This window comes from Chiloscyllium plagiosum, unplaced genomic scaffold (assembly GCF_037043375.1).
Source record: "Chiloscyllium plagiosum isolate Xiang-an unplaced genomic scaffold, Cpla_swu_hap1 HiC_scaffold_8, whole genome shotgun sequence".
In the NCBI taxonomy this organism is placed as follows: Eukaryota; Metazoa; Chordata; class Chondrichthyes; order Orectolobiformes; family Hemiscylliidae; genus Chiloscyllium; species Chiloscyllium plagiosum.
In genome coordinates, this window is record NW_028270146.1 from 40067783 (window position 1) to 40644498 (window position 576716).

General features: G+C 40.6%; 5 protein-coding genes across 18 annotated transcripts; 2 read left to right on the plus strand and 3 right to left on the minus strand.

The window, feature by feature from the left end:
• The first annotated feature begins 1247 nt into the window (after window positions 1–1247).
• fancm (FA complementation group M) lies at window positions 1248–176391 on the plus strand. 6 transcript variants are annotated; one of them, XM_043697323.2, is made up of 23 exons: window positions 1259–2077; window positions 16689–16861; window positions 16951–17028; window positions 21487–21645; window positions 54567–54698; window positions 59122–59254; window positions 65460–65570; window positions 66755–66853; window positions 69355–69545; window positions 72483–72689; window positions 73805–74051; window positions 79121–79275; window positions 89447–89599; window positions 107353–109627; window positions 128806–128888; window positions 130601–130666; window positions 132701–132805; window positions 136068–136221; window positions 151652–151755; window positions 157963–158559; window positions 163301–163658; window positions 164634–164925; window positions 176138–176391. In XM_043697323.2, exons 1-23 carry the CDS (start codon window positions 1543–1545, stop codon window positions 176280–176282), a joined length of 6552 nt encoding a protein of 2183 aa, XP_043553258.2. In that variant the 5' UTR covers window positions 1259–1542; the 3' UTR covers window positions 176283–176391. The 6 variants fall into 6 exon arrangements, with proteins under 6 accessions (XP_087845859.1, XP_043553258.2, XP_043553257.2 ...); XM_043697322.2 differs by having other exon boundaries at window positions 1261–2077; window positions 157963–158586; XM_087989733.1 differs by lacking the exons at window positions 163301–163658; window positions 164634–164925; window positions 176138–176391 and adding an exon at window positions 158782–161392 and having other exon boundaries at window positions 1248–2077.
• Window positions 23997–80735, minus strand: soul3 (heme-binding protein soul3). 3 transcript variants are annotated; one of them, XM_043697334.2, is made up of 8 exons: window positions 80686–80735; window positions 45302–45437; window positions 39676–39803; window positions 39295–39533; window positions 34375–34466; window positions 33488–33629; window positions 32709–32892; window positions 23997–29358 (listed from the first exon to the last, which is right to left on the minus strand). In XM_043697334.2, exons 4-8 carry the CDS (start codon window positions 39515–39517, stop codon window positions 29187–29189), a joined length of 813 nt encoding a protein of 270 aa, XP_043553269.1. In that variant the 5' UTR covers window positions 39518–39533; window positions 39676–39803; window positions 45302–45437; window positions 80686–80735; the 3' UTR covers window positions 23997–29186. The 3 variants fall into 3 exon arrangements, with proteins under 3 accessions (XP_043553269.1, XP_043553270.1, XP_087845869.1); XM_043697335.2 differs by lacking the exons at window positions 23997–29358; window positions 45302–45437; window positions 80686–80735 and adding an exon at window positions 29970–30842 and having other exon boundaries at window positions 39676–40003; XM_087989743.1 differs by lacking the exons at window positions 23997–29358; window positions 45302–45437; window positions 80686–80735 and adding an exon at window positions 30783–30865 and having other exon boundaries at window positions 39676–40006.
• Window positions 175989–210489, minus strand: tpp1 (tripeptidyl peptidase I). Its single transcript, XM_043697333.2, has 13 exons — window positions 210350–210489; window positions 210061–210147; window positions 206863–207002; window positions 202966–203116; window positions 195631–195752; window positions 194170–194348; window positions 193349–193547; window positions 191733–191921; window positions 190350–190422; window positions 188828–188948; window positions 186825–186983; window positions 183736–183873; window positions 175989–176979 (listed from the first exon to the last, which is right to left on the minus strand). Exons 1-13 carry the CDS (start codon window positions 210358–210360, stop codon window positions 176824–176826), a joined length of 1725 nt encoding a protein of 574 aa, XP_043553268.2. The 5' UTR covers window positions 210361–210489; the 3' UTR covers window positions 175989–176823.
• Window positions 210136–323891, plus strand: LOC122553497 (uncharacterized). Of its 4 annotated transcripts, none has more exons than XM_087989740.1 (6): window positions 210136–210437; window positions 237489–237559; window positions 302872–303613; window positions 306084–306305; window positions 309851–310070; window positions 319738–323891. In XM_087989740.1, the coding sequence occupies exons 3-6, from the start codon at window positions 302935–302937 to the stop codon at window positions 319940–319942; spliced, it is 1326 nt and encodes a 441-aa protein (XP_087845866.1). In that variant the 5' UTR covers window positions 210136–210437; window positions 237489–237559; window positions 302872–302934; the 3' UTR covers window positions 319943–323891. The 4 variants fall into 4 exon arrangements, with proteins under 4 accessions (XP_087845866.1, XP_087845865.1, XP_087845867.1 ...); XM_087989739.1 differs by lacking the exon at window positions 210136–210437 and adding an exon at window positions 233319–233336; XM_087989741.1 differs by lacking the exons at window positions 210136–210437; window positions 237489–237559 and adding an exon at window positions 299655–300033.
• Window positions 214017–299217, minus strand: mis18bp1 (MIS18 binding protein 1). Of its 4 annotated transcripts, XM_087989735.1 has the most exons (18): window positions 299158–299171; window positions 272762–272802; window positions 272101–272669; window positions 265744–265896; window positions 261265–261773; window positions 252011–252087; window positions 249826–249956; window positions 247722–247806; window positions 246097–246266; window positions 243085–243266; window positions 242902–243001; window positions 237041–238670; window positions 233150–233328; window positions 229150–229286; window positions 222350–222501; window positions 220346–220424; window positions 220202–220256; window positions 214017–216819 (listed from the first exon to the last, which is right to left on the minus strand). In XM_087989735.1, the coding sequence occupies exons 3-18, from the start codon at window positions 272666–272668 to the stop codon at window positions 216719–216721; spliced, it is 4308 nt and encodes a 1435-aa protein (XP_087845861.1). In that variant the 5' UTR covers window position 272669; window positions 272762–272802; window positions 299158–299171; the 3' UTR covers window positions 214017–216718. The 4 variants fall into 4 exon arrangements, with proteins under 4 accessions (XP_087845861.1, XP_087845863.1, XP_087845862.1 ...); XM_087989737.1 differs by having other exon boundaries at window positions 220346–220382; window positions 272101–272802; window positions 299158–299217; XM_087989736.1 differs by lacking the exon at window positions 272762–272802 and having other exon boundaries at window positions 299158–299178.
• Window positions 323892–576716: the final 252825 nt, after the last annotated feature.

Sequence of the window (576716 nt, forward strand, 5' to 3'; positions counted from 1 at the left end):
ACAATGTTGTGATTGGTTTTGAGAGCCTGAATGGCGTTGCATTGTGAACAGGTGATGTTTTGCTCTACCTTGTGGGTACGGCTGATGAATCTGGCATTTATATATTTCCTGACGGTTTGAGCATATATCTCAAGCCCAGGCAGCGGCTCTCCGGTGGGGTCTAAGTTGACACCTTCTTTGGTCGCTCCTCTACAGATCCCTGTGATGATTGTTCCAGTCCATCAGTGGGCTCATTGGGATCACTACTGGCACCTTGAAAGAATTCCCAGAGTCTCAGTCGTCTGATGAACTCCTCCGTGTCTGATGCCAGAACCAATGGGTCCATTTTAGTGGTGGGGCCACTGATGAACTGGAACAATCATCACAGGGATCTGTAGAGGAGCGAACAAAGAAGGTGCCAATTTGGACCCCACTGGAGGGCCGCTGCCTGGGCTTGACATGTATGCTCAAACCATCAGGAAATATATAAATGCCAGATTCGTCAGCCGTACCCACAAGGTAGGGCAAAACCTCACTCGTTCACAACGCAATGCCATCCATGCTCTCAAAACCAATCACAACATTGTCATCAAACCAGCAGATAAAGGAGGAGCCATTGTCATTCAGAATAGGACAGATTACTGCAAGGAAGTGTACCAACAATTGAACAACCAGGAACACTCCAGGTAACTACCAGCTGATCTGACCAAAGAACACGCCCATGAATTAAACATATTAATCAGAACTTTGGATCCAGTCCTTTAGAGTTCCCTGCGCGCCCTCATCCTACATACTTCTTGTGTAGGCGACTTTTACTGCCTTCCAAAGGTACACAAAGCCAACACACCAAGACGTCCCGAGGATCTCTCCGGGTATGTTGAAGGCATCTTGAAACCTATTGTATGGGGATCCCCAGCTTCTGTCATAACACTGCGGATTTCTTACAGAAACTGAGCACCTGTCCTGTCATTACTAGCGTACTTGATTTAATTGATTGTGTGCAATTCACACTTTATTGCAGTAATATTTCATTTTCTAAAAAAAAACCATGACCCCAGAATATTAAGGACTCTGCGGTACCAGCCTCCTCCCTTATTTCCCACAACATGTACAAGATGGGTGGGAAAACCTATCATCTGTTTCGTGAGGCAAATTAATCTCCTGTAGTTGAGGTATTTTCCCCAAACCTCTCTAAGTGTTGTGTGTTAGTCAGGAGTAAAAACATAGGAATGGGTTTAGGTGGGTTTCTCTTCGGAGGGACGGTGTGGACTTGTTGGGCCGAAGGGCCTGTTTCCACGCTGTAGAGAATCTAATCTAATCTAATCATCTGGTTCAGGGACATGGATATCACGACAGGACCACTTGAGCCACTGCTCTGAAAGTGTCCATTAGGGGCAGCCTGGAACTCCCTCGGCTTCTGTCTTGTCTCGGGCAACGAAAGGCGGGGCCTGCGTGGTTACGTCACAGGGGTACGCCAGATTTGAATATCGGGCGGCCATTGGCGCCGAATCGCTTGCTGCAGGTCGCGCGCGTCATTTGGGTCGTTCCTGAGAAGTTTCTCGAATGAGCGGCGGGCGGCAGCGGACACTGTTTCAGAGCTGGGGCAACACGGCGCCCCGCTTTCAGTCCCGGTCCCAGGATGGGAGGAGCGCTGAGACCGGGCCTGCGGCAACCCCGACTCCAGGGGATGGTTTCCATGACGGGGAGGAGGATGATGATGATGTGCTGCTGGTGGCGGTGTTTGAGGCTGAGCGGTCCCTTGGCAGCCCCAGGCCGGACTCTGGGAGCCTGCAGCCAGCTTCCCTCCCCGGCTTCGACCTGTCCTCTGGCGATGTGTGGATTTACCCGAGTAATTACCCCCTCCGGCCCTACCAATTCGACATGGCCCGGGCGGCCCTCTTCCAAAACACCCTGGTGTGCCTGCCCACCGGCCTGGGCAAGACCTTCATCGCGGCCGTGGTCATGTACAACTTTTACCGCTGGTATCCCTCTGGGAAGATCGTGTTCATGGCCCCCACCAAACCCCTGGTCGCTCAGCAAATCGAAGCTTGTTACAAGGTGATGGGTATCCCGCAGGAGCACATGACAGAGATGACAGGTAACCAGCTGATGTGGCAGGTAGTGTCTCAACTGCACCAACCTGCATTGGATTATCATAATAGCAAGAATAGTCTGGGTCAACAAATCAGTGTCAAGGTTTGATAGAAGTACTGAATTTAAACCCCAGTGACCATGGGTTAGTAGAGTAGAACTCTGATCCCCTTCTTATGTCAAATTACCAGCCATCTTAAATCACCTTTCCCTCTTTTTTTCACTTCCTTGAAAGTGTTGTTGCCTTCCAAGTGGCTGACCATCTTTCTCTCAACTTCATGTAGGAATGAATGTTTAACAGATTTCTAGCCTTGTAATAGTACTAAAAAAAACTTAACTAAGCTCATAGAAGTATAGAAGAGATTGGATCAGTTAGGATTATTTTCACCGGAGCTTAGAAGGAGATTGTGGAATCTCTTTGAAATTTAAATTCTAACTGAATTAAATTCTAACTAAACGTAGGAAAGATATTCCCACTGACCAGTGACACATGATTTCCTAGGTGGACAACTGTACTATTTAGCAATCAAGTGATTGCTGCTTGTCGACATTCTTGATTACTGGGTCGTCCAGAACTGGGATACAGTCTAAGGATATGAGGTAGGCCATTTAGTACTGAGTTGAAAAATTTCAGAGAATGGTGAGCCTGTGGAATTATTTGCCACAGAAAGTAGTTGAGTACAAAACATTGAATGTTTTTAAGAAGGAGGCGGATATAGTTCTTGGGGCTAAAGGGATCAAAGGGTATAGAGGTAAAAGCAGGAACAGCCATGATCATGTTGAATGGTGGAGCAAGTCAAAGAGCCAAATGGCCTACTCTTTCTCTTTTAATGTTTCTTAACCAAACTCAGATGGACAATGTCATCTGCAACTGACAACATGGTGCAGTTTCATTCTTTTATTTCTTTGTAGTAGGTGTGGTTAAACATACTATCCTGTCCTCTTGTCAACTCAGTTTTGTTGCATTCTTGTTTGATTATTACTAGAGCATTTGTAGTTTGCAAAAAAAAAACCATGAACTGGAGATGAAGATCAGTCCTAACTCTCAGCAATGCCCTCAATCTTACATTCGTAAATGACTTTGGATCAACTTCGTTTTTAGGAATAGATTTGAACAGTTGGCCAAAGAACTCTTGTCGTGCTCAAGTGTGGTAAGAATGACTACTGATGACATCAAGATAATATTTGACCCACAGTAATATTGAGGAGCCCTGGTAAAATAGATGTCGATGGGAATTGGGGAATGCTCTTTAACTGCCTGAATCAAAGAGTCATGCAACCTTTGGGCCAACTTGTCAATGCTGACCAAGTTTATTAAACTGAACCATTCCCATTTGCCTGCACCACTTGGTGGAAAATGTTGCCCTTCAGGTCTCTTTTAAATCTTTCCTCTCTTACCTTAAACCTATGCCCTTTCCCCCCGCCCTGGGGAAAAGACCTTGGCTGTCCACCGTCCCCCACTCCCCTATATTTATAACCCTCTAGAAGGTCACCCTCTGCCTCCTATGCTCCAGGGATCAATGCCCCAGCCTCTCCTTACAACTTGAGCCCTCTAGTCTTGGTAACATCCTTGTAAGTCTTTCTTGCACCCTTTTCTAGTTTAATAACATCATTCCATAAAGCAGGGTATCCAGAATTGTATGTAGTATTCTAAATATGGCCTTACCAATGTCTTGTATAGCTGTAACATGATATCCCAACTCAGTGCCCTGATCAATGAAGCCAAGTATGCAAGACACCTATTTTACTACTGTCTACCTGTAGACTGGAGTCTATACATCGCACAATGGACGGTGACTGGTTGTTGAAGGCCACTCAGCTCACCTCCAGGGCAAGGCTGCAAGCATTTCCTGTGGCCCAACTATTTTCAGCTGCTTCATCAATGACCCCTGCATTATAAGAATGGAAGTGGAGATGCTTGCTGATGATTGCAGTGTTCAATACCGTCCACACAGCTTCATTGCTAATGTACCAGTTGATATAATATGCGGGTTGGGATTGATAAGTGATGAGTAACATTACCTGCCAATTCTATGCTACAATAGCACATTGAACAATGCATCGCAGTACAGGCCCTTCACCTCTTGATGTTACACCAATCTGTGAAGCTGATCTGTAGTCCATCTAACCTACACTTTTCCATTATCAACCATATATTTATCCAATGACTATTTAAATGCCCTTAAAGTTGGCAAGTCGACTGCTGTTGCAAGCAGGGCATTGCATGCCTTTACTATTCGCTGAGTACTTCTGACATTTGTCCTACATCTATTACCCCTGAGTTCAAAGCTATGTCCCCTCGTGCTGGCTATCACCATCCGAGGAAAAAGGGTGGACAGTGAGAGCTGAAAATGTTTTGCTGGAAAAGCATAGCAGGTCAGGCAACATCCAAGGAGCAGGTGAATCGACGTTTCGGGTATGAGCCCTTCTTTGGGCTCATGCCCGAAACGTCGATTCTCCTCCTTGGATGCTGGCTGACCTGCTGCGCTTTTCCAGCAACAAGTTTTCAGCTCTGATCTCCACCATCTGCAGTCCTCACTTTCTCCTGGACAGTGAGAGCCTATCTAGTCCTGTGATCATCTTATATATCTATTAAGTCACCTCTTAACTTTCTCTCTAATGAAAACAGCCTCAAGTCCCTCAGCCTTTCCTCATAAGACCTTCCCTCCATACCAAGCAGCATCCTGGTACATCTCCTCTGCACCCTTTTCAATGCTTCCATGTCCTTCCTATAATGTGGTGACCAGAACTGTATGCAATACTTTTAAGTGCAACTGCACTAGAGTTTTGTACAGCTGCAACATGACTTCATGGCTCAAAACTCAATCCCTCTACCAATAAAAGCTAACACATGTACACCTTCTTAACAGCCCTACCAACCTGGGTGGCAACTTTCAGGGATCTGTGCACATGGACACAGAGATCTCTCTGCTCATCCACACTATCAAGAATCTTATCATTACCTTGGTACTCTGTATTCTTGTTATTCCTTCCAAAGTGAATCACCTCGCACTTTTTACATTAAGCTCCATTTGCCACCTCTCATTCCACTCTCAAGCTTATCAATGTCCTTCTGTAATCTTCCACACTGTCCACAACTCCACCAATTTTAGTGTAATGTGCAAATTTACTAACCCATCCTTCTACGCTCTCATCCAGGTCATTTATAAAAAAGACATCGCAGTGGCCCCAAAACAGATCCTTGCAGTATGCCACAAGTAACTGAACTCCAGGAAGAACATTTCCCATCAACCACCACACTCTGTTTTCTTTCAGCTGGCCAATTTCTGATCCAAACTGCTAAATAAACCCTTAATCCCATGCCTCTTTTCTGTAAAAGCCTACCATGGGGAACCTTATCAAATGCTTTACTGAAATCATATACACCACATTAACCACTTTACCCTCCTCCACATGTTTGGTCACCTTCTCAAAGAACTCAGTAAGGTTTGAGAGGCACAACCTACCCTTCGTAAAACCGTGTTGACTATCCCTAATCAAATGATTCCTTTCTAGATGATTATAAATCCTATCTATTATAATCCTTTCCAACACTTTACCCACAAATGAAGTAAGGCTCACTGATTTATAATTACCAGGTTGTCTCTACTCCCATTCTTGAAGGCAACAACATTTGCTATCTTCCATTCTTCTAGCACAACAGAGGAACCTCGATTATCCGAAGAAGATTTCAAGGTCCCGTAAATACATTACATCAGAGAGTGTCATCTTGTCCCATGTCTCTTCTTCCCCCCCCCCCCCCCCCCCCCCCCCCCCCCCCCCCCCCCCGTCGAAGCAAAACGCTCATAGTTTTACCTCTTTCATCTTTATTCTGGGCCCAGGAGGGAGAGAGAACAATCACTCATGTACACAAGGACATGAGTTCTTGATCTTCTCTTGAACAACAGCTTCTCAATGAACTATATAGTCATTTTACAGGGAGGAGCATCTAAATAAGGCAACATACATATTAATAAGGTGACCATTACAATCCAATGCATATTGAAAGTAGAGGCCAAGCGCTTTACTGTTATACAATAGATATTCTTAACTTTGTTAACTGGACTCATAACTGGATACTTTTCCCCTTGTTAGCAGACCTTGCATGCTGAATTCTTTCAATATTATTAAATGGCTGTACATAATGACAGCTTGTTAATCCATTACCCTTGCCTCCAGCACCCCATTGTTAACTCTGAGTTCTTATCTGATCTGAGTCATACTCAGCTGAATCTCTTGTTTCACAAAACTCAGAACTCTTTCCCTGCCTGCTTATACCCTATACACGTTCTCAAGTGGTGTTACCAAACTGGTGCAATGATTGCATCTTTTGTTTACAATGATTAAAATTGAATTTGGCTTACTGAAATGCAGCTGAGAACAACCCTGGATCCAGACACCGTCTCCAAATGACTGACCTCTTGCTCTCTTCAAACGAAGACAGACAGAATGCACTGAACATTCTCAAATAAAGAACACACCAGCCCATTACAAAGGCTTCTCATCTGAGTCTTTGAAATTAACAGTCCTACGCTCTCAAGAGCACTAAAAGGTAACTGTTATCTTTCTTTCTCAGCGTTTTTCAGGAATAATTAAAAATAAAACACATCTCTGGGTCACACACATACAGAGCAGCTTTGCAGCAGTCCCCTAACTTTGCAGCTGGTAGATGTGAAAACAGGCAGCTTTCTTTGAGGAAATTGGAAGATGGGTTTTGCACAAATCTCCATCTGATTCACACAACTCTGACACATGCCTCTGAGCAGCAAACAAATGGAAAGTAAAACATCAGAGGCTGGAATTCACTCGATCGGTTTGCACTTTTCACGTTCTTGACAGCACCTTTTGCAGTCTCCAGATCTGAAGGGAGGTGAGTTTTCACACGTGCTTTTTCTTTTTACATGACACAGTGGCTCTGTCTAACCAGGAGGTCACAGCAAGCACTGGGGGGCTTTGAAGGTTTCGAGACAACACCCCCCCCCCCCCCCCCCCCCCCCCCCCCCTGCCAATCCAATTTCTGTGGAGTTCTAGGCAGGGGTGTACCCTACCATATCAAACCCCATCCCCACATAATCTCTCCAACATCGTCCTGTATGTGGCAGAGTTGGCACTTGTCAAAACGTTGCAATAAAAAGTTGTGTGTGTGCCATTTCGAGAAACACCCGCCCCGCCCCCCCCCCCCGCCCACACACTGCCAAAAAAAGACAGCAGCACTCTTGCTGTTGGTGTCCAGTCCGGCTGCCGTCTCCATTCTGTTTCTTCATTTTGTTCTGGAGTCCCATTGTGGAGAAGAGATAAGAGGCAGCTGCTGGCTGGAAATGTGGAGAGTTGAAAACACGGCGTTGGTGGGGGTGTGTGGTAGGGGAGTTTACTGACTCTCTGTGCTGCTGCCTAGTCTCCTGAATGGGGAGTGGACTTAACAAGTGTTTGCTCTGTCAATTCCATTGAAGTGAAGCAGCAGTGGGGAGAGGCTTCAGCAATGCTTCAGGTCCCTTACACACAAGTGTGTATCTGCTCAGAAACAAACCCTGAGACAGACAGAGGGAGCAAGGCAAGCAGAAAGAAGAGAAAGGAAACTTCAGAAAACTCCAATCCCAGAGGAGAGGCATTGGATCAGTTATCCGAATGAAGTACTGCCCACCCATTTTGTTCGGATAATCAAGGTTCTTCTGTATTCCTGTAGACAATGACAACATAAAGATCAAAGCCAAAGCCTCTGCAATCTCTTCCCTAGTTTACTATAGAATCCTAGGATAAATCCCATCCGGTCCAGGGGACTCATCTATTTTCACACTTTCCGGAATTGCTAACACCAACTCCTTATGAACCTCAATCCCATCTAGTCTATTCTCCTGAATCTCAGTATTCTTCTCAACAACATTGTCTTTTTCCTGTGAAGAAAAATATGCATTTAACACCTCTCCTATCTCTTTGGACTCCATGCACAACTTCTCGCTACTCTTCTTGACAGGTTCTAATTTTACTGTAGTCATTCTTTTATTCCTAACATAGCTATAGAAAGCTTTAGGGTTTTCCTTGATCCTACCTTCTCACATCTCCTCTTGGCTCTTCTTAGCCCTCTTTCGACCCTTCCTGGCTAATTTGTAACACTCGAGCGTCCTAACTGAGCCTTCATGTCTCCTCTTTACATAAGAATTCTTCTTCCTCTTCACAAGAGATTCAACTTCGTTAGTAAACCACGGTTGCCTCGCTCGACCACTTCCTCATTGCCTGACAGGTATGTACTTATCAAGACATGCAATGACCATGCCAACAATAAAGCAGGTAACCTCATGTCATTGAATCATCATCGGCATTCTGAGGGTGGTTATCATTGACTAGAAACTTAACTTGGCTGGTCATATATATATTTTTTTAGTCACAAGAACCAGTTCTGCAGCATCTGATTCAGTTTTTAATTTCTCAAAATGTTTCCATCATCAACAAAATAAAAGCAAAGTACTCAGATTCTGGAGATCTGAAATAAAAATAGTGCTTAAGAAATGCTAACAGATCTGACAACATCTGTGGAGAGAGGAACAGAATTAATGTTTCAAGACCAGTATGACACTGGAACATGTACACCACTGTATACAAGGTACAACTTGGTAGTGTTATGAAGTTGAAGATGTTTACTGTACCTTTGAGAGAGTGAATTTTGTTCTGAACGAAGAGATTACAAGCACCTGTGTGTATGACTACAGAGGAACCTAGATTATCTGGCATTCGATTATCCGGAATTTGATTAACAGAACAAAATATTCCCGCCTATGTCCTTCGAATAATTGAGGTTCCTCTGTAGGTGGCAGTCAGTGTGTACTGGAAAATTAAAAATGTGTAAAATCTGGCTATGAAATGGATACCTGAGTTTTGGTTCCTGTTTTGACAACCATTCAAATTTAGCCAATCAGTTTAAATTATGCCAGAGTACACTAAAACCCAATAGAGTTTGAATTTATTGTTTTGCCAACTTTGAAGCAATGAGACAATCTGATGGGTGTATAAAAATGCAGACATTTTGAAAATTGGGCGAGAGCAACTGCCATCGAGAGAGACTCAAGAAATTGGTTAACACTCTATCAAAGGTACCTTTACATATGAAACATTGTTCGCAGTAAAAAGAAAGACGACGAGTTGGAGATCTTTACCTGGAAGAAGAAAGACAACGAAGATGACAGCGGCTGTGTGGTTTTGAAATTAAGTTGATGTAATTTTAATAAGTCTCTTATTGGAACAGCATTTTGTTATAGAGTTGGAGGTAGGTAAGAAGCAGTTAAGAGAAAGGGAGCTTCGACTTGTGAATTGTTTAAAAAAAAATTGATATTAGTTTCTTTAAGTAGTGGAATTTGGAGCTTCTCTGTCACTCATATTTTAACAGATTGAGGTGAGCTTCTCTGGGTGTTTGGTTTAATTAACAGAAGGGTTCACCACTGTGTCGTAACAGTAGTGTGATGGAAAACACTCCATTTGCCTGGATGAATGCAACTGTAACGACGTAATTTTGGGACCAACCGGGGCAAAGCTACAAGGTTGATTGGCATCTATCCACCACTACAAACATTTGTGTCCTCTGCCTGTAGTACATTGGCTTCAGTGTATACTCTCTACAAGATGCACTGAAGGAACTTGCCAGGGCTGCTTCAGCAGCATTTTCCAAATCTGCAACCTATGCCAACTGTTGCAGAATAGCAAGTACATTGAAGCATCACTTCCTGCAATTTCCCCTCTGTTCTGCTGTCCAAGAAGCATGTCCTCAAAGTGGGCTATGAAATTAGTTAGCTCATTAAGTCCCTAGTTTATCGGGTGTTCCCAGTTTTTAAAAAAATTCCAGCAGCAAAGCTTTAATGTTTTAAAGATAAAGCAACTGTTGCTGAAGTGAGTCATAGAGATGTACAGCACAGAAACCGACCCCTTGGTCCAACTTGTTCATGCTGACCAGATATCCTAACCTAATCTAGTCCCATTTGCTAGAACTCGGCCCATATCCCTCAAAGCCCTTCCTATTCATATACCCATCCAGGTGCCTTTTAAATGCTGTAATTGTACCAGCCTACACCACTTCCTCTGGCAGCTCATTCCATACACGCATCACCCTCTGTGTGAAAAAGTCTCTGTAATTGCTTTGATATCCCAGTCCCATATTCCTAACCATGTCCTGAGTTCATCTGCCTTCCCTGTTAGGCCTCTTGCATTGAAATAAGTGCGGTTTAATTTCTCAGTTTTACCTTGTTCTCTGATTTGTTCCTGCCCTGACTGTTTGACTTGCTCCCTTTTCTGACTGTACTAGTCTCAGATTGATTTCTTTCCTCACTGTTATCCTTGGTTCTCCCCCCATCCCAACCACCATACTAGTTTAAATGATATTGCTGGACTGCTAATCCAGAGACCCAGGTAATGTTCTGGGGACTGGGTTCTAATCCCGCCATGGCAGATGGTGGAATTTGAATTCAACAAAAATCTGGAATTAAAAGTCTAATGATAAAAGTCATTGTCGACTGTTGGAAAAACCCATCTGGTTCACTAATATCCTTCAGGGAGGAAACTGTCATCCTTACTTGGTCTGGTCTACATGTGACTCCAGACCTATAACAATGTGGTTGACTCTTAATTGCTCTCTAGGCAAATTAGAGATGGGCAATAAATGCTGACTAAGCCAGCGACGCCCTTATTGCTTGAGTTAATAAAGAAGTAAAAATCTCCCTGCCAGTGTATTAGTTCCCTTCCAATTCAGGTGCAATCCATCCCTCTTGTCCAGGTCACTTCTACCCCTGAAGAGATTCCAATGATACAAAAGTGTGAACCCTTCTCCCTTGCACCAGCTCGCCACACATTCATCTGCTCTATCCTCCTATTCCTGCCCTCACTAGCTCATAGCACTGGGAGCAATCCAGATATTACTATTCTCGAGGGCCTCCTTTTTAAATTTCTGCCTAACTTTCCATATTCTCCCTGCAGAATCTTATCCTTTCCCTTTCTATATTGTTAGTTCCAATGTGTACAATGACCTCCTGCTGGTCTCTCTCCCCTTTGAGAACATTCTGCACCCTCTCTGAGATATCCTTGATCCTGGCACCGGGGAAGCAACACACCATTCTGATTTTTCGCTACTGGCTGCAGAAATGTCTGTCTGTGCCTCTGACTAGAGAATCCCCAATCACAATCAATCACTTGGAACCCAACGCACCCCTTATTACTTTAGAGCCAGTCTTGATACCAGAAACTTGGCCTTTTGTGCTACATTCCCTGAGAGTTAATCACTCCTTACATTTTCCAAAACAGCATACTTGTTTGAAATGGGGATAGCCACAAAAGATTCTTGCCTTACCTGCCTACCCCCTAACCTAGAGTTAACCCATCTACCTGACTATATCTGCGGCTTTTCTCCCTTGCTATAACAGTCATCCATCACACTCCCTAGCTCTTGTAAATTCCTTATTGCCTCTAACTGCTGCTCCAACTGATCCATGCAATCTGATGGGATTCGCAACTAAAGACACTTCATAGGTCTGTAACATAGAAACTCTCCCTAAACTCCTACATCCAACAGGAAGAGCATATCACTGTACTAAAGGCCATCTTTGCACCTTCATGATCGACAGACCCAGAAAATGGCGTCGTCTTTTTGCTTTAAAAAAACAGTGCTCCAGGCTAACTTGTACTTTTGATTAAATTTTAAAAACATAAATCATGACACCAATTTCAGTAAAACATCAATTGAAGAAAGAACCCACTCTACTCACTACTTTGACTTTCAGCAGGCTACATGTTTAAAAACTATGCACTTATCTGTTCCTGTGCTGTGAGCTCTCCCACACAGGTTCCTCCAAGGTCTGATGTGAATTTTGCTGTTTGTTAATTTTTTCCCCATATGCACTCCTTTGTCTAGAGACTTGAACTTGAACTCAAACAGCAAAGGCAGTAACTGTGCAGATTCACTGCTGTATCAATTTCTGTTTCTCTCTCTTACTGACATGTGGTTGCTGCTTTTTGTCTGTCTTCCTTTTTTTAAAAAGTGCCATTGTTTTGATCTTCTAAAACAATGCAACTGCATATAAAGTAATTGTTGCTCCTGGAATTCGAGGAAATCAACTCCAACACCTAAAATACCTCAAAGGAGCAGCTCTTACAGTCACAATTTTTTCCTGTCCTTCATCATGGATTACCCAGAATCAAGTTTTAAAAAAAAAGTTATTATCTAAGCTACAGATTCAAATATTTAAAAGTAGATCTGGATTAAAAAGTATTCATAAAGATGAAAGTAAGGTATTTATCATCGTTACTGGCCTGTTGCTTGATGATTTCTCTTTTCAGAGTGAAGAAGTTGAAAACTAGAAGTTAGAATTCAGCAGTCATGATGGTACATGGAGATTTCTCCAACAGACAGACTGAGCAGAAAAGGTTTTGGGAAGGAGTGAAAGGTCTTTTATTTTGCTATCATGTATCTGCATGTCACAGCCTTGATAGCCTTGTTCGGTCTGCAGTTCTTTAGCTGGGTTACCTTTTTTTTGGTTTCACTGTTGAGAAGTCTTCTCCCCGTATGATGATATGGGATAGTATCACTCTGAGCTCTTGGTGTTCTGCTTCAAATGATGTCTCAAAGCCTGCCTTGTACAGATTGAAAATTTAACATGGTTGTTTTATTAACTTTGACAAATTGTTGTTCTATAAAGCAAAGTCAGTTACGCTGAAATTTCCATCCAATCCTTCTAATCTACTTCTCATCTCAGAGCTTTTGAGCTCTGAGCTTTTGAAGAATTCATTACGTTGTCCAAGTGTTAATCAAATTCTCCCTTCCTATAACTGCCATCCATCATATGCCCTAGCTTTTGTAAATTCCTCATTGCCTCTAACTGTCGCTCTAACTGATCCATGCGATCTGATAGGATCTGCAGTCAAAGACGCTTCCTGCAGATGTAATCATCAGAAACATGGAAACTTTCCCTAAAGTCTCGCTCTCCCTTTCAGGTTATGCTGAGATATAATATCGGTCTCTCTGCCTTTTTGTCTGTAGTGAATTAACCAAGACATTCATGAGATTTTCTGGAGCCAGTTTGCAGGATTTACTGTCTGCTTTAACAGGCAGATTAACGATTTCTACAAAATTATACGTAATAATTTGTTATAATCTCATCCAAATTGATGGTATTCCTGGACAAATCGGAACCCAGAATGACATCTGGACTATAGATAATGGCTTATGAAAAAATTTATTTAATATGGTGGTGATTTACAGAAAACATAGCCACATAACAATAAAACTGAAGTTTATCATACAAAAAAGGGAACAAAAAAAACCCAAAGTATCTAAATGTAAAACGCAGTTAGAAACCTCTTTAAAAGAACCAGAAAAGCAAAGATTCAATCTATTCCCCAACGGTATGAATTTACAATGATTCAAATCAAGAGAAATTACATTTCTCTATCAAATATTTTAGTTTGTTTTAACTCCCTCTCCCCATTTTCTCTCCTGTGAACCATGTGGAGTCCCACATTATTAGACTTAAAACTGTAAGTTTAGACTTTCAGCTTCCTATAACCTGCAGATTTCTCGCCACGTATTCCTTGTCTGGAACCTGCACATACTAAGCTTTTCTACTCTGGTAACCTATTTCCTTAACTGCTCAGAAAAAAAATCTTTTTTGAAAAAAAAGGCTATCCCTTTAACCAGTCAGATTGAAAAAAAATTTCAATCTTTGGCTTTCCTAAATCCTTTGATCCTTGCTTATCTTCTGCAATTTTTATACCACCTGTTGTGAAACACCCAGTATAAATAATTATCCGTTACTCGGTTTTGTGGGGTTAGGGTTGCTAATAACACTCAGCTCCACTTCCTGCCTTTTGCCTATAATCCTTGATTCATTCAAAGATTAAAAATGTGTTTATTTTGGCCTTGAACAGTCCTTTCACAGATTAACTACCTCTGAGTGCAGAAATTCTTTCTGTTTTGTATTAAGTAGGTGACTACTTCTTCTGAGATTATGCACACTGGTCCTAGATTTTCCCACAAGGAGAAACAACTTCTACTCATTTACCCTGTTTGAGTGTTTCTTGTATATTTCAGTAATGTCGCCTCCAATACTTTTAAATTCCAATGATAACAGACCCATCCTACCCATGCTATTTCCCATGGGACGGTCATTCTATGACCTAAAATCATGCTAGTGAACCTTCTCTGAACTGTCTCCAAATTCAGTATATCCCTTAGATAAAGTGTCTAAAACTGCCTATTATTCTCTTACTGTAGTGTGACTAGTGCCTTGTGTGGTTTTAGCAAACCTCCCTACTTATATACCTCATTTACCTTCCTATTATTCATTGATCTTGGCTGCTAGCTTTTGAGATTCATGGATGTGGACTCCCAAATCCCTCTGTTATATAGCCTTCTCCATTTAAATAATATTCAGCTCCCTGGTTCTTTATGCCAAAATGCATAACTTCACATTTTTCCCCTCATTATATTCCATCTGCCAAGTTTTCCTCCATTCGTTTATTTTATCCATATCCCACTTCAAACTCTCTCACCCTCAGCACTTGTCTTCTGACTGAATTTTTTGTAATCTGCAAATGTGGCTAAATTACATTCATCCAAGTTATTTGTATATTATAAATCATTGTGGCCCTAGCACTGATACCCATGGCACAATTCTAGTTATAGTTAGCCATCCTGAAGATGGTGTCCTTGCTCTAACCCTGTCTTCTATTAGTGGATAGAGGGTTAATGGATTAGAGATTTTTAGGGCTCTTTTCTTAAGTAGCCTAATGTATGGTACCTCATTAAATGCCTCCTGCAAATTGAAATTTCATCCATTGCTTCCACTTTATCTATCCTGCTTGTTACTTCCTCAATGACTCTGACTCTTAAGTTTATCGGGCAGAACTTCCCATTCATGATGCAATGCCAACTCTGCCTATTATTCATTGATCTTGGCTGCTAGCTTTGAGATTCATTTTATATTTATATTTATAAATCTCTCACTTCTTCCCAATAACTTGTTAAATTAACTAACTTATATATAATCCCTTGTTTTTTTGCCTCCTTTCCCTTTTTTGGCAGTTTTCCAGTCTTCTGGAATATTTACAGAATCTAAAGATTCTTGGCAGATTGCTACCAGTGCATTCATAATCTCTGTAGCTACTTCCTTTGATATCCTAGGATGCATGCCATCAGGTTCAGAGGACTTGTTGGTCTTCAGCCCCATTACTTTCTGCTAGCACATTACTCTAGATAGTTATTGAAATTATTTCCTCCCCTTCTTTTTCCTCTGGCATGTGAATACTTTTGGAATTCTTTTAGTCTCTTCTACTCTGAAGATTGATGCAGAGTATTTATTCAACTTCTGTGCCATTTCCTGGTTCTCCATTACTTTTACCTAATTTTCTCAGGGCCTATGTTCACTTTGGCTTCTCTTCCTTTTTACACATTTTTAAAGAAACTCTTGCTGTCTGTCTGTGTATTTCGTACAAATTTACTCTGTTTATCTTCCATGTTCAGCCAACACCTTACTAGAATTCTCCTTCCTTACTGGAATGAATTTTTGCTGTGAGCCTTGAATTATTGCATCTGCCATTATTCCTCAACTGTCTTTACTGTTAAACTCCTTTGAGTACGTTATGTTAAATTGCTGTTATGTAAGCTTATCTCAGTTGTTTCTAACTCAAATTCATCCTGTCAAGCCAAATGATAAATTCTGTTGTGTTCTGGTGGCTGTTTCCAAGGTGATCTTTTTATTCTGACGTCATATATTAACCCAGAAGAAAGTGAGGACTGCAGATCAGAGTTGGAAAAGCACAGCAGGTCAGGCAGCATCCAAGGAGCAGGAGAGGCAGGCATTCCTGATGAAGGGCTTATGCCAGGAACATCAACTCGCCTCCGATGCTGTGTTTTTCCAGCACTATACGTTTTGATCTGTCATGTATTCACCTGCCTCATTTCACATGACTAGACACTAACTAACCTGGTTCTGGATCAGTGGTGCTGGAAGAGCACAGCAATTCAGGCAGCATCCAACGAGCAGCACCTGGTTTCCTGGTTGGATCCACAACACATTGTTCTAGGAAACTGTCTGCATTAGATTCTATGAATTCTTCCTCATGCCTCCCTCTGCTAATCTGACTATCCCAATCTGCGTGAAGATTAAAGTCACACCATGTACCTTTGTTACATATCCTCATTATCTCCTGATTTATTCTCTGTATCACCATATAGCTACTATCTGGGGGCTTATAGACTCTTTAGGTGTTTGCAATTTATAATAAATATTTTACATAATTATAAGTTCTGTTACCTGGGACTGTTATAATATTATAGAGACTTTAACAATTTTTTTTCGCTCCTATCTAGAGCATTGATTTCTTCATGTACACCTTCAACCATACTAATAGTTCAGAAGTTTCAAAGTTCAAAATGCATAGTCAAAACCAATGGGTTGCAAGTTCTTATATTGGACTAAATGTTATTATTTCTGGCTTTAATTGAATTCAAGACAGAGTGCCAATGCAATGTCCTGCAAATACAACTGTTAATTAGAAGGCATTCTGGTCTCTCCTGCTCAACTTTCATATTAGAAAATACATTAACTGAAATTGACATTGAACTAAGCATTTAGTAACTTTTGCAGGTAAAACACAGGCATTGAATCGTCAGAATATTTGGAATGCCAAACGAGTAGTCTTCCTCACACCTCAAGTTATGATGAATGATCTTTCTCGTGAAGCTTGTCCAGCTGCTGATGTGAAGTGTTTGGTTGTTGATGAAGCTCACAAGGCACTAGGAAATCATGCTTACTGTCAGGTACAATAAATGTTGTGCATGTAGCTTTACTTAGTGTGAGTGATGTCCTGTGAATTTTTTCATTAATTTCCTCTTTCTCTGTCTTGCAGGTTGTTCGGGAGCTGTGTAATTATACACGTCAGTTCCGTATTCTTGCTTTGACTGCAACGCCAGGTAGTGACGTAAAGGTTGGTTACTCTTGCATTCTATCTGATACATGAAAGTTGAATGATTTTGAAGTTAGTTTATTTTACTGAAATTCAAGTAATTGTAGTTCACAAAGGAATTAAATATGGAAGAATTTCAAAGCTAAAAGCTTTTGCTGTATGGAGCATGCCCATATATTTGTTTCAGAGACCTGCAGATCATTTACTGTAAATATTGAAACAAGGGCCTCTATCCATTACATGCTATTCTTTGTGTGTATATGTTTACATACCCACAAGCATGTATACAAAGATCATATTTGTATTCATCTCCTTTATTACACTTCTAAATTACCATTGGCTTTAAGTTTGTTGCATTGTCTGTATAAAGAAACATAGGAGCAGGCATAAGTCATTCAGCCCCTTGAACTTGTTCCAACATTTTAGATCATGGTTTATCACCTACATCACTACTGTTTTCCAGCGCTATCCTCCTATCTCTTAATGCAACTAGTAATTATAAATCTTTCAATCTCTGTCCTGAATTCACTTAATGACTGAACTTCCAAAACCCTATGGCAAAGAGTTCCAAAGATTCCGGTCCTCTGGGATCAAAGTTTCTCCTCTTCTTTGTAAATTCTGTCTTCTCATTCTAGTCTCCTACAAGAAGAAACATTCTTTCAGCATCCAATCTATAAAGTCATCTCAGGGTCTTTCATGTTTCAATAAAATCACCTCTCATTTCTTCTAAATTCTGGGTACAGTCCAACCTGTCCATTTTTTTTTTCTCAAGTATCAATCAAGTGAATCTTGTTTAAATTGCTTCTAATGTTTTATATCCTTTCTTAAGTAAGGAGATTAAAATGGAACATAGCACTGCAGATGTGATCTCACTAGAACCTTGTTATGTAGCAAAACGTCTCGACTTCTATCTTGCCTTCCTCTTGCAATTAACACCAAAATTCCATTTATGTTCCTTAGCGCTTGCTATACCTGCATTGCAGTCTTTTGTGATTCATGTACCTGGATATCCATATTTTTCAGTAGTTCTGTTCTGCAATATGTCACTATTTAAACATGGTATTGCTTTCCTACAATTCCTGTGAAATATGGGGAAATTCACATTTTCGGACTGAATTTAGCCAAATTTGTGCTCGCTCATTTAAGCTATCAAATTTCCTTTGCAGAATCATAATATCCTCTTCAAAACTTGCTCCACGTCCTATTTTTGAATAATAGTCACACGCCATGGAAACATATCCTTTGGTTCAACTGATCTGCGCTGACTAAACATCCAATCTAACCTAGTCCCATTTGTCATTATTTGGCCCATATCCGTCTGTACCATTCTTATTCATATACCCACCCAGATGCCATTTTAAATATAACTGTACCTGCCTCCACCACCACCTCTGGCAACTTGTTCTGTACACCCACTACAGTGTTGGGCCCTTTGGCCCCTTTTAAATCTTTCCCCTCTCACCTTAAACCTATGCCCTATAGTTTTGGACTCCCCCCAGGCTCGGAAAAAGACCTTGGCTATTCACCTTGTCCAAGCCCCTTATTGTACCCCTGAGTCTTTGCTCCAGGGACAAAAGCCTCAGCCTATTTGGCCTCTCCCTATAGCTCAAATCCACTAGTCCTGGCAACATCCTCAAATCATCTTCTCGAGTTTAACAATATTCCTCCTTTCGAAAGGTGAATAATCAGCAATTTTAGCTACCATTTAATCCCTTCATCCAAATCAATGATATAAATTAAAAATAACTGAGGCTCTAAAACTGATCCTTGTAGTACACTACTTGTTATTTCTTCTTGACCTGAAAATTATCTATTTATGCCTAGTCTTTCTTTCCTGTTAGCTAACCAGTTCTCTTTTTATGTTAATATGTTATGCCCTACACCGTAAGATCTTATTTTGTGATAACCTTTGAGGCATTTTGTTGAATGCCTTTGGAGAACAGTCCTTCCACCAATTTTACAGTCTATCTATGTTGCTTGTTACTTCCTCAAACACTAATGTTATGGTAAAGCTCCTTACTTTCATGTTCCAGCATTTTTGCTATGACCAGTTAAGCTAGCTGGCCTTTAGTTTCCTGTTTTCTATCTCATTCATCTCTGAATAGAGGAGTCACATTTGCTATTTTCCAGTCTGTATTCCCTCTCCCCTCAGCCTCCTCTGCTCCAATGTAGTAAAATTCTAGCCTATCCAATCATTACTCATCAAATCTTCCAATCTAGGCAATATGTTTGTGTACTTTGTAAGCCTGTTCAAGATCTTTGGAAGGAAAGATTGGAGTTGGCTAGTAATTTACAAGGATTGGGGGTTGAAGGATAATTTTTTTTGAGGGCTGGTTGTCAATGTGCTTTTGAAATGGATTATCAACCTTTTTTTGGAGAAGATGAGGGAGGAAAGGTGTATGGTCTGTATTTCCTTTGGAATTAGGATGGTGCAGAGGTGGAGGGCATATAGGAAATGAGCTTAGTGAATTGACTGGGTAGATGAGGTTTAGGCAAGCTTGGTCAGAGAATCTGGGTGGACTGGCTATGAGGAACATAGGTGCAGGAGTAGGCTATTCAGCCTCTTGAGCTTGTTCTACCATTCAGTGAGATCATGGCTGATGGCCTAATTTTGCAGACCTATCTTTGGCCCATATCCCCTAATATCTTTGCTTAACAAAAATTTATCCTATTTCAGTTTTAAAGTTAACACTAATGCTGCACCCACTGCTATTTGTGGAAAAGAGTTCCAAACATTTGCAACGCTTTGTGTAGAAGTGTTTCCTTCTGGCCCTAATTTTCAGACTGTCCCCTAGTTCTATAATCTTCAACCAGTGGAAATTGTTTATCTTTATTTATTCTGTCTTTTCCTGTTAATATTTTGAAGACTTCAATCAGATTTTCTCCCCCCCAACTTTCTAAATCGTAGAGAAAATAGCTCTGATTTGTGTAGTCCTCAAACTTAACCCTGCAAGTCCAGATATCATTCTTGTAAACCTACATTGTAGTATATCCTTCCTAACATTTGGTGTCCAGATCTACTCTCAGTACTCCAAGTGGGGTTTAACCAGAATTGTGAGTAACTGAAGCATAACTTCCACATTCTTGTACTCCAACCTTCTAGATACAAAAGCCAGCATTCCATTAGTTTTCTTGATTATTTTCTTCACTTGTTTGTGACATTTTAAAGATTTATGCACCTGAAGTCTCATTGGATATCTATTGTGTTCAACTTCATACTATCGAAAAAGTACCCTGATCTATCCTTTTTCGGTCCAAAATGGATAACCTTACACTTATGCTGAACTATATCTGCCATAGTTTTGCCCATTCAGTTAGTCTATCAATGTCCCTTTGTAGTTTTAAGCTATTTGATGCATTGTCTACAATGCTGTCTAACTTTGTGTCATCAGCAAATTTGAAAATACGACTTTGTGCCATTATCCAGGTCATTAATAACTAACGTGAATATTGTGGTCCTAACACAGATTCTTGTGGGACACCACTGGTCACATTCTTGATTTGCACTGGGGATAAATGGCTAAATGCTAGATGAATGAAGATGCCTAAATTCTTTGGTAAGTGTCACCAATGAGAGGTTGACATTGGAAATATGTTGGGATTAGTTTTGCACCCCCAAGATTTTTTCAGAGTAGTGGATAGACAAAAAAGTCCATTGAAACATGATACATAGCAGCTCAATTCAGTGATTGATGGCTATGCCAGTTTGTGAAGGGCATTCGGTTTGTGCTCCTTTGTAGTTGGAGCCAAGGAGAGTTTCAACTTTGGTAATTGAGACAACTGCTGGTGATGTGTTGAGTTGATCAGGACGTCAAAGTTGGAGTGATGTTAAGTGGCTCAGCACGTTGAAAACTGCAGGCAGTTGGGAGTCTAAGATTGAAGCTGGAAGCATCTCTAAAGAAATTTATTTTTCTCTCCAACTCCACCCCCCACTACCACCACAACCACAAAATACTCACTCTCTCTTTCACACAGTTTCTATCTCTCTCACTCTCTCTCATTCAATAAAAGCAATCTGGAATTCCGAATCTAACAGCGACCATGAAGCCATTATCGATTGTCAGGAAAACTCATCTGGTTCACTAGTGTCCAACAGGAAAGGAAACCTGCCATACTTACCTGGTCTCGCGTACATGTGACTCCACACCCATAGCAATTTGGTTGACTTTTAATACTTGAGGATGTACAATAATGGTGGCCTAGCCAGCAATGGCCACATGCTGTGAAGCAATTTAAAAAAGAAAACTCTCTTGCTTTTTCTATTGTCTTGCTCTCTGTGTCTGTCTCTCTCTCTCGCGCTCGCTCTCTCTCTCTCGCACGCGCTCTCGCTTTCTCTCTCGCGCGCGCTCTCTCTCGCCCTCTCGCGCGCTTTCTCTCGCACGGTTGAGAAGATTTGGACATCACCTGGGAGATGAATAATGCAAGCATTTATAATTTGCTCATACTGTTCATGTAATTATTGTTTTTTTAATATAATAGGCTGTACAACAAGTCCTTTCAAACTTGATGATTTCGCATCTTGAGGTTAGGTCTGAAAATTCCCTGGACCTCCAGCCCTACTCTCACCAGAGACAGGTGGAGAAGTTTGTTGTTCCTCTGGGTACTGAGCTGATTGCTATTCAGTCTTTATACCTACAGGTATGTGTTATTTCTCCCTGGAGAATGGAGTGAAATTATTTGACTTTAGTGTAATTTTAACTGTATAGTAAAATATCTGGCTGTTTTGATTTTACAATCCATCCTTCATCCTCCAGCAACTTTTTAATTTTCTTGCAAAAATATTGCTTTGGCATCAATTACAGCATCGATTTGAAATAAAGCTCTTATATCCAAAAGTATTAAAGCACCAGGCACATTAAAAATGAGATGTCAATTTGGTGAGCTACCAAACAGGGCTACTTGCCAATGTTGTTTGGCACACAGCAAGTGATAGACAGAGTGAAATGATCCTACAACCAGTGGATCAGAGCTAAGTTCTGCAGTTCTACCACATCTGGTTGTGCATGGTGGTGGATAATTAAGCAACGTATTGGAGGAGGAGGCTTCACAAATATTCCCATCTTCAGTGATGGAAGAACCCAACATATTGGTGCAAAAGATACGGCTGAAGCATTCACAGCAATCTTCAGCCAGAAGCATACTTGGACAATCATTCTCAGCCTTCTCCTCTGGTCCCCAGCATTACTTAGTCATCAGCCAATTCAAATCGCTGCATGTGATAACAAGACATGGTTGGAGGCACCGGATAGTGCAAAGATTACGGACCCTGATAACATTCTGGCATTAGTACTTAAAACGTGCTCCAGGACTTGCTGCTCCCCTAGCCAAGCTCTTCCAGTACATTTAGAACACTGGCATCTGCCTGACAATGTGGAAAATTGACCAGGTATGACGTATACATAAAAAGCAGGACAAATCCAATCTGTCCAGTTATTGCCTCATCAGTCTACTCTTGCTTATCAGTAAAGTGATGGAAGGTGTCATCAACAGTGCTATCAAGCAGCACCTGCTCAGCAATAACCTGTTGAGTGACCATGACTGTTTCTATCTAGAGGACAAGGGCAGCAGAACACCACCCCTGCAAGTTCCCCTCCAAGCCACTCACCATCCTGACTTAGAAGTATATTGCTGTTTCTTCACTGTGACTGAGTCAAAATCCTGAAATTTCCTCCCTAAGGGCATTGTGGGTTAACCTACAACATGTGGACTGCAGCTATTCAAGAAGGCAGCTCCCCATCTTCTGAAGGGGAATTAGAAATGGGAAATAAATGCTGGCCAGTCAGTGAAGCCCATGTCCCACAAATGAGTTTTAAAAAAACATCATGCTTAAAATTAAAGTTCTCTCTCCGCTTTGTGTCCTGAGTGTTTCTGTGCAGTCCAAACACAAGTTGACCCCTTTGAGCTGCTGTGCATGTCTGACTATTCAAACAAAAATGCTCTCCAATCAGCTTGGCACTGCAAAAATAGAATGGCAGATTATATTTATAGATCTTTACTGTCTTTTCAATTAACTCTTTTCTCATCCTTATTGTAATAATGCTTTTATAATAAACTAGCTTTATTTAAAAATGGTTAGTACGTACTATGGAGTTAATTTTGCTTCTGATAAAAGTATAACAAAAACTTGTATGAAGAAGGGAAATTGTAATTTTTCAAGCTGTGTTATTAGTTTACATTAATTATGGTTCTGATTATATTAAAAAAATCAAATTGAAGTTCAATCAAATGAGCTAAAAATTAAGTGATTTAGTTCAGATTTGGGCAGCATTGTGAAGCATACAAAGTAGTGTTACACTATAACTTTGTTTATAATGTAATACTGAAGATGCAATTTCAGAAATTGAAAAAGGATAGACTTGCAATTGTGACAGCAAATGTCCATCACACGGGTGGCACGGTGGTTAGCACTGCTGCCTCACAGCGCCAGAGATCCGGGTTCAATTCCCACCTCAGGCGACTCTGTGTGGAGTTTGCATATTCTCCCTGTGTCTGCGTGGGTTTCCTCCGGGTGCTCCGGTTTCCTCCCACAGTCCAAAAATGTGCAGGTTAGGTGAATTGGCCATGCTAAATTGCCCGTAGTGTTAGATGAAGGGGTAAATGTAGGGGAATGGGTTTGGGTGGTTACGCTTCGGTGGGTCGGTGTGGACTTGTTGAGCCGAAGGGCCTGTTTCCACACTGTAATTAATCTAATCTAATCTAATCTCACAATTTGATTCTGTCACAAGTGAGCCTCAGTCCTCACTAGCTATAAAATTTTAACAAGTTTTCTGGATAGCTATTTGGATTGTGAATAATAGGTATTATTTTTGCCAAAAACCTGACCTGAAATGCTACACTTGATGCGATCTGTAAACCTGTCACAGCCCTTCAGCTTCCTGGTGGCATATTTACTAGCTAATCTATCTGAAAGTGACTGAAACACACTTTGAAGCTATTGAGGATATAATCTTAACATGACATTAAACCACTTTTTGATTTCATTTCAGTTTATTTACACATTAGCATGCTTTACAGATTACATCTTTGCAGTTTACATGTTTACAGCTATTTAGTTTTACTACATCTTCTAATGCACAAATAGTTCAAGTGTAAAACAATATGTTTCAATTTTAAATCAAGATGAACCTGTTATTACTGTTAACACATTGTAGTTTTACCAAGTAAAGAAGCAAGATATCAACTAAATACCATGACTTTTGCTTCTGGTGGAATCTTCAAAACTGGTGGATCGTTAGTGTTTCAAACTAGGTTTTATTTGTCTTCATTGATATTTGGAAACATTAATAATTTTAAAAAAGGAAAATCATAAGTTGACTGAAACTGAAGTGGCCCTTGGAATATTAGTCCAATATTCCATGAACTGGAGCAGTTCCTACAGATTGGAAGGTGACAAATGTAACCCTGTTATTTGAAAAGGGAGGAAGAGGGAGAACTGAGAAGTAAAGTCCTAAGATCATGTAATGATACTGTGACGATATGATGGTTGATACTATGGGAGAGAGGTGCTGTGCAATCTATATGGAGCCAATAAAGTAAACAGTTTGGGGCCTTGTAGTGTCTTTTTAAAGTTGGAATAATAGAAACAGCCTGAATGGTAGGAGTCAAGCTCCCACAGACCCAGGATTTTCAGTTTAAGTTTTCCAGTTGTTGCTGGGATCTTGAAGCTGAATATGGAAGCTACTTTACCCCTCTCTGTTACAGCTAAAAGCTTGGCATTCTCTTCCTGCTGCTAGAATTGTATGTGAAACCATCTGTTCTACTGAATTTGCCCTTGCCAAAGGTGTGTTTATGTGATGTTACTATTTTGGAACAGTTACTATTTAGTTAGATAATTTATTATTCTGTTAAGTTTTCCAACAGAGTTGCTGTTTAATTTCTCCTTTTTTTGTCTTTTACATGTGCATGAATAAATTGTGTTCTGTGCTTCAACTGGTAGTTTGACTAATCGAATTGCATTCAGAACTTACACTTGCCTTTAAAGTAAGGAAAAGTTAGGGTCTAGGCTATCTTATTAATATTTTGGGGGTGGGGGGGGCGGTTTGGTTTGGTCTGGTCCATACCATCAGAAATTGGGGAAATGCTAGATGTGAAAATAATGCATTTGAAAAGCATTAATGGGATTAGACAAAGCCAACATAGGTTGATGAAAGACAAATGATATTTCACAAATCAAGTTTTTGGGGATGTAAATAGAATAAATAAAGGCGAGCCAATGGATTTATTTAGATTTTCAGAAGGCATTTCAAAAAGGGGTTCGTGGGCAGCATTAAAGTATAGGTGGTAATATATTTGAGTGGTAGGCAGTGTGACTTGTGGAGAATTACAGGATCAGTGCTTGGTCCTCTGCTATTTGTGGTATAGCTGTTAAGAGTACAGATTTGAGATGGCCCAGGGAATCCCTTATGGACTCAGACCTGTAAGCCTCTCTCTAGGTTCGTCCCGGCGATCTTTGGAAGTCTGGAATAAAAAACCCTCTTACAGACAGATTAGTTTACTTTTAGTCATCCCTTTGTTTACCAATAGCGTCACTGTTACAACATAACACTGATACCTATAAGCTAAACTAACTAGGTTCTAATAACCTAGGAGAATAAGATACCAGCTCTTCAAGTGCCCCAGCAGGCTACTCTGATATACTGATACAAAGTGGCTTCCTTTATGCAAAAGTTTAAAAAACATTGCATGTTCTTAATTAGACAGACAACAATGAATGACAATAATTCATAAGGAAGAAAAGTTAATTGACAGGTCTGTGTATGCTTGACTAATCACTCCTTCAGGCCCTAAGCCATTCATCACGTGGAAAAAGCATATCCAACCGAGTTAGGTGCCTGCCAGTGAGATAAGCTTCTATCATAAAGAGGCACCAGTCTGAGCTAATTGGAGAGGTCATAATGTAAACTTACACAGCTCACATGTCTGATACAATTATTTTACAAAATGGCTTCTTAGCAAGGAGGGTAAACTTTTTACCATAAAATGGGTTCCTGACAGGTTATATGAGAATCTCTTCAATGTTAGGCTTAGAATGACTATTTTTTTAAAGCTAGGAGCAGACAATGAGAGATCACTGAAATCATTCTGTACCTGAGGCTGAGATGTTACAATAAGGTTGTATTTAAACTGATTCATTAGTCTTTGAATTAAATATGTTTCCTTTTCAGGGTTGTGATTCAAATTCAAATAAGACATAAGATCTGAATAGTTAGAATTGACAGTGGGGCGGTCTGTAGAGTGGACTGCAAGAACAGCAAGTAAATTAAAGTTTCATCAATATTACCTTTTACAGATTTGTATTTAATAACCAGTAATGGTTACTCAATATCATCATAAAGTCCCAAAATGCAATTAAATTCACTCCATAGCAGGTGAGCACTAAGAGTTAATTTTCTACTGGCTCCAACAGCCTCAGCACGAAAAAAGTCTCTTTCTCTAGTATCCTTTTGAATCCTCAAGTCAGGGTCTTGTAACAGCAAAGATTTTTTTTCTCTCTGCGTCTGCCCTGTTTGCAAGGGGTAATAAGAATCCATTATAACTGACAGCATCTGACGATTAATTACAAAGGTTTTAATAGTACTGAGTTTTGTTTCAGGGTCAGAATCAAACACGGTCATTAATTTCACAAGGGAATGGCTGTGAGTGTTATCACTTGGTGTTGTGTTCACGCAGATTCACTGATGCTAAGGCAGATGTTCTTAATTGCCTTACAGCATCCTGTTATCACTTGGTGAGCCCAGATGTCCCTATCTTCTGCATTCCTTGAGTTCCCCTCTTTTTCTGAGCCTTCCTGCCTGCCTATTTTCTAATGCAGTAAATTGTATTCTATAATTCAGCATTACGTTTTAGTCTAAATGTTTAAAGGCTATAGACTTTCTCATATATAGATGACTGGGGATGAGGAAAATGGATTTCCTGATTACTCAAGACTGTTTGGGGTTGGGAGGAGGCACCAAAGAAAGATTTAGACAAGTTGAGTGAATGGGCAGACACATGGCAGATGCAGTACAATGTTGCCAAATGCTAAGTTATACACTTTGATGTGAAAAACAGAATATTATTTAAATGATATATTGTAAAGTGTGGATATGCAAAGGGATCTGGGTGTCCTTGAGGAACGAGCAATTAGGAAAACAAATAGTGTTTAGTCTTCGTTGCAAGAGGATTTGAGTTCAGAAGTAGGTATGTTTACTGCAGTCATATAGGGTTATGGTGAGACCACACCTACAGTATTGTATGCTGTTTTACTCTCCCTATTTATAAGAATATACTGGTCATAGATGGAATGCAAAGGAAGTTCACTCAGCTGATACTCTGAATGGCAGGCTGTAAGAGGAGAAACTTTTTCAATCGGACCTGTATTCACTAGATTTTAGAAACTGGGAAGGGGATCTGATTACAATAAATGATTTCAGAAGTACAGGACAGATTAGATGGAGGGAGGATGTTTTCCCTGATTGGAAAGTCTAGAACCGGGGGATATGATCTCAAGATATTTGGGGGGGGGGGGGGGGGCGGTGCAGGGTAGACTGTTTAGAACTGCGATGAGGAAACTTTTTTCAGTCAAAAGCTGATAAATCTGTTGAATTCTCTACCACGGAAATCTGAATATATTCACATAGTGATGGTCAAATCTTTAGATTTAAAAGCATCAAGCAGGAATATAGCATTATGATAGAGGATCAGCCATGATCAGACTGAGTAGCACAACATGTTCAAAGCACTGAATGGTCTACTGTTACTCCTAGTTTCAATGCTTACCCAAGTGAATGATTTTATAAAAATGCATCTAGTGATAATAGATGATGTGCAAAACAGCAAATGCTGCTGACTTTTGTGCAAGAAAGCTAAAGGTTATATTCTTTTAAACACTTCCCTGGTTTGACCTTGAAAGGCAGTTATAAACACATTTATTTTGCTAAAAACTTTAAATAAAACTTAAATGACATCTATTTTATTCTTTTTACAGTCACCTACAGTGAAATGCATAGAATAGTCGTTAAATTGTTGTGACTAATCTATAACTTTGAGATTTAAACAGAGAATCACTTTAGCTTTTTTTGAAACAGTTTTCTTCTGTTCTTAATCCAAATGATAAAGTACATTTTTCAATTTGTTTTATTCAAAAGAACACGTTTTCATAATCAGAAACAATTTAGGATTCATCATGATAGTTTCATCACAATAGCTTGGTATTAATTTGCTCATGGTACATACAGCAGTAGCTTACCTGACCTGACTGATGCCACTTTGGAGTGACGTCTGCCTCTCTGACTTGAGGCTGTTTCCAACTTCCTGGCTTCTGACTGTTTGAGGCTTTCAAAATCCACTAGATTCAATTTGCCTGTTAGGACTGCTATCTGTTCCTGCCACGCCAAATGGCATTCAGCCACATCCCCACAGGAGCCACTGAGACACTTTGAAACATAACAGCATTCCCAGTCACTCCCTTATATTGGCCCAGTCTGACCTTGGCAGGCCTCTATTCTGTGGAGCGCTGGGCACTGTCATGTGACAGTTTCCACACTTTTTCCCTCAAAGCAGTAGGGTCCCTTGGCATACTGTGGCACACAACCAACAGAATGACAGTGGACAGCCACAAACTCCATCTGAACTACCCAGTTATTGCCTGTTACCCCACTGCCCATACAAAAATCCAGCAATCCCTTACACTCTTTCCCCCCCAGCTGCATGCCACAATCTGATGTATGACCTCTTGTGCTGGCCAGCCATGTATAGAGAGAGAGAAGGAAATAGTAGCAAACCCAGATGCAATTGATAACCTGCTACGCAGCAGGAGGACCAGGGAAGCCAGCCAGGAATCACAGCCTATTGAACAACGTGCTGAGAAGATCCTATTGGTGATGCCGGCCAGCAAGAAGGGTGTTGCAGATCCCTTTTTTAAAAAAAAAGCCAACTGACAGCATGATTTTCAGGAATGCAACCATGACTTTGAGAGGACACCCTGTAATTAATTATAAGTCTTCAGCAAAGTTTTGACCGCAACTGACTAGATTTATTTAGTACAGTATCAATCTGATCATTTTAATGGTATGTTTTTCATGTTCAATTTTGAATTTTTATCAATGTGAGTTTACGCTCATGCTAGCACATTAATTTCATATTTTCACAATTAGTCACTGTTCAAGGTCTGTGCTCCATACCAGACCTTTTTTATTTACTCAAGGGCTATGAATAAACCAGATTTCGTTGTGTCGATTTGGAGCAGCAGGATTGTTATAAACAGCAACGATGAAGGTATCATGCAGGAACTGCTCAGAAGTGTCTAGGTGCTGTCCTAATTGGTTAATCTGTTGGAGAATTGACTCTTCAGTGGTGTTGCCGTTAAAGGGTCTGCACAAGCAGAAAATGATGAACAATTAGGATTCTTGTTTACTTTTCTGATGAATTTCTAAGTTTGACACCTTTTTAAAGCACCAGAATGCATTATGATTTTCCCAGATAGTTACTAAGTTTTGTTTGAATGTCTATTGTAACGAATTACAATTCATGTCTTTTTGTACACATATATCTATTTACTATATTAAAAATTTTGATAGCTTTAAAGAAATGAGAAACTCCAATATCATGCTGTTCTAATCAAAAAGCCCACATTAAAATCAGAGTTTCCTGACCTATTGGCCAGGGATTGTGAGAAATGATATTGCAGTTGAGTTCCAAGGCAGCAGTGACTGCCATGGAATTCAAACATATTGTGGGTGTGGCCTTATGGGCTCCTTTTTTTCATTCATTCACAGTATGAGTGGTGTTGTCGGCCAGCATTTATTACCCATCCCTAATTGCCCAGAGGGCAGTTAAGAGTCAACCACTTTGCTGTGGGTCTGGTGTCACATACACGCCAGACCTGGTGTGGAAGGTAGTTTCCTTCCTTAAAGGACATTAGTGAGCTAGATGGGTTTTTCTGACTATCAACAATGGATTCATGGTCATCGTTAGACTTTTAATTCCAGCTTTTTTTAAAAATTGAATTCAACTTCTGCCATCTCCTGTGGCAGGATTCCGACCCATCCCCAGAACATTATATATGCCTCTGGATTAACACTCCAGTCATAGCCTAATGGTGTTATCTCTACCCCAACCAAGCAGTGAAATAAGATCAGGGCTCTCTTGTGGTGCAGTGGTAGTGTTCCCACTCCTGGACCGAGCGACCTGAGTTCAAGTCCCACGTGCTACAGCGGTGTGTAATAACAGGTGGTTTAAGAAAAATAGGGTAATGCTAGGTGATAGTCTGCGAAACCCTATCTTAAGTGTGTTATCTATTTGGCACCAGTTATAACTGTAGGTGCTGTTAATGTAATTTGTCCTTTTCCAACCCCTCAATATCAGGTAAGCCAAACAATCTTTCAATTGTACTTGTTACTCTGACCACCCTAAAATATTAGCTGATAACATGATTGTTGCCCTGGTTGGAGAAATGTCACCTTTCCACTCGCCCATCCTCCTTGCTGAGTTAGAAATTGAACCTGCACTTCCCCAAACACCATTAAAACCAAAATCAAGAGTCAGTTATTGGGGATTAGACTGAGTAGGTGAGGGAAGAGAAGTGTCCTTCTGAGTTACTGCTCCAGCTTAGTTAATTTCTCAGGCTTTTGTGTTCCTCTGTCCCAACCTACTTTCTTCCTCTGGAAGGTGGAAAGATGCGGAGCTTGTTTGATGTTTCCTCATTTGACTTTGATACTTGAAGCTTTGTTTCTGGGCTGTATCCATAAACATCCCATTGTCCAGCTTAAAAATGGCAATGTTGGGGCACAGTAATTTCATAGTTATGCAACTGGAACAGCAAAGCAGACTTGGAGTTCAGATCTCATTATGCCAGACTGTAAAATTGAATTCAGGAAATCTGAGCCCGTTTTTAAAAATTGATTATTAAAATTATCACATTGTTGTAAAAACACACTAGTTCACTAATCCCTACCACATCAAGTCTGTAGTCCCAATTTACTGCCTTCTGAAATGGCCCAGCAACCCACTTGGATACATAAACCATTTTTCATTATCTTCCTGGGATAACTGTTCAGAATCTGAACAAAAACATTGAGAACAAAAAATATTGGAAAGGATGGGGAATTGTGAATGGCTTGTCAGAAAAGCATGTTCTAAATGAGAAAAGAAGAATTTGATATATGCAGTAGTTAATCAAGTTGCAGTGTTACCAGATATAGTGTTAAACACTCTTTTTTATTTCAACATGTATTAAATGGATTTTAAAAGACTTATCTTAGAAGTGGTTTTATTTCATGACAAAACCTAACCTCAGAATATGAGCAATTACTTAGGTAAATGACAAATTATTTGAGTGAGTTCGTCCCTCGTCAACAAATCACTGAGTTGTGACCTTTCTATTTGATACTATCTATAGTGTTAACAGAATGATTGTTTCAAATTAACAATTCAGTTTATTGTTTAAAAATATTCAGTAGTTTAAAAAGCTATTCAGCTAGCTGCAATATTATCAATAAGTTGGGTTGTTCAATGTCTGTGCTTTTTGTTGTGTTTAGATTTTTTGGCTTATTTCTGCTTGGGTCATGTTTAATTTGCCTTCTGCAAGACCTTTCAAAAATGGCAATGCTACCATAGACTTAAAAAAAAACACTTTATCATATTCTGTCATGTAATTCTGAAACTCTGTTCCTTACCAAATTTGAGAGGGGTTTGGCTGTTTGCACAAGTCTGAGCTCGTTGACACCAAGGAGAATGTACATTAGCAGCAATATCTCTCAAGGATAGTTACTAGTTAAAAGAAGTTAATGCAATTTTAATAAAACAGTATATCATGTGACAAAATCTGCTACACAATAGGATCTTTGTTTGACATCAATGCACCAATGATTGCCAACTGTTCATTTGCACCACTAATAATTATTGACGTGTGCATAATATTAAGCTGATTATTTAAAACAAGTTCTATTTTGTTTAGGCTGTGCATGCAGACTTCTAGAAATATGTGCTTTGTCAGTGATACATGTGCAGTCAGCAAACATAATGTAACAACTAGGAGTAGGAGTAGGAATTCAACCCCTTGAGCTCTTCTGCCACTCAATACAATCATGGTTGATCTCATCTCTGCTTCATCTCCACTCTCATACCCACTAACCATAATCCTTCAACACATTAATAATGAAAAATCTGTCTATCTCCTCAAATTTAATCAGTGTCCTCACATCCACTGCATTCTGGAGTAGAGAATTCCATAGATCCATGATCCTTTGAGAGAAGTAATTTCTCCTCCCGTTTTAAATCTGCTACCCCTTATCGTAAAACTTGGCTCTTGTTCTAGATTCCCACACCAAGAAGAAATATCCTTTCTATGTCTCCTCAGTCAATCCCCTTTTGCATATTTTATTTCTCAGTTAGATCTCTCCTCATTCCTTAAATCTCTAGAGGGTATAGGCCTAACGTGCTCAATCTCTCTTCATCAAACAAACATCTTCCCTCTGGAATTAATCTTAGAAACCTCCTCTGAACTGTCTCAATGCAACCTGTAGGCAATAGCCCAGGTGTGGTTTCACCCAATGCTTGTACACTTGCAGCAATATTTCCCTATTTATCTAATCTTAATTTAGCCAATCATCAATAATGCATTGGTGTCATCAAATAGATCCTTTCCACAAGTCTCATCATTTAATATGGGCTAACTGTTTATGTACCCTGAACTTTGTTTAATTTTGTATTATGCAATTTACCTAGTGTATATAGTGTGAGCAGGCCACTCCTCTATTGCAATTTCAGCATCAAAAGGTTGAGGTGTCTGATTTTGAAATTGTGCTGGCAGGTAGTAAGCTATGGTTACTTCAGGCTGGAGCTCTGTTCTGGTCTGGTTGGTGTGCACAATGGTAACGACAGGCAGTGTCATTCCTAGGAAGAGACCTGCAGAAACAAGGTAAACCAGTAGATTATTGGGCCCAAATGCAATGCATAACTAGGCAGAAGATTATAAACTCTGCTCTTGTGTTAGTCATCATTCAAAAAAAAGTAATGAAAAACTGATTATTTTTTGATTTCTTTTTTTACTTAGGAAATTTGAAAAAATTTGTCATGGCTTTTTAGCAGCCACTTAACAGGACAGACAAAAGTAATTGCTAATATCGTCTGCAAACTCATTACAAATACTGTTTATGAAATGTGCATTATTCAACAGTGCATGTTTAAAGTTTTTCTCAGTTATGCAAAGTACAGATAGTAAAGAAATAGAATACTTTTTAAGTCTTCCACAGATCTGTTTACAGTTTCACTGAATAATACATTGAAGATAGTAGTGTAATTGATTTAGTTTGAAATTTATTAATCCAAGTAATCTACGACATTATATCTAGTCGTTCTGGAGGTTACACAGATGGAGGGCAGTTAATCAAAATAACTACAGCAAATAACAATATGACAGCATCATGTTCTTCCATTGAGCATTGTAAATTTACATTAGTATTATTCTTCTGCAGCATGAATTGTTATTTTTGAAAGTCACCTGCTGAGTTTTGTTGGCAGATGTATTTCATTAATTTCATAAATCCGAGGCATGTACTCTGCTCATAGCTTGATTCATTCTGTTTTACACAAGCCCATTTTGCTTTCTCATATTGACGCTTTTCATAAAGTAGTTCTTCAGCCTGTAAATTAAAAAATAGAACACACAAATATAAATTGTTTACTGCCAACCATGATAACTTTGGTTTGAGCAAATAGGGATGTAAAAATGGATTGCGTCTTATGTTGTGGTTCACCAAAATGTTAGAAGCTTTCAAAACAACTTGCACATGTTATTTTAGCACTGCATTACTAATTTAATATACTGAAACAATCACTGTGTTGTCCTGCCATCACTAAATGTAGAGCCTCGCTTTAAACCTTTTTGAGTTATTATTTGTACAGTAAACTATCTTATCTGATACTCTACCAACAAGACTTCCCTTCTAATTGGAATTCCTGATATTCTCCTCATGCAAATTGTCACTTTACCAACAAGGTATCACTCAGAAGTTATTCATAACCCAGGTTACTTTGGAATGGGGAAAGCTTTTGAATAGAAGTGTTGATGGTCCTTATTTGTCTAATTAGTGAATTATGAATTTTGTTTTTACAGAAAAATATCACATATACTTTTGGTTCATCAATCTTGGACACAGTACTATATTTTATAGTCTTTGTACAGTGTAATTTTTTTTCTAGCTCAACCATACAATTCAAGTAACTATTCCATTGCATTACCTGTCTCTTCTAACCATTAATAGAGGTTTATTCTATCTCACCTAGCATGATGATGACACAAGTCAGGATGAAGATTTAAAAAAATAACGTTCTCTACCTTCAAACAAAATGCTAACCCCTTTATAAAAGGACTTCATCATTTATTACCTTCCTTTTATGACCTGTAGTCTTAAATGGAACCAGTTCCCTGTCATGAGATCGGTTATTTCTTGACATCTGTTGAATTGGTTCAGCCATGTCTGAGAGATGAAAGCAAATAATGGTTTAAACATGACTACTTTGGCTATAAAACTTTGAATCTAATTGCAGCCTCAACTCCTCTTTCCTTCAGGGTTGATTCCTTGATTCCCTTTTTAGATTAAAAATCTACCCAGCTCGGTCTTTAATATATTCATGGCCTAGCCTCCGCTGTTCTCTAGGGTTAAGAATTCCAAAGATTAATGACAGTCAGAATTCTTTTTCACTTGCTTTAACGGAAGATCAGTTATTTTGAAACTGAACCCTCTAGTTCTGGATTCTCCATGACAGGAAACATCCTTCAGCATCTATTTTGCCAAAACATTCAAAATTCAGTATGTTTTAATAAGATCACCTCTTCCAAACTTACTGAAGCAAAGAGGAGATAGTGAGGACTGCAGAGTCAGAGTCATTAAATATGGTGCTGGAAAAAGCAGGTCAGGTAGCATCTGAGGAGCGAGAGAGTTAATGTTTTAGGCATACCCTTCAGGACTCTTGACATAAGCAAAAGCTAACCTATCCTTAACTTAGTCCACCCCAGTTCTACACCGGCACCTCTACATAATACCTTCATAAAGATATTATCCCTTGCTCATAAAAAAAACCGTTTTATTACAGGAATCAACCTAGTGAACCTTCGCTGAACTTCCTCTAAAGTAATAAATCTCTTGTTAAATAAAGAGACCAGAATTGTACATTGTGCAGTTATGGTCTTATAAGCACCCTGAACCGGTAACAAGGCTTCCTGATTTTAACACTCCAAATGCCCAACCTCCCCACCTTTGCAATGAATGCCATATTCTGTTTAATTCTATTTACGTGCTCCACTTCTGAATGCTAACTTTTGCTAATTCATGTATCAGGACACCCAATAGTCTTTCTCTTTTTTTAAATAATTTGTTTTTCTCCTCTTCTACCAATCAATCTTTCAAACCTGCTCTATTGTTTGCAAGATTGTCGAGAGAGGGAGCTGTGGTTTACTAAAGAAGTTGAAGCAGTTGTCAAGAGGAAGATGGCGGCTTATGTGAGGATGAGGCGTGAAGGCTAAGTTAGGGAGCTTCAGAGTTATAAGTTAGCCAGAAAAGATCTAAAGAGGGCTAAGAAGAGCCAGGAGGGGACATGAGAAGTTGGCAGATAGGATCAAGGAAAATCCTAAGGCCTTCTATAGGTATGTCAGGAATAAAAGAATGACTAAAGTAAGATTAGGGCCAATCACGAATAGTAGTGGAGAGTTGTGTGGAATCTGAGGACGTAAGGGAACTACTTAATGAATACTTTTCAACAGCATTCACATCAGGAAAGGGCAATGTTAGTGAGAATATGGAGATACAGGCCACAAGATTAGATGTGATTGAGGGTGACAAAGAGGAGATTTTCGCAATTTTGAAAGATCTGAAAATAGATAAGACCCTGAGCTGGATGGGATTTATCCTCTGATTCTCTGGGAAGTCAGAGAGGAAATTGCAGAGCCTTTGGCTTTGATCTTTGTCACCATTGTCGACACGAGTAGTGCCAGAAGACTGGCAAATGTTGTTCCCTTGTTTAAGAAGGGGAGTCGGGACAACCATGGTAATTATAGGTCAGTGAGCCTTACTTTGGTTGTGGGTAAGGTGTTGGAAAAGGTTATGAGAGATAGGATCTATAATCATCTGGAAAGGAAGAATTTGACTAGGGATAGTCAACATGGTTTTGTGAAGGGTAGGTCGTGCTTCACTAACCTTATTGAGTTCTTTGATAAGATGACAAAACAGTTGGATGAAGGTAAAGCAGTTGTGGTGTATGTGGACTTCAATAAGGTTCCACACAGTAGGATATTGCACAAAATACGGAGTTTCGAGCTTGAAGGTGATTTAGCGGTTTGGCTTAGAAATTGGCTCGCTGAAAGAAGACAGAGGGTGGTGATTGATGGGAAATGTTCATCCTGGAGCTCAGTTACCGCAAGGATCTGTTTTGAGGCCACTGCGGTTTGTCACTTTTATAAATTATCTGGATGTAGGCATAAAAGCATGGGTTATAAATTTGCGGATGACACTAAGGTAGGCAGGTTTGTGGATAGTGCTGAAGGATGCTGTGGGTTACACAGTGACATAGATAAGATGCAGAGCTGGACTGAGAAGTGGCACATGAAGTTTAATGTGGAGAAGTATGAGATAGTTCACTTCCAAAGAAGTAACAGGAATGTAGAGTACTGGGCTCATGGTAAAATTCTTGGCAGTGTAGATGAACAGAGAGATCTGTGTCCTAGTGCATAAATTTCTGAAAGTTGCCACCCAGGTTGATAGGGTCATTAAGAAGGCATAAGGTGTGTTGGCGTTTTTTGGTAGGGGGAATTGAGTTTCAGATCCAAGAGGTCATGCTTCAGCTGTACAAGACACTGGTAAGGCTGCACCTGGAGTACTGCATACAGTTCTGGTCACCGCATTATAGGAAGGACGTGGAACCTTTGGAAAGGGTTCAGAGGATATTTACTAGGATATTGTCTGGTATGGAAGGAAGGCCTTACAAAGAAAGAGTAAGGGAACTGAAGCTGTTTTTGTTGGAGAGAAGAAGGTTGAGAGATGACTTATTTGAGACGTATAAGATAATGAGAGGGTTAGATAGGATGGACGATGGAGAGCCTTTTTTTCTTGGATGGTAAAGGCTAACATGAGAGGACGTAACTTTAAATTGAGGGGTGTTAGATTTAGAACAGATATTAGGAGTAGTTTTTTCACTCTGTAGTAGGGGTGTGAAACAGCCTGCCTGCAACAGTAGTAGACTCGCTGATGTTAAGGGCATTTAAATGGGCTTTGGACATTAATATGCATAATGATGGAACGGTGTAGGTTAGATGAGCATCAGATTATTTTCACAGGTTGATACAACATTGAGGGCCGAAGGTCCTGTACTGCGTTGTAACGGTCTATGTTCTAATATGACTTTTCTTCTGACTCAGTTTCATTTTCTGCCTTATTATCATATACCTTCCATGCTGTTTGAAAATCTATCAGTTTCATTACTGATAAATTGAGAGAGAATATAAGGAACCTAGTCAAGGGTGGGATACAAAAAATGAAGACTTAGGAATGGCAAACACCAAAAAAATTCATGCAAGGTATTAATGAAGAATTAGGGGAACTGTTGCAAATTGTCTCTTCAAATTCAGAGGATGGTGGAAGTACCGTAAGTGGATAAGTTTATTATTTAAAACATCTCCACAGCTATCCCCTGGTTCTTTGGCCAGTTATCTTAAATCTCTATTCTCTTGTTACTGATTCCTTTCCTCTCAAAGTTGGAAATATTTTCCTCTCTTTTGTTATCCAAAATTCTCAAATTTTAAAAAACTATTAAATTGTATTCTAAGGAAAATAACTCCCTCTTCTCATAGAATCCCTACAGTGTGGAAACAGGCCATTCGGCCCAACCACACAGCATCCCACCAGACCTGGGTTCAAATCCTGCCATGTTATATTGTGGAATTTTAAATCAATAAAAATCTGGGATTTTAAAAATTCTAGAATAGTCTAATGATGAACATGAATCCTTTGTAAGGGGAAAAAAGTCTAATTCATTCGTCTACTTTATGGATGAAACTATCATCATTACCTGGTTTGGCCGACAGCAGTGTTGTTGACTCTTAACTGCCCTCTGGGCAATAACTGCTGGCCGAGACAGTGATGTCTTCATTCAGAGAATACAAAACGTTAAGTACAGGGCTACTTTGAAACTCCACTAATAAATATGTCTTAATCATCTGCTGAAGTTGATCCTATGCTATTGTACAAAAACAGTTTGTAGAGGACAAGGAAACAGTTGATAGTTATAGCAGTTTGATTTGCTGTTAAATTGGAAGAATTTACGTTCTCCCAAAAAATTATGTATGAATATAAAGTTTGTATAGATGATGGTAATAGGATAATTTCATATGAACCTTTCTTGTCTGGCAGCAAATAATTTATGAAAATTCTTTATGTATATTTTACCCAATCTCTAAAGCCAGTTTGAGATGATTATTTTACCTGATTGTAAAAATAAGCAAATGAAATAGTGCATTTTCATCACTTACAAAACCAGGGGAAAAGAAAGTCCGATTGGTTTATTGAGGTGCATCGTTCCACTTTCCTGTGCTAATAGCTTTAATTTTTATGAACCATGTGGTGACATTTTCTATTTCTTATGTGGATGGGTTGGGCTGGGCAAATACTGTTTCACTGCTGACTGTTAAACAGCCTAGGATTTGTTTTTTGATATTCTGTTGGTTGCTTTTATAAAATCTGATGTCACATACGGTTGTCACAATTTTTTTTAATGTGTTGCAAAATCTGACTGCTTTCCTTCATTTCTTGCTGGTTTTATTTTTTAACAAAACAATTCACAGAACTATCATAGCAACATTTTTCTATTTTTAACCTAAATTGTTGGATCTGGTGTACGTTCTGGGCAGGAAAAAGCGATGGAGAGAATTGAACTCGAGTTTTAATTTTGCACAGGATTAATATACATTTTAAATGAGTCGAGTTCTTTCTTTAATTGGTCAGTAAGTTCTAATTTAAATCGAACACGTTTTTTCATTCTGGGCAAGAAAATAACCGAACAACAATCAAGCAAGGGGATTTTGTTAATTGTGTGAAACAATTAACCATGAAATATTACAGATCTGAAACAATTACATAAGTATGCTTTATGGTTAACTCTCAGCTGGAGTTTGAGGGGAGAGAGGCATTTCAACTTAAAGTAGATTTAAAGGTTTGAAGAACTCCCTTTTTTTTTTCTCAATATCAATTTCCACAGTAATATCTGATTAGTTATTGATATATTCGGAAACTACTCGTGTCAGCTTGCGTATCTTACCTCTTGGCACAACCACCTGATGCCCACGGCCGATGTTTTGCCAGTACCCGAGGAGATTGTCCTCTTCTTGCTCGATCTCATGTTCGTTGTTTTCATCATTGCCGTTGTCACTACTTGCCAAGTCCAAGTTCTCGTCTTCCGTCACTGAGTTTAGATCTTCCAAACTGAGCAGAAACCGTCCCGCCCCATCACTACTTCCAAACCTGCATCCCTGACGCTCCATCTGTGCAATCCTGTACCTTTTTGGATAGAAAAAAGTGATCGAGCAGACTTGATAGCGTTTGGGTGCTAAGTGATTTTTTTAAAAAATGTCTATCAACGTTGAAACGCGTGGATATTTGTACATTACAGATTAAATCTTGGCGTGTTTCGATTGCTTACCCTAATTGACACGTACACGCGCGGGTTGTGATCCAAGTGAGGATTTTTGTTGTGGACTCATTTACCCCCGAAGTGGTGCGCACTCCCAGCTGTTTTTGTCATGAGGCCGAGCTTGCAGAGGCGAATCGCTTCAAAGAACAGGAGGGATTAAAATCAGTGTCGTTAGGGTGGGAGGGAGCCAAATATGCGAGATGAAAGCAGGTTCGCGAGAGCATCCGGACAGACAGCAAAACAGTGTAAAGGACGACAAAGATCAGTGCTTCACAAATTAAATCAATTTGGTCCTCCTTGCCCGTTCATGTGGTGCGGTGGGCGGGGAAATTGTCAACTGTTGACGATGTCGGGCTTTTAGCTTACCCATAAGATTGATGGATTTATATTCATGAGCGAAACTCGTCATTACTATCTTTATCTTGTTTTACTGTCTAACGTTTAGCATGGGATCGTGTATCTAATTTACATTTCCTCTACTACCTACCTCTTAAGAAATCCTTGCTTGAGTTCTTTCAAACCCAATGAGTTTAATTTCTTCTATATTTCGTTATATGTCAATTAGTAATACGAATCTAAGGCAATATTTGTTTTTTGGTTTGTTACAACCCGCCATAGCTTGAACATTCTTACATTATGCCTATAACACCAGCCCTTACGCCTTTTAACATAAGGCAAATCCTATGTCTGTTTGAAAGTATAATCAGCTAAAGATTGCCACCAAATCAAAGAAAGAGAGCCACAGCTGATTTGGTAGTTAGGGTCCAAAAGGTTATTGAGATTTTTAACAATTTGCTTCAACTAACATATTGCCTACGAATGAGATTTTCAGTGACAAGGGAATGGAGATTGTAGTAAGGATTAAATTGATGGTTTTAGCCAAATGAGATTAGTAGGGAGGACTGGGGGTATTTGGCAGATGCAATTGAATGGAACACTTCAATGTTGGTGAACAAGTTCTCCATTTACTATTTGGATATCAGGTTGGTGGGGTATGGGGAGGTTTAAAAAAGGTTAATGGCTGAGTAAAGGAGCTGGTGATCATCCTTACTCCAGAATCATTCCTGAAGAAGGGCTTATGCCTGAAACGTCGATTCTCCTGCTCCTTGGATGCTGCCTGACCTGCTGCGCTTTCCCAGCAACATATTTTTCAGCTCCTTACTCCAGAATCATCCTTTTAATTGCAGTGATCAGTTTTGCAAGCAGATACCAGACCCTACTAAGGAGCTCATGGCATAGGGGATATGCCACTGACCAAAATGCTTTGGGGAACTTGGGTTCAAATGCCACCACAGCAGCTGATGAAATTTAAAATCAATTAGTTTAAAAAAAATATGGACAACAGACCTAGTCACCGTAATGACCACCACGTCACTATAATTGAGTCTTGGAAAATTCATCAGATTCGCTAATGTTCTTTAGGGAAGGAAATCTGCTATCCTGTTTTACATGTGACTCAAGATAATCAGCAATGTGGTTGACTATTAATTGATGTCTGAAATGGCCTAGTAAGCTACTCCATTAAAAGGCAATTATGGATGGGCAATAAATGCTGATCTTGCAAGGGACACCCAAATGCAAGAATAAAGATAATAAACATTCCTAGAATTAAGTTTATTTTTAAAAGGTGCTGCTGGAATAAGAAAATGTGCTGAGATTGGACCTGGCAGGGACTCTCTGCTACAGTAATTTGAGAGGGGAATATGCTTTATGTAATTGGATAAAGTGCCTACTCGTAGTTTTAGTTCAGTCTATGTTGAAAATAAAAATTCTCGGCATGGCATAGATTGCTTGTTAGACTTTGCTTTGAGGTTGTTGGTGATAGAATCAATAGAATTGATTCTTCTACAATAAGTGTATAGTCCATGTCATTTGGGATTGGAGGATTATTTTAAACTACTCCAGATCCACGTTTTCCTTTCATCCTCTATCCAGCTGCTAACTGCTTCATATGTAGGGCAGCACAATGGATTAAACTAACCTGTGATGAAAGATTTGCTTCCAGCTTTGTGGCATATATAGCCTTGGCTATGGAAGTGTGTGACAAATTATCAATGGGAATGTTAAGGGCCTTCATAGCAATTAATACTTTCTTAGTGATTTAAATAGTAGGGAAATCCTTTTCCATCTTTTCTGGTTCAGTTCACCATATTAAAAAAAACTGGTGGTTTATTTATATTGTAGAAAATGAAATATACAGCTATCAATTTGGAGGATTAATTCATAATGCTGTTCCAAAATTTAGTCTTGCTTCCTAGGATTAAATATTTTGAAAATTGGTGATGTTGCTGTATGTATGTCATCGTGAGCTTTGCAATTAAGGACATAACTGTGGAAAAGGCTAGACAAAGAATAGGTAAGTAATTGTTCACAATTTATAATTATAATTAAATTGCTGATAATACGACTGTACTGAGCTTTCACTGACACAAGTGAATTATCTGTTTCTTTTCCAACTACATTCACTATTTTAGGCATTTAATTCCAGGTTTACATGAAGTTAAATAAGTAAAATAAAACACCACTGTTAATTCTGTGTCCCAGCAAATATTAGTATGTACTACAGGTTACTTGGGAGTCAGTGGCTCAAGCATGGATCATTGAGTTTGCAGTAATTTTGACTCCAAACTCCCATCATGGGTGTCATCTTGACCCTTGTTTTACACTTCCCAAGAAATAAAGACAGTTACTGTGTTGTCATTACGCAAATGATAATTTGACATAACAAAGACCCAGTTTTCTGCCTGTTGGTATAGTGAATATTCCAGTACAAAATACAGAACTGCTTTGTTGCTGTATACCACACTCCTGGGGGGTAGCCTGAATAATAAGAATCTCAATTGATTCACTTCATTGTCTGAAAGATGGGACCTCCAAATCACTCAATACTGTAGAGAATACCAACCTAGACCTTGTGCCTAAGACTATAGAATGAGGTCTCTCAAGTATTAGAACTGAAGGTAGTAATTTCATGTTTATTATGTACGTAATTTGTCACTTTACTTTAGTGAAGCCTAGTACCAATGGTTTAAGCATGACTGCATAGTTGTGAAACGAACAAAAACACAAATTGCTGGTGAAACTCATCAGGTTGGGTAGCATCTGTGGAAACAACAGAGTTTTGAGTCCAGTAATCCTTCTTCAGAACCATGTTGTTCTTCCTGTTTTTGCTTGTTTCAGATCTCGAGCATATGCAATTCTTTGCATTGTTATTTGCATAGTCATGGTTGTTGTTAGAGGCCAATTTATCTCAGTCCTGGTACATCACCTGCTGGAGTTCTTAAGGGCAGTGTCCTTGACCCAACTCTCTTCAGTTGCTTCATCAGAAAGTTGGGATGTCTGTTGCTGATTATGAAATGTTCAGAACTAGGTGGTGGTGTAGTAGTAACGTCACTGGACTATTTGACTAGAAGACCGTGAGGTCTGCAGATGCTGGAGATCAGAGTTGTGTGTGTGTTGCTGGAAGGTTTTTGAGGTATGTGGAGATGAGTTCGGTGGAACAGGAGCAGGCTGAGACGATAGTTCGGCCGGGGTAGTCAGGCTTGTGGATCTTGAGTCGGAGGTAGAATTGGATGATGTGGGGTTCCTGAGCTATGAGGTTGGCAGCTGTGGGTGGGGTCTGGCCCGAAACGTAGATTCTCCTCCTCGGATGCTGCATGACCTGCTGTGCTTTTCCAGCTGCACACTCTCAACACATGTTTGACCAGAAACCTAGGCTAATGTTCTGGAGACTTGGGTTTGAAACTCTCCGGCAGATGGTGAAATTATATCCAATGAAATGCTCACATAATGGTAACCATGTAATCGCTGTCTTAATTTATCTAGTTCAATAATGTCCCGTAGAGAATGAAATGATGAAATATATACCTTTATCTGGTCTGGCCTACTTGTGACCACAGCAATGACAACAAGGATGGGCATCGTTGTCCACATACCAGGAATGGGTTGAAAGAAAATATTTGCTCTAATTCAGATACTGAAGCAATCCGAATCCATTTGCAGTAAGACCTGACCAATGTCCATTTGGACTGCATACGTGTCTGGGAGTGACCACTTCCTTAACATCAATTAGCATTACCATGCTGAATCCTGTACAATTATTATCCTGGCAGATACCTTTGACCAGAAACTCAACTGGGCTAACCATATAAATACTGTGGCTATGAGAATATGTTAGAGGTAGAAATTTTGTGGAGAGTAATTCACCTCTTCTGTGTCCAGAATCTAACAAACTCAATATACTTCCAAAGTATGGCACTGTCTTTTTAAACTGTGTTAAATAGCTGTAAAATTCTGATCAGAAATCTTGAAAGCAGTTTCATAAAATGCAGTTCAAACATTTATGCAATTCATGAACATGAAATGTGCATTTGCAAATGAGCGTTTCAGTTAGACTAAGAAAGGATTTCCTACATTTTTTTTCCTTAAAGCTTATAATAGTTTATGACGAAGTAGGAACAAATGTGTTATCTAGAAAATCTGCACACATGGGAGCAAATGAAAGGGATTTACGTCTGGTAGTAGAACATCATAGTAATCGCTTACGGGATTATCTAAATTTAAGTGCTATTGAAAGACCTGTAATTTAGTTCTCAGACTGCATTATCCATTACTGCTGTCCTTTGGAGCTTAGTATTGCAGCTATGTTGAATTAATGTTTTGAAGAAAAGCTGAGAGTAAAAACTGGCAGTCGAAGCTGTTGGATTGTTGCATAGGTTTAACTAATCAATTATATTTTTACGAAATGAATCCTGCTATCTATATTCAGTCTTGAAAATAAACTACAAATGCTGGAACCCAAAGTAGACAAGCAGGAGGCTGGAAGAACACAGCAAGCCAGGCAGCATCAGGAGGTGGAGAAGTTGACGTTTTGGGTGGAACCCTTCTTCAGTCCTGAAGAGTTATACCCAAAACATCGACTTCTCCACTTCCTGATGCTGCTTGGCTTGCCATGTTCTTCCAGCCTCCTGCTTGTCATTATTCAGTCTGGCCTTCATGATTCCAGTCCAACATTGTAGTTGATTTGTAATTGCTGCCTTAAATAGTTTAATAAACCATTCCGTTTAAAGAGGCGTACCATAATTATCTTCTCAAAGCAACTGGAGATGTACGATTAATGTTGGCCTCAGTCATGATGCTCTACCAGGGAATGAATTTTTCAAGTCAAATTTAAGGCAGTTATAGTACAAATAAAATTGGAATTGTGACTTGTGTGTGATGTAGAAGGTGGTTCAGTACAGGTTCCTGCTTGGAATGTAAAAGAATATCATGAAGACTTGTGCCTGCTTCTTGATTGTTTTGATTCAACATTCAGCTGAAAATATGATGTAGTGATTTTTATGTATTTTCCCCCGGTAATTGCTATTTGCTATGTCTTTCAATATTTCACTGCAATGAAGGTGATACTCTGTTAATAAAAGTTTCCAAATGTAAGGTGATCATCTATCACATTCCAGTTCCATGCTCTGGTCATCAAGTGAACTTCAGGTGCACATCAGTACTCTTTCTAATTGCAACTTGTCATGTTCTGACCTGATTATTTCTCTTAAATGTAAAATTTACTCTCTTCCCTGATCAATTGCTTTACACAGTAGCACTCTGCTATTCTGTTCCAGGGTTCAGCTTATTCTTTCACCTTGTGTGATCACCATGCTCTCTGGTAGTACTCCCATCTGCTGTCATCAATGGAACTGCTGCTTGTTTACCATTCCATTTTCAGATAACCTTTGTCCTTTGCAAGTTCTGGTCCTGGACTGCCCTTTTGTCCCCTGCTTGAAACAAAATTTAAAATTGATTTCTAATTGTACATAATATTTTTCTGGAGTTTACATTACATTACATTGCTTACAGTGTGGAAACAGGCGCTTTGGCCCAACAAGTCCACACCGACCCGCCGAAGCGCAACCCACCCAGACCCATTCCCCTACATTTACCCCTTCACCTAACACTACGGACAATTTAGCATGGCCAATTCACCTAACCTGCACATTTTGTTTTTGGATTGTGGGAGGAAACCGGAGCACCCGGAGGAAACCACAAAGACACGGGGAGAACGTGCAAACTCTACACAGAGAGTCACCTGAGGCGGGAATCGAACCCGGGTCTCTGGCGCTGTGAGGCAGCAGTGCTAACCACTGTGCTACCGTGCTGCCCACTTAGTGGGACCAAACTTGAAATTTTAATCTGTATTATAAGCATTAAGGAAAGAATGTGAGAAATTATTTTAGTCTGAATGAAATGCTCGTTATTTGAAAATAATGCACTGTTCACACGTAGAACAATGTACTAAATCTTGGGTAGAAGTAGGAAAGAGGTTCTGCTGAGAGATTGAGCAGCTCGGTGCTATATCAAAAAGCACAAACACAAAGGTAATATTGTCCAGTTTACTGTCTGAGCCATGTGCAGATTGCTGTAAGCTGAATAGGTTAGAGAGGTAAATGTGTGGCTCAAAGATTTGTGTAGAGAACTAGAGAGCCAATCATGGGACACTGGCACTACTGGGCACTATTCAGAGCTCTGTTAGTATGGCTTTCATTTGAAATATATCAAATATCCTGGCAAATTATATAACGAGGGTTGTAGACAGGAGTGCAGGGTAGTGAGGGGATGAGTGATTGCATGTGTTGGGACAGAAAATATAGTGGAGTGTCGCAGAATTTAGAATTGAATAAGTAATTAGAAGTCAAAGTTTAAGGCTCTTTATCTGATTGCATTTGTAACAAGATTGATGAGTCGATGGCAAAAATAGAGATAAATAAATACGGCTATTACAGAGACATGGCTGAAGGGTGACCTGGTTTGGAAATTGAATGTTCAAGAATATTTGACGTTCTGGAACAGTGGGCCAAAAGGAAAGGATAGTGGGGTGTGTTGTTAATAAAGGAACATATCAGTACAGTGGTGAGTATGATATGGGTGCAATAGATAATGATGTGGAAATAAGCTATAGTAAGGGAAGGATGTCATGGGTGGGAACTGAAGACTAGCCATACTGTAGGGCAGTGGAATAATGGAGGCATGTAAGCGCTCTTGAATTTTCATGGGTGACTTTAATCTGGGTATTGACTGGACAAATCAGATTTGCAAGGGTAACATGGCAAAGGAATTTGTAGAATGCATCAGGGATTGTTTCGTTGAACAGTTTATGCACAACATAACCAGGAACAGGCTACTTTAGATCTAACAATATGTAATGAATGGGATTGATAAGAGATCTCATAGTTAAGGATCCTCAAGGGGGTAATAATCACAACACAATAAAATTTTAAATCCCATTTGAGGGACAGTACAAAAATTCAGGAACTATTGCTGGAGAACAATTGCCAGGGCAACTAATGGGACTAAAAGCTGACCTGATGGGTTGCATCTTAAGTTATTAAAGGAAGATGTAACAGAGATAGCAGATGCACTTTTATAATAAAACTTTCAAGTTTTCTTAGATTCTCGAACGGTCCCGGAGGTTTGGAAACTGTAATGTTCTTACTCAAAAAAGGGAAGTGACAAAGAAACTGATAAGTTTGGCTAATTGACTTTAAAAAAGTCATTAGGAAAATGTTAGTGTGTTATGAAGGAGGTATTGGCAGAATATTTAGAAATACGTAATGTGGTGATAGTGTCAGCAAGGCTTTGTGTGTAAATTACTACAAGATACCTTTAATTCGGATACTTATTAGGAAATCTCAGACAATTAAACACCTGAAACAATTATCTAAACTTTATTGCATACAGTGACCAAAATAAGACGACTCAAGTAAGCAAGTTAAGAGTCTCAATCCAAGTTGGCTATTACTGATCAATGGTGGAATTTAGCTACAATTCCAACCAATAGCGTCTGTCTCTGGATGTCCAGGGCTTGGTGCAGTATTGCTTTCTGGAGTTCTGCTCCCAAGGAATCCTGGAGTTGAATTCGAGAGTCATAGAGATGTGCAACACGGAAACAGACCCTAAGGTCCAATTCGTCCATGCCACCCAGATATCCATTTGCTAGCGCCTGGCCCATATCTCTCTCAACACTTCCTATTCATATACCAATCCAGATGTGTTTTAAATGTTCTAATTGTACCAGCCTCCTCCACACTGGCAGCTCATTCCATACATGCACCACCCTCTGCGTGAAAAATTTGCCCCTTCGGTCCCTTTTAAATCTTTCCTTTCTCACCCTAGACCTATGTCCTCTAGTTCTGGACTGCCCCAGCCCAGTGAAAAGACCTTGTCTATTTTTCCTATCCATACCCCTCATGATTTGTAAGCCTCTATAAGGTCACTCATTAGCCTCTGACGCTCCAGGGAAAACAGCCTCAGCCTATTCAGCCTCTCCCTACAGCTCAAACCTCCAACCCTGGCAACATCCTTGTAAATCTTTTCTGAATCCTTTCAAATTCCATAACATCTTTCCGAAAGGAAGGAGACCAGAATTGTATGTAATATTCCAACAGTGGCCTAACCAATGTCCTGTGAAGCTGCAACATGACCTCCCAACTCCCATACTCAATGCTCTGACCAATAAAGGAAAGCATACCAAACGTCGTCTTCACTATCCTAGCTATCTGACACACCACTTTCAAGGAACTATGAACCTGCACACCAAGATCTCTTTGTTCAGCAACACTCCCCAGGACCTTACCATTTAAGCGTACAGATTCTTATACAGTTTTGCATCCTTCAAGTTTGTTTGCGACATTATTGATGATCCTTTAGATTCTTTCATCCAAAATGTTTACCTACTCCTCCGGAACTATAAAGCCTGCAGCTCGCATTCTTAGCAGAAGAAGCTTTATTGTTCCTTGTGACATTTGGCATTGACTGTCTGTTTTGAAGACTCCACTTTCCTGCAGGCAACTTCAGAAATTCTTATGCAGGGCAATCATTTGTCCTTGTGGCCTAAGGCAGCATTTATCAAGCAGTTGTTTTAAACAGTTTTATTTGTGTACCTTTGACGACTCCTCACAGCTAAGGTTAATTTCTTTCAATCCCTGCAAAACCATTTGTACTTGTCCCTTAATAGTTTATTCTGGACAGTTATTGCTGCTTCTTTCAATCTATGAAAAATTATTAAGCATCTGAAGTTTACGCTATCACAGTTTCATGAAGGGAAAAGTGTGCTTGACAAACGCATTAAACTTTGAGGAGGTAACAAACCGAATAGGTAAAGAAGAACCCTTTAGAATTTCAAAAGGTGTTCAATCCGAAATCATGCATTAGACTTAATAGTGGGTTTAGGGCTGATATATTCGAGAGGAGAGAAGATTGACTGACTAACAGAAGGCAGAGAGTTGGGATAGGGGAGTCATTTCAGTTTGCAACCCATAACTCGTGGGCTGCCACAGTGATCAGTGCAGGGCTAGTGTTTCAGGTCATGTTTTTTTTTATTTGCACATCTGAAAACAAACAAGACCTCAAAACCAAAGGTCTTTTCAAAAGCAAACCCAAACGAACCTTTGCACAGTTCAGGCACTTTGATTTTTAAAAAAACTTCGCTCGGCCAGAATAAACCTAAATGTTTTGCTTCCAAAGATCCCAAACTCTGCCTGTCTACAGGTGTGTTCAGGCCCTTTAGGGGGAAAAGTACTTCACTTTTAGGTCCATGTGGGCCATGCAGAATTTTTTCTAAATGGTCCGGATGGATCTATAGGGTAAGTGTATTTGAAGTCCGAAAATTTCCTTTGTCTGAAAGATAATTGATCCTAAGGATAAAATTGGTCCCTTTATCCTGTTCAGACATTCCTTTCCTGTATTTAAAATGTGTATTAAGGACTTGTAAGTGAGCATATATCTTCACGTTTGTGCACAGCGCAAAAATATTGAGAAGGCAAGTGGTGAGGCTGACATTAGTCTTTAGAGGGATTTAGACAGGTTAACTTGGCAGAAGGAATACAATGCACTTTGATAGGAAGGACAGAGAGGCAGAATATTATTTCAATGGTTAAAAACGACTGCAGAGTGTTACATTACAGAGCGACGTGGGGGGTCTTCAAACATGAATCACAAAAAGCTAGCATACAGGTTCAGCAGGTAATACAGGAGGCAAATAGGATGTCGATCTTTATTTTGAAGGAGTTGGGTATAAAAACAGGAAGGTTGTCTAAAGTAGTCAAACCAAGATGGTCTGAATGGCCTACTTTCACTCCTATGTCTTGTCGGACCACGCTTTACATCTTTTATGGGCGACCACGCTTTACATCTTTTGGAAATCATCTATTAGATTTATTCTATTAAGCAAGCGATTAATGCTCTTGTTTTTTGTTTTTTGCTACAGAATTGTCAATGTTTGTTGAAACTCTTAAAATTGGCACCATTTCAGGATGTAATGCAAGTGCAGATTAATATGGAAATTTGTAATGGAGTCTGCCTCTCATTGCTGTCACGGGATCTGCAATGGACTCCTTACCCACTCTCCCTAACTCAGAAATCACAAATTTAATCGATATGAGACCATTTCCCTCCATTCTCTAATGCTGTTAAAGCCTCACTAAATGTTAAACCCAGTTCAGTCAGAAGTAACTGGATTTAAATAGTCATTTAGGTAACAACTATTATTGGATAAGCGATCTGTGGGGGAGAAAATAAAGTATAATTGTAATGCATTGTTAAATATCCTTTTTAACATTTTCATAAGCTTTCATTATCTATCTTAACCCTGTCTGTGCATCTCAATCTGTATTGTACAAAAAATGTTTAAAAGGTAGTTTGATGTGCTTTTTATTTTCTTTTAGTGAAAATTCTTGAAAGTGATTGAGGAGTATGACATTACAGCAGTTGCACATTGCAATCTCCATTGAAAAATTCTGCAGTTCTCCACATGATGAGACACTATATTTCTTGCTATAGAAATTGCTAGATTTGAGGACAGCAATGAACATCTATTCCTGAGTACCCATTTTTCATTACTGACTGCAAAATCTGATGCGTAATACCCTTTTCATTAAGCTGTGTTTCTGCTATTTTCAGTGTTATTGTTCTGTCTTGCAATGAACTTTCAAATTCGTATTATTTTAAATGTACTTCGCATTTGAATGCATAATTTTTTGGTGAAATTGCTGCCTTTCTACTTTTTTTGTGGCTCACAGCTTATGTATGTATGCCTCTATTGAATGTGTCCACATCTATGTGAGAAGTTTTTTCTACCCGTATGATCAATTTCATTTGAAATCTACCTTTCTCCTGGTCTCTTTCCCCCATCGTATAATTTTCTATTGTTTTCAATTGTACTTTATAGTCCTCGCAAATGTTAGTTGCTGCTTAATTTTGCACAACCCAATTCTCCCATCCCAATCCTTTTGTTTTGCAATTACTCCCAACAATTTATGAAGATAGCACTGTTGTTTTTATATCAGGTTGCCAATCAATTTATATCCTTGATTTTTCTGGTGTATGCTCTATACAGAAAAACAAAGCCTAGGAAACAGTTTTTTTAAATTCATATATTTTGAGATGAAATGAGCTTTCTAATTATAACTTTTAAGTGCCTTATATTGTTGCTGTTCTAACTTTGTTTCCCAGACTCCTTTGCTGAATATATTGTTTCAAATGTTCCTAAAAAGTAATAACTAATTTTGTAGTTGCTGTTGTATGTACAAGATATTGGTAAGGCCACATTTAGAGAACTGTATAACTGTATACAATTCTGGTCATAGGAAAGATGTTATTAAACTGGAAAGGGTGTAAAAATATTTATAAGCATGTTACAGAGACTGGAATGTCGAGTGAGTTATATGGAGAGGCTGGATAGGCTGGAACTTTTCTTGGAGGAGGAGCATAGGAGGTTGAGGGGTGACCTTATAAAGGTTTATAGAACAGTACAGCACAATACAGGCCCTTTGGCCCACAATGCCTACCTTTTATCCTACTCTAAGGTCAAGCTAACCTATGTACCTTTCATTTGCTATCATCTATGTGCCTATCCAAGAGTTGCTTAAATGCCCCTAATGTATCTGACTCCACTACCACTCGGCAGTGCATTCCATGTGTCCACCACTCTTTATATGTAAAGAACCTATCTCTGACATCTCCCTTAAACCTTCCTCCAATTGCCTTAAAATTATGCCCCCTCGAGATAGCTATTTCTGTCCTGGGAAAATGTCTCTAGCTATCCACTGTATTTTTGCCTCTCATTATCTTGTACACCTCTATCAAGTCACCTCTCATCCTTCTTCACACCAATGAGAAAAGCCCTAGCTCCCACAACCTTTCTTCATAAGACGTGCCCTCCAGTCTAGACAGCATCATGGTCAATCTCCCCTGTGCCCTCTCTAAAGCTTCCACATCCTTTCTATAATGAGGCAACCAGAATTGATCACAATATTCCAAGTGTGGTCTAACGAATACTTTATAGAGCTGCAGTATAACCTCATGGCTGTTAAACTCAATCCCCCTGCAAATGAAAGCCAACACACCATATGTCGCTTTAACAATCCTATCAACTTGAGTGGCAAATTTGAGGGATCTATGGACTTGGACCTCACGGCTCTACCTTCATCAATATGTTTTATCCCATCCTCTCAGAATTCACGAAGGCTTGTGAGGCATGACCTGCCCCCGACAAAGCCTTGCTGACTACCTTTAATCAAACATAGCTTTTCCAATTAATCATAAATCCTGTCTCTCAGAATCCTCTTCAATAATTCGCTCACCACCGACATAGGACTGACTAGTCTATAATTCCCAGGGTTATCCCTATTCCCTTTCATGAACAATGGAATAGCATTTGCCATCCTCCAATCATCTGGTATTACTCCAGTGGACAGTGAGGATGGGAAAATCATCGCCAAAGGCGCAGCAGTCATTTCCTGTAGTAACCTTGGATATATGCTGTCTGGCCCAGGGGACTTTTCTATCCTCGTGTTTCAAACTGTTCAAGCATATCAGCCTGTTTCATGCTGTCCTCACAAACGACAAAGTCCCTCTCACTAGTGAATACTGAAGCAAAATATTCATTAAGGATCTCCCTTACCCCCTCTGACTCCAGGCTCAAGTTCCCTCCACTATCCCTGATCAGCCCTACCCTCACGCTGGCCATCCTCCTGTTCCTCACGTAAGTATAGAATGCCGTGGGGGTTTTCCTTAATCCTACTTACCAAGGCTTTTTCATGCCCCCTTCTAGCTCCCCTAAGTCCATTCTTCAGTTCCTTCCTGGCTACCTTCTAGCTATCTAGAGCCCTGTCTGATTCTTGCATCCTCAACCTTAAGTAATCTTCCTTTTTCCTCTTGACTAGATGTTCCACATCTCTTGTCATCCAAGGTTCTTTTACCCTATCATCCCTTCCTTGCCTCAGTGGGGCTCAGTCCAGCACTCACAGCAAATGCTCCGTAAACACCCTCCACGTTTCTGTTGTGCATTTCCCTAAGAATCTCTGTTCCCAATTTATGCTCCCCAGTTCCGGCCTAATAGCATGTAATTCCCCCTCCCCCAATTAAATACTTTCCCATACCCTCTGCTCCTTTCCTTTTCCATGACTATAGTCAAGGTCAGGGATTTGTGATCCCTGTCACCGAAATACCCTCCCGCCGAGAGATCTGATACCTGACCTGGTTCATTGCCAAGCACCAAATCCAACATGGCCTCCCCTTTAATTGGCCTATCTACATATTGAGTCAGGAATTCTTCCAGTACACCCCTGACAAAATCTGTTCCATCCAAACTATTTGCACTAAGGAGGTTCCAATCAATATTTAGGAAGTTGAAGTCACCCATAACAACAACCCTGTTACTTCTGCACCTTTCCAAATTCTGCCCCCAATCTGCTCCTCTGTGTTTCTGTTGCTGTTGGAGGGTGTATAGAAGACTCCCAATAAAGTGACTGCATCTTTTCTGATTCTGATTTTCATCCATACTGACTCAGTAGACAAACCATCCTCAACAAACTCTTATTGCAGCTGTGATACTATCCCTGATTAGCAATGCCACTCCCTCACATCTTACCACCTCCTCTATTCCTTTTGAAACATCTAAATCACAGAAAATCCAACAGCCATTTCTGCCCCTGTTTATAAAATCATGAGGGGCATAGATTAAAGGAATAGCCAAGGTCTTTTGCCAAGGGTAGAGGAATTCAAAACTAAAGTGCATGGGCTTGAGGTGCGAGGTGAGAGATTTAAAAGGGTTCTGAGGAGCAACTTGTTCTCAAAGAGGGTGGTGGATATACGGAATGAGCTGCCAGAGGAAGTGATAGCAACGGGTTGAATTACAACATTTTAGAAGACATTTGGCCAGGTTCATGGATAGGAAAAGTTTAGAGGGATATGCACCAAACACAGGCAAATGGGACTAGTTAGTTTAGGAAACTTGTTCTGCATGGATGAGTTTGGCTGAAGGGCTTGTTTCTTGGTATAACTCTGACTGTGTTTTAATTAACTTGAGATAATTAATTTGTTCTAAACAATAACAGGTGGCTATGAACTGAATTTCTTGGATAAATTGAAAATAGTACAGCAGTGCTAGAAGATGGTGGATTCAAATTTGCTAAATCAACTACTTGAACTATATTATAATACGAAAGCTGTGAATGTCGTAGCAAATGAGAAACTGGACACAGTTTCACATTTATTTGCCCATGGCTAACCATTGAGGTGTTTTAATAGCAGCTGTTTTAACAGGCCCATGTGAAGAGCTTGACAGTTGGTAATTACATATTGTAGGATAAGATCAAGTTGGTTGCTGAGTAAATTGAGAAGATAGGTTTCAATCTGTCCAATGGTTGGTTGCAATTCAAGAAACAATTCAGCATTCTGTTTTCTACAGTATGTTGATGGCAGTAGAATGATGCTATCTGATTGGATTGTGAACCAACTGGCTCTGAGCTCTTAATATTATTAGCTGGCGATCTACAATACTTTGTTCATAAAGTTGCAAATTTTAAAATACTTCTTAATTAAAATGAGTGTGTTCTATGTTTTAATTGTAGGTCTTGGAGTCATTTACACAGCGCCTCCTCAAGGCTGGAGCCCTAATTCATAAAGATATAGCAAATTTAACCAAATATCAAATAGTTCTGTCACGGGAACAGTTTAGAAAAAATCCTCCAGCAAACATTATGGTAAATAGCTACTCTTTATCATCATAACATATTTAATAAGTTATATAGCACGTATAACTAATCCTTTAGTGTCATTTTTTAATGATACAACACTACGTTTATTTACATCACTTGGACTGCAGTGTTTCAAAGAGCGGGCTTATGATCACCTTCTCGTGGACAATTATTGATGAGCGATACTAATGGCAATATTCCAAGCATGAATTTCAAAAATAAGTTAATTTTCAATGCCAGCGAGGTTGCTTGGTAGTAAGAATTATCATGCTGTATATAATTTTTAAAAATGTACTCTTGCATGAGCAAGGCCTAATGTTTCTAGTACAAAAATAGAAAAACTAGAAGTCTAGCAGCATCTGTGGAGAGAAAGCAGAGTTAACATTTTGTGTTCAGTGACCCTTCCTCAGAGCTGATTTTCAGAATTGATGTACCTACATTTTCCTGTCTAAAATCAGTTCTGAGAAAGGGTTATTGAACCTGAAACATTCTCTATTTTCTCTCTACAGATGCTTTTGCACCTGCAGACTTTTCAAGCAGTTTCTTTGTTTCTTTCTGATTAATGCATGATGTACCTTTCTTTACAATGAGATGATTTTGACCTTGAAATTCATCCTTTATCAGCATTAATAGCATCGTTGATTGTAAAGGTAAGGTGGGTTGGGCATGTAATTTGAACCAATCTCCAATTAGTGATTGGTAGTGTTTTAAAAGAAGTAGTTATGTTTTGTTTTAAGCTTTATTATCTTCTCACAATTTGTAAAAGTGTTTACGAAGAAGTGTATTCACTCTTAAGTGTATGTGGAAAGAATGGGGTTTAGTTCTCTATTGTGGCACATACTGGTAGGTGTGCAAGTTATTGGGACTCTGGCTTAGGTCCATGACATTGAGCTGAACATGGATATGGTGGCAAACTAATGTAAATTTGGGTGATGTGGGCTCACCACCAGGTCATGTGGCAATGGCAATCAAGAAGCCTGTCTCTCACCTGCAAGCTGTGCAGGAGCTTTTACATATTAAAGGGGCAACCAGTTCAGTACTGCATTTCCTCTTGCAGGATTTTTAAGGAAGCTCTGCAATTTGAATCTCCTGATCCAAATTTCTATTGCTCCGGCATTTCAAAAAGTCTTTCTGAATCCCAGGGAGCAGATTCTTCTCAGTCAAATCAGTCGGTTGCATCAGCAGGTTTAACTGGGGTCTGAGATATCATAGTCCAGTTGGTATATCTCCTCTGTTGCTGAAGGATGAAGTAGGGCTGCTTCCTAAGTGTGCTGTCCTTAGTAACTAATCTGTGATGTCACTTTTTAGTGGACAGTCTATCTGCATATCAGCTTATGCAACCCCTTGAAATTTTACGCCCAGTGCTTCCGTGTTCTTAATTTCCTACCTGTGGCTCTGCCCTGTAGTTTCAGCTCAGCACGTTTTTACACAAAAGAAGTCTCGATGTCAATCCAGTACCCTGTTACTCTGTTTCCTTGAAGTCCAAAGAACTCTGTATTTCAGGGAAGCCACACATCACCTGCTTTGACTCTGCATCTGACAGAAAGCTTTGAGGGCAGATAAGAGGGATCTCCCCGGACAATGACACAAGTGAAACATTTCTTCCTATCTTCCCTTTAGCCTGTGAATTTGCCACTGAACTTCGAGGCGTTTATTTCCAGGGCTGACCTCTATCATCTCCTGAAGACCTTCCTTTCATAATTTTTCACTTCACTGTTCCCCAGCCCCACAAGGCCCTCTTCTACGTTCTTCCCAAAGTCCACAAACAGCACTGCCTAGGCAGATGCATTGTTTCCATCTGTCCCGGTCCCCCTGAAGTTGCTTCTTCCTATCTTGACCCTATTTATTTCTCCTTATCTAGTCACTTCCCATTGCATTTGTCATTCTTCTGATGCTTTGCATCAGTTTCATAGTTTCTAGATTCTGACTCCAGTTGCTGCCTCTGCACCAGAGTTGCATAGTCTTTCTACACCTCTACTCCCAATCTGAAGGGTCTGAATGCTGTCTGCCTTTCCTTTGAAAAGAGGCCTGATAGGGATCTGCATCAACCACTACCCACCTTTGACCTGGTTGATCTTGTACTTTGAACAGTTTCTTCTTTAATTTGCTTCACTTTGTCAAAGAGAAAGGTTTGACTATGGCTACCTGCATGTGACCCAGTTATACTTGTCTCTTTTGATTGGTATTTGGAACAATTCAGTTCTACTTGGTTCTACTCCCACAACTGTTTCACTGTTACATTCAATAACATTATTGGTACATCTTCCTGATTGCTCCTTCACCTGATCCATCTCTGACACTGGCTTGATTTCTCTTTCCATTTTTGGGGATAGGCTGCCCACTAAAATCCATTATAAATCCACTGCCACAGTTGCATTGACTATGCTTCCTTACGTCCTGCTTCCTGTAAAATTCTATCCCATTTTCTTGGTTCTCCATCTCTGTGACATCTGTTACAATGATGCTACCTTCTATAGGAGTGCCTTTGATATGTCGTTTTTTCCCTTAACTGAGGAAACTCCACATCCCCACCCGACCACCACCTTTTTTTTGTGTGGTTGATAGGGCCCTCAACTGACTTTTTTTTTGCACTTCTGCTCTCATCCCTTCCCCTCTCTAAGACTATAAGACATAGGAGCAGAAATTAGGACATTGGGCCCATTGAATCTGCTTTGCCATTTAATCATGGCTGAAAAGTTTCTCAACTTCAATCTCCTGCTTTCTCCCTGTAGCCTTTGATCCCCTTGATAATCAAGAACCTATCTATCTGTGTCTTAGCTATACTCAATGACCTGGCCTCCACAGCCTTCTGTGGCAATGCATTCCACAAATTCACCACTCTCTGCCTGAAGACGTTTCTCCTCATTTCTGTTCTAAAACGTGTTCCCTTTATTCTAAAGCTGTGCCCTCAGGTCCTTCCCAATGTCCACTCTGTCCAGGCTGTTCAGTATTCTGTATGTTTCAATTAGATCCCCCCTCATCCTTCTAAATTCCATCGAGTACAGAACCAAAGTCCTCAAACATTTCTCATGTCTTAAGCCTTTCAATCTTGGAATTATTCTCGTGAACCTCCTCTGGACTTGCTCCAGGGCCAGTGCATCCTTCCTGAAGCATGGGGACCAAACTTGCTCACATTATTTTAAATGTGACCTTATAAAGCTTCAGAAGTACATCCCTGCTATTCTGTCATAGTCCTTTTGAAATGAATGCCAACAATACATTTGTCTTCCTAACTACTGACTCAATTTGCAAGTTTACCTTGAGAGAATCCTGGATTAGGGCTCCCAGGTCCCTTTGCACTTCAGACTTCTGAATTTTCTCCTCATTTAGAAAATAGTCCATGTTTCTATTCTTCCTACCAAAATGCATGAACACACAATTTCCCATGCTGTAATCTATCTGCCACTTTTTTGCCCTAACCTGTCTAAACCCTTCTGCAGCCTCCTCGTTTTCTCAATACAGTTTGTCCCTCTACGTGTCTTTGTATCATCTGCAAACTTAATCAGAATACTCTCAGTTGCTTCGTCCAGATCATTAATATATAAAATGAAAAGAACAGTGATCATATTCCCCTACTCATTTCCTCACCCAGCAGTCTCTGCTGTCAAAGGATTGTCCTCTGCCAATTCCAGCAGGATCACCACTAAACATACACTTTCATTATCCCCCTGTCAGCATTCTGCAGTTACCATAAACTGTACAATATTCGGGTTCCTTCCTTCACTCCTTACACCACTCTTCTCGTGTGTATTCTGACACCCCCAAGCTGTAGTTTGTGCATAGGCAGAGTTAACCTATTTTCTACTCTGAGCACCTACTATTAACACCTTTTCATCTATATCCCTTCCTTCTCTACTACCATTAGCTCTCTCTTTGCCTTTAGCAATAAGGTGCTTTTCACATCTGTTACACTTACCCCCATTTTCCAAGCATAAAAAGCATCTTTTTAAGCTCGCTTCCATTCTAAAGATGAATCAAATTGGACTTGAAGTGTTAATTCTTCATAAATGCTGCTAGATTTGCAGAGTTTTTTTCAGCAGTTCGTTTTTATACCAGCTGTCATTGGGTGAATTACCCAAGATACAATAGGTCTTTGAGTTTCAGTAAATTGGGATGGCAAATAAAATTGCAATTATATAATATATGTGGGCAATTAAGCAAAGCAGCGAGTCTCCTGCTACTAATGTGTAAGATGCTGCCAATTAAATTGCTTGGATGTCAGGAGTCTAATACGTAGCCCTCTACAGAAACTCCTCTTGTGCCTTCATTCTTGCTCATCCCAGCAGGTTCTACACAATTCAGCCTACCAGTTGAAATCATGTACACTGTCTAAGCCTATTACCTATTCCTACAATGGTAGACATCTGTTGGTAATAAGTGCTATCAAGTGCTTCTCATTCTACTGATGTAATTTTCATGAATGTTTCAGGGAACTCAACGAGGTATGGTGGAAGGAGATTATGCTCTTTGTATTAGTCTTTATCATGGTTATGAACTTCTGTTACAAATGGGAATGCGATCATTGTACAGCTACCTGGAAGGCATTCTGGATGGATCCAAAGGTAATGACCCAAAGCAGCACAGTAATTTACAATAGCTTACTTAATTGGTCATGGCATTTACTTTGCAATAGACAGTCAGTATAGACTTGTGGAGAGAAGTTTCTTAGTGGCATCTGTTCTGATGGTGCCACAACAGCAAGGGTGCCTCAGAAATGACCCACTTCTTTCTCAACTAAAGATTCCCTGCCAGTATAGTTGACAGGACCCTTAGCTATGTCTGACCCATTTCCCACATTTCTACCCTCACCTTTCTCCTCCCCCCCCCCAACACAGATAGTGTACCCCGGTCCTCACTTTCCACTCTACTAGCATCAGCATCCAAAGGATCATAAGCCAGCATTTTAGCAACCTCCAGCAGGATGTCACCACCAGAAGCATTCTCCTCCTCTTCCTTGTCAGCATTCTGCAATAGCCATTTCCTCCAGTACACTGTAGTCCATTCCTCCATCCTAGCATTTCCCCACATCTGCATGGCTCTTTTCCATGCAATTGCAGAAATGATAACATATTTCCATTTACTCCCCCACCATCCCCCCCCTCAAAATACAAGATCCATACATGCCATTCAGGGCTGCAGTGATTTACTATACTTCGTTGTATCTAGTCTATTGTATTTGGTGCTTACAACTGGGGAGCCGAAAAATAGACTGGGTGACCCTTTGCGGCATCTATGTTCTGTCCATAAGAATGAACCTGAGCTTCCATTTGCCCTACCACTTCAACACACCACTGTGTTCCCTGCCACTATTTCTGTCTAAGTCCTGTTGCAGTACACCAGTGTAGCTCAGTGCAAGCTGGAAGAACAACATCTCATTTTCTGCTTCAGGATTGTGTAGCCTTCAAGACTAAAATTCAATAATTTTAGAGCATGAGCACCACCTTTCATGTCCTTCACCCATCCACAGATCCCAGGTCCTGTAATGATGTGGGCTGCTTTCAATGTAGCCAATCGATTATCACCTACTCATGGTCCCCTTTATCAACTTTTTCTCCTTCCCTGGCTTACTTTCAATCATGCCTTTGTCTAACTTCCTAAGAAGAGTCAGTGGTATCGAAAGGTAAACTCTGTTTTATTGCCATAAATGATGCCAGACATGCTGGGTTTCTCTAACAATTTCTGTTTTTATTTCAGGATGATGGACATGTGCTGATTAGTGTGGAAAACTTGAAATTTCAGTTTATCCCTGCTGCTTGCACTGTTTTTCTGTCCAAGCCATTGAAATCAAAAAGAACTTCATTTCCATTTCCATGTCACTATTAGAAATACCATTGAAAATTAGCATCTCATACAGTCAGGTGTAATTGATTTTCAATCTGATGAATAACTGTACTGGTTCTAAAAAATAATTTTGCTGTGGAATCCTATTAAATAATTTAGATCTTTTTGGCTAAATTTTTAAAATTAGTTTGATGTTTTTGAGTATTTTAGTTTCTACCTTCCCCTTATATATCCCAATTTTTTATTGTATGTAGAGCAAATTATCGCTTTTAATTGCCTTGTTGTATGTGAAATCTTTCAACTTGATTGTCATCAAGCTGCCCAGGCAGTCTGATGTAATTGCTCCAGCTTCAGTACAGTATGTTATGAACAATTGCCATATCACTGCTCAGCGACAGAGGCAAAATTCTCACTAGAGTTGGTAGCATGCTCAAGGAAAGTTACTTAAAAATCAGTGGTTTGGTGCTGACTGCATTTTTAATTATTTCTTTCACGTGACATTCTTCCAGTTCTGATATATGAATCCAGTTAAACTGATTACAACTCTAAATAGACTTGGAGCAAAATATATTTTTTAAATGAATAGCTGATTTAAGACAATAATGTAAAAGCATACGGAAATAATTAAATATTGAGAAATTGTTTAGGAGCTGCAGGAGGAAGTGATGCCACAGTGTACTATCTCATGGACTAGTAATTTTGATCCCCAGCCTAATGGGGTCTTTAGTTTAAATCCCAACGTGGCAGATAGTGAACTTTTATTTCAAACGATCTTTAACGATCGTTAAAGTTAGCTTTAACGATGATCATGTATCCGTTGTCAATTGTAAAAATCCTTCTGGTCCACAAATATCAGGAAAATAAATCTTCCCCTTTATCTTGTTTGGCCTACATGTGACTCCACAGATGCACAGTTTTGTGGATGTCATTTCACTGTCTCTGAAGTGGTCTAGCAAGTCCCTCTGTAATATTAAATTGCTACAAAATCTAACCAATGGAAAGAAACTGGACAGTCCATCTAGGATGGAGCTAGTTGCTAGAACAAAAATAGCAAACCCTAACCTGTCAACCCTGAATCATCCTCCTTCGTATTATCTATAGGCTGATGCTAAAGTTAGAGAGGTGTCCCTCAAACACATACGGCAGCAGTCTGAAAAGTATGATTCCTTACATATGACCGAGCCAGACATCACCATGTCGTCTTATCCACTCGTTGTCATACTATCTCACACTCTTCACGGTCTCATGAGCTCCCATTGCTCTTACAATCTTTTTCTGTCTATTTCTCCCCACCTCCAACTTGTATGAATGAATCAGCACATGCTTGTGTTGAACATCTTTTTGAGGAAGCACAAATGGTGTCAAGGACAGTACCCTCTGGTGGGAGACCCCTAAAGGGCATAGCTGCACGACTGAGTGTGAGGGGAGTAAGAGCAGGGAAGAGTCGACTTGACTTTGTCCTCATCAGCTATGTGTTCATGGTGAATCCTCTGACAGTATTGGCTAGAGTGACCATTGCACAGGTTTTATGGAGACTAAGTAGCATCGGGCATGCTTACAAAAGAGGTATGAACCTGGTAAAACTATGACCCCGGACTACTTGAATATCAAATAGTGGAAGCAGGTACACGCAGGACTATGATCCCACAATCAGTGCATTATATCCAAAGTCTGTCCAGGCTGCATCCAATTGTGAATGGTGGTGGATCAAATAACTGGAGGTGAGGCTCCACAAATATCCCCATCTTCAATGATGGGAAAGCCTATCACATTTGTACAAAAGTCAAGTCTGCAGAATTTAAATCTATCTTTAGCGAGAAGTGCTGAGTTGATGATCCATTTCCGCCTCCCTCGAGTTCCCAGAATCATAAATGACAATCAAATTCAACCTATTTGATTCGTATCATGTGATATCACAAAATGACTGAAGACGTTGGACTGGGTGCTGATAACAAACTAACAATCTTACAGAACTATCTGCACCCCCTAGCCAAGCTGCTGTAGTACAGCTAAAACACTGACGATATGGAAAATTGTCAAAGTCTGCCTTGTGCTGAAAAAGCAGGACCAATCCAATCCAGCGTCTTGCTACAGATCTTGATTGTCATTGAAATGATGCATAGGGTTGTTAATAGGACTATCAAGCAGCAATTGCAAAGGTATAATCTGCTCTTTGTTTTTGGTCAGGCCTGTTAGTTCTTGGTCCAAACATGGATAAAAGTGTTGAACTCCCGAGGAGAGTTGAGAGTGATTGCTCTTGACAGCAAAGCAACGTTCCACCAAATGTGGTATCAAGGAACCATTACTGAAGAAGGGTCACTCGACCAGAAATATTAGCTGTTCTTTCTCTCAACAGATACTGCCAGACCTGTTGAGTGTTTTTGTTTCTGATTTCTAGCATCAGTTCTTTCTTTTTTTAAAGAGAGAATCTAATCACTGCTCCTTGATATTAGTGGCATCGTTATTACTGGGTATCATCATCCTGGGTAGGTTACTGAACTGGGCTAGCCATATGAATAGTGTGGCTACAAGAGCAGGTCAGAGACTAGGAATACTGTGGTGAGTAGCTCAATTTCTCTTTCCCCAATGTCTGTCCACAATCTACAAGACACAAGTCAGAAGTGCCAGTGGCTTGAGTGAGTGTAGCTTTAGCAACATTCAAGAAGTTTGATCTCAGCCAGGAGAAAACCATCTGCTTGATTGACACCTTATCCATTATCTTTTGACATACATTTGTTTCACCTCAAATGTGCAGTAACTTTGCCAAGGCCTCTTCAAGAAATGTCTGACTGCTAATAGTTAAAAATCGCACAACACCAGGTTATAGTCCAAGAGGTTTATTTGGAAGTACGGGCTTTCGGAGCGCTGTTCCTTTGTCACGTAGCTATCTGATTTTTAACTTTGTCCACCCCAAACCAACAACAGCACCTCCACATCATTGCTATTAGTTAGAAGAACAAGTGCAGCAGCCACTTGGCAAAAGCATGACCTGCAATTTTTCCTTCAAGTCATACATCATCTTGACTTGGCACACAATGTTGCCATTCTTTCACTGTTGCTTAGTTAAAAACTTGGAAAACCCTTCTAAACAGTACAGTAGGTGTAGATATAACATAGAGTATGGTGATTCAAGAAGACAGCTCGAAGACACCTTTAAGGCAAATTGGATGTGCAAGAAATGTTGGCCATTCCAGTGATGTCCACACCTCCTAAATAAACTAAACAAAAAAGTTATCCTTTGAAGGAATGTAGAAAAGAGAGGAAGGCACAATTATTTTGAACTTTCATATGGTACATTGCATTTATTTGACAGGATTCATGATGAGGCTAAATGTGCATGATTCTGAGAAACTAGTGAGTTTGATGAGCTGATCTGATTCTCTATTCTGTTCCTAAAGTTTAATTATAGAGTCATAGAGATGTACAGCATGGAAACAGACCCTTCGGTCCAACCCGTCCATGCCGACCAGATATCCCAACCCAATCCCATCTGCCAGCACCCGGCCCATATCCCTCCATACCCTTCCTATTAATATACCCATCCAAATGCCTCTTAAAAGTTGCAATTGTACCAGCTGCCACCACTTCCTCTGGCAGCTCATTCCATACACGTACCACCCTCTGTGTGAAAAAGTTGCCCCATAGGTCAGTTTTATATCTTTCCCCTCTCACCCTAAACTGATGCCCTCTAGTTCTGGACTACCCCTCCCCCACCCCCAGAGAAAAGACTTTGCATATTTGTCCTATCCATGCCCCTCATAATTTTGTAAGCCTCTATAAGGTCATCCCTCAATCTCCGACGCTCCAGGGAAAACAGCCCCAGCCTGTTCAGCCTCCCCCTATAGCTCAAATCCTCCAACCCTGGCAACATCCTTGTAAATCTTTTCTGAACCCTTTCAAGTTTCACAACATCTTTCCGATAGGAAGGAGATCAGAATTGCACGCAGTATTCCAATAGTGGCCTAACCAGTGTCCTATACAGCTGCAACTCTTGTACTCAATACTCTGACCAATAAAGGAAAACATACCAAACGCCGCCTTCACTATCCTAACTACCTGCAACTCCACTTTTTTAGGAGCTATGAACCTGCACTCCAAGATCTCTTTGTTCAGCAACATTCCCTCGGACTTTACCATTAAGTGTATAGGTCCTGCTAAGATTTGCTTTTCCAAAATGCAGCACCTAGCATTTATCCAAATTAAACTCCCATCTGCCACTTCTCAGCCCATTGATCAATCTGATCAAGATCCTGCTGTAATCTGAAGTAACCTTCTTTGCTGTCCACTACACCTCCAATTTTGGTGTCATCTGCAAACTTACTAACTATACCTGTTATGCTCGTATCCAAATCATTTATATAAATGAGAAAAAGTAGTGGACCCAGCACCGATCCTTGTGGCACTCGACTGGTCACAGGCCTCCAGTCTGAAAAACAACCCTCCACCACCACCTTCGGTCTTCTACCTTTGAGCCAGTTCTGTGTCCAAATGGCTAGTTCTCCCTGCATTCCATGAAATCTAACCTTGCTAACCAGTCTCCCATGGGGAACCTTGTTGAACACCTAACTCAAATCCATATACATCACATCTTCTGCTCTGCCCTCATCAATCCTCTTTGTTACTTCTTCAAAAAACTCAATCAAGTTTGTGAGACATGATTTCCCAAGCACAAAGCCATGTTGACTATCCTGAATCAGTCCTTGCCTTTCCAAATACATGTACATCCTGTCCCTCAGGATTCCCTCCAACAACTTGCCCACCACCGATTCTTAGCTATTCTTTCCTGAAACCAGCAGGACGTTGGAGCATTTTAAAGTATTCATTTTTTTCTTTGGTATTGTGCTTTTGCATTAGCCCTCTTGAATAAAGGTTCTAGATTTAGCAATTTTATAAATTTCTGTAAGAGTTGTCTTTTTTAAACACTTCATTCATCTGAAATAATGAAATTGAGAAAAGGAATCTGATACCTAATACTTTTTTTTACAGGAATGACACGAGCACGGAATGAGCTGTGCAAAAATACTGTCTTCAAGGAGTTGTATGAACAGCTGAAAGCTATGTTTTCAAATGGAAGCAGCCTTTTTCATTCACAAATAGGTACCATGATGCTTTGTATTTTCATTTGAATAGTTTGTTCACTTTGCCCTACCTTTTGTTCCAGTGCCTCTTTACACAGCATTAGCTGCCACTTTCTGGTAAGTCTTTGCTAACTGTTTGTGGCATTTAAATTGATTTTTTTTGCATATTAGTGAATAAGTGTTAGGGTCCCAGGGTGCTGGGGAATTGCCCATTAAAAGTTTAAACTTTCCTGTCAATTTGCAAAGAGTCTGTGCTGTGAAATGCCCAAGCAGTCCCTACACTTAATTTTGAGGGTATGTCTGTATCTGACCATTGAGATCTGGGTCATTCATTCAATTGATGTTGTAATTTACAGTAATTGCTTTTTGAAGATTGTAAAGATCAACCTAGCCATTACATTTTAAATGCTCGACTTATAAAATCTGATGTGAAATGAACTTAAGGCATCCTTTGATATCAATATTCACTGTCATTCACTCATAGCTGGAAGATGAGGAACTTCTATGCAGATAGAGCAAAACCAAAGTGATATAAGCTGACTGTACAGATCTTTTAGAAAGTTGGCAGGGTGCTTAGAATCATATGTTGCTCTATAATGATGGCTACTGTGAGGTATTTTTGCCATGTTTTGCCATAAATTTTAAGTGGTATACTCAGTGAGGTGGCCTACTTGCATAAATATGTTCCAAAGACTAGTGGATCTATATATTTATGAACTGTCTGATTCATTTCTGGAACAATGTAGTGCTGAAATTGGAATGTAAGTCAACATCAAATCTTGCAAAACTATGATTTCATGTTTGTTGAAAGTCTCAGCTAGAAACATCAAAGTTGACTCTCTCAATATTATGGATTGTATAAGGAAATTTAGTCTGGTCCTAATGGACTGTATGCTTCATATATATATAAATTTTTACATATATTTTTATATATCTGTATCTAAATAATCAAGTTTTATAAATCTCTTCACTTCTAATGTGTGTACAGAATATTTAATGAGGAACAGTAAAGTGTCAGCATTTTCTTTCCTTAGAAGTACCTTCATTTATCAATATTCTGAGAGATTGTGAAGTTTTTCTTCATTCGTGATGTCACTTGGGCATTTCATCATTACTCATTGTGAAATATTGGTGTCTTTTTAAATTACAATTCTCTGCACATGTACCTGATCAACATTTATCTCACTAGCAAAATACTTTCAGGGTCTGAAAACAAAAAGCAATTCATCTACAGTCACCCCAAATTACAAAAACTTGAAGAGGTTGTTGTGGGACACTTCAAGACTTGGGCTGAATCTGGAGGTAAGGTGTGTCTAGACTGTGGTATTGATTTGTCAAATAAAGCTAAGAACTTGATTGTTTCTTTTCAAAAATGTTTTACCTGTGCAGTTTTCTGAAGATAATGTTTTAATTTTAAAACTTTTCTTAATCCATTACTGAAATTATCTTTTCTACAACAATCTTATTTTTAATGATTTGCAGCTGCAAATTGTACAGAGCTCTATTCTACTTTGTTTAGATATAGAGTTTACAAATATCAATGCTGGACATCGAGCACATTAGTAATATTAAGGGTCAGGATTTGGCTGCATTTGTAAATTTAGTGCTGCAATTGGTGACCAGCCTGTACCTTGAAATACTATAGTCGTTTTGGTGACGTTGCAGTGATGATGGTATTAGACTGGAAATTCCAGGAATTTTAAATGTTAAACAATGGTGATAAGAATCCAAATTGGGTGGAGCATGGCTTTGATTTGGTATGTGATTTTTTTGATTAATGGAGGGATTGGAGGATGGTGTATGTTGCACTGTTGGGATGAACGGGCAACAATGATCAGAGAACTTCAATCCAAATGTTGATGAGTTTTCAATGAGAAGATGTGGCTGCACCCATCCAGCTGTTTAGGCATTGCCTCATACTTTTCATTTGAGTTTAAATAGATGATAGAGAGGTGTTAAGGGATTGGATAATGCAGTTGTATAATTACAGAAAGTAAATTCAGTTATAACATGTTTTATAGTGTTGTAGAAATATAGCACATGCTTTCATTGTAGGCAATAATTTTGCAGTTAACATTCTTTTTTTTGACAAAACATATTTTAATGAACCTCCATGTTCAACAAGGCTCAAAAGAAATTCATTTTCAAAAAAATTGTGGAGGCTATGGAAGTGGAATGCACGCTCAGCACTGGTGAGGAAATTGGTGCTTGCAATCCCCAGTTTTGATTTGATTTAATTGAACAAATAAATTGAACTTGGCCCTTCAATTTTCCGAACAGCATTCCTTCTGTGTACTCTGACTAGCCAAATTGAATCAATAACACCATAAGACTGTAAGATGTAGGAGCAGATGTAGGTCATTTAGCCCACTGAATCTGCTCTGCCATTCAGAAATCTTGTCTGATTTGATAATCCTCAACTTCATTTTCCTGCCTTTTCTCCATAACCTTCAATTTCTTTATTGATTTAAAAATATGTCCATATAGTTATATGTACTTAAATATATATTTAGTTGTATTTTGAATATACTTAATATCCTTTAATGATCCAGCTTCAGCAGTCACCTGAAGTAAAGAATTTTACATAATCAGTTCCCTTTGAGAAAAGGAATTCCTCACCTCTGTCTTAAATATTCAGCTCCTTATTCTGAGATTATGTCCTCTGGTTCCAGAATCTCTCACAAGTGGAAACCTCCTTTCCACATCTACGCTGTCAAATTCCCTCAGAATCTTGTATGTTTCAGTAAGATCACCTTTTATTCTTCCATATTCCAATGTGTAGAAGTAGAATAGTAGAAGTGGCAGATGGAGTGCAATGTGGGAAAGTGTGATGTCAAGCACTTTGGTAAGAAGGATAGAAGCATGGATTATTTTCCAAATGGGGAGAAAATTCAGAAATCTAAAGTGCAAAGAGACTTGGGAGTTCTAGTCCAGGATTCTCTCAAGGTAAATGTGCAGGTTGAGTCAATAGTTTGGAAGGAAAATGTAATGTTGGGATTTATTTTGAGAGTATGTGGATATAAAAGCAGGGAGGTACTTTTGAAGCCTCTATAAGGCTCTGGTCAGACCATATTTGGAGTATTGTGCGCAGTTTTGGGCCCCATATCTCAGGAAGGATGTACTGGCCCTGGAGCAGGTTCAGCTGAGGTTCAAGAGAATGGTTCCAGGAATGAAAAGCTTAACAAATGAGGAATGTTTGAGGTCTCTGGATCTATACATGATGGAGTTTAGAAGGATTGGGGGGGGGGGGGTGGGGGTCTAATTAAACAAAGAGAATACTGAAAAGCCTGGACAGAGTGGTCGTTGGTAAGACATTTCCATTGGCAGGAGAGACTAGGATACGAGGGTGCAGCTTTAGAGCAAAAGGAAGAACCTTCAGATCGGAGATGAGGGGAAACCCTCTTCAGCCAGAGAGTGGTGAATCTCTGGAATTCACTGCCACAGAAGGCTGTTGAGGCCAAATCATTGAGTATATTTAAGATGGAGGTAGATAGATAGGTTCTTGATTGTCAAGTAGATCAAGGATTACGGGGAGAAAGCGAGAGAATGGGATTGAGAAACTCACTAGCCATGATTGAATGGTAGAGCAGACCTGATGAACTGAATGGCATGATTTCTTCTCCTATGTCTTTAATGCCTTATAGTACAGGGACAATGTATTCGATGTCTCCTCATAATTTAGCCCTTCCTGGAATCAGCCTAGTGAACCTTTGCTGGACTGCCTTCAGTGCTATATATCTGATTTTTTCTGCTGCTTCATTGGCTGTTAAACTAATTATCTACACTTTATGACTGCTTTTCAGGTCCAAAAATATCTGAAGGAAAGAACAGTGGTGTAAATACTCGTGTTATGATTTTCTCCTCATTTCGGGACAGTGTTCAAGAGATTGCTGAGATGCTCAGCAGACATGACCCTCTTGTGAGAGTCATGACTTTTGTTGGGCATTCTTCAGGAAAGAACACAAAAGGATTTACGCAGAAGGAACAACTTGAGGTAACCTGTGGTATGGCAACTTTCAAGCACTAGTCTGGAGTTTGAGGAATTTGTGTTGTCCAAAATTTACTCAAGCATATACAGTGGAAAAATACTTTGAATGAAATCTTTCTCATCAATAGAGAGGGAAGCCATTTTTATACACCCCTGGAGAAATCTACCCAGTACAAATACCCTATCAAAATGAGAGTTTCTGTAACCATCTTATTCCAGCTTGTTAAATTAGATGGTAAAATTCAATCAATTCTGTGTTTAATCAACTTTAAATTTCAATCAGTTACTATTAGTCCTTTTAACAATTGCAAAATCAATGAGAAATTTAATAACTCATAGTTGCTCCATACTACTACTCCTGGTTGCTGCACACCAATAATTTACACCGAAGGGATAACTTGAGATTGTGTAAATGCATGCTTCAAAATATATTCTTAGAAACTTTTATAATGCTGCAAGTAATCAATTAATGTAAACTCTCAGTATCGTAAGAATGAGAGAGTTTATGATATTTACTGACTTTGTTGTGATAAAAGGTAATTTCTGTGATTGCATGGTGAGAATTAAGTTATTCAACAGAAAGTCGAACCAATCTTTAGATCCAAAATGTCAAAACCCTGCTAATGGTAAATCAAGTAGGCTTGTTTCTTAACAGTTGACCAAGATAAGTTCTATGAATGACCTTTGAAGTGAGTAGCTAAAATTATTTCATTTTAAATTATTAAGCGATCCAGACCATTATTTTTTTCAGTGAAGGCACACTTCATAGGATTGAGTAAAGACCCATCCTACTGTTTTCTCTCCAGTCTAGACCTTCTGAGGAACCAGCTAATTTGAAAACTGTCTTTATAATAAAAAAAAAGACTCTTGTCCCTTAAACTGTTTAGCACAAACAAGCTGCAAATTTTCTGCTGTAATGAATGGTTTAGAGGATTTACATGAGTTCAAATCCCTCAAGATCTTCAGAATCAATTCTACAGTTCGATTGCAGTCTAAGGAAAAATAAACTTTCCAAATCTGTAACTGCACGTACTGCTTTGCCAATACATAAGTGGCTGTGGTTAAACCTGGCATATCAAACAATTATTTTACTTATGGATTATTGATACCTTTTCTACTATTAAAAATCTGAATCTGATAATGTCTGAGTTTAGACCTCTCCAGCAAATCCAACTTGAAAGCATAGTCTTTCTGGTAGCTTAATACACTTAAATTATGAGCCCCGCTCTGAGCCGGGGGTTGTTTTGAGGAAGCGTGTTGGTGTTCATGTTGGTGATGAAAGGTAGGGGAGGGCAAGGTTGCATGATGTGATTTTTCCTGAATTGTAGCCATTGTAGTCAAAATGCGTTTTTATACTGGTGGATATTTTTAGTCTGGCAAGTTTATACAATTTTCATTGCAAATTTTAGTGCATACTTCTATAATAGAAACAGAAAATTATTTTAAAATGGTGTATGGAAAATGGAATTTTAGCATTTATTGCTTAAGGAAAAATAGTTAAGTGTTATTGCAACTGTACAAGGCATTAGTAAGACTGTACCTGAAATATTGTGTGCAATTTTGGCCCCCTTACTTGAGAGAGATAATTGTTTTGAAGATAGTTCAAAGGAGGTTCACTTAATTGATGGCAGAGGTGATGGCATTTACTTTAAGGCAGATTGAGCAGTTTAGGCCTTTCTGGAGTATGGAAGAATGAGAGGAGATCTAATTGAGGTATATTAGAAGCTAAAGGGGGTTGACAAGGTTGACAGAGAAAGCAAGTTTTCTCACATGGGGCAACCTAAGATGAGAGGTTGCAGTTTTAGGATCAAAGTTAGCAGATTTAAAACAGATGAGGAAAAATGACCTCTCTCAAAGGGCCACGAATCTACTAAATTCTCTACCTCAGGTTGCGGTGGATGCTGGGACATTTTGTAAATTTGAGGAGATAAATGAATTTTTATTGTCCAAATGTGTGTGTGTGTTTTTTTAGTAATGGGTTGAAGGGTTACGAGGAGTGGACAGGAAAGTATACTTCTGCCTTGGGACCTTCCAACCACATGGGATCAATGTCGATTTCACCAGTTTCTGCATTTCCCCTCCCCCAGCACTGCCACCTTGACCTGTCCTACCTGTCCATCTTCTTTCCCACCTATCTGCTTCACCTCCTGTCTGACCTATGACCATCACTGCCTATCTTTATCTACCTATCGCATTCCCAGCTACTTTCCTTCAGCTACCCCCACCTCCATTTATCTCTCAGTCCCCTTGGGCCATCCCCTCATTCCTGATGAAGGGCTTATGCCCAAAATGTCGACTCTCCTGCCCCTCGGATGCTGCCTGATCGGCTGTGTTTTTCCAGGACCACACTTTTTGACTGATTTCCAGCATCTGCAGTCCTCACTTCCTCCTTACTGAGCTAAGATCAGCCATGATTTGATCAGATTGCAGAGTAGGTTGAATTGCCTACTCCTGCATGGGGCTTCTTATTTAATGATGTCTGTACACATTTGACAAATAAACCTGGTACCACCTGAAAGCTATACATGTGCATTGCCATAGGCAATTGACTGGTATGATGTAATTACATATTCACTCGAGGCAGTTCATGATTAATGTTGTTGTTCCTGAAAATGGTAATTCTAGCTTCATTTTACTTCATTCATACTTTGTGTAATTTTTGAATAATTGTTCTTGAGGGTTTGGAGGTGCAGTTGCATCATAAATGTCTTGATGTAAATTGGAAAATTATTATGTAATCAATAGCTGAATTCGGAATATTGATAAATGAAAGTTTTCTGCGTATTTATTTATAATTGGTGTTTTTCTGGTCAGAATGCAAATGAGATTTTAGGATAAGCTAGTTTGTTGGGATCACATTTTGTAAAGACAAAGATAATCTTAATACTTTATAGCACTTACATTGCTTGAAAAAAATCTTCATTTCCATATTTTCTATGTAAGGTTATGAAACGCTTTCGGGAAGGTGGTTATAACACATTGGTTTCTACATGTGTTGGTGAAGAAGGATTAGACATTGGTGAAGTAGATCTCATTGTTTGCTTTGATGCCCAAAAGAGCCCCATTCGCTTGGTACAGAGAATGGGTCGGACTGGCCGGAAGCGCCAGGGCAGAATTGTGGTTCTCCTTGCAGAGGGACGAGAAGAACGGGTAAGTTTTGTTTTTAAAAAAAGAATTTGGGAAAAATAATAGCCAATGTTGTAACTCTTGCAAAAATTTTGACTTTATGTGCATTGAATTAGAATCAATCTATAAACCTATACTATGTTTACTTCGCATTAATGACCCCTCCACACTAACTGTCCTTAATTTAGCTCAGCATTTAAAAGCCTAAGGGCAAATATAACCGCTGTCTTCAAAATCTCTAGGTCAAGGGCAGCACAAAAGAATGAAATTCTCAAGTAGCTTAAATGTGCATTAAAATTTTGCAAGTCAATTCATCTTAAAATGTAAGGAAATGTTTATGTAGGTCTGTTATTTTGTGTTCATTTGTAAGGGGATGAGTAACAAATAGGATAATTGAATTAGTGTGTAAGAAATTCTATAGTTTGGGCTTATAAGAATAAGGGTCAAGATTGTGGTGCTGGAAAAGCACAGCAGGTCAGGCAGCATCCGAGGAACAGGAGAATTGACGTTTTGTGCATAGGCCTCTCATCAGAAATTTCTAATGAAGGGCTTTTGCCCAAAATATCGATTCTCCTGCTCCTTGGCTGCTGCCTGACCTGCTGTGCTTTTCCAGCATCACACTCTCAACTCTGATCTCTAGGATCTGCAGTCCTCATTTTCTCATAGTCTATAAGAATAAGCCTAATGAATATTTAACTTGTTTAATTTTTATTTCCCTGTTAGAGTGACTGAACTGAAGTAGTATAATTTCCAACGTAGTATAATTAATTGTTGCAGTGGATTTGTTTTTATTGATTTCCTGATTGGCCTAAGTGGTTTAAAGATTTGCCATGACTACAGGGATGGAAGTCTGTTTGGTATGGAAGTCTCTGTGTACATTAGAGTATGCAGAGTTGCATCTTTGGGGGGGAGGGGGAGGGGGAAGAAAGGATCTAAATTTTTTTTAATGTATATTTGCATGTTGGCTTATGGTACACTGTCCAGAAAGGAAAGAAACAACCAAGTAGGGAGATGAAAAGTGCAATTGTGAAAACCAAGTAAAGTTACAGGAAGTTGTTTTGAATAATAGCATGGGAGAACAGTGATGCTTTAGTATTTATGAAGCTACTTTCTATTAATGGATATGTTTGTGTTTCTAGAACTACAACCAGAGTCAATGTTCGAAACGGAACATTTACAAAACTATTGTAGGAAATGGCAATAAGTCCTTTCACCTTTACTGTAATAGTCCACGCATGATTCCTGATGGTATAAATCCTGTTGCACACAAGATGCACATTACCACTGGCGAGTATGAATCAAGCAGTGTATCAAAGTATTCATCAAAACCAGGAAGAAAGTCAAATATTTTACTTCCAGAATCATTCACGTTACACAGAAACCCAGGTATGAAGGAAAGCTAAGTGATACTTTCTGCATTTGTGAATAGATTAACTAAGCCAGAATTTTAATAAAAGTTTAATTTATAATTTTATAACCTCGTAAGTTTACATTCGCTTATGTGTCTATTGTATAATGTTGTACGGTTGCATGGCTTTTGTGAGAAGTGCATTCAAAGTAATGGCTTTTCAGATTTAATGTTGATACTTTTGAGGTTTGGAATCAACTCTTAATATTTAATTGAATTTGACTTTGTCAAATTTAATTAACTTAAGGGTATAGAATGCAGCATATTATGTGCAACAATATAGTATGAAATAAAATCTCGAAATATCTACTTCTCATTTCTGCCTGTGTTAACGTTGCAGTTGGACATCCTGGCAACTTTTTTAACACATTTTTTCAGCTTTTAATGTCAATGTTGTTAATTTTCAAACTCTTTAAATTTGAGTATAGGTTAGAAAGTCAGCTTTGAAGCATCTCAAAATGTCCGCTCAATCTGGTCTATAGTGAATCAATATGATTTACTCCATAAAATCTACAGAAGTCCAATAAGGCAGCTCACTATCCCTTCTCAAGAGCAACTAGAGATGGGCAATAAATGCCAGCTTTATTTCTTATGTCCATGCACTGTGAATTATTAAATTTAAAATATGCTTTGACACCAGAGGGAAATTTCTCATACAGAGCACCTCTGGAAAAAATGGCATTTGTTCAAGCTGCATTAAAAGAAAATGTATATTATTGAAAGTCTTTCTCAGGAACACTTTGATAAACATTGATTTGCTAAGCAATTTGGGAGTGGCTCAGAGCCAATTGTGTTGGTTAGGGATATGGGAGTCACATTGACCAGACCAGGTAAGCATGGCTGGTTTCTTCAGCAAAAGGCCATGAATGAACTAATATAGGTTTTTATAATAGCAGAAAGTGTTTAAAGAAAAATGTCTCTGCCAGTTTGTTTTGATTTCTAGTTTTTAAAAAAAATCTTAGAGACATGGTTTGATTTGAGCTGGCTTTTTCAGTCCAGGCTTCTAAATAGCTTTTGATCTAATAATCAATACAAATTATTAGACTTTGGCAGTGTTTAGTCTAATAAGCAAAGAACCTATTTCTGAGTTGGACTATTTGTCTCAATTTGGCGGTAACCTTAATAACCCTGATTGTTCTTGAACTTCAATGGAATTTACAGCACCAAGTCAGGCCAGTCAGCCTAAAGAAGTAGGCTTGATGTCCATTCTCCATTAGACCCTTAACCACACTACTTACCAACTTCTTTGAAACCCATCAGCAGAACCTTCGATCCTTTCTCTCTTCCCTCTCATGTATTGATTATAATCTTGTCTATAAAATGCCAATGCTATTTGCCTTAAACTGCTCAGTGTAGTAATGAGATTCTCATTATAACCAGTCTCTGGGTAAAGACGTTTTTGCTGACTTCCTCTGTTATTAGTGACTATTTGATATTAACTATAGATATACCCATAAATGGAAGCACCCTTCCCTATCAGATGTCAAAAAAATTCTATTCAATCATCTCTTAGTTCTTTGTCCATATAAGAGAGCTTCATATTCCTTCGTCTTCCTGATGGATATAACCTCTTGGTTCATTTAATAGCCTTTTATCTAGGTAGTTGAACAAATATGAATTGCTGGTGACAGTTCAGTGTGATAGTTAATACTGGTGTTTCTTACAGATTTTTTTTGTTGATGTGCTGTCATAATGAAACTTTATTTGATATAAAGTATTGCTTGAATTGTGTTTTACTGTTTGACTTGATCTTGTTCATTGTCTGTCAGACCTGCATGTTTTCCATGTTGCAGAAAACTAATTGGGTAGGCAGAATGCCTTCGTCATCGTGCACTTCAATCATATCTACACAGTCTAGGACTGTACAAAATGTTAGCCATCAGCTTATCATTGCATAAAATTAGTAGTCCATCAAATCTGTAGTCAGGTAGTTTTTACTTTGCTGTTTTTTGTCATTCTTTTCTAACTTGCTCTCTTTTTCACGCTTATAAAACTATCACCCAACTCAGAAGTGAAACTGAATTGCTGCATGGAAGAGAGAACCTGCATGAAAAGAAATAATTACTCTGAAATACATAGATTCGTGATCGTGTTTTCTCTGCTGCACTAATTTTACACAGACGGTCTTCCAATTCACTCACAAAACTTTGATTATCTCCCTTGAAATGCTTAGTTATTCTTTATAACCTGAATCTGGTTTTAGAACTTAACTTGCTTCAACAAACATTGAACTATCCTTGGTCTGTTCTTGTGCAATAGATTGAGGTTTTCAGCTCTATAGTTGTGTACAAAGGTCTTTATAGTAGTTTATGAATTTTCTTTCATTGAAGGTCAGTCTGCATATTGACACTGTTTGTAAAGAATGACAACTTACGTTTTTAATCAATGCGACAGCATTTATGATGTTTACATATGAAGATTGGAGTGAAAAAATGTATTGAATAGATAGCTTAACAAGATAATTGGAGAAACTAGCTGCTGAAGGATTAAAATTCAAAGACAGCAGTACAATCTTGTCAGAAATCTCTGTTCTGTTGTGGACCAAAGATTGATGTATCTTTGTCAGAATATCTTAAAGATATTAAGATTGTCTCCTCCAAAGCTCTGTAGTTGGCAGGACATCCTGTGTTAGTCACAGCAAATAAGGATTGTTAATCATTAGGCACAAGTTGTGAAAAAATAGTTCTATTTTTATTGTGTCCCACCATGACTCTGACAGAATTATTTGAGTACTTTATAGCCATTTGTTAAAAATGTAATTATTTGTGTTGTTAAATGGCATCTGTTTTACAATCCATAACAGATTACAACCACTGAGCAATTTTTTTTTGGTGATAGCTGTTAAGAGGAAAAGATTGCCTGAATGATTGGGAGAACTTCCTTCTCTTTGAATAGAACAACTAATTACATCACCTCCAAAGGACTGAACCTTTAAGACTTAAGAACTTTTGCAGCACGAACATCTGATTAAAATTAAGTCCTGGTGTAAGACTTGAGTTCATCACTTGGAGTCAGGAGGAAATGCTACCATTTGAACAAAGCTGATCTATAAAACTACCACCTCTACGTTTTAAATGTTTGTGATTTGTTTAAAAGCAAGATGGAACCGGAAATAATGATCCCAGGTTATGACACAAAAAGACATTGTTGTTGAAATTTGGCATCCTTGTCAATATCTAAATTCTATCTACTCAGTGCAGTGTACATTCTAAGTTCTTTTGAGTTTTGTGTCTCTCTTGTTACAACTATATTTCAAAGGATTATTAAGTAATGAAATAATACACTAATTGTTTAATTCATTACATTCAAATGTTAGGAAATGAGGGAGAAGAGAACAAAGTGACCTGCTTTATACCTTTTTTAATTTCTTCTCTCCTTAAATGTAGAAATTACTTGAGGTAGTTTGCTGAGGGAATGTGGTATTCAGTCATACCTAGGCATAGGTCAATGAAATGTTTCGAAAAGTACTTTTCTATCCCTTCAGCTCATGGGCTTTGGGAGATATATATGTTCCTCATGTTTTGTCCTTTTGAACATCCCTGATTTTAATTGCTCCACCATCATTGACCACGATACAGTTTGACTCGAACCTAACAATTTGACCTAATTACAATTTTAGAATGGCTGTCTTTCAAACTTCAAGTTTACTAGTCCTGATTAGATACAAGACCCATTCCATATGTATTCCAAATAAACAGAATTTTTTTGGTTTATTATAATGTTCTAAAAAAGTCATACTCGGTCAAAGCATTAGGCTTACAATCAGAATCACAGAATCCCTACAGTGCAGATAGAGGCCATTTGGCCTATGAGTCTGCGCCAGACTTCTGAAGAGCATTCCCACAACCCTATCCCTGTAACCCCACATTTACTCCAGCTAACACACCTAGCCTGCATAGCCCTGAACACTATGGGACAATTTAGCATGGCCACTCCACTTAACCGGCACATCTTTGGACTATGGGAGGAAATGGAGCATCCAGAGGAAACCCACACAAACGTGCGGAGTGCATGCGCCCTCCACTGTCACAGTCACCCATGGGTGAAATCGAATCCCTGGATCCTTGGTGCTGTGAGTCAGCAGTGCTCACTTCTCTCGCCATGCCACCTCAGCCAGTTCGTTGCAGGATGCCTGTTTGGGTTGCTGGTTGACTGAGCAGCAGACTCCTGTTGATTGATGTCCTCCTTCTGTTGTAACTCTTTGTTCTTGTGCATCAAACCTCTGAGCTCTTGCTGACTAATAGCCTCTATGTATTATCAGGCACGCAACTCTAAATGGCTGGATGGTCAGTTTTGAATTGGCCTGATAGTCTGCCCATTTCATGATTGATTTCTTTAAAAGTAATGGTCATCTTACTGACATCACTTCCTACTGTCGTCTCATTCATTCTTTAACATGCTGATCACTTTACAAGATTGTCCCTTTTGTAGCTGCTTGTTTCCCACTTTTGTACAAAAGTGACCATTGTAAAACAAAGCTGCCTCTTTAGGTAGAACTGCGTCCACTTCAAACATATTCACATTTGTCAGCCTAAGTCGACATTTGTATGAGCTAACTGAATAACACAATTGTACGTTTAACCAGGCACTTTTTCCCTACAGAAACTGTTTAATTACTGATCACAGTGAAATAGTGAATAATTTAATTCCTCTCTTAATTAAGTCAGTTATTGATTGTTGAAAAGCAACTCAATTATACAATGTATTCAGTAACTCCAAAGCTTGAAATACAGCCATCTCTATACTTTACTTTCCTCCTTTTAGATATTCCTTAAAGCCTACTTTTTTGACCTAGCTTCTGGTCATTTGTCTTCATATTTCCTTGTGTGGCTCGGTCATATTTTGTTTTCTAATACTCCCTGTGAAATACTGGCAGACTTTATTAATAAAAGGTGAAGTATAAATTGAAGTTATTGCTTTTCTCTGGGGAAAAATGCACTATTTGAAAATACAAATTTGAAATTATCTGAAAAGTTATTTGTTTTTAAAATGACATGAAGGAAATCATTTTCTGCTGTGAGGTATGTTTCTAAATTTGTTTTTGCAGTAATAAAACAAACCAACCCTAAAGAAGATGGTTTGTTAAGTCCAGAAGAATTTGAATTTTGGGACAGAAAATTCCGATTGAAAAGTGAAGATTTAGGAACACCAAAATTTGTGCCAATTCCATTTGAGTTTGTAAAGGATGAGCCAATAACCATGGTAAGTTATGAAATATTTCATTCAGCATAATTTACAAATAGAGAATGCTGTTGCCTATGATATGGGAGGGAGTAAATTAATATTGCATCTTTACGTTTGCTACATAATACTGTTCTTTTTCATCAGATGGCCTCAATCTCTTCTGTGTAAAGTTTTGTTTTTAAATTTACACAAGTCTTTTACTTTCTTTATGGACAAATGGTTTCAATGTCATATTCATCAATCAAAGATCAAGGCTGACGTGTCAGTGCCATACTAAGGGAGTGACATTGATGAGTGAAGGCCATATTTGCCTTCACAGGTAGTTGTGAAAGGTCCCGTGGCAGTATTTTGAAAATGATCAGGAGAGTTATCTCATGTATCTTGATCAATATTTATCCCAAATCAACACACGAAAGCTGCTTAGCTGTACGTTATCAAATTGCTGTTTGTGAGAGTTTGTCATGTTCAATAGGCATCTATGCTTTCCACTTTACAACTAGGTACCACACTTCAAACAACACTTATTCAGTGCTTTGAGATGCTTGGTGGTGATGAAAAACATTATATAAATGCAAGTTAGAAGCCTAGGCGATGGCCTACTGTTCTTATTGCTAGACTATTAATCCAGAGAGGCGAAAGTGAAGACTGCAGATTTTGGAGATTAGAGTTGAGAGTGTGGTGCTGGAAAAGCACAGCAGGTCAGGCAGCATCCAAGGAGCAGGAGAATCGACATTTTGGACATAAGCCCTACGGAACCGACTTATCCCAAATGGACTCCAGACTACATTCAGACCCCGTAATTTGGACCTGAACAGGATACCCAGTGCACACTATCAATCCGAAACCTTCAGCAACGATTCTCTTTCTGGATCCTCCCCTCCAAGCTAGCAGCCGTACACTGCCATCTACTCTACCTGCAGGCAACCCTGCTTCAGCTCAGGGCCACACTCTCCCAGACCTGCAACAGACCACTGCTGTTCTACATCCTCAGAAAATATCCTCAACAAACTGTTTTTCTCTACCATGTCGGGCATAAAAGAATGTAAGTTAAACAAACTTTCATGTACTTATCTCAATACACTGGTTTCCTCGACCATTTCATAGCCTTCCCCTGACCTCTGGAACTGCTCAGACACCATTAGTCCTGTGGCTGCTTCTTCCACGACTACTGGGGTGAACGCTGACGTTACTTCCGCCCCCGCCGCTGCACGGACCGCAACCCCTGCCGACCACACCACTTCCGTGATCGCCGTCCACCCAACCACCTCAGTGATTGCCGGGAAGACAACTGCTGCCCCTACCGCCGCAGGATCCACTGCTAGATTCACTGTGTCAAGCACAGACGCGATGCTTACTCTGCATGTTACTTCCCCCCCCCCCCGCAGTTGCTGCTGCCGCAGCCACTTCCACCCCAAACACATCACTCACTTGGCCACAGAAGACTCTTATCGTTGATGTCGCTTCTGCCACCATTCAAGTCATCCACTGAGAACCAGACTGCAACGTCACCGCCGTCACACATGACATCACTTCCAACCCAAGGTCCTAGCTCCCAGCCCTGCTGTGTGTTTACCATTCCCCCAGATCTACCCCTGTCTGAGGGCGAATGTTTAGTCCTCAGCAAAGGCCTCACCTTCATCCCTCTACGATCCCAGATTAATGAGTTCAACACACGTTGCGATCCTGAGCGTTTCTTCCTTCACCTCTGGGCCCACGTTTTCAACCAAGACTCCCGTCCAACCACTGAGGACCCTTTCTCCCGCTTCCAACACACCCTATCCACCTGAACACCACGTGCTGGCCTGTTACCTGCCTTTGATCTCTTCATGTCAAACTGCCGCCGTGACATTCACTACCTCAATCTGTCCATCCCACTCACCCAATCCAACCTTCTGCCCTCATAATGCTCAGTCCTCCACTCCCTCCACTCTAACCCCAACCTCCCCAGCAAACCCGCAGACAAGGGGGGAGCAGTAGTAGTTTGGTGCACCAACCTCTACACCACTGAAGCCAGGCGCCAACTCGCAGACACCTCCTCCTGCCCCGTCGACCACAACCTCACCTCCCATCACCAAACCATAATTTCCACAACCTCATCACCTCTGGGGATCTCCCATCCACAGCCTCCAACCTCATTGTCCGTGAACCCGCACTGCCCGATTCTACCTCCTCTCAAAGATTCACAAACCTGAATTCCACGGTCGACCCATTGTCTCAGGCTGCGCCTGTCCCACTGAACTCACCTCTGTCTACCTTGATACTGTCCTGTCACCCTTAGTACAGGAACTCCCAACTTATATTCGGGACACCACCCATGCCCTTCACCTCCTCGTTTCCCCGGCCCCCAACACCTCATCATCGCCATGGGCGTCCAGTCCCTGTACACATCGATCCACCATGATGAAGGCCTCCATGCACTTCGTTTCTTTCTGTCACACTGTTCCAACCAGTACCCTTCCACCGACACCCTCATCTGCCTGGCTGAACTGGTCCTCACCCTCAACAACTTCTTCCAATCTTCCCATTTCCTCCAAACTAAAGGGGTAGCCATGGGCACCTGCATGGGACCCAGCTACGCCTGCCTCTTTGTCAGGTATGTGGAATAGTCCATCTTCCGTTGTTATACTGGCACCACGCCCCACCTGTTCCTCCGCTATATCGATGCGACCAAACCCCCCACTCCCCCGGTCCTCACCTTCCACCTCACCAACCTCCGCATACCTCAAATCTTAGCTGTATCCATAAATAAACGTGGCCACAGCACTGAACCCTGTAGGATGGCACTTACCTCCACTTAAATTAATATGCCTTTTTCTTCTCTCAAAACCTATCTCAGCTTTTCTGCATCGGTTGTATCAGCATTACAGATTGAAATCTATGTATCTGCCAACATTTTTTCTCAATGCAATGCAAGTAACAATATGGCGATGATCAGATAATCTGTGTTTGTGTTGTTCAGAGGATAGATGTTCGTTAGAACACTAGCAATAGAATCCCTACAGTGTGGAAGCAGGCCATTCAGCCCACACTGACATTCCAAAGATCATTCCACTCAGACTCACTCCATCCTTATAACCCTGCCTTTCCCATGGCTAATCCACCTATACTGCACACTATGGGCAATTTAGTATAGTCAGTCCTCCTAACTTGAACATCTTTGGATTGTGGGAGGAACCCAGAGAAAACCAATGTAGACACGGGTAGAATGTGCAAATTCCACACACAGTCGCTTGAGGGTGGAATTGAACTTGGATCCCTGACGCTGTGAGGCAGCAGTGCTAACCACTGAGCTACCATGATGCTCTTGCTCTTTAAAAAATAGTGCCATTCATCCACTTGAACAGACAGATAAGGCCTTTCTTTAACATCTTATCCGAAAGAGGATACCTCTGACAGTGCTACACTCCCTCAGTACTACACCGGAGTGGGGGTCAGCCTTGATGTTTGTGTGTTCCATGCCTGGAGGGAGACTTGAACCAGGACTTTATGGTACAGATGTCAGAGTTCCAGCTATACTTGGACAGTTTGGCTGGAGGCATAGCTAGTCCTGGAGCTTAAATCTTCAGTACTACTGCTCGAGTATTGTCAGAGCCTTTGCAGCATCCAGTGTTTTCAGCCATTTCCCCCAATGTTATATGGAGTGAATCAAGTTAGCTGAAGACTGGCATCTATGATGCTGAAACCGCAGAATAAGGCCCAGAGGGATCATTCAGGATTTCAGTGAACGTGATTGCTCCTTTTCAATATTGTTTTTTGTACTAACTTAGTATGCCTCCCAACCATTGAGAATAGGAATGTTATGAATACTTCTTCTCTGGTTAGTCATTTCTATTTGCTCCATTACATGTGTAATTTTAAAAATTTATTCACGGAATGAGGGTGCCACTAGCCAAGCCATCTCTAATTGCCCAGAGGGCAGCTAAGAGTCAATTACTTGGTATAAGTCTGGAGTCACATGTAGGACAGACTGGGTAAGGGTGGTAGATTCCTTGCTGAAAGGACGTTAGTGAACCAGATGGACTTTTCCAAGAATTACAATTACAATGGAGTTAAACTCTTTCTTCCAGAGTTTACTGAGTTCCAATTATGGCATCTATCGTGGAGGGATTTGAACCTGGGTCCCTGGAACGCTACCTGGGTCTCTGGATTAACACTCCAGCAATAATCCCATTAGGCCATTGCCCCACCCTATGTAAGATGTGTATAATCCTGTGTTGTAGTTTCATCAGGTTGGCACCTTATTTTTAGTTTGTCTGTGTTGATCCTGGCATGATGTCCAGCATTGTTGTTTGAACCAGGATAAGTCCACTATAGAATCCTAGAGTCCTGCAACACAGAGACATGCCCTTTGCCCAAACTGGTACATGCCGACCAAAATGATTTTCTTGGATTTGCAGTAAAGCCCAATCCAAGCTGGAAATTCAACACTAAATCTTCTGTGCAAGTAATTTATATCCTTCAGGACTCAACATTGAGTTCAACAACTTCAGCCATGAACACTGCCCTCCATTTTGATTACCTTGTCCTTTCCGCACACCACCTATGTTTTGTTTACTTGGTTTGTTCTTAGCAAAGCTGACTTTTTTTTTAAACTATCCTTTAACACCTTTTCATTATGATCATTCCCTTACTACTATTAGCATTCACTTTGACTTTTGTTCATGGCACGCTCACCATCTATTCTATTTGTTCCTCCTTCTCCTTTGTCAACAACATAAACACCAACAGTTTTTAGCCCTGGTCAGTTCTGAAAAAGTATCATGGGACTCAAAACACTAGTTTCCCTCTTTATAGTTTCTGCCAGACCTGCTGAATTACTCCATATTTTCTATTTTTTATTACTGTACCTTACTGCCTGAGGTCTCTGGCAGAGCAGTTTGAGAAATCAAGACGATTACTTCTCCTGTTGTGAAAGGCTTCAAACATAATTCCAAGGAATTTTCACATGACCATGATCAGTCTCTTGATGATATGATCAAATAAGGGATATATTGGGCCAAGAGATTACAGATTGAGCCATTACAGGCAGAACTGTGTTTGACCACAATGTGTCTTGTGGTTCCCCAGTTTCGGGCTGTAAGATCTGTTCAGGATCTGCCCCATTTAGCATGATGATAATGTTTCATAGCTCAGGGATGTTCTCAGTGTGGAGACCATTTGTTTTCACACCGCCTCAGCAGTGGTCATTCCTACCAAAGCTGTCACTTATGGGTGAGTCTGCAACTTGTTAGATTGGTGAGGATGAACGTTCCCCTTTTGTTGGTTTTCTCATCGCTTTGTGACCATCCAGTCTGGCACATCCTAGTTGGGTTTTTGAGAATTGGTCAACACAGTAGTAATGCCGCCAGAGCACAGAGGCAGAATATGTGCCATCCATATATTGCACTGCTGCAGTTTACCCAATGCTTGTTCAAGGATGTCTCAGAGGGTGCAGAATGCTCTCAAGAGGGAGAGGTCCCAGTAAGATGTCATTGTACACATTGGAACCAACAACATAGGAAGGGAAAAGGATGAGATTCTGAAGGGAGAATAAAGAAAGTTAGGCAGGAATTTAAAAAGGAGGTCCTCGAGAGTAGTAATATCTGGATTACTCCCAGTGCCACGAGCTAGTGAGGGCAGGAATAGGATGATAGAGCAGATGAATGCATGGCTGAGGAGCTGATGTATTGGAGAAGGATTCATATTTTTGGATCATTGGAATCTCTTCTGGGGTAGAAGTGACCAGTACAAGAAGGATGGATTGCACCTGAATTGGAAGGGGACTAATATACTGGCAGGGAAATTTGCTAGAGTTGCTTGGGAGGATTTAAACTAGTAAGATGGGGAGGGGGGGAACCCAAGGAGATCAATCTGAGACTGGTACAGTTGAGAAAAGAAGCAACTCAAACAGTCAGGGCATGCAGGGACAAAGCAGAGATCAAGGTAGGACTGATAAATTAAACTGCATTTATTTAAATGCAAGAGGCCTAAAAGGGAAGGCAGATGAACATGGTTAGGAACATGGGACTGGGATATCATAGCAATCACAGAAGCATGGCTCAGGGATGGACAGGACTGGCAGCTTAATGTTCCAGGATACTAATGCTACAGGAAGGACAGAAAGGAGGCAACAGAGGAAGAGGAATGGCATTTTTGATAAAGGATAGCATTAAAGCTATAACTGAGGGAAGATATTCCTGGAAATACATGCAGGGAAGCTATTTGGGTTGAACTGAGAAATAAGAAAGGGATGATCACCTTATTGGGATTGTATTATATGACCCCTAATAGTCAGTGGGCAGTTGAGAAACAAATTTGTAACGAGATCTCAGTTATCTGTAAGAATAATAGGATGGTTATGGTACGGGATTTTAACTTTCCAACCGTAGATGGGACTGCCACAGTGTTAAGGGTTTAGATGGAAAGGAATTTGTTAAGTGTGTACAAGAAAATTTTCTGATTCAGTATGTGGATGTACCTATTAGAGAAGGTGCAAAACTTTTTTTTTAGATTAGATTACTTACAGTGTGGAAACAGGCCCATCAGCCCAACAAGTCCACACTGACCTTCCGAAGAGCAACCCACCCAGACCCATTCCCCTACATTTACCCCTTCACCTAAAACTATGGGCAATTTAGCATCGCCAATTCAGGTAAAGGGATGGCTGGAAAATGGGAAGCCTTCAGAAATGAGATAATGAGTCCAGAGACAGTATATTCCTGTTAGGGTGAAAGGATGCAGGTATTTCTGCATGTGGTCTCGTAATTTCCTCCCTTACTTCCCACAATATTCTGGAATACATTAGATCAGGTCTAGGAGATTTATCTACCTTTATATTTTCTCAGACCTCCCAAACGTCCTCTTCAGTAATGTGAACTGTTTTTAAAACATCAAAATTTATTTCTCTTGACTCCATTTCTTCCTCCACAGTAAAAACCGACACAAAATATTCATTTAGTATTGATTTGAGGCTGAAACATAAAGTTTAGTACTTTCTCTTCACGAAGTCTAGGTTACAATGTTATGTTTCTTAACCAACTAATATGAATAATTATGAGTAATCAATTTTGTTTGGAAGAATAGAAAAGCAACTTTTATTATCTAAATGGGAGAAACTTCAGACTGCTTCAGTATAGAGATCTGGGTGGTTTTGTACATGATCACAGGTAGTATAGAGGTACAGGAGGTAATAATAAAGGAAAAGAGCATATAAAAGTAGGGAAGTGGTGCTGCAATTGTACAAGGAATTAGTGAAACTGCACCCTGGAATATTGTGTACAATTTAGTCCCCTTACTTGAAGATTGATGTACTTGCATTCTAGGCAGTTCTCAGAAAATTCACTAGATTATGAGGATAGTGTATGAAATTTGGCATCAAGAACTGTGAAATCAAAACTTTTAAAATAATCAAAGACTGTTCCTGTACTGTTCTACTGAATTAATAATAAATAGTATGGAGCAAATTCTTTAAAATTCATTCATGGGATGTGGATGTCACTGGTTCGGCTAGTGTTTGTTGTCCATTCCAAATTGTCCAGTTGAGAGTCAACCCTAGAGGTCTAACTGGGTATGTAAGATGCCAGCCGAAATTGACAAAGTGGACTTAGGGTGGATATTTCCTTTTCTAGAGTAATCTAGAATGATAAGTCATAGTTTTAAGATAAAAATTAGCAGATTTAAAATAAATGAAGAGTATTTACTTCTCTCAAAGTGCCTTGAATCTCTGTAATTCCTGCTCCAGAGTGAATCATTTACACTGAGATAATTTAAGGAGGAGAGATTTTTAATTAGTAATGGAATAAAGGATTATAAGAGAGTGGGCAGGAAGGTTGAGACCAAGATGGCTTCAGCCATGATTTTACCATGATCTGGAGATGCCAGTGTTAGACTGGGACGGATGAAGTCAAAAATCATACAATGCCAGTTTATAATCCAACAGATTTATTTAAAATCATAAACTGTTGGAGCATCGCTCCTTCAGGTAGCGTGGAGAGAGGTGCACAGATACTGAATAGTTCTGTATTATGATTATACAAAATGATGGAGCAGGCTCAAAGGACTAAGTTGCTTACCCCACTCCATATTTCTATAATTACCATCTGCTGTGGTGGGATTCAAATTGGAGTCCCCAGAACGGTACTTGGGTCTCTGGATTAATAGTTTAATGATATTACCACAAGGCAATCACCTCCTCTCTGAAGCCATTGCCTTTGTCTCCCTTTTATACCTTTTAATTCAATTACATTCAATTGCATCTGCCTTTCCAACCCTGTTTCATTAAGGCAGACTGTTTGTTCACCATTATTGAATCCTGTTCTTTCTTCTTTGTAAAGAACATTTACTTGCACCTCTTTTTTTTTAAAAAAAATTGCACACTTCCACCTTTAATCTAGCTCTTCTGTCAGAACTCTCATCTGTACCTTTGTCATTTTTCAGGATCTGTACTCTCCTTAAGGGTCAGCACATCCAATATGCACTGATGCTTGCATCTGTCATCAAGTCCTCATTAGCCTGTCACTGCAAACCCATACTTGGATTTTACTTGCATTAGAAATGTAAACTTCTCATCTTCAGGCTTTAATGCATTTGTTGGCTTAAATACATTCACAGCCTTGCTCAACACCATATCCGTAGGCTGTCCTAATTCTGAAGCATCATTAACTCTCCACCTTATAACTAATGCTGTATTCTCGCTCCCCATTCTAAATTATTGGTGCCCCGTAAGTCACCTAGATCACATGCTTTTATATTCTTTTATTCATTTGCAGGATATGGGCACCTCTGGCTAGGCGAATATTTATTACTAGCTCAAATTACATTTTAAGTGATGGCCAGTTACCTTCTTGACCTGCTGCTGTCCATGTAGTTGAAGTACACCCATGGGTTAGGGAGGAGGATCCTGGATTATCATCCAGGGACGTTGAAGGAATAGTGATTAGGAAGAGCTGGTTTCAAGTCAGAATGACATTGTTGAAGATGCTGGAGGAACTGTTGCCCCGCATCCTGCAGATAGTACACAGTATTGTTATTCAGCTTTTATGTGTAGTGAGTGAATGTTGAAGGTGCTGCTTTGGGGGCCAATCACATGGGCTGGTTTTTTTTCTCTAGATGGTGTCAAGCTTATTGGAACTGCATTCATCCAGTCAAGTGGTGTGTTCTGTCACACTCCTGACCTGTGCCTTGTAGATGCTGGAGAAGGTTTGAGGAATTGGGAGGTGAATTACCCACTGTAGAATTCCCAGCCCTTGACCTGTCCTTGTAGTCACAGTGTTTATGATCAGTCAAGTTCAGTTTCTAGTTATTGTTAACCCCCAGGATGTTAGTAGAGGAGATTCAATATAAGTAATTACTTTGAAAGTTAAGGGTTGAGGGTGGGGTTCTCTTTTGTTGGACATAGTCATTGCCTAACACTTGTGTGGCCCGAAAGTTGTTTACTAGTTATTGACCTAAGCCTGATACTCTCCAGGTCTTGTTGCATTTGGACCATGTACTATTACAATATTGAAGGAGTTGCGAGTGGTTCTGAATATTGTGCAATGATCAGCCTGATCTCTAACTTTATGACGGAGCGAAGGTCATTGATGAAATGGCTGAAGGTGGCTGTGATCTTTGCTTCATCAACTACCTTAAAAAATGTGTTGCTGGAAAAGCACAGCAGGTCAGGCAGCATCAAAGGGGAAGGTGAATCGACGTTTCGGGCATAAGCCCTTCTGAAGGGCTTATGCCCGAAATGTCGATTCTCCTTCTCCTTCTCCTTTGATGCTGCCTGACCTGCTGCGCTTTTTCAGCAATACATTTTTAAGCTCTGATCTCCAGCATCTGCAGTCCTCACTTTCTCCTTCATCAACTACCTTCACATCTTGAAGACACTTGTCCTTGATGCAATGTTTGTTTACTGTTTCATGCATTTCTTTTGACTTGCTGTTCAGTTTGTGTTTTTTTTTAATGCTCCTGTGCATTAATGGGAGACGTTTTCTTCATTATTACTGCTACATCTACTGTGTCTTTAGAATATTATTCCTTGAAAATGTAAACCTCTTGCAAATTTTGAAGTCATTTTCTACCTCTACTAAAATTTGTTGTGGTAGTAATCCTTGTAATGTCCATTATCCTTTATTCTTGAAAGAAAATTAGGCTATAATCATGTGGTAAAAAATGAAGTAAAAATTAACTACATAATTGCCAAGTTACTGATGTTCATATGTTACAGGAACATGAGTGTGGTGCAATCCATGAACTCTCTCTGTCAGAGTGGAGCCTTTGGCAAAATCGTCCATTTGCTACCTATTTGATTGATCACTCTGATCGCTGCCTGCACTTCATAAGCATTATGGACATGATTGATTTGATGAGACAAGAGGAGGTCAGTGAGATAAGACTGGCATAACTTTTCAATATTGAAAAGCATTACTTCCAGTTAAGTTCTAAATTGTATACTTTGTTCCAATATGTTGTCTTAACTACCATGTTCTTTCCTTTTTGGGTTCCTTCTCACCACACCTCATGACTGGCCTGCTGCCATGTCCTTAGCAATGACTAGTACAGCTAGTGTGATTAATAAAATATATGCCTTATAGATCAGTCAAGAAATAAATATTAGCTTGACAAGATTTCAAATATAAAACCCCATTATACCATTATCTTAAAGCAGATTTGATGTGAGTTTGATACTTAAATTCATACACCAATTCAAGGTTTTGAATATGTAAATTAATGTTAGCTATGGGTTGGGGTGATGTATTAGCATGTGTTGTGGATTAATTGATAAACAGGAAACAGTATGAATAAAAAGAGGCATTTTCAAGTTGACAGGCTGTAGCTTGCTGCTGAAAGTATGAGAACTGGGATCTTGGCTATTTCCTTTTATAAATTAGTGACTCTGACAAAGAGACAGAATACTGTATCTAAATTTGCTGATGATACAAGTCATGTGAAATCGTGAGGAAGGCACAGGTTGATCGGATAAATAGACAAGTAAAATGATAACAGAGCATAACATGGGGAAGTATAATATTTTTTGCTTTGTAAGAACAGAAGAGTAGAATATTGTTCTTAAAGGCATGAAACTTGTTAAATGTTGATTTTCAGAGTCTTGTGTGTGATCAGACAAGGGACATAGCAAGTTGGTATAGAGGTACAACATACAATTAGGATGGCAAATAGCATGTTGGTATTTATTGCAAGGCATTGGGATATAGGAATAAAAACATCCTCCTAAAATAGTATAGGGCTTTGGTGAGACCGCATCTGCAATATTGTCTACAGTTTTGACCTTTTGTATTCAAGGAAGCATATGCATTGGAGTTAAAACAGCGAAGGTGTGCTAGGTTGATCCTGTGATGTGTGGATTTTTGAGATGTTGAGTAAATTGGATCTATACTCTGGTGTTTAGCAGAATAAGAGAGAATCTCATTGAAACACACAAGTTGTGAAGGGCTTGACAGGGTAGACAGAGGTTGAGAGCTCTAAAACAGGACAATGGAGCCATAATTTAGTACTAAGATGAGGATAAATTATGTAAATTACTTTAAATCTTTGTAGTACTCCATTGGAAGGGTTGTGGATGCTCCTCATTGAAGATTATGATGAAAGATGTGATATAATATCTTTTAAAAGAATTTAGATTTCAAGCTAGTGGTGTATGGGATTTTTAATATTGTTTTATGAAGGGGTTTAAAAATGAAGGTGGTCTCTTGTTGGAGCCATGGTTTTAAACGAGTATTTGTTAGGCAGTTGTGACTGTTAATGATCGTTTGTTTTTACTGTGAGGGTTTATGGCAGAAGAGAGAAAGCATTTAAGCCCATTAACTGTAGTAGAATCCAGGATAAACAAGTTTTTAAAAAATTTAGTTCAAAAGCTTTTAGTTCATTTTACAGGACACGTCACTGAAGTCAGGTGTTAGAATCATTTGCTTAGAAAAGGAGATTGTTTAAAGCAATTAAGGAAAATATTTCCTTAGTGTAAGGCTTATAGCTTATGAAAGCTTCCAGACCATGGAGTGTTTGGTTGGAACTCTGAAGATTATTCAAAGCTGAGAAAATTTAAGCTCCCAGTTGTAAGTGCATTCAATGGAAGGAATTAAGCAGTTATGTCAAACTTACAGTTTGGGCAAGGAAGGAAAATTTCTTAGATTCTATTGATTTGTTATGTTATGATGTGTCTTGATACTTTTCAAACTGTGCTACATTGCCCGTTTGCTCCATTTCTGTTTCATTTATTTTCTTGTTAAAACCAAATCTACAACGTGCTTATGTTTTAGTGAAAGATCATCACAATAAATTGAGAACAAAATATGACCTATCAAGCTAGATTTCTTTCTGGTATCTGACTTGTCTAGCTAGGATCATAACAATATATTTACAGTTGAAACAGGCAGATTTTGGGTGTTTTTCGGAATTGAGGGAAGAGGAGAGCAACTGGAAAAGTGGAGTTTCAGCGTGAGATCAACTGTGATTGGGTTGAATGGCAGAGCAGGATAAACAGGCCATTTGTTCTACTTGTCTTTTCTGTGATTTGTAATACCTAGTAAGGCATTCAGTGTTCTATTCAGTTAAGCCTATAGATATCAATTTAGGATTTAAGCTAGGGAAGGAAAGACAGTAGGTTAGGTGGTGGACCTGAGATTGAATCTAACCCGGATTATCTTGATTGCATCTCGTCTGACATTTGGCTGTCAGGATAATGAGCAAGACTCATTCAGATTGTTTGTTCATGTTGTAGTTATCAGCACTTTTTGAGTGAACTAAGATGCATTTTTTTCATAGTGCCTTCTGCTTTATCACTGAGGGCCCATTTTACCATCTTACGCTGTAGATCCATTTCTAAATGGGTAGGAGATGCTGTTATTCTGAGTTTGAGCCTTAAGCATGTGGTAACAGTTAATCTGGATGCACACTAGTTGAAGCAGATTCAGGGAGTTGAAAAAGAAAATCTTCTTTTCTCTAATATCTTTTGATTTCATGTTGCATCAAAAGGGAAATTTTCAAATAGCTCTGAACTTAAATTGAATTGCTCTTCTGTTTACTTTATTGAATGCAGAAATATCATGTGAGGAAAAAACAGTTGAGTTGGCAAGCTATACAAATTGGTTTTATTTGTACAATCAGAATCCAGCATGTGAATTTAAGCAGTCTTTTATTTGAAAAACAGTAGCTTGAAATGATTATTATTTAATTGTCAAATAGATGCCACTATTTTAAAGAAGAGATGGAAAATACGCTTTTATACTTATATTTAGTAAATTAACATGTGACATGATAGGTTTCAGGATTTTTATTTTAGTTTTGTGACACCTGTATTATGAAAATGAAAAAAAAACCTGCTGACAGGAGTTGGATGTTTTTCTAGTGTGCACTTGAGCAGCTAATTTTTATGGATTTAATGCAGTGTTAAAAATACCACAAAGGTTTTGGTGTACCTCTTGGTTACCATAGAGACTGGAATGACATAGTGATGCAAAATGATACTTTGATTCCTTTTCAGCTTTTTGACTATCTATGTCAAGGTTGGTGTATTTTTGCATTTCTGTTAATAAGGGAACAAGTTAGTGTGACATTGCACTTGAAACTTGCGCACGGCAGTGAAAGAGTTTGCAAATGAATATAATTTGAGTCAAGTAACTGAACATGTTTATTTCCACAGTACCCCAGTAACTGAGGTGGCCAATGTGGGGTCTTGGTTAGCTTGCATTCCATGCTGGAATGTTATCTTAGTAAAGGAGTTGAAGCTCGAAATGACTGACCCAAACTGATCAAGGCTTTGATGACTAATTAAAGTGGCTCCTGGTGCTCATTAATGAACCTTCCTATTTTGTTGCCGATTGTTGCAAGTAATTGGAGGCAGACCTTTATCTCCAACCGTAGACACAACCTGTCAACAGTTCTGTTTTAGGTTGAGGCATTTGGTATGCCAGACTTGTCGATTGCCACCTTAAGTTTGACCTTGTCTCCATCTGGCCTCACTTAGGGGATGTGACCTTGATGGTGGTACTGTCCTACCTCTAAGCCAGAGGCCCGGTTTCAAGTCCCATTGCTCCAGAGGTTGTACTAACGTCTCTGAACAGGTTGATTAGAAAACATGAACGTGACTTTGCTTCTGTTCTTAACCCTTGGGGTAGCATTGCGTTGAATGCAGTTGACTGAGCAAAGTTTTGTTCTATTCTGGCCTCTAAGTTGTGTGTGTTGCTGGTCCCCAAGCTTGTGTTAGCATTATAGCAAATCAAGTTTTGTCTGCTTCCTGCTCCTTGTTGCTATCTTGGGGTTGGGATTTAATGAGGTGACTTGTCGATTACTCCCAAGGCTAAAGTAAATCTTGCCTCTGAGTGCCTCATGATAAAATGATAAGTACTAGGTTATCATCATCAAAGGAGGATATGAATAATGAGACCTATTGAACTTGACAGTGAGGATAATTTGGAGAAGAGGGTGCAGGGATAGTTGTGAATGTGTAAGGAATCTGGAATTGACACACACAAAGGAAAAATGTTTTATGGTTGAGCTGCCAGAGGAAGTGGTGGAGGCTGGTACAATTGCAACATTTAAGAGGCATTTGCATGGGTATATGAATAGGAAGGGTTTGGAGGGATATGAGCTGGGTGCTGGCAGGTGGGACTAGATTGTGTTGGGATATCTGGTCGGCATGGACAGGTTGGACCGAAGGATCTGTTTCCATGCTGTACATCTCTATGACTCTGTGTTCACTCCGGTATTACTTCCTGCCCAAACACAAATGGCCTTCCCTTGTTCAGTTGTTTCCCCATTCTATTGCTTGGCTGTTTACCTGGAAAGGAAATGTTTGGTGTGAAATGAGGTTGGGTATATGGAGAATGTAGTAGTATTGCAGTCGCAATTCAAATGTTATTGAAGTTTGTTTGTGAGATGGGACCATCCATGTGAAATTATTAATTTTTTTGTGACCTGTTGCTGTTTCCTAAGATCAGATGTCCTGGCAATATCTTAGCAACAATATCTTTCCATATGCTCTGCAACATTTTCTTTTGTGGCCCAGTACTTACCCCTCCAATGGGTAAAACGTAACCCCACTCTTATTCTCCTTCAGTTCCATAGTCAAGAATTGATTCTTGACTTATTCTGATAAAAGCCATTGTTGATCTGTCCTTGCACTCCACATACCTTCAGGAGAAGGGTCTGCCTCAAGATTGTGTTTACAATGCTGTGAAAATTATTACTTTGTGCTTGAGTGCTAAATATGTATGTATCAAGGTCAGTATGTCCAGGCATCTGTACCTCATGATAGTCAATAATTAGGCTTAAGATCACAGGTTGCAACTGTACTTGGAAACCAATAGATCTTAGTAATATTATACTATACTTATTACCTTATTCGCATTCAGCACCAGTTTTGACCCTGTCCCCTAAATCCACCTAACACAAATCTACAGAGAAAGTAAACCTTGAAACATCAGTTTTGTGATTCCTGTTAAAAAATAAAATACAACTGAAATTTGATTTGTGCATTTTTTTTATGGCATTTTGTGTTTTTAGTGGCTGCAAGCTTTTGTGAGTTCATAGCTTAAAAATGTGTTGCTGGAAAAGCGCAGCAGGTCAGGCAGCATCAAAGGAGAAGGAGAATTGACGTTTTGGGCATAAGCCCTTCTTCAGGAATCATTCCAGCAATGCATTGCTTTTCCAGCAATGCATTTTTAAGCTCTGATCCCCAGCATCTGCAGTCCTCACTTTCTCCTTTGTGAGGTGATAGTCTGTTCAAATGTATGCGATTAGACTGTTATTTCCACTTGGGCGACTTCAAAGTTATTTACCACAGTATTTTTTTCAGACAGATGAAGAATAGCTTATACGGAATCGACTTCTTTTTTTAAACTAATAATGATGGAAACAAGTGTCTTTTTGATGACTTGACCCTTTCCCATCATTTAATCTAATAGTGGATAGTATTTTGGCTTCATTTGTCAGTTTTGGTCTATTGTCATCAATGAACGTTTTGGGAAAAAAGGCTACAATCTTGACTGTAAAATTTCAGTTGGACCCATACCCACAGCCTATTAAGTAAGATAGTTCTAGATTTCTAATTTTGAATCTGTTGCCTTGTTCTGAATTCTACACCAGAATAAATATTTTTACTGTGTACAGAGGAACCTTGATTATCTGAATGACATGGGCGGGGAGTATTTTGTTGGATGATCAAATGCTCGGATAATCGATTGCTGGATAACACATTTTAGCTGAGCATTGGGACCTTGTGCCCTTGCTGGAGAATCCAAAATTTGGATAATCGAATGCCGGATAACTGGGATTCCTCTGTATACCCGACCAATTCCATTTGTCATTTTCAAATAGCTCAGTTTGATTATCCTGGGAAGTGACTTTGGTTCAAAGAAAACTATTTCCTCAGCCATGACTCATTTTGATCCATTTGAGGTTGTGAGAGTTCCAATATAATTTCAAGCCTTCCTTTATTTTCTAAGTCAAGGAAATTCAAACCTGGTTTCTTCAATTTTTCATCCTAGTTTAATCCTTCAAATCAAGCTATCGTTCTCTCAAATCTGTGGTGGGTAGCAGTGTGCAAAACTGAATGCAGTACACTAAATAGGACTTAACCAAGGCTTTGTATGGCTTAAGTGTAGCTTCAACTCTTTTGTATTCCAGTCGTCTTGACTTCAGTAAGGAGTTCAACAAGGTTCTCCATGGGAGACTGGTTAACAAGGTTAAATCTCATGGAATACAAGGAGAACTAGCCATTTAGATACAGAAAACAGAGGGTGGTGGTGGAGGATGTTTTTCAGACTGGAGGCCTGTGACCAGTGGAGGGCCACAAGGATTGGTGCTGGGTCCTCTACTTTTCATCATTTATATAAATGATTTGGATATGAACGTAGGAGGTACAGTTAGTAAGTTTGCAGATGACACCAGAATTGGAGGTGTAGTGGACAGCGAAGAAGGTTACCTCAGATTACAAAGGGGTCTTGATCAGATGGGCCAGTGGGCTGAGGAGTGGCAGATGTAGTTTAATTTAGATAAATGCGAGGTGCTACATTTTGGGAAAGCAAATCTTAGCAGGATTTATACACTTAATGGTAAGGTCCAAGGGAGTATTGCTGAACAAAGGAACCTTGGAGTGCAGGTTCATAGCTCCCTAAAAGTAGAGTTGCAGGTGAGTAGGGTAGTGAAGAAGGCGTTGTTATGCTTTCCTTTATTGGTCAGAGCATTGAGTATAGGAGATGGGAGGTCATGTTGGTGCTGTACAGGACACTGGATAGGCCACTTTTGGAATATTATGTGCTATTCTGGTCTCCTTCCTATCGGAAGGATGTTGGAAAACTTGACAGGGTTCAGAAAAGATTTACAAGAATGTTGCCAGGGTTGGAAGATTTGAGCTATAGGGGGAGGTTGAATAGGCTGGGGCTGTTTTCCCTGGAGCATGGAAGGCTGAGGAGTGACCTCATAGAGGTTTATAAAACCATGAGGGGCATGGATAGGATAAATAGAGTCATAGAGATGTACTGCATGGAAACAGACCCTTCAGTCCAACTCGTCCATGCTGACCAGATATGCCAACCCAATCTAGTCCTACCTGCCAGCACCCGGCCCATATCCCTCCAAATCCTTCCTATTCATATACCCATCCTTTTAAATGTTGCAATCGTAGTAGCCTCCACCACTTTCTCTGGCTGCTCATTCCATACACGTACCACCTTCTGCATGAAAAGGTTGCCCCTCAGGTCTCTCGTATACCTTTCCCCTCTCACCCCCTACAGGGAAAAGATTTTGTGTATTTATCCTATTCATGCAATATTCCAACAGTGCCCTAACCAATGTCCTGTACAGTCACAACATGACCTCCCAACTCCTGTACTCAATACTCTGACCAATAAAGGAAAGCATACCAAACGCTGACTTCACTATCCTATCTACTTGCGACTCCACTTTCAAAGAGCTATGAACCTGCACTCCAAGGTCTCTTTGTTCATCAACACTCATATGACCTTACCCGTTAAGTGTATAAGTCCTGCTAAGATTTGCTTTCCCAAAATGCAGCACCTCACAGTTATTTAAATTAAACTCCAGCTGCCACTTCTCAGCCCATTGGCCCATCTGATCAAGACCCTGTTGTAATCTGACGTAACCTTCTTCGCTGTCCACTACACCTCCAATTCTGGCGTCATCTGCAAACTTACTAACTATACCTCTAATGCTCAATTCCAAATCATTTATATAAATGAGGAAAAGTAGAGGACCCAGCACTGATCCTTTTGGCACTCCACTGGTCACAGGCCTCCAGTCTGAAAAACAACCCTCCTCCATCATCCTCTGTCTTCTTCCTTTGAGCCAGTTCTGTATCCAAATGGCTAGTTCTCCATGTATTCCATGAAATCTAACCTTGCTAATCAGTCTCCCATGGGGAATCTTGTTGAATGCCTTACTGAAGTCTATATAGATCACGTCTAATGCTCAGCCCTCATCAATCCTCTTTGTTACTACTTCAAAAAACTCAATCAAGTTTGTGAGACCTGATTTCCCATGCACAAAGCCATGTTGACTATCCCAAATCAGTCCTTGCCTTTCCAAATACATGTACAACAACTGGCCCACCACTGACGTCAGGCTCACCGGTCTATAGTTCCCTGACTTGTCCTTATCACCCTTCCATGTTAGCCAATGTCCGGTCTTCTGACACCTCACCTGTGGTATCGATGATACAAATATCTCAGCAAGAGCCCCAGCAATCACTTCCCTTGCTTCCACAGAGTTCTAGGTACACCTGATCAGGTCCTGGGGATTTATTCACTTTTATATGTTTCAAGACATCCTGCACTTCCTTCTCTGTAATATGGACATTTTTCAAGATGTCACCATCTATTTCCCTACATTCTATATCTTCCATGTCCTTTTCCACAGAAAATACTGATGCAAAATACTCATTTAGTATCTCCCCTATTTTCTGCGGCTGCACACAAAGGCCACCTTGCTGATTTTTGAGAGGCCCTATTATCTCCCTAGTTACCTTTTTGTCCTTAATGTATTTGTAAAAAAAACCTTTTAATTCTCCTTTACTCTATTTGCCAAAGCTATCTCACAGACAAAGTCTCTTCCCTGGGGTGAGGCAGTCCTGTACTAGAGGGCATAGGTTTAGGGTGAGAGGAGAAAGATATAAAAGGGACCTAAGGAGCATCTTTTTCATGCAGAGGGTGGTGCATATATGGAATAAGCTGCCAAAGAAAGTGATGGAGGCTAATACAATTGCAACATTTAAAAGACATCTAGAGGGGTATTTGAATAGGAAGGGTTTAGAGGGACATGGGCCAAGTGTTGGCAAATGGGACTAGATTAGGTTGGGATATCTGGTCAGCATGGACGACTTGGACCGAAGGGTCTGTTTCTGTGTTGTACATCTCTAAGACTCTATATGGGTCAAAATTATATTAGTCTTTCTGGTTATATTTTTGTTTATGCCCTCTAGCTTTTAGCAGTTTATATGACTGGACACTGGAGTTTTCTTAATCTGTCACAGTTCTTCGTGTCTTATATTTAAAACATATTCAGCGTTGTCTATATTCTACAAACAAAATGGATGACCACGGACATATGCTTTCCTTTTTCATCATCCATTGTAATGTCAGGAGCAACCAACTTTCAAGAGGCCACATTCCCCTTAATATTATTTAGTTGAACTTTTGTAATACTTTGACAAGATTCTACATTGTTGACTAATTAGTAAAGTTAAATCACATGGGATTCAGGATGAGCTTGCCAATTGGATACAAAATTGGCTTAACAGCAGGAGACAGAGTGTGATGGTGAAGGGTTGTTCTTTGGACTGGAGGCCTGCGACCAGCTGTTTTCCAACGGGATCAGTGCTGGGTCCTTTTTTGTCATTAATATAAATGATTTAAATGAGAATATAGAAGGCATATCTAGTAAGTTTGTGGATGATGCCAAAATTGATAGTATAGTGGACAGAGAAGAAGGTCATATAAGATTACATAGAGATCTTGATCAATTGGGTCAATGGGCTGGAGGAGTTAAATTTGGGTAAATGCGAGGTATAGCATTTTGATAGAACAAACAAGGCAGGACATATACAATTAATGGAAGACCCTTGGGTAGTGTAGTAGAACAAAGAGACCCAGGGTTCAGGTATATAAGTTTTTGAAATTTGCATCACAGGTAGACAGGGTGGTTACGATTTTTCTGCTCCTCGGATGCTGTCTGACCTGCTGTGCTTTTCCAGCACCACTCTAATCTAGACTCTGATCTCCAGCTTCTGCAGTCCTCACTTTCACCTAGTTAAGAAGCCATTTAGCACGTTTGCCTTCGTTACTCAGACCTTTGAGTACAGGAGTTGGGACGTTATTTTGAGGTTGTACAGGATGTTGGTGAGGCCTTTTCTGGAGTACTATGTCCAGCCTGGTTGCCCTGCTATAGGAAGGACGTTATTAAGGATATTATTAAGCTGAAGTGGGTTCAGAAAAAGAATTACCAGGATGTTGCTGGGAATGATGGGTTTGAGTTATAAGGAGAGTTTGAATAGGCTGGAGCTTAGGAGGTCAAGAGGTGACCTTATACAGGTAGATGAAATCATGAGGGGTATGCATGTCTTTAGGGTGGGGGATTTCAAGACTGAGGGCATATTTTTAAGATGAGTGGAGGAAAATTTAAAGATACGTGAGGGGCAATTTTTTTTATCATAGCATGGTTCATGTATGGAATGAACTTGTAGAGGAGCTGATGGATGCAGGTATAATTACAATGTTTCAAAGACATTTAGCTAAGTACATGAATAAGAAATATTTGGAGGGTATAGACCAAGCGCAGGCAGGTGAGACTGTTAGTTTGGGATTATGCTGGTATGGACTGATTGGACTGAAGGTTTTGTAACTGTGTTGAATGACTGTATAACTAGGCTCTCGATTTATTGTTTTTTTTATTGATGGTTTAATATCCTTTATCAAGTTTTTTTTAAATTCCCTTTTGCACCTTATTCATTTCTTTGTATCCTTTAATTTTTTTTGTATAGTTTTTTTTTTACAGTAAGTTGGATTTGCACTATTCCTTCTGTCATGAATGCTGCTTTTCATGAGCATTTTTTTGTGCTGCTGAACCCAGCATTCTGTGAGAAGATAACATTGAGGGCTCACTCAGCTCCAAAGTAGTTAAATTTAGACTACAATATTCCAAAATTAATTGCATGAAATGCCTCAAAATGGGTGGGGCTAATTGCAAGATTTTCAATTAGTTACTCAGAACAGTTTAAGGGCACTGAAGAGGAATCTCAGGTGACAGGCAGGAAAACTGGAAGTTGGGGATATGTGAGGACAGAAGGATGTTAGTACTTTGGAAGCAATTCAAATAGCGTTTATAGACTAATACTTGGAATGAGCTGATTATTTTAGTCAGGCTGGGCCCGAATCCTCAAGTTTAGAAGAGACAGTGGAGACTTAATTGGCGCACACAAGATCCTGAGGGGACCTGGCTAGTTGAATGTTGAAAGGTTACTTTCTCTTGTTAAAGTCTAGAAGTAAGGGTCACAGTTTAAAAATAAGAGGATACCCATTTAAAACTGACTTGAAGTTGTTTTTCTGAAAGTTGATAGTCTTTGGAATTCCCTTCTTTAAAAGTCAATGGCTACAGAATATTTATATTTTAGAAGATTGAGTTATATAGATTCTTGATTATCAAGGGGATGAAAGATTATTGGGGATAAGCAACAATGTAGAGCTGAGGTTAAAATCACTTCAGCTATAATCTTATTGAATAACGGAGCATGCTCAAAGGGCTGGGTAGCCTACTCTTGTTACTTGCTCGTATGTTTGTAGACCCCATGTTAGGCAATGCTGCTTTTAGCTGTCCTGCTAGGAGGGCACCTAAACTGCACAGGTTGTGTGTTAGGGATTCAATAAGATATTCCAAGAGCGGTTGGATAGCTTTGTGAAATTGGGACATAAGCAAGTCCTAGAAGCTGTTGAGGCTCAGTAAAGCCTACAGGTAATAATTTAGTAAGGTTGAGAGTGGAGAGTTGAAAAACCCATAAGGAGTATTTGCTTGATGCAGCTGAACCAGATTTGAGCTCAGGAAAAAATCCTAGTGACAGCCAATCTCTGTGGCACAACTGGTCAGTGCACATGGTTGTTAACTGAAAGACTGGTGGTTCAAGACCATGCAGAGATGGAGCTATCACTGTTCCATTTCTTTGGTGGCCCTCTTGTGGTGCAGTGGTAGTATCCCTTCCCCTGAACACAGGAGGCCAAGGTTCAAGTCCCACCTGCTTGATTAGACAAATAGGTTAACTTAAAAAAAAGTGATAGGACTGGCTTGCTGAGATATCTCTGAATAGCTGGAGTTGAGTCTACATGCGAATACTAAAACACAGTTTCTGGAGTTTTTCCTTGGAAAGGAGGATGATCGACCATTCATGACAGAATAGTGGGCGGCACGGTGGCACAGTGGTTAGCACTGCTGCCTCACAGCGCCAGAGACCCGGGTTCAATATCCGCCTCAGGCGACTGACTGTGTGGAGTTTAAGTTCTCCCCGTGTCTGCGTGGGTTTCCTCCGGGTGCTCCGGATTCCTCCCACAGTCCAAAGATGTGCAGGTCAGGTGAATTGGCCATGCTAAATTGCCTGTAGTGTTAGGTAAGGGGTAAATGTAGGGGTATGGGTGGGTTGTGCTTCGGCGGGGCGGTGTGGACTTGTTGGGCCGAAGGGCCTGTTTCCACACTGTAAGTAATCTAATCTAATAGTTCATGAGACAGAGTTTTAAGGCCAGATTGGAAAGATGAGAAATTCTAATCCCTTGTCAAGTTTATGAAAGTTTGATGACCCATTATGTGAATTATTTTGAGAGAATTTCTGAGGAATCTGAGAGATTAGTCTTGCTCTCATTTGCTCTTTTGTGTGCTGTGGCATGCTTAATTGCAGTTCATTACCCAAACTTACCACATGTTAATTATGGGTGTTAAAACAGAAGTTCAATAAATTTATAGAGTAAAATTTATTGATACTTGTTTAAAAACTTCAGCTTTATTTTCTTCTTTCCATGGATTTCACACTTGGCCATTTTAGAAGAAAAATAATAATCCCTAGCCAAATCATAACATAAATGTGGGATATTGGTCCAGAATCAGACTCATAAAGGTTCCAGTTATGAAAACATTTTTCTTTATAGCTTAGCTTAAGCTGTGACTTATTTGCTGATCTTGCATAACAGTACAAGCCAGGTTTATGTTTAATCTTTTCATTGGTCGTCTTATCTATAATTTAAGGACATGAGGCAGATTATTGACTGCGAGGGAAGCCCATTTTTTGTAGGGTATTTCAAAGATTTTTTAACATAATTAATTGCAACCAGGTGTTTGCAATTATTGCTTAACTTGTTCAAAGTATAGTAGCCTGCTTTAGTATAAGTCTTGGCCCCAACAAGATGTGTAATTATTATTGTTTATAATACTTAAAGCAATACATGAGAAAAGAGACATTCTTGGAAAGCATAAATAAATTGAACTAATCATAAAATGCTTATCACACAGTTTATGTTTAACACAGAATATTTTATTAATTTTAACAACCGGAATAAAGAAAAATGTAATGGAATAAAACTAGCACATTTTTAGACTGTTAGTTACAGATCACATGAGCATTGCAAACATCAAAGATTTGGGAAGCGCTGTAAATTTGTTAAATGTTTGAAAAATATTGATACAATTTAATTTATATTTTAAATATGTTTAGTTAAGGAATGTCTGCTGAAATTGCACTTTTGCAATGCTGGCTGTTAGAAGTTGAATTGAGAACTCTAAATCATGCACAAAAGCTAACATTTTCTTCTGATGTACTTCAATGTCAGTGCACATTTATGAATCTCTGAGTTTAACAGATCTGATATGTGTACAACTTTTAGGAGGGTTTGCTAATTTATATAGTTCTCTGATCAGAGGGTCTTGATTGTGGAGATTTATGATTTTGCAATGGTTTTTTGAACAGATTTCACCTGACACTTGAGTATAAATAATGAAAAGATCTTGTGATAACTTGGTACATCGTACGATTAATTAACCATAAGAAATCAGCTAACAATACTGTGCCATAATAATAAAGAATCAGGTACAGAATACAGATGCAGGGAGAAGTTGAAAAGCAATATAAGAGAGCAACAGCAGGTAAGATAAAAAGGAGTGCAAAATTCAATACTCTGAATAATAAGAGTATGATAGAATCGCTTTAGTACAGAAGGAGGTAATTTGGTCCATCAAGTCTACATTGACCCTTGGAAGAGCATTCCATCAAAAGCCATTCCTGTAATGCTGCAGAGGGTTTTTACTTTGGCTAACCCACCTAATCCCAATTTCTTTGAACTGTGGGAGCAAACCAGAGTGCCTGGAGGGAGAATGTGCAAACTCGACACAATTGCCCAAGGCTGAAATCGAAACCAGGTCCCCTGGTGCTGTGAGGCATCAGAACCAACCGCTCTGCCACCATGTCACCCAATAACAGATGAAGGATTGATGGGTCAATTTACAAAAAGAGGAAGTAATTTTGTGGAAACATGGATGATTGAAATAGTATTTGAGTGTTTCAGATCTTGAGGCAATATAGGTTTATAAAGGATAGCTAGCTTTAATTTGCTAAAGGCATGTTATGTCTGACTAACCTGATTGGAGTACTTTGAAGTAACCAAGGAAGTAGATAAGTCATGCAGTAGATGTTACATATGAGCTTTGTAATACATTTGGTAAAACAGCATTTAAAACAAACCATTTCAAAAATAGAAAAATTGTGCGAAATAAATGGTGGTAATTTGTGTACACAATTGACTAAGAGGTAAGTGATGGAGACTCATTTTGCACTGATGAACAATATGCAGTGGGGTTCTCCAAGAGTCCACATTAGGACCATTTTCCTTTTTATCTATATTACTTACATGAGTATGCCTATAATAGGTACAATTTCCAGGCATGTTCACAATACAAAAGCTTTCAAATTTGTGAATAATTAAACAGGATAATAGCAGGCCTCAGGAGGTCATAGACTAATGAAATGGGTATTGCATGGCTAATATACTATAATGTGGACTAGTTGAATGATGCATTTCAGAAGGAACATGGAAAGGGAATATCTAATTTGTACTATTTTGAGTGGGGATGCAACAACAAATGGACCTAAAGATGCACATTGTTATCCAGTTGGTTGCACTACTGGACAAGTCAGCTCCCCGATTTGAAATATGTTTTCTTTAAATTAAAATGCACTTGTTTATGACAGAAAAGAAAAATAACAAACATCAAAAAGAAAAGTTCAGCACTTTTCCCAATAATATCCTTTACTGTCACTCAAAGCTAATAAGGTATCATTCTTCTCTTAACTGTAAGATTTCTTATTGAACTGACTCTTTTCAGATGTGGTGGACTGAATGTGTTTCCACTTCTGAGGCTTGGAAGCTTGTACAAACCAAACAAAATTGGCCATTTGCCAAGATCACTTATCTTCTGAATTTAAACTAATGGAGACTGTCACCACCTTTTTTCATGTCACATGTAAACTCTGGGATTCATGTGTATATATATCATGTTGATGAGACTTTGGATTTAATAATTTGAAAGTATTTCTGTAACCACAGTCATTTTTAAACAATAGTTTTTGAAGCCTTCTTGTAGAATGAATTGGTTTTGTGCTTTTGTTTGGACTTTTTTTTGGTTTATTATTCCTTTTTGTAATAAACTTCAATTTTATTGTTAAAGCAAAAATGCAGTATTGCATTCTTATCTTTAAGTGAAAGGTTATGTTCTTAACACCAAAATACCAAAATATGTGATTGATCAAGTCAGGTTCCTTGTCTGGTAATAACATCTGCTAAGATCATATGTCATAAAAGTTCAATCTTGTAAATACTACATCTGTTAAATTTCTTGGTAGCTGATAGAGTCATTTAATTTCCCAAAGAAGCATTTGACTTGTGTTTGAATTAATTGTTTGAACAAAAAATGATTTTCTGACTTAAGACAAAAAGAAATCAACTTCACAGAGCTAAAACCAAAATATATTTTCCTGTACTTTTAAAAATCTAAATGCCTAAATGATATAATGTAAACCTTTATCACAATATTTACAAATCCTTGAAGATGTTGTTTTAAGTTGGTGATGCAGATTAGGTATGTGGTTATTAGTCTTTGAAGACAGAAACAAGCAAGTCATGCTAAACATTTGCAAACATTAGTTTGATTTCAGCTGGAGTTGTTTACACAATTCTAGGTATCACACATGTTAAGGTCCTGGAGAGGCAGTTTTTCAAGATCATACCAGGGTGAAAGATGCCATTTTGTGAAAAACAGAGTCATTACAATTATCTTCCGAGCAGAGAGACCCCATTGAGGTATTCCAAATTGAGAAGTTGTGATCAAGTAGGTAGGGGAAAATAACATTTTTCTTCAGGCTAATGGTCATTAATCAAAACTCAAAGATTTTCAAAATATAACAAAAAAAAACTAAGGGAGAAATTCAATTTTTGGTTTTTCCACACATTATTGTGTTCTGGAATGGACTGCCTGAATTGAAGAAGTCTGATTCTGTAAGAATTTTCAAAATACAATTGGACATGGCCTTGTATAAAACGTATTTGCAGAGTTGTTGGGGAAAGGAAGGGTTGGACCAAACTGAGCAGTTTGAAGAGATGGGCCAGGTTGATGGGCCATACTATTTCCTTCTGTGTTATAAGAATCTATGATTCTAAGCAGCTAGAATTAGAATTGATCTTCACTGAAAGCTACTGACACTGAAATTAAATTAATTATTGTAGTTGGTTTTCTAGTAGTTGCGCTACAGTTAGGATTGGTTACGTTAATCTCATTCAAAAATCAAAGCTATCTGTGACAAGATTTGTTATTTTCCTATAAGCAGCAGTTATTTGTTATATTTTCCTCGATCTTCTTATCTTCTGACAAAAATAAATACCTTTTTCTGATATTCCAAGTCACGTGTGTTTCCCAGAAATGTTATTGCTGAACTAAAGGAAAATGAATACACAAAAGAGATTGAAAACTGCAAGAATTAAATCTAACAACTTCATTGAGTAGAGGGTATAAAAGTAAACTATTTAGCAAAATTGGTCTAGACTTTATAGATGAGCCACCTTTTAACTTCATTTAGCCCTACTTGCATATCCTTCTTTCCTTTATTTCCTAATGCTTCTCCAGTTTTCTGATGCATGTTTCTTCTCTCATCTGCTCTTTATATATTCTGCATTCTTTGAGTAAAGGTATTTGTTCTGAATTCCCTATTAGATTTACTAGTGTTGACTGTGTGTGCATGTATGTTAATATGCATATATACTTTGGCTTTGTATTCTGCATAGGTGGAAATATTTTCTCTATTTCCAATCTGTTAAATTCTTTCAAAATCTTGAAAATCTCTGTCAGATTATTCTCAACTCTGTACAGAAAAGAGGCTCAGCTTGTTACTTATGATGAAGTTACCTTCTCAGTTTTTGATGTTTAATCCTGGAAAACTTTCTTTGCACCAACTCAGCAGCTTTGTATCTTTTTCATTATGTTCTTATATTGTTTACAGTATTCCAAATGTAACTTAACCAGGGTTCAACCTATGCTTAACATAAGTCCTGCCTGAAGCAGAGATTGACCAACTCCATGCTCAGTTAAATGACTCAGTGATGTAGATCTGTTTAAGCTCCTCACTTTAAGAATGGCATTTGTACGCACAAAGTTTAGATCATGACTGCTAAATACTGCAAACTGATGACAAAAGATAGATGGTTAAGGAATTAGGGTAAATTGCTGTTCAAGAATTCTAAATGGAATGCCACTTCCCCTTGAAGGCATCTTTATCAGACCCACTTTTATTGTGGTGAGAGTATTAATGTGTAACTTAAAATTGACTGTTTTTCACAGAATAGCAAAATTGTTACAGTGCAGAAGGAGGCCATTTGGCCCATTGAGATTGCACTGGCTGTCTGAATGAGCGTCTAACCTAATGCTGTTCTCTTGCTTTCCTTTGCAAATAACCTTTGCATTATTTGAACCTTGCTGCATCACACTCATGCAGTACCTGAATGTTAATATTGTAAATATTTTAAAATAAAGTTAATTTTAAAAATGTAATTTTACCTTTACTGATTTGTCTTTCTATTACAGAACGGTGACAATTATTCATTAGACATCATGCCGTATTTAAACATGGATGATATTGTTGAAGCACCTTGCATGCAACAATGTCAAATTGGAGACACTTACATGGCAAAAAATCGAGATAAACATATAGTGCATCAACTAATGAAGCCTAGATGTGACAGAAAGAAATGTGTTGAAAAGAATAATAATTTTTGCAAATTAACAAATGAAGCTAAGGTATGTGCCCTTTCTAATATAAATAAAAGGACAAAAGTTCTACATTCACCATCTTGTCTTGGAACTGCAAACACTAAGGAAACCAGAGAAACTGCATTTACAGTAACGGGAAATACTTCAAAACCAAGTGAACAGATCTATCAGTCAGAGGACGAAATTAAAGAGGACTTGCATGGTGAAATACAGAAAGCAGCTAAGTTTAGTGGGGCAGACAGGAGAGAAATCTTGAAGAGTCCCATGAAAATCTGTACAAGTTCTACTGGAAGCAAATCAATAAGTTCTGAATACAAAATTGTTGATGCAACCGAGAAAGAACAAACTGAGTGTCACCATTATGAACCAGTAAATGATTACGTATTAAAAGATATTGTGACTGAAACACATGATCTGGTTTCCAAATGCAACAAATCAAACTGTGTTAGTTTAGACTCGAGTGGCTCAATTAATGAAATATCAACAAATTGTATCAATGTGTCTAAACTGTTTTATCTACCAGATGTGCTCATAACTCGGGGCCACAGTTCAGGACACAGATCCTCAAATACAGATTCTCAAAGGTATTGCTTACCAGAGGTTGAACATCCTAATTATGATTATGGTGGGCAAGTTCCCACTAGTGCAGAAGTGGTTTTGGAAAGAGTAAAATCCTTTCTTGCTACTTCTCCCCCAGGACTAGACATATTTTCCTTTTGCGAAAAAGTGAATTATGAAGAAAATAGAGGACAATCAAATATTTTAAAAATCCCACCAGAAACTGCTTTAAAATCTGACCAAGGAGGCAATCACGTTTTCAGTTGTTCATCATCAAATAGTATTAAACCAACAGATTTAGTGACTTGGAGAGAGCCTGAGGATTTAAATTGTGTTGACACACATTGCAGTCCTTCCTGGGATGACTTATTTGACAGTAATGTTGAAGAACACTTGGATCAAAATTATCGAGCTCAGTCTGGTGTAAACCAAGAAAAATTACATGATCCTTTGCACAAGTATCATAACTCCCCTGATAAAAACAAAAATAGAACCAATAAAATCTTCAAGAACTCCATAAATGACATGCTGTTTGTATCTGAGGAAAGCTTGCCTTTGTTTGAAACTGAACCATCATTTGGCAGCCTTCCATCCCATCGTGCTTCCAACTCCAAAAGATGTATGATTGGAAAGGATGTCTCTGGACTGACGAGGCAACCTACTGAGTTGAACACACCACTGCAACGTGCCCAAGCAGTTCCTAATAATTTAAGAAACCATGAAACTGAACACGACATAAGTCACTGGCCAGTTTTGCATCAATCATTTCACAAACAAATGCTTTGTGAAAACTTATGCATTGAGCAGCATAGGTCAGTGGTTGATAACAGCAGTGTGTACAATTGCTCAGGTGAAACCTTTTCTATTAACTTTGATCTGGGCTTTTCATTTGAAGACTTAAATGAAAATAATTCGTCAATCACCAATACTGTTTATAAAATTACTAAATTGTCAGAACATCTTGCAGGCAAATCATCTTCTGATAACACAGATATAATAAAGACAGAACCAGTTGAATGCATCCCCGAGTTTCAGAAAAACTGCAACAAAATTACTTCAGAACTATTCGAAGCAGAGTCAGAAGTATTCAGAGATTGCTCAACACCAGAGTCTGGAAAGCACACATCCTTAGTACCAAGCAAAATAGAAACTTTGCATCTTACCAATATTTGTCTGGCATCACAAGATTCAGCTCTAGTTTCTCCAAAGTATCAGTCTGACCTTCAGGTGTCCTCAGCCTGTTCTCCTGTTGCATCTTTTACAACACCAGAAAAAAGGAGTTTGCCTCTCAAGCTGTGTGATATGACCTGTGTTGGCCCACTGTTTAAAAATGATCTAATAATTAGCCAGCATCCTGCACTAAGTGTCTCAGAGGGTTTGGTTGATAAAAGATCTTTGAAAGAATCAGCAGCCTCATCTAACACTTGTGCTGCTACACACAGTGCATGCAGAAGCGAAAAGCATGAAAAGAAGTCTCTTACAAATAAAAGAGAGAATACTTTTAGCAAAATTCTTGAAGCATCTATTAATGGTGAGCTACTTAATTTTATTTTAAGATCATAAATATGTTGGAATTTTATTTTTCTTTAATTTCATATCACTACTGAAAATCGTAATTTCTTTTCTAATGCTAGGTTAGTCTCTGATTCTCAGTTCAGGTTGCAATTTTGTTATAACAATAGCAATGATACCAGTGCAAAACCATGCTGATATTTTTGGCTATAAATGAATTCTTAATGTGCAATACCTCTGTGTTGGATTATTAAGGTTAAAATTAGTTAAAAGGGGTACTGCTCCAGTTCCACTGTTTCATGGATACCTTTGTGCATGTATTACATGCTACATTCAGACTAGGCTTTTATCCCTAATTCTGTTGGCAGACTTGGGTTGTTCAAAATTAAAGTAAATAGTACCACAAAGAAAAAGTACTAGAAAGGGATTTGTGACATGCAAAACCATGCCCCACAAGTAGTCAGTGCCCTTAGAAAGGCTGTGACATAATCGGTGAGGAAAATGTTAGAAAGGGAGGAAATAATTCAAGGTGTTCTACAGCTTGATATCCATTAGTAGAGGCAAGCCTGATTTGATTTTCTTTTTCATTCATTTGTATCTAATATAGATTACAGTTTCATAGCTTTTGATATATTGTAGTAAGAAGTGACTAAATTTCTTCTGAGAATAAAGTGATAATGTTCACCTTAATACAAATTTTTGTTTGTTCATCCCCCTTAGTGTTTTGAATAATAAAGTTTTAATATTTGATGGCTGTAAAGAGTTGAATTCACACTCGCTTTAAGTGAAAGGTTTAAAAATTGTTATACTCTTAACAACATTCCAATGTTATCAGGAATAGTGTGTATTGAATGCTGTGTAGGGATATTGTACTTCACTTGGAGTTATGTGTTTTCACATGCATATTGTAGTCCTGATGTATAAGTAGTGACGGTTGAGATTCCAATGTTCTTTCTATCATTTGGAGAATCAGGAATATCTCCTGCCATAACTGCCTGCAGTTCGTGTATCTTTAAAGGATTTGATGGTTGATCATCAACCTATACAGTAAAGAGTGCATCTTCCTTAACCATCAGGTCCTGATGGGACTTGAATCCAGAGATTTTGATCAGAGGCAGGGATACTGAACCAAAAGATTGCATTTGTGTTTGGAAATATTAAATACAATGCTAGGGCTCTGTACTGGAATCCAAATGTGTACCTTTAGTTGACGGTTTGGCTTTTGATCAAATGAGAACTGTGCAATATAGTTGAAATCTTTAGAAACTTGATTTTTATATCAGACGAAACCCAGAATTTTAATAAATACTATTTGGCTAATTCAGAAATTAATTATTGACAACTTAGCCATGTGAGGCCTGGTGAGGAAGAATGATCGTGATAGGATAGAATTCTTCATTGGAAGGTGACATGATTGATTTGAGACTCTGGTTCTTAATCTAAATAGAGGAAACTATGATATGATGAGGTGCAAATTGGCTATGGTGAGATGAGGAACATTATTTCAGAGGATGTTGGTAGAGAGGTAATGGCAAGCATATAAAGTGCATGGATAAACTGCAACAATTGTTCATTCTTGTCTTGGTGTCAAAGCAAAACAGAGAAGGTGACCCAAGCAGTGCTACCAAGGGGAATTTGATTGTATTAAATCCAAGGAAGGGGCTTATAAAATGGCCATAAAAAGACCCGAGGAATGGGAGCCATTTCGAATTTCAGTTCAAAAAAAATAATAGGAATTGATATAATGGATGAAATAGGTTGTTCTGGTATAATGTGCAGTTCGTCAACATGGCTATAATGTGATTGATGAATTGTGGACGTTGTTTGATAAGCAAACTTTCTGCTGAACGGGTATAGCTATTTTCTGTAGTGATCTTCTACAGTGTGATTTCCTATAGCAGTTTTCCATAGTACAATTTTCTATAGTGTGAAGTTGCACAGGAATGCAACTGTCATGTTATAGCAGAATGACCCAATGAGAGGAAGCTTGCAAACAAGGAAGGAGCATGCAAACTGATTGCAAAAGCTTCTATTATAATGAGAACAAAGAGACGGCTGACCAATTAAATACATATGTTGGTTTTGAACTCAGAAAAGAGGACACCGATAATAACCCAAAAATGTTAGGGAACCCCAGTGAGAGGGAGGAATTGCAAATTAGTAGGGAAATGGTATTGGAATTAATTGATGGCTCAAAGGCTAATAAATCCCTCTGGCCCAATTATCTATATCCCAGAGTATTTAAGGAAGTGGCACTAGAAATAGTTGATACATTGGTCATCTTAAAAGATTCTATAGACTCTGGAACAATTCCTATAGATTGGAGTATAGCTAATATAACCTTGCTACTTCAAAAAAAGAGGTAGAGAAAATGTCAGCTGTGGGGAAAACGTTAGAGGTCCATTATAATTGATTTAATAGCAAAGCACTTGGGAAAACAGTGACAGGATCAGACATAATCAGCATTGATTCACAAAAGGAAAATCGCATTTCAAAGGCATAGAGGGAGTTAGTGGATGTGTTTCACTTGGACTGGTTGAAGGCTTTTGATAAGGTCTCACATAAGGGATTAGCATGTACAATTAAAGTGCATGGGATTGTGGGGAGTATATTGACATGAATAGAGGACTGTTTGGCAGACAGGGAACAAAGAATAGGAATAAACAAAGTAGCAGGCAGTGACTAATGGGGTCAGTGCATGGAACCCAACTATTCACAGTGTATATTGAAGCTTTAGATGAAACAACTAAATGTAATTTCTCCAAGTTTACAGGTGTCACAAAACTAAGTGGATGAGTGAGCAGTGAGGAGACTGCAAAGAAACTCCGTTGTGATTTTGACATGCTGAGTGAGTGGGTAAATACATGGCAGGTGAAGTATATTGTGGATAAATGTTAGATTATCCAAATCTGTAGCAAAAACAAGGAGGCAGATTAATAACTGGTGATAGATTGGGAAAGGGGCAGTGCAGTGAGACCTGGGTGTCTTTTTGCACCAGTTGCTGAAAGTAAGCATGCAGGTACAGCAGATGGTGAAGAAGGTGAATGTTATATTTACCTTCATAAAGCGAGGATTTGAGTACAGGAGCAGGGATGTCTTGCTGCAACTATACAAGATACTGCTGAGACCACACCTGGAATATTGTGTGCAGTTTTGGTCTCTTTATCTGTGGTAGGATGTTCTATGAAGGTAGTCCGGGTAGGCAGTGGCCTAGTGGTATTGTTACTATTAATCCAGAAGACACCCAGATAATGTTCTGGGTGCCTGAGTTTGAAATCGTCCATAGCAGAATGGAACTTCAATTCAATAATGATCTGGAAATAGGAGTTTAGTGATGCATATTTAGGGAAAGAAATATGCCGTCTTTGCCTGGTCTGGCCTATGTGACTCCAGACCCCCACAGCATGTGATTCACTCTTGGGCAGCTAGTGCTGGGCAGGAAATTCCAGTCAGTGGCGCCCGTATCCTGTGAATGAATTGGAAAAAAAGATGCAGTGAAGGCTTACCTTTAAAACAATGTGATTCATAATGTTTCTTTTTTTTATCCTTGAAATGATTTTGTTGAAATGTTTTAGCGATAGTGTGACATTCTTCTTTTGTGCCTTTTATATTATGTAATGTCCAAAGTGATCACTTTTCCTGTATTTTGCAATAAGACATTTTGAGGTATAGCACCCTTATCCTGGAATTTTACTTAATGATGCAGTTATTATTAATGCTTACTCTAAAATGAAATACCCCTCAGTTTTTTTTTGGGGGGTGTAGTTTAAAATATTTGCTGTTTGAAAATATGTATTTGTTTTAATATTTTTCAATCACTGCCAATTCATGGGTTTAAAGTAGCTGGTGATCCACTCTTAAATAATTTGTCACTGAATCCAAGGAACGTTTTCAACGTGATTGATAAGTTTTGTTCTTTTCCTGTTGAGCCATGTGACATAGAATCTGAATGCTATTGGCACAAAAATACAAAGTTTGTATTCAATTAGCCTAAGTTTGATCCTGTTTTGAAGTTGACTATTTTACTTTTATTTTAGTCAGGTAATAGTGTATAGAAACATAGAATTTTAACAGCACAGAAGACCATTTGGCCCTCAATGTTCCATGCTAGTTCTCTGCAAAAACATCTCAGTTGACCCCACTCCCCTCCTCTTTTCCATTAGCAAGTTTTTTTTTCTCTTCAGTTAATCAACCAGTTCCCTCTTAAAAGTTACCATTGATTCTGTCTCCACAACACGCTCAGGCAGTGCAATCTGCATACTACATGAAGAACATGATACCTCATTTTGTCTCTTGCACTTTTGTCATTCTCCTTAAATCAAAGTGCTTTGGTTCTCAACCTTTCTGGTAATGTCTATTCTGTCCATACTTTTTGTGGTTTTGAACACATCTCCAAATTGCTCAGCTTTCACTTCAAATGAAGTATGTCCAGTTTTGCCAGTGAATCCATGCCACTGAAATGCTTCAGCCTTAGAGCTGGTCTGATAAATCTTTTCTGCACTGGCTAATGACTTCACATCCTTCCTAAACTGCAGTGCTTAGAATTGGTCATATTACTCTAGCTGAGGCCAAACCAGTGTATTATAAATGTTCACTGCAATTTCTTTGCTTTTATGCTTTAGGTCTTTAAAAACAGCGTTGGAGCTCAATTGTTATTGAACATTTGGTCAGTCAGCCTTGATAGAATATAGAACAATACAGTTCAAAACAGGCCCTTCAGCCCTCAATGTTGTGTCGACCTGTGAACTAATCTAAGCCCATCCCCCTACACTATCCCATCATCATCCATGTGCTTATCCAAGGATCATTTAAATCTCCCTAATGTGGCTGAGTTAACTACATTGGTAGGCAGGGCATTCTGCACCCCAACCACTCTGAGTAAAGAACCTGCCTCTGACATCTGTCTTAAATCTATCACCCTTCAATTTGTAGCTATGCACCCTCGTACATTATCCTAGGAAAAGGTTTTTCACTGTCCACCCTATCTAATCTTCTGATCATCTTGTATGTCTCTATCAAATTCCCTCTTAGCTACCTTCTTTCCAATAAGAACAGACCCAAGTGTCTGAGCCTTTCCTCATAAGACCTTCCCTCCAGAGCAGGCAACATCCTCGTAAATCTCCTCTGCACCTTTTCCAATGCTTCCACATCCTTCCTGTAATTGGGCGACCAGAACTGTACACGAGTGCGGCCACACTAGGGTTTTGTATAATTGTAGCATGACATTACGGCTCCGGAACTCAAATCCTCTACCAATAAAACCTAACACACAGTGCTTTTAAGGAGACATACAACCAACCTGGGTGGCAACTTTCAGGGATATATGTACATAGACTCCAAGATCCCTCTGCACACACACAAGACCTAGAATCTTTCCATTGACCCAGTATTCTGCCTTCCTGTCATTCTTCCCAAAGTGAATCACCTCACATTTCTCTGCATTGAACTCTATTTGCCACCTCTCAGCCCAATTCTGCAGTTTATCCAAGTCCCCCTGCAGCCTGCAACATTCTTCCACACTGTCCACTACTCCACCGACTTTAGTGTCATCTGCAAACTTACTAGTCCATCCACCTATGCCTGCATCTAAGTCATTTATAAAAATGACAAACAGCAGTGGCCCCAAAAAAGATCCTTGTGGCACACCACTAGTAACTGGACTCCAGGCTGAATATTTTCCATCACTCTTACAGAAAGCCAGTTTCTAATCCAAACTGCTAAATCACCCTAAATCCCATCCCTCTGCATTTTCTCCAAGAGCCTACCATATGGAACTTTATCAAAGGCCTTACTAAAGTCCATGTATACCACATCAACTGCCCTACCCTCACCCACATGCTTGATCACTTTCTCAAAAAACCTCAATGAGGTTTGTGAGACGTGACCTGCCCTTGACGAAGCCATGTTGACTATCTGCAATCAAATTGTTACTTGTTAGATGATTATAAATCCTATTTCTCATAATCCTTTCCAAACCTTTTCCTATAACAGACGTAAGGCTCATTTGTCTATACTTACCTGGGTCATCTCGACTGCCCTTCTTGAACAAGAGCACAACATTTGCAATCCTCCAGTCCTCTGGTACTAAACCTGTAGACAATGATGACTCAAAGATCAAAGCCAAAGGCTCCAACACCACCTCCCTAGCTTCCCAGAGAATCCTCGAATAAGTCCCATCTGCCCAAGGGACTTGTCTACTTTCACTCCTAGAATTGATAATGCCTCTTCCTTACTAACCTCTATCCTTTTTAGTCTAATATTGCGTATCTCATTCTTCTCCACTACAATATTCTTCTTTTCCTGAGTGAAAACTGATGAGAAATATTCGTTTAGCACCTCTGATCTTCACAGGATCCACACACAACTTTCTACTTATGTCTTTGACTGATCCTATTTCTACCCTTGTCATCCTTTTATTTGTCACATACCTATAGAAAGATTTAGGGTTCTCCTTTATTTTACCTGCTCAATACTGTTCATGTCCTCTCTTTGCTCTTCTTAACTCTCTCTTTAAATCCTTCCTAGCTAATCTGTAACTCTCCATCGCCTCATCTGAACCATCTTGTCTCATTGGCACATAACCCTCCTTCCGCTTAATAAGAGCTGCAATTTTAGTAAACCACAATACCCTTTCATTATCACTTCCTCCCTGCTGACACGGTCATACCTGTCAAGTACATGCAATATCTGTTCCTTTAAACCAGCTCCACATTTCGATTGTCCCCATCCCCTGCATTTTGCTACCCCATTCTATCCTAAGTCTTGCTTAATCGCGTTATAATTGCCTTTTCTCCCATCGATAACTCTTGCCCTATGACATGTACGTATCCCTTTCCATCGCTAAACGTAACTGAATTCTGGTAACTCTTTCAAGTGCTCACCTACCACAAAATCAAACACCTGGCCTGGTTCATTACCAAGCACCAGATCCAGTGTGGCCTCCCCTCTTGTCGGCCCTTCGACATACTGTGTCAGGGAATCATCCTGCACGCATTGAACAAATACTGATCCATCTGACATGAGAATTACAGCATTTCCAGTCAATGTTGGAGGAAGTTAAAGTCCCCCAACTTTAACTCCCATCTGAGATGGGTCTTCTAATTTGAACAAATTGGGGAGAAACTAACGATTTCAAGGCGAGAAACACAGTCCATTGCTGCCTTTGGGAAGATGGGCAAGGCTGGAACCAAGAGGATGGAGGTTCAGTGACCTGGCTGGTTGAACTATGGTGCTTGATTGACTGACTAATTTTTGAAGGATGAGAAGGGGGTGTGCATCTTGGTCATCATTACTGAGGCCACATTTGTGACATTGATTAGTGCCAATTCAGAACTGTTCCAAAGGCAAGAAACTTAATTGATGAGATTTAAACACAGAATTGAGAGAAATTTCGTTAAAGGTCTGAGAGGTGACTCTGTTCTCATTGAGAAAGGTGTTTGTAAATGGGATGGCTGGTGGTGGTTTAACCTGAGGGTTGTCATGACATGGGTAAGGGGAAAAATTGATGAGAGTCCTTCGTTGTAACCTCAGTTGAACGCATATTGTTGACATTACTGCATTGTAAACGAGTTGTCAAGCGAACCTGGCTAACCAACCTCCTCTATTTCTAAAGAATGTGTACTTCACACAACATGTTTGTAAATAATACAATATTTACTACAGTCATTGATTTTATTTGAGTTACTCAACTGCTGCCTTCAAACCAGGGCTTTTGTTAGCTTGCTGATTTATTGTTTATTTAATGTGAAATAAAATGTTATTTCTTTGTTAAAGTCCCATAGCCTTTGGAGTTGATCACAATAGTTTAATGAACTAGCCACTGAGACGCAGGTGTAATAGTTTTCATTCCATGGAAATATCTGCTGGTTCATAAACTTTAAGTACCTTTATTGTTCTGTTTCATCCTTTCTGCTTAATTTTACAAACTTTGCCAAGACTTGTTTGTCTTAATGAAAGTAAACTGCATATCCTTATTGAAAGTAAAGCAGGTTATCTAAAGTCATAGAGTCATAGAAATGTACGGCAAGGAAAAAGACCCTTCTGTTCAACTCGTCCATGCCGACCAGTTATCCCAACTCAATCTAGCCCCGCCTGCCAGCACCCAGCTCGTATCACTCCAAACCCTTCCTATTCATATATACCCATTCAGATGCCTTTTAAATGTTGCAACTGTACTTGCCTCCACCACTTCCTCTGGCAGCCCATTCCATGCATACACCACCCTCTGAGTGAAAAAGTTGCCCCTTGAGTCTCTTTGATACCTTTCCCCTCTCACCCTAAACTTATGCCTTCTAGTTTTGGACTCCCCCAACCCAGGGAAAGGACCTTGTCCATTTATCCTATCCATGCCCCTCATGATCTTATAAACCTCTATAAGGTCACCCCTCAGCCTCTGACACTGTAGGGAAAACAGCCCAAGCCTATTCAACCTCTCCCTATAGCTCAAATCCTCCAACCCTGGCAACATCCTTGTAAATCTTTTCTGAACCCTTTCACGTTTCACAACATCCTTCCAATAGGAAGGATACCAGAATTGCATGCAATATTCCAAAAGTGGCCTTACCAATGTCCTGTACAGATGCAACATGACCTCTCAACTCCTGTACTTAATACTCTGACCAATAAAGGAAAGCATACCAAACGCCTCCTTCACTATCCGATCTACCTGCAACTCTACTTTTAGGAAGCTATGAACCTGCACTCCAAGGTCTCTTTGTTCAGCAACACTCCCTAGGGCCGTACTATTAAGTGTATAAGTCCTGCTAAGATTTGCTTCCCCAAAATGTAGCACCTCGTATTTATCTAAATTAAACTCCATTTGCCAGTCCACAGCCCACTGGCCCATCTGATCAAGACCCCTTTGTAATCTGAGGTAACCTTCTTTGCTGTCCACTACACCTCCAATTCTGGTGTTATCTGTAAACTTACTAACTGTACCTCCTATGTTCATATCCAAATCATTTATATAAATGATGAAAAGTAGAGGACCCAGCACCAATCCTTGTGGCACTCCACTGGTCACAGGCCTCCAGTCTGAAAAACATCCCTCCACCACCCCCTCTGTCATCTACCTTGAAGCCAGTTCTGTATCCAAATGGCTAGTTCTCCCTGTATTGAATGAGATCTAACCTTGCTAACCAGTCTCCCATGGGGAATCTTGTTGAACGACATACTGAAGTCCATACAGATCACATCTAACGCCCTGCCCTCATCAATCCTCTTTGATACTTCTTTAAGAAACTCAATCATGAGACATGATTTCCCACACACAAAGCCATGTTGACTATCCCTAATCAGTCCTTGCCTTTCCAAATACATGTGCATCCTGTCCCTCAGGCTTCCCTCCCACAACTTGCCCACCACTGACATCAGCCTCACTGGTCTATAATTCCCAGGCTTGTCCTTGCCATCTTTCTTAAATAGTGGCACCACTTGTGACTATCGATTATACAAATATTTCAGTAAGAGCCCCAGCAATCACTTCCCGAGCATCCCACAGAGTTCTAGGGTGCACCTGATCAGGTCTTGGGGATTTATCCACTTTTATACATTTCAGGACATCTAGCACTTCCTCTTCTGTAATATGGACATTTTTTAAGATGTCACTATCTAATTCCCTATGTTCTATATCTTCCATGTCCTTTTCCACAGTAAATACTGACGCAAAATACTCGTTTAGTATTTCCCCCATTGCCAGCGGCTCCAGACAAAGGTGGACTTGCTGATCTTTGAGGGCCCCTATTCTCTCCCTAGTTACCTTTTTGTCCTTAATGTATTTGTAAAAACCCTTTGGATTCTCCTTAACCCTATTTGCCAAAGCTATCTCATGACCCTTTTTTGCCGTCCTAATTTCCCTCTTGAGTATACTCCTACTGACTTTATACTCTTCTAAGGATTCTCTCATTCTCTCTTGTCTACACCTGACATATGCTTCCTTCTTTTTCTTAACCGGACCCTCAAATTTCTCTAGTTATCCAGCATGCTCTACACCTACCAGCCTTTCCTTTCACCCTAACTGGAATATACTGTCTCTGGACTCTAGTTACCTAATTTCTGAAGGCTTCCCATTTTCCAGCCATCCCTTTACCTGCGAACATTTGCCCCCAATCAGCTTTTGAGAGTTCTTGCCTAATTCCGTCAAAATTAGCCTTCCGCCAATTTAGAGCTTCAACTTTTATATCCACTCTCTTATTTTCCATCACTATTTTAAAACTAATAGATTTATTGTCCCAAAGTGCTCCCCCACTGACACCTCAGTCACTGTCCTGCCTTATTTCCCAAGAGTAGGTCAGGTGTTGCACCTTCTGTAGTTGTTACATCCACATACTGAATCAAAAAAATTTCTTGTACGCACATAGCAAATTCCTCACCATTTCAACCCTTAACATTATCGCAGTCCCATAGTTTGGAAAGTTCAAAATCCCTTACCATAACACCCTATTATTCTCACAGATAACTGAAATCTCCTTACAAATTTGTTTCTCAATTTCCCACCGACTATTGGGGGTTTATAATACAACCTCAGGAAGTTGATCAACCCTTTCTTGTTTCTCAGTTCCACCCAACTAACTTTCCTGGATGTATTTTTGGGAGCATCCTCCCTCAGTACGGCTGTAATGCTATCCCTTCTCAAAAATGCCACTCCCTCTCCTATCTTGCTTCCCTTTCTGTCCTTCCTATAGCATTTGTTTCCTGGAATATTAAGCTGCCCCCCTGAGCCACGTTTCAGTAATTGCTATGATATCCCAGTCCCATGTTCCTAACCATGCCCTGAGTTTTTCTGCCTTCCTTGTTGGGCTTCTTGCATTGAAATAAATGCAGTTTAATTTATCAGTCCTACCTTGTTCTCTGCTTTGTCCCTACCTGCCTTGACTATTTGACTCGTCTTTGTTCTCAACTGTACCCGTCTCATATTGATTTCTTCCTCACTATCTCCCTGGGTCCCACTCCTGCACCTTACTAGTTTAAATCCTCCTGAGTAGCTCTAGCAAATCTCCCTGCCAGTATATTATTCCCTTCCAATTCAGGTGCAATCCATCCTTCTTGAACAGGTCACTTTTACCCCAGAAGAGATTCCAATGATTCAAAAATGTGAATCCTTCTCCCATACATCAGCTCCTCAGTCATGCATTCATCTGCTCTATCCACCTATTCCTACCCTCACTAGCTCGTAGCACCGGGAGTAATCCAGATATTACTATTCTCGAGGACCTCTTTGAATTCCTGCCTAACTCTGTATTCTCTTTTCAGAATCTCATCCTTTTTCCTTTCCTGTCTGGTTGGCTCCAATGTGTACAATGACCTCCTGCTGGTCCCTCTCTCCCTTGAGACCATTCTGCACCGTATCTGACACATTCTTGATCCTTACAAAGAGATTTTGATCAATTGAGTCAAAGGTCGGCACTTTTTTCTTTGGAGCGTAGGAGGTTGAGGGGTGACATTATTGAGGTTTATAAAATCATGAGCGGCAAAGATAAAGTGAATATCTAGGGTCTTTCCCCTAGGATGGGGGAGTTTTAAAGTTGTGGGCATATTTATAAGGTGAGAGGAGAAAGATTTTAAAAGAACATGGGGGTGGGGAGCGCAACGTCTTTGTGCGTGGAATGAATTGACAGAGAAAATGGTTCGTGCAGAACCATTACAACATTTAAAAGACTTTTGGACAAGTTCATGAATAGGAAATGTTTAGAGGGATACGGACCAAGTGCAGGCTGGTGGTACTAGTTTAATTGGTGTACTTGGTCAGATTGGACTGGTTGGACCAAAGATTTCCTTGCTGTGTAATTATGATGCTATGAAACCTTTAAATAGCTGGAGAATAGCTTCATGTTGATGTCCAGTGAGAATAGTCATAAATTAATAGTAACTCACTTGTGAAGTCAAATAAAAGCTGGAGTTATTTGTGAAGTCAAATAAATGCAGCATTTTAAATATTCAAACTTGCTTTGCATTCCAGTGAGGTATAATTATACTGTAAAAAGAAACATGCATTACAAATAATATGTGCATTTTGTTCATATTTAGAAGGAAACATTCATTTCTGTCTTCTCCTTATGATTGATCCATGTTAATTAATATGTTTCTGTCAACATTAGAAATCAAAAGAAGATTAAGCCCAGGGTGCTTTTGCTCTCCATATGAAAATACTAAAACTTAAAAGTATGATTTGAAGGTTTTTTTTGATTTATTCATTTTGTGGGATGTAGGCAATGCTGGCTGGTCAACATTTATGGCCCATCCCTAGTTGCCCTTGAGAAGGTGGTAGTGAGCTGCCTTCTTGAACTGCTGCAGTCCACTTGCTGTGGGTTGACCTACCATGTCATCAGGGAGGGAATTTCAGGATTTTTGACTCAGCGACAGTGAGGGAATAGTGATATATTTCCAAGTCAGGATGATGATTGGCTTGGAGGCGAACTTGAAGGTGGTGGTGTTCTTGAATATCTGTTGCCCTTGTCCTTCTAGATGGAAGTTGTTATGGACTAGGCCAGACCACCCCCCTCCCCACAAAGCCTTACAAGAAGGTAGCCCAGACCCTAACTTTACTAGTTGTTTAAGCAAGTGTAAGGTGGGTATTCCAAGACAGAATCAGTTGGTCAAACCACTTAGTTTTAAACAAAACAGAATGTATTTATAAAATTACCAAATGAAACACAAAGAACAAAAACAGAATATCAAATAACTTATCCGAAAACCCAACAAATCATCACTCTTAATGATGCTGTTCGAAAATACTTGCAACAGTCTCCATAAACATCCCTTGGCACAAAAGGTAAAATCAAACACAAGTTCTTACAAGATGGGAGTCAGTGAAAGAGAACCAGCCTGAGCTTGCTTTCGAATTCCAGCAGAGTTTCTACACAACTATTTCTAAAAGAAACCAAACCAGAGAAAAACTGAGCTGGGAAAACTTGAAAGCTTTCTGCCTGCGGCAGTATCTGTTAGCTGTAAACAAGTTGGCCTTAAAACCCATCCAAACTCAGACTTTTCAGAACTTGTGTTTTTACGACCTCTTGAAGAAAAAACCAAGGACAACCTAACCTTGTTAAAGGAGCAGCTTCATCACGAAGTGGTCATGAGTTTGGGCGGTGCTGTGTGAGGATCTTTGGTGAATTTCTGCAGTGCATCTTGTAGATCCTGCTGCTACTGAGCATTGGTAGTGGAGGGAGTGGATGCTTATAAGGCTACATATGAGTCAAGTGGCTGCTTTGTCCTGAATGGAGTCAAACTTCTTGAGTGTTGTGGGGACAGCACTCATCCAGGCAAGTGAGGAGTATTCCATCACACTCCTGAATTGAGGCTTGTAGGTGATGAGGAGTTAGGTGAGTTACTCGCCACAGTATTCCTGGCCTCTGACCAGCTCTTGTAGCTGTTGTATTTATGTGGTGAGTTCAGTTGAGTTTCTGATTAATGATAACGTGCATGATGTTGATAGTGCGGGATTCGGTGTTGGTAATACCATTGAACATCAAGGGGCGGTTGTTAGGTTGTCTTTTGTTAGTGATGGTCATAGCCTAGCACTTGTGTGGCACAAATGATACTTGCCACTGGTTAGTCTCAGCCTAGATATTGTCCAGAGCTTGTATTTGGACATGGATCGCTTCAGTGTCTGAGGAGTCGCGAATGGTGCTGAACATTGTGCAGTCATCAACGAACATCCCTACTTCTGACGTTATGATGGTGGGAAAGTCATTGAGGCAGCTGAGGATGTTTGGGCCTAGAACACTATCCTGAGGAACTCCTGCAGAAATGTCCTGGAGCTGAGATGACTAATCTCCAGTAATCGCAACCATCTTCCTATGTGTCAGGTATGACTCTAACCTCCAGAGAGTTTTCCCTGTGATACTCAGTGATTCTAGTTTTGCTAGACCTCCATAATGCCACACCTGGTCAAACGTAGCCTTGATGCCAAGGGCTGTTTGTTCGTTTTTGAACCAAAGTTGTCAGGAGCTGAATGGCCGTGGCAGAACCCAAACTGGGCATCACTGGTTTGTTCAATTCAGTTGCATGACACTAATCATTTGCAATAAATTCTGTGTCTTATAATCCTGCTCCACAGCTACCTGATGAAGGAGCAGCACCTCGAAAGTTAGTACTTCCAAATAAACCTGTTGGAATATAACCTGGTGTTATGTGATTTTTTTTACTGTGTTCCCCCAGTCCAACACCGGCACATCCACACCATCACTATGCAAGTTATTGCTGAGCAGGTATTGTTTGATAGCACTGTTGATGAAACTTTCCATCCCTTTTACTGATGATTGACAGTAGACTGATCGGGCAGTAATTGGCTGGGTTGAATTTGTCCTTCTTTTTATGTACTTGGGTAGTTATCCACATTGTCGAGTAGATGCCAGTGTTGTAACTGTATTCGAAGAGTTTGACTAGGGGAACGGCAAGTTCTGGAGAATAAGTCTTTAGGATTATTGCCGGAATGTTGTAGCCTTTGCAGTATCCAGTGCCTCCAAGTGTTTTTTGATGTCACATGGAGTAAATTGAATTGGCTGAAGAACCTGGTATCTATAATGCAGGGACTACTGGATGGGGACCGAGATGGATCATTCACTCGGCACTTCTGGCTGTAGATTATTGCAAAATCTTCAGCCTTATCTTTTGCACTGGTGTACTGGGCTCTTCTGTCACTGAGTTTAGGGATATTTATAAAGATGCCTCTTCCAGTGAGTTGTTTAATCATTCATCACCATTCATGACTGGATGTGGCAGGACTGCAGAGCTTAGATCTGGTCCGTTGGTTGTGGGATCGCGTGGCTCTCTCTATTACTTACTGCTTATATTTTTTGGTATGCAAGTAGTCCTGTTTGGTGGCTTCACCAGGTTGACTCCTCATCTTCAGGTATGCTGGTGCTGGTTCTGGCATGCCCTCATGTACTCTTTGTTGAACCAGTGTTCATTCCCTGGCTTGACATTCATGCTTGAATGGGGAATATGCTGGGTCATGAATTAGAATTTGCGATGGAGTACAATGCTGCTGCTGTTAATGACCCACAGCACCTCCATGGATGCTCAGTCTTGAGTTGCTGGATATCTTTGAAGCGTGTCCCATTTGTCTCAACAAGAACTGTTGCTCTTACCGATACTATCATGGACAGATGCATCTGCAGCTGGCAGATTGGTAAGGATGAAGTCAAGTATGTTTTTCCCTCACCACCTGTCCCAGCCCTAGTCTAGCAACTATGTCTTTCAGGACCCGATCAGCTCAATCAGTAGTACTTCTGCCGAGCTACTCTTAATGGTGGACATTGAAATCCCCTACCCAGAATACATTGTGTGTATTCCTCAGTGCTAACCTCAGTGCTTCCCCCAAATGTTGTTCAACATGGAGGAGTATCGATTCATCGTCTGAGGAAGGATGGTACGTGCTAATCAGTAGGAGGGTTCCTTGCCCACGTTTAACTTGAAGCCATAAGACCTCATGATGTTCCAGAGTCAATGTTGAAGACTCACCGAGCAACTGCCTCCTGACTGTGTCGCACTGTGTGGCCACCTCTGCTGGATCTGCCTTGCAGGTGAGACAGGATATATCCAGGGATGGTGATGGTGGTATCTGTGACATTTTCTCTCAGGCATGATTCTGTGAGTATGACTATGTCAGGCTATTGTTTACCAGTCAATGAGAAAGCTATCCCAATTTTGGCACTAGACTCCAGATGTTAGGAGAACTTTGCAGGGTCAACAAGGCCATTTCTGCCACTGTCTTTTTCGGTGCCTAGGTGGATGTCAGGTGATTCTATGGTTTCATTTCTTTGAGACCTTGTAATTCGTACAACCGAATGGCTTGCTGGGCCATTTCAGAAGGCGGTTGAGAGTCAATCACATTGTTGTGGGTTTGGAGTTCCATGTAGGCCAGAGCAGACGAGGATGGCAAATTTCCTTCCCTTAAGGACATTTGTGAACCAGATGGGATTTTCTGACAGTTGGCATTGATTTCACGGTCATCAGTGAATTTTTTTTTTTATATAGATATTTTTATTAGAAATTTAACATTTTTACAAGTTTACAAAAATAAACAAAACTTCAGATATAAACATTGATATACAATTAGCTCAAATATACAATATCCAAAATTTAACAAAAAAAACAAAAAAAAAACAAAAAATAAGAAAAAATAACAAACAAAACTCAACTATCTACTAATCTAACCTACAACTAACCAGAGTGTATATTTAAGTCTCTTACGTGCTCGGAATGTGTTAACATCAGATGTAATAAAACCCGTATTCGTGTGGAATTCCTCCCCCGAGGGGCCCCGGATCAGCCAGGTTTGTAATCTCAATTAAATAAAAGCCCTTGTTAGGATAGCCGAAATATCTGTATTTATGTAATTCAAGAAGGGCTGCCATATTTTATAAAATAATTCGGTCTTTCGGTGCACCATATTTGTAAGGAAGTCAAGGGGAATACATTCCATAATTAATCTGTGCCAATTTGAAAGTCCAGGGGGGCCTTCAGCCGCCCAGTTCACCAAAATATTTTTCCTTGCACAGAAAGAAAGAATAGAAAATAGTCTCTTCCCGTACGTGTCCAGGGAGGGAAAGTTCGAAAAGCCCAAGAGGAGAGATACAGGGTCCACTTTAATTTCCGTTCCTAAAATTTCTGTCAGGGTACTTGCTACTTTAGTCCAATATCTACGGATCTTATGACAGGTCCATAGGCAATGTACAAGAGTGCCCACCTCTATTTTGCATTTAGGACACATTGGAGATGTTCCTGCCTTAAATTTTGCCAGTCGAACCGGTGCTATATGGGCCCTATGAAGTATCTTCAGCTGGATAGCCTGGGTTTTGTTACAGATAGTAATTCTTCTAGCATTTTCCCAAATATCATTCCATTATAAATTTAAAGGGGTGTGCCGGGGGGCAGTACAAATTTAAAATCCCATATTCCTCTCCATTTATGAGGGCTTTAATCAAGATATATCGTCCAGATTCGTCTTTTATCTGCTTTAGGATTTTGAAAGGGAAATTCTTCCGAACAAGAATAACAACTCCCCTGCTTTTTGAGCTAAAAGAAGAAAAAAAGGCCTGATCAAATCCGCCCTGTTGTAATTTCAAGTGTTCTTTATCCGACAGGTGTGTCTCCTGTAGGAGAGCTATATCAACTCTTTCCTTCTTAAGATTTGATAATATTTTCTTCCTTTTGATTGGCGAATTACTCCCCTTGACATTCCAGGTGCACCACTTAACCGACTGATCAACCATAATCATCTGGGCAAATCTGAGACCCCTCGGGAGGGGGAACCCTATCCAGAACATCCCGAGCGTAGAACATATAAAATTTACAAAAATAAAACCTCTTTAATACACCCACAACAATACAATAAAAAACTATTTCTAAATAAAAAAAATATAAAACGTATCGAAGTGGAGATTTTCCCCCTTGTTCCCAGGGGGTGTCACTTCCTCTCCAAAAGTCCATCATATCCTCTCCCAACCAATGCCCCACCCTTGACCCAAGCACTCCTCAATAAAATGAGGAGAATTCAAATATAATACAAAGCTCGAGTTAACAGTGAGCACCCTACCCCCACCCATACCAACACCTGGATATATTTGGTAATGTTAATACCATATATAAACATATAACTATAAAATTACCACCTCAACAAATAATAATTAAATATAATAATACAAAATAACAAGGGGAAAACAACCCCGCTCCTAGAGACAGAGGTAAAATTGAATAAGGTAACCACCTCCCCCCACCAACATTAACCAAATCCCCCAGCTTTTATATGTATATACACACACATATGCATACATCCCTCATATATACATAAAATAATAACAGAAAACAACCCCACCGGGGGGGGAGAAAATCAAATCCCTCTCCCCACCCCCCATGATTTTATTAAACAGTAAGGTAAGAGAAAAAAAAAGGGGGGATATAAACCAAAGTGGGGGGAAAGGCAAACCAACATCCATTATGTCTTACAGTTTATCTAAGAGAGTCCAAGAATTCCTTAGCCTTTTCTGGTGATCCGAAGTTATATACGGATCCTTCATGGTTAAAGCATAACGTCGCTGGGTAGCGTAAGGAGTACTGAATATTTAAGTCCCTTAAACGCTTCTTCGCCTCGTCGAATGCCTTCCTCTTTTGAACCAGAGCCGGGGAAATGTCCTGAAATAGCATGATCTTGGATCCTTTATAGATCATAGCTTGGGGGTCTTTTCTGAGATTTCTAGAGGCTTCTAGAAGTATTTGCCTCTCCTTGTAGCTCTGCAGCCGGAACAGGACCGGGCGTGGGCGCTGGTTCGAGCCGGGCCCGCATATTGCGACCCGGTAGGCTCATTCCACCCTTATGGCCTGATCCAGCTTGCAGATTTAAAAGCTGTGGCAGCCACTGCTGGAGGAATGCTGTAAGCTGGCCTTCCTCTTCCCGTTCGGGAAGGCCCAGCAAACAAATATTTTTTCGACGACCTCGATTATCGAGGTCGTCAATATGATTTTCCAAGGTCCGAACTCGCTGCTCGAGAGTCCGGACCTGATCCACGGTCGATTGATGGTAGTTTCGGAGGTTGCGGCCTTTAACTCCGCCCCTCCGACTCGGCACTCGATTTCTTGGATTTCTTGGTCGTGCTTCTGCAGCGCGGCCGAGAGCGAGTCCCAATGATTTCTGGATTCTGCAATAAAGGCATCGATCTTCGAATCCAGCTTGGAAATCATTTCTGCAAGGCTTGTCACTGTAGGTAAGTCCCACGGGGCGGATGTGGACGCCTCTGCTGCAGCTGGAGAGGATGGGGGAGGGGTTCCTGCTTGCTGAGAGCTGCGGGCTCCCTTCCCTTTAGTCATTTTTACTTAGGATTAAATTGTTTAAATGTAATATTACACAACTAATTAAATTTCACAACTTTTATAGATGATTTGGTGAGCGTGGTAGGGGGTGGGTGACCCACTGTACCCAAGTCTTGGGAGGAGCACTATAGACTCAGTCTTGCTGGGTCGCCGCCATCTTGGATCCCATCAGTGGATTCTTAATTCCAGATTTATTTTTTTCTTTATTGAATTCAAATTCCACCATTTGCCGTGCTGGGATTCAAACCTGGGACCCCACAACATTGTCTGGGTTTGTGGATTAATAGTGTAGTGATAATACCACGAGGCCTTACCTTTTTGTGATTATTTCCAGGATGTTTATTAATTAACTGTTTCTGATTTATGGGAAAATGTTGCTTTCCTCAGGTGGGTGCAACAGTGAGAGTGAGGATGAAGTTATCAGAAGACCTTATAAAAGAATTAAAGTTGGTGTTCTGGAATCGCCTGAAGTGAGTACATTATTTGATAACTGGCATTGAAATACACTGTTGTACAGGATAATTCAAATGCATTTTTACAATGTCAAAACTTGATTAAGATGAATGTAACTTCTTTTAAACCAAGACTGTGTATGAAAGTGCTTTGGGTGCTACAAATTTATAGTTCTAAGTGTGATGCTGGAACGTCTACACTCACAGATCATCAAACCTATGATAGACAAGAACATCCTTCAGCTGTAGTACCTAGGGAGCGTAGAGTGTAGGTGCACTCAAGCTGCCTTCGGAGAAAATTGATTTGGAGCAATAGGAACAGGTTTCATTTGAAATGGCCTACCTCCTTCAGATTGCTAAGAGGCAGGACTTGGTTTCATCTTCTGGAGAGAGATTTCAAAGGATGTTAAAAACCAGCAACCTACACCTTTCTTTGCAAAAACATAACACCTATTTGTGTATTTGCTCCCACAATAGCTAACTGTGACGATGCACGGGACAGGTTTTTTGATGATCTGCACCATATCCTATAATCAGTTCTTATAGCTGGCAAAATTATCCTTCTACTCAATTTTATTGCTAGTTTTGGATATTGGCTAGTTTTGGGTAGACATCCTTGTTCAATACTAAGTAGAAAAGGAAATCTTGAATGGATCTTTGCTGTTTCAGTTGTGTGCCAAGTATAATCTCTCAATGACCAGGAGTGACCCTCTGAACTTGTCAGACATTCAGCTGAATTATGTGCCTTTTACTCTGTTGATCTGCTTTTTCCCAAATCTCTACCAGTAGGCTGATGACCACGTCTTGCAATTTATTTCTACTAAAGTCTTGCCTAACGAAACAAAATCTAGCATTTTCAATTTGGGCAAGTTGAAATTTCCAAGCATTACAGCCCTTAGCAGATTAATGGTTTCCACAATCCTTTGAATGAATAATGTTTTGAGATTTTATTTTGAGATGTTCTAACTCTAGTGTTAATATTGTTTGTAATGGTTCTGAATTCTTCTATCAGAAAATAATTTCTCTGTCTTATCAGATTATTTTATTTTAAAATCCTTAATTATATCACCTTTCAAACTCAACTTAATGCAGTTGTTAAGTCCCTTTATACTATTATAGTATGAATTGGTGCTCTACCCTTCACCGTCCAACACATTCTTTATAAAATGTGGTATTTAACATTAAGCACATATTCGAGATATTGTTTGATGAAGTTTTTGGCAGCTGAAGCTTTACTGCACCTTGGGTGAGGCAGGGAAAGATTAATTAAATTATATGAAATGGTGATATTAAATCATTTAAATGTAGGTATATTTATGTTCATAATAGCACATTTAAAGGAAAACTGGAAGTTGGAAATATTTACAGCTGTGATGTACAGAACAATGAGGCTGCACTACATTGCCCTATGTTACCAGAACTGTTGGTAGTTTGAGGACTTGATGCTGTTGAACGGCACTTCCTTCACAGAGTTAGAAAGACCCTTATGACATCAATTGAGATAGATGCTTTTTACCTTTCTTTCCATTTGCCATTGGAATGTGACCAATGGAAACTAAAGGAATAGGTCAAAAGACCCCCAATGACCAGACAGTGAAAAAGAATAATTAAATTGAATTTGAAACTGTTTAGTATGTACAATTGAAATTCCTGCCTGTGCTGTTTGTAATGAGCAATGGTGATTAGTAGTCATAAATTTTTAATTTTTACCTAAATGTTCTATGTTACAGGTAACTCTAACCTATGAGCACAACTCTCCTGTTTTACCCAACTGGAAAGCCAGGAAAATGCTTAATGTATGTAAATAATTTAATTCTAGGGGAACATATAGTATATATATCTGTTTAATAGGTTTGAAATGGTACTGGGATTTGAGCTGAAAATGTGTTGCTGGAAAAGCGCAGCAGGTCAGGCAGCATCCAGGGAACAGGAGAATCGACGTTTCGGGCATAAGTCCTTCTTCAGGAATGAGGAAAGTTTGTCCAGCAGGTTAAGATAAAAGGTAGGGAGGATGGACTTGGGGGAGGGGTGTTGGAAATGTGATAGGTGGAAAGAGGTCAAGGTGAGGGTGATAGGTCGGAGTGGGATGGGGGCAGAGAGGTCAGGAAGAAGATTGCAGGTTAGGAAGGTGGTGCTGAATTCGATGGATTTGACTGAGACAAGGTGGGGGGAGGGGAAATCAGGAAACTGGTGAAATCCGAGTTCATCCCTTGTGGTTGGAGGGTTCCTAGGCGGAAGATGAGGCGCTCTTCCTCCAACCGTCATGTTGTTGTGGTCCGGCGATGGAGGATTCCAAAGGCCTGCATATCCTTGGTGGAATGGGAGGGGGAGTTGAAGTGTTGAGCCACAGGGTGGTTGGGTTGGTTGGTCCGGGTGTCCCAGAGGTGTTCTCTGAAACGCTCCGCAAGTAGGCGGCCTGTCTCCCCAATATAGAGGAGGCCACATCGGGTGCAGAGGATGCAATAGGTGATGTGTGTGGAGGTGCAGGTGAATCTGTGGCGGATATGGACACGACGGTTGGAGGAAGAGCGCCTCATCTTCCGCCTAGGAACCCTCCAACCACAAGGGATGAACTCGGATTTCACCAGTTTCCTCATTTCCCCTCCCCCCACCTTGTCTCAGTCAAATCCATCGAATTCAGCACCACCTTCCTAACCGCAATCTTCTTCCTGACCTCTCCGCCCCCACCCCAGTCTGACCTATCACCCTCACCTTGACCTCTTTCCACCTATCACATTTCCAACGCCCCTCCCCCAAGTCCCTCCTCCCTACCTTTTATCTTCGCCTGCTGGACAAACTTTCCTCATTCCTGAAGAAGGGCTAATGCCCGAAACGTCGATTCTCCTGTTCCCTGGATGCTGCCTGACCTGCTGCGCTTTTCCAGCAACACATTTTCAGCTCTGATCTCCAGCATCTGCAGACCTCACTTTCTCCTACTGGGATTTGAACCCATTATTCATTATTATAGGGGTTAAAGTCAACTGTGTCACTGAATGTTTTCTAATTATATTTGGGAGTTTGCCTCGATATTTCTTAGAAGTATAGTAGCACCTCGACATACGAACGACCCCGTTCATGAACAAATCAGTTTATGAACAGGATTATATATAAAATTTTGCTTCAACGTACGTACGAAATTCACGGTACGAACGCAAAAAGCCCGTGTGCGACCACGTGGTTTCATTGTTCTGCTTTGCTACATGCTTGTTGAATGCAAAAGCTCTCAGGCCCCGCGTGATCTCATTCAGTTCGTCTTTGGTGCGTGCGCTGTGAACAGCCGTCCAAGCATTCTTACGCTATCCGAACAATGGGAAAAATTGATTCAGTTCGCGAACGGATTAAGTTCGTAAGTCGAGGCGCTACTGTATATGAAAAACAGAGTTACGTTTTTTTCTAGAAATTCAGTCTGATGCTAGTGCAATGTAATTTTCCTTTTACTTTAAAACTGTTGCCATTATCAATTTGAAAGTCTAGATATGTGATTAAAGTAAGTATATGACAGTAATTTACAACTATTCAAATATAAGAACAACTAATACTCAAAGAGTTGATGGTTTTTATTACCTGTAGCACTGCGATTCTCTACACATAGCTGTTTGATAAAAGGTTCTGCATGAAGCCATTACTCTATGTTTCAGATCTAGAATTATAGCTTTTGAATTGTAGGAAATGCTCCTGGTAGTTTGCAGTGACATTACATTTATTAGTAAAATATTTCCTAATTTCCACTCGTTCGCAGTTGGTCTTTTGTATATATCATTGAAGTGTCAACTAAACATTTGGATGAAAAAATAATTAAATCTTGATCTTTGGATTGCTTAATTTCTCAGTTAGGCTTCACAGACAGTGAAGATGATGATTTTAAAGAAACTTCAAGCAAGAATAATAATGGTGCCAAATTGTTTAGAAATATTCATCAATCCCGGAGGCGAGAGGTAGGTACAGTTTTAGTTGCATATTCAATTACTGCAATATGCAGTATTTGATCTATTTTAGAAGTTGTAGACCACTGATTTGGTATAAGATGTATTATTATCACACAGGACCAGTACAAACACCTGATAGTTTTAGAACAAATTAAAGATTTTACAAAATTAGTTATTGGATAGTTAAAGAATTTATAATTTTTGAATTTGATAACCTTTGAATTTGATTTGTGCAATTTAAAAAAAAAAAAATGGCTGCCATGGAAATGTTGCCTTGGGCAAATCATGTTGCTTTCAAGTTGCTGTATTCATATAAATGAATTATCTAACTTCTCTGGCAGAATAATCACAAGATTTGAGTATAAGAGAATGAACATGTTTATTCCAAGGCATTTTTTCCTTTAGCCACTTTTCCCTTCAGCCACTAATAACTAAACTGTTGATTATAATCTGTTCTGTAGGTTACAAGTAAATAACTTTACCATGTTAAATTTTCTACCCCTAAATGCAATCAAAGTGGTGAGTGTATTAAAAACAAGATTACTATAGAAGCCATGGTAAAATGGTATGCTTTTGGTTTTCGATTCTCATCTGATTACAGCTAGTCAATGTTCCATGCTACATTGATTGGTTTTAAAAATTAATCCCTACACTCATCCCTGGAACACCTAGGCAGCATTAGATGCCTGCTAATCGATTGTAGCTCAGCCTTCAACACCATTGTCCCCTCCAGACTGACCTCAAAACTCTGAGACCTCTGCCTCAGCTCCACCTTCTGCAACTGGATCCTTAGCTTTCTGACCCACTGACTACAAGCAGTGAAGATAGACAATTGCACCTGCTCCACAATAGCACTGAACACGAGTCCCCCCAACCCCCATCCAAGGATATGTTCTCAGCCCCCTGCTGTAATCCCTGTACACCCATGACTCTGTTGCCAAATTATGAATGAATGCCATCTTCAAATTTGCTGATGACACGACTGTGGTAGGACAGAAATCAAACAACGATGAGTCAGAATACAGAAAGGAGATAGAGGGCTTGATGATGGGGTGCATTGAGAATAACCCCTCTCTCAATTTCGGCAAAACTAAAGAACTGAGCATTGACTTCTGAAAGAAGCTCCCAGCTACATTAATGCAGCTGAGGTTGAGAGGGTGGAGACTGTAAAGTGCCTAGGAGTGGCAATAACTGACAATCTATCCTGGACTTTCCACATAGATGCGACGGTCAAGAAGGCAGCTCAGGAAATTTAGCATGTCCTCAAGGTCCCTCACCAACTTTTACAGATGCACCATAGAAAGCAAAGTATCTGGATGCATAACGACCTGATAGGGCAACTACTCTGCCAAAAAACTACAGAAGTTTGTATACACAGCCCAGACCATTACAGAAGCCAACCTTCCACCCATGGACTCCATTTACATGCGGAAAGGCTACCAATATCATCAAAGAGCCATCGTGCCCCAGTATTGCTCTCCTTCAACCTCTTCTGTCAGGCAGAAGATAGAGATGCTTGAATGCATGGGCCAGCTTCTTCCCTGCTGTTGTTAGACTGATGGATGGACTCTCTAACTTGCTAATGTTGATCTTGCCTAGTGCACGCCCTGTGCGATTTAACCTATATGTCTTTGTCCAAGTTTCTTTTTTACCTTATGATCTGTATGTTCTTGCTTAGTATGCCTGGACTGCTCTTAAATAAAGCTTTTCACTGTATTTAGATACATGTGATAATAAATCAGTCAATCAACCTGGGATGATCTATATCCAATCCTTTGTCTGTCCAACTCTTTTTTTTTTTTCTTCTTTTTCTGTGAGTTCTATCTCCATTTATCATTTAGTGTTCACCCTATCTTCTACATAAAAAAAAATCCTTTTCCTAACTACCATCAGTTCTGAAGAAGGGTCACTGGATTCGAAACGTTAACTCTGATTTCTCTTCTCAAATGCTGCCAGATCTGAAAATTTCCAGCAATTTCTTTGGTTGAATCTGAATTGCTTTCTGAAATGGCCTCGCAAGCCACTCACCTTAAATGCAATTAGGGACAGGCAGTAATTGCTGGCCTTAGCAGTGATGCCCACTTCCCATGAACTTTGAATTAAATAACGAACCAGTTGGACAGCCATTGTAACAAAATTGATCAAGGCTTCTTTTTACCAGTGTAAAACCAAGTAGCTTGAATTATGAAGTTGTTATGGGCGAAGTAAGATTGGATCTGGAAAAATTCAAAGTTGAGAGGAATGATTTATTTTAACCTGGCACTCAAATGATCTTCTATGCATATAATTACTGCAACAACACATTACATTTGTATGGAAATTTTAAATAATAAAGTACCTTGAGGCACTAAATTTAACTTTAGCACTTTCTGACATAAGAATTCAATTGTGGAAAACTATTATGAACTTCTGCAGAATGTTTAGTGTGGCATTTTTTCCAATCTAATTCTTTGTGCAGATTTGCAAGAGTAAGAAAATGACATGTGACACATCCCACATTCTTGATGACCTGAAATCTTTTGTCTTAACTGCTTTTAAGTGGAGGCAAATGCAGCAACAAATCTGTGCAATGTTCCCATGATGTCCTGTTGATATGTTACTTGATTGTTGACCAAGACATGGGGACACAAGGCAGCACAGTGATTAGCATTGCTGCCTCACAGCACTAGGATCCCAGGTTTGATTCATCTCCATCTGTATGGAGCTTTCATGTTCTCTCCACTGCTGCGTGTGTTTCATCCAGGTGCTCCGGTTTCCTCCCACAGTTCAAAGATGTGCAGGTTAGGTGGATTGGCCATGTTTAAAAAATAATTGCCCGTAGTATCCAATATGCAGGTTTGATGGTTAGCCATGGTAAAAACCCCAGTTTTGGGGGTAGGGCGTGTCTGGGTGGCATCCTCTTTGTGCACTGTGGGAGTCCTATGATTCTATGAAAATGTTTGAGTAGACTCATAGGATCTTTTGCATCCATGTGGTCAAGCAGATGGGTCGCGCTTTAACACGTCATCCAAAAAAGTAATCCGATGTCCCCACCTAAATTATGTGTTCAAGCCTTTTAAGTAAAGAGATAACATGCGTATGTATATTTGTGTATTAATTTGCATGAGAACAGTTTCATGGTATCAGTAACGTGACCAAACTATAAAAGGTCGTCTTTTTAATACAGGGCAGCTCAACTTTCTTTTTTCCAAGGCATGTATCTGGAAGGTTAGGTTGGTAACGTTTTGCAATTTATACTAGTTAGTTGACTGTTGTCTTGGTTTATTTTTAGCATGTTGCTCGACAGTTTCTTGATGAAGAGGCTGAGCTTTCCTTGGATGGAGCTGAATATGTGTCCTCCGATGAAGATGACTGTGACAATATCAACGATGATTCTTTGAAAGGTTTCATAAATGATGAATCTCAGCTTTCACAAGTTATAAGTGGTAAGATTCTGCAATAATTCATAATATTAACTTAAGGCACATTAGTTAGTACTTATAGTTATGTCCATGTTATTTGGAACATTTTTTTTTCCCCAAGAGTTAGAAAGCTGGCTGCTCACTGATATCCAGTGAATAGCTGAGCTAAATAAACTAGAAAGGTTTGCTATTTGTTTCATGTTAAGTTGAATGATCTCAGCCAGCATTTACATCAGTGATTAACGTATATATACCAATTTAGGACATGGTCAGATTTAACTTCGGTTGCATTATAGTCAAACAGCATATTGAATGTACTGTGTAGGTTTACCAGAATTATAGACAAGTTGTGCAAGTTACTGGAATGTGCCAGGTGCATCTCTTTTGGGGGGAAAATGTCTGTGTATTCTTTTTAATGTATTTTTATGAAAAAAACATTTTTTTTTCTTTTGAGTATTACAACAAATACAAAACCAAACAATTCAAACTAATATTAAAAAACAAACCTGTTAATTACATAAATATCAACTAATAACTAAGCTAAAAAAGAAAAGTCTTAACAATAGTAATAATGATAACCATTACACAGCTCAGCAAAACAAAGCAATAGCCCTCGATCATCGAACGCATGAATTTATACACCTTCATATGTTTGTAGTTCCTCCCCTCTGGATACCAGATTCTTTACATAGAATTGCCATAGCTATATAAAGGCTCTTATTATTATGGTGGACAAATCTGTACCCAGGTAGTTCAGAAAGGGCCACCACGTCTTATAGAAATTCAGTTTTATGGTGCACCATAGTCTGAAGGAGGTCCAAGGGGATGTGCTCTATGACCAGCTTACGCCAGTCTGCCAGCCCCAGGGGATCTTCTGACACCCACCCTAATTGAGTGTTCTTCCTGGCAAAAAAAAGTATACTGAAAAGCCTTATTTTGTGTCTGTCTGATTAAAGTGAATTAACAAAGCCACGAAAAAGAGATACCAGGTCCATCTCCAACTCCGTCCCCAAGACCTCCTCTATTTCGCCTACCATAGCATTCCAGTATGCTCACAGTCTGTGGCAGGACCAAAGACAATGAGTAAGAGTGCCCAAGCTCACTTTACATTTAGGAGACCTTGGAGATGTTCCCGCTTTAAATTTAGCGAGGTGGTCTGGGGCTAGATGGACCTTGTAGAGAATCTTCAATTGCAAGATGTGGGTCCTTTGCAAATCGAGTCCTTGTTGCATTTTCCCAGATATCCTCCCATATTTCAGAAGAGATCTCAACGTCCAATTCCCTCTCCCATATCTTACAGAGTCGTTCAGTCTCGTCCAAGGGACCCTCTCCCAATAGATGATAAGCGTTGCTAACAGATAATGTATCCTCAGCACTCAACCCCCTCTTCTCCATGTCGCACCTATAAGAATCAGTTAGAAGTCTGGTCTCTTTTTGTGTGAAGTTTCTAATTTGAAAGAAACAAAGGAGGTCCATACTGGACAATTCAAATTTCAAGCCAACTGGTCAAAGGATATAAATGTGTCCCCTTCGAATAAATCACCCAGGTAAGACATGCCCCTAGCTGCCCATAGTTTAAACCCAGAGTCCATTATCCGTGGCTGAAAGCCCAGCATGTCAAAAATGATGTTTTGGCAATATTGCCCTCACTCTAATGCATTGCCCTCCACGCCTTGACACTATTGGGCTATGGCAATATTCCTTAATTGTTCTCATTTTGTCTAAGAACAGAAGGCTAATAAGGGGGCATCTTGTCTGAGATGCTTTGATTTCCAACCAAAGTGAGTGAGGGTCCCCCGGCCCATTCGTTCACGTAAGATAGCAAGGAGTTTAACAGATTAGTTTTTGATATCTGGGAGGCCCACTCCTCCCAGTCTGTAAGGTAACTGCAATTTAGTCAGTTTAATTAGGGGCCGCTTACGATCCCAGATAAAAGAACTAAACCAGCCGCTCAGTCTTCTAAATATTTGCTTAGGAAAAAGTAGAGGAAACATTCGCATAGGATACAACAGGCAGGGCTGAATGTTCATTTTAATGAGGGCCATTTGACCTAACCAAGAAATTGGAAGTACCTCCCATTTACGAAGGTCCTGCTTGATTCTGTTGATTAAATGGGCAAAATTGGCTTTAAATAGCTGATCAAAAATGGGAGTAATAAGTATACCTAAGTAGAGAAAGCCTTCTTGCGACCATCTGAAGGGGAACCGTGATCCACCCTCTGGATCAGGCATGGGCATGGCTTCTTGCTTCCCAAACTGTTTTTATAACCTGAGAAGATTGACACATTGTCTCAGGTGTGGCACTGAGACTGTTGGGTTTGTTAAGAAGACGAGAATGTCATCCACATACAGTGCAATCTTGTGTGACTTTGTCCCCACTTCTGGAGTGGTTATTTTGGATTCCCTGCATATTGCCTTCGCCAGCAGTGCAATCACCAGTGGTGACAAGGGACAGCCCTGTCAACAACCCCTACAAATATTAAAATTGCTTGACCGTACACCATTGGTGAGAACCGCGGCAAGAGGTTCACTATACAAAACCTCCACCCACCAGATGAAGGTCTCTCCCAGGCCAAACTGCTTCAAAGTATGAAAAAGATATGGCCACTCAACCCTGTCAAATGCCTTTTTCCTATCGAAGGAAATCATCTATCCCTGTACTGATTGCTGTTGACATACTTGGATCATGTTAATTAATCTCCTGACATTATCTGTTGATCTGCGACCTTTTATGAACTCTATCTGATCCTCCTCAATTGTGGAGGGCAGTACAGCTTCTAGCCTTAATGCCAGAGTCTTGGACAGGATTTTGAAGTCGACATTCAGGAGTGAAATGGGTCAATAGGAAACACAGTCCTCTGGAGCCTTCCCTTTTTTAAGAACGAGAGAGATGTTCGTCTTTCTTAGAGATGGGGTAGGAGGCCACGACAATGTGAGTCATTAAACCTACTAATCATTGGCCCTGACAATATTCTTATAAATCCCTTATAGAACTCAGTGGGGAGCCCGTCAGGACCCATTCTGGAACTGTCTCACAGCTTCCTGCACCTCTTGTTCTGACAATGGGGCCTTGAGAGATTCTTGATGGGAAGGGTGAGAGCAGTAACAAATTAAAAATACTATACATGAATGCACGAAGCATTAGACATAAGATGGATGAGCTTGAGGCTCTTCTGGAAATTGGCAGATATGATATTGTGGTGATAACTGAGACGTGGCTTCAAGTGGACAGGGTCTGGGAAATGAATATTCAAGGCTACACGTGCTATCTTAAGGACAGATTGACGGGCAGAGGGGGTGGGGTGGCCTTGTTGGTTAGGGAGGATATTCAGTCCCTTGCGCGGGGAGACCTAGAGTCAGGGGATGTAGAGTCAGTGTGGATAGAGCTGCGAAATACTAAGGGTAAAAAAACCCTTTGGGAGTCATCTACAGGCCCCCAAACAGTAGTCTGGATGTCGGATGTAAGTTGAGTCAGGAGCTGAAATTGGCCTGTCGCAAAAATTAGATTAGATCACTTAGTGTGGAAACAGGCCCTTCGGCCCAACAAGTCCACACCGCCCCACCGAAGCGCAACCCACCCATACATTTACTCCTTACCTAACACTACGGGCAATTTAGCATGAACAATTCACCTGACCTGCACATCTTTGGACTGTGGGAGGAAACCGGAGCACCCGGAGGAAACCCACGCAGACACTGGGAGAACGTGCAAACTCCACACAGTCTGAGGCGGGAATTGAACCCGGGTCTCTGGCGCTGTGAGGCAGCAGTGCTAACCACTGTGCCACCGTGCTGCCCAAGATGTTACTACAGTTGTTATGGGGGATTTTAACATGCAGGTAGACTGGGAGAATCAGGATGGTATTGGACCTCAAGAAAGAGACTTTGTGGAGTGCCTCAGAGATGGATTCTTAGAGCAGCTGGTGCTGGAGCCAACCAGGGAGAAGGCAATTCTGGATCTGGTATTGTGTAACGAACCAGAATTGGTCAGAGACCTTGAAGTGAAGGAGCCATTGGGAAGTAGTGACCATAATACATTAAGCTTCAATCTGCAATTTGAGAGGGAGGGGGTACAGTCAGAAGTGACAGTACTTCTGTTGAATAAAGGGAACTATGGAGCTATGAGGGAGGAGCTGGCCAAAGTTCAATGGTGCAATACCTTAGCAGGGATGACAGTGGAGGAACAATGGCGGATATTTCTGTGTATAATGCAGAAGTTGCAGGATCAGTTCATTCCAAAAAGGAAGAAAGATCCCAGGAGGAGGCATGGGTGGCCGTGGCTGACGAGGGAAGTTAAGAAAGATATAAAGTTAAAAGAGAAAAAGTAAAACATAGCAAAGATAAGTGGGAAAACTGAGGACTGGGAAGCTTTTAAAGAGCAACAGAGGATTACTAAGAAGGAAGTACGCAAAGGAAAAATGAGGTACGAAGGTAAACTGGCCAATAATATAAAGGAGGATAGTAAAAGCTTTTTTAAGTATGTGCAAGGCAAAAAAATGGTTAGGACTAAAATTGGGCCCTTGAAGACAGAAACAGGGGAATATATTACGGGGAACAAAGAAATGGCAGAAGAATTAAATGGGTACTTCAGATCTGTGTTCACTGGGGAAGACACAAGCAATCTCCATGAGGTAACAGTGGCTGAAGGACCTGAACTTAAGGGAATTTATATTTGCCAGGATTTGGTGTTGGAGAGACTGTTAGGTTTGAAGGTTGATAAGTCTCTGGGGCCTGATGATCTACATCCCAGGGTACTGAAGGAGGTGGCTCGGGAAATCGTGGATGCGTTGGTGATTATTTTCCAGAGTCCGATAGATTCGGGGTAGGTTCCTGAGGATTGGAGGGTGGCTAATGTTATACCACTTTTTAAGAAAGGTGGGAGAGAGAAAGCAGGAAATTATAGACCAGTTAGTCTGACCTCAGTGGTGGGAAAGATGCTGGAGTCTATTATAAAGGATGAAATTACGGCACATCTGGATAGTAGTAACAGGATAGGACAGAGTCAGCATGGATTTATGAAGGGGAAATCATGCTTGACTAATCTACTTGAACTTTTTGAGGATGTAACTCTGAAGATGGACGAGGGAGATCCAGTAGATGTAGTGTACCTGGACTTTCAGAAAGCTTTTGATAAAGTCCCACACAGGAGGTTAGTGAGTAAAATTAGGGCGCATGGTATTGGGGGTAAAGTACTAGATTGGATTGAAAATTGATTGGCTGATAGGAAACAAAGGGTAGTGGTAAACAGCTCCATTTCGGAATGGCAGGCAGTGACCAGTGGGGTACCGCAGGGATCCGTGCTGGGACAGCAGCTTTTTACAATATATGTTAATGATATAGAAGATGGTATCAGCAATAACATTAGCAAATTTGCTGATAATACAAAGCTGGGTGACAGGGTGAAATGTGATGAGGATGTTAGGAGATTACAGGGTGACCTGGACAAGTTAGGTGAGTGGTCAGATGCATGGCAGATGCAGTTTAATGTGGATAAATGTATTGTTAGCAACTTTGGTGGCAAAAACAGGAAGGCAGATTACTACCTAAATGGAATCAATTTAGGTAAAGGGACAGTACAGAGAGATCTGGGTGTTCTTGTACACCAGTCAATGAAGGCAAGCATGCAGGTACAGCAGGTAGTGAAGAAGGCTAATAGCATGCTGGCCTTCATAACAAGAGGAATTGAGTATAGAAGCAAAGAGGTGCTTCTGCAGCTGTACAGGGCCCTCGTGAGACCACACCTGGAGTACTGTGTGCAGTTCTGGTCTCCAAATTTGAGAAAAGACATTCTGGCTATTGAGGGAGTGCAGCGAGGTCAATTCCTGGAATGGCAGGATTACCTTACACTGAAAGACTGAAGCGACTGGGCTTGTATACCCTTGAGTTTAGAAGACTGAGAGGGGATCCGATTGAGACATATAAGATTATGAAAGGATTGGACACTCGGGCAGCAGGAAACATGTTTCCGCTGATGGGTGAGTGCCGAACCTGAGGACACAGCTTAAAAATACGGGGTAGACCATTTAGGACAGAAATGAGGAGAAACTTCTTCACCCAGAGAGTGGTGGCAGTGTGGAATGCTCTGCCCCAGAGGGCAGTGGAGGCCCAGTCTCTGGATTCATTTAAGAAAGAGTTGGATAGAGCTCTCAAAGATAGTGGAATCAAGGGTTATGGAGATAAGGCAGGAAGAGGATACTGATTAGGAATGATCAGCCATGATCATATTGAATGGTAGTGCAGGCTCGAAGGGCAGAATGGCCTACTCCTGCACCTATTGTATATTGTCTATTGTTCAGGGGTCACTCCTGGAAGGTCCAAATTCTTTTAAAAAGACTCCATCCTCACCCGCCCACACTCTCAGCTTTCAGATTGGTATAATTCAGAGTAAAATTTCCGGAATTCTGCATTAATCCTTTTGGAATCGTAGGCTACATTTCCAGTGTCCTATCTGATCGAGGTAATGACCTTGGGGACACTCTTTTTCCTTGCAAGATATGCTAGGTACTTGCCTGGTTTATCCCCATGCTCAAACAGCCTTTGACTTGCAAATGTAAGCTCCTTCTTGGCTGTCTGCTTGAGCATGGAGTTCAGCATAGACTGAAGCACCGTGATCCTCTGCAGTTTAACCGGTGAGGGCCTGTCAAAATATGCCTTTTCAGCTACTTGCAGGCGTGCCTCAAGCAAATGTTGCTGCTCACCCATCTGTCACTTCTTACTGGCTGCATAGGAAATAACCAACCCCCTAGCACAGGCTTTAGCTGTTTCCCAAATGATGGATGGGCTACTGGTCGAGCTTGAATTAATATCTAAAAAAGCCCTGAACTCAAGAAAAGAATTCAATAAACTTTCTATCCTTGAGGACAAAGGGATCCAGTCGCACTGTATCCTTACTCTTAACCATTAAATACACTGGGGCGTGATTGGAAATAATGATATTGCCAATTGTACATGACACCTCTGAGCCAGATGTGCTGTGGGATCAGAAAAAGATTAATCCTGGTATGGCATTTACGTGGGTTCAAACATAACATGAAGTCTTTGCCAGTCGGGTGAAGTTGCCTCCAAGCATCTACCAGACCAAATTCAGCACATAAATCCCTTAATTGTTGAGATCACAAAGAAGATATTGGCGGGCCTTTGGGCAGTCTGTCTACTTAGGAATCTGAGACAATTGAAATCCCCTCCTATGATGATATGTTAAGATGCAAGGTTAACCAGTCTAGAAAGTGTGTCTGTCAGGAAAATAAGGGGGTGGGCCGAGGGACAGTAAACATTTAAGATCCCGTATTCTTTCCCATCTATCAAAGCTTTAAGGATTACAAATCTCCCTTGTGTGTCTTTAATGCACTCTAATAACTTAAATAGGAGATTCTTTTTAACTAAAATGGCCACCCCTTTGCTTCTCGTACTGAAAGATGAAAAATAAACCCGGTCATACCCATTCTATTGCAACTTCAAATGCTGTGCATCATCCAAGTGTGTTTCTTGTAATAAGGCAATATCCTCCCTCTCCCTTTAAAGTACTTTCTTCCTCTTTACAAGTGAATGACTTCCCTTAATATTTCAGGTGCACCACTTAAACATATCCTTAGCCATAACCTTCTATAGCACCATCTAGACTCCAGAGAGGAAGAACCTGAACTACATACCTCTGAACTTTAGTGCAAAAGAATTCACAAAACCCAAAAACTACACAGACTAAAATAACTACAGTCAACAAATCTGCAAACTTACAAAAACTATGTACAGCAAAAACAGAAAAACAAAAAATTCCCAAAGGCACTGATTGGAGGAATTTACCCCCTGTTCAAAGGGGTACCTACATATCCTACGACCTTACTAACGATCCCAACCGCCCTCCACTCCTACCAGGTAGGATTGCGCCACATACACCGACCACCCAGTAGAGCAAAGACAAACATCCAAAAGCAAGGTTAGTACTATAAACAAGTAAACTAAAAATAAATATGGTACCCATCCCTTAACATAGAGATTAAAGATAAATACTCTATCCATCCCATCATTTCATGAAACTTATTACCAGAAAGGGAACTTCACCAAGTCCTTTTTGATGAAGAGCAAACCTGAATAGCTCTGTCCTCTATGTCTATTCGGCCGTTTGATTTAAATCAATGTATCCACAAAGTTCTTTGCTTTCTCTGGCGAGTTGAACAAGTGTATGGATCCATTATGATTGATCCAAAACATCGCTGGATATCTTAAAAAATACTGGATCCCAAGCTTTCTCAATCTCCTCTTGACGCTATCGTAGGACTTATCTTTCCGGACCACTGCCGCCTAGAAGTCTTGAAAAACTGTGAACCTGCAGCAGCCACATAACAACACCCTTGAATCCCTCCACTGGACTCTGGAGGCTTCCATGACCCTCTGCTAGTCTTTATAATGATGAAACCTCACCAGGACAGGGCATGGGTGCTGATCTGTGATCCGGTGGACTCTTTCAATTGTATCCTTCTGTTCTCAACCTCTACACCAAGAAACTCCAGGAACCACTTCTTGAACTCCACCAGCTGCTCACCTTCTGTCCCCTCTGGTATGCCAACAACACACAGCTTCTTTCTTTTGCCCCTGTTTTCAAGATCGTCTACCAGAACCAACAGACCATGGACCTGTGTTTCCAGGGCTTCAATCTGGCTCTTGGAGGAGTCAGACTCTGCCTCTAGCCCTGCAGCCCAGTACTCGAGCTCATTGATCCTTTTTCCCAGGTCTCGCAGCATAGCAGATACAGGAGCCAGCTTCTTCTCACTTTTTTCCTAGATCTGCCTCCCCAGGGCCATGCGAGATTTGGCCAGCTCCTCAACCTTGGTCTGGTGAGTAAGCAAGCCCGCTGCTTCAGAGGGCTGGGCCGTGGCCCCGGCCCCGGGTGTGCTTCCTCCTTTCTTCGGCATTCTGCAGCTGCAAGGACAAAGGCTTTTTTCAGGTTTCTAGCTCCTTTACTCACAGTAAAGTGTTTGGGATGGACCCTGACTCTGTCGGGTCGGTGTTGCAGCACAGAGCCCAGCAAACGTGCTCCTTAACAGGGTGCCAACATCTTGGATCCCCCCAGTATATTAAGTGGAAGAAACAGAGAAAACTGACATAAAGACAAATAAATCAGAAGTAAATGCCATTTCTAATATTTAAACTTTTTATTTATTATGGTTTATTTTAATAAAACATAACTACCCAGTGAATTTACTTAACAGATTTTCCTAGTAAATTTTGGTTTTCAGCAAGAATTGGGGTAAGATTTTTTTCTTCATGGAATATTTGGAGAAGCCACTTGGGAAAAGTGGGAAGACAGTGGTTGTTAGGTTGACATTTGATAGGGTAAATGGGGCAAGACTGTATCTACAAGTGCAAGGGTTAGTAATCAGAAGGCACAGAGTTAAGATAATTGGCAGAATATCCTGGCCTGGATGTTTTACAAGATATTGGTGAGACCACATCTTAAATACTAAATGCTGTTTTGTTCTCCTTGTTTGTTAAGGATATAAATGGGTTAGGGCAATTCAGAGGGAGTTTATTGGAGTGACACCTGGAATGAGTTGTCTTATTGAGTAAGACTGGAAAAAAATGGGCTTATTTTCTTTGGAGATTTGAAGAGTAAGGGGTGACTTGATTGAACTATACAAGATCTTGAACAGACTAGATAAGTTGAATGTGGAAATGATGGTTCATCTTGAAATAGCGATGGTGGTAACAGGCAGATTTCAAATATAGCTGTCCTTCTATGCCAGAAATGAGGAGAAATGTTTTCTCTTGTTTATGAAACTTGGAATGTTGGCTCAGAAGGCTATGGAAGTGTGTTGGTTGAACAGTTTAAGGCACAGGAATGTCCTTATTAAAAAGGGAAGCAAAACCTGTTGGGAGAAGATGGGGAATATGGAAAAAATGCACACTGATCAGCGAAGACCTTATTGAATGATGGAGCATCTCATGTTTACAAAAGTAGATTTTTAAAATAATATTGAGAGCTTCTATAATCTGGAATGTCCTACATAGAAAAATGGTGTAAACAGCTTCAACAATAAATTTTCAAAAGGAATTTGAATATCTGCTAAAAGGAGAAATTTGCAGGGTTTGTTTTAATTCTTTCAGTCCCCAGGATTTGATCCTTACTGTGCTCTGAGAAGTAGTAAGTTATTGGGTGAATATTTGGGAGTTGACTAAGGTTTATTCTATTCCTGAAGTTCAACATAGTGTAATTGCTATTAAGTTTAATAAAATATATAAAAACATAAATATCTATTTAGAACACATTTAGAACACAGATGGCTGATGAGTCACAGCTATAACATGTAGGAGATCCTAGATGTTAGTTTGGTCCCAGGCAAACACGTGCAGTAATGGTTTGAAGTTTGAGTAGCTTCAGCTCCGAGTTTGAGCTGCAGGCTGAACTACAGACTCTGCAAAGGATTAGGGCAGGGGAAGGTTAGGAGGTGTTCACACTATGGGGTCCTCTGATTTGGTTAGTATTTCAGAGACAGAAGAGTGTGACTCTGAGATAGGTAAGTGGACCAAGAATGCAGGCACCTGTAGCTGTGCAGATGTTCAGCAGGCTAGAGGTTCTTTTAAAAATGACTGGATAAAATTGCAGGCTGCAGGTGATGAGCGTAATATAGGAATGTAGTAGTAGAACACAATATGGTCAGAGAAATTGACACTGTTCTCTGATGCACGGCTATGTTTCTTGCCTAATGCTAGTTTTTGGGACATCTGCTCAGGTTTGCAGGTAAATTTGCAGGGGGGTTGCAGGGAAAGGACCAATCGTCTTGGGCAATTCAATACCAATGCCATAGGCAGTGCATGGAGGGTATGCATAGCCAGTATGAAGATCAAGGTGTGAAATAAAGACTTACAACTTCAAAGGTTATGGATTGTTGAACTTGGTGAAAATTGGCACACAAAAAATGAAATTAGAGAGAGAGAAGTATATGGCTCAAAGACTGACTTTTTTAAAAATGGTTTCAGTTGTTAGGCACTGAAAATGTACAACAGGATAGTTGCCACATGAACCATGCAAGTGTTCTTGCAAGCTGCACAGCTAGGAAAGTTGAGAGTATTTAAAACTAAACAGTAGAGATCAAACTTAGGAAGGTGATGGTAAATTAGAGAATAGAGTCAAAACAAAAAAAAAATTAATTTGGGAAATTATTAATAAACCATGACAGGAATGGATAGGACATACTAAGAGTAAACTTAGTAGGACATATTAAGAGTAAACTAACAGAAAGCTGTAAAAAGAATAAAGGAATAAAACTGGGAGTTTGTATCTGAATGCAGGTAACATTCAAAACAAATGATGAAATGAGAGTGCTAGTAGAAATAAATCTGTACATTCTGGTAGCCATTGCAAGGTGACATGAATTAGAAGCTGAATTTTGAATGGTATTTCAGAAGGGCAGGAAGGTAGGAGAAGTAGAGTGGAGTGCCTCTATTAGTGAATCATGATATTAGCATAATAGAAAGGGATGACCTAAGTTCAGGAAACCAAGATATAAAAAACAGTTTGGGTGAGGATGAGAAATGAAGGCAAGAAGTCACTTACGAGACATAAAAACACAGAAAATAGGAGCAGGAGTAGTCCATTTGATCCTTTGAGCTTGCTCCACCATTCAATATGATCATGGCCAATCATCCAACTCAATGTCCTGTTCCCACTTTCTCCCTCCACCCTTCGATCCCTTTAGCCCCAAGAAACTTGTTGAAATCATTCAATGTTTTGGTCTTAATAATTTTCTTTTGCAGAGAATTCCAAAGGCTCGCCACTCTCTTGGACATCTCTCTTCATGTCAGTCGTAACTGGCCTGCCACACTTCCTTAGGCTGTGACCCCTAGTTGTGGATTCCATGGTCATTGGCAGCATGTTTCTTGTGTTTACCCTGTCCAGTCCTGCTAGAATTTTCTAGGTTTCTCCGAGATTCCCTCATTCTTCTTAACTCCAGTGACTATAGTCCTACTGCTCCAGTCTGTCTTCATACGTCAGTGAGGTTAACCTTCGTTGCACTCTCTCAATAACCAGAACATATTTTCTTCAAATACAGAGACCAAAACTGAACTCAGTATTCCGGATATGTTCTCTCCAAGGCTTGGACAGTTGAAGCAAGACATCTGTGTTCATATACTTTAATCCTCTCTTTGAAGGCTAAGTTTCCATTTGCTTTCTCCACTGCCTACAGCACCTGCATGCTTACTTTCATTGACCGGTGTTAAAGAGCACCCAGGCCTCAATGTACCTCTCTCTTTCCCAATCTACTGCAATTCAAATAATAATCTACCTTCCTTTTTTTTTGTTGCCAATATGGATAATGTTGCTGTTTTGTCTTTGTTTCCTTCATGCTCTTGCTTGTATCTTTCACTTTAGGGGAGGTGATGAACTTTTGGTATTGTCACTAGACTATTAATCCAGAAATGCAGGAAATGATTTGGGGACTTGGGTTCAAAACCTTCCATGATTGATAGTGGAATGTGAATTCAATTTAAAAAAAATCTGGAATTAAGAATCTAATGGTGACCATGATGCCATTGTCACTTGTAAGGAAAAAAATTCATCTGGTTCACTAATGTCCTTTTAGGGAAGGAAATCTGCCATCCTTAACTGGTCTAGCTCACATATGACTCCAGGTGCATAACAATATGGCTGACTTTTAACAAAAACGGATGGAAATAAATACTGGCCTAGCCAGCGATGCTCACATCATTTGAATGAATTTTAAGGAGGTTATACTTTACCTGCCACTCCCTCAACTTGTCCAAAACATTCTGAAGCATCTTTCCATTCTCTTCACAGTTCACCCTCCTGCCCAGTTTGTGTTATCTGCAAACTTGGAGATATCACACAAAGTTCCATCATTTAAATAATTAATTTATATTGTGAGCAGTCATGGTCCAAACGTTAATTTTCTTTTTGAAATTCACTCGTAGGATGTGGGCCTCGCTGTCCAGCTATCATTTATTGCTCATCCCTAGTTGCTGTTCAGAAGTTGTTGACGAGCTGCCTTCTTGGACACTGTGGTCCAAGTCCTGCAAGTAGAGCCTAAAGTTGTTAGGGAGAGAATTCTGGAGTTTCCACACAGTGACATGAAAGTAATGCTGTCATATTTCTAAGTCAGAAGAGTCTCAGTTCCTGATGAAGAGCTCATCACGATTCCTGATGAAGGGCTCACGCTCGAAACGTCAACTCTCCTCCTCGGATGCTGCCTGACCAGCTGTGCTTTTCCAGCACCACACTCTCGACTCTGATCTCCAGCATCTGCAACCCTCACTTTCTCCTATATTTCCAAGTCAGGATGGTGAGTGGCTTGGAGGAGAATTTGTAGGTGGTGCTGTTCCCATTTTTCTTCTGCCCTTATCCTTCGACATGGTTGTGGTTTTGAAAGGTACAGTCTAATGATCTTTGGTGAATTTTTGCAGTGCACCTTATAGATAGTTCATGGTTGGAGGGAATGGTTGTTTGTTGATGTGCCAATCAAGTAGGTTGCTTTGTCTTTAATAGTATCAAGCAATGTTGGACCGCAGCTGTTTACAATAATATATATTAAATACGCACTTGTTAATAACTTGGTGAAAAGAAATAAATGTACTGAGGCCAAATTTGCAGATGGTGTAAAAATAAGTGGAAAGGCACGTAACTAGATTATTTGGAGTATAATGTGGGGGGGGGGCGGAGAATGTAAAGTTCATTTTGGAAGGGAGAACAAATTATTGAAATACAGAAAAATTGCAGAAATCTGCATCACAAAAGAGACTGTGTATTTGTACACTAAATACAGAAAGTTAGCACATAGATGCAGCAGGTAATCAGTTAGGCTAATGTTAATATGTGGGTACAGCAAGTTAATAAGAAAGCTAATAGAATGTTATTATTTTTAGTGAGTTTTTGATCGGCATGTAGAATAGAAATGACAGATTGGCAAAAGTAGCATAGATAAGGAACTTTAAAAAGTTTTTGGGATAGTTTCTTTGCACACTAGATTCTGGTGCTGACCCAAGAGTAGACCTTATATAGTGCAAAGAGATAGCATTAATGAATGATTTCATAGGGAAGGCACACTTAAGTAGTAGTGAATGTACTATGATTGGATTTTATAACCTGTTTGAGGGAAGGGAAAGTTGGTCTGAGACTATTTTTTTTTACATTTTAAATAAGGGCCATAAAGAGGGGATGAGTGCTGAACTGGATAATGTGAATAGGTTCATAGTAAGGAAAATTAAGTAAAAAGTTATATTTCAGTTATGAAGGACATGAGTGAGACGTAGAGACCTGTGAACAGTATTGGCCATCCTTATTTAAGGAAGGATGTGAATGAGTTTGAAGCAGTTCAGAGAAAGTTGACTAGATTTATATCTCGACTAGGCAGGCTGTTTAGCAAGGAAACATAGAAACTGTGGTTGGATAAGCTGGGCTTGTATTAGCTGAATTTAGAAGAAAAGGATATTTCATTGAAGCCTTAGATCTTGAGCTGTTTCCTTTCCTTTTAAAATAAGAGGTCACCAATTTAAAACCAAAATGTTGCAAAATACTTTTTTCTGTCAGTCGTGAGTCTTTGGAACGCTTTCTGAAAAGGTGATGGAAACAGAGTCCTTGAATGTTTTTAAGGCCAACCATAGATATATTCTTATGGGTAGACTGAAATATGGGAATTTGAAGTGACAATCAGAGTAATTAATGATCTTATTAAATGGCAGAGCTAACTCAATGGATAATTGATCCTCTCTTGTTCCTTGATAATATGCCCCAATATAAGAGCATACAGTATTTCGTTGGAACTTTGCAAGTGTCAGTGCAGACTTGATGGAACAAATTGCTGACTCCTGCGCTATATTTTCCATGATTCTTTTCTATATTGTTTTAATATTGGGTATTGGAGCCTTTAAATAAGATGTGTATAATATTCATTTACAATGATGGTCTTATTATTTGGGACCACATTGAAGTGAAGTACTATTGACAGCATTAATTAACATGCATTGTAAAGTTTAATGGCAGTCCAAACTGTTGGCAGAGGAGGGGAAGCTGACTTGTTTTGATCTGCTATTAAACCATTGGCAAAATTGAGGAATTCAACACTAATGTTATTTCTGAGAAATGATTTTGTTCATAGGTTATTTATTTTTGGAGCCAAGTATTTGCATTTAAAATCCATTGTGAAGTCTCTCTTTATATTTGTCCGCGATATCATTATTCACAATCTAACTGGATCCAGACTGACTGACAATTCTGATGTGAAATGGGTAAAATCAGCTTCTAATCAAATTAAGATAAGGTTTACTTGGGAGAAACTGATGTTCCACTATGCGTTTTGGTAATTTGTGTCCTTGCTTTGATATTCATAATATTTGAATTTTCCAAATTATACAGCTAGTTAATTTTATAAGTTGGTGCTTGAACGAAAGCCATTAACACCTTTATTATGTTAAAATCTAATGATCTCTTTGTAATTTTTCTCCAGACAGTGACATGCAAGAAATTTATCTGAAGTCTGTCCGTAGTCCAAATATCTACAATAAGAAAAAAATGGTCTTTAGTAAAAATGAAATGACCATATTTTCACAGGTAAGATCTATCTGTTTAGATTTTGTTAAATCATATCTTGTTTTTCTATCTGGTTTGAAATTTTACTTTATGTAAATTTACAGGGACTTCATGGACATTATGCTAATTAAAAGTCCTACAAAATGTCTTTCTGATTTCATTAATCCAAGGCCATTAGGTTATTCACACTAATGGTCATGTGAGTGTGTGTCCCTATGTGTCAGTAAATATGCAATATTTACAAGCTGTGTCAAAGAACAAAAAACTTTACATCCAAGGAACAGGCCCTTTTGCCCTCCAAGCCTGAGCCAATCCAAATCCACTGTCTAAACTTATCATTCAATTCCTAAGCATCTGTATCCCTCTGCATCTGTCCAGATGCACCTTATATGAATCTACCGTGCCTGCCTCTACCCCCCTCTGCTGGCAACGCATTCCAGGTACCTACCACCCTTTGTGTAAAGTACTTGCTGCGTGTATCCCCCTTAAACGTTTTACCTCTCACCTTGGATGCGTGACCTCTCATTATTGAATCCCTCACCCTGGGAAAAAGCTTATCTCTATCCACCTGGTCTATACCCTTCATGAGTGTGTAGACCTCAGTCAGGACCTCCCCTCATTTTCTTGTTTTCTATGAAAACAATCCTAACCTACTCAACCTCTCTTCATAGTTAGCACCTTCCAAACCAGGCAACATCCTCGTAAACCTTCTCTGCGCACTCTCCAAAGTATCCATATTCTTTTGGTAGTGTGGCAACCAGAACTGTACACAGTATTCTAAATGCGGTCAAACCATAGTCTTGTACAATTTTAACTTGACATGCCAGCTCTTATACTCAATACCCCTGTCTGATGAGGCAAGCATACCATATGCCTTCGTGACCACACTGCCCACCTGTACAGCCACCTTCGGGGTACAATGGACCTGAACTCCTAGATCTCTCTGCTCATCAACTTTTTCGCTTCCAGTATAGTTCACTCTAGACTTCCCAAAATGCATCACCTCACATTTGCCTGTATTGAACTCCATCTGCCACTTCTCTGCCCAAACTTTTGCCCAACTCTCCAGTCTATCTATAGCCTCCTGTATTCTTTGACAGTCCCCTATGCTTTCTGCTACTCCACCAATCTTTGTGTCATCTGCAAACGTACTGATCAGACCAACAATGCCCTCTTCCAGATCATTTATGTATATGACAAACAACAGTAGCACCAACACTGACCACTGTGGAACACCACGAGTCACCTTTCTCCATTTCGAGAAACTCCCGTCAACTACTACTCTTGTCTCCTGTTGCTCAACCAGTTCTTTATCCACCTAGCTAGAACACCCTGCACACCATGTGACTTCACTTTATTAGTTTACTATAGGGAACCTTATCAAACGCCTTACTAAAGTACATGTGTATGACATCTACAGCCCTTTCTTCATCTATCAACTTGGTCACTTCCTCAAAGATGTCTATTAAGTTGGTAAAGCACGATCTCCCCCCGCACAAAACCATGTTGCGTTTCACTGATAAGTCCATTCTTTTCCAAATATAAATAGATTTTATTCCTCAGTACCTTCTCCAGCAACTTTCCCACCACTGATGTCAGGCTCACTGGTCTGTAGTTACCTGGAATATCCCTACTACCCTCCTTGTATAGGGGGACAACATGAGCAACCCTCCAGTCCTCCGGCACTTCATCTGTGTTTAAGGATGCTACAAAGATATCTGTCAGGGCTCCAGCTATTTACTCTCTCACCTCCCTCAGCAACCTGGGATAGATCCCGTCCGGTCCTGAGGATTTGTCCACCTTAATATCCTTTAGCTTACCCAACACATCTTCCCTCCTCATGTTAACGTGATCCAGAGTAAACAAATTTCTATCTCTAATCTCAACATTCATCATGTCCCTCTCATCAGTGAACACTGATGCAAAGTAATCATTGAGAATCTCATCCATTTTCTCAGGTTCACACACAACCTTCCTTCCTTATCCTTTAGTGGAGCAACCCTTTCTCTATTTACCCTCTTGCTTCTCATATATGAATAAAAAAACCTTGGAATTCTCTTTAATTCTGCTCGCTAAAGTTATTTCATGACCCCTTTTAACCCACTTGATTCCTCATTTAAAATTGGTCCTACTCTCCCGATATTCCTCCAAAGCCCATTCAGTTCTTAGCTATCTGGTCCTTATATACACTTCTGTTTTCCTCTTGGCTAGTTGCACGATTTCTCCTGTCATCCACTGTTCACGAATCTTGCCTTTCCTATCCCTTGTTTTCAAAGGGACATGCCTATCCTACACTATCGTTAATCTTTCTTGGAAAGCCTCCCACATATCAAATGTGGACTTCTCTTCAAATAGCTGCTCCCAATCCACATTTCCCAACACCTGCCGAATTTTGATATAATTGGCCTTGGCCCAGTTTAGTACTCTTGCCTTAGGATCACTCTAATCTTTATCTACGAGTATTCTAAAACGTGTAGAATTATGGTCCCTATTATCCAAGAAATCTCCCAGTGCAACTTCTACCACCTGGCCTGGCTCATTCCCCAACACCAGGTCCAATATGGCCCCTTCCTTCGTCAGACTATTGACATACTGTTCTAGAAACCTTTCCTAGATGCTCCTTACAAATTCTGCCCCATCCAGACCTCTGACACTAAGTGTATCCCAGTCAATGTTGGTAAAATTAATATCTCCCATCACCACCACCCTGTTGACTCTACATCTTTCCTCAATATGTTTACCTATTTGTTCTTCTACCTCATGCTCACTGTTGGCCGGCCTGTAATACAGCCACAACAATGTAACTGTACCCTTCTTATTTCTCCGTTCTACCCAAAATGCCTCAAGCCCTCAACAGTGGCCCCCTCAGCACAGCCATGATATCATCCCTGACCAGCAATGCAACTCCTCCCCCCACTTTTACTTCCCTCCCTGTCCTGTCTGAAGAATCTATATCCTGGAACATTTAGTTGCCAATCATGCCCTTCCTTCAACCAAGTCTCTGTGATTGCAATAATGCCATGCTCCCAGGCACCAATCCAAGCCCTAAGTTCATCTGCCTTACCCATCTGCACTTCAGGCCGGCAGTTCTTTTGCGTTTATCTGTTCTCTGCCTGCTCTTCCCCTTGGTAATGCTAACTTCATGATCCATACAGTCTCTAGTTCCCACCTCACTGTCTACTAGTCTTCTCTTCCAGTTCCCAGCCCACTGCCACATTATTTCAAAACCTCCCAACGGCAGTAGCAAAAACTCCCCCAAGGACATTAGTTCCAGTCTGGTTCAGGCGTAGACCATCCAATTTGTAATAGTCCCACTTTCTCCAGAAACTGGTCCCAATATCCCACAAATCTGCACCCCTCCCTCCTACACCATCCTTCAAGCCAAATGTTCATCCTGCCTATTCTTTCATTTCTACCCTAATCCTGAGATCACTACCTTTTGAGGTCTTCCTCTTTAACTTCTCTCCTAGCTCCCTGAATTCTGCTTTCAGGACCTCATATCGTTTTTTTCTTATATCACTGGTGCCTATATGCACCATGACAACCGGCTGTTCACCCTCCCCTTTTAGAATGGGGTGGTGGTGGTGGGTGATACTACACGTGTAGTATCTTGGGTTGAGCCGCTGCCCAAATATATGCTAAGTTCTTACCTTCCCGGCAACCTCATGGTTTCCAATGTCACCTCTGTTCTGTCTCCCGCTGCTCCCGAACAGGAAAAAAGCTGAGAGTCAAGCTATGCTTTTCTTAATCCTTTAGTGTAGGAAAATGAATATTCATAACCTTCTTATGATTTTGAGAGCTCAATATTGTACGAAGAAAATTACACCCTATCAAATTGGTGTTACCATACCCTAACTTGGATTGAGATTTTTTAAATAGACAAGCTATATTTGAGAAAATCACTGGGAAGCCGAGGACAAGAGGTGATTCTGATAGCTTTGGTGGAATACTGTTAGAACGAGAGCTGGAAATTGGAGCTGAATAATGGGGCAGATGCAATCCTTCTTTGATGCTCTTTAACACGTTTTCTCCCACAGACAGATAATTGGGAGATTTAAGAGCCACTAAGATGGGCAAATAAGTGTCACACTCTGAGGCAGCATTTGGGACAACTGGGATATTGTCTTGTTCAACTGCTTGACTTACAAGTAGAATTCTGTGCAAACTGGACCCAAGTAGTATATTCCCTTCTGGTAGTATATTCATCCATGCCGTCCAGATCTCCTAACCTGATCTAGTCCTATTTGCCAGCACTTGGCCCATATCCTTTTAAACCCTTCCTAGTCATATACCCTCCAAATGCCTTTTAAATGCTGTAATTGTACCAGCCTCCACCACTTTCTCTGGCAGCTCATTCCATACACGCACACTCTGTGTGAAACAGTTGTCATTTAGGTCCCTTTTATATCTTTCCCTTCTCACCCTAAGCCTACGCCCTCTCATTCTGGACTGCCTCACCCAGGGAAAAGACCTTGTCTATTTCTCCTATCCATGCCCCTCATGATTTTATAAACCTCTATAAGGTCACCGCTCAACCTCTGACGCTCCAGAGAGAACAGCCCCAGCCTATTCAGCCTCTCACTATAGCTCAAATCATCCAACCATGGCACCATCCTTGTAAATCTTTTCTGAACCCTTTCAAGTTTCACAACATCCTTCCGATAGGAGACCAGAATTGTATCCAATATTCCAAAAGTGGCCTAACCATTGTCCTGTATAGCAGTAACATAATCTCCCAACTCCTATGCTCAATGCTCTGACCAATAAAGGAAAACATACCAAACACTGCCTTCACAATCCTATCTACCTGTGACACGACTTTCAAGGAACTATGAACCTGGACTCCAAGATGTGTTTGTTCAGCAACACTCTCCAGGACCTTACCATCAATTTTATAAATCCTGCTCTGATTTGCTTTTCCAAAGTGCAGCACCTCGCATTTATGTAATTTAAACTCCATCTGCCGCTTCTCTGCCCATTGGCCCATCTGTTCAAGATCCCATTGTACTCTGAGGAAACCTTCTTCACTGTTCACTACACCTCCAATTTTGGGGTCATTTGCAAACATATTAATTATACCTCATATGTTCACATCCAAATCATTTATATAAATGACAAAAAGCAGTGGAACCAGCACTGATCCTTGTGGTGCACCACAGTTCACAGGCCTCCAGTCTGAAAAGCAACCCTCCATCACCGCCCTCTGTCTTCTCCCTTCGAACCAGTTCTGTATCCAAATGGTTAATTCTGCCTGTATTCCATGAGATCTAACCTTGCTAACCAGTCTTCCATGGGAAACCTTGTTGAATGTGTCTCTGAAGTCTATAGAGATCACATCTACTGCTCTGCTGTCATTAAACCTCTTTGTTACTTCTTCAGAAAACTCAATCAAGTTCATGAGTCCTGATTTCCCATGCACATAGCCATGCTGACTATCCCGAATCAGTCCTTGCCTTTCCAAACACATGTAAATCTTGTCCCTCAGGATTCCCTCCAACAACTTGCCCACCACTGATGTCAGGCTCACCGGTCTATAGTTCCCTGGCTTTTCCTTACCATCTTTCTTAAATAGTGGCACTATGTTAACCAACCTCCAGTCTTCCTGTGCCTCCCCTGTAACTATTGGTGATCCAAATATCTCAGCAAGGGGCCCAGCAATCACTTCCCTTGTTTCCCACAGAGTTCATGCGTGCACCTAATCGGGTCTTGGGGATTTATCCATTTTTATGTGTTTCAAGACGTCCAGCACCACTGCCTCTGTGACTGAAAGCTTAAAGGAAGCAGAGGAGTAATAACTTTTCATTGTCCTTATGAGGGAAAACAGAATTTTGCCAAGAGAAATAGGAAGTAATCTCGACAGAAAGACCTCCATGGTTTGGTTTTTCTGAACACCACCAATGCCACACACTCCTGAAGAAAGACACTGGGTAATTGGGCAGGTTAGCTCATGCTTAAGACCTTTGTTAGAGAACCAAGAATTTGGTTCATTAAACAGTGGGATGCATCTTTGAATAAAAATGGCTCATACAGATTTCACCAAAAATTAAGCTTGAAAAACTATTGGTTGACAGGATAGATAACAAGGCTATATATACTTAAATTAGCTCCTGCTCAGGAGTGTGAGGGCACCTGTGTTGATTGAAATAAATTATAAGTTTTCTACTGCAAATATGTGAATGTTTGTTTTATTTCTGTGGTGATGTTTGTTAATATTGAATTTTTTGATAGATTCCTGAACAGGATGAGACCTATATGGAAGACAGCTTTTGTGTTCGTGAGGAAGATGAAGCAGATAGTCAAACTGAGTTAAGTGATGATGACATTGTGAATTTTGATCTCTTGAATGATACTCCCGTTGAAAAAAACAAACAGTATGCAACTCGGAACAGAACAAGAGAAAAAATTGCTGAAATAAAAAGTGGTAAACGTGGTTTGACCAAAAAGAAGAAAGGCAGACGGATAATTTTGTTGAATGATTCCAGTGAAGATGAACAAGATGTGAATGTAAACCATGAATTGCCAAGAAAGAATTTAGCACACAACAACAAAAGTAAACAGACTATAGAAGAGCAAAATACGTCATTTTCTCCAAACCTGACGTTAGTAGGTGACTGTTTCAGTGAATGTTCACCAAAAATGGCTGTACAACAACCAGCGTGTGTTGATGGGGATAGAAGTAATGCCCTGCGTTTCAGTCTCCAGGCTTCGGTGTCTGAAGCATTAGACTTTCAAATACAGCACAAACATTTGAGAAGGTATAGTTCAGCTGTTGCCTCCGAAATTGCGCTGAACTCAATGCAAGGCAAAGGACAAGATAAATGCCAAGTGAGCAAACTTCATTCCATTAACTTTGTAAGTATCAATTGTAGTTTAGTGTCTGATATACTGGCAATAATTCTGTGTCAGTGAATAAGATAAATTTCAGTATTACATCTGGTTTAAAACCTGTTATAATGACGCAGGACTAATTATTATGAAACAATGTACAAAAGTGTACAAAAGGAAAAAGCGAAGTTTCTCAAAAAATAATCTGTGCATTTTTTTCAGAAACTACTGCAACGTGTTTTGAGCTTTGATACTTCAGGTGGTAAAGATTCCATCGATTTTAAACCTTTATACTTGCATATTCATGTTTTGTAATCTTAAAAGTTTTGTTATCCTCCATCTCATTCTTTAATTGTATGGGTGGTTTTATTTGTGAAAAGCAACCGTGATTCATTTAAAATGGAACAACATGGAGTCAGACAGCCAAACCATATCAGCCTTTCTACCTCTGTGTTCAATTAAAACTCCAAATGAACTCAAAATTGATCTCGGTTCCTTAGCAGACTTTTGAGTAATTAATCCTAGACACTATGAATAATCAATCTCAGACACAGGTTTGTATCTTAAAGAAAAGACTTGGCAATTTATTAACTTTAGCAAAGTAACATTAAACACAAAAAAACTAATTGGTCTATGCCTTAAACCAAAAATGTTTGTTTTTAAGCCTATTTACACAAAGGACAGACACCCAAGCAAACATAGTTGATGAATAAATAAAACAAAACTGGCAAGGTGATTTAAATTGTTTATATGATGCATTGTTTCGCAAATCATAGAGAATGTCACCTTGGTTGATTTTCTGAAGGAGTTGATTAGAGTCACCTTTGTACTTCACTCCGATAAAAGCAGTAATACTTAAGCATTTGTTTTCTATTTGCTGAGTTTTCAAGGGCTGCTCATGAGAGGTTAGGCAAGGAGATTTCAAATCATCTTCTTGCATCAAGAGCCTGATTTCTTCTCTCAGAAAGCACAGTCAAAAATCCAATTCAAACTCTGACCGCTCCCTGACTGACTGACCGCCTCCTCCATGTGGTCCCAGTTACCATTCAACATCTGCTATCTGCTTAAGCATAAAGCCTTTTCCAGACTTACTGGAATCAATTCCCAGACACTGTCCTCATTAATAGCCACTTCTGCTATCTGTTTAAAACAATGCTCTTCCCTTGTGATGAAACATCTGCAGAACTTTTGATCAGAAATCAATCTGCAATTAACTTCCAGGCCAAACCTCATGAGTAAACAAAAGCTTGTTTGGTTTGTTTTTCTTTTTAACTTATTTTGTGTTAAAATTCATCTTTAGCTCACAGTTCGCAGTTCCAAACTAAAAATTGATGAAAGAATAAAATGAAAATAGTGAAAAATCAACGAGGGCTCTAACAGGATGGGTGATCTAAGATTACTAAAGAACTATCTTAGAACCTATCTCAGTGAAGACTGGAATCATATAAGGCTGTAATACTACACCTCCCCTAAACCAAATTATCCACAGCCATAGAGATAATTTAGACAGAAGATTTAAAAATCTTCTACATATGATTTTTCAATGTAAAACCAAAGTTACTCTAAATTGGATCATTTAGGTTCATGATGGTGATGACACTTGTATGTGCACTCACTCAGAAGCTGTTGACACCCTTTCTGCAGCATATGAAAAATTTCATGAAACTTCCAGAAAACTTTGCCAATCTGCATCCACAGCATAACACCTCTCCCATTGACTGAAAATCAGCAGAGAGATCCTGGAAAATGTAAACCGTTTTCCAACTCTTGAGAGCCATTGTATCAGCTGTGCCTATAGCCAGCTGAGGGATAAAGGTATGGGAGGATTGGGATTTGAAACGTGTCAGTCAAGGTTTGGTTTACTGGGTAGAGTGATTTCCAACTTCCTATATCCTTCAGAGATTTGAACTACTTTAGAAGCCTTTTCCCTGACAGGGTGTGAAGACTCAGGAGGCACGCTGTGTTCAGGGCAAGTAGAAGTTTATTCATGCAGAAACCGGTTAAAGCAGGGAGAAGGCCAAAGGATCCTCCCCGGAGGCCAGCCTCGGAAGGGAGGTTTGTGACACACTCTAACGTGTGCAATAAGTGCAGCATTTTTATACATTTCTGTACTGTAATGATCACATACAATGTAGTTCTAGCCCTTCCCTCCTAATCCATACACCCAATCCTGTAAAACACCTAATCAGTGATTGACATCCCTATAGCCAGCCTCAGGTTCTCATGATCTCATGGTGTTTAACAGGCACTATCATCTCTAGGCTTTAGGATTTTTCTTTGCATCCTATTCATTTGCATTCCAAAGGTAATTGTTACACTCTGGCTTTATCTGTGGAGACTGTTTGAATTCCCTTATTTATTGTATCTCCTACTGTTCTTATCGAATTCAGTTTTTCATCTTATATTTCCTAATGTCCTCGTGTGAAAATACAAAAGTTAGTTTTAACTAGTTGCTGTAAGATTTGTAATATTGATTTCTGTTACAAAGTTAGTTATAAAGTGTTAAAGTCATACAACTATTTCTACGTCAGCGGTTTATGGTTAATGGGTTGCGAGCAATCTATTTTGTTCAGGGTGTAAAAGAAGTCATTTTCCTACAGCGAGTTAACTTCACACCTTGGTCTAAATGCTTTTTCTTTAATATATTTTAAACATTGGTTATATGCATGTATTTTGTGTTGAAACCTACCCCTATTATTGTAAAAAATCTTTAACTGGAACCGATTGTTTTGAGTAACTTTAAAGGAACACGATAACTTGAGCTGTCATTCTGATAGTTGCTTTGGGAGCCGATAAGTTATATCTTTCAGGAGAAAGTGAGGACTGCAGATGCTGGAGATCAGAGCTGAAAATATGTTGCTGGAAAAGTGCAGCAGGTCAGACAGCATCCAAGGAGCAGGAGAATTGACGTTTTGGGCATGAGCCCTTCTTCAGGTCCTTGGATGCTGCCTGACCTGCTGTGCTTTTCCAGCAACACATTTTCAGCAAGTTATATCTTGCACCTGGTGTTTATCCCTTTAGTGACATAATCACCCTTTCATTAATGAAGGTCCGAGTTGGTCGCTTGTATGCCGGTATGCTCTTAGTCAGAAACTGTCTAGAATAGTGAATTTATGGACTTGGAGTGAGTTTGTTTAAAGATGTTGTTTCTTTAATTAAAGGCTGGAACAGACCGTTAGTCTTGCTTATTTTCCTTCATCCATTTTTTGTTCTAATTCTAAGGCAAGCTGCCTCTTTCTGCCTCATTTTGTGAGAGTAAATATGGGTCATTTTGTTATAAGCAGGCACCAGAAAGCACTGGAGAAATAGTCAGTGGTACCTTCACAAGATCCTCCGAATCCATTGGCAAGAAAAGTAGTCCAACATCAAGGTGCTAGAATTCAAAATCCGTTCTGTTAGGTGGGACGTTTTTCTATCCTTGACATGAATCCTCCAAAGTAGCTGTTCTGCCCTGAACTTTGCTTTCCTAGGGAATGCCCAAGTACACATGGGAAATACTTCAGAGTTGTTTCAAAGCATTCCTGTGGCTGTCCTGTCTTGTGACTGATTGAAGGTTAATTCAAGAATGCCACAGAACTCATCGTTGACATTTTGGAGGGAGCACAGAAACCTCCAAACAAAACTGTATTCCTAACGCTTCCAGCATCACCTGCCTCTCCATAAAACAGTCTGTAGATCACTCATTGGACTTAAAGGCCACTTCAGAACCCAGCAAACCAGAGTAAAAGCAAGTAATTCTTGATTCTGAGTGACCACCTAAAGAGTAAATTGAAGAAGTATTACCATGTGACATAGTATTTAATAATTTGGATAGCCATTTGTGTTGTCCCATTGTGTTCAGATTGTTTCTCAGCAGAAGCAAATATTTTAACAGAAGTTTTTTGGTTCAGTTTTAAAAAAAAAAATTGCAGGATAAATATTTTGCATCTTCTGCAGTAAAAGTTCTAGTTTAGCTTGTGAACCATTTTAATCACTTTGTTTAAATATGTGAAATGGATTGTGACATTTAGTAAATGCCATGACCTTGGTTTTTGTTCTAAATTATGTCATTAGGATTTGATTTGATTTATTATATCTATTGTACTTAATATTTAGTGCTTTGTCCTGCCATTCTAGATCAAGTTTGATCATCTATCTCAATACTATTTTCCTGTGTTTTCCATGCATCCCTTGATGTCATCTATGTTTTAGAAATCTATCAATTTGAATGTAGTACAGCATTTACAGTCTTCGGGAATATAGGATTGTAAAGATTTGCCACTCTCCAAGCGAAGACATTCCTTCTGTTTTCAGTCCTAAATGGCTTGCACTTATTCTGAGATTATATCCTCAGTACTAGACACCCCAGCTAGAAGAAATACTCTTTCTGTTATAAAGAGAACAAAGAAAATTTACAGCCCAGGAACAGACCCTTCGGCCCTCCAAGCCTGAGCCAATCCAAATGTACTTTCTAAACCTGTCGGTCAGTTCCTAAGCATCCCTCTGCTCCCCACCTACTCATGCATCTGTCCAGACGCATCTTAAATGAATCTACTGTGCCTGCCTCTACCACCTCTGCTGGCAATGCTTTCCAGACACCCACCACCGATAGCATTAATGCTGAGTGTGTGGTACTGGAAAAGCACAGCAGGTCAGGCAGCATCCAAGGAGCAGGAGAATCGATGTTTCAGGCATAAGCCCTGCAGGAATGTCCTCTTTCACCTAACATTAATGCTGTAAATAGACTCATTTCTGATTACAGATGGAAACTGCCACATTTTCAAGACCAAATGAAAATCTATGTAAAGACATCCCGGTCAGCAATCAACAGTCTGTATCTCATGGAACAGTTCCACTAAAGGTTCTTGTGGACAGTCGTGAAATCTCCTCTGGGCCAAACTTGGTCTCCTGTTTACGCATTAAACATGGCATCAAGGTTGAGATTTGTAATCTCAGTGGATGTGATTATATAGTGAGCAGCCGGATGTCTGTAGAAAGGAAATCCTTTTCAGAGTTTGCTAACAGTACAAATCGAAGTAAGCTTGTAGACCGTATTCAGCATCTTCAGGCCATGTTTGAACGTGTGTGTATCATTGTGGAGAAAGATGGAATGAAGCCAGGTGGGTAGCTCGTATGAATTTTATTTTATGATTCTCAGATGCCTCTTAACTAAATTGTTTTGCTTCCTTTTTCATGAGTATTTTATCATCCTCGTTCAAAGATTGTAAATTACCATTGCCATATCAAAACATTTTCTATTTGGATGAATATATTTAAGACATGAATACAACTTTGTTGCCCTAACACCTTTTTCTAAATAAACACAATGCAACATGCCAACTGTGACTTTGAGAAAGTAGCTCATCTTGGCACTCATTTTAGAAATCTGCTGTTCAGAAGTATAATGGAGATGGGTTGTTAAAGTGTCCTTCAGTAGAGAGAATGTATGAATTGATTGTTAAATGCTGTAAATATTTTTCTGATCTATCTGTTCAGAGATGTTATTACACAACTCTGGAGCAGGTGGGACTTAAATCCACATCTTCTGGCTCAGAGGTTAAAAGCTGTAGCGAGTCAAATCAAATCAAATTGTTTTACCTGCTGAGATTTCTACATCATTCCCTAGGCTTTTGACAGTGTATGGTGCAAAAGTGATTAGTCAGTTTGATTTGTGATGCTATTTTTATCCTTGCCTCCCACACTATGATGTAGAGTCTTTTTTGCCATAACCATATACCAACTCAAGAACATGAGCGTGCACACAATTAATTGTTTTTAATTCACAGATGTAACCTTTTCACTGTTGTCTTCTACTAATACTAAAGATGAAAGTTGTGTTCTTTCTAAAGTGCTTAAATGATATTTTATTACATAGTATGTAACTATACGCCAAATATTTTTGGTTTGGCTATGATGCACAGTATGTTATTTTACCACAAAAGGTTAATTAATATTGTGCACCTTTAGAAGTTGCATTCAAAGATGAATAAATTGATAAACATTCTTTGTCAATCTTAAAAATTATTTTGAAGAATTATTTGTCATTGAAGCAAAAGTGAATTGTGCTAAATTGTCTATATTTCAATAAACTACAGGAGATATAGCTAGGATATTCCAGAGAACCAGATACTATGATGGGTTGTTAACATCTTTGACTGTTGCTGGAATCCGAATCTTGTTCAGCTCTAGTCAGGAGGAAACGGCAGGTCTGATTGCTGAACTTGCCCATGTTGAAGAAAGGAAGAATGCAGCTATTACTGTCCCACTGGAGGTTCATGGTTACTGGCAACAAGTTTTACAGTTCTACCTCAGCATTCCTGACATCAGTTATGTAACAGCTTTAAATCTCTGTCATCGGTTCAACTCTGTGAAAGACGTAGCCAACAGGTAATTTTACCTCTTGATTTTGACAGGTTTTGTTGTGCTTCATTATTTTGCCATGTGCAGCTTGGCATGGAAACTAAACAGGAGAATGAATAATTGAGAAATGGCAGAAATATTAACTAATCACCTGTACTTTGTATCAGCATTTATCAGAGATACAGTGCAAGTAAACATGTGTTGGGTAATGAAAACAGAAATGAGATATCTGCAATTTAAATAGAGGTGAAATATGAAATGATCACAATTGTAGGATAACTTCCCTTTTCAGCTTACATCCTTGCATTAAAAAAGAATCTTGGATATAGTTAACAAAGACAACACATAGTTTTAATAATTTGTTGATGAAATGTATTATGCCAGAGGACTTGTGTGTAGGTAACATAAGACCTGTATCTGAGAAGAAAGACAGAACCTGTCTGCTGAATTATAGTCCAGTCAAGTTAATATTGGTGATAGGAAAGGTAATAGAATTTCCAGCAAGGGAGAAAGTAGAAAACTATCCAGAAAATACAAAACGGCCAGCATTGATTTCAAGAGGCAGTCTTTACTGAAGAAATGTTTTGAAGAGGAAAATGAGAGAATATAGTGATACCGTAGATATAATTTATCTAGATTTTGAAAACATCTAAAATAACAGATTGCATAATAACAAACAAAACCAGAGAATATGGAATTAAAAGACCAGGAGAAGAATGAATTTAAGAAGTGTTTGATTCCAAAATTATGTTTGATAGCATATTTGATGAGTATAATCAAATACTGAGGAGAACTTCAACACAAGATACTCTAATTTGTAGAAATAATTTGTAAATTGGTAGTAATAGATAAATGTGAATTCATACAATAAAGGAGTTGCATATCTAGTTCATTTGATTCGATGGCTTCTTTGCAATGCAGAGCAACATCCAAGCGTAGGTAGCACTCCATACCGGCTGAGTTTACCATGAGGGTCTGGAGATATGGTGACCCTCAGGTTAAACAACCGCCAGTCATTTCTCTCCAATGAGCGAATATCCCTAAGATCTGGTAAGAGCATGGTGACTAACCAGGGCTCTTGTGGTGCAGTGTGATGGGTTTAGGTGTGTCTATTTTAATGCAAGAAGTAACAAGAATAAGGATGATTAATTTAGAACATTGATCAGTACTTGGAACTATGATGTTATGGCCATTACGGATACATGGATATCACAGGGGCAGAAATGGTTGTTGAATGTTCCAGGGTTTAGATGTTTCAAAAGGAATAGGAGGGGAGGTAAAAGAGGTGGCGGAAGTGAGATGGTTTGTCTACAGAGTCAGTATGGGTGGAAGTCAGAAACAGGAAAAGGACAGTCACTTTATTGGGAGTTTTCTACAGACATCCCAATAGCAACAGAGACAAGGAGGAGCAGATTAGGAGGCAGATTTTGGAAAGATGCATAAGTAACAGGGTTTTTGTCATGGGTGACTTCAACTTCCCTAATATAATTGGAACCTCCTCAGTTCAAATAGTTTGGATGGAGCAATTTTTTTGTCAGAAATTCTTCCTGGACACACCTGACTCAATATGTAAATAGACCGACTAGAGGGGAGGCCATATTGGATTTGGTGCTTGGTAACGAACCAGGTCAGGTGTCAGATCTCTGTGATCACAATTCCCTGACCGTTACTATAGTTATGGACAGAGAAAGCAGATGATGGTATGGGAAAGTATTTAACTGGGAGTGGGGTATTTACAATGCTATTAGGCAGGAACTGGGGCACGTAAATTGGGAAATGCTGTCAGGAAAATGCAAGATAGAAATGTGGAGGTTGTTTAGGGGGTGCTTGCCGATAGTGCTGGACAGGTTTGTCTCACTGAAGCAAGGAAGGGATGGTAGGGTGAAGGAACCTTAGGGAACAAGGGATGTAAAACATCTAGTCAAGAGGAGGAAGGAAGCTTACTTAAGGTTGAGGAGGCAAGAATCAGACGGGGCTCAAGAGAGCTACAAGGTAGCCAGGAAGGAACTGACGAATTGACTTAGAGCTGGAAGGGGGCATGAGAAAGCTTAGATAAATCAGATTAAGAAAAATCTCAAGGCATTCTACACTTGTGAGGAACAAGAGGATGGCTAGAGTGAGGATAGGGCCGATCAGGGATAGTGGAGGGAACTTGTGACTAGATTTGGAGGAGGCAGGGAGGACCTTGATGAATAACTTTGCTTCATTATTCACTGCTGAAAGGGACCTTGATGTTTGTGAGGACAATGTGAAACAGGCTGACATGCTCGAAAAGTTAATGTTAAGAAGGAGGATGTGCTCAAAATTTTGAAAAACATAAGAATAGATAAGTCCCCTGGACCAGACAGGATAACCCAAAGGTTAGTATGGGAAGCAAGGGAAAAAGATTGCTGCATCTTTGGTGATGGTCTTTGCATCCTCACTGTCCACTGGAGTAGTGCCAGATGATTGGAGGGTGGCAAATGTAATTTCATTGTTCAAGAAAGGGAATAGGGATACTCCTGGGAATTACAGACCAGTCTGTCTTATAGAGTCATAGAGTCACAGTGATGTACGGCACGGAAATAGACCATTCCATGCCGACCAGATATCCTAACCCAATCTAGTCCCACCTGCCAGCACCCGGCCCATATCCCTCCAAACCCTTCCTAATCATATACCCATCCAGATGCCTTTTAAATGTTGCAATTGTATGAGCCTCCACCACTTCCTCTGGCAGCTCATTCCATACACTTACCACCCTCTGTGTGAAAAAGTTGCCCCTTAGGTCTCTTTTATATCTTTCCCCTCTCACCCTAAACATATGCCCTCTAGTTCTGAACTCCCCGACCTCAGGGAAAAGACTTTGTCTATTTATCCTATCCATGCCCCTCATGATTTTAGTAACCTCTATAAGGTCACCCCTCAGCCTCCGACGCTCCAGGGAAAACAGCCCCAGCCTGTTCAGCCTCTCCCTATAGCTCAAATCCTCCAACCCTGGCAACATTCTTGCTAATCTTTTCTGAACCCTTTCAAGTTTCACAACATCTTTCCAATAGGAAGGAGGCCAGATCTGCACACAATGTCCTGTACAGCTGCAACATGACCTTCCAACACCTGTACTCAATACTCTGACCAATAAGGGAAAGCATACCAAACACCGCCTTCACTATCCTATCTACCTGTGACTCCACTTACAAGGAGCTATGTACCTGAACTCCAAGATCTCTTTGTTCAGCAACACTCCCTAGGACCTTACCATTAAGTGTATAAATAGTGCTAAGATTTCCCAAAATGCAGCACCTCCCATTTATCTAAATTAAACTCCATCTGACATTTCTCAGCCCATTGGCCCCTTTGATCAAGATCCCGTTGTAATCTGAGGTAACCTTATGTCGGTGGTAGGCAAATTATTGGCGAGGATTCTGAGAGATAGGGTTTATGATTACTTGGCAAACCATAGTTTGATTAGAGGTAGTCAACATGGCTTTGTGGGGGGCAGGTCATGCCTCTCAAGCCTAATTTAAATCTTTGAGGATGTGACAAAACACATTGATGAAGGTAGACCAAAGGATGTGGTGTACATCAATTTTAGCAAGGCGTTTGACAAGGTTCCTCATGGTAGGCTCATTTAGAAAGTAAGGAGGCATGGGATACAAGGAAATTTGGCTGCCTGGATGCAGAATTGGCTGGCCAATAGTAAACAGAGGGTGGTAGTAAATGGAGAGTATTCAGTCTAAAGAACAGTGACCAGTGGTGTTTTGCAGGGATCTGTTTTGGGACCTCTACTCTTTGTGATTTTTATAAGTGAGAGATCTTTTACATTACATTACATTACATTACATTACATTACAGTGTGGAAACAGGCCCTTCGGCCCAACAATCCACACCGCCCCGCCGAAGCGTAACCCACCCATAACCCTACATATACCCCTTACCTAACACTACGGGCAATTTAGCATGGCCAATTCACCTGACCTGCACATCTTTGGACTGTGGGAGGAAACCGGAGCACCCGGAGGAAACCCACGCAGACACTGGGAGAATGTGCAAAATCCACACAGTCAGTCGCCTGAGGTGAGAATTGAACCCGGGTCTCTGGCGCTGTGAGGCAGTAGTGCTAACCACTGTGCCACCGTGCCGCCCACGATCTTGGAGTGCAGGTTCATAGCTCCTTGAAAGTGGTGTCGCGGGTAGGTAGGATAGTGAAGGTGGTGTTTGGTATGCTTTCATTTATTGGTTAGAGTATTGAGTACAGGAGTTGGGAGGTCATGTTGCGGCTGTACAGGATATTGGTTAGGCCAATGGAATATTGTGTGTAATTCTGGTCTCCTTTCTATCAGAAAGATGTTGAGTTAGTAGGCACAACATCGAGGGCCAAAGAGCCTGTACTGCTCTACAACTTTCTAAGTTCGATGTTCTTTGAAGGTTGGTGGACTGGTGGATAGTGTGGAGGGCTGTTGCAGAAAACTGGGTTCAAGGCAGGATTCTTGACAGTGTGGACGAACAGAGAGATCTTGGGAGTCCGTGTCCATAGATCCCACAAAGTTGCCACCCAAGATTGATAAGGTTGTTACGGTGTATGGTGTGTTAGCTTTCATTAGCAGGGGGATTGAATCTAAGAGCTGCAGGGTTATGCAGAGCACTGGTTAGACCACACTTGGAATACTGTGTTCAGTTCTAGCCGCCTCATCGTAGCAAGATTATGGAAGTTGTCGAGAGGGTGTAGAGAAGATTTACTGAGATGCTGTCTGGACTGGAGGACATGACTTATCCAGAAAGGTTGGGGGAGCTAAGGCTCTTCTCACTGGAGTGAAGAAGGATGAGAAGTGACTTGATAGAGGCGTGCAAGATGATGAGAGGCAGAGATAAAGTGAATAGTCAGAGATTTTTCCCTAGAGCAGAAATGGCTATCACAAGAGGGCATCATTTTAAGGCAATTGGAGGAACGTTTAGAGGAGATGTCAGAGGTTAATTCTTTACACAGAGTGGTGGGTGCGTGGAATGCACTGCCAGTAGTGGTAATAGAGTCAGATATATTAGGGACATTTTAGTGACTCTTGGATAAGCATAAGGATAATAGTAAATTGAAGAGAATGTAGGTTGCTTTGATCTTAGAGTAGGATAAAAGGTTGGCACAACATCAAGGGCCGAAGAACAGTACAGCACAGTACAGGTTCTATATTCATACCCCTGAGCCAGGTGACTTGGGTTCAAATTACACCTACTCCAGAGGTCACAGAGGAATAGAAATGTATGGCATGGAAATGGCATTCAGTCAGACTCGTTTACGCTGACCTACTCTAAGAAAAGCAATCTCATACCTTGTAATTTACTATCATCCATGTGCTTATCCAAGATAAATACCGTAAATAAATCTAGTCCCATTTGGCCCATATCCCTCTAAATCCTTCCTATTCATACACTCATTCAGATGGTTTTTAAGTGTTTCAATTGTACCCAGCATCCACCACTTCTTCAGGCAACTCATTCCATACATGCACCAACCTCTACGAAAAACATTTGCCCCTTAGGTCCCTTTTAAATGTTTCCCCTCTCACTTTAAACATATCCCCTGTAGTTTTGGACTCCCCCATTCCAGGGAAAAGACCTTGGCTGTTCACCCTGTCCATGCCCTGTGATTTCATAAACTGCTTTAAGGTCACTTCTCAGCCTCTGACACTCCCGGGAAAATAGTCCCAGCCTATTCAGACACTCTCTGTAGATCAAACACTCCAACCCTGGCAACATCCTTGTAAATCTTTTCTGAACCCTTTCAGGTTTCACAACATCCTTCCAATAGCAGGGACACCAAAATTGAACATTGTATTCCAAAAGTGGCCTCACTAATGTCTTGTGCAGTTGCAACATGACCTTCCAACTCCTATACTTAATACACTGACCAATAAAAGCAACCATAACAAATGCCGCCTTCACTATCCTGTCTACCTGTGACTCCACTTTCAACGAACTATGAACCTGCACTCCAAGGTCTCTCTGTTCAGCAACACTACCCAGGACCTTACCATTAAGTGTACATACCCTGCTCTGATTTGCCTTTCTAGAATGTAGCACCTCACATTTATTTAAATTAAAGTCCATCTGCCACTCTACAGTCCATTGGCCCATCTGATCAAGATCCCATTGGTCTCTGAGTTAACTTGTTCGCTAACCACTACACTTCCAGGTTTGGTGTCATCTGCAAACTTACTAACCGTACCTCCGATGATCACACCCAAATAATTCTGGCCCATCTTTAATTGTCCTTGAGAAGGTGAGCTGCAATCCATGTGCTGTAAGTAGATGTACAATGCCCTTAGGGAGTGAATTCCATGATTTTGACATTAATACTTTTGTACGTTTTAGCAGCTCCACTAGTACAGCATATGATATGATACAGATTTTTAATGGTTTAGCTGCTGTAGTAGATCTGGATTTAATCAATTTATCATGGTGGAATTGTAATACAATTTTTGTAATATATTTCATTCAGAGAAACTGTGGGTAATTTTAGATTAGGTTAGTAACGTAAGGCAAATAGTGGTATTGATTCAACTGACCATTATATACAACTCCAAATTTTTGTTTCTACCAACCAACTTCATTAGCGTGACAAGGACAAAATCAGTTCCATAAACACAAAACTAAATTATCCTTAAATACAAACAGTTTATCAGAAATTTTCTAAATGTTGAACAAGTCTGCTAAAAACAGAAAACCTGTTAGTACATTAGTAACTAATTTCCATAACTTGTTTATGCCAATTGTATATAAAAATACACTTTTGTATGAGAAATATAAATTATCTTAGCTAAATTTCAGGTTTCTTGACATGTTAATTAATTTTCCAATCTTACTAGTAGCAATCTTTTTACCATCAGATTACCTAGTCAACTAGTAAACGTTGCTATATAATACATATGAGGTTTGATTGCTTAAACCAGGTTGTCAATATTCACACAAGGAAATTCTACAGACTAAACGGAATTGATACATGGAGTAATGATTCGTAGAATCATAGAACCTTACAGTACAGAAAAGGCACCAGTCACACATTGCTACAGTAAGCCCACAGCCTTGAATGTTACTGTAGGTCATAACATCTCAGAACAAGTTGATTAGAAAATATCTAAATACCACCAAGTAGCCCTATGATCTTTTGGGACTATGGTGACTTTGCTAAAGAAAATTTGAATGGGATCGAGAGGCAAAAGAGTCTGAGAACAAATACACAAGTCACAAAGTCCAACAGAAGAGCAAGCCAAGCACAATTTACTTTTACTTTGTCCTTCTAAAAATAAAGAAATTATGATAAACTAATATTGAACCTGCCATTTTGTAAAAGGTTTATAAAGTCATAGAGATATACAACATGGAAACAGATCCTTCAGTTCAGTTTGTCCATCCAACCAGAAATCTTAAATAAATGTAGTCCTGTTTACCAGCCTCCTCCACTTCTTCTGGCAGCTCATTCCATATAAACATCACTTTCTGTGTGTAAAAGCTTCCCTTTAGGTCCCTTTTAAATGGGGCAGCATTGTGGCACAGCGTTTAGGACCCAGGTTCGATTCTGGACCTGGGTTCGATTCCAGCCTCGGGCGACTGTGCAAACTCCACACAGACATTCTCCCCGTGTCTGCATGGGTTTCCTCTGGGTGCTCCAGTTTCCTCCCACAATCTGAAGCTTTGCAGGTTAGGTGGATTGGCCATGCTAAATTGCTGATAATGTTCAGGGATGTATAGGTTGGGAGCATGTGTCAGGGTTGAATGTAGGGGAATGGGTCTGGGTGGGATACTCTTCAGAGGGTCGGTGTGGACTTGTTTGGCCAAAGGGCATGTTTCCACACAGTAGGAATTCTAATGTTGGAAATTTTTAAAATCTTTCCCCTCACACCTTAAACCTATGCCCTTTGGTTCAGGATTCCCCCCCACTGGAGAAAATACCTTGTCTATTTACCCTATCCATGTCCCTTGTGATTTTATAAACCTCTATAAGATTACCCCTCAGCCTCTAATGCTACAGGAAAAACAGCCTCAATCTATTCCGTCTTTCCCTGGAGCCCCCCAACCCTGTAAATATTTTCTAAACCCTTTCAGGTTTCACAACATCCTTCCCATGGGAGGGACACCAGCATTGCACGCAATATTCCAATAGTGGCCTAACCAATGTCCTGTGCAGAGGCAACATGACCTCCCAACTTTTTTACTTAAGATACTGACCAATAAATGCAAGCACACCAAATACCGCCTTCACTATCAAGGTGACTCGACTTTCAAGGAACTATGAACCTGCACTCCAAGATCTCTTTGTTCAGCGATGCTCCCCTGGACCTTACTATTAAGTGTATAAGACCTGCCCCGATTTACCTTTCCAAAGTGCAGCACCTCACATTTGTCTCAACTTGATTAGATGGGCCAAGGGGCTGAGGAGTGGCAGATGAAGTTCCTGTTGTACTCTGAGATGACCACCTTCGCTATCCACTACACCTCCAATTTTGGTGTTGTCTGCAAACTTACTAACCACACCTCCTATGCTCACATTCCAAATCATTTATATAAATGATGAAAAGCAGTGGACCCAGTACCGATCCTTGTGGCACACCGCTGGTCACAGGCCTACTGTCTTAAAAGCAACCCTCTACCATCACACTCTGTCTTCTACCTTTGAGCCAGTTCTGTATTCAAATTGCTAGTTCTCCTAGTTTTCAGTGTCATCAATCAAGTCACTGAAGACTTTTTTAAAAAAAAAAATTGAGGATAGTATCAAAAATGTAGAAATATACCTCGGGCAAGGATGCATATGTTAGGTCTTTTTGAAAAGTATGGGATGTAACATAATAGAGATTTTATTTAAAATTGTGAAATGTTTTGATAAAGTTGATGCAAATTGTCTCCACTTGCGCAGAGCAAAACTACAGGCCATCAGTATAAGGTAGTTACTAAGACATTAACCACAGAATTCACAAGAAACTTCTCAATAACTTAGAGTGGTGAGAATATAGGACTTTCCATCTCCGGGTCTGATTAAAAGGTATGGCATGGGTACATTTAAAGGAAAGCTGGATAGGCATATGAGCCAGAGGGAAATAGCAGTCCAGGATAGATTCAGAAGAAATATGGGAAGGAGTCTTGAATTGATCAAAATTGCAGGTACAGGGGCTGGCTGAATTGAAAGGCCCGTTCTGTGCTGTCTCCTATCGACTGTTATTAGAAAGCCAACTTTGTGCAACTGATTTGATCTAATTGCAAGCTTATAAATACGTTGTCAAAGGGAGTTAAAGATTCTACATGCCCATGGAAATGTGTATTTGTCTGCTTGTGATGTGTTTTCCAGATATCAAGTATCTGGACACCACATCACTGCTTCTTGCAAAGTTGCCTTTATTCTTTTAATAGCTGTTATCTGGAACCACATCATAGTTCCAAAAATTATCTCAATCCAAATTCCAGCATTTAGTGTGACAGTCTTAGGATGTTTGTTCTCTACTTTAACATTCGAAAAAGAAATTAGGTATCTTTATAATAACTACAACTGGCTTAAGCACCTGTGTGTGAGAGTGAGAGAGACAACAGACCTGGAGGTTCTTCCCACGAAGATGTTGCCTGGCTCAGGTGTTTTTAGATAAGTGCAATGGACAGGGGAAGAAGGTTAGCTCAGAGTAGATCAGATTAGCCAATGGGTCGATGAGAAATGCTGCATTTTGGTAGGGCAAAATGTATGCACTTAAAAGTCCTGAGGAGTGCTGCTGAATAAAGAAACCTTTGTTTGCAGGTAAACAAGGTGGTGATTGGTATGCTTTCCTTTATCAGTCAGTGCGTTGAGTACCCAAGTTAGGAGGTCATTTGGCTATGCAGGATATTGGTAAGGCACTTTTGGAATACTGCTTTCAATTCCGGTTTCCCTGCTATAGGAAAGATAGTGTGGAACTTGAAAAAGTTTGAGCTAAAGGGAAAGGCTGAATCACCTGGGGCTATTTTCTCTGGAATGTTGAGGCTGAGGAATGACCTAATAGAAGTTTTTAAAACTGTGAAGGGCGTGGATAGGGTGAATAGTTAAGGTCTTTTCCCCAGGGTAGGGGTGTCCAAAACTAGAGGGGCACAGTTGAAGGTGAGAGGGGAAAGATTTAAAAAGGAGAATGTTTTCATGCAGAAGGTGGTAAGAATATGGAATGAACTGCCAGAGAAGGTGGTGGTGGAGGCTAGTACAATTACAATATTTAAAAGACACCTGAATGGTTTTATGAATAGGAAGCTTTTACAGGGATGTAGCAAATGGGATTAGATTAATTTAGGATATATGGATGGGTTGGATCAAAGGATGAGCAGACAAATCTCAGTGTCCATGTACATAGATCCTTGAAAGTTGCCACCCAGGTTGACAGGGTTGTTAAGAAGGCATTCAGTGTTTTAGCTTTTATTAATAGAGGGATCAAGTTCCAGAATCATGAGGTTATGCTGCAGCTGTACAAAACTCTGGTGCGGCCATACTTGGAGTATTGTGTACAGTTCTGGTCACCGCATTATAAGAAGGATGTGGATGCTTTGGAAAGGGTGCAGAGATTTACTAGGATATTGCCTGGTATGGAGGGAAGGTCTTGAGGAAAAGCTGAGGGACTTGAGGCTGTTTTCGTTAGAGAGAAGAAGGTTGAGAGGTGACTTTAATAGAGACATAAGATAATCGGAGGGTTAGATAGCGGACAGGGAGAGCTTTTTTCCAAGTATGGTGACAGCAAGCACGAGGAGGCATAGCTTTAAATTGAGGGGTGATAGATATAGGACAGATGTCAGAGGTACTTTCTTTACTCAGACAGTAGTAGGGGTATGGAATGCTTTTCCTGCAATGGTAGTAGATTAGCCAATTTTAAGTACATTTAAGTTGTCATTGGACAAGCATATGGACGTACATGGAATAGTGTAGGTTAGATGGGCTTCAGATTGGTATGACAGGTCGATGCAACATCGAGGGTGGCGCTGTAATGTTCTATCTATCTATTTCCATGTTGTACATCTCTATGATTCTTCATGTTGTCTTCCTCGTTACACATCTCTCCTAGTGGTGACTACTTTTAAAAATAAGGTACAATTGTGCATTGAAAAAAATCCAGGATGTCAAAGTTTTATTAAAGAATTTTAATATTTTTAAACTATTGTATACTACAGTGGTATTACACTTCTTTGAGGTATGCATCTCCGTATTGTTATGAAAGTCCTTTTTATTTGATAAATTTGTAGTTAATGTTATTATTTTCATTCATTCTAGTTCAGTGGATGAAATAGCATCTCGAGGAAAGGTTAGTCACCGCCGAGCTGAAGAAATCTACCGATACCTTCACTATGTATTTGATCGACAAATGGTACCTGATCATCTCAGACTATCTAACCATAAACAAAATGTACAGCCATAAATATAATTGGCCTAATGTGGGCATCTTTAAATGCACTTTATTTCCGTAGTGCTTCATTACTGATGTATAAATTATGTAAATAAAATTCTGTTGAAAGATTTTATCAGCATATTCAAATATTATCATTCAGTCTCTGCCAACTGACCAAAGTTCAATGACCTATAACTTAAACAATTCAAGTAAATTTAGTCAGACGAAGAACTAGTTACAAAATCCATTAGATTATGAGTGCTTAATTTAGATATCTTTAGATTTAAGATGTTTCATATTTGCTCAGTAATTTAACTTAATGAATTCAATATTAACTCTCAGTTTGAGTAACAGTTTAATCAAAATATTGTTGGTGGCATCGATAAATATTAAGCAGCACTGAAAAATACAATACTCATTTGACTCTTCATCCTTATTTGCAGATTCTTTCCAAAAAAACATTGTTTCCATCAATTTCTGTAATAAACACTAATGGTCTCGACACACACACAAAATTGAGGTCCGAAACACCATGTAGTTTACATTCAAATTGTTAAATACTTGATTCAGGTTATGGATCAGCCAATTTGCCTGCAAGGAATGCCTTGAGTAGTTCTGGATAGTTAGGTGTCCCCCAACCTGTCACAGGATCCCAAGACTGAGAAGCACAGAATCCCTGCCCTTCAACTTTTTCATCCAGACAGCCCAACTGGCATCCTGTAGTTACCTTATGATTTAAAGAGAAAATTGAGAATTCACAATTAGCAATGTAACAGGAACACTTCTAAATACAACATTTTCAAAGTGGTATTTTAATACTATTTTCCAGCCTTTAATGTGTTGTACTGTGCTCTTTGAGAGTTAAAGGTATTCCTCCAGATTAACTTTATAAAGTAGAAGCAAATTAATTATTCAATGTTATACTTAGATCTTAATGAGTTATTAGGCAGGTGATAATCCCAGTACTACAGAGCAATGAAGTGTATCTGTCCTAGTTCAACTTTGAGTTCTATTAAACTCAATTATCTGTGTTCTGAATTTAAACACAATACTGCGATTCTGGGGAAGATTAAGCTTTCATTTAAGCAATTTTGCCAACGTGAACATTTTATTCATTATACAGTGAAGTAGATACCCATTAAACTGAATAATTTTGTGTGTAAGTGTTGAGGGGCGTCTAATCAAAACTCTTCCTGTGATGCTTGGTTTCATCCTGCCCTGGAGATGTTTCTAATTTTAAGCCTGCCAGTCCACTCAGAACTTCCTCTCTGTCTATGCTAGCTTCTTTAAGTATATTTTCTATATCCACATTATCCCTCTCACTAGTGAACACCGATACAAGATACTCGTTTAGAATCCTACTTACATCCTCTGGCTCCACACACAAATTATCATTGTGGTCCTTAATGGGCCCTACTCATCCTTTCATCAGTTTCCCCTTGCACACATTCTGTACTTTGAGGGCTTCTGCTGTTTTCTGCCCTCAGTATTTGCATAACCCTTTGTTTTCCTTTGTCCCATCTGCAGGGTACACAGGATTTGTTGGACCCATACTCTCCCTACTACTTTCCTAAATGTGCCCCACTGCTTTGACAAATTTACCTAATGTTATGAAAATATAGTGGTGTACTGTACCTTTAAGAGAGTTGAAAAGCTAACAAGGACTGACAAAGTAGAGAGTTCTGAATAAAGTAAGGATGTAACACTTGGGAAACAAAAACAAATTCAAATTCGGCCAGTTTAAATTATACCCCAAGATACCAAAATCCAATCAAGTTTGAATTTAGTATTTTGATAATAAAACCAGACATTTTGAACAGTTAGAAGGAGAAGCTACCAACAAGTACAAATTGTTAACAGAACAGCTCTTTGAAAGGTACCTGTCTATAAGTTTGTGCAGAACATCGAAACAGACCTACAGAAAATCTATAGAGAAAAATCTACAAAAGGAGAATTGACAAAGCAGACTGGTTTTTGAAACGTGATTTTTAAACAAATCTTAATCGGATTTTTTAAACATCGGACTAGTTAGTAGGCGATAAAAGATAGGTTTAAGAAAAAGTAGTTGTAGGTTTTAATATTGGTGGGTTTTGAGAAGATCTGTAGCTCAGGTTGAGCTTCTCGATGTAGGCTTGTTCGTTGAGCTGGAAGGTTCATTTTCAGATGTTACCTAGTAGGGTGACGAAACATCTTCAGTGAGCCTCCGGACGAAGCACTGCTGATGTTTCCTGCTTTCTACTTAAATGTTTGGGTTTTTTTGCGTTGGTGATGTCATTTCCTGTTCTTTTTCTCAGGGTGGTAAATGGGGTCCAAGTCAATGTGTTTGTTGATAGAGCTCTGGTTGGATGCATTCTGGCATAGTTCTTTGCCTTTTGTAATTTTAACAGATTACAGCGCGAGGTGAACGTTTTGTGTGTGGCTGGTTTAAATTAGCAGAGAGGTTTACCCAGTGTCGTAACTGTTTGCGGGTTCTCATCCACGATTTGAATAGGTTTCGACAAATCCAGACTGAAATTTGGACAGATTTGAATAGATTTGGGGTATGAAAAAGCCCAGCAGATTTAAACACTTGCAGGTTAGCGTTCTAGATCTTTAAATAAAACACAGGTGAGATAATTTAATTTCAGTGACTTGTGGTTGGTTAAATTAAAAGTGAGAAAAATGGCTCTTAAAATTGCTAGAGAGGTTCTGGGGTTTGAAGATGATTCTCAGATTTGCCAAAAAAGTTAAAGAAATAGGCCAAACTTTTAGAATGAGCAAAGAAGTTAGATTTCGATTTAACCAAGAATAAAAGTAAAGCTGAAATTGTAGGGGAGTTACTCAAACACTTAAGTGTGTCAGATAAACAGACAAGTGCAGTAGAGTTAGAAAAACTTAAATTACATTTGAGGAAAATAGAGAAGGTTCTTAGCGGAGGAAAAAGAGAATTTGAACTTGAAGTTGTGACTTAGTCAGTAAAGTCAAGTTAACAGGATGCAGATTAAAATAGAAGGTAGTGATATACACAAATATGTCAAAACACTGCCATATTTTGAGAAAGATGTTGAAGCCTCCTTTATTTCATGTGAAAAATTGACTAGGCAGATAGAGTGGTCAGAGGAATTATAGGTAATGCTATTTCAGACTAAACTGGTAGGCAGATTTAGTGAGGTAGTTGCCACACAGTCATATGAGGGATCAAGAGATTATGAAGAGGTCAAACGGGCTATTTTAAGAGCTTATGATTTGGTACCAGAAGCGTATAGACAGCGGTTTAAAAACGTAAGTTCTGACCTGGTTCCTTCTTTATGTTGAGTATGAAAGAATTAAACAGTCATTTTGATAGCCGGGTGCGGGCTTTAAAGATGGATAGGACCTATGAGGATCAGAGAGTATTCTGTTGGAGCAGTTTAAAAACTCACTTCCAGAGATGATAAGAATTCACGTAGATAAACAAAGTTCAGGAAGTGAGAAGGGCAGCAGATGAATACATGTTAGTGCATAAGACAAGCTTCCAGCCAGAATTTCATCCTGTGAGGGATAGAAGTTTCCACCACCACGAAAGAAAGAGTAGAGAACACTGAAGAGTTCACCACCTGTTAAAAAAGAAGCCCAAGAGGGTGGAAAAGAGGTGAAAGGCCTCAGGGGTGCCAACTGTGGTAAAGTGGGATATGTAAAGTCACAGTGCTGGTTGTTAAAGAAAGGCACTGTGGGAAAAGACGTGGTAAAAGAAGTTAAGCCAGTGGCATTAGTAAAGGAGACCCCAAGAACAGAGTGCACAACCTACTCGGGCTGGGTATGGACTTAGTACCTGATCTCTATAAAGATCTCTATAAAGCCTCTGTGGGTTAAGCTTACTCAAAGAACAGGATGAGAAGGACAAGTAGTTATAATTTTGAGTTAAAGAATTTAGCCAGTCTCTATTAGTAAGAGATGAACAAATTTTCACCTTTTCTGATCCATTACCAGACAGTGTGGTAATTTGTGGGATAGATGGAGAAATTTAGCATTCCCCTATGTAAGACCAGGTTGGAATGCCAACTCAAGACGAGGGAAGTAACAGTGGGAGTGATTGGCAGAGTGTCAGTTCCAGGAATCCAGTTTGTTCTTGGGGATGATTTAGCAGGATCCAAGGTGGGAGTGATATCCTGTGTTGTGGAGAAGCCCAAAGATGACCAAGAAACTGAGGATTTAAAAGAAAAATATTCTGGTATTTTTCCCAGACACTCTAGTAACCAGATCCCACTATCATAAGTCCACAGCATGAAGCAAAAACTAAAGAGTAAGATGAAGGAGTTGAGGTTCAGTTAGCGAACACCCTGTTTGATTTAATGGTGCAGGAAAAACCTGAACAGGCAGAGGGTCAGACAGAAGTGCTGAGTCCTGAAAGGCTAAGGGATTTGCAACAGAAAGACAAAGATCATAAAAGATACAGATGTGGATGCGTACTCCGAAAAGGAGGCAGAGGTTATTTTTGGAAAGATAGCATCCTAAGATGGAAATGGAGACCACGGCAGTTAGTGCAGGAGGTGAAACAGGCTGAAATGCACCAGATTATGTTGCCAGTAGTATAGACAGGAACTACCTGTAGGTGGTCACAGAGGGGTATGAAAGACTCAGGCTCAGGTACAAAAACATTTTTATTGGCTTGGATTGCACAAGGATGTGGTTAACTCTTGCCGTATGTGTCATACATGCTAAATGGGAGGTAAGCCAAGGGCAGTAACAAAACCAGCACCTTTGTTGCCGATTTCTGCATTTGAAGAACCTTTCATACTGGTTATAATTCATAGTATAGGTCCCCTCACAAAACTAGAAGTGGGAACCAGTACTTGTTAACCATAATGGATGTGTCTACCAGATTTCCAGAGGCAATTCCATAACAGTATCAAGGCAAAAAGGGTGGTAGAGGAGTTGTTAGCTTTCTTCTTCTGGTATGGGCTACCCAGAGAGATTCAGCCGGACCAAGGGTCAAACTTTATTGCTAGGTTGTTTAAGGAGGTTATGGATAGCTTAGGTATACAGCACTCTTGGGAGCATAGAATGCAGTTGAAAGGTTTGTTACGGCAGTATGAGGACAAATGTAAGAATTAGATGGGGAGGACTAATGCTGTTGTACATAAATACTGCTCTCTGTGGGCTTAATCCTTTCAAAGCCAGACAAGTCCGGAAGGAGGTGGAGGCAATGCTCAACAACTGAGTTAGAGCGAGTGGAGTTTGCCGATTGTCTTAATTCCCAAACTGGACAAGAGGCAACAATTGTGTGTGGATTATCGGAAGGTCAACGTCATTACAAAATCTGACTTCTATCCAATACCAAGATTGGAGGACTGTGTCAAGAAAGTTGGACAAGCCAGTTACATCGCCAAGTTGGACTTAGTGGTTACTGGCAGATACCTTTACCAGAGACTGCGAAAGAAATTTCTGCATTTGTAACCCCAAATGGGCTATATCAGTCAAAGTGATGCCCTTTGGAATGAAGAACGCATGCACCACCTTCCAAAGACTCATGAACAGAGTTGTGGTTGGGTTAACAAACTATGCAGTCTATTTGGATGATGTAGTGATCTTTAGTAAGTCCTGGAAAGATCACATCTACAGTTGACAGAGCTCTTTGAATGACTATGAAAAGCAAAACTGGTAATAAACTTAAACAAAATTGAATTTGCAAAAGCAGAGGTGACTTTCTTGGGATGTATCATCGGTCATGGAAAGTTGATCCCTCGGAACACAAAGACTAAGGGCATCGAGAAATTTCCATGACCAACCTCTAAGAGGTGCTTCGATTCTTGGGACTAAGTGGATTCTATCGGAAGTTTGTTCCAAACTTCAGCAGTGCAGTGGCACCGTTAATCAATTTGCTGAAGAAGAGCACAAAGTTTTGGTGGACCGAACAATGCTAGGAGCCATTTGACCATTTGAAAGCATTATTAACCACCACACCAGTTTCAGCTACACCAAACCTTTTAAAGTTGCCATTGATGCTAGTGACATTAGAGTTGGAGCTGTACTGCTACAGGAAGATGAGGATGGGATTGAATTGCCAGTTGGTTACTTTTCAAAGAAACTCAATATCCTCCACGATCAAAAAAAAGAACTATCGAGTTTGGTACTGGCCTTGCCTTACAACATTTTAATGTGTAGGTCACGAACAATGTTACATTCTTAGTCTCATATCCTTGTTACATTCTTAGTCTCATATCCTTGTCTTTAGAGTTCCATGTTGTTGCAGTCTTATGCTACAGACTTTTAATTGATATATTGTACATGTTGCAGGTCGTAAGAATGTAATCGCGGATTTAATTGAAATAGTCACCTCTGGCATAGTTCTTTGCCTCTCGAATTTTAACAGATTAAGACGTGAGGTGAACTTTTTCTGTGTAGCTGGTTTAAATTAGCAAAGGGGTTTACCCCCTGTCGTAACACTAAGCATCTGTTCTCAGTGCACTCTGGTTGATTTGGCTAGTTCTCATTAAACTCTTTCTGTCCCCACATTGTAGATTAATGGCAGGTGGAATTTAACCCTGATAAATGTAAGTTAATTCAGTTTGGAATGGGTCAAGGAAGTACTCAATAAATGGCACAACACTAGGAAGCTCAGTGGAATACAGGAATCTTGGGGTGCTTGTTCACGGATCTCTGAAGGTACCAGGATAGGTTAGTAAGGTAGTTGTGACATAGATTAGAAGAGCTGTACAGAACTTTGGTTACACCAGAGCTGGAGAACTGTGTACAGTTCTAGTCACCACACTAAGATGACCAACTTTTGAGTGCTGTTCTTTCATCTACTTCCTAAATTCTCCTTTTTCTACCTGTGTTGTTGGTGCTGGTCTGTACCACAATCTGTTTGCCCTCCCCTTTCAGAATACCCTGGCATGGAGCTCTGCTACTGAGAGTTCCATTAAGTTATTGAACATGTAATATGTTTTGGGTGACAGTGTTCCTTTTGAGTTACACTGTTCACTTCTTGATTTTCACACATCTTTGAGATTTTTCCTAAGTCTTCTACTATGAAAATAACTAATCAAAGTCCCACCATTTTCTTGTATTCAGACTTTCTCTCAAAAGATTAACACCAGCTTTAGTTACTCTCTTCCGCTTTAAATATTTGTAGAAACTTTGTTATCAGAGCCCTCAAATTTAATTGGGACATTTGAAATGATCAGTCAAGAGTGGTGCTGGAAAAGCACAGCAGGTCAGGCAGCATCCGAAGAGCAGGAAAATCGATGTTTCGGGCAAAAGCCCTTAATTTCATAAAGGCGAAAGAAAGTATTCCCGATTATCAGCCTCTTCTAAAGCCTTCTTCCTCACTAACAACCACAGAAATATTTGTTCATTCTCAAATGTTATAATCAGTCTCTAAACCCCTATTTATACCTGAATCACTGACAACTACAAAGAGCCAGGGCATTGCCTTATGGAACACAATACATATTAATAATTAAAATATCAGGCAATAAAGAGGTGGCAGCAATTTAGAATTAATAATCTTGTTTTCACTTACATCAAAAAATGCTCCAGTTATGCCTTTCTCCTGTAAACTGTAAAGCAATGGATTAACAAAACCAAGAGCTGGAAGACCTTTCTGGAACCGGCGATCATTTATGAGGGCCAAGATCCCACTAAAGACTGGGGTTGAGGCCTGCAGAGAAAAACAAAGTTACACAATTCCATTAAATAAAAAGTCATTTGGCAAATTAATTAGCTTTTCAGATCTTCATGAATTCAGTCAATGTAGCAATCCGTAGCAATGATTGAACTCGAAATATGATGAACATGGACCTTGTGGATAAACTTGATCTTTGACTTTCGTGATAATTTTTATATAACAGCTTCCCAAATCTCAATTTACAAGTTTGTCAAAGATAACACCATTGTGGGTCATATCTTAAACAAAGACGAGACAGAGTACAGAAAGGGGTGTAATGGTGTAAACACAACAATCTCTTCCCTCAAAGTCTGCAAAATGAAGAAGGTGGTCATTGACTTTGGGAAGCAGATTGGAGGAACACACTCTGTATGAATGGTGCTGAGGTGGAGATGGTACAGAGTTTCAAGTTCCTAGGAGTAAACATCACTAATCTATCCTGGTCTATCCATATTGTTGCGACAGTCAAGAAAGCACAACAGTGCCTCTATTTTCTCAGAAGGTGAAGGAAATTCAGCATGTCTACAAAGACTCTTACCAGTTTTTATACATGCACCATAGAAAGCATCCTATCTGGATGCTTCACAGTATGGTATGGAAAATGCTCTTCCCACAACCACAAGAAAGTTGTGAATGTAGCCCAATACATCATGCAAACCAGCCTTCCTTCCATTGACTCCATCTCGATGCCTCGGGAAAGTAGCCAACATAATCAAAGACCCCTTCCACTTCAGTTGTACTGTATCCATCCTCTTCTATAAGGCAGAGGATACAAAACTTTGAAAATATTAACAGATTCAGACACACCTTCTTCCTCGCTGTTATCGGACATTTGAATGGATCTCTCATAAATAACTTGATCTTTCTCTGCACCTTCTGTGCAGCTGTAATACAAACTCTGCATTTGGTTTCATGACCATGATGTACTTATGTAAGGTATGATTTGTGTTGCTTGCTATCCAGACAATATTTTTTAAATGTATCTCAGTACATGTGACAATAATAAATCAAATCTTTCCCATCTCACATTTCAAAATGAGCTTGACTTGTGATGCCAGTATAAAGTTTGCATGAAGATAAAATATGAACATGAAGATAATGTTATGAACAATGGCAAATGGAATGAATCCTGAAAAGTGTGAGGTGATATATTTTGGGAGGGCTAGCAAGGCAAGAGAAGACACTATGAATGGGAGCACCTTATGATGTTCAGAGGATCAGAGGGATCTTGGTTGGCATGGGCACAGCTCCTTCAAGGCAACAGGACAAGTAGGCAAAATGATTAAGGAGGCAAATGCCTTTATGAGCAGAGAATTGAGTTTATGATGGAGTAAAGGTATTAGTTAGGCCATAGCTGCAGAACAAAATGCAGTTCTGGTCACCAGACCCTCAGACAGAGTGCAGAGGAGACTCACCAGGACACCTGGGATGGAACAATTAAAATATGAAGACAGACTTGGTAGTTTGGGGTCATTTTCCTTGGAGCAGAGAAGCCTGAGGGGGTGATGGGTGAGCTGCACAAAATTGAGGACATAGGTAGGAAGACATTTTTCCCCCTTAGCACAGGGGTCAATAACCATGGATCATAGATTTAAGACTACGGGTTGAAAGAGGATTTAAGGAAGAAAGTTTTCACCCAGAGAGCAGTGTGTGCCTAGACCCACTGTCTGAAAAGTGTGTTGGAAGCAGAAACCATGAAAAATATTTACAGAAGTATTTCAATGATCATTTGAAGAAATAGAGTATTCAAAGCTAGGGGAAAAGGACTCTCGTATTGCAGTTGTAGTGCCCATAGGTTTGGACCAGGAGGCCCACTTCAAGTCCCACCTGCTTTAGAGGTGAGTAATAATATCTCCGAACAATCTTGATAAAGATTATGGGGCAAGTGAAGTAAAATGGGACGAGAGAGGCGTTTGTTCACCAGCATGGACATGCTGTAAAACTGTGTAACTCTACATAGAGTCAGAGATGTATAGCACAGAAACAGACCCTTCAGTCCAACTCGTCCATGCTGACCAGATATTTCTAACCTAATCTAGTCCCATTTGCTAGTACTTGGCCCATTTCCCTCTACATCTTTCCTATTCATATACCCATCAAGATGCCTTTTTAAGTGTTGAACTGTACCAGCTTCCACACTTCCTCTGGCAGCTCATTCCATACATGCACGACCTACTGCGTGAAAACGTTGCCCCTGAGGTCCCCTTTTATAACTTCTCCCTCTCACCCTAACCTATGCCCATTAGTTCCCACCCCAGGAAAAAATACTTTTTCTATTTATTCTATCTATGCCCCTCAAGATTTTGTAAATCTCTACGGTCACCCTTTAGCTTCCGACGCTCCAGGGAAAACAACCCCAGCCTATTCAGTGTTTCCCTGTAGCTCAAATGCTCCAACCCTGGCAAAGTCCTTGTAAATCCTTTCTGAACCCTTTCAAGTTTCACAACATCCTTCTGATAGGAAGGAGACCAGAACTGCATGCAATATTCCAAAAGTGGCCTAACCAACATCCTGTACAGCCGCAACATGACCTCCTAACTCCTATACATCTGGAAATTTGTTTTTTTAATCTGTTTTATGAAAATGTTGCCTTACGTGGTCACTGTGCTTTTCTATCCAGGTTCAAAATAGAGAAGCACAATGCTGATGAGGAGTTCTGAACTTTCTGCATAAATTCCCTACTAGCCTCATCCCAACATCGCAGTTGCAACGTGACTGCCCTCTCCCATTCACTGATCTTCCAGTTGAATTTCCAATTGTTTGATGTGATCCATTGAGTCCTAGGGTAATTTAAAGATATTTTCCCCATAACTCCCAGTGAACTAAGACTAGAAAAATAAAATAAGCCTGTGCATAATGGGGCCTCATGCACAACCTCAACTGCTCACATACAATTGTGGGTTTGGAAAGAGGTTCTTTGCAGAGTGTAAAATAAATTAACTTACTGACGTCCCAGAAATCCATGGAATTGGGATTAGGTTGCTTACAATCCAGTAGTTATCGGATAGAGCTGCTACATCAGGATAGGCACGGCCACTAACATTATAGTATGTAGCTGGGGGAAGTGATTTCATCCTTCTGAGGTAAGAATTCACAGCAGCAGCCTGTAAAATTAATTTGAATATTACCCATCATTTATTTGCAACTATATAACAGATCTATTTATATCATTTCAAGAGAAATGTAGATTTTTAAAACTGATTCACACCTTGTAATGAACACTATATCTTTGAGATAATTGGGTATTTTATCCTGAGTTTGTTTTGAGAACTGGTTAATAAAATTAATCATTGGACTCTTTGGTCTCCAATGCATGACTGCTCATTGGCAAAAGTGCAATGATGAAAATTCAAGTTCAAAACATTTCATATCCCTGATATTTGTCTCAGTGTTGTAGAAAAGATGTTGTGAAACTTGAAAGGGTTCGGAAAAGATTTACAAAGGATGTTGCTAGGGTTGGCAGATCTGAGCTACCGAGAGAAACTGAATAGGCTGGGGCTGTTTTTCCTGGAATGTCAGAGGTTGAGGAGTGACTTCCAAAACGTTTATAAAATCATCAAAGATTGAGGAAAAGACCTTGACTATTCATCCTGAAGGCACAGGTTTAAGGTGAAAGATTTAAGAGATCCAAGCGACAACTTTTTCCACACAGAGGGCAGTGCATGTGCAGAATGAGCTTCTAGATGTGGTAGTAGAGGCTGGTACAATTACATTTAAAAAGCATCTGGATGAGTATATAAATAAGAATGGTTTTGAGGGATATAGGCAAATGCTGGCAAATGGGATTAGATTAATAATATGCAGTTGCCATAGATGAGTTGGACCAAAGGGTCTGTCTCCATGCTGTATAACTGTGACTCCCATGGTTGAACAACATGCATATGTTGAACATTCAAGAAGCAAAAGACACATTGGGGTGAATTTTCTCAGCACCTGAACAACATGGGCAAGGGTGAATCAGTTGGGAAACTATGGGAAGATCAGAAAAACAAGGTTGTTGACATTAAGAAAACAGAATCGGATATTACATTCAAGTTTTAAATGGGGAGATGAGAACCTCATTCATGAATGGTGACAGGTCTATTTGCATGCATTAGTACCTGATCTCATGAAATTTCTGTGCACTTAACTATTCTGCCATGGGCTGCACAGAAAAAAAACAAGCAGCACCAATTCCGGTTATGAAAGTCAAGTTGTGTACCTAGCGACTCCAGGTCATGAGTTGCTCCCTGGGACAGCAGACCCTCAAACTTCAGTTCATGCTCTGTGCACATACAATGCCTATTTACACACATGACCTGGAACGCTGCTGCCAGGACATTGTGCATGCAGGGACAAATACCCAGCTCACAGATTAGACCAGCTGCATCTCCGAGCTCTTCACTTTATCTCTTAGTGGTCACGGTGTAGATTAAGCACCCCAGCCCCAAGTATTCCCAACCATATATGTAAACATCCATGACTCAATGACTATGACTCTTACAGTGTTTAGGCTTTATTTGAGAGGCACAAGCAATGTCTTTCAGCCTGAAAAGACTCACTTTAGTTGCCAAAGTAACAATGATGTTCCAAGATCCCAGATGCAGCACAAGGTGCAGAAACAGCTCACTTCACATCTGAAACCATAAAACATCTGCACCATTATCCCATATAGCCTTTCTTGAACTGGAGGCAGGTGAGGGGTCCTAATTATTGCTGCCACATCATTATCCTGTCTGACATGCTGCCTACAATGGGTTAACTTCCTGTATCTATTTGAGTGCAGTTGTTGTGGGTAGGTTTGTCAGTGCAATCCAAATTCCCAGCTCGGCAAACATACCCACAACAACTACAACTGGCACCTGAGCTACATATCTTTACATGAACCTATTTTGGGTGAATCTAAGTCTGCATCATGTGGGAATAGAAAGCCATCTTCAGTAAAAGAAAACCAACAAGGTATACTTAACTGATAGTCTGGCATCTTAAACACATTACTGAATCCACCACCACTGATGTAATCTGTGACCTCCAATGTAATTTGAAAGGGATTCTTGAAAGACGTTCCTCCCACAGTTGTGACATATGGACTGAAAGAAGTTTAGTAATTGGTTACGGCTGGGCAGCACATACAATAAGCATATTTATTCCAATGGCATTTTCTATGATATGATCTTTTTCTGAAAGTTTTAATAACTTCAACAATTAGTGACCTTAAAGTGATGCCTTCTGCATGGATATAACTGACGAAAATAAAGGTTAGAAGTTACATAATAAATGGTTACACAACTGAATAAAACAATGTGCAGTGATCCTCAACTGACTGATCATATCATCTTGCCTAAAGACTGTATTAACTATCAGAGCAAGTAGTGACAGTAGGGGGTGTCACAGCACTTGAAACGTTAATTCTGCTTTCTGTCCACAGGTGCTGTCAGACCTGCTGGGTTCTTCCAGCAATTTCTGTTTTTGATTCAAATAGTCAAAATTTGTATTTCTTAGTACTATTTTACAATATTGGCTGCATTCTTCAATATTCCTGTAACCCCCAGCACTCACCTGCTTTGATTTTGAGGTAGACTTAAGCCTAACTTTCCATATCTCACTTATTCATATTTGATGGCAGCCTGTTTAAATGTTCAAATCAGGTTAATTATACCACCTCAAATCAATGTTCAGCAACAAAGGGCAAGCTATAACAAGCACTGAACTGACTAACCAGTTGGGGGATGGAAATAGGAGCTTGACTACACAAAGATTTTCTGTCTCATTCTTGTGCCTCTGTGGTGGGTAACTACCACCACTCTGCACCCCCCCCCCCCCCCCCAGCTGAATTAGAAATGATTTGAGACTTTATTTTGGCTTTGGGTTGGTGCCTTAATCACTCTGGCTGCCAATTGAAAAATTTTTCCTGATATTTCCTCCTGGCTTTCCTACTCTAGTTTCTTCTGATTTAGTCATGACATGCCAGCCCCTTCCACTGGGTTTCTGGCTGTGTCGTGCTGTAACCAATAATTAGGTCAGGTTGCAGGGGGATGAATCTTATCAATGTTGGTTCCCTTAGTGTGGGCAAACATTTCACCTCTGACATGTTCCACACTGGCAAGCTAAGCAATGGAAATTGTGAACAACAATATTGATCTATGCTTTTCCGTGCCCTGGACTGCCAGTGCACTGTTTCTGATCTTTACAAATTCTAGTTTGGCATATTAGAATTCACAGTTAGTTCTTCAATAAACATATTAGGTCAGAATAAACTCAGCATTTCAAGCTTTACCTAGAACGTTAATGAATGAATTAAATTATTGCTGGAGAACAATTATGGATTTTGAAATGATAAATATAATTTCAAGTGTCACTTGTGGTTCAGGAAAAGTAAAATGAATATTTATGAGCTATAAAACTCATGCGTTTTAATGATGCAAAGCAAGTAGCTTACTGAATATTACCTACCCCCCCCATTAGGAAGCTGCAGTGTATTGGGACATTACCTAGATGCAGGAAAGCTTGGTCTGAAGGTATTTATTCCTCTTCGAACTTCTCTGCAGCCTGCACCATCATCACCTGTCCATAAGGCAAATGAGTGTTAAAATTTAACTGGCATCACGCCTTTCATGAGCTTTTACAACTGAAAGTTTAAAGTTTAGCAACTTTCACCTTAATTTTAATTTATCTGTCTCAGTTAATCATATTATAGGTCATCCCTTCATTTGCAATTCAGTTGACACTTTACTCACACCATGTAACACTTTTGATTACCTGCAGAGACTTATTATTCAGACTGTCAACATTACAACCACACCCTCTGTGTGACCTTTTGATCTCTCTGCCAATAAATTATGTGCCTGTGTTCTTCTCTTTACTCCACCTGATGAAGAAGCAGAACTCCGAAAGCTTGTGGTTTCAAATAAACCTATTGGACTATAACTTGATGTCATATGACATGTTTAAGCTAATCGAATTCCCTTCTACTTCACCAACCAAGTATCGAATAATGTGACAACAACACAGTAGTTAACATGGTACCAATGAACTACAAGTAGGAGCAGGCCATTCAGTTCTTTAAGCCTACTGTAACATTTGATAAAATCATGGGTGATCTGATTGTGGCCTCAGTTCCACTTTCCAGTATATTCTTGATATGATTCAACACGAATGTCAGTCAAGAATGTAACTACTGCTGCTTTAAAAATAGGAGAGTTCCACAGACAGATGATCCTCAGAGAAAATGTTTCCTCATCTCCATCATAAATAGGAGACCCCTTATTTTTAAACTGTTTTCTAAGTTTAGTCTCTCCCATAAAGGGAAACATCCTTTCAAGATCCACCGTCAAGATGACAGCTCAGTACCACCTTTGAGGTCAAATAGGCATGGACAATGCTCAACCAGCAATGCCCACTTCCTTTGAATGAATAAAGTTCTTTCAGGATCTTATTTGCTTCAATAAGATAATCTCTTATTCTTCTAAGCTACAATGGCTACAGATTCAACCTGTCTAACTTTTCCAAAAGATAATCCCTTTATCCCAGGAATCAGTTAAGTTAACCTTCTCCAAGCAGCTTCTAAACCACTTATCTTTTCTTAAATACAGAGACCAAAACTGTACATAGCACCTTAGATGTGATCCCATCAATCAATCTGTAGCAAAACATCCTACTTTCAAATTCTATTCCTCTTGCAGTAAAGTACCATTTGCTATTTGTCTCCCAGTCTCAGGTCACCCACATCTCTCTGTACGTCAGAGTTCTGCAAGTTGTGTTGAATTTTTAGAAAAGACACTCTTGATTCCAAGTTCGTGTATATCATGTGAAGACACAAGTGGAAAGAAAAACTCACTTTAGAAGCTATTTCATACAAAATTTAAAACACTTACCAGAAGCAAAGAGTAATGTGAGTCCACGGACACCTGACTTCATGAACTCCGTGTTGATTCGGTCCAAATACGCCAAAGATAGACTGTCCTCATCATCTCCATAACTGACAGAGTGGACCCATGGAATTGATGACATGTTACTCAGTAGCATCATCCAATCTAGAAAGGGTTCCTGGGATTCATGTCTTCCTGCAGAGATCAACAATATTTAATCTACTTTTTCCTTGCAACTATTCTGATAAACATTGGGATAAAATTATGAAGAAATTGTTTAATTTAGAGCAGGGAGAATTTAAGACAATCAAAACACTTTCTGATTAGCCAACCAATTGTTCTGGAGTACATATAAATGAAAGGGAACTGACTCATGTTGCAATCTTCTTGAACATACCAAATCTTAAACCCTCAAAAGTGAATGGTGGTCAGAGTCACACGACAGTAATTTCCAACTACAAACTTCAATCTGCCAACACACATGAACCTGCACGGCATTAAAATGTAGTCACATAACCTGGAGTAAGTTGCTGTTTTCAAAAGCACAGTTGTGTGCTGTCCCTTGAGACTATTGCTTTACATAAGAACTCAGCCAAAGTGTCATCACAGTAACTTGCATTTCTTAGCAGGAGGTTGAATAGGTCAGCATTAAAAGGAGGTTAACTTAACTGAACTGAACTTCACTCAAACATTTGACTCTGCATATACACATCACTTGCCCAGAACAGATGACATTCACGGCATCTAACAAGGTTTTTCGGATTGTCCAGCTGCCATGTTACAAAACCATTCTGAATCATGTGTGTGGTTGGGGAAGTAGTTCTTTGGAAACTTACAAATTTCAGAAGTACTGCCTAACTTAGGATGCTGAATAAGCTTAGTTCCTTCAAACCACTGGCTGACTCAGTAGTCTCAGTAGTAATGCAAGCTCAGCTCCCAATCCTCAGGTCATTATCCCATCCCATCTCTAACTGATTCAGCAACGTCAAGTCACTCCAATCTGGGCCTGTTTCCAATGCTTATCTACTCTTAAGATACAGAATGTTCTCTGTTTCAATTACTTTCCGCTGAAAACAATATTTTAAAAGCCACGAATTACTCTCCACAAACTTAGTGAAATTGTTGTGGTAAATATTGAACAGTATTTCAGCAAGTATATTTTCCTTCCAGAAGAAAGGAGGCTTACGGTGTCCTCTTTTTACGGATTCACTCTAATCAATGGACAATGATAAAGGATAAAGGTCAAAATTTCTAAAATGATTTGTTATGCACGCAGCTTGGCTGCTTCAGGAGTTTACGAAATTCATAATTACATATTTAGCCAAAATGTTTAAAGTGAATGCTATTTCCACATTGGACTTTACATATTACCCAACTTATAACAAATGCACGTGAACTTTACCATGTGACCAACTACTGATTTAACCAGCATCATAAGCTGTGTAAAAGCAGAAATATCTTGAAGCTTCATTAGATTTAAAGAAAAACAAAACTGAGTTGGCTCATGCTTGGTTGAGGATTTTCTGAAACATAAAATGTCTCACAAGTGCAGGCTTATAGTTTGGCTAATCCTTCATGCAAGTGGTTACAAAGATATACCTAGAAATGCAATCAAAACCCACCTGTATTACTGAAGACCCAGGTATTTATGTTTGCACCAGCACTCATAATGTACTCCACATCCAAGCTGGCTTCCAAACCTGCCTTTATACCGCCCTGGGAGCCAATCACTTTACTCACTTTATTGTGGTGCACAAAGCTGCTACCAAATAATGTCATAAACTCTGAGAGATCCATCTGGTGGAAATATTGCTCCAGGAACTAAAGGATAAAACAATTGATCCAAATAATTCATAGGAACAGAATTCAGTTCAGTAAATCTGCCATGTATCATGTTTATCATAGTTGAATACCATTTCACTTTAATGAAAATGCATGTTGCTCAATAAAGGAAATATCTGATTTTATTTTCCAGACCAATCAAACATCAAAGAAATAAATGTACAAAATAACATGCTTAGGTCATTAGATTATTCATTAGCATTTCTATCCTGTTCAATTCAGATCGATTTGGCTCCAAGGTCCTATGGGGCCTTGCTCTACCAATGAAAATTCCCGAATCCAGTCCCCCTGACCACGTCGGTCATGTATCTAAGTGATCTTTGAATCCCTGATCTCTGTTTGCTAAATCAATGTTCCTCCCCATCAACAGCACATTTTTGGTTTCTGTTTATAAATTTATTTTTTTCCTATTTGGTGTATGCCCTTTCAGTATGGTAATGTTTCTCAATGATAATGTCATTTGAAACCTTATGTGGTGGTTTTCCTTAGGAGGCACAATGTATATTTCTTTGAACAAAATACTATTTCAACTAACAGACAACAAAGATATTGAAAGTCCAGTTTACCAGTGGGTTTGATATGGTCAGACTAACAGCATTACCTGTGCCACAGCTTGACTGCTATTCTTGTGAGACCCAACAGCACTTGCAGTAAGGTTATAACGTTTCCTTAGGACAGCTGGTGTCACGCCCAAGTGAAAGTCTGCTTCTATATTCTGGCTAGCTTTCCACGCCTTGCTTATCACAGTCTTTTTCGGAGGGAATCGATGTACACCTCCAACTAAAACAAGTACAATTTTTAAAAAAAAGAATAATTTATGAATAAAGCAATATTTCCCACTAACTTCCCCATTCTTTTGGACAAGTTACTGCATTAAGGTGGCTGTATAAATGCCAGATGTTATGGAAGCAGGCCTGCTGTAAAGATTGAAAAGTGAACTTAGTGGACAGACAGGTGTAGAATCGAGGAAAGATTGTGCAGGCTAGGGCATACCAGAGCCTGGAATTAAAGCAAGGCATGTGCTAAGTAGGTGCTAAGTAGTGTCCAAGTAAGGAATCACAATTCAGGTTAGTACTGTGGTACTTCAGGATATTTCACAGTGGCTAATCATAGAGGATGATTATTAGACAATTGCATGTAGCAGATGTGCCTCAAAATTACTGCATACTTTGGAACAGTGAAAGACATACAAACTTAAAGATGAACTGGGAGAAGCATATATGAAAGTAATATAGATTTATGATAGAAATCTGAAGTACGATTAAACTTATGAACAATAATAAACAAATTACTGTTCCATAAAATTTTAATTACATCTTTATCGAATAGGTAGAGTGAGAAAAGAAATAGAATTGTGAAAATGTGTACAAAAGATCCTTCCTCAACTAGTCTTTTCTAGTCTACTGACAGAGAAGTGTGTGCTGCTGTGCTGAATATGAACAATTGAAAAAAAAAATCAGATCAGTGAGCTAATATTGGGGGAGAAGCAACAAGAATTGGAAATAGAATATAAGTTAGGCTTAAGATAGTTTTTTAAAAATCAGTGGACTCATGCAGAGTTATCATAGGTAAAGCTGAAGGGGAAATCAGAACCTGAAGATTACAAAAGGTGCAGAATAAAAACACTAAATTAAAAAAGTTAGACACTACTGATTTTAGAATGCCACTGATCATCAATTTATAGATTTGATTATAAATCTGCAGAGGTATTTAATAAATAGATGCTTCACATTTTTATTAGCAAAAAGAAGGTAATGGTGAATTCAAAATGAAAATGAGATGAATGACATTGTGAATGGATAAGAGGAAAAGTTAAGTTTTCGACTCTACCCTTTGGGAAGAGGACTTCCATATCTTAAATCAGAAACTCTGCCTCTGTGAATTTGTCAGTAGCACTTTGGTTTGAAATTTCCTGAATCTGACAGCTGACTGGCTTAAAATAAAACATCTGTTCTACTATAACAATTAGCCGGCCAGGTACAGGATAGAATGACTTGTACTGTATCTGAGGTATTTCATTTATCCACAACATTATCCAAAAGTTACTATTTTATTAGCTCACCAAAATCAATGTGTTCAGCAACTTCTTCAGCAACCTCATACTTAACTGGAGATCTTATCAAAATGTGACGGCCATTGGTGTACCGATTAAATTCTGATCCAGGTAAAAGCTTTTCAGCAGTGCTGAAATACAGATTGAGAAACAGAATAATTCCATAACTTCACTCAGAAACAGTTCTTGACCTGCAAAACCAAATTTTTGTGAAGTTTAATAACAGGAAAACCAATTAAATGTTTAGCTCCCACTGGTTCATGTAATCTCAGTTCAATTATTTCCCTACATATTTGGTGTTCAACTCAACCTGATCTAATCTTCCTATTCAAATGTGAATCAAAGACTTAAGAGCTACAACCTTGGGAGCATTTTCAATTGTGCCCTTTATTATGCTGCTACAAAAACACTAAATTATCAGAAAGAGAAGAGAATAGTCACGCATTAGCAAATGTCTAAAACCACAGGAACTCCAATTAATAATGAATTAGGGGATGAACTGAACACCCTGTCATACATTATGGAGGGGGAAGAGTTACCTGGATATTTTGTTTCAAAAGGTGGTCACACACTTTGGATAATGCTGTCCAATTCTATTTGTATTGTGATGATGCGGTCACTTTCAAAAGGTTATTTTGTCCTTTTTTTTTAAGAAGAGAAGTCATAAAGGCAGAGATGCTGAAAAGTCTAGTTTAAAAATGGTCAAGGAATGGCCAATTCTCCCAGTTCAGGTTTTTCCTAATTTGCTTTTAGCTGTAGCAGTCACAAGATGTTGGAGTCCAGCAGAGTTGCACGCTGCAGTAAAGGATTCCCCTGACTTTCTCTGAAATCTCTCTCTGGATGTTGTTGCCTCCTGCCTGTAAGATTCTGTGTTTGATTTTACCATTTTGCCAAGGGATGTTTTTATGGATGTTACTGTATTGGAGCAGTTAATTAGTAATACTTACTGTATCAGGTCGGCTAAGTTTTCCAATAGTTACGTTATTCTAAAGTCCGCTTTCTTTAATTCGTGTTTCAACTGTAGTCTTTAAATAAATTCTGTTTTCCTTAAAGCTGAGTGGTTTGATCAGTTGGATCACATCTGGAACACCCACTTCACATCTCCCTTTTATAATAAGAAAATGTTAGGGTCTAGGCTACCTTCTTAAAATAAGTTGAGGGGGTCTGGCCTGGTCCACAACAGTATTAAGGAACAGGAAGAAGGCTGTAACAACAAGCAAGACAAGTAAAGGGTAGAGAATATAAGCATGCAAGGGCCTGAGCTCTGAAAATTACCTGTCAAGTTTGAGGTGATTGGTTGTGCGAGAAAAAGCAAGGTCTGTAAGGGTGCAGAGGAGATTTACTAGGATGTTGTCTGGTATGGAAGGAATGTCTTACGAGGAAAGGCTGAGGGCCTTGAGGCTGTTTTCGTTAGAGAGAAGAAGGTTGAGAGGTGACTTAATAGAGACATACAAGATAATCAAAGGGTTAGATAGGGTGGACAGGGAGAGCCTTTTTCCAAGTATGGGGACGGCAAACATGAGGGGACACAACTTTAAAGTGAGGGGAGATAGGTATAAGACATATGTCAGAGGTAGTTTCTTTACTCAGAGAGTAGTAAGGGAATGGAATGCTTTGCCTGCAATGGTAGTGAATTCACCAAGTTTAAGTGCATTTAAGTCGTCATTGGACAGGCATATGGACGTACATGGAATAGTGTAGGTGGGATGGGCTTCAGATTAGTATGACAGGGCGGTGCAACATCGAGGGCCAAAGGGCCTGTACTGCGCTGTAATGTTCTATGAAAAGCAACAGACTGATCAGGGCACCTGGATTGAGGACTGAAGTTCTCTCTAAGCTGCACCGAGGGACCACATCTGCCAGTGTTGCTGGCATAGTCACTTCTTGTTTCTCAAGTCACTGCTGCACAGATACCTCTGAGGCTGAATTAGAAGGAAAATACTTCAGAGCATCTTCAAGCAGGTGAATAAAATGTTTGGGGAGTAGATTAGAGGACAGTATAGTGAGGGGGCTAAAACTGTTTTGTGCAACCAGTTGTATGATATTACCCACCCTTTGCCAGAGTTTGGAGCATTGGTTCAGGGCTGGACAGGAGCTCAGACTGGGATGAGAAGGATCCAGTTGTGATGGTTCAAGTAGGCACAACATAAGCAGGACTGAGAAAGAGATTCTGCTTAGTCAGTATGAGGCACCAAATTGAAGAGCAGGATCTTGAGGGTAATGATCTCTGGAATGTGAAATGAATATGTAGCTGAAAGGCTGTTGTGGGAGAATGGGGTTCTAGTTCATGAGACACTAGCATAAATGTTGGGTAAAGTAGGGGCAGTACCTGAGCTGTGCTAGGCCCAGTTTTCTAGCACACTACTAGGGAAGTAAACAAAGCCTTAAATTAAATAATGGGGGTGAGGGATCGAGTTTGGAAAGAGAGAGAGCAAATCAAGGACAGGAAAGCACAATGGGAAGAGATCACAGAATGGCCGGAGAGACAGAATATCTCAAGCGTCAAGTCTGGATGTTGTGAAGATACCAAAAACACAAAAAAGTTTAAAGGCTCTGTATATAAATGTGTATAGGAGTCATAGCAAAGTAAATAAGTTGAAGGTGCACATTAAAGTAAGGTGCACAATGATCCAATAACCATTACAGAGATGCTGCTGCATAATGATAAGAGTTAGTTTTTGAATATCAATCGGTTTTTAAAATTCAAAAAGAATATGAAGCTACATAAAGGTGGACGGGTAGCACTCAAGAATGGCATTGCTGCTAAAGTTAGAGGCGACCTTTGTTCAAGAGATAAGGTTTGGTTAGATTTGAGGAATACTAGCAGAGATAAGCCACTAATGGATATAGTCTATAGGCCCCTAAATGTAACTACAATGTAGAATGAATTACACAAGGAGAAATAGTGTGTTCTTGTAATAAATGGATGGTAATAATTGTATGTGATTTTAATCCATATATGAATTGAAAATTCAGATTGGCAACGGCAGCCTGCTAAAGAGTTAATAGGACGCTTCTAACATAGTCTCTTAGAGCAGCATGCTCTGGAACCAACTAGAGAGCAGATTATACCAGATCCAGTATTGGGAAATGTGACAGGATTAATTAATGGGCGAAGGCACACTTAGGTAGCAGTGACTACAATATGATTGAATTTTATATCAATTATGAAATAGAGATTAGATTGAAGACTAAAATTTTACACTTAAATAAGCGCAAGTGTGAGAGCATGAAAACTGAGCTAGCCTGAAGTGAACCAGGATACGAAGCTGGGGTATAGATCAATAGTGAAGCTGTAGAGACATTAGATTAGATTAGATTACTCAGTGTGGAAACAGGCCCTTTGGCCCAACAAGTCCACACCGACCCTCCGAAAAGCAACCCACCCAGACCCACTCCCCTTCACCTAACAGGCAATTTAGCATAACCAAGTCACCTAACCTGTACATCTTTGGACTGTGGGAGGAAACCCACGCAGACACAGGGAGAATGTGCAAACTCCACATAGACAGTTGCCTGAGGCGGGAATTGAACCCGGGTCTCTGGTGCTGTGAGGCAGCATTGCTAACCACTGTGCCGCCCGTAAACATTTAAGGGCATATTTCAGAAAGCTCATGTTATGAAGCTGTAGGTGTACTGTAGCTTTAAGGGAGCTGAAATTTCTGGCTAGAATAGTGTTCTGAACAAGATAACAATGTAACATTTGGTCAAACAACTAGCTAAGAGTTATGTTGCCTGGATACAAAAATAAATTCAGCCAATCATTTTAAATTATGCCCAAAGACACCAAACTCTAATCAAGCTCGAATTTAGTATTTTGACAATATTAAAACCAATGAAACGATCCGATGTTTTGGGGTATAAATGTCAGACATTTTGAACTGTTACCCAGAGCGGCAAAGAGCACCAACAAAAACAAAACAATACAGACTGCCTGCCGAAATCCTCTTATAAAAGGTACCTATATCTATCAAAGACCCGTGAAGCAGAATCCCTAAGAAGAAAAGACAACAGAGCAAAGTCTATACAGGACACTCCGCTAAGCTGTCTGGTTTTGAAACGTGTTTTTTTTTGTAGATTGTAATCAGGATTTTTTTTAAAAATCGGACCAGTCTTGTAGAGGGGGAGGTAAAAGATAGGTTTAAGAGAAAGGAGTTGTAAATAGTTGTTAGTTAATATTCTCTGTTAGACTTAAAGAATAAAATTCTTAAAGTTTTACTTTAAATAGTGACTTTGGAGATTTTTGTTTGCCTCTCGAATTTTAACAATTTACTACACGAGATGAATCTGGTCTGTCTTGCTGGATTAAACTGGCAGAAGGGTTTACCCCGTGTCATAACACTCAGAACAAGTGTACATTTATTATGAAGAAAAGAAAATGAATAGAAGGGTCTACCATTTGTGGTGATTATAAGAAGTTAAGCAGATCATTAAACTTAAGGAACTTTTATATCTTTGCACAAAAATGACTGGCAGGTCAGATGTTTGGTCAGAATATAAAAAGCAGAGGATGACTAAAAGATTAATAAGGAGAACAAAATTAAAATATGAGGGGATGCTAACTAAACATGTAAAAATAGACAGCAATAGTTTCTACAGGTATTTTAAAAGAAGAATAAGTAAAGTGAGTGTTGGTCTTCCAGAGAATGAGATTGAAGAGGTAACACTAGACAATAAGGAAATGGAAGATGAGATGAAGAAATATTTTGCTTCAGTCTTAACCACAGAACTTAAAATAAACATTCCAGTAATAGTTGTCAATTGGGAGCTGAAAGGGAGAGAGAAACTGGTGAAATTACAATACAATTACACTAGAGTGATACTGAACAAACTGATGACAAGTGCCCACGTCCCAATGTTCACTCTAGAGTTTCAAACGAGCAAGCTAGTTATATAATTTGTTGGTGTTAACTTTTCAAAATTTGCTAGATTCTGGAAAGATTCATCAAACTGCAAAGTAAAAAATATAATTCCTGCATTCAATAAGGGAGAGAGGGTCGCAGAAAGCGGGAAATGAAAGGCAACTGAACTGGACTTTAGTCCTGGGGAATTTGTTAGAATTGATTATTCAAGAGGTTACAGCTGGGCATTTAGAAAAGCTCAAAGTAATCAGGAACAGTCAGCACGGTTTTGTGGAAGAGACTTAAGTTCACCTATTTGCTTGAGTTCTTTGAATGAGTAATGTGCAATATGGGTAAAGGGGATGTTGGCTGACATACTGTACTCTGATTTCCAGAAAGCATTTGAGAAGACATTACATAAAAGATATTTGTGCTAAACAGGATCTCATGGTGTCGGGGGTAGCATGCTGGCATGGAGACAGGATTGGCTGGCTGGCTGGCAGAAAACAAAATGTGCATAAACAGATCTTTTTTCCTGAACTGGTAGGAAGTGAAAAAAAAGTGTATGAGTGAAATAGAGAATGAATTCTGTGATGTAGAGGATTCTAGGTGTTTGACTGCATGAGTCACAAAATGCTAGTATGCACACATAGCACATAAAGAAGGCTAAAGCAGTTCTACTCTTTAACAGGAGAGGAATTAAACATAGAATACGTTATGCTTCAGTTAAACAGGGCATTGGTGAGCCCACATTTCAATTATCGTGTATTGTTTTAGTCACCCTATTGAAAGGAGGATGTAAATGTGTTGGTGGTGTTTCAGAGGGGGTTTACTAAATTGATACCTAATCCTGCATTCATTGGAGTTTAGCAGAACAAGTGGTCACTTGATTGAAGTATATATATTCCTAAATAGGCTTGTCAAGGTAAGCACAGAAAGGATCATTCATCTTGTAAGTGCATCCAGAATTTGAGAGCATTGTTTAAAAATGAGAGATTGCCCTTATGGCAGAGAGAAGAGGAATTTTTTGATTTAGAAAGTCCTGTGAGTTTGCAACTCTATACATTCGGAAATGGTGGAAGCAATGACATTGCATATTCTCAAGGCAGAAGTAGATAGATTCTTGGTAGCTAAGAAAATGAAAAGTTACCGGGGTAGAGAAAATTTGAAATTCAAACCACAAACAGATCAGTCATAATCTTATTGAATGGCTGAGGAAACACGAGGAACTGAATGCTGCATTTATACAAATAATTGGTATGTTTCTATGTCCTTATCATTATGCTAGCCCCTCCAGTCTTGCCCAATTGTCTTTAGGAATATTCCACATCCCATTCTGGTCCTTTTCCTTAACTAGTTTATTCCGAGCTTACTCCTTGGGAGTCTTCTTTTCAGTCACTCCACTCTTAAATGTTTGGAATGTGTCCCCAAAACATTTTGTCTTCCTACCTTTGGTGCTTCCTTCAGCGAACACTGTGTATAGGAGCTACTACTTTAATTTTTGTACCACTTTCTCAGCATTCCCTCTTTCCCATGTAACTATACAGAGATATTAATTTTATATACTGGAGTGTTTAATTAGCAACTAAACTTGAAATGTCACAAGAATTCTGGCAATGGATTATTGGGACTCACAAAGAAAAGTGACTTCTTTCAAGTTGATATAACCCTGTTATGTGGGTCTGTGCTGTTTCCAAGACTTTTCTCAGTCTCTTGTAAGGGACAAAATTTCTGACCGCCCTTTACAAAGCGAGTGACTAGCTGTTGACTGGGACACCCTATGCTAGGAGTGTCACTTTTCCTGTTACTCAAAATGTGTTGCTGATGCAACCAGTCAACGAATGAAATAGAGGCAGCTTGACCTCCACTACAGTGTACATGGGTGCCAACAGGGAGGTCCAGACTAGGAAAACAATATCCATTATTTCCTTTCATAAAAACATCATTGCATTGTAATCTCAGGGGACCAGAAGGTCAACTTCCAGGGTCAGTAAGGTGATCTGGACACATGCTACCTCTTCTCCATCTAAGAATGGTACAGTCAGAATCACATTGATGAACGATGTAAAAAAAATGTTTACAGAAAACTAATAAATCTCCCTTTATGGATCCTGTCAACTCTGGCTTGAGAGCACCATTGATATAATTCTAAAATAATTGCTGTTTTCATGACTTGAGGAATTTTGAAGCCATTGCATTTTGGACAAAAAGCCAACTTATGAGATGCACATGAGCAGATCAAGTTGAACCAAAAAAGAAATTGCAGCACTGGAGACTGGGATTTACTGAATTGTGTCCATGAGTATAACTTACTTAAACTTCTTTTTAAAAAAATGCTTCTGTACCTTAAGATAGTTTTCAGTTATAACCTACACTGTCCATCGCTCTCAATAATGCAGAACACTGAACAAACATTTTCCTTTCTTAATAGTTTAGTATGAGACCCCATAAAAGTTAGGTTTTTATAAATTGTAAACATTCCGCAACTCAGATTTGTTTTCACCTGGCAGACATGAAACATCTCAAGAAATCCAAGGTCTGGATGGTGGAGCAGTTTTGTACATCATGGTTTTTAAGCCACGTCCACACAGTTTTCAGAGTCTCTTCTGAAGGTCGAATCAGACTCGATAACTCATCCAAGGTGAGGTATTTACCTAGAAAATAGTGAGACTCAGTTTATAATTGCAATTACATACTTCTCAAAAAAGGGTCAGAAGGTGCAAGGATTGTTATCACATTTAAAAGAAAAGTTACAACTTTTAAGTCAGAATTAGTCATGTATTCACATTTGAAATTCTTCTAGAAGGAGTCTCGTTAAGTAAGATAAAATACTGAAACACTATAAATAAAACAAATGGAAATCCGAAGTTCAAATTAGAAATGTTGGAAAATATTGTTTTTGGGAAGTTATTAACCCCATTTTAATTAATCCATCCATTTCCTCTTTCCTGGTAACTTTTCATTTTTTTGGCTAACAAGAATCTATCTACCTCTGCCTTGAGAATATTCAACGCCATTGCTTCCACCTGTCTCACGCCAGCACCACGTTCACAATTCAACATCAACATTTTCCTCAGATGATGATGGCTAACACGAGGGGACACAGCTTTAAATTGAGGGGTGATAGATATAGGACAGATGTCAGAGGTAGTTTCTTTACTCAGAGAATAGTAGGGGCGTGGAACACACTGCCTGCAACAGTTGTAGACTCACCAATTTTATAGGCATTTAAGTGGTCATTGGATAGGCATATGGATGAGAAAGGAATTGTATAGGTTAGATGGGCTTTGGATTGGTCCCACAGGTTGGAGCAACATCAAGGGCCGGCGAGCCTGTACTACGCTGTAACATTCTATGTTCTATCTAATTTCTGAAATGATTCTGGGCTTTTTGCTCTGTTACTCTATTTGCTTATTCAACATATGATGAAAAAGTTCTTAATATCAGCCCTAAATTTAACTTTTAGCAGCTGAAGTACATGTGCTTCCTTTTCCTGCATTGTACATAGCAGTTGAATGTCTTGCTTATTTCTTACTAACTAGGAAGTTCAAGGTTTGACACAATGATATCTATTCAGTTCTCCTTCTGACCTTTATTTTACGTTTTTGATAAATTCAATATTTTGGACAACAGTAAAATACTGCAGATGTTAGAAATCTGAAGTAAACACAATGCTGGAGAAACTCAGCCAGTCTTGCAGCATTTGTTCAGACTTCTGAAGAAGTTACACTGACTCTATGGAAGATATAGACTGTAGGGAAATAGACGGTGACATCTTGCAAAATGACCAGATTACAGAGGAGGAAGTGCTGGATGTCTTGAAACAGGTAAAGGTGGATAAATTCCAGGACCTTATCAGGAGTAACCTAGAACTCTATGGGAAGCTAGAGACGTGATTGCTGGGCCTCTTGCTGAGATACTTGTATCATCGATAGTCACAGGTGAGGTGCCAGAAGACTGAAGGTGGGCTAACGCAGTGCCACTATTTAAGAAGGGTGGTAAGGACAAGCCAGGGAACTATAGACCAGTGAGCCTGATGTCGGTAGTGGGCAGGTTGTTGGAGGGGATCCTGAGGGACAGGATGTACATGTATTTGGAAAGGCAAGGCCTGATTAGGGATAGTCAACATGGCTTTGTGCATGGGAAATCATGTCTCACAAACTTGATTGAGTTTTTTGAAGAAGTAACAAAGAGGATTGATGAGGGCAGAGCGGTAGATGTAGTCTATATGGACTTCAGTAAGGCGTTCGACAAGGTTCCCCATGTGAGACTGATTAGCAAGGTTAGATCTTATGGAATACAGGGAGAACTAGCCATTTAGATACAGAACTGGCTCATAGGTAGAAAACAGAGGGTGGTGGTGGAGGGTTGTTTTTCAGACTGGAGGCCTGTGACCAGTGGAGTGCCACAAGGATCGGTGCTGGGTCCTCTACGTTTTGTCATTTACATAAATTATTTGGATGTGAAAATAAGAGGTACAGTTAGTAAGTTTGCAGATGACACCAAAATTGGAGGTATAGTGGACAGCGAAGAAGATGGGCCAATGGGCTGAGAAGTGGCAGATGGAGTTTAATTCAGATAAATGCGAGGTGCTGTATTTTGGGAAAGCAAATCTTAGCAGGATTTATACACTTAATGGTAAGGTCCTAGGGAGTGTTGCAGAACAAAGAGACGTTGGAGTGCAGGTTCATAGCTCCTTGAAAGTGGAGTCGCAGGTAGATAGGATAGTGAAGAAGGCATTTGGTATGCTTTCCTTTATTGGTCAGAGTATTGAGTCCAGGAGTTGGGAGGTCATGTTGCAGCTGTACAGGACATTGGTTAGGCCACTGTTGGAATATTCTGTGCAATTCTGGTCTCCTTCCTATCGGAAAGATGTTGTGAAACATGAAAGGGTTCAGAAAAGATTTACAAGGATGTTGCCAGGGTTGGAGGATTTGAGCTATAGGGAGAGGCTGAACAGATTGGGGCTGTTTCCCCTGGAGCGTCGGAGCTGAGGGGTGACCTTTTTAAGGTTTACAAAATTATGAGGGGCATGGATGGGGTAAATAGGCAAAGTCTTTCCTGGGGTCAGGGAGTCCAGAACTAGAGGGCATAGGTTTAGGGTGAGAGGGGAAAGATATAAAAGAGACCTAAGGGGCAATATTTTCACAGAGGGTGGCACGGGTATGGAATGAGCTGCCAGAGGAAGTGGTGGAGACTGTACAATTGCAACATTTAAGAGGCATTTGGATGGGTATATGAATAGGAAGGGTTGGGAGGGATATGGGCCGGATGCTGTCAGGTGGGCCTAGATTGGGTTGGGATATCTGGTCAGCATGGACGGGTTGGACCAAAGGGTCTGTTTCCATGCTGTACATCTCTATGACTATGACTCAAAATGTTAACTATATTTTTCTCTCCGCAGATGCTGCCAGACCTGCTGAGTTTCTCCAACATTGTCCATGTGTCGTCCAATGTCTTTTTGACTTTGGTCTGTTGCTGCTCTGCGTGCTTAGACATATTTAGCATGGTGCTCACTGAGACTGCATTGCAATTTCAATATCATTTCTGAAGCAGCCAGGTCAACTATTTTTTCTTCCTTTCTCAGCGCCTTGCATGTGTCTCTCCTGCTATTTTTCCAAAATTTAAATGATTGTTTCCAATTAATTTTGTATTTTCTGATTTAACTGTAATACCAAAGTCAGATAGTAATGACTATTATGTATTGATTTTTTTGCAAGCAAGTTATTTAAATAAACTGTAAAAATTCTGACCTGTCCCATTTAGGATTTAACATGCTTGACATAAATCCACTTCTTGCACTTGATTTTTGAATTGCTAGAGCTATGTGTTTAATTAATGTTGAATGTTGCAAAATGTCTTTTGAAAGTGCTGATTAGCCAGGTCATAAAACTTTTCAGTCCACATAGAATCTTACTTCCTGAAAGAGGTGGAGGAGATTGATTTTGCAGAATTTTCATCTTGGGAATTCACCCTGAAATTTTTGTTCCCAATTTGTTAGTAAAATACCTCGTTTTAAACTCAAATTTAAAATAACTAACAGAATTAAATAAACTATTGCTTTGTATCAAGAGATGCTGAAATATAGAGCAGTGTGAATATTTAGAACTTTTTAAAAATAAATCAAGCTTTACAGACTATAGCTGGGAAATTCCTCAAATCTGGTCCCAGTCTGTCAGTGTTACTTTGCCAGAAGCATGCAGAAAACTATGTTCAAGTACAAAGATAGCAATAACTCCTTCACCTAAATACATTAACTTAATATAGTGCCTGGATATTGTGTTTAAGATTGCAATGATTACATTACAAACTAGATAAATTATCAAGACACAGAAAATCCTGCGAACATTGCTAACATATAAAATGGTAAATAAAAAGCATAACATTTTCTAGACATTACCGTATTGGATAGAATGCGGGTTTGATACTTGCTCCAGAAGTTCCTTGAGTTTGTCGGTATTTTGCTGTTTCAATGAAAAAGTGAGTAATAGTTCATCTGAGGCTGATACTCGCCCTACATGTATCCATCCATTAGGAAGACTGCAGAAAAACAGATAACTCATTACAGATACATGTCCAATACATTGAGTGTTGTGCATATTAGGGTCATACAGCCTTTATTATTCAATCACAAAAATTGAAAAAAAAAATCCAGGAAACTCTTTCACAAAAGGATTATCAAGTAAAGGTTTGAAAGAGAACTGCTGAATCGGCTCAAGTGAAAAATAAACACATGTTTCATTCTCCACAATAGTTCTACAGGTGTCCAAATACACATTTGTTCTGTCACCTTTGGCCTTGGCAACATCTTAACTCGCTGCCATCCTGATTATTCCCTTGGTACAGTCCCAATTCCATACGGCCCCATCTATCAAATGTTTATAATGCATTTTTCAATGTATCTGGTAAACAACCAGTTTAGTCATCAATGAATTCATACACAATAACAACTTATTTTTTTCTGTCTAAAATTCACAATATTCCCAGATCATTTTATTTTCTTTTCTCATGATATGTGGGTGTTTCTGACTTGCCAGCATTTATTGCCTGTCCTAGTTGCCCTACAGATTTTGGTGGTGAGCTGCTTCCTTGAACTTAGCTGCAGTCATGAGCTAATAGGTAGACCCGCAATTCTGTTCGGGAGGAATTCCAGGATTTGCGCTCAGCGACAGTGAAGGAATAACTATAACTTTCCAAGTCAGGACAGTGTGTGATAATCAGCAGGTGGTTTTCTTGTCCATGTTTAACCTGCTACAATGAAACTTCATGGATTCTGGAGTAAATGTTGAGGACTACAGGAAGACTCCCTTCCAACGGTACATCACCACCTCTGCTAGGTCTGTTCTGAACATATCCTAGAATGGTGATGGTGTTTCGAACATTGCATGTAAGGTATGACTCCATGAGTCTGACTATGTCAGGCTGTTGTTTAACTAGTCTAAGAGACAACTCTTCCAATTTTGGCACTAGCCCCAGATGTTAGGAGTCAGCAGGGCTGTTTGTAGCATGGTTGTTTCCAGTGCCCTGGTGAGATTTTGTTGCAATTGATACAACTTGCTAAGCCTTTTTGGATGGCAGTTGAGAATCGATGTTGGTCTGGAGTCACATGTAAGCCAGAGCAGGTGAGGAAGGCAGATTTCCTTTCCTGAAGGTCATTAGTAAACCAGATGGGTTTTTCTGACAATCAACAATAGTTTCATGGTCATCATTAGACTTTTCTACCATTTTTATTTCATTTACCATGTTCTGCTCTCTTGACTGATTCCCACTGAACCTCTGATCCACTCAACATCTCTTCTTGGACCTGATTCTAAGTCATGTCACGTATGGTATGGTTTCCTTTCTTCTTGTACTTTCACTTTCAAAATTACCATCAATATTTCTTACTAGAAAAAAATGCCCGTCACCTTCTTGTTTTTGAAAGCTACCTATTTCCCCATCCATAACATTCAACTTCGCTCCAATTTCTTCAAATGTCTTTTCAGATCCCAAATTCTATTTTCCTACAGCTCCTTGTCAGAAACCTTCTAATCAGATTTCCTACTACAACTCTTAACCAACATCTCTAATGGCATGCTCTGCAACTTTGGTGACTTATCTGTCCTTTCCTCCTTTAGCTTCCTGTAGCCTTTGACACTATTGAGCTGAACGTCTTCCTCCAACATCTCTCTTCTCCACCTCAGCAGGATAAGTCTTGTTTTGTTATCCAAATCAGAGCCACAGAATCTTTCAATATCATACCATTACCATTGAGACCTCCAGTGATCGGTTTCTGTCTTCTCCCCTATCTCATTTATAGGGTTCCCCTCAGCAATATCAAACTGGGATCAACTTCCAACTGGCTTTGACATCAAGCTGTGTTCCCTAATGACATTGCGTTGGCACATAGCTTGTTTATCAGACACTATTTAACCAGCAGAATCTTGCTCAAACTAAAATTGATGTCGCTGTTCTGCCATAAACAGTTTCTCTCAGTTCCATTCCTATTACTGGCCACTGCCTCCAACTGAACTAGTCTGTTTACAGCCATGACATCTGATTTGACACTGCACAAGCTTCTGACTCCCAAATGTCCTACAAAATCAATATTCTCTTGTCTTAGCAGCTACACTTCTAAAATCTTTATCCATCACCTCTATCTTTCAATACTGCCTTGGTCAGCGATCAATTCTCATCATACAGTAAACTTCACTCTAACCTCAGCTACTTGCAACCTGTCTGCCATCAAATCCTATGCATTCTTCTTTGATTCACATTGACACCTTATCCCCCCAACTCCTTTAATATTCATGTTTAACTCTTTGAAACTATATCCCTAACCCATTTCTGACTTCTCCTAGTCCTGTAGTCCACAACTTGCCATTCCTCTGGTGCTAATCTCTTATGCATTGTGTCTATTGGTGGTTGTGTGTTCAATGAACTAGGCCGTATGCTCTAAAATTCTTGCCCTAAATCAGATGCCCCCACCCCCCCAACCTCATCGTCCTCTTCAAGTCTGGCCAATCTTTTGCTTATTTTTCCTATTATTCCCTCCCGTACAATCCCTGTGAAGTGCCGAATGTTGTTTTCCTCATATGTTACTGTGACAAAAGCTTTATACAGCTAACGGTACAAATGAGTTCTGAGTGTTTTGTTCACACCTTCCAGTTGTGGTTTATGCAGCTTCTATTTGCAGAAGCTGCCTTAAACAGGGGATGTTCATGTGACACTGACACATTTCAAACAGATATGGCACAAGACAAACGTTGCTGGTGAAAATATAATATATAATGTTGAAGCAATAACTGCAACTGATCAATAATGTCAGCAACAAGTGCACATGGCAGCAATTACGGAGGCAGATGCTGCTGTATGATTTACCCACTGAAGTACTGCTGGTTTTTGTATCTGTAGGCTATTGCCCAGTTAGGTCTGATTCTGGTCTACAGTTTGAAATCAGCTCGAATTTTACGCAGAATGAGTAAATTGCTCCTCAAGCATTAAGAATTCAGAAATTATCATGTGGGCGGACTCGTCAACTTAACAGGGAGTCAGCGGAATGGCATGACATCGTTCCCTGCTTCAAAGGGCAATCACGAGGTCCGTCTCTTGCACTTACCTAACATTCTGATCTGGTTCCAGGTAAACACCGTGGCTGGAAGAGATCACAGCACTGCAAATACAAAACACCACGAACGAGCACCTCCTGTTGCAAACAAAGACAGAGATTTAGGAGAGGGAACGCGGGCACGCAACTCTAAAATACCGTGAATTCTCTTTCAAATCACGTTAATTCGATATCGTTATGGAAGTCATCAGCGTTTCTCGCCCTAAATATCTAGATTCTCGAAGTTCGGTTAAGGATGGCGAAAACGAGTTGGTTGGTTCACTACAGACTTGAGACCTACCCAGAGGCCATTGATAAAGAACTGTCAGGGAGGACGCGAATCGTCGCTGCCCAAACTCACTCTGCAATGAATTCACTCAGTCTGCTGTGTAAGTACTTCCGGGACGTACTGCACCACAACTCGAATATTACTGGTCATGGAGCTCTTCAATTCCAAAATAGTCCTGCAAAGATATATTTCCCAGCAAATGTTTTCAAAGCTAATTGTTTTGAATAAAGTACGAAAGATGGACGTTTGTTTCAAAGGGTCGAGGATGACTTGCTACCACTCCGAGGAGGATAAATACTTCAATCCTGGAGCCTCAGGCTCTGCCCAAGAGCCGGTGCAGGTTTGATGATGGAGATGAGTAGGACATTCTGGTGTGCTTTCTACTGCCTGCACGTGACCTCTGAGCATCACTGGGTGCATGAAGTGTTTGGTGCCTTCACCAGTTTGTGCTTTCCAGGGCAAGCGATTCCTGTGTGTTGGTGGGATGTTGTATTTGCTTAGGTAGGCTTTCTGGATATCCTTATAGCATTTACTCTGCCCACCTTACCAAACGTGGAGCTCAGAGTAGAGTGTATTCAGGGAGTTTTGTGTCTGTCTTGTGAGCAGTGGGGCTCACCTACCACATCTGGCTATGCTTGTCCCGTGCCTGGATACTAGCAGAATTGGTCTAGGAGAGAACACTTGTATTGGAACATGTATACTGCCAGTGGATTGGCAGCATTTTATGAAGGGTTGGTGTAACCCTCCAGTGATTTGAGCTGTCTACACAGTCCACGTTTTATGATCTTGCATTGCAGAAGCATACTGAAGGTTGGGGACCATAGCTGCTCAGTAGACTATGAGCTTAGTGTTGAGTTTGCAGTCTTGGGCTTCAACCACTCTGGTTACTCAGGCATCTGAAGGCTGCGCTGAAATTGATGTTGATTTCATTGTCAATGTTTACTCGCAGCAAGAGAATTATTTCAATTTGTTTGCACAAGCCCACGTGATTTTTTTCTCTTGCCTTTGATATGGTCACTAACCCCACCACCCTCCAACATCTTTCAGTTAATTATCTAGCTGAGTAAGATTATCTTTGAGGAGAAAGTGAGGTCTGCAGATGCTGGAGATCAGAGCTGAAAATGTGTTGCTGGAAAAGCGCAGCAGGTCAGGCAGCATCCATGGAACAGGAGAATCGACGTTCCTGAAGAAGGGCTTATGCCCAAAACGTCGATTCTCCTGTTCCCTGGATGCTGCCTGACCTGCTGCACTTTTCCAGCAACACATTTTCAGCTAAGATTATCCTTGCTTGTTAACTTAAAGTGCTGTGTCCTTTTCCTAATATTTCTATTCATTCATGTGGGTATTTCTGGCTCAGTCAGTATTTATTGCCCATCTCTACTTGATCAACAGAAGGCTAGATTTTACTGTATAGTAAAATGACTGCATAGTATCCAAGGTGGTGCTGAATATTGCACAATCACCAGCAAACATCATAGGTCTGACCTTCAGAGGAAGTGAAAGTCTTCGTGAAATAGCTGAAGGTGGTTAGGATATAGCACACCACCCGACAGAAATCCTGCAGTGATGTCCTGTTGCTGAAATGATTGACATTTAACCACCAGATCCATCTTCCTTTTTGGCTAGATATAACTCCAATTGATTCCTAGCTTAATTAGGCAAAATTTGGACTTTATAGCTTGTACCAGATTACATTTTGATTTTGATCCGGTGCTGACAAACATTATCTTGGTTATGCTACTCCGTATTCTGAAGCCTTGTAATCCTGAATTCATTCTCTGCTCGGTCATTAAAATCAATGCATTGTTACCTGATCAGTGATACTCCTTTTAACATTGAATCCTTTGTCATAAAGAGTGGGTGCTGGAAAAGTACAGCTGGTCAGGGAGCATCTGAGGAGCAGAAGAGTTGATGTTTCTATTATAAGCTCTTAATCAGGAATGTGGAATGGAGGAAGAGGGCTAAGAGACAAATGGGGGGGGGGGGGAAGGTAGCTGGGAATGCAATAGGTAGATTAGGTGGGGGGGAAGGTGATGGTGATAGGTCGGAGCAGATAGGTGGGAAGGAAGGTAGACAGCAGGACAGTTCAAGAGGGTGGTGCCGAGTTGGAGGGGTGGATCTGGGACACATTGATCCTGTGTGGTTGGAGGGTGCCAAGGCTGAAGATGAGGCATTCTACCTCCAGATGTCAGGTGGCTAGAAATTGGTGGTGGAGGCTGGGGGTGAACTGTTCAACCACAGGGCAGTGGAGTTGTCTAGTGCGAGTGACCCAGAGATTTCTCTGAAATGTTCCGCAAGTTGCCGTTCTGTCTCCACAATGTAGAGGAGACCATGGCGAGAGCAACAGACACTGTAGATGACGTATGTGGAGGTGCAGGAAAATCTGTCGGATGTGGAAGGAGGGGCCTTGGATGGAGGCATGGGCCAGTTTGACACCTCTTGTGGTGGTAAGGAAAGATGTTGGGAGTGGAGGGTGGGTAGACCTAATAAGTGAGTCATGGAGGGAATGGTCTCGATGGAACCCAAATAGGGGTAGAGAAGGAAATATCTCTGTGGTGGTGGGGTCTGTTTGAAATGGCAGGGGATGATGTGTTGTATCTGGAGGTTGGTGGGATGGAAGGTGAGGAGCTGGGGGGTGGGGTCTGTACTTCTTGCAATTGGAATGGTCAGGTTCAAGGCGGAGCGGTGGGAAGTGGAGGAGATGCACTAGAGGGCATCATTAACCATGTGGGAGGAGGTCACTGAAGGAGGTAGCCATCTGGGATGTTCTGTGGTGGAAATGGTCTTCCTGGCAGCTGATGTTGTGGAAACAGAGGAATTGGGAATAAGGGATATCATTTTTACAGGAGGCAGGGTGGAAGGAGGTGTAATCCAGGTAACTAGGAGTCAATGGGTTTGATTGTAGATGTCAGTGTTGAGTCGGTCACCAGAAATGGAGATGGAGAGGTACAGGAAGGGGAGGCAGGTGTCCGAGATGGTCCAGGTAAACTGGAGGTCATGGTGGAAGGTTTTGTGAAATTGATGAACTGTTCAACCTCTTTGAGGTGCTGCCAATACAGTCATCGAAGTAGCAGAGGAAAAAGTGGGGAATGGTGCCGGTGTAGCTGTGGAATATGGACTGTTGAGGCAGGCATAGCTGGGGCCATGGCTACCTCTCTGGTCTGGAAGAAGTGAGGGGATTCGAAGGAGAAATCGTTGAGGGTTCATCCTTTGCTAATGAAATTTCCTACAAATACCTACCCTCTCATTGAAAAGAAAGCCATAAATTAATTATTAATGTCTTTGCATTCCAACCCATTTTGGAATTTTGCCCGAACAGTTACAGCCCTTTGCTGTACATGGGTGAAGGGTCTTAAAGGTTTAGTATGGAGGAGTGCCCAAAGCACCATTAGAATCTTGAATGAGTATGACATAACAGCTGGGTCTTCCTTATTGTGACTTCCACATCAATGAAACCTGTACTTAATTGCCACTACAGAAACTACTCCTGTTCAATACCTCTGAATTAGGAAGCACAGGTTCAAGTCTGTTCTGCTCCACAGGCATGACATAACATCTCTGAACTGATTGATTTAAAAACTGTTTATAAGAGCCTCTTGTGTTAAACCAGTGAGTTTTCCTCTACTACACTAAAACAAACAGGTTCCCAGAGCCCTAAAGATGATTTGATTTGACTACATACATCATTCCTGTCCACCCGTAATATGCTTTGTATCTCTTTATAATGAAAGCAGTGCTTTAGAATACATGACAATTTCCATTCGTACGCCATGCTTATGAACTGTATTCTGCATCTTTATTCTCTGCCCAACCAGAGAACAGGTGAGTTATTCACCATGCATTATTACCTCAGACAACACAATATCACATGACTAAATCATTAATACAGTAGGTATACTTTGCTCTACATTTATTTACATAAATACAAAGATATAGGAAATCTATTAAAAACAGTATTTTTAAGAACAATCTGGATTAATAGGTCCATTAGAGAAAGTTGACTTTTTAAACATGTGCTTGAAATGTAACAGTCCTCTCTGACCAATCAGAAGAATTTAAGTTTTCTAAATTGTTTGAGATTAAATGATAGCTTTGGAGGTATGGTCAAAACTTAAAACTAGTAGTTGGAATCATCAGTTATGAAACAATTTTCAAGCAGTGCCAATTTTTCTGCAGTCATTAAGCGATTAAATGTCAAGTCTTCGTATCATGGTTGAGATTGGAATAAGGGCCTGCAATAGTTGACATTTCTTCTGCACATTTCTCTCAGACCAGTCATCAGCTCATATGGATGTTATAAAGTAAATTAATATTTCAAGTTAATTAATACTTCAAAAAAGCTGTCAGAAGAAAACATTTAATTTGTGATTAGGAACCTGGTACATGTAGTTAAGAATTTCTTATCATCTATAGTTACTCAAAATAAACCCTTAAGTCAACACTGCTTGAAACTAAATAAAACTAAAACAGATGAATGCATCGTGATATGACTATTTGATCATGCATTCCTGTTATCAGCTCTCTGAAGTAATATTAGTTTTTCATTTATAACCAGAGGTGGAAAAAGATCTAGTTCTGTTTCTATTTCTAATCAGCAATTCTATTCAACAGATATTTTCTCTGCTCCCTTTTGAAGGTATCAAATAATCCCAGACCAGCATGCATATTTTGAACATGTTATCAAGTTAACTAAGTTGCACATTTTTATATATGGACTCTGAACTGAGCAAGCTTGATTAGACAAGTGAGTTCAGAGTGCATAATACGAAGGAAACGTATTTATTTGACAGATGAAGTTTATATACACTAATTTAAAGTCTAGCTCTAAAATTTTAAGTCTTAATTTGTGTATTTTAATATGGAGCTTAGCAAAACCTAAATATAATACCTTTGAAAACTAATTTGAACTGCATTATTGTGCATTTGGATCATCAGAGTTCTTTAATAGCCAGAGGAAATATATATAACTAGCCTTGAGAAACTTATGGCATTCTTTATTCACAATGTTAAAAAAAAATCAAAACCTTCTCCGTTTCCTATATCTCTCTGTGCTACTGGCAAGGTTAGACTCAATCACCTTTAATTCCACTCAGGAAATGATCATGGGAAGGCACAGCAGCAATCATCTTGTGGGCATTCTCATAGCATTTATTTGGTGCTGCTCTGAAAGTAACATGAAATAAACTGAGTGAGTGGAAAAGTGCTTATCTCGTGCTCTACCATTGTGAAACAGTATATTCAGGACTTATGTCATACTGGGCACGCCATGTTAATGGAAGTTATGCAGAGTGCAGCCTGTTCAAATTTCTCAGCCAGCAAATCATTTCAATAATCACCTCATCAAGTGCTTCCGTTTGATTTGCAGGAAATAGTAAGAAATTTATTAGCAGCCATAGGGCTCAGTTAACGTCCATCTTGAAGTGTTCAGCTTATTACAGCTTGTATGAAGGAACATTAGGTAAAAATATGAAAACATAGTTTAATGACTTATTTTCCCCTGAAGAATGAATACAGAACTTCTAAGAAAATTGTTAGTGCATCTTCAATTCAACTAGTTTACTGTGGTACTTGTTGCTTCCTTTGGAAATAGTTTCAGACTGCACTATGAAGAAATGCAAATTGTTTCTGTATTATACTTTGTGCTCTTAATTTACCCAAAAAAGAAAATCCCTCACAGAATGGCCCAGTGGATGTGACATATATCGGCAGGCAACTTCTTCCACATAGGGCATTGACTGCATCCTCCACAAGCATCCATAACACACAATTCCTCCATAAGCTGAATTCTTGCAGAATCATTGGGTAAAGAACAGGAGTGAATGGCCAGGCTAATTTTCCCCCTTTTATAACCAAAAAATATTAAGATAAGGCTGTTACTGAGATAATTGCTTTCAGAATCCTGCTCAAAATGTTTCTCTCCCTTTATTAAATGTGAAAAAAGGGTCAAGCTGTGAAACCGCAGAAACCACTCATCATATACTGGTTAGAGGCCTCCATTTTCTCAGACAGCATGAAAAATCCAAGCACATGTTTAGCACATTTAAAGAATGCTCAGGCAGTAATCAAAAAACCATCATTGTAGACAACAGGAATTAAACATCGGCCAAGGAACTGTCAAGATTAAATTGAAATCAATACCATCTCATTTACAATACAAACTCATTACAAAACACTTTAAAAAAAAACTTGTATGTATTTTATACATGTATGTACATTTGCTGTGCATTTAAAATCATTAAGAAAAACAACCTGAACTTTTAAAATATTTAACTGATGGTAAATGTAATCCCAGCATCCAAATTTACCAAGGCTGTTCAATCTTAAAAGATGCAAATTAAGTAGTTCAATTTCAGGAAGTTTAGTTTTATTATAAATTAAAAGCTAATCAGTAACTGAAAAATAGTAATCTTCATCCTCTGTGTCATCTGATTGAGTATCTTCTCTACTCTTGAATACTGTTCCTATGTTAGACTTCTGTGCACCTGAAAAATATAGTCAAATTTCAAAAGCTATTGCAACTAGCAAAACATTACGTGTGTAGACCTGTACAACTATTAATCTGAGAGTCAAAGCCCAAGGCCTTACTTACCTGCAAGTTGGCGAGTCAGCAGACCTGTGTTTCAGCAGATGGGAGTGGGACAATACACATTGATTTGGATTTTATTGTCATGTGTACTTTACAGTAAGAATACAATAAAAAATGAAAAGTGATCATTCAGAGAAAGGTTTCAGGTCTTCAGTTTCTGCAAGTTGAACAGAAATTTTCACTATCTCATACACAGGCAGCAGCTGGGAGTCAGTGCATGCCAAGTTAAAGAAGAAAATCAGTGGTGTTGCAGCAAAGTCATAAGCTGATGTTTGGTGAGTATCTAGTGCAAGTGTCAATTTGCAAAGGGTAGGTTCTGGGAACCAGTTGGTTAATAAATTTACTATTTCAATTATATAGTCTGAAAGTAAGCTTAAGACATGGCTGAATAGCTGAGCTGCATGGAATACTTAAACTGTATCATTTGGGGAGACATATGCCTAGACAATCACATGTCTCCAGTCGCAAAGCTTTGAGCTTCACATTGTGAAACTTGGTCCCAGATTGGAGACACTGTGCTGCATCCAGAAAACGGAGAATGATGGATTGCAGGTTTAACAAAGCAGTCACACCACAGATTAAGTGCATGTAATTGGAGGGGTAATGGGTAAGCTGTCTAATAAGACTAAGCTGGAAGTACAGGAGTTCTGACTCTGTTTAAAATTCAGTTGTGGAATGTGGGCTCTGCTGGCTGGCTAGCATTCATTGCCTATCTCTAATGGGCTTTGAGAAGTTGTGTTGTGCTGCCTTCTTGAACTGCTGTAAGTCCACGTGCTGTAGGTTGACCTACATTACCCTTCGGGAGGCAATTCCAGGATTTTGACCCAGTCACAGGTGAAGGAACGGTGATATATTCCCAAGTCTGGATGGTGAGTGGCTCGGAGGTAGTGTTTCCATGTATCTGCTGCCCTTGTCCTTCTAGATGGAAGTTGTGGTGGGTTTTTCCTAGATAGTGTCAAGCTTCTTGAGTGTTGTTGGAACTGCACCCATCCAGGCAACTGGATTCCATCACATTCCTGACTTTGTGCCTGGTAGATGGTTGACAGGCTTTGAGTAATCTGGAGATGGGTTACTCACAGCAGTATTCATAGGCTCTGACCAGCTCTTGTAGCCTGTGACAATGCTATCACTTTAAAAAGGTTAATTTGTCCTGCATTTCATTTGAAGATAAGTTGTAAAGGCAGAGGTGCCCAAGTGTCAATGTTCAGAGGCCTTTGGGGTTTCTTTAAAACAGTTTAACATTGGAATGGGAGAAGCCAGTTCAGGCTTTCTAGTTATTTTCTGGTGCAATGGTCCCAACACGTTGGGGTCCCACAAAGCTTGCAAACTTCAATAACTGATTCTTAACGAGGGCTTTCCCTGAGATCTCTTTGTGTTGAGTTGTGAGTAAGCATCTGTGTTTGAATTTACATTTTTGCTGAGGGGTATGTTTATGGGATATTACTATATTGGAACAATTAATTAGTAATAGTTACTGTGTCTAGTATTTGGTTATGTTTTCCAATAGTTAAGTTATTCTAAAATCCACTTTTGCTTGTGTTTAAACTAATTGTGTTTTTAAAGTTGTATGGTTTGACCAGCTGTATCACATCTGGAACACCCATTTCACATCTACCCTTAAAATAAGAAAAGGGTAGGTGAGAGGTGACCTTAAAATATTTGAGGGGGTCTGACCTGGTCCATAACAGACTGGGGGCTCTCATCAGGATAATTCTACAATTCCAATTTGGGTTTAAGGTTGTCAGACTCAAAGGCAGCAAGTAAGTGTTAGAGTCTTTTGTTTCAGGTGTTGAATTTGGATGGTTTAAACAGGGTACAGGGGGAGCTAGCTATTTAGATACAGAACTGACTCAAAGGTAGAAGACAGGGTGGTGGTGGAGGGTTGCTTTTCAGACTGGAGGCCTGTGACCAGTGGTGTGCCACAAGGATTGGAGTTGGGTCCACTGCTTTTTGTCATTTATATAAATGATTTGGGTGTGAATATAGGTACAGTTAGTAAGTTTGCAGATGACACCAAACTTGGAGGTGTATGGACAGTGAAGAAGGTTACCTCAGATTACAATGGGATCTTGATCAGATGGAGTTTAATTTAGATAAATGTGAGGTGCTGCATTTTGGAAAAGCAAATCAGAGTAGGACTTATGCACTTAATGGCAAGGTCCTAGACAGTATTGCTGAATAGAGACCTTGGAGTGCAGGTTCATGGTTCCTTGAAAGTTTAGTCGCAGGTAGACAGGTTAGTGAAGGTGGCAGTTGGTATGCTTTCCTTTATTGGTTAGAGTATTGAGTACAAGAGTTGGAAGGTCATGTTGCAGCTGTACAGGACATTGTATTCCAAAAGTGGCCTAACCAATGTTCAATTTTGGTCTCTCTGGTATAGGAAAGATACCAGGGAGACCTAAATACCTAAAGTATTTTGTATAGTTTTGGTCTCCTTACCTAACAGAAACTATACTTTTCATAGAGGAAACATTTTTATATTTCTAGCTGCCTCACTGGGCTGATAACAGGGATGGGCAGGATTGTTTGAGGAGAGATTGGTTCGACTAAACCTGTATTCATTAGAGCTTAGAAGAATGAGAGGAGGGATCTGATTAAAACATATAAAATTGTAACAAGGCTAGATGGAGTAGATGCAGGGAGGTTGTTTTCCCTGGATGGGAAGTCTATAACTGTGAATCACAATCTCAGGATACAGGATAGGCCATTTGGGACACAGATGAGGAATTCACATGCAGAAGGCTGTATCACTGAGTTTATTCCAGAAAGAGATTGATATGAAAGACATCAAGGATGGGGACAGGAAGCTGGAATATGACATTGAGATAGAGAATCAGACATGATCATTTTGAACGGCCTACCCTGTTCCAAATCTTTGTATCTTCCTAAGTTTCTATCTGTGATCCAGAGACCTGTTAAGCCACAGCTCCACCAACTTGCTTACTACCACTACCTTGTAATTGTAGTTTTCTTGAGTTCTACTTTCCCTCCCATTTCCTGATTTACAACTTTGTCTTATTTATATCCTCTGTGGTATCTACCAATGAAAAATAGCTGTTCGGTTCCTTTGCTATCTCATTACTTTCCATTATTAATTCTCCAGACATGCTTTCTGTAGAACCAACACATTTTCCTAATTCTTGATTTTTAATTATCCATAGAACAGTTTTTATATTTCTAGCAGCTCTTACACTGTAATTTTTCCTTGTTAACAATTTGCATATTCATGTGGGATTAAACAGGAGTTAAATAATTATTACTAGGTGTAGTTCTCTTACCTTCAAATAAATGTGATGATTTTGATCTAGCCGGTGACATACAAAATTCAGGTTTCTAAAATAAGAATAATTAGATCTCAAAGTATGAAAATATGAAACATTTTATATTGATCATTTAAGTAATTAAAATCAATTGTTTCTTACCGATCTTTTAGGGACCTTGGACCAATTCTTCATCTTGCTTTTTTTTTGCAGTTGAAAAACATATTTATCATTATTAGCACTATATAAAGAAAAAAATAATTATTCCAGTAAGTTGTACAAAACTAAACTTCAGATGTATATGCAGAAGGAAAGCCCAGTGATGTTTCAGATTGTTACAAAAATTCTTGATCATGAATATTTAGAATTTGAAAATTTGCATTTATACTCCATAATTTCTGATTTGATTACAAATGTATCACTGCAAAGGTTAAGAATAGGTCACACAGACGTTTGGTTATGAAATACTGCAAGTAAATGGGGAGGAGATGGCCTAATGGTATTATTGTTGGAGATCCAGGGAATGTTTGGGCACATGGATTCGAATCCTGCCATGGCAGATAGTGGGATTTTATTCAATAAAAATCTGGAGTTAAGTGTCTAATGATGACCATATCGATTATTGGTAAAGCCATGAGTCTATTGTCGACTGTTGGGAAAACCCAGCTCCTTCACTAATGGTCTTTAAAAAAGAAAGCTGTCATCCTTACCTAGTCCGGCCTATATGTGACTCCAGACCCAGAGTATTGTGGTTGACTGCCCTTTGGGCATTTAGGAAAAGGCATTCAATGCTGGCCTAGCCAGCAACACCCTTATCCTGTGGATGAATAAAAAAAAAGGAGGATATTTGCCAGCATGAGGAGATGTTGGCACAATGATAATGTCACTGTAATAGTCACACATAGAACCAAGATCTGGAGCATAGATTCAAATCTCACCATTGCACAAGGTAGAATTTAAATTCAGTTTAAAAAAATCTGGAATTGAACTGTAACTATTAAACTATCAACTTTTGTAAAAACCCATCTGGTTCACTACTGTCCTCCAGAGAAGGGAAGTTTTCATTCCTATCTGGGCTGTGACTCCAGAACAAAGCAATGTAATTGACTTTTAATTACTCTCAACTTGCTACAAAGTAGCTACTTTATTTAAGGACAATAGATAGACAATAAATAATGGCCCAGTGAGTAATGCCCACATCCCATAAAAGAACAAAAAAAGAACAACCATCTTTAGTTGTTTCATCAATTACCTCCCCTCCATGGAGGTATTTGGTGTCTGCACAATGTACCATTCCTCACAACTCAAACGCTGAAGCAGCCCGTAACTATTTGCTGCAAGACCTTGACAACATTCAGGTGTGGGCTGATAAGTAACATGCAATGTTCACATCACAAATGCCAGGCAATGACTATCTTTCCTTGACTTCAATGGCATTACAATCACTGAATCCACCACTGTCAACATCCTGGGGATTAAGAGTGACCAGAACAGGACCAGCATAGTAATACTGTGACTTCAACAGCAGGTCACAGGCTGGAAATTGTGCAGCTATCTCCATACCCCCAAAGTTTATCTGTTATCACAAAGGAATAAATCATGAGTGTGATAGAATACTACCAGATGGATGCAACTCCAACAACACTTAAGAAGCTCAACATATTCAGGGCAAGACAGTCCGCATGACTGGTAGCCCATCCACCACTGTAAATGTTCACTATCTCCACCACTAATGCATTGTGACAGCAGTTTGTACCATCTACAAAATGAACAGCCACAACTCACTGAAGCTTCTTTACTAACACTATCTGAAGTCACAAGCTCTAGAAGGACAATGATGGCAAATGTATGGCAACACTACCATCTGCAATTTTTACTCCACTATCCTGACTTGGAACCAAATTACTGATCCTTCACTGTTGCTGGATCAAAATTCTGCAGTTCCCTTAACAGCATTGTGGGTGTACTTATAGCACATGGCTGCAGGATTTCAAGAAGGCAAGGGCAATTAGGAATGAGTTATAAATGTTGGATTAGGCAGTGATGTCTAAATCCCAGGAAAGGATCAAAACAAGTACTTTCAGAATCCCATTGTACTTTAGGATTCATTACTTGATAATAAAGTCAATTGCCAGCAGTATAATTTTTCTTTGTTGGGTTGGTTACCTATCAGTAGGCCCCAACATTCGAGGACTGATGTGGTTCCACTGTGGTGTTTTCGCTAAAGGAAAGATGACTGAAGTTGGAGTAGTTGGATTTGTTTGAAGCATAAAGTCATCATCATCATCCTCCTCTTGGCTGCTCGGAAAGCTGGGAAGCTGCACAATGTTGAAGGAAATGTTGAAATTCAAAATTTGTAATTCTAAAACAATTAATATTTGTTTGATAATTAAGTATTTATTATCTGTACTGAGATAAGATTTCACATTCAATAAAATTACTCATTATGGATGCAAGTCAAAGCATGTATCTTGTTTCAGATTTTTGTTTTGAATTTTAATCCAATGTACTTAAATTGAAGAATTCAGTTTATTTTCCCAATAAGCTAGAGTAAGTCATGTCCTGATAATTGGCTAATTGAATAACATTAGCAGAACTTGGAGGTTAGTGCTCACTATTAATTTTTAATAGCACCAAAGATACTTGAACTGTTTTTGTAAATATGCTTCTTAATTGTGTTATACACTACCTACAAATTGTGCTATTGCCTTTATATGAATTCCTCAACAAAAACTGTCCCTAATTTTTATATATATACAAATTTCATGATAAATTCTGAATTTAAAATCACAATGAATATGCTACTACCATCAACCTCAGGATTTCCATCAAAATCTTCAGAGGTAAGGCATTTTGATTGTGCTGTAATTTAGTGGTTTCATAGTACAGAAACTCTGAACAATTGACAAGAATCAAGCACAACAACATAAATTAAAATCATGCATTCTGGAACATTTTGAGAAATATTCTGAATTTATTTGATGTTTCATGCATACAAAAACATCTTACCCCTTCCTCAATGACAGTTATCAGAGAGGTCATTAAACTCTCAAGTGAAATTGATTTGTATGAGGACTTTGGCTGCAAATTGTACAATCAGAACAGTAATGTGGCAATGCAGCATAGAGTCTTTCCTCAAATCCCTCACTGGGTCCTCTTGGTAAACAGCTAATTTGGACAAACAATGAGACCATTGTCATTTGGAGAACAGGAAAAATCAGGAAGATTAGGAGGGCAAAATATTCTGGGGAAAAAGCTGAAATTTTACGACAAAAAGACTTTCTAACTAAATAAGACATGCCTTTAAGGAAGCTAACATAACCCCATTATTTAAAAAGGAGGTAGAGAAAACAGGGCATTATAGCTAGTTTACTTGACATTGGTAATATGGAAAATGCTAGAGTCCATTATAAAAGATCGAATATCAGATCACTTGGAAAATATTGACAGGATCTGACACAGTCAGCATGGATTTATGAAAGGGAAATCATGCTTGACAAATCTACTGGAATTTTAAGAGAATGTAACTAGTATAGATGATAAAGGGGACACAGTGGCTGTAGTTTACTTAGACTTCAAAAGGCTTTTGATAAGGCCCTACAGAAGAGATTAGCAGGTAAAAGTTAAGTCATGAGATTGGGGGTAGTGTACTGACATGGATAGAGAACTCGGCGGGCAGACAGGAAAACAAAGAGAAGGAATAAATTTTCTAAGTGGCAGCCAGTGAATAGTGGGGTACCACAGGGGTGTGCTTCACCCACAGCTATTTGCAATATACATTAATAAGTTAGATCACAGCACTGATACGGTGCAGAAAGAAGACACTGAGCCAATCATGTCTGTACCAAATCTATTCCCTCATGCTAACTTCTGCCTTTCCACCATCTCTCTTTCCTCCATTTCTTAAATGCTGTCTTGAATGCCTGAATTGAACCTGTCTTCACCACATTTCCAGATACGGCATTCCATATCTTTTCTCACATTACCTTTGCTTCTTTTGTACATCACTTTTAATCAATGCCCTCTTGTTCTTTTTCCTTTTCCAAGCAGAAACAGCTTCTCTGTTTAAACAGCTGGCTCATGTTTTTGAAAACTTCAATCAGATCTCCTCTCAACTATTTTCTCTCCAAGGAGAACAATCCCAACCTTTTCACTCTTATCCTCAGAACTCTTATTCTTGTCAATCCCTTCTGCACTCTCTCCAATGAATTCCCATCTTACCAATAACCTGGTCCCCCATCTATACACAATACTCCAACTGAGGTAACACATGTCCAGTACAAATTCAACATCACCTCGTTGTTCTTATACTCTATTAATGAAGCAGAGAACACTATATGCTTTATTAACTGCTCTCTCACCTTTCCTTCAATAAGTTGTGTTCTTTTACACCCAGATCCCTCTGCTCGTGCAACCCTTCAGAATTGTTGTCTTTCAATGTATTTCCTCCAGTCTGAAATTATCCATTAACCCAGTTACCCTATAATCTCTTGATTCCCTTAGTGATATTGAACTTTAACACACTCTTAAATATATTCATTGAGCATGCTAAATATTCATAGACCTAAGTGAAGAACTATTAAAAAAACTCATCTCAATGATTAACCCTTTATCCTGAGACTATTGCTATACACAAGATAACTTTATTTGACTAGAAGCCAAATCCACACTTTTAGTGAGAAATTTATTTCACTTAACCACAACTCATAAAATTAATATTTTTCAGTATTTATACAACTAATTCTCACTGAATTAATCCTTAATTAATATGTCCATCATCTGCTTCCTTCTTCAATTGGGTTTCAAGCATCCTTGAAGAACTTATTAAATGATAACAGATTTAATATTTCCTTTTTAAATAAATAGTATATACACAATAAAACAAAACATATTATAATCTCTTACTTCCACATTAAAGTTCCAAGCATCCTTTTACTGCTATGTCCAACAGTTTCTGAGAGCTTTCTGCTTTGTTTGTAAAACAATTGGACAGTTGACTACTGCTACTCACCCATTCCATTCTCCAGCATCTGCGTTAAGATTGCAACATTGATCCTTTTTTCCATTCACTCATTTTGCGGAGTATACTTTATCCCATAGTGACTTATAAGACTTGATGTTGCAGACATTGGGTATTTCAGCTAAATCCCTTTTTAGAATTTCTTCCAATAATTTTGTGATGAAAAATCTACAAAAGGTACTTTTTACTATTCTTCTGACCTTTTTAGCTTCCCACAAGCAAAGTTCTAAACCCTGCTGCATGCAACAACTCATTCCTGAGATTTGCACAAGAAGCATGATTAAAACAGGTCTCATGTTCCTACCGTACCCTAAAGATGGAAACTTCAAAATACAATGGTTCATTTTTAATTTTTTCAATGTTTTGTTTGTTCAAATAATTTCTTCCAACTTGAGATTTTTCAAAGTTGTACTCAATTCTAAGACTTCAAAACGGCCATCTAGCCTTGTTTCGGTGCTGTGCTAATTCAGCTGTCTAATTAGACTTCACAATTCCTCCATTTCAGTTTCCAAAGCCATTGCATATTTTTGAGAAGCCACACTTTGACTAAAAATAATGCGTTAAGATTTTCCAAATAAAATAGCCAAAATGACACTTGAGGAAAAGGTGAGGAATAGAGCTATTCCTGATGAAGGGCTTTTGCCCAAAACGTCGATTTTCCTGCTCCTCGGATGCTGCCTGACCTGCTGTGCTTTTCCAGTACCACTCTGATCTAAAATAAAAAATGGCACTTGATCCTTTCTGCCCGATTTCCAATTCACTGTAGTTAAAAGCCCCAGAAGTCCAAATTCCAATTTTGAATTCTGCTTTAAGCCCATTTATGAAACTGCTTCTACCCCACATTAAAATCATGTGTTCAGTATAAAGATTCCTGACAGCTATCACTTGTGATACCAGTAAAACATGGCAGAGTCTGCTTTATACTGAAGACAGCCCAGTTTTAACAAAACAGATCGTACTGAGAAGTACCAAACTCTAGAGATATAATTTAGGTCACAGAGTCAGAACGTTATACAGCATACAAACAGACCCTTCAGTCCAACATGTCCATATTGATCAAATATCCCAGATTAATCTAGTTCCATTTGCCAGCATTTGGCCCATATCTCTCTAAACGCTTCGTATTCATGTACCCATCCACATGCCTTTTAAATGTTATAACTGTACCAGCTTCCACCACTTCCGCTGGCAGCTCATTCCATATTCATCACCCTCTGTGTGAAAAGTTGCCCGTTAGGTCCCTCATTTATTTAACATCCAAAGTGTTCCCACTTGGTGTCTCCTTTGGAGGTGAAGAACTGCTTCCATCGTGAGCTAATATTCCTACAGTCATGCATCCTTCATAATAATTGATCCAAGCACCCAAGCATGAGGTCTTAATAAAGCCTACCCAAAAATTCAAAATTGCTTTTCCGCTAATTTGTAAATCTACTCAAATCTCAGTCCCCAGTTTTTCTTCAAAAGCATGTGCTACTAGACTTGCTTTAGCAATATATTTCTCATCAGGAGACACTTTTCCATACGTAAGGCTAAGGCTGATTTGTCTCCAATTGATACCTCTGTATACACTCCAAATTCTCTCTAGTTCTCTAATTCTTCTTGTCCAGCATTTTTTCATTAACATGTCTTCTAATTTGCTTGTGGCCACTTAGACTTAACAATCACATGGGTTTCTGCTGGTGATATCCATGGTTTGTACTACAATTCTTGGCCTTGCTAAATTATGCCTTCTATTCTTGACCTTGTTAAATTACACTCGCCACCTTTTGACCTCCCCTCTTATTAAGAGGATTGTTTTCAGTGATTTATGATTTCTTTTTCAGGGCATTTGCTTCCAGATCCACTATTTGAGCCTAGTTTGTGATTTATTGTCTTCCTATCTTTATACATCATGTTTCCAAAGTTGTACCATGATGTATACCCATATGATGGGTACACATCATGTATACCCATTATACATCATGGGTTCTGACCTTCATCCCTGACATTTATCCAGCTGTTATATTTTCCGTTGTCCTTCCCTGCTCAACTTATAATTGTCCATTTCTCCTTAGCCTAGCCCCGTCTGGTAAATATATACCCATTTTTTGGCAGTTGTCCTTTTAGACTAATGCCTTCATATTAACTATCAGAACTGATAAGTCCATGCCCACTTTGTGCAATGAATATGGCTGGAAAAGGATACTTCCCGAGGAATTTTTTTTAGTGCTATTTTTACACTGGGGTGGTTCGCATGGGGAATGAACTTTTTGAGAAAGTGGTGGATGTGGGTACAATTACAACATTTAAAAGACATTTGAATGGATGCATGAATAGAGTCATACAGCATGGAAACAGATTCTTTGGTCCAAATACTCCATGCAGACCATATTCCCAAACTAAACTACTCCCACCTGCCTGTGTTTGGCCCATATCCCTCCAAACCCTTCCTATTTGTGTACTAACAAAATATTTTTAACAGTTTAACTGTACCTGCATCTACCACTTTCTCTGGCAATTCATTCCACACACTAACCACTGTCTGCGTAAAAACGTTGTCCCTCTCATCTTTTTTAAATCTTTCTCCTCTCATCTTAAAAATATGCCCCTTAGTTTTGAACTCCCTCACCTCAGGGAAAAGATCTTTGCTATTCATCTTATGTATGCCTCTCATTTTTATAAACCTCTATAAGGTCAGCCCTCAACCCCCCCCCCATGCTTTAGTGAGAAAGTTCCCACCCTATCCAGCCTATTTTTTATAACTCAAACCCTCCATTAATAAGAAAGATTTGGAGGGATATGGGCAGGAGCAGGCTGGTGGGACTAGTTTAGTTTATATTCGGCATGGACTGGTTGGACAGAAGGGTCTGTATGACTCCATGACTCGATATTTTGGTACAGTTCAACAACTTAAATGCCAGCACAGATTGGCATTCAACCAAATGAAATTTATGTAGTTTTGCATATAAATCTCTGAATTTCATGATGTTATGTTTTCTGGTATTATTTTCAGTCTTCCTAAAATTTGTCAAAAACTGGCCACACTTCATAAGCATTCAATAAATTATGTTTTTGATAAATTATATCAATGAAAGTTAACAACCTGTCAAAACTTCATTTATGTTCAAATCATCAGGCTCACTTTGTACCCTGCTTCTGTGTGGTGGCAATAGTGCAAAGGCCATACTTCATCTCCTCTCTAGCCATTGGAAAAATGGGGTTGCTTCCATACTATAAGATTCATTTTCAAAAATAAAGTTTGGGTAATCATATCCTGAAACTTCATCTTTTGATTCAACCATCCTCTGCAACCTCAACATATTAGAAGATAACTATTTAAACAAAGATCAAGTTTACATTTAAGTAATGGCTTTATTTCAATTAACCACACTCCAGGAAACGCTCAGCCCATTAATTACAAGCTGCCCATATTTATACAACCAATTCTCATCTAATTTAGCCCAATGAACTTGTCTATCATCTGTTCCCTTGTTCCATTAAGTCTCAGGTATCCCTTTGGACCGTATTAGATGATAGCAAATATAACTTCTAATTTGAGACTCCCCACTTAGGGGAATATAACAGATACTCTCCCCGTCAAACATCCTTAAGAATTTTATACGTTTTAATGAAATGACCTCGTATTCTTATGAACTACGGAAGATTAGCCTATTTTGCTCAATGGCTCTGCATAAGACAGCCCTCTTTCTCAGCAATCCATCTAGTAAACCATTTTGCACTCTAAAGTAAACTTAGCCTTCCTTAGAAATGGAAAGCAAAAATTATACAGTATTTCAGGGATGTCCTCACAAAACAAAGTCATATACATTGTAGCAAGTCTACGTTTAATTTTAATCTGCTTTCAATAAAAAAAAAGTATTCGACAATCATTTTGAATCATGAAGAATTTGATGAGATTATCTGATGCTTTATAATACTGTGAAATGATGTCCTACATTTCCCTCACCTTTATTCGTTTATGCTGCAATACTGCATCATTGAAAAGGTCTTCATGGTCTTCCTTTGGCAACTGTTCCAGGAAGGACCTTACTTGTTGTTTTCTTTTCAGAGTTCCAATATGAGCAACAATTTTCACAGGGTCATCTATAAAGTATGATACATAATGAATAATTATGCTATGAAACCACAAAACTGTTATCTCACCTAATCAGTGAAATCTGAACATTTTGGCAGATAATTTTGTTTTACATCTTGATTATAGAAGGAAATAATTCCACAAGGAAATATAAATACTTATTTTATGGCTTTATTTTGGAAATTGTTTTGAAGGAAAGGAACTTATTTTTTAGCTTAGATTACTTGCAGTGTGGAAACAGGCCCTTCGGCCCAACAAGTCCACACCGACCCGCCGAAGTGCAACCCACCCAGACCCATTCCCCTACATTTACCCCTTCACCTAACACTATGGGCAATTTAGCGTGGCCAATTCACCTGACCTGCACATTTTTGGACTGTGGGAGGAAACCGGAGCACCCGGAGGAAACCCATGCAGACACGGGGAGAATGTGCAAACAAATGTTTTGGATAGGTGGCCCATCAGGTGACAGCACTAGCAGCCAGAGCAGTGCCACCATGCTGGTCCTGCTATATAAAGGAGAGGGATAAAGGGTAGTAGAGCAATATTAATTGGAGATTCGATAATCGGGGCACAGAATTTTGTGGCTGCAAGAGACTCCAGGATGGTGTGTTGTCTCCCTGGTAGCAAGTACATGGATGTCTCTGAGTCTCTTAGGACTATCCTGAAATGAGTGGGTAAAATATTGGCACAAATGACAAAGGTAGGAAGGTCTGACAATGACAATTCAGCAAGTCAGGTAGTAAACTAAAAAGCAGGACCTCAAGGGTAGTAAATTCAAGATTACTCCCCGTGACGTGTGTTACTAGGGACGGAGACAGAGTAGAATTGAACATGTGGCTAAAAGGCTGGTGTGTGTGTATGTGTGTGTTGGGGGGAAGGGGTGCTTTGGATATGTGGATCATTAGGAAGTCTTCCAGGGAAGGTGTGATGTACAAGAAGGATGGATTGCACCTAAACTGGAGGGGTACCAATATCCTGGCAAGGAGGTTTGCCCTTGAGGTGGTGGTGGTAAGCTGCCTTCCTTAATCACTACAGTCCATTTGCTGTAGATAGGTCCACAAGACATTAGTGAGAGAGTTCCAGGAATTTAATCTTGCAACACTGAAGAAATAGGAATCTTTTTCCAATTCTGAGTGGCAAGTGGCTTGGGGGGGATCTTGCAGGTGATGGTGCTCCCATGTATCTTTTGCTCTTGTCTTTGTAGATAGTAGTGCGTTAATAAGGTGCTGTATAAGGAGTCTTGGTGAATTTCTGCAGTGCATTTTGTAGATGGTACAAAAACAGAAATTGCTGAAAAAGCTCAGCAGGTCTGGCAGTATCTGTGGCGAGACATCAGAATTAATATTTCGGGTCCAGTGACTCTTCCTCAGAACACTTAGGTCACTGGACCTGAAAGATCAACTCTGATTTCTCTTCACAGATGCTGTCAGACATTCTGAGCTTTTCCAGCAATTTCTATTTTGTTTCTGATTTCCAACATCCTGCTGCAACTGAGCATCATTGCTGAAGTGAGTGGATGTTTGTGGATGTGATGCCAATCAAACGGGGTGTCCTGTTCTGGATGGCATCAAGCTTCTGGAGTATTGTTAGAGTTGCACTTACTCAGGCAAGTGGACAATATTCCATCACACACCAGAATGGAGCCTTATAAATGGTGGACAGGCTTTGAGAAGTCTGTTTTGACTTGTTTCTACTTTTTGATGACCACATCTTCCCAATTTGATCACTTGCCCCACTATTTAGTATAAAATCTTCTTTAGTATGGACTGCCCTGGTCATACGGGCTTGACTTTCTACAGTACAGGTGTCGGTGTCCCACAGTTCAAATCTAGAGATTTTTACCTTTTGAGATTCTGCTTCTTAATTTAAATGCCACTTCATCCGGAAATAGATGCTGGGCAATCAGACAAGTCAGAGGCAGGGCAGATCATTATTCTGAAGTCCTCCATGGTTCTATCCTGGCCTGCCTTCCTTGTTTTCATTACTTACATGTTGCCTTTTAGTGCCACAAGTATCAATACCAACACTCTCATCTTCCCACCACTCTCCAAATCCCTTCTATGTTTCTGTTCTGTCAAACTCTTTCTCCAATATTCAGTCTTGCATTCTGGTTCCTATAGGGCTTTTTTTTCTATACAGCTCTATAACTCTCACTTGGTCTAACAGTATTCTCTCTGTTACTACTTCTACTCTCATATATGTCATTACCCCTCTTCTCCACACAATAGCTGTTGTTAGTCACCAAGTAATCACACTCTAATCTCTATCTCTATAATTCTCATACAAACATAACTCCTTGATCAAGCTCTTGGTTGTTCTGTCTTCATTGGTTAGGTGTTAATTGTTTGATCACATCTTTTAAGACGGTTTAAAATTTTTAAAAACGTCATCAGCACGATATAAACATAACTAAATAGATTTATCGTATTAACAATAAAAAGACATTCTGCTTTCAATTTTTCCAAGCCTAATATTTGACAATGTCTATTGCTCACTTGTGGCAACCTAGTTCACATATAACTGATGAAGAAAAAGAATGAAATAAATGCATTAACAAAGAACATGAATGTGCTGTTTAGGAGAGGGAGATTTAGGGAAAAAATGTAAAATGCTGTTATATGTACATATTATACAAGATGAAAGGGAAATAGAAAAGAAAGAAAGTGAACAGGCTGATGAAACAAATGCAAGTTTCATTAGCGAGAGGAACAGAACTTCTTCACTGTGGGAATTCCTCGAAGGCAAGTGGCAGTGAATTAAATGTTAATTTCAAAGGAAAATACTGTGGATGCTGGAAATCTCAAATGAAAATCAAATATGTTGCACATGCCTTAGCAGTCAGGCAACATCTGTGAAAAGGACCATTAATTTTGAAGCTCAACATGACCTTTCATCAGAGATATCTGATCAAACAGCGCAGTGAGATACAAAGCAAGTTTGAAAAAGTTCTTCTCTCCAACAGTTTGACTCTTTTACTTTATAAACTCCTTTGCTATTTCCTGTCTTGTACCTGATCAAATATCTAAAAACTAGTCCTGATGAAACATAATCTTAAACTGAAACATTAACTTTGCTACTTTTCAGAGGTGCCTGACCTGCCGAGTATTTCCAGCAATTTTTGTTTTTAACTTATTATATGTGAACGTAACTACCTATTGCGAGTTTTGGATATACCTTTATGTTAATATATAACACTTAAGGGCGGGATGGTGGCCCAATGGTTAGCACTGCAGCCTCACAGTGCCAGAGACCCGGATTTGATACCAGCATTGGGCGACTGTCAGTATGGAGTTTGCACATTCTCCCTGTGTCTGCGTGGGTTTCTTCCAGGTGCTCCAATTTCCTCCCACAATCCAAAGATGTGCAGGTTATGTGAATTGGCCATGCTAAATTGCCAATAGTGTTCAGGTATGTGTGGGTTAGGGGTAGATCTAGAGTAATGGGAAATAGGTTTGGGTGGGATACTCTTTGGAAGGTCAGTGCGGACTTGTAGGGCCGAAGGGCCTGTTTCCACGCTGTAGGGATTCTATGGATTCCAGAATTTTGAATGAAATCATTTAGTGTGGTAATTCTATATAACCATATAGTTACATATAAGATGAAGAGTGCAACACAGTGAATTTCTTATTGTATTTTCAACTCTCGTCACTGGCTGACATATTTCCAAAAGTATTTACAAAAATGAACTGCTCACAAACAACATAAAGGGTACTTACCATTATATTAAAACAAATATTTATGATTCTGACCCACTCCTTCATAATCTTATCCTTTCCTAACATAATATTTGGCAACGTTTATAATAATGAAAAATATTCTACACTACCTCATGTACTAACAAACCATCTCTAAGTGTATATATTCCAACCTTGCTTGTTTTCATTACTGGAACATTTTTTCTTCTGCTTTACATTAGGCCTTTTGGACAACTTCAACTGATGTTCAGATAGGTACTTTTGCTGGCAAGCCTCAGCAGAACGTGTTCCAACAGATGCAGCAACCTTGTCCCAGGAATCAGGTTTAATTTTTGGTATTGCTGAAACAGTTCTATTAGGGTAAAAATCAAATTGAAACTTCATTAAAACCATGTAAAATAAAGATAGCTGAGCTTACAATGTTTTAAAATCTTTTAAGGGACATCCTACATGTATTGTTACGTGAACAAAATAGAACAAAGATGTCCAATACGAACTTTCGGTGAAGATGTGTTGTATTGTGATTGATCTATTCCTTAATGACCAATAATTCGCTTCTGTAGAACTTAAAAGGACACAGTGCACCTTAACACTTTACCAGGCATTTCTGTAAAGAAAATTCTACTTGTGTGCCTTTATTGGCTGCTATTCAGGATCTGAACACTTCTACTCCTTTTCTTTTCTTCATTTTTACCACTCTTTCCTCTCATCATACCTTCTTGCATTTCAACACTCTCAGCTGGCCTATATCCATATATCTTTACTCTCCTGCCAGTATTTCAGCCTGACTCCCTCTTACATAAAGTAGCAGCTTCTCCCTATGCCACTCTTGGCCCATGATGCAAAATATTCAAACATATTCTCTCACTGCGCTTTTCATCTAGTATGGCCACTGCTGGATAATTTTGCCAATTGCTTTCTTGACCAAATCATCCCACTCACTGTTACCTCCTGAGTCCAAGAGCTCTCACTATGTTTGCTAAATCTTTTTCCAGGAAATCCACTGACACGTGAATAAGGTCTTTCCGATCTGTGAACTTGCAAGGAATTGTTCTGATCCTAGCTGATATTATCATGGGAGAGTTGGATCCCAACGTAAGCGAAGCCCCATTGCCCTCAAGGGAGTCCCTCCCCAGCACTGTGTTATAAAAGAAATCACCTTGGCTACAGAAATACAAATTAATCATTAAACTCCCTTAGACATACAGAATCCAAATGCCACAAGTTCAAAATGCAAAAGTCCAAAATGAATGATACTAAAATATATATACACATCGGACACCTTACATCACAGTATGATCTAATCCACAATGTATGAAGGCAGTTTTCTTCTTCATAGCAAGAGAATTCACGCACATGAGCAGTAACTCTTGCTACAATTATACAAGGTCAAATAAGCCCACATTTGAAAACAGTATGTGCAGTTCTGATCTCCTTACCTGAAAAAGCAAATTAGAGTCATAGAGCTGTACAGCATGGAAACAGACCCTTCGGTCCAACCCGTTCATGCCGACCAGATATCCCAACCCAATCTAGTCCCACCTACCATCACCTGGCCCATATCCCTCTAAACCCTTCCTATTCATATACCCATCCAAATGCCTCTTAAATGTTGCAATTGTACCAGCCTCCACCACTTCCTCTGGCAGCTCATTCCATACATGTACCACCCTCTGTACGAAAAAGTTGCCCCTTAGTTCTCTTTTATATCTTTCCCCTCTCACCCTACACCTATGCCCTCTAGTTCTGGACTCCCAGACCCCAGGGAAAATACTTTGCCTATTTACCCTATCCATGCCCCTCATAATTTTGTAAACTTCTACAAGGTCACCCCTCAGCCTCCGACGCTCCAGGGAAAACAGCCCCACCCTTTCGCTCAAATCCTCCAACCTTGGCAACATCCTTGTAAATCTTTTCTGAGCCCTTTCAAGTTTCGCAACATCTTTCCAATAGGAAGGAGACCAGAATTGCACGTGATATTCCAACAGTGGCCTAACCAATGTCCTGTACAGCCGCAACATGACCTCCCAACTCCTGTACTCAATACTCTGACCAACAAAGGAAAGCATACCAAACGCCTTCTTCACTATCCTACCTACCTGCGACTCCACTTTCAAGGAGCTATGAACCTGCACTCCAAGGTCTCTTTGTTCAGCAACACTCCCGAGGACCTGCCATTAAATGTATAAGTCCTGCTAAGATTTGTTTTCCCAAAATGCAGCACCTCGCATTTATCTGAATTAAACTCTATCTGCCACTTCTCATCCCATTGGCCCATCTGGTCAAGATCCTGTTGTAATCTGAGGTAACCCTCTTCGCTGTCCACGACACCTCCAATTCTGGTGTCATCTGCAAACTTATTAACTGTACCTCTTATGCTATAGAGGGAGTACAGCAAAGATTTACCAGATTAATAAATGGGAAGACATTGAATCGGTTAGGATTATATTTTCTGGAGTTCAGAAGAATGGGGGAATCCTATAGAAGCCTATAACATTCTAACAGAACCAGAGAGGATAAATACAGGAAGAATGTTCCTGTGCTTTTTGGGGGTAGGGTATGAGAAGAGAGAAGAGCATGAGAGGGAGTACAGAACCAAGGATCACAATCTAAAGATATGGGGTAAACTACTCAGGAATGGTAAACCTGTGGAATTCACTACTACAGACAGCAGTCAAAGCCAAAATGTTGTATGATTTCAAAGAGGAACTGCATATAGTATGTAAGGCGAAAGGGATCAAAGGATCAAAGCAGGAGCAGTCTATTGAGTTGGATGATTAGTCAAGATTATAACGAATGGCAGAGAAGGCTTGAAGAGCTGAACAGTCTACTCTTGCCATTTTCTATGTTTTTGCAGTAGAAAAACTAATTTCTCTGCCGTATAAATCGATCTTGTGGGACTCTGGAGTATTCTGTTCCTCTGATAACTTGGCCTGCTGCTTCAACATCTTTAATCAACAATAGAAGCAGTGGTCAATGAGTGGTGCATTGAATGCCACTGTTTTGATTGTAGACTCAACATGCACACCTTTGGCACTTATGTCCGAATTTGTTATCATCAGGATATAGTATGACATATAATTTTGCATGTACATAACTACCCGCCTCTGCTGAAATGCCTTGCACATTTTTCTCACACTTCAAACTGTCGTACCTTCTCCTTGTGGATCTCTCACGTTCTATTAAACAGCTGCCTATACACAGCAGTTCAATTTTACTTGATATCAACCTCATTGTTGCTGAACTACACACATCTAGTGCATTTTTCAATGTACTTAATTTAACCCTTTCACAGTCTTGCCCTACTCTAGGCATACTCTTCCAGATTTATAACTCACATCTACCAGCCATACAACATTTTGTTTGTATATCCTGCCCTGTTTGCAATGATGGCAAAATCTTTAACTACCTGAGTCCCAATCTTCAGAACTCTCATATCAAACCTCAATGCTTTATAATTAACTCTAAAAACTTAAATCTACCTTTTTAACCACACCACATCTCTTTTTTTCTCAAAATAGACCACTTTCCTGTTGTCAATTTATTTTATTTGTTCTGCATGGTAAATTTGGAAGCATTATTTAGATTAACAATGTAAGTGTCCTGTTTTCAATGACAAATTCCCAGACAAACACTGGGTATATTTTGCACTTTGTCAATTACTATGCTTTCAATTAACACAAAAATAATTGTTCTAGAACAATTCAAACAGTGTGAGTATAAGCCTTACGAATTAAAGAAAGAATATGGGAGAGCTATTTGAGATATTTAAAATTTAATTACAATAAAAATTCGGAGATTATTTAGCTAAGTATGGGTGACATTGGTACCATAAATGTCTGTTTAAAAAAGTTACAGTCAAATATGTGCAACAAGGAACACTCTATCACAATGTTGAAAACTAAAACAAAGTGATGATCAAGATACAAAAACTCAATACTCATTAAGTTATTGGTAATACAGTCAAGAAATTGGTTTGCGAAACACATATGCTTAAAGATACAGCATACATAGTAAAAAGACAATAAAGTTCAAACTAATTTAAATCATTTAGGTATTCTTACCTGTGTAGGCAACGTAGTTCTTTCTTGGTCCAGGGTTCGGCTTCACTATCAAGGGAATGCAAGGATATGAACTGTTTTGCTTGCTTCTTCAGACTAGATCTAGAATTTGATATGGGGCGGAAGTCTGTAGCCAATACTTTTCTAGGTACAGTCTTTTTATTTGGAACTTTTGTTTTTTCTTTTACAATAACTTCAGTCTTACTTGCTTCAGTCTCTGAAACATCTGATGACAAAAATCTATTGAATTGATTCTCAGTTTCTCTTTGTGAAGGGTGTTGCTTGCACTTTAATGCACTGCTTCCAACATTATGGTGTCTTAATTCTGGTTCCTTTATTGGATATGAAAGAGATTGTTGAACTTTGTCATTTGATGAGCATTTTGAGCCAGTTGTAGTAGTCACTTTGGCATTGCCACTATGTAATACTGTTTTCTGCCTGCCTGTTTTAGAATGAAAAGGAGTTTGAAACTTTTGAACACGAGTGACTTTCTGTCTCCTAGGACTACATAGGTCATTTGAGGTAAGTTCGTCTGTATTATTTTTTCTGATCTCCTTGTTGTTGGGAATAGAGTTGGATGATATCAGTGCCTCAGACAAAATACAATCTTTAGTAATCATTGGAGAGATGTGTTTCAGCTGAACTGAGGATGTTTCAGACTGGGGCTCCGTGCTATTAGTACAGTCAGAATTACATGTAGTCAAAATTATGTGCTTATTTATTGCTGTTTGATTTTGTTTACTGACACACCTTCTGTAGTTTGCACTTCTCACTTTCCTTTTAATCTTAATCTTGACACTCTCACTGGTCTCCAAACTCTCATCTTCTGATTGTCTTGATTCAACAAGTTTTTTGATCAACTTTGAAGAATGTTTCAATCCTGTGGATCCACTAGAACAGTCTTCAAAATTATCACGGTCATTTGTACCCTTTACTTTAGATAAACTACTCATTTCTGCCACAGACATATTTCTTTCTTTGTTTCTTTTGCTTTCAGTATTACCTAACAAACCACTTGATTTTATTGTTCTATTTCTTAATTTGTAAGGGTCACGTTGTTTCAATGTCATGGGTTTCCAATTAAATTTGTCTTCGAAATTATCAGTATCATTTGTATCCTCTATTTCAGGTGAATTGCTCATTTCAGCTACAGACATATTTCTTTCGCTTTCACCATTATCTAACAAACCACTTGACTTTACTCTTATACTTCTTAATTTGTAAGAGTGTTTTGTTTTCCTGAGTTTCTGATTGGACTCGTTTTCAAAAATATCACTTTCACTTGTATCCTCTATTTCCTTTGGATTTACCATTTTTATAGTGGTCAGAATCTTTCCATCCTTTCTTTTCACATTAGCAGTGGGTAGTTCATTTAATTTCACTGTTTTGTTACTTAATGTCCGAGGATCACAAATTGGAGTCAAAACAACAGTTGGGTTTAGGTCACCATATTTTCTATGAGTAGGTTTTCCTGTTGTTGTACTCAATGAACTTTCACCTGTGCTTGAAGCAACCTGTCTTAACAACTGTTTGCGTTTTTGATTTCTTGTAATATATTTCACCCGTTGGTTGTTAGGCTTTTCATTTCCCTTTTTTCCCTGTTTGCAGCCTCTTTCCATCTTCAAAACTGGATCTATTAAAAGACATATGTTAGATTCTAGATCTAATATTCAAATACAGTAGATGTTTACTGTAAAAGATAAATTAGTTATCTTTCAGCATTGCAATCAGTGTTCCATGAGAAATGAGAAATCCACTAAAACAGTAAAATGCAATGGGAATTTTGGACAAATGACAATTTTATTCCATTCTTCACTTTACATATTCCTGGACGTCATACCAAATTACCACATGTTAACTAAACATGTGGTAAAGGTTTGGTTGATGAAATAGATTTCTGTACAGTTATCCTTCAGAAGTGCATAACTGAAGATGATACCTTGAATTTATAAAACAGAAAACATACCTTGAATTTTGTCTATTAAAGTTTTCCATCATCTTGGTGTTAACTACTTCAAAATCGTTTTTCATGGGATGAAAATTGCAAACAATACCAACATTTGGTGCTCATCTTTTATTGCCATTGAACTGAGAGACTTGCTTGCTGCTTTTAGAGGGCAATTAAAGTATCAGCCACATTGCTGTGAATTTGGAGTTACACATAAGCTAAACTGGGTGAGAATGGAAACTCCCATTCCTAAAGGACAATTATTGGCTTTTAAAATAATTGATAAGTCATCATGGTCACAATTATTGAGTCTAGCATTATACATTAGATTTATCAATTGAATTAAATTTGCACGAGCTGTCATGGTGGCATTTGAATCTATGTCCCAGAGCATTAGCGTCAGCTTCTGGAATACTAGACCAGTGATTAGTAGTTGTTTGAGACCTTCAAGAAAATGCTTGGTTTGCATGCTGTTTCATCTTAATAAATACTTGGAAAACAAATATGACAGGAATTTTGATACAGCAATCTTTGAAACAACATTGTACCTGGCAGAGCAGTCAGAGTTAAGATACTGACCAGCAATGATCAAATTGAATTGTGAAACAAGCTAGACTTGCTCACAGAAATTCTCATGGTTCTTAATTACAAGCTGTTTTCAAAAGATATGTACATGGACCTACATGGAAAGCAAAGCTGTTTTGGCAGGAAGGAAAACCGTTTCTTCTTTAAATGCATATGCTCTCATTTGCCTTAATAGCTGATATTTCCTGCATCCATATTTTTTTGAGCTTCTTTAGGGTGCAGGGAACCTTCCCAAAAATTAAATCAAGGGCATCCACTTCTGCAATATATTGTTCTAAAACATTATTCCACTGATACACAAAATAAGTCATTTTTGCTGGGAATGGAGAATTTGAGTTATAAAAATAGGTTGGATTAGATTAGATTAGATTAGATTAGATTACTTACAGTGTGGAAACAGGCCCTTCGGCCCAACAAGTCCACACCGCCCCGCCGAAGCGCAACCCACCCATATCCCTACCTTTACCCATTACCTAACACTACGGGCAATTTAGCATGGCCAATTCACCTGACCTGCACATCTTTGGACTGTGGGAGGAAACCGGAGCACCCACGCAGACACGGGGAGAATGTGCAAACTCCACACAGTCAGTGGCCTGAGGCGGGAATTGAACCGGGTCTCTGGCGCTGTGAGGCAGCAGTGCTAACCACTGTGCCACCGTGCCGCCCACCCTGTTCCCAAACTAAACTAGACCCACTTGCCTATGTTTGGCCCATGTCCGTCCAAACCTTTCCTATTCATGAACATTTAAATGTTGTAATGTACCTTGGCTTGGACATTTTTCATTAGGGTATAGGAGTTGAGGGATGACCTTATAGAGGTTTATAAAATGATGAGGGTCATAGATAAAGTGAATAACAAGGGTCTTTTCCCTAGGGTTGGGACTTCAAAACTAGCGGGCATATTTTTAAGGTTAGAGGAGAAAGATTTAAAAAGGACATAATGGGCTTTTTTTTTTTTTACACACAATGGTTCGTTTGTGGAATGAATTGCTGGAGGAAGTGATAGATGAGGTACATTACAACATTTAAATGTTCATGAATAGAAAGGTTTGGACGGATATGGGCCAAACATAGGCAAGTGGGTCTAGTTTAGTTTGGGAACAGGGTCAGCATGGACTAGTTGGGCTAAAGGGTCCGTTTCCATGCTGTATGACTCTATTATAGTTTATAAAAAGATAATTAAATTAAAGGAACCAACAGAGAATAGTTGGCACCAAAACAAATGGTGCATTCAGAAAATCGTCACTGAATTAATTTGTGCGAACACAATATTTAAACATCATGATGTCACTACATCTCACTCATTTACCACCTCAGTTATGTGGAGAATATAAAAAGTGCTATATGGCTCCACAAATAATCTTCCACATTGCTAAGTAGCAATGTGGAAATAACAGATAGAATTCAATGTGAGTGGATAAAATGCATGCAGATTCATGTAGCCGAATCCCTACAATGTGTAAGCAGGCCATTCTGCCCATCAGGTTCACAGCTACCCTCTGAACAGCATCCCACCCTGTATCCATGCATTTCCCATATTTAACTAATTTAGCCTGCACATTCCTGGATAATATGGGCTATTTAGCATGGCCAATCCCCCTAAACTGCACATCTTTGAACATTTTAGTATGAGGATGATCCTACCAAGTACTTCAGCAGATGGATTTTTTTTTATTGTCCCATTTCAAAATACTCTAATGCTATTTGAATGAAGTTCTTCATGAAAACATACTGTTTTTATTATTGTAATGAGAAATAAATATTGGAAACATAACATATATAATGGGTTCACACCTGGTACAGAAAATGGATATGCAAGGTAATAGAAATGATAAAAGGAGGGACCCAGAACAGACTTAGAGTGGTCGTTCACGATGACTTTAGAAGCACTTCTTCACACAACATGTGGTTGAAATATGGGGGAAACGTCCTTCAAACATCTGCTAAGATTTGATAATCCACCCCCAATTTTGCTCAGACTTCTTGGTGCTACACTCTGTTAAATGCAACCTGGATGGCAAGGACAGTCACTCTCACCTCACCTCTGGAAATCAGGTCTTTTGTCCATGTTTGAATTAAGGTTGTATTACGATCAGGAGCTAAGTGGTTCTGGCGGAACCCGAACTGGATGTCAGTAAACAAGTTATTCCTGAGCAAATATTGTTGGTAGCACTATTGATGACAGCTCGTTTCACTCAGGATCATAGAATTCCTACAGTACAGATATAGAGGCCATTAAGCTCATCAAGACACATCTAGACCTATGACATCCCACCTTATCCTCGTAACCCTGCACTTACCATGGCTAATCCACCTAGCCTGCACATCTTTGGATAGTGGGAGGAAACTGGAGCACTGTCTCCCCACACAGACAACGGAAGAATGTACAAATTCCTCTCAGACAGTCACCAAAGGCTGGAATTGATCCCAGGTCCCTGGTGAAAAGGTAGCTGTGCTAAACACTGAGCCAGCATGCTGCTCCAAATAATCATCGAGAATAGACTGATTGGGCAGTAGTTGACTAGTTTGGATTTTTCCTGCTTTTTGTTTACAGGACATATTTTGGCATTGTTCCTCGTTATTGGCTACATGCCAATGCTGTAACTGTAGTGGAACAGCTTGGCTAGGTATGCAGTAAGTTCTGGAGGTCCAGTCTTCAGTACTATTGCTGGAATGTTGTCAGGGCCTATAGCCTTTGCACTATCCAGCCTTCAATTGTCTCTTGATATTATGAGGTGTTAATCAAATTAGCTGACTTCTGGCATCTGTGATGGTGGGGACCTCTGGAGGAGGTTGAGACAAATCGCCCAAGTGGCACTTCTGGCTGAAGATTGCTGTGAACGTTTTAGCCTTATCTTTTCTATTAATGTGCTGGGCTCTCCCATCATGTGTGAAGCCTCCTCTTGCAGTGAGTTGTTAAATTGTCTGCTATCTTTCATGACTAGATGTGGCAGCACTGCAGAATTTAGATCTGATCTGTTAGCCTTTCTATCACATGCTGCTTGTGCTGTTTGGCGTGCAATAGTCCTGTTCGGTGGCTTCGTCAGGATGACACCTCATTTTAGGAATGCTTGACGCTGCTCCTGGCATGCTGTCATGCACCGCCCATTGAACCCAATATCTAAGGATATTATTACATTTAACTGTCATAATGTAGATATTAACTTTATTTCAGCATCAGCCATTGCATCATTATAATAATAGGTGCTGACAGTTCTGCCACCAACACAACTGTGGGGCCATACATAGTAAATATAAATCAAATATAAAAAAAACTGAGTATATTGTGTGTGTTATGTAAATTTTTACAGAAGCTATATTTTCTTACATCTCTTTCGCTTTTTACTCAGGTCGTCTGTCAATGATTGTCGTTTTCTCTGTTGATTTGAGGTTCTCAAATAATTTCCATCTTTAACATTTGTTTTCTCCTTTTGTAAAATTAAAAAAAAAACAAGTTACTTCAAGTCATTAAGTATTTATTATTCCCTTTATTATAAATTATTATACTTACTACATTGTTTTGTGCGGTGAAAATTAAGTAATCCGTTCCACCCTCATTGATGGTAACGTTCAATGTATTATCAATTACTAATCGTTGTCCCCTCCAGTACTCCAATGGTGCTTTAATGCAACGACCACTACGACTAGTCAGTGTACATCTTTGCATTGACATTTCTGTGGAAACTGTAATCTCTATTGTAAAATAAGGTACAAAAGCCATTTAAACAGTATTAAATATCAGAATTAATGCACATAACCAGTTGCAGAGCAGCAAACATGATGAAATTTAAAATACTTTTGAATTTTGAAAAATGAAAAACAAATTTTCCTGAGATTACCAGGATTTAAATTCTAGACCATTTAATAAATTACAAAATTGGTAAAATAGCTGCTATCTTGCATTATCAAGATAAAATTGTTGGCTTTAGTTTGTTTACTTTAATTTATAAAGATTACACATGCTATGAATTCAGACCAGACTGCCAACTTTACATTATGATCCCAGACTACATCATGAAATTGTAATTTGATCTGGTTTGTGAGCAGTATCTTTTATCTTTTAAGCAAAGGTGATGTGTTCCAGGGGACTTAAGATAATAAGATTTCATCATTTTGAGCAAATATCAAGCCTTTACAATAAGAGCTGGAACAATAATATGATCTATATTACATGTGCAATTTATTTCTAATACCCAGAATTAACGATATAGTAGACACGAACAATACTGTGATTGAACTTACAAAGCACATAAATTTAAAAAAGTACAATTGAGAAAGATTACAACAGTTTTCCACAACTACCTCAGATGCCCTGATGTCATAATTGGTCATAAAATCTCATTAAGCTTCACAAGGGAATATAATTCTTCACTTTTGCCGACCCGGCTTTTAACTCTTGCTCAAGAGCTGTTCACTCATGGACTGCTACAACAAATGTTTCTGTTCCGGCTGATCACCTGCTTTCCTGCATTTACGCTGCCCTGGACTCTGAATACTGCTGTCTAGTACTTACTCACCTGCACATCTCCAACATGGTGCCATCGGCTAGCTTCCCGAAGCAAGATATGTCCCTAGAATTTCTGAATTCTAATCTTCTTTTGTTGCTTGAAGTAAATACTTTTTTGGGGAGTTTCAACCCTCAGTCATCTGTACTCATGTATTATTGACATGAAAATTCTTGTGAGCCACCACAACTTCCAGGACACTTCATATGTCCTGTTAACAATACCTAGCTGCTGAATAGCTTTTAAAGCTGGACTGAGATCTACTGCATCCGACGTGGTCTCCTCTACATTGGGGAGACAGGACGCCAACTTGCAGATCATTTCAGAGAACATCTCTGGGACACCTGCAATGACCAACCCCATCGCCCTGTGGCTGAACACTAATTCCCCCTTCATCTCCATCAAGGACATGCAGATCCTGGGCCGCCTCCATCGCCAAACCCTAACCACCCAACGCCCGGAGGAAGAACGTCTCATCCTCCACCTTGGCACCCTCCAACTAGACAGGATCAATGTAGATTTCACCAGTTTCCCTATTTCCCCTCCCTCCACCTTATCCCAAATCCAACCTTCCAACTCAGCACTGCCCTCTTGAACGGTCCTGTTCATCTTCCTTCCCATCTATCTGCTCCATCCGCCTTCTGACCTACCACTTTCACCCCCACCTTCATCCACCTATCACATTCCCAGCTACCTTCCCTCCAGCCCAACACCCCTCTCATTTATCTCTCAGCCCCCTTGGCCCACAAGCCTCAATCCTGATGAAGAGCTTATGCCTGAAATGTCAATTCTCCTGCTTCTCGGATGCTGCCCGACTGGCTGTGCTTTTCCAGCACCACATTCTTCAACTCTTTTGAATAAGATACAAAACTGGTGGCTGGATATTAAATATTCACGAAGTCTGGGATTGGTTATTCAAAAATTTGATTAGGAACCATTGGAGTGACTTTGTGGGGTTTTCAATGGTTTAATTTTACTGTGTTGCAGTTACAGAGGTAGAAAGGCTGATTGGGTTCAGCTATCTGTCTCCGTGTCATAACAGAGTCCTCAAAATCCAAGTTCACTGGGTAACAGGGAAGGCAAATGGAAGTAGGGAGGTTTTGCTAAAACTATACAAGGCAGAACCACAGCTGGAATACCATAAACAGTTTTGGGTCCCTTATCCAAGGAGGAACAGAAATTGAGTAGGTTGGGCTTGTACTCATTGCAATTTAGAAGAATGAAAAATGACCTTATTAAAACATACAAGATTCTTAGGCGGCTTGGCAGGGTAGACATGGTAACCTTTTCCCCCCTTCTGGAAGAGGCAAAGACCAGTGGGCATAATCCCAGAATAAGAGGTTGCACATTTAAGACAGAGAGGGGAAAGAATTTCTTCTGTCAGAGAGTAGTGAATCTGGGAATTACTTGCTGCAGAGGACTGTTAAGGCTGAATAGACAGATTTTAATTTTTAATCAGGAACGGAATCAGAATTATAAGAAATATAGAATTGAGGATCATCACATCAGCCATGATCTCACTGAGTGGCAGAGAGACTTGATGGACTAAAAGGTCCTGCATGGGAGACTAATAACAAAGGCCATGGAATCTGCATAAATTTGGCAAATTGTATCCAGAATTGGCTGAGTGACAGGAAGCAGATGGTGATGATCAAGAGGTGTTTTTGTGACTGGAGGTCTATGTGGCGTTCCGCCGTTGTTGTTTGCAGTAAATGTAAACAAATTAGACTTCAATGTAGAAAGGTTAATCAGTAAGATCACGGATGATACAAAAATTATGGGGTGGTAAATAATGAGGAGGATTGCCTTAGATTACAAGATGATAGAGTGGGCATAACTGACAAATGGCATTCCATACAGGTAAATGCAAGATAAATGAACTTGCATTCAAGAAATATAAATTGAAGCATTTTCTACATAGTTAAGACCCTCTCCCCACAACAAATTGTAATCATTTCATCTTCTTCACTAAACATACACCCCTCTTCCCCAACCCATACAAGTATTTAAAAACTTACCATTATCAATTTTTGACTCTCTCATTCGCTTTTTCTTTGCTGACAATGGAGTCTTAGCCTTATCATGTGGTAAAACTGCATTATCTTGTAAATTTCTGGATTTCACTGAAGGCAGCTTTTGAAACCTGGCATTTTTACTCTCCCTTGTTTTTGAATGACATCCTTTTTCCCTAAATGATGAGAATTTTTGAAATTAAAATTGTTTAGATTAATATTATTTCAATAATTGGTTGTTTGGCTGTTTTTTGATGTCCTCATCAGTAACTTCGCAGACAGGAGGTGTACATAAAATTCATTGGGTGACTTTTCTAAAATGTTTCTATCTACTGTTGGGTCTTTAGAAGATAAATGGCTAATTATTGCCACCTAAGGGCCTCATACCATCATTACAAGTATTTTAAATGATGGTGGGGGGAGGGGTGGGTGGAGAGGAATAGAGAGACAGGCTCATGGCACACAAGAATTTCATATACTTGAAATGCCAGACAAGGCCAGGTACTGGAAAATGGGATAAGAAGAAATGGATATGTAATGACAGGCCCAGATATAATGGGAAAATCTTCTAAGTTGTAAAAACTAACAAATTTGGCCCATTGTGATTTTCCAAAACAGCTTTCATTTCTTCTCTCGGGAAACATTTTTTTTGAATAGTGACCCAAACATTTCCATAGTAACTGATAGCATCTTATTTTCTGTGAAACGTGATCACTATATTCCAATGTATTTTTCTGCTCCACTTTCTTCCTGAAGTGAAAGTGTTCAATTATTCTTGGCAATAACATAATCAAAACATAAGTACAGAACAATCTTGAAATACAGCCATCTTGACAGTTAGCAACTCTGAACAAAAGCATCTCGAAAAACTGTAAATTAGAACAGAGGGTCACCGTCTCCAGCAAGGTTGTGTGTGCCAAAGCTGTAAAGGTTGCCATATAACTCCGAATGATTGCTAACAGCTTCAAGGTTCCTTTTTTAAAAAAAATGATTGAAATACCCTAAGTGAACAATGTTTTATGCATTCAACTTACAACAGATATTCTCGTAAAGTTTCAATTGGTGCATAAAGATGAAAGCCAAATTTTTTGGGAGTTAGCTTGCGTTGTACATAATTTTATGCTTTCTCAGGTCCTTACTGAGATGGCACAAACTTGAAAAAGTATACGATTGGTCCTGAAAATGTTACACTTACTGGAAATTAGTGCTCCATTAACATGGTATTTAATGTACTCCTAGCAGTTCCTTTTAAAATTAATTCACTTTATTGTTATGGCCTTGGAATCTGTTACAATGTGCAGAATGGGGGAAGTGATATTAAAGATATTTCAGAACCTTCTTTAAATAGTCTTATTTTTGACAAAGGAAAATTACTGAACTCATGTCTAGTCTGAGCGCTGGGAGGATATTTCTCAGCGATTTTTCAATATTTACCAAATACACATGAAGCAACAGACAATAAAAATGACAATTGCATTGGGTTGCAAGGAATGTGACTGAGATAATGAGCAATATATTCTGTAAAGATTGTTTCCTTAAAAGTCTTCGCAACCCAACTTGATAATCTTGGACTAGACCATAGCAATTTAAATCAACACCAACTACAGTATAGAAAAGGAAGACTGACATACCTCCTTTTAAAGAATTCTTCAATATACTCCTTCCAATCCAATGGAAAACCCAGAAAAAAATGTTTTAAAATGGAATTAGAGAATCCTGTTTCAAAGAAAAAACACAGTTAAAAGGAATAAATCTAACCGCATTTTTTTCATTGTCATTTAAGTTGACAAGGAAATATTATAGACAAAGGGCTAATCAAGGGTTGAAAGGAGAAAGGGAATAAAATATACCATTGCTGGAATTAAGCGTGTTGACATTTTTCATATTTAAGTATATAAAGTATTTAGTCACCAATCTGAATTGGCATATATTAATTTATAAATTGTAATATAGGCAGACTAAGAGAGTCTCCTCACTATGAACTAGACCTCATAGCTCAAAGACGGGGCTGAATCAAACTTATTTTGGCTCAGTTCAAGTTGCACAAGTTTTTTGGAAGGTTTGGTGAGAACGTTTTCTTACTGCATCTTACCAAACTCACTGTATTAACTACTTACTCCACCCTAATGATATTTCTCAAGTCCAATTTTGCTGCATCATTCCACATTCTGCGCCCAAAATAGCTTACCCCTCAACAGATAACAACCAAAACACTGGCACCCCTTGCATGTGCACCTTCTTTAAAATGTTTCTGTGCATCTGGATGAGCATTTGTATTCTGAAACTTCCCTGTCAGGGACCTGGAGGTCCTGAGGGGATGGGGTGGTGCAAAGGAAAGGAGTGCTATTCTTGAAAACTGGCAAAAAATGCCATGCTACTAGACCATGTCAATGTTGTCGGAGGTCATCACCCATGTAGGTACCACTTCCCGGGTGTGGAGGAACATCCAGCCATGCAGAAAGAACGTCAATTGCTTCTCTGCTCCACCATGTTAAGTACCACACTCTGGTCTCTGCTATCTCACATTTGGGTGCTCTCTCTCTGCCATTTCCCCAATTCTCATTGCGGTTCACACTCTGCCACTCTCACTATTTCACGCTTCCTTCTTTCCACACCTCTCTCACTGTCACCCACCCCATTCAACCCTCCACACCACTAATGCTGCATGCCCTACAAGTTGCCTCCTCAATCTCTTGGAACCTCACACCAGCTTTCTCCCACATGCAACAGCCCTAACAACGATGCCACTCATTGCTATCTCAATCATCACCCCACACGCCCCATTTCTGTCATTACAGTGGCATTGATAGATGACTTTCTGAAGACAATCAAGAGATAAACCTATGTACTGTCAAATGACACATCTTCAAAGCTGCTGAAGTAATTGGGCTAGTTTGTTATTTTTTCTTTTTTTAAAATGTACCCGTTTACCATGTTTATTTGTATATCTTGTGTGTGAATGGGGCTGAAAACAAAAGTATGACTAAACAAAACAAAAAAAAATCAAAGAACTGCAAATGCTGGAAGTCAGTTAGTTCTGAGGAAGAGTTATTGAACCTGCAATGTTTAGTCTGCTTTCTCTTCACAGATGCTGCCAGACTTGCTGAATGTTTCCAGCATTTTTTGTTTTGTTTATGAAAAAGGGTTACTGGGTTTAAATCAAACATTAATTAGATTAACTTATTGTTTCACCTTGCTCTGCTGTAGTCGATTATTCACAACATCTAGTTCTGGTTATTCAAAAAGTCAGGCTCAGAATTAGTGGGGTCAATTTTGAGCATCACTGAGTATTCTACTTTTACAGTTAAAGGCTGATTTGATTTGGCTGTCTTGTCTCCATATTGTAAGAACATGCATACATTTCTGGTGTCACCATAATAAATTTCCTCTGTACCGTCTCCAGTATGTCTGGATCTTTTTTTAATAATATGGCAACCAAAACTGTATGCTGTATTTAGATCTAACACTACTTGCCTACTTTTCATTTCATTCCCAACTAAAGTTTTGTGTTTGCCTTTCTTCAGTATTCTTTCTTAAATCTGGGCAATATAATAAGTGATGTTTCTAATCTTCCTATTCATATTGAACTCTAATTGCAAATTATTTAACCACTTTACAAGCTTACTAATGTTCCAGCAATGACCCTTTTAGAACACCACTTCTTATTTTCTGCCACTTGAATAACAGCCTTGCAGTCTCTGCTTTTTGCCTTAACTTAGTTATTAGTCTACTTACCCTGGTTTTTCATTGCAACATAATCCAAAGGTCCTTTCAGAACATAAATTGAACCAGTGATAGATTTCACTTCAGTTTGTTTAATTCGTTCAGCAATTACATTACTATGCCAGTATATTCCATCAGTATCTCTGTTTGGGAACACATACATAGTGTTTTAATATCCAGTTGAAGAACCTAAAAATATAGTTCCAGATACATTGTACAAATTAACCAACTATGAATCCATTCCCAATTCTGACACAAGCTCATTGACCTAAAATACCTTTTAGGAGGAGTACCAAGCCCACCCATTTTGTCTTTTAATTGGTCACCTCCTTATTGATTTTCTTTTCGAACACTTCATGACAGAGAGCATGTAGCACTGTCAGGTCAGTGGCTCCACCAGGAGGCGTGGATGCTGTTATTGGATGCAGAAGAAGTCAAGCATGTCTCAAGCGAGTAGTGCTCTTGGTTGTTTGCATTTAGGTCCTCAAATAAAGCCTGAAGCTAGCAGGACAATTGAAATAGTGGGGCAACATCTACACCAGAGTTGTAATCTTTTGTGGTTCTGGTCTTTCATTTCAACAAACATATTATTGAGGCACGGAGTTCCCGTCTCTGATAACCACCCAACATGCCACCAGGAGGTTACCTTAATAGAACTGCAATATCTGCATACAGCAGGAGTCAGGCTAAATGGAGGGAAAATATCAATGCCATTGTAAAATTGCTCCCAAATGAGATCTTAAGTGTCCTAACTAATTGCTTGCTTTTGTGGAGAAGGCAGCTGACGCAATTCCTAAGTTGCTCCTGCAATGTGTCACTAGGAGATGAAATGCAATAGGGAGCTGTCTTGTCTCCTAATTTGCATCTTTCTCCAACCTTTTCTCTATGGAAGCAAGAAAACTTAACCAGGTAACTGTCTCTCCTTAGCGCCACACTCAGTCGAATGTGGCTTTGATGTTACCTCACGTCTGGAATTTAACATTTTTGTTTGAACCAAGGCTGTAATGAGGTCAGAATTAAATTGGCTGAAGACTGGCACCTGTATTTCTAGGGACCACTGGAGAAGGCAGAGATGACATGTCTGGCTAAAAATTACTGCAAGTGCTTCAGCCTTATCTTTTGCACTGATGTATTGGGCTCTTCAATCGTGGAGATTGGGGATATTTATGGAGCCTCATCCTGTAGAGAGTTGTTTCATTGTTATCATCATTCACCACTGGATATGAAAGGACTTTAGAGCTTAGATATAACCCATTCTTTGTGGGGTCACTTCATTCTGTCTAGCAATTTCTGCAAATAGTCCTGTTTGGTAGCTTCACCAGGCTGACAGCTCACTTTTAGGCACACCTAGTGCTGCTACTGGCATTCCTTCCTACCTCTGTAGGGAAAAAAAATGGACATCCAAATAAGTTTCAGATATAACTATTGTGTTTCTTGTGAAGGAACATTGAAGAAATGGGAACAATTCTGAGGAAATTCCTTGTCAGTGTTTTTTTCTGACACAGCTCCTTCAGTTTCTTTAAATGAAATAATTATTCTAATTTTACCTGTATTTTACTGTACAATTATTTGAGTGTTTTTGCCTAGAAAGTAAAAACATGCAATCATTTGCTCATCTTTATTAATGTCTAACTTCGCCACACAAATAAATCAGAGTTCTTAAATTTAATGTGAAAGCAACATTAACTCATTGTAACAGGAGGAACATCAAAATTATATCACTACCCTGGATTAGGGGAAACTGGCCACACCACCTGGTGCTGATTAATAACAATAATCACTGTCTCTTGGAGGTCCACTAAATTATTTTTATTTGAACAACTTGTTGACAATATTTACGCTCTCGCATAGAACGGTTACAGCACAGAACGTGGCCATTAGCCCAATGTGTTTGTGCTTGCAAGAGCAAATTCAGCTTATCCCACTATCATACTCTTTCCCTATAGCCCTACATATTTTCATCTTCAGGTGTTTATCAAATTAAAGCCTGATTGTAACCACTTTGACCATCTTCTCTCAGAATCTGCCTTCCAGATCCCAACCACTTGGCTAAAAATGTTTTGCACATTATCAATAGTTCATGAAAAGCAGTAAGCCACTTCAGGATGAGGGGGTTAAAAATGGCAATAGGACAAGAAAACAGGAAAAGTATTCTTTAAAGATTTCTTTCTCTATTTTTTAAACGTAAAGAAATTACCTTTTTCCTTCTACACAAATCTCATTGCTGCCTTTTATCTGTTGGATGATCCATTTGGTGAGAGTAATCCTTTTTTCCTGCATATTTAAAACAAAAGAGTGATACAAAGTTAAATAATCTATGACAAAAATATTTGTCAACAAGATAATAATAATTGCTAAATATTGAAGTTATTCAGAGCTTAAAAGATTTCTCTAAAAACCTAACCAGTATTATCCATTGACCATCTGCTGCTGGTGGGCTGACATCTCAATTATTTAAATCCTAGATATTGTAGGTTACTAGTTAGTTAATGTCCGTTTCTAGTACTGCTCTTATTGAATAGTGTTGCCATCATAAAACCTCCTGATGATTTATACACAAAGACTGATTTCAGAAAACCTCGGAGAATATTGAAATAGGTACCAATTGTGGTGTGAAATTTATTTTTGTGTTGGTGTTGCTGGCTAAACCAGCATTTATTGCCCATCCCCAATTGTTCAGAAGGCAGTTAAGAGCTAACCACATTGCTGGGTCTGGAGTCACATGAAGGCCAGACCAGGTAAGGACAACAGTTTCATTCCTTAAGGAACATTAGTGAATCTGGGGTTTTTCCAACAATCAATAATGATCATCATAAAATCCTAATTCCAAATTTTTATTGAATTCAAATTTCACTGTTTGCCCCATTGCAGGTTTCAAATTCAGACTCCCAGAACATTATCTGGATTTCAAGATTAATAGTCTAGCAGTAATACCACGGGGCCATTCTTTCCCCTAATGTTGAATTATGCTCATTATAAACAGAGACTTTGTCTTCCCTATTCATAAGTAACTTTTAAATTATGCTTATTTGCATATCACCCATCTTTGATGCAAACTACTCACCATCATAACCCTACTCCCTCTGAATTTATTTTGAAAGATTCGCCTTTAAGATTACACATACTATTTGAATAGCTAATTTTCTTTTTGGGTTCTCGTATTAAAATGGAAACTTTAACTCATATGCAATGAAGGTGCTGTTAAACTTTTAGTAATGTGAGGTTAATAAAAACTGTAACTCCAAGCAATCTAACGAGGGAATCAAAGATTATTTGAGGTAGGTGAAAATGTGGTGTTGAGGTTACAGTCGTATCAGCTATGGAGACATAGAAAATAGGAGTAGGCATTCAGCCCTTCATGACAACTCCGCCATTCAATATAACCAAATTAAGGAGACTCTAAAGGCATTTTATACGTAAAGTATGAGCAAGAGTGTAACTTGGAGAAAAGTAGGCCCACTCAAGAACAAAGGAGGGAATTTATGTGTGGAGCAAGAGGAAGTGGATGAGGTCCTTAAGTATTTCAAATTGGTATACACCAAGGAGAAATACATAGATGATGGCAAGTTTACGGTATGTTGATAGTAAGAAGTGGGAGATGTTGGGTGTTTTGAGAAACATTAAGCTACATAATAGGCCTAATGGGATCTATCTCAAAATATTGAAGGAGGCAAGGGAGGAGATTGTTGGAGTCTTGACACAGATCTTGGTATCCTTTTTAGTTACAGACAAGGTTCTAGAACATTGAAGATTAGCCAATGTTGTTCCTTTATTCAAGAAGGACAACAGGGATAACCCAGGAAATTATAGGCTGGTGACCCTTACATAACTGTTAGGGAAATTATGGGAGGAGATTCTTAGGTATAGCATTTGGAGAAGAATGAAGTTATTAGGGATGGTCAATATGCCTTTATGCTGGGGACGTCTTGTCTCTCAAACTTGAGAGTTTTTTCAAGAAAGTGAAGATAATGATTGATGAGGGCATGGCAGTTAATGTTGCCTACATGGACTTTACAAAAGCATTTGACAGGGTCCCTCAAGGTGGGCTGGTCCAGAAGGTCAAATTGCAAGGAACCCAAGACGCGCTGACAAATTGGATACAAAATTGGCTCGGCCATAGAAGACAGAGGGTAGTTTCGGATGGATGTTTTTCCAACAGGAAGTGTGAGAACATCCATTTTCTGCAAGGATTGCTGTTGGGACTTCTGTTGTTTGCAGTATATATAAATTGTTTAGATGCAAATGTGGTAGTCTGATTAGTAAGTTCACAGATGACATGAAACTGAGTGAAGTTGTGGATAGTCAGGAAGGATATCAAATATTTTTAGCAGAAAGTTAGGCAGAAAAAGGGCAGATGGAGTTTAATCAGAACAAATGTGAGGTGATATATATGACCTCCCAAAATGCAAGAGGAAAGTATACTGTAAATGGCTGAAACTTTAGGTTAAAATCACAACACCAGGTTAATAGTCCAACAGGTTTATTTGGAATCACTAGTTTTTGAAGCACCATTTCTTCATCGGGTGGTTTTGGAGCAGAATCATAACACAGACTTTACAACACCAGGATTGCAGTGACATGGAATGTAATATTAAACAAATTTAGCTTAAGTCTTTTATCCTTTAGAATGACCATGTTAGTTTTGGTTTCTTCATATTTAAATTCCAGAACTTTTAAAAAGTTACATTGTCAAGATATCTTTTAACAATAGGTGCCACCTCAGCTCAGATAATGCATTGAAAGTGTGAAGTGTGAAGTCTGTCTGTGTCCCAATATTAGGTCAGACTGATTCTATTTCTAAAATGGGAGTTACAGAAGCTTACATGGATTTATGCAGTTTTTGAGCAAAATAAAAATGTAATTCTGCAAATACAAATTAACCCCACAAACTTATATGTTTGTGTGTAGGGGAGACTGAGTGTGTGTGCATACATGTGGGAGTTTGTGTGGGGGTGTGTGTCTGTGACAGTGTGTATCTATGTGAAAGTGTAATAGGATACAAGTCTGTGAGAGGGTGCATGTGTGGGTGAGTGTGTGGGAGTGTATGTGTGAGCAAATGAGAGAGAGCTTGTGTATGAGAAAGAGTCTGCATGAGTGTGTGGGTCTCCCTGTAGTGGGACATGAACCCAAGGTCCCAGTTGAGGTCATCCCCATGAGTAGCAAACTTGGCAGTCAGTTTCTGCTTGGCCACTTTGTAGTGTTGCTTGTTCCGAAGACCGCCTTGGAGGATGGTCACCCAAAGGTCCAAGGCTGAATGTCCCGGACCGCTGAAGTATTCCCTGACTGGGAGGGAACACTCCTGACTGGTGTTCGTTCATCTGTTGCCGTAGCCTCTGCTCGGTCTTGCCAATGTACCATGCCTCAGGGCATCCTTGCCTGCCGCGTATGAGATAGACAACATTGGACAAGTCACATGAGTACCTGCCACGTACATGGTGGTATCTGTGGCAAAACTCTGACACATCCTCCAGCGTCTGCCATGACAGGGTTGTATGGTGTTGGCCTGAAGGCCAGGCAGTTTGCTGCAAACAATGATCTGCTTAAGGTTTGGTGGTTGTTTAAAGGTGAGAGGGAGGTGTCAGGTAGGTTTTGGCAAGGTGCTCATCCTCAATGTGCTGTAGGCCACAAAGAACATGGCGTAGTTTTTCGCCTCCTGGGAAGTACTGGACAACGAAGGGTACCTTATTGGTAGCAGCTCGTGACTGTCTCCTGAGGAGGTCATTACGGTTTCTTGCTGTGGCACTTCAAACTGGTGGTCGATGAGTTAAGCATCGTATCCCGTTCTTATGAGAGCATTCTTGAGTATTTCCAAGTGTCTATCACGTACCTCCTCATCTGAAAAGATCCTTTGTATGCATAGGGCTTGTCCATAGGGGATAGCTGTTTTAATATGTTTCGGGTGGGAACTACATAAGTGTAGCATAGTGAGGTTATCCGGGTTTGCAGTACAATGAGGTGACCATTCTTGATGAAGATGCATGTGTCCAAGAATGAGACAGATACTAAAGAGTAGTCCACGGTGAGTTTGATAGTTGGATGAAACTCATTGATATTACTGTATAGCTGTTTCAGTGACTCCTCACCATAGGTCTAGAGGAAGAAAATGTTGTCCATATATCTGGTGTATAGTGTTGGTTTGAGGTCCTGTGCAGAAAAGAAGTCTTGTTCAAATCTGTGCATGAAAATGTAGGCATATTGGGGTGCAAATGTAGTCCCCATGGCTGTTCCATGTGTCTGGATGAAGAACTGGTTGTCAAAGGTGAAAATGTTGTAGTCGAGGATGAAGCGGATGAGTTGATATTGAGTACTGAGGCTGTTGCCGCAATGCCATCGTTGTGGAGAATGCTGGTGTACTTGGATGTACCATTCAGCGGTCCAGGACATTCAGCCTCAGATCTTTGGGTGACCATCCTCCAAAGCGGACTTCGGGATACGCAACAATGCAAAGAGGCTGACAGCCAATTTTGGTACCTATGGTGATGGTCTCAATTGGGACCTTGGGTTCATGGAACACTACAGGCGACCCCACTACACTATACACGCTCTCAGACACACACACACACACCACTCCTCCAGACCCTTTCGCATGCACAAAGTCTCTTTCTTATGCTCGCTCACACACACAACTCCACACTCACCCTCTCTCAGACTTGTACTCCATTACACCCAACACAGACACATACACACACACATTGTCTCCCCTGCGTGTGCACGCGCACACACATACACAATTTGTACTTGCAGAATTACTTTTTATTTCGCTCAAAAACTACATAAATCCATGTAAGATTCTGTAACCTCCACTTTAGAAATAGAATCAGTCTGACCTAACATTGGGACACAGACAGACTTTAACTTCACACCTCCAATGCATTATCTGAACTAAGGTGACACCTATTGTTAAAAGCTATCTTGAAAATGTAACTTTAAAAAAGTTCTGGAATTTACATATGAAGGAACTGAAACTAATATGATCATTCTAAAGGATGAAAGACTTAAGCTAAATTTGTTTAATATTTCATTCCATGACACTGCAATCCTGGTGCTATAACTCAAGTGAATAAGGCAGTAAAGGAAGCATACAGCATTCCTGTCTCCATCATTTGGAGCATTGAGTGTAAAAGTTGGCAAATCATGTTACAACTGTATAAGATATTGGTTTGGCCATATTTGGAGTACATAGAACATAGAAGAATACAGCGCAGTACAGGCCCTTTGGCCCTCGATGTTGCGCCGATCCAAGCCCACCTAACCTATACTAACCCACTATCCTCCATATACCTATCCAATGCCCGCTTAAATGCCCATAAAGAGGGAGAGTCCACCACTGCTGCTGGCAGGGCATTCCATGAACTTACGACTCGCTGAGTGAAGAACCTACCCCTAACTTCAGTCCTATATCTACCCCCCCTTAATTTAAAGCTATGCCCCCTTGTAATACCCGACTCCATACGCGGGAAAAGGTTCACACTGTCAACCCTATCTAACCCCCTAATCATCTTGTACACCTCAATCAAGTCACCCCTAAACCTTCTTTTCTCTAATGAAAACAGCCCCAAGTGTCTCAGTCTATCCTCATACGATCTTCCTTCCATACCAGGCAACATCCTGGTAAACCTCCTCTGCACCCGTTCCAGTGCCTCCACATCCTTCCTATAGTATGGCGACCAAAACTGCACACAATATTCCAGATGCGGCCGCACCAGAGTTTTATACAACTGCATCATGACCTCAGGACTCCGGAACTCAATTCCTCTACCAATAAAAGCCAGTACGCCATATGCCTTCCTCACCGCACTATTTACCTGGGTGGCAACTTTCAGAGATCTGTGTACATGGACACCAAGATCCCTCTGCTCATCCACACTACCAAGTATCCGACCATTAGCCCAGTACCCCATCTTTTTGTTATTCTTCCCAAAGTGAATCACCTCGCACTTAGCTACATTGAATTCCATTTGCCACCTTTCTGCCCAGCTCTGCAGCTTCTCTATATCCTGCTGTAACCTGCCACATCCTTCCTCACTGTCAACAACTCCTCCGACTTTCGTATCATCCGCAAACTTGCTCACCCAACCTTCTAACCCCTCTTCCAGGTCATTTATAAAAATGACAAACAGCAATGGTCCCAAAACAGATCCTTGCGGAACACCGCTAGTGACGGCACTCCATGAAGAAACTTTGCCATCAACTACTACCCTCTGTCTTCTTCCATCCAGCCAATTCCTAATCCAAACCTCCAACTCACCCTCAATGCCATATCTCCGTATTTTCTGCAGTAGCCTACCATGGGGAACCTTATCAAACGCCTTACTAAAATCCATATATACCACATCTACCGCTTTCCCCTCATCAACCTCCTTCGTCACCTTTTCAAAGAATTCAATAAGGTTTGTGAGGCACGACCTGCCCTTCACAAAACCATGCTGACTATCCTTGATCACATTATTCCTATCCAGATGTGCATAAATCCTATCCCTTACAATTCTCTCTAAGACTTTGCCCACAACAGAAGTGAGACTCACCGGCCTATAGTTACTAGGGTTATCCCTACTCCCCTTTTTGAACAAGGGAACCACATTTGCTATCCTCCAGTCTTCTGGCACTACTCCTGTAGACAAAGAGGACATAAAAATCAAGGCCAATGGCTCTGCAATCTCCTCCCTTGCTTCCCAGAGAATCCTAGGATAAATGCCATCAGGCCCAGGGGACTTATCTATTTTCACCTTTTCCAGGATTTCCAACACCTCTACTCTACATACCTCAAAGCCATCCATTCTACTTATTTGTGACTCAGTATTCACATCGCCGACAATGCCCTGTTCCTGAGTAAATACTGAAGAAAAGTATTCATTCAGTGTCTCCCCAATCTCTTCCGCCTCCACACGCAACTTCCCACTACTATCCTTGACTGGACCTATTCCTACCCTAGTCATTCTTTTATTCCTAACATACCTATAGAAAGCCTTAGGGTTTTCCCTAATCCTACCGACTAAGGACCTTTCATGTCCCCTCCTTGCTGCTCTTAGCTCTCTCTTCAGGTCCTTCCTGGCTACCCTATAACTCTCAATCGCCCCAATTGAACCTTCACGTCTCATCTTGAGATAGGCCGCCCTCTTCCATTTAACAAGGGATTCCAATTCCTTATTAAACCACGGCTCCCTCGCACGACCCTTTCCTCCCTGCCTGACAGGTACATAATTATCAAGGACACTCAATAGTTGCTCCTTGAACAAGCTCCACATATCATTTACACTCTTGCCTCGGAGTCTACTTTTCCAAGCCACACATCCTAAGTCATGCCTCACCGCATCATAATTTCCCTGACCCCAGCTATAACTCTTGCCCTGTAGTACACACTTATCCCTCTCCATCACGAGAGTAAAAATCACCGAATTATGGTCACTATCCCCAAAGTGCTCACCTACCTCTAATTCTAACACCTGGCCTGGTTCGTTACCCAGAACCAAATCCAGTATGGCCTCACCTCTTGTTGGCCTGTCTACATATTGTGTCAGGAAACTCTCCTGCACACATTGAACAAACACTGACCCATCTAACGAACTTGAGCTATAGCTTTCCCAATCAATATCAGGAAAGTTAAAGTCCCCCATAACCACCACCCTATTACTGTCACTCATCTCCTGAATCACCTTCCCAATCCTTTCTTCTACGTTTCTAGGACTATTGGGAGGCCTGTAAAAGACTCCTAACAGGGTGACCTCACCTTTCCTATTCCGAACCTCAGCCCAAACTACCTCAGAAGGCAAGTCCTCATCCATCGTCCTTTCCACCAGTATCTTTCCACCAGTACTTTGTGCTGTTCTGGTCGTTGCATTATAAGGAGGATGTGGAGGCTTTGGAGAGGATGCATAAGAGATTTCCCAGAATGTTGCTTGACTGGATTTATCTATAGGAGAAATTGGACAAACTGGGATTGTTTTTGCTAGAAGGTTGGAACCTGAGGGGTGGCATGATAGAAGTATAAAAAATTATGATAGGCATGATCAGACTGGATAGCCAGAGCCTTTTTCTAAGCAAAATGTCAAATACTAGGGGCATAGGTTTAAAGTGAGAGGGGGAAAAATTTAAAGGAGACGTGCAAGGCAAGTTTCTTTCTCAACAGTAAATGCTTGGAACGCGCTGGCAGGGGAGGTGGTAGAAGCAGATACAGAAGCAAATTTACGAGGCATTTAATCAATAAACATAAACATGCAAAGGATAATAGGATACAAGCTATGTGCTGTCAGATGGAATACATTTAGAATAATATCACGGTTGGCACAGACATGGCAGACCGAAGGACCCGTTCCTGTGCTATATTCTCACCAAGGCCCTTTACAATTCCAGCAAGACAAACCTGCTCCTGCACTTGAATACTCTCACTATGAAGGCTAATATTCCATTTACCTTCATCACTGCCTGTTGTACCTGAATGCTGTGAATGGCAGAAAAGGTTCAATGACTAAATGGATTCTAATTTGTATGTTGGTATATATTGGAAACAAAGTACAATATTCTGGAAATATTCTAGGTCAAGCCACTCTTCTCTTCTCTCCGAGAATATTGCCTAAACTGTTGAGTACTTCCAGCATTTCTGTTTCCAATAACGGAATTTTAATAGCTCATATTTCAGCTTTCATTATTTGTTGTTACTCAGACTAGCTAAAAAGTTTGAAAAATAAGAACAATATTTGGTTCAATTCTCCCACCATTGAATGATGTGTCATTATTCATTGTCTGACCCCATATTAAAATAGCTATTTGAATAGTTGTCCAGAGTTCACAAAACCATAATCCAAGAAAATTTGGGAGATGGATAGAACAATTTAAACTGTGCTTGCAATTTCAACTCATTTGCAACACTGACAGAGGAGCAAACAGTAGCTAAGGAGCATGATGTATGATCTATTCATTCATGTTCAATCCATAAAGGTCCCAAGAATAAGTCTACTCTAGTAAAGCAGTCTATAATGATAATATTTGTCCAGGCACATGCTTAGCAATGTCAGACCTTCTATTTTTATTAAATAGTGAGATTTTGATGCAAAAGAGTTGCTCTTTTTGGATGGCACTGTCATCAATCAGAAAATCTTGTAAAATGCAACAGAAGTGTTTCAGTTGAAAAGTAACCATGATATTAACATTATAATCTACCTAGTCCTGTTCAGTATTTAGTTACACATATTCTATGATAATGAGTGTCACATAAGTTTTACGTATAAATCTTAAATTGGAAGTGAAAATGAGTGAACTTGTACAGTTCATTCTCTAATTGCAAAACCCTAAATTTTATTTTTTTAAATATGACAGCAATATATGCAGTTTTAATATTATACCAATTTCTTATGAAATGCATACATTTCAACAATCAACAACAGAAAAGCTTCTGCATTTGTATAAAATTCTTTAAACAGTCAACCTATATGTTCACCTTTTTACTTTGCTTACCATTTTACTTTCCAGACCATTAACATCCTCAGGTGTTGATTCTACTACTTCTGGTCCTCGTCTCCTTGGTATATTGATCTTTGGTGATGTCAGCAAGATATTACATAAATTCTTACACTCTTGAATATCATCATTTTCTTTTTTAGAACACTTTGACCTTGTTAGCATTTTTACATTATCTGGATGGACAATCTTTTGCAAGGAGGAAGCGCTAACATCGGTGAAGTCCTGAATTGCACTTTTTGTACAGTTGATTTGGTTACCAGTAGAAACTGAATTTGTGGTGTTTAGCGCGACATCCTGAGACATTTCATTGTCTCCCTCATTGCCATTATCAGTATCCTCATTCAAATAAAGAGTACTCCAATTTTCAGTTTTTTTGACAGTGTTATCAACACTTGATATCGTTGCACTCTTCTGTGAAGCTTCTATACTTTCTGTGGGCTGTTCATTTGACAGGCTCGATATTGTAAATGTTGCTCCATGTTGGTTACTGTGCAGCAATCCCGCTATTATCCAAAATATGAAAATCATTAGGGCAGCAGATTGAGAATATAGTAAAAACACAAACAAACCATCACCCCACCCTCACAAATGCACATTATTAATATAACTAGGGATATTAAAAAGATTTAAAGGTCTTAAACATTCTGCATGTGAGCTGGATTGTATCTCACATGACATCCAAGACGTTATCAGTCATTATAGGGTCGCAATAAAGATGAAGCTAGGTTAGTTTATGTTCAAAAAGGATGACAAATAGGCATATAGTGGAACTGTAAGTGAACCTAAGTGGATATACAGATAATAAACAATTAATGTATTCAGAAGAAAATAAATCCTGCCTGACTAAAATTCTTCATTGTTTTGACAAATGAATGTCTTAAGTGATAAGCTTTACTGTTGTTCATGAATTTTAAATGTCATTTAACAAAATTCCACATTAAAGGATATTAGTTCAACTAAAAAACATTAGACTCTAGACAAAATAGAGTTTTTAGGACTTGTATTGGGGTAGAAGAAATACTCAGAAGGGTGTCACAGAAATAGGTTTTTGAACAATAATTGTTTTCTAACTCAGTTAAATTATTTGACTGAGAAACCCAATGCAAATTGGTCAAATTTACCTACCAAACTAGAAAGAGTGTTGAAATGGAAGGAGACAGATCATAAATTACAGAATGCTCCAGACAAAATGCTGATAGACCCAAGAGAGCTTTTTAGTATCTGGTTACTCAAAACAACTAACCAATGAAAAATAATATTCAGCAAAGCCAACAGAATGTTACATTCTACTGTCTAAATAGTGGAACAGGAAGTCATAGTCATTGAATATGAGGAGTACAAAAGGTTATTAAATTTAAAGGTTAAAATGAACTAACTCAAACAAATGAGCACAATTGATACTGAAAAGATCAAGTAGTCATCTTATTTCTTTTTATGCCAATAGATTTCTTGTTGATCAATGTCCCACAACTGCAGATCAATATACATGTGGTCAGCAGGAATTACTGAACAATCAGGATCAGAAACATAGTTGACATTTCCTTCTGTAATAGTGGCATGGACCACCACTGAAGTCAGTTAACTCAGCAGAAAAAGGGTCACTCCTGAACACTAAGTCTACACAGCTCAGTCACTCTTTGCTGATTTCAGGGCATTCACCAAACAATTGCATTGGAAAGACCCTCAAGTTGTAGGAAAGCACAGAGATGTGCCTTCAAATTGTCCACACTTTCCATGCTAAGATGCTCATTATAAATTGAACCACTAAACAATGCATAAAAAGCATGAGGCAATGCCTGGTCACATTACTTTTGATGGATACATTGTAAAATTGCCATCATACTTCACTATATTTCTAATCTTCCAAAATTAATTGTTTTTAGAATCATCCACCTGTAATATAACATCTGACAATCTCCAGTGTTGACGATTTCCCTCCCAAATGTTTTCCGACTCTTGTTTCTCCGACTTCAATTTTGCCACAATTTTTTTAAAAAAAGGGCTCAGAAATTTATTAGATGGAGAGGCCTTCTGTTATAAAAATTACAGTGAATGCCAAATTTGGATGTATAATCCCTGAATGTGAGATTTCCCATTTTATGGGCAGGGCAAGAGAGACTGGATCATGGGGATGGAATCTAATTCCCATATTCATGGTTCACAGAAGCAAACGAAGAGAAAGTGCAGCTGCCAAAGGCTGATTATATTTTTGCAAGTGGAATGTGCAAGACATGACTTGTGAATTTTAGACCTGGTAGGTGAAGGTCTAAAGCTGCTGGACTACTTTGGGGAGGTTCTGGGCAAGGTCAGACTCCATTTGGAAAAGATAAAGTGCCCTCTGACGATGTTAAAAGCAGATATGAACTTGTATAAAATGTACACAAACTCATTCGAAAGATCAAGAAAGCTGTCAAGCTGTCAAGGGATTTAAAACTCGTGCCCTTTAAATACTTGACAACACAAAAAGCTATGTTAAGTGCTTTTAAAAAATGCTGACTATTTCACTGTCTGTTGACACATGCCTATGGATTATCATAATAAAATTTATCTGACATGATAAATTTCAAACTTTGCACTATCACAGCAGAGTGCTTGTCACCTGATAGTTTGATTGACAATTATAAACACTTTGAGTTAAAAAAAATCACACAACACCAGGTTATAGTCCAACAGGTTTAACTGGAAGCACACTAGCTTTCGGAGCGCCACTCCTTCATCAGGTGGTTGTCACCACTCACAACCACCTGCTGAAGGAGCAGCGCTCCGAAAGCTAGTGTGCTTCCAATTAACCCTGTTGGGCTATAACCTGCTGTTGTGTGATTTTTAACTTTGTACACCCCAGTCCAACACCGGCATCTCCAAATCAAAACAGTTTGAGGTTGGACATAAATTCCAATGTTTGTTTTATAAAAGATGGAAGAATATTAAATGCAGTTAATAGATTTTAACTATTGATTGTAGTTTTATTTTTCCAATAGTTAATTCATTGATAGGACACTTAGCTTTATTTAATATCAGCATGGTATGTGTAAGGACATAGGGTGGTGGAGAATAGATTGGCACTAAGTTGGAACAGGATCTGTAATAGGCTATAGGGTATGTAGAGAGGTATGGATATTATGAACAACTGTGGGTGTGGGTGAGGGCATGAGGAGCATAAGTGAAGCACAAGTTAGTGAGGGGTTGAGACGGGAAAAAAAACTGTTTGCTTTATTGTTCTTTTCCTTAGACTCAACAAAGCACTGGCCCTGCTCAGGCTAAATATGCACTGTCTCGAAGGTTACCCACCATGTCTACCATTTTATTTTCATCTGCTGCCTAGAACTAAATTCCAATTTACTGGAGCACTTATTCCCCAGGACATGTTTGCAGAATTAGGAAATGGAGAGGCTCTGTTCTGAACCCAGGAATAAAAATTTAGGTCATACTCTCCAGTTGCACGCACAAAAATCCTATTGCCGCTCAACTCATTCGTAAGTGTTACTCTTTTATATTTTGGACACATACAAGAATCCCTGTTACCATCTTGCAGATTATCAGGCTGCTTTTCTTGCTAGACTGGAGAGGATGGTGAAGTTAATCATCAGGTTTTAAAAGAATTGGAAATAACTGAAATTAAATGATTTTTACATTAAATATTTTGTCACCTAGAAAATAAAACTTCTGCAAATTATAAGAGATACCCCAATGAATAGTTAGAACGGACTAATCATGTATTGTAAATGTGGATAAGTAAGGAGTAATTTATGTCAACTAATTATCTGAATTCAAGGCAATCGTCAAATGTATATTTAAACAAAGGAAGTATACTGAATGAGGGCCTAGGATCAATGGATATACTCTTGCCTTCCGTTCTGAAAGTTGAGTATTAACACGTTCAATTTCAGTAACTTGAATACATAATCTAGGTGGACAATTCAATCTATATTTTAGGGAATTTTGCATTCAGAGATGGAGACTTTTGATAAAATGTTAAACCAAGACCGCCCTCTCAGGTCAAACTCAAAAGTTGCAGAGACTGAGCTGTGTTCATTTGGTATCACCTTTACGATTAAATTTGCATCAAGACAAGTCGCCTGATCATTTTTTGATGCTGATTATGGAAACTTTGCTGGAGGCAAACAGCTTGCTCAATTTCCCAATATTACCCCAGTGATTATCCATAGGAAATTTCTCGTAGCACGTAAAGCCTATAGTTAAGTAAACTGAAATCATGCAAGAAATTGCAGAAAGATAGCAGGAATAGTCTCTTGCAATTTACACTTTATTTTTTCCTCATGTCCAACTTGGATTAGTCTGATTTGATAACCTAACACCTTGGTACCATCTGATCAAAAATAAGGTCATGTACCATACAAATCAGTTATGCACGTAGATTCCAACTTTCAAAGATGTTAACATTGAGTAAGCTCCAACAGGTCAAATGACGGTAGACATTATAAATAGATAAGAAATAACACCATCAGACTTTACCTTTATGCTCTGAAAGTTTAACTGAAGCCAATGGATTATTGCCTAATTCAATCCCTTGTTTCATTTGTAAAAAGATTTTGGCTGGAGATTGTTGGATCACAGGAACATGGTCCTTCTTGTGTGAAGTCTGGCAACCAATTAGCAGAGTAGGGACTACAAATAGACCACACATTTATATTATACATCTACATCTTACACAAATGTACATAAAAAACACTGTAGATAATTGTGCAACTGGATCAAAATAAACTAGCAGCCATGAGAATGATAGTGAGTGATCAACAGAGAGACCACACTAATTCCCTGCATCTTCTATTAAATGCAAAGGGACTATTTAAACCATGGTTAGCATCATTAATTGTTGAAATTAACTGATTGAAATAGGCTCTATACACTTAATATGGGGCAACGATTCAATATCTGAGCTACAGTCTTCAATCTTCTTTGCTTGGAAGTCCTACAAATGCTCATTCCCAATAAATGGATTAGGGATAAGCAATTGTTTAATTCATTAGTTTTAAGATGATCAAGCTAAAACTGTACCATTGTTAAGTGTCAGCAAATCAATGGTAATAAGGACAAATGGAGGTGACATTTTTTGTTAAGTAGTATGGAATGTTTGTTATGGATCAAGCATTTTTCAGCCTCACCCAGAGTATTGCATGTAGTTCTGGGTGCTACACTGTAGGAACGATGTGAAAGTCTTGGAGAAAGAAAAGATTATTGAGATGGGTCCAGGGACGAAGAGCTTCAATTATGATGATAAAATGACAAAACTAATTGTTGTTTTCCCTTGGAGAAGAGAAGGCTGGTAGGAGATCCATTTGAAGTATTCACAATCATGAGGATACTACCACAAAATATAGAAAGAAAATATTCACACTCATGGAAACAGCTAGAATGAGAGAATACAGATGAAAATGTAGCAAAAGATTGATACGAAGAAATTATATTATGCAATGAGTGATTAGAGTCTGGAATACACTGCCCTAGAATGTGCTGGAAGTTTAATTGAGACATTCAAAAGAGAATTAGACAATTATTTGAAAAGAATGGCATTTGAGATGCTAATTTTGAACCAGTATATGCATGATGGGCCAAATGGTTTCTTCTGTCTATAATAATTCTGTGACGTCTATTCTGTGCAGATAGTGCCACATATTTGAGGAGTTGAATTGTGTTGCATTTCTCTCTAAAGGGTACTATTGTTTAGCATTGAGGGCACGAATCGCCTGTGCAAAAGGCTTCACATTTCTGCAAAATTGTGCAGTGCACTCATTGGATAATTGGTTCAATAGCTCCAGAAAAATGGACGATTGTAATTTGAGTTTGTTACCAATGCTACGATAATTGATAAAGATGCTTGCCACTCCCCACACAGGTGGTGCCAGTAACGTCAAGTCACCTGCTGCAACAGAGCCTTTTTCACCAGGATGCATTTGCACATGTGCAAATAGGAGCCCACAGTGATGTGGCACTGCAAAGCTTGTTCATGTAATTCTGCAATCATTGCATTACTTAGCAGTATAGACTTCTAATTTAAATTTACTTAAATGTGGGAGAAAAATGTCATGAGGATAGGACAGAAGAGGATTAATTAAATAGTTAATTAATTATTAACTATAATGGACCCCGTTGTCTCCTTTCGCATTTCACAATGCCAGAAAACAAACATTGCAGTGTAGTTTAATGTAAAGCTGAATCTAGATAACTGCAATGCAAATTGTGTGATGCAGCTAAGCATCAGAAGCCAGTCAATTTCTTGAATTTCAAAAAGTGGAGTTTTCAAGGATAGTATCCTTTTCATAATCTCAAAGAGGGCATGATATGAGGTAGGTCATAATCTAGAAAATAATACAAATTCTAGGATGAAGTGGAAATTCTTATGGGAACTTTAGAGAACCTTTGACACAGTGGGCCAATGGGAGCGAGGTAAACAGCTGACTGAATATTTTCAATCATACTTAGAAAGTAACTAAGACCCTCACATTTATTGATGGGCCGAGGGGGGGGTGGGGAGGTGTTTGAAGCAGGTTGCGGATGGATTTTAAGAATATGGTTAGCAGTCAAGAGATTACAAATTACAGTTGCGGCCACTCATTATAGTGCAGATAGTGTCGAGGAGGCTCATAGAACCAATGCCAACTCTCTGTTGAGCAATCCAGTCAGCTCCATTCCACAGCCCTGCAAATTTACGTCTCTCAAATACCTGTCTAGTTTTCATTTGAAAATACTCATTGTCTCCATTTCCACCACCCTCATAGGCATAAAGTTCCAAGCAAAAAAATCTTACACTACATACCATCTGCATTGCATGACCACATCATCTAACAGAGCTTTTCAAAGGTTTGTTTTATTTGAAAAAATTAGAGCAGCAAGACCAACCATGTAGCTGGGTCAAAATCGATGGGAAACTGAGAACTGGCACAGCAACGGCTTCAGGTGGATACAAAGCGAATACAACATAGCACAACAGGACAATGGTCAAGTCTCAATGGCAGGCCAAGAATCAAGAAAGATGCTTTCTTATGTAACAATTTTACACAGGAAGTCTATGAATTTCAGATGTCCTAATAGCACTCTATAATCGTTACATATGATTTCCCTTCTAAGTGGAGACCTTTAGAATACCCCAGGTAACATGGTCATACACATTTTACTTCTCAACTTTAACCACTTATGTCATCACTTTCTTGAGGATTGCATCTTTTTAACAAAAGTCTTCTTTAATCAGTATTGTCACTTCAGAGGCAACCGTGACCGCGTTTGGCATCAAGGTAGCACTGACCAAGAGTTACATCAAGGAGCCATAGCAAAATATAGTCAATTAAGATCACAAAGGAACCTCTTCTTTAGCTGGAGTCAAACTCAGCACAAAAGACGACAACACTGTAGTTGGTGGGGGTTAATCTTTGCATTGTACAAGTTCAATTAGATGGTGGCTTAGGCCCAAACATCTTCAGACACTTATCAATGGCCTTCTCTCCATAAGGTCAGTGGTGGGGGTGTTTGCTGATGATTGCAGTGTTTAGTTTCATTTCTAATTCTTCAAATATTGTAGTTGTTTATGGTCACAAGCAACAAAAACTTTGGTTGTTAAGTGACTACTAATATTTGCACCCTCAAGTGCTAGGCAATAAAAGATGGACCATATTCATGTCCCCTTGACATTTATTACCATTTATGCCCGACCACAAACACCCCAGGATCAGCATTGACCAGAAGTTTAATTAGATCAGCCTCATAAATACAGTGGGGAAAAAAAAGTCAGGGGCTGAGAATTCTCAGCTTCTCAAAGCCTTTCCATCAGCTTCAAGGCACATACTAGAATTGTATTAGAATATTCCTATTTGCCTAGATGACTACAGTTCCAACAACACTTATGATGCTGGACACAACAGCAACGAAGGTAGCTTGAATGTACCCGTAACCTTAATGTTTTAAAATTAATTTGTTCATGGTATGCAGGTACCAACTACAGGGCCAGTTTTATTGCTGTTCTCTAATATTCACCTCTTCCACTACCAACACACAGTGTTTGTAGTGTGTACCCCCTGCACAATCTCACACATCAGCTTGCCAAGGCTTCTTCAACAGCACCTCCCAAATGTATAACTTCTACTGAACAGAAAGACAAGGGAGCAGGTGCATGGCAAACCTGCAAATTCCTTCACAGTCACACACCACCCTAGACGTTCCTCGCTACTCCCTTTATTGTCACTGGATGATAACCTATAAAGCTGTACCAACAGGACTGTCAAGAGTACCTCTATCTCAAGGATTACACTGGTAGTATAAGGCAGCAGCTCATGAGTATTTTCTGAAATAGAGTTTCTGAAGCACAATAAAGTCTTGATTCAACATGTCGATCCAGTGAAGTACAATGTACTAAAAATAAGCTGAAGTTGTACTTGTTTCCAATACAATAGCAAAACAAATCATGGTTGTAATTTAGTATGAATCAACCATGAGGAATTTTTGAATAAGAAATCCAAAATAACAGGCGGCACGGTGGCACAGTGGCACGCACTGCTACCTCACAGCGCCAGAGACCCGGGTTCAATTCCCGCCTCAGACGACTGACTGTGTGGAGATTGCACGTTCTCCCCATGTCTGCGTGGGTTTCCTCCGGGTGCTCCGGTTTCCTCCCACAGTCCAAAAATGTGCAGGTCAGGTGAATTGGCCATGCTAAATTACCCGTAGTGTTAGGTGAAAGGGTAAATGTAGGGGAATGGTTGCACTTCGGCGGATTGGTGTGGACTTGTTGGGCCGAAGGGCCTGTTTCCACATTGTAAATAATCTAATCTAATCTAAACATCATTGCAGTTTGGCTCAGCTGAAGGATGAGTTGTCAATTCCAGATCCACTCCAGTACTTGTGTTCAAAATTAGTGGCAAACTGAGGGGAAAGGTTAACCTCCAAAATAGATTAACTTTTTATTTCTTTGCACTGCTGTGTTTGCTTAATCACAAGCACTAATCTTCAAAAGTAAAAACCGAAAAGAACTGCAGATGCTATAAATCAGAAACAAAAACAGAAGTTGCTGGAAAAGCTCAGCAGGTCTGGCAGCATTTATGAAGAGAAATCAAAGTTAATGTTCCAGGTTTCGTGACCTACCTCCCAACTGACGAAACTGCAGTTCTGAGGAAGGGTCACCATACCCAAAATGTTAATTTTATTTCTCTTCACAGATGCTGCCAGACCTGCTAAGCTTTTCCAGAACCTTCAAAAGTACATTGGTTATGAAATGTTTTGGAACTAGCAAACATTAAAACAACAATATAACATTGCTTTAGAAGTGAAACAACTACAAATTCAACTTCCATACGATACCCTGGAATAAAGAAAAGATACCCCACAGCCAGTATGCTTAAAGCAGTGAGAAGAAAATTAGGACTGCAAATGCTGGAGATGAGAGTCAAAATGTTGGCGCTGGAAAAGCACAGACAGTCAGGCAGCTTCCGAGGAGCAGGAGAGTCAAAGTTTCAAGCATAATGGCTTCATCAGCACCATACCTTTTGACTTTGTTGCCTAAAACAGTATCAATTTCAAATAAAATCTGAGTTGCTAAGAAGTTTCCATATTGTACTTGTTATAAGTCATGGAGTGGGGCAGGAGGGAATATAGAAATCATCCATTAGAAGTGGGAATTCAGAATATTGTTGTATCTAATTTTCCTCAATTTGGAGCATATGTTCCAAACAAATGGGTTAAGTTGAAAAGGCAAGGAGAGGCAAAAAGAGTTGAATCTTCATAAGTAGTGAAATGAGCTTAGAACAGACTTAAATGTGACATGCAATAACTTACCAGTGTTAATAAAATATAAAAAATAGATATTTAGATATCACCAATATAAAATGCATTAAAATAGCTCTCGTGTTGAATGATCATTGCTATTATTACATCTTTTTACCATATTTTAATGTAAGTAGCCATGAGACAATAGTCAAGAAAGTTAATAGAAAGCTTTTTTTTGTTACATTTAAGGTTTCAAGATTCAGCAGAAATGTTCAAATTTCAAGGTACATGTGCAGGTTGAGAAAACAGGTTGTCTTAACTTTTGTTAATATTGATTGCACTCAATTCTCGTGTCTAACTGTCATGAAAGCCATTACAAAAGCTCATGGCTTAAAGTGGGTGGAAAAAAAATCTTAAAATGATCTGTTGTATTTCACATTTATTTAGCAAATACTAAAGTGGCAAAGTATGTCGCGACTGACAAGACTGGGAAGATGATGGCCTGATAGCAACGTTACTGGACTTGTAATCCAGAGGTTCAGGCTAATGTTCTCAGATTCAACTTCTATTGTAGCAGTTGGTGAAATGTAAATTTAATTCCCTAATATATTTGGGAAAAATTGCTAACTTCAGCAAAAGTGACAATGAAACTATTGTTGTTGGTCAAAAAATCCAATCTGATTCACTAATGCCCTTGAGGGAAGAAAATTATCATTTTTATCATTCGACCTGGTTTAGATGCAACTCTCTCTACTGATTGACTCTTAATAGCCATCTCTATAGAAGTCACTCAGTTGGATAAAACTGCTGTAGAAAAGATGAAGCAGATTGATTGCAGCGACTCAAGGTACCTCAGTGACAGCTTCTTGAGCACTATTAAAGATAGGCAATATATCCTGACCAACAACACCCACCATCCATGAAAGGAGAGGTGTTTAGATTTTCTTTTGTTACACTATCAAATTATACATAGAACAAACTTGGATTGTCTCATCAAATGTTGGTGCACCAGTACATGCTGCTCAATACAATTAGCTGCATTCAATGATAAAATAATCAATATATTTAATATGAATAACCCTGAATAATAATCAATATTCAGTCAATATTGGTTCATACCTGAAAATGTGTTTTCTATTACACGTCCATTCACAGATGCAACAGCCCCATTCAAACCACAAGTTCTTTTTTGGGGAGTTCGAAGATGGTGATTTTCAGGGATATGAAGATGGTCACCGTGAAGTTTAGCTTTCATTTTTTGGAACATTTTAGCAGGACTCTCACAGACTATTTGCTTGACCAACGTAGATCCAATAGGATTTAAATCAGATTTGACATGACTCTGGCTTACTTTCACACTTGTTGGATCAGAATCTATTATATCACTGATTTCAGGAGGAATTACATGAAACGTTCCCTCATTTTCCAGGGCTGTGGATTGAAGTTGATGAATTACTTGAGGATTTTTCTTAGCTTTTAATGAGATAATAGGGAATGTGTCTGGAGGTTTCAGATTGGTATTCTCCCTTTGGATACTTGTTGAAATACATGGGAGTTTATGTAAGTCTTTTAATGGAGTACCGTTTGGAATCTGATGAAGAGGTACTGATTTCCAGGTTGTTTTCTGTTCTCTGTCCATTTCAGTGTTGTTGAAAATGTTCTTCTTGGATGGAGTAACAGACACCATACTGAAAAAAAATTATTTTCCTTTTCACTTCTACTGTTCTTCACTGGAAATTTATATCTTTTATATGCATCTGTAAATGATCAAAAAACTAACCCTATGTCTCAAAGACTGGATATCCATGCTGAATGAAAAATCTGTTCAGTAAACAAAATAATACTTTTAGTTACGAGCAAAACTGCTTTGCGTGCCCTCAAGTTTCCCCGTCCTCTGACCTCACAGTATCAAAAGCCAGCAATACTTAAAATTATGTAATTAACACAATGCATATTAAAATTATTCAAAATCAAACTCTGCACGCAAGTAGGAATAAGATGTAAATGATTTGAATTTCAACCCATTACAAAGTAGTTAATACAAATCACATTTTTTACTCAGTTAGTAAAAATAAAGTTTAAAAGGTAGCCAATAAGTCCAGGAAGCTAACACTGTCCTTGGAGAGAATCCTGAGGGACAGGATGTACATGTATTTGGAAAGGCAAGCACTAATTAGGGAAAGTCAATATGGCTTTGTGTGTGGGAAATCATGTCTCACAAACTTGGAGTTTTTTGAAGTAGTAACAAAGAGAATTGATGAGGTCAGAGCGGCAGATGTGATATGGATTTCAGTAAGGCATTCGACAAGGTTCCCAATGGGAGACTGGTTAGCAAGGTTAGATCTCTCAGAATACAGGGAGAACTAGCCATTTGGATACAGAACTGGCTCAAAGGTAGAGGACAGAGGTTGGTGGTGGAGGGTTGTTTTTCAGACTGAAGGCCTGTGACCAGTGGAGTGCCACAAGGATTGGTGCTGGGTCCTCTACTTTTTGTCATTTACATAAATGATTTGGATGTGAGCATAAGAGGTCCTAGGGAGTGTTGCTGAAAAAAGAGACCTTGGAGTGCAGGTTCATAAGTCCTTGAAAGTGGAGTCGCAGGTAGATAGGATAGTGAAGAAGGCGTTTGGTATGCTTTTTTTTTTATTAGTCAGAGTATTGAGTACAGTAATTGGGAGGTCATGTTGCGGCTGTGCAGGACATTGGTTAGGCCACTGTTGGAACATTGCATGCAATTCTGGTCTCCTTCCTATCGGAAAGATGTTGTGAAACTTGAAAGGGTCCAGAAAGGATCTACAAGGATGTTGCCAGGGTTGGAGGATTTGACCTATAGGGAGAGGCTGAACAGGCTGAGGCTGTTTTCTCTGGAGCGTCAGAGGTTGAGGGATGACCTTTTAGAGGTTTACAAAATCATGAGGGGCATGGATAGGATAAATAGACAAAGTTTTTTCCCTGGAGTCAGGGAGTCCAGAACTAGAGGGCATAGGTTTAGGGTGAGAGGGGAAAGATTTAAAGAGATCTAAGGGGCAATTTTTTCACACAGAGAGTGGTATGTGTATGGAATGAGCTACCAGAGGAAGTGGTGAAGGCTGGTACAATTGCAATATTTAAAAGGCATTTGGATGGGTATATGAATAGGAAGGGTTTGGAGGGATATGGGCTGGGTGCTGGCAGGTGGGCCTAGATTGGGTTGGGATATCTGGTCGGCATGGACGGGTTGGACCAAAGGGTCTGTTTCTATGCTGTACAACTCTATGACTACTTGTCTGTTATGACTTTCCCATTCTGCCCACTTGTACTAGTAGACACAGACATTATGGAACAGTAAATTTACTTACCACTCTCTCAAAATAATGACATTAGATTCTGCTTAACAGGAACTGATCATTTTCTTTTAAAATTAATTGATATAAATTAACTGTCCCAGCGCCTTCCCCCCACCAAGAAATTATCCTTTGGGAGAAAATACAGTTTCCTGATATTGAAATCTGTTCGGGGATTGAAAGTTTTGTAGTAGTCCCTTCTAATCTTATACTAATTAAACAAATTATTTTCCTTACTTTTGTGTTATCTATATTGCAGGGCTTTGACAGGAATTTGCTGAACTACCTAGTATTAAGTAATACAATGATGAAGTATGACTATATAGCAATGTGGAATCCATTCTTTACAGACCTTCACTACCTTTTTGCCCTTTTATGGATGTTAAGGGCAAGTTTAGCAGTTTGACCATAGGCAATTCAGAATTTCCTTTAAGTCTATCAGGTACTGAACATAGGAATAATACAAGACAATATCACACTATCCAAGTAACACCGGTTCTCCCACTAGCAGATGTGAATGCTGGTTGGAAGACTGAAATGAGGTGACAGAGTACCTTTGGACCTTGATCATTATCAGTAACAGTTTTAACAGCTGGCTCATTAACTCACAGGTGAGATCATTAACATAACACATTTCCTCCATTAAGATCACAGTTTGGATGCTGGATTTTTAAGGATTAATTTAGATTTTCAGAACTGAGTTTTCATCAGACACATACTAAAGTAGCTGATATTCCCGATCATGACACTCAGTTTATTTGCCAACCTTGGCATGGGGCTTCCTGCATGTCAGGATGAAGTTTATGCTGATCTTCCAGTTGTGCCCAATATTTCCCAATAAACTCATGACTGTGTGCTAAAATGTGAAGAACTAGTGCTAATTCAGCAGAAATAAACAGAGGAATGAACATGAGAAATAGGGACAGAAGTAGACTATACAGCCTATCGATCCTGCTCCACCACTCGTTATGATCATGACTGATTTTGGGCATTAACTTCACTTTCCCACCCACTCCAGATATACTTTTTCAATTCATTTGCAGGTTGCAAGTGTTGCACGTCCACACAAAAAAAAAGGGGTTTTGTTGAGACAGATGTCTTGAGGGTTTTCAACAACACTATTTACATGCTATAATATCACAGGTTCTGTGCTAATGTCCCTGTACATTATATACACACAACTAACTGGTTATACACACTATGTTGATTCATGTTGTGTCTTAAAGCACCATCTGTCTGGTCTGTAACTGATGCAGGAACACAACATCTGCAATGTTGTCTGACCAATGCTTTTTAACTGAAAGAATGAAGGACGGCATTTTATACAACAGTCACAAAACAGGACTACTGCATGTCGAACAGCAAAAGATATACAGAGCTAAGTGATTCCATAACCGACCACACTGCAGAATTGCACATCCAGTTGTGAATGGGGTGGACAATTCACTGGAGATGATCAGCATATAATTGCATCTCAACAATGGAGGAGCTCAGTACTGGGTGAAGTCTTCAGCAACAATCTTCTACAAGAAGTGCTAAGTAGGTGATCCATCTTTGGAAGGTTCAGTGTTGACACTTCAATTTAGGTGTGCTGCTCCTGGCATACCCTCCTGCACTCTCCATTGAACCAGGGTTGATCCCCTAACTTGATGGTACTGATTGGGTGAGGACATACCAGGCTATGAGCTTACAGCTTGTGCTAGAGTACAATTCTGCTGCTGTTGTCAGCCCACAGCACCTTGTGGATATCCAGTCTTGAGCTGCTAGATCTGTTCAAAATCTGTCCCATTTAGCGTGGTAATGGTGCCACACAGCATAATGGAGGGCATTCTCAGTGTGAAGGTGGGACTTTGTCTCCACCAGGACTGTGCAGTGGTCACTCTTTTTGATACTGCCATGGACAGATGCACCTGCAGCTGTCAGATTGGTAAAGATGAGGTCAAGTATGTTTTTCCATCATTGGTTCCCTCACAACCTACTGCAGTTTAGCAGCTTATAGAAATCATCATAAAATCTCATTCAGCCCAATAAGTCTACACCTACTCTCCAAAGAGCATTCCACCCAGACCCTACCCTATCCTTTGGCTAATCCACCTAACCTACACATTTCTGGACACTATGGGCAAATTAGCATGACCAATCCACCTAACCGGCACACCTTGGTACCGGATACTGGAGCACAGAGAAACCCATGCAAACACAGGGGGATTGTACGTGTAGACTCTACACAGTTGCCTGCAGTTGGAATTAAACCTGGGTCCCAGGTGCTCTGAGGCAGCAATGCTAACCACTGAGCCACTGCACTGCCAGTAGTGCTGCTGTTGAGCTATTCTTGCTGGTGAACATTGAAATTCTCCACCCAGAGCACACTCAGTGCTTCCTCTGAATGCTGTTCAATGTGGAGTAATACTGATTTATTAGTCAAGCGAGGACAGTACTGTACATCATATTCAGCAGGAGGTTTCCTCGCCCATGTTTAATCAGAGGGCAACTTGCTGCTGACTGTATACTACTGTACTGCCACCTCTGTCGAGTCTGTCCTACTGGAATAATAGGACATATCCAGGGATGCTAATGGTAGCACTGGGACATCGCATGTAAGGTATATTTTGTGAGTATGTCTACGTCAGGTTGTTGCTTGACTAGTCAGTCCATGAGACACTTGCCCCAATTTCGGCATTAACCCCCAGATGTTAGTAAGGAAGGCTTTGCAGGTTCAATAGAACTGTTTTGCTGTTGTTATTTCTGGTGCCTAGGTCAGTGCCAGGTGGTCTGTCCAGTTTCATTTTTCTTTTAGACTTTGTAACAAATGATATAATGAGTGGCTTGCTCGGCCATTTCAGAAGGCAGTTGAGAGTCTACCACTTTGGAGTCACATCTCTGCCAGATCAGGTAAGTTTGGCAGATTTCCTTCCTTAAAAGGACATTAGTGAGCCAGATGGGTTTTTCCGACAATCACCCATGGTTTCACGGTCATCACAAGAGTCTTAATTTTAGATATATTTTATTGAATTCAAATTTCACCATCTGCTGTGGCAGGATTCAAACCCAGGATCCCAAAATATAAGCTAAGTTTCTGCATTTACACTCTAGTGATAATATCACTAGCCTCCCAAATTACTCATTTTTTCTCAAGACAGACTACCTGGTCCATTGTTTCTTGCTTCTTGCATACCCCACTTCCAATTCCTATGAATAAAGGAGCAATATTTGCTACTTTCCAATCTGATAGAACTTTTCCATTATTTAGTCTTCAACGTCTAAAATTAAGCCCACAGACCTAGAGTCTGCCCCCAGCTATGTCTGTTCATCGGTATTCTTTCCATAATGATTGTAACTTGAGTTATTTTCTTCCTTCCAACTCTTGATTTCTAGCTATTTTGTATTCTTCAGTGAAGACGAAAGCAAATATTTGTTTCCTTCATCCACCATTTCCTTTTCTACAAACTCACCGAGGATGTGGATTAGTTTAGTTGGCTCGACAGCCAGCTTGCACGTAAAGTGATGCCAACATGGGTCAAATTCCCTCATCGGCTGAGGTTACAATAAAGGATTCACCTTCTCAACATCGCCTGAGGTATGGCTACCCTCAGTTTAAACCACCAATCATCTTTCACTAAGGAGAGCGTTGCCCCATGGTCTGACAACTTTACCTTACTTATGTTTTTCTTTGTTAAACAGCTGTAGAAATTATTACAATCCATTTTTATATTTCTGGCAAGCTTGTCTTTCATCATTAGATTTCTTCCTCTTGATTAATTTCAATCATTTTCTCTGGCCTTCTTTACAATTAGCCCAATCACTTTGACACAATTATGTGCATTTTCCTCAAGCCTGATGCTTTCCTTAGCTTATTTAATAAATAATAGATGGTAGGTCCTCTCTTGAAGCTTCCTTTCACTAGAAATATATTCATTTTATATGTATTTGTATATATTTATTCTGAATATTCTGAAATACCCCTGCAAATTCAATGTTTGTGTAAAGATTTGTAGCTTAGGTGCCAGTTGTCGTGGTTGTGGGTATGATTGCCGAGCTGGGAAGTTGATTTGCAGACATTTCGTCCCCTGTTTAGGTGATATCTTCAGTGCTTTGGAACCTCCTGTGTCTTCTGGAATTTATTTGGTTCCGTTTCTGTTGCTGTGTTTGTTGTGGCCACTATATTGAGTCTAGGTCAACGTGCTTGTCTGTGGCTGAGTGCCATGCTTTTAGAAATTCTCTGGCTGTCCTCTGTTTAACTGGTCCTCAGCCACAGGTCTCCATCAACAAGCACTTTGACCTAGACCCAATATACCAGCCACTATAACAAACAACCAGAACTGGCAACTGGAAACAGCGGAAACAGAACCAAATAAATTCCAGAAGACACAGTACAGCAGTGCTTCACAGAAGACTCCAAAGCACTGAAGACATCACTTAGACAAGGGATGAAACATCTGTAAATATACCTCCCAGCTCGGTCAACATACCCACAACCACTATCCCTGTAAATATTGGTCACTGTTTCTCTATTGGCCTACCCCTGAGACAAGTCTCCTGGCTCACTTCAGCTTTCATGCCCTCACAGTTGCCCTTATTTTAAGTGCAAAATATTAGTCTTGGTTCTAACATTGTCTTCTTCAGACCACATGTAAAAAAATGAATCATATTTTACTTGCTGATATCTCTATGCACCTTTTACCTGAGCAAATTAATTAATCCTGTCACTTTACACATTATTAAATCTAGTGTAATCTGCTATCTGCTCATTTCCAGGGCATGTATCCTATGAGATGGTCTCAAAAGCCTTATGAGCAGCCAATGTTTCATAGTGGTTATTATGAGGTTGTCTGTGGATCACTCCTATTAGTAACTTCCCCTACTATTCGTCAACTCAACCCAAATCGATTGTGGACCATTCATCTTTAACTATTTCACCAATGACATCTTCTGAATATCATTCACGATCTCCACAACAACTATCAGATCGTGTTTATTGCCTTCATCCTATTTTAATGATCCACTGGTCAAGATTAGCAGAATGTGTATTCAGGAACATTTTAAGGAAATTCCTGACTGTCTGATGGACTAGATTCTACTACATTAAAGAGAACCTGGAGATACAGGAAGTCAAATCTACAAAGAAAATCACCATTGATACTGATATCAAGCTGGTGAATCATTGCCAAATTATTAGATATTGGATTGTGTCATCAGGGATTCCCACCTCGATCTTAACATACTAGTCTGAAAACACCGGATCTCAGAGCTAAGCAGACTCAAGCCCAGTTCGTACTTAAGAGACAACCTGGGAACAAAAAGTGCAGTAAGCTGACCCTCTTGTGGCCCAATGATAGTGGGCCTACTCCTGGACTGAGTCCTGGATTCAAAAATTACCTACTCCAGATGTGCATAATAACATTTCTGAACAATTTAATTAGAAAAGTAGGTTAAATAGAGAAAAGTGAAATTTAATCAGGACAGTGTACATATAAAGAAAGTGTGCTACAAGTTAATTCTAAAAGGAAAATTGTATTTTTCTTTATTATTATTTACCTGTTCATAACATTTAATGAAATTGAGTTGGACTGGTTTCAAGTTTTTCACCATTTAAAGAGAACCCTGATTTACATTTGTATACAATAGAGTAAAGTGGGCGGCACGGTGGCACAGTGGTTAGCACTGCTGCCTCACAGCGCCAGAGACCCGGGTTCAATTCCTGCCACAGGCGACTGACTGTGTGGAGTTTGCACATTCTCCCCGTGTCTGCGTGGGTTTCCTCCGACAGTCCAAAGATCTGCAGGTCAGGTGAATTGGCTATGCTAAATTGCCCGTAGTGTTAGGCAAGGGGTAAATGTAGGGGTATGGGTGGGTTGCGCTTCGGCGGGTCAGTGTGGACTTGTTAGGCCGAAGGGCCTGTTTCCACACTGTAAGTAATCTAATCTAATCTAATCTAACTATCAAAACGGTCTTAATTAACAATAATCACTTGTGCCTAAAAAGTAGATCTTGAAATTATTTTGAATTTTTCAACCTTAAATCTGGTATTATATTAAATTTAAATGGTACTGAAAACAAAATTTGAAAACCTTGTTACATATTCAATATTAACTCATTATGCAGTGCATGAATTAACACTCAAGGAATTAAAACAGGGCCACAGAAGGTCATTTCTCAAAGATGAAAATGTAATCAATGCCTGACAAGTAGATTATAATGGAATTCATAAGGATCTTTAAGTCTACTCTCCATTTAATTGAGATTTTTGCTATTTTGTGTATATGCAAGAAATTTGTTTTGGGAAGTGGTAGGTGAAACCAGAACCTAAGAATCCTAGGTATTTGTAAAAAGCTCAAACAGAATTTTTTTTATGCTGCAGTTGTTGATTTGGAACACAAAAATAAACCACACACAAAAAGAAATAAGGTAGCCAAGCTAAACAATTAATTGCACAATTTATTGGTTCTTACTGATTCACTAAAAAGAGACAGCATCTGATTGTGAAGATGACAGATTTGTGATCTTGATTTATAGATGCAAATTCACAAGTTTGAGGACATTCAGAAGTTTGCTTGACGACAAGCATCATAAGTCATTAATGAATAACTATGTGTTCTAATATATTAATAAAGGCTGCAGTTCCTTGACATAATTACAAATAATAAAGACCAGTCAACCAAACTCAATTCATCCATGTGAAAAAATAATAAAATTGTTATCAAAACACGCAATTGTTTAAAAGATTCCAGAACTTTTGTCTCTGCTACTTTGTCTGCACTATCTCCAGCATTCAAGATACAGTCTGTCCAGAATACGAGCAGGCTTGCTCAATCTGGACCTGTACTATTATTATGTAGTTTAATATTGTGTTGCCTTGCAGCTTGCTTTTCTGCCTTACTTTAAATGGTGTGTCTAAAATATCTAGACCCAAGGCTTTTCTCCAAATTAGACAGCAGTACGTCCTAGTGTAGAATGGAAGCAATCATTTAGCCTCTCTAGCCTGTTCCACATTCAATGAAGTCATGATGGATGTGCGATTCAACAATGTAACCACCTGTGTCCCATATTCCTTAGTATCACTGCTAACAAAAAAAAGTTTAAAATTAATGAAAGATCTAACAAGAATTATTATTTGTAAAAGAGAAAAGCTCAAGGGCTAAGGCTACTTCAGCACAACCTCCTGGATCCCTCTACCTACCTCGCTGGTAGTCACACCCTTCTGTTCCTGACCAAATGTCAGGTACAAAAGTTAAAAATCACAACACCAGGTTTATTTAGAAGCACTAGCTTTCGAAGCACAACTCCTTCATCTGGTGGTTATCATCAGTTACAACCACCTGAAGAAGGAGCAGCGCCCCGAAAGCTAGTGTTTCTAAATAAACCTGGACTATAACCTGGTGTTGTGTACAACCATGAAAACTGTGAGCCAAACAAAAAACACCTCTTCCCCATTGCATTAAATTCCATGAACTATATAATCACTTAGGCTGTGTCCTACTCTGAATGTGATCTCTCCTTCACGACCAGCTAAAACTTATTGGTCACCTTGTTTTATAACTTATGCCAATTTGCTGGCCCCTCCATTGTTTCCGGGTTTTACCAATTAGAAAATACACTGCTCTTTTATTTTCCGGTCTTAAATGGATGATTTTACATTCATTTAACATGCAAAGTCAACTGTCACAGTTTTGCCAGTTTACTTAAATCAACATCCTTTTTGTGAATTGCACGTAATGCTACCTATTTGTGCATCATTGGCAAATTAGCATATGTTGCTTCCTACATCACAAAATAAATATATTGAATAACTCAGGCTATAATACAGACTCTTGCAGGAGATCATTAGCCAATTAGAGCATTATTCCCTCTCTGTTTCTGATGACTTGACCAAATCAGTACTCCCTCTCCAGTGCAACTGTCAACTTCTTGAACAATTATGTTTCAGCCAGCTTCGTAACCATTTCTAATATGATCTCATCCTCTATAACTTGAGGCTTATTCAAGAGGTTTCACATGCAATGCAGGTAGAAACCTTTTGGAAGAAAAGGTGCATCATCACCTTGGATTTATTTCATAATTATCATGGTTTCTCATTTCTTAAGAAAATTAGTTAAGCAGCATTGCTTGAACTCACGTTTCCTGCATTTAATAATAGTCAGGTTTCAAATGTCAGATATAAACTGATTTTGTCACTTCTTGATTATGGTAATTTATTGGCCAACTTTCACTCTGCTGGGATCTCCTCCATATCCACCATCTGTCACATGATGATTGCCAGTACTAAACAAATAACTTTGCCCTGTTAAGATTTAGCCATCTTGCCTTTATTAAGATCATTGAGATTACCTAGCTACGTTTTAGAGTAGGAATGATGTTCATATCTTCCCTTTTGAGTAATGGGAGAAACTAAACATTAAGAATATTTGTTAAATTGCATCCTTCAGGTTCAAGCCAATTAACATTCAAATATATGTCACATCATTTCAAATTGTGGCCATGGTCACAGTACCAAATCAAATTATTACAGTTTCATGGAGCCTCATATTATCTATTTAATATGCTTTCTTGTGAACCAGTGAACACTTGCAACTTTTTTCACTGGAGCATGGGAGGTTGAGAGGTGACATTATAGAGGTTTATACGATCATGAGCGGTACAGATGGGGTTAATGATCGGTGTCTATTCCCTAGGATGGGGGATTTCAAGACTAGGGGGCACATTTTTAAGGTGAAAGGAAAGAGATTTTAAAAAGACATTGAGATAATTTTGTTTTAAACAGAAGGTGGTTTGCCTGTGAAATGAACATCCTGAGGAAGGAATGGATGTGGGCATAACTGTCACGAAATGACAAAAGGAGGGAATGAGAAATTCTATAGCCTTAAAACTTGCTCTTAAACATTTAGACTGAAATGCAATATTGAATTATAGAACACATTTGCTGCACACTAGAAAAGACAGGCAGGGATTGTAAGGCAAGAACATTTGCCTTAACAGCACTGAGTCTGTTCTGTGTAGACATTCACAGCTATTCCCTTGTGAAACTAATAAGTGTGTTTGATTCTGACCTTGAAACAAAACTTGGTATCAATTAACTTCTCTCCCTTAATGTCCTTCACGGTCATCTGTCTAGTTAAGAACATGCAGTGTTTTTGTAAGCTTTTTATATAAAGAAGCCTGTTTGTGACAGGACAGCAAAGCAGCATGCTAAGGCTCTTGAAGAGCTGGTGCCCTACTCTCCTGGGTTATTAGAACCTAGTTAGTTTAGCTTATAGGTATCAGTGTTATGTTGTAACAGTGATGCTATTGGTAAATAAAGGGGATATCTATAATTAAGCTAAACTGTCTGTGAGGGGTTTATGGTCCAGGAACGGGCAGTTGGGACTGGTGTAGTTGACATGGACTGGTTGGACTGAAGCATCTGTTTCCATGCTATATGACTGACTTACTGCAGTATTATGGTAGTCCATTTGCCCTCTATTTTTATTTCATTTGCAAACATACTCAAATAGTCTGACAGCATATTTGTATATTTATCACAGTTGGTTTGGCTAGGATAATGATTTTGATTTCCAACTAGTTAAGACATTTCAGACAAAGTAGGATAACTGATTCATTGGACGTTTCATGATAGACATTAATGAATCAGCTAAAATGTTCTCTTCCACAGTTGCACTGGGAATCACGGCACAGTCAAGCTGTCCATGCTTTATTAGCAATGCAGTTATGAAAGATTAGATTATAAACATTTTAAAGATCCTTGTTTAAAGAGAAAGTGAATTGAATATTTTAGTTCATACTGCAAACAATACACACATTGTAAATCGCTCCAGTCCAGAATGTATAAAACCACCATTTCTGGATTTTGGAATTTGGTGGTAATAGAATGATGTTGCAATGCCTAACCATAAGAGGGAGAACATGAAACACCATCAGTTATAAGCATTGATCTGAAAGATAAAATACGCTAAAACACAAATTTGTAATAAAATATGTTTTACTAATCCAAAAGATGTATTCTGTCATGCTTCTAGCCCCAAACTATATTAAAGCAATTGTGCAAGTTGTTTGTGGCTGCTCAAAAAAACTTCTGGACAACTGGTATTTCTGAACAATCAATTTCAAGACTGGAGAGCTGTGTATCTTACCATTCTAGACTGCAGCCTGATTATTTATTTACCTAATTCAAATAAAACTATCTGTTGATTCAAAACTTGTAACAATTTAGGGAATGTTCATTTAGACTATTAGTTTGTTGGAAATGAATCCAGATGCATTTGGTGCAGTCCAATGCTAAAGTATAATGTTGCATTTTATAATGTAATTCCCAGCTTATAGAAAGGCTACAAAGCACAGGCAGTAATTCAACCCAAGCAAGATTAAAATAGTCTTTCTGGAAACTGGGAACGAAAGCACTGAAAATGCTGTAACGAACAAGTCAAAGTATCTTTGCCTTTTTAGCTTTGTGAATTTCCAAGTTCGGATAAAAGGTCACACAGCTGAAACAACTTTCTCTCTCCACAGCAATTTCTGCAGGTCTACTTTTATCTCTCAGAGGGTATTCCAGCTTGACTCATTTGTCCATTCTTTCCCCATACTTATGCTATGGTTTCCCCTTTAAATGATTATCTAATCCCCTGTTGAAATTACATGCATCTCTACCATCCTCTCAAGCAATTAACTCCACATTATAGACAGATGCTGCAAACATTTTTCTCCTCATCACCTTTGGTTCTTTGTCTGATCACTTTGAAGATGTATTTCTAGAATTCAACTCTTGCATCAATGTCTTGACCTCTCACGATTTTGAATAACTATAAAAATCCCTTAATTGCTGAGGGAATATGAGCTGGTAGGAGTAAAATGAAGAGGATAATATCAAAAGGCAATAATCTTGGATTACTACTCAAAATTACTACGCAAAAGGCTAAATAAAGCGAGTGTTAAATAAGTGGTTTAAAGATTGGCATGAGAGAAATAGGTTACAAATCATTGGGGTCTGGCCCCAGTACTGATTGGCACAATTTTACTGTCAAGTCATATAAATAAGGTGATAGAGTGAACATTAAACTAAATAGTGTGGGCAAAAGATCATATTTAGGATGATGTAGTACATTGAACAGATAAGGCAAGGCAAACGTGAAGTGTAGCAGTAAGGGAAATGATGATTAGAGCACGGCAGGAAGGAATAAAGAATGAAAACCCAAGAGTGAATCAGCAGATAAAGCTTGAGTTTACAAAAACATTTAGTAGACAGAACTAAAGTTTCCATATCTGAAGGCATATGTCATTAATAGGTGATATAGTAGCACACTATTGGTGAAGTACACAAGAAAAAATAACGGGGTATATAAAAAAGGAATTGTGGATATCGGAAATTTGAAACAAAAACAGAAATTGCTGAAGCAGGTCTGGCTAGATCTGGAGCGAGCGAGACAGAGCGAGCGAGAGAGATAACATTTTGAGCCTATTGGTCAATCTTCAGAATGAATGAAAGCTTGTGAATGGATATGGAGATACAAATGGGTGATTTTGATCTGCATATGGATCAGACAAATCATATTTACAAGACTTGTCTCTTAACGTGTTTTTAAAGAGTACTTTCACATCAATTTCTTATCTTCGAGAGCAGACATTACCACACCTGGTAATATGCAATGAGACAGGATTACAGCAATTAATGACAGTGAAAGTGCACCTTGACAGCAGTGATTGTAATATGATCAAATATTTATGTTCAGCTTGAGGGACAGAAGAGTGAATCTAAGAAGTATTTTGAATCAGGACAATTATGAAGCATGTAGACACAAAGTGAAGTGGGAAACTAGAATACAGGGTAGATCATAAGAGATTCCAGAGCATAACATTTAAGGTGATGAGAGTGAATATTCAGAAAAGGTACAGTTCACTTTTGGTTCTTTGTCTAAACACTTTGAATATGTATTTCTAGAGCTTGAGAAAAAATAAACTTCAAGGGATGGATGCATCATCCACAACCATCTAAGGAAGTTAAAGAGTTTGCATTTAAAGAAAAAGGCCATAATGATGAGTGAAAGTCAGAAAACTGGACTCAAACCAAAAAGAATGTCACGGTGGCACAGTGGTTAGCACTGCTGCCTCACAGCGCCAGAGACCCGGGTTCAATTCCCACCTCAGGCGACTGACTGTGTGGAGTTTGCATGTTCTCCCCGTGTCTGCGTGGGTTTCCTCCAGGTGCTCCGGTTTCCTCCCACAATCCAAAAGATGGGCAGGTCAGGTGAATTGGCCATGCTAAATTGCCCGTAGTGTTAGGTAAGGGGTAAATGTAGGGGTATGGGTGGGTTGCGCTTCGGCAGGGCGGTGTGGACTTGTTGGGCCGAAGGGCCTGTTTCCACACTAAGTAATCTAATCTAATCTAAAAAAATGTCAAAGATGACTAAAAAATGAAAGCTAAAACGAAATATAAAAAACAGATAGTAAGTGTTCTCACTGAACAATAAGTTTGCAAATGGAGCACTATGTGGGAAAATGTGAAGTTGTTCATTTTGTAAGGCATAATAACAGAAGAGGATTATTTAAATGGAGAAAAAAGCCAGCTGAAAGCAGTTATAGGCAGAAGCCGAATAGCCTGGGGCTCTTTTATCTTGGAGCATCAGAGGCTGAATGGTTACCTTATGGGAGATTTACAAAATCATGAGGGGCAAGGAAAGAGTGAATAACCAAGGTCTTTTTCCCAGGGTAGGGTAGCCCAAAACTAGAAAACATAGGTTTAAGGTGAGATGGGAAAGATTTAAAAAGGTACCTGAGTCGTAACCTTTTGGTGGGTATATGGAATGAGTGGCCAGAGGGAGTGGTGGAGGCAACATTTAAAAGGCATCTATATGAATAGGAAGGGTTGAGGGATATGAGCCAAATGCTGGCAAATGGAACAGTTTGGAATATACTAGGACTCTAATTATATAGTATTGTCAATAGGTTTGATAAATGCTGAGAGGATGTTTCCCCTGATGAGAAGGTATAGGTCCTGATGAGAAGGTATAGGTCCAGATGACATAGTCTCAGAGAATTTAAGACTGAGATAAGGAAAAATCTTTTCCTCCCTGAATGTTTTTGGAATACCTTGCAGAGCCCTTCTGTATATTTCCCTAAATGCAGTAGAGGCAGGGTCATTGAACACTGGAAGGCAGAGGAGGTACATTTCTGACTATCTTTAACAAAGGAGTAAAATGCTTTTCAAGGTTAGGCTGAAATGTATAGTTGAGGCCACAGTAAGAACATCATGTTCTTGATACTCCTGACTTATTCCCATAACTTTTAAGGACCCTTGACTGCAGGTCCTACCCCAGTTTGCTTTATTAACATGCAACACCTTGTGTTTATCTAACTAAACTGAATCTGGAATGTTGTATAGCGCAGAGCTGTACATTCCAGTTGATCAAGATCTCACTGCATTCCCAGATAACCTGCCCACTATTGCACGAATCTTAGTGTCATCTGCAACCTTACTAACCATAGCTTCTAAATTCTCATCCAAATCATTTTTATGAATCACAAATAACAGTGGATCCAGCACCTATCCCCATGGCTCACTGCTGGTCACAGGCCTCCAGTCTCAAAAAACAATCCTCTACCACCAACCTCTGTCTAAAGGTCAAGCCAATTTTGTATCCAATTAGCTAGCTCTCCTGGACCCTGTGAGGTTTAACCTTACTCCACAGCCTACATGTAGTATCTCAAAGGTGTTGCTAAAGTCCATGTAAACAGCATCTACTGCTCTGCCCTCATCTACTTTCTTGGTCACACTCTCAAAAAAACTCAACCAAATTCATGAAATGTTATTGCCCATACACAAAGCCATGCTGACTATCCCATATGAGTTTTTGCCTCTCCAAATACCTGTAGATCTTATTTGTCAGAATCCCCTCTAACAATTTACCCATCATAGATGTTAGGCTCACTGATGTATAGTTCCCAGGCATTTCCCTGCAGCCTCTCAAAAATGGCATAGTGGCTAATGTTGTTTACATGGACTTTAGCAAAGCCTTTAATGAGGTACTGCACAGTAGGTTGTTGAGTAAGGTTAAATCCCACAGGATCCAAGGACAGCTAGCTAACTGGATACATAATTGGCTTGATGGCAGAAGACAGTTTTTTTTAGACTGGAGGCCTGCGACCAGCAGTGAGCGACAGGGATAGGTGCTGAGTCCACTGTTGTTCGTGATTTATAAAGATGATTTGGATGAGAATTTAGGAGGTATGCTTAATAAGTTTGCAAATAACACTAAGATTGGTGGTATGGTGGACAGTGAAGAAGGTTGTCTGGGAATCCAGCGAGATCTTGATCAACTGGGCCAGTGGGCTGAGGAATGATAGATGGAGTTTAATTTAGATAAATGCAAGGTGCTGCATTTTGATAAAGCAAACCATGGTAGGACCTACGGTCAATGGTCAGGCCCTGGGGAGTGAACTAGAACAAAGAGATTTAGGGGTACAGGTTCATAGCTCCTTGAAAGTGGACTCACAGATAAACAGGGCATTGAAGACAACTTGGCATGCTAGCTTTCATTGGTCAGAACATTGAGTATAGGAGACGAGATATCGTTTTGCAGCTGTACAAGACATTTGGAGTAATCCATGCAGTTCTAGTCGCCTTGCTATAGAAAGGATATTATTAAACAAGAAACAGCACAGAAAAGATTTACTAGGACACTACCTGAACTGGAAGGTTTGTGTTACAAGGGGAGGTTGGATAGGCTGAGACTCTTTTCCCTGGACCACAGGAAGCTGAGGAGTGATCTTATTGAGGTTTATAAAATCATGAGAGGCATAGATAACACTGATGGGGAACTAGAGGACATAGGTTTAAGAGGGGAAGAGACACAAATGGGTCCAGAGATGCAATTCTTTCACACAGAGGTAGTGGTGGAAGTTTAAGAAACATTTAGACAGGTGACATGGATAGGATAGGTATGGAGGGACATGGATCAAGTGCAGGCAAATGGGATTAGTTAAAATTGTGGAAACTGGGTGGCATGGGCAGGCTGGGCCAAAGAGCCTGTTTTCATGTTGCAGACCTCTATGACTCTATTAGAAACATGTCCAGCTCTGCACTATACAACATTCCAGATTCATTAGCCAGACAAAAGAAATACAATTTTCACGTGTCTTAAATGGATGACTCCTTATTCAGATTAAACCCTCTGGTCACAGACTCTTTTAGAGAGGAAATAACCTCTGCACATCTACCACATTAAGTCCCCTAAGAATCTTAAATGTTTCAATAAGACCCCCTCTAATTCTTCTAAACTTTAATGAGTATAAGCTCAACCTACTGAATCTTCCTTCATACTCAATCAACCAGGTGAACCTTCTGTGGACTACTTACATTGCTGGGATAGCTTTCCTTAGATAACAGGACCAAAACTGTTTATGGCATGAGTCAGTCCACAGCCAAAATGCCATGTAGTGTTTTAGTAATACTTAGGACTATGAGACAAAGACGCAAACATAGGCCAGGCGAAAGTGGGTACTGCAGATGCTGGAGATTAGAGTTAAGATTAGAATGGTGCTGGAAAAGCAGAGGTCAGGCAGCATCCGAGGAGCAGGAAAATTGACGTTTTGGGCAAAAGCCCTTCATCAGGAATGAGGCTGGGAGCTTCGGGGGTGGAGAGATAAATGGGAGGGGGTGGGGCCGGGTAGAAGGTAGCCGAGAGTACAATAGGTGGATGGAGGTGGGGGTAATGGTGATAGGTTCGGAGAGGAGGGTGGAGCGGACAGGTAGGAAGGAAGATTGACAGGTGGGAGAGGTCATGAGGAAGGTGTTGAGCTGGAAGGTTGGAATGGAGTAAGGTGGGGTGGGGTGGGAGATGAGGAAACTGGTGAAGTCCATATTGATCCCATGGGGTTGAAGGGTCCTGAGGCGGAAAATGAGGCATTCTTTCTCCAAGCGTCGGATGCTAAGGATAGTGGCGATGGAGGAGATCCAGGACCTGGATGTCCTCAGCAGAGTGGGAGTTGAAATTTTTGGCCACAGGGCGATTGGGTTGATTGGTACGCATGTCCCGGAGATGTTCTCTGAAGTGCGCTGCGAGTAGGTGTCCAGTCTCCCCAGTGTAAACGAGACCGCGTCGGGAGCAACGGATACAATAAATGATACGTGTGGAAGTGCAAATATAGGACATTCAGGTCATCAAATCTGCTACACCATTCAATTCAATCATAGCAGTGACAAACCTCAGCTCAACTCAGCTGTATATTCTCCATAACCCTTAAATGCCTGACTGATTAAAAATGTCCATCTCAGCCTTCAATATAACCCAACATCAACAGGCTTCTGTGGTAAAGAATTCCACAGATTTATAACCCTCAAGAAATTCCTTCCCATCTTCATCTTAAATGTAAAACCCTTTATTCTCAGATTGTGTCCTCTGGTCCTAGACTGTCCCGCAAAGAGAAACAAACCTTTCCATATCTCCCTATCAAGTCCTTGAAGAATCTTGTACATTTCCAGAAGGTCACATTTTTAATAAAGGCAAACAATCCATTTGCTTTCTCTTTAACCCAATGCACTTGAGATTAGCTTTTTGGGATTCATGCACGAGAACACCAAATTCCTCCACTGCAGCTTTTTGTGGTAGTTCCCAAATTAAATATTACTCAACTCCTCCATTCACACTGTCACGGTGCATCACTTCACATTTTTGCATGTCATATTCCATGTCAAGTTTCTGTCCGCTCACTCAACTTGTCTAATTCTCTCTGTAACTGTTACCCTCCTCTTTGTGTCAACTTCAAACTTGGCAGTAATTAATTAATATCATCCAAACATATAGTAAATAACTCTGGACCCAGTACTTATCCCTGCAGTCCTCCAATAGCCTCCTGTATCCCAACAGAAGTTCATTAAAGAAAACATAACACCTACCCCTGCTTTTAATTCAATTAGCTCCTTTCTGAACTATTAACATGCTTCTGAGAGTGTAATTCAACATGATACCCCGGCTGTGGTGAAATTAACGCTTTCTTTTATTATCCTATGACCGTACGAGCTACACGTCAACAAAATATTGTTCAAGGATCCATGCTGAGGCACAGTTAATGCCAGTCTTTCATTAAGTAGATAAACAGGGGGCTGAATGAACACAGCAAGCCAGGCAGCATCAGGAGGTGGAGAAGTCAACAGTTGGATATAACCCTTCTTCGGGAATGGAAGAGGCGATAGGGGAGCTGCAGATAAAGAGGGGGTAGAGATGGGAAGGGTTATGGTCAGGTGAGGAGTGAAATGGTGAGGTAGTAATAGGAATATGGGTGGTGGGTACAACAGGTTGATTGATGGGAGGGTATCTGGTTGGTATGTAGAAGGAAGGGCCGGTAGGAGGAATAGAAGGCATGAAGCAGGGCTGAAAAAGGAGTTAGGGGATGGGAAGGACGATTATTTGAAATTGGAGAATTCAACATTAAGTCCTCCAGGCTGTAAGCTGCCCAGGCATAAGATAAGGTGTTGCTCCTCCAATTTGCAGTCTGATTCGCTGTGGCATGGGAGGAAGCCGTAGTTGGACATGTCAGAGAGGGAGTGGGAAGGTGAATTGAATGGGCGGTGACCAGGTGGTCAGGCTGGCCCTTACAGTCCCAGCTGAGATGCTTGGCAAAACATTCCCTTAGTTTATGTTTAGTTTCACCTTTTTATCGGGAACTCTCCAAAACCACACCCTACCTCCTACTTGATCACAACCCCACCACGATCCATCAAGCCACTGTCACCCACATTGTTCGTGTCCTCATTGCCTCTAGTGATCTCCTCTCCACTGCCTCAAACTTCAATCCCACAGGTGCGCACTGCCCGTTTCTACGTACTCTCCAAGCCCAACTACCCAGCCAACCCATGGCCTTTGCATGGTCCTGCCCCACCGAACTCATTTCTTCCTACCTCGACTCCATTCTCTCCCCCTTGGTCTAGGCACTTCCACCTACATTTGGGAAACCAACCAAATTCTCCAACTTTTCAGAAACTTCCAGTTCCCCAGTCCCAAGCACTTCATCTTCACTATGGACGTGCAGTCCTTACACACATTCATTCCCCACAATGATGGCCTGTTGACCCTCAGTTTCTTGCTGTCCAACAGACCCATCCAGTCCCCTTCCACCAATACCCTCCTCTGCCTCACCAAATTAGTCCTTACCATCAATAATTTTTCCTTCATTTCTTCCCATTTCCTCCAAATCCAGGGGCACTCGCACAGGTCCCAGCTACACCTGCCTCTTTGTTGGCTACGTCAAAGTCAGTCTTCAATACATACAGAGATACCGTTCCCTAATTCTTCCCTTATTACATGGATGACTGCATTGGTGCTGCATCCTGCATCCAGGCTGAACTGAAGCAGTTCATCGAATTTGCCAACAACTTCCACCCGACCCTTAACTTCACTTGGTCAAGATAAGAATGAGACTGACAGGGTAGTTGTTATGGGGAACTTCAACTTTCCAAATATTGACTGGGAACACTATAGTTCAAGTACTTTAGGTGGGTCAGTTTTTGTCCAATGTGTGCAGGAGGGTTTCCTAACACTATGTAGACAAGGGACGAGGCCACATTAGATGTGGTACTGGGTAATAAACCCAGCCGGGTGTTCGATTTGGAGGTAGGTGAGCACTTTGTTGATAGCAACCACAATTCGGTTATGTTTACTTCAGTGATGGAAGGAGATAGGTATATACCGCAGGGCAAGATTTCTAGCTGGGGGAAAGGCAATTACAATGCAATTAGGAAAGATTCAGGATGCATAGGATGGGGAAGTAAACTGCAAGGGATGGGCACAACTGAAATGTGGAGCTCATTCATGGAACAGCTACTGTGGATCTTTGATAAGTATGTACCTATCAGGCAGAGGGAGTTGTAAGGAAAACCCTAAAGCTTTCTATAGCTATATCAGGAATAAAAGAATGACTAGAGTAAGATTAGGGCCAATCAAGGATAGTAGTGGGAAGTTGTGCGTGGAGTCAGAAGAGATAGGGTAAGCATGAAACTAATACTTTTCATCAGTATTCACACTAGAAAAAGACAATGTCGTTCAGGAAAATACTGAGATACAGGCTACTAGACTAGATGGGAGTGAGGTTCACAAGGAGAGGGTGTTAGCAATTCTGGAAAGTGTAAAAATAGATGAGGCCCCGGGCCAGACGGGATTTATCCTAGGATTCTCTGGGAAACAAGGGAGGAGATTGCTGAGCCTTTGGCTATGATCTTTATGTCGTCGTTGTCTAGAGGAATAGTACAAAAAGACTGAAGGATAGCAAATGTTGTCCCCTTGTTCAAGAAGGGGAGACAACCATGGTAATTATAGACCAGTGAGCCTTACTTCTGTTGGAATAGTGTTGGAAAGGGTTATAAGAGATAGGATTTATAATCATCTAGAAAGGAACAATTTGATTAGGGATAGTCAACACAGTTTTGTAAAGGATAGGTCGTGCCTCATAAACCTTACTGTGTTTTTTGAGAAGGTGACTAAACAGGTAGATGAGGGTAAAATGGTTCATGTGGTATATATGGATTTCAGTAAGGTGTTTGATAAGGTTCCCCACAGTAGGCTATTGCACAAAATACGGGGGCATGAGATTGAGGGTGATTTAGTGGTTTGGATCAGAAATTGGCGAGATGAAAGAAGACACGAGTGGTGGTTGAAGGGAAATGTTCATCCTGGAGTTCAGTTACTAGTGGCATATTGCAAGGATCTGTTTTGGGTCCACTGATTGTCATTTTTATATATGACCTTGATGAGGGCATAAAAGGATGGGTTAGTAAACTTGCGGATGACACTAAGGTTGGTGTAGAGTTGTGGATAGTGACAAAGGATGTTGCTGGTTACAGATGGACATAGATAAAACAGTAACAGGAATAAAATGAGTACTGGGCGAATGGTAAGATACTTGGTAGTGTAGATGAGCAGAGAGATCTGTGTCCATGTACATAGATCCTTGGAGGTTGCCACCTAGGTTTATAGGGTTGTTCAGAAGGCATACAGTGTGTTAGCTTGTATTGGTAGAGGGATGGTGAGCTTCGGAACCATGAGGTCATGCTGCAGCTGTATAAAACTCTGGTGTGGCTGTGCTTGGAATGTTGCCTATAGTTCCAAGCAATAGACAATAGGTGCAGGAGTAGGCCATTTGGCCCTTCAAGCCAGCACCATCATTCATTATGATCATGGCTGATCATCAACAATCAGTATCCTGTTCCTGCCTTATTCCCATAACCCTTGGTTCCACTATCTTTAAGAGCTCTCTCCATCTCTTTCTTGAAAGTACCCAGAGACTTGGCCTCCACTGGCAGAGCATTCCATATATCCACCACTGTCTGGGTGAAGACGTTTCTCCTCAACTCTGTTCTAAATGGCCTATCCTTTATTTCTAAAATGTGTCCTCTGGTTTTGGAGTCACCCATCAGCAGAAACATGCTTCCTGCCTCCAGAGTGTCCAATCCTTTAATAACCTTATACGTCTCAATCAGATCCCCTCTCAACATTCTAAACTCAACGGTATACAAGCCCAGTCGTTCCAATCTTTCAACATATGATAGTCTCACCATTCCAGGAATTGACCTCGTGAACCCACGCTGCACTCCCTCAATAGCCAGAATATCCTTCCTCAAATTTGGAGACCAAAACTGCACACAATACTCCAGGTGCAGTCTCACCAGGGTCTTGTACAGCTGCAGAAGGACCTCTTTGCTCCTTTACTCAATTCCTCGTGTTATGAAGGCCAGCATGCCATTACCTTTCTTCATTGCCTGCTGTACCTGCATGCTTGCTTTCATTGACTGAAATACAAGGACACCTAGATGTCGTTGTACTGCCCCTTTACTTAGCTTGACTCCTCTTAGATAGTAATCTGCCTTCCTGTTCGTGCCACCAAAGTGGATAACCACACATTTATCCACATTAAAGTGCAGCTGCCATGCATCCATCCACTCACCTAGCCTGTCCAAATCACCCTATATTCTCATAACATCCTTCTCACATTTCACCCTGCCATCCAACTTTGTGCCATCAGCAAATTTGCTAATGTTACTTTTAATGCCTTCACCTATATCATTAATGCAGATTGTAAACAGCTGTGGTCCCAGCAGCAAACCTTGTAGTACCCCACTGGTCACTGCTGGCCATTCCGTTTATCACTACTCCTTGCTTCCTGTCAGTCAATTTTCAATCCAAGTCAGTATTTTGTCCCCAATACCATGTGCCCTAATTTTGCTTACTAATCTCCTATGTGGGACTTTATCAAAGGCTTTCTGAAAGTCCAGGTACACTACATCCACTGGCTCTCGCTTGTCTATCTTCATAGTTACATCCTCAAAAAATTCCAGATTAGTCAAGCATGATTTCCCCTTCATAAATCCATGCTGACTCTGACCTATCCTGTTACTGCTATCCAAATGAGTCATAAGTTCATCTTTTATAATTGACTCTAGCATCTTTACCACCACTGAAGTCAGGCTAACCGGTCTTAATTCCCTGTTTTCTCTCTCCCTCCCTTCTTGGAAAGTGGGACAACATTAGCTACCCTCCAATCCGCAGGAACGGATCCTGAATCGATAGAACATTGGAAAATGATTACCAATGCGTCCACGATTTCTCGAGCCACCTCCTTAAATACCCTGGGATGCAGACAATCAGGTGCTGGGGACTTATCAGCCTTCAGACCTAACAGTCTATCCAACACCATTTCCTGCCTAATATAAATTCCCTTCAGTTATTCCATTACCATAGGTCCGATTGCTTGTGTCTTCCCCAATGAAGACAGATCCAAAGTACCTATTCAACTCTTCTGCCATTTCCTTGCTCCCCATAATAAATTCACCCATTTCTGTTTTCAAGGGCCCAAATTTAGTCTTAACCATTTTTTTCTTTTCACATCCTAAAAAAGCTTTTACTATCTTCTTTTATATCTTTGGCCAGTTTGCCTTTGTACCTCACTTTTTTCTCTACGCATTGCCTTAGTTATCCTCTGTTGCTTCAGTTTCCCAGTCCTCCAGCTTCCTGGTCATCTTTGCTATGTTATACTTCTCTTTTATCTTTATACAGACCATAACTTTCCTCGTCAGCCATTGGCCCCCCTGCCACACCTTAGGATCTTTCATCCTCTTTGGAATGAACAGATCCTGCACCTTCTGCATTGTATTCAGAAATACCTGTCATTATTCTTCCACTGCCATCCCTGCTAGGGTATTGCACCATTGAACTTTGGCTAGCTCCTCCCTCATAGTTCCATAGTTCCCCATGTTCAACTGAAATACTGACATTTCAGATTCTCCCTCTCAAATTGCAGATTAATATTTGTATTATGGTCACTACCTCCTAATGGCTCCTTTACTTTGAGGTCCCTCATCAAATCTGGTTAGTCGCACAACACCAAATCCAGAATTGCCTTCTCCCTGGTAGAATCCATCTCGGAGGCACTCCACAAACTCCCTTTCTTGGGGTCTAGTACCACCCTGATTCTCCCAGTCTACCTGCATGTTGAAAACCCCCATAACAACCGTAGTAATACTTTTGCAACGGGCCAATTTCAATTCCTTGTTCAACTTACACCTTACATCCAGACTACTGTTTGGGGACCTGTAGATAACTCCCACTGGGTCCTTCTACCCTTAGAATTTCTAAGCTCTATTCATACTGACTCTACACCTTCTGATTCTATGTCCCCCCCTTGCAAGGGACTGAATATCATTCCTCACCAACAGTCACTTCATGTAGGAAGGATGTGGAAGCTTTGGAAAGAGTTCGGAGGAGGTTTACTAGGATGTTGCCTGGTATGGAGAGAAGGTCTTACGAGGAAAGGCTGAGAGACTTTGAGGCTGTTTTCGTTAAGAGAAGGTTAAGAGGCGACTTAATAGAGACATACAAGATAATCAGAGTTAGATAGGATGGACAATGAGAGCCTTTTTCCTTGAATGGCTGGCACGAGGGGACATACAGGGGTGATAGAAATAGGACAGATGTCAGGTGGTTTCTTTACTCAGTAGTAGGGGCATGGAATGTCCTGCCTGCAACAATAGTAGACTTGCCAACTTTAAGGGCATTTAAATAGTCATTGGATAGGCAAACGGACGAGAATGGATTAGTGGAGGTTAGATAGGCTTCAGACTGGTTTCACAGGTTGATGTAACATCAAGGCCTGAAGGACCTGTACAGCACTGTAACGTTCTGTTCTCTAGTTTATGGACTGACATTTACAATAAACTCTCAGACACTCATAACTACCTGGACCATACCTCCTCCCACCCCATGTCCTGCAAAAACTCCATCCTGTTTTCCCAACTCCTCTGTCTCCATTGCATCTGCTCTGATGAGGAGATATTCCACTCGCAAGCATCCCAGATGTCCACCTATTTTAAACAACATGCTTTTAACCCTGTCACTTAGGCAGCCCTCTAGTGGGATGGGAAAGATATAAAAGGGATCTAAGGGGCAACATTTTCACACAGAGGCTGGTGCATGTATGGAGTGAGCTGCCTGAGGAAATGGTGGAGGCTAATACAATCAGCATTGATAAGAGCCAAGTGCTGGCAAATGGGGCTAGATAAGGTTAGGATATCTGGGCAGCAAGGACGAGTTGGACTGAAGGGCCTGTTTCTGTGTTGTGCACCTCTGTGACTCTAGACCCCACCAAGAACATCTTCCCCTTCCCACCCCTCTCTGCCGTCCACAAGAACCCATTCAATTCAATCACTCCTTAGTACACACCACCAACCATCCCCCGAGTAGATGTTCACCTGCCTCTCCTCCAGCCTAGTTTATTACATTCGGTGCTCCTAAAGTAGCCTTCTCTATAAAAGGTGAGACCAAATATAAACTAAGGGAACGTTTTGCCAAGCCTCTCAGCCAGCCTGACCATCCATTTCAATCCCACTGCCCACTCCCTGTCCAACATATTCACCTTCAGCCTCCTCCATTTCCACAGTGGATCAGACCACTATTCAGAGGAACACCACCTTATCTTCTGCCTGGGTAGCCTACAGCCCAGAGCTGTCAACATTAGAGTTCTCCAATTTCAAATAACCTTCCTATCCATCCCCACCTCCTCCCATTAACTCTTCTAGGTACCAAGCAGATTTACCCCTCCCATCAACCAACCAGGTCATAACCACCATCTGTATTCAATTATCACCACCTCATCATTCTGCCCCTTTCCCCACCCGTAACCCTTCTCTTCCCCCTTCTTTATCTGCACCTCCCCCTAACCCCACCCCCATTCCTGAGGCAGGGTTATGCCCGAAATGTTGACTTCTCCACTTGCTAATGCTCCCTGGCTTGCTGTGTTCTTCCAGCCTCCGGTTTGTCAAATTTGGATTCCATCCGTTGTAGTATTTTTGTCGCTAGGTATGTTGCACCTAGTTACTTCATCAAAGCACCAAACCAATAAATCATTTCGTACAGTTAGGAAACATAGGGACAAACCAACATTCCGCAGCAATTCAACTGTCTGAATGAGTCAACCCAACAACGTAAGAGAATTTTTTCCAGGCAACTTAAGTCAACAGTCTGCAGGTCGCCCATCATAACCAGGCATTCATTTCATAGAGTTCCCTCCATTTTCTCCGCCCGCATTACTGATTTTGACCAAATCGCCCAAACGTATTTGGGGTCACGGTTAGATAAGTAACTCTGGGCCGTCCACGTCTCGATAAAAAGGGAATGAATTAAACTTCTATTGCAATTTTCCCTATGTAGCTCCAATTTTGCTGTCATTGTATGGGAGTGAGCATACACAATACAGTCAGCGCGAACGACTCCTCCCCCACCATTTCCAAGCACCGCGAACCCGTCCTTCCGTCCTCCCTTCCCTCTGCCTTCTGAACGGGTAACCTCGTCGATCTCCGACTCCAGAAACAAATCCGTTAACTTACCCGCACTCCCGTGTCTCCCGCAACAACCATTTCAAACCGAAAAAATCGTTAGGAATGTTCGAATCCAAGGCATCGGCACTTGATTGGACCTTGGCTCTTCGGCCAGCCCAATGAACGCGTGGGACGTCACAAATAGACCATGTGCGTATGCGCTGAATGGCGCGCGGTTCCAGTGATGAGGTTCGCGCACGCGCAGAGTCGATCATATGATGGTAGAAACTTATGGTAGGTAGTAAATTTTCACAAACTGTCGGAAAATATGATTTGGAGATGCTGGTGTTGGACTGGGATGTACAAAGTTAAAAATCACACAACACCAGGTTATAGTCCAGCCTGGTGGACTTTCACTTGGTGTTGTGTGATTTTTAACTTTGTCGGAAAATAGCATTTGTACTCGTTTTAACGTTTTTACTGTGTTTATGGTTTTATAAGTTGGAGTTTAGGGTACAAAAACGGATATTACGCAAAAATCCCGCGTTTCAGACTAGGCCAGTTCTGGTAAAATGTTTTTGGGGGTGGACATAGATCAGAATGAAACCAGAGTAAGGGACTTCAGCTCTTGTGGAGAGACTGACGAAGTTGTGATTATTAAGAGTGTGCGGGAGATGTATTCAAATCTTTTTCCCGACAGTTACTAGATTGATGAAGACACTCTCTAACTTCAAAAGACACTGATCTGTTAATGTTGATCTCGCGTAGCTCACTCCATTTGCAATGTAATGTGAATGCCTCTTAAGTTTTTTTTCACAACCTTTGCTCTGAACATCCCTGCTTCACTCAGATCCCTCACCTGCCTGTACTGCTGGTAAACAAAGCTTTTCACTGTACTTTGTATATGTTACAATTAATCAAAATCAAATATCTTAAAAAGAAGAGGTGAGTATGTTGTAAAGGAATAGGTTATATGACCTGGAATACACTTTGTAAGGGTGGTGCTAGATTCCAGGAAACTGCAAGGGGTTTGGGGATGGAGAAGAAGTGCTGGAGGCAGGATTGAAAAAAGGAAGTAGGGAATTAAGGCTGTAGGTAAAAAAAAAAGAGGATTGGGACTATTTGGTTGAGTCCTAGCTCAGTCCTAGTGGGTCAAAAGGTGGTTAGATGCAAAGTGTCTTTTGAAATTTGTGTGAAAGTGCATGAAATTTGCCTTTTAAAATGAATATGATTATTTTAGTTTCATGGATACTTTTTAAAGTTAAAAATTTGCAAAATTGTTGAAAATGATTCTTCATATTCTCTAGATTCGACATTTGCAATACTTCTGGCTCGTCTCCAACATTACACTATCAATCTGACGATATCAAAATCATGTTGTCTATGTCTCATCTTGAAGCAAATCCCATTCCCTTCCTGTTGGGGAAAATATTGGGTCTGGCATGAGTTAACCGCACATCAATTTATTTGGGGAGAATTTAAAAAACCTTTAAGATGATGTAAGCAACTACATTAGAAAGAAGTAGGGAATTTAATTAGCTTGATTAGGTAAGATTCATTATATAACTCGTTTTGTTTATATTTTAAAATGATTGTCAGGTTAAAAATAATTAAAACACACGCAAGCAAGTTTGAAAAGCTGCTGAAATAGGAGATTGCCATACATGGTTATTGAGAGAGTAGATTAAGACCAGAAACTTTAGGCACTGCTACCATTTTTGATATATGGGAAATAAGTTATTTGTCTGAATCAGACTGTTTTGGAATTTGAATATGTATTGTCTATGTGACTTAGAATGTTAAAATTAAAAATCTGATAGTTTTTGCTGATGGGTAGTATACTACTTCAGAATCCTCTTCTGGATACATTCTCAAAATGTTGGTTTAATAAACGATTGTTAAACCTGTACCTGAGACTCATAAGATTATTTTGTAAATAGGTTGGCATGGTGGCTCAGTGGTTAGCACTGCTGCTTCACAGCACCAGGGTCCTAGGTTCAATTCCAGCCTTGGGTGACTGTGTGGAGTTCGCACGTTCTCCCCGTGTCTGCGTGGGTTTCCTCCAGGTGCTCCGGTTTCCTCCCACAGTTCAAAGACCTGCAGGTCAGGTGAATTGGCCATGCTAAATTGCCCATCGTGTTAGGTGCATTAATCAGAGTGAAACTGGGTGGTTTACTCTTCAGAGGGTTGGTGTGGACTTGTTGGGCCGAAGGGCCTGTTTCCACACTGTAGGGAATCTAAACAATCTAATTTAATACCTTTCTGTCTTTGCTGATCTGCACCAGCTACCAGTCAAGTAACATTATAATATTTAAATGTTAATTCTTATTGTCAAAGGTCTCTCTTCTGCCTAGTTCTGCAATTTCCACCAGGTCATGAGCTAACCATAAACTGTTTCTTTGGTCTTTTTGTGTATCTGCATTTGCTCTGGATTCCCTGCCCACACCTTGTGGGCGGCACGGTGGCACAGTGGTTAGCACTGCTGCCTCACAGCGCCAGAGACCCGGGTTCAATTCCCGCCTCAGGCGACTGACTGTGTGGAGTTTGCACGTTCTCCCCGTGTCTGCGGGGTTTCCTCCGGGTGCTCCGGTTTCCTCCCACATCACAAAGATGTGCAGGGTCAGGTGAATTGGCCATACTAAATTGCCCGTAGTGTTAGGTAAGGGGTAAATGTAGGGGTATGGGTGGGTTTCGCTTCGGCGGGTCGGTGTGGACTTGTTGGGCCGAAGGGCCTGTTTCTACACTGTAATCTAATCTAATCTAAAAATCTAATCTAAACACCTCTTTAACTCCTTTTTTTGACCTTCAAGCACTCCCTAAAGTTTACTCATTGACCAAACTCTTAATCATTTTGACCTATTATCTAATTAAGTGGTGCAGGTCATACTTATAATGCTAGGGTGTTTCATGACATTAATGGCACTATACTAAATTGTTGAAGTCATAGGCTTCAGTTTTGTTTTGCAAAACATATAAAAGATATATTGGAGGTTGAATATTGTCTTATTGTGAAATACAATTTTGTGGATACTGTGTATTTAGAAGTAAAATTGTATATATTTTCATTATGGTACAATTGACTCATGAGTTGGTTTTGTGTGCACTTGTCAGTTTTTAAAATTATTTACATTATGTGGGCACCTTTCACGATCTCATGGTGACCAAAAGTACAACACTTCTTTTTTGATCCAGCCTCTGGAACAATTGCAAATGTGGTAAACCATTCACATCCAGGGTCAAAAAGAGCAGTGAGATGAATAACCAAGTTATTATAGTGGTATTGGTTGAGAGATAAATAATAGCCAGAGGGAACTGAGAGTGTTCTGTCAGTATTTTCATGGGATCTTTTGCATGAATCTATTCATAAAGAGTATTTAAGATCTCACTTAAGAGCTCTAACAGTGCAACCGTTTGTCTGTTTATCACGTATAACCAAATAGTGTTTAATTTTTATGGCTTTCAATTATGGGTTAGGTTGTGAAGTTAGCTGATGGAAAAATGAAATTTTGAGATGTGGTTCTGCAGTTACAGCAAATAAGTAAAGCAATGGTAGAAATGTCTTTACTGGGAAAGAGATGAAAATGTTTAAGTACATATCCATTGCTCCTTTTGTACCCTACTGTTGTCCCGAGACAAGAAAGTGGATTTGTATATGAGTTTTTAAAAAAGTTAGAATTCAGTGAATTTTTTTTTTCTTCTGAATCTAAATCTACATTGACAACTAATACAAAATATTTGAAGAGTCCTCGTCAAGTATTGTGATATTTTCTTGTTTTCTTGTAGATGTTAATATGGAAAATATTGGTACAGAAGCAATTAATTGGATGTATTAAGGAAGAATAGAATATGGAAAAACCTCATCACTGGTTAAACCTACCTCAGGATATATTGTTGGAAGTATTTAGATATCTAACACCAGAAGGAAAAGCTAACGTCCGTGCAACCTGCAAGTACTTACAACAGTTAATTGATCACCCTACTTTATGGACGAACGGTACAATTGTCCTGAAAAGTTTACCATGCTTTAACTCGTTCTTTTGGAGAACACTAAGAAAAAGGCGAATAAGATCTGTGGTGATTAAGGAAGCAACACAGAAGCAACGACAGAGGATGGTGAATTTACTACCTGACCTGACAGCTGTTACTATTGATATGAAAAAAAATTTGGAGAGTCTAAGCACTTTGAAATCACTTGCAAACTTACAGAAATTACAACTGAGTAATAATTTAAAAGTGCTAGATCAAAAACTGCTAAGAGAAATTGCTTTCTTCAAACAACTGACTCATTTGGTTTTGTGCACTTCAGTATTTATCCAGGACAGTTCATTGCACCACCTTGCAGAATTATCAAAATTACAAGCATTGACACTTCACGCCAGACAGAAAAGCCCTTCTTTGATATCACTTCGCTATGTTTTGTTTCGATTGCCAAAACTGAGGGAACTGTCACTAAGTTCTGTGGAAAATTGGGAGAATTTATCATTATGTTTTACCTCACCAGAAATGACAACTCCTAAACTGACAGGTAAGTAAAAGGCTATAGGAGAAGAATTGCTGTGGAGATTTTATCAGAAAATATAAAAATAACAACAGGTAAGAAAAGACTCAGCTATCAGACATTTGTCAGACGTGTAACTATGATATTATCACAATGCCAATGCATCTGACCCACCTGGCTGAGACTAAAACCCAAGTCTCTATGTAGCGGAAAAAAGAGTTAGCTTTTCATGCCGAAGACTTAGCATCAGGATTAGAATGTTGGGAATGTAATAGGCTTTAAGCAAGTGAAAGGGGTGTGCTTGCAGGACGATGGGTAAAAGGGAGGAAATTCTGTAATAAGGTGGTAGGCAGGAGCGATTAAATGAGAGAAGTGTCCACAGGGCAAAGGAAGTGGCAATATGACAAATAAAGAAATAAAAGATGACTATAAGAGGTGTGATTGGCACAATCTTAAACAGATGCTGCTTCACAGCAAAAAGAGGAACACAAAACCTGAACCAACCAAGATAAACAAACTAGAACAACTGTTGAAATCTAACATTGTTGAAAAAGATATTAAGTCAAGAGGTTGTGAAGTGCTCAGCTGAAAGGTATTCTTGGAGCGTGCACAGAGCTTCATTGAAATACTAAGGGCAGAAAGATAAGAGTGGGAAGTAACTGCGAAAGTAAAATGACATATATGTCTGGAATTTGAGGGTCACACCTTTTTTCAGGTGTATATTTTGAGTCTATGCAGTGGGCCAAAAGGGAAGAAGAAAGGCAGATGTGTTATGTGGCAGTATTCTCAAGGATCTGCTGTCCCTTCTTCTGGATGCTAGGGATTGTGAATTAGAAAGTGCTTCCTGAGATCCCTTCGCAAGTCATCACAGTGCATTTCATAGATTAGATTAGATTAGATTAGATTAGATTCTCTACAGTGTGGAAACAGGCCCTTCGGCCCAACAGGTCCACACTGAAACTCTGAAGAGTAACCCACCAAATTCCTTTTTCCCCTCTGACTAATGCAATTTAAGCATGGCCAATTCACCTAACCTGCACATCTTTGGACTGTGGGAGGAAACTGGAGCACCCGGAGGAAACCCATGCAGACACAGGGAGAATGTGCAAACTCCACACAGACAGTCATCCGATTTTGGAATTGAACCCAGGACCCTGGTGCTGTGAGGCAACAGTGTTAACCACTGAATCACCGTGCCACCCCCATTAGTGTAGCCAATTGGAAAGACACCTATTAAATTTCTGATGTACACTGCTACTGTGCACTGGTGTTAGTGAATGGGTCCATGAATAAGAAGGATTTAGAAGGATATGGGCCAAACACTGACAAATGAGGCTAGTTCAGTTTAGGATGTCTGTTTGGTATGGACAAATTGGACCAAAGGATCTGTTTCTGTGCCAGTATAACTTTACATAAAGATACTTGTCATGCTCATGACTTGTGCTTTGAGACGGTGGGTAGACTTTGAGGAGTGGAGGTCAGTTACTTAGATTAGATTAGATTAATTAGATTGTGGGAGGAAACCAGAGCACCCTGAGGGAACCCACGCAGACATGGGGAGAATGTGCAAACTCCACACACACAGTTGTCTTAGGCAGGAATTGAACCCGGGTCTCTGGGAAGAAAGAACAAACCTCATTCTCCGAAGTTGCGCACAATTACACTTCCAAGTTCCCAATTGCCTATCCTTTTTCTCTCCATTTGTTACAATTCCTTCTTCTGTTGCTGTTGATTTGCTGATCTGCTATGGACAGAAATGTTCACTGCTTCTCATCCTGCTCATACCAATTGGTAAAGGATCCCATATTTATTACTTCAAGTTAAGAGGTATCAAGTTAAATGTATTTGTCATGTTTGGCAGTGTCAATAGAGAGAATGCAGCATTTTGGGTCCAGTGACCCTCCTGCAGACCCCTTTATTCATTCTGAAGATGAGTCGCTGGACCCAAAACGTTCACTCTGATTTCTCTCCACAGATGCTGCCAGACCTGCTGATTTTTTTTTTTCCCCCCAGCAATGCCTGACTTTGTTTTTTTGATTTCTAGCATGCACAGTTCTTTGGGGTTTTTTTGTTTTGCCATGATCAAAGTCGCAAATTATATTCTGTAATTATGGTGCACTATGTATTCTTATCTTTGCTGTAGCCTTTGATCTAATCAACGACAATATATTTTGTCAAATTGCTTTCGGGGAGTAGTCTTTGCTTCCATTCTTGCTTATCAGAACAATGCTAGAATATCTCTTAAAATGGTATTTGATAACAGGATGTGTATAATTTGTGTGTCTTGCGATCTCTTTAATTTTTGTATATGTGCCTTAACAATGAAATAATATTTATTATATGGTATAATTCAACTGTGTGATAAAATTTCATCACTGATTAGCCATCAGCGATGTCACAGGAGATTTGTTACTTTGATGTAATTTGGTAAACTAACCTTGTTATTTTGAAAATGTAAGTAGCACATGAATCAAAAACAAAATGTTTGTGTTTACAGAATGTGACAGTTTTGAGCCACAGTACATCTCTCACCTTCAATTAGAGAAGTTGAGACTTTTGAATAGCATCAATGGTCCACTGTCTGAGACAGCACTCGAGCAGTTGTCGAATGTCTGTAGTTTTTCTGTGAGCCTCAGCAAGCCACCTATGTTAATGAACAGCAATTTTGTGCACAGTATGTTGGAGAACTTGCCAAACATCACTGAATTGGAACTTAGCTGTGAGTAGATTTTAGAAATAAACTTTATTCGTGTATAGATGTTCCTTTTAAAGCAAGGAATCTGGGAAAATTTAAATGTGTCACCGATTTATTAAGCTTTTTTGATATTGATATAACCTTTTGATCCATTTCCTGATGTATGTTAGAATATATTTATAACAAGGCATGTGTCTGGAATGTATTCTGTTTTTATCATGTTCACTCAATGTTTGCCACATTTCCAAATTCACTTGCAGAATTGTTATTATTTTCTTTTTTTAATCATAATTCCATTTATAGAGCCTGTGGAATTTCTGAACTGCTGAATATTTTAAGTGTTTTGAAGAAATTCCAGTACATTTGTTAGTGTTTCAGTCAAACTTTTTTTTTAATATAAAACAGTATTTCCTCCTATAGATTGCCAGATGAGATGCCCTGGAAGAAAGTAATTAGTGCACCATTTGATTGGCATTATTGCAATTATGACTGCTGCACCTACCATAATTTGCATTTATATAACTCCTTTTAATGAAGGAGCAAGATACTTCTAATCATGAGGAAGAAATGGATGATGAGACATAGGATGTGAAGACAGTTTTGAGGAGAGAATTCTGAACCATGGAATGTAAACATCCGAAAGAACATCTGATAGTGGTATGAAAGGGCAAAGGAGGAGCTGCGATTGGTGTTGATGGAGCAAGTACACAAGCTGGCATTAGAGACAGCACATTTGGAGGTGAATTGTAGGCAGCAAGCAGTTAGTGAGTGAAAGGGCAGTAAAAATGACATCATAATAATCAAAAGAAAACATAAAATCTCGTTAGAAAGTTTTAGTGACAAAATACTATTGCCAACAAAAGATGTTGGTGAGATCACATAGGGCAGTAACCTGTGCAGAAACAAGTTTTTAGTATTAGGGGTCAGCATTAAGGCCTGAGTTGAGAGATTTCTTCATGTGGAAAATTGTAAATATGTGATTGCTCAGTTATTGACTATGTTCAAGGCTGAAATTGATAGGACTTTAGATTCTTCAAGGAACCAATATATAACTTCACTCCCCCTTTGATCTTAAGGACAAAAATAAACTGTGATCTTATAACGATAGAGCCAGCATGAGAGGCCATCTAGCCTAATTCTGCAACTATGCTTAAATTCTTCTCAGAAGAATGTAATGGAGATGAACAATGCAGCTACATCCTCTTTTACATTCTTCCTTTACTTTCCATAGAGCTATGTAATCTAACAAATAATAAGGAAACTTATCTGCACCCTGCTATCCAGTCTGTGGGTATTTATGTGAAAGCAACCTAGGTCATGCATCTACTTGAATTCAGTTTTGTTTCTCTCTTTGTCTTTGTGTCTTTGCATGAAGACCGTACTTTATTCATGTCAAAAATGTTCCGCTCATGGTAAAATTGGGAACCTGCACTAGGGAATAAAATCTGCAATTGACAGCTTACTTTCTATCATGAATTTAGAGCGGAAATGTGTTGCACCATGCTGGAGAAACATTTGGCTGAGCTTATTCGAATTTCACCACCAGTTGGATGATAACAATACAGCAAAATAACAAAACCATAATCAATCTGGTATTGTAATTAAGGAAGTAGTAGTCAATAACCTGAAATTGGAAGAGAAAGCAATTTCAAAAGTAATTTACAAAAAATGCAATATCCAGAATTTGAAATACAATGAATCCACATTTAAGTATGTGGTTGTTTGAAAATCATAATGTGAAGTGAATCCAGATTATTTCAGGAATCATTGCTTAAACTGGAGTTGGGTTCCTTCAGACATTTTCTTGCCTGGAAAAGCCAATTGCATACTGAGAAAGCAGCTGTTACCTGCACTGTTATCTGCCACTAGTTGAAGCCTATGACTTCAGGGTGAGTTCAAAACAGAAGCCCGAAGAAGCTGAAACTAGGAGACGCCCCCTGTGGTGGCCACAGATCTGAAGGACTTTAAAGATATTTTTAAAAATGGTGTGGGAGTGGGAGCCGGAGTGGAAGTGTCTTAGAGTGAAAGCAGAGTCAAGACTGAGAACTAGGCATGAAACAAGTCCAGCAATGAGGCCAAGACAAGTAGTGAGCAAATTTGACCTCATGGCAATGAAGATAGGAACTGTAAAAGTAAGAATGGAGGAAGGATTGGGGAAAGAACAATGTTGGGATTCAAGGTTAAGATGGAAGTGCAGTGGAAATGGACTAGGCAGATCATAGAGTGGGAGGTCTGTGGCAAATAAATTTAAAGTGAAACTCATCATTGAATGGATATACTAAAGCCTAAATCACTTGAAGAAATTACTATTACATTACAAGGTTATAATTTCCCTCTAATCTAGTATTCATTTAAAGTTGGTAATTGGTTTAGAGAATATTGTATTTTTCTTTCAGATGTTTGGAACTATGTTTATGTATTCAGTGTTGATTGAACATTCTGTAAATTTGAAATAACAACGGAAAATGCTGCATGGATCATGTGAAAGGGAAAATAAAAATATTTTGCATTTATACAAAACTTTAATACATCTTAAGTTGTTCCAAAGTTTAATATATTCAATATTACTTTTTAATGCATGCACACTTTTTTGTAGACTTTGATAGACAACTTGCTAAACAATTTGGTTTTGAATATGTTGGTTGAGAGAACATTAAAATAACTCAAAATCTTGAAATCATGACATGTGATACTTTGGATTCACCTGAGTGAATTAACAGAATTTTGGCCTAAAATTCAAAACACACTTACTGCACAGAAGTGTCAGCTTAAATTTATCTCAGAAGCCAAGCAGATACAAAGATGATTTGCTACAGGTATTCAAAATACTAATCATTTTAAAAAGTATTTCAGAAAAAACGTAAAAGGGTTAGTAACTAGAGATTAAGATTTAAAATGATTGGCAAAAGAATATGAGATAATGTGAGGAACATTTTTTTAACAGTGAATTTTAATCTGGAATGTGCTGCCTGAAAGGCTAGTGGAAGCAGATTTAATAGTAATATACAAGGGTACTTGATAAATGTTTAAAGAGAAAAATACTACGGTTCTTTGGGGAAAGGACATGCGAATGGAATTAATCAAAAAGTTTACCAGGGACTGGTAAAGTCACAATGAGCCACATAATTGTCTTCTGAGCTGTAACATTTAAATAAATGTTCTGGATTTGTTGCATAACTCCAGTGTCTTCTGACTAGGAAGTAGGAGTGCTTTTAGCAGACAGTGTAGGGGAGACGATGGTGTTGTGGTAATGTCACTGGGCTATTAATCCAAAGACCCAGATCCCAGATTAATATTCTGGATACATGATTTAAAATCCCACCTCAGGTTGATAGAATTTAAATTCAATTAATCAAATATCTGAAATTGAAAGCAAGTCTTGCTGTGTGCCCAATATTTTCTTACATATTCAGTCTGAAGAGTTATGGAATTGATTGCGTCAACATTGTGTGCCCTTTTTCTTTGGATGCTGACTTTACAAGGTATATATAAGAGGAGCAAAGTTCTGAAGGAAGATTTTTTTTTCAAATGGATTCAGCCATTTATCATTTAAATTATGTACTTATCAGGGACTGGACCTCTTACTGAGTATGTGAAGATTTTGCCATCAGATCTTGCAAGCTTGGATTTAATAAATACAAGACTCTCCAGTGTGGATGTGCAGCTTATATCAGATTCATCTGGGAAAACTCTTAAACATCTCGGCTTGGTGATGTGCAGTGGTATGACTGAAATAATGCTAAAGCGGTTGCCACAACAGTTTCCTTTTCTGCAGAGCCTTGACCTTAGGTAAATTATATTTGTATAAATGTACATGTATAAATGGAAGATTGTGGATGATTCACAGCCTTTTCTTTTGGCTTGGCACACTGAGATGCCCAACTTTGCTGAATTTAATTCTGTTAGGACCACGGTCAGAATCTGGGATAATCTTAATCTAATGGCTGAATACTGTGCTAACATGATGTTTTTATCTGCTGAACCATTAGGAATATCCTGCCACGGCAGCTGTTTTTTAAATCAGAATGATTTTGTCAAATTGCAGATGTATCTTTTATTGCATTAGACAAGGCAAAGAGAAATCTCTAGGTCTCGACATAAGTTTCTGTTAATTGAGGTAATTGGTCTTGGCAGTATCAAGATTTCTAGACATTGCTGGAGTTTTCTCTTTGCATTACATTAGTTAAAGAGAGTTACAACTACTATTCAGGCAGTTTTAAGCATTAGCTGATATACTATCAATTATATTTAACTTTTGATCACAGGACAAACAAAGAAATTCAAAACAGTGATAATTTAAAAATTTTGTTTTCAGTGAAGATTGCCAAAGTAATGCAAGCTCTTGTGTGACACAAATAACATCATCTTCGTTTTCATTCTCTAAATCTTCATCTTTCAGATGTTTCATGAAGTATTGTTTAGACAAGCAATAACACCTGCTAGAGAAATTTCAAACCTACAAAAATGGCACAATGGAGCAAGAGTTTGTGTGTATGCCAAATAGGCACCAAATTAGCAGTTTTCCCATTTTTGCCTGTCTTGCAATTCAGATAAGAAGATCAAACTGTTGCAGGTTTGATTAACATTTTCACAATGAGCTGCAAGCATTAAACACCTATTCCTCTGTAGTTCCTTGATTTCGTGAAGAAAAAAAAGTGAATCTTGATATTGCTATTAAGTAGAGCCTGTTGAGGGATGTGGTTTGGTATCCTTGGATGTATTTCTGGAAGAACCGGACCCATAAATTGTCCTAAATTAGAAATGGTCATGACCTTTTAAAGAGAGACTTCCAATACTTCCTTAATAACTGCTGGTTAGCCTCTGTGCCTGGACAAAGTTGGAACAGCAGTTTTATTCATTTGTCTTTGAAAGTTGCAGTCAGGATCCTGAAACTGTCATAGAATCTCAATAATGCATTTTGGACCATCCTCTATCGCATTTTGTTAGGGTTGCTTGATGCCTACATAGAGGCCTATCTGAATGTTGATTTAGTCTTGACAGTTGGGTGCATAATATCTACACCAGGGTTCAACTGTCAGTTGCCACGTTAAGTATCTCAAAATAAGTCTTTTGCTTGAAAATTCAAATTATCGATAAGCATAATTTCATGCTAGAGATTAACTCAATACTGGTTGTAATTCTGAATGAGTATAAACCAAATTATCAATAATCCTGTAATTCTTTCAAAAAAAAAATCCTTGAATTGTGTAGGTTTAATTTTGAACTATTGATCAAAACATCCTATGTGTTAATCTCAATAGTCAACAAATCAAATGTACTGAGATTTTGTTTTGAACATCAGAGTATTTAAATATGTGTAGTTATGCTTTGTTTTATATTGCCTTAGTAAATGCCTATGAGAGGACACTGTCTTGCATCTTTGAGTCTTACGTTGACAGAAGAAATCGGTTTGGATCGATTGCAGGATTGGAGAGTTTTGAGAAGATTTGTAGCTCAGGTTGAGGTTCTCGATGTAGGTTTGCTCACTGAGCTGCAAGGTACGGTTTCAGATGTTTCGTCACCCTACTAAGTTACATCATCAGTGAGCCTCCGGAGACTCACTGATGTTATCTAGTATGGTAACGAAACATCTGGATTGGAGAGTTTCTTTTGCAAAATTTTTATTGGTGCTTAATCTTCTGGGCAATGCAAGAAATCCAAAAACACCTGGATATAGGATTTGCAGAGTATACATCCACGATGCTCTAGGCATCATGGGTATGGCCAAGCTGGATGGGCCAGCTGGCTTATCCAGTATGTCATTAGGAATGAGGTCATAAGACACAGCAGAAATTAGGCTATTCAACCCATCGAGTATGCACCACCATTCAATCGTGCCTAATAAGTTTCTCAACCCCACTCTCCCACTGTCTCCCTATATCCCTTGATTTCCTTGATCCTCAAGAATCTGTTTATGTTAGTCTTAAATATACTCAATGACCTGGTCTCCACAGCCTTCTGTGACAAGGAATTCCATAGATTCACCACTCTGGCTGAAGAAGTTTCTCCTTACCTCTGATCTTAAAAAGTCTTCCCTTTACTCTAAGGCTATGCCCCTCAGGTCCTAGTCTCTCCTACGAATAGAAATAGCTTCCCAATATCTACTCTGTCCAGACTATTCAGTATTCATTATGTTTCAGTTAGACCCCCCTCATACTTCTAAACTCCATCAAGTATAAACCCAGAGTCTCAGCTTTTCATTCCTAGGATCATTCTTGTGAACCTTCTCCGAACACACTCCAAGACCAGTAACATCCTTCCTGAGGTATGGGACCCAAAACTGCACACAATACTCCAAATGTTGTCTGACCAGGGCATTAGAGATGTTGTGGTTCTGTTCGCTGAACTGGAAGTTTTTGTTGCAAACGTTTCGTCCCCTGGCTAGGCGACATCATCAGTGCTTGGGAGCCTCCTGCGAAGCGCTTCTTTGATGTTTCCTCCGGTGTTTATAGTGGTCTGTCCCTGCCGCTTCCGGTTGTCAGTTTCAGCTGTCCGCTGTAGTGGTTGGTATATTGGGTCCAGGTCGATGTGTTTGTTGATGGAGTTTGTGGATGAATGCCATGCCTCTCGGAATTCCCTGGCTGTTCTCTGTCTGGCTTGCCCTATGATAGTAGTGTTGTCCCAGTCGAATTCATGTTGCTTGTTGTCTGCGTGTGTGGCTACTAAGGATAGCTGGTCGTGTCGTTTCGTGGCTAGTTGATGTTCATGTATGCGGATTGTTAGCTGTCTTCCTGTTTGTCCTATATAGTGTTTTGTGCAGTCCTTGCATGGTATTTTGTACACTACATTCGTTTTGCTCATGTTGGGTATCGGGTCCTTCGTTCTGGTGAGTTGTTGTCCGAGCGTGGCTGTTGGTTTGTGTGCCGTTATGAGTCCTAGGGGTCGCAGTAGTCTGGCTGTCAGTTCCGAGATGCTCCTGATGTATGGTAGTGTGGCTAGTCCTTTTGGTTGTGGTATGTCCTCGTTCTGTGGTCTTTCTCTTAGGCATCTGTTGATGAAGTTGCGCGGGTATCCGTTTTTGGCGAATACCTTGTTTAGGTGTTCCTCTTCTTCTTTTTGCAGTTCTGGTGTACTGCAGTGTGTTGTGGCCCTTCTGAATAGTGTCCTGATGCAGCTGCGTTTGTGTGTGTTGGGGTGGTTACTTTCATAGTTTAGGACTTGGTCTGTGTGTGTGTGGCTTTCCTGTATACCCTTGTAGTGAATTCTCCGTTTGGTGTTCTCTGTACCATCACGTCTAGGAATGGGAGTTGGCTATCCTTTTCTTCTTCTCTCGTGAATCGGATTCCTGTGAGTGTAGCGTTGATGATCCGGTGTGTTTTTTCTATTTCCATGTTTTTAATGATTACAAACGAGCACCCGAGCTACAAATCTTCTCACAAACTTTGAACACTTACGGGCAAGAGACGCTGAGACAAGCCAAGAAATGGGAATCCTGCGCTAACCGACTAAGCGCCACATACGAACAACTCCGGTTCCTACACGAATGCCGAAAGAATCGAATCCTTCCACAATGTGTCAGATACAGACCACCAGTCAACAACCCACAAGCCAGGGAAACAGCCAAGCAGAACGGATTCAGGATGATCCAGGTAATGATTACAGACGCGCACAACCGACTTCACAGATACAGACATGAAATTGCGCGCCAAAAGTCGTTAATTTCAAAAACCACGAATCAGGAATGGACCCGGACCATAGAACAGGCTGTCACCATAGGACAGAAGAGGACAACACACCGCAAAAAAACAGCACTAAAAGAAAAAAATGGCCAAACTAACACACAACAAAGAGGACACTACAACACACACCTGGGTTAAAAACCTCCCCCACAGACAGCTCACAGACACGGAAAGAACAATACTGGCCAAGGGACTCAACTACAACCAGAGGGATGCCAAGACAGCAGACTTCCTAGCAGCACTAGAATGCACACTCAGGAACAATGGACTGACAGAAGAGACACAACAAACAGTGAGACAAACGGTCGTACCTATGATAATAAGGAAAAGACAAACACATAACCTCAACACCAAGGAGAGGGAAGCACTGAAATCACTAAGAAACGATAAGAACAAAATCATACTACCAGCAGATAAAGGCAGAATGACGGTCATCCTAGATAAATCTGATTACATCCAAAAAGCACAACAACTACTTGCAGATATCAACACCTACCAAATGAAGGAATTTGACCCCACACCACAACTCACCAATAAGATAAATAACACACTAAGAAATCTACAAAAAAACGGACAGATAACCAGAGCTGACCTACAAAGAATGAAACCGGAAAGCAACAACACCCCCAGATTCTATGGATTACCTAAAGTACACAAACCAGACATCCCACTCAGACCCATAGTATCACTGCCAGGGACACCATCATACAAACTGGCCAAAGAACTACAACAGAAACTGAAACACCTGGTCAGCGGATCCAAACACTCTATACAATCAACACCGGAATTCTTGGACATCATCAGAAATATACACATAGACAAAGAAGAAACCATGATATCATTCGATGTGACGGCACTGTTCACTTCGATTGACAAAACCCTAGCCAGAGAAACAATAGCCAACCTACTGGACATACAGAACAGAAAACAGGACGCTGAACCTATCAACAAAGACGGCATACTTAAACTACTGGACTTGTGCCTCACAACACACTTCACATTCAACAACCAGATATACGAACAAATCGACGGAACACCCATGGGATCACCAATCTCGGGACTCCTAGCAGAGGCACTTATGCAAAGGTTAGAACAAACAGTCTTACCACAAATTCAACCCAAACTCTGGGTCAGATATGTCGATGACACGTTTGTAATCATTAAAAACACGGAAATAGAAAAAAACACACCGGATCATCAACGCCACACTCACAGGAATCCAATTCACGAGAGAAGAAGAAAAGGATAGCCAACTCCCATTCCTAGACGTGATGGTACAGAGAACACCAAACGGAGAATTCACTACAAGGGTATACAGGAAAGCCACACACACACAGACCAAGTCCTAAACTATGAAAGTAACCACCCCAACACACACAAACGCAGCTGCATCAGGACACTATTCAGAAGGGCCACAACACACTGCAGTACACCAGAACTGCAAAAAGAAGAGGAACACCTATACAAGGTATTCGCCAAAAACGGATACCCGTGCAACTTCATCAATAGATGCCTAAGAGAAAGACCACAGAACGAGGACATACCACAACCAAAAGGACTAGCCACACTACCATACATCAGGAGCATCTCGGAACTGACAGCCAGACTACTGCGACCCCTAGGACTCATAACGGCACACAAACCAACAGCCACGCTCGGACAACAACTCACCAGAACGAAGGACCCGATACCCAACATGAGCAAAACGAATGTAGTGTACAAAATACCATGCAAGGACTGCACAAAACACTATATAGGACAAACAGGAAGACAGCTAACAATCCGCATACATGAACATCAACTAGCCACGAAACGACACGACCAGCTATCCTTAGTAGCCACACACGCAGACAACAAGCAACATGAATTCGACTGGGACAACACTACTATCATAGGGCAAGCCAGACAGAGAACAGCCAGGGAATTCCGAGAGGCATGGCATTCATCCACAAACTCCATCAACAAACACATCGACCTGGACCCAATATACCAACCACTACAGCGGACAGCTGAAACTGACAACCGGAAGCGGCAGGGACAGACCACTATAAACACCGGAGGAAACATCAAAGAAGCGCTTCGCAGGAGGCTCCCAAGCACTGATGATGTCGCCTAGCCAGGGGACGAAACGTTTGCAACAAAAACTTCCAGCTCGGCGAACAGAACCACAACAACGAGCACCCGAGCTACAAATCTTCGCACAAACTTTGAGCCTTATAGAGCCTCAGAGGTACATTTCAGCTTTTATATTCAAGTCCTCTGAAATTAAATGCCATCATTGCATTTGAGATTAGATTTAGATTACTAAGATTAGATTACTTACAATGTGGAAACAGGCCCTTCGGCCCAACAAGCCCACACCGACCCCGCCGAAGCGCAACTCACCCAGACCCATTCCCTTACATTTCACCCCTTCACTTACCGCTACGGGCAATTTAGCATGGCCAATTCACCTAACCTGCACATTTTTGGACTGTGGGAGGAAACCGGAGCACCCAGAGGAAACCCACGCAGACACGGGGAGAATGTGCAAACTCCACACAGTCATTCACCTGAGGGGGGAATTGAACCCGGGTCTCTGGTGCTGTGAGGCAACAGTGCTAACCACTATACCACCGTGCCGCCCATTTGCTTTCCTTTACTACAGGCTCAACCTGCACGTTTACTTTGAGAGAACCCTGGACTAGAACTCCCAAGACTAGAACTTCAGACTTCTAAATTTTCTCCCTATTTGGAAAATAGTCTATGCCTCCTTTCTTCCTAACAAAGTGCATGACCTCGCACTTTCCTGTATTGTACTCCAGCTGTCACTCCGTTACCCACTCTCCTAACCTAGGTAGACAGGCAGGAGGCTGGAAGAAAACAGCAAGCCAGGCAGTATCATGAGGTGGAGGAGTTGACGTTTGGGGTTTAACCCTTTAGGACTGGGGGTGGGTGTAGGGGGAACTGCAGATAAAGGGGGTGGCAGTGGTAAATCTAGTAGGTGGAAGGGAGCCACCTACTGGATGTAGTTTTGCTTGCTTAGCTGGAAGGTTCATGATCAGATGTTTCATAAACATACTAGGTTACATCTTCAGTGAGCCTCCGGACGAAGCATTGCTAATGATTCCTGCTTTCAGTTTATATGTTTGGGTTTCTTTGGGTTGGTGATGTTATTTCCTGTGTTGATGTAATTTCCTGTTCTTTTTCTCAGTAGGTGGTAAATCGGGTCCAAGTTAATGTGTTTGTTAATAGAGTTCTGGTTGCAATGCCATGCTTCTAGGGATTCTCGTGCGTGTGTCTGTTTGACGTGTCCTAGGATGGATGTGTTGTCCCAGTTGAAGTGGTGTCCTTCCTCACCTGTACGTAAGGATATTAGTAAGAGAGGGTCATGTCGTTTTGTGGCTAGCTGATGTTCGTGTATCCTGGTGGCTAGTTTTCTGCCTGTTTGTCCAATGTGGTGTTTGTTACAGTCCTTGCACAGTATTTTGTAAATGACATTAGTTTTGCTTGTTATCTGTATAGTGTCTTTCAAGTTCATTAGCTGCTGTTTTAGTGTGTTGGTTGGTTTGTGGGCTACCATGATGCCAAGGCATCTGAGTAGTCTGGCAGTCCAGACAAACCAACGGAACACACACAGGATTTCCGATATCAGGGTTCTTAGCAGAGACAGTAATGCAGAGACTTGAACAAATAGCTCTGCCAACCATCCAACCCAACTTTGGGTCCGCTACGTGGGTGACACCTTTGTCATCACTAAACAAAACAAATTAGAGGAAACCTTCATGACCATCAATAATACCCTTAGCTGGCATAAAATTCACTAAAGAGGACAGCAACAACAAACTGCCATTCCTAGATGTCACAGTACAGCAAACAGCCAATGGGGAACTTGAAACCAGCATCCACAGGAAAACAACACATACGGACCAAATATTGAACTACAGAAGCAATCATCCCAACATCCACAAATGAAGCCGCATCAAAACATTATTTCAACGAGCCACCACACACTGCAGCACAGAGGAGCTACGCAGAGCAGAAAGAGATCACCTATACAGTGTATTCAAAAAGGATGGGTAACCAACGAACACAATCTGCAGATTTCTCTGCAACAAACCCAAAACACATCCAGAAACCCTAGCCACTCTCCCTTACATCAAAGACATCTCTGAAATGACAGCCAGACTACTCGGACCCCTTGACATCATGGTAGCCCACAAACCCACCAACACACTAAAACAGCAGCTAATGAACTTGAAAGACCCTATACAGAAAACAAGCAAAACTAATGTCATTTGCAAAATACCTTGCAAGAACTGTAACAAACATTACATTGGACAAACAGGCAGAAAACTAGGCACCAAGACATACATGAATATCAACTACCCACAAAATGACATGACCCTCTCTTACTAATATCCTTAAATACAGGTGAGGAAGGACACCACTTTGACTGGGACAACACATCCATCCTAGGACAAGCCAAACAGACACGCACGAGAATTCCTAGAATCGTGGCATTCCAACCGGAACTCTAACAACAAACACATTGACTTGGACCCGATTTACCATCCTCCTGAGAAAAAGAACAGGAAATGACGTTACCACAGGAAATGACGTCACCAACCCAAAGAAAGCAGGAATCATCAGCAAGACTTCATCTGCAGGCTCACTGATGTTACCCAGTATGTTGACAAAACATCTGAACATGAACCTTCCAGCTCTGCGAGCAAACCTACATCCAGAACCTCAACTTGAGCTACAAATTTTCTCAAAACTTGCACAGCCACCTACTGGATTCATTCCTCCCATTGACCAACCTCCCATTGCCTATCATTACCTATCCCCACTTCACCGCCCTGCTCCCACCACCCCCTTTATCTGCAGCTTACCCTACACCCACGTCCAGGCCTGAAGAAAGATTACCGAAACGTTGATTTCTCCAGCCTTCTGCCTGTCTAGTTTGGATTCCAGTATCTGTAGGTTTTTTTTTTTGTGTTTCGCTCTCCTAACCTGTCCAAATCCATCTGCAGCCTCCCCACTTCCTCAATGCTACCTGTCCTTCTACCTATCTTTATCTCATCTGCAAACATAGCCAGAATGCTCTCAGTTTCTTCATCTACATCATTAATGTATAAAATGAAAACTTGTGGTCCCAAAACTGATTCTTACGGAACATCACTTGTCATCAGCTGCCATCCTTTTATTCCCATTCTGTGCTTTCTGCCAGACAGCCAAGCATCTTGCCTCTGACACCTTGGGGCCCATTTCTTACTCAGTACCCTCTTGTGCGGCACCTTGTCAAAGGCCTTCTTGAAGTCAAGGTAGATAACATACATTGGCTGTCCTTGATCTAACCTGCTTGTTATTTCCTCAAAGAACTCTAGCAGATTTGTCAGGCAATACCTCCCCTTGGTGAATCCATGCTAACTTTGTCCTGTTTTACCATACACTTCCAAGTATTCAGAAATCTCATCCTTCACAATGGATTCCAGGATCCACAACAGAGGTTAAGCTAATTGGTCCATAATTTTCTATCCTTTTCTTTACTCCCTTTTTAAACAGGGGTGTCACATTTGTGATTTTTCAGTTTTGGGATCATCCCTGGGAATTGGGAATTCATTTTACTAGTGATTTCATAGAATGGGAATTACTTGAATTATCAGTTTGTTTTGGAAGTTCTTGACAAACTAGTTGCTTAACTTTATGAATAAAGAGAAATCTTTTGAGTTTTTAAAAATAGATTCCTGCATTTTCTCACTAAACTGCATGATTTTGTTTTCCTCTCTTTTCAGTGGGTGTAGATTGTTGAAACCAGACATTTTGGTTGGCTTTGCAGAGTTGGCATTTCTAAAGGAAATCGTAATTTCAAACCATCCACATTTAACTGATGTAATACTGAAGCAGTTTCGAACTTTAACTGACAACAGAGTGTATGTCACACAGAAGAACAAGAGAAATCACGATAGATGCGATTGTTATTTTGTTTTTGGTCTGTGAGTGGACAAAGCAAAATGTTTCATGCGTGATTAAGGTATAAGGTTGACTGAGAACTGAAGAAATGTGCTCATGACACAGATGGACTGGATTCACAACTATCATGTTAAACGTCTGGCAAGCGGAAATCCATGAAGTCAAATGACAAGCTTATTGATATGTGCATACCAAGCATTTTAATTTAAAATTGTCAATTGTCATAATAACAAAAGTCATTTATAGTTTGGTAAAACATTTATTCAATTTTATTATTGTGTTTGTTTATTATTCTATATTACACATGTGTATGACCACCAGGGGGATCTCTTGCACAAGTTTCACATCATTGTGATTTTAACCCTTGAAGAACTACACTTTTTAATATACCTTTCATTATAGAGACATATTCTCAGGTTTCCAAAATTGTTTTCCGTCTTTGCCAGGGAATATTTGTTTGTCACAAGTAGGATTGATAAAGCTATATGGAGAATCTTAGCAAAATCTTCAGATTTTTTTTTATAAGAAAGAAGATAATAATGTTCTTCTGAAAGAGACTTGTTTCAGTTGAATACAAGATGGCCATAAATCTCTCAATGGGAATTTTATTCTCTACAGTCTATTCTAATATAACATGATAGTTCTGTTCCTGTGCGATCCCACGTTATAAGAAAATCACATACCAACACCATTTAAACCAATGGGACCGGAATCGCATTAGTCAATACAGGTAAGGAAAGTTCATGTTTTATAAATAATGGCCTAAACTCTTCAATCACATTATAGTCAATTCATGTTGAAGAAACATGCATTATAGCAGAACTGACTGTAATAATTTTAATAGTAAAATTAGCAGTAATATGCAATACGATAATCATAGTCATACAACATGGAACTCGACCCTTCAGTCCAACCAGTCCACACCAACCATGTTCCTAAATTAAACTAGCTTCATTTGCCTGTGCTTGGCTCATCTCCCTCAAAATCTTTCCTATTTGTGCGCTTATTCAAATTTTAAGCATTATAATTGTGATGTTAATGTTCATAGTCTCACTAATGGCAAGTTGAGGTGGTATTAATGTCTGAAAAGTCTAAAATAAATAAACTTTATTTTAACTTTTGATCTCTGCTGTGTGGACAGTTGGCAAGTTGAGTTTAACAAGACTCTTAATTTAATAAATAGATTTTTTTTAATGGATAGAATAATTTTATGAGAGCATTTGATTAGCAGCAGTTCCAAACTGTGACAATACACAGGATGTCAGAAGACTGGAGCTTGGCTAATATGGTGCCAATATTTAAGGAATGTGGGAAGGAAAAACCAGGTAACTATAGACCAGTGAGTCTGACATCATGATGGGCAAGTGGAGGGAATCCTGAGGGATGGGATTTACATGTATTTGAAAAGGCAAGGACTGATTAGGGATAGTCAACATGGCTGTGTGGGAAATCATGTTTCACTAATTTGATTGAATTTTTTGAAGAAGTAATGAATAGGACTGATGAGGGCAGAGTGCTGGAAGTGATCTATATGGACTTCAGTAAGGCGTTCAACAGGGTGCCTCATGGTAGACTGGTTAGCAAAGTTAGATCATGTGGAATACTGAGAGAACTAGCCATTTGGATACAGATCTGGCTCAAAGGTAGAAGACAGAAGGTGGTGGTAGAGGTTTGCTTTTCAGGGTTGCCTGTGACCAGCAGTATGCCATAAGAATTGATGTTGGATATAATGCTTTTAGTCATTTATATACATAATTTGGATGTGAACATGGGAGGTATAGTTAGTAAGATTGGCGGTGTAGTGGACAGCAAAGGAGGTTACTTCAGAGTACAACAGGATCTGGATCAAATGGACCGAGAAGTGGCAGATGGAATTTAAATTAGCTAGATGTGAGGTTAGCTAGAGGTTTGCATTCTGGGAAGGCAAATCAGGGCAGGATGCGTTCACTTAATAGTAAGATCCTGGGGAGTGTTGCTGAACAAAGACCTTCGAGTGCAAGTTCATAATTCCTTGAAAGTGGAGTTGCAGGTAGATACAATTGTGAAGAAGGCATTTGGTATGCTTGCCTTCACTTGTCAGTGCATTCAGATTTAAGCGTTGGTAGTACATGTTGCAGCTGTATAGAACATTGGTTAGGTCCCTTTCGGAATGCTATTTGCAATTCTGGTCTACCTGCTTTAGGAAATATATTGCAAACATGAAAGGATTCAGAGAAGATTGACAAGGATGTTGCCAGGCATTGGACGGTTTGAGTTATAAGGAATAGAGTGAATAGACTGGACCATCCAAGGCTGAGGGGTGACTTTATCAAGGTTTAGGAAGTCATGAGGGTTATGGATAGGGTGAATAGCTAAGATCTTTTCCCCGGATGGGGGAGTCCAAAATTAGAGGACATAGGTTTAAGAGGAGAAGAGAAATATTTAAAAGGGACCTAAGGGCAAGTTTTTCATGCAGAGTGTCATCTATGTATGGAACGATTTGTTTTATTGTCACTTGTACTCAAATACAGTGAAAAGCTGTGTTTGTGAGCAGTGCAGACAGTAAGCAAGGACATATAGATCATAGGGTGAAAATAAAACTTGGACTGAATAAGGCCTACAGAGCTACCAGAGGAAATGGTGGAGGCTGGTACAATAAAAATGTTTAAAATAGCAAGGTTTTAGGGAGATATGGGCCAAATGCTGACAAATGGGACTAGATTGATTTAGGATACTGGACTGAAGGGTCTGTTTCATGCTGTACAACTGTATGACTCTACATTACAGAATTACTATTCAGGTTTAGAGATCTTTGCTTTTGCAGATAATGAATGACTGTGTACAGATATCAGAGCCCAGGTTAAAACAGAGTCTGTAACAGTGGAAAGTGAGGACTATAGATGCTGGAGATCACAGTTGAAGAGTGTGGCGCTGGAAAAGCACAGCCAGTCAGGCAGCATCTGAGGAGCAGGAGAATCGACATTTCGAGCATAAGCTGTTTCTGTAATGGTGCTGTCCTCTGTGGTATCTGCAGTGAGATGTATTACAGATTCTAATTGTGATGTAACTTCATCTTTTTCAGTATAATCATTTGTGCAGTTTAGGCATCATATTACTGACGAAGGCAGAGAATAGCAAGAATTTCTGGTTTGCATTCATGAAAATATTCTATGTGGTTTCAGTCTATTGAGGAATGAGGAACTGCTGGACTGGTTCTGGGAATGAGGTTGGGCTAAGTGAATCAACTCAGTCAGGGATAATTTAGGGGATCGTGATTGTTGCATAAGAAGATTTAGTTTTCCCTCAGTAAAGGTTAAGGAACAAGCCAAAGTAAGAATAATTAGGTAGAGGGAAGCTAGTTTCACTAGGGTAAACGTAGATCAGCCTAGATAAATTAAGAGTCATTGATAAGCAAGCAAAACTTGAGTTGGGCAATGAGCTCCCCTGAAAGGATCCAAGTAGTCAAGGTATATGACCACAAAAGGAAAAGGGTAGGGCAATAAATGCAGAGTTCCTTGGATGGCAAAAAGCAATCGAGATTATGTTAAAGCTGAAAAAAGAAAGGATTATGATGTCAGGCGGATAATTCAATTGAGAACCTGGGTAAATTTAGAAAGTTCAGAGAGAAATTGATGAAGCACGTAAGAAAAGCAAAAGAAGATGAAGACACTGGCATCTAACACTAAACAAACAACAGAGTCTTGTGATAAAGCAGTAAGTCTCTATCCCTGGGTGAGCAGTTCGTGTTGAAATTCTATCTATTCTGGAGGTGTGTCACGATGTGTCCAAACAGGTTAATTGAAAATAACTTTGAGTACCTAAGTCTGTGGCACTGTGACAGAGTCCTTACTCTGGGCCAGGAGGTCCACGTGCAAAAGAACAAAGAAAATTACAGCAAAGTGGGCGGCACAGTGGTTAGCACTGCTGCCTTACAGCGCCAGAGACCCGGGTTCAATTCGGCCTCAGGCGACTGACTGTGTGGAGTTTGCACGTTCTCCCCGTGTCTGCTTGGGTTTCTTCCGGGTGCTCCGGTTTCCTCTCTCAGTCCAAAAGATGTGCAGGTCAGGTGAATTGGCCATGCTAAACTGCCTGTAGTGATAGGTGAAGGGGTTAATGTAGGGGTATGGGTGGGTTGCGCTTCGGCGGGGCGGTGTGGACTTGTTGGGCCGAAGGGCCTGTTTCCACACTGTAAGTAATCTAATCTAATCTAATCTAAAAAAAGGAACAGGTCTTTCAGCCCTCCAAGTCTGTGCTGATCCAAATCCTCCACCTAAACCTGTCATCTATTTTCTAAGGATCTGAATCCCTTTGCTCCCTGCCCATTCATGTATCTGTCTAAGTGTCATTTAAGATGTATCATCATGCCCGCCCCACCACACCATTGATATCGCATTCCAGGCTCCCACTACCCTCTGCATAAAGAACATTCTACAAATATCTCCCTTAAACTTTTCCCTTCTCACTTTGAACTCGTGACCTTGAGTAATTGAGTTCCTCCACTCTGGGAAAATGGTCACTGTTCTCCATTTTGAGAAACTCCATTCCACCTTTACTCTCTGTATCCTGTTGCCCAGCCAGTTCTTTATCCATCTAGCTGGTACACACTGGATCCCATACGACTTCACTTTCTCCATCAGCCTACCATGGGGAACCTTATCAAATGCCTTACTGAAGTCCATGTACATGACAGGCTCATCGGTCTATGATTACCTGGATTATCCCTGTTATGCTCCTTAAACAAGGGGACATCATTAGCAATTCTCCAGTACTCCAGGACTTCACCCATATTCAAGGATGCTGCAAAGATATTTGTTAAGGCCCCAGCTATTTCCTCTCTTGCTTCCCTCAGTAACCTGGGATAGATTTCATCCAGACCTGTCGACTTGTCCACCTTAATGCCTTTTAGAATGCCCAATACTTCCACCTTCCTTATGCTGACTTGACCTAGAGTAATCAAACATCTATCCCTAACCTCCATTTCTGTCATGTCCCTCTCCTCAGTGAATACCGATGCAAAGTGCTTGTTAAGGATCTCACCCATTTTCTCTGACACCGCACATAACTTTCCTCCTTTGTTCTTGAGTGGGCCAACCCTTTCTTAGTTACCCTCTTGCTCCTTGTATATGAATAAAAGGCTGGGATTTTCCTTAACTCTGTTTGCTAAAGATATTTCATCACTCCTTTTAATTCCTCATTTCAGATTGGTCCTACATTCCCAATATCTTCCAAAGCTTCATCCGTCTTCAGTTGCCCAGACATTGTATGCTTCCTTTTTCCTCTTAGCTAGTCTCTCAATTTCACCTGTCATCCATGGTTCCCTATTCTTACCATTTCTATTCCTCATTTTCACAGGAATATACCTCTCCTGCTCTCTAATCAACCTCTCTTTAACAGCCTCTCACATATTGAATGTGGATTTACCTTCAAACAGCCGCTCCAAATCTACATTCCCCAGCTCCTGCTGAATATTTGTATAGTTGGCTTTCCCCCAGCTTAGCACTCTTCCTTTAGGACCACTTGTAAGTGGGTTAAAAACAGATGTATCTGTTTTAGAACAGAACCTCAAACCAAAGATAACCTTTTAAGATAATGTTAAAAATCACACAGCACCAGGTTATAGTCCAACAGGTTTAATTGGAAGCACTAGCTTTTAGAGCACTGCTCCTTCAGGTAGACCTGATGAAGGAGCAGCGCTCCGAAAGCTAGTGCTTCCAATTAAACCTGTTGGACTATAACATGGTGTTGTGTGATTTCTACCTTTTTACACCTCAGTCCAACACCGGCATCTCCAAATCTTAAGACCATGTGTAGGTAAAATAACTAGAGAAAATCCACAGCAAAAAGCAGCAGAGGTGGTATATCTCTAGACAGAGAGCGAAAACTTTTAGTCTTAACACTAGAGCTGAAAGTGTATTTGAGGAATAGGAAGTCAGAAACCATGGTCATCAGACAATTTGATCAACCAAGATCTTATACTGTCAGAATGCCTGAAAGGACATTTGGGGGGAACAGGAAGTCATTGATGTTGTGCAAGCCAAGAAGTGAGACTGAGTATAATTATCACAGAATTTGGGACAACCAATCCTGTGGTAAATCAGAAACTGTGCAGAAAGGTACAACAATTCCTGACATGTTACAACTTAATCATCCTTGTATTGAATAGAAGCGGACCACATTAAGGCATCCAATCATAATTTCAGATTGCCTTAGTCTGTTAGGTTCAGACTTTGATGTGGGAGGGAAGGATTGATGGTGATAACAGTAATGATGATAATGAGGTTATTAATAACATTAATGATTAGCAACTGTTAGTAAAAGCAAACTACTGGGATAATGTCAGTCAGATGGGGAGATATGTTGAGGAAAGGTATGGGGTAATAAAATTCATGTAAATCATGATGATATCACTGATCACATGATAGCCACCAGTCAGAGAGAAATCATCAGAATAAAATGAGAATGTAAAAAGAGATGTCTTAAAGAATGCTCTACAAACTAAATTTCTTATCCTGCATTGTACAGACACAAATAAAGTGGTTTAACAGCACATCCATTGTTAAGAATGTAATTTAGAGATAGCAAGCAAACAGTCTTAGGGACAATATATGTGCAGATATCCACAGCTCAGTGATATGCCAGACCTGTATCTCATTGTGCAGGTATAAGTATTAGTTTAAAGCACAAGATAAAGCATTTACAATACCATAAATTGCTAGTTACTGATGACATCAAGGGATAAGGCGATAGTGTAGGAACATGGTGTTTGGGTTGATGATCACCCATGATATAGAACGATGGAGATAGCTCAATATGCTAAATGCTTCTGCTACTATGTTTCTACAAAGGCCCAATTCAATCCATTCCAGTTGTGAAGATTAAACGATATGTGGGAGTAAGGAAAGATAGCAATGGACTTATGAATTTAGAAGGCCTTGCTATGATTATTCGCTCTTTCATTTAAACGTAGGCTACATGCTTTTAAAGATAATTTACTACTTTGTCAATTGTAGCTTTTTAAAAAAATTTGACATGCTTTGCTTTGAACTCACTTTTGAGCTTGCACAATTTGGTACCATTATGGCAGCTTAGTGACTTTTTCATGTGGTTGCATATCTCATGGTATAAGAGGCGATACTTCACATTTTTTATAACATTAGACCAGGGCTAGTTGAGAACAGTTAACAGGAAGGGAAATTTTTATAGGTAATTTTATGGTATTCTATTTTCCAAATGAATAACACTGGAAAACACATGATACCATAGTGTATTCCAGATTTTACTTTGTTTGCTGCCAGTGAAATATATTTAAAATGTGAGTAATTTTCTGAGTAACCATAACATACGTTAAGGGGTAAGTTTAAATAAACTTTTAATAATTTTTGAGGTTGATGATAATCTATATCATTTTGATATATATTTTTGATGAAAATCCTGTTTGATCAAAAAAAACTGCAATAATCAGTTAAATGCTGTTAAATTTAATTTTTATATTGAATTTAACAACTGTCATAAACAATCAAAAATCAGTGAGAAACAGTGAGGTCGAATATTTTCAATTCTGGTCACTTTAGGATGCTGATTTCTCATTCTATCACTGTGTTGACCTGAACATCAGATACAACAGCATTCACACTGAGGCAGACACAAAACAGGAACTGTTAAACTAATGATGCATCTGTTTTAGCTTAGATTTTGGTTGCTACAGGGCTAGCCAGTCTCCATGGATATGTGTAAACCTCACTGGTTTTCACTAGTAAGGTTATTGATTCAGAGTCAATTTGCTGAACGTGCTGGAAATTTCATTGCTTCCTAGCCATTGCTTTTTAAAATCAATTTGGAAGAGTTGGCTGAAATTCCTGGACATATCCTTTGAGGTGAATCGAATGTTTGAAACTTGTGCTGGTTTGTTTCATAGTGTGGTCCCAGAAGAAATTATTAATTCACTTATTTCTATTCTCTAGGCATAACAGCTTACTCCTTCACAACTTCCTCATGCAATTGTTTCCTGAATAACATGTAATTTTATTCAACATTAAAATTACAAATCCAGCTTGTGTTTCAAATACTTCCTTGCTATTCTCCTCTAACTCGTATAATGCTTAGGATCTATAGTTGTTGGCACCCATTTGTATTGCTTTGTGTCAAATTTCCTTAACTTCCCCAAAGCAAATCTCCCCTGTGTTTCTTTTGTGCTCCATTTTCTTTCACATAAGTGCATCTGGAGCATAGCCAGCAGAGGAGCTCAAAGCCACTTCACCCTTATGTCATTCATAACAGTGCTTTTGTCCTCAACAAGAAAACCCATATGATGAAAGTTTTGAAAAAAAGCTATTAAATCGTACTTAATGTTCAGAGTTGTTCCTCTTCCCAATCTAAATCCAGCTAGGAAATACAAATTCCCATACCAAATATTGCACTCATTTTGTCTTTACAGCCTTAATTCTTCAGGAAGCTTTCTATTAGAAAAAAGATATTGCTTTCTTTTGTACTGCTATCACATAATCTGCACCACTTCTTTTCAATGATGTGCTGGTGCTAGTTTCCCAGTCTATGATCAACATTTGCAATAGATTTTGGCTTGGTGCATTATCTAAATACCAATGCTAGTGTTTTGTCTTCTTAAGGAAATAACTGTTCTAACTTGTACTTAGTAAACCACTAATTCCAGTTTACCCAAAAATAAAGGTGGCCTACCAACATGCAATCAATTACTCTTACTCTTGTATGGAATGAAACAGATGTACTTGCAGCTACTTCACATGACCATTCTGAAACTTTTGGAACTTCAGATAATTAATGCAGCATTTCATGTTGCTCAAGAAACTAGCCTTGATTTTGTTGTAGTTTTGATTTGGCAGTAACTCATTTGATTCTGCAATGTTCATGCGTTATCGAAGCAGCTCACTATAGAAGAAGCTGGCCAGCATGATTCTCATCTATTATTTTATAGAGCTAATATTCATTCTTGAAATAAAAGAAGCACCATGCAAACTAACAATTTACCAACTAATTTTGAAAGTTCTGCCAGTTTCACTCATTTTTAAAAAATATAATATCAATAAAGGTGTAAAAAAATAAAGTTGCCGTAGTCCTAACAGATCAGAGGGCTTCTAGATCATTAGAGAGAGAGAGAGATGCCTAGTGGTGGTTTCACCTGAGGGTCACTATGCCTCAGGTGAGGGGAGAGGTTGAAGAGAAGAGTCCTTTATGATAATTTCAGTTGGTGGGAATTAAGCCCATGCATTGGGATAACTCGGCATTATTGTCCAAACAATTGAACTAACCAATCCCCAACAGTGTAGTCATAACAGCACAGCCATCAACAGCTTTCCATTTTGTATTCAGAAACAATTTTACCAAACAGTTATACATCAAATCTATCACTGGTAAACATCCATCAAGGGCTTCTTGACCTCCACAAAGGCTGATCCATAATTGCTTGTTTGGAGTAATGAAGTTGTGCATCAATAGTCATGAAACAGTTGCGCGGAAAGTAAGACAGTACATTCTGTACCAAATTGGTAATAATAATATAGTCTTTTGTTTAATACACATTAGTCAGATACCAGCGAGATCAGTCAAATAACAAACAAAGACACTTTTGCAGATTAAATCCTTAGGTCTAGCATATTGGACATTCACACTTAATATTCAACAGCTATTATAGAAATTGAACATTTGATTTTAATATAGCTGTGCTCTGACAAGCTCTCTCTGAATTACTTGATGGCCTGGTTTCTAACACCCATTCTTTCACCAATGCCCATCTACAAAACAATATGTTTCCTTGAATATTATTAAGTTAAATCTTACAATTACACATAGGCATTAACACGTAAGCAGATAAGGTCTGCATTGAAAGGTGAAAAGCTTGGAATTAGGAAGTCATTCTCACCTAACATTTCCAATGAGTTGATGAAATCCATTTAAACCATAAATTGCCCTGTTACAGTTTGGATTTTTATTTTGTTGCAAGTTCTTAAATTGCAAATCTGTTAACTTGAGAGGGTGAAGAAAAGACTTACAAGGATGTTGCCAGGACTGGAGGGTTTGAGCTATAGGCAGAGGCTCAATAGGTTTGGGCTTTTATCTCTGGAGTGTCGGAAGCCAAGGGGTAACCTTAGAGAGGTTTATAGAATCATTTGGGGCATGGGTAGGGTGAATAGCCAAGTTCTTTTTCTGAGGTTGGAAGATTCCAAAACTAAAGAGCATAGTTTTAAGGTGAGAGGAGAAAGGTTTAAAAAGGTCCTGAGGTGTGGCTTTTTCACACAGAGGATTGTGTGTGTATGGAATGAGCTGCCGGAGGAAATGGTAGAGGGGACTCTATTTACAACATGTGGATGGGTATATGAATAGAAAACGTTTAGAGAGATATGGGCCAAATGCTGGCAAATGGGATGAGGTCAGATTGGGATGTTTGGTCAGAGCAGACAAGTTGGACCGAAGGGTCTGTATGACTCTACCACTCCTGAGTAAAGCAATAATGTGCTCACTTATGCCCAGTTTGGGTTCCACTAGGGTCATTCAGCTAATTTTATTATAGTCCTAGTTGAAAATCTCAGAAAAGCCAAATTCCAGGGAAAGTGACTGCCCTTGACATCAATGTGATGTTGGATTGAATATGGCAGTAAGGAGCCCTAGCAAAGCAGAAGTAAGTAGCAAATGGGGAATTTGCTGAGTGGAGTCATATTGAGCATAAAAGAAGTTGGTTGTTGGAGGTTGATCATCATTGTCCCAGAACATCAGTGCAGCCATTCCTCAAGATAGTGTTCTCGGCCTAATCATTTTCAGCTGCATCACTAATGGTCTTCCCTGTATTCATTAAGTCAGAAGTGAGGATGTTCATTGATAATTGATAATGTGCAGCACTATTCGCAACTCCTCAGACATGGAGGCAGTCAATATCCATATGCTGCAATACCTGGACAAAGTACATGTTTTGGCTGATATATAGTAAATAATATTTGTGCCACACACATGCCGTGCAATGAACCTCTTCAACCAGAGAGAATCTAACTATTGTTCTTTGATTTTAATGGTATAATCATTGAATTCCCATTCCCAATATCCTGGAGATTACAGTTGACAGAATTGGACTAGCCTTTATACAGAGTGCCTTCAATAGCAGGTTAGAGGCTAGGAATTTTGCAGTGAGCAACTCAGCTCCTGATTTCCAAACCCTGCCTAACATCCACAAGGCACAAGTCAGGAGTACAAAGCATATTCTCTCATTGCTTGGATGATTGCACCTCCAAGAACACTCAAGAATCTTGACACCATCCAGGCAAAAGTAAGCTCTTGATTGACACCCTATCCATTACCTTCAGTTTAACTCGCTTCACCACCGATGCACAGTAGCAGCAAGGCAGACAATCAACGTGATCTACAAAACAATCTACATGGCTAGTATATGAAGCCATTAATATTAGAAATGATAGTAAAAATTTCTTCCAATACATAAGATACAAACGAGGGGCAAAAATAGAAATTGGGCCACTCCAAATTGATGCAGGAAGGCTAGCGATGGGAAGTAAGGAAATAGCTATAGAACTTAATAAACACTTTGTGTCAGTCTTCACAGTGGAAGACATGAGTAATATCCCAATAATTAAGGAGAGTCAGGAGGCAGAGTTGAGTATGGTAGCCATTACAAAAGAGAAAGTGCTAGCAAAGCTAAAAGGTTCAAATATTGATACATCTCCTGGCACCGATGGGCTACACCCTAGAGTTCTAAGGGAGGTGGCTGAGTAAATAGCGGAGATATTGGTTGTGATCTTTCAAAAATCACTGGAGTCAGGGAAAGTCCCAGATGGTTGGAAAATCGCTGTTGTAACCCCCTTGTTCAAGAAAGGATCAAGACAAAAGATGGAAAATTATAGGCCGATTAGCCTAACCTCGGTTGTTGGTAAAATTATAGAATCCATCATTAAGGATGAGATTTCTAAATCCTTGGAAGTGCAGGGTCGAATTAGAACAAGTCAGCATGGATTTAGTAACGGGAGGTCATGCCTGACAAATCTGTTAGAATTCTTTGAAGAGGTAACAAGTAGGTTAGAACAGGGAAACCCAGTGGATGTTATCTACCTAGACTTCCAAAAGGTCTTTGATAAGGTGCCTCATGGGAGACTGCTGAATAAGGTGAGGGCCCATGGTGTTCAAGGTGAGCTACTGGCATAGATTGAGGATTGGCTGTTTGACAGGAGGCAGAGAGTTGGGATAAAAGGTTCTTTTTCAGAATGGCAGCTAATGACAAGTGGTGTTCCGCAGGGTTCAGTGTTAGGCCACAGCTGTTCAATTTATACATTATTGATCTGGATGAAGAGACTGGGGACATCTTGGCGAAGTTCGCTGATGATACGAAGTTAGGTGGACATGCAGGTAGTTCTGAGGAGGTGGGGAGACTGCAGAAAGATTTAGATGATTTAGGAGAGTGGTCCAGGAAATGGCTGATGAAATTCAATATGAGCAAATGCGAGGTCTTGCATTTTGGAAAAAAGAATACAAGCATGGACTATTTTCTAAATGTTGAGAAAATTCATGAAGCCAAAGTACAAAGGGATCTGGGAGTGCTAGTACAGGATTCTCTAAAGGTTGTTTTGCAGTTTGAGTCCATGGTTAAGAAAGCAAATGTAATGTTGTCATTTATCTCAAGAGGGTTGGAATATAAAAGCAGTGATGTGCTACTGAGACTTTATAAAGTTCTGGTCAGGCCCCATTTAGAATACTGTGTCCAATTTTGGACCCCACACCTCAGAAAGGACGTATTGGCACTGGAGCGTGGTAGGCCTGGAATGGTAGGCCGAACATACGAGGATTTTGGGATTGTATTCATTAGAGATTAGAAGGTTGAGGGGAGATCTAATAGAAACTTATAAGAGATTGTATGGCTTAGAAAGGGTGGACGCTAGGAATTTGTTTCCATTAACCAGGAAGACTAGAACTCATGGCCACAGCCTTAGAATTAGAGGGGGTCAGTTTAGAATGGAATTGAGGAGACATTTCTTCAGCCAGAGAGTGGTGGGCCTGTAGAATTCATTGCCACGGAGCACAGTGGAGGCTGGGATGTTAAATGTCTTCAAGGCAGAGATTGATAGATTCTTCGCCCTTAATTCCTTGCGAGACCATGGGGAGAGTGCGGGTAAGTGGAGTTGAAATACCCATCAGCCATGATTGAATGGCGGAGTGGACTTGATGGGCCGAATGACCTTACTTCCGCTCCTATGTCTTATGGTCTTTTGATAGCCTGCAGTAATTCAAAAGGTGTCTTCAACAAAACCCTCCATATCCATGGCACCTATCACCTACAAGGACATAGACAGCAGATACATAGGAACAACACCATTTGCAATTTCCCCTCCAAGACACACTATCCTGACTTGAAACTATTTTTGCATTCCTTCACACTTGCTGATTCAAGAGGATGCGCTTAATACCTAAGGACAGCAACAGTGCAAGAAGTCAACTCACCGGCATTTTCTTGAGGACAATTATGGATTGGCATTAAATGCTGACCAACTCAGCAATGCATATTCCCATGTATAAATAAAGAAAACATCTGGATTAAACTTATACCCTCTCGACAACACTGGTTTCTTAACAATTTAAAAGATGCAATTCTATGAAGTATCGTTTCATCTCAATAATCTGGCATGGGGTTATGCGTTAACAGGAAATGTGTGTAAATGTGTTCTGCTTTGAGTTGCAAAGTAAAAAATTATGTCCATGATTATTTGAGCAACGTTATTATCAGCATGAAGAGAGTCAAATTTAACTGAAGATCGAAAACAAAATCTATTGTGCAAAGGCATGGAAATTAAAGGTTTTATTTGAAGAACTGCAGTTCTTTATTGCAGACTATTTGCTTTGCAAGGGCTGACTTTTACAAATAGAGTTTGATTGCTGTTGAGCAGAAATAAAGGACTCAACCTCTATCATTTTTCCAAAGTCACTTGTCCATTAAAACACTTCTGTTCTTCGTTTTGCAATCACATTCAGAGTTTTGCCTGTTCATTCCTATTCCATCACAATTTAAATGTCCAAATTTCAGAGCACATACACTGTACTCTGCTCTAATGCCACAACCAAACAAAGGATCATTCTTTCCCTTTGTTGTTTGCACTTTTTTACTGCATTATACAGAATAAGAATTTGAAGGCAACATTGTTTTGTTTGAAAATGCAAATAATGAATAATTGAAATGACATCAAATAAATTTATTTGTAGTGCATTCATTGGCAAAATTGACAAAGCAATATAACCGCACAAGAAAAAAGTATAGTAGATGCAAGAAGCTTTTGGATTGCTGATGTGGAATGTGGAAGAAATACCTTTTTAATGTTATAAATATGTGTGCAATATTTAGCAGATGGCATTTCAACTGGAGCTTTGTCTGCTGTGTATTTATAAGCTTTTACTGTTTTTAAACCCTTTTACACCTTTAGATGGATATACGAGTTTCAATTCAGGACTATTTTGAAAAATAGCAGGAAAGTTATCCCTAGCCAATACTTATTTTTCAATCTTCATCCCAAAAAGCAGGTTATCTGGCCATTATTACTGTGCTGTGTGTGGGAGCTTGCAGTTACAAATGAGCTATTATGGCTCATTCATTACAACAGCTACTTCACCTCAAACACATTTTATTGGTTGTAAAGTGCTCTGAGACATGCTTCTGCAGACATGAAATGTACTTTGTACCTGTAAATGTAAGCCTTTTTATATCATGTGCAAAATTCTTGGATATTAACCTCTGCTCAAAGTTGATCTTGTTTTCTGCTGTTTTGTAATAAGAAGTGTACCAACAATGAAAAGAAGCCCCTTTTTTACTGTGATTTGTCATCAGAAAAAGAGGTGAGCTCCGATGCAGATTACTTGCATGATGCAGTAATACTGTACGTCATGGGTGCTCGTGAAATGTTAAAGGCGGGAAAGGACCCATATGATGGAAGAATTTGTAGTAAGAATTTGTAATAATATAATAATACAAGTTAAAGGAAACTCTACATGTGGTATGCTAACAATAAGCACCAGTGATGCACCATGCTTTGCTACGTAATGGGGGAATATAGGTTCACATTTGAAATTCACTCCACCGAGATGTCTAAAAAAAAGATGTTTTGTAATTTGAGAATTCAGGGGAATGTCAAGGTTGATCGTGCATAAATCATTTCCAGAAAAATTGATCTCCCAATCTCTTTATCAGCAAACGGGATCTGCTACTGAGGAACCATTGCACTTGGTAAATTGTATTTAGATATTTGAGGATGTGAACTCAAACTGAGAATGGTGAAGCCAATTTATTGTGGCTATTCTATAATATGACGAAGGTGGACATTGTTATGTGGTGTCATTGTATGTACAGACCAGTGATGGGTCAGATTAATTGGAAGCTATTTTCGCAGTTCCTTAAGTAATGAATTATAGATGTGGAGAAAGTCAATATTCAATGTTCCCCATATTTTAGAACTTCCATTGAACACAAAATTGCACTTTATGTTGAATTTCAATTAATCATTTTATAAAACATAATGAAAGACACAAATATTGAACATAACGCAATATAAATTATTTGAAAATAAGGGGCTGGATTTTCTGAGAAATGACAATGTTCTGAGAGATATAGAGCTGCAGTTCCGTAATGATGGTTCTATTCTAGTACAGAACTGTTGGAAGGAGACAAACCCACCCCCTCTTTCACAGCAGTCAGCTGCTGTATTCTGATATTTCAAGTTCTTGACAGTCACTTTGACAGCTGCTGTCAAACCTCAGGTACATAAGATGTGTGCTGTTAGGGTGCAGACAGCGTAGGATTCTAGAAATGTAGGGGAGAAATAAGGTGCCAGCTAAGTAGAGAACCAGGTGGGTAGGCTATCAGGGTACCAGATATGTAGGGTAGCAGCAAAGAAGAGTGCCAGCTAGTAATGTGGTATGATACCTGGGATAGGATGCCAGATCAGTAAGGATAGGCTTCCAGCTAGGTAGGGTGCCAGCTGCATAACGTGCCAGTTAGGGATGGAATAGATGCAAAGGGTAGGTTACCAGATAGGTGGGGGGGTAGGCGCCACATAAGTAAGGTTCCAAAGTACCAGATAATTAGTGTGTCAGCCGGGTAGGCTGCCAGCTGGGAAGGGGTAAGGTGTCAGGTGTAGATTGCCAGATGAGTAAGGGCTAGGGTGCTAGTTTAAATAGGATGCCAGCTGGATATGGGATAGAGTGCCAGGTAGGGGTGGTGGTATGGTCAGGCCCAGAGGAAGTGTACTGCAAGTGAGGTAGGTTTTGGGTTAGGTTGGGTGGGGTGTGAGAGCAGTGGTTGGGCATTGTGGAGGGAAGTTCAGATTTAGTCTGGTCGAATAGGGGAAGAGAATGGATCAGGTCAGGGTTTGTGGGGTATATGCGGGTTTGGGGGAGCCGTAGTTGGATGTGTGTAAGGTAAGTTTGGGGTCAGTAAGCATCTACTCAGGAGTTAGACTGTGCATTTAATAGTCTAACTTTTCCTGAGTAACTATTTTATTTAATTTCATTGGAACTATCCAAAGCCTCTGATTTCAAAGGAAGCTTTCAGAGGGTTCCAGGTGTAGATCCGTCAGAAAATTCAATTTCCTGGCCAATTGTGTCAGAGTGTGTTGTGATAAGGATTTTTAAGAGGTCCTATGTGCAGCTCCCATCTACATTGGAATAAAGGTGGTCTGGTCATCAGAAAATCCAGGAAAACATGTCCACTTCGCTCCGTGAATTTCTTAACTTGAGTAGCAGTCTGTATTTTAATCTGTTAATTTTGAGTATTTGATCACAGATCACCCCAGAGGTACGATTAGATAATTTAATTAAAGTCAAACTGATAAAAGTGATTAGTGGAAGACAAAGGCTCTGAAATAGTTGGTTTGAGATTGTGTGCTTGTATATGTATTAAATTTATTAATGAAATGCACATTCATAAAAGCTAAGATATTAAAGTGCTATGGTTCACTGAAACAGGATGCTCAAAATTACGAGTTGAGGTTGTAACTTAATTTTCTTTTCAGATTTTTAAGTTTTGATTTTCATAAATGATAATCATTTTACGTGCAAATCCACAACTCAGAATGTATGCAGACTCAGATTATAAAATGTTGCAATACAGAAATTCTGTTTGGTCTGTTAAATCCGCCAAGCATTTTGCTTTATATGGGCCAGCTACTCTATTCCTACTCTGCTGTTTACTCTCCATAATCTTTAATATACTTTTATTTACAAAGAACTGTCTATTTCTAGTAGCATTTGTGGATAATTTTCTAATAATACTTATGGCAGAGATTTTTTTTCAAATTTTCCTTTTTGTTCTTTTTGTGATGCCTTAAATTTTCCCTTATTACCATTTTGCAGACCAATGGAAACCATCGACCACATTTATCCCATTATAATTCTTTGTACATTTAAAAGCCTTTCTCAGGTCACTTTTCAATCTTCTCAGTTGTAATGTATCAAAAAAACTAACATCTCAAGCCTTTCTTCATAACTAGAATGCCTCAGCTACTCTTGTAGTATGCTAATAATTCTATACTGAACACTCAGTTTAGATTAGATTAAATTCCCTACAGTGTGGAAACAGGCCCTTTGACCCAACAAGTCCACACCAACCCTCCCAAGAGTAACTCACCCAGACCCATTTCCACCTGACTAATGCACCTAACACTATGGGCAATTTAGCATGGCCAATTCACCTGACCTGCAGGTCTTTGGATTGTGGGAGGAAACTGGAGCACCTGGAGGAAACCCACACAGATGCAGAGAGAATGTGCAAACTCCACATAGACAGTCACCCGAGGCAGGAATCAAACCAAGGTCCCTGGTGTTGTGAGGCAGTGGTGCTAACCACTGAGCCACCATGTCACCCCTTTTGCTTTAATATCCTTAAAATATTTGTCCAAAACCATTTATCATACTCAAAGAGGAACATAACTGTGGTCCTGTGCCCCTTTACAAGATAAATGTTACTTCCATGTATTTACACTATACCTTTATGGATACAAAACTAGGATTTTGACTACCTCTTTTGTCCTTATTTACTACTGCTATTTGTTTGAGCTAATGCATTTGCACACCAAAGTCCCTTTACTGATATATTTAATTACATTAAATTAAAGTGTAACATTTTCCCCTTTGTTGAAACATTTCTTCACTTTCCTCTTTACTTTAACTTGGATCTTACCTATGTGCCAGACTGCTTGACTACTCAATAGTTCCTGTGATCTTTCACACACTTTGGCAAAATATGTCATATTCCTTTATAATTCCAATGATTGTAAACTGAGTTCTTAAGACATAGCAAATTAAAATGGCTCAACTTAAACTCTTGGAGAACCAGTCACCAAATATTACCAGAGTGTGTAACTTTCCTTTGTACCTGAATAATTCATCGCTAGGAGACGTATAGTAAACAAAAAGTCACCAGATCATAAGGATGCTTTCTCATTAGGTGCTTTAATCTAAGAGTCACTGTGCCTCAGTTGAGGGAATAGGTTGAGAAGAGAAGTTCTTCATGGTCAGCTTAGCCTGTGTCGGACACAGTAGGTGCCACGCTACATCACAAGGTAACTGTCCAGCCAACTGAGCTGGCACCAAGGCACAGGAAAGCTGCCTGGCCAGTAATAAACTAAAACTGAAGAAATAAAAATGCGAGGTATGTTGGCTCAATAAAATGTTTAAATGACACACTGACCTTTTGGGATATGTTATTAGCTTGCTCTACTTGTCTCACCTGTGTCAAAGCATGATGTAGATAAAATGCAGGTTAGCTCATGTTTGAATTTTTCAACATTTCATGACATCAACTATCTTGAGGATTAAAATCCTAAACAAATTTTTTATGGTTTATACATTCTGTTCCCTGGAAAACTGGAAGTAAGGCAACTCAAGATTGTTTCCATCCGTCTGATGTCAATGGACTGGGCTGAAATTATGTTCTTACCTATGTTGCTTGATGTTTATCTACCAGTAGACATCTTCGTGTCAACATTGGGACTGAACCATGTAATTGTATAAGTGTATATGCCCTTTCTAGGGAGGATCAGGTAAATCATTCCACAATTTTGATGTCCTCGGAAAAAATGAGTGAGAGAAAATTATTTGACAAGTCTTGATTTTAAAAGCGTGAATGTAGAGAGCACAAAGATTATAGTTAAATTGATGTGAGTTGTGGTTTGAAGACTCAAGTGGTAGAAAATAATAAGTAATTTGATGTCAGTGCAGAATATTTTGATTGACAGATTGACAAAAATCTGACCAACATTTGAACAAGATGAAAAGATGGCTACACAGAATAAGAAATGAGGGATTATGACATCAAAGGTTTACAAGTTTGTCAGATTGATATCAAGGGAAATAAAGATGTCAGAATTTTACCTGAATTTAAAATTTATTTAACTATGTTCTCATTGGAAGTACTTTAACCTGCATGAAGGCATCTCTCTGGAAATGATAGAGGGTGCTTCTATAGAATAGGGGCAGATAATTATCCATGGAGAAAAAGACAACTTTTACCACCCCAACACTGTATAAAGCCTTATGAAACTAACAATATCAAAACTTTTAAACTTAGGTGGTTGTATTTCCAGATCCAAGTCAGTCAGTGTTGCAAAAACCAAGACCCCTTTCTTTGTGGATAGAGTTTATTAATCACTCCAGCCTTGCAGCTCCTTCCATATGCCAGTCATGCTTGTTCTCTCTTTATATCTACCTATTGATGAATTAAGCCCAATCTCCTGCTTAACTGCTTGCTACCTTAGGAGAAAGTGAGAACTGCAGATGTTGGAGATCAGAGTCAAAAGGTGTGGAATAAAATCTACCTTCCATATTCCCCGTTCTTTAAATAAAAAAGGAGTGGAATTTTCTGCCTCTCTTGAGCAGCTTAGGCAATGGTGAAATAGTTGGTGAAAAGTGGTAAACTAATTAGAATTACAAAGTCAAGAAAATTTTTTTTTTAAGATTAGATTACAGTGTGGAAACAGGCCCTTTGGCCCAACAAGTCCACACCGACCCGCCGAAGCGCAAACCACCCATACCCCTACATTTACCCCTTACCTAACACTACGGACTATTTAGCATGGCCAATTCACCTGACCTGCACATCTTTGGACTGTGGGAGGAAACCATAGCACCCGGAGAAAACTCACACAGACATGGGGAGAATGTGCAAACTCCACACAGTCAGTCGCCTGAGGTGGGAATTGAACCCGGGTCTCTGGCACTGTGAGGCAGCAGTGCTAACCACTGTGCCACCATCCCACCCAACACTTCCCTTCAGATTTAAAAGGTGAGGTCAGAATGCTACTAATGAATGGCAATTACCTTAATTCTGTATATTCAAATCTCATTATTAGCTGATTAGCTCATTTCTTTTCCAATTCTCCTTTCCTTTTCCAATAGCTAGACAGCACCAATTCCCAACATGAAGTGGGGTCTTCATCCAACTGCTAGATCTCTGGGTCTTCATCCAACTTTGTCTTCACCACAATGTTCCTGCACGCTCCATGAATGCCGTCTTCTCCTATACTTCGTCCAAGCAAGTCAGCAAAGGCAAACTATCAGCATCACCACATAATAATGGTTGCTTTTAGACCAACTTACCCAGCACTTCAGACCTTCAAGACCTCAGTTTGGAGCTCAGGACACCAATGACTTGCATGCTTCTGACAGGTTACTTTGCACACAAGGACACCAATGCATGTATCGACACAGGATGCACGAAATGACTTTCTCAGAAAAAACCTCAAGCCTGAGGATGGATTTCTTTGGACTGGGTCACTGATGGAGTGATTACAGTGAAAGAAGGCAATTAAAGATAGAAAAGTGCTCTCATAGAATGCACGAGAGGACAGGGAACTCCAGAAGATGGCATTTTCATGAGCTACTTTCACTGTAGCCTCTGCATGAGAAGTTTGTATGGGCAACAAGACATGCAATTTGTAAAACCATAAATTCAAGGAGTGAATTGAGGACATTGGTGATTATATAAAGGGATAGAACAGAAATGGGGGAAGCTGAAAAATCACTGGGGACAGAGACAGCAACACAAAAGGGAACATAAAATTTATGGTAATTATCGTGTGTGTCAGATGCAATCTTGAATGACTGTGTGCTCCCTTGAAAAGCTAATATGTAGAATGAATATTTGCCTTTGGATATGTGCAGATTTGTCACTGATTTCATACAGTCACTGACAAGACATTTGGCCATTCCAACTTCTTTCATTCTTGGGATATCTGAAGAGGCCGCTCATCTCTCAGATGGATGCACCATCATCAGATTCAACAGCAACAATGGCACTAGACATTTTAAGAGTGCAAGTGCATATATGCTTGCACAACTGTAAGAAACTTGTCAATAATGTGCCACCCATACCACCTATATGTTCTCAGTAAGTTTTTTTTTTACTTTTCCTTTGACTTTATGTAAGCATTGTCAAGACACCAGCATCTTGGCAAGGAGCCTATTGAGTAGTTGTTGGCCTGGAAATCTTAGCAGTTGGTACCATGGCCATTGGCTGTAAGGGTCGAGTCCTGTGGAGAGTATCCTGCCCAGATGCAGTCTTGTTCTCCTTAGCGAAACCTTCAGCAGGCTTTGGCATCACAGGCAGAGGGCAAGTGGAGTGGCAAGACACTTAGAAGTGTCATGAGAGGAAGCTTCAGAGGATCCTGTGATCTGGCTCCCCTCCCGCTGGTACCTGCTGGCACTACCCTGTCTCCCTGAGAAGAAGGCAATCTGGGGTGAGGTGAAAATCCCTGTCCTCCTCTCATTTTCCTATTGATGCTGAGCCTCTATGGTTATATCGGTAGAGTGCAAGTCTATGTGCACATGCAGCAGATTCTGGATCTAGGTTTCCATGACAGTAGCTGAGGCAGCTAGACACATGTGCTGCAACCAGCACAGTACTGATAATATTGTGCAGATGTACATTTTGATGCAGTGTATTGAATGACTCTGATAAATATGCCTTCTGTTTGTGTGCTTGCTTATGCATTTTGACAATATCATTAATGACTGAAATCATGGGATCATCTTCTTCCTGGAGCTGAGGAGGAGCCAGCAGTCTTTGAATGCCAGAGACTTGCCAGTGTTGTGCTAACTAGATTGTGTTCCTGGGTAGAGTACATATCGAGGTGAAAGTCTCTGAGCTGGTAGAGGGTGCAGGTGAAAGCCTTGTGAATGCAGTCTGACGGTTGAGTGGCATCACAGAGGGAGAAGTGGAGCTGAACAGCACTCAACTCATTGATATTGAGGTTTGCTGGGTGCTGTTGGTTCCTGCATACGAGAAGAGAATTAGCTGTGTAAGAGAGATAAAAGCTTGTGCAGTTTAAAAATTAGTTAGTGAAGGTAGTAATGAGCTTCCCAGCACAGCATAATGAACTGTAACGGGCTAGTTGCTAATGGAATCCCCACATGAGCAGTCATTTTCTTCTCTGGCCATAACCATCACCGTCTTCGCCTCACATGGCATGATGAACCCAATGTCCGGCACATTTTCCAGCAGCCTTTATCCCCTTGGCCCCATTGGGAGACATTTACTTTTATGATGAGAATAAAAGCTTTCCTCAGTTTGTCCTGGGATTGTAGTTTGTATTTAGCTTTAAATGTCTGAACAGAGTGTGTAAGACTGGTTAACCTGTACATGATACATCACTGTATACAACCAATTGTTGCCAGCTTTCCAATATTTTTTGAATGGCATCTTTTATTAACTTATCTTCTAATTTGTTTGTAGCCACTAAAATTTCTCAGTCTTAAGGACTTCTACTGCACATGGTATTCCCAGCCTATTCTTTAGTCCTTTTTCTTGTCAAGTTATGACCTTTATTTATTTTACTCTGGAATACTCTACAATAGCTCCCCCTCCTATGATCAGAACTCATGTAAAGAATCCAGGTAGAATTTTAACCAATTCACACCACATCATGCGGACATGCATCCACCATCCAATTCAATGCAATTATGAGTTTACAACTGAAGCATTCCTTCCTGTGCCGAGGTATTTAGTAACAATTGAAATTCTGCTGCCTGATCGGTGTCACCAGTATCATACTTAAAATTCTGTCCTGCGTCTAAATTCAAACACCTTGTTATTCCCATTAGGCTAATTTGTTGCATAATGGTGTTTTGAGTTGCATCTAAAGTATCAATTTCCCTTCCCTCTGCATTCCTGGGGTTCATCTTTCAGTCACAGTTCTCCAGTTCCCACTGTCAATTATAATTGGCAGAGGTATCTCCATCTGCACTCCTTTTAATTATGTTTCTCCTTCGCATTGGCACTTCCTGCCTGTGTTGCCATTAAAATTGAATTCTTCATTCTTTCTGTTAAAGCCTATGTCCCACTCAAGTGATGAATGCCCTGGGGAATTAATGTTCTTCTAGGAAGTATCTTAAAGATTCTGACGTCTGTCCTAAAAGTCTGCCTCTTCCTGAAAATGCAGTTCTTACTGATATTAGAAATCTAATCCTGTTTGATACTTTAGCACTATCCAGCAAATTAAAGGGAAACATGGAATAGAAAATTTCAAATAGAGATTTCATAATTTCCACATTATAGATAGAGTTCTAAGGATGTACAACATGAAAATAGATCCTTCGGTCCAACTTGTCATGTCAACCAGCTATCCTAAATTAATCTAGTCCCATTTGCAACCATTTAGCCTACATCTCTCTAAATCCTCCCTATTCATGTACCTGCCCACATGCCTTTAAGATGTTGTAAATGTATCAGCCTCACCACTTCCCCTCACAGCTTGTTCCATACACTCACCACTCTCTGTGTGAAAATATTGCCCCTTAGATCCTTTTTAAATCTTTCCCCTCTCGCCTTAAACCTATGTTGTCAAGTTTTGAACTCCCCCACCGCAGGGAAAAGACATTGGCTATTCACCCTATCCATGCCCCTCTTGATTTTATAAGCCTCCATAAGATCACCACTAAGTCTCCGACTCTCCAGGGAAAATAGGCCCAGCCTATTCAGCCACTTTCTATAGGACAAACCCTCCAACCTGGCAACATTATGTATCCTTCTATAGAATATCCATCCTACATTCTCAATTTTTCAAAATCTGGCCATTGCTCATGCATGTTTAGTAGATCTTCTTTCTTGTATGTTTTATAGGCATATGTACTATACCTCCCAGGTATGTTTTGGGTGGAGGGGTATGTAACACAAGGAGGTTAACCAGCTTACAACCTTCCTATGTATCCCTAAACTCATCCACATATTAAAGAGGATGGATGTGAGCCAAAATCATCAACCACAATTAAAGGTCAATTGAGTTTGTTAAAGTTCAGTTGACCCCAATATTATGCTGCCCACACCGTAATGCAATTAGCATGGGCAGGTTAGTGTAAGTTGTCAATCTGTTTCTTTTTCAAACTTTAAAATAGCAGGAAAAAATTAGGGCATATTATCTCTGGAGGCACCTAGTCCAACGACCATACTTAAAATCTATGAAGAATCAAGCCAGATGAATCTCGGGAGGTAATCAAAATTGAGCTTTATTAAAAACTCACTGAGCAAGTCATATAAACTTTATTAAAAGTATAAAATTCATTTTGAATTCCACATGCACACATAATCAGCATATAAGTAAAAAGAACAAGGTACATGGATAGGAAAAGTTGGGTGGAGAAAACAATTAATTTTTTCAAGTGGAGGAATTATACATTTTAATATTGGTTTTAAACTTGCAGTTTGGGATGGGTTGTTGTGATAGGAGTTGGTGTGGCGATTGCAGCAGAATTACTGTTGTTCTTCTGTATGGAGTTGTCTTATGGAGTTGGGTTCACTGTTGATTTTTCTCTCAGGGAAAGATCACCTTTGCAGAGTTAAGAACACCATCTCCAGAGAGAGAGAGAGAGAGTCCATCTTTCTCATATTACTGTATATTACTCCCCTTTTGTAGTCGACACAACAAGTTTATAATCATAGCTTCTCATGGCAGAAAGGGTTTTGATGTGTCAATGCCAATTGTTGGCTGACATTGGGGAAATCTATTTTTAACAAAGAGTTTCAATAGTCTATTGACAGCCTTTGCTGTTATCCCTTGAGACACATATGGGGATTTGATATAGATAAGGGGATTTCAATCCTCCTCTTTACATAATGAGTTTCAGATTGAAGTCTTTATTCTGGCAATGCCTATAATTGAGAAAGTTCATCCCCAGAGACATTTGAAGGTCTCATTATGAGCAGTACATTCCAAATGATGAATATGAACATCCAGGTAATTAATTATTCTCGGATAGGCAGTTTCACATTATTTAGACAGTCCTTTGAATATTTCTGTGAACTTGGCTCCTTTCAGATAAGATGCCTTTGGCAGTAATTTTTAAAGTGCCCTAGCTCTTATTTAATTGTATTTTCTGAAACCAAAGTCCAAGGTTTTTAGGTTAGTCAATGAAATTTAAAGATAAATTGCTCATATTTTATACCATCATGACATTCTTAAAAAAAACTTAAGACCTCAACTGTCTGTAAATGTACTGAATTCTCTGTTCATTTCTCAGCTTTCCTTATCCAACTCTGGGATCAAGTCTAACTTATCCATTTGTCTTTCAATGCCTTTGAGTCATACAGCACAGAAACAGAACCTTTGGTCCAACGTGTCCTTGCCGACCAAGTTTCTCAATTAAACAAGTCTCACATACCTGAATTTAGCCCATATCCCTCTACACCTTTCCTATTCATGTACCTGTCCAAATATTTTTTAAATGTTGTAACGGTACCTGCATCTACCACTTCCTCTGGCAGTTCATTCCACATATGAACCACCCTCTGTGTGAAAAGGTTGCCCCTCAGGTCCCTTTTAAATCTTTCTCCTCTCACCTTAAATTTTATGTCATCTAGTTTTGAACTCACCCACCCTAGGGAAAAGACCTTTGCTGTTCATCTTATGATTCCATAAACGTCAATAAGATCTCATCTCAATCTCCTTTGCTCCAGTGAAAAAAAGTCCCAGCCAATCCAGCCTGTCCTTTTAACTCAAAGCCTCCAGTCCTGGCAACTTCCTGGTAAATCTTTTCTGAACCCTCTCCAATTTAATAATATCCTTCCAATAGCAAGATGATCAGAACTGAATAAAGTACTCCAAAGGTGTCCTCACCAAAATCTTGTATAACCTCAACATGACATACTAACATATATACTTAAGGACAAAAACAGAAATTGCTGGAAAAGCTCAGCAGGTCTGGCAGTATCTGTGGGGAGAAGCCAGAGAAGCCTGTGTTGGGAAACCCTTCCTTAGAACTGTCCACAGAAGCTGCCAGACCTGCTGATTTGGAGGTCACCTGATGAAGGAGCAGTGCTCTGAAAGCTTCCAATTAAACCTGTTGGACTATAACCTGGTGATTTTTAACTTTGTAGACCTGCTGAGCAATTCCTGTTTTTGGTTCAGATTTATAACACCTGCAGTTCTTTCGGTTCCTATACTCACTGAAAAGCATGCTAAAAGCCTTCTCAGCCACCCTGTCATTCTGTGATGCAACTTCCAAAGAGCTATTTACCTCAACGTCTAGGTCTCTCTGTTCGAAAACACTTCCCAGGGCCCTAACATTAACTGTATAACCTGCCCTTGGATTAATGAAATACCTCATATTAATCCAAATTAAACTCCAACTGCCACTCCTCAGACTATTGACCCAACTGACCAAAATCCCTTTGTAATCTAAGATGACCTTCCTCACTGTCTATTATACCACTAATTTTGACGTCATCTGCAAACTTACTAACCATGCCTCCTAAATTCTCATCCAAAGACAAAAAAAAGTGAACCTAACACTGACACTTGTGGAATACCACTGGTCGCAGGCCTCCAATCACCATTGAAAAACCACCATTGAACACCTACCTGTGTCTCCCACCATCAAGCTAAGTTTGTATCCAATTGACAAGCTCACCCTGATCTTATGTGATCTAACTTTAGTAATCAGACTACTATGTGGAACCTTGTCAAAGACTTTACTACAATAAATGTAGACAACATCTACAGCTCTGTCCTCATCCATCTTTTTGGTTATGTCCTCAAAAAACTCAATCAAGTTTGTGAGACACAATTTCCCACTCACAAAGCCATGCTGACTATCCCTAATAATTCCTTGCCTCTTCAAATACATGTAAATCCTATCTCTCAGAATTCCCTCCAACAATGTACTCACCTCTGATGTCAGACTCACCGGTCTACAGTTCCCAGAATTCTCCTTACAGCCTTTCTTAAGTAAAGGCACAACATTAGCCACCCTCCAGTACTCATAAGTAGCTGTCAATGATAAATATCTCTGCTTGGGGCCCTGCAATTTCTTCAATAGCTTCCCACAATATTCCAGAATACACTTGATTTGGGTCCTGGAGATTTATCCACTTTTGTGTTTTATTTAGGATCTACAGCATTCATGGCAAGTGGTTTCACTGATTGGGCCTGCAGGGTGGGGGTGTCCAAAACTAGCGGGTATAGATTTAAGGAGAGGGGGAAAAATTTAAAAGGGATTTAAGGGTAACTTTTTCACACAAAGGGTGGTGCGTGTATGGAGTGAATTGCCAGAGGAAGTGGTGGAAGCTGGTACAATTACAACATTTAACAGGCATCTGGATGGGTATATGAATAAGAAGGGTTTAAAAGGGCATGGGCCAAATGCTGGCAGGTGGGACTAGATCACTTTAGGATATCTGGTCACGTAGAGCAGTTGGACTGAACAGTCTGTTTCCATGAAGTACAGTTCAATGACTCTATGACTCTAGCCTATCTGCACTAATGTAAATGTGCAGAACTTTGGATTTGTAAGCTGTCAATGTTGCTGTCTTAGAATATCAAGACTGCAGTAACTAGAAATCATCTAAGAAGTGCAGTCCATCAGAGAATTATACAACAAAAACTAATTGCCAGTGAAACTCAGCAGTTCTGGCATAACCTGTAGAAAGAAAACAGAATTAACATCTTAAATCCAATGACTCTTTGTCAGGATTAATGACTGTTAATAAAAGTGGTTTTATGCTGAAGGCGATATTGATAGGGTGGGGTGTGGCATGGGGAGTGAGCAAATAGGGGGAGATGGAACCCAGACAGTGAGAGAGATATGCATGAGATAGACAAGCAAGGGGATTATGGATAAAAGTACAGGGCAGAAGAAGAGCTGAAGAAGTGATAATAAGAGCAGAAAATGGATGACATGTACCAAAAGCAACTTATATAATGTGATAATGGGCCTAAGAGTATGAAAGAATGAGTGACTGTACGAAAAGCAACCTACAGGTGTGGGAGTGGGTAAGACTCTAAAGTTATTGTGTTGAGTCCTAGAAGCTGTAAGGTCCCCAAATGGAAAATGAGATGTTGTTGTTCAGGCTTGTGCTAAGGCTCCCTGGAATACCACAGCAGGCATATGATAGAAATAAAATCAGAAATTGCTGGAAAAATTCAGCTGATTAGGTAGCATCTGTGGAGAGATAGCAGAGGTTAACATTTCAGATCCAGTGACCCCTTTTCAGAACACACTGTGGCAGAAATATTGGCCAGGAAACATGGTGGTATGTTGAAGTGACAGGCAACTGGAAGCTTGAGGTCAATTTTGAAGACAGAATATAGGTATTTTGTCAGGACAGCGGTAGACGTCTGGTTTGTGGCCAATGCCAGTCTATGCCTTAAAATGGCGGCGCTCAGATCCGACATAGCGCACCATTTGGAGGATGCTCAGGTGTGCGATGGAATCCTGTTTGCATTTACCCCTGCCCGGACGGAATTTCACATAGGCCCCAAGGTCCTGTACTTCCAGTGGGAGCCTGTGCCCCACAACCTGAGCCGCCTCCGGAACTTTATTTTTGTTAGCTTCAGGGATATATCACGATGGGTCCTGTTTAGACTGCTGCTGCACACCGTCCACCTCTTTCCTTCATCCACCGCCCGGACATGCCTTAGCGTACCCATTTATCACCGGGCGGTGGGGATCCCCAATGGAGGGCTCTCTATGCAGGAGTCCTCCCCCTTTCTCTCGGGGACCTGGGGTGGAGGGTGCTGCAAGCAGCATTCCCCTACAACTGCAGATTGCGGTGATTCACGGACTCCCAGCCCAACTGCTTGTTCTGTGATGCTTTGGAGACAGTGGACCTTGGATATATTGGTGTGGGCACTTGCACTCCCTTTTTAGTTTTCTAGAAAACCTTCTCCTCTGCTTTTGGTTGCACTTCAGTCCCACACTCCTGATCTTCGGGCACTCGATGTGGAGGGGGGAGGGTAGGTCAGAGGACCTCCTCGTGGGTCTGCTTCAGGGCCTGGCCAAATTGGCCATAAACAGGTCCGGGCAGCGGGCCGTAGAGGGGGTCGTTATGGCTGATTGCCTGCCCCTCTTCCACGGTTACGTTCAAGCCCAGGTGTCTCTGGAGAAGGATCACGCATTGTCTACCAACACCCTTGAGCTATTCAGGGAGAGATGGGATCTGCAGGGAATGGAGTGCTTTATTTCCCCCTCCAGCTCTCTTTTGATGTAATCCCTGCCCTTCCCTTCACATTTTTGATCATGCAGCATTTCCCTTTGATGAGAGGGGCACTGTTTGTCACTGGCCACTGGTGTTTCCTTTCTTCCTGGTGGTGGAAGTTGAATAAAGATTGGTACACTGTTGTTTTTCACTGTGTCTTACACCTGCACACACACAACATGGTTGCTGGGGAAAATGGGGGTAGTGTGGGGTGCAATTAAAAAAAAGAAAAAAAGAGAAAAAAATTAAGATTTACACACCTTTGTTCTTTATAGTTTCCTACACAAACGCACACATGACATGGATGCTAGGGAAAAATAAGCACTACTGCATAACTGGGGTAAAGAGAAGAAAAAGAAAAAGAATATATAACCAGGAGATTTAGAGTCTCCTCAGTTTAGGGAACTGACTGTGCTGGCTGGGGCCACAGTCAGTGTGTTACTGACAGTTTAGCAATCGAAACTTTTTTTGGGGGGGTGGGGGGAATCTGATTCCTGAACTGGCTGAATAAACTGCCAGTTTATTAACAAAAACAAAGTACAGGTATTTTGGGAAGCTGTCACCCAGTCTGTGTTTTGTCTCCCCAGTGTAGAGGAGACCACATTGTGAGCAGTGAATAAGGTAGATTAGATTGAATGAAGTACAGATGAAATGCTGCTTCACCTCGAAGGTGGGTCTGGAACCCTGGATGATGGGAAGGGAGGAGGTAAATGGGCTGGTGTTACACCTTCTGCAGTTGCATGGGAAGGTGCCATGGCATGTGGGGAGGCATTGGGAATGGAGAAGGAGTGGACCAGGTTAAGAGATTGTATGACCTTGATGAAGACAGGTGGCTGGAGCCTATGAACTGGAAATTCTGAAACTGACATAAACATTTGAAGAATCGCAGATGTAAGTGAAGATGGACTGGACAAGGGAAGACAAAATGGAGTCATTGGAGGAAGAAATACGTTCTGTAGGGTAACAGCAGGCAGAAACAAAGGGTCTGCTTATGCAGTCCTGTTTGTGGATTTTGGGGAGAAGGTAAAAGTGGGCTTCTCCTCCTCTACTTGGCTGAGCTCATCTCACTTTAACCAATTTCTCATTTAACTCCTCCCATTTCCTTCAGGTCAAAGGAGTGGCCATGGATTCTGGCATGGGCTCCAGTTATGCCTGTCTCTTTGTGGAATATGAGGAACATTCCTTGTTCAAGTCCTATTCTGGCCCCGACCCACAACTCTTTCTCTGGCATATCAATTATATCATCAACGGTACTTCCTTGTCTCGTCCTGAACCGGAAAAGTTTATGAATTTTGCTTCCAATTTCCACCCCACTCTCACCTTCACCTGGTCTATCTCTGACTCCTCTCTTCCCTTCCTCAATATCTCTGTTTCCATTTATGGGGTTTGGCTGGCCACCAATATCCATTACAAACCCATTGACTTCCACAATTACCTTGACTACATATCCTCACACTTTGCATCCTGTAAAGACTCTATTCAATCCTCCGTCACATTTATTCTGATGATGCCAACTTCCTAAGTGGTGTTCAAAACTGTCCACCTTTTTCCTCAACTGAGGATTCCCCACTATTGTGATCAACAGCGTCCTTAGCCGTGTTTGACCTACTTTCCACCCTCTGCCCTCACCCTTTCCCTCCCACAACACTGATAGGGTCCCTGGTCCTCGTTTTCTGACTCACCAGACTCCAGAGAGATATCACGAATAGACACATATTCCCTTCCCCTCCTTTGTCAGCATTCCTTAGAGGCCATTCCCTCTGGAACACACTGTTCGCACTTCCTCCACCCCCATACCCAAAAACACCCGTTGCACTCTCCAATGCAGCTGAAGAAGGTGTAACTCCTGCCCATTTATCTCCTCTCTCTGCACTATTCAAGGTCCTAGACACATCTTCCAGGTGAAGCAGCGATTTACCTGCCCTTCATTCAATCTATCTACTGTATTTGTTGTTCACAACATGGTCTTCTCTACACTGGAGAAATGAAATGCAGACTGGATGAGCACTTTGCAGAACACCAAAATTTGTCCACAAAAACGATTTTGAGCTTCCATGAGCCCCAACCAACATTTCTGTCGGAGACCTGCTGTAGTGTTCCAGTGATCCTCAGCATGAGCTCCAAGAAAAACATCTCATTTTCTGCTTGGGGACCCTGCAGTGTCTAGGACTCAAAATCAAGTTCAATAACTTTAGATCCTTCCATTTTTTTTTACCCACTCCCATACCTGTAGGTTGCTTTTCGCAGAGTCACCCATTCTTTAGTACTCTTAGACCCATTATCACATTATATAGGTTGTTTTCGGTACATCTCACCCATTTTCTGCTCTTATTATCACTTCTTCAGCTTTTATTCTGCTGTGGCCTGTTAGCCATAATCTTCTTGCTTACCTATCTCATTCAAATCCCTCTTGCTGTCCAGGCTTCATCTCCACCAATCCAGTCACCTCTTCCCTCAGGCCCCTCCTAACACAGCTACAGACAATTCTGATGGTGAGTTAGAATCAAAACATTAACTTTGCTTTCTTCCCACAGATACCAGACCTGCTGTGTTTCTCCAGCAATTTCTGTTTCTCTTTCAGATCTCAGACATCTGCAATTCTTTGTTTTATTTTACAGTATTTAAAGAGCCTGACATCCCACTTCAATTGAGTTCCACAAGTTGATTAGAAGCAGAGATCACCAAATTAATGTAACGTTATGCACAACCAACAACTCTCTTCCTGATGTGCTCCCTCCCGAGGTGAGGATTTCTGCCAGGAACATGAATTTAGAAATTACCTTTAATATCACCTTGCCTCCTTTACATCCTCTCTGGAACTCTGGTATACTCCACTACAATGGAGGGGTGGCAGTGGTTGGGAGGGTGTGGGCACAGCAAAACTGGGCTTGAGTTTTGGTCAGCTGGCTGCCTGATAGAAACACAATCATAGAAACATTTCTAAACAAACTCAAGAGAATTCTGTGAAACATCAATCTTGCTCTGGTCTTCTGTTGACCCATAATGGATGCACATCTTGCCTTTTGAAATTATAAAAGGACATTGATAGATTAAGTGAGTGGGCGAAACTGTGAAAGACAGAGTGGGGAAGGTGAGAACATCCCTTGAGGAACTGAGGAAGATTTTTAAAGTGCGAATTTTGATGGAGCAAAGAGATTTAGGAGCCTATGCACTATACATAAATCACTAAAAGATAGTGGATTGCTGCAAAATGTAATTTAAAAGGCTGATTAAATGTGAGGCTGAAAAACTGAGGACTGCAGATGCTGGAGATCAGAGTCAGAAAATGTGCTGCTCGCAAAACATAGCAGGTCAAGCAGCATCTGAGAAGCAGGAGAATTGACGTTTTGGGCATAAGCCCTTCATCAGGAATATGGGTGGGTGGGGGTGGGGGTGGTGATGAGGTAGGTGGGAAGATGATATGGAGATGCAGGTGAGGGGTGATGGTGGTAGGACGGAGAGAAGGGTGAAGTGGACAGGTGGGAAGGTAGATGGACAGCTAGGACAGTTCAAGAGGGTGGTGCCAAGTTGGAAGGTTGGATCTGGTTTGAGGTAGGGAGAGGGGAGATAAGAAAACTCATGAAATTGCTGTTGATGCTGTGTGGTTGGAGGGTCCCAAGGCAGAAGCTGAGGTGTTCTTTCTCCAGTGATTGGGTGGTTTGGATTTGGCAGTGGAGGATGCCCAAGACTTGCATGTCCTTGGTGGAGTGGGAGGGGGTGTTGAAGTGGTCAGCCACAGGGCATTGTGGTTATTTGGTGCATGTGTCCCAGATATGTTCCCTGAAACGTTCCACAAGTTGGCGTCCTGTCTCCCTAATGTGGAGGAGACCAAAGGAAGGTGTCGGGAGTGGAGGGTGGGTTGGTGTGGGGCATGGACCTAATGAGGGAATTGTAGAGGGAATGGTTTGCAGAATGCAGGTAGGGGTGGGGAGGGAAATATATTTCTGGTGTAGGGTCTGATTGTAGGTGTCGGAAATGGCAGAGGATGATGCTCTGTACCCAGAGATTTGTAGGGTAGAAGGTGAGGACGGGGGTGGGGCAGTTCTTGTGCAGTTGGAAGGGTAAGGTTCAGGAAATGGAAGCGATGCGCTGGAGAGCATTGTTGACCACATGGGAGGGGAAATTGTGGTCCTTGAAACGGGAGGCCATCTGGGATGTCCTGGAGTGGATTTGTTGCTCTTGGGAGCAGATATGGCAGAGGCAGATGTATTGGGAGTAAGGGGTTATGTTTTTACAGGACGGGGTTTGGGAGGAAACTGTGGTAACTGTGGGAGTCCGTGGGTTTGAAGTAGATATGTGTGTTGAGTTGGTTGCCAGAGGTAGAGATGGAAGGGTTCAAGAAGGGGAGGGAGGTGTCCGAGATGATTTAGGTGAGGTAATTTGATGAACTGTTCAACCTCCTCATGGAAGCATGAGGTGGTGCCGGTGCAGTCATCAATGTAGTGGAGGAAAAGGTGGGTGATGGTGCCAGTGTAGCTGCAGAAGATGGACTGTTCCGCATATCAGATGAAGAGGTAGGCAAAACTGGGGCCCATGCGGGTGCCCATGGCGACCCCTTTGGTCTGAATGAAGTAGGAGGATTCAAAGGAGAAGTTATTGAGGATAAGGACCAGTTCCACCAATTGAATGAGTGTGTCGGTGGAAGGATACTGTTTGGGTCAGTGGGAGAGAAAGAAACGGAAGGCTTGGAGGCCTTCACCATAGATGGAAGTGTGGAGGAACTGGATGTCCATGGTGAAGATAAGGCGTTGGGGGCCAGGGAACCGAAAATCATGGAAGAGGTGGAGGTGGAGGATTAAATGTTGCCTTCAAATCAGAGAGGGCTGGAATACAAAGGTTCATAAGAAAAAGGAAAAACTGTGCATTTTTATTTCAACTTTCAAGATCTGAGGACACCCCAAAGCCAACTATATAGCCAATGAAGTACTCTACTGAGATTATAAGTGGCCTCTTATAGGTGTTTGAGTGACATGGGCTATTGCGAGATTTGTGGCAGAATTGGATGAGAAGTCCGGTGGGGTCTATCTCTATGTCAGGAACATCTCACTCCGTCTTTTATGTTTTTCACAGTGGGGTGGCAGCTTTCTCGCTCAGCAGAGGCAAGTTGTCAAAGGGAGATTACAGCTTGTTAAGTGCCTCAGCTTTATATTCAGATTTCTATATTATTGAACTCCCCAAACAAAGAAAACTTGACATGGAAACCAAGCTGCAGGTTCAGCTTGCCACTTACTCCAAGTGACCTCCTTGTTGTGTAGAATCAAACTGCAGCCCAGGGCATGATTCACAGGCATCAGCCTCATGTACAACCTCATGTCCATGGGGCATTAGCATCCTGCACGTGCCACATTGCAAGAACATCTCTGTATTCTCTGTCTATGCCATGATGTTTAGATTGATTCTAATCTAAAATGTGAGATAATGGAGTTTTACATAAATTCATGCAGTTTTTGAGCTCAGAGTTCTACATGAATGTAGACATGAATGTAGGCATAGACGTTCACCATTGTTAACAGCTAACCTGAGAATGCAACTTTTTAAAAAAAAGTTTTGTGATTTACACATGAAAGAAGTGAAACTATCACTGTATTCTAACAGATGAAAGGCTTAACAGACAATCAATTTTTCAATGTATAATTTCAATTACATCACACTGTAAAGTTTTGCTATAAATTCTGTGTTAGGATTGAGCCCTCCACTATCATCTGATGAAGGAACGTCGCTCCGAAAGCTAGTGTGCTTCCAATTAAACCTGTTGGACTATAACCTGGTGTTGTGTGATTTTTAACTTTGTACACCCCAGTCCAACACTGGCATCTCCAAATCATGACTATTCAGTTAAAAATCACACAACACCAGGTTATAGTCCAACAGGTTTAATTGACTATTCAGAGGTGAGTGTGGATGAGAATGGAATACACCCCACATGCCTGGATGAGTGCAACAACAATCAAAGGCTTTGCGGCATCCAGAGAAAAGCAGCCCACAATCTATAAACATTCACTCCCTTTACCGCTGACATACAGTAACAGCAGTGTGCACCATTCACAAGAAGCCCTGCAGCAATTCACCAAGATTCTTCAGGCAGCATCTTTCAAATCCATGATTACTTCCATCAAAAAGGACAAGTGCAGCAGGAACATGGGAATACTGCCACTTGCAAGTTCCCCTCCAAGCCACTCATTCTCCTGACTTGGAAATATATCGCTGTTCCTTCAGTGCAAATGATATCAAAATCCTGGAATTCCCTCCTAAGCAATACTGTGAGTCTACCAACAGCACATGGACCGCAGCTGATGAAGAAGGCAGCTCACCACCATTTTCTGAAGAGCAAATATGGATAAGCCCTGCCAGTAATGCCCACGTTCCCTGCTTGAATAAAAAGTAGGATTCTTAGAATCTGGCATTCTGTTTTTCTCTGTTTCATGCTGGCTTGTGTGTGTATGTGTGGGAGGACAAAGCTAAACAGCTCTCTGTCAATCAATTAACAGTTTGCCTTTAGAGGACCGATAATTTGCAATATCCTAATTGACGTTAAAAACTTGATTTGGAGGCAGCCCATTTCATTTTCTCTGTACATTTATCACAAAGACTCTGCAACATTGCTCTCAAACCATTTATCATGAATTGAAGTGTGTCTCTTCACCATTCTTGCATTAATCAGATCATGGAGAAAGTAAAGAATGCCTTTTCTCACCCTTTCTCAAACATCATTGAAAATGTTTAATCCTCTAACAAGACAACATGCTGATACCTTGGTACTTTTTGAACTGGGTCATTTTCAATGTGGATGCCCTAGTTGTGCTGGTGGCGAGTTCGGAGTTGGCAATTGTTGTCTCCTGAACCTGATCAACAAAAACAAATAGTAACCAATGATAGATGTTGCTGCTGCTGGCAGAAGAAAGGAGGCAGCTCAGCTTACAACACAGAGAACTGACCAAACGGTCAGCTAAAAAATATTGCAGCAGATCGCACACAAAAAGTGTGAGTGGCAAAATATTTTCATCATCAAAAACATGATTTAATTGTTCCAGTTTGATAGTTGTGTACCATGTTCAGGTTTGGCAATCTGCAAACTGAACAGGAACTACAGATTGTCCACAGAGCCTGGATTTTCCTTAAATTCATCAAGGACAATACTTGTGTGGCTACTTGAGGTTTCTTTATCTGGAAACATTATGACTGATTTCATGAAAACGAACAGGAGCTCTAATTCTGAAGTGCAAGACATTCCTAAACTGCAAGCCCCAGCAAAAAAAAAAGAAAGGAGGTCTACAGTAGTAACGGATTATCTGTTCCTTGCCTAAGGATGATGTCTACTCAGATTTGTGGGGTTTTGTCCTGATTCTTGGCCTGTTGATCTTTTGGACATTTGGGAAGGGCTTCAACCAGCTAGTGGGATCCAGTTCACAGAATTCGTTTTCCTTCTATCCCACTACATTACTTCATCACCAAATGGTTGGAAATTAAAGTGTGAACACAGCTGAATGGATAATTGTGTTCACGCTGAAGGATCGGAAGCAAGCTCCTTCTAAGTCAGTAATATCAATGTCATTATGCTTCAAAGGGAGCTGCAGAGTGTTTCAACTGTTTTTTCTATCCTCCACAGAACATTCTCCATTTGGGAGAGAGGAGGATCTGTTGGGAGGGCTGGTTTTTGGCTATCACAACACAGTCGACAAATTCAGAACTCAGCAAGTCACCACTCTTAAAATGTTACTATTGACGAGGAGATCTAACTGCAGGTCAGCTGTGCCTGTCCTGCCTTCTATAAACTATGGCAGTGAATGTTTGACAATAAAAACCTCGTCAATCCATGAAAGTCCATTAGTGTATCATCACTATGTTCTTGTAATGAGAACTGAACTCATATCAGCAAGACATAAGAGTGTCTCAAAACATTCCAGCAACGGAACTCCCTCCCTATCAACATGGTGTGCATCCCAAACACCACAGACAGTAAATGGTTCAAGATGGCAACTCTTCTTCTCAAGGGAAATTAGGGATGGGCAATAAAATGGCGTAGCCAGTGTCACCCACATCCTGTGAATGAATAAAAGAAGTCACTCCTCTATATCTCTGAATTCAATGGAACATCAGTCGAACAAACCCTTGTGTCCTTTTGAAGCCAAGTTCGACAAGCCTTCTGCCTAAATCCATGCAGAATATTTGTGGAAATACCACTTTTATACAGCAGAGGGTGCTCTTTTACCTTGGTGTTCAACTGCTTGATTAAGTCAGTATGAAGCTATTTTGCATTTCAACTGATCTGTGGAATAATTGACCTTCAACTGAATAATGCTGTAATTCTGTAGAGATTAGAACACATTTTCCTTTCTAAAATACTGCAAACAACTCTCAGGAACTATTATCTGGTGAAAAATCTAAAAAATCATAAAATTAAGGTAGTGTTGAAATGAAGGTTGAATTTCCATTCAAAAACAATTCTTGTCTTCAAATGAATCGCTCCTAATCTTCACCATTAGGATAGACAAGAATATAATCATGCATATAGATCCTGTGGCTTTGGGATGATATCTGTCAATGTGAGTGATTATCGGGAAATGATTTTTGTCAGCTGAATTGGCAGGTCTCCAGTACATCCATTGTTAGCACATATTGTTCTGATGAAAACAGAAGACATTAGCATTCTAACTTGTGACTGAATATGAGACGGGGATTGTGAGGAATAGTTAAGTTAATGTACAAATATTAGATCAAAGTGACTAGGCCAAAGAGCTTGTACTGCAGTTACATTTCACAAATAGAAGTCACAAATTCCGTATACATGCCATGCTGTTGTGATGTGAATGTGTTCCTAAGGACTGTAGTTGTTGTTTAAAAGTGCCAAAACTGTGTAAAAACAGCCTCCGATCGTTTGGATGAGTTTTGCTGGAAGTGATTCAGGTGCAGTGATTTCAGATTCAATGGTGTTTCTTCAGAAAAATCAAGCCACATTGTCAGCCATGATGGCATTTGGTATTTCAATGATGAACAAAATCTTCCCACAGAACAGAAAAATGGATTTTTAATATGATTGCTACCCCTGAGAATTATAGTGCAGCTAGAGAAAATTTAAATGGTTTAGACCTTGAATTAGCACTCTGGAGGAAAGTCACAGAGAAAGAATCCATTAGAGATGCCAATTAATCATGATTACAGAATTCTTTAGGTCAGTTTGATTGAATTTTCTCAATTTGAAAGAAACCCAGGAGTAACGAGGTAGCAATTCATTTTGGGTGGTCATATAATCCAGTCATTGCCAGACGTTTAGTTCCAGTGACTGTAATTTACTTGAATTAATTCCAAATCCATTGATAACTCTTACTGAACAGAAATCTATCAATGTCCACAAAACCTTCAATTCGCTAAGCCTCCATAAATTTGGAATAGACAATCCCAAATTTCTACTAAGCTTTGTGTCAATGTGATACTTTAAGGGTTTTGGATCTCACAACACAGTTCCATCAAACAAAATAAATGGTAATGATTTTAGAATGAAATGTTAACAGTCTATAATCTTCATCAATTGTGGACTTCCTAAATTAATTCTAATATTGGGTGCTAATACATCAAATGAGTTAAAGGAATTCAGTGTTATTAATTATGTTGTCTCACATATACTTAATGCATTTGGACAAAATTTCTCATTCTTCTATTGTAATGTATATATTAACTTCTTTATTTTAAACAGTTAATACTTCAAATAAAATATCAGGGGGTGGGGCAATTTCTTATTCATTCATTAAATGCTTGTTTAATGATATTGCTGAAAATAGTTTGTGCCCTTTGTTTCAAACCTTCAAAATAACATAAACAAAAACAGAAGTTGCTAGGAAAACTCAGCACATTTGGTAGCATCTGTGAAGAGAAATCAGAGTTAATCATTTGGATCTGGTGACATTTCCTCAGAACAGTTAATAGTCTAGCCTGTACTGTGATTGTTCAGCCCTTTGTCCTTGGAGTATCCATCCTCATAACAGGGCAGCACGGTGGCTCAATGGTTGGCACTGCTGCCTCACAGTGTCAGGGACCTGGGTTCGATTTTAGCCTTTGGCTGTGAGGAGTTTGCAAGTCCTCCCTGTGTCTAGATTTAAATTAGATTAGATTACAGTGCGGAAACAGGCCCTTTGGCCCAACAAGCCCACACCGACCCGCCGAAGCAAAACCCACCCATACCCCTACATTTACCCCTTACCTAACACTACAGGCAATTTAGTATGGCCAATTCACCTGACCCTGCACATCTTTGGACTGTGGGAGGAAACCGGAGCACCCGGAGGAAACCCACGCAGACACGGGGAGAACGTGCAAACTCCACACAGTCAGTCGCCTGAGGCGGGAAATGAACCCGGGTGTCTGACGCTGTGAGGCAGCAGTGCTAACCACTGTGCCACCGTGCCGCCCACCGTCTGTGCAGGTTTCTTCTGGGTGGTCTGGTTTTCTCTCACGATCCAAAGATGTGTAGGTTAGGTGAATTGGCCATGCTAAATTGCCCATAATGTACAGGCATACCTAGGTTAGGTACATTAATCAGGGATAAGTATAGAGGAATGGGTCTGGGTGGATTACTCTTCAGAGAGTCAGTGTGTACTTGTTGGGCTGAAGCTGAAAATGTGTTGCTGGAAAAGCGCAGCAGGTCAGGCAGCATCCAAGGAGCAGGAGAATCGACGTTTCGGGCATAAGCCCTTCTTCAGGAATGAGGAAAGTGTGTCCAGCAGGCTAAGACTGCTGGACACACTTTCCTCATTCCTGAAAAAGAACTTATGCCCGAAACGTCGATTCTCCTGCTCCTTGGATGCTGCCTGACCTGCTGCGCTTTTCCAGCAACACATGTTCAGCTCTGATCTCCAGCATCTGCAGTCCTCACTTTCTCCTTGTTGGGCTGAAGGGCCTGTTTCCACATTGTAGAGAAAGAAAATGCTGGACAAACTCAGCAGGTATGACAGCATCTGCGGAGAGAAATCAGAGTTAACATTTTGAGTCCAATGATCCTTTGACAGAACTGCCAAACGTTAACTCTGTTTTTCTGTCCATAAATGCTGCCACACCTGCTGAGTTTCTTCAGCACTTGCTCTTTTCGTTTTAGATTTCCAGCATCTGCAATTCTTTGGAGTCTTGGGGTCATATAGAGGTATAGAGAAACAGACATTTCAGTCCAACTCGTCCATGCCAACCAGATAACCTAAATTAAGCTCGTCCCACTTGGCCCATATCCCACTAAACCCTTCCTATTCATATACCCATCCAGATGCGTTTAAATGTTGTAATTGTACCAGCCTCCACCACCTCCTCTGGCAGCTCACTCCATATATGTACCACCCTTTGCATGAAAAAGTTGTTCCTTAGGTCCCCTTTAAACGTTTCCCTCTCACCCTCAACCTATGCCCTCTAGTTCTGGGCTTCCCCACCCCAGGAAAAGACCTTGTCTATTTACCTTATTCATGTCTCTCATGGTTTTATTTTAGAGCGTAATGCAAGCTCTAGTGTGTTCTGCCATGGATATGCTCTTGCTGTTGATTGACAACCTCAGTGTGACTGCACATGTCGACCACTTCCCTGATATTAAGAATTTGGTCTCAAAATAGATATCCTCTCCCCATAGAACCCCTTATGCTTAGCACTGTATTTAATTAGTCTGTCTTTTAGTTGTGTAAATTCGCAGATTCTTGCAAGGAGAGTTAATGAGATTACCTATTGATCAATGGACTGTTTTCTACCTTGGGCCTGAATATTGAACATTTACTGTTCATAGGTTGTATTCACATGGGGTTCAAAGCCTGCCTTCAGGGCCTTTAAAATGTCTATTTTTTTCTGTTCTGTTCTTCAGAGCAATTTGGGCAGAAATCAGCACATGGTCAATATTAGTGCATTTCCTGGAGTGTCACTCTCTGCTAGGCCTAGTCAGTTTTCTCTTGCTATCTTCATGTTTCATCACCCTGCCCCATATCACCCCACTCATTGTATTCTCTCACTTGCTGTATGGATATATACCACAGCTGGGATATCCCAGGATTCCTGGTGCTGATGCTGTCTTTTAAGCACAGCCATGGACCCACACAAGTATTGGTATCCAGATTTGCGTTTCACTGTGCAAGCCCTGGTAGACCAATTAAAAACAAATGCTTCTCAGAGTACAAGGGTGTCACAGCTTGATTACACATGCAAGTGCACATTCTTATATCTATTGAGACATAATTTACCCATCCTTAGCCTCATCCCATCTTACAACCCTGTTTAACATGGGACTATCACATACTAGAAAGCCTTCAAATAGCTCAAAACATTCACTTGTATCCAACTACACCAAAACAAACAAACAGAAGCAGATAGAAGCTGCATTATCCTCTGGGAAAAGAAACAGACTGCATGCATTTCAAGCAACAACAAATTTACAGCCAACGAGTGATCACTGCACCCAGCTCATATCTACTGGAACTAGGTGTCAATTAAAACTTCTTGGAGAAAGTGAGGACTGCAGATGCTGGAGATCAGAGCTGAAAATGTGTTGCTGGAAAAGCGCAGCAGGTCAGGCAGCATCCAAGGAGCAGGAGAATCGACGTTTCGGGCATGAGCCCTTCTTCAGGAAAGAGGAAATGAAGAAGGGCTCATGCCCGAAATGTCGATTCTCCTGCTCCTTGGATGCTGCCTGACCTGCTGCGCTTTTCCAGCAACACATTTTCAGCAGTCAATTAAAACTTGCCTGCTCTCTAGTGCTTGTGCTGCAGATGACTTGAATATTGATGGAATGGAAGCCTTTCCTATTGACAAACACAGCAGCGTTATGATATGGGCCTTCCCAACATAACGTGCACACACTGTCTGTTGTATCCTGCACCTGGGGAAAGCCAGTTGTGTTGGCAAAGTTGACTGCCCAGATGGTAGCACTGATCTCATCACAGAGAAACAAAATGAATTACTGTAATTTGGCAGCAATTGCATCAAATTGCACATTGCCTTGATATATTTGTAGAGAGAGATCCTGCACAGGTCCCTGGTGGCTTCTTCGAAGGAGCCAGTTAGAATCATAGAATCTCTGCAGTGTGGAAGCAGGCCATTCAGCTGATCAAGTTGACACTGATCCTCTGGAGAACATCCCACCTGAACCCATCCCCCTACCCTATCCCATAATCCTGCATTTCCCATGGACTAATCGACCTAGTGTGCACATCCCTGGACATTATGAGCTATTGATTATTGCCAATCCACCTAACCTGAATATCTTTGGACTGTGGTGGGAAACCAGAGCACCCGGAGGAAATCCATACAGACACAGGGAGAATGTGCAATCTCCACCCGGACAGTTGCCCAAGGGTGGAGTCAAACCCAGGCCCTTGGTACTGTGAGGCAACAATGCTAACCACTGAACCATTGTGCCAATTTTGCATAGGAGTTGAGTGTGGCTGTCACCTTGCAGGTCACTGGGACAGAATAGCTACCCGGTCCTGGGACATCCTCAATTTGCAGTGACACTGCTCCTCCCTCATCTGGAGGAAATGGCATTGAGGACAATAGACTCTGGGCAACCTGTTCCACCTCCACATCCTGAGGGGACCTTCAACTGTAACCTCCTCAGGTGGAGTCTGTTCAGTACCTAATGGAGGTTGCTGCTGTCCTGGGCTATTGTAACATCTGGGGCTCTTCTATTTCTCTGTACCTTTGTTGTCACACAATGACAGCAACGATATCCCTCCTCTGGCTGGATTCATCAGACGAGTTGCAATGCATCTGTGCGAGGAGCAGGCAAAACAGAACAGTTCCTTAGCAATATGAGCAGTCAGCTCTCACATAAATGATAGTTTAGCATATTGTTCCATACAGTGGCACATGGAAGATTCTGATAAGGAGGACCTTGAAATGTCTATAGATGCAACCTCTACATCAGGACTTTATTCTGATGAGGGCAGTATACATCAGATTGTAATGAGACAGTAGGGGTTTGTGAGTGCTGCATAAATACTGAAGACTTGTACTCTCAGCCCCACATCACTCAAGAAAAGCATCTTTGCATGTAAGGGCATGTTGGTGAATGCCTCCAGTTCATGGTTACAGGGAAACACTTCCAGTCCTTGTCAAATCTCTGAGATCTTTCAGTATCTTTATGCTTTGTGGCCCACAGGGCCTCTTTTAAGGTTGCTTGCTAGTAGCTTTACAGAAATGACTATCTTTAATCTGCAATTGACCAATGGCATGGTCAAGATTGTGCAGCATTTACTTCCCTCATGGTTATATAATAGATGTAGTTCTCACGCACAATCATATATTTGCAAATGGCTGCAACGTGTACTCTGTAGCACCTAGAGTCATAAAGTGATAGGGATGTACAGTACGGAAATAGACCCTTCGGTCCAACCCGTCTGTGCCGACCAGGTATCCCAACTTAATCTAGTCCCATATGCCAGCGCTTGGCTCATATCCCTCTAAACCCTTACTATTCATGTACCCATCCATTATAAGAATTGCAAGATAACCAAGAATATAGTCGTTGCTGCACTGAAAGCATTACAATAGAAGGAGAGGTGATAGATGTGGATAGATGAGGACAACAAATCAATGATTTGAATCACTAGCTAAAACCGAATAGTTAACCAAAAAGCAATTAGAGCAAATTGAAGGAGCTAGGAGTCAAAGGGCCTACGAGGAAATTGATCAGATCAGAGATTAGTAGAAGTATGTTATGCAGATCCTTAATGAACTATAAAACAGTGACTATAATTTTGAAACATGGTACCACATCAGTAGCAATATCAGATTTCACATTTAGTTGACCGCTAATTTGATTAGCAACCCAGACATAGGTTAACATTCAATCTCTAGTAATTTTACACTGGGAAGTTTTGTAATGCAGTAGGTAGTGCCCTGCCTCTGAGGCAGGAGCTGTGGGTTTGGGTCCTGCTCCCTGACTTGGTAGACAAGCTAGATTCTTTTATAACATGGTCAAAAAAGGTTCAGTTTCTATCGGGCCTTCCAATGTGTCAGTGACAGGTGGTAAGAGCAGGACAGACTCCTGGGTTAGGCATCCTTGATGCAGAATCAAGATTCGAGTGGTGCTGGAAAAGCACAGCAGGTCAGGCAGCATCCAAGCAGCAGGAAAATCGACCGTTTGGGCAACAATCCTTCATGAGGGGTTTTTGATTCCTGATGAAGGGTTTTTACCCAAAATGTTGATTTTCCTGCTCCTTGACCTGTTGTGCTTTTCCAGCACCACTCTAATCTTGACTCTGCTCTCCAGCATCTGCAATACTCACTTTCACCATCCTTGATGCAGAGTAACATTTGTCAAGCTATAGCCTTTGGTGAAAAACTGGTGGGCTATTCCAGGAAAAATTAGCCATTGAAACAGACAAAAGTACAAGCTACATATGCCTCATGCACAGCTAGATGTGGGAAGAAAAATGAAAATGTCTCATACTGCTTCACATAATATGGGTTTGAATTTGTTTATAAATCTACCGAACTTCAATTTCAATACTATTTTATAAAATTATACAATTAATTGTTGGGGACATGCTCTGTCCATACCTGTGTCTAGGCATATATACAATGTCCTCCTGCTCAAGACTGCTCCACAATGGCAAAATAGAAGAAAGGCAAATGAAATACATTTCCTCCTAATCAGCTCTATGTTCCTCTTTTTAGTTTCAGATGGGTGCCTGGGGTATTAATATATTCTAAGCCAAGGTGGCAGTTCACTTTTCAAACATATTTTTGTTGTAGATAAATGTGAAGGCGGCACGGTGGCACAGTGGTTAGCATTGCTGCCTCACAGCGCCTGAGACCCGGGTTCAATTCCTGCCTCAGGCGACTGACTGTGTGGAGTTTGCACGTTCTCCCCGTGTCTGCGTGGGTTTCCTCCGGGTGCTCCGGTTTCCTCCCACAGTCCAAAGATGTGCAGATCAGGTGAATTGGCCATGCTAAATTGCCCATAGTGTTAGGTAAGGAATAAATGTAGGGGTATGGGTAGGTTGCGCTTCGGCGGGTCGGTGTGGACTTGTTGGGCCGAAGGGCCTGTTTCCACACTGTAATCTAATCTAATCTAAAAAAAACAAAACAAATCTAAATTGTTCTCTGTAATAACTCAGGAAACTGACTGGAAAGGAATGTAATTTATTGTTGAAAAACAAAATAGGGCCACTACTCTTGGCATACCTAGCTTCATCACAGCCTGGGACAGGCAGTTCTGCAAACCCTTCCATGGGTCTTCTTCATAAAGGGCTCAGGTGTTGAGTTCCAGCTGGGCAGGTTACCAAGGAAACCCATACTCAACAAGCCCCACAAAGAGATTAATTAGTGATTTGCCATGGACCTTGCACAGTCTCCAAGTGTTTTGTTGAAAAAAAAACACACAGAAATGGTCTCATTATTCAGGAAGGAATAATAACTGGGATAATCGTGTTTCTTCTACATCAGTGCTATGACCCATGACGAAAACTAGTGAGGAGGAGAAACACAGCGGATATATCCTTTTTGCAACATAAACAGAATACATGGCATATTCAGGTAAGGTTTTAAAGATCTCTCATCATTTACATTTATAACTTGTTCTGAGGAATAAGCTACTCAACATCAAGATTTGCAGATGACAGCAAAGTAGGGATGTAGCTAAATGAAGGAAGAACATAACACAATAAATAAAAAGAAACTTTACAGAATGGTGACAAATAAACTTGAACACAAATAAGTGTGAGGTGACACACTTTGTCAGAAAAAACAGAAAGTTATCACCACTTTAAATAAAAGACAGGATGAAATAAAAATAGAAAATACTGGAAATGCTCAGCAGATCAAGTAGCATCCATGGAGACAGAGGAACAGTTAACATATTCGTTTGGTACCTTTTGATCAGAACTGGGAAATGTGAGAAACATAAAAGTGTTTAACCACATGTAGGTGGGAGCATGGGTAAAAAGAAGAAAAGTGAGGATACGAATAGGGTGGAAAGTAGGAGAGAAGGCCATAAGTGCAAGACCAAAAGAGTGACAATGGGACAAATTTAATTAGATTAGATTCCCTACAGTGTGGAAACAGGCTCTTCGGCCCAAACAGTCAACACTGACCCTCTGAAGAGTAACCCCCCAGATCCATTTCCCCTCTGACTAATGCACCTAACACTATGGGCAATTTAGCATGGCCAATTCACCTAACCTGCACATCTTTAGACTGTAGGAGGAAACCGGAGCACCCGGAGGAAACCCACACAGACATGGGGAGAATGTGCAAACTCCACACAGACAGTTGCCCGAGGCTGGAATCGAACCTGGGACCCTGGTCCTGTGAGGCAACAGTGCTAACCACTGAGCCACCGTGCCTAATGGGGACAGAGATTGCAGTCAAAAATTATTGAACTCAATGTTGGGTCCACGCTGTAAAATGTCTAGTTGAAAGGTGAAAGATAATTCCATAAGCTTAAGGTAATAGCTAGTTAGCTATAACAGTAATGTATCTAAATAAGGGAGTATAAGAAAATTACTTTACACAGAGATGGTTTGAATGTGGGAATAGTGACCACAGGAAGCAACTGAGACACGTAGCTTAGCTGTGTTCAAATGGAAACCAGACAAACAGAGACTTGTGTGAGAATTCCTAGAAACATGACATTCCAACTGCAACTCTATTAACAAACACGTTGACTTGGATTCCATATACCATCCCCTGAGAAAAAGAACAGGAAATGGCATCACCACAGAAAATGACATCACCGACCTAAGGAAACCTAAACACATAAATAAAAAGTGGGCCATACCACCAGTGCTTCATCCGGAGACTCACTGATAATGTTACCTAGTATGATGACAAAACGTCTGAGACCGAACCTTCCAGCTCAGTGAGCAAAGCTACATCCAGAATCTCAACCTGAGCTACAAATCTTCTCAAAACTCTCCAGGCAAATGTGTCTTATGCTTCAGAGATTTGCTGAGATGACACACTCGGTTTTATTTATAAGTGCTTTTGAAAGCATCTGCTCTCTCATGCTTCCAGTTTCTTCTTCTAGTTTAGTTTATGTTTCTTTGTGACCACACTCAGGCCAGACTAAAAGCACACTGAAATATCAAGTCACCCCAAGCTGGGTTTTGTTGGGTACTGCAATCCAGCCCACACACCACAACCCACTTTAAAGGGGATGGAACCCTCTTACATTTCCCACATTATTTCAAGAGCCTGCATTAATTGCTTCAAGGTGAAACTTCCACTGGTTTCTCAAACCACTGGTTAGGGATTGCAAACTCCAGCCCACTTAATCAAATACCGAGCAATTAGACTATTGACCAGTACAATGAGTACATGAAAGAATAGGGAACAGAAAGAAGTACTGGTAGGTTAAGATAAATTAAGTGCAATGAGAAGGGATTTGTATGGCGTATGATCGGGTAACACAGATTAGTTTAGCAAAATGTGCTTCAGTTTTGTATGTTCTGTGTAGTTCTATGTAAAATGTTAATTCATGACAAGAGTTGTTGATCAAAATATCACGGGAGAGCTTTAAAACAAAATGTTGTCTAGTGCTGACTAATTGAAGTAAATTGTCGAGATATGACTGATCCAGCTTAAAGACTCCACAATTTCACCAAGTATAACACTCTATTGGCATTTGTGTAAAATATCATCTTTTGAAGTAAAGGTAAATTTGCCATAGTCTTACCAGACCATTTGGCTGCTTTCTCTTGAGAGAGAGATGACTGGTGGTGGTTTCACCTACAAGGAGAGAGGTTGAGAAGGAGAATCCTTCAAGGTAACCTCAGCCAGCCTATGCTGTTGGCATTACTCTGCACTGCGAGCCTGCCAATCAGCTAACTGAACTAACAAACTCTTCTTCAGATGTGAAAGTAATTTCAAAGCATTCATGTTACTGTAACACAACTGACATAAAAAAATTGTGAATTATTGGCACATTAAAAAATTATTGGTCATTAAAAATATTGTCATATTCAGCATGCACTATTTCTGGGTTGAAGTTTACCATGAAGGTCCAGCAGTCAAAAGGAATAGAAATTAGGTCTGGATAGACGAACTTCTTGGAAAATACTAGAAGTCATTGATCTGAATCTGATAAAATTATCGTTAAAAATGAAAAAAAGATAGATTACTGTGAGTTGCAAAACTATACCATGAATAATTTATGCATCATTTCCTGTCATTTCTTTGATAAAATATTGTCTTTTTCTTATGAGATAAATTTATTAAAGCTTGGGTTATTAAGTTTTGAATTGTTATGTCAGCTTTTAATGCCAAAAATGATAGATACAAATACATCTCTTTAATGTGTGTGGGAGATTGATTTTCTGAGTATACAATGGGACTTCTTTTATTCATTCTTGGGATGAGTGTTTCTCTGGCCAGATCAGTATTTATTGCCCAGTCCTAATTGCCATGAGCAGTTGAGAGTCAGCCACATTGCTGTGGGTCTGGAGTCACGTGTAGGCTAGACCAGGTAAGGATAGCAGTTTCCATCCCAAACAGACATAGGTGAACCAGATGGGTTTTCCCAACAATCAACAATGGTTTTACAATCATTGTTAGACCCTTAACTCCAGATTTTTTAAAATTAAACTCAGATTGCACCATCTGCCATGATGGGATTTGAACCCTGCACCCCACCTGTGTCTCTGGATTAATAGTCTAGCAATAATATCACTAGGCCATTACTTCCCACTCTATATGTTTTTAACATCCCTGAACTGAACATATGTTGTGCACTCATATGCTAAGTTCTGATAGCTAGTTCCCAGTTGCTAAGTTTGAACTATGAACACATATTTCCTAGATGTTCTTGACGACAAGCTCATAAGTAAATGGGAATATTCTTAATTGTGTTGTGGTTTTAAACATCGATTTTAGGGATACTGTTACTTAATATTTTAATGGATGCAAACTATATACAGTTACAGGGAGGTTTGAAATCACTTGGTGAAAAATGTGCACACACGTAGCCGATGTGATTATGACTCGGATATTACTTTGTTGCTCGAAAGCATTGAGCTTCATTAAATCAAACTTGAGATTAAATGTTTTATACAACACTGAGTGAGAATTGGATAGCTAATTAAGGAATGAGCATGAAATTTATATCAGGAGCTGAAGTTAAGGAACTTATTCTCTATTTTCAGCTTTTTTCACGTTATCAATATTGTTACATTTTATTTGTTGTGGATGTCGTTGGCTACATCTACATTTTATGCCCAGCTTGAATTGCACAGAGGGTGATTAAGAGTCATCCACATTGCTGTGTGTCTGGAGCCATATACAGGCCAGACCAGGTAAGACTTGTATATTTGCTTCCCTGAAGAACATGAGTAAACCAGGTGTGTTTTTATAACAGTGGCTACGTGATTGTCATTCGGCCAATTTTTCAATCCAGATTTTATTGAATTCCAATTTTACCATCTGCCGTTATGAAATTCAAATCCATGTCTCTGGAACATTAGCCTAAATTTTTTAATTGCAAGTCCAGTGACATTATCATTACCTCACCATCTTGTCTACTCTATTAATTCAGCTAAGGTTTCTGGTTATAAAGAAATGGATACAGTTACCAATTTTTGCCATTATGTACAAACCTGATTCAGTATAGCTCAACTAATGGCACAAGAAATTTCATTAATTTTGTAACAACAATATGGATCAAACCAATTTGAAAGCTAAACTTGGGGCTGAATTTGAGGTCATGTTGCGGCTGTACAGGACATTGGTTAGGCCAGTGTTGGAATATTGTGTGCAATTCTGGTCTCCTTCCTATCGGAAAGATATTGTGAAACTTGAAAGGATTCAAAAAAGACTTACAAGGATGTTGCCAGGGTTGGAGGATTTGAGCTATAAGGAGAGGCTGAACAGACTGGGGCTGTTTTCCCTGGAGCGTCGGAGGCTGAGGGGTGACCTTATAGAGGTTTACAAAATTATGAGGGGCATGGATAGGGTAAATAGGCAAAGTCTTTTCCCTGGGGTCAGGGAGTTCAGAACTAGAGGGCATAGCTTTAGGGTGAGAGGGGAAAGATATAAAAGAGACCTACGGGGCAACATTTTCACGCAGAGGGTGGTACATGTATGGAATGAGCTACCAAAGGAAGTGGTGGATGCTGGTACAATTGCAACATTTAAGAGGCATTTGGATGGGTATATGAATAGGAAGGGTTTGGAGGGATATGGGCCGAGTGCCGGTAGGTGGGACTAGATTGGGTTGGGATATCTGGCCAGCATGGACGGGTTAGACCAAAGGGCCTGTTTCCATGCTGTACATCTCTATGACTATGACTCTAAAAATCGCCAAAATGTCAATTTCAGTGGCTTCGTGGTGTGTTGCTCTCTGTGAATGAGTTATGTCATGCAATTCTCCACAGCTCACCTCATAATGTTTGCTCCACATCTCTATGATACTGTGATCATGCTACCTTGCATTCACCAATGACCAAAATGCTCTCCTATGCCAGGACCTGCTGGGATATTCACTGTTGGTGTATAATGTAAAACCCATCTGTCCACCAGGCCAATCACAGACAGGTATAAATAGCCTTTCACAGTACACGAGGCAGAAAACAAGAAAAGTTTCTGAGGCCAGATAGATGTCATGGTTGATACTTCATTGCAAATAGATGCATGATGTGTCTGATTACTGACATTGTAATTGTAGCTACAACAATCAAGCTTCAAATACTCCCTGTTTTTTATGCTATATCATGTTTGAATCATATCTGAGGAAGTTCTACTCTTTCCCTCATGCCTGGCATAATATAACATCTCTTCATTGTTCAAGACTGATGGTGGCTATCCCTGTAATTGCCTTGGAAACGCAGCCTTGATTGCTTTGTAACCAGACCCTTGACTGATCTCTGTGCAGCTCCCAACCAATTTACCACTAATTTCCTGTCTGGTTGCAGTGAACTTAATGGTTGTGGGCATTAATTATATGGCCCCCACATCCTGAATGCTCCCTACACTACTGGCCATAGTGCCTCGTGGCAGAATAGGAATTTGCATATTAAAAAGTTGAAATTAGGTACTAGTAAGACTAAAGTGCATGCCCAAAGACCTCTCACCCTCTTGTGGCAGAGTGGTAGTGTTCTTAGTCCTAATCTAGGAGGTCCATGTTCAAGTCCCTTCTGTGCGATAACATTGTTGCAAGGTTGATGAGTTAAAAATAGGCCTCTCGCATCTCACTGTTCAAACTTTGTGAGGAAAATTAGGCTTGTTTTGTCTCAATGTTGAGAATCTCAATTTTTCAATATTGCTACATTTTTCCAACTGAATCACCATTGCCGATGCCATTCAGAGGCTGGGAAAGTCAGCCCTTGCAATTTGTACTTCCTGCACTACCCCTTCACTGTGCTGAATTACCACGTTATAAGCTATTTTGTTTCATTTTAGGATTTGCAAGCAAGAACTGAAGGTGCTTAAATTTATTTTTCCCCAAAAATATTACATCGAGACAGCATTTACTTGTCATCCCATATTAGATTAAATACCACTTGTGTAGGAATTGTCACTTGGCTGACACATTAAATCAGTACTGAAGAAGGGCTGAAACCAAAACAGAAATTGCAGGATAACCTCAACAGGGGGTCTGTCAGAACTGAAGAAAGGTCACTGGACTCAAAACGTTGGCTTAGATTTCTCTTCACAGATGCTGCCAGACCCGCTGAGTTTCTCCAGCAGCTTCTGTTTTAGTTTCATATTTCCAGCATCCACAGTTCTTTATTTTCTTTTGCTGAGGGAGAGCTGCACTGTTAGGGGTGCCATCCTTTTGATGAAATGTTAAATGGAGGCCTCAGTTGTTTAGGCATTCCAGATGGGTAAAGAGACAGGTAACACTGAGGAGGTGGGGAGGCTGCAGAAAGATTTGGACAGGTTAGGAGAGTGGGCAAAGAAGTGGCAGCTGGAGTACAACGTGGGAAAGTGTGAGGTCATGCACTTTGGTAGGAAGAATAGAGGCATTGACTAAATGGGGAGAAAATTCAGAAATCTGAAGTACAAAAAGACTTGAGAGTTCTAGTCCAGGATTCTCTCAAGGTAAACTTGCAGGTTGAGTCAGTAGTTAGGAAAGCAAATGCAATAATGGCATTTATTTTGAGACAATTTGAATATAAAAGTACAGGTGTACTTTTGGGGCTCTAAAAGGCTCTGGTCAGACCACATTTGGAGTTTGTGCACAGTTTTGGGCCCTATATCTCAAGAAGGATGCACTGGCCCTGGACTGTGTTCAGAGGAGGTTCACAAGAATGGCCTCAAGAATGAAAGTCTTAACATATGAGGAATGTTTGAGGACTCTGGGTTTATACTCGATGGAGTTTAGAAGGTTGAGGAGGGATCTAATTGAAACATACAGAATATTGAATGGTCTGGACAGAGTAGATGTTGGGAAGATGTTTCTGTTGGCAGGAGAGACTAGGACTCGAGGGCACAGTCTTAGAGTAAAGGGAAGACTTTTTAGAATGGAGATAAGGAGAAACCTCTTCAGCCAGAGAATGGGGAATCTATGGAATTCACTGCCACAGAAGACTATGAAGCCCAGGTCATTGAGTAAGATTGAGATAGATAGGTTCTTGAGTATCAAGGGGATCAGGGGTTAAGAGGAGAAAGTGGGAGAATGGGGATATGAAACTTATCAGTTATGATTGAATGGTGGAGCAGACTCAGTGGGCTGAATGGCTTAATTTTTGCTCCTATGGTCTTATAGTCTCACAATGCTATATGAAGGGAGCTGATGAAGGTGCTGCCACCAAACTCTTTAAGTGTAGGATGTAGTCTGATGAATAAAAAATAAAAAATAAACACTTCCTGGTCTTGCTAGAAGAGTCTTTGACTTTGAGGAAAAGCAGTTGTTAGATTTCACTCCTTTGTGATTCTAAAATGTTACATGTACAAATTCATGTGACATCATCAGAGTGAGTAATGCATATGGCACTCCTCAATATGAACCTTTCAGACCCATATTTAACAGTTTACTGCTCAGGTAAATACAAAGTTGGAATGTGTGTACACAGTGCAGGAGATGGACGCCTCCATTAACTAAGGCCATTGTGATTCATCAATGCATGCACAGTTGAACCTGTGATAAAACACTAGCACTTGATAGCAGCTGAAGTAAAAAAGGGTAAAAACAATGACTGTAGATGCTGGAAACCAGATTCTGGATTAGTGGTGCTGGAAGAGCACAGCAGTTCAGGCAGCATCCAAGGAGCTTCGAAATCGACGTTTCGGACAAAAGCCCTTCATCAGGAATAAAGGCAGTGAGCCTCAAGCATGGAGAGATAAGCTAGAGGAGAGTGGGGGTGGGGAGAAAGTAGCATAGAGTACAGTGGGTGAGTGGGGAAGGGGATGAAGGTGATAGGTCAGGGAGGAGAGGGTGGAGTGGATAGGTGGAAAAGGAGATCGGCAGGTAGGACAAGTCTGGACAAGTCATGGGGACAGTGCTGAGCTGGAAGTTTGGAACTAGGGTGAGGTGGGGGAAGGGAAAATGAGGAAACTGTTGAAGTCCACATTGATGCCCTGGGGTTGAAGTGTTCTGAGGCGGAAGATGAGGCGTTCTTCCTCCAGGCGTCTGGTGGTGAGGGAGTTGCGGTGAAGGAGGCCCAGGACCTCCATGTCCTCGGCAGGGTGGGAGGGGGAGTTGAAATGTTGGGCCATGGGACGGTGTGGTTGATTGGTGCGGGTGTCCCGGAGATGTTCCCTAAAGCGCTCTGCTAGGAGGGACTGAAGTAAACCAAAGTTCTTCAAGCAGAATATTTCTGAGTTAAGGTGAGTATAGATGGCTCAGTCAAAGCAAATATGCAATAGTTTTTCTCCGATCAATTGTGGCTAAAGTGGCTTTGTGTCTTAATTGAAAGAAAAATATATTGTCAGTCCCAAATGAGATTAAACTGTTTCATATTTTAAGAATTTCTGTATGAGCTTGAGTTCAAAATGAGTCAGAAGGTCTTTACATTTGAATTTCTCCCTAAAGCCCTTTCTCCAAAAAACACTTGTAGTTCTCTGTCTGTGTGACTTCACATGCACTTATATATAAGAAATTGCTGGGGAAACTCAACAGGTTTGGCAGAACTGAAGATACAAGGTGTGAATTTAAAAGCAACTGTCTGGCTTTGAACATCTGCATTCAATGCTCCAACTAGTGGTGACCTTGGCCGCAGTTGCAACTTTACAAAATATCCAATGGTACTGCTGCAAGGACTGCATGACAGTTTCCCGAACTGCTGGTGAACTCCATCAAAAAGATGATTGAGTAATACATTCGTTTTCCTGCTTGTGTGAACTTTCTGTGCTCAATTTAGTTGATATATTTGTATACAAAATAAGAGTGATTGTTCTTATTGGTTGCTAGGTGTCAGGATATATTAGGATCATAGCAAGTTTATGCATAAGTGCAAATTCAAATGTAACTTGAAACATTAACATGATTCTCCCGCCATATGCTACCAGATCTGCTGAGTATTTCCAGCATCTTCTTTTTCAGTTTGAAATATCCCCAACCAGCAGTATTTTGCTTCTATAAATATGTGGGATTTTATTTCTCATACTAAATTGTGCAAAGTCTTTTTGGGTATTTAAAACCTCACTTATTAGGAAATACTCTAAGCAAGAAATTCTAACTGCAAATATTGCACCTTTTGTTAACGTAACAGTAAAAATAGTTTATTAACTAGATTACTAACTGGGTTGGGGTAAAGTCTTTCAAGTAGCAGCAGCCACCACCATCCAAGGCACTTCTCATAATAAATGCATAGGCACTGAGCCAGAAAAAATGGTAACAATAAATAATCAAAAGCACAATGGATTGGGAGGGTTGAATAAGCTTTTCAAAAGACAGAGGAGATGTGGAGACAGAAAGGTTTAGGGAGATTGTAGAACTCAGAATGTTGCAGATGGCAGGATCAAACAGATTGTGGAAGTAAGTTAGACAAAGCCATGAAATGATTTAATTGAAGAGGATTTTAAATTTAAGGTGTGAGGGTTGTGGAATCTATATGGCTTAGTAAGAGCAATCATAGTTTGGGTCACAAATCAATTGTATCACTCTGTTTAACTTGAAATTTCATTGTAAAATTGCAGGAGGTTCAATTTGTACTTCCAACCTATTCTAAGTGTGGTTTGTAATTCAGTACGTAAGATAGAATAATAGAGTCATAGAGGTGTACAGCATGGAAATCGACCCTTCGGTGTAACCTGGTCATGCCGACCAGATATCCCAACCCAATCTAGTTCCACCTGCAGATATTGAGATTATAGTAGAATGCAGGAATATTGAATTTTATATTCAATTTCTGTTTTGCAGTTTTACTGTATCTTATCTTGATAATGAACATAAATGTATAGAATTTATAGACAATAATGTGGAAGATGTTCAGTGAGTCCGAAGTCAGTGGAAACTAAGTCTCTTCATTTGGTCAAAATCTAGAGTTACTGTAAGAAACTGGAAATTACTCATAGTATTATCAGACTACAGTTCTAATACACAGTATCATTTTGGACTCACACAACACTTAAGATTTGTCTTAAGGCTCTTTTAGCTTTAAAGACCTAAGAAAATTGGGCAGAGGGAAACAAAGTGCAAGAAACCGATAATAACCTCATTGTCTTGCCTTTATACTAGTGCCCTGGTCTGTTCGTAATTTAGTCTATTTTGTGGCCACATTTTGGTGATATTCCATCGTACAAGGGTAATAAACAGAAGAAGGGATTCGGCTTTCCATCATAACCATGCATTGGCATTCTTGCTTGTTAACTAATTCAAAATACAAATCTGATAAATACGTAAAGGAAGAAAATCTCACTGGGCTATGGAGAAGAACAAGAAGATGACTCTAATTAAGTATCACCATCAAAAGCACAAACGCTAAAGGATCTACCTCGTTCCTGTCCTGTTTCTCATTTTCATGCAGTCCATCAGCAATGCCATCAATAGACAATAGACAATAGGTGCAGGAGTAGGCCATTCTGCCCTTCGAGCCTGCACCACCACTCAATATGATCAGGCTGATCATCCTTAATCAGTATCCTGTTCCTGCCTTATCTCCATAACCCTTGATTCCATTATCCTTGAGCGCTCTATCCAACTCTTTCTTAAATGAATCCGGAGACTGGGTCTCCACTGCCCTCTGGTGCAGAGCATTCCACACAGCCACCACTCTCTGGGTGAAGAAGTTTCTCCTCATCTCTGTCCTAAATGGTCTACCCCATATTTTTAAGCTATGTCCTTTGGTTCGGCACTCACCCATCAGCGGAAACATGTTTCCTGCCTCCAGAGTGTCTAATCCTTTAATAATCTTATATGTCTCATTCATATCCATTCTCAGTCTTCTAAACTCAAGGGTATACAAGCCCAGTCGCTCCAGTCTTTCAGTGTAAGGTAGTCCTGCCATTCCAGGAATTGACCTCGTGAACCTGATTGTGTGCAGTTTTGGTCGCCATACTATAGGAAGGATGTGGAGGCACTGGAACGGGTGCAGAGGAGGTTTACCAGGATGTTGCCTGGTATGGAAGGAAGATCGTATGAGGAAAGACTGAGACACTTGGGGCTGTTTTCATTAGAGAAAAGAAGGTTTAGGGGTGACTTGATTGAGGTGTACAAGATGATTAGGGGGTTAGATAGGGTTGACAGCGTGAACCTTTTCCCGCGTATGGAGTCGGGTATTACAAGGGGGCATAGCTTTAAATTAAGGGGGGGTAGATATAGGACTGAAGTTAGGGGTAGGTTCTTCACTCAGCGAGTCGTGAGTTCATGGAATGCCCTGCCAGTAGCAGTGGTGGACTCTCCCTCTTTATGGGCATTTAAGCGGGCATTGGATAGGTATATGGAGGATAGTGGGTTAGTATAGGTTAGGTGGGCTTGGATCGGCGCAACATCGAGGGCCAAAGGGCCTGTACTGCGCTGTATTCTTCTATGTTCTATGTTCTATGTTCTATGAACCTACGCTGCACTCTCTCAATAGCCAGAATGTCTTTCCTCAAATTTGGAGACCAGAACTGTACACAGTACTCCAGGTGTGGTCTCACCAGGGCCCTGTACAGCTGCAGAAGAACCTCTTTGCTTCTATACTCAATCCCTCTTGTTATGAAGGCCAGCATGCTATTAGCCTTCTTCACTACCTGCTGTACCTGCACGCTTACCTTCATTGACTAGTGTACAAGAACACCCAGATCTCTCTGTACTGCCCCTTTACATAAATTGATTTCATTTAGGTAGTAATCTGCCTTCCTGTTCTTGCCACCAAAGTGGATAACCATACATTTATCAACATTAAACTGCATCCGCCATGCATCTGACCACTCACCTAACCTGTCCAGGTCACCCTGTAATCTCCTAACATCCTCCTCACATTTCACCCTGCGACCCAGCTTAGTATCATCAGCAAATTTGCTAATGTTATTGCTAATACCATCTTCTATATCATTAACATATATTATAAAAAGCTGCTGTCCCAGCACTGATCCCTGCGGTACCCCACTAGTCACTGCCTGCCATTCCGAAATGGAGCCGTTTATCACTACTCTTTGTTTCCTATCTGCCAACCAACTTTCATTCCAAGTTAGTACTTTGCCCCCAGTACCATGCGCCCTAATTTTGCTGACTAACCTCCTATGTGGGACTTTATCAAAAGCTTTCTGAAAGTCCAGGTACACTACATCTACTGGATCTCCCTCGTCCATCTTCAGAGTTACATCCTCAAAAAATTCCAGAAGATTAGTCAAGCATGATTTCCCCCTCATAAATCCATGCTGACTCTGACCTATCTTGTTACTAGTATCCAAATGTGTCGTAATTTCATCCTTTATAAGAGACTCCAGCATCTTTCCCACCACTGAGGTCAGATTAACTGGTCTATAATTTCCTGTTTTCTCTCTCCCATCTTTCTAAAAAAAGTGGTACAACATTAGCCACCCGCCAATCCGCAGGAACTGATCCCGAATCAATCGAACTCTGGAAAATAATCACCAACGCATCCACGATTTCTCGAGCCACCTCCTTCAGTACCCTGGGATGTAGACCATCAGGCCCCGGGGACTTATCAACCTTCAGACCTAACAGTCTCTCCAACACCAATTCCTGGCAAATATAAATTCCCCTAAGTTCAGGTCCTTCAGCCACTGTTACCTCAGGGAGATTGCTTGTGTTTTCCCCAGTGAACACAGATCTGAAGTACCAATTCAATTCTTCTGCCATTTCTTTGTTCCCCGTAATATATTCCCCTGTTTCTGTCTTCAAGGACCCAATTTTAATCTTAACCATTTTTTTTGCCTTTCACATACCTAAAAAAGCTTTTACTATCCTCCTTTACATTTTTGGCCAGTTTACCTTCGTACCTCATTTTTTCTCTGCATATTTCCTTCTTAGTAATCCTCTGTTGTTCTTTAAAAGCTTCCCAGTCCTCAGTTTTCCCACTTATCTTTGCTATGTTATACTTTTAACTTTATATGTTTCTTAACTTCCCTCGTCAGCTATGGCCACCCTGCCTCCTCATAGGATCTTTCTTCCTTTTTGGGATGAACTGATCCTGCAACTTCTGCATTATACACAGAAATATCCGCCATTGTTCCTCCACGGTCATCCCTGCTAAGGTATTGCACCATTGAACTTTGGACAGCTCCTCCCTCATAGCTCCATAGTTCCCTTTATTCAACAGAAATATTGTCACTTCCGATTGTACCCTCTCCCTCTCAAATTGCAGATTGAAGCTTATTGTATTATGGTCACTACCTCCTAATGGCTCCTTCACTTCGAGGTCCCTGATCAATTCTGGTTCATTGCAGAAATAAATGAATCAGTTCTTACATGTACATTGATGATATGCAGCTCTACCTCATAGTTATTTCTCTCAGCCCCCTTCTGTCTCTCAACTCTGAGACTGCTTTTCTGCTACTCACTACTAGATGAGCAGTAATCACCAACTTAATCTTGGGAAGACCAAGGTCATTACCTTTGGTGCCTGCTGCAAATTCCATTTTCTTGCCACCTACACTCTGGTATGGATTTCCTTTTTAACAGAAATATTGGGTACTGACTGAATGGCAAGAATACAGCTGAACGAATGGTGCAAATAAACATGAATATGTATGATCTGATAACCATCACAGAGACATGGCTGTAGGATGATGTAGATGGGGCGCTGAATATTGAAGGGTACATGACATTATAGAAGGACAGAAAGCTAGGAAAACGTGTAAAGGTGGGTCTGTTAATTAATGATGGTCAGACCACAATAGAGAGTAATAACCTAAATATGGGAAGATAGGATGTTGAAGTGTTTTGGATAGAGATGAGAAGTCAAAACATCATTTGGGAATGGTGTACAGGCCTCTTATTTTCATTGAATTTGACTTCCTAACTGTGAACTGACCCTGCATGTTAACCAGAACTAGGATTCCCAAGTCCCTTTGCGCTTCAGATTCTAAAAACTTTCTCCATTTAGAAAATAGCCTATGCCTCTATTCTTCCTACCAAAGCACCACTCTCCTAGCCTGTCCAAGTCCTTCTGCAGCCTCCCAGCTTCATCAACACTAATGTACCCTCCACCTACCTTTGTGTCATCTGCAAACTTAGCAACAATGCCATGAGTTCTTTCATCCAGATCATTAATGTATAACGTGAATAGTTGTGGTCCCAATGCTGACCCCTGTGGACATCCACAAGTCACTGGTTGCCATTCTGAATAAAAGCCCCTTTATATCCATACTCTGCCTTTTGTCAGCCAGCCAATCCTCTACCAATGCCAGTAGCTTGCCTGTAACACTTCGGGTTATTATTTTATTTAGCAGCCTCCTGTGCGGCACCTTGTCTAAGGTCTTCTGGAATCCAAATAGATCACATCCACTGGCTCGCCTTTGTCTAATTTGTTTGTTACCTCCTCAAAGAATTCTAACAGATTTGTCAGGTATGACCTCACCTTGATGAAGCTTAGCTAACTCAGCCCTGTTGAATGAAGGACTTCAAAGTACTCTGAAATCTCATCCTTATTAATGGACTTGAAAATCTTTCCAACGACTGAGGTGAGGCTAACTGGCCTATAGTTTTCTGTCTTCTTGATCCCTCTCTTCTTAAGCCAGGGGTGTTACATTACCCATTTTCCAGTTCTCTGGGATCCACCTGACTCCAGTGATTTCTGAAAGATTACCACCAATGCCTCCACAATTTCCTCAGCTATCTCCTTCAGAACTCAAATGTGCAGCCCATCTCGTCTGGGTGATTTATCCACCTTCAGACCTTCCAGCTTTCCCAACACCTTCCTCTCACTGATGACCATTGCACTCATCTCTTCCTCTTGACTCTCTAGACATTCTGGTATGTTACTGATGTTTCCACTTTGAGGAGTGATGCAAAGTACCTGTTCAGTTCCTCTGCCATTTCTTTGTTCCCCATTACTACTTCTCTAGCCTCATTTTCTAGTCGTCCAATGCCTGCTCTTTCCTCTCTGTATCTTTAAGATATCTAAGAAAACTCTTGCAAACTTTTGTATTACTTGCTAGCTCACGATAAAATTTCATCTTCTCCCTAATTTTTGCTCTTTTAGTTATCTTCTGTTGGTTTTTAAGGGCATCTTAATCCTTTGGCTTTCAACCAGTCTTCACTGCATTATAGGCTTTTTCTTTTGCTTTTATGCTGTGCTTGATTTCCCTTGTTCGACATGGTTGCATTGTCCTCTCCTTGGTATGTTTCTTTCTCCTTGGGATGAATTTGCTGTGTCTCCTGGATTACGCTCAGAAATGCTGAATAAATGCTGCTCCCTGCGAGTCTTCTCTGCTTAGCCCCACCTCCAATCAACTTTGGCAGCTCCTTCCTCATGTCTTTATAGTTATCTTTACTCAGTTGTAATGCTGTTTTATCTCATTCCAGTTTCTCCCTCTCAAACTGCAGGATGAATTCTATTATATTATAGTCTCTCCCCCCTTCAAATTCTTTCACCTTAAGCTCTCTAATCAAGTCTACACATGGCTAAATCGATAATTGGCTCTTCCTAGTGGGTTCTATCATAACCTGCTCCAAAAAAAAATGATGTTGTAGATATTCCACATATTCCTTGGGACCCATACAAATTCAATGCCTTCTGATTCTACCTCACTTCTGGTTTTTGATTTAATTTCATTTCTAATCAAATCTGGCCTCTTTGCCCAGAGGCCATTCTGTACTTTTGATAGGATGTGTATCCCTGGATATTTAATTCTCAGCCTGGATTTCCTTGCAGTCACGTTCTGTGATACCCACAGCATCGTACCTGCCAATTTCAATCTGCGCTACAAGTTCATTTACCTTGTTTAATATCTTGTGTTAATTTAAGTACAGCACCCTCAATCCTGAAATGACTGCCACTCCCTTCTCATTGTTGTCCCCTTGCACGGAGTTAGATTGCTGAGCCTTCCCGTATTCTATTACTTGTTGTGGAAACTTTAATCCTGGAAATAGTTGGAAATCATGAATTGAAAGGAACAGGGGGCTCCCAAGAGAATTACAATTACCAGGGACATTAAGGGCCTCACCTGACCACTGGCCTGACCACCTGCCTTTCCAACAGGGGAGAAATGCTCCCTGATCAGGGATCCAGGGCACCATCCCACTGGTTTGGAAGGGCCTCCATTTCACTTAATCAGGGGCCAATCAGAAGCAGAAAGTGGAGATGAGGAGTGGAGTGGAGCGACTGAACACTTAAAGGTCTTATTGCTACCATGTCCAGAATGTCTGCAGTTTATCTCCTTGGCGAGCAATTAACTGCCAAGGTGAGGAGGAGGAGGCAAGTATGTCTCCAGACCCAAGTTACCACCTTCCACACTGACTCGTTAAGAGGGAAGATTCAAATTCTCTATCTGCTTGGACCAGTCTCAGGCTTGTTAACATGAATGAATAGAAACATTTGTGTATCCTGCAGCGAGTGACAGTATTAAATGCTATTTGAAACTACATGGCTGGAATGTTATTATTTAGCAGGATCAGTTATTACTGTGAATTCATATTGGTTTTGAAGCATGATTGACCGTTGGATTAAAGCAACTCACTTCTGCAGATTGTACTTTTGTCTGAAGTAAGCATATGTCCCGTTATTGCCAACCCCTCCTTTACAACACATTGTGAATTACTGAATGTCCTTGAAGGAATTGCAGGAGCAGCAGGGATAGTAACTAAGGGAAGCAGAGTGTCCATTCTGAAAATGCATTTGGCAACTAGATGTACTGATGAGATGCAATCACATCTTCTCTACAATGCTGTAATGGTGCATTCAGTAGTTTGTATTTCTTTCTCACAAGACATCTTGAAACTGATTTAAAAATCATGATAGTTTTGTACTGCTGTTGTCAATTATCGACAGGGGAGTGCGACTAGATTCTGAGGAATTTTACATTAAATAGAGGAAACTTTATCAATGGTGTGAAATCTGGATTGAAATGTAAGCAAACCCTGATTCACATATGAATTAGTTAAAGCTGATTAACTCATTGAAAGTTGGCATAACCTCTGGGATCAGAAATTCTGAGTTAAATTCTCCGCTCCCACAAATCCAAATGGGTTGGTTGAAAACGTTTCTTTTTAGAAGTAAACATTGCTGCTCTCACAGGTTCTGTGAATGAGTAAATTTTATGATGGCTGAAAAGATTTTCTGGGATAATTTCAGAAATAATCTGCTGCAGTGCAGGTTTTGGTGTGAGCTGACTGGATGAGTAAATCTCTTGTTAAAGTTTGACATATTAATATTTAGATTTATGCAGCATCTTATGTCAAAATGTCTTGAAGTGCTGCACACAATTAATTACTTTGAAATGCAAAACAGTTACTTTGGCAAAACTGCACTGAAATGAAACGGAGTAATTGATAATAATTGTTTTTCTAAAAATGTGGAGAATTGCTAACTTGAATATATATGTATCTCTTTCAATTGCCTTGTACAATAGAAAACATTAGAATTGTTTTCCTAGCTGAAATTAAAAGTGTGTTTATTTCTGTTAGAGAGTCAGAGTCAGAGAGATGTGCAGAACAGAAACAGACTCTTTGGTCCAACTCGTCCATGCCAAACAGATACCCGAAGCAAATCTAATCCCATTTGCCAGCATTTGGCCCATATCCCTCTACTATAACACTCCTATTCATATTCCCATCCCGATGCCTTTTAGATGCTGTAATTGTATCAGTATCCACCACTTCCTCTGGTAGCTCATTCCATATATGTACTGCCCTCTTTCTGAAAAGGTTGTCTGTTAAGTCCCTTTTATATCTTTCCCCTTTCACCCCAAACCTATGCCTTCTAGTTCTAGACTACCCCACCCCACTTGTCTACTTACCCTATCCATGCCCTCATGATTTTATAAACCTCTTAAAGGTCACCCCTCAGGCTCCGCCGCTTGAGGGAAAACAGCCTCAGCCTATTCAGTCTTTCCCCATATCTTAAATCCTCCAACCCTGGCAACATTGTTGTAAATCTTTTCTGACCGACAGGAAGGAGACCAGAATTGCACGCAATATCACAAAAGTGGTCTAACCAATGTCCTGTACAGCCACAACATGACCTCCCACCTCCTATTTTCAATGCTCTGGTCAATAAAGGAAAGCATACCAAATGCCTTCATTATCCTATCTACCTGCAACTCTACTTTCAAGGAACTATGAACCTGCACTCTTTGTTCAGCAACACTCCCTTGGACCTTACCATTAAGTGAATAAGTCCTGCTCTGGATTGCTTTTCCAAAAAGCCATCACCTCACATTTATCTAAATTCAACTCCATCTGCCACTCCTCAGCCCATTGACTCATCTGATCAAGATCCCGTTGTACTCTGAGGTAACCTTCTTTGCTGTCTGCTACACCTCCAATTTTGGTGTCATCTGTAAACTTACTAACTATACCTCCTATATTCACATCCAAATCATTTATATAAGTGATAAAAAGCAGTGGACCCAGCACTGATCCTTGTGGTACACCACTGGTCAGAGGCCTCTGGTCTGAAAAGAAACCCTCCACCACCACCCTCTGTCTTCTACCTTCAAACCAGTTCTGTATCCAAATGGCTAGTTCTCCCTGTAATCCATGAGATCTAACCTTGCTAACCAGTCTCCCATGGGGCACCTTGTCGAACGCCTTACTGAAGTCCATTTATGTCACATCTACCACTCTGCCCTCATCAATCCTCTTTGCTACTTCTTCAAAAAAACTCAGTCAAGTTTGTCAGATATGATTGCCCACACACAAAGCCATGCTGACTATCCCTAATCAGTCCTTGCCTTTCCAAATACTGTCCTTCAGGATTCTGTCCAGCAACCTGCCCACCACTGATGTCAGGCTCACTGGTCCATAGTTCCCTGGCTTTTCCTTACTACCTTTCTTAAATAGTGGCACCACGTTAGCCAACCTCCAGTCTTCCAGCACCTCACCTGTGAGATACAAAATATCTCAGCAAGGGGCCTAGCAATCACTAGCCCAGCTTACCACAGAGATTAGGGCACACCTGATCAAGTCCTGGTGAATTATCCACTTTTATGCATTTCAAGACCTCCTCCTCTGTAATATGACTATTTTTCAAGATGTCACCATCTATTTCTATATCTTCCATGTCCTCCTCCACAGTAAACACTAATGAAAAATACTCATTTAGTATCTCCCCCATTTCCTGCGGCTCCACATGTGGGCTGCTTTGCTGATCTTTGAGGAGCTCTATTCTCTCCCTAGTTACACTTTTGTCCTTAATGTATTTATAGAGTCCCTTTGGATTCTCCTTAATCCAATTTGCCAAAGCAATCTCAGTCCCTTTTTTTGCCTTCCTGATTTCACCCTTAAGTAAATTCCTTCTGCCTTAATACTCTTCTAAGGATTCATTCAATCTCTCCTGTTTACAACTTCCTTCTTATTCTTAACCAAAACCTCAATTTCTCTAGTCATTCAGCATTCCCTACACCTACCAGCCTCTCCTTGCATCCTAACAGGAATATACTGTCCCTGGACTCACGTTGTCTCATTTTTGAAGCCTTCTCATTTTCCAGCTGTCCCTTTACCTGTGAAAATCTGTCCCAATCAGCTTTTGAAATTTCTTGCCTAACATTGTCAAAATTGGCCTTCCTCCAATTTAGAACTTCGACTTTTAGATCTGGTCTACCCTTTTCCATCACTATTTTAAAACTAATAGAATTATGTTTGTTGGCCCCAAAGTGCTCTCCCACTGATACCTCAATTACCTGCCCTGCCTTATTTCCCAAAAATAGGTCAAGTTTTGTACCTTCTCTAGTAGGTACATCCACATACTGATCAGAAAATTTTCTTGTACACACTTAACAAATTCCTCTTCATCTAAATTCTTAGTATTATGGCAGTCCCAGTCTATGTTTGGAAAGTTAAAATCCCCTACCATTACCACCCTATTATTCTTAACCGAAATCTCCTTACAAAGTTGTTTCTCAATTTCCTGCTGCCTATTAGGGGGTCCATAATACAATTTTAATAAGGTGATCATCCCTTCTTTATTTCTCAGTTCCAACTAAATAACTTTCCTGAATGTATTCTCAGGAATATCCTCCCTAAGTACAGCATTATCAAAAACTCCACTCCCCCTCCTCTTTTGCTCCCCTTTCTATCCTTCCTGTAGCATTTGTATCCTGGAACATTAAGCTGCCAGTCCTGTCCATCCCTGAGCCATGTTTCTGTAATTGCAATGATATCCCAGTCCCATGTTCCTAACCTTGACCTGAATTCATCCGCCTTCCCTATTAGGCTTCTTGCATTGAAATAAATGCAGTTTAATTTATCAGTCCTACCTTGTTCTCTGCTTTGTTCCTTCCTGACCTGACTGTTCGACTCGCTCCTTTTCCCAACTGCACCATCTCATATTGATCTCTTTCCTCACTATTTTTCTGGGATCTATCTCCCCACCTTACTAGTTTAAATCTTCCCGAACAGCTCTAGCAAGTCTCCCTGCCAGTATATTAGTCCCCTTCCAATTCAGGTGCAATGCATCCTTCTTGTATAGGTCACTTCTACCCCAGAAGAGATTCCAGTGATCAAAAAATGTGAACACTTCTCCCCTTCCCTAGCTCCTCAGCTACACATTCATCTGCTCTATCCTCCTATTCCTACCCTCACTGGCTCAAAGCACCGGGAGTAATCCATATATTACTACTCTCGAGGCTCTCCTTTTTAAATTCATGCCTAACTTTCTATATTCTCCCTTCAGAATCTAATCCTTTTCCCTTCCTATGTTGTTAGTTCCAATGTGTACAATGGCCTCCTACTCGTCCCTCTCCCATTTGAGAACATTCTGCACCCTTTCTGAGACATCCTTGATCTTGGCACCAGGGACGCAATACACCATTCTGATTTCACTGCTGGCCGCAGAAACATCTGTCTTTGCATCTGACTAGACAGTCCCCTAGCACAATCAATCACATGGAACCCAATGTACCTCTCATTACATTAGAACCATTCTCAGTACCAGAGATAATCTCACATGACCAACACTTGTGGCAGACTTTACCCTTCTCAGCCGTCAAAAGAAGTGCAGCAGACAACTGCATCTGACCTCCCAAACGTTCTGAGGCTGCATTCCCATCAGCCCTCGCTGATGGAATGCTATCAATCACACAGATTGCTTTATTTAGAAATGTGGCTAGTTAAAAATAAATATAAATTGTATGAGTTATAGATAGAGCAAGACAAAGATTGAAGTGTGCTCTCTATGAATAAAATGTAAGGAAACGTCTTGAAAAAACAAATAAGGTTACTTATTGATGTTGACAGATGAATTGGTTGCCAGATGAGGATTAGTAATTCATACAATGGGCAAAGAACTGGGAAGGTTTCTACATCAAAGAGAGGGAAAATAAGAACTGGTCAGAAGAGAAATACAGTTTGGATTGGAAGATGGGAATTGATTGATTGCTTTAGAAGATTTTGAGAAATAAGAGATTTATGCCAGAAGAGAAGAGAATGGAAAGAAAATGAGAAGCTGCCAAAATTAAACACAGTTTGAGTGTCTCTAAGGAGAAGACACTAACAAAGAATTGTTGTGAGGGATGCGCTCTTAAATCAATGGAGACAGGTCTGCAATGAAGATAAGGTAAGTTATGCAGTTTACCTATAAAGGCTAAAGTTAATGATGTATGGGGCAGGTAGATTTTATATGAAGGAGCTCTAAGAGGCCTACTCTGGTTCAGCAAGCTGAAATAAAAAATGCAAACAAAGACAGGGGAGAATTCTTAATAAAAACAACAAATGAAGGGAAAGTGAGTATTCATGATAAGTTCATTACTGAGAAAGTGAGGACTGCAGATGCTGAAGATCAGAGTCGAGGGTGTGTTGCTGGGTAAGCATAGCAGGTCAGGCAGCATCTGAGGAGGAGGAGAATCAACGTTTTGGGCACAAGCCTTTCACCAGGAATCTGATGAAGGGCTTGTGCCCGAAATGTTGATTTTCCTGCTCCTTGGGATGCTGCCTGACCTGCTGTGCTTTCCAGCAACACACTCTCAACTAAGTTCATTACTTGAAGGAGTTAGAAAATAAACATTCATTCAGCTATTCTGATCATTGTTTAAACAAGTTAGAGCAAAGGCAAGTCTTTTTAAAATGATCCACTGACCTGGTGATTTTTCCAACAGTGATTCCAGGTCTGGCCTGTCCCAAATGTGTTGAGGCAGCAGCTCTGCAGCCAAGATGAGGGAATTGTCAATTCTGGCAGGGAGGGCTAGGTGAGTTTGGTTAGGTTGGGATGGTGGAGGAGGAGAGATGGTAGGGCTGTGCCAGTTCTGGCAAGGTCGGATCAGGCCAGACCGAGGCTAAAATGTCATTTCTGGTAGAGTTGGGATGGAGGAAGGGTGGGGTTCAGGTCCAGCAGGATCAGGTGGGTTCAGGGAGGGATTGAGGTTTGAATCTGGCAAGGTTGGTTTGAGTTGGGGCAGGTGGGTGGGTAATCTGTCTGGTTGAGGGGGCATGGTTGGTCAAGGGACGTCAAGAGTCAGCAGGGTGTAGCTCGCAGGTGGTCAATGGTGAGCTGGGGCTCAATTTCATAGTTGCCCAAGAACTAGAGTAATATTTGTCACCCTCTAACATTTTCTGGGCAACAATCAAGCTTAAATGAGTCTGAACCATATGAATTCTATGACTTTAAACGTCTTTTTTGAAGGATTCTAGATGCATTAGAATTGCCCATTGGAGATTTTAATTTCCTTGACAATTCCAAAGAATCAGCCACAATGGAAATATTGCACCCCAATGTGCAACTGCAGTTCAAGCTGTTCCAATGACTATCAGGCCATTGGAATAGGTACACCATTAGTCAGTGATACGTTCAATTGTCAAAACTGATAAACTAAACTTTTTCTTGGAATTATCTGCAGCAAGATAGTAAATAGCCTCCAAAATGTTAGAGTTGGGTCATGCCTGCATTTTACAGGAAAATTTGAGGGTTGTTTCCAATAAAACAGGAAAAATAAATATGTGAAGGAGCATCTAAGAACAAATGGAAGAATTAAGTTGATGGTGATTGGAGTTAATTTAGTTAAAAGTCAAAGTCGTAAAATAATAGAATGAAAATGATTGATATTTGTATTTTGGTAAGAATCTGTAATATGGAGCTGGGAATCTGGCAAAAAAGCTCAGAGATGAAATTTAAGAAATACTTTTTACAATAAAGTTTTAGACTAGATTCCGTACAGTGTGGAAACAGGCCCTTTGGCCCAACCAGTCCACACTGATCCTCCAAAGAGTAAGCCACCCAGACCCATCTCCCTCTGACTAACGCACCTATCACTATGAGTGATTTTAGCATGGCCAATTCACCTGACCTGCACATCTTTAGACTGTGGGAGGAAACCTACACAGACACAGGGAGAATGTGCAAACTCCACACAGGCAGTCACCTGAGGCTGGAATCAAACCTAGGACCCTGGTGCTGTGAGACAGCAGTGCTGACCACTGAGCCACCTGAAAAGTTTATTTGTAAAGTTTATTTGTAAAGTTTATTAACCTGTGTAATTGATACTGATCTGACAGAAATATCCAAAAATGAAATGGAGAGGTCCATGATTTATTGGTGAGTGAAGAGATTAGTTTTGTAATAGAGAAAGGTGACAATAGCATATTTTCTTGAAAGATTTCCTAAGTGATGATGCTATCTTGATTCACTCAGCAGAAGGCATGAAAGGTGCTTAGAAAATCTTGTCACTCAGTGCTAATCTGGTAGAATTTCACACAATTGCTGTTCTTCCAACTAACAGAAATAACACTTCTATTGAGGACTGTTTCATCTAATTACTATTGATCCCAGAGTCTGATATAACCAAAGATGACAATCTGCATGGCTTCTTTTGTTCATGAAGTACAACTTTCTCAAATGATTGATATTGCCTTGGGCAAATGTTTGAAATATAAACTAAGTCTGGAGTTGTGTGATAAGATTACTGATACTTAAGATTTACAAAGCCTCTTGTTGTCAAAGACATAGTTAAAGGATTTTGTTCATTATCATAAAAGCTAAGTGTTTTTTCTTTGACTAAAATTTAATCAAGCGTGTCTGAATCCCAATGAATTGGTGTCTGTGGTGTTTCTCATGTGATGTTGATCTGCCAATTACTGACTGTATTTGTTTCTAAGTTACCGGTATGCAAATTAATTTAGTGGAAGTATGAGCTTTTAATATATTTATTTGTCTTTTAAATATTTAATGACTGTGGTTGTAATTTGTACTATTATCTACATTTAAAAATCATATCCAGAAGGCGGCAAGGATGGTTGATATGGGAAATGAAATAAGTCTCATTGATGAAATATAGTGTAATTGTCTAGCGTTAGGTAAGAGGCATTTTGATGAGGGAGAGTAGAGGAAGCTTTAATCTGCATCTAGCTAATTATGCATTATCTACAGCTGCTTCCTCCTGTCACAGATTGCATGCTATAGTAAACAGTTACTTCCCGGCAGTAACATTCCTTACCTTGATGAATATTCAAAACAGAATATGCTGTAAATTTACACCAGATCAGAAAAGAAAACGTGAACTTAGTGTTTCAGTTTGCGTTCAAAAAGGGAATCTCCATCTAAAATAATAGAAACTATGTTTTGTTTTTTTACATGACACTTGTGTACTAACAGAGTTTTAATATTATTTCTGTTATGACACAGCAATTACAAGCCAAACCAAATCAACCTCACTATTACTGGATTCACAATACAGAGAAATTAAAACATTCAAAATTGCCTAGCTGTTCTGAACCAGATTTCACAAATAATAGATCTTGGACATCAAGTTTATAATTTAAACAAAAATTAACATTTCATGTTAAAAACATAGCTTAAGCAGAAGACAGGTAAACTTCAAGACAATCTAATTATATCTATGATCTAAGGTCAATCTCCTTTGATTATAACCCCCACTCAAACACCAGCAGACAGAGTTAAAGGCGAAATTAAAGAAAGAAAAAGGTACTATAATTTGCCTGTGCAATAACCATTTAATGATGAATACCAGGCCATCATGCAATCCTTACATGGTGGAATGAATTACAGGCATGCAAGACTGTGATTCTTACTTGATTTCTAAACAAACCAGTCAATGCAAACAGCATCTCCAGACCTCTGGAGACTTATCACTGAGATTCTTTTCTCAGAACTTTCAACAAGTCAATGACTGGAGAGTAACTAGAGAGACATATCTGAAAGCCCAGTCCAGTCTAGAAGCTTCTAAAGCAAAACAAAAACAAAACTGCCTCCTGCCTGAAACCCAGTCAGAGATAATCCCCTCTTTGGCTTGTTTGTCTTTTTCTACACTCTCTGTGGTTGGCTGGCCAAAATCCCTTGATTGACCATTTCAACATGCAACCAGCGGCCAGTCCCTGAGCATAATACCTCGGTGTCAAATTGTCTATGGTGTTCTTGGAGCAGTAATTAACTTGGATCATCTTTCCAGGTCAGTCTTAACAGCAAATCTCTTTTGTCTCTCCTTTTTAAAGTGAACTCTTCAAGACCACGGTCAGGATAGCGGAGGTGAACTTGCATGGCAGGTAGTATGAATGACACTTTACAGTAAGATATTCTAGGTATGGGGGTGTTTGCCAGGTTCACCACGTCTGAGGGCTTGGCTCATAGCTGTCTATGCCCTGTCATTTTAAAAGTTCAGATGTTTCTTGAATGCTATGAGAATACCAGCCATCACCTACTCTTAGGCAGCACGTTCCATATTTCTACCACCATCTGGGTAAACATTTTTCTTAGACCCCCTCTAAACCATTTACTCCTCATCTTATGCCCCCTTGTCTTTGACATATTTACCATGTGAAAGATTCTCATGATTTACTCTATGTCTCTCATTGTAACCTTAATCCAAACCCCCTCTCAGCCTCCTCTGCTCCAAGGAAAACAAACTCAGCCTATCATTTCTCTCCTCATTACTGAGACTTTTTATCCCAGGACAACATCCTGGTGAATCTCTACTGCAGTTTTACATAGATCTCGTTGTACTACGCTATTCTCCTATATTGTTTCCATTTTATTATGTGGAATGCCAGAAGGGACACAATGCAAATAAAATAAGTACTCCAGGATTGATTTTTTCAAAGTATCCTAGTGTGTTTGAATGAATGAATTTCCTTCAATAAAAGAAAACAACTTCTGCTCAGTGACAGTAATTATATTTAAGATAATCTTGTGATTGTTGGCTTTCAAATTGAGTTGCCCTGGGCACAGAATTACTGTTCAGGTGTTCATTGTTACTGTCAACATATATAAGATATAGCTACTTGGTTGAAAACTATGGACAACACAAAGCGTCAGGATCATTGAACTATTGTGTTTCATTTACTAGGAGGAGAAAGTGAGGTCTGCAGATGCTGGAGATCAGAGCTGGAAATGTGTTGCTGGAAAAGCGCAGCAGGTCAGGCAGCATCCAGGGAACAGGAGAATCGACGTTTCGGGCATAAGCCCTTCTTCAGGAATGGGGAAAGTTTGTCCAGCAGGCTACTAGCCTACTAGCCTTGGAACTAATGTAAAGATGGCTGCCCTGACCAGGAATCTAGCAGTGTTATAATCTGTCTATAATGAAATGTCATTTGACTCACTATTCCAAATCTATGTAGCAGCAAAATATGTATTTTCATGTCACTGAGCCTGAAAAATGCTGTATGGATATTATAACAAATCCAATATTTCTTTTTATAACAGTATATAATAAATGAAGAGTGAGGCCAATGAATGAAATGGAACATCAGTCAATATTCTTGTGTAATGAAGCTCTGGTACATGATTGAATAGGTTCTACAGTGGAATAGGGGCAAAGGACTGATGAAAACATGGTTTGAATGCACAGTGCTTTATTTAAATATTCTATTTCACATTGAAAGTGTTTAGTTATGAGCACTCATAGATAATACATAACATTAAGCAAACTTCATTCATTACATTATGTTTTATTGTACATTTTTTGGTGAATTGAATAATTTGATAAATTATTTTGTTTCTTGGTTTTCTGTTTCTGTCAGGTGCAAAGAATTTTGAGGGTGTACTTGTCAGAACTTAAAAAGCACAGTCCACCACCTTTCGTTCTGCTGACATTAGTTTTAACTATTTAGTCGCTGTTAGTTGTCATTTATAATGGCTACTAGTTGACCAACCAAAATCTTAGACGGTATTCTGATAATTATAAATAATTACCATGCTAACTCTTAACAAAATTTCTACAAAACAAAGAGGCAAAGTGGAATGTGTCAATAAATAATTAGCTTCAGAGGCTATAGCTTTAATGTATTATGAAAAATAAAATTTCAAATTTGAATATAATTAATTTTGTGGTCTAAAAATAACTGTAATCTCTTAAATAAATTCGAGTGAATAGAGAATGCATTGATAAGTAGGATTTACTGAAAAGCTATGGGAATGTTAATGAATGCTAATGTGGTTCAGTCTTGATTACCTTCACAGAGGTGAATCTAAACAATGCTAACAAGAGGTTTAAGGTTTAATGTGGGGGAGAAAGGTTTAAGGTGAGAAGTGGAAAGTTTAAAGGAGATGTGCAAGGAAAGTTTGTTTTCAACAGAGGGTGGTAGGTACCTGGAACATACTGGCAGGGGAGGTGGTAGAAGCAGATACAATAGCAAAGTTTAAATGCACTTAGGAAGAGAATAGTGGGATACAGACCATGAGAGGCAAACGAGATTAGTTGAGAATAACATTATGGTCAGCACAGGTGTGGTGGGTCGAAGGGTCTATTCCTGTGTTGTACTGTTCCATCTTCTGTGCTGCATGAGACACAAGTGATAGTTGTTCACCTGGAACTCATCAGGTCAGGGATGCAAGAAACAGACGTGAAAAAGGGGATGCCAATTTAAACAACATGACTCTTCATGTTGAACTCAAAGATTTACGATGTTTCTTTCTCCATAAATGCTACCAGACATGTCAAGTTTCTGGTTACAGTTCAGATTTCCAGCATTTGCTGCACTTTGATTTTATTTTACTTCTCGTTTGTCTGCTTTTTTGCATCCTCGTTCTGATAAAAGTGCACCCTTTCCATAAAGTTCAGCTTCTGTGCGACAAAGAAGTGGATCTGTCTATATATCTGTCTATTTACCCGTGCATGCCTGTCATGTAGGAAATAGTAACAAAGTAGTTATGTTACCAAATCTATCTAGAGACATATGTCCAATGCCCACCAAGACATATCTACTTAAAATTTTATTAATTATATGAATTTGGAATCATAAGCTGATAACAATAATGGGATCATGAAACTATTGGACTGTTATAAAACAATCTGGTTCACAAATGTCCTTTATGTAAGGAAACCTGCTGCCCTTACCCAGTCTGGTTGATAACCCGCATCTCGAATCACAGCTTTTAAAGTCTTGTGAAATGAGCTAGCAAGTTGTACAAAATTACTATGACTGCATCCTGCTCACTCTTGTCTCAAAACTAGGAGGTCATTCCCATAACCTAACATAATAACCTAACATTGACACATTGAAATGCCTTTCAGGTCTTACTTACATTCCTTCATCATTATTCCTGGGTCTGTACTAGTCCAGTTGCAGGAGGAATTGGCTCTAGGAGTCGTCAACATTGATTCTGGACCCTATGAATCTAAGGTTGAGAGTGTGGTGCTCGAAAAGAACAGCAAGTCAGGCAACATCCAAGGAGCAGGAGAATCAATATTTCGGGCATAAGCCCTTCATCAGGTATGGCTTATGCCCGAAATGTCAATTCTCCTGCTTCTCAGATGCTGCCTGACCCACTGTGCTTTTCCAGCACCACACTCTCGACTCTGATCTCCAGCATCTGCAGTCCTTACTTTCTACCTATGAATCTAATATCAGTCAAATATTGGCAAGGAAATCTCCTGCTCATTGACACTTTACGATCTTCCTCAGCTGATGAATCAGTATTCCTCCATGTTGAACACCATTTGAAGAAACACTGACAGCAGCATGGTATTCCCAATGGCATACTTCAATGTCCATAACCAAGAACAACTTCGCTGACTAAGCTGGCTGAGTGCCTGAAGGTCAGAACCTTTAGACTGAGCTTACTACAAGCAGGGAGATAACCAGCATTAGGTTCCATTTGGGATATTGCTAATTAATGATTTCAGGACAAGCGATATGAACTAGTTCCCCTTTTCATTTAAGCTCTCTTCCAGAGTTCCCTTGAATTTTTTTTAATAGTTCCACTGATCTGTGAGGCCTTGTGTTGCAGTGATGAGAAGTCAGTGCCATGTCTGGCATCTATCGTTGTGTGCAGAACATTGGAGTAGCTTCACACAGCTTTGAGGGAATACTAATCACTTCCCATTTGGGAATATTTCTCCTAAATGAACTTACATTATAAAATGAATTAATTTAACTAAGCTTTATTGAATTAATAAATAATAAGTTTATTAAGTAATAAACCTGAGAAGAATTAGTAATGCAACACATATAGATCAGAAGCAAGAGGTGAGTGCAGAAAGATAAATGTTTATGAAAAAAGAATCAGTCTCTGAATTGCCCGTGGAGAGTGGATAATTGAATATTGTGGCTATTATAGTGAACTTTACCAATTTCATTGACATTGGCAGGTTAACAGACTATTTCAAGATTCTTAATTTTGCAGTTTGTTTAAGATTCTGTTGTTCTGATTCCTTTCAACCATGACCGAATTCCAGGTGAGAGATGGTCCTATTGCTCTTCTGTTTCCTTTGTCTGGCATTGCTAGCTGATCAGCTGCTAGCACTCATAGTGAGAGAGACCCTTTTATCAGCAACATAGGGGTGTATAGGGGATAGTCTATGACTCAAAGGGAAAATAGACAATGTGCCTGTAGTTTGTGCCATAATCTGCTGGGGGTGGCTTGCTGTGAGCAGATGGCCATCAGTCTTTGTGGTCACAGAGTTGACAGTCCAGTCTATTTGACTTTCCTTTTTCCTTCTTCAAAAGTTGTTGTTTAAAGTTCCCTTTGCATCTTTAATTGTGAGGATATAATTAGCTCGTGAACAACCACTTGATTTATATCAGCAGCCAATTTTCACTGTATCAGCCATCTTTTACAAAAGTACACTTGGAAGTACAAGTTGAAAATGCGGGGAGAATGCGGGTAAGTGGAGTTGAAATGCTCATCAGCCATGATTGAATGGCGGAGTGGACTCGATGGGCTGAATGGCCTTACTTCCGCTCCTATGTCTTATGGTCTAAAATATCCATTGTACTTTGGATTCTGATCTGTGCTCACAACATTATTGGACTTCATCCGAACCAACCATCTGTCACAGATGTGTCTGTCATGATGGCGTTGTTAGGACAGACACATGTGGAGACAATACCCTATACTCACATTCAACACACTTTCCACTGTGTTTTGTGGCACTAATACCATACTAAATAGAATAGATTCAGAAAGAAATCCGATAGCTGAAACTGAAATAAGATGAGAAGTTGCGGCCTATCAGGAGTAGCAGAATTTTATATCCTTGCCTTGGGATATCTGAATAATATAAGTTACCTGTATCTTATATGTTTACTTCAGCAAAGCTCTTTTTGACAGGGAGCAGTGTTTAAAAAATTACGGCAATGGGAACAACATTCCTTTGACAATACATTTTACAATTGTAGCAGTCCATTCCAATTTGCAAATGCAATGTGGTGAATTCATATTGACTTTTCAACAAATGACTTTTCATTGATACACTGTTGGCTGACTGCTTTGGTAATGACAGTTTCTTCAGCCATATTGGGTGCCAATAAGGCAACTTACACTAGGTTGCCTTACACTGCAGCTCCCTGTCCATTACTCAGTAAACAAAGTTTAGATGTTCCAATCAAGGTTCAGTGACTCTCTTCTCTTTAATGATAAGGTACCTGTGAGGAGCTACCTTGGAATATGCAACACCTGTTGTCGAATTATGCCCACTCATTTGGTTTAAACATAAGTGAGCTAGTTCCATACAGAAAATGTTAATAAACTTCTAATAATTAACCACTCTAATGAAACTCATTCCGAAGACATGGTCGTTCATCAGTCTAATATGTCATGTACTCATAAAATATGTCATGAGGGCCGATCCTATATAAAGCAGCTGATCACTTGTGAAATATCGTGTTTTATCATCACACATAATGTGGCACACAAATCCAGCACGATTGTTGTCTCAAGAAGATTGTTAGATGTTGAGCTCTTTATAACAAGCACTTTATCCCTCTGATCAATGGCATGTTTATTTATTTATTTAATATATTTATTTAACTTAGGGTGTCGGTTTACTCGCTGAGCTGTAGGCTTGATATCCAGATGTTTCATTGCCTGGCTAGGTAACATCATCAGTGGCGACCTCCAAGTGAAGCGAAGCTGTTGGCTCCTGCCTCCTATTTATATCTTTCTCCTGGTTGGGGGTCCACAAACACCCTAAACCTCAACCTGAGCTACAAACCTTCACAAACCTTGCATATTTATTTAATTTGTTGTCACTTGTCCCTAGGTACAATATAAAGTGGATAATGTTGCCACATTCCAGTGCCATCTTGGATATGTTGGTTTCGCTGGTTTGCCCATCACAGATGATGTGTAGTGTAGTGTAGTGGTTGGTCTTGCCAAACAATAAATTTCTTTGCTTGAGGAAACTTCACTGAAGCATACCATTCCATTGCATGTAGTGGTCTCTGTGTTGTTGAGTATGCAGACCCTTGTGGAGGTTCAGAGGTTCAGCAGCCAGCTGGGAAGCAGGTGAAAGCTCTGCATCACATATTTTACGCAGACCTGCTGCATCTTGCTATAAAGGCACTTGGTGGGCTAGCCATGTTCCTCCATTGGCATCAAGAAACCATGTGGCAGAAGTCCTGCTTGCTGAAAGTTGCTGGTCAATCAGAGATCTTTTTTTTCTTATTCATTCACGGGATGAGGACATCGCTGGCTGGGCCAGCATTTATTGTCCATCCCTAATTGCCCAGAGGGCAGTTGAGAGTCAATCACATTGCTGTGGTTTGGAGTCACATGTAGGTCAGACCCGGTAAGAATGGCAGTTTCCTTCCCTAAAGGGCATAAGTGAACCAGATGGGCTTTTCCAACAATAGATTCATGGTCATTATTAGACATTTAATTCCAGCTTTTTATTGAATTGAAATTCCAGCATCTGCCATGTCAGGATTTGAATCCAGGTCTCCAGACCATTATCTGGGTCTCTGGATTTACAGTCTGGCGATAATCACACTAGGCCATTGCCTCCCCACGGTAGCTCTTCAGTACTCAACTGTGCCACTGGAAAGGTGGAGGCTGCTGCTAGTACAACACACTGCTCAGGCCTCAAGATCCCAAGGGACCCAGGCACCAGGTGGAGGGAAATGGGATGTGGAGTGGGGGCAGTGGCAGAGAGATTCAGCAGCAAGGGCAATCATGTAGCTCTCAGTGAGCCACCCATTACTCAGTGCTAATTCTTTAACTAAGTACCATTGAAGAAAAGATCCTCCTCCTCCACTAGAGTCCACAAGCAGCTATCCATAGGCCTTTCTACTCTTAATGAACACAAATCTTTGCCCATACTTGACAGGTAAAGATTTCAGCTGCCGATCTTTCCTGAAAGTACTGGTGTTGTTTAGACTATCCTCATGTTATGCACTTTACGTTCTGTCTCTATAACAGCAGCTCAGGTACGACTGTCAAATTCTCAGAACTCAGTGCAATTTGACACTTCATGATAAGTGCATTCAGATGTGCTGAGGTTTGAAATAATGATCAGAAGACGTTGACATGCTTGTGAATTGTGCTACAATGTGGCTAAAGAATGTGATGATTGTTACTTTTCAGTGTAAGATTTTGTGTTGGCTAGACCCATGAACCCCTTGGCTCCCCTGTGAGAAGCTAAGAATAGCTGTTACACAAGCCAAAATTTCCCCTTGGACAACCGTTGGTGGTGATTCCCACGCAGAAAATTACTGGATTTGAGAAGCTAGTCATCATTCTTATCCATTCTTTTTCTTACATGCTGACAGGAATTTGTTAAGTCTGTACAAGACAATTTTCTGATTCAGTATGTGGATGTACTGACTAGAGAAGGTGCAAAACTTGACCTACTCTTGGGAAATAAGGCAGGGCAGGTGACTGAGGTATCAGTGGGGGAGCACTTTGGGGCCAGCGACCATAATTCTATTAGATTTAAAATAATGATGGAAAAGGATAGACCATATCTAAAAGTTGAAGTTCTAAATTGGAGAAAGACCAATTTTGACGGTATTAGGCAAGACATTTCGAAAGCTGATTGGAGGCAGATGTTCACAGGTAAAGGGATGGCTGGAAATGAGAAGGCTTTCAGAAATGACATAACGAGAATCCAGAGAAAGTATATTCCTGTTAGGGTGAAAGGAAAGGCTGGTAGGTATAGGGAATGCTAGATGATGAAAGAAATTGAGGGTTTGGTTAGAAAAGGGTTAAAAGGCGACACGGTGGCACAGTGGTTAGCACTGCTGCCTCACAGTGCCAGAGACCCAGGTTCAATTCCCACCTCAGGCAACTGTCTGTGTGGAGTTTGCACATTCTCCCCGTGTCTCCCACAGTTCAAACATGTGCAGGTTAGGTGAATTGGCCATGCTAAATTGGCCGTAGTGTTAGGTGAAAGGGTAAATGGAGGGGAATTGGTCAGGGTGGTTGCTCTTCGGAGGGTTGGTGTGGACTTGTTGGGCCTGTTTCCACACTGTAAGCAATCTAATCTAAAAGAAGGAAGCATATGCAAGGTATAGACAGGATAGATCGAGTGAATCCTTAGAAGAGTATAAAGGAAGTAGGAGTATACTTAAGAGGGAAATCAGGAGGGCAAAAAGGGGACATGAGATAGCTTTGGCAAATAGAATTAAGGAGAATCAAAAGACTTTTTACATTAAGGACAAAAGGGCAACTAGGGAGAGAATTGGGCCCCTCAAAGATCAGCAAGGTGGCCTTTGTGTGGAGCTGCAGAAAATGGGGGAGTTACTAAATGAGTATTTTGCATCAGTATTTACTGTGGAAAAGGACATGGAAGATGTAGATTGTAGGGAAATAGATGGTGGCATCTTGCAAAATGTCCAGATTACAGAGGAGGAAGTGCTGGATGTCTTGAAAGTAGATAAAGGACCTGATCAGGTGTACCCTGAGAAATCTGTGGGAAGCTAGATACGTGATTGCTGGGCCTCTTGCTGAGATATTTGTATCATCGATAGTCACAGGTGAGGTGCCGGAAGACTGGAGGTTGGCTAACGTGGTGCCACTGTTTAAGAAGTGTGGTAAGGACAAGCCAGGGAATTATAGACCAGTGAGCCTGACGTTGCTGGTGGGCAAGTTGTTGAAGGGAATCCTGAGGGACAGGATGGACATGTATTTGGAAAGGCAAGGACTGATTAGGGATAGTCAACATGGCTTTGTGTGTGCGAAATCATGTCTCACAAACTTAATTGAGTTTTTTGAGGAAGTAACAAAGAGGGTAGAGTGGTAGATGTGATCTATATGGACTCCAGTAAGGCGTTCGACAAGGTTCCCCATGGGAGACTGATTAGCAAGGTTAGATCTCACGGAATACAGGGAGAACTGGCCATTTGGATACAGAACTGGCTCAAAGGTAGAAGACAGAGGGTGTGGTGGAGGGTTGTTTTTCAGACTGGAGGCCTGTGACCAGTGGAGTGCCACAAGGATCAGTGCTGGGTCCTCTACTTTTTGTCATTTACATAAATGATTTGAACGCTAGCATAAGAGGTACAGTTAGTAAGTTTGCAGATTACGCCAAAATTGGAGGTGTAGTGGACAGCAAAGAGGGTTACCTCAGATTACAACAGGATCTTGACCAGATGGGCCAATGGGCTGAGAAGTGTCAGATGGAGTTTAATTCAGATAAATGCGAGGTGCTGCATTTTGGGAAAGCATATCTTAGCAGGACTTATACACTTAATGGTAAGGTCCTAGGGAAGGTTGCTGAACAAAGAGACCTTGGAGTGCAGGTTCATAGCTCCTTGAAAGTGGAGTCACAGGTAGATAGGATAGTGAAGAAGGCGTTTGGTATGCTTTCCTTTATTGGTCAGAGTATTGAGTACAGGAGTTGGGAGGTCATGTTGCAGCTGTACAGGACATTGGTTAGGCCACTGTTAGAATAATGCATGCAATTCTGGTCTCCTTCCTATCGGAAAGATGTTGTGAAACTTGAAAGGGTTCAGAAAAGATTTACAAGGATGTTACCAGGGTTGGAGGATTTGAGCTATAGGGAGAGGCTGAACAGGCTGGGGCTGTTTTCCCTGGAGCGTCGGAGGCTGAGGGGTGACTTTATGGAGGTTGACAAAATTATGAGGGACATGGATAGGGTAAATAGGCAAAGTCTTTTCCCTGTGGTTGGGGAGTCCAGAACTAGAGGGCATAGGTTGAGGGTGAGAGGGGAAAGATATAAAAGAGACCTATAGGGCAACTTTTCCACGCAGAAGGTGGTACATGTATGGAATGAGCTGCCAGGGGAAGTGGTGGAGGCTGGTACAAATACAAAATTTAAGAGGCATTTGGATAGGTATATGAATAGGAAGGGTTTGGAGGGATATAGGCCGGGTGCTGGCAGGTGGGACTAGATTGGGTTGGGATATCTGGTCGGCATGGATGGGTTGAACCGAAGGGTCTGTTTCCATGTTGTACATCTCTATGACTCTATGACACTATCTGATTGGGTCAGTTCCTCTGACAATGTAGTCCATCATTGTTAAATGTAATTTGTTTCTTCTTCTTTCCTATTTCATCCAAACAGACTGCTGACATGGGTCGAGACTTGAGCTGAGTGACCTGTTCTTCGAGAACGCCAAGCCACCCATAACACAATTCTAACACATGCTGATCAATTAACTTGCCAGGGATTATGATGGGCTTGAGGTTCAGCTCCATGTGATCTTTGGGAAAGTGAGGTTACGGGATTAATTTAGTGTCAGTTCCGTATTGTGCTGCCTGTCATGGAATGCTGCCACTATCACCTCTTGGAAACCTGCTGACCCACATATGTGAAACTGAGTATTTTTATGTTTTATTATTCACATAACTTGTAATTACGCAACATTGTGAAAGGGAAACTTCAATAGATGGAGTTGGTGCTTATTTGCTTATACTGAAAGGTGAAAGAGGTCCTGCTGCACATTTAGTCCACATTGAGTCAGATTTGATGCAAACTAAAGCTGCCAAAATGAATCAGTCACATTACTGTTCCTCAGTGCTAACCTTTGAGGAGTATTCTCTACTGCCTTCTTTCCTCTGATAACAAGGATACTTACAACATTTAGTGTGTGTTAAACTGTCACCAGTTTTGTACTATGGCTATCTGGGTCATAACTATTAAAAGACATGCCTGATGCCAGACTCAAATACTTTAATCTTTCAGGTCTGGAGTTCAAACCAGAGTGAAAGACAGCAGAGCTGTCTATTGTAATACATGATTTCCTCCTACACACTTTCAATGGATTGTTTTTTTTCCCACTGTTTCAGTATTGGAGTGGCCTAAGTGAGATTACAATAAGATTAAGACTTCACTTTGCAGCCCTAATGCTTGGTCGCTTAGCTGTACAATGAATGGCTGCCAGTTATTGGTTACAAATATGAAGTGGTTGACCATTAATGTCAGGGTGAAGAAGTAAAAACATCGTTTCAGTTGACTTTCTGCAGGCCATTCACTAAATTGAAATATCATTCCAGTGAATTGATACATTCTCTTTATGGGAAAACATCATTTTCTTAATGTTGCAGTTTGAAGGGTATAATCAACTTATAATGCACTATAAATACAACTCTGTAAGTTTGTAACAATGGTGGAAGGCAAACAGCCATACAGAATGAACAGCTTTGTGAAAATTATTTTCCATTTTTAAAATCTAAATAATTCATTTTCAAATAGGAGTACATGAAAGTCTTAACTATGTTGTTAGCTTGCAAAATTTTACTGACTAGATTGTAACACAAATTAAAAAATTCACAAATAGGTTTACCACATACATGGATACTGTCTATACATGTATTAAGTGTTATTGGATCAAAGTTTACACAGTTTAGATGCAGAGTAAGATGTTTACAAACCTTTGCTAAAATATATAATTTCTGCAACACTCAATTTTAAAAGGGGAAGAATTGAATTTGCCTTTAAATGTTTCAAATATTCAATACATCATAAGTAAATTCATTTGCAATGTTTTTTCGAACAAAAACAAATTTAATCAGATTTTTACTAATTGTTTTATAACTTGAAAACGCACACAAGCATGGATATTTTCAATAAACATTCAAGCAGAGTATAATTAGATTTTAACAATAATTCATTAATTTCAAGATGAATGTGAATTGTAAATAAAATGTTGTCAAATAAAAATTAATGGTCCAGTTCGCCCAATGGGACATTTTTAGTTGTGAACGATAAATTTCTTTTTTGCACTCTGTTTTATAAGAATTTGTAACTTACAAGTACTTTGAAAATTTGTAGATCAGTTTGCCTGCTTTTGGAAAGGAATTTATGAGATTAGAACCAATAAAATAATAGAAAGAAAATCAGTGGCTATTTGTTGTACTTTATGTTTCATGTATTCTGTTCTTAAATCAGTTTAAAGAAGGTGAGCAGCATTACCATTGCATCATTATAAACTGCCTGACTTTAGAGTTAGAACATGCTGTTTTCCAAATTGCTTTCATTCTTACCCGCGGAGAGAACCACCAGCTGTTAATATGCATCAATGTTTTGCACTTCTTTGTTAGGTCTGTAGTGTTACTCGATGTCCAATTTAAAACACAAACAAAAGATGCAACCCCAAGCATTGTTCATTTTGAACAAATCATCTATGCATGTTTAATAAAATAGCTGTTTGTTTTCAGAGCAGCTAGAAATAATTGGTAAGGCATGTCTCTGATGTTTAACTGTTTGCCTACTGTTACTTCACGGGCCCAAGGGCATGCCAATGTGTGGAGCAGGATTAAGCAATATTTTAAATGGAGATTAAAGGCACACGAGGGTCTCACCCACCTTTGGAAAATGGGTGAGGAACCACTGTCAGTTCCCTAGGAAAGGCCGAATGCATTAAAGTTCCCATCAGGCACTTAATTGGCTACTGTTGTGCCTGCCTTGTGATTGAGGATCTCGGGAATATAAATTACCCTTTGAGAGCTGCCAGTCACTTAGAGTCACTTAGAGACCAGTAGCTCTTCGTTGCTATCAGTGCCATCTGTAGAGGAGGTAGCTATCATTAGCGCACCCACCAGAGGGGTCGAGGACTTACAAGGGACTGTAGTACAAAGCTAGGTGAGGCATGATAGGGATTGTATGAGGGAGGTCACAGGAGGTGGTGGAAGGAGGAGTCAGAGACAAGAATAGGGTGTGAATGTCATCGGTCACTTGTTTGTGATGCTGAGTCACTCGGTCAGACACTGCATTCCTTTCAATGGGGGGGGCCGTCAAGGAGGCTGCTGGTATACATATATGACAGGATTTGATGGGTGGCCAGTGGGAGGCTTGGAAACAGTACTCATTTAATTCCCAAGCTACCCCTACTTTGCATGGGGTCAAGAATAATTGGTATCACTTAACCCATTAATGAGATTAATTGACACATTTCATCAGTGGGTAGAATTCTTGTATTGGGCCCTTCACTCTCCTTAGTTTGGTATAGTTGTCCCTAACTTGGGAAACATATATAGGTACATCCTCCCAATTTTCACATCATCCCAGTACTGGAACGCTCCAATAAATTCTACCCAATTATCCATTGAAGGAAAGCAACAATTTTATATTATTGCTGGCTGATATGTTTGGCTCATATACCTGATCTCCACCTAAAGTTCGAGTCGGTGGCTTCTGTGTCCTGGGAATGACTACCTAAAGCCATAACTAAAGGTGACTTGAATACGCTGATCATGGGCCAAACACCAATTGGCCTCAATGATGGATTTTCTCATCGCTTAAATGAACAAATGTTCAGAAAAATAGGAAAAACATGAAGAAAAAGACTATATTAAAGTATAGATTTATACTGCCTTATGTGTGCCATTAGATCCAGTCTTGACTGGCTTAACCAATTGCAAATATGGCTGATGAAGTCAGTATTGGAGGGATGGATGGAAACATTCTGAATTGTTCTGAAGAATCTTGACTTTGTTCTACTCAAATGTCAAAATCACTTGGCAACAGGGTCTTGGCCATTTGGCTCTATTGTTTTGCCATGTACAGAGGAACCTCGATTATCCAAAGGACACAAGTGGACAGTATTTTGTTTGGTCAATCGAATTCCAGATAATCGAATGCCAGATCATCGGGACCTTGAGATCTTGCCAGATAATCCGATATTCAGAAAATCGGATGCCAGATAATTGAGGTTCTTCTGTATTGGGATTTGCCTTGCTTGCTGTGAGGTTGACTTTCTGTTTGACATCCTGTGGGATATCCTGTGGCAGGGGTTTTCATGCTGCAGAGTTTCCGCTTCTGTAATCCTGGAATCCCCCATAGAAATACATGACTAACCCAGCAAAGCTGAGTTCTGATTAATATGCTATCAATGCCATGTACGCAGCGATAAGCAAGAACCTCTGCAAGGTTGACCATGCTGCTTGATGTTGCAATTAGATGGTGAAAATGGAGTGCTTCTGACTGCTTTATGTCAGTAGGTTGCACAAATCTCACACCCATTAACAAATTATGCAAGAATCACTGACTGTTAAACTTTGACCATTGTTCTGAGATGACCTCCATGTTTTTTCTGAGGTTTGTGAATGTATCTGCCAAATGCTGAGCTTGTTTTTGCCAGATGATGGTTTATTTAATCATTTGTCAGAGCCTAATTGAAGAGAATAGTCCCAAGATGGCAAATTTTTGGTACTGAATGGAGGGGTGTGTTGTTCCGAATGACTGTACGGTTTTTCAGTAGGTGTTCAATATGAATTGATACAAGATCTCTGTCTTCTTCGTACAGATGAGTCTCATGTTCTTATTCAAAGTGTCATTGTTACGTCCTTTAAGTTATGCATTTCCTTCCAAGCCTGATTGCTCTTCCTTTCCTTATAAGGTATTTGTCATTTCAGACCTCTCACATTGGGGTAGCCATTTTTAATCACATGGGTGGCACAGTGGCTGAGTGGTTAGCACTGCTACCTCACAGCACAAGAGACCCACATTCAATTCTACCCTTGGGACACTGTTTGGAGTTTGCACATTCTCTCTGAGTCTGTGTGAGTTTTTTCTGGGTGCTCTGGTCTCCTCCCATAGTTATAAAGATATGCAGGTTAGGTGGATCGGCCCTTGCTAAATTGCCCATAATGTCCAGGCATGTGCAGGCTAGGTGGATTTGCCATGGGAAATGCAGGGTTACAGGGATGGAGTAGGATGTCGGGTCTGTGTGGAATGCTGTTTGGAAGGTCATGTGGACTTGATGGGTCAAATGTCCTGCTTCCACACTGTGGAGATTCTATGATTTTGTCAGGCCAAAGTATTTTGAGGCTATGACAAAATAATCAAGAAGCAACTGAAATAAAAACAGGAAGTGCTGGAGAGTCCCAGACAGTCTGGTCCCATCAGTTGAGAAAGAAACCAAGTTAATCTTTCCAGCCCAATGTCCCCTGGAGTATGTTCTACAAGAGCACAGTCATTTGTTAACAAGATTTCACTCGGTAGCTGTTCATTAACCTTTGAGCAAGCCTTTAGCCTTTACAAATTGTTCTGACTTGTATGTCTACTCCCCTGTCAAGATCTTTGCATATGTATTGAAGTATGGCTGAAAGTATGTGAGAGTCAGAGCCAAATATAAAGCCTTGGTTGCTGCCACTGGTGACAGGAAAGACATCCAATTATGCCCCAGTTTGCATTACACTGGCTATCATGACATTCTGAAATGAGTGAATGACATTGATCATCTTTTCCTGGGAAGCATATTTGTGCAGGGTAAGACAAAGTAGTCCACAAAAACTTGGGGAAAAATAGCAGGACAATGAGCTGTATTCTCAGTTTTTTGAGATTGACAGTAGTGTAATCCTCTGGGGTCTCCCAAAGAATAACTAAGTTTGTTTTTTTGCTCAACATAATGTGGATCCAGCAGGAAAACAATATTTTGTTGGCTCCACAACAATGCATTTGATACATGCTCATTCACCCTAACTGTATCTACTCATGTACTGGCTCAGATGCTGAATCAGTTGACTTTGGAAAGCTTCAGCTGTGAGCTTAAACAAGAATTGTTTTTTTTCTCTCTCTTTCTGTTTTTGTTTTTGTTCCTGTTTTTGTTTCAGATCTCCATCATTTGTAATTCTTTGTTTTATTTTCGGATATGAGCTTCATTGGCATATCCAATTTTCCAGTAGCTATCCTCAGTTTGCTGATATAATAGAAATGAGACCTGAGACTTGAAAGGAGAATTTTTAGGTTAGGCTATGGGTGTAAATTTTCAGCATGCCTCCGGTTTAGTGCCAGTTCTGAGTGATAAAGCAAATCTTTAACCCTTGAAGTTATTTTACAGAGTAACAAAATTTCTGAGAAAGTTTCCTTGGAATTTTAATATTTCATGTTTCAATTTACTGTCATTCTAGATTTTTAATTTATTACACACATTTAGCAGAGGAAATACATTTGTTTTTTTTTCTCCCTTATTTTTTAACTTTGTGGAAGACCCAGTCTGTTTTATTAAGTGCAGTGGTTTATATCAGATTCTTTGACATTATCTGCCTACCTTGATAGGTGCACAAATACATTTATCATGCACTACCATTAACCTTGCAAGGTAGATGTGTAAGCACATATGTTAAAAAATCATACAACATCATGTTATAGTCCAACAGGCTTATTTGGAAGCACTAGCCTTCAGAGCTCTGTTCCTGTATCAGGTGGTTGTACACCCCTTTGTACACCCCATTCCAAAACTGGCACCTCCAAATCATAAGCACATATGGAAATTCTAAAATGGCAACTGTGAAATTTCAAAGGTAACGGAGTGAAAATTGTAGAATGTCAATCTTTAAATTTCAGCTCTGACAGGTTATACAGTATTCTACAGGTGGCATTCTTATGGACTAACAGGACTAAATTATAAACTTAATCCTCTGCTTCTATGGATCATCCAGGAACTCTACTCACTGGAGATGTGGATTCGAGCTACAAAGTTGCACCTCAGTTATCTGACCTGCAATCCTATTGGGAGTGTAGAATTGTAGAAACACCTCTACAGGGTTTGTTACAATCTTCAACACATGTGCTTACAATAATTCTTGTAAATAATTCTCATCATTGATCAGAACTTTATTCAGCTACTTTACAAGGGGAGTACCTAGCAAGGCTTTATCTTTTATGATGAACAAATATGATGGAGTAGACATTTCAAATATTGTTCTTGAGAATGTTGGACTTGCTAGAATTGCTGAAAGTCAACAGGGATAACTGCACACTGGTACTAGATTCTGGTATGGAAAATTTGATTCATTTTGCTCAATTTCCTGCTATACACTGGTGCCAGTCAATTGTGTAGAGTTAAGCACAGTAATAGGGATTTATCTCCAACTGTGTTCATTGCTATTCTTATTTGTCACCTGCTAATTTCATATCAATGTCTTCAATTGCTGAAGTAACAGTTTAGATGCAGTAATTTGTTCATTTGACCATTATTTATGGCCATTGCAGTTTTAATGACCTGTGTCTAGCCTCTTTCACCTTGTGTCTTCTATGCTTTATGATTTGGAAGATCTCGAAGGAAACCGTCTCTCTTTATTTTATCCAGTGAGTCAAATACAACCCTGTACATTACTGCTTGCTTCAGAAAAAGCCCTACTTCAAGAAAGAAGTGCTTGATGATACATTGAAATGAACTGTCAAAACACTTAATTGTTTGTGCGCAGTATCATCAGGGTGGTGCTGACACATGCACTCTCTTCTTTTGTCTTTTCCCTTTCAGACAGGGGGAAAAAAAAAGCCTCTTCTCTCTTCCCTAATGAACAAAAACAGGATGTGTACAGGTTCTAATTGTACAGGATTAAAACAACTTGCTTCATGTAAATCATTCAAAGGAAGAAATTAATGAACCTGCACTATAAGCAGCTGCTCAATACTTAGTAAGATTATTTTACCTGTATTAGGCAGAGAGATATAATTTCAAAGTTCTTGCCTGGCTAGTTACAAAGTAGTAAGTGGTTCTGCATGCTATTCCCACTCAGATCAATCCTGTATATTGTTGAAACATATTCTATTTTTTTTTGTTTTTATTGAGGTGGAAGCAATTTTAATTTTTAAGTGACCTTTATGTAATTATGCATATTGTGTTTAATAGAACAGAAACAGTGTATGTGTTAATTATTTTCAAAAGAGAAAAGAGTAGGAATGCTTAAACCACCTCAATGGAGAGATCAATGACCTGGGGGCATCAATTTATGTTAAGGGGAAGAAGGTTCAGAGATGTGAGGAACAATGTGTTCACTCAGAGTGTGGTGGGAATCTGGTATCTCACTGCTTGTAAGGATGGTGGGGGCAGGAACCCTCATAATATTTAAGAAGTATTTCGATGCCAAGGCATTCAAAGCTATGGGCCAAATTTTGGAAAATGGGATTTGAACAATTAGGTGATTGTTTGTGGTTGCAATAGACTGGAGAGTCTTTTTATGTTCTGCCTATCTCTACAACTCTATGACTTTATGTAAATCAAGTTTGAACTAACCAAAGAACTTAATGCTTGAATAAAATACTTAATTTAAAAGCCAATTTGCTTTTACATTGTAATAACACACAAAAAAGTAAAACATAAGGCTCATGGAAGATATTACAGTTTTGCGTACATCCAGAAAATGGCATCATTCATTTGTAGCACTGTTAATAATGAAGAGCCCGGTTTTAAACATTACATCTGTAAATTAGCAACTATCAATCTGTGGTTAACAATTTGTTAATATTTACAAATACAATTTAGTCAATGTAGGATCGAGCAATTTCCCCATCATCTAAAATACTGGACAAAACCCTGGACCTTTTCAATATCTAAACTATTGGGCATGATTTGAAGATGCCGGTATTGGACTGGGGTGTACAAAGTTAAATATCACACAACACCAGGTTATAGTCCAACAGGTTTATTTGGAAGCACTAGCTTTCGGAGTGCTGCCCCTTCATCAGGTGGTTGAGAACGTTGAAAGCAAGTGCTTCCAAATAAACCTGTTGGATTATAACCTGGTGTTGTGTGATCTTTAACTCAAATATTGGGCAAAACCCTGAACTCAGGTTGCAGCAGGTACACAACAAAGCTAGCAGAATGGGAATTTCTATCTGGGACTACTGTTCAGCCAGGAATTCCAATTTACACCTCGACTCTGAAAGAAAAATCAACCAACACTGACAAGACTCTAGCACAAGCCAACTTTTACACCTCAGATTACCCAGATAGTTTGGGATATTCAACTTCAATCAAAATCCATTCACACATACTTTTAATGATCAGGAAACCAATTGGCTTCAGAAGAAAAATCACAAACACAATGGACAGCACAGATTTGAGGGGAGATGACAGGGCACACAGTCTGTATCACTGCCAGCCCAATCTCACTTGGGAGAAATAGCAAGCTTCTGCACATACAGCTTCCCCACAGTCTTCTAGCTCCAACAAGCAGCTTCGGAACGAAGATCCACAGAGGCTGAACAGAGAAGCTGAATTGGGAAGCTAAACCAAGAGCATCATTGGAACAAAGGACATCCAAGATGAGGGAAGCTAACCAAGTGCTATCTGAACAAGAACTACTCAACACAGCCTGTTCTGAATAAGATTTGGAGATGCTGGTGTTGGACTGGGGTGTACAAAGTTCAAAATCACACAACACAGGTTATAGTCTAACAGGTTTATTTGAAGCACTAGCTTTTGGAGCGCTGCTGCTTTATCAGGTGGTTGTGGAGTATAAGATCTTAAGACACAGAATTTAGAGCAAAAGTTTACAGTGTGATGTAACTGAAATTATATATTGAAAAAGACCTGGATTATTTGTTAAGTCTCTCATCTTTCAGAATAACAATGTTGGTTTCAGTTCTTTCATATGTAAAATCGCAGAACTTTTTCAAACTTACATTCTCAAGTGAACTTTAACATTGGTTTCATGTCAGCCCAGATAATGCATTGAAGGTGTGAGGTGCCCTGTGTGAGACTGTGTGTACTATAATATTCAGACTGATTCTAATCTAAAAAATTGATTTACAGAATCTTACATGGATTCATGCAGTTTTTGAGCAAAATAAAATGTAATTCTGCAAGTACAAATTCACCCCCACAAGCTTATATGTGTATGTGTGCATATGTGTGTGTGTATGGGGGTGTGTGAGGGGGGGGGGGGGGGGGGGTGGTGGGAGGGGTGGAGGGGTGTCTGTGAGAGAGTGTGTGTATGTGTGTGAGTGTGAATGTAAAGGGGTATAAGTCTGTGAGCGTGTGCATGTGTGTGTGTGAGTGTGGGAATGTACGTGTGAGTATAGGAGACACAGTTTGTGCCTAAGAGAGGGTCTGCGTGAGTGTGTGTGTCTGTAGGACTGTGTGTATATAGGAGTGTGTGTGTGTGTATGTATGAGTGTCTGTGTCTGTGTGTGTGCGTCTGTGTGTGTCTCTGTGTGTCTGTCTGTGTAGTGCAGTGCGGTCACCTGTAGTGTGACATGAACCCAAGGTCCGGGTTGAGGTCATCCCCACAGGTACCGAACTTGGCTATCAACCACTAATCGGCCACTTTGCGTTGTTGCCTAACCTGAAGTCCGCCTTGGAGGATGGTCACCCGAAGATCTAAGGTTGAATGTCCCAGACCGTTGAAGTGTTCTCTGACGGAGGCAATAGTCCTGTCTGGTGATTGTTGTGCAGTGTCCATTCATCCGTTGCCGTAGTCTCTGCTCAGTCTTGCCAATGTACCATGCCTCAGGGCATCCTTGTAGGCAACGCATGAGATAGACAACGTTGACTGTATCACATGACAATCTGCGGCATACATGGTTGGTGGTGTCCCCACGTGTATTGGTGGCTTCTGTGTCGACACTCTGACACGTCTTGCAGCGTCAATGGTGACAAGGTTATGTGGTATTGTCCTGAAAGTCCTGGAGCACTGCTGCTTTATCAGATGGTTGTGGAGTATAAGATCTTAAGACACAGAATTTATTCAGTTTGCTATGAACAATGATCTGTTTGAGGTTTGGTGTTATTTAAAGGTGAGAAGTGGAGGTGTGGGGAAAATCTTGGCGAGGTGCTCATCCTCATTGATGATATGTTGCAGGCTGTGAAAAACATGGCGTAGTTTTTCAGCTCCTGGGAAGTACTGGACAATGATGGGTACCCTGTCGGTTGCAGCACGTGTCTGTCTCCTGAGGAGGTCATTACGGTTTCTTGCTGTGGCATGTCGGAACTGGCGGATGATGAGTTGAGCATCGTCGCCGTTCTTATGAGGGCATCCTTGAGTACTTCCAGGTGCTTGTCTTGTTCCTCCTCATCTGAACAGATCCTGTGTATGCGTAGGGCTTGTCCACAGGGGATGACTGTTTTAATATGTTTTGGGTGGAGGCTGGAGAAGTGTAGCATTGTGAAGTTATTCGTGGGTTTGCGGTAGAGTGAGGTTCTGAGGTGCCCATCCTTGATGGAGACGCATGTGTCCAAGAATGAGACAGATGAGAGTAGTCCATGGTGAGTTTGATGGTGAGATGAACTCGTTGATATCACTGTGTAGCTTTCTCAGTGACTCCTCGCCATGGATCAAGAGGAAGAAGATGTCACCAATGAACCTGGTATATAGTGTTGCTTGGAGGTCCTACATACAGAAGAAGTCTTTTTCAAACCTGTGCATGAAGATGTTGGCATACTGGGGTGCAAATTTGATCCCCATGGCTGTTCTGTGTGTCTGGATGAATAACTGGTGGTCAAAGGTGAAAATATTGTGGTCGAGGATAAAGCGGATCAGTTGTAGGACAGTGCTCGGAGATTGGCAGTTGTTGGTGAAACACACTCAGCTGAAACACATACACAACCAACACAGACAGACAGATGCACACACACAGACAGACGCGCACACAAACAGACACAGACACAGATACACAGACACTCCTACACATGGACACTCATACACACAGACACACTCCTACAGGCACACACCCTCCTACAGACCCATACACTCATGGAGACTCTCTCTCATACACAAGCTCTCTCGCATATGCTCAGACACACTCTCCCACACTCACACGCACCCTCTCCATGCACCCTCTCACAGACTTATACCCCTTTACACTCACACTCACACATATACATACACTCTCTCACAGACATTCATACCCCCCCTCCCTACCACACACACACACACACACACATACACAGACACACACGTTTGTGGGGTGAATTTGTATTTGCAGAATTACATTTTATTTTGCCCAACAACTGCATGAATCCATGTAAGGTTCTGTAAATCCATTTTTTAGAATAGAATCATTCTGACCATTGTGGCACAGACAGCCTCGCACAGGGCACCTCAAACCTTAAATGCATTATCATGACACCAATTGTTAAAGTTCACTTGAGAATGTAACTTTAAAAAAGTTCTTATGAAAGAACTGAAATCAACATGTTTATTCCCAAGCAATCCAGTTCTTTTTCTATATATAATTTACATCACACTGTAAACTTTTGCTATAAATTCTGTCTTACAATCTTATACTCCACAACCACCTGATGAAGGAGCAGCACTCTGAAAGCTAGTGCCTCCAAATAAACCTGTTGGCCTATAACCTGGTGTGGTGCAATTTTTAACTTTGCTCTGAACAAAGAGAACTGACAGCAAGAACGTGACCAACTGCATTTCTCAATGGTGAGCTGAAATTCCTGAGATCCCAAAGTTACAACCTAGCGAGCAGGGAAGGGAAGAGTCAAAAAAACTGTAGATGCTGGAATCCACAGTAGACAAACAGGAATCCAAAATAGACAATCAGGAGGTTGGAAATGCGTAGCAAGGCAGGCAGAATCTGAAGGTGCAGAAGTGAATATTTAGAGTATAAGTTTTTTTCAGGAATGGAGGACACATCTAGTCCTGAAGAAGAGTTATATATAAAATGTTGATAAATAAGGAGAAATTATTTCCAATGGCAAAAAATTGATAAGCAAAAGACATAAATTGAAAATAATAGACAAAAAAGAAGAACTGTCAATACAATAAGATGCCTGAAAATTGGTGGTAGAAGGAAAATCAATAATGACAACCAAAATGATAAATGCTGGAATGGAAATTATTTGCTGTGCTTTGGGGAAAGGGACTAATTGGATAGCTCTTTCAGAGTCAATACAATCAATATAGTCATGATGACATCCTTCTGTGCTGTCTTACTCATCTTCTCAAAGGAGCTTTCTCGATCCTTTGAGAGTTTCCAAACATTGGCTTTTGCTGTGACTTGACTATGGAGAAGGGCAAAGAGGCAGGCCCCAAGTCGACCTCATCCAGAACACAGTTCAACATGTTGTTGATGCTTTTCTGAACTAAATGCTCACCAGCCAGCTCGAACTGGACCCCTACTGTATCATTCTGTGAATACAAATCTCGTTGTGATTCAATAAAGTTCAATTCAGTTATTTGGATTCAATTAGAATTATTTATTTTAATTATGTACACTTTAAGTGAAAGTATTGAAAAGCTAGGCTGAAAGAATTATGCTTGATCCATCAAAACCCAACTTCCAGGACAATAAGGCTACAATAAAGCTGACTTATGCACACAAGTGAAGCAGTTTCTATTTTGCAAAAGTGATAGCAACATTACTCTTGAGTCAGCTACTGATCTGACTTGAAAGTGGTATGAGACCATTTCAACTTTCTTGACTGACACTGCAGGGTACAACTCCAGTGTGGTTTGAAAGTGTTCACTCTGTTGGGTCCTCTTTGAATTTAGTGAGTCTGTTGCAGAATCCTTTTCAATGATTTTAAAAGCAGATTCTCTGACTTACATGATCGATACAATAAATATTTAGTGGCTGGGAAGCTGAACTGAATGAATATACGTATGTATGGAAATCTTTCCTGGTGCGCAGGCTACTGGTTATGGCTTCAGGCGATTCACATTTTAATAGCAATCTTGCTGGCAGCACTTCCCAGTGGGCAGTTCATATTTCCTGACTACACATACACAATAGCTGCAGTCTAATTCTCTAATGTAGGATTTCATAGTCTCAATGATTTTGCCCCTTATTATCATGCTTAGTAGCTTTACAAACATATCACTTTTTGAGCAGACATATTTCAGCTATCTAGTCTAAATTTGCAGTTCACTAACTCCTTTATCTGATCTTGCATTCTTGGAGAACAATTCTAATGAAATAATGAAAATAATTTTAATTTTAAAAGTTTAAGCTAGTTTTTCCTTCTCTTAGGCAGCACCTTGGGATTGAGGATAATCTGCTTCCAGCTCTAAGGTTCTGCAATGACTGATAAATTCATTGTATTATCTGACGCAGATCCTGTTACACTGTGGGAAAGGCTGTTTGATAAGTTGAGTAGATAGATTGTTTGGAGTATGTGCGCCCCATCTGATACTTACCTTTGCCTCTCAATGTTTCTGAAAAAACCTATAGAAGTGCTTGGTGCCTTTCCACATGACCTCTCTGCATTTTGGTTGGTCCATGAGTTGATGGGTCTGTTGACCTCTTCAGGGATCCTTTCAGGACAGCGCAAAAGCTTTCAAGTCAGCACTACATCATGAGAGTACTGATAGGTCTTATATAAGAACATCTGTAGCAAGCAAACAGAATAAATATGTGAAATTATTATTCAATAACCTCAGAAGTAAAATTGGATCAAATGAAAAGCTAAGCTTAATAGATTTTATAAAGTAAAATAGAAAATACATTAAAGTTAATGTAGTCTGGTTGATCTACCTATTTAAATTCCAATCTCTTAATGATTACTGTCAGAGACAATTTCCCTTGCAAATTTAAATATTCTTTGTCATTATAAAAGCTGCAATAGATATGTTCCAATCCAATTTCATGTATTTGCATGTGGTTTGCATTATTTTTGAATTTTAATAAATCTATTATTTCTTTTGCGTGGTCAAGATCTCTGAAGTGATTGCACAAGGAAGGCTTCATTCGCCCTCATGGCGAATAATTTTCTGAACGTAAACCTGCAGAACTTCTCATGATACTTAACAGTGAATAGTTTTGTAGCTTCATGGGAATATTGAAAAGAATGGTGATTTGCAAAATGATGGTTGAACTTTTGAAACTTGTTTATGTTGCAATTAGCTCAAGAACTTGGACACATTGTGAAGGCTGACTATCCAATGCAGGACTGTGGGAATGCTACACTATCGGAGATGCTGTCTTTTACATGATTCAGGCTCCCATTTGGCTTCTAAGCAGGATATAAAAGATTTACAATGATATTTCAAACAACAGTGGAGAGTTAACCCGGGTGTCCTGGCCAGTATTTATCCCTTAATTAACATAATGAAAGCAGATATTGCGTGTCCTTGATAGGTATGTCCCTGTCAGGCAGGGGGAAAGCGGTAAGGTAAGGGAACCGTGGTTTACTACAGAAATTGCATCTCTTGTTAAGCAGAAGAAGGAGGCTTATGTGTTGATGAGGCAAGATGGTTCAGATGAGGCGATGGAGAGTTACGGGATCAGCTAGGAAGGATTTACAGAGAGAGTTAAGAAGAGCAAAGAGAGGACACGAACCGTCGTTAGCAAATTGAATAAAGGAGAACCCTAAAGCTTTCTATTGGTATGTAAGGAAGAAGAGGATGACTAGGGTGGGAATAGGGCCAGTCAAAGGCAGAAGTGGGAAGTTGAAGGTGGACCCTGTGGAGTTCGGAGAGGTGCTAAACAAACATTTCTTATCGGTTTTCACTTAGGAAAAGGAGAATATTGTAGAGGAGAAGAATGAGGTACAAGATATTAGACTAGAAAGGATCTCGGTTAGTTATGAACGGGTGTTATCAAATCTAGAAGGAGTGAAAGTAGATAAGTCCCCTGGGCCAGATGGGATATATCTGAGAATTCTCTGGGAAACTAGGGAGGAGATAGCAGAGCCTTTGGCTTTGATATTTGGGTCATCATTGTCTACAGGTTTAGTACCGGAGGACTGGAGGATTGCAAATGTTGTGCCCTTATTCAAGAAGGGCAGTGGAGATGACCCAGGTAATTATAGACCAATGAGCCTTACTTCTGTTGTAGGAACAGTTTTAGAAAGGATTATAAAAGATGAGATTTATAATCATCTAGGAAGCAACAATTTGATTTCAGATAGTCAACATGGTTTCATCAAGGGCAGATCATGTCTCACAAACCTCATTGAGTTTTTTGAGAAGGTGACCAAGCATGTCGATGAAAGTAGGGCAGTTTGACGTGGTATACATGGACTTTAGTAAAGCCTTCAATAAGGTTCCACATGGTAGGCTGCTGGAGAAAATGCAGAGGCATGGGATTGAGGGTAATTTAGCAGTTTGGATTAGAAACTGGCTTTCTGAAAGAAAGCAGCAAGTGGTGGTTGATGGAAAATATTCAGCCTAGAGTCCGGTTACTAGTGGTGTGGCACAAGGATCTGTTTTGGGACCACTTCTGTTTGTCATTTTCATAAATGACTTAGACGCAGGCATAGGTGGATGGATTAGTAAATTTGCAGATGACACTAAAGTTGGTGGAGTAGTGGACAGTTTAGAAGAATGTTACAGATTGCAGGGGGACTTGGATAAACTGCAAGATTGGGCTGAGAGGTGGCAAATAGTGTCAATGCAGCTAAATGTGAGGTGAAACACTTTGGAAAGAATAACAGGAAGGCAGAGTACTGGGACAATGGAAAGATTCTTGGTAGTGGGGATGGGCAGAGGGATCTTGGAGTCCATGTACATAAATCCCTGAAAGTTGCCACCCAGGTTGATAGTGCTGTTAAGAAGGCATACAGTGTGTTAGGTTTCATTTGTAGAGGGATTGAGTTCTGGAGCTGCAATATCATGCTGCAACTGTACAAAATGTTAGTGCGGCCACACTTGGAATATTGTGTACAGTTCTGGTCGCCATATTTCAAGAAGGATGTGGAAGCATTGGAAAAGGTGCAGAGGAGATTTATGAGGATGTCACCTGGTCTGGAGGGAAGGTCTTATGAGGAAAGGCTGAGATACTTGGGTCTGTTCTCATTGGAAAGAAAGCAGCTAAAAGGGGATTTGATAGAGACATACAAGATGATCAGAAGATTAAATAATGTAGACAGTGAAAGTTTTTTTCCTAGGATGATGACGTCAGCTTGTACAAGAGGCCATAACTACAAATTGTGGGGTGATAGTTTTTACCCAAATGTCAGAAGCAGGTTCTTTACTCAGAGAGCAGTAAGGGCGTGGAATGCCCTACCTGCTAATGTAGTTAACTCAGCTACATTAGGGAGATTTAAACAATCCTTGGATGATCACATGGATGATGATGGGATAGTATTGGGAGACGAGCTGAGAATAGTTCATGTGTCGGCGCAACATTGAGGGCCAAAGCGCCTATTCTGCGCTGTATTGTTCTATGTTCTATGTTCTAAAACATACCTTCTGTTAATTCTTGCTGTTATTCTTTATTAACGCAAATGTATAATGTACAATAATGATTGGTAATCGATACAAGGGGTTCTTTGTTGAAAAGCAGGACAATTCCAGGAAAACTCTTCATTCATGTGTCACCTGCTGATCAATACAGTTACAACTATTATCATATATGTTAACTTCCATCACTTTCTGCGATGATATAGTATAAATCGTTTACATATTTAACACATGCAAAATTATATGCACCTTAATGCAATATCACAGTAATGATCAAGTTGCTATTATTACAGTCTACTATGCACTAACTGACTTTTGCACTTCTTACGTTGCAATAATAATTAGACTTTGATAGGTACTTCATTGTCAGTAAAATGTTTTAGGATGTTGAGTGGTCATGAAAGGTGCTATACAAATGCAAGATTTTTTATGATTTTAGCTGTAGGAAGCATTATTGTGATTAGAGAAAAGACAATAAAAAAGTGAGCAAAGAAACGCAAGGTATTTTATACATAAAACCTCCTTTATCCCATCGAGCTTGATTATAATATAAACTGCACTCTGCTTTACCCATAATGTAACTATATTATTCTATTTCTTTTCATGCTGCATGACCTTTATCTTCTTCTAAGTGATACCAGGCAGGTTAAATTTCAGGTGGGAAAATTGATCATATTTGATTAGCTTGGGTGAAAGATCAGGAAGTGGAATAAGTTTGCCAAAAGCCCAATGGGTTTTGAGATTAGGCTTGTGACATGAATAGTATTATAACAATTTGATACCGTATGAATAATACTGTCATTTTAGTTAAGAGTTGTGCAATCTTCTGAGATTATATGAATTTGCATAATGATTTCAGTTGCATTGTGCTGACTTCTGTGGTTGTATGAGCCTATGGAGCACCTGTCAGAAACTGATCAAAATTCTGTGGCAGATATGATGAAGAGAAAAGAAAATTGAATGATTAATCTATTAATATAGCCTGAGTAAAAAATTACAGTATTAATGTTCAATCACATAATAATTTCCTTAATGTAATAGGAAATTAAGGATCCAAAGACAGTAATCAATTTAAAATTTCTCGCAACTGTTTTTAAATGTGGTATTTTGATGTTTGCACTTTTCACTTACTGTTCTAATTCAAACATAATCATTTTTATTTCAAAATCGACATTACCATGTTAAAAAGGACCACAAAATAAGTCACGTCATAAGACAATTTTCCATACTTCTGCTGGCCTGGAATGCAGGCAGTTAGAATGTTAAATTAAATGACTTCAGTTTGTAATTACTTTACAGTAGATTTTTGGAATAGTTTAAAGAAGCTGGGAGAAAAATCCATATCTTGAGAATTGAAATTGGGTTAGATATCCGGCATGAAAATAACTGCTGTGTATATAAGTGGGATGTTGAGTCCAATTCCTGTCCGGGAAATCTAGATTTGTTAAAGGTTGAAGAGAAAGACCAGTTCCATATGGAGCTTGATACTGCTATGAGTAGGATCCCTAAGTCAGAACACCTTTATACACTCAATTCTGCCTTTTCCCAACTAAACTCATTAATTAGCTGTTTGCAATTTCATTACTTTTACTTGTAGTTAACAGTATTCATGCGGAATCTTAATCTCTGCCTTTTGAAAGTCCATATAAGCTACATGCATTGATAACCTGCTGTCTACCTCTTTTACCTCTTCACAAAATTTAATTAGACTGATCAGACATGACAAATCCTTTACAACTTCGTGTTAGCTCTCTTTTCTCAGCTTAAAGTTCACTAAAACTGTCATTAGAATATAGAACATAGAAAAGTACAGCACAGAACAGGCCCTTTGGCTCACGATGTTGTGCCGAGATTTATTTCCTAATGTAAAATATAGTAACTTAACCTACGCACCCGTCAACTCACTGCTATCCATGTGCATGTCCAGCAGTCACTTAAATATCCCCAATGATTCTGCTTCCACCACCACAGCTGGCAACGCATTCCATGCATTCACAACTCTCTGTGTAAAGAACCTACCTCTGACGTCTCCTGAATACATTCCTCCTAATATCTTCAAACTATGACTTCTCGTACCAGCCAATCCTGCCCTGGGGAAAAGTCTCTGGCTATTGACTATCTATTCCTCTCATTATTTTGTACACCTCGATCAGGTCTCCTCTCTTCCTCCTTCTCTCCAGAGAGAAAAGTCCAAGCTTATTCAACCTTTCTTCATACGGCAAGCCATCCAGTCCAGGCAGCATCCCTGGTAAACCTTCTTTGCACCCTTTCCAAAGCCTCTGTATCTTTTCTATAGTAGGGTGACAAGAACTGGACACAATATTCCAAGTGTGGTCTCACCAGGGACTTGTAGAGCTGCAGCAAAACCTCACGGCTATTAAACTTGATACCCCTGTTAATGAAAGCCAAAAGACCATATGCTTTCTTAACAACCTCATCCACTTGGGTGGCAACTTTGAGGGATCTATGTACTTGCACACCCAGATCCCTTTGTTCCTCCACACTGCCAAGAATCCTGTCCTTAATCCTATATTCAGCATTTGGGTTCAACCTTCCAAAATGCATCACTTCGCATTTATCCAGTTTGAACTCCATCTGCCATTTCTCAGTCCAGCTCTGCATCCTGTCGATATCGCGCTGCAGCCTGCAGTAGCCTTCTATACTATCAATGACACCTCCAACCTTTGAGTCATCTGAAAATTGATTAACACACCCCTCAACCTCCTCATCCAAGTCATTTATAAAAACTACAAAGAGCAGAGGCCCAAGAATGGAGTCCTGCAGGACCCCACTCAACACTGTCCTCCAGGCAGAATACTTCCCATCTACAACCAGAATTGGCCTTCTGTCAGCCAGCCAATTCTGAATCCAGATAGCCAAATCTCCCTGTATCCCATATTTCCTGACTTTATGAATGAGCCTATCTTGGGGAACCCCATCAAATGCCTTGCTAAAGTCCATATACACCACATCCACTGCTCAACCGTCGTCAACCTGTCTTGACACCTCCTCAAAGAACTCAATAAGATTTGTGAGGCATGACCTGCCCCTCACAAAGCTATGCTGACTGCCTTTAGTCACACTATGGTCTGCCAAATAGTCATAAATCCTATCCCTCAGAATTCTTTCAAAAACTTTGCTGACTACAGACGTAAGAACTGACTGGTCTGTAATTGCCAAGGATTTCCCTATTACCCTTCCTGAAAAGAGGAACAACATTCGCCTCCTTCCAATCCTCCGGTACAACTCCTGTGGAGAGTGAGGAGGCAAATATCCTCACCAGCGGCTTAGCAACCTCCTTTCTCGCTTCCCGGAGCAGCCTAGGATAAATCTGGTCTAGCCCTGGGGACTTATCAATCTTAATGTTTTCCAAAATTTCTATCACATCAACTTCATCAATCTTGATCTGGTCAAGCCTGTATCCCAGCTCCTCTAAGTTTTCATTTACAACAAGTTCCCTTTCCTTGGTGAAAACTGAAGCAAAAAACTCATATAGGGCTTCCCCTATCTGCTCTGACTCCACGCACAAGTTCCCTCCGCTATCCCTGATCGGCTCTATCTTCTCCCTGATCATTCTCTTATTCCTTACGTATGAGTAAAGTGCTTTGGGTTCTCCCTTATCCTTCTTGCCAAGCCTTTTTCGTGCCCCCTCCCGGCTCTCCTCAGTCCATTTCTGAGCTCCTTTCTAGCAAGCCTGTATTCCTTTAAAGCTGTGCTAGATCCTTGCTTCCTCCACCTTATGTTAGCTGCCTTCTTCCTTTCGATGAGAGGTTCCTCTGTTCTAGACTTCCAAGTTTCCTAATCTTACCACTTCTTACCTGCCTCAGAGGAACAAATTTGTGCATTACTCACAACAACTGCTCCTTAAATAATCTCCCCAGTGCCCTGTGGAACAATTGCTCCAAGTCTATACTTCCCAACTCCTGTCTAATAGCGTCATAATTTCCTATTCCCCAATTAAATATCTTCCCTCAGTAACTGCTCCTTTCACTATCCAAGGCTATGGTAAATGTGAGGCAGTTGTGGTCACTGTCACCAAAGTGCTCTCCCACCACGAGATCTGACACCTGTCCTGGCTCATTGCCGAGCACTAAATCCAAAATGGCCTGTCCCCTCGTCAGCCTGTCTACATACTGAGAAAGGAAACCCTCCTGAACACACCTGACAAAAACGGCTCCATCCAAACCATCTGCATTTAGGAGGTTCCAGTCGATATCGGGAAAGTTGAAATCACCCACAACAACAACCCTGCTACTTATGCATTTTTCCAGAATCTGCTCGCCTATGAGATCTTCAATCTCTCTACTGCTATTAGGTGGTCTGTAGAAAACCCCCAATGTGGTGGCTGTTCCCTTGCTGTTCCTAACTTCCACTCATTCTGACTCAGTAGACAAACCTTCCTCAACAACCTTTGTTTCTGTAGCTGTGATGCACTCTCTGATTAGCAATGCTACACCCCCTCCTATTTTTCCACCCTCCCTGTTCTTTGTAAACGTTCTAAACCCTGGAACATCAAGCAACCATTCCTGCCCCAGTGAAACCCATGTCTCCGTTATGGCCACAACATCGTAGCCCCAAGTACTGATCCATGCACTCAGTTCGTCACTCTTATTTCAGACACTCCTTGCATTAAAGCAGACACACTTTAACCAATCCCTTTGTTTCATCGCATGAGAAACCTTCCTGATAGATTCAATATATCCTGTCACTGTCCCGTCTGCAACTGACCCCCTCTCAGACATGTGGCTCTGATTCCTACACCCCTGTCAAACTAGTTTAAATCCTCCTGAATCACACGAGCAAATCTCCACTCAGGACATTTGTGCCCCTCCAGTTCAGGTGCAACCCATCCTTCATGTACAGGTCCCACCTTCCCCAGAAGGTATCCCAATAGTCTAGGTATCTGAAGCCCTCCCTCCTGCACCAGCCTCACAGCCACGTGTTAAGCTGCATTCGCTGACTGTTCCTCATCTCACTATCTCGTGGTACCGGTAGCAAACCTGAGATCACTACTCATCCTGCTCCTCAGCTTCCAACCTAACTCTCTGTAGTTACATTTCAGATCCTATTATTGTACTATTTCAAGAATTTCCCAATAACAGATCTTGAAATGGAAAATTTAATGTTTTCCTGTCTCTTCCTAAATATTGAAGTTTGAAAATTTCCATTGTACAGGAACATTTTCGAATGAAGATCACTTTGGAACATTATGACTAAAGCAAATTCAATTTCATAATCTTTGAAATTAGTTAAAGCCAGGAAGTGTAATCTATCACAGACTGAAATACTCTGTAGGTTTGTCAGATCCAGAACCATTATTGTTTTCATTCTAGTTACTTGCTTACATTAACTTGTTACGACACCATGGTGAACCCTTCAGTTCATTAAACCAAACACCCAGAAAAGCTCACTTTGCCTTGTGATCTGTTAAAATATGAGTGACAGAGAACTCCCAAATTCCACTATTTAAAGAAAATAATATCAATTTATTCTTTAACTCGAAAAGTGAATATTAAACAACTATTCACAAATCTAAGCCCCCCTTTCTTTTAACTGCTTATTACCTGCCTCCAACTCTATAACAATATACTATTTCAATGAAACAATTATTAAAATGACATCAACTTTAATTTCAAGATCATACAGTGGCTGCTGTCTTTGGTGTCTGTCTTCACTCAGCTGAAGATCTCTTTGGGTGGTCTTCTTTCATCTACTGCAAATATGTTTCGTGCGAAAAGGTCCCTTTGATAGAGTGTGTTTCAAATGGCAGTTGCTCTGTCTGACTTTCAAAATGCCTGTTTTTTTTAAATACCCCCAACATCAGATCGTCTCATTGGTTCTTGTTGACAAAACAATAAATTTAAACTTGATTGGTTTTAGTCAGCAATTTAAACTGATTGGTTAACTTCGAATTGTTGTCAAAACAGCAACCAAATCAGATATCCATTGTTGCAAATTTTCAATTTTCCAGTACACGAGCTAGTCATATGACAGGTGCTTGTAAGTTCTCAGTGCAAAGCAGCATTCACACTCTCTTAAAGGTAGAATAGACACCTTCAACTTCCTAACAAACCCCCAGGTGTTTTAGGTCTTGAATTATTATTAGTTTTAGATTAGCTTAGATTACTTACAGTGTGGAAACAGGCCCTTCGGCCCAACAAGTCCACACCGACCTGCCGAAGCGCAACCCACCCATACCCCTACATTTACCCCTTACCTAACACTACGGGCAATTTAGCATGGCCAATTCACTTGACCTGCACATCTTTGGACTGTGGGAGGAAACCGGAGCACCCGGAGGAAACCCATGCAGACACGGGGAGAACGTGCAAACTCCACACAGTCAGTCACCTGAGGCGGGAATTGAACCCGGGTCTCTGGCGCTGTGAGGCAGCAGTGCTAACCACTGTGCCGCCCTTTTTTATTGACAAGGTGTGAGAGTCATGGAGGTGGAACATGAGTGGCGGAATGAAAGGCTGGCTCTCAGGTGTTGAGGGAACAAGAGATCCTGAATGTTAGGGCTTGTGGAGGTTCTTTGATGTTCTGGGTGGGAAGGTTCAGAGAAAATTGGTTTCTGGATACTGGAGATGTGAAAGTGAACACTGGCTGTTTAGTTCTGAGGCCCTGGATATTGAAGTTGTGTTCAGGATTCCTGGATATTTGTGAGGTCGGGGATAGGGTAGGGGATATTTTGACTCCTGGATAAAGTGCAGCTTGGGCTCACTGGCTTCTGAATGTTTCAGATGTTGAATGTGGTGATGGTATTGAAGACTCCCGGCATTTGGCAATGTTTACTCTCTCAGTTCTCTCCAGTTTAGTTCTATCTAGTTCTCAAAGACCACCTCCAACCAGTTTTGTTCGCCTCATCTGTCTGCTAGTTGTTAATTGGCTGGCTAATGAGAAATCACATGTGAGTGCAAGTCAGAGCAGGACAACCTTTGCTATCCTTTAGAGTGACAAAATAAAACACTTAGAAATTGATTTCTGGTCTCTGCCATTTATGCTTAACTGATTATTACAGTGGCACAACATATATTTGGATTCTTCAATGGACTGTTAGTTACGGGTCTTCGATAGAGCAAGAATGAACTCAATGACTGATTTTAAAGTCATAAGATGCAGAGCAACAACTCACTGAGACACCTGTTGAAGGCACTATCAAATACATATCCTCTACCATCTAGAAGGAGAAGGGAAGAAGTTACATAGAAACACCACCAACTGCATGGTAACCTTCAAGCCACTCAGTATCCAGATCTGGCATAGTAGCTGGATCAAAATTCACTGAACGCCTTCCTAACAGGACCACAGATGTACCTACACAACATAGACTGCAAAGGTTCAGGAAGGCAGCTCACTACTACGATAAATGATGGCCTGGTCAACAGCCCCCACGTACCATGAATGAGTAAATATAGAAATAATAGCAAATTAGACATGAAATATGCTCTCTGTTGTAAGTAAGAAGATACATACCTATCAAAATGAGGTGGCTTATTTTAAAAAGAAAGGACAATTTCTAAGTTGCAATATGAGGAGGAAGAAAATTATTGATAAAGTATATAGTCCGGAAGGATAGCTCCTGACAACAAGAACCTTCTGTGAATTTATGGTTCAAGCCTGCTGTGATAAAAGACAGCTTTCAGCTCTCACATAACACAGGCTTGAAACTTAAATCTAGCTCTGAGTGTACCCCATAGTGAGCTGATGTGTTCCACTGTAATTGCTTTTCAATGAATTGGTCACCTGAAAGTAAAAGCTTCAGTGTAATGTTGCCCTTTGTGTGTTCATTTAAAAAAATAGTAGATTTGAGCAGAAAACAGTGGATGAAAGCTGCAATGGAGTTCTCATTCATTATTTTAAATACACTATTTTTTCCCTCTGTTCCTAAATATGTGAAAGGAATGGAAGAATATCTTGGGGGAAAAAAGTCTTGCTTCCGGGCTCTGGATCTTGTTACAAGACTCTTGAAACAAAAGCTATGCTCTTAGCCAATGGTAAAGCCATGGTATGAACTATAACACAAGAAGGAAATTCTAAATCCAAACAGAATTGCCACCTAAATGGAAAAAAGTTCTAGAGCTGCAGCAGAGGCTGTTGATGATATTTGTTTGAGTTTATATGGAAGAAGTTTCCCTCATCTCACCCATGAATTCCTTTCAAAAATATAAATGGACTGGAAGGTAATGAAATTATGCAATAACAGAAAATGCCATGAACCGAATAGACAATAAAATGCAGACAACAGATGTAGTAATGGAACCAGAGAAAAGGCAAGTGGCTATAAATACACTTCAACCACAGCTTAGAGGTTGCATGCTTGCCTTTGAATTACTCATGTGTTCAAGTCTCACTCCTGAGACTTGAGTGCATGATTTACAATGTCACTCTCTCTAATGGAGTGTTCCCCTTTGGAAGGTACTTTTTTTCTGATGGAATGTTGTACTGAAACTCTTTCAGGTGGATGTAAAATATCCCATTTTGGCATTGGAAAGAGGAGGAGCCCTCCTAATTCTCTTAACAATATTTATCCCTCAATCAATGTTGTTAAAACAGATAATCTGTTGACTGCTCTATGTAGGATCTTGCTCTGTGAAAGTTGGAGCCTTGGTCAGATCGCTGTCCCTTTATTTTAAATGTATAGATCTTTGCAGAGGCGGAAGCGGAATGTTATTGCATATTCCCCGGCAGAGGCCTCACCTTCATTCCCCTACGCTCTCGGATTAACGAGTTCAACACGCGGCGAGAGATTGAACAATTCTTCCGCCGCCTTCGCCTCCGCGCCTACTTCTTCAATCAGGATTCTCGCCCACCCTCTGACGACCCCTTCTCTCGCCTCCAACACACCCCATCCACCTGCTCCCAGGAGGACCAGTTCCAATACCGAAAAACCCAGATGGCCTCCTTCTTCAAAGACCACAATTTCCCCTCAGACGTGGTCGACAATGTTCTCCACCGCATCTCCTCCACTTCCCGCTCCTCTGCCCTTGAACCCCGGCCCTCCAATTGCCACCAGGACAGAACCCTACTGGTCCTCACCTACCACCCCACCAACCTCCATATACATCGTATCATCCATCGTAATTTCCGCCACCTCCAAACGGACCATACCACCAAGGATATATTTCCCTCCCCTCCCTTATCAGCGTTCCGAAAAGACCACTCCCTCCATTACTCCCTCGTCAGGTGCACACCCCCCCACCAACCCAACCTCCACTCCTGACACCTTCCCCTGCAACCGCAAGAAATGCAAAACTTGCGCCCACACCTCCCCCCTCACTTCCCTCCAAGGCCCCAAGGGATCCTTCCATATCCAGCACAAATTCACCTGCACCTCCACACACATCATTTACTTCATCCGCTGCACCCGATGTGGCCACCTCTATATTGGGGAGACAGGCCGCCTACTTGCGGAACGTTTCAGAGAACACCTCTGGGACACCCGGACCAACCAACCCCACCACCCCGTGGCTCAACACTTCAACTCCCCCTCCCACTCCACCAAGGACATGCAGGTCCTTGGACTCCTCCATCGTCAGACCATAGCAACACGACGGCTAGAGGAAGAGCACCTCATCTTCCGCCTACTACCCCTCCAACCACAAGGGATGAACTCAGATTTTTCCAGTTTCCTCGTTTCCCCTCCCCCCACCTTGTCTCAGTCCCAACCCTCGAACTCAGCACACCTTCCTAACCTGCAATCTTCTTCCTGACCTCTCCGTCCCCACCCCCACCCCCACTCCAGCCTATCACCCTCACCTTATCACCCTCACCTTAACCTCCTTCCACCTATCGCAATTCCAACGTCCCTCCCCCAAGTCCCTCCTCCCTACCTTTTATCTTAGCCTGCTTGGCACACTCTCCTCATTCCTGAAGAAGGGCTCATTCCCGAAACGTCGATTCTCCTGCTCCTTGGATGCTGCCTGACCTGCTGCGCTTTTCCAGCAACACATTTTCAGCTCTGATCTCCAGCATCTGCAGTCCTAACTTTCTCCTGTTACCCTGCAGGAAAAGATACAGGACTGATGAGATGATATGAGGGTGGGATGGTGACTCAGTGGTTAGCATTGCTGCTTTGCAGTGCCAGGGACCCAGGTTCAATTCCAGCAACTGTCTGTATGGAGATTGCACAGTCTTTCTCAATCTGCAAGTGTTCCTTGGGTGCTCTGGTTTCCTTCCCAAAGATGTGCAGGTTCGGTGGATTGGCTGTGCTAAATTGCTCATTGTGTCCAGGCTAGGCAGAATGACCATGTGAAATGCAGAGTTACAGGGATGGGATAGGGTGGTAGGTCTGGATAGGATGCTGTTTGAAGGGTTGGTGTGACTCAATGGGCTGAGTGGCCTGCTTCCACACTGCAGGGATTCTATATCAGCTTCTGTTTGCTTTACCCACCCTGTGCAAAATTTTCCTGAAAGGTCTTGTCAGAACTGAGTCCACAATGCCTGGTTTCTAATGTCAATTAATTTCACATCATACTATTGCCATTAGGAAATTGGCATCTGTGACATGCAGTATCACTTCAACGGAAATGAAATGTGGGTGGCACGGTGGCACAGTGGTTAGCACTGTTGCCTCACAGCGCCAGAGATCTGGGTTCAATTCCCGCCTCAGGCGACTGACTGTGTGGAGTTTGCACGTTCTCCCCGTGTCTGCGTGGGTTTCCTCCGGGTGCTCCAGTTTCCTCCCACAGTCCAAAGATGTGCAGGTCAAGTGAATTGGCCATGCTAAATTGCCCGGAGTGTTAGATAAGGGGTAAATGTAGCGGTATGGGTGGGTTGCGCTTCGGCGGGTCGGTGTGGACTTGTTGGGCCGAAGAGCCTGTTTCCACACTGTAATGTAATCTAAAAAAAAACTAATGTAATCTAAAAAAAAAATCCTTGCCCAGAATAAGTTCTTCTCAGGAGCAACATTGTCCTGTTCCCTGGTGCCTTGCATGGCGGATGTACTGATCAATAGAAATGGATGTGCTAATTGCTTTCATGCATGTGCGCCAAATCTCAGAAACTGGGCCAAATGCAGGCCTAGATTGTGGCTTTAGGAGTTTCAGGATAATTAAGGTGTTTTTTTAAATCACTGGCATTTTAGTCTCTTTTACTTACTACTGCACACAGTTTTACTAGAAGTATTTCACTCTCAAATGAAACATGGCTTCCACTGAATGCAGCCTTCCCCTTTCAGTGATTTGATGTGTTAAAGAAACTACAACTGGAAATAAAATCAGAATAGTGTCAGATATTTGAATTTACTTTCGTTGTCGTTGTATCAGAATTTTACATCATTAAAGCCAATCCAAGTACAATTTAGGATTAATTAGCCTTGATAATTGTAACAGTTGTTAAGACTGGATGAGGAGAGCTGCCTCACAGAGCCAGGGACCCAGATTTGTTTCCAGCCTTGGGTGACTGTCTGTGTGGAGTTTGCACATTCTTTCCTTGTCAGCATGGGTTTCCTTTGGATGCTCCTGCTTGCTCTCACACTCCAAAGATGTGCAGGTTAGCTGGATTGGCCATGCTAAATTGCCCATAGTGTCCGGGGATGTGCAGGCTTGGTGGATTAGCCATGGGAAATGTAAGGCAAAGGAGTGGGTCTGTGTGGGATTGCTTTTTGGAGGGTTGGCGTGGACTCGATGGGCTGAATGTTTCTACACTGTAGGGATTCTATGATTCTAAGAAGAATAGGTAGTTTCAAAATTCCTCAAAGCCCTTGAGGGGGTAGGTTTTAATCTGAATCTATGAGAATTTAATTGCTGACTTGTAGCTTTAGCAGTGGAGAAATTTGTAGATACCCTTGAGTACTTTGTGAATGGTTATTTCTCCAATTTGCTTTATCACCGGATGCCCTTTCCAAGAGGCTAAGAGAAACTGTTTGAGAGAGGGGGAGCATCAGCAATTAATAAATGTAAATTATCAATCTCTGTCTTGAATTTACAATTGAAGCAAGACTAGTTGCTTCTGTACTCAAAGCCTCTTGCAATAAAAATCTAATATACCAGTTGCCTTCCAAATAATTTGTTCCTAGCTTTCACTGGCTCATGAACAATGACACCTAGGACCCTTGGATGTCTACATTTTTGAATCTCTCTCCATTTGAACTGCCAGAGGAAGTGGAAGAGGCAATTAATATTACAATATTTAAAAGACATTTGGGTAGATACATGAACAGGAAAGATTTAGAAGGATATGGGCCAAATGCAGGCAAGTGGGACCAGTTCAATTTAAGAAACCTGGTTGGCATGGATGGGTTGGGCTGAAGGGTCTGTTTCCGTGCTGTATGACTTTATGGCTCTATATTAAGAAATACTCCTCACCTTACTAGCTCCACCTGAAGTGGCTAACCTCACATTTAACCACATTATATTCCATCTGCCATGTTCTTGCTCACTCACCCAGTCTGTCTAAATCCCCTTGAAACCTCTTTGCACCCCCTGTCTCAATTCAAATTCCCACTAAGTTTGTATCATTGCCCTTGAAAATATTACAGTTGCCTCCTGGATCCTAATCATTGACACCTTCCTGGTGCCAGGGTTAAGGATGTCACAGACAGCAGAAGATCATTCTTCTTGGGGAGGGTGAACCAGCAGAGATCATGGTCCATGTTCATTCTAATGACTTGAATTTGAAGGGAGATGAGGTCCTGAAAGCAGATTTCAGGGAGTGATGAAGGAGATTGAAAAGCAGGATCTCTGAATCTAATATCTCAGGACTACTCCCATTCCCACGTATGAGTGAGCAAAGGAAAAGGAGAATTGAACAATTGAACATCTGGTTGGAAAACTGGTATAGGAGGTCCATAGCTCCTTGAAAGTGGAGTCAGAGGTAGATAGGATAGTGAAGAAGGTGTTTGGTATGCTTTCCTTTATTGATCAGAGTATTGAGTACAGGAGTTGGGAGGTCATGTTGCAGCTGTACAGGATGTGGTGAGGCCACTTTTAGAATATTGCATGCAATTCCGGTCTCCTTCCTATTAGAAGGACATTGTGAAATTTGAAAGGGTTCAGAAAAGATTTACAAGCATGTTGCCAGAGTTGGAGGATTTGAGCTACTGTGAGAGGTTGAATAGGCTGGGGCTGTTTTCGCTGGAGCAGCGGAAGCTGAGGGGTGATTTTATGGAGGTTTATAAAATTATGAGGGGCATGGATAGGGTAAATAGGCAAAGTCTTTTCCCTAGGGTGGGAGAATCCAGACCGAATGGGCATAAGTTCAGGGTGAGAGGGGAAAGGTCTGGAAGAGACCCAAGGGGCAACTTTTTCACACAGAGGGTGTACGTGTATGGAATGAGCTGCCAGAGGAAGTGGTGGAGGCTGGTACAATTGCAACATTTAAAAGGCATCTGGATGGGTATATGAATAGGAAGGGTTTGGAGGGATATGGTCCAGGTGCGAAGGGCTTGTTTCTGTGCTGTACATTTCTATGACTCTATAAGGCAACAGATTTCTGAGGCAATAGGGCTGGTTCTGGAGCAGGTGGGATCTAAACAGGATGAACAGATTTCATCTTGGCAGGACCAGGATGAACATCCTCATAGGGATATCTACTAATGCTGTTGAGGAGCTGTTTGCTAGAGAATGGGACCCCAAGTGGGGCCTCAGATTTAAGGGAAGCAAAACTAGTAAAAAAAAGTGGAGGAGTAATAAGCAAAAAAAATGGCCGATGAAATATGAAATGGCAAAAAGGGTTTAAAAGTCTGAACAAAAAGCACTTTTTCTGAACGTACTTAACATTCACATAAGGGTTGATGATTTAAACACACAAGTTGAGGTAAATGATATGATTTAAATTCCATTATTGAGACATGCTGCAGGGCAACCAAGATCGAGAACGGTATATCAAAAAATATTCAACCCTGAGGAGGGATTGATAAAAATGAAAAGGAGGTGAGTAGTACTCCTAAGAATGATTGACATTTGTGCTTTAGTAAGAGACGATTTTTGATTAAAGAATCAATATACAGAGTCAGTTTGCGTGGAACTAAGAAATGGCAAAGGGTGGCAAACATTGATGGGAGTTACATATAGAACACCAAATTGTGGTGTTAATGCTTCACACAGAGAAATTCATGAAATTAGAGATTAATGTAATGTGGGCCATACTTCAATTTGCATATTGTCTGGGTTAACCAAATCAGCATTAATACTGTGGAGGATGAATTTCTGGAGTTTGTATAATGTGGGTTTCTGGAACAATTGAGGCTTCAAGGAGATTGGGTGAGTGGGCAAGAACATGATAGATATAATATAATGCAAATAAATATGAGGTTAGCCACTTTGGTCAGAGCTACTAAGGTGCAGAGTATTTCTTAATATACACCCACAGAGTCATACAGCATATAAACAGACCCTTCAGTCCAAATAAAGAATAGGCCATTTTGGATTAGGTAGAAGAAAGTGAGGATTGCAGATGCTGGAGATCAGAGTCGGGAATATGGTGCTGGAAAAGCACAGTAGGTCAGGCAGCATCCGAAGAGTAGGACAATTGACGTTTCGGGCATAAGCCCTCAGAATCATAGAGATGTACAGCATGGAAACAGACCCTTCGGTACAACCCGTCCATGCTGACCAGATATCCCAACCCGATCTAGTCCCACCTGCCAGCACCAGGGGCATATCCCTCCAAACCCTTCCTATTCATATACCCATCCAAATGCCTTTTAAATGTTGCAATTATACCAGCCTCCACCACTTTCTCTGGCAGCTCATTCCATACACATACCACTCTCTGCGTGAAAACGTTGCCCCTTAGGTTCCTTTTATATCTTTCCCCTCTCACCCTCAACCTATGCTCTCTAGTTCTGGACTCCCCGCCCCAGGGAAAATACTTTGTCCATTTATCCTATCCATTTCCCTCATAATTTTGTTAACCTCTATAAGATCACCCCTCAGCCTCTGATGCTACAGGGAAAACAGCCCCAGCCTGTTCAGCCTCTCCCTATAGCTCAAATCCTCCAACCCTGGCAACATCCTTGGAAATCTTTTCTGAACCCTTTCAAGTTTCACAATGTCCTTCCGATAGTAAGGAGACCAGAATTGCACACAATATTCCAACAGTGGCCTAACCAATGTCCTGTACAGCCGCAACATGACCTCCCAACTCCTGTACTCAATACTCTGACCAATAAAGGAAAGCATACCAAACGCTGACTTCACTATCCTATGACACTAAACTGGGCAGAAATTTAAATTGCAAGGAAAATACAAGGAGACTACAAGTAAACATGGACAGGTTCAGTGAATAGGCTACAACCTGACAGATAGAAAATAATATAAATAAATGCAATGTAGAACAAAACAGAAAGGCAGAATATTTCTTAAGTAATAAGAGGTTGGGAAGTGTACCTGTCCAAACAGATCTGTGTCTTTGTTCATGAGTCACTAAAAGTTAGCCTGCAGGAATAGCAAGCAATTAGAAAGGTAACCAATGTGTTGGCATTTATTTCAAGAAAATGTGAGCAGTGACAGGTCATCAAATGGTATAAAGGTCTCTTAGCTGGGGCCACTTGACGCAGGGCATAATAATGAAGTGATGTGCCTATTTGGAACTGAACAGTTTACTAATCATTCAAACAATGAGATCTATATAAAACATATGGCAGGAGCTTTAATAAACATTTGCTGTATCATTCAGTGCCACATTACCTACCTCTTGTTCTTATGTTATGGGAGCTTATAGAAGCATTGCTGCAAGAGGTACAGATACATTGTGGGAGCAGTACACATAAATGTCAAGAGCCTATTGACAAGTGTGTGGCAAGATGCTGCAGCAAGGAAAACACTCTTAGATGATCATCAAATTAGTAATGGCCTTTATTCCAATTGAAGCCTTTAGCAATGATCTTCCGGATGAGAAAAAGGACAATACAATGATTGCCTTGCTTGAAGATATATGTCAGCTTGGAGGTACAGCGACAGGGTACAACAGTTAAATGCTTTAGGCTGTGGTCAGGTGACCCATGACCCACAGGATTGTTACAGAAATTATTGACACATTTTCATGAACAGGGATAAAAACTCAAATTGTGGCAATCAAGTTTAAACCTAGCTGGACTCTGCAATTTGCAAACTGCTAGAACTGACAGTATTCATGCAGCTCAGCCTTAGACAATCAACTTCCCACCAAAACCAGACAGGCCTGGAACTGCCTGGCCAGGTGCTAACAGCCACATTGTTTCAGAATGAGCCATTGGTTCTACCTCCAATGATGCTTCTTTGTTAGAAGAATGCTACACAGACTTGGTGGTGCCCAGCTCTGTAGGAGGCCAGAGGCAGAGTGTGACAAGGCTAGCACTTGACAGTTGAGGGTTCAAAACTGCGAACTCCAAATATGGGAAGTTGTCACCTAATTGGATCTTCCTGCCCCTGTCTGAAGCTAGTATTGGTCACAAGCCTCAGAATCTTTAAGAAGGATGTGAAGAGGGGGCTTAAAGGAGTAACCACGGGCCCATATTGCTTTGGTTTTTTCCCTTCTTTAACGGTATCTCCAGAGAGACCACCTCGGTGAGTAGACCTGAAGACTAGAACCAGTCCTAGATGAGAGGGGAAGCCGAAATCAATGACTGCAGAGCCTAAAACATAAGTTTCAGAAGTGGTTAGCTGGTGTAGATTTGAGACTGTTTACTGAAGAGCCCTCTGAAGAGACTGACAGGTTGAGTTAAAGTATATTGGTAGAGTCTTGTAAATATTGTTTTATCAGATAAAGTGCTAATTAAAGTTGCATTGGACCATACCCTTGGACTCTTGTTCCCTTTTGTCTGTCACATTATGTAACATGCCTGAGCTAAAAGAGTTACTGCAAATTTAGTGTAGCCTACAGAAAGTCTGCAGTAGTGGGTAGAGTGGGTTCTTTCTTGACTATATGTGTTTTTGAGATATGTCTCTTGATTACACTTAAAATATAAGCCAAACCTATTAATTTAACCTGGGGTAGTGTTTTGTAGAGGAATAAGATGGTGTTATTTTCTGTGTTTGTAGATTGTGAAGAAGCAAAAATGGCCTTTAGTAGGGTGATATGCACTTCTGGTCAGATGTGAGAGTTTAAAGAGTGTTTAAGGGTTACTGCAGGTTATATCTGCAATTAATGCTATTGGCTGCAAATCCTTTCAGAATGCATGGATCGGTTGGAGAGACAGTTAGAGACAATGAGGAATTTGCAACAGCAACAGTATGTGATGGATGGCAGTTATAAGAAGTGGGGAAAGTCTCAGATACAGTCACATAGATGGGTTAACTCCAGGAAAGGTAAGAGAGGTAGACAGCTAGTGCAGGTGTCTTCTGTGGCTATCCCCATTTCAAACAAGTATACTGTTGTGGAAAATGTAGGGGGTGATCAATTCACAGGGGAACGTAGCACGAACAGCCAAGTTTCTGGTATTGAGACTGGCTCTAATGCAACGAGGGGTACGTTGGATTCCAAGAGATCAATTGTGTTCGGGAACTCTCTAGTCCGAGGCACAGACAGACGTTTCTGTGGCCAGCAGCGAAAAAGCAGAATGGTGCGTTGCTTCCCTGGTGCCAGGATCAAGGATGTCTCAGAGAGGGTGCAGAATGTTCTCAAGGGGGAGAAGAGCCAGCAAGAGGTCATTGTCCACATTGGAACCAACGACATAGGAAGGGAAAAATTTGAGATTCTGAAGGGAGATTTCAGGGAGTTAGGCAGAAATTTAAAAAAGGAAGTCCTTGAAGGTAGTAATATCTGGATTACTCCTGGTGCTACGAGGTAGTGAGGGCAAGAATAGGAGGATAGAGCAGATGAATGCATGGCTGAGGAGCTGGTGTATGGGAGAAGGATTCACATTTTTGGATCATTGGAATCTCTTTTGGGGTAGAAGTGACCTATACAAGGAGGACGGATTGCACCTAAATTGGAAGGGGACTAATATACTGGCAGGGAAATTTGCTAGAGCTGCTCGGGAGGACTTAAACTAGTAAGATGGGGGGTGGGGGTGGGGGTGGGGAGAGGGTGGAGGGGGAGTGGGACCCAGGGAGATAGTGAGGAAAGACATCAATCTGAGACTGGTAGAGTTGAGAACAGAAGCGAGTCAAACAGTCAGGGCAGGCTAATAGGACTAATAAATTAAACTGCATTTATTTCAATGCAAGAGGCCGAACAGGGAAGGCAGATGAACTCAGGGCATGGTTAGGAACGTGGGTCTGGAATATCATAGCAATTACAGAAACATGGCTCAGGGATGGGCAGGACTGGCAGCTTAATGTTCCAGGATACAAGTGCTACAGGAAGGATAGAAAGGGAGGCAAGAGAGGAGGGGGAGTGGCATTTTTGATACAGGATAGCATTACAGCTGTACTGTGGGAGGATATTCCTGGAAATACATCCAGGGAGGTTATTTGGGTGGAACTAAGAAATAAGAAAGGGATGATCACCTTACTGGGATTGTATTATAGACCGAGGAGAAAGTGAGGTCTGCAGATGCTGGAGATCAAAGTTGAAACTTTATTGCTGGAACAGCACAGCAGGTTAGGCAGCATCCAGGGAACAGGAGATTCGACGTTTCGGGCACAGGCCCTTCTTCAGGAACCTGTGCCCGAAACGTCGAATCTCCTGTTAATTCCTGAAGAAGGGCCTGTGCCCGAAACGTTGAATCTCCTGTTCCCTGGATGCTGCCTAACCTGCTGTGCTGTTCCAGCAATAAAGTTTCAACTTGTATTATAGACCCCCTAATAGTCAGAGGGGAATTGGAAAACAAACTTGTAAGGAGATCTCAGCAATCTGTAAGAATAATAGGGTGGTTATGGTAGGGGATTTTAACTTTCCAAACATAGACTGGGACTGCCATAGTGTTAAGGGTTGAGATGGGCAGGAATTTATTAAGTGTGTAAAATTTTCTGATTCAGTATGTGGATGTACCCACTAGAGAAGGTGCAAAACCTGACTTACTCTTGGGAAATAAGGCAGGGCAGGTGACTGAGGTATCAGTGGGGAGCACTTTGGGGCCAGTGACCATAATTCTATTAGATTTAAAATAGTGATGGAAAAGGATAGACCAGATCTAAAAGTTGAAGTTCTAAATTGGAGGAAGGCCAATTTTGACAGTGTTAGGCAAGAACTTTCAAAAACTGACTGGGGGCAGATGTTCACAGGTAAAGGGATGGCTGGGAAATGGGATGCGTTCAGAAATGAGATAACGAGAATCCAGAGAAAGTATATTCCTGTTAGGGTGAAAGGAAAGGCTGGTAGGTATAGGGAATGCTGGATGAATAAAGAAAGTGAGGGTTTGGTTAAGAAAAAGAAGGAAGCATATGTCAGGTATAGACAGGATAGATCAAATGAATCCTTATAAGAGTGTAAAGGCAGTCGGAGTATACTTAAGAGGGAAATCAGGAGGGCAAAAAGGGGACTTGAGATAGCTTTGGCAAATAGAATTAAGGAGAATCCAAAGGGTTTTGACAAATGCATTAAGGACAAAAAGATAACTAGGGAGAGAAAAGGGCCTCTCAAAGATCAACAAGGCGGCCTTTGTATGGAGCCACAGAAAATAGGGGAGATACTAAATGAATATTTTGCATCAGTATTTACTGTGGAAAAGGACATGGAAGATATAGACTGCAGGGAAATGGATGGTGACACCTTGAAAAATGTCCATATTACAGAGGAGGAAGTGCTGGATGTCTTGAAATGCATAAAGGTGAATAAATCCACAGGACCTGATTGGGTGTACCATAGAGCTCTGTGGGAAGCTAGAAATGTGATTACTAAGCCTCTTGCTGAGATATTTGTATTATCGATAGTCACAGGTAAGATGCTGGAAGACTGGAAGTTGGCTAATGTGGTGCCACTGTTTCAGAAGGGTGGTAAGGACAAGCCAGGGAACTATAGACCAGTGAGCCTGACATTGGTGGTGGGAAACTTATTGGACGGAATCCTGAGGGACAGAATGTACATGTATTTGGAAAGACAAGGGCTGATTACGGATAGTCAACATGACTTTGTGCGTGGGAAATCATGAGTCACAAAGTTGATTGAGTTTTTTGAAGAAGTAACAAAAAGAATTGATGAGGGCAGAGCGGTAGATGTGATCTATATGGACTTCAGTAAGGCGTTCGACAAGGTTTCCCATGGGAGACTGATTAGCAAGGTTAGATCTCACGGAATACAGAGAGAACTAGCCATTTGGATAGAGAACTGGCTCAAAAGTAGAATACAGAGGGTGGTGGTGGAGGGTTGTTTTTCAGACTGGAGGCCTGTGATCAGTGGTGCCACAAGGATCAGTGCTGTGTCCACTACTTTTTGTCATTTATATAAATGATTTGGATATGAGCATGAGAGGTACAGTTAGTAAGTTTGCAGATGACTCCAAAATTGGAGGTGCAGTGGACAGCGAAGAAGGTTACCTCAGATTACAACAGGTCCTTGACCAGATGGGCCAATGGGCTGAGAAGTGTCAGATGGCTCTTGGTAACTCATGAATGTGTCTCGGCTTGCCCCGGGGTATTTTCCTGAGGCACTGGGGTGGATTAGAGAGGGGGCAGTTTCAGCAGCAATGACACTATCTGTGGCAGCAGAGTTGAGAACAGACAGCTGACGTCTCCACAGAGAGTGAGATAAGTGGAGGACTCGTCAAAGGCTGTTGAACTTCTCACTTATTCCTTTACTTTCCTAATTTAAACTAAGAAAAATTTAATGTAAGCTATTACCTATTTCTTTTTTTTTCTATTCTATGAAGGAATGCTAAACTTTTTAAATCTTGTTTCTCTTACTGCTTTGTACTGAAGTCCTTTTTGTACCGAGGTACCTAAAATGGCACAATGTGTGGTTGCATTATACTATTTATCACTGTACTCCTGTACTTCTGTACTTGAGTGCATGTGTAAATAAAATCTAAAATCTAAAACTCTGGTCAGTTAAGTGTCAGCCACGTTGCTGTGGGTTTGGTGTCACATGTAGGCGAGGTAAGGATAATGGTTGACTTCTGAATAGCAGTATTTAAAGTAGATAAAGTAATCATGGGCTGAATGCATAAAAATTAACTAAGTGCTAATTTTGTTGAGTTTCATGGAGGGTTTCTCTCTGTGAACTTTAGTGAGCTATGTCTCACCATTCTTTGTTGCCCATGTCATTAGGTGTATATTGTGTCTCTGTGACACTGCTCTCCTGCTTATCAGCGGCAGTTGTATTCACCTTGCTGGGACTTTATGAGATTTCCACGATCATTTAAGGGAAGTTCAAATATCTTCCCGAAAGAAAATTACTGAACCAGATTATTTTCCCTAAGAATCTACAATTGAATCAGTTGAAATGAAAGACATTCTTAGATGTTGCTCTGTTCCACATTGGCGAGAACCAGGGTGAGCAGGTGAAATCTGCAACTGCTGAAGATGAGAAACTACAAGAATTAAAAAAAAAGATATTTAGGGATGGTCTGACAGAATTAATGAAGCTCCCATGAACATATTTTCATTTGCACCATCAGAGACAAACTTGGGTATATCACTGGAATGTCATTTTCAACAGAAAACAAATCAGAAATCATACAACACCAGGTTATAGGCCAACAGGTTTATTTGAAATCACAAGCTTTTGGACCAGAGCCCCTGAATCTGATGAAGAAGCTACGTTCTGAAAGCTTGTGATTTCAAGTAAACCTGTTGGACTATCACCTGGAATTGTATGACTTGTATTTTTCCCAAAGCATAGCCAACCTGCCTTTTTTACTTTTAAAAGTTGTTTATGAAAAGTCCAGGATTTTGGTCCAGTATTTTAGCTGCTAGGGATTTTTGCTCAATCCTGCAATGTCATGCTGCCATCTTAAAGGTATTGTGCCTTTCAGTGATCTGTGCAATAATACAACACCCCTCCCTCCTTCACCCTTTAAAACATAGGAAATATGTTCTGATGAATCTACACAAAGATGCACATCAATACATTATCTTTACACATTAAAATAGTACTTGGGTGGATCTACAATATGACCAGACCTAGTACTTATCACGATTATCACAACATAACTGTGTGGTTTTACTCTGTGATGTACTATTTGTTGTTGTGGATGAATGTGTATCATGATATATAGACGTATGGTTGCTATCTGTCATATTTCAGTATCAGAAAAATCCTTTATGTGATCGATGGATGGTCACATACAAATTGGATATGTCATCTGTTTTGTTGTAAGATTTGACCATCATTTTTGACAAATTTGAATGACTTGGGCAAGACACAATGTCATATTATCTTTATATGAATACCTGGGTTTGCATAAAGATCTTGAACTATAATAGTTTGTCCTAAATTTGATTTTAGTTTGTTTAATGTTACAAATTTAACAGGAATTACTGCACTTCTAACAATATTTCCTTCTATGAAGAGCTTTTATGTGACTTGATGTACTAAAAGTCAGTAGAAGTTTATTATTAATATTATTTATTAAGTATGTAAGTTAGCTCGCTGAGCTGGAAGATTTGTTTTCAGAATTTTTGTCACCATACTAGGTAACATCATCAGTGAGGGTCTCTGGTGAAGCACTGGTGGTATGTCCCGCCTCTCTGTTTATAGGTCTTGGTTTCTTAAGGTGAGTGATATAATTTCCGGTTCTTTTTTTCAAGGGAAGGTAGATCCTTCCTAGGACAGGCAAAACAAAGACATGCATGCAAATTCTTATAGGCATAGCATTCTAACCAGAACTCCATCAATAAAAACGTATCAACTTAGACCCTATCTACCTTCCCTTGAAAAAAAGAACTTGAAATTACATTACCCACCTTAAGAAACTAAGACCTATAAATAGAAAGGGAGGACATACCACCAGCACTTCACCAGAGAGTCTCACTGATAACGTTAGGCAAAAGTGAGGACTGCAGATGCTAGAGATCAGAGTCTAGATTAGAGTAATGCTGGAAAAGCACAGCAGGTCAGGCAGCATCCGAGGAGCAGGAAAATCGCGTTTCGGGCAAAAGCCCTTCATCTGGATTTCCAGCACCACTCTAATCTTGTCACTGATGATGTTACCTAGTACGGTGACGAAATGTCTGAAAACAAACCTTCAAGCTCAGCGAGCTAACATGCATACTTATCATCAACCCAAGCTACAAATCTTATCAAAAATTGCTAATATTATTTATTAATTAGGGTTTTAATTGTCCAAAAACACTAGATCTATGCATATTGGTTCATTTTTCAACACTAATCAAAACATCTTCTGCATCGTTCAGCAGAGGAGAAGGTGAGGAAGGAAAACAATCAAGTCTTTTAGACTTTCAGCCTCATGTCATTTTTGGTTTGATTTTCCATAGATGACAGTCTCATAACTGTCACTGTTTGACTCAAGAGTTTTAATATTTTCAACTTGAGTTGACTGAAAAATGTTGAAAGAGGAACACATTTTCCATATGCTTGCTGAATCATGTTCTGATTGTCCTCCTAGCCTTTGGATGCCAATTATTGGCAGCATTGTTATGTGAGTGAAGGAGTCAATTTAATGAACCAGTTATTAGTCTGGAGGGAAACATGAAATGTCGTGAATAAAACAGCTTGCTGAGGAAGCAATTGAAAGAACCCATTTCCAAAGCAGATGAATTAAGCTGTGCAGGAAGACATTATTTCGGAGCTATGATAAAGTTACATGAACTAAATGTGCAATGATGGTGAAAAAGAGAAATAGGTGAAGCTGAAAATATGAAAACTTAACAAGGTCTGTACCGAAATTGAATTTCAGGGTTGAAGTTAAATTGCATTTGCTGGCATCACAATCAAACACTGCACAAAACAAATAATCCTACCAAAGCTTGTTATAATGAATAAATGTAAGCTGTGGAAGCTACTCAATAGTACTGTTACATTATTTGAAATTCGGAATATCTGCACTGTAAACTATTCTAAATTATTTTGGTAAAATGTTAATCTTTGTTCCTACAGTATTCATTGTTAATAGTTTTTAACTGTTTCCTTCATGCCCCATTTGTGGTTGTGTCATTTCAGGTTGTAAAATAATGATATCTTGTCCATTATCATTAGAAAATAAATAATTATCACATTTATGGGTGAACTTCCATTGGGTTTCTCCTGTTTGCTTGGCCTAACTTTGCCAGAGGACATGGATAAACCATGGAAAATGGCAAGCATTTTTCAGGATTTTCTACAATCTTTTACCTCGGTAACCAAGAAGGAGTAAGAAATATTTCGCCACTTATCGGATTTCCAGTTCATTACGTTTCTCACTATCTGTGTTAAGGGAATAGTTCTTTATGCCTTTTATAATTTCAACATCAAATTAGCTCTCTGCCAATATTTTTGTACCAATGCCTTTTCATCTTTGTTAGTTTGTTGAGTTTATCAATTACCCCCTCACATCTCCTCCTTAAATATCTGTCATTTTTTTTGTCTCTTCTTCCAGTGTCATGATTACTTTACAGTGTGGAAACAGGCCCTTCGGCCCAACAAGTCCACACCGACCCGCCGAAGCGCAAACCACCCATACCCCTACATTTACCCCTTACCTAACACTACGGACAATTTAGCATGGCCAATTCACCTGACCTGCACATCTTTTGACTGTGGGAGGAAACCGGAGCACCCGGAGGAAACCCACGCAGACACGGGGAGAACGTGCAAACTCCACACAGTCAGTCGCCTGAGGCGGGAAATGAACCCGGGTCTCTGGCGCTGTGAGGCAGCAGTGCTAACCACTGTGCCACCGTGCCACCCACATGCCCAATATGTTCATTTTCCACATAAATACTGAGGATAATGTAATTACTTGGTATTTCTACCATTCCACTGTCATTACTTGGGAGTTTGTCATGTGCATCCTTTAGTAGCCATATTTTTATTATTTATATATCAGTAGATACTTTATTTCTTTTTATATTCCTTGGCAAGTTAATTTCACCTCCAAATCATTTTCAAATTTCTACATGGATCAGTGTAAGTTTTCCAGTGTGTCTCTCCTGTTTGCTTTTCCTTTTCTTCTTGATTTTCAAGCGAGCTGTTTCTGTTGATTTCTTAGTTCCTTATGGTTAATGCAATGCTCAGATCTAGCCCATAGATGACTATGCCAAACCTTTCTTGTCTGATCCTGGGGAGAATTGATTAATTATTAAGATTGAGACACACCAGGTGGTTTCCCCTTCCATTGACCATCTGACTGTGATGCAGATATTCATTTTCAGATTATGTCTTTATAGGAACTCTTGCAGAAATTCACTCCATAAAGTTTGGTAGAAATGCCATTGAAATCCCAGATATGGTGCACATGTATCTTCCAGAGTTTTCACAGCTCCTCAACTGAAGTTATGACTGGGGGATCATTTGTGGAAGTTCATCTCAATAAATGTTTTCAAATTGTAACTACATTTTCACTTTCAAATACTCAAAGAAAAAACATTTTTTTCTGGACAATTCAGTGACTTTTCAACTGGAACACTAGAGTTTGAACTTGCAGGTTTTCTGTTACTTGAATATAATTAACATGAATGACTTCTAGTGAGAATGGAGTTTAAAGAAATACCATAGAATATTTATCCAGTTTTACACTTTATATTATTCAAACCTGGCTGATTGCTTTATGTTGATGACACTTACATGGCCCCCAAACAGAAGAACAATCATGTTCAGATGAATATTTAATTGCCTTGCTTAAGTAGTTTAACCTTAAATTCAATTTCTAATCAAATATTTATTCAGTTTCCTTTAAAGAGATGATCAAAATAGCATCAGTCATTCTTGGTGGCAATCCAATTCACATTATCTATTACTCAGTGAAGGAAAATGTCATGTAATCTTGATTGAGGCTTGTTAACTTTAGAAGTAGTGAGCTCAAAATTACACACAATATTCTAATTGTGGCCTTTCTAATGACCTTTGCAAGGTGAGAATAAATTATACCCATTTATAATCAAGTGTCCTTGAGATGTATTCTAGTACTAGATTAGTTTTGATAATAGTTTGACAATTAATAGACATCTACTCTTATTTTTAAGTGATAATTTCACAATCAATACTTTCTTTCAAAAAGCAAAGTTCCAAAGAAGTTATGCTTTATTTTAACTGTTTCCTGACCTCTCCTTCCATCTTGTTAACATTTTAAACAGGTATGCCTGGGAGTATATTAGCTGACAACTTTAATTTGAAAACAGCTCTTTGAAAATTCAGAAAAATAAGCAAAGGAGACCATGTTATTTTTCATATCCCTGCATTGTCAGTTAAATTTTATTCCAGGAATATATTCAAACAGACATTTCTTTGCATATTCAAGTTACCAGCATGAAACAACCATGCAAATTCAGCTCATGTGCAGAATCCAAGCTGGATCTGTGAAGTTTACTTGTATTAAAATTCAAACAGCTTCAGAAAGTAGGATTCTGGGATTTCTCTATCTGCATCTCGGAAAGGGAGGCAACTTCAAAGGATGCATACAAGTCTACTCAAATCACTTCCAGGAGAATTTAGATTAAGTGGAAAGCCTTGATCACAGAAAAAGACTTGGATATTCACGATATCAAAATTGCATGACCACTGGTCCACACTGCTGAAGACACAAGTTTGTCTGATGAAGAAACTGAAGCTTGGAACGATCAAACTTCTGAATAGCAGTAGTTAGAGTTTAAGTGTATAATTATGGGCTGAATGTCATCAAAAATTGACTTAGTGCCAATTTTGAGTTTAATGGAGGGTTTCTCTCTGTGAGCTCCAGTGAGTTTTCTCTCATAGTTCTTTGTTGCTCATGTCATTATGTGTATATCATGTCTCCACGACACTGCCCTCCTGTTTATCAGTGGTAGTACTATTCACCACTGTTGGAACCTTATTGGATTTCTGCTATCATTTAAAGGGGAGTTGTGCACCTGGTCAAATGCTGTCAGCCACAAGTAGCTCTAGGCACTCACTGGACTCAAAACCTTAACTCTGGTTTCTTTCCGCAGATGCTGCCAGATTTGAGTTCCTTCAGCATTTTCTCTTTGTGTTTCAGATTTCCAGCATCAACAGTTGGTTGTTTTATTCTCCTGGAAATCACCCTTGGAAGGCATCCAAACCTTGAAATGAAGCAGTCATATGAGTATTCTTACAGATATTGACATTGTGGAATATTCCAGGGAACCTGGTGCAGATCTCCAAGATGTTGTACCAATAATCACTGATGACTCAGATACTGATGGATTGGAATCTTTTTCTGTTTTGATGAAATCAGCCATGTTATGATATGGCACTCTCAACACAATGTGTGTACAGTTTATAGTGTCCTGCACCTAGGAGAAGCCAACTAAGTTGGAAAAACCTACTGCTAAGGTTACAGTCCAGACTTCATCATGAGGAAATGAGAAGAGGTATGATCTGGCACAAATTACATCAATAACAGCCTTGAAAACATTTGTGTTGACAATTGAGAGATCCCACACAGTCCACTATGGATGCTTTTTCACACAGAGGGTGGTATGTGTATGGAATGAACTGCCAGAGGAAGTGGTGGAGGTTGGTACAATGACAACATTTAAAAAGGTATCTGGATGCACAAATGAATAAGAAGGGTTTAAAGAGATATGGGCCAAGTGCTGGTAAATGGGACTAGATTAATTTAGGTTATCTGGTCAGCATGGATGAGTTGGACTGACGGATCTGTTTCTGTGCCACAAATGTCTATGACTCTATGACCATGGAATGCCTGTATGTGGACCATGAACGTTGTGGACCTTATTCTGATGTATACAGAACAAATCCAGTAAGTTAGTGAAACCTGGTTTCCCCTTTCCCACTGCTCATATAATGCAAGAAACGCATAATTGCATAGAAGATAATGTTGTCAAATTCACGGTGAGAATAAATAAGTGCCATAGAACATAGAACATAGAAGAATACAACGCAGTACAGGCCCTTCGGCCCTCGATGTTGCGCTGATCCAAGCCCACCTAACCTACACTAGCCCACGATCCTCCATATGCCTATCCAATGCCCGCTTAAATGCCCATAATGAGGGAGAGTCCACCACTGCTACTGGCAGGGCATTCCATGAACTCACGACTCGCTGAGTAAAGAACCTACCCCTAACATCTGTCCTATACCTACCCCCCCTTAATTTAAAGCTATGCCCCCTTGTTCTTACAGACCTGGGATTTTCTTCATGAATTGTGGCCTACAAGTAACTTTATTCCAGGTCATCTGGAATTACCATTGCTTCACGAAGATGACTATGATCAATTTTTATTGACCAATGACATGGTCAATATTGCTTGTGGCCAGCAACTTGTATTCAATATTACGTCCACAGGCGGAATATTCTGATTGCAGATGTGTTTAACCTGTAATGTGTAAGTAACATATTAATGTAATGAAGGGCTTTATGCTGCTCATAATTTGAAGATGTACCCTCCAACAGGAAAGCAAAGTACTTACTCCATCCACGCTGGGTGTCATGACAATTCGTTTTTCATTTCCATTATGCATTAGTAATTCAGATGAAGATGGAAGGCAACATGGATTGGTTTAGAGTCATAGAGTCACTGAGATGTATAGCACTGAAACAGACTCTTTGGTCCAACTCGTCCATGCCAGCCAGATATCCTAACCTAATCTAGTCCCATTTGCCAGCACATGACCCATATCCCTGTAAACCCTTCCTATTCATGGATCCATCCAGATGCATTTTAAATGCTGTAATTGTACCAACTTCCACCACTTCATCTGTCAGCTCATTCTATACACACATCATTCTTTGCGTGAAAACGTTGCCCCTTAGTTCCCTTTTATATCTTTCTCCTCTAACCTTGAACCTGTGCCCTCTAGTTTTGCCTCCCCCACCCCAGGGAAAAGACCACCTGATCCCCAAGCCTTAAAAACTTCTTTCTTCCATACTCCCTGTTGACCCATTCCCTCCCAATATTTTTGTATAAGTCTTCATATTCTCACTTTTCCTCCTGAGCCCCAGGGCCATAGTTTATTTATGCTAGCTATCATGTTGCAAAGTTCCCTAAGGGAGCCAGGGTGCTGGTCTGCATCAATGATCCTCCCAACTTGGCAAGAACTCTTGCCCTCCAATGGCTGACGGACCACTGGGAGATGGAACAAAAACCCTCAATATTAAAACAAATGGACAAAACCCTGAATTTTTGGGCTGAGCCCTGGAGTTTCAAAGCTTTTAAAAAGAAAAGGAACAGTTGGACTGAATTCTGCAGGAAACACACAGCATAACGAGCAGAATGGAGAGTGTATTGTTCAGCCTGGAATCCCAATTTACATCTCCTCTCTCAAAGAATAAATTAACCAAAACCAGCAGAATGTAGCCGGAGACAGTTTTGACATCTCGGGCTATATGGTGCCGACAGTATGGAACTTAGAGACACTTGACATTCAACCTCGATCAAAACCCATTCACACCCACTTTAGCCATTACAAAGTCAATTAACCTTAGAAGAGAAGATTAAAAGCACAGTGTAAACTACAGAATTGGCGCGGAGATGGGAGGCCCTGATCTCAGTTGAAGAAAGACCTTTCCAACAATAAACTCCTGCACGAATAGCTGCCTCACAAGCTCTTCCCCCCTCCAAATCAAGCCTGAGGGAGGCAGAGTTGAGAGGCTGAACAGAGAAGCTCAATCAGGATGTTGAACCAAGAGCATCATCAAAACAAAGGACAATTGATAGAGGGATGCCAAACGAGAGATCCACAGCAGAACAGGCTGAACAACTCACTCGACCAATACCACAAGTCCTCAGACATAGCGTGAGGTGAAAAACAGGCTCACTAACCAACAAAAGTAAAGGAAACCAGGTACTTACCAGATAGACTCAATATACACCTGAAATAGCTGCACAGAGGGCAGCATCCCATCACCAAATCTCCCTTTATTTACTTGTGTACAGTACACTGGCTGTGGCCAACCAGCCTGGAGTCAGTCCTCTAAACTGAGGAGATTCTAATCTCCTAGTTATATAGATTTTTTTTCTTCAACATCATACAAATTAACATGACCCACTAACAGTTAACAGTGAAAAATAACTACAAAGAAACAGGTTCTTGAAATTAAACACCTCAAGTCCCCCTGTAACCAACATGAAAAACAGTACACAGAACCAACAAAATGGGGCAGCATGGTGCGTCTCTGGTTTGCACTACTCCCTCACAGTGCCAGGGACCCAGGTTCGATTCCATGCCCGGGTGACTGTCTGTGTGGAGTTTACACATTCTCCCTGGTTTCCTCTGGGCGCTCCGGTTTCCTCCCACAATTCAAAGATGTATAAGTTAGGTGAATTGACTGTGCTAAATTGCCCATAGTATTCAGGAACGTATAGGTTAGGTGCATTAGTCAGGGGTAAACGTCGGATAATATGATATAGGAACAGGTCTAGGTGGGTTACTCTTCGGAGGGTCAGTGTGGACTTGTTGGGCCGAAGGGCCGGTTTCCACACTGTTTGGATTCTATGAAAAAATAAACCATATTGCAATCCTCCAAATAAAAACACACAGCGAATAGCTGAAAAACAGTGCATTAAAGGAAACCCACATGCCAGCACTCCCAGTGAAATTAACTCTCCCCAGTTATCCTGTTTTTTTTCTTCCTTTTCTTTTTGTAAACCCCCACTACCCCCAAAAAGCAGTGGTGCTTATTTTTACCCCAGCACCCATGTTGTGTGTGTGCAGGTATAGGACACAGTGAAGAAACAACAGGTGCAGAAATCATTATTCAATTTCTACCACCAGGAAGAAAAGAAACACCCGAGTGGCCAGTGACAGCAGTGCCCTATCTTAACACAGGACACTACCTAAGTGATCGAAATAGTGAATAAGGGTGTGGAGTAGGATTAAATAAAATCTCCTGGTTAGCAGGACTTATACACTTGATGGTAAGGTCCTAGTGTTGCTGCACAAAGAGACCTTGGAGTGAAGGTTCATAGCTCCTTGAAAGTGGAGTCGCAGGTAGATAGGATAGTGAAGAAGGCGTTTGGTATGCTTTCCTTTATTGGTCAGAGTATTGAGTAGAGGAGTTGGGAGGTCATGTTGCAAGTGTACAGGACATTGCTTAGGCCACTGTTGGAATATTCCATGCAATTCTGGTCTCCTTCCTATCAGAAAGATGTTGTGAAACTTGAAAGGGTTCAGAAAAGATTTACAAGGATGTTGCCAGGGTTGGAGGATCTGAGCTACAGGGAGAGGCTGAACAGGCTGGGGCTGTTTTTCCTGGAACGTCGGAGGCTGAGGGGTGACCTTATAGAGGTTTACAAAATTATGAGGGGCATGGATAGGATAAATAGACAAAGTCTTTTCCCTGTGGTTGGGGAGTCCAGAACTAGAGGGCATAGGTTTAGGGTGAGAGGGGAAAGATATAAAAGAGACCTAAGGGCAACATTTTCACGCAGAGGGTGGTACATGTATGGAATGAGCTACCAGAGGAAGTGTGGAGGCTGGTACAATTGCAACATTTAAGAGGCATTTGGATGTGTATATGAATAGGAAGGGTTTGGAGGGATATGGGCCGGGTGCTGGCAGATGGGACTAGATTGGGTTGGAATGTCTGGTCGGTGTGGATGGGTTGAACCGAAGGGTCTGTTCCTATGCTGTACATCTGTATGACTCCATATTGGTCAGCCAGAGCTTTCCTGATTGGTCAAGGTTAATAACACCAACCAAGGATCTTGCAGCCAACAAAATCCAGCCAATCCAATCACTATGACACCTAACTGCAAACTGAAAAGGGTTGTACAGCTCAAAGTCCTCAACTGCACTCTTGGTACGGAAAGCCAGAACAGCTAAGCGACCTTCAAAACCACCTTCTCAGTGGTGAGCATAAACTCCTGAAACCCCAATGTTCCAACATAGTTAGCAGTGGCAGGTGGTGATATCAATGCTTTGGGACCCTACTGCCAGGAATTCTTGTTAAGCATGTAAATTTAAATACTGTTTGTTTTCTGTAAATCAGTGACTAGTGTCTAATTAGTGTGTTTTAAAGTACTGCTGTTTCCTGTATGTTAATTGTGTTAATTTCCTTGGATTTATCATATAACCTATTTCTTGTATTATAATGACCCTTTCTACCTTAACTAAATTCAGAGATTCTCTTGCTATTAAATGCCTGTCTAATGGGTCTTCATTTACATCCTCATAAATAAGTCCAGTGGCCAGAACCGGGGGTCTGTGAATGATTCAAACTACTTTAAGATCAGGAAAATAACTGATTGTAACCCAGTATCCTCCCCCCCCCCCTCACATTGAATGTTCACATATTGGTACTGCCTGACAACAGTCCTTTGGACTTGAGAAATAACTATTCCCCCTAGGCTTTGAAACACATGCAACATTGTTGCTGCATACATTGCTAGCACATGCTGCACTTTGAGATTCAGCAACATGTCTGTCCCCTTGTCTAAACATTGCTGGAAAACATGACAGGCTGTCTGGTTTTGTATCTGCAATTAAAGGCCAGGCAATACAGAAGTAATTTGAAGCTGTAAGTTCTGAATGAGGTGACAATATATAAAAAGATAAGGCAAGACAGAAATGCTGTGAACATCCAAGTAGGCACAAGGTGAGTGAGTTCTAAAGAGAGCAAGTGAAGAGCCCAGGGATGCACCTTTCACCATGCGTGTGATGAGTGTCTGTCCCTGCTTACAAAGCAACATGGCAGCAGCATTGTAACATAGGGCGTCTTTGAGCTCCAATGTGCAATATTGAAGTGGTGAACTGAAACAAAACATTTTATATATGAACCTCTGTATTAAGATAACTTCCTTAACAAAAAGTGTGAAGGAAAATAAATGAGTTTAACAGGATGTAAAATTTACAGGGCATTGGAGGAAGAGAATAATTATTTTGTTCTTTTTATTGAACAATGATTCAGTAATATTGCTACAGCCTGGTAATCAGCTTTGCAATTGCCCTGCCAATCGATGATGTATTATCCAGAGCATTACGGCAAGAAGAGGGCAACACATAAAACAGTAATCATTAACTGTTAGTGATTAAACAGACACTTCATGCATAAAAAAGTAGAAATTATATCAATGATGGGGCATGATTTTCTGACATTTGCAGGTGTTTTTAATGATTGTATTATGATAATGTGAATCATCAATATTTGTGTGCTAAGTTAAAATTTTCAACAATCCTTCAAAGGTTTACTACTCCAAGAAATGTTAAGTATGAAGCATCTTTATAACACCCTCACCCTCAAAAAATGAAGTGCCGTTTTTAAACATGTCCCATTGTAAAGCTTGGACAAAGTTGTTTAAAGATTACAAGTATTTGCACACTGATTCTGATTTGCATTTTACATGTAGCTTGTAAAATTATGTCTGATACCTTCTCAGTATTTCAAACGTAATTTTTCAGATATTTTAAACAAAGTTACATATTTGATAGTCGAAAATTGTGGCACTGGGAAAGCACAGAGGTCAAGCAGCATCCGAGGAGCAGGAGATTCGACATTTCGGGCATACACCCTTCATCTGGAATGTGATATTTGATAAATCATTAGCAATTATGCTATTTTCTCTGCAATGTGAACAATTCTTAATCAGTAAGGCTGAATTGCAAACACCGATAAATTAGTCTGGTAGTTTGGAAGGTAGCTATGTTCACCGTTATACTTGTGATTTTCTTCAGAAAGGTTAAGAGATTATGATCAGTATATATCTGTGACTCTTTATAGTGGTGATAAATAAATGATTCAAAATGTTTAAGAGCAGTGTTTCTTCCCTAACTGTAAAGTATTTCTTTTGGTATTGATCTAGTTCTTTAGAAAGGTATCTTACTAGCTTCTTTATGTCTGACCCATTTTCTCATAATAGAATTGCATCAATTCTCAAATCACGAGCAACAAATGTTACCATGAAGGTCTTAATGAAATTTGGTACAGCTAACTGGTTCATTGATCAAAGTTGCTTTCAACTTCTCAGTACATATCTGGTACTCCCTGACCACATTACCTGAGCTTTCTTTTGTAGTAAATCTGTCAGTGGAGCAAATCCTGAATAAAATCTCAATTCCTTGTTTATTTTCAGGGATAGGGAACTCGACCAGTGCTTGTACATTTGCTGTTCTTTACAGAATTTCTCCTTACCTTGCTTTGAGCCTGAAGAAAGTTATTTTTGCCTTTGCAAATGTAGTTTTGGCAATGTTAATCACCAAATCAGCTAATTTTATTTCTTAAATAATGCCTCAAATTGTTCTAAGTAGTAATCCAATTGCAATTGTATTTTATCATAATTTTAGTTGAATTGTTCAGAGATAATATTACATGCCCGTGTAGCAGGTGGGACTTGAACCTGAGCTTCCTGATACAAAGTTAGGGAACACTACTACTGTATCACAAGAGCCCTTAAACTAGTACATCATCAAGGCAAATTACACAATTAGGAATGGTGGTTTCCACTTGATTCATTAGTCTTTGGGAAATTGCTTAACCACTTTAGATAAAATGACATCCTAGATTCATAGAGTCATATAGCATAGAAACATATCCTTTGGTCCAACTCATCCATGCTAGCTAGGTTTCCCAAACTAAGTTAGTCCCATTTGCGTGCATTTGGCCCATATCATTCTAAACCTTTCCTATTCATGTACCCATCCAAATGACTCAAGTGTTGTAACTGTACCTGTGTCTATTTCTTCCTCAGGTAGTTCATTCTACATTTGAACCACCCTCTGTGAGAAAACGTTGCCCCTTGGGTCCCCTTTAAATCTTTCTCCTCTCACCTCAAGATTATGCTCCCTAGTTCGGAACTCCTCAATTCTAGAGAAAAGACTTTTGCTATTCACCTTTTCTATGCCTTCATGATTTTATAAGATCCGCCTCAATCTCCTAAAAAAATACCAGCTTCTCCAGCCTCTTTTTATAACTCCAATCCTCTAATCCCAACAACACCCCTGTAAATCTTTTCTGAACCCTCTCTAATTTAATAATATTCTTCCTATAGCAGGGTGACCAGAATTGCACACAGTACTCCAAAAGTAATCTCACTAACATCCTATACAACCGCAACATGACGTCCCAATTCCTAAACTCAAAAGATCTGCGCAATGAAGGCAAATGTTCCAAATGTCTTCTTTACCAATCTGTCTACTTGTGATTGACTTTCAATGAACTACATTCCTGAATCTTTATAGGTCTCTCCGTTGTACAACACTCCTGAGGGCCCTACTATATACAGTGTAAGTCCTGCTCTTGCTCATCTTACCAAAACAGAACACCTTGCATTTATCTAAATTAAACTCCGTCTGCCACTTCTTGGCCCATTGGCCCAAATGATCACGGTCTTTTTGTAACCTTAGATAACGTTCTTCACTGTCCACTCTTTTGATGTCATCCACATACACACTAACCATGCTTCCAATGCGCTCGTCCAAATCATTTATATAAATAACAAACAACAGTGGATCCAGCACAGAATTTAAAAAGATTGCTTGATGTGTCCAAGGCTGATATTTCTTTAGTTATGTGTGCTAAAGGTACTTGCCATTAATCCTTTTAAAAATCTGATTTGGTAATAAATCTGCACTGCTAAATTTATTATAAACAGACTCTCAAGTGAGGAGTTGGTTGCCTGCTTTTGTTATTGCATTGATCTTCCTGTGGTCTATGCAGCCGTTGAACCATCAGACTTAGGCACGTAAACTACTGGGGAACTCAAACAGCTTTGACTGGGTTCAAATAGGTGACTTGCTAACATGTATTGGATTTCTGCTTGCACCCTAGCCTGTTTCTCTGATCTTAGTTTTAAAGATGCTGTTTTGCAGGAGAAGATTCTCCCGCACCCACATCACGTATGGCTGAAGTTTCAAACCCTGGTTTGAAACTACAGACTGCTTCAAGTTTGACCAGTAACCCTGTAAAGTCTTTCATTCTTCTGCTTCTAAAGATGAAAACGTGGTATCTAACTTTTCTAATAGTTCAGTGATAGCTAATCAATAGAGAGAGGTTCAGTTTGGGAATTGTCTGGGCATCTCTTTGCCTCATCTTTACTGCTTGTTCATCCACTAAAGTCCATACAACATGACACGTCTATGCTGGCTTATCCTCCTCCTGATAGTAATATCAATTAAACATAACGATATGACATTGTTGATTATTTTAAGAGATTACCATTGACCACAAAGGAGCTTGACTAGCCATATAAATATGGTGGCTTCATGTACAAGTCAAAGGCTAGGAATACTGCAGGGATCAACTATCCTTTTGACTCCCCAAAACCTGTCCATCATCTACAAGGTACAAGTCAGGAGTGTAATGGACAAAGCATCTCACTTGATTGAAACTGCAACCATATTAACTTCCTCCCTCTCTCTACTGGTGGTTCTCAGTAGCATCAGTGTGAACCATCTACAAGATGCTCTGCAGAAATTCACTGAGTCTCATTTGACAGCACCATCCAAACTCACAGCCACTACCATCTAGAAGGATAAGGGCAACAGATACATGGGAATAGCACCAGCTGCAAAATCCCCTCCAAATACTCACCATCCTGACTTGGAAACATATCACTGTCCATTCAGTGTTGCTGGGTCAAAGTCCTGGAACTCCCTCCCGAATGGCAGATCATAAGTTAGTTCATCACCACCTTTTCAAGGGAAACTAATGACGGGCAATTTCAGTGCTGCCCCCATCCTATGAATGGAGAAAAACAACCTCAAGTTTCACTTGCCCCAGTTGAGGAATTAAGAGTTACTTTTCCTGTGCTGACAAGTGTTTAAATTTGAAACATAAAAATTGCTGGAAAAGCTCAGCAGGTCTGGCAGCATTTGTGGAGAGAAATCAGAGTTAACATTTCGGGCCAAGAGACCCCATCTGAGGAAGGGTCACTCAACCCAAAACATTAACTCCAATTCCTCTCCACAAATGCTGCCTGATCTGTTGAGCTTTTGCAGCAATTTATGTTATTGTTTCTGATTTACAGCCTCACCCTTTCTTTTGGCTTTTATTTAGTATCTAACCTTGGTCTCAGGTGCAGAGAGAGTTACAGTTTGGTTTGTTCTGCTGTCTGCATTGACCTGCTTGCCCTCATGCATCCCATGTACATACCTCACAATGGAAACACACACACTTTCCACATCACTTTACCATCAGCATCTTTCCTTTAGGCCTGCAGAGGAGATCCTGTCAGTATGGATTTATGAAGGGGAAATCATGCTTGACTAATCTTCTGGAATTTTTTGAGAATGTAACTCTGAAGATGGACGAGGGAGATCCAGTAGTGTAATTCCTCAACTGGGGCAAGTGAAACTTGAGGTTGTTTTTCTCCATTCATAGGATGGGGGCAGCACTGAAATGTAGTGTACCTGGGCTTTCAGAAAGCTTTTGATAAAGTCCCACATAGGAGGTTAGTGAGCAAAATTATGGCGCATGGTATTGGGGGCAAAGTACTAACTTGGATTGAAAGTTGTTTGGCTGATAGGAAACAAAGAGTAGTGATAAACGGCTCCATTTTGGAATGGCAGGCAGTGACCAGTGGGGTACTGCAGGGATCAGTGTTGGAACCGCAGCTTTTTACAATATATGTTAATGATATAGAAGATGGTAGTAGTAATAACATTAGCAAATTTGCTGATGATACTAAGCTGGGTGGCAGGGTGAAATGTGAGGAGGATGTTAGGAGATTACAGGGTGACCTGGACAAGTTAGGTGAGTGGTCAGATGCATGGCAGATGCAGTTTAATGTGGATAAATGTATGGTTATCCACTTTGGTGGCAAGAACAGGAAGGCAGATTACTACCTAAATGGAATCAATTTAGGTAAAGGGGCAGTACAGAGAAATCTGGGAGTTCTTGTACACCAGTCAATGAAGGTAAGCATGCAGGTACAGCAGGTAGTGAAGAAGGCTAATAGCATGCTGGCCTTCATAACAAGAGGGATTGAGTATAGAAGCAAAGAGGTTCTTCTGCAGCTGTACAGGGCCCTGGTGAGACCACATCTGGAGTACTGTGTGCAGTTCTGGTCTCCAAATTTGAGGAAAGACATTCTGGCTATTGAGGGAGTGCAGCGTAGGTTCACGAGGTCAATTCCTGGTTTGGCGGGACTACCTTACGCTGAAAGACTGGAGCGACTGGGCTTGTATACCCTTGAGTTTAGAAGACTGAGATCTAGAAGATCTGATTGAGTTATATAAGATTATTAAAGGATTGGACACTCTGGAGGCAGAAACATGTTTCCAATGATGGGGGAGTGCCGAACCAGAGGACACAGCTTAAAAATACGGGGTAGACCATTTAGGACAGAGATGAGGAGAAATTTCTTCACCCAGAGAGTGGTGGCTGTGTGGAATGCTCTGCCCCAGAGGGCAGTGGAGGCCCAGTCTCTGGATTCATTCAAGAAAGAGTTGGATAGAGCTCTCAAGGATAGTGGAATCAAGGGTTATGGAGATAAGGCAGGAACAGGATACTGATTAAGGATGATCAGCCATGATCATATTGAGCAGTGGTGCAGGCTTGAAGGGCAGAATGGCCTACTCCTGCACCTATTGTTTATTACTTCCTATCCCTTTGAATCCCTGGCAATATACTTTCTTTTCACCCTCCCACCATCTCATTCATGTAGGGGTTATGGAAGAATGGTTTAGATTTGTGGACAAGGCCCATCATCATAGACAGTCACAGCTGTCTATCTGGTTGTTGCAACCTTCCAGTTTTCTACGTGAGTGACTACCAATAGAGCGAGTGACTTCCTAGTTCTTCTAGGACTGTTATTTCCATATGTGAAGCATATGTTGTCTCTCACATTAATGCCCGCATCCAATGGTCTTCACATTCTGCTGCAGAGTTACAGGATAATGTTATGTAAAATCTAGGATTATTTGCCTGCAATTTATTTATTGTTTTAATTCTAGCACTCTTGTTGCACAGTGATAGTGTTCCTCTCTGTAGACCAGGAGGCCTGGCTTAAAATCCCACATGCTCCAGCAATGCGTGATAACATCTTTACAGATTGGTTAAAAAAATTGTTTTAATTCTGATGTCTTAGAGGCTTGGGGGCAGTGCTAAACAAGAAAATCAAGGCTTCTGCTACCTAACAGGTGTGGTCAGCTAATTAACTAACTGGATTTTGTATTTGCAAGTTAGGATAGGGATCTGAGTCCCACGACTGAGTGCACTGGTACTGAGTGGTCAAACTACAAAGCTTGGTGAAAGGGGAATTTCCCTATTTTCAGCTTTTTGGAAACCACGAGTTTAAAAACTCAACAATTAGATTGAGCTTTGAAATTATACAAGTGTGACATTGCATAAGCTCATCAATTAGTACTGGAATCCAACATGGGACATGTAGCAGCTTTGGTCAGTGAGACCAAGTGAGTATTTCAATTGTTCAGTCTTTACAATAAAGAAATTAGTTTAGATTAAACATTGTTGGTATATCTTTATAGTCTTTTAACCAGAGGAATTAAATGGAAAGAGAATAATTGAAGGATAAGTTATCACAAGGCAGCTTAGCCAGGGGGACTACTCCTCCTGTATCAGGTGGGAAGTCAGGCACGTCTCCAATGTCCAGGATGATTACCTGTGCAGGAAGTGTATCCAGCCGCAGCGAGTGTAAATCAACATTACAGATTTGGAGTGGCGACTGGATTGGCAGAGGATTATCTGCAAGGCTGAGACAATCGAAGATAGCATATATCGTGAGCTGGTCACATTGCAGGTAAAGAGTGCACAGGTAGAAAAGGAATGGGTGACTGCTGGTGTAAAAACTGTACACTTGGATCAGCATTGGCAATCTGGCATTATGCCCCACTAGCAATGTAATGGCACAGGAGCCAAAAAGCCATGATTATAGATAGCATAGCTTATATTCCATCACAGATATAACCCCATTATCTACCCTGGTTGCAGTTTAATCATCAGACCACACATTTTATAATCTGCAGTTAAATGCTCTGTCTAAGAAAACACAAGTCTGTCTGCAATGGTCACTGGATACCTTTCATTCCTGGCAGATGGAATTGGGGTGGAAAACTGTTTCTCCTGCACCCCCCATTAATACCAAAGGGCTCTGTAGCAGGGTGCTCTTCCTGAGAAGGGTGCTCCTTTTCCTCTTGGTTGGAGGTTGGGGGGAGGGGGGGGGGGGTGGGAGGTGCAACTGCTGGCCCTGGTCCTCCTGCATATTCTTAGGTAGGCAGCCAATAACCAACATCCACCAATGGCTGGCTGCAGGACTCTCTATATTATTACTATCATGAGGGAAAGGTATTCGTAGATCTCAGAAAAATCATTGGAGGAATATGCTGCAATGAGGGCTGCACACACCCCTCCACCCAGTGAGACATGCAGCAACCCAATAATGAGGGCTGTACCTCCATCATTCATTTAGTTTTAGCCTCAGCATGGGCACCAACTTGGTGAATGTGCCACACTAGCCGAGTGACCAGCATGTTAGATTAGAAAGGGAGTGTCTGCTGCATTCCAGCTGCCTTTCCACCTCAGACCCACATCAAACATTCAACATTTCATTGTATTCAGCACAGCTCCTCATTAAACTTACATTACAGGTATTAATGCAAAGGTGTGAACGTCCCTTAGAAGTTGCATGGACATTGGGTCACATTTGGCCAGGATTTGCACATTTTAAGTCATTCTGCCAATGTTGGTATCATTGAGATGGCAATGTTTAATTTGCAAATGAATAGCTTGGGTACAAGTTGCTTTTGAACAGTATCCCACCCCCAAGAACCTTCACTCTGCATGACTAACAAATGGGCAATGAAATGATTACAAATTAACTGTACCTTGGAAAAAGCCAATTCATGTATTTGTTCCTTCAACGGGGAGTCTGCTTTCACTATCAAACTGACACTTGCTCTGCCCGTTGTTGTCCCAGACATTTTGTAGTAGCGCATTGAGAGAACAAAAAGTGATGGAAGGGAATGTAGTTCACGTTTGATACCGACAGCACTGGGCTCTGCCTGGTGACTGACTGCCCTCAGAGATCCTCTAAATCCCCCTTTACCTCAGACCAACCCGACAACCCATTTCCACACACCCCACCAGATCGAACTTCACTTAAAAGTGTGCTCTCTGCCACGGAACCCAAGCATTACATCTTAACAATGCCCATTCTGATTCTCTATGTTCCCACTCTGGAGTCCACAGTGGTGATAACTGCTCCAAATCTACCCCTCTCCAGTACCCTACAATGTCCTATGATACCATTCTACATGTCTCATACACCTGGAAGTCCCTTGAGTTGGTCTTTGGGAAATTTATAGCTCTCTTCTGGATATTTTTGATCATTTATGTAAAGATCAAAAGCATTACAGATTACCTAATTCATTACTTATTAATATTAATTTTACAAATGGCAAACAAAAGTTTTTAAAGTTCCTTTCTTAGATTCTCCTATTGCTTAATATGAAAAATAGAGTTTCCATGATAGTTATAATTCAGTAAATCAATTAGTGCCCGATCCATAACAAACGTTTGCATTCAATTTGTCTTTGGAGGTCTTCGCGCTTTTTTTTAGAAGTACAGTGTTTAGTTCTAACTCAGATAAGAAATTACTTTAGGATAAACAGTTTTCAATCTCACATCATATAGACAGCAACCCAAAGAGTCAGTTCATAAGCTTGTCAGAACATAACACAGCAAAGGGCATAAATGAGACTTGTCTGAAGAAGGCTTATTTAATTTGTGTTCACCTAGATACCAATTCAGGCCTTCAGAAAGGATCCTCTGGGCTAGGAAAAGGGCCATTCAGTTGATGCCATTTTAGTGAATGGACATAAGTATGAAGGCATAGTTGCAGGTCAATACTAATTGCATGCTTAGGTCTAGCCAACACTATTGACAGAGTGAGCAAAGTGAACCAAACCACAAAATCTGTAACAGATTTGACTCTCAGTTATATTAACTTTTCTTTCCTGTTTTTCCCCCTCTATCCACTTCCTTTCATTTTTGTATGTTGCTGCTCATTTATTGGATGTGGCTTCTTTAAGAATGCTGCTTTGAGAATTACAGGCTTGGAGATTCAAAATTGTTAACTTGTAGTAGCAGGTTTCTACCCATAGGTTGTAGTCACACCAAATGTGTTGATGCCCTGCATCTTTTATTTTGGTGTCTGTTTGAAGAAAGGAAAAAAAAGGAACCAGTTGCAATCTGGACATGGTTAAGACTTCTTGCTTTTTATAGTATTTTTAAAGCCATATTTTCTTTCAAGCAAACAATGTTTTTAAGAAAAGTCAAACCTTCATTTTTTTTTAAAAAATCACAACTGCATAGTGTCACAATTTTCTGAAGAAAGAGACACATAGTCAACACATTAATATAATCTGTACCAATGATTTGGAGGAAGGAAACAAATGCACTGTAGCCAGATTTGCAGACAACACAAAAACAGGTGGAAAGGGTTATAGATTAGAGATATACTGATATGTTAAATAAATGGGCAAAAAATTGGCAAATGAAGTATATAGTGGGAAACTGTGAAGTTGTTCCTTTTGGAAGGCAGACCAAAGGTGTAGAGTACTGTTTAAATGGAGAAAAACTGTGGAAAGCTGCAACATAAAGGGACTGGAGGTAAATGTGCACGAAACACAGAAAACTTGCACACAGTTTGGCATCTTCCTATTTAAGGAAAAATATGGTTTCATTGGAGGCAATTCAGAGAAGGTTCATTAGGGTGATTCTTGGTATGGGGAAGTTGTTTGATGAGCAAAGGTTTAATAGACTGGGACTCTACTCACTGGAATTCAGAAGGATGAGAGGTGATCTCATTGAAACATATAGCATTCTTAAGGGGCTTAACAAAATAAATACTGAGAGAATGTTTCCCTTCATGGGAGAGTGTAGGACCAGAGGGCATAATCTCAGAATAAAGGGACCATTGTAAGACTGAGATGTGGGGAAATTTCTTCTGTCAGAGTGTTGTGAATCTTTGGAACTCCTTGCCATACTCAGCTGTGGAGTAGAGCTCTTTTTTATTCACTTGTGGGAATGTGAGCATTGCTGGCTGGCTAACATTTATTGCCTATCCCTAGTTGCCCTTAAGGTGGTAATGGTCAGCTGCTTTCTCAAACTACTGCTGTCCACCTTTTTGTGGGTTGACCCACAATGCCATTATAGAGGAAATTCCAGGATTTTGACTCAGCAACAGAAAAGGAACTGCACTATATTTCCAAGTCATGATACCGAGTGGCTAGGAGGGAACTTGCAAGTGGTGTTGTTCCCATGCATCCACTGCTATTGTCCTTCTAAATGGATGTGGTCATGGATTTGGAATGTGCTAAGGATCTTTGGTGAACTTCTATAGTGTACCTTAAAAAGATAGACACTCAGTAGCACCAGTGTGTACTATGTTGGAGGGAACAGAGGCTTGTGGATGTGGTTCCAATCAAGCAAGATGCATTGTCCTTGATGTTGTGAAACTTCTTGAGTTTAAGACTACAATAAATAGGTTCTTGATTAGTAAGGGAATTAAGGTTTCAGCGAAATGAGAGGAAAGTGGATGTGAGGAATGTCAGATCAGCCATGATCCTATTGAATGATAGAGCAGGCTTGAGGGGCTGAATGGCCTACTCTTGTTCCTATTTCTTATGGTCTTATAGATCAGGAGTCTTGGTTTTGATTGTGTTGGTAACTGCAGCCTTTTATTTTTAAAGGTAATCCTTGAAGTTTTTTTGTATCTTGATAGACTTTATCTGAAAATAAATAATCTCTGCCTTTTGGCTGTCAATTCCCTAGGACATATGTGTACAGGTGTCTGTATCCACAGCAGCTGATGCTTTGTTTTCTTGCTGTACAGGATTGTTATCCAGTTGGTCTTCAATTAGTTTCCCGCATATTTACCACTGAGATCTTGGAGTCTTTTCACTGTAGATGACCACCATTGTTAGCCATTATCTGTGGCTTGCCTTCAGCAGTTTATCTTTATCTGATGCAGCAATGCTCACCTTATCCCTCATAACAGAAGAAACTATTGATAATGTGATACTGAAGAATTCAGCAGACATTAATTACAACTCACTAGTGTAGCCAAATATTGCATTCACAGGTACATCAATGCCTGAGTTCACGATAATTTGTCTGGTTAAAAACAGCAGGGTGGATCGCATGATCCCCAATAACATAGCATCAGAGATCTTTCTGCCCCTTCAGTCCCATGCTATATTGTAGTGATGAAATCATGTGCATGTCTCATAAAGGTACACTGACATATGGACTGTGAACATAACAACAGCTACATCCAGGAAAAATAGCTTCATCTATCTGGCTCCCAGTTATTGATTTATTCTTGATGTCTGTGGGAAAATCCTGGCCAACATGACAGTTATCAGTACATTTTTGAAAACCTTTTAGAAGTTTCTTGATATTTAAGTGGCATCATATTAAACCTTAGCCTTATATATAAGTGGAGATTTGGCCTCTTAGCTCCTAAGTAACTTTATTTCGTGGCAGATTCACACTCTGTTTGGTGTCATTTTGATAGAATGGCTCTATTATCCTTGCTTTTAGTTGTAGAGCTATTATACATTGACAGGAGATGGACAGGGATGTTTTAATTACAAATCTTCTCATGCTCCAAAAAGAACATAATTATCACCATTCTATAGAAAACTGTCTTGCATTTTGGTTAATCACTAATAGTATACTATTGAAAAAGGTGAATGTTGAAAAATGCCTAATGGCCTCTATAGTAAATTACTGTCCATGGTGTCATTAAAAACATGAAGTGGAAATGGAACTAGCACTTTTATCATTTGCAGAGAGAAGTTTTTTTTCCATTCCTCTAATAAGGACTTGTGGAAGGAGCAACCATATTTACTGAAGAGAGACCATCAACAATAACTACACTCAAAAAAAAATTTCATTATTGTGGAGTATCTTACTATGTCCTGCAGACATGAAAGATTTGATTATAAATCCAATTATTTTTCATCTTATGTTATCTTTAATAAAAGTAAGGTCTTAATGCTATTGTCTTCTTAAAAGAAAAAAACAATTCACATCAAGTTTTTAGTGGAAAACGAGTCTCATAAATGTAAACTCTAGATTATATCGAATGAAGCATTTGAATAGTGTCATTAACCACATGCTTGTACCAACATTTCTTACGGAAGGTGACATATGTGACTAAATTATCCAATTAGTACATTTTCAGTGAATATAATTAGATCCTTCGCATTTGTTCACTCTGTCATGATGAGGCTCTGGGTTCCAATAAATAGTAGCTTGTGTTTGGGTAAATTTGCTGTGACAAATGCTTTTTTTTTGTGTATTAGTTCTAATGTTTTGTACTACTGAAAGTTAGACAGGATAGATCACTAGAGAGTCTTAAAAGAGCAGTGTGTGTTTTACACAAGGTTTAGCTTGTTGCATGATACCTTTAGGTATGCTTAACATCAATTAGTTATTAGTGATGACCACTATGAGAAGCTGGATATGCCACATTGTTCAATATCAATACAGTATGTGTGTATCTGTTTTACAGTTTCAAACTTTAAAAAAAATACCCAGGAGCAAACTATTATAAAATCACAATGGTGCCTTCCACCTTCCAGAGGGTTTCCCCACATTTTGCACATAAGATGGATACTTTCTCCCCGATAAAGTATTGCTTCCCTGCTTTTTACGGCCTAATACCTTGTACGAGAAAATGTGCACTATTTTGAAAACAGACTTCTGTGGCTGTTGTCTTAATGACGTCTCCCATGAAAACCATGGTTTATATCCTGAGTGTCCCAAGCTAAGAGTCTTAAAATTCTATCTTTCTTTGTCGATTAAAGTCCTCTTAAAAATCTTTTATATTTGTCCTTTCATTGATGTAAATAACCTTTGCCTCTTTGCGGATACTGCAGTCTTGGTATAAAATTACTTTGCTGTATCTACAGTAGCTGTGCCTCAGAGCCTACACAAGACGGTGGCAATTTTCAGTTCGAAGGGTAAATAGGCCCCTTTCCCTTCTCTCATTCACACCTTGGTCTTTGCATTGTTATTGTTGTATAAAGATTTTTTCCCCTCTTCCTCAAAAATTTCGACCTTTACTCTCCGAGTTTTTAATTGCTCACTCAGCATTCTTTTACTCTGTTGCTTTTCAGAATGCCCAGCCTTCACTTTTTTTCCCCAGCACACAGTCTTCACCTCAGACCTTTAAAAAGCACAGGGAAAATATTTTTCTGATGAGATACTTTCAACTTGTCTTTTCTCCCATGAGTGCTGCTGACTGTTTGCTTATCCAGGAGAAAAGTGATGACCGCAGATGCTGGAATATCAGAGTCGAGAGTGTGGGCCTGGAAAAGCACAGCAGGTCAGGCAGCATTCGAGGAGCAGGAGAATCGATGTTTCGGGCATAAGCCCTTCATCAGGAATGAGGCTTGTGAGCCAAAGGGTTACAGAGATAAATGGGACGGGGGTGAGGCTGGGGAGAAGGTAGCTAAGAGTGCGATAGGTAGATGAAGGTGGGGGTAATGGCGATAGGTTAGAGAGGAGGATGGAGCGGATAGGTGGGATGGAAGATGGACAGGCCATGAGAGCAGTGCCGAGTTGGAAGGTTGGAACTGGGATAAGGTGGGGGCAGGGAAAATGAGGAAACTAGTGAAATCTACCTTGGGACCCTCTAACCACAAGGTAGAAGATGAAGTGTTCTTCCTCCAGGTGTCAGATGATTAGAGTTTAGCGATGGAGGAGGCCCAGCACCTGCATATCCTTGGCGGAATGGAAGAGGGAGTTGAAGTGTTTGGCTAGGAGGCAGTAGGGTTGCTTAGTGAGTGTGTCCTGGAGATGTTCTCTGAAGCGTTCTGCAAGTAGGCGTCCTGTCTCCCCTATATAAAGGGGACGACATTGGGAGAAACGGATACAGTAAATGATGTGTGGAAGTGCAGGTAAATTTCTGATGGATGTGGAGGGCTCCTTTGGGACCTTGGATGGAGGTGAGGGGGGAGATGTGGGCACAGATTTTGCAATTCTTGCAAGTGGCAGGGGAAGGTGCCAGGAGGGGAGGGTGGGTTGGTGTGGGGTGTGGACCTGACAAGAGAGTTGCAGAGGGAATGGTCTTTATGGATTGCAAATAGGGGGCAGGAGGGAAATATATCTCTGTTGGTGGGGTCCGTTTGTAGGTGGCGGAAATGGCCGAGGATGATGTGATGTATCCGGAGGTTGGTGGGATGGAAGGTGAGGTCCAGGGGGGGTTCTGTCCTTGTTGCGGTTGGAGGGGTTCCAGCGTGGAGATGCGGGAAGTGGAAGAGATGTGCTGGAGGGCATCAACCACATGGGAGGGGAAACACCTCATCTTCCACCTTGGGACTCGCCAACCACACAGGATCAATGTGGATTTCACCAGTTTCCTCATTTCCCTTCCCCCCATCTTATCCCAGATCCAACCTTCCAACTTGGCAGCACCCTCTTGACCTGCCCATCTTCCTTCCCACCTATCCACTCCACCCTCCTCTCTGGCCTATCCCCATTACCCCCACCTTCATCGACCTACTGCACTCTCAGCTACCTTCCCCCCAGCCCTAAACACACCACCACCCTCCCATTAATCTCTTCACCTCCTTGGCTCACAAGCGTCATTCCTGATGAAGGACTTATGCCTGAAACGTTGATTTGTCTGCACCTCGGATGCCGCCTGACCTGTGCTGTGCTTTCACTGTTTGCTTATGCATCTTAGCTGCTGACTTACATTCTGTGTTTTCTTGAAATGATGATGGTCTTAAAATGGTGAACTCAATTGTCTTTTATTTTCTTCATCTGGGTTATCTGATTTTCTCCATTACTTAAAAAAAGGTATTTCATCGTTGATACCCATTTTATTGGCCGTCAAGTTGTATTGGGCTCTGGATAACAACGTCTGGCAGCTCGTGGTTGTGATAGTTTACGCCTGCCAATCTGGTTTTTAACACTTTTAAAGAAAACATTAATCAAGTTAAACCGCTTCTGGTAGGGCACTCAAAAACTAAATTTAAACATACAATGAAAGATTACAAATCTAAAATAATGAGAATAACATCATTTAGGGTGATGATGCACCCAAGACCCTGCAGTGCCTACAGGTCTTTAAAAGCCTCTATTGTTGTGGTTCTGTTCGCCGAGCTGGGAATTTGTGTTGCAGATGTTTTGTCCCCTGTCTAGATGACATCCTCAGTGCTTGGGAGCCTCCTGTGAAGCGCTTCTGTGATGTTTCCTCCAGCATTTATAGTGTTTTGTATCTGCTGCTTCCGGTTGTCAGTTCAAGCTGTCCGCTACAGTGGCCGGTATATTGGGTCCAGGTCGATGTGCTTATGGATTGAATCTGTGGATGAGTGCCATGCCTCTAGGAATTCCCTGGCTTGTCCTATAATAGTAGTGTTGTCCCAGTCGAACTCCTATTGCTTGTCATCTGAGTGTGTGGCTATTAAGGATAGCTGGTTGTGTCGTTTCGTGGCTAGTTGGTGTCCATGGATGCGGATCATTAGCTGTCTTCCTGTTTGTCCTATGTAATGTTTTGTGCAGTCCTTGCATGGGATTTTGTACACCACATTGGTTTTGCTCATGTTGGGCTCGGGTCCTTTGTCCTGGTGAGTTGTTGTCTGAGAGTGGCTGTTGGTTTGTGTGCTGTTATGAGTCCTAGTGGTCGCAGTAGTCTGGCTGTCAGTTCAGAAATGCTCTTGATGTATGGTAGTGTGGCTAGTCCTTTGGGTTGCAGCATGTCCTCATTCCAATGTCTTTCCCTTAGGCATCAGTTGATGGAATTGCGGGGGTATCCGTTTTTGGCAAATACATTGTATAGGTATTCCTCTTCCTCTTTTTGCAGTTCTGGTGTATTGCAGTGTGTTGTGGCCCTTTTGAATAGTGTCTTGGTGCAACTTCTTTTGTGTGTGTTGGGGTGGTTGCTTTTGTAGTTCAGGACTTGGTCTGTGTGTGTGGCTTTCCTGTATACCCTTGTGGTGAATTCTCTGTTCGGTGTTCTCTGTACCATCACGTCTAGGAATGGGAGTTGGTTGTCCTTTTCTTCCTCTGTGGTGAATCGGATTCCTGTTAGTGTGGCGTTGATGATCCAGTGTGTGTTCTCTATTTCTGTGTAATAATTAAAAACAAAAGGTGTCATTCACATATCTGACCCAGAGTTTGGGTTGAATTTCGGGTAAGACTGTTTGTTCTAATCTTTGCATTACCGCTTTTGCTAGGAGTCCAGAGATGGGTGAGCCCATGGGTGTGCTGTTGATTTGTTCATATATTTGGTTGTTGAATGTGAAGTGTGTTGTGAGGCACAGGTCCAGTAGTTTGAACCTATCAACAAAGACGGCATACTCAATGTCCTGTTGTCTGTTCTGTATGTCCAGCAGGTTGGCTATTGTTTCTCTGACTAGGGTTTTGTCGATAGAGGTGAACAATGCCGTTACATCGAATGAAATCATGGTTTCTTCCTTGTCTATGTGTATATTTCTGATGATGTCCAAGAATTCCTGTGTTGACTGTATAGTGTCTGGATCCGCTGATCAGGTGTTTCAGTTTCTGCTGTAGTTCTTTAGCCAGTTTGTGTGATGGTGTCCCTGGTAGCGATACGATGGGTCTGAGTGGGATGTCTGGTTTGTGCACTTTAGGTAGTCCATAGAATCTGGGGGTGGTGTTGCTTTCAGGATTCATTCTCTGTAGGTCAAACCTGGTTATCTGTCTATTTTTTTGTAGGTTCCTCAGTATGTTGTTTATCCTATTGTTGAGCTGTGGGGTGGGGTCAAACTCCCTCTTTTGGTAGGTGTTGGTATCTGAAAGTAGTTACTGCGCTTTTTGGATTTAGTCTGCTTTGTCCAGGATGACCGTCATTCTGCCTTTGTCTGCTGGTAGTATGATTATGTTCTTATCGTTTCTTAGTGATTTTAGTGCTTCCCTCTCCTTGGCGTTGAGGTTATGTGTTTGTCTTTTCCTTGTTGTCAGAGCTACGATACTTTGCCTCACTGTTTGTTGTGACTCTTCTGTCAGTCCATTGTTCCTGAGTGTGCATTCTAGTGCTGCTAGGAAGTCTGCTGTCTTGGCGTCCCTGTGGTTATAGTTGAGTCCCTTGGCCTGTATTGTTCCTTCCGTGTCTGTGAGCTATCTGTGGGAGAGGTTTCTAACCCAGGTGTGTGTTGTGGTGTCCTCTCTGTTGTGTGTTAGTTTGGCCATTTTTTTCTTTTAGTGCCATTTTTTTGCGGTGTGTGGTCCTGTTCTGTAATATGGTGACAGCCTGTTCTATGGTCCGGGTCCATTCCTGATTGGTGGTTTTTGAAATTAACGATTTTTGGTGTGCAATTTGTTGTCTGTATTTGTGAAGTCTGCTGTGTGCGTCTGTAATCATTACCTGGATCATCCTGAATCCGTTCTGTCTGGCTGTGTCCCAGGCTTGTGGGTTGTTGACTGGTGGTCTGTATCTGACACAAGGTGGAAGGATTTGATTCTTTCGGCATTCGTGCAGGAACCGGAGTTGTTCGTATGTGGTCCTTAGGCGGTTGGCACAGGATTCCCATTTCCTGGCTTGTCTTAGCGTCTCTCGCCCGTAGGTGTTCAAAGTTTGCGAGAAGATTTGTAGCTCGGGTGCTCGTTGTTGTGGTTCTGTTCGCCGAGCTGGAAATTTGTGTTGCAGACGTTTCATCCCCTGTCTAGGTGACATCCTCAGTGCTTGGGAGCCTTCTGTGAAGCGCTTCTGTGATGTTTCCTCCAGCATTTAAAGTGCTTTGTATCTGCCGCTTCCGATTGTCATTTCCAGCTGTCCGCTGCAGTGGCCGGTATATTGGGTCCAGGTCGACGTGCTTATTGATTAACACACTCAGATGACAAGCAACATGAATTTGACTGGGACAACACTACTATTATAGGACAAGCCAAACAGAGAACAGCCAGGGAATTCCTAGAGGCATGGCACTCATCCACAGATTCAATCAATAAGCACATCGACCTGGACCCAATATACCGGCCACTACAGCGGACAGCTGGAACTGACAACCGGAAGCAGCAGATACAAATCACTATAAATGCTGGAGGAAACATCACAGAAGCGCTTCACAGAGGCTCCCAAGCACTGAGGATGTCACCTAGACAGGGGATGAAATGTCTGCAACACAAATTCCCAGCTCGGTGAACAGAACCACAACAATGAGCACCCGAGCCATAAATCTTCTCACAAACTTTGAGCCTCTATTTTGTTTACATCATCTTCTGTCTGCTGAATCCGAGATCTTAGTCCAACTGCAGTTGTTGTGTGTATATTCGCCGAGCTAGGAATTTGATTTGCAGGTGTTTTGTCCCCTGTCTTGGTGACATCCTCAATGGTCTGGAGCCTCCTGTGAAGCGCTGCTGGACTGTGTCAGTTGGAATTTATTTGGTTTCATTCCCACTGCTGCTGGTTGCCAGTTCTGGTTGTTTGTTGCAGTGGTCGGTATATTGGGTCTAGGTCAACGTGTTTAATGACGGAAACTATGGATGTGTGCCGAACCTCTAGGAATTCTCTGGCTTGTCCTATTATTGTTGTGTTGCCCCAGCTGAATATGTGGTCCTTGTTATCTGTGAGTGTAGGTACTTGGCCGGCACTTTCGTAATAATTAAAAGAACAGAGATCAAGAGCACACACCGGATTATCAACACCAGGTTCACAGGTATCAGATTTACGAGAGAGAGTAGAAAATTAACAACCAACTCCCATTCCTGGATGTGATAGTAGAAAGAAAACAGAACGGGAAATGCATGACAAAAGCGCACCGAAAAGCCACCTACATGGATCAGATCCTGAATTATAACAACAACCACCAAACACACACAAGAGAAGCTGCATTAGGACCCTGTTCAAAAGGGCTACACACTGCAGCACTCCCTGCATGCCAGAACCCAACACTTACCGCTCTACTTTATATTAAAAAAATCTCAGAAATGACAGCTAGACTCTTATGACCACTCGGATTTATAACAGCATATAAACCAACAGCCATGCTCAGACAACAACTAACCAGAACAAAGGACCCAATACCCATCATAAGCAGGATAGATATGGTGTACAAGATTCCATGCAGGGGCTGCATGAAATACTGTATAGGACAAACAGGCAGACAGCTAGCAATCTACATTCATGAACGTCAACTAGCCACTAGACGCTGTGACCAACTGGCCCTAGTACCTATACACAGACAACAAGGACTGCAAATTCAACCAGGACAACACAACAATAACAGGACAAGCTAAACAGAGGACAGCCAGAGAATTCCTACAAGTACGGCGTCCATCAATAAACACTTTGACCAGACCCAATATACCGACCACTGCAACAAGCAACCGGAAGAAACGGGAACGAAACCAAATAGATGCCAACCGACACAGTACAGCAGCGCTTCACAGGAAAATGCACAGCACTGAGGATGTCACCTAGAAAGGGGACAAAACATCTGCAAATCAAATTCCCAGCTCAGCGCACATATCCACAACCACGGCAACCGCCACACGAGCTACATAGTTTTGCACAAATCTTGTCTAATTGCCAGTGGTAGAGGACAGGTCACAAGAGAGTCTTAAGAAAAAAAACCAAGAGGCACTTAACAAGCTATAGCTTACATAACAAGCTATAATTCAGTGTAATAGCAATAGATGCAATTAATAATAACTCGTTAGGCACAATTCAGGAGCCAGTTTTATCACGTTTGTCTCGATTGGGACTTTATTATAAGACTAACTATTTCTCCACCTAAAGACTGTGCAGCATTATCAGGTGGAGCTAGTCCAACTTCAACATTAACTGATTCAGAGTCATTGCCTCACACAATACATTCCACATGCAGTTTGCTGAGCTGATCAAACAACCTGTAATAAGTTTGGAAAATTAACTCCTCAAGTATGTGTAGTTGGATAGACCAGATTAGTTAAACAATTGACTCCCTCATTTATTCAGTGCGGAGCTAACAGTCAAAAATTACATCCATTGCAAACAATTTTGGTAACTCTCCACTGGCACCTGGAACCATATGTTAATAAAATATAGGGCCTGCAAGGTAATTCTCTCATTCTATCTTACTTCCAACCTAATTCCTCGGAGATGGGGTTGGGTGATAGTGGGGATATGGTGGCATACATTTTCCAAATTCCTCGAAGTGGCTAAGACATATTTAGCTGATTGTGGGCTGCATCCTTCTGATAAAGCAAGGGTCAAGTCTCTAAGCAAGCACAAAGGCCCTCCATATCTATCTTGTACAATAATTACCACAGGGCACTGTATAGAATATCTCCCAACTCTCTCTACCTGCCTCCAAAAGCCATTTTCCATTTCACATTTTGGCAAGTTGGAATGAAGATGCTCCATTTTGAGATAATTTCTTTCTCACTTCCCTGCTGTGGCATCTACCTTCAAGTTAGAAGGTCTCTGATTGACCTTCCAGCTTTGTGAGCCCATCCTCTGGTTATTGACCAGCTGCTGTAAAGAAAATCACAATAGCTGACCGTTTTCTCTTCCAATGTGATCTTCAGACTCACAGTAGAGCATGATGGGGAGGTTCAGAAGCTCACAGGGAAAATCCTGTCTTAGAATTTTGTTTATGCCATATGAAATATGCAAAAATTGAATTTTTTGTGATTACCAGACATCTGACAGTTCAATCCTTTTAAAACACTAGTCACAGTGATTAACATTATATTACTGTTTATGATAAAGGAAGATTAAGCCCCACAGTTAATGTTATGTACTTAGCCCTTTAGTTCCTTTTCCTTAGTTTAAACCTTTTCAAATACTTATAAATCACAGTAATGAAAGAAAACTAATTTTAAACTAACCTAGTTGTCCTTTCCAGACTATTGGAAAACATTTAAAAGGAATGCAGAGGTTCTTGTGGCATAGTGGAAGTGTCACTACCACTGGGCTAGAAGAGCAGGGTTGAAAGATGTGTTGCTGGAAAAGCGCAGCAGGTCAGGCAACATCAAAGGAACAGGAGAATCCATGTTTTGGGCATAAGCCCTTCTTCAGGAATTGAAACGTTGATTCTCCTGCTCCTTTGATGCTGCCTGACCTGCTGTGCTTTTCCAGCAACACATTTTTCAGCTCTGATCTCCAGCATCTGCAGTCCTCACTTTCTCCTAGAAGAGCAGGGTTCAAGTCTTCTGCTGAAGAATCACCAGAATCAAAACATGAACACTGCTTTGTTCTCACAAATGCTGCCAGACCTGTTGGGTTTCTCCAGCAATTCCTACTTCTGTTTCAAGTCCTACCTGGTCCAGGTTTTTCATAATAGGTCTGAACAGGTTCCTTAAAAGTCCTTAAAAAGGTGTGTAGGAACTGGGTGAGTATATACAGTATTTGAAGCTGCTGAGACAAGTTGTGAAAGATATTTAGAAATCTTACTTCCTTGGGATTGCAAACAGCAGCATAGTGGACAAAAGCAAGAAACTCCTACTAAACTTTATTAATCAATGGTTAGGTTTGAGCTGAGACATTGTGTTTAATGATGGACATGACACTTCAGGATTGATGTGGAAACCTTAGAGAATATACAGGAGACATTTGCTAAAACAGTACTTCAGGAGTTCAGTTACATGGACGGACCAACGGAGTTGGTGCTGTTCTACCTAGAGCACTGTTTGATAGAACAGAGTTTGGTATAATAAATAAGAAGTGAAAAATGATCATTACTAGAGGACATATATAAACCGTTAAAGGAACCAGAGGCAGTTTAAGGAGAAATCTTTATGCAGTGACATGCTTTTATCTAAAATGCAATATCTGAAGGGATAGTGTAAGCAGAATCAATAATAACTTTCAGAAGGAAATTAGATGGTTACATCAAAGGGAATATTTTGGGGATGAGAAAGAAAGAGCAGGGCAATGGGATGAACTGGATGGCTGTTTCACAGAGTCAGGACTGGCAACATTGGTTTTTTTTGTACTGCCTCATTTCATAATTTTATGGTTCTTTTGGATAGAAGTCAAAAGGCTGATTGCTTGTGACATGATTTCCACTTTTTCATCTAACATGAAGACAGTAGATCTAAATTACTTTGATAAAAGGTATAATTTCAGATAGATATTCAATTTGATGACAAGGTTGGTGAAGACATCTGCAGTTAGTTTTACTGCATTGTGCCTTAAAAATAAATCAGCTTTACTTCTTGATTTGACATGTGAAATCCAGATAACGAACAAAAAAAATATTGCCAGAGGTGAATGTTGCCACTTAGAGTTAACTTGTATGAGTAGGCTTCACCTGCTGATCAAACAGAATCAACTAAAATATTCACAAATAAAAGGATCCTGCAAAAGTGCTAGTATCAGTACATTTAATAATTGGATATCATTGCACAATGGGAAAAATGTTCTCTGGGACACCATAGCTGCTGGCAAAAGTTGTGCTCAATTTCCATCTGCTCGTCTCTCCTGGCTGTAATTAATTTCCTAGGGCCATGATCAATAGAAACACACACTGGGCAACATGCTAGTGATAGGCTTGACTTGAGTCCATTAGCTTGCAATGTGGCCATTTATGAGACAGCTAAGAGGGACTAACTAACAATTGTGGAAAAGCCAAAAAGAGATTTTGTAATCTTGACGTGAGAAATCTTTATGTGAAGGAGCAGAAAGCAGCTCATGTATTAACAAGGGCTAGGAACATCAAATGTTGAATGGGTCAAACTGCCATAATGAAACAGTTCATGTTCTAATCTCAATGCCTTTGCATTTTTTGCTATATCAGAACTAGAAATAGGTGGTTGATTACCATGAAACAACTTTTTAGTTGTCCAGCATGACTTTTAAGAATGGCTTAGATTTGCATCTCACATTGACCCTGCACCATTTTTACGACAATTTACTCAAATTGGTCACTGAGATATGGACTAACAGCCAAGCTTGGTTCACCACCAACAGAATGCAAGAGATTTTCTTAAAAAAAAGGAGAAAAATAAAATGTTATTGCTGTGCAGCCAGAAGGAACAGGAGTTCCCTGATTAAATAGCATTTGGGTCCATCTCCCATACACATTGTTGACCTTCACTGTACCCCCCTCATCACCATAGGGGCATCTACGCACCTGAGATGATGGGGCAAATGGCTTTATTAATTCTGGAAAATGAGCTCACTATCTATCGAATCTAGAATAGATTCTAGATGATCACCAATTTTGGACCCTAACAAGCAAAAGTCAATTTCTACCCCTTTATCAATTCCTGGTGGCTTTGGGGAAGTTTGTATCAAACTTAAAGTATTGAGGATGCTGAAACATTAACATCCTTGTTATACCTTGGTTCTCTGAAGTCTGGCATTGATCAGGAATATTTGGAATTTTAAATTTTGTGAATGGCTAACTTCCTTTCAGGGATCTCAGGTCCTGTAAGGTACTCCACTTTCAGTATTGATTTGAAGCAAGCAGGGTATTTTCAGTCCAGCAATGATTGAAGATTCATTGTCACTGTTGTTCCATTGCTTGTAGGAAAGATGTAGAGTTATGTAGCATGGGAATAGATGCTTCGGTCCAACCCATCCACGCTGAATGTAATCCCAAACTGAACTAGTTCTTGCTCCTGGCCCATATTGCTTCAAACTTTTCCTAACCATATACTTAGATAAGTGTCTTTTAAAACACTAACTGCCCACATCCAACACTGTCTCAGGAAGTTAATTTCACATGCAAACCACTCTTTTTTAAAAATACATGAAAGGCAAATTTTATACACTCTACCCTTGCATCTTAAAAATCTGCTCTCTAGTCTTGAAACCTCCATTCTAGGAGAAAGACACTTACCATTAGCTCTACTTGTAGCCCTTATAGAGTTATAGAGATGTACAGCATAGAAACAGACCCTTTAGTCCAACTCAATGCTGACCAGATATCCTAAAATTATCTAGTCCCATTTGCCAGTGTTTGGTCCACATCCCTCTAAACCTTTCCTATTCACATACCAATCCAGGTGCCTTTTAAATGTCACAGTTGTACCAGCCTCCACTACTTCCTTTGGCTGCACATTCCTTCTGTGTAGCAAAGTTTCCCTTTAGGTTTCTTAAGTCTTTCCCCTCACTTGAAACCCATGACCTGTAGTTTTGGACTCCCCCATTCTCAGGGAAAAGACCTTGGCTATTCACCCTATCCATGTCCCTCATGATTTTTATAAACCTTTATAAGGACACCCCTCAGCCTCCAATGCTCCAGGGAAATCAGCTCCAGCCTATTCAGCCTCTCCCTATAGCTCAAACTCTCCAACCCTGGCAACATCCTTGTAAATTTTTTGAATCCTTTCAAGTTTCACAATATCCTTCTTATGGTAGGGAGACCAGAATTGCACACAACAGTCCAATGATGGCTTAACCAATGTCCTGTGCAGTTACAACATGACCACTCAACCCCTATACTCATGATTTTATAAACCTTTGAAGTTATTCACATGATGTATAACATAACACATAGCCCACTAAATGACAATGACTTAATTCACTTCAGTAATGAAAACATACAAAACAAAGATTGTAATAGCCAAGAAGCTGGACGACCTGTAGGTTTTCTGAACACAAATCAAATTCCCATCTACAATGTTAATTGCTTGCCACTCCTTCAGATGCTGATGAACCTGCTGAACATATCAAGTATTTTCTAATCATACAAAGAAAACAAGAAGATGCTCTGCCCTCAATATCTCAGGCTGGTAATCCTCACATATAATGATTTAAGCACAGTTCTGTGGGTCACTGTGACCTAATAATTTAAATGAAGACCAGTAATGCATGGCTTAAATCCTTCAATATTATATTAATTGGTTTCAATGGATATTTAGACCACAGAATTAACCAAAAGGATCTAACCTACTTCCTACCTCTAAACTATTAATTAGTGAGAATGTTTTAGACTGCATTCTGAAAATTAAATAGGGCTTCCTGGTAATTTAAACTAATTATCATACATAATGCCTGCTGGACAAATGCCAAAATCATGATATTGTTTTCAATCTTTTGATATTTAAAGTGGATAGTAATGGTGTTTACCACAAGTAGCCTCAGTTTGCAGCTGGCATATTTGAATGGTGAGAGCACAGTTATTTTTTGCTGCTTAATATTTCAAAGAACTGCCCCCTAATATAAACAGCTCAGCTCTATTCATCTGCTGCATTGAAGTTTTTATTCCTTTTATCTCTGCACACTACAGATATCATTGGACTGAACAGCTGGGAGATGTAATGGAACCAGACAGTATAGTAGGAGAATGTTATATTAATATCAATAGACTGAGTCAGTGCATGTCATCAGTGCCATTCAGTGTGGTGTTCAGGAGATGTAAGTGAATCAGATTGTTTCAGGGTACAACACGTCCATAACTCTAGGGTGCCTCAGTACTCTCATAATTTTGACTGTACATGTTACATTCACAACATTTTTGAATCAGTTACTTATCCTACATAATCCCCACTCACACTTTAAAAATAGAAATGAAACTGAATCTACAGAGAAGATCATACAAACACCATTAGGTTGCACTTTTATCCTTTTTTTGACCTTCCCATATACGTGGCCAGCATGCTACAAGCTCTGATATTCTGTTTCATTTCGAGAGTGTACATGCAAGTCAGAATGCCAGAAACCAATGTGTTTACCAGATAATCTTCACAAACAACATTTTGTTAATTTTTGGCTATCAACACACTGTTCCTCCCATATCTGCCCTTTGAGAGATTTGGAGATGGAAGAGATAGCAAAAAGACACACAAGGCTAGTGTGCTCCTGTGGCCATATAACATTACCAAAGAAGGGAATGCTATTTGCTCAACTGCCTTTTGATTTTTTTTTTCTTTTATTTTTTTTCTTTTTTATGGTGTGTGTGTGTGCAGGTGTGAGACACAGTGGAAGACACAAAGTGCACGAATCTTTATTCAATTTCCACCACCAGGAAGATAGGAAAACACCCGGGTGGCCAGTGACAAACACTGCCCTTCACATCAAAGGGCAATGCTGTGTGATCAAAACAGTGAGGGGGAGGGTAGGGACTAAATCAAAATAGAATTGGAGGGAGAAATGATGCACTCCACTCCCTGCGGCGCCCACCTCTCCCTGAACAACTCCAGGGTGTTGGTCAACACCGCATGCTCCTTCTCCAAGGACACCCGGGCTCTAACATAACCGTGGAAGAGGGGCAGGCAGTCGGCCCTAACGACCCCCTCCACGGCCCGCTGCCTGGACCTGTTGATGGCCAGTTTGGCCAGGCCCAGGAGCAGACCCACGAGGAGATCTTCAGACCTGCCCTCCTTCCTCCGTACCGGGTGCCCAAAGATCAGGTGCGTGGGACTGAAGTGCAGCCAAAAACAGAGAAGGTTTTTCAGGAAATCAGAAAGGGAGTGCAAACGCCCACACCCAATACATACGTGGTCCACGGACTCCACAGCGCCACAGAACAAGCAGTTGGGCTGGGAGTCAGTGAACCACCGCAACCTGCGATTGCAGGGGACTGCTGCATGCAGCACCCTCCACCCCAGATCCCCGAGAGAAAGGGGGAGGACTCCCGCATAGAGAGCCCTCCACTGGGGATCCCCACCGCCCGGTCAACTGCCTTTTGACCAGAAGTAGTCACTCAGTTAAGAAAGTTAAGGTAATTAGTTGGCTTATTGATGGGCACTTCAGATAAGAGGTAGGAGCAGATGAAGATCATTCAGTTCTGAGCCTGCTCCACTATTCAATCTTGGACTTTAACTCCACTTTCCTGCCTGCTCTCCATATCCCTTGATTTTGTGTAAAATCAAAAATCTAACTTTCTGAGCTTTAAATCTTAAGTGTACTGAATGAAGGAGTACTCAAAAACATCTGGGGTGGAAAATCCAAAAGGTTCAGAGCTACTTGAGTAAAGAAGTTTCTCCTAATCTCAGTACTAAATTGATCAATCCCTTGACCTGGGTTTGTGCTCCAATCATGTAGATTCTGCAGGGAGACAATCTCTCAGTGTCTACATGGCCAATCCCCTTCAAAATCTTGTAAGTTCCAATTAAATAACCTCTCAATCTTCTAAATGTCAGAGAATGCAAGCCCAATTTATGCAATCATTTTAGGATAACCACCTTATTGTAGGAACTAACATACTGCTGTACTTCCTTTTGAGCCAAGCATATCCTTCCTTAAAAAGCACTCAAAGCATTAACAGGATTGGACAGAGTCTATGCCTACTATACGGTGTTGGTATAAGTGTACAGATTGTGGGTCAGTGTTTTGTACAAGCTAATTACAGAATATTGTGCTGGTTGCTTAAATCCATTCTCCCCAATTTCTTTCCTGTGTCTCCTTTAGATGTTCCCTTTCTTCACTCCTGCAGCTTGCTTTTCCTCAGCTTCATGACTTTGCATTTCTCCAAATTAAGTATCATCTTCATCACTAGGGTTTAATTCCTAACCTGTCCAGATCTTTCTGAAGTTGATCATTGAATTCCCAGCTAATCTACGTGATTTCCTAATTTGGAATTTTTGGCAGACTTGGGGAGTTTGATTCCTATTCAACCAAATCATCAATATTTGACGAGACCACAACAGACTGTGGCTCATTGCTGATCTCCTCTTTCCAAGTTAATGTGGTTCATTTAACATGTACCCTCTGACTTCATTGGTTAGGTATCCACTTCAAAATCCTCCCTCATATTCCATCTCTTTGTACCTCATATAATAACTTCCTCCTTGGTATTTTATTAACAGCTTGGTTAGTTAAATTTAGAATTCCCCTTAGCAACTAATCAATTAGGTCTTTCATGATTCATCATGCAAAATCTAGGTATTTTTATTGTTTATCATTATATTGCCTCACTGTCCTCTCAGAATACTTTGAATTATTTTCTCACTATGCCAAGGCCGTTGGCCTATTGTTTCCTTAATTGCTATTTTTAGTTTTTACAAATTGGGAACTACATTTTCTATTCTTCAGTCTCCTTTACATTTTAGTGAGCCTTTAGATATCCATAATTTATCTCCACTTCAGCATTCCATTTTGAAGTCAGGTCCTCATGCTTTGATCTGTTTAATTTTCTCTCATTGTGACTCCTTTTAGGTAATTTCCCTTTGCTCTTTAAATTCGAACTAAGTGTGAGGATGGCAGTATTCCAACTTGTTAGCAAACGCAGTCACAAAGAAGTCATTAGTAATATTGACTCTTCCTTGGTCATTTTTTAAGTCAAATTCTCCTGGGCTACCTCAGGTGGGCCACTGTTTCTTTATCCTCTGTTTTTTTCTCATCTGTTTATGGAAGCTTCCAATATTCCTTTTTTACTGTTTCCTGCCATATTAAAAATATTGTTATCCATTTCTGTTCCCTTTGTCCTTACCCTTTCCTACACTCATCCCAATTCTCAATTATCTACAGTTTTAACATATAATTTAAGACTATTTAACATCCTTCCCTTGTTGCTTATATTGGTTCCCGACTCTTGTTGTCACTCTTTAGTTCACTGATATCTAACAGTTACGTATTATGGCAGTCCCAGTCTACGTTTTGAAAGTTAAAATCCCCAACCATAACCACCTTCTTATTCTTACAGATAACTGAAATCTCCTTCCAAATTTGTTTCTCGATTTCCCTCTGAATACTGCGGGTCTATAATACAATCCCAATAAGGTGATCATCCCTTTCTTATTTCTCAGTTCCACCCAAATAACCTCCCTGGATGTATTCCCAGGAATATCCTCCCCAAGTACAGCCACAATGCTATCCCTTATCAAAAACGCCACTCCCCCTCTTCTCTTGCACCCTTTTCTGTCCTTCCTATAACAGTTGTTTCCTGGGACATTAAGCTACTGTCCATCCCGAAGTCTTTGTAATTGCTATTATATCCTAATCCCATGTTTCTCACCATGCCCTGAGTTCATCCGCCTTCCCTGTTAGGCCTCTTGCATTTAAATAAATGCAATTAAATTTATCATTGCTACCTTATTCTCTACTTTGTCCCTGCCTACCCTGACTGTTTGATTGTCTCCTTTGCCCAAGTTCACCATCTCATATTGATCTCTTTCCTCACTATTTCTCTGGGATCAATCTCCCCACCTTACTAGTATCAATCCGCCCCAGCAGCTCTTGCAAGTCTCCCTGCCAGAATATTAGTCCCCTTCCAATTCAGGTGCAATCCGTCCTTCTTGTATTGGTCACTTATACCCCAGAAGAGATTCCCGTGATCCAAAACTGTGAATCCTTCTCCCCTCCACCAGCTCCTCAGCCACACATTCATCTGCTCTATCTTTCTATTCCTACCCTCACTAGTTTGTAGCACTGGGAGTAATCCAGATATTACTACCATCGAGAACCTCCTTTTGAAATTCCTGCCTAACTCTCTCTAATCTCCCTTCAGAATCTCAACCTTTTCCCTTCCTATGTCATTGGATCCAGTGTGTACAATCACCTCCTGCTGGTCCCCTCCCTTTTTGAGAACATTCTGCACCCTCTCTGAGATATCCTTGATTCTGGCACCAGGGAAGCAACACACCATTCTGAATTTTCGCTGCCGGCCACAGAAACATCTGTCTGTGCCTCTGACTAGGGATTCGCCTAACACAGTTGATTGCTTGGAACTCAATGTACCTCTCATTACATTAGAGACATTCTTGGTACCAAAACCTTGGCTGTTCATGATACATTCCCCTGAGAGTCCATCACCCCCTAAATTTTGTTTGAGATGGGGAAAGCCACAGAAGACTCCTGCATTACCCGCGTACCCCTCCTAGCTTTCCTGCAGTTAACCCATCTACCTGAATGTATCTGTGGCTTTTCTCCCTTCCTATAACCATCCATCACACTCCCTTGCTCCTGTAAATTTCTTATTGCCTCTAACTGCCGGTCCAACCGATCCATGCGATCTGATAGGATTCACAACCAAAGACACTTGCCACTGACATAATCATCAGTAACATGGAAACTCGCCCTAAACTCCCACATCAACAGGATAAGCACATCACTCTACTAAAGGCCATCTTTACTCCTTCACAATGTACAGACCTAGAGAATAGCACTGTCTTATTGCTCTAAAAAAACTGCTCCAGGCTAATAATTATTGTTTATATTTTTAAAATTTAATCAGGAGACAGATTTTAATAAAACAAAAAGATCAAGAAAGAACCCAATCCCCTCATCATTATAGATTTACAGCAAGACTACACTAAAAATCTATGCGCCTATCTGTTCCTATGCTGTGAGCTCTCTCACACAGGTTCCTCCAAGGTCAGCTGTGAATATTGCTGTTTGCTAATTTTTCCAAGACACACTCCAATGTCCAGAGATACATGAACTCAACAGCAAAGGCAGTAACTGTGCAGATTCACTTCTGTGTCAGACAGGAGTATTTAATAATGTTCACCAGAGTCTGGTCCTCTTGCTTTGTTGTCATGTGTTGGGAATTATAGAAAGCCATTGGCATTTTTTTCAAGAATATGTACACCATTTTTTGAATGCAGAGTTGAAGAATGCAATGACTTCTGGTGAAAATGTCACTTGCTGTGCCCTGGGAAATCTCTTAGGCTAATATTCAGGATGATGGTAATCTTACCAGCTGTCCTCAATTATGTCAATTGTCTTGTGTTTGCTGCAGTGAGAGATTCAACTCCATGAAAAGGTGGGGCCTCCTCACAAACCAGTTTTCTGTAAATTAAGCTTCTGAGCTTCTATATTTATGTGAGATAAGCTATTCTGTGAATGTCACCTCTGTCTCTAGTCTCTGCAGCAGTAACTCTATGGACTACTGTTTCCTTCTCCTCATCTTTCTGCTATAACAGCTGTTCAAGCAGCAAACCTATCAATAGTTATTAAAGATTTCTGATGAAAACGTGCTGTTGACTTACCGAACAGCTTCACAAAAGATGACTGTTACCTTGAGTAGCCAGAACTCGCAAAAAGCTCAAAAGAAAACATTTTGACTGTCCAAATAGCGGACAAGTGATTTACCCACAGTTAGCTTTGCAATGAGACATGGAATTGGTCGAAAAGAGCCTATAAACTGTGAAGAATATGTTGAAAGAAGTTTTCATTGGTTTCAAGCATGGGTACTAGATGTCAATCAGATGTGCAAATTCAAAATGGCAACAGTGGAATTCTGCAGCATATGCGAGTGTGAAATTGATACTAATTTTCAATGCCTTAACTTTCATTTCTGCAGGTTCTTCAGTTTAATTTTCCCTGCCATTGCATATATCTTTACACTTCCAGCAATAAGTGACATTCAGATCCAATGGCTTTTTTTCTGTGCATAATAATCACTGTATCTCTCATTTACATGCATCATTCATCAACATGAATAATTTTGCACTTTGTACATGTAACACACACCAAAGTATTGTATTAATTGCTACAGCTCATCGACATTTCTGCTAATGCTTACACTGTATGCTATTTGGTCAATTTAATACCTGATAAGTATTAGATTTGCTGCAGACTGGAATTTGAAAATAAAAGATCTGTCACAGCTTCACTTTTCTCAAAGCTGCTAAATTAAACTAAGCTCACTGATCTGAAGACCTTGATATTAATGTCCAAAGGAGTGTGGTTAAATGAGAGAAATGAAGAACATGATCCTAAAAGGCACGCATGTGCCATTACCATTTTTGTAGTGACAGGATTCGTGGTGTGTGAATCTGTCACTGCAGAGTGGGCAAGTAATTTATTCACATACAGTAAGGGAAGTAATAAGCGGGTAATTTTTCAGGTTGTTTGGCCATAATAATAACAAGGACCAGTGCTTAGGCCTTATCAATTTTTTCTAATAGTTTGGATGAAAGGATCAATTGTAACTCCCCAAGTTTGCTGATGAGAGGAAACTCAGTGGGAGAGTACCCTGTGAGGGGGACACAAGCTCTGGAATCTTGTGGACATAGTAAATAATTGAAGTCAGGAACCATTTCCAAGTCCCAACCATGTTGGTGTCTTGCATCCCTGCAACACCAGATTCATGCCGGAAGCAGGCAATCAACAGAGAGCCTCTGGATCTGAACAGAGTTTCCTGATAATCTCCTGTCTCCCATACCTTCAAAGTTACGCAAATAATATGGACAAGACTGTAAATAGATACAGACAGGTTATGTGAATGGGGAAACAAGTATTAAAATGGAGTTAATGACATTGTTCCATTTATTTGTAAGATGCTGCCTGACCTGCTGCGCTTTTCCAGCAACACATTTTCAGCTCTGATCTCCAGCATCTGCAGTCCTAACTTTCTCCTGTTACCCTGCAGGAAAAGATACAGGACTGATGAGATGATATGAGGGTGGGATGGTGACTCAGTGGTTAGCATTGCTGCTTTGCAGTGCCAGGGACCCAGGTTCAATTCCAGCAACTGTCTGTATGGAGATTGCACAGTCTTTCTCAATCTGCAAGTGTTCCTTGGGTGCTCTGGTTTCCTTCCCAAAGATGTGCAGGTTCGGTGGATTGGCTGTGCTAAATTGCTCATTGTGTCCAGGCTAGGCAGAATGACCATGTGAAATGCAGAGTTACAGGGATGGGATAGGGTGGTAGGTCTGGATAGGATGCTGTTTGAAGGGTTGGTGTGACTCAATGGGCTGAGTGGCCTGCTTCCACACTGCAGGGATTCTATATCAGCTTCTGTTTGCTTTACCCACCCTGTGCAAAATTTTCCTGAAAGGTCTTGTCAGAACTGAGTCCACAATGCCTGGTTTCTAATGTCAATTAATTTCACATCAATCTATTGCCATTAGGAAATTGGCATCTGTGACATGCAGTATCACTTCAACGGAAATGAAATGTGGGTGGCACGGTGGCACAGTGGTTAGCACTGTTGCCTCACAGCGCCAGAGATCTGGGTTCAATTCCCGCCTCAGGCGACTGACTGTGTGGAGTTTGCACGTTCTCCCCGTGTCTGCGTGGGTTTCCTCCGGGTGCTCCGGTTTCCTCCCACAGTCCAAAAGATGTGCAGGGTCAGGTGAATTGGCCATGCTAAATTGCCCGTAGTGTTAGGTAAGGGGTAAATGTAGGGGTATGGGTGGGTTTCGCTTCGGCGGGTCGGTGTGGACTTGTTGGGCCGAAGGGCCTGTTTCTACACTGTAATGTAATCTAATGTAATCTAATCTAACAGAATAACTGTTGGAATTGCCTTTCTCACCTGGTAGCCAGCAAAATTGCCAGTCTCAAATAATCATAATTTCATCTTACTGTTATTGCCTTAAATACCCATTCCTCTACCCTTCTGTTTAACGTTGGATGTAGATCTTCTGTTAACATATCACAAATAATGTATGTTAGGTTATCATGGGGCGGCACAGTGTCTCAGTGGTTAGCACTGCTGCCTCACAGCACCAGTGTCCCAGGTTCGATTCCAGGCTTGGGTGACTGTCTGTGTGGAGTTTGCACATTCTCCCCATGTTTGCGTGGGTTTCCTCCCACAGTCCCAAATGTGCAGTAGGTGAATTGGCCATGGTAAATTGCCCATAGTGTTAGGTGCATCATTCGGGGGAAATGGGTCTGGGTGGGTTACTCTTCGGTAGGTCAGTGTGCCTGGTTGGGCTGAAGGGCCTATCTCCATACTATAGGAAATCTAATCATAATGCTGGACATTCCCTCCTCCTTCATGTAGACTATTGGAAAGCCAGTTCAAAGTGTAATTTCTAAATTTACATTTCAACTAAGTGCATGCAAAAGAATATTTAAAGACTAATGTTCTTTGGCTAACCCTTAGCAGTGACAAAATATAAAAGTGGTGCTGCTCAAATATTGCTTTAAAACAGTTGTAGTAAATTGGAACAAGCTGATGTCTGCTTATGTCAAGAATGAGGAAATAGTGTTTTCAATATTAAATTTATTCACAGGACAAGGACATCAGAAGCTAGACCAGGATTTATTGCCCACCTCTAATTGCCCAGAGGGCAGTTAAAAGTCAACCACATTGCAGTGGTCAGGCCAGGTAAGGATGGCAGTTTTCTTAGCTAAAGGGCATTCGTACAACAGATGGCTTTTTCCTGACAATCAACAATGGATTCCATTGTTATAGATGTTAATCCAAGGATTGGGCAACCCAGCAGTGAGGGAAGCTGGAGATGCTGATCTCACAAGCTAATACTAATACTCCCGGTAGGTCAGGGCGGGTGAGAGCATTTATAAAACACTAGCCTCTCAAGGAAGTATTTGGCTCCTCTCAGATAATCATAGCCTCTCTCTTTCTAATGTCACAACCACCTGATGAAGAAGCAGCACTTCAAAAGCCACTGCCTCGGACCTGTTGGACTATAACCTGGTGTTTTGTGATTTTTAACATTCTTCTGGGAATTAATGTAATCTCATGGGCAAAGACAGGAATTCACTGTGACATAGCATGTGGATTTTGTAGCTGTGTAGATATTATGAAGATCTACAAATATAGTGTCAATACCTATAATGCTGCTATGAATCTTGAGCAGTAGATTAACCTAATACTAGGATGCTCTCATTAAATATCTCTAAATCAACTAATTGGATTCCTGGGTTTTGATAAACTACACTGTCAACTATTAATTATAAGTATTTATTATTATTATTTTTTAATGCTGTTCCTACGCTTATTCAAGGTGGTCCTTTGTGAATAAGATCCAAGTAACAGATTGTGATGTCTGAATTTTGCTTTACATTAGTGATTATATTCCTTAGGCTGAGTGTGTGACTGATTCTCTTGATGCTTCTATTTTAAGTATAATCAAGTTTTGTGAAGCCATATTTTCAAAATCAAATTCCCAAATATTTTGTAAAATGGCAGAATTTATTGCAGTGTATTTATTCTTCATGTGGGGACTAATAAACCAATGCCTGCAGAATTTGGAAAAGTTGAAAAAAAGAAAATCCCTCTGCTTAAGCCTGCGCTGTCTTCAGTCTGTTATAAAGTTATTAGCTTTTAATATGAAACTATATTTTGAAATTCTTGTGATAGATAGCTTACCTTAACAACCTAATTTAAAAATGAAATCTGATTATGTTAGTAATGATTCAGAGCTCTAATGACTGAGATTGAGTCCAACAGAACCATCCAAAATCAAACTCATCAATGATAGATGCATAGCCTGTCAAACCATTGACAATCAGATCCTTCATTAATCAGACCCATCAAGAATCTGACAGGTCTACAACCATAGTGAAATAACTGTACAGAGGCTAGTATCTTGTCACCAAATTCCCTTGTTTATTTAAACGTGCACAGTATATGGGCTCTGACCAGCCAGTTCAGAGCCAGTCCTTAGAATGAGGAGACTCTCTGAAACTCATGTTTAGATCTATCAGCCAGAGCTCCCTGATTGGTCTTGGTTAACAACCCCAAACAAGGATCTCATAGCCAATGAGATCCACCTGGCTGTCATTCCAATCACTGCACAGAGACAACAATTTGCCTTTATATAGCACTTTTCATATCATAAAATATCCAAGGTGCTGTATGTATTATCAAACAAAGTTTTAATCTGAACTGTAAAATGAGATATTAGGAATGACTGGTAGTTTAGTCATTCATAGAGGACATGATAAGTGTCCAAGAGGAAAAGATGCAAATAAAAAAGTGGAGAACTCTACCAAGGAAGTTCCAGTGCTTAAGATACGAGAAGCTAAATACATGGCTGCCAATAAAGGAGTTATTAAAATCAGAAGTGCTTAAGAGCCTGAATTGGGAAAGTATGTTGGTCTTAGGGGCATTTGTATGTTTGGAGGAAATTATAGAGATGAAGAAGTTCAAGGGCATAGAGGGATTTACAAACAAGGTTGAGAATTTTAAAATTGGAAGTGTTGCTTAATTGGTAGCTAACATGGGTGAGTGAGCACAAGGGATATGGGAGAGCTGGGCTTCGTGCAACTTACTCACAGGTAGCAAGATGTTGAATGATTAAGTTAACAGGAGCTCGAACGAAGGAGATTGGTCTGGAGTGTGTTAGAACAGTCAGGTTCAAAGCTTGAACAGACAGGGATGAAGATTGAAGCAGCAGATGAGCTGAGACAAAGGTGGAGAAAGGTGAAGTTACAGTGAGGAAATAGTCAATGTTAGACATTGCATTGATATGTTCCTAAAGATTAATCTTAAATTCAGGTATGACATCCAGAGTCCAGTTCAACCTCAGCAGACAGCTGTCAGAGGAAGCGAATGGGTTAGTGGCGAGGGAATAGAGATCAAGAGATAAAGACCAAGATTTTTGTGGAGTCATGGAGACTCAGCAATCTACCCAAAATGGTGCTAGATCCCTTGAATCCAAAGCCCATTTTCAAATAATTCTATTGAGACAATAGGAACAGGAACTTAATATTGGGGGAAACCCAAAATTAGCAAGGCCCTTTGAACTCAATGTTGAATTCAAATAGACCCATTTTTGCTGGAGAGATAGGGCATTGGTTACATAACTTGTGGCTTATGAGTTTAGCCATGTTTTTCTTATTAATTCAATGTTTGTGGGCTACCCTGGCTGTGCCAGCATTAATGGTTAATCACTATTTCCCCTTTCAAATGTTGTAGTGAGCTGACTTCTTGACTGTTGTAGTTCATTTGGTGTTGTTTAAATAACTTGATTGTGAATTGTCAAGTTGTCAAGTTATTAAATAGTTTGCATTTTAAAAATTGAGAAATAAAACCCTGCTTGGCTCAGTATGAATTGAAAAAATCAGTTTTAGAATTTTACGTAGTTATTTGCTGATATAATCTTAACTATTATCTTTATAGCATCATTATTGTTTGAATGCTTCCAGAACCTATCATTATCTTGGTGTAGGATGACTGACAAATCTGTTTGTCTTTATAAAGTACTTGAAAGGATTTAAATTGGCTTTCATGAATGAAATTTCTTTTGATATTACAAAGTCAGTAATATATATTTAGAACTTTCTTCTCATATCAGCGCAATTCCTGAGTGTGCCCATGGTAGATACTAGGCGATTTGGCATGTAAGACAAAAAGACAAAACTCAGTGGATTGGGAGCATGAATTGGCAGTAATTTGGCTTGGGGCTATAGGCACCATGGAAGTGGGTGTGTGATTAAAGTTGGCATGTGTGGGTAGGAAGAGTAGGTTGGGATTAAGAGTGTGTGTTAGGGTGCTTAATATTTAACATAACTAGAACATGGTCCAATGAACATAAACTGACATTTTAACCAGTCTGCCATGGTACTTGGCAGAGAGAGTGACTGCCTCTGATCTGGCTTGGGACCAGAAAGCCTGACTCTAAATTGCATTGCACCCATCAAAATGTGGGTTACTTTACCCCAGGGTGGGTGTAGTAAGGGCTGGAAGTCTTCTCAGGTAAGACTCTGGGTCAAAAGTCCAGGCTTTGGCTTGTACCTTTCCAGTGTTTAATTGGAGAAAAATTCTGCTTCTCCAGTATTGGATGGTGTCTGTACCAGATGACAATCTTGAAATAGTGAAGGCATCAAACGAACAGAGATTAGATGAAGGAAGTCACCAAGACCCATTGGCAGTCAGTGATCTATATAGTTGATTTCAGCTACAGTCTGACAGTTTGGAGGATTTTGCTTAATCTTTCCATAATAGCCTTTTGATTTTGTACTTTATAATCTAACATTTTCTAAAACTAGATGGAATGGAATATGTCACAACAAATGTTGTAGTTATCGAGATTTCCAGCTTATTTGTATTTTCACTTATTTTCATCTTAACAGCCCAGTTACCAAATGGGAGGTTGAAGGGACAAGAAATTGAAGCCTGGAGAGAGAAGTGTTGACAATCACAGGAAGAATACAGAGAAAGGAATATGGGAATAGATTGTCTATTGTAGCAAATATGAAGTTAGAAGGGAGTTTGGTGGGTTAATAGTTGTAGGAGAGTTGAAGTTAGTGACTGGGACGGTTCTGGGGGTGTTGATTGTAAGTAAGTAAATAGGCTGGCAATACAGCAGGGAGGAAGTTTAATGGAAACTGAAGGCTGGGACAGGGGAAGTCCCACAAGGAATGCTGCAGAAAGCATTTCCCACCTCCATTTCACTGCCGTGTCCTCTGGTGTAATGTTCCACGCAACATCTGTAAAATTGAAACAGACTCCTAATTCCAAAAAGGGGATCTGACTTAACAACGTTAAAGTGTCCTGCACGACGCAAAACTCACTACTCTAATAATGGTAAAACACATGCACTCAATGTGTGGAGATTATGTTCCTTCTTTCATATTTTTAACTGGCCCGAAGAATTTCACCCACCCATTGTCGATGGTTAGTACCAACACCATTGTAAACATACTCTATCTTCTTTTAAATATTTAGAACGCTTGTATTCTTTTATCCTGTTTCCATGATGTCTATGTTTCTAGATTTTGGGAGACAGTTCGACTTTTTTATGTCAACTCTGGGTATTACAAAGCTTTCTCCTAAACAAGGTACTCGGAGCACCAGTCAGACAGGAGCCAAGCAGCTTCTTAACTTGAGCTACAATTAAAATTGCAGTCAAATATTTCTTAAATAAATGACATATTCCAAATGTCTTCCTCCCCATTCCAAACTCATTGCTGTGTTGCTTTCCAATTCAATTTTTTCTGTTTAATTTGAAAAATGATGTCATGCAGATCATTCCTAACAATGGGTTCTTTTCCAACATTTTATTCAGAAAGAGTTCAGCTGTGGGTCATCTCAAATTCCATTGATTCTTTTAAATGAATATACCCTCCAACCTGAAGGCATTCAAAGTGTTTCATTCAATGGTCACTTAGAAGTTAAAATTATATCACAAGAAACAACATCTTCCACTGAACCAATGTTTTTCTGTCAATAGATGTCTCCTGGCAACATGCCAGCATCTCACTATTATCTTGTACTGTTGGATGTATTTCAAACATTTGTCATAATCTTGGCTTTTAATTTACTTCCCACAGTTGTACAACTAGAACAGAGGCAACCTATACATCTGTAGAGATTTTAAGGATGGTCACATTTTTGCAAAAGTAAGTGTTGCGATAGTCAAGAGAGATTTAGTTGGATGTTTTCCCTTCTTTTCCCACTTTTCAACCAACCACAACAAAATATGTTTAAGGAAATGCCTTCATGCCTTGAGTGTTTGGTGACGCTCAAGAACAGCTATTGAATGGGTATTTGTTATAACTTAAAAAAATGTTTAATTCATAATACCCAAATCTAACTGCAACAGCTCCCTTGCTTACTTACACAAGACATACACATGCCATCGAAAGTAAATGCTAAAGAAGTAGCATGCTGTTAGGGTTTTAATGATCCATTAAGTTATGGTACTACTGCATTTTGAGGTGTAAACTGAAAATTTTGGCAATTTCTTTTTGAAGAAAATAGGGTTTGAATGTTCTTGGTGATGAATTCATGGTCAGCTAGTCCTTGTAGGTTTTTGGTTTTACTACAGTTCAAGTTGTTGTCAAAACCCTGCAATAAACCCATGGCTTAGTTCAGTAAATTGACAGGAGGATAGTTCTAATTCTCTGCCCAAGGAATAATTTCTGGGTCGGATTCTTCCTTTACTGTGAAGGGAAGATAATTGCTTTTTTTTGAGTCTCTTTGTCTCCTAGATCACTCAAGATGTATTTACTCTCAAGATGTATTTCCTCTCAAATATTTCCTACATGTTGGTTTGTGTCATGTAACTATTTTGGTCATGTTCCTATTGTCCACAAAATTGGTCCCTGATGATGTGAACTGAAAATGTGTTGCTGGAAAAGCGCAGCAGGTCAGGCAGCATCCAAGGAGCAGGAGAATCGACGTTCCGGCATGAGCCCTTCTTCAGGATTGAGGAAAGTGTGTCCAGCAGGCTAAGATAAAAGTTAGGGAGGAGGGACCTGGGGGAGGGGTGTTGGAAATGGGATAGGTGGAAGGAGGTTAAGGTGAGGGTGATAAGGTGAGGGTGATAGGCCGGAGTAGGGGTGGGGGCGGAGAGGTCAGGAAGAAGATTACAGGTTAGGAAGGTGGTGCTGAGTTCGAGGGTTGGGACTGAGACAAGATGGAGGGGAGGGGAAATGAGGAAACTGGAGAAATCTGAGTTCATCCCTTGTGGTTGGAGGGTTCCTAGGCGGAAGATGAGGCGTTCTTCCTCCAGCCGTCGTGTTGCTATGGTCTGGCGATGGAGGAGTCCAAGGACCTGCATATTCTTGGTGGAGTGGGAGGGGGTGTTGAAGTGTTGAGCCATGGGGTGGTTGGGTTGGTTTGTCCGGGTGTCCCAGAGGTGTTCTCTGAAACATTCCGCAAGTAGGCGGCCTGTCTCCCCAATATAGAGGAGGCCACATCGGGTGCAGCGGATGCAGTAAATGATGTGTGTGGAGGTGCAGGTGAATTTGTGGCGGATATGGAAGGATCCCTTGGGGCCTTGGAGGGAAGTAAGGGGGGAGGTGTAGGCGCAAGTTTTGCATTTCTTGTGGTTGCAGGGGAAGGTGCCGGGAGTGGAGGTTGGGTTGTTGGGGAGTGTGGACCTGACAAGGGAATAACGGAGGTAGTGGTCTTTTCGGAACGCTGATAGGGGAGGGAAGGGAAATATATCCCTGGTTGTGGTGGTCCACCTCCAAACGTCGATTCTCCTGCTTCTTGGATGCTGCCTGACCTGCTGCGCTTTTCCAGCAACACATTTTCAGCTCTGATCTCCAGCATCTGCAGTCCTCACTTTCTCCCTGATGATGTGAACACTTGCATACAATTGAGTTTGAAACTCAGCTATGTGCATCCTCCTGCAGTACAGTGCATTTCTTTCACATTCTCCTTTGTGGAATTTCTTTTTGTAGCCACTAAATCTGGATGGTCATTGTATATTATACTTGAATGCTTGGTGTATAAAAAAACTGCTATCAAAAACTGCAAATATCGACAATACAAAACAAATGCACCAAAGGAGGCCATTGTCAAATTCATGGAGTTATGCTTGAAAATCTGTAGAAGATAATATTTGATGTTGATTCCACAGAAGATATCTGTGGCATTTTTAATATCTCTTTAAGGAAATATTCAAATAGATTATTTTCATTTTAATGTCCAAAACAGACGTGCAGGCTACTGTCCAGCATTGAACAGTTTAACCTATAACGTGCCGTCAATATTGACTAAGCAAAATCATGGTGCACATGCATGGTCTTGCCAATGCCCTTACCAGTATCAACACTGCAGAGAGACATGTCAAATGCAAGCTTCTCATCCAGCCATGCTCGAAAGTGATTGTGAGATTCCTGACTGTAATGATAAAGCCTATAATGAACCATTTAAACCTCAAAACAACGAGGAAGTTCATCAGACCATATTGTTTCAAGATAAATTGGCTATTCTCCAACTTGGTTTTCTAAAAAGTAAAGCATCAACCTTCTATAAATTTGGAAGCATAACCATATGGGTTTGACAATGTTATGGTCTCCTGTGGTGAGTTGTTCTGCATTTGTCAATATGTATAGTATTTCATAGCAGTTTTTTTATATCAACCATCAAAAAGCGTTCAAATATGATGAAATTGCAATATATACATTAATCAATCAAATCCCTTTGTACAATATTCCCGTGCTTTATAAAAAAAAGCTTGTCATTTTATTTTATCATAGTCATACTGCAGTAACAATTTCTTAAATCCATCTCACAGTTTGTACTTCATGAACTATTTATAGCATTAAAACAAACACAATATCACTTTATATTTCTCTGGACACCAGGTTCTTAGACATGAATCAAAAAGCACCAAAATAGTTTGACACTGCTTGAATTATCATCATATTTCTAAAAATGCTCAAGGTATGTTCAATTATATGTTACTGTTGGTTCAAGAAAACTTTATTTGTTCAATTATAATATTAAAATTTTAGAATTAAAGATCTTTTCAATACCAAGAGCAGTAAATAAATATGTGCTGAAGATATTTCATCAGATGATCCCAATGAAAATCAAATTTACAATTAAAATTAATGGCTATTACATGCTTGTTTTAATAATGTTCTGCATTAACATTAATCAAATCACTATATGAGTAAGAACATCAGTTTTACACTAGAAAATGGTTCTGCAGCCTTCTCTTGATTGCGTAGTAACAATTCCAGTCTGAAACATCTGAGTTTAATATTTTCTTCATGTTGTAACAAAAGGAAATTAAAAATGCTGAAGATCTGTCTTGCCATGGAATTCTGTTAACCTTTTGAGGTTGCTTCTCCACATATTACTTTTTATCTCCATCGGATGTCAAATTAAGCTCCAGAGTACCTAAATATCCATTAACATCTTACATTAAATATTCTTAACTATTTGTTTTCCAATACATCACATTTCAGATATCTTAAATGTTTGGGAGCTTTTAAAATTCAACCATATCCATACTATTCCCAACCAGTTATTCACTACCTCATTTTAAAGGTGCTAATTGTTTACCTGGGGTCAATCTGACATGAGTTGTAGCTTCTTCATTGCTCATTTTTAAGCCATTAGAAACATACCCAAAGGTATATCCAAGAGTAGGGAAATGAAATGAAAAAGGTCTCTACACAGTTTAAATGGGTATAATGGTAATCTCTATTCCTGATGAAGGGCTTATGCCCGAAACGTTGATTGTCCTGCTCCTCGGATGCTGCCTGACCAGCTGTGCTTTTCCAGCATCACACTTTCGACTATAATTGTAGTCTCCATTAATATACACAGTGTTCAAGCCATTACATTGGGATACTTTGTCAACTTCAAACAGCGCCTGATTTTCTTTGAGGGAATGCTGAATACTGCACTTCGTCACCTACAACTGATGTTGTGAAGGTGTCTCATGGGCTAACTATATAGTCAGGAGGAATGATGCTGTTTCAGTGACCATGTAATCTGCTCTAGGAAGGCAAATTCCCTGCCATTGAAGTTGAGGAGTGGTAGGCACTGTCTCGTAATAAGCAAAATATTATATTAAAATGTTTCACTGCAGTAAATCTATGTATATCCATGCAAGCACACAGAATTCACTCCAGATGGATCAATGACAGTTGATGTCAGGGATGTAACAAAGTCAGCAGCATTCACACTTTGCTGTTCAAAGTCCATTTCGTGTAGGAGGATGAGGCATGCTTATGTTTTGTCTTCAAACACCTTTGCAGAGGAAGCTCTGTGATCTGCAAAGTGATAAGGAAAAGATGGCTTGATAGCATCATTATAGCATTCTGTCCTAAGTGTCAGCATATGTTTTCATTGTAGGCTGCCTGGCATGAAGCCCATGTCAGGAGGCACAGCTGCCCATCCAACCTGTTCCCTATCACAGAGATCCAAATAACACCATGTAGGAATGCCTAGTCAAACTGCTAATGTTGGACAATTTGTCAACAGTCATCACATCTTTTGAAGTGAGTAAACTTTCAGAAGAAATGGCTTATGGCTGAGTTGTGTTTGATTTTGTAATATTGACTGCATTAGCCCCAATCTGCTGGAAGTGCACACAAATAGTACACTGGCTGGCAGCATGTTGGAATTCCCAGAAAACAAAACGCAGCATTACCTTTATCCATCAACAATAGGACAGAGTGAGGGAATAAAAATGGTAGCCCACTTCACTGTTAAATATGAATTATGAAATCCTAACTAAGGGTCAAGTCTATTCTGCAGGTTGTGATCCATCCTGATCAGACCAATTCTGTACGTTCAGGAAGATCTTTGATTGCCTTCTGTTACTCATACATATGATTGTTAAGTGCAAGGTAGAGGGTGGGTACCTGTTTCATCAATATGAACTGGGATATCTGTGGAGGGGAAATATTTGGAGTTTATAATCAACAATAGGGTAGCTGATCATCTCATAAAATTTCAGTTAATTAGGGTGAGTCAACATAGATTAATGAAGGGTAAGTCATGCCTGACTAATCTCATAGAATCTTTTTGAAGAAGTGAAAAAGGTGATTGACAGAGGTAAGTCAATGGATATAGTTTCTATGGATATCTAGAAGGCATTTGATAAGATCCCACACAAGGGACTCTTAGATAAGTTGGAAGCCCACAGAAGTGACAACAAATTATTGACATGGATAGGAAATTGGTTGAGTGGCAGAAAACAGAGAGTTGAAATAATGGGCAAATAATCAAATTGACAAGATCCTGTATGTATCTGATCAATGAAGTGTCTGAAATGATTTTTGGGCAGGAAAGTTTTGCAGTTTGATCCAATTGCTCTACAAAAACATTAGTAACACAGATGCAATCAATGGATGGGAACTGCAAAGTTTCCTGATGAAATATAGAGTCAGGCAAGGGTGTCTTCCCTCCACTGTCCCTTGCTTAGAAGAAAAATCCTCTGCCAAGTCCAACAAGTAAGGTGTAAACTTTAGAGAAGTAACAATCTCAGGCAGCTAGTACCTTGACGACGTAACTGTTTTCTGCTTGGATCCACTATCAGGTCATAGACAGATGGACTTCTCTGAACTGTTTGAACTCACATCAAGAGTCAAAGTGAGATGCAAAAGTGAGGTCATGTTCTTTGCAAACTTGGCAGACCAGTCCATTGTTTCTTTCACTGTCAGATCAGACAACCTGAGCCTGAGGACATGACTCACAGGACCAGGGCATCAGACAAAATTAGAAGGAGGAAATAGCCAAGGGCCAACCAGGACTGAGTATGTGCGAGTGACAGTCCCTCTCCAGTACAGTTAATAATCTGGGCATCAGGTATGTGCTTCTGATGGCATTGCAGTACATAATGCAGTTCTGGTCCATCCCTGCCATTATACCCACGTCCAACTCTTCATCACCCTTCTAGTCCTCCATCTCCCCTCTGACTCACTACAACCATTTCAATTCCTGCCAATGCCACTTCAATACCCATACCACTCTGATTCTTACATGACATAGTGTTCGCATTCTAGAATCTGCCACCAAACCCAATTATCTTACTCAAAAACACACTGCAAAGCTACTTAAATAGACTATAACCTCTTGGCATGTTAGTGGCTAAAGATGTACCAGAAAACAGCAGTAAATGCTACAAAAAAAGGAGCACAGCTTGACTTCCACCCAATGATCCCATGCATCAAAGAAGGTCTCTGTTGGAAGATGGCTGTGCATTTCTAAAGTGGCCAGGCTTGAAAGCAGTGCTGTGGACTACAGTGGTTCAAGAAGGCAGCTCACTATCATCATCTCTAAGGCAATGAGGGACGGATAATACATGCTGGCCTATCCTGCGGTGCCAAACCAGATGAATACATGAAAGAAAAGTCCCAACCAGAAATACAGAGACACATCTTTGGAAAAAAAAGTAAGAGTCAAGTGCATGGCATTATGACAGTGGATGTAACTCCTTGGAAGATTTGCTCCAATGAGTTGGCAGCACGTTTTGCATATCAGACGATTTTCTTTTCTCACTAGCTCAGAAACAAGTGTTTATGTATTTGTCTAATATCAACTCAAAAGATAAATTATGTAAACTTTTTGTTATATATAATTTCTGAAATGAATTCAGCTTGAGTGGTCATAGTGTATGGTGTGTGCTTTGCTAAGTGTTAGATCCAACAGAAATAAACGATTTAACAGCCAGCACATTCCCATTGCAGACACAACAATAAAATCACTTACAAAATAATTAACTAATTATTATTCAGTGTGCTATTCATATTCTGATTCATTGATCCTTTAAAGCAAGCAACTATTTCTACTTTGAAAACCCATTCTTTCAGCTTTAATGTTGGCAATTAGAAAGAGAGAAAGCAAGTGGAAAACTTAAAGATCAAAAGCTATGGAAATTTTATAGAGAAATAGTGAGAATAATTTTTTAAAAATTAGACTCTGAGAAAATAAGCAAGAGGCAACATGGATGTAGCTGAGCAGGAAGGCTTCTGAAATAACTACCAAAATTACAATGTAGGTGATGGAGGAAAACCCAGAGATTTATATTTATTCGAGCTTTGCGACATAAAAAGCCATATTTCACAAAGCCATGTCCAAACTCACAAATATGTGAAACACTCTGTGATTCTGTAAGATCCATATTTATTGATGGACAAATTGATAAATGTACATGGAAGTTCATTTGTATTGGTCATTGATTAGTAACAAGCAAATTGGTCACTTGAATTACCCATTTAGTAGAAACTTATCCTCTCAGTATTTCTGATACATTGGAGAGTATTTAGGAGTTGGAAGATCAACTTTTTGCACAGTCTATGAGCAATATCCCCAAATAGCTGACTTCAAACTGTTTCTCTTCTAGAATTTCACCCTGAGTGTCTGGTCCTCGGAGTTGCACAGATCACACTTGTGACATTATTTATAGACTCTGAGAGCCATAGTGTTATCCTGAATCCCATGTGATCTAACTTTACTAATTAGTCTACCGTGCAGAATCTTGTTAAAGGCTTTATTAACATCTATGTAAACAATGTCTATTGCTCTACCCTCATCAGTCTTTTTGGTTACTTCCTCAAAAAACTCAATCAAGTTGGTGAGACATGATTTCTCTGACACAAAGCCACCCTTAATCAGTCTTAGCCTCTCCACATGCATGTAAATCCTATCCTTATCCTTAGAATCACCTCCAGCAATTTACCCACCATTGATGTCAGACTCACAGGCCTATAGTTCTCAGGCTTCTCCTTGCAGCCTTTCTTAGATAAACGCACAACACTAGCCACCCTTCAGTCTGTCAGCACCTCACCCAGTTATAGGTGATACAAATATCTCACTAGGGGCCTAGCAATTTCTTCTTGAACTTCCTACAATGTCCTGGGATATACAATACTAGATCAGGTCCCAGAGACTAATGTCCCACTGCACATAATATTGCACATAATAATTTTATTAGCATGGTTCATGTTCACCACTGGGATTATTGGAAGAAGAGAAATTCATAAAATCTTTAGGGATGAAGTTTAACTTTTGGGAGTCACAAATCCTAGTATGATTACTGGGTACGATGACTCTTTGCTATCGATCCATGGCAGACTAATCCAGAAACATTGAAAGCTTCTATCAGGCTGCAGATGCTGAGCTACCTGGTGTTGTTTTTCTGAAGGAATGAAAATTCTAAGGCACTCAAAGCATCTCCTCTGCCTGTTGAGGAATGGATTTTGGTTGCCGTTTGAAAACTGAAAATTGGACCACACAGGGTCAGATGGATTCGTAATCCTGGCACAACGTTTTTGTAAATGAGCTAAATCTGAAAGGATTAATACTGAGAAGTTCCACAAGCACCACCCAATATGATGACATCATATGAGCTTATGGATAGAAAAACTTGGGGTGCCAGAAGATTGGAGGTTGGGTAATGTGGTGCCATTATTTAAGAATGGCTGTAAGGGAAAGCCAGGGAACTTTAAACCAGTGAGCCTAAGTCAGTGGTGGGTTTCTGAGGGATAGCATTTATATGCATTTGGAAGGGCAAGGACTGATTATGATAGCCAGCATGGATTTGTGCATGGGAAATCATGTCTCACTAACTTGATTGAGGTTTTTGAAGAGGTGACAAAGAAGATTGATGACGGCAGAGGGGTAGACATTATCTATATCAACTTCAGCAAAGTGTTTGACAAGGTTCCACATCGTAGACTGATTAGTAAAATTAGATCAAATGGGATCCAGGAAGACCTAGCCAATTGGATACAAAATTGACTTGACAGTAGGAGACAGAGGGTGGTGGTGGAGAGTTGCTTTTCATATTGATGGTCAATGACCCGCGATGGCAATGCGCCAACCCGAAGACATCCCGAATGGTTCCAGTGCACATGGCCATACCATTACGGCAATTATCAGATTGTGATTGCAGGTCCTTGCTGTGCACATATTGAATGCTGAGCTTCCTGCAATACAACAGTGGTGACACATTATAATTACTTAATTGGCTATAAAACATTATGTGACATCCTGAGGTTATAAGAAGTGTTGAATGTAAATTAACTGACAGATGTTGAGACATTCTGCTCCTGGAAGAAAGTTGGGCAGCTTGATTAAAAGGCCTGCAATCCATTCCAAATGATTACTGCTCAGGCATTGTAGATGAAAATCTATACAATTATTCCAGTTGCTGTGTCATATAATTCAACTTCAAATGTGTAAGATTGTAACTGAGATGGTGTGAATGAAATTCTTATCTATTTTATCAGATGAACTGAACACTTTAGAGCATTTTGTTTAAGGTTATGAATTCATAATCTATAGGGAACATTGAAACAGACCAAAAATAAGAAATATTTTTGTTTTGTTGGAAAAGTTGTGAAGTATTAATAAAGTTGTTTATTCCCAAACAGTGCTTCAATGTTATCAACCAGAAACCTTTATCTGTCAACTTACATTGGGAAGAAAATAATCAAAGCCAGAAGGTTAAACCAAAATAGTTTCAAATTTGACTCTTAAAAAGGATATCTATCAGTACAAGTAACAAAAATATGTTTTCCATCATATTTTTGCAACGTTGCATCTATAGATGTAATTAGCCTATATGCTTACAATTCATATTTGTGATATATTGTGAATGTTGTGATAAAAACTAGCTTAAACTCCCGTTAACACAATAAACACTGAAGAAGGGACTTCTTGTACAAAGGATGACCTCAATATAGTATGGATGCTGGTGCTGATTTAAACATTCTGCTGGGGAGTCTATTTGACATGTGAAGAAAAAAAATGGAAGGATATGGGGAAAGTGCAGCACAATGTATTTGGCGAGATAGGGTTCTAGCATGGACACAATGCATTAGTACATCTATAATTGGATGGAATAAATATAAGATATCATGTGTTTGGTCAGGCAGTTCAAGTTACCCTACAAACTAAGAAACTTGTAAAAAGGTTTTGTTGAATGGTGCTATACACTTGAATTCAATGAACAACAGAGTCTAACAAACCAATCTTATTTTGACAATCTACTTTCCTAATCTCAACCCCAAAGCAACTCTTTCTAGACTAACACAAGCAAAAATATAGCTAGACCAACAATTGGTGCATCACTATTACAAGAACATTTAGATTGAATATATGATTTGGTAATATCAGTGGAGAAGGCTGAACTGGTGCAGATGTCGTAGATCTCAGTCCACCTGTAAAGTAAGGAGATAAGGCCCTGATATTTACAGCGAGGCAATGAAGGAGTAGAGATGGTTAAGGAGAGAAGTTTATGTAATCGCGTGAAGTCCTGCTGACCCTAGCAACACAATCAGATTATAATTTTTGGAATGTATTTCTTGTAGCCAGCTAGAGTGAGAATCAGCTTCTGGCACCAGGACATAGCTTAGCATATAGAAGAAAGAAGTGAGCTGAGGAGACCTCGATAAGAACAGCCTAGAGAGATGAGATGTGGAAGGCATATTGATAATGGAGCCAGAAAAATCAAGTTTTAGTGGAAGGACATCATTAGGTACCTGTAGACTTTGAGTGGTGTGGAGGAGAACATCACAGGAGAATATGAAGAGTTGCAAGGGCAGGAGTGTGGACATCATGAACTGGAGAGAAAGTTCAGCCTATGTACAATCTTGATGAAAAGATTAGGTCTTAATTTAAGGATTTGGGTTAATGTTGTCCTTGATGCCACTAATAACAGGAACAGGTTACATTCACATTGCAATTCTGACATTAACAAATTTTTCCCATTTCCAATTTTGTCTCATGACAGAAAACATTTCTGACCCTCGGCACTGATGTCCCTACAGCTCCCTGACTGACTTACCCGTAATCCTGGACTGATCATATTTAAACTTCAGGACTGACTGTGAATCAGTGCCTGGTCTACAAAGGCATTGATCCCTGGACTCAGGTAGTACAAAGTGCCAGGCTGGCAGTGGGCGACCACCTGGACTGGAATTGAATGAACCACATGACTGACTGTGGTGGTACTTCCTGACTGACCTAGTTTCCCTTCAATGTTAGTTTCCTCTTGAATTTGTATTCTTGTGAAGTGTTCTGATGAGTGCAAGATGAAAAACTTCAACAAATTGTGTCTTTTTACAGCAATACTGAAGTTCTGTACCACTTAGTTACTATTTAGATACTGGATATCTGCATTTTCCCCGTTGTGGATCATGATATGTGATGATACTATGACTTTAAGAGGTGTGGCCAACACTGAGGAAATGGTTAACACAACTTGCAGGACATAGTTAAGCAGATCCCCACCAGACCTTTGACTACAATGGGATTGATCACCATCATTGTCCTCATCACTACTCTGACCTTTCACTTCCACTTCCGCCATTTTAAGTTGACTTTTGAATTTTCAGCTCCAACCTGTGAAGTTCAAGAATTTTCTTTTATTCCCTTTCTTCTCCTTTCATTTCCTTTCCTTTTTCCTCTGCTTTTAATCAGAATTCAAACTGTTTCATTTCCTTTCCATGATTAAGCTGCTTCATTTGCAGCAGAATTTAACTATTTCCAATGATTTCAACAGCATTTCTGGCAATCGTAAATACAGAGCTATTGCTTCAATACCTCCATTTCTCGCATGGACAAAGGCAAGCCAATTCCAGCTTGTCTGTTTATTCTAAACCTTTGGCTTGCTCACTTTCTGTAAACTTCTGAAGTGACTTCTTCCATCCCTAGGAAACTTTTCGTAACTGAAAGCCATTACTGCATGAGGTACGCCCTATTTAAACCAACTGAATTCAACACCCCCCAAAAAAACAGAACATCAACACTCACCACTTTGAGTACAAAGTTAAAAATTACACAACACCAGGTTATAGTCCAACAGGTTTAATTGGAAGCACACTAGCTTTCGGAGCTATAACCTGATGTTGTGTGATTTTTAACTTTGTACACCCCAGTCCAACACCGGCATCGCCAAATCATCACTTTGAGTACAATAGTCTTAAATCCAACCTGGAATTAGAGATTTTGATCCTGGCAAGAACCCCCATTTTGTTGTGGACCGGATCAAACCCCATCAAAATGTATTAAGAAGATATTATACATTTTTCTTATTTTAAAAGTAAATATAAGGCGCTGTGTTCCAGATACAATTCAATTGATCCAGCTACAAAATGTGCTTTATTTGTACACTATAATTAAAATACAAATAAAATAAAAATAAAAGCATTGACTTAACTGTAACTCTGTTGAAATGCTTAACAAAATACTATATATCTTAACTACAGCTAATGAACTGTTCCAGTATAGTAATATCCCATAAACACAGCTTTGGTTAAAATAGAATATGCCAGCTTTTAGCTGAAACAAAGAGAGTAGTAAAAGCTTCAAGTTTCAGTTTCAAGACCCCAGCAACTGATTCTGAAGGCTAAAAGTAAAAAAAAACTGCTTTTGTGGGAGTTGACTCTGCTCATTCAGGATGCTTGGCTTGTTCCAACTTAAAAAAAAATCCCAAGGTTTCAAAAGCTGTTTACTTTATTGGCTTTGGAGCAGACTGCTTTGCACTCCTGTGTCAATGTTTCAAACAAACAAAAAGGACAAAATGCATCTCTTAAAGTCATTGTACCATTTCAGACAGCAGAAAGGATTTTACGTAGTTTGGTTGGTAATATTCTTCATCACTAACTGCACAAGGCATTTCATGTTGTATCAACAGATCATTTTCCTTTTGTGCAACTCGCGAAACTTGTGTTTTCTCAAATTATTGTAGTCATTTCCATTAGAAAAATTGAAAGGTTTGTGATGTACATTGGACAATAATGCATATTTCATCAAATACATTTCAACATTAGCACATGGATATTGAGTCCATAGCATCCTGTCATCAATGCAGCTACTGGAGTTGGCAACACACGACAATGTGTGATCAACGGATCAACAGAACTGAATTATATGATGCTGAAGGTTGTAAACCAGTACAACTGCAGTCATCTCCTATATTTATATCATCTTGTCTCTAAGGGCTTTGGAAGCCATTAATGAGGAAACATATAAGGAGTAGGTCAATTGACATGTAATATATTACATCCAGGACTGCTTGCACACAAAAAAAATTGATGGGCAAAGTAACAGAAAAACCAAAACCAATAAATATACCTGTGCAAAGTGGTTTAAACACTTTTCAAAACCACTTTATAATGAATATTTCAGATTCTAAACCTTATGAATTACACATGGCAGCTATGCTAAGTAGCAAGTAGATGACAGCATTTTCTATTTTTGGAATAAAGTTCATTAATTTCTAATGAAGCTGGAACAGGAGATGCCACTGTTATACTGTGTAGATCTAAGTCTAATTTAGATAATGTCATTCTGACACTTTTTGTTAGTCTCGCTTTCTATCATTCAGACTGCTTTCATTTATGAATAAGTTGCATTCATAAATAAGCTTCCCCAAGACGTGTCAATCAGTGACAATGGATTCTGCAGAAGCTGTCAGTGAATCAGAACCTAATTTTCTCATAATCCAGTTGAAGCACATGCAAATGCCCAAAACATTTAGCACATTATATTCCATTGAAACCTCTGTATTTAAACTTGATCATATAATAAGCCATCAGCAATTATTTCATACATGTAACTTGAGACTGGCACTTCTTTATGTTGGTAACCAGGCGTGAAAGTAAAACATTGATTTGTCAGCATGCGCTGGTGTCTCTCCTTTGCAAACAATGGAAAGAACCAGAGACTGAATTTTACCTGTAACTGAAATATGGACACAGTCAGATATCCCATGACACCAGGTTATAGTCCAACAGGTTTATTTGAAATCACAAGCTTTCAGACACCACAGAGGTACATTAGTTCATCTCTTAGTTTATTGACTAGACTCACTGTGTGTAGTGTCTATATCCCTCTTTAAATTAAATTTGTGCTTTTGGGTTTGAGATGGAGCAGAGAAGTAAGGTAGAACCTTTTTGTATAGTGAGACAGAATGACTGGAAACTCCTCTCTTGACTCTCCAAAGTCTGTCCACCAACTATAAGGCATACGTTAGGAGTGTGATGGATGAGTGCAGCTCAAGAAAAGGCACTCAAAAAACTTGACAGCATCCAGCACAAAACAGTCCACTTTATTCACAAGTATCCACTTCCTCTACCACTCCCTCAGTAGCATCAGTGTGTACTATCTACAAGGTGCAATGCAGAAATTCACCAAATGTCCTTACACAGCGCTTCCCAAACTGATGACTACTTCCAAGTAGAAGGACAGCAGATACATGGGAAAATCACCATCTGCTCGTTCCCCTCCAAACCACACATTATCCTGACTTGGGATGTCTTACAGCAACATATCCATATCCTTCATTGCTGACTGCTAATAACCAGTCAGCAATGAAGGATATGGATATGTTGCTGAATTATAACAGTGTTAAAAACTATAATGGAATAAAGCAGTGCTTTGAGCCTTGGTGGAGTTACTGCGTGACAGTCAGCAAGTAAGCAGCCCTTAGATGCCTTCTGGTCCAATCTGTGAGCTGGATGTTGGTCCTGCTGCATAAAGGATCATTGCAGCAGAATTGCAGATACAGTCGCCAGTGCACTCCATACTGCAGCAAACTATGGTGTAAGTATATCAATGACACATTTCGTATGCCAGCATCCGTGAACATAAGGTTCACATGGCTGTTGCCCATGGAGTGTTCCCTGAGATGTTGGTGCTGGATGTCCAAGATGGCAAGTGGTAAACTGGACTCACCAGGTACCTGCTCAGAGATTCACGTCAGGCAATCTCAGTGTTTCCTTGCAGCGAGTGGTTGGATAGGAGACTGCATGTTAATGAGATGTGTATTTAATAGGCTGACAACAAGCAATGATCCCCTTAACAGAGATCTCGTTATTGCCTAGTGGGAATTTTGTCTCATTGCCTGGATCTCTGTTGAAGAATGAAACTGACCATTCCTGACATTGAGAAAGGCCTCACTGGAGTTCTCACAGATAGTCCGCATAGTTCAGGCCCAGATAGTCCGCATAGTTCAGGCCCCAAAAAGGTTTCACTCAAGATGATTATATACTGGAAAAATTTGACCTGATTAGAGAGAACCAATATTGATTTGAAAAATATAGGCCATGACTAATTAACCTAACATAATTTTCCAGGAAATTACTGAAGTGCTGGCAGGGAAATGCCCTGGGGGTAGCTGAGATAAGCTTCCAGAGGACATTAGATAAGGTTCTATGTTTGTTGAAACAGCAAGGTGAAGGTGTATTAAGTTATATAACATATAATACAATACAACATAACACAGGAATAGGCCCTTCAGCCCATCAAACCTGCACTGATTCCTAATCTTTATTTTGACTCGCTATTTACTACCCGTGCATGATAGCTATCTCTCTGTTCGCTTCATGTTCATGTACACATCAAAATACACTTTAAATGTTGCTAACATCCTGCTTCCACCACTTCCATTTAAATTTAACACTTCTCATGTATTCCCACTAGGCAATAACGAGATCTCTGTTAAGGGGATCATTGCTTGTTGTCAGCCTATTAAATACACATCTCTTTTGGTGAACACAGATATGAAGCACTCGTTAAGGATCTCTCCCATTTTCTTTGGCTCCACACATAACCTCCCTCCTTTATCCTTGAGTGGGTCTATTCTTTCCCTAGCTACCTTCTTGTGTCTAACATATGTATAAAATGCCTTGGGATTTCCTTAACTCTGCTGGCCAAAGACATTTCAGAGGCCCTTTCAGCCCTCCTAACTGCCCATTGAGTTCCTTCAACTTTCTCTATATTCTTCAAAGACTTCATCTGTTTTTAGTTGTCTGGTCCTTAGGTATGCTTCTTTTTTCGACTCAGCTGATAATTTTCCCTGTCATCCAAAGCTCCTGAATCCTACCGTTCCTGTCCATCATCTTCATAGGAACATGCCTGTCCAGCACTTTAATCAACAGTTCCTCAAGAGACTCCCACATGTCAGATGTGGATATACTCTCAAACAGCCACTCCTAATCCACATTCTTCAGTTCTTGCCTAATTTGTTTATTGTTGGCTTCCCCTAATTTAACACCATTGTCCAACGTTTACTATTGTCCTTATCCTTAAGTATCTGAAAACTATGAAATTATGGACACTATTCCCAAAATGCTCCTCCACTGACACTAAAAAAACCTTCCTAGACACACTTAACAAATTGCCCCCATCCAAACCCTTGCAGTAAGGGAGTCCCAATAAAATGGGAGAAGTTAAAATCACCCACCAAAACAACCCTGTTATTTTCACATCTTTCCAGAGTTTGACTACATATCTCTTCTTCTATCTCCCACTGGCAGCTGGGAGGTCTGTAGTACAATCCCAGAACTGTGATTACACTCTTCCTATTCCTGAGCTGTACTCATAGTGTATTGGTGTAAGATCCCTCCAGGGTGTCCTGCCTCCACATGCTCCTGAACCAAAAATGCAATTCTTTCACCTTCTTTGTCTCCTTCTCTATCTTGTCTACAACATCAATATCCTGGATCATTCAATTGCCAATCCTGCTGCTCTTTCAACCATGCCTCTGTGATAGCACCAACATCAGAATTGCTTGTATTAATCCAGGCTCTAAATTAATCTGTTTTACATGTTATACATCTCGCATTGAAGCATAAGTTGTTGATGGATTAGTAGAAGATGGTGTGTGAATGCTTCTGTGGGTCAGTGGTAGTGTCCTGGCTCTGAGCCAGGAGGCCTATCCTCAAGTCCTACTTGGTCCAGAAGTGTGTAATAACATGTCTGAACAGGTTAATTAGAAAAAAAATCAAGGAGATGGAGAAGCACATTAATAGGATTGTATTCAAGTTAGAATGAATTCACAAGTGGTATAATGCTGATGGATAGATAGATTAGATAGTAGATTACTTACAGTGTGGAAACAGGCCCTTCGGCCCAACAAGTCCACACCGACCCACCGAAGCACAACCCACCCAGACCCATTCCCCTACATTTACCCCTTCTCTTCAGCTATTTAACAAATTTAATGTTGACTTAAGTAACAGAATAGAAAGGCATGTTTACTGATAATATCAAGATTAGTAAATAGTAAGTCAGGTAGATGGAGGCATAAGGTAACAAAGAGACAATGATAGATTAATTGAGTGGGTAACCATTTATTAAAATGATGGATTTTAATGACAGGTAAGTCTGAGGTAATAAGTTTTTGACAATAACAAGAATCGATACCAGTGTTAAATAGCAAAACTGCAGGAATTTGGAGATTTAAAGAGGTTTGGAGATTCATGTGCACAACCAATAATGTACACAACAGCAGCCTTGTATCTTTCTGCTGTTTAGTGACTCTACGACAATGTGATGTAACCTTCAAATCAGAGCAAGGTCATTTAGAAGAGGAGTTGACTTCTTTGCTCAATTAACGGAACAGTATGGAACAGTCTTCCAGAAAAAGCAGTGAATGCGATGTCAACTAATGCAATTAAAATTGAGGTTTTTTAGATTTTTGCTAGACAAGAGTATACAAAAACAATTGGAACCTGCATGGAAGGATGGAAATAAGATACAGAAGAACCTTGATCTTATTGTATGGAGGAACAGATTTGAAGCACTGAGTTGACTCCTCTTGATCCTGTGCTTCTCTGTAGCTATGTGGCAACAGATATTTTCTATTTCTGTCTGTTAGTACATGTTACAGGCAATCGATGTTTCAAAAGACTCAATGTTATTATCAATAATTATCCATGTTATTATCAATAATTAATTCTGCTGAGTCAAATAAAAGGGTTCAAGAGGGGGTTTCTCTCTGTGGAAGATCAATTTTTTGCTCTAATAAAGCCAACATTCGGCTAACATTCATTTCTTTCAGAGACAAAAATAGAAATTGCTGGAAAAGCTCAACAGGTGTGGGAGCATCTGTGGAGTGAATTCAGAGTTAATGTTTCAGGTTGAGTGAGCCTTATCAGAATGGGATTCGGAGGAAGGGTCAATCGAGTTCTTTCGGTTTTTATTCATTTCTCTCAGTTTGAAACATTTTGTAATTTCTTCAGCTGAAACTAAAACCAATAAGTTAGGAAGTTTTGAGTCTGCTGTCCCCAGCCACAACATTTTTCCCACTGTTAGATCATGGAAATAATTATAGCTCAGCCCGAAATGTTGATTTTTCTGCTCCTCGGATGCTGCCTGACCTGCTGTGCTTTTCCAGCACCACACTCTTGGCACTGAAGTGGAAGACTCTAGACTAAATCTTTGTTGTTTCTTCTAATGTTTTACACTGAAGGTCAGTACATACGGGGTGGTATTTGGGGGAATGTGATTTTACAGATCCTGTAAGGATGTGAATTGCGATGTTTGGGATGCCTTAATTAAGTGGGATATGAAATCTTTGTTGCCTGATAGTGGGTTGAAACATATGACAAACTCAGCAATGTGTTTACTTCACATTACATTCCAGGAATACTCAATGGCATGAAATGTTTTTATTTAAATTCAAAATACAATTAGTGGCCCAATAGAATCTTGACTCACGTTTGATTAAAGGTGGTGATCACTCTTATAACTGGGCAAGTCCTTCACTTTTTACAATGTTGAATATCTTGGATGGTTATGTAGATTCCAATCATTCTTGCTGGTATTAGTCTAGGGTACTGACCCGATCCTGATGAATGATAAATAGATTTATGACTTAATAGCTTGCTACATTTCATCTACGATACATAATTGTTTCTTGTGAGACATTAAGCTCAACCTAAGAGTAAATACAGAAATTTAGCTAAATTCTGTTAACACCAAGAACAACCACTCGAGCACACCCTGGAAACTGGTTAGCTTCAGCCAAGAATCATCTTTTATATCATGGTGACTGGAGGTCATCTCGTGATGTCAGTTAATCCTTTCAGGTCCTAGTTACCTAATGTAACATGCATTGATCAGCTTTGTTTAGTTGTGTATCAGGTCAGTAGTTTACCTTATCAACGAGAAAAGGGATCAGGCTAATGGCAGCTTGAATGGAGATTCTGAACTGGCAAGCTTGATTCACCAGTGGGAGGGGTGTGGTATAGGGTCAAGGGGTTTGAGAAGAGGGAACAGCCTAATGGTGTAGGGATGGTGGGTACAATCTGTCCAGCTAACAAAATGAAGTGCCTAAAGGGCAGAGTCAGTACTGTGGGTCTATCTTAGGATGTTGGCTGGTAAGTCCTTACAGGGCTTTTGAGTTCAGCTAAAATTCTTTCCACTTAGACTGACATTGGATGCACAATTTAATAATGCACAAAAGGGAGGGTCAATGGCATATAAATGTCCTGAAAAGTGGAGAGTGCAACACTGCACACTAACATGACATTCACTGAAGAGTGAACAAAACAAAACATTGTTTCTCCAACAACATAGGACATGCCCCTAACTCCTTTGTAACGATTAATGCATGCAAACCATGAGGTGTATCAGCTTTTAGTTTTACACCCTCTCACATTCTTTTGTTTGTGCAGACTTTTGAAGTCATGCAGTTTAGAAAGAAGATTGCAGGTCAGTCTATTTAGGTCTGTAACTAAGCCAGTCATAACAAAAAATGGTGATGCATAGAAGTGAAACCAACATAAAATGAAAAATTTACAAGTGAAATTAAATTTTTAAAAATATCTACTTCGGCTTTATGCTCTCAGGCCTTGTGTTAATGGAAATGGAGTTGACAGGAAAGTTTTGGCCAGAATACAGCACCTCTCTGTTTGTCCAGAATCTCCGATATGATCGACTCGTAGTTGCAGCAGTGTCAAATGCTGCGATTTCATCACTGAAAAGCTTCACCACCGCAGACTCCATCAGATTTCACCTGAATGACAATCAAACGTTAAACATTACTTGCAATCATCTTAGAACTAGCTAAAAGCGAGAGAGCAGAAATGGCTATAGACCTCAGGTTATGCTATTGGGAATAATTCCTCTTTATGGGTGGAATTGGCCATTATAGAATCTAAGTTTGGCATTAGGTGTAGAAGAGTGTGTGACTGCTGCTTGGCAGTGCGGGCGCTGAGGGGGTTAAGTGGGTTGGCTTTTCTTATCTGATCATTCAACGTGTTAAATATGAATGCACGAGCAGCTTGGCGAATCATATGCTGGGGTAGAAATGATGTTCCCCACTCCCCCCCCCACCTCCCCTCACGTTCGCCCCCAACTCGCGCCCCCCCCCAAAAAAATTGGTACCTTTTGGGGTCAAAGTTCCTGGTGCAGTAATGACAAGGGAGTTAGACAGCCAGTCATTCCTGGTCATTCTCTGTGAGCCAGGGACATCATTTGGGCTGACAGGATGGATGCCTGCAGCTGAACAGTCTGGTCCTTCTAGCTTGTCCAGTCAGCTTGCCTGATGTTCACCCATGGTCAGCCTCCCTGATCTGTTCCCATTACAGTACAACATCTCTCCCTCGGCCATCCTCTGTGCCCTGTGCTATGTACTACTCTTGACACTTGATCTCCATCATGATATGGCATAGATGAACTCTGCCTGAAGAGGACAATGCACTGGCTCTCATTACAAATGCCTGCTAGTACAGTATCTCTCCTGTTGTCTGCTTCTATAGGCAGTTGGGAATCTAAAGGCATATTTGCTTGCTCACCCCAGAAGAATATAATTGGGAGGAGGAACTCTGTCCTGGTGAGCTGTCTTTATAATGAACATGCTTGATGTGTAAAAGGGCTACCTGAGGCCTGCTTTTAATTGCAAACAATCAACTTGCCATCAGTAAAACCTGATTTTCGGCCTCTTACCTGCCTTGTTTCCAGCTCCTGGGAGCAGTAAAAGATTATATAAAGCTCAGTAGCATTCAAACATTTCTTGCAAAAGATTCTGAATTGAATATTTGTTTGATGCTATAAACACAATATTGAATTTATGAGGTCTTTAGATGCAGTCTCCTGATATCAAAGCCAGTCAGAATATTTGGAAATTTTCTGGTCACTATAGACTTCTTTTTCATTCTCTTCATGTGCAGACCTTTAAGTGAGGTTTACCATTCTCTGATTAGGCTAGTTATGTGGAAGCACAGACTCATTAGTGTTTGCTTTACAATGTATCCCATTGCTCTGGATCGCAAATATTTTGATTTAGTTTGTGAAAGCACCGATACTTGCCTTACACTTGTTCAGGCATTCACTTTGCAAATAATCACACCACTCGTTAAGAATGAATAAGAGCCTAGTGTGTTTGAACTGCGAAGTACAAAGTCTCTACCTAAGGCTTTTCAAAAACATCGTAAGACTATAGATCTCAAAAGTTTATTCAAATGCAAAATTTTTCCTTTTTCTGCAAAATAAAATCTGTAATGTTCAAAGAGATCTCCAGGGTGTTATTTTCTTTCATTGCCTAAAGCTAAAATAATAGAATTTTTCATGATTTAAATTGGAGGTTTATCCCATAAGGGAGATAGCAATGTCTCATCCATAGAACTTTAATCTTCAGAAAATTCCCAATCTCTTGGAGAATCATCTGTGAGGGAAAGGCCACAAGACTTTTAATCTTGTGGTGTAGAGCTTTTGCTTTTTATGGAATAGCAGTTTGTTGTTCAATCAGAAGGCAGTTGTTATGATCATGGGAAAGGAGTCAATTGGCTTTTCTCTTGCCAATTCAGTGTGTGTTTAACTGCCTTTCTGCTGTGATTATATAAAAGGCACAGTAAGTCTTTTTTTAAGAGAAAAAACATATCTATTATCGTACTTAAACAGGCCTAAATACAATAACAAAATACCACTCTGACTTTCTCATACATGGTCATACTTGGAAGTTCTCTAAAAAGCAAATAGATTGTAGTGTTGAGAGTATCAATTAAGCAAGATAAAAGTCCAGTCAAATTAAAGGGCTATGTAGTTTCTGAAGGCTGGCTTCAGGCTTAATTCAATGGCCCACTACATCAGTTATCCTGATGCTTTTCATGTCAAAGCAATTTAAAGATGCAGAAGAACCGTTTATCCGTTCTTCTGGAGACAGTCATGTTAAGTTGATTTCTTTCAAAGAGCTGTGTGTAATGACGTCGGACGCAGTCACAATTGGCAGACAGTTATCAAAGTGTTGTAATGTTGGTGCAGAGGGAGCGAGAGAAAAGAATGAACCTATTCTGGATCTTGTTCCATTGGTGTCTCAGCTGCTTCTTATGTTAAAAGAAAATTACTTAGAGGATTTCAGCTCTTATCAAAAATCATTTTGACATAATACACGTTTTCATGACACAGTAGCAACTTGGGTTCTGTTTTCATTGCACTTGTTTGGTTTTACTGTATTGAGAGGTTGGCAACTTTATCTCCCCATTCATGCTGTTGAAGTGGCGGATTCTATTTTAGAAATAGGTTAACCTGCAGATATAAAAAGTGAATCCCTGCTTCAGGAAAAAGGTCCTTTTTAATGTGGAAATCAGGGCCACATATCAGTTAAACCCTAAATGCTATTTTTTTGATGAGAACTGGCCTGCCCTCAAGATCAATTGGCACTAACAAGTTTGAGGCCTGGCTATTATAATTTGACAGATGGTGCCAAACTGGCATCAAAATGCATCTCACTATAATTAGGTCTCAAAACTAGGCTGTGTGCAGAATAAAGGGAATACTATCTTTATGCTAAGTTTAGCTGCTAAGGAAATGTGAAAGGAGTTATGTCATAGTGACATGTAGAACTGGAGACTGAGTCTGTAAGGTTCCAGATTACGTCCTCTTTTATCATTTTCTGTACATAATTATATTCCATAAAGCCTGCTGTTGTTCACTTACAAAGGTTTATATCTCACAGGGCAGAGTGCCTAAATGTGTAGGAAAAGTGTTTTGTGATCATAGTAGCTCTGTTAAGTGGCATGGGCACAGATAATTTTAAAAGCCCTTTAATCAAATTAATATTTAGGTCCTTTTTTATTTCAGAAGACCTTAATTTCTATATATGAGGGGCCTATTGCTTGAAATAGGCAGCACTTTGGGCACTTGGCATCTTCCATAAAGTCACTGACAGCATTGTTTGAATTGAAGGGATGTTGGTGAGGTTACTGACCTTAGACAGCAAGCGCAAGGAGATTAGGTTGAGCTTGTCTAAAACACTAGTTAGACATCAGCTGGATTACATGTACAATATGGGTGTCTGAGTTCTGGATGAATGTGAAAGCAATAAACAGAGTGCAGAAGAGCTTTGCAAGAATTGTTTCAGAGATGAAGATCTACCTGAACCAGAAAATGTTACTGTGCAGGTACAGGAAGCAATAAAGCATGCTAAGAGAGTGTCATAATTGAATACAAAAGAAGGGGGTTAAGATGGGAGTCCACTGGTGAGACTGCATCTGGAGAATTGTGTGCAATATTGGTCACCTTATTTAAAGAAGGATGTAAGTGGCTTGGATGCCACTCAGAGAAAAAAATGAGAGGACTGCCTTGTGAGGCTAGGCTCATATCCACTTGAGTTTGGACAACTGAGAGGCAATTTGATTGAAACATTTGAGACCCTGAGGGATCTTGATGGGCTGGATGTCAAAAAGAAATCTTGTGTGAGAATCTAGAACTAGAGGTCTCTTTTTAAAAATCAGATGTCATCCATTTAAAACAGAGATTAGGTGATTCGTTTCTCTCAGAGGTCTTTGCTCTTCTCATCATGAAAAGGTGATAAAAGCAGAATCCTTGAATATTTTTATGGTAGAGTTAGATAGATTCTGAAGAAGGGCGTACGCCCAAAACGTTGATTCTCCTGCTCCTTGGATGCTGGCTGACCTGGTGTGCTTTTCCAGTAACACATTTTTCAGCTTAGATAGATTCTTGTTAAGCAAGAAGGTGGTTTGTTGGGGATGGTATGGAATGCGTCTTGGATGTTACAATCAGATTCACCTTGATTTCATTGAATGGTGGAGAAGGCCTGAGGGGCTTAATGGCCGACTCTTGCTCCTAATTTGCATGTTCATTTATCCCTATAGATCAAATGTGATGATCCGTTGGAGACGCTGAGTCTATTTTTCCTGCGGAGGAGTCTGAAAGGAGATTTGATATAAGTTTTTAAAATAACAGGGAGTTTGGAAAAAATAGCTTGGAACAAACTGTTCCCACTCATTAAAAAAGTTAAGATTGAGAAGGACAAATTTAAAGTGGTTTGAAAAAAATCAAACATGATGTGAGATAAATGTTTTTTCACACAGTGAGTAGTTTGGATCTGGAATGCACTGCTGTTAACATGGTGGAAGTAGGTTCAATTGAGTCATTGAAAAAGTATTGGAAGACGAACTGAATAGAAACAAGGTGCAGGATTGTGGGGAAAAGAAGAATGGCATCAAGTTATAATGTTCATTTGGAGAGGCAGTACAGACTCGATAGGCCTGCTTCTGAACCATGATAATTCCTGTGAATCTCTGATGTTGTACCCGGGCCCTTAATACCCCTTAACTAGAAGTGAAGGTAGTGAAATATCAACCATATCATTTGTAAATTCAAGTCAAATATAAAACTAAAATGCAATAAGGGATTTTTTTCCCAGTTTTAGTAATTTTGATATCAAATCACTATCAAGTGTAAACTAAATTGTCCTATTTTGTGTGGCTTGCAAATAGGTAAAACTCAGAAAATTACAAAAATAGTTCAAAATGGCTGCCATGAATAAAATAAGTTAGAACATCGTTTGCAATTCAAAAATTCCTGAACATTGATTTTAAATTTATGAATTGTCAAGATCTAGATAATTTAGTTAGGTAATTTGGCGAACTGCTTGTTCTTGCTGATATATTTAACCAAGATTTATAATTAACTAACAGCAAAGTACTCTGAATGTTGGAGAATAAAGTAAAAACAAAAGTGCTGGAGAAACTTAGCAGGTCTGGCAGTCTGTGTGGAGACAGAAACCACCAACATTTCAAGGCCAATATGGCTTTTCTTTGGAATTTTGAAGAAAAGTCATATTGGATTCAAACCATTAACATTTTTCCCCTCTCTATACCTGCTGAGTTTCTTAAGCATCTTCTGTTTTTACCTTGTAGTTAACACTGCACTGACATTAAAACTAACACATTTTGAAGGATACTTTACCTTGCTGCAAAAAGGAAACTTGGATGAAATTCTTTGATTGTTTCTGAAGTAAGAAAACTTTGTAATATCAGTGGACTAAAGTGAGAAAGGAATAGAAGGATTTGGTCATGATGCTCATTACGAGTGTGGAGATTGCTTGATAGACCAGGTGGTATCTAACAAATATTTTGTTTATAAATAGGAATTCTTTCTGCAGTTCTCTTTATATCATAAAAAAACTTATTTTGTTGGAGCTTATCTCAAATATCTCATCTAATATTAATTTAACTGAAGTTATTCAAAATTTCTGGGGTGAAATATATTCTAATCTTAATACATTATTTTCCCATCTTATATGTAACAAGCTCTCAGCATGTGGTTTATGAGATATGATTTCTAATCTTTCTTTCTAAGAGATTATAATTGCGCCAATTATATTTCTTTACTTTGGTATGATTCTTGCATCCAAGGAGCTTTGGCAACTTCTTCCCAAAAGCTCATACTTTCATTTTATTTAATATTCATACTATTTTCTATCTAGTCATCTGTCCTTTTTTACAATAGTAATTTACGTATTGCCTTCTCCTCTTAGTATATAACTGATATATATTCTATTGTGGGAATCAATTTTGAAAAAATATATCCATCAAAGTAAAGAGAATTAAGGAATTGGGTAATCCTATTATGAATGTTCGTTGCTTAGTGGATATTTTTAATTATAAAAAATGCACAAAGCAAAGAAGCATATATAATTAATAAAAATAATTCTTAAAATTTATTCGTAATAATTCACTGCTTTACTTTTCCTAATCTCCTCAGTCAACTACTTACATCCATGTTTCAATGTTATCCCTGTACTCCTGTATCAATTGGGTTTGTATATTTGCAACAGTAAATCTTCGAGACACCTTTTTTTCATTTAATGTTCTCACAGTTTCTTTTCCAAGGATTATTCATTGTTCTCTTCTCATTGCATTAACCAGCAGTCCTAAATTTTATTATCCTTACTTTAATTGCTGTCACAAGATTGAACATGATGACATTATCATTCATTGATAATACAACACAGAATAAAATGTACGGAACATAAAATCCTCAAAAGCAGTAAATCTTCCATGATTAGGTTTATGACAAAATGCCAGATGAGTTATAAGCTCTTCCCTCTTATTCTTGATAATCAGCTGGGTCACGAGGACAGTCTGACATTAACCTGATGAAATTACTGTTCTCTTCTGAAAGTTCTCTATGTCATTATACTCAGATAGAATCTATAGCACAGAAATTGATCATTTGATCCAATTACTTTATTCCATCTTTATAATCCAAAATACCTTCCCTTTTAATGCATCTATATTATTTCCCTCAAGTGGTACCAGGACCCTCATGATTTTTATACCTGTATCAAATTTTCTCTCAAATGTCTGTTGTCCAAGAAGTTGTCCCAACTTCTCCAACTACTCCATGTAACTGATGTTCCTCTGCCCTAGAACTATTCTTGTAACTGTTTGCTGCACCTTCACAATCCTTCCAAGAATGCAGTGCCTAAAATTAGACACAATAATTAAGTTCAAAACGAATCAGTGTTTTTAAATCAGTTTAACATACTTTTTTTTGTTTTTGAGCTCTGTTGTCAAAGTGTAGAATGCTTTATTAGTGACTATATCAGCCTGTCTTATCATTTTCAATGTTTTTGTTATTCTGTCAGGGTTTTTCTGGCTGGGCCTAAATTTATTGCAATCTCTAACTGCTATTGAGAAGGTGGGGGTGAGCTGCTTTCTTGAACTGCTATAGTGATTGGGGCATAGGTGCAATTAGGAAGGAAATTCTAGTGTTTTGACCCAATGACAGTGAAGGCACAACCATATTTATTCACATGTACCCTAAGATCACTCTGATACTGCACTCTCTTAAAAAAATATGCATTTTTAAATTGTATGTCTGCATTCCTCTGTCCAAAATCAAATACTTCACATGCTTCTGTGCTACATTTCAACTGCCAGTTGTCTGCTCATTCCACCATACTGCAGATGTCCTTTAAACGTTCAGCACCATTCTCCTCAAGATTCTTTTCCAAATCTTTGAAGTTTTATATTGACTGCATATTTTAAATTGTACCCAGAGCACAAAGACCTGGAATGTTAATATACATGAGGTAGACAGGGAGGTGAATACTGATGCCTAGCAAATTCCTCTATCAGTTTAAATATTGCTAAAAGGAGTTAAGACATTGAAGCTTTTCATCTTGCACTCATCAGCACTAGGACACAAGGAATAGACTTGAAAAGTGTATACAGCGTGAGAAGAGGATGCTGATTTGTTCGATGATTGTTTGCATAGAAATGTCACTGTCAATCTTAGTTTGCAGACCAGGCAGGTCAAACTGATAGGTCAGGCAATTGTCTAGGAAATGCAGCAGAAATTGGCACTCTGCAAGCCCCTCTACGTTTTCAATGAGAAAAGTGCAATATATCCACAAATTCCTTTTGCCTACACAAAACTGGGAAGCACTACCAAACAATTGTCCTGTCTAATAAACAATAGTTCATCATTTCCTACCACTTACCCAATTTTGAATCAATGTTGCTTCTATCCCTGTAATTCCATGAGTTCAGAATGCCATCTAGAAGGTCATGTACACTTCTACATCAGCAGCATTTGCCCTGACAAAACCTCTCTGTTAACTCAGCAAAAAAACTCCTGCATGTTATTTGCATCCTTTTTTAACAAGATTAGAATTTACAATTCTCCTGTCATCTGACATCATCTATGAATCTAGGAATTAAAAGATTTTTGTCAGTGCCTCTACAGTTTCTACTCTCACTCCCCTCAGTATCCTTGAATGCATCTTACATGGTCCTACAATTTTACACATTTCAAGTATGTGAAATACCTCCTGTTTCACTATTATGTGAGCAGTGTCTCGTTGTTTGGTCATGACAAATTCAAAGTATAATTTATTAACTCATCTTCCCTCCATATACAGATCCCGTTTTGATCCAAACTGGTCTCACTCCTCCTCTCACTACCCTTTTGCAACTTAGATGTTGAGAGAAAGCTAAGTGTTTAGATTCCCTTTAAAATTAGCAATCAGTCTATTTTCATGTTGTTTCTTTGTTTCTTCCTTTTCTGCTTTGAAACTTCTACATTTGGCCTGGTTATTGTAAAGATTATTTTAGCCACCTTTTATCTATTATAACCATATTTTTTCTGCTTCAGACTAATCTTTATTCATTTCATCTGAATTTATTTGCTCTACTTTTTCACTTTGTTGCAACATATTTTGGCCTTGTTTGAACTCTCTCTTCTTTAAAGGCAGTCTATTGTTCATGTGCAGTTTCTCCCGTAAATATTTGATGTCAGTTTGTCTGGAACAGGGCTCAAAATGCAGAGTGATAGGTGAACATGCCCTGAAATTCCTCAAAATGCTGCAAGGCCATAAGGAGGGAGGCTGCAAGTGCAGAGTGAGACGAAGTCTGCAAATTGAGCAAGAGGTAAAGGTTAAATGAGTTTTTTGTATGTCAAATGTGTACCTGTTATATTGAAAACAAAAACTGTTGCTAACATACACCTGCTGCCTTGTGTCAATTTAAATATTGTAGTATCTAAGAAATTAATGCTTTCTTTGCGTGTTGTGGCTTTAAGTTTATTCGAAGGTTGATAATTATTCCGAAACCAAAAGAATTGCTGATGCCGGAAGTCAGAAACAAAAATAGAAATTGCTGGAAAATCTTAGCTGGTCTGGCAGCATCTGTGGAGAGAACCTCGGAGTAAACATCTCCCATATAGTGACCCACTTGCAGAACTGTTCTGAAGAAGGGTCACTAGACCCAAAATGTTAACCCTGATTTCGCGGATGCTGCCCAACCAGCTGATATTTTCCATCAATTTATGATAATTATTCAGGATGCTTGATTCTGCTTCTGTGAGAATCCAAATATCCTACATGTTGTCATAAATGCAAAAGGTATTATTATCTCATAACTACATGAAACCAATTAAATGAGTTAAAAAGAATTAAAATGTATCTCCTGAAAAACAAAAGGTCGCAGTTGAAAATCAAAAAGTCGCCCTCAAAATGAAAATTAAACCGCAGCCTTTGAAAGGAAAAAAAAGATATATCTTGTACTCTGATCTTGGTCTGCAAACCCTATTGAAGTTTGTTTCCCTTCAGTAAATTATTATCACTCAGAATTGTTAAATCTCCTTAAAGGTGGTACGAGTATTATGTGGTATAATTGTTTCAGTTTATGTATTCTACAATCATTTCTTTTGATGTAAGTAATTTTTGGGAGTTATTAAAGAAATTTGACTAAAAGGTAGCTGTTCAAAATATGAAATAATCAGAGGTTTTAAAGCATCTTCTTTTCAGTTTCTTTACTATTGCAGTGTAGATTAATACCACATAATACTCGTACCACCTTTAAGGAGATTTAACAATTCTGAGTGATAATAATTTACTGAAGGGAAACAAACTTCAATAGGGTTTGCAGACCAAGATCAGGGTACAAGATATATCTTTTTTTTCTTTCAAAGGCTGCGGTTTAATTTTCATTTTGAGGGCGACTTTTTGATTTTCACTTTTACCAGAAAAAGTGAAATTTTTCCCATATAGATCTTGCATCTTTGTTTTAGCGTTTTCAGATTACAAAAGGTTTCCTAGAACACTCTACTTTTGGATAGCGGGGAATACCTATAAAATGAATTTGGGGAACTTGCCTGCTAATTAAACTTATAATATAAAATGGTCACACTAGCTTCAACACAAACATTATGTTGATTCATCATGATTTTCATATATTTACAATAAATCATTCTGTGCGATCAAGCCTAGTATGGTGTATTTTCAAACCTGTTAATGACATTAATCTACACTTCGGATTTGCGCAAAAAAGTACTAATGTAGGTCTTTCGTATAAGCGAAATGGCGTAAAGCGAACGTTTGAAAAGCAGGGGATATATGTTTTAACTTTCAGGTACATGTATATGCACAGTTCTGTGAATGTACAATGGAGAGTTAATAGTATAACTCTGTGCTGTTCGCTTGCACTGGTGCAAGCTGGTATTGATCTGAAAGTGTAACTACATATAAAACGCAACCAAATTTCATGGTTGTGTGATACATTGGAGGTAAATTTATCTTACCACATATAAATCATGACCAATCATTAATTTAATTGCCCCTAAACAGCCAATAAGTGATTCAGAGATCAATATATAATACTGTTTATATGCCCTCAAAACTGATTGAACTTACATGGCTAAATTCCATCTTTCGCCTTTTTCATTTTGAATGCTCAACTTCAATCTCATTAACCATCTTCTTCTGTATAAGAAACTGACATTATTTATTTTCAGGGTAACATATCTGATGATACAATTCAAAACACCACAGACGTCAAGATCAGAAGACAAGTTTGATTTTTGAAATCTAAGTTATATTTTTGGCAGTGCAATGGAAACACATAAATAACTCTGTGGTGTGGGGCTTAGATCTGAAGATGAATATGTATTTCCATAAATAAGGTTCTTCTTTTCATTGATATTATAATTCTTATCCAGAAACTTAAATCTATCACTCCAATATTTCTCGATGATCTCTGGAGAATTCATGCATGTTATTTATAAAATGCAGCAAAGAAATTTCTCACAAAATGATGTGAAAACTTATTCATAATATTTTCTCAAACTGTCTGCAGGGTTTGGCAGAGTTGATTACACCATCATCCTTCAACATTTCTCAACTGTCACCTAGATAAGACTTCTCTTGATTTCATTTGATTCGATTCGATTATCATTGTCACGTGCACCTAGATGCATTGAAAGGTTTTGTGTGGGGTAGGCCTTATAAAATGTTCTCTACAGTCCGCTGGAAAAGGACACAGGCTAATAATACCTAAATGGCAGTCTTGTAACTTGATATAATCCTTTATGGGTATTAATTGTAGCATACTTCTGGAACTCCTCATCCAGTTGTGATTGCAGGTTGGCCTGGCTCATGTTCAGCTTCGTAAAGGACAGCCCCGCTGCCAATTTTGTATAGAAGCCCCCTATGCGAGGGATCAGGTAATTATCCAGCTGCGAGAAGTGGTTTACCGTTGCTTAAAATCCCCACAAAGACGAAGTGAGCCATCAGGCTTCACTATCAGTATGACCGGTGCTGCCCATTCTGCAAACTGCATTGACTTGATGATTCCTTCTCTCTCCAGCATCCTGATTTCCACCTCTATTTTTGCCTGCAAGGCAGATGGCACTGGGCGAATTTTGCCAAAATCTCGGAATTACTTCCTGGTCTGCAGGTAAAGTGGCTTTAACCCCATTGATAGTCCCAAGCCCTTCCTGAAAAATCCCTGGGTATTTCACTTCAACTTCACTGAAGCAGCCATTTTCCAACTGAAAAATATTGAGCTAATCCAGGTGAATTTTTCTCAACCAATTCTGGCCCAATTGACTTGGGCCCGAGCCTTTTATTACCATCAGTGATAACTACACCAACTGTTTCTCATAGGAGACTGGAACAGAAATTGTGGAAAATGTGTCTAAGTGTTGCTTCTGCAGAGGTCAGGTACTCAGAAGTCAAAAAGACTCAGTGTGCGGAAGTGATAAGACCCAGTGTTGCTTCAGCAAAAGTAATAAGACTCAGCTATCTAGGGGAGTTGCATGCTAACAACAGGCCACAGACAGATGTGGTAAGCCGATTAGATTAGCAGCTGCACAGAGCAATACAACTGTCACATATGAGGTAAAAGGGGAGGTACAGAGAGGCTTATAGAAAACTGTATAAATGTGCATTAATATTATTCAGAAGGGTGCCTACTTTGTGGTCACCCGGGCTTGCAAGAACCTATGAATAAAGACTGCTTCGGAATTTGACTCGGACTAAAATTATTTGACAGTGAGCTTCGTCTCTCACAAAATCATATCCTTAATCTGCAATGGTTCCCTAGTAGATGTCACTACGCAATTGAATTGTTCCAACCCACATGTAGGGGGACTTTCCAAAGTGTGTACTCTCCTGGGTACCAGTCTACAAGTTTTCCTTCTCAGGTCTAACCTTACAAGACTCCTTTGCTGTCTCAAGTCCGTATACCGGCAGCAACTACAATGGCTTGCCGGCCTAGATCCTGAAGAACTGTTTAGCCATTTGGCTGAAACTTGGCTTTGTTTTGGGATTCTGCTGTGAGCTGCCCTAAGGCCCCTGTGCTTAGGATATGCCCTGCATGAGGCCATGCGATTGCCAATGCTCAAGTTGTGTTCTCCAAGCTCAGTCAGACAGGTGAGGGTGTCCACTTCCTTGTAGTTTCCATGCTCCACTTGCCACATTTTCTAATGACCAAGACAGGTATAGAGCTTGTTTGAAATCCAGTTAGGCTTCAGTCAGTAGGTGCTTCAGCATTGGTTACATCAATTATCCCAGATGCCAAACCTGGTGGCACAGTGGCTCAGTGGTTAGCACTGCTACCTTATAGCACCAGGATTGCAGGTTCGATTCTAGCCTCGGGCGACTGTCTGTGTGGAGTTTGCATATTGTCTGTGTGGGTTTCCTCTAGGTGCTCCGGTTTCCTCCCACAATCCAAAGATGTGCAGGCCAGGTGAATTGGCTCTGCTAAATTGCCCATAGTGTTAGATGCATTAGACAGAGGGAAATAGATATGGGTGGATTACTCTTCAGAGGGTCGGTGTGGACTGGTTGGGCAGTAGGAAATCTAATCTAATTTCTCAGTATCTCATTCATGGTTAACCCCAAATCACATGCCTGTGCCAGTCGTCTCAAACTGTCAAAAATCCTAGGATGGACTCTGTGCGAGATATGCGGCTGTCCAGCCCCATCTCCGGCACTTTTATTTCCCTTCCCAGGAACAAAGACACGGAGGAGTCTGTCCAAAACTTTTCATTCAACTTTGCAAAGTCGGGTGCAATGCCTCGTGGGTACACACCCCTTAATAATAATCTCCACACATTATATACACGTAAATGTGGGCTGGGTCTCCTACTGCTGTCTTGACCAACGAGTGCTAGGGTTCCCCACTGTTTTCCTTATTTGGGTTCTGGTGCCTGTTACTCACTTGGCCAATCAGTGTTTGAGTTCCCCGTTCTTTCCTTATATGGATGATGTTGTACAACTGTGGTTAAGGGCGGTCTCTCAGCTATCGAGGAAAGCTGTTACAATTGTTTCATTCATAAAAACATGGGGGAGGTCCGGCACCAGTTTCGAGTGTCTGCTTGTGTTTACTATAAGGCACTTGTGTTTACTATAAGGTAGAAAAGACTAAAATGCAGCTAACCGTTTAAAAATTACACTACCCCCTACAAATCCCCCGTGTCTTTTCTTACGACCTGTAATTTTTAAACCGTAAGTTTCTTCTCCAGGGTGTTTAATAACTCCCGAGCTTGTTCATCAAACTGCCCGTCTCTAATACTACCCCCGCCCAAGAGGGATTCACGTTGTTCCATCTCGAGATTCATTCGTTCAACCTGCCCATAGGGAACATCCCTCTTAGTAAGGGCGGTTTCGATCAGTCGTTGTGTTAATCCCCGGACGCAGGGAATAACGCAACACCCAAGGGCAGTGAGTACCCCTGCCACCACTATACATGAGACAAGAAAGGGAACGACTACCCCCGTCCATTTACCAAACCAAGCTTCCAACCAGTCCGTGAGGCCAGAGTCGATACCCGAGTTTTCGGTCAGTTCGTCCGCCAATGTGGTGAGTCCATCCAGGGCGCGGGTGATGGACCCATCAGGGGCTGTGTTGTTGGGGATGAAAGTGCAGCACTGAGTGCCTATCATGACACAAACACCCCCCTTCTCTGCCAACATCATGTCTAAGGCCAACCTATTTTCCCACGTCATCCGACTAGTGGCGTCCAGTTGTTCTGCTATTCCTTTCACTGCATCCCGGGTATAATTAATGAACCTCTGCTGATTGTAGTAAATATAATTAATCCAATCCACGTTCTTATTGATAGTCACCCACCAGAACAGTGACGACTCAAAACCCGCCGCTATCTGGTTCCTAGCCTTGTACTCGTCAGGAACACCCCTGGGGACCCCTATGGCATCTAAATATATGTTATCATCGAAAGAGGTCTCCAAAGCTCTCTCAGTTCTTCCACTGGAACGGGCTTGCTCTTGTTTTTCGAATGCCAGGGTGAATGGGATGGCCAATTGAACAATTGCACAAGTGCCCGTCCATTTTCGGGGCAGGGTCTGTCGCAGAACCCTCCCACCACAGTACCACCAGAGGTCTGCCCTAGGCACATGAATGTGGGAGTAATTCCCGCCCCCAGTAGTTTCATTGACCAGCCGAATTGATCCGCTGCACTTGTCAAATGTCCCCACATCGTTGTCCCACTGTAGTCCCATCCGAGAGACGCAGGCCTGGTGCGTACCCGTTACCCCCGAGAATGATAGCGGGCGGGGCGCCCCCTCAGACTTGACGGGGGGAAACTTCAAACTCAAGGGTCGACAAGTGGAGTCGTTCCAGGCCTCTCGGTCCTGGTACAGCCTTATCATGCAGTCCAAGGCTCGTGGGTGTTTCTCCCATCCCAGCGGGAATGGGACCACCTGAGGGTTAGGGCGGGCACCCGTGCATGCGTAGCAATCACTCTTTTTCATGCTCCTCACAGTATATTTGACCCATTCCATCCAGGCATTCGCCTCCCCGTATCCCGTTTCTATTTCAAAGGTCTTTTCCAAATCCGTCACCTCAATTATTCTAATCTTTCCCTGCTCATCGGTGGCAGATGAGCCCCCAGACTCAGCTTCAATGACCGTGATATACGTGCAGCACAGCTGCACCCCCTCCTGTCCTGCCTGGCCCCCAACTCTAATACCCAGTATCGTTCCATTAAGGCTCGCCCCGTTGTTTCCCAAGTTCTTTATGGTCAGATAGAGCGGATTGCACTGATTCTGCCCACAATCCTGTCCAGGGGTGATGGGATCACGGACAACTGACACCATAGCCTGGACCCCGGGGGCTGGAGGCCTATGTATGCCTTCCCTACCATGCAATTGTAATACTAACGCCTGACCCTGGAATCCCCTTTCTCTCTCTAGGTTCCGTTTAGTTTGATTCAGTTCACTTTTAGTCCTGCAGGGCACCAACCCACATAGGTCTAAGCTAAATGTCTGTGTTGGCTTGTTGGCAAGCACGGAGATGGAGAACCACTGACGGTCCTCTACTTGTTTTTTTCGGAGGCCAAATTGGGTAACACGCACACTATGACCCAGCCCAAGGATAATGGCAAAGCAAGTTAACAATATGATTGACCGCATTTTGTCGCGACACCTTTAGCCAAAAGGCACAGTTCCTTTAGACTCGCCAAAGTCCGATTAGTTTGTTCTCAGGGTCTCTGTTCCTTAGCTGCCTTTGTCAGAGAGGTTCGTTCATCCTCCGTTGGTTGTGGCACTGGTCCCTTGACTCGAGTGTAATGTGTCCAGCCCTTTTCGGCCGTACGGACAGCCGTTTCGGTCGTCAAAAGTACCAGGAAGGGACCGTTCCAAGTTGGTTCGAGGGTACGCTGCTTCCAGTTTTTAATTAGGATCCACTGACCCGGCTTGACAGTGTGCACCGCAAACTCGAGGGGCGGCGTCTGTGCCAAAAGTCCCTGTTGGCGTAAACGAGATAGAGCAGACCCCAGAGCCACCACATATTTTTGCACAAACATATCCCGAGACACGAATACAGGAGGTTCCCCCTTCGGCCCATGGAACGGGAGGCCAAACAGCATTTCGAAAGGTGAGACGCCCAAATCCCGCCTTGGCTGGGTGCGAATTTGCAATAGGGCAAGGGGTAGGCATTTGGTCCAAGGCAGGCCGATTTCACTAGTGAGTTTGGTTAGCTGCTTTTTGATGGTCTGGTTCATTCTTTCGACCTTGCCCGAGGAGGGGGGATGCCAGGGGGTGTGCAAATCCCAGTCAATCCCCATTGCTTGCACTACATTCTGGAGGACGGTCGAGGTGAAGTGGCTCCCCTGGTCAGAGTCAATAGCGCGGGGTAGCCCAAATCGTGGGATGATTTGTTCGAGTAGAATTTTGCTAACCTGAGTTGCTGTTGCCGTGGCAGTGGGGAAAGCTTCCACCCATCCTGTCAGGTGATCTACTATTACTAATAGATACTTCAGGCGACCTATGGGGGGGAGCTCAGTGTAATCTACCTGGACATACTCAAACGGCCTATAGGCCGGACTCCTACCCCCATGTCTTGCATGCTGCCGCAGCCCCCTTTTGTTAATCTTTCGACATGTTATGCAATCTCCTGTGACCTGCTTGGCTACCGTGTACAGACCAGGGTGAGCATATCGGCGCAGGAAGGCATCACACAGTGCCTGGACGCCCCAGTGACCCCCTTGGTGTAGACGGGCAATAATGTCCCGCGTCAACGGTCGATTTAGTAGCTGGCGGCCATCGGGTAAGGTCCACTTCCCTTCCCTATCCTTTGTACCCCCCAGAGACACAAGAAGAGTTTCTTCTTTGTCAGTAAACGTGGGCACTTCGGTAATTTCGGATATCTGGGGAATCCTTACCAGGCAGTTTATTACTTCCTTCCCCATCCCGGCCAATTTTGCCTGTTCATCTGCCAATTGATTCCCCAGGGTCTCTATTTTATCATCTTTCTGGTGCCCTTTCACATGTACTACAGCAATCTCTTATGGCAGCAACAAATCCTCCAAGATCATGGCTACTAGTTCCTCGTGGACCAACTCCTTTCCTCTGCTATTTATCATTCCCCTTTCCTTCCAGATCTTCCCAAAGGTGTGTACTACCCCAAAGGCATACTTAGAGTCAGTGTATATTGTCCCGGCTATTCCCTTTAAATTCCTCAAAGCCCGGTGCAAGGCGTACAATTCGCACGTTTGTGCGGACCAGGCATTCGGTAGCCGTCCACTTTCCACTAATTCCCAACCAGTCTCACTAATGACTGCATAACCGTTGTGTCTTTTCCCATCTATCACTCGAGAGGACCCGTCAATGTACCACCGCCTTCCTGCATGTAAGGGGGTGTCCCTCAGATCTTCCCTCACTTTACTCTGGTACTCTATTATGTCTGAACAGCAGTGTTTCAGTTCCTCCTCCCCTTCCCCTTTCCAAAGGAAGTCCGCCGGGTTCTGGCAGCCCCCGACTTCTATTCGGAGGTCTTCTCGGTCTAACAATATGGCTTCATATTTCAGAATTCTCGAGTCAGTCAGCCACCTCCCGGCCTTCTGATTCAGGATGGCTCTAACCTGGTGGGGAGTAGTGACTGTCAAGGGGGCCCCGAAAGTCAACTTCCTGCTTTCCTCTACCAGCTTTGCCGTGGCTGCCACCGCTTGGACACACTCCGGCCACCCTCGGGAGACTGGATCCAGAATTTTTGACAGGAAAGCCACGGGCTTCCTTTCTCCCCCCCAATCCTGGGTCAATACTCCAAGAGCGGTTCCCTTTCTGGAGTTCACAAAGAGACGAAATGTCTTACTAAAATCTGGCAAGCTTAAAACAGGTGCGGTCATCAATTTTTCTTTTAGAATTCCAATTAACATTTTCTCCTCCTCCTCCCATTTTATTCTATTGGGTGCCTTCTCAATGAGTTTTAGGTACAAGTCTTTAGTAAGGGGGGCATAGTCATCTATCCATAACCGACAATAGCCTAAGAGTCCCAAGAACTTCCGCAACTCCATCTTGGTTGTTGGGAGGCCTAGTTCGATTATTGCCCGCACTCTTTCTGGACTTATTCGTTTCTGTCCCTGGCTTATCAAGTGTCCCAGGTACTTAACCTCTTTCTCGACATATTGGAGCTTCTTCTGACTCACTCTTAACCCCTTCTCAGCTAGGTAATTTAACAGGGCATTAGTCCCAAGTAGGACATCCTCCTCCGTGGGCCCGGATAAAAGGAGATCGTCCACGTACTGTATAAGCTTAAGGGCCGGGGACAAGGTTAGTCCCTCCAATAATTGTTCCAGAATCTGCCCGAACAGAGTCGGGGACTCAGTGAATCCTTGGGGGAGCACGGTCCACCTGTACTGCTGTTTTCTACCAGTATCAGGATCCTCCCATTCAAAAGCAAAAAAATCCCTACTGTCCTTGTCCAGGGGACACGCCCAGAAGGCATCCTTTAAGTCTATAACACTAAACCAGCTGTGGTCCGGGGGTATTCGCCCCAGAATAGTGTATGGGTTCGGTACCACGGGGTGCCGTACTTGGACAATTTTATTTACTTCCCTTAGGTCTTGGACCATTCTGTAGCTCCCGTCCGACTTCCGGACCGGCAGGATGGGGGAATTGTATCGTGACATACAGGGCTCTACCAAACCATCTTTTATTAGGTCTTCCATAACTGTCTTCAGACCCTGCCTCCCTTCCCAAGAGATGGGGTATTGGCGCACTCTGACGTCGGGGCTCTGGGGCTTTAATTCATCCACAGGTCGAATTGCGAGTCCCCCCCGGTTCCCTTTGGCGACCCAAACCCTAGGGTCTATCTCTGTCAATCGGGACTCACTAAGGTATGACATGGTAACGGCTAATTCATCCTCTTCTCCCACTTCTATTCGTAATCCAAAACGGACTATCAAATCCCGTCCCAACAACCCATAGGGAAGATGGGGGAGGTGAAGGAGTTCCACCTGGAGCTCCTCCTCCTCCAGCCGCAAGGGTTGTGGTTCGAATATTTTCGCACTAAAAACCCCACCCTTAACTCCTGAAATGTTTAATGTTTTAGCTTGGAAGCCAACCCCCCTAGGATGGAGGGGGATTGAGGACCTGCCGGCACCTGTGTCAACTAAGAAGGTAACATCTTGTCTAAATGGGCCCACCCGTAAATTTACCAGGGGTTCTTGGTAGGCCCGTGTTCCGATCCTCCCCTGACTTCCCTAATCCATTTGTTCACGCTCCATTTCATACATCCCTTCTCTTTCCCTTTTAAACTCGGGACAATCCCTTTTGAAGTGTCCCAGTTTCCCGCAATGGTAACATCCGGCCATTGGAGGCTGCTCAAATCCATAAAATCCTCCTCTCTCACTTCTGCCCCATCTCGCTTCTCTCCCTCTCCAACTTTTCTTCGACGTTCCTCTTTCCACCCCATAACCTCCCTCCCCCATTCTGGTGGATTTACAAGCTTCCCGTACAGCTGCCACTATCATTTTTGTCTTCTGTTTCTCCCTTATTACATCCCTCTGAACGTACACCTTCTGTGCTTCCCGTAATAATTCTGCAACATCTTTTTCAGCCCAATCCTCCACTTTCTGTAATTTCTTCTGAATGTCAGGCCATGACTTAGTCACAAAGTGCACCTTAAGCATGCCCTTGCCTATTTCCCCATCGGGGTCTAAACCTGAATACTTTCGTATGGACTCCCGCAAACGGTCTAAAAACTCACTCGGGGATTCATCCTTTTTCTGTCCAACTTCGAATGCTTTCGCTAAATTCCGCTGTTTGGGCACGCAGGTTTGGATCCCACTGATTATAAGGCTTCTGAGATCTGTCATATTGGCCCGTCCCCCCGCGTCGTTATGATCCCACCGGGGGTCCTCTAAGGGGTACTTCTGCTCTCCACGCTGAGGGCCGTCCTGATGCTCCCTATCCCAAATGGCCATTGCACTATTCCGGATCATAACAATTTCATCGTAATTAAATAGTATTCTCATCATGGCCTGCAGTTCAGCCCATGTGTATATACTGGGCCCCAGAAATTGATCCAGTTGTATTCCCACACTGATGGGGCCGTCCAGTAGACGGGGTAGTTCGTTACGGAGTTGCCGGATATCCCCAGAATTTAAAGGTTGTACTACGAACCCGGTCCGTTCGTTCCCAAACGGCACCTCTCGTAAGGGGTTCAGCTGTTCAATATTGTCACTCCTCCCAGCTCTCAATTCCTCTTCTCGGCCTCTCCGCATCTCGAGTCGGACTGATTTCCTAGTGCCTGGGGTGGGTTCTGCGCCCCCTCCTGTGCCCCCCCCCCCAGCAGTCCCTGCCTCACTGGTCATAGCCTGCTGGGAATCGGATTTATCCGTCGCAGGAGAGAGGTCCGCGCTGGACGCCTGGTCGTGCGCCTGGTCGTGCGCCTGGTCGTGCGCGGGTGGTATATACGGGGGCGGGGCAGACGGTGGCAAACCGTCGGTGAGGATGTCCCAAGACTTCTGGGGCTTCCTCGGGTCTGTTTGGGGAAGCAGAGGATAGAGACGCGTGGGACTCTCGCCGTCGCCCGCCAACCAGGCGGCGGCGTATTTGCTCTCTTCTGGGTTAAACGGTTGTTTTCTGTTAACATATACATTTAGGATTTGACACACCCAGTCTTCATCAGACCCATACTCGGGCCAAACTACCGAGGGGGCGCGGATAGGTTCCTTGGTCCATATAAAACAACAATATTTTATCATGGTCTCTTTCTTTAAGTCCTTTGTTCTACTACTGTCCGTCCATAGACTTAACTTCCGACCTAGTGGACTATCGGGGGGTATTTCTTTCCCATTTGCAGTCTTCCCTGACTTCTCCTTAGTAAATTTAGAAGTCTGATTTCCCATGGTCTATCTTCGGTCCTGGTCTTAAACGCCTAAAGCGTTTTCACAGATGACCGTCAAAACCACAATTTCCCGTGGCTTATCTTCGGTCCTGGTCTTAAACGCCTAAAGCGTTTTCACAGATGACCGTCAAAACCACGTGGCCAACAAGGAAGAACAAAAAAAATCTCTTACCTTGATCCGTGCACGGAGTTGTCTGGCCTTTTTAAATGTGTGTACCCCCGTGTATAGTCACTAACCGGTCGTCCCAACACTCGTCCGTGTGTTCCTTTTCCAGGATTCAAAATTATTTTTAAATGAGTCGGGTCACATCCTCTCTTGGCCGACGGCCAACAGACCAAGCTGATCAGTGAGAAGTATAAATATATACTAGACGCGTCTTTGTTGTGATCAGGCTTGATCCGTGAGCCGAAGAGACTGCCCCCCCCCGGCAATAATTATTTCATCCCGGACGAGCCCCCAATTGTGCGAGATATGCGGCTGTCCAGCCCCATCTCCGGCACTTTTATTTCCCTTCCCAGGAACAAAGACACGGAGGAGTCTGTCCAAAACTTTTCATTCAACTTTGCAAAGTCGGGTGCAATGCTTCGTGGGTACACACCCCTTAATAATAATCTCCACACATTATATACATGTAAATGTGGGCTGGGTCTCCTACTGCTGTCTTGACCAACGAGTGCTAGGGTTCCCCACTGTTTTCCTTATTTGGGTTCTGGTGCCTGTTACTCACTTGGCCAATCAGTGTTTGAGTTCCCCGTTCTTTCCTTATATGGATGATGTTGTACAACTGTGGTTAAGGGCGGTCTCTCAGCTATCGAGGAAAGCTGTTACAATTGTTTCATTCATAAAAACATGGGGGAGGTCCGGCACCAGTTTCGAGTGTCTGCTTGTGTTTACTATAAGGCACTTGTGTTTACTATAAGGTAGAAAAGACTAAAATGCAGCTAACCGTTTAAAAATTACACTACCCCCTACAGACTCCCCCGGTTCTCTGACAGCTGAATGAAACAGATAGCATCTAAGAATTAGTGTCATAACATTCCTTCAGGAACTCTTTGAAGGTTTTCGTGTCCCATGCCTGTGGGAAAGTTAAGTCCCTTATAGTTGAAAATGCTGTGAGTCCACAAGCAGTCAGAAGGATTACTTGTTGCTTTTCATCTGCCCCAATGTTATTTGCCCGCAAAGAATATTGCATTATATCCACATACAGGCCCAGGCTTCGACAACAGGAACAAATGAGTCAAGCTTCTAAATGCACGATGCCAGAAATGTTTACCCCAACTCCAAGATGGCAGTTGCAAGTGAATGTTCTTCAGGCATGTCATTTTTTTTCTCCCATTGCCATAGAAAGAACAGCACAGAGCCGATATCCCATCACCAAGTCACCCTTTATTTATGAGTTGAAAATGTGTTGCTGGAAAAGCGCAGCAGGTCAGGCAGCATCCAGAGAACAGGAGAATCGACGTTTCGGGCATAAGCCCTTCTTCAGGAAGAAGGGCTTATGCCCGAAACGTCGATTCTCCTGTTCCCTGGATGCTGCCTGACCTGCTGCGCTTTTCCAGCAACACATTTTCAGCTCTGATCTCCAGCATCTGCAGACCTCACTTTCTCCTTTATTTATGCGTGTACAGTTCACTGGCTATGGCCAGCCAGCTCGTAATTAGTTCACTCAAATGAGGAGATTCTAATCTCCTGTTTTTTTAAAAATAGTTGACAAGGTGGCAGCCTGAAACTTTTTTAGCTAACACAAGATGACTGAAAGGGTCTGACAGTTACATACAGCAGATGTTCACAGCTAGACTTGTAGTCTCCCCGTACATATATTGGATAAGTTGAGATTCTCCTTAGGAAGAAACATTAAGAAGTTATCAGGTTTCTGTAAACAGGCAGTTCTAAATATATAAGCATTATAATAAGGGGCATTTTTTTGTAAGACCTAGTTTAGTCAAGTCTCAAGTTTGTTATTTAGTAAGAAGTAGAATGAAATGTCTGATCCTACGTAAAATAACAGCACAGAGGGCGGGTCCCATCACCAAGTCACCCTTTATTTACTGGTGCACAGTATACTGGATGTGGCCAGCCAGTTTGGAGTCATTTCACTCAACTGAGGAGATTCTAATCTCCTGATTATATATTAATTTGTTGATATTTATTTATGTAATTAGCAGGTTTGGTTTTGTATTTGTTCTAATATTCAAAAGAAAAAATTTCCTTTTCTTAATAAAAATATACACACATATATTTTTACAAAAATGTATACGTGGTCCACGGACTCCACAGCACAACAGAACAACTATCCCCTGTTTATATTTTTTTCTGAGATTCTCATCTATCTCCTGGTTAAATATTTTTTCCTTTTTTTCAGAAAAATCAATCCTCAATAAAAAAGGAATATCAGTTAACAAACTGGCTATATAATTCAGCCAGTTCAGGAATCAGCCCCCCCCCCCCCAAAAAAAAAGCAGAAACCAAAAGCAGCAGTAACACATTGACTGAGTAAAAACAATGACTGCAGGTAAAGGGAATCGGTTTAGCTCAGTTAGCTGGATTGTTGGTTCACAAAGCAGTATGATACTAACAGTGTGAGTTCAATTCCCATCACTGGTTTGAGGTTACCATGAAGGACTCTCTTTCTCAACCTCTTTCCTCTCCTAAGGTCTGGTGGCCCTCAGGTTAAATCACCACCAGTTGCTTCTCTCTAATAAGAGAGCAGCTCCTATGCTCTCTACGCATTGACTGAGGCCCAGCCAGCACAGAGTCAATCCCCTAGACTGAGGGGATTCTAAAGCTCATGGTTACATTTTTTAAAAAATTCCCTGCGCTACTGCCTAACAGCGGTAGTGCCTATTTGTCCCCAGCACCCATGTTGTGTGTGCAGGTGTAGGTGTCTTAATCCTTATTTTCCACCACTAGGAAGGAAGGACACACCAGAGTGGCCAGTGACAAGCAATGCCCTTTCAAAGGACAGTGCTGAGTGATCAAAGGGTGAAGGGGGAGGGGGGAGCACAGGGACTTAAATCAAAATGGATTTGGAGGGGGAAGTAAAACACTCTATACCCTGTGGTGCCCACCTCTCCCTGAAAATCCCGTTTATATGGTATTGTGCAACCACCACGGACACAATTAAAACAGTTATTGGGAGGATGAGAAAGGGGCACAAAAATCCTTTGCCCTCACCAGAAATGCACCAAGGAAGTTCCTGATGCGCTCTCGCTCATTTATGTCCAGCTGAGGTGCTTGGCGAGCAGCCCGGGCCAACCAATATACCAGCTTGAAGGAGCTCCAGTGGTCAAGTGCCAGTTGGGCTCTATCCCGGTGACTGCGAGTTTCCTCGACAAAGTTCCAGAGTTCCTTGAGGGGGAGCTCAGTGGTGGGGTACCTGGGATTCAAAAACCTCACTGGAGAAGGACTCCGCGTCGTCCTCAGTGTCCACCACGGAACCCAAACCCTCCTCTGGGAAGTTGGCCTTGGTCACTGGCCCCTCCCACACTGAGAGAGTGAAGGCTGGTCTGGCACTGCCAACAGGCCTCAAACCCCCAGCGACCCCACCCCCAGGGTCACCGGTGGTAACTTCCTCAGCGTACTCTTTCCTGGATTGCCCCATCGGGTTGATGGGGGCTTGGGGCCCCGCTCCTCTTGACACTGGAACGCCCGGCTCTGCAGGGAAAAGGTCCTTCCCCAGTGTCAAGGCCCCCAGAAAAACAGTCTGGAGGGAGGGGTGAGGATAACACCTTCCTCCTCTCCACAGCTCACTCACCAGCGGTGTTAAAATTATGACAGCCCGCACCACGGCCTATGTGGGGCATAGGCTCGTCCCGGGGGACTGGTGGAATAGTGGCATCAAGGGAACATGCTGTGACCCCTGGGGCTCTAGGTAAGTCAGGTAGTAGTGCAGGAAAGGCAGGAAGCGTGACAGGCACACCCCCTGGAAAAGGGTAGTGCTGTCAGTGTGCCGAAGAGAAATCCTCCCCTCCTGGGGGCAACATCTCTTCTAAGGTAAATGCTGTCCCCTCCCCACCCAGCCTGGTGGTCATGGGGCCTGAGGCTCTGCCTCCCAACTTTACGTGGACTATGATTGGCTGGGGTAAGGCAGGGGGTGTGGCAAGAGCAGGGAGAGCCAGCTGTGTCACTTCCTATCCTGCCGGTGATGGGCCCAGAGACACTACTACTGGAGGATGGAGGGCAGCAACAGCAGGTTTCTCAAGGTCAGGGCCCAGTGGAGTGGGGCAGGGTTTGAGCTCAGGTGCCACAGGGCGAGGGTCAGACATGGATGCTCCAAGGATCGTCACATCTGGGCAGAGTCCACGCACAGAATCAGGGCATGAGGGGTCAGGATACCCATGCCGGGGTGAGCCGCGGCAAGGGCCTGATCCCAGGGGATGGGACAGGGTTACTTCCATGAGGGTAGGTGTGATGTGAATGCACTGGGCAGCCTTCTGGGTTGGGTGGTTCTTTCTTAAAAGCTCACCTTGTGGCACTGCACACCGTCCGCTATCCAGAAGATGCGATAGACCGCGCACTCATGGAGGAGGGTAAAGGAGCCCTCAGTGATCTCCTCCCAGGCCATGCAAATGAACACCTGGCTTCAAAATGAGCAAACGTGCTTAAGAGTGGGGTCCTTCAGACCAAGCAGGAGTGATTGGACACTTGATCGGCTTTCTCCCAGTGTTTGAAGATGGGGGAGAAGGAGCTTGCTGGCAATGAATGGCGGGACATTGGAGACCTCTGGGTCATGACTTCCAAAGGATCAACAGGAAGGAATGACCTGTTCACAGTGAGCCCCCCTCTGCACTGGCTGCAGTGACGGTGGCCAGTGGGCTGACTACACTAGCCACGGCCTTACTGCAGGCCTCAGGCATTTAGTCGGATGCTTGAAAGAGATTGGGGTTGGGGTTGTAACCGGAGCTGGAGTGGCTGAGCCTAAGGCAGCACCTACCCTGGCATAGTTATGGCTGGGGCCTGTTGTCTTGGGGCTTGCCATATTGAGCTGCTTCTCAGGTGGTCTTCCTCTTTACGGACTTTGGGTGACAGTGACAAATTGGATGACTCAGGCAACAGCAGCAACAGTCCTTAGGTCTAAGCAGGCCCCAAGCAGCAGCAACAGTGTTCAGGTGGAGGCAAGGCCCAGGCTACAGCAGTGGTGGTGGTACCTGCTTGTGCAGCTGAACACAGTTCTAATCGAAGGAGAAAAAATAGAAAACCAATAAAGAAAACCAAAAGTTAAATGCATACCTTCGACAGGGGGAGAAAGAAAAAGAAACTCTCCTCCTTAGCGGAGACGAACAGCAGCAGTAGCACACTGACTGAAGCCTAGCCAGCACAGAGTGTAAAGACTCTAAATCTCCTAGTTATATTTTATTAAACAGTACAAAATATAGTTAACAATGAACAGGAGGCAGTGGTTCACAGAAGAAAGTGCTATATATAGGGGAAAGGGCCACAAAGCCAAACCCCAAACCCCACCGTTCAACCAGTTTTCAGGGAGATGAGGACAAACCTCAAATCCCACTTCCACTTGTCACAAACATAACGGTAATAAACACAGGCAAGAAACTGCAATCCAATCAGAAACAGTGCATAGAACACAGACCTAATATAGTTATAAAAAAGACACCTGGCACCCATCCATATCGCATAATGATCAGATTATCTTTGGCTAGCCTTCCTGCAGGACATTCGTCGGCCTTCCAGCACCCGGCCGCCCCATGTACTGACTGACCCTTTCTCCTGGCCAGCATTCCTATGGGCTGGCCATCGGTTGTCAGACTCCCTGTGTACTGATTGGTCCTCCCCTGGTTGGCCTTCCTAAAGGCCCCCTGTCTCAGGCTTCCCATGTACTGACAGGCCTTTCCTATACTCCACCCACCCCGCACACTGACAGGCTCCTTCCGGACCACTTTCCTCCAAGCTGGTCATCAACCGTCCAGCCCCCAGCCAGCATGCGTAATGGCTGCCCCTCCCTTGACCAGCTTTCCTATGAGCACGCGTACTAACAGACCCCTCCCTCCGCAGCCCGCTGACCCCAGGTCAGTCATCGACCCACCAGCTCCTGATTGCCTCACATACTGACTAGCCTGCTCTGGTCCGTACTCAAACACAATTAATTACAAAACCCATATACATGAACAGAATTCACAAAATCCTCACAACACAGTTTCCAGTACCAAGGCAGAGTCCACACCCAAAGGCAGAAAAAGCACATCTCGCAGCACGCACAGGTGTTTATTCTCTTTAGGGGCCTGGCCCATCCATCGAGAACCCGGCCCACTAACAGGGAACACAGTACATTGTAAAGGTGCAGTTAACCCACAGGGGTAGAGTCCATTCCCAGAAGCAGCAATTGCTCACTTCCAAGCATACACACTACAGGTGTTCAGTCTTTGCAGAGGCCTAGTCACCCACAAAGGGCCAGGCCTACCCACAGAGGAACAATTCAGTTGGAAAGATGTATTTTTTCACAAGGGCTCAGCCCAAACACCAAAAAAGTGAAAGCACATTCCAAAAAAAACAAAAACAAAAACAGAGTGCTAAGCCCTGCCACGAAATCAGCATTGCTATTTTCTCAAAATGAAAGAGAAAAGAGTGACACTCAGGTTGTAACCAACCAGTGAAACAATAGTTCCCTAATGAGAACCAACACACGTTGACTGTGAAGATCAGGCAGTTTAGAAATCAGTCCTCAATAAAAAAGGAATACCAGTTAACAAAACTGTCATTCTAATCATATAGCTTTACTTGTGTTTCTGACCTTTAAATCTCTTCTGACTATTCTAACATGAAATATTTGGGAAAGTATGGTGTAGTTTTTGTGGACGTGGATTCACAACTTGAAAAAAGAAGACATCTAATATTTTGCTTTGTACGTACTTTAACTGGTAATGGTATTGCTCCTAGTATTGCGTAGCCATCCAAAATTAGAATTTTTCTTTAGCAACAGAGAACATCTGATCTATAATATAACTAACCTAATTTCAATAGGCTAAAATTGGGAAGTGTTTTTGTAAATCATTGTCTATTAGAAAGAAGCAAGAATTCCAATTGGAAATGAAACGTACAGCTTTTCACACAAGTTTTTCAAATCAAAGATTGCAGATGTTTTTAGAGTTTTCATGTGTTCAGTTTGCATTATGTAAACAATTGTGAAAGTTGCTTATTTTTCCAACATATTGGTCCACATTTACATTTAAAATCCAGCACAATTTGCGAGTAATGTATCTACTGTAGATATTTTCTAACAAACCTATGCTCATCACTTGTATGGGTGTAGATATGGGGGAAGATTTAGCAAAAAGGAACTGCTCTTTATAAGTTGCTAGTATGAGTTTTGTGGGGCTTTATTGGCTGTGAACTGTCAATGTCAATTATTGTCATTCCTTTGAAATTAGCCAAACTCTCAAGGGCAAGAGCAGATGAATGCAGAAATCCAATCATTCCCTGCTATGCTAAGGTGCACTATGACCCTACACTAACACAACAATGAATCAGTTCATTTGGCAAGAACTCCCCTTTCTACTATGAGATAAAACACATTTAGGTGCTCAGTTGAGGAAAAACTCAACAATAGAGCTGACACTGAAAAATAGTTTCCTACTTATGGAGTATTGTTAATGACTCCATTATGATTAATGAGTAGATATTCAAACTATTTTTATTGTATTTTCTTCCTTAAAATTCCTCTTCTACCTTCACCCAATATGTATATTCCAATCTTTAGCGTGCAGTTTTATTTTTAAAAATGAGTTTTTATGCTTTTCAACAACCCATGAGGACACTTATGTGATTGGCTGCTTAGATAACTTGATGACATAATTCCTGCTTCACATTAACAATCCTCTCAAGAATGTTGGAATCCAATGTGCGGTGAAAGAGAGAAATTCATGCTGTGGAGATTGCTAGATTTCTCAGCAAGTCTTTTTACAAGGTCAATGGTTAGCATTCTTGCTTTGCTGCTCATTGCAAAATCCAGGCTCAAATACATTTAATATTCTGAAACATACAGTTTATTCTTTCTGTGAACAGCAAATCGACTTAACTCAAAAATGTACGAAACTTTTTTGTAAGTCTTAAAGTAAACTTTAAGATTTTTCTTCTGTGAAAAAAAGAATTAACAAAACTAGCTTTGTAAACTTGCCAGTTTCAGAATCAGGTTCTCCAAAAGAAAAAAACAGACACCAACAGGAGCAGTAGCACATTGACTAAAGCCTAGCCAGCACAGTCAGTTCCCGAGACTGAGGGGGTTCTAAATCTTCTGGGGTTTTTTTCCCTCTCTACAGAGTCAGACCTCTAAACTGAGGGGATTTTAAATCTTCTGGTTAGAAAATACTTTATTATCTCCTGATTATATGCTTGACCCCCACACTATCACCTAGCAGCGGTAGTGCCTATTTCTTCCCAGCACCATGTTGTGTGTGTGCAGGTGTGAGACACAGTGAAAGACAGCAAGGGTACAAATCTTTATTTATATTCCACCACCAGGAAGAAAGGAAACACCCGAGTGTACAGTGACAAGCAGTGCCCTTCACATCAAAGGGCAATGCTGTGTGATCAAACAGTGAAGGGGAGGGCAGGGATTAAATCAAAATAGAGTTGGAGGGGGAAATAACGCACTCCACTCCCTGCGGCACCCACCTCTCCCTGAACAACTCCAGGGTGTTGGTGGACACCGCATGATCCTTCTCTAGGGACACCTGGGCTCAAATGTAACCACAGAAAGGGGTCAGGCGATCGGCCATAATGACCCCCTCCATGGGCCGCTGCCCGGACTTGTTTATGGCCTGTTTGGCCAGGCCCAGTTGCAGTCCCACGAGGAGGTCCTCTGACCTACCCTCGCCCCTCCGCACCGGGTGCCCAAAGATCAGGAGAGTGGGGCTGAAGTGCAACCAAAAGCAGAGGAGAAGGCTTTTAAGAAACTCTTAAATGGAGTGCAAGCACCCACACCCAATATATACAGGGTTCACGGACTCCACAGCACCACAGAACAAGCAGTTGGGCTGGGAGTCCATGAACCACTGCAATCTGTGGTTACAGGGGACCGCTGCATGCAACACTCTCCACCCAAGATCCTTGAGAGAAAGGGGAGGACTCCCATGTAGAGAGCCTTCTACTGGGGATCTCCACCAGGTGGACGTTGTCTTGTATCCTCTGGCCCGGGACTGTGTAGGACTGGTCTGGGTGAATCATGTGGGTCAGCATGGATATCAGGTGAGAAGACAACACACTGGTGAAAAGTTTGTAATCTGTGCTAATGAGGGAGACCGGACACCAGTTCTTTAGAGAACGAAGGTCCCGCTTCTTCGGCAGCAGGACGATGACCACCCTGAGCCAAGAAAGGGGTAGCTCTCCAGCAGTTAGATACCCCCCCCCCCCCAGGACCTGTGCATAGTCGCTCCCCAGGACGTCCCAGAATGTCCTGAAGAACTCCACAGTCAGCCCGTCCAGCCCCAGGGACTTGCCCCTCGAGAGCCGGTAGAGGGCGCCGGTCGGCTTCTCTAAGGTGACGGGATCATCTAGCCTTCCGGCATCCTCTGGGCTGAGCTGCGGCAGATCCTTCCACAGAACTCTTAGAGGATCCTCACTGGATGGATCCGGAGAGAACAGGGCCGTGTAGTAGGAGCGAATTTGGGCACTGATATCCTCTAGATACAAGACAAGGGACCCGTCTGGGGCCAGCAGCACTAGGCACCTGGAAAAACAGTCTGTGAGGAAGGAGTGAGGATAACACCTTCCTCCTCTCCACTGCTCGATGACGAGCAGTGTTAAAGTTATTACAGCCCACACCGAGGCCTACATGGGGCACAGACTTATCCCCAGGACCTGGTGGAATAGTGGCATCAGGGGAATGTGCTGCAGTCCTCAGGGCTCGGTTTGGTTATGGCTGCAGTGCAGGAAAAGCAGGAGGCGTTACAGGCACATCCCCCGGGGAAGGGTAGTGCCATCGGCACACCGCAGGGAAGTCCTCCCCCTCCTGGTGGCAGTGACTGTGGTAAATACTCTCCTCTCCCTGACCACTTTGATGGTCCTGGGGCCTAAGGCTCCACCTCTCAGCTATTCACAGAATATGATAGGCTAAGGGTTTGCATGGGATGTGGCAAAGGCAGGGAGAGCCAGCTGTGTCACTTCCTGTCCTGCCCTGCACTACCTGGTGTTGGGGGGTGGGGCAGGAGCCCAGTTTCCTGCCCAGGACTCAGAGGCACAGCTGCAGCAGGATGGGACACAGCAACAGCAGGTTCCCCAGGGTCAGAGCCAGGGCACAGAGGCACAGGGCTCGGGCTCGGGGTGAGGAATTCTGGGGTCATGTGCCACAGGACAAGGGTCAGGCACAGATGCCCTGAGTGTCGCCACAACAGGGCAAGATTCGGGCATGGAATCGGGGGCTCGGTGGTCAGGGTTCCCATGCTGGGGTGACGTCAGTGTGGCCATAAAGGTATTGTTGTGCTGGGGTAGGCCAGGGCGAGAGTCTGATGCCAGGAGAGGGGATGGCATTACTTCCACAAGGTGGACTCGATGTACTTGGTCTCCTTCCATGCTGTCTGTCTGGCTGGACACTCACCCCCCCCCCCAGTGACCGGGGCACGAGTAGCCACTGGCTTAGGCATTACTGATGGGGCTTCTGGTATTGTCTTAGAGGGAGGGCAGTGGGAGTGGATGTGGTGGTGCCACCCGTGACTGCTGGTGTGGGCAGGGCAGCCTTCTGGGTGGGGCAGTTCTTTCTTACACCTCACGGCATAAGTGGTTCTGCATGCTGTCCGCCATCCAGAAGATGTGGTAGGCTGTGCCCTCATGGAGCAGCGTAAAGGAGCCCTTGGTGACCTCCTCCTGAGTCAGGCAAATGAACACCTGGCTTCGGAAGGAGTAAATGTGTGTAAGGGCAGGGTCCTTCAGATGGAGCAGGAGCGAAAGGACACCTGACTGAATTTCCCCTAGTGTTTGAAAATGAGGGGAAAAGATCTCACCAGCAATAAGTGGTGGGACATTGGAGATCATGACCCTCTGGGCCGTGACCTCCAAAGGATCAACGGGAAGGAACGACCTGCTCACAGTGAGCCCCTTCTGCACGGCCAGGTGGACCACTGGGTTGGTCTGACGGGAAAATATGGCCCTTCCCGTACATCTGGGCTGCAGCATTGATAGCCAGTGGGCTGACCACACTAGCCATGGCCTTACTGCAGGCCTTGATGGTCATGTTGGGATGGGGATAGGCCTTAACCCTCAGACATTTAGTCAGGTGCCTGAAGGGGGTTGGGGTTGTAACCCGGGCTGGAGCTGCCGAGCCTAATGCAGCAGCTACCCTGGTATAGGTGCGGCTGGGGCCTGCTGTCTTGGGGCTCGCCATGTGGAGCTGCTGGATGCTTCGTGGTCTTTCCTGGGCTGTGGTGACAACTGAACAGCCCAGGCAGCAGCAGCAACAGTCTCTTGTGTTGTAGAGCCTCAAGCAGTAGTGGTGGAGGTAGGCCCCAGGCAACAGCAAGAGTCTAAAATCCAGGGGGCCTGGCAGCAGTGGAGGCAGAGCCCCTGTAGCAGCGGCGGTGTTCAGTTAGGGCTTATACCCGAAACATCGACTCTCCTGCTCCTCAGATGCTGCGTGACCGGATGTAGATCACTATCAGGATAGTGGCGTTGAACTCACATGGTGATTAGTAGGGATGGCACTTTACTGTAAGGTATTCTCATCCAGGGAGCAGTAACTTGCAAGGGTTGCCACATATGAGCACCAGGGGGATGTTGATTAGGAGGCAGACCCCACACCCCCAGCCCTGCCCGAGAACACCGATCACTCCCTTAGTTGAACTAAGAAACCCTCAGGTTGTAAGGCACAGTCAGGTGTAGCAGGAATGAGCCATGTCTCTAAAAAACAGCGCACAGCAGTCTCTCTGGAAGGTAAGTCTAGCTTTAAGTTAATTGACTTTGACTTTGTTTTTAATGGCTTGGACGTTTGCCAGGAGTATGCTGGGGTAGGGGATCTTGAAACCATGTTATTTCAGTCTCAGCTGCTGGCCAGCACATTTCCCATATTTCCTGGTAAGATGGCTGTGTCTGGTTGATCCTGGGTGTCAGTGTTGGACGTCTGCTGCTTTGGAGGGTGTGGAGCCTGGGTACAGGTCATGACCACGAGCACCAAGAGGTTGTTGGAGTTGGTTCCATGTTGCCTGGTCCCTTCAAGATCGGGTGCCTTTCCTGGGCTTGTTTGGCCTCCTTGTGATTGGGACAGGCCTCCTTCAAGATCGGGTGTCTTTCCTGAGTTGGATCAGGCCTCCTTGGGTCACTGCAGGGTCAGGTATTGTTCCTGCGCTGGTTGGGCCTCTGTTCAGGGTTTCCTCGAGGTCAGGAAGGTCGGGCCCGTGGGAAGCCGGTAGGTTCATTCTAGGTTTTGTGGATCCAATGTTTGTAATTGGACCTGGACAGTCATAGTATCTTTAGATCTGCCAGTAGATTTAAGTGAACATTGTTAGTAATTTTAACAGACTTAGAATTTAGGTTTAAGAGAGCAGAATGGTTATAATGTACGTAAGAATAAGATATGCTGTGGAAAGCTCTGAAAGAGTCACCATGCATTGGTGCATCTTAAATTTTCTGTTGCTTGGATCCATTTTTATCCACCAAGCTACAGTGACAGGGTGGCTGTCAATGGTTTTTCTTCCTGCACAATATGCCCCAAGGATCTATCTTTGGCCTTCTTCAATGCATTAACTATGTGCTGCCCTTTGGGGGTCAAGATCTGCAAACAGAAAATCAGTTTCCTGATGCACATTGGAAACACACATCACCTCTGCAACCCCTTCGCTGTCTCTGAATTATCAGATTGCATGCCTGACATCTAGTACAGAATTAAATACTGGGGAGTCTGCAGAGTTTAGCCTTGGTTTTGCCACAATCTGCATTCACTTGCTGTCCACCTCTTTCTTCTCTCTGGCAATTGTTTCAGGCAGAATCTGGTGATTTGCAAACTCATTGTCATGATTGATTTTGTTGGCCTCACATGTTCTAAGCTATGGGATTGGGAAGTTTTCAAACTTCTTCTGCCTATGTCCCAAGTCACACCAACTCCTGTTTACTCATTGCCTCTGTGCTTGTTGACTTATACTGGCTCAAGGCTGAGGGACATATTCATTTTTTAAAAATTCTCAAATTTCCATGCCGGGGTCCTTGTTATTTCTGTAACCACCTGCAGACTTCTTTATAATGTTTTGTAGCTCCGACAGCCCTCTTATCTTTGTAAGCTCCACCAGCTCCTAGATACCTCCCTATTTCTGTAACTTATTTTGCCTCTACATCCCTCCCTATCTCTTTAATCTACTCCAGCTCTTATACTGCTCCCTATCTCTGCGATCTTTTCCATTCCTGATATTCCTCCCTGCCTCTGATGTTCTTCAGTGCCTACACTCCTCCCCATATCTGTAGCCTCCTCCTACAATCCTCCTATCTTAATCTCCTCCAGTCTCGACATCCCTCCTTATCTTTGTAAACACCTCCAGCCCCTACATCCCTCCTTATCTCTGTAAACTCCTCCAGTCCCTACATCCCTCCTTATCTCTGCAAACTCCTCCAGTCCTTACATCCCTCCCTATCTCTGCAAACACCTCCAGTCCCTACATCCCTCCCTATCTCTGTAAACACCTCCAGTCCCTACATCTCTCTCCCTGTCTCTGTAAACACCTCCAGCCCCTACATCCCTCCCCATCTCTGTAAACTCCTCCAGCCCCTACATCCCTCCCCATCTCTGCAAACTCCTCCAGCCCATACATCCCTCCCTATGTCTGTAAACTCCTCCAGTCCTTATACCTCTCCCTATCTCTGTAATGCCTTCCAGACCCTGCACCCCACCCTATCACTGTCACCCCCTCCAGACACAATCAACATTTCCTGTACTTTCTTTGTGATGCACAGGTGATGGACAGCTCCTTTCGATGTATTTGTAGTATTGTGTACATGTGGTGGTATACACGGGGCTTTGTGGATGGCTGGTGCAGGGACGTTCATGTTGCATCATGGCTACTTGACCTTTCAAGGAACATTGTCTATAACCCTCCAAATGTGTTCCTTTAAATCTGGCTCTCATGCCTCCTAGATTGCTGGCAATGTTTTCGGTTACTGAGGTGTTCCTGTCTACACTTCTGATTCTCTATCTTAATTTCATCCTTTAAGACTCTTGTTAAACTTACCTGTTTAACCAAGTTATTGGTTAAATCTCATTATGCATCTTGTCTGGATATTTTATTACATTCAATATTAAAAAAAAAGATGATGATGGAACTGAGAATATTTCAGATTGGAGGAAGTTTCTAGTGTTGACCTTGGGGGAACTATCACTCTTTCTGATACAAATTAATGACCTAACCTTAGTATATGGGTTATCATTCTAAATTTTACACATACCATAAAACTCAGAAATATACCGAACAGTGAAGGGGATAGTGACAGAATTGGGGAGGTTAATGAGAGATTTCACAGGATATTCGAAATCTTGAATGCTTTTAATAGAGAAAGTCAGGAGAAAAACTGCTTCCAGAAAATGTTAAACCAGAGGATGCCAATTTAGGATGATTGGCTAAAGAACTAGAGGCAACATTTTTTTTAAATGCAGCAGTGTTGTTATGATCTGGAATTCACTGCATGAAAACACAGCAGAAGTAAATTCAATCATAACTTCCAAAGTGAATTAGATGAATATCTGAAATCTCGTAAAGAAAAGCTTTGCTGGATTGTTGGATAAGGGCAGAGAGTGCGACTAATTAGATGATCTATAAGAACAATACAGTTCTGTTACGTCAAAAGATCATTGTCTATGTATTAAAATTCTATGATTTCATGATATTGTTACAGTTAGCATTGAGGAATTCAATGAGAAATGTTAATATATGATTGTAAATGTCAACAGACAAATGTGACCACAGTTAGTTATACAGGAGAGATTATTTGACTGGAAGTAATTGTTCTGTGCACAGAATGTAGTGATGGGTGAATCGTATGTTGTTGGGGTCTTTTTCTGGCTCTGCAGCCAGGAAGAAAGTCCCCACTGCTCCTTTTCAGGAAGAACACTGAACTACATGACAATCATGGAAGTGGCAAGGCCATCAGTGAGCCTTTCCCTATAATCAAGACCTTGAGGATAGATATCCCACCTGGTGAGAACAGTTGGCCTCTGTATGTGCTGTCAAGAAGGCTTTGCTTGCTGTTAGAAGACCCATCCGCCTGAATCCCAGGACCATGGGGGTTCCAGGAGAAACATAAGGAATATGACAATGGGGTGGGTGATCGCAGGCATGTAGATCATGACGATAGAGGACCAAAACGATTGCAAAAGAATAGAAGCATGGAACACTTTCTAAATGGTGAGAAAATTCGGAAAGCCAAAGTACAGAGGGATCTGGGAGTGCTAGTTGAGGATTCTCTAAAGGTAAACATGCAGGTTGAGTCCGTGATTAAGAAAGCGAATGCAATGTTGTCAATTATCTCAAGAGGGTTGGAATATAAAAGCACTGATGTGCTACTGAGACTTTATAAAGCTCTGGTTAGGCCCCATTTGGAGTACTGTGTCCAGTTTTGGTCCCCACACCTCAGGAAGGACATACTGGCACTGGAGCGTGTCCAGCGGAGATTCACACGGATGATCCCTGGAATGCTTGGTCTCACATATGAGGAACGGCTGAGGATCTTGGGATTGTATTCATTGGAGTTTAGAAGATTAAGGGGAGATCTAATAGAAACTTACAAGATAATACATGGCTTGGAGAGGGTGGACGCTAGGAAATTGTTTCCGTTAGGCGAGGAGACTAGGACCCGTGGACACAGCCTTAGAATTAGAGGGGGTAAATTCAGAACAGAAATGTGGGGACATTTCTTCAGCCAGAGAGTGGTGGGCCTGTGGAATTCATTGCCACAGTGTGCAGTGGAGGCTGGGACGCTAAATGTCTTCAAGGCAGAAATTGATAAATTCTTGATGTCACAAGGAATTAAGGGCTACAGGGAGAATGCGGGTAAGTGGAGTTGAAATGCCCATCAGCCATGATTGAATGGCGGAGTGGACTTGATGGGCCGAATGGCCTTACTTCTGCTCCTATGTCTTATGGTCTTATGGTCTAAGCAAGAGTAGGAAGTTGGCTTTCATCAGGTCCTCTTTAGTTGGTGTCTAATTCCTCAACACATGTTAATTGTCTTTAATCTAGGGAACACCACACCCTTTTGCACCTCACCTGCCATGAGGCAAAAAATAGCCCTCTCAGTTCCACCCACTGGGCATGATACATGGAGACCAACCTATCTGAATCCTGTGTGTTCATTAATTAGCAACGTCATGACATCAGTTGATGGCAGAATGGGAAGGTCAAGCATGGGCCTTATCACCCAGGGCACAATTATTTTGTGGAGGCAGCAAGATGGCAGCTTAGGTGACCGTGTCATCCCACTGTCCCTACACCCCAGTGAGAGCAGAAGATTCTGTCCAATATTTAAGTGTGATGTTAAGTCACAGCCATTGACCATCATTTCTAAATATGCAACTTGTTGTTTTAAAAAAAAAACAGGTGTGTCAAGGGGTTCTGTTCAGTCTCAGAGCTGGCTCTGTGCTTGCTGAGGCAGCGTCACATACTATACACATACAAATAAAGGGTGACAATGTGGATCTATTTCAGAATTGGTGCCCCTGGTTGGGCCCTCTGTGACCCAAAGAGAGTTCTATTCCCAGTATTAATGTAACTACCACTGAAACATACCCTTCCATCCTCACCAATGCCCTGCACTGCCCCTCATTGGCCTCTTAGCAGGACCTTTCTGACTGGTTGTGGTCACCTTGGCCACGATGTCCTTACTTCCAAAACAGCGTCCATGATGCTTACCCTGGATGGGTGCAGGAACTGCACTGACTACTGCTCCCAGCGGCGTTGCTGAGGCTGGAAAATGCTGGCCGTCTGACTTGATGGATGGGAGTCCTGACACTGGGCTCCTAATTGTCAGATAGACATAAGCGGGGTTGTCCTTCAATGTCTGGCTGCTATCCTGAAAAATAACTTCCTGAATTAAATTCATTATCTAAAGACCATTGTGGAAAATCTTTCCTTTCACTTGGGAAATAACAGCAACAGCAGGACTTTACTGTTCATAAACCTCAAGGATGTCTCAAAACCCTTCACATTCAATGAATTTCTTTTGAATGCATCATTGTTATTCTGTAGGTACTATAGACCTACCTATGAGAATATTTATTAAGGTGGTTGAAGAGTGAGTCAGTGGTATTATGCCATATATATTCTGATCAGCAGCTGAGCTGTGCATTAGTCATACATATCTGATCTCCACAAAAATACAGCACATTGGATGTTCCTCAGATTGCCTTTGTAAAAGCAAAAATGAAAAAAAATCTCATATTTAATCATGATCAATGTGCTAACAACAAATTTACCCTCCTACGCAGTCCCTGTTCAATGTTCTGGACCAACCTCTTCAGTGTCATCTTAGCTACTCAATTGAATAGTGCACGGTCAACTTCAACAGTGACTGAATGAAGCAACATTTCAAAATTTGATTTCAAAGAAAAATTCTGTTAAGAAATCTGCCTTTTTCATCTCAATTAAAATTCTTTTTATGCACTATCCCTACTTATTCCAAGTTTTATACAACAATTTCATTTACAGAAAACATGGAGCACAGCCTTCCTTATGAAATTATGAAATTTTTAAATTGCCACTCCACCTGAATATAAAATTGAAACTTAGTAAAGTATAAAATTAATACGTTGGATATTCATTCATAGTGAATAGCTACATGTCTGCTGTAAATATCTTAGGTGCAAAGCTATCGTCCACTCTGTAGTCTCAGGTATTGTTTAATCAAGTTGCTGTATAAGTCTACGCAGTCACACAAAACTAATAAGTAGTTTAATGCATATGCTAATAAAGTAGGTGTATTTCTAAAACCACATACAAAAATTCATTAAATTACACATCCCTAAGGCTCTGACAAAATGGAAAAGAAATAACACATTCATGCCACAGTTAGAATTCAAGGCAACCAAATCAGTGGAGGTTACTGACAGATTTTGCAACATCGTCCGCAAATGAGATGAAACAGCCTATGAAACGTATGTTGAGAAAATAAAACATTAGATTGTACGGTGTTTAGGGAGTGAGTGGAGATGCTATTTGTGGCTCTGAATGGCTTGTGATCCTTCAGAGATTTGCCCCAAGCTGCAAAACACTGCACAGTGTAGTCATCTATTAATATTATTCTGCACTGACGTTTCATCTGAGTGAAGATTGCAAATTTTGCAATGTCCTCCCATAATCTGAATGAAATTCCCAAATGGTTATCAGCATACACATTGATTTTAAAAAACTGCTTGTTTGTGTTGAAAAATTAATTTTCATGCAAGAACAAACTCATTCCTCAAAATAGATAAGAGCAAAATGAGCAGAAGTGTGTGTGTACTGGGTATTACAGAGGTTTCTTCTCTAATTGAAAGCAATGCATCAATAATGTGTATGTCAAAGCATCCCTTAAGCAGCAAGATCAACTTTCTTCTGCTTCCTGTCCTTACATTTTGTCATAATTTTCTAGCGTTTGCTGGAGTAGTGCATCTCATTGTATGCTCCATTTGCATGCTGCCCACTTGTTATATACTCTCCTCACGGTTTCACTGTTTAAAAAAATTGCAAAGGAAGTTGCTGGAATTGCCAATTATTAATTACATTATCAGTTCAATGGCAAATCTGTACTTTAATGAATGGATAGACTGTCTCTTGCATTAATCCAAGAGATTTGAAAATTTAGAAAGAAAAGGAGAGGAAAAACAGAAAAAGAAATGGAGTGAATTAGAGACAAATTAGATTCAGGAAAAGAAATAAAGGAAAAGATTGGATTATGAGGGAAAAAAAGAAAAAGGCTGAAACAAATGCATTGTAACCTCTTCAGTTCAGTTATTTAGAAGCACCAATTGTCTGCAATTTACTTTGTCAGTTCCATCTCATCCAAGCATTCTTTCTAAATCACTGCTACTCTGTCCCCAGCACTCACTAATCACTGACATCTTGTCATTTTCCAGTAGGTGAACATCAAATACTGACAATTCCAAATACGAGCTTTTATTAACAGCTAGCAAAAATAGACACAAACAAAACCAACACAGGTTGAACTTCATCCCCACAATGTAAATCAAATGCCAGCATTCTGACCATAGGGTCAACCAGATTCGTAACTCTGAGAACAGTCAGGAGTAGCATGTTCTGCAGATGAGGTCTCCATACAGTGAAGCATGCAGCACCCTGATAATAAGGACCATGTCTCTATGATTCGCTCAGATTTAACCTCAGCATATGCATCTGTACATTACATCCAAAAAAGACTGCTTGGTAAAGCCCTTCCCAACCCAGACCCGCATCAACCAGGAAACTGACATTTGCTTTCAATAGAGTCTTTCCTTAGGTTATAGATAGTGAAGCGACGGTCTCCATCTTTCACAGCACCCCCAGAAGTTTCACAATTTATGTATCATTTTTGGCCAGTGTTCCTCCTTTTATATCATTGGCATCTCAGTAATGGTAACTTTAATGGCAATGTTCAAACTGCAATGACCATTAGCATGGTGTGAATTACCTTTGACCAGCATTTGAATCATAAGCACAATCACTTTCTATGCATGTTGAGTATTGACTAAATGTTTGGAAATGAAATATCACTGCAGTTTGAAAATGCATGCTTTGTGTATTTGGCCCTTCATATTCTAGGGTTCAGTGGACATACATGCTGTGCTTTCAACTAACAACACAGGCACTGAGTCTGGCCATTCTCTCAGCATTTTGCATTTGCAGTTAATATCTAGAGAAGAGCAAGTGATGTCAGGGATCACAGCTCAGAGTGGACGTTATTAACACAGAGCTCCACTTGGTCACCAAGTTTCTCACAACATCTCCAAGTCCCTTTTTATATCGCTCGACTCTCTTAGCCCTTTTCCACCCATCTCTACCACGTGAACCTTGTCTCTAACTGTCATCGCTGCTCCCTGAGCCCTGATGTACTCAAAAATGATGTCCACCTGGTCCTGCATGCTCTCACTATGGGGGCCATGATGACGATTCCTCTAATAACTTTCCCTTACGTACTACACTCTCTGTACTGTCCTGCCTACCTCCCTTATGCCTTGACACTTGCCCCTATCTAGTCTTTGACCCAACCTCAGCATATACCTCTGAGTTCTCTTCCTCAGATTTGACTGCCCCACCCCATTTTGGTACTGAACCCCTCTTTGACCTTGCACCTTCCACAGTGATCAACACATGGACTCCTAGGACAGTATTCACCCCAGATCTCTGACAGAATTTGACAAACAGCTCCTATATAGGACTGATCAGACCCTTGACTGCTCCCTGTGCAGCTCCCTGACTGATGACCTGGGACTGCACCTTCTGATAGCCTGACAGGGCTGACGGTTACTCGATTCCTGGTTTCGTGACTGGACAGATCCCCTTGATCACGATTAGCCTAGGCTGATGACTGACCGTACCAGTGCCCCTGGATAATGTGTGGCCTGTCCCCCTGACTGATGGTACAAGGAACCTCTGATCAACAGCTGGATCATCTTCACTGAACTGAGGACTAGCCCTCAGCCACTTGCCAAAATATTTACATGGTTGAATAAACAAGCAGTAACTTTGCCACCAAGGCAGCAGGCACATGTTGTGGGTGTTAGAGTCATGTATATGTGTGCTGCACATCAAGGTGACATGAGAATCCTATGGGTTTGTGGACAACTGGTGTTGCAGTTGGTGTGCATGAATGGTGCCCTGCATTTCTATTTCCCACTGAGTAACATTTGCAGCCAGTGGTGAGCTATCATTGCCAGGTTATAACTTCTACGGTCAAGAATTTGTAGCATCTGGTTTATTCTGAATGGTTGAACAGTTTGGAACTGCATAATAAAGGTTGAGAGGAGCAGTTATAATGTTGATTACAGACAACTCTTCCCTTTAATAGGCAGCTCACCTCTCCCTGCTGAGAATCTTGCCTTGACACCTGGAACTTGCTTAACAGATGCAGTGAGTTGCACTCGACTTTGAGGTAGTCTTCACCAGACTTCTCACTCAATTCTGCCATGTTTCCCACATAGCCTATATTATTGCGGCTCCTATAAGACCCTGACAAGAGTAATTGGATACGTAAAAGATTTCTTATTACTGCTCTATAATGTTTTACATTCGTTTGTGCTTCAGGTTAATATTTATATTTGCAGTGAGGAGGATGGTTAGTTTAGTTGACTGGATGGCAGTTTTGCAAGAATATGGGTTTAATTCTCACAGTAGTTGAGGTTACCATGAAGGAATCTCAACATTTCCCCTCACCTGAGGCATGGTTAAACAACAACCAATCATCCCTCTCTAATGAGGCTGTTTAGGACATTGATTAGGCCAATTTGGAATATTATGTGCAATTCTGGTCTCCCTCCTATCGGAAGGGTTCAGCAAAAGTTTACAAGGATGTTGCCGGAAGGAGGGCAGGTCTGAAGACCTCCTCGTGGGTCTGCTCCTGGGCCTGGCCAAACTGGCCATCAACAGGTCCAGGCAGCGGGCCGTGGAGGGGGTCGTTAGGGCCGACTGCCTGCCCCTCTTCCGCGGCTACGTTAGGGCCCGGGTGTCCTTGGAGAAGGAGCACGCGGTGTCGACCAACGCCCTGGAGTTGTTCAGGGAGAGGTGGGCGCCGCAGGGAGTGGAGTGCATCATTTCTCCCTCCAATTCTATTTTGATTTAGTCCCTACCCTTCCCTTCACTGTTTTGATCACACAGCACTGCCCTTTGATGTGAAGGGCAGTGTTTGTCACTGGCCACCCGGGTGTTTTCCTATCCTCCTGATGGTGGAAATTGAATAAAGATTGGTGCACTTTGTGTCTTTCACTGTGTCTCACACCTGCACACACACACCATGGGTTCTGGGGATAAAATAAGCACTACCGCACTTAGGTGGTAGTGGGGGGGTTAAAATTAAAAATAAGAAAATAAAAAAAAACAAAAAGAAAAAAAAGAAAAAAAAAAGAAAAAAAATAAACAGGAGGAAAAAAAATAAACACAGGAATGTGTCTTTCACTGTGTAAAAGAAAAAAAAGGATGTTGCCGGAAGGAGGGCAGGTCTGAAGACCTCCTCGTGGGTCTGCTCCTGGGCCTGGCCAAACTGGCCATCAACAGGTCCAGGCAGCGGGCCGTTGAGGGGGTCGTTAGGGCCGACTGCCTGCCCCTCTTCCGCGGCTACGTTAGAGCCTGGGTGTCCTTGGAGAAGGAGCACGCGGTGTCGACCAACACCCTGGAGTTGTTCAGGGAGAGGTGGGCGCCGCAGGGAGTGGAGTGCATCATTTCTCCCTCCAATTCTATTTTGATTTAGTCCCTACCCTCCCCTTCACTGTTTTGATCACACAGCACTGCCCTTTGATGTGAAGGGCAGTGTTTGTCACTGGCCAACCGGGTGTTTTCCTATCTTCCTGGTGGTGGAATTTGAATAAAGATTCGTGCACTTTGTGTCTTTCACTGTGTCTCACACCTGCGCACACACACACCATGGGTGCTCGGGATAAAATAAGCACTACCGCACTTAGGTGGTAGTAAATAAAAAAATATATATATAAATAGGGATTCACACAGCACTGCCCTTTGATGTGAAGGGCAGTGTTTGTCACTGGCCACTTGAGTGTATGTGTGTGCAAAGGAAAAAAAGAAAGAAAAAAAAAGAAAAAAAAAAACAAGGATGTTGCCAGGGTTGGAGTATTTGAACTATAGGGCTAAATAGGCTGGGGCAAAGTGTGGATTGTGTATGGAATGAACTGCCAGAGGAAGTGGTGGAGACTGGTGTAATTACAATATTTAAAAGGCATCTGGAATGATATATGAATAGCAAGGGTTCAGGCGGATAAATGGGCCAAGTGCTGGCAAATGGGATGAGATTTGTTTAGGGTACCTAGTTGGCCTGTACAAATTGGACTAAAAGATCTGTTCCCATGCTGTACATCTTTATGACAAAGCAGACCTGTGTCTGGTAGGATTAGGGTGACTTTGCCTTTTATATCTGCAGTATTTTCCAGTTCATAAACTTGTGATTAAGTATTCTAATGTCTTTCTACAATTCAGATAATTGACTTGATCTCAAGCATTCTGAACTGGGGCGGTTAGAGTGTTGTAAGAATTGTCCAAAAAAAAACCTTTTTTTAATTTTTGAAACCTCTATAGACTTTGGAGTTTCACTTGAGTTTTTTTGAGACTGGATTGGTAAAGTGGAAATAGAAGTACTTAACCTTCATGTTTGAAGTGTCCTTCTATTATTAAATGCAGTCCTAACTTCCCTCTGCAAGTTTAATACATGTTTACACTTTAAATGAAGTGACATGCTCTAATTTCTTGAAAGTCACAGGCATTTGACAGCAAGATTCTACTTCTCATAGTCTAAGTGCTGTCCAAACATTTGTGCAGATTCCCAATTCATGAATTCCTACAGTGTGGAAGCAGATTGTTCTGCCCATAGAACCCACGCTGAGCCTCTGAAGAGCATCCCACCCAGTCCTAAGCTACCCCTGTATGTCCTGTGGCTAATCCACCTAGTTTGCACATCCTTGGACACTATGGGCAATTTAGCAAGGCCAGTCCACCTAAGCTGCACATCTTTGGACTGTGGAAGGAAGCTGGGGCACCTAGAGGGAGCTCTCATAGACACAAGGAGAATGTGCAAACTCCACACAGATTGCCACCCGAAGCTGAAATCAAACCTGGGTCCCTGGTGCTGAGGCAGCAATGCTAACCATTGAGCCACTGTGCCATCCCAACATGAATTGACCCTCATTTGCCAGATATTCCTCTGGCATTTACACACTAATAAAGGCATCTGTATTAAACTTGGTGTTATTTTCTCAGCAAATTCTAGGCCATTCATATTTTAACCAAATAAAGGCTCATTTTTACCCGGTGAGTGAATTACTTGTCAATAAAAGTTCATGATAATATTTCTTCTCTGTTCCACACTATGAAGCCATTTGAGACAAGAAGGATCATTTTGCTTTGAGCAAAATGTAAATTTGTTTTGCTATTTCACACTCCAATCACATACACCTTACAGAAAGTCTTCATTAAGCTTAGCTGTTATACATGATGGATGAATATTGTGCGTGGGTATCTTGAAGTGCCAAGTGGTAGCGCATGGATGAAAATAGCCGTATTTTTAGTCTAAATAAAATAATCCTGTTGAATAAACAATATGAAATTTATTGCACTTCTGTAACTATTTCAAATTTCATGAATATAACCTACATTACTACGGAGCCTAATAGGAGGACATTAACCTCAACTCTGTCCCATATCAATTACAACTTTACTCTCATGACATCATCACAGTGGATGGTAATTACTGCACTACATCAAGTATTAACCCTTTTAGACTACAAAACAAATGTTAGAAAGGTTTGGTGAATAGAATATTTATTGTGCCTTGTACCTGTCAGAAGTAGTAGTTAGCACTACTACCTCAAAGACCTGGGTTCAATTCCAGCCTAGGGTGACTATCTGTGCAGAGTTTGCACATTCTCCCCATGTTCACGTGGGTTTCCTCCGGATGCTCCGGTTTCCTCCCACGATCCAAAGATATGTGGGTTAGGTGAATTGACCGTGCTAAATTGCCCAGGTGTGAGTTAGGTGCATTAGTCAGGGGTAAATGTAGAGTAAAAGGGGAGGGGAATGGGTTTGTGTGGGTTACATTTCAGAGGGCTAATGTGGACTTGTTGGGCCAAATGGCCTGTGTCCACACTGTCGGGGTTCTAAGATTCTAAGTAACAAAAATGTGCTTTGCTGTGTTAAAATGAGACATAAGGTTGTGGCAATGAATCATATAATTCATTAAAAATTTTGTTGGATTTACTTATTTGTGAAATTTTAACAATGTGACCTGATGTAAGAATCTGCGTATAGGACTTGCAAGTCTATGCCAGGAGCCAGTGTTGAGGAAATGTAGAATGTCCTTTGAGAGAAGACAGCATCAGCCGGCATCTTCAGTTGCTCAAGAGGTAAAACTACAATCAACTGGGATGAGAGAAAATATGTGAGGGTCCCAAGTATAATCTGGGGAAGTGGAGAATTTTGCTGAGGGATTTGCAGGACTATTGAAGAAGGAGGTCAACATGCATCAAAGGAAGAAGACTGCACTCGGGGAAAATCAGAGAATTTAAAAGCAGCTGCTAAAGTGGAACTGAGATTGTTCATCTGGCTGTGTCTGGAGTAATTGTCAATAAAGGAACTCAAAACTGAAAGCTGATTTTATTGGAAACAGATAAAATTGAGCATCTATTTATTTATTCATCTGTGATGTACTTATTAGATGCAATATCAGATTGGATAATTGAATGTGTTACATACTGCTTGCAATGTCATATTAATTTTTAAAGTGAATTTGTAGAATGGGGCTTTGTTGGTAAGACCATTATTTATGGTCTATCCTAGTCGCCCTTTATCAATTAGTTGAAACTATAGGTGAGTGATGGATGAATGTGGGGCATGACAGGATATGTGGTTCTAAAGTGTGCAGTAAGTCTGCCTACAGAGCTAACCCTTCTGACACCCCTTTGAGTAGCCCCAATCTTCACCAGAATCTTTCTGAAACACTTGATGCAACATTGCCACCAGAATCAGTTATCCTATCTCAAGCCATCTGAAACTGTCAGGAGTGGAAATGGTCACTTATCTCAAGCACATTGTCTCAACGATAATGACAACTGGACAGATACAATAATTACCAAAGAGTGACCTTTAGCTGATTTTGAACATTGGTCTGGCAATGAAGTGGAGTAAGTCTAGTTGCTGAGCCATACATTCACACAGTAATAGAATCACCGACTCTTCTCTGTGTATGTGACTTGGACTGTCAAGAAGCTCATATTTATGGCTTTATTGTAAACAAATCAGAGTCTACTGCCACTGACTTTTTTACACCACCTTTTTACATCATCATAATCTTGTTGCTGTTTAAATAATCCCATGTGTGTAATTCCCTTAGACCAGTTGCTGATATCCAAGTAACTGACTGTATAGGTCTCCAGTGCCGATTTGAGCTGGTCTATTAGTGGCTGGTAGTAACAAAAGCATGGAGAGCATTTATTTTCTTTATTACTGCTTGCTGTCCTGTTCTTTTTGTGAACCAAGTCTGAAGATAATGCTGAATTACGATGCACACCTCAGTAACCTCAACTGGGCTGAGCCTGAGTCTTATCAAACACTATGGGGTTGAAACAGCAACTGGGAATGTTCCTGGTCAAAAATGGCACTCAGGAATGTTCCTGGTCCTGAACTTGTCAGAGGCATTGGTTGGAATTTGAATTAGGGCACCCTGTTAATTGTTATAGGATGAAGTCCCATCTCAGGAAGCCTCTCAAACTTAAAAGGACAATTAGAGGCTTCCAGCTTCTAGAGATGAAGCACTTAACTACAGTAAACAGTATTTAGTTGAGAGGGTGCTTCAAGATGAAGTTGCCCTTCAGTTATCTTTTTTATAAAAAGTTCAATCCAAACCAGAGGAAGCAGCCAAACTACTATAGGGGTACAACTGAGAGAAGGGGGAGGGTGGCAGAGCACAGAGACCTATATTGGTTGTGTTTGATTAGATCCACACACATGCAGAGAGAAGGCCCTTAACCTGGCTTAGTGTGTTAACGCCTTGACCCACATGCCCTCGTCCAGGCTGGTTATATTTACCATTGTTAGCTTCCATTACTTACAAGGCTCTTACTTAAAAGGCATGTTACATGGGATTGATAGCCTTGTCGGGCTTAGAAATTGCATCACCAAAACGGCTAATGTTGCAAAATAGGCATATTGACTGACGTTGTAAATGTTCAGCCCCATTCCTGATGTTGTTGGTGATTGAAGATCGAGGCTTCTCAACCTCTCCCCTCACCTCAGGCATGGTGACCCTCCGATTAATCCAACATCATTTGTCTCTCCAGTGAGAGAGCAGCCTTATGGTCTAATAATGCTATGGTGACTTTATTATTATCCATAGTGCACTAATGCTGAAGATCAGCTTGACACTCGCCGTTCTTTGGTGAGCTTCAGAAACATGGGACTGGATTTGACTGGCTTACATCATGTTAAGTCTGTTATAATTTGGAAATTAGTAAACACTGTCGTTTGCTTCTACACAGTGCTATAGCTTCAAAGTCATGAGTTTTAATAGCTAAAAGCAGTTGCTTTTAATGAGAATTGTAAAAACAATAAGACACACATGCTCACTATGCAAATGAAGTACATAATCACTCATAATTAATTTCAGTTCTTTTTTGATCTGAGAAACTGCATAATACACATTCAAGTCTCACTGTCTTCATTGGACCAACTAAGCTATCTTCATAAATTAAAACATAAGAACATCATAAATAGGAGCAGAAAAGGAGCATTCAGCCTTCTAAGCCTGCCCCTCTTTTTTATAAGATCATGACTGATCAGCCCCATTCCTCAACTATTTTACAGCAGCTCCTCATGGTCCTCAACTCCCTATATTTCAGAAATCTATCTACCTCCTCTTTAAATACTTCAGGTGATGCAGTCTCCACAACACTCTTGGGTAGAGAACTCCAGACATTTACTGGCCTCTGGGAGAAGAAATTCCTTCAGATTTCAGTTTTAAATGAATGTTCCTTTGTTCCATAATTATATTCCGTCATTCAAGATTCCCCCAATAGTGAAAATATCTTCTCAAAATCTATCTTGTTCTGTCTGCTCAGAATCATGTATGTTTCAATAAGATCACAACTCATTCTTCTAAACGTTAATGAACAAAGGCCTACTCAGTTTAGTTGGTCTTGATACATCAACTCCATCATCCAAAGAATCTGCCTAATAAATCTCTTTTGAACAGCCTGAAATGTCATTTTATCTCTTTGCAAACATAGGGATGAAAGCTGTATACCTCACCAACATCCTGTTCAGAATAATAAGACTTCTCTGTTTCAAAATGCAACCCTAACCAATTAAAGCTAAAATTCCTTTTGCCTTTTTAATTACTTGCTACACCTGCATGCTGACTTTTTATGTTTCATACATAAGAACACCTAGATCCATTTTATTAATCTCTGCCTTTTGAAGTGCATGATTTCATCTTTTCCTATGTTACACTCCATGCGCCAGGTTTTCATCCACTCATTCACCGTTTCTATATCCACGTGCAGTTTCCTTGTGTCCTCGTCGCAATGTCCTCATTCAGCAACTTTTGATACATTACATTCTGTCCCCTTTTCCAAGTCTTTAAATACATAGTAAGTAACTGAGGACCTAGAATTGATCATTGTGGTACTCCACTAATTGCATCTTTTCATCTGGAAAAGACCATTAGTCCTGACTCTCTGCCTCTGCATATTAATTAATCCCCAATCCGTGCTAATACATTGTTCCAATATTGCGAGTGCCTATAAGACCATAAGATGTCAGCATAGAAACAGGCCATTCAGCTGATTAGGTAAAAACAATGACTGCAGATGCTGGAAACCAGATTCTGGATTAGTGGTGCTGGAAGAGCACAGCAGTTCAGGCAGCATCCGAGGAGCAGTAAAATCGATGTTTTGGGCAAAAGCCCTTCATCAGGAAAAAAGGCAGAGAGCCTGAAGCATGGAGAGATAAGCTAGAGGAGGGTGGGGGTGGGGAGAAAGTAGCATAGAGTACAATATGTGAGTGGGGGAGTGGATGAAGGTGATAGGTCAGGGAGGAAGGTGGAGTGGATAGGTGGAAAAGAAGATAGGCAGGTAGGACAACTCATGGGGACAGTGCTGAGCTCGAGGTTTGGAACTAGGGTGAGGTGGGGGAAGGGGAAATGAGGAAACTATTGAAGTCCACATTGATGCCCTGGGATTGAAGTGTTCCAAGCGGAAGATGAAGCGTTCTTCCTCCAGGCGTCTGGTGGTGAGGGAACGGCGGTGAAGGAGGCCCAGGACCTCCATGTCCTCGGCAGAGTGGGAGGGGGAGTTGAAATGTTGGGCCACAGGTCAGTGTGGTTGATTGGTGCGGGTGTCCCGGAGATGTTTCCTAAAGTGCTCTGCTAGGACACGTCCAGTCTCCCCAATGTAGAGGAGACCGCATCGGGAGCAACGGATACAATAAATAATATTGGTGGATGTGCAGGTAAAACTTTGATGGATGTGGAAGGCTCCTTTAGGGCCTTGGATGGAGATGAGGGAGGAGGTGTGGGCGCTAGTTTTGCAATTCCTGCGGTGGCAGGAGAAGGTGCCAGGATGGGAGGGTGGGTTGTAGGGGGGTGTGGACCTGACCAGGTAGTCACGGAGGGAACGGTCTTTGCGGAAGGCGGAAAGGGGTGGAGAGGGAAATATATCCCTGGTGGTGGGGTCTTTTTGGAGGTGGCGAAAATGTCGGCGGATGATTTTGTTTATGCGAAGGTTGGTAGGGTGGAAGGTGAACACCAGGGGCATTCTGTCCTTGTTACAGTTGGAGGGGTGGGGTCTGAGGGCGGAGGTGCAGGATGTGGACGAGATGCATTGGAGGGAAGGGAAATAGCGGTCTCTAAAGAAGGAGGCCATCTGATGTGTTCTGTGGTGGAACTGGTCCTCCTGGGAGCAGATATGGTGGAGGCGGAGGAATTGGGAATACGGGATGACATTTTTGCAAGAGGGAGGGTGGGTAGAGGTGTAATCCAGGTGGCTGTGGGCGTCGGTGGGTTTGTAAAAAATATCGGTGTCAAATCGGTCGTCATTAATGGAGATGGTTCAAGGTGTGACTTAATACATTGAGATTGAATTAACAATGTTAGGGTTTATCTATTAGGTTGGCTTATCTGTTAATCTGATTTAACAGCTGGTTACAATATGCCTGGGTCAGTAATGATGATGATCATGGGAAATTTGGTGGGGAACAATGATACCAAGATTATAAGTGTGAAAACTTTAGAAATTAAAATGATAAAATAGAGGAATCTGCAAGCGTTCCAGAAGAGTGGAATAGATGAATAGTTGGTCACCAATAGAGTAGCAAAAGTAAGGAAAAGGTAAAGGAATGATAGGTACAAGCAAGGACTTCAAAAATAGGATGAGCAGCAGATGACCATGGAAAGAATTAAAAACAGGCACAAGATACAGGCTCTCTGCCTGTATTCCTGATGAAGGGCTTTTGCCCGAAACATCCATTTTACTGCTCCTCGGATGCTGCCTGAACTGCTGTGCTCTTCCAGCACCACTAATCCAGAATCTGATTTCCAGCATCTGCAGTCATTGTTTTTACCTCGTTGATTTTAACCCTACTGCGAATCCTCTTGCAAGGATGCCTGGCTTGAAGAAGTTTTCCTCCTCTCTCTACAAGAATCTCAGGGAGTCCCTCTCCCACTGCAACTCCCAGGTCATATCCTCTGCCCTGAAGCTCTTCAACCATGTCCTGAAACAAACTCGCTACCACAGCCACATTTGCTTCCTCAGTGCCTGCCTCTGTAACCAACTCATCCCACACGAACTTCGGACCACCTTTAAACCAGCAGAGTTCGGACCCAAATAGGACAAACAGTACAGACTACAGATTCAAAACCACCAGCAACAGTTCTCCTTCAAGATCCTCTGCTCCACGCTTGCAGCAATGCGCCAGCACCTAACCTCTCTACAATCTGCCCTGCCTCAGCTGAGGGCCACACTCTCTCAGAATTGCAAAGGACCCACTCTGTACTACATCATCAGGAGAATTCATACTGTCAACAAACAGTATTTTAACTCAATCTCAAACATCAAAAACTGTAAGTACAACAAACTTTTATCTACCCACCTCCATAATCAGCGCTCCTCAAACATTCCAGAAGATTCCCCCGGCCTCTGGAACTGCTCAGATGCCATTAGCCATGCGGCTGATGCAGCTGCCACCCCCACGCTGATTGATGATGTCACTTCCACCCCATCATGGCCACGCCCACAGCCACTTCTGCCCCTCACAATTCCTCATGCACCACACGTGACATCACTTCCGCCCCTTGTATCATCGCTGATGTCACACGCTCAGTGACTTCTGCCCCCACTACTGCCGTGTTTGCCACCACTTCCGCCCCCACCAACGCCACTCACCTGCATTCTGCTGACAGGCCCCCCATAGATCCCACTGTCACCATCCCCGCCCCCCAGTACCCTGAGGGGAACACCACTCCTGCTCATGACTCTACCCCCATTCCCCCCACCACCACACCCACTCCAGTTACAGGCCCGATCCCCACTCCCAGCTACACACGCACATCAGGTCCCAGCTCCCAGCCCTGCCAAGTTTTCACCATTCCTCCAGACCTTCCCCTCACTGAGGATGAACGATCGGTCCTCAGCAAAGGACTCACCTTCATTCCCCTCCGTCCACGCATCAATGAATTTAATACACGCTGTGATGTCGAACACTTCTTCCGCCACCTCCGCCTCCGAGCTTACTTTCACAATCAGGATTCCCGCCCACCTTCCGAGGACCCCTTTGCCCACCTCCAACACTCTGCATCCACCTGGACACCCCGCGCTGGCCTATTACCTGTCCTCGACCTCTTCATTTCCAACTGCCACTCGGACATTAACCGCCTCAACCTGTCTACCCCCCTCCCCCACTATAACCTCTGACACCTCCCTCCCCTTCCTGGACCTCTCTATCTCCATTAATGACGACCGACTTGACACCGACATTTTTTACAAACCCATCGACTCCCACAGCTACCTGGATTACACCTCTTCCCACCCTACCTCTTGCAAAAATGTCATCCCCTATTCCCAATTCCTCCGCCTCCGCCGTATCTGCTCCCAGGAGGACCAGTTCCACCACAGAAGACACCAGATGGCCTCCTTCTTTAGAGACCGCAATTTCCGTTCCCACGTGGTTAAAGATGCCCTCCAACGCATCTCATCCACATCCTGCACCTCCGCCCTCAGGTCCCACCCCTCCAACCATAACAAGGACAGAACGCCCCTGGTGCTCACCTTCCACCCTACCCACCTTCACATAAACCAAATCATCTGCCGACATTTTCGCCACTTCCAAAAAGACCCCACCACCAGGGATATATTTCCCTTCTCACCCATTTCCGCCTTCTGCAGAGACCGTTCCCTCCGTGACTACCTGGTCAGGTCCACGCCCCCCCTACAACCCACCCTCCCATCCTGGCACCTTCCCCTGCCACCGCAGGAATTGCAAAACCAGCGCCCACATCTCCTCCCTCATCTCCATCCAAGGCCCTAAAGGAGCCTTCCACATCCATCAAAGTTTTACCTGCACATCCACCTGTCATTTATTGTATCCGTTGCTCCCGATGCGGTCTCCTCTACATTGGGGAGACTGGACGCGTCCTAGCAGAGCGCTTTAGGGAACATCTCCGGGTCACCCGCACCAATCAGCCACACTGCCCTGTGGCCCAACATTTCAACTCCCCCTCCCCCTCTGCCAAGCACATGGAGGTCCTGGGCCTCCTTCACCGCCTCTCCCTCACCACCAGATGCCTGGAGGAAGAACGCCTTATCTTCCGCCTCGGAACACTTCAACCCCAGGGCATCAATGTGGACTTTAACAGTTTCCTCATTTCCCCTTCCTCCACCTCACCCTAGTTCCAAACTTCCAGCTCAGCACTGTCCCTATGACTTGTCCTACCTGCCTATCTTCTTTTCCACCTATCCACTCCACCCTCCTTTCTGACCTATCAGCTCCATCCCACCCCCATTCACCTATTGTACTCAATGCTACTTTCTCCCCTGCCTCTCCACCCTTCAGGCTCTCTGCCTCTATTCCTGATGAAGGGCTTTTGCCCAAAACGTCGATTTTACTGCTCCTTGGATGCTGCCTGAACTGCTGTGCTCTTCCAGCACCACTAATCCAGAATCTGGTTTCCAGCATCTGAGTCATTGTTTTTACCTACAAGATCCCTGAAGTTAATACACTGGGATATGGGAAAATCAGTAGAACTCAGGGAGATGGGCTGATAGGATTGTGTGATAGCGTCCCAGTGAGAAGATGAGCTATAATATTTTAGATTAGGTAAAGTTTGTGGAGATTGATACTGAAGGCAGAAGTGTTTTGAAAGATAATTCATGATGAAGACGTGGGCTGTTGCATTAGCAACAGAATATGGATATACTGGTGATGATGGCAGAAAGCTGAGGTGATACCATGAGGTACACCTTGGTTTCTGATTTTCTAGGTCATCTCCAGGCTACAGTGAGGGAAATTAAGTGACTCAAAACTAGAAGATCAGAAGAAAAATGAAAAGTGCTGAAAAAATCAACAGCATCTCTGAAGAGAGATCAACAGAATCCATTGTACTTTGTGTTTATTACAGGATCAGAGGCATTATTATGAACTAAAGGTATTGGCTTTAGCTTTGTTGAAATTCAGGCAGAGGATGCTTTGACATCTTTGTGGCTTTGCTGCCAGACAGACAATTTGAGAGTATGGTAATTTTATATGACAATTAATTTTAGACATCTTTTAAGTCAATAAAATGAGACCAAATCAACTAAAGTGTGAGTAAAAACTTTATTTATACAACAAATGCAATATGATTGAACCAAGTCATGATTGAATGGTGGAGAAGACTTGATGGGCTGAATGGCCTAGTTTCTGCTCCAATGTCTTATGGTCTTATGGACTTATGAGTAGGTGCCATGTTCAGGAGGGCACTGTTTAATATATGATTATATCATCTCCACTTCTGACTTGATTAACTCCTCACATATGGTGCAAAATTGTGCGGTGAATACATGTTTAATTTCCTTTCTTTAAAAAATACAACCTGCCTGCATTTATATAACACTTTTATCATGACAAACATACCAAATCACTTTGCAAAGCTGTGTTTCCGAATGTGCTTTTGGTGATAAACTTGTCCTTTTTTGTTGGAGTGATTATCCCTTTAAGAAATAAACATTTTTGTGAATTTTTTTTGCAAAAGACTACGTATGTTCTGTAATGGATCATGTGACCAAGCTGCCTAGGTGCTAACCAATAGAAAAGGATCAAGAAGAAATTAATGACATGAGACATTAGCTTCTTGGGATGTGGTTCATTAAGCAGCTTTTAGTTGAGAATAGGCTAGGTGTAGGGAACATCTATTTCAAGCAGACTGTGGGTGAAATTTTGTGTTCTGGTTAAACATGTTTAAAGATCTTGCCAAGTGAAATACTCTATTAACTAAAGTCATTGACTCTTAACGGCCCTCTGGGCAAATAAAAATGCTGGCCTATGTTAGGGCCCGGGTGTCTTTGGAGAAGGAGCACGTGGTCTCCACCAACACCCTGGAGTTGTTCAGGGAGAGGTGGGCGCCGCAGGGAGTGGAGTGTATTATTTCCCCCTCCAACTCTATTTTGATTTAATCCCTGCCCTCCCCTTCACTGTTTGACCACACAGCATTGCCCTTTTGTGAAGGGCACTGCTTGTCGCTGGCCACTCGGGTGTTTTCCTATCTTCCTGGTGGTGGAAATTGAATAAAGATTCATACACTTTGTGTCTCTCACTGTGTCTCACACCTGCACACACACACAAAAAAAGAAAAAAATAAATTAAAATGCTGGCCTAACTAGTGATGCCCACATTCCATGAGCAAATCCAAAAAAAACTTATGGGCTGAGAAGAGAATGAGAGAAAGAGAAAGAGAGAGAGAGAATTCTTGGATGCCAGATTCCAGAGTCAAAGAACTGTAGAACAATGAGAGTTCTGATTTGAAGTGGCTGTGGTTAAATGCTAGCAACATCTGAGTTGAGCTGGAAGTTTGAAAGTTTGGAGAAAATTTCAGGGGCCAACCTTGCTGGAAGTAGAGAGAAAACCCAAGAAGTATTAATCCTTTTTATAAAGTTTTGAACCAGCACTCAAATTAAATGCTTAATCTTCAAATTTCTGCTAAGTATCTGACTGAGGTTTTTGGGAGGTATTAGTGTAGTGAAGGAAATTTGAGTTAAGTTCAGTTTTGAGTCAAAATGTATTTAACATCTTTAACAGCTTATCTTTTGATATTAACATGAAGTATTTTAATATCTTTAAAGTAATTGCCTATTTTGGATGCAGTGTAAGTTATTAGCATTCACATTATTTGTTTTTCATGTGGTAAAATTCTTTTGTTTAAGCAGTGTACCTTGTGACACCATTCTATTAATAAAAACCTATGTTTACGGACTTCCAAAAGAATACTTTATTTACCAAGATCAAAGTAAAGGAGAAGCTGAGACAAATTTATGTTAGAAGAGGTTAGAACAGATAATTGAAAGCCAGTTTATAAACACAGGTTTGAAATAGCAACAAAATGTTCTTGAAAATTGTGATTATTTAGATAACTTTATACTGAATAAGGAAATGACATGGTCTTTTGGAATTATGTGGACTAATGAATAAAACAAAACTCCAGTAAGATTGTATAATGATTATGAATGGCTTGGATAATGGTTATAAATTTGTATACTTAAAAGCTGCACAGTAAATCAGGCTTGCATTAATAAAATTACCAAACTATAAATTAACGTTACTATGAGTTAATCTCATCTCAGGGACTAGATGCCATAAATCAAAGCTCACAAATTTGGGTAGTCTTTTATCATCTGAATCCAAAATGAAATTGCAGTATCCTAGAACAATTAGAGTACAGAAGTTGGCCATTCGGTTTATTGTGTCTGTGATGGTTCACCTAGCCTCAATCCATTGCTTTCTTCCCAATAGCCCAAAGCATTCTTCCTTTTCAGTTAATAATCCAATTACCTCTTGAATGCCTCAATTAAATCTACCTGAAAGGCAGTCACATGCAAAGTATCCTAGGTCCTAACCACTCGCTGTGTGAAAATGTTTTTTTCTCATGCTGCCCATTACTTCTTTGTCAATTACCTCAAATCTTTGCCCTCTTGCCCTTGATCCTTTTACCAATGGGAAACATTTTTTCTTATCTACTCTATTCAGACTCCTCATGACATTAAATACTTCCATCAAATCTCCACTTCTCAAAGTAAAATGATCCGAACTTTCTCAATCTGTCTAGGTAACCTGATGGCGCTATTTTTAAAAACATTTTTCTGCACTTCATTTCATGCCTTGACATTCTCTCCTAAGTGTGTACCCAGAACTGAATGCAATACTTCACTTGAGGCTGTACTGGTATGTTATACAAGTTGAATATATATTCTTTGCTTTTAAAAAAGCTTGGATACTATAGGCTCCACTGGTCACAACAAAGTTTGAATGGTAAAAGAGAGGGTGATATTGTCAATTAAACATCAAAGATGAATCAACCAGGTTCCTTAAGAAATACATAAAATTAACTAATTTGCAAATAGAACTGATGCAAGCAAAGATGTAAAGAATATAAAGAGGTAAACTGTACAAATGTATGTAACTATTCAACAAGACTATAAAGGGGATAACTGTAATGATTGAACTTAAAGACTGAATGAAGTTGTACACGTATCTTTTTCATTTTTTTCCTAACACAATGATGAAGCATCTCTAACAGATTGTCGTTTCAATTCTTCCAAGTGGTGCAGTGTTATGAAAATGTGTCAACCAAAATATTATATTATAATAGTTCTCTGGGCATATATTAATGTGCACACATAGTTTGAACTTTTTGGACAGAACTCTTTGCAAAACAAATGACACTGGCTGCAGCAGCAACAATGTTGCATTTGCAAGGAACAGCCTGCTTGATTGGAGACATCAAATTTGCAAAGTTTTCACAAAGATGTCACACAATCAAGTTTGTGGATCCGAAAGGAGAGCAGGAATTTGAACACAAGGGGTGGAATCTTATAGGGTCTGAGTAAAGTGGGCAATGGTGAGATTTGTGGCAGAAATCAACAGGATGAGGGCCTATTCCTGTGCTGTCTGTACTGTTCTATGTTCGATGTTAAATCCGGTGAGACATATTTTGACATCAGTAGCATCTTGTTGAATCTTTTATGCATTGCTCTGTGGTGATGCGGGTTTCTAACTCAGCAGTGGGGAGTTGCCAATAAAAGGCGTTTATAGCTTGCTAAATGTATTGGAGATGCTGCACCTCACATTATTAACTTGTAGCTTCCTATCTTACCAAATTCGGAGATGCCGGTGTTGAACTGGGGTGTACAAAGTTAAAAATCACACAACACCAGGTTATAGCTACGAAAGCTAGTGTGCTTCCAATTAAACCTGTTGGACTATAACCTGGTGTTGTGTGATTTTTAACTATCTTACCAAAAGCAGACATTGAGACATGTTGACACGATAATCAGAATGGATACCTGGTGACTTCAGCTCACCGCTGTCTGTCAACAGCCTCCATTGTTGCTCAGCACCAAACAGCATCTCAGGGAACCAGCTGCATGCTCCATGTATACACAGACATTGGCACCTGGCCTTGGCCAAGCCCTCACAACCTTTATGAGCACCTCTCCAATATATTTGCAGGCCACTCAACAAGTACAGACCTGCATTATAGGGCACAGTGGTAACGAGCACTGACACTGGTAACTAGCACTGACAAGCTGCAGCAAGGAGACACTGTGATACAGACAGACACCCAGCTCATGGACTGGATTGGAATGCGACACAGAGCCGCTGGCTTGCTGTCTTAGTGCCAATTTAATTAATGCCTGCTTGCAGCATCCATGCCTTGTCTTGCCATGCCATGCCATGCTTGTTGATCGACACTTCAGCCAGAGGCAAAGGCTCTCAAACTGCTGTAATGAAATCCTGTTTTATGAACATACATGGACAAGTTGATTGTTCTGATTGTCATTAGGGATCTGTCTGGGGAATTGAGGCAGAAAGTGGAGGGTGCGGCTTGCCATACGTCACACTGTGAAACATCAGAGAACACTTCCAGCATGAGCCAGCTGTCCGAACGACAAACACACTGTATTTTCAACAAATGGCAGTGTCAGAAAATGAGTGGGGACTGGTCTTCAGTCCAGGCAAGAGATGAAAGCTGGTGGTCAGAGAGTCTAGGCACTGTTGGTCAGGGACACAATCTTGTGACGCTGCTGCTTCTATAACAAGGTTATTCTGTCCATGACTTTTTTTCAAGATGGGTCGTAAAGGTAGTGGTGCCAAAATGTCTGAACTGGCTACTTTAATAATGGTTAACAGATGTTGCTTAAGTCAACAATCAGAAAACATTTTCAGGGTTTTTAAAAAAATACTTGCACAATGAAAGAGGAGTGGCCAGTTCTTCCAGTTCAGGGTTTTTTCTAGTTTTGGGTAGGTTTTAGCTGGGGACCCAAAAGAAACAGCTCCACGTTGATCTTTTCTCCCTCTGACATCTCTCTCCTGTAAGAACCTGTGGTTGAATTCACCTTTTTGCCAAAGGGTGTGTCCATGGGATGTTGCAGGAAAATCAGAACAGCTCTTTGTTAAGTTGTGTTTTCGTGTTGGTTCAGGTTTTCAGATAGTTATGTTATTCTAAATTCGGTTTTCTTTTGTTCGTGTGTGTAATGTCGGACTTTGGCTCAATCTACCAACTTACTTTCTTCTACATGTGAGCCAAGTCCTGCATGTTCTTTCAATGAAGCAATAGGAGAAGATATTCGGTCTCACATTTTTAGTTTATTTTAGCAGTAAGTGGATAAAGCATACAGAGCTCTGGGTCTAGACCTTTCTGTCCCTGACAAACTATATAGTGTGTCAGTTCAGAAAGTACCACACCTTTCTGTCCCTGACCCAGTCTTTTTATATAATAAAAAACGTCATGCAATCACTGAGGTGGGATTGTCTTCTGATTGGCTGTTGATCTGACTCCATTCTCCGCCTCCTTGTGTTCCCGGATGTCCGACCCCACATGACCTTGTTTTGCCCGCAAAACGGAGTACCACGTGACTTCCTTGCGCGTGAAACAGAGCACCATGTGACCTCCTCGCACTCCTTCGGCGCGCGAAACAGCGCATCACGTGACCTCCTTCTGCGCGCACGCATAACGGAGCATCCCCAAAGGCTCCGAATGCCGAGTATATTTACACTCGCAGCCAGCCCTATATTTACAAGTCCCCCTTTTGGTCTCATGAAAATGAGACCAACAAACCAGTTTTATACATCACGTTTGCTCTCCGATGCATAGTTTTCCCTTCTTGCCAGAGCCATGCTTTCCGTCTCCATCTGGTAGAGCGGGGGAGACTTCCCTTCAATTGCTGTGATGATTACCCCCTGCAGTCGGACCGCATGGGATGTCCCCACCACCACCCTGTAAGGTCCTGTCCACCTCGGCTCCGACCACTTCCGTATGATCACCTTCAGCAGTACCCAGTCCGTGGTAGGTGGCACCTGGCACTGTCGGTCCTCCTTTTCCAATCCAACCTGTTTGGAAAAAGCTGACACCAAAGCTGTTAGTTGATCATAGTAAGGTTTGTACCTTAGAGATGCTACTCCTCCCTCTAACATCTGTATTCCAGCTCCTGGTCCCGGGAACTGCTGCCCTGTTGTTAGCTCGTATGGGGTAAACCCTACGATGGAGTTTACTGAACTTCTAATGGACAGTAAAGCAAAGGGTAGGGCCTCCACCCAACTTAACTTTGTTTGGGCACAGACTTTTCCTATTTTGCCTTTTATGGACTGATTCATTCTTATCCACTTTTCCCTGTGACTGAGAATGGTACACTGTTCCAAACGCATGTTTCAGTCCTAAAGCTGCTTCAACTTCTTGTAAGTCTTTGTTCTTGAAATGTGTGCCATTATCTGACCTGACTCTCTTTGGAAACCCATGCTTTGGAATGTATTGGTTTATCAAAAATTTGATCACTGTTTTTGCGTCTTCCTTTTTCGCAAGTATTGCTTCTGGCCAACCAGTGTATGCATCCACTGCTACTAGAAGGTACCGATATCCGTTTACTCTCTCTATTATGTCAGTGTACTCAATCACTATTTCCTGACCTGGCATTCTTGGGAGAGGGAATTTTCTATCGTGTGGTTTCACTGTTGTTCTCACATTGTATTCTGTACACGTTCTACATTCTCTGATGTAATTTTCAATCATCGCTGGCAAGAACGGATGCCACCAATGTGTCAGATACCTCTGCATCTGTGTTTTTCCACAATGCGTCAACCCTTGAGCTTCCTGGAGCATGGAAACCATCAAACCTGGGGGTAGGACTGGTCTACCGTCCGGTGACCTCCAAATCCCTTCTGATTCTGTGGTCCCTCTCTCTCTCCAAACTGTCAGTTCATGAGGAGAGGCTTTCTGCTGCTCTTTGATTAACACATTCGCATTGTAAGTGGGCAGCAGGTCATACACTGTTCTCTCTGTTTGCATCATTATATACTGTGCTGTATACCCTGCTGCTTTCTTTGCTGCTGAGTCTGCTTCCTGATTGCCCTTCGCTACTACTGTATCTGCTTTATCATGTCCTCTACACTTGACCACTGCCACTTCTGCAGGCTTCATTAGAGCCTCCGCTAATCTTTTCATATCTTTTTCATGTTTAATTGGGGTTTTTGCTGCTGTTAAGAATCCTGCTCTAATCCATTGACTGAGTTCTACCTGTATAGCCCCTGCCACATATACAGAGTCGGTGTGGATATTTACTCTTTTTCCCTCTGACCATTCTAACGCAGCTATCATTGCCTGTAGTTCAGCCAACTGGGTTGATTCTTTGCCTGTCACTTTTCCTGTCAACACTTCCTCAAATCCCTCACTTGTCTGTCGCACCACTGCATAGGCTGCTTTAAGACCTTCAGTTGGATGTCTGTAACAGCAACCATCTGTGAACAGCACTTCTTCTGGGTCTACTAATGGAATTGCCTGTAAGTCTGCCCTAACTTTGACGTCTCTCTGTATCCTTTCCTCACACATGTGTGGCTCTCCTTCTCCCATGTTGTCAGCCATGTTAATTCCTTCGTATGTAAAAGTTATATGTGGTGCATTCAGGATTTTCTCTCACCTGGTTTGCCGCAGTGATGTCATTGTAAAGGCTGTTGAGTTCACATAGGCCACTATACTATATGTCATCAGTACTGTTAGTGAATGGCCCATGACTATATGTGCTACCTTTTGGAGAATTTTTGCTACCCCTGCTGCATGTCTTGTACATGGCGGGTGTTTGTCCTCTATTGGGTCAAGGGTAACACTTATATACATCAGCACCTGCCTGCCTCCCCCTTTTTTCTGTGTAATTTTTCAGACATATCAAGGAAAAATGGCTCTTTGTAATCCGGGACCGCTAAATCAGCCGCCCGCGTTAGGGCCTGTTTAAGAGATATGAAACTTTCGTCTGCCTCCATGGTCCACTGCAAATGGGCCGACAAATTTCTCATGCTTTGCTCATTTACCATGGCCCTGAGAGGGAAAGTGAGCTCCCCATATGATGCAACGAATTGTCTGCTGTATCCTGCCAACCCAAGAAATGAGAGCATGTCTTTTACAGTGACTGGTTTGGTATGATGCAGAATGGAGGATCTATGGGATGGAGAGACACCCGTCCCCTTAGAGGAAATCACTCTACCCAAAAAAGACACCGTTTGTCTGCAGCATTATAATTTATCCCATGAGACTTTGAAACCGACTTTATACATGCGAAGCAGCAACGTCTTTGTGGATGCCAGACAAGAAATATGGTCGGGTGCCGCCAAAAGAATGTCATCCACATACTGGATCAATACCACCCCCTTTGGGAGTGCCAGGTCCTTCAGCTGCTGTTTCAGTACCTGATTAAACACCCCAGGCGACAAAATGAACCCTTGAGGGACCCTTGTATAACGTAGTTGCTGGCCTTTATAGGTGAACGAAAAAATGTCCATCAAATGATCAGCTAAGGGCAAACAGAAGAACGCGTTAGCCAGATCAATGCACGAGAACCACTTATGGTCAGGGGTCAGCACAGACACAGCAGTGTAGGGGTTTGGAATTGGAACTGTTGGAGTAGAAACAACGCTATTGATCCATCTAAGATCATGCGCCATCCTATATTTACCTGTATTCTGCTTCTCTATAGGTAAGATAGGAGTGTTCCAGGCTGACTGGGAGGGTTCTAGCACCCCTGCTGCTAACAATCCTTCAATTGTGTCGGCAATGCCGGCTTCAGCCTCTGGTTTGTGTGAATATTGTCTCTGCCAAATGGGAGTGTGGTCAATTAAATCGAATGTGATTGGTGTGACGTGTTTGCAGTGACCAACGTCCGTTGAACCTGCTGACCACAAGGTGTCTGGTAGAGAGTCAAGCATCACCGCAGCCTGTGGATGGTCTGTTTTCTCCCTGCCATGAAACCTTTCAATATGCCTATGTTCCAGCAGTACCTTGTCAGTTGTCCTGTACATAATTCTGTAGGCTTCCTCTGATGGTGAATATTGTAAACCGGGTAGCTGAGTCCAAACCCAATCAGTTAGCGCCGTCAAATGTTTGGACATAGGTCCCAGATCCTTGGCCTGATATTTAGCATGCACGGCCAATGTGAGATGAGGTATAGCAGACATCTCATACCATTCCAACTGTTCTGCAGTCAGTTCAACAACACCCGTCACACCTTCTTTCCCTATCAGAATACAACTAGAGGAAATATCCCATTGAGTCCCTTCTAAGTGCTGATAGAATGCATGCTGATAGATGTCATTATCATCTCTATGATAATACAGGGTAACATGAAGGGAATCTGCAGGAGGAGCATAGGGATGCAGCATCTGAACCCAGGGTCGCCATTGGCTGTATAAAGACTGTATACCGTTATTCTGCCTGTTGTCGGGTTCGAGGAGTCCCCAGTATATATCTGCCCACTGCCCTTCTGCCATTGGTGATGTGTCTGGTGATAGCATCATTTGGGATCCAGAGTGAATCATTGTCATAGAACAGTTGACAGAATAGCCATTTGGAAAGGTCACCACCAGCACGTCTGGCCCGCACAGAACCAAGACCCCACATCTCACCAGCAAATCACGGCCCATCAGATTCACAGGGCATGCAGGTGATGAAATATACCGGTGACGAAAGGTCTGTCCGGCCACTGATGTGATCAGTGGCGATGTCAAAGGCAGATTTTCTGGTTTACCCAAGATCCCTACTAACTGGACGCTGGAGAATGACATATTTGACCGATGGTAGAAAATCTTGCACCCGTGTCAACCAAATCTTCTTGTCCATTATCCTCATTTGCATATAGGGGTCTGCCAACCCCACATGCCCCTGGATTCTCGGGCCCCGTCAATATTTGTACCCCTGCCCTTCCGGCACAGTCTGGGGGTACTGTCCTTGCATCGGGGCTGCTGCTGCATTTGGGGCTTGGTAAGGCTGAGCAGCCTGTTGAAAAGGAGGCTAACTTGAGCAGACATACTGTCCTCGGATCAATCCCTGGTCTCCCTTCTAGCCTCATCGGGCTGTAACTTCAGCAACTGCACTTGAGCTGACTCGTTGCTCTGTTTATCTTCATCCTGTTTTGTCCTGTAACGCTTCATGTGGTGCGTCAAGTGTTTCTCCCACTGTTCTATAGAACAACCTGGGATATCAGGATTACTCTCCATTGCCTCTTTTATCTCCTTAGGCATCCCTGCCATAAGGGCATTCCTAAATAATGTGGTCTGTAGCTGACCTGACCCTGGATGGCTCCCCGCAGTATCTGCCCACGTGCCCTTACACCTAGCCAAAAAGGCAGGCATATCCTCACCCTCCTTCATTGTGAAGGTGAGTGAGTGCATTGCTCCCAGTGGAATCGGAAATCTATCCCTCATTGCCCTTCCCACACAGGTGGCATGTTGGACAAACGGTTCTGAATCAGGTAGTAAGGTGGTCCCTGCAGACGCTTCTATCTGCTGTATTTCCCACATATTCAATTGCTTGCCCAACAATGCTCTCCAATCGCCCATAGCTACCTTGTGCCCTAGTGTATATTGGCAAAATTTAGTCATCCAAGGTCCACCTCCCTCCATGGGTGGGGGCATTTTATCCAGGATGCAGTTCATATCAGTAAATGTGAAGGGCTGATAAACATCCCCCAAATAAGAGCTTCTGTAAATTAATGGCATCTGGTGGTGCTGATACTGTACGGGTTGTCATAATGTGTCTCTGTGACGCAGGTTGTAACTTGGTTCAGGTAGGGGCTTCATTGGAGGGCCATGTTCAGCATGCATTGTGAGTGAGCCTTTCAAAGTGACGGGGTAGGTGTTGGGTCATCCTCTGTCAGGGATTCTTCGTCCTCAATATCTGTACTATTTTCAGACTCCCCCCCATCCAATTTGTCTCTATCTCATTCTTCCCTCAAAGCTCTCCTTCTCCTGTCTGAGAACCCATCATCTAGTAACTGACCTGAGCTATGTAATCTTCCCCTCCTTTCGCTCTCAACACTATGCGGTGTCGAGTGAGCATCTGGCTCTTCCAATAATGAATGTCCCCCTTGTTTCGGCTGTTCTTTGTTTCTGCTGTGTGTCATTATCACCCTGCTTGCCTCCTCCGCTTCTTTAACTCTCCGTCAGCTTCTAGTGTTACTTTTTCTACCTTTCTGATGCTTTCTTCTACTGCTTCCACCAGTCTCTCTTTTACTGCTTCGTCCTCTCTTGTTCCTACTTCTTGCACATCTAACACCCATTCTTGAACATACATAAGTGGCATTTGTGTTACAGGATATGGGGGCGGTGATTGTACCCCAAGCGATTTAGAATATAATGGCGCGGATGGTCCTGCCTTTTCTGTCTCCTTCGCCAGTTTTGTCTTAGAGGTACCACCCATCCTCTGTTGAAATGTTTCTACCGCCATACAGGCTAACGTCATGTTGTGCAGATGAATCCTCCCCTCTTCTTTCTCCTCGCCTTCTTTTGTCCACTTTCTTCTAACTAATATTGACCCTTTCTTTCCCTTCATGTGCTCTTCAACTTCTAATTTAGCTTGCTCTTCTGCTTTTCCTAAAAACGGTGACAATTTCTCCCTCTCCTCATCTTTAGGGATTTTGCCCTGTTGTTGTAATTCTTCCCAAATCTTATCATATTTCTCCATTATTGTTTTTTGTTTGTCCTTTGCAAGCCCACTGACTAACTGACTTCTAGCTTTACCCCACTGCTGTTTTACAGGCAACATTAAGTCGAAAGAACATCCTCCGTATTCCTCACACTCTTTATCAAATTCCCCTTCCATTTTACGTATTTTTGTTTTAATCCTCCCGTCTAGCAGTCAATTGGTTTGGATATAATATAACCGAGCAACTAACCCAATCAGAGACAAATCCGGTGGCCAGTCAGTTTGTATGGAGTACACCCGAGCAACTGACCCTTTCAGTGAGATTTATCAGCAGTGTGTTGTTATCACCGTTAGGTTTCCACTGCCGACTCTCTCTCGCTGAGACACCACCGTCCCTGTCTTCAAGACACTACTGGCTTTTCTGCCACCCTCCGTACATTCCCAATATAAGTTTTAAAACATACAACACAATCATACACCACAATTTGTGAGCGTTGCTTTTATGAGATTCTGCTCAATGGACTTTAAACCTCCTCACATTTACGTACTTTGTTGCTTTTATGAGGACTCTAACCCCACAGGACTTTAAACCTGTACGTATCAAACTTTGTTGCTTTTATGGGGACTCTAACCCCAAGGGACTTTAAACCCGTACGTACCTTGTTGCTTTTATGGGGACTCTAACCCCAAGGGACTTTAAACCCGTACGTACCAAACTTTGTTGCTTTTATGGGGACTCTAACCCCAAGGGACTTTAAACCTGTACGTATCAAACTTTGTTGCTTTTATGGGGACTCTAACCCCAAGGGACTTTAAACCTGTACGTATCAAACTTTGTTGCTTTTATGGGGACTCTAACCCCAAGGGACTTTAAACCCGTACGTACCTTGTTGCTTTTATGGGGACTCTAACCCCAAGGGACTTTAAACCTGTACGTACTATATCAATATTTTATCCACTTACTATTACTAGGACACTTGCAGTATAATGACAACAATCAATTTAGCATTTCCAATTGCAGAACTTCGATATAAACAGGCATCTGCTCACCTTTTGTTTTTATGCGGTGCCGCTTGTTGTTGTCATCAGACGTCAGTTGTCCATTGTTTCTATTTTTCTCTCTTTTCCGTCCCGTCTCCGTCTTCATCACGTCGGGGTCACCAAATTGTCGGACTTTGGCTCAATCTACCAATTTACTTTCTTCTACATGTGAGCCAAGTCCTGCATGTTCTTTCAATGAAGCAATAGGAGAAGATATTCGGTCTCACACTTTTAGTTTATTTTTCGCAGTAAGTGGATAAAGCATACAGAGCTCTGGGTCTAGACCTTTCTGTCCCTGACAAACTATATAGTGTGTCAGTTCAGAAAGTACCACACCTTTCTGTCCCTGACCCAGTCTTTTTATATAATAAAAAACGTCATGCAATCACTGAGGTGGGATTGTCTTCTGATTGGCTGTTGATCTGACTCCATTCTCCGCCTCCTTGTGTTCCCGGATGTCCGACCCCACATGACCTTGTTTCGCCCGCAAAACGGAGCACCACGTGACTTCCTCGCACTCCTCCGGCATGCGAAACAGCGCACCATGTGACATCCTTCTGCGCGCGCGCATAACGGAGCATCCCCAAAGGCTTCCGAATGCCGAGTATATTTACACTCGCAGCCAGCCATATATTTACAGTAAATAAATTCTGATTTGTTAAAACCAAGTGGTTTGAGCATCCACATTG

Coding starts and splice junctions, on each gene's coding strand:
- fancm (XM_043697322.2), top strand. CDS start 1,543: ATGAGCGGCGGGCGGCAGCGGACACTGTTTCAGAGCTGGGGCAACACG. Junction 128,889..130,600: donor GTGTTCTGGAATCGCCTGAA/GTGAGTACATTA, acceptor TCTATGTTACAG/GTAACTCTAACCTATGAGCA. Junction 132,806..136,067: donor ATCAATCCCGGAGGCGAGAG/GTAGGTACAGTT, acceptor GTTTATTTTTAG/CATGTTGCTCGACAGTTTCT.
- tpp1 (XM_043697333.2), bottom strand. Junction 191,922..193,348: donor CTGGGTCTTCAGTAATACAG/GTGGGTTTTGAT, acceptor TGATCTCTGCAG/GAAGACATGAATCCCAGGAA. Junction 188,949..190,349: donor CCAAGCTTTCCTGCATCTAG/GTAATGTCCCAA, acceptor AACTTCTTTCAG/TCCATATGTCACAACTGTGG.
- soul3 (XM_043697334.2), bottom strand. CDS start 39,517: ATGGAGCGTCAGGGATGCAGGTTTGGAAGTAGTGATGGGGCGGGACGG. Junction 34,467..39,294: donor TCAGGTGGTTGTGCCAAGAG/GTAAGATACGCA, acceptor TTCATCTCTCAG/ACATGGCTGAACCAATTCAA. Junction 32,893..33,487: donor CTGCCAACAAAACTCAGCAG/GTGACTTTCAAA, acceptor TTGTTTCTGCAG/GTCTCTTCCTAGGAATGACA.
- LOC122553497 (XM_087989740.1), top strand. CDS start 302,935: ATGGAAAAACCTCATCACTGGTTAAACCTACCTCAGGATATATTGTTG. Junction 303,614..306,083: donor GACAACTCCTAAACTGACAG/GTAAGTAAAAGG, acceptor TTGTGTTTACAG/AATGTGACAGTTTTGAGCCA. Junction 310,071..319,737: donor CTGCAGAGCCTTGACCTTAG/GTAAATTATATT, acceptor CTCTCTTTTCAG/TGGGTGTAGATTGTTGAAAC.
- mis18bp1 (XM_087989736.1), bottom strand. CDS start 272,668: ATGGTGTCTGTTACTCCATCCAAGAAGAACATTTTCAACAACACTGAA. Junction 265,897..272,100: donor AATAGAAAACACATTTTCAG/GTATGAACCAAT, acceptor GTCTATTTGTAG/TCCCTACTCTGCTAATTGGT. Junction 216,820..220,201: donor ATCATCACATTTATTTGAAG/GTAAGAGAACTA, acceptor TATATTTTTCAG/GTGCACAGAAGTCTAACATA.